This window comes from Papio anubis, chromosome 8 (genome assembly GCF_008728515.1).
Source record: "Papio anubis isolate 15944 chromosome 8, Panubis1.0, whole genome shotgun sequence".
NCBI lineage: Eukaryota > Metazoa > Chordata > Mammalia > Primates > Cercopithecidae > Papio > Papio anubis.
The window spans coordinates 81,727,218-82,303,933 of NC_044983.1; the positions used below are offsets into that span (position 1 = coordinate 81,727,218).

General features: G+C 37.8%; 5 protein-coding genes, 2 long non-coding RNA genes and 3 pseudogenes across 16 annotated transcripts; 3 read left to right on the top strand and 7 right to left on the bottom strand.

Moving 5' to 3' along the window:
• Positions 1-4,302: 4,302 nt before the first annotated feature.
• On the bottom strand, positions 4,303-21,104 carry SLC7A13 (solute carrier family 7 member 13). The gene is made up of 4 exons (XM_003902936.5): positions 20,315-21,104; positions 13,402-13,533; positions 8,048-8,409; positions 4,303-4,904 (listed from the first exon to the last, which is right to left on the bottom strand). Exons 1-4 carry the CDS (start codon positions 20,997-20,999, stop codon positions 4,641-4,643), a joined length of 1,443 nt encoding a protein of 480 aa, XP_003902985.1. The 5' UTR covers positions 21,000-21,104; the 3' UTR covers positions 4,303-4,640.
• Positions 21,105-111,804: 90,700 nt separating this feature from the next.
• On the bottom strand, positions 111,805-137,141 carry LOC108587285. Its single transcript, XR_004185871.1, has 2 exons — positions 136,861-137,141; positions 111,805-112,040 (listed from the first exon to the last, which is right to left on the bottom strand). It is a non-coding gene; the product is annotated as an uncharacterized LOC108587285 (long non-coding RNA).
• On the top strand, positions 136,270-259,481 carry WWP1 (WW domain containing E3 ubiquitin protein ligase 1). 5 transcript variants are annotated; one of them, XM_003902938.5, is made up of 25 exons: positions 136,270-136,648; positions 162,397-162,489; positions 167,076-167,166; positions 173,848-173,986; positions 174,631-174,755; positions 190,159-190,296; positions 190,389-190,455; positions 193,788-193,972; positions 203,499-203,835; positions 215,378-215,473; positions 217,765-217,939; positions 220,891-220,945; positions 221,338-221,422; positions 221,547-221,675; positions 225,706-225,781; positions 225,889-225,960; positions 228,812-228,900; positions 232,808-232,967; positions 238,653-238,786; positions 238,878-239,018; positions 243,054-243,174; positions 248,243-248,347; positions 251,187-251,283; positions 251,738-251,810; positions 258,010-259,481. In XM_003902938.5, exons 3-25 carry the CDS (start codon positions 167,097-167,099, stop codon positions 258,107-258,109), a joined length of 2,769 nt encoding a protein of 922 aa, XP_003902987.1. In that variant the 5' UTR covers positions 136,270-136,648; positions 162,397-162,489; positions 167,076-167,096; the 3' UTR covers positions 258,110-259,481. The 5 variants fall into 5 exon arrangements, with proteins under 5 accessions (XP_003902987.1, XP_017817644.1, XP_009211537.1 ...); XM_017962155.3 differs by having other exon boundaries at positions 136,454-136,648; positions 190,392-190,455; XM_009213273.4 differs by lacking the exon at positions 162,397-162,489 and having other exon boundaries at positions 136,454-136,648.
• On the bottom strand, positions 186,055-206,177 carry LOC108587286. The gene is made up of 4 exons (XR_002523882.2): positions 205,803-206,177; positions 195,595-195,629; positions 189,826-189,882; positions 186,055-186,307 (listed from the first exon to the last, which is right to left on the bottom strand). It is a non-coding gene; the product is annotated as an uncharacterized LOC108587286 (long non-coding RNA).
• A 1,494-nt stretch (positions 259,482-260,975) lies between the features above and the next one.
• RMDN1 (regulator of microtubule dynamics 1) lies at positions 260,976-305,971 on the bottom strand. 3 transcript variants are annotated; one of them, XM_021942476.2, is made up of 10 exons: positions 305,862-305,971; positions 298,515-298,632; positions 279,641-279,728; positions 277,598-277,757; positions 276,001-276,090; positions 271,402-271,457; positions 270,052-270,139; positions 268,409-268,439; positions 265,914-266,047; positions 260,976-265,455 (listed from the first exon to the last, which is right to left on the bottom strand). In XM_021942476.2, the coding sequence occupies exons 2-10, from the start codon at positions 298,627-298,629 to the stop codon at positions 265,405-265,407; spliced, it is 813 nt and encodes a 270-aa protein (XP_021798168.1). In that variant the 5' UTR covers positions 298,630-298,632; positions 305,862-305,971; the 3' UTR covers positions 260,976-265,404. The 3 variants fall into 3 exon arrangements, with proteins under 3 accessions (XP_021798168.1, XP_021798167.2, XP_021798166.2); XM_021942475.2 differs by lacking the exon at positions 305,862-305,971 and adding an exon at positions 300,039-300,299; XM_021942474.2 differs by lacking the exon at positions 305,862-305,971 and adding an exon at positions 299,997-300,278.
• Positions 271,467-273,297, bottom strand: LOC110744034 (annotated as a pseudogene).
• On the top strand, positions 294,783-296,439 carry LOC116276376 (annotated as a pseudogene).
• Positions 305,972-306,048: 77 nt separating the features above from the next.
• On the top strand, positions 306,049-354,625 carry CPNE3 (copine 3). Of its 4 annotated transcripts, none has more exons than XM_021942477.2 (17): positions 306,049-306,171; positions 307,086-307,123; positions 320,399-320,540; positions 320,810-320,989; positions 323,036-323,110; positions 324,367-324,438; positions 329,460-329,543; positions 332,183-332,272; positions 337,006-337,104; positions 338,866-338,952; positions 339,970-340,029; positions 340,564-340,697; positions 343,586-343,640; positions 343,723-343,774; positions 347,993-348,126; positions 349,225-349,461; positions 351,412-354,625. In XM_021942477.2, exons 3-17 carry the CDS (start codon positions 320,409-320,411, stop codon positions 351,532-351,534), a joined length of 1,614 nt encoding a protein of 537 aa, XP_021798169.1. In that variant the 5' UTR covers positions 306,049-306,171; positions 307,086-307,123; positions 320,399-320,408; the 3' UTR covers positions 351,535-354,625. The 4 variants fall into 4 exon arrangements, with proteins under 4 accessions (XP_021798169.1, XP_021798172.1, XP_021798171.1 ...); XM_021942480.2 differs by having other exon boundaries at positions 306,055-306,203; positions 351,412-351,785; XM_021942479.2 differs by having other exon boundaries at positions 306,056-306,225; positions 351,412-351,785.
• Positions 354,626-367,960: 13,335 nt separating this feature from the next.
• CNGB3 (cyclic nucleotide gated channel subunit beta 3) lies at positions 367,961-523,317 on the bottom strand. The gene is made up of 18 exons (XM_031669658.1): positions 522,220-523,317; positions 518,352-518,433; positions 504,880-505,006; positions 457,249-457,403; positions 454,432-454,584; positions 453,343-453,551; positions 440,401-440,451; positions 434,187-434,273; positions 432,398-432,462; positions 431,546-431,668; positions 420,126-420,267; positions 416,251-416,410; positions 413,303-413,400; positions 398,049-398,132; positions 391,590-391,708; positions 372,741-372,887; positions 372,324-372,498; positions 367,961-369,975 (listed from the first exon to the last, which is right to left on the bottom strand). Exons 1-18 carry the CDS (start codon positions 522,346-522,348, stop codon positions 369,652-369,654), a joined length of 2,430 nt encoding a protein of 809 aa, XP_031525518.1. The 5' UTR covers positions 522,349-523,317; the 3' UTR covers positions 367,961-369,651.
• LOC110743976 lies at positions 442,995-448,013 on the bottom strand (annotated as a pseudogene).
• Positions 523,318-576,716: the final 53,399 nt, after the last annotated feature.

A 576,716-nucleotide genomic window follows, 5' to 3' on the forward strand; every position in this document is an offset into this window, starting at 1 on the left:
AGTTGGATAATGAGGAGGACCTAGCTTCGTGGGTTGAATAATGGTCTTCTTATAAACAGATCTAGAGGAAACATCAGAATGTGACCTTGCTTGGAATAAGGTTCTTTGCAGATGTAAGAAGTTCAGGATCTTGAGACAGGAATATCCTGGATTTGGAGTGGGCCCTAAATCCAATGACTGCTAATCTTATGAGAGAAAGGAGAGGGAGATTTGTTTTTTAATTTTAATTTTATCTTTTTCTTTTTCAACTTTGATTTTAGATTCAGGGGGTACATGTGCAGGTTGGTTACCTGGGTACATTGCACGATGCTGAAGTTTAGGTATGAGACCTAATGATACCATCAGCAGGTATTGAGCATAGTACCCAGTAGTCAGTTTTTCAACCCTTGCCCCTCTCCCCACTCCCCCCTCTAAAAGTCCCCAGTGTCAATTGTTGCCATTTTTCTGTCCACAAGTACCCAATGTTTAGCTCCCATTTATAAGTGAGAACATATGGTATTTAGTTTTCTGTTCTTGTGTTAATTTGCTTAGGATAATTTTAGACTTCTGACCTCCTGCAAGAGAATAAATTTCTGTTATTTTAAGCCAGTTGAATTTGTGATAATTTGTTACGGCAGCTCTAGGAAGTGAATACAACCTCACAAAGCTATTTAAACCTGTTCCAGGCAGGGCTCAATGGCTCATGCCTGTAATCCTAGCACTTTGGGAGGTGAAGGCAGGCTGATGGCTTGAGCTCAGGAGTGCAAGATCAGCCTGGGCAATATGGCAGAACTCCTTCTCTACCAAAAATACAAACAAATTATGCAGACTTTGTGGCATGCATTTGTAGTCCCAGCTACTTGAGAGGCAGAAGTGGGTGGATCACTTGAGCCTGGGAGGCCAAGGTTGTAGTGAGCAAAGATTGTGCCAATGAACTTCGGCTTGGATGACAGAGTGAGGCTCCGTCTCAATTTAAAAAAAAAAAAAAGAATAATAAAAGTAAACCTGTTCTGAATAGGGAGGAGGTAGAAGCTTCTCAGGTAGTGTCTGCTTTGCAAATTTCATGATACAAACAAGAGATAACACCTTGAAGGCCCTATAGGTACAATATAAAAGTGATTACTTTTCAACTTCAAAGTATGTCACACGAAACTCATTAATCTTCACAGTACACCTGTGTCAAATAGCTAAGTACCACAAGCCTCAACTCAGAGAGTATAGCAAATAAGTCCTTGCCCGACGTCATCAAAGGAACTCTTTTTTTTTTTTTTTTTTTGAGACAGTCTCACACTGTTGCCAGGCTGGAATGCAGTGGTGCTATCTCGGCTCATTGCAAACTCTGCCTCCTGGGTTCAAGTGATTCTTCTGCCTCAGCCTCCAGAGTAGCTGGGACTATAGGTGCCCGCCACCACATCCAGCTAAGTTTTGTATTTTTAGTAGAAACGGGGTTTCACCACGTTGACCAGGGTGGTCTCGATCTCTTGACCTCGTGACCAACCCACCTCTGCCTACCAAGTTGGGGGATTACAGGCATGAGCCACTACGCCCAGCCAGGAATTCTTTATGGATGGCTTCGAAATAGACTCTTCTTAAAAGAAACATAGCAGGAAGATGAATTGCTGGTGGTCTGAAGTAGAACAAAAGGAATTGCAAAGCAGAAAATTTACTACACATATATTTTGTAAGGCCTTATTTCCAAAAATAATATAAAATATAAAAGCTATAATGAAATTCATGTTGCGACTTTCCTTGAAGTCTTGAAATTTTATAACCCCGCTCTTGCTACCGTCAGCCAATTTCTTGTTATCGTCCTGTGGAACAAAAGTTTCCCTGAGAAATTGTATTGACCTATTAGACTTGCCGACGTAATGTCCCACACAGTCTTAGAATAGGCAGGTCTCGGCCATGACTTACATGAAAGACGTGGGACGTTTAAGTGTATAGTGGTACCAAAACAGTGCACAAAACTAGAATATTTAAAATAAGGGAAATGATAGCTCCACTCTGCTCTGCCATAGTCAGACCACATTCAGAAAGACTACAATGTTTATGGCATAAAAATTTAAGACATCGTTACGTTGAAAAGGGCCTGGCAAGGTGTACAGGGTTCAAGGTTTTCAAAAGCAGCAACTTTGGACTACTGGGGGGTTTTAATCTGGAAAAGACACAGAGCCACAATATCTAAAAGGATATCATGTGAAAGATGATTAGACTTACCTAACAGATAGAAATTACATTACAGCTTCATATTATTAGGAAAAGCTTTTGGAAAACAAAGCTGTCCAAAGATAGGACCAGCATCTTTAGCAAGTAGTGATTCCCCCATCCCTGGCAGTATACAAACATAGATGAGCGAGTTACTTTGTGGGGCTGCTGTAAACATTTAAGATTTCTTCTCAATCTAATGTCAGTCAAATCGTTGGTTCTTCTCACTTGTAATTTGAATATCTTCCAGGTCTCCAGAATCTGAAGCTCTGATCCTGAATTTATAAAATGTGGATGATGTCTATGAAACTAAGCTCAGGAAGTATTTTGTCGCATACTGTGTTGAAAGCTCATAGGAAGAGGAAAGTTGGGCAGTTGTCTAAGTGTAGTGGAGGTTTATGTGAAGGGAATGTTGAACCATGAGGCCCACATAAGGCAACTGTCTTAGGAATAAATAAGTAGTATGCTATAAATAGATATCTACCATGCTAACTTAAATATGTTATTGGCTTCTCCGAAGAAACAGACCGATGGATGTGTATATGGAGAAAGAGCGAGAGGTAGAGAGAGAGAGAGAGAGAGAGAGAGAATTTATTTTTAAGGAATTGGCTTGGCTCACGGAATCATGCAGGCTGGAGGCTGGCAAGTCCAAAATCTGTAGTGTGGCCTGGTGGCCTGACAGGCTAGAGACCCATGGAAGAGCTGATGTCGCAATTCTAGTCCGAAGGCCATCTGCTGACAGAATTCCCTCTTGGGGAAGTCAGTCTTTGTTCTATCAAGGACTTCAACTTATTGGATGAGGCCCACTCACAATAGGAAGGGTATTGTGCTTCCCTCAGAATCCAACTATTTAAATGTTAATCTTATCCAAAAAACACCCTTGCAGAAACATCCAGAATAATGTGTGATCAAATGTCCGGGCCCCATGATCCAGCCAAGCTGACACATAAAACTAACCATCACACCAGGGGATAGTTCCTCAAACTTGACAAGTCCTTCGACATCTGTGGATGCCACCTCTGAGGGATAAAGGGAGGCCGGGAATAAAGCTGGCTAACAAAGGTCACTGGACATCTTCCCACATTCCCACTTTCTGAAGACAACTCTAAACCAGATCTTTTAAAATTCTAAGCTATGTGGATGAATTTTTTAAATTGAATGATGCTGGATGAATGTGACTCCTGGGATGCTATCCACTTAGCCATCTATTACACACACTTTATATACAACTATATCATTCCCAGTAGGTCACACTTATTAATAAATCAAAAGAAGACACAGTAATGCTGTTCTTCTAAGACATGTCAACATTTTTCTTAAAGGCACTCAAAGTAAATTAACCTAAAGATTCATGCTTCTTGTTTTATTGAGACAGAGTCTCACTCTGTCACCCAGGCTGGAGTGCAGTGGCACGATCTCTGCTCACTGCAACCTCTGCCTCCTGAGTTCAAGTGATTCTCCTGCCTCAGCCTCCCGAGTAGCTGTGATTACAGGTGCACACCACCACACCCAGCTAATTTTATATTTTTGGTAGACACGGGTTTTCACCATGTTGGCCAGGCTGGCTTTGAACTCCTAACGTCAAGTAATCCGCCTGCCTCAGCCTCCTGAAGTGCTGGGATTACAGATGTGAGCTGCCACGCCCAGCCCCATGCTTCTAAAATAGTTATTAGCTTGAAAAAAAAAAATGGGTCTAGGCACAGAGGCTCACGCCTGTAATCCCAACACTTTGGGAGGTCGAGGCAGGCAAATCACGAGTTCAGAAGTTTGAGACCAGCCTGGCCAATATGGTGAAACTCAGTCTCTACCAAAAATACAAAAAATTAGCTGAGTATAGTGGCAGGCGCCTATAATCCCAGCTACTCAGGAGGCTGAGGCAAGAGAATCCCTTGAACCCAGGACGTGGAGGTTGCAGTGAGCCGAGATCACGCCACTGCACTCCAGCCCAGGCAACAGAGTGAGGCTCCATCTTGATGAAAAAAAAAAAAAAAAAAGTGCTACATTCTAGAAGGGAAAAGCCAACTGGAAAAATGGAATTATTCTTTTCATCTTCAAATCAGCATCTTCCCTGGCCCCGCCCGCCTCAAAAAAAGACTCAGGAAAGATGAAGATAAGGAATGCTTTTAAAATTTTTAGCCATTCACTTTTATTACAGGATTCCCACAAATTCAGTAGAAAAGGGGTGGGATACAGAAAAAAGAGTTAGAGAATGGGAGATGTATAATCACTCTATCAAGCTATGCAAACCAGGACTTAAGTTTTTTACCACACAAAGCAGAGCTTTAGTTATGTATAACAATTTCTTAGTGACTTTGAAGCCAGGTACTGTCTTGGGTACTTTTGTATACATTACTTATTTCATTTGAGAAAAAAATAGTTACCATAGGAATTTCACCATGAATGTTCTATCATGTGTTTGACCTTGATTTGGAATCTGATATATGTTTTTTAGAAGGCTATTTTTTAACAGTTTGCACTTCTGACATCTGTTCCTCAGACGTATCAGGGAGGCAAATATTAAATAGTAATTGTAAATAGCAAGTCATCTTCTCAAACCAAGCCAATCTTATTTTAAAATGCATTAAAGGTATGTAAAATAGTAATCCGCTGAGAACTAACAGAAGCACGTAGACATAATGCACATTTGGAGACTTTACCAATGGTATCACAACCAAGCCCACGTCGATGACTATTGTGGTTAATGGAAATGGCAGAAACACCTGAAAAGAGCAAAGTTTGAAAAAATATTAGATATGAACATCCATGAATCATACCTCTATATTTATATAAATAAAAATGCAGAGATACAAGCTAATTAAACAGGCTAAATTAGCTGTAAAGTTGAATAAACCTGGTTTAGAAGTCAGATAAATGCCTGAGTGAAAGGAGACGTTGAAGACTCATTGTCAGGTTGGAGGGAATGGGCATCTAGCATTTGACTGTCCATGAATGGAAATAACTAGAACCATTTGCTGATAAGATCACAATCTACTGATCTGAGTACCATGAATCTGTTAAGAGGGAATTTCTAAGGCCCAATGGAAGTAACAAAAATCTTCTTTGGAAAATATCTCAAGGCAGTAAGAAATTCATGACAAAACAGAAGAACCATCCTCAGACCCTCTGTTACACAGGTAAATACTGACAGGTAAATGTTATAACTTTATAGGCTCAGCATATTAAAAAAAAAAAATCAAGACAAAAATTTTAGCTAAAACAATTTTCCCTGTTTTATATTTTGTTTTTGTTTTGCCAAAAGCCTTAAAGACCAGTCCTTGGTACCTGCTTTGTGTTAGAATTGTAACAGTTCTCTACAACATTACCCAACCTAGGGAGAAAATTGATATAAGATATAACTGATATGAATCTACATTCCCCAAAGATATATATAACACAGCCAGTCATAATTTATGAAACAAAACCCTTTCATTAGAGGATCATTTGTTGGGATTTAATCATTAAGAATCTCTTCTTGGCCGGGCACAGTGGCTCACGCCTGTAATCCCAGCACTTTGTGAGGCCAAGGCTGGTGGATCACGAGGTCAGGAGATCGAGATCAGCCTGGGCAACATGGTGGAACTCTGTCTCTACTAAAAAAACAAAAATTAGCTGGGTGTGGTGGCGGGCACCTATAATCCCAGCTACTTGGGAGGCTGAGGCAGGAGAATCACTTGAACTCAGGAGGCGGAGGTTGCAGTGAGCCAAGATCACGCCACTGCATTCCAGCCTCTCCAGCCTGGACGACAAGAGACTCTGTCTCAAAAAAAAAAAAAGAAAAAAAAAATCTCTTCTTAGTTTATAAAGCATCCTTGAAAAACATACTTTAGGCCGGGCACGGTGTCTCACACCTATAATCCCAGCACTTTGGGAGGCTGAGACAGGCGGATCACAAGATCAGGAGATCGAGACCATCCTGGTTAACGTGGTGAAACCCCGTCTCTACTAAAAATACAAAAAATTAGCCAGGTGTGGTGGTGGGCTCCTGTAGTCCCAGCTACTCGGGAGGCTGAGGCAGGAGAATGGCGTGAACCCAGGAGGTGGAGTCTGCAGTGAGCTGAGATTGCGCCACTGCACTCCAGCCTGGGCGACAGAGTGAGACTCCATTTCAAAAAACAAAATAAATTAAAAAATAAATAAATAATAAAGATATTTTATCATCTCATGGCTCAGTATCCATTATCAAATAATTGAGAGAAAAGAAAAGAGCGCTCCTGGGGGCATACAAGACAAATTTTAGCCACTTGTACTTAAGGCTGCCTTGCCTTCCTTTCTGATGCAAGCGTAAGTTGAATAATAATATAAGCAATAATAGCCATCAATGTCAGACCCTGGATTGTTTGCATGCTTTAGCTTACTTAATACATTCAATGTTAATAGGAGGTAGGTATTATTTTTTCCCATTTTAGATCTGAAGAAACTGAGGTTCAGAGGTTCCATAACAAGACTAAACTCAGCTACTAGCCAAGCAACTGGACTTGAGCCCAAAGCTCTTAATGATTATCTTATACTGTTATTTGTGTATAACAAATTTATCCCCCAGTTCATAACTTCTTTATAATTGTATGTATTAGGGTCAGTAATCTAACAAAAGTGTGGATGAGAAAACAGCAAAAGACATATTAAAAAGATCCACCATGTGAAACTATACAGAGAGTAGATGCTAGGGAGGCACATCCAAAGGGGCCTACGACCATCAACCCTGCTGTAGATTCAATCTCTCTCCCTATGTGTTCTCTGAGCTTCCTCTGCAGACCACTAGGTAGCAATTATCACACCATGATTTTTGGTTTACACGACTGTCCAGATAGATTATAACCTGCTTAAAGGCAGGAGCCAAGTCTTAATTCTTTTTCTACTCAGAGTACCTAGCAAGGTGCTTAAAATATAGTTGCCTCTTGACAACTAATACTCAAATACACAGCAATTAAGAGATGACTGGATGGAAGAAGTTGAAAAGAAGGCTGGAAAGGAAAGAAGGACATAAATCAACCATAGTTGGTGATGGGAACATTGCTTTCGTTCTCTCAGCAGTTCTTTCTTATATTTTGTATTTAGCGAGAGTCAAACACTCCAAAGAGACTGACTAGATTTAAATCTTGCTCTAATCCACGCTGTGTGAGCTTGGGCAAGTGACCTAACTTTTGTAAGTCTGTTTTCTTATCTGTAAAATGGGAATAACAATAGAATCCACCTTTCTATTACTGAGAGGATTAAAGGTGATCATCCAAGCCAAGCTTTGAACAACCTACCTAGGCAACCAAGATTATTTTATTATTCTGATCATCAGTGTCAGGGCCATCTTTCTCCAATAACATTCTTATGCTACCAAGTTTTGCTGCTTATTTGTTTTTCTACAATTAAATGGTTGTCTCCTCTCCTGTGAAAAATTTTTTCATCCAGACTGAAAGTCAGTTTAAAATAAGTAAAGTTGAAAGACTGGAATTTGCCAACAAAGTAAGTTGATGTTTCAGAACAGTGGATGTTATCACTTGTGACCTCACCTTGCCTCTTCTGTTTCTCATCTGCTAAATCTGACCCTGACTGTGGAAGACATTCATATGCATAACTAGTTACATAAGTAGACAAAATAATATCTGTTCAAAAGACTCATAATGATCTGTCTAACCATCCAGAGAACTGTTTTTCTCTCTAATAAACCATTAAATGGAATATAAGAGACTTTATATTGAGTAACCTAGCCAATAAAAATGAAAATTAAAACCAAGACCAGATTATTCTTATGTTTCACAATAACTGAGTATTCAGAAGATCTACTTATAGATGCCTTGATTATAATCTGAAATACAGTTATACTCAATATCTGTTCTTTCACACAGAAAAGAATTAGAAAATCAAATTTTACCTTATAAGGTATAGATAGATTGGGTTCCTGGTATCTCCGCCTTAGTATTCCTATCATTAATAATATAGACCATAATGAATTCGTGAAAAAAATATAGTTTATCAAATCAATTAGACTTGTTAAGATAATTGCAAGGGATCCCAAAGTGACAAGTAGCAGCACAGCTGTAAATGGAGAGGAATGACTATTAAGTGTATTAAATAGCAAAGGCAGCTGGCCCTCTTGGCTTGCAAGATATATTGGTCTCGATGATTTAAATATAGAAATCAGAAGGTTGCTAAATAATGAAGTAGAAATAGCAAAAGGCATAATCCATGCCAATGAGGGAAAAACTCGATTAGCCCATGTGATAGCTACAGCATCTGCAGGAAAACAAAAATACACAAAAGAAAACGTGTTAAAAGAGAAATACTAATGATAAACCTTTTAATATTATTTCAAAATAAAAACATAAACTTAAGGAATAACATTCAATTTGCTTAATTTTATTGTTTATTTCCTTAGTTACACTTATATAACACCTTTTAAAGGTGTCTGTTTGAGCCCTATCACACTGTATTGTAAATGGTTATCATTTTATATGTCTTCCCCAATAGACCAAGAATGTTTTAGAGGGCAAGGACAATCCATTTATTTTCTATAAAACTAGTGGATCACTCTGTGACAGACATATAGTAGGCTTTCAATAAACACTTGTGAAATGAATTGATTTTGTTGAACGGACGATTGAATCCATGCTTATTTTCTAAAACTAGTTTATAGAGTCTTAATAGTTACATTCAGAGGCCAAAAAGCACAGTGCAACACTACTGACACCAGAATGAGACTTTCCCACAGCACAGCGCAATTTGAAATACTTCGCAGAAAAAGTAACCACGTAGATTAAGAAAATAAATTACACACCATTAAAAATATGTATGACATTTGGGACTTTTCTATAGACCGATAGCTCTCAATTGGAGCTGAATTTACTCCTCAGGGTCATTTGGCAATGTCTGGAGACTTTTTTGGCTGTCACAACTGGGGAGGTAGAAGGTTGCTGCTCGTATCTGGTGAGTAGAGGCCAAGGATGTTGCTAAACATCTTATAATGCACAGGACAGTTCACTACAACAAAAAATTATACAGTATAAAATGGTCATGGTACTGAGATTAAGAAACTAACCATTAGAGAGTATTCTGCTTTTTTTTTTTTTTTTTTTGTTTGCTTAAAGATAAGAGACCTTACGGGTACTAATTTAATAAAAGTCCACAGGAAAAAAACGAACCTGTGAAGAAAAGCATCCACTGTTTGTGAGAATTCACTTGATTCAGTTCATATTATGTGAATATATGCTAGGACAGATCACTTGGTCAGAGAGAAACAAATTCTCAGTTTTTCAATGGAATGAGCACAATGGGGCCTGAGGTCCCTGGGGGTACGTGTCCTTGGAGCCTATGCTCTTGTACCAAGGTAGGTTTCTAGAGGGACTTTTGGGACATCAACATACTGGCTTATAACACAAGGTAGGACTTCCCAAATGTGACAAAATTAAAATATCATTAATAGTCCTTGTTCTTAAAGATCTTTAATTTTTGTAACCCTTTTTAAATAGCCTCAAGTGCCATTTCACTTGTTTTCCTTAGTGCTATTCTACAACTTTGGATCTTCCTTAAAAATATCTCCTGTCTCATTTATTGTTCTTTTCAGGAAGATATTGTTAGTTGTTTTTCCCGGACACCCATACCTCCATAAATTTCACATTTTCAGTCACATTTCCAAAATATTTCTTTCCAGTAATGCAAAGGAAATTCCCCTTCAATTTCCCAGTGTGCATTCTACAAACGTGGTTAGTTATAACTTGAGGAGGATCAGGTGCAGCTCTGTCAGTGCTGGCTGGCAAAAACGATACATCTTTCTACATCATCTTTAGCTCTATGCCATAAGGGATGTTTTTTCTTTGTTACACTTTCCACATGTTGTTTCTTTTCTTTTAAAAATGATTTCATATATGTTTTGGGTGAAAAGTAAAATAAATAGCACTGAAGCACATAAAGTGAAAAGTAAATGTCCCTCTCTTCACCAACCTCCCATTCATGTGCAGCAAATGTAACCACCATTAACAGCTGTTTGGATCCTCTTCCAGAAATTTTGTATGAATGTATAAGCACCGATTAGGGTTGTGTATGAGTGTGCATATTTGTGTACGCTCACTTAGGCTTGTTTTTGCAGGTGCATCTTGCTCTTATTGGTACATTTGCATGCATCTAATTTTTCTAGCAAATTCTCAGCATTCCATTATATAACTGTCAATGACTTTATCTACCCATTTCATATTGTTTTATTTGTAGTTTATGTTCAATTTCTTGCTAATATAAAATGGGCTTTAATGAAAACACTCATGCCTTCCATTCTTGATAGTTGTTCAAGTCTCCTTAGAGTAAATTCTTAGAAGTGGGACTTGTGAGTCCAAAGGTATACACATTTTAAAATAAGGATGATGTTACAAAATTGACCTCGGAAAATAATTGCATTAATTTACCAATAAATGATTCTAAAATTCTCACTTTCTCTTCAAAATTCTTTTATTATTATTTTTAATTAATTTATTTATTGTCTATCATTGGCTATCTTTCCAAAATTCTTAACCATATCTGGGTACTTGGGACCAGCTACTTTTAGGTTGTATCTGGACAGGGAAACCTTCTCAGCTTCTGCTTCCATAAAATGTATTTACTGTTTTAGATTATCTTGTCCTATGCCAATTTTCTCTAGTTTTAAATATGGCATGGAACTCTCAAGAAAACCAAATGTGAGCACCCTGTCAGCAGTCTGTGGCAGGACTTTGGGAACAACGAAATCCTCAATTTTCAAAGCTGGGACAGGGCTCCTCACTACGTCATTTCCATACACATTGTTCTAGCAGAACACCCTTCCCTTCTCAGTTGTGGTACTTATTCACAATAAAGGCTTTTTGTTTCCCTAGGAGGAAAATATGTGAAGAAACAAGTCAGAGCTCTGACATGGACACAGACGAAAACATTACATAATTAATACCATTGTTTCTTTTTCTATGTAAACCACAGATATTAGAATCTAATATTTATCACAGCCTGGTATAATTCTTTCAATGTTCCTTAAATAAAATGTAGCATACAATTCATGCCATGTCATAGATGCTCTATATTCATCTGGGAACTTTTCACATTTTTTACATATACCTGTTTGAAAAAAATACATCTCTTAATCTTTAAAATTTCTTAATTTGAGAACCTAGGTTTGGGCCTGGTGGTTCACGCCTGTAATACCAGCCCTTTGAGAGGTCAAGAGGGAGAATCACTTGAAGTCGGAACAGCCTGGCCAACATGACAAAACCCTATCTCTACTAAATATACAAAAGTTAGCCAGGTGTGGTGGCCCATGCCTGTTATCCCAGCTACTCGAAAGGCTGAGGCACAAGAAGTGCTTGAACCCTGGAGGCGGAGGTTGCGGTGAGCAAGATTGTGCCACTCAACTCCAGCTTAGGCAACAGAGCAAGACTCTGTCTCACAAAAAAAAAAAAAAAAAAAAAAAAAACCCTATTTCTTTTGCTTATAAGTTCCCCCTTATTATACAAATTTTGCACCTTAAAGAAAATGTGTAATATTCAGTGCAAACAATAAAGTAAAAATCATATACAATATCATTCCTGTTGATCACCATTACTAGCTACTTATTTACTGTTTTACATCATTATATTCATCCTGACTTTTTCCTCATTATTGAATTATAAACATTGTCCCTTTTCTTCAAGTGTCCATCAACAATATCATCTTTTACAAATTACAGAATATTCTGTTATATAGATTTCCCATAAATTTTTTATTTGTTTCAAGTTTATTGGATATTTTTATGATTTTTAATTTTTGCTATCATACATAAAGCTATGATTACTATACCTATACATGTATTTTTTCATGTATGACTCTGATTTTTTTCTTAATTTAAATTTCCTGTACAATAAACATGCAGATATTTGGACTCAGAAACATTAATTTAGAATTTAAACAAAAAGTCTAAAAATGATATGCCTAAAAAATAAGCATTGTAGCCAAATTACAAGTGATGATGGTCAAAATACTTCATGAGTTTTCCACACATGCCAAAACCATTGTGCCACCTACAAAATTGCTGTAACCATTATGACACCAAAGGAGATATTCATGACTTTTTAACAACCCGTATGGATGGAGCACTGGTAGTCATAACAGACGCCAGCTTCAACGAACCATAACAACAGTGCTAGCTGACCAGCAGCCCCGACCACACCCACTATTAACTTTGTAAATTTATTCTTTACATAATCAAAGTAGTTAACAAATCACTGCTTGTTCTGATCTGACTTTGCATTTGGTTTGTTCTCACAGACACTCAGAAGCTTGATTACATCTAGTTTAGAAGTGCCTAAGATACCTAGACCATTATGAATCAGCACTGATACCATATGGCAGCACCCTGCAGGGCAGTAACATAAGAATTGAGGCAAAGTTTACCAGAATTTTTTATCAAAATCTCCCTTAGGTTTGCCTCCATGCCTCAAAGATTCACCAAAACAATAATAGCTGCTCAAAAGAGATTAGTCCTGAAGGTACTGGGTGATAGATTTATCTCATGAGGTGGTTTAATGCTGACTTGAGGAAATTACTAGTCTTCCACTTCCCCTGTTTCTCATTTCTTTCCAAATTTCCTTTTATTCCTTGAATCTATTACTCATTTTTAAAGGTATATTTATTTAAGATTTTCTCATTCTTTTACTCTTTATTCTACAATTTGGCTTCTAAGATAGCTATTTTTTGGTCAGATTTCCAATATGTTCAGGACCCTTTGCCACCATGAATTTCAGAGTTGTTCATGGTAAACCGTATTGTTTTATACATCAATATTAATTATATGCATCAATTGAACATTAGCATCTACTCTTTTGACTGCCAATATTCTACATTTCAACTTGATCATTTTTTGTGACACCTGGAAAAACATTGAGACTCAAACATTTTGAAAGTTTTACAATAGATGTAAACACTGATTACATAGTGTCACTCTGGTGAGATGAGATCATGAAAGGAATACTAATATTTTGAATCTGATCTACACCATACATCAACATTATATACATCTTTCCATACTATCAGAAAAGGCATAACCATGCTTAAACATGAATATCTTTTCTAAGACAAATCATTCCCTTTGGCCCTCTGTTATTTTAGAAAATTATAAGTTGATTATATATATAGAATAGTGAACAGTAAACAGTGGTCCTGACTGGTGAAATGATAGTTAAGGTATGTTGAAAGGACCAGCACTTTATTTATTGTTTTAGCCATTTGCATACAAACCTGAAGAGAGAATTTCCCTGGGTGTAAGAACAGTCAGATAGGAAATGTTAACCAGTAAATAAACTACAGTCACCAGAGGTAACGCAGTAAATATGCATTTGGGAATTGTTGTTCTGGGTTTCTTCAGCTCCCCTATAACACAAAAGAGGACAAAATCATAATTGGTAAACATTATTTCTAAAATTCATTATTTTTTATTAATATTTTTGTATTTGTATAAATTTATGGGGTACAAGCATACCAAGGATGGTTATGCCTTTTCTATGATTGTATTACATGCATAGATTGTGTGGTGGTCAAGTCAGGGTTTTAGGGTATCCATCACCTGAATAACGTACATTGTACCCATTAAGTAATTTTTCATCAGCCACCTGTCCACTCCCTCTCCCTTCCAAGTCTCTATGGGTCATCATTTTACTCTCTACATCCATAAGTACACGTTTTGTAGTTAATTATGAATGAGAAGGTATAATATTTCTCTTTCTATTTTTGAGTTATTTCACTTAGGACGATGGTCTCCAGCTGCATTCATGTTTCTGAAAAAGACATGATTTCATTATTTTTTATGACTGTGTAGTATACTGTGGTGTGTATATATATGTATATACAAACACACAATAGTGTTGTGATAAACATGAGTGCAGGTATCCTATTGATTTTTCTTTTGGATAGACACCCAGTAGTGGGATTGCTGGATCAAATTGTAGTTCTATTTTTAGTTCTTTGAGAAATCTCCAAACTGTTTTCCATAGACATTATACTAATTTACATTCCTACCAGCATCTCTCCATGTGTCAAGAATTGGGCTAGGCTCTTCCTATTCATTCAGCCACCACCACTACACATACACTGAAATGCGCGCACACACGCACACATATACACACAAGCACACACTGGTGGACTGCTACACACCCACCTGCCTAATATAGCTAAATGAAGAAAAATATGAAATATGCTTCATTTTCTCCATAGATGGTAAAATTTCTGAAGAAAGACTGAAGAATAAAAAATGAAATTGGAGCCCGTAAGTCCTGTACCATTTGAAGCCTACTTACGTGTTTAGCCTCATCTATTAAGTCCAGGCACTGAGTTTGGATAGTGGGAATCCAGCAGTGAGCAGAAACTACATGAAGTTCGACCTCAAGAAGAAAAGCTACACATGAGTTAAATAATTGCATAAATAAGAGGTTAAAATAATAAAACTATGGAAAGTGTCTGTATGAAAAGAAACTAAGTGCTATGGAGATATATTACGTGACAATGTGATAGTTTCTCTTGCTATCTGTGTTTCATATATAGACAGATACAGACAGACTGGCCTTTGCAGTTCCTCAACAATGTCTTCTCCCTTCTTGCCATAGGGTCTGTTTTCTTATGTGGAATGTTCTTTCCTAGTGGCCTAGTTGACCTCTACCCTTCCTTCAGATCTCAGGAAAATAATTACTTCTTGGAAAATGGGAAAGGAAACTCTCTCCCTGGCTAGCAAAATTTTCCTATTATACATTTCTCATATCGTATATTGAAAGGAGTTAAAGAGTCCGTCATAACTTCTCTCTCCCTGTATGCTCTTGACCATTCCTTTATGCCAATATTAAGTGCAAAGAAGGCCAAAACAGTTGTAATTTAGCATCATATAGAGTGGATTTTCTAGGACAGTTTTTATGTTAAATATTGTTCCATTCATCACACCGTTTCCCCAAAGTTTGTCCTACCCGGAAAATTGCTCTGTGCCATGAAGAAATGATCATCTATAACCATAATATACAATGGCACCCTGTGCCCTGCCCAGTGGCAAGGAACAAAGAACAGACCTCAGATCCACCGGAAGCCAATCATTTTCAGTATACAAGAAAATTTATCTCAAGGATTTGAACCAAAGGTCAAGAGAAAAGCAACGTAATGGTTTTAAAAAAGAAAGGAAGATGAGAAAACAATTTTTTTTTAATTTCTAGAACTTCCCTATTTTTTCATATTAATTATTTATTTTATGGAGATGGGGGTCTCGCTATGTTGCCCAGGCTGGTCTTGAACTCCTGGCCTCAAGCAATCCTCCAGTCTAGGCCTCCCAAAGTGCAGATTAAAAATGTGAGTCACCACGTTCAGTCTGCTTCCCAATTTTTTTTGCTCCTGAAGATTGGTTGCCCAAATCTTCCTTAAAATATAGCACAATCCTTCCAGTAAGTTCCCCTTTTATTGCTTAAGCTAATGTGAGTGGGTTTCTGCTATTTAAAACCAAATCCCCTTTGCTAATAAATATCTATCATTTGACTATATCAAATTTCTTCTATCTGTGTCTGCCCAGGGGTTGGATCTAATGCCCATGGGGTACACTAATCTGAGCTGATTAAGAACTTGAACAGTAAAAAATTTGAGAAGGTTTTAATTTTAACCCTGCCTGCACCACTTACTATTGTGGGACTTCTGGACAATGTATTGGCTGTCAAGGTTTCAATCTCCTTATAGTGAAAACTATAGGGACAACAAGATTCCAATCCTAGTGTTTAGCATATAGTAAGTGCTGAATATATAGTTGTTGTTAATTACTATAGTTATTAAAGCTTTGGGACAAAAGGGCAATTTTTTGGATTAATTGTACTTTCTTCTGAGCCTTTTACTTGTTCTCATCATGTACTTGATTTGTAAAAAAGGAGATGGAGATTACAATTTAATTTATAATAAAAAGTTATAATAGCCAGACAGGTGACAAATATCCTTGACTCTTGAACTTAGAAGATGGGTATTCCAGCCAGGTGTGGTGGCTTACATCTGTAAACCCAGCACTTTGGGAGGTATAGGCAGGTGGATCAATGGAGCCCAGAAGTTAAAGGCCATTCTGAGGAACATACCAAAACCTCGTCTCTACTAAAAATCCACACACAAAAAAAAATTAGCGGGGCACGATGGTGAGTGCCTGTAGTCGCAACTACTCAGGAGGCTGAGGTGAGAGGATCAATCGAGCCCAGAAGGTCAAGGCTGCAGTGAACTGTGATTGCACAGCAGCACTCCAGCCTGGGTGATAAAAAATAAAAATTTTAAAAAAAGATAGGTATTCCTACACCTTGCAAAGTCACCTGTCTACAAATCACTATTTTGCAGGTAAAAGTGTTACTTAAAACTTAAATGTACTTAAGACTTATTTTGTAAGTTAGCAACTCCAGCACACACTGAAATTCCTCCAACTTTTGTTCACCACTACAGGCTTGTGAGGAATTCCATAACAGTTTATAGGTCAGCATGAATAAATTCTGTAAATATATTTTCAGCTGACAATAATTATCTAACAATGACACATCTCTGCAATGGGATACAATGAAACTGGCTCAAATAAAAATCCAGAAATATTGCTTCTAGCCTTGAAAGCAAGAAACAATGAGAAACTTTTGCTCTTTATGCCAGCTGCTGAAATTGGCCCATTTAATCACAAGCCACGTAAAACAGAAATATCCTCATAACTTTCTTTTCTCAATACCTTATTTTTAACTCAATGCAAACTGACTTCCTCTCGTGTTCAAAATTCACCAATGACTTCTTACATTATCAGTGATGGTGCTCTAGCCAGTCCTCATGCTCCTTGACTTCTGAAGCATTTAACCAGATAGATTATCCCCTGCTTTTTTGAAATATATTCTGATTTTCCTCTATAACACTCTGAGCCTCCTCTGGCTTCTTCATTGAATCTTCTTTCTCTACCTCCTGCTTAAAAGTTGGCATTGTCCAGTCATCTGTCTCCCTCCGACCCTATGGCATTTTGTCCTTCGTCTGTCTGTGTACTTGCCTTAGTAATCAACCCTATGTATTTTGTCCTTCATCTTTGTATGTACTTGCCTTAGTAATCATATCTAATACCAAGACTCTCAGATGGAAACCATTTTGTAGTCACCTGAGGTTACATACCTTGTCTACTATCTATGCTGCATGCTTCTATTCTCCACGGCTTCACTCATATTTTTCTGGAATTTTATGGGTTCAATTCAAATTGCCACCTTTTCCACTCAGTGACAGCAAAAAGTGACCTTTCTGCTGATTTCCAAAGTAATTATATTGTTCCGTTATGGCTATTAAATAGTGTATCAAAGTATTCGTTTATAAGGCAAGAATTATAGTGATTTTAAACCATGATATACATTTTGCAGATTAAAAAAAAGAGACTGGAAAGGAGAAAATACTTGCTATAGTTGGTAATGGCAGACCCAAATCTAGGTATTGCCTCTCCTACTAGACCGTAAGCCTCTTTGATAAAGACTGTATCTTACTCATCTTGAGGCACTAGTACAGGGTTTTAAAAACAGTCTTTGAAAAGATGGTGGCTAGTCAAATGATTTCACGAATGATAGATAAACTAGTGGCGGGGGACTTGAGATTTTAAAAAGTTTTGTTCAGTAGTTAAGAGTCTGATACATATTTAAATAACAAGGAAAAGAACTGATTTTTTAAAAAAAAATTGAAGTTGAGAAAAAATGAAATAAAAGAATGTGAAAGAAAAGTCCTTAAGGTGATGGGAGGGAAAAGATAAAGAATTCAAGGGAAAAGACTGACTTTGAAAATGAAAAGATGAAAACTTCTGTTCTAACATTGAAGGGAAGGGTATATAGCCTCAGAGCAATCTACAATATCTATGCTTCTCTACTCTTTAAAGATACTTAAGAACCTACAAAGAGCAAAAAGCAGAACTACCATTTGACCCAGCAATTTCACTACTGAGTCTCTACCCACAGGAACAGAAATTGTTATATCAAAACGACCTCCGCACTTGCATGTTTATTGCAGCACTATTCACAATAGCAAAGTCATGGAATCAACCTAAGTGTCCATCAATGCATGACTGGATTTTTAAAAAATGTGGTATATATACACCATGGAATATCATGCAACCATAAAAAGAATGAGATCATGTCTTTTCCAGCAACATGGATGCAACTAGAGACCATCATCCTAAGAGAAATAATTCAAAAACAGAAAATCAAATACTGTATATTCTCACTGATATATGGGAGCTAAACAGTGAGTACACATGGATATATAGAGGAAACTGTGACACTGATGATTCCAAAAGTGGGGAGACTGGGTGGGGGCTAAGGGTTGAAAAATTACCTATTGGGTACATGTTCACTGTTAGGGTGATGGGTACACTAGAAACCCAGACCTCACTATTATACAAATAAATCCATGTAGTAAACCTGTACATGATCCCCGAATATATAAGAATAACGATGCTTAAGAGCATAGTAAAAGTGCAAGGCAAAAATCCAGCACTTGTTGCTCTTCTCTGATGTCCTGAGTGAATCAAGAAGATGCTGTTCCACTTTGGCACCCACTTCAGTCAGCTGCCCAGTGCTGTCATTGCGGTCAAGGGGTCTGAACTGCTGGAGAAGTTCCTGTTTTGGGTGTCCAGGGAGTACTCGTCTGGAGGCTAGCGGGAGGAAGGGAGCCTCTTTCGGGCTCCTATAATCCTGGTTATAGTATCTTTGCATTGTGGGCTAACTTATTATTTATTTATTTATTTATTTATTTTTCTTTTTTTTGAGACAGGGTCTCACTCTGTAGCCCAAACTGGAGTGCAGTGGTGCAATCACAGCTTACTGCAGCCTCAAACTCCTGGGCTCAAGCGATCCTCCCACCTCAGCCTCTTAGTAGCTAGGATTAAAAGTGTGCACTTCTATGTTCAGATAATTTTTTCAGAAATCTGAGGAGGTGGCCATGTGTGGTGGCTCATGCCTGCAATCCCAGCACTTTGGGAAGCAGAGGCAGTTGGCTCACCTGAGGTCAAGTGTTCGAGACCAACCTGGCCAACATGGTGAAAACCTGTCTTTACTAAAAATACAAAAATAAGCCGGGCATAGTGGTGCACACCCGTAGTCCCAGCTACCCTGGAGTCTGAGGCAGGACAATTGCTTGAACCCGGGAGGTTGCAGAGAGCTGAAATCACACCACTGTACTCCAGCCTGGGCAACAAGAGGAAAACTCTGTCAAAAATGAAAGAAAGAAAGAAAGAAAGAAAGAAAGAAAGAAAGAAAGAAAGAAAGAAAGAAAGAAAGAAAGAAAGAAAGAGAAAGAGAGAGAAAGAGAGAGAGAGAAAGAAAGAGAGAGAGAAAGAGAGAGAGAAAGAGAAAGAGAGAGAAAGAAAAAGAAAGAAAGAAAGAAAGAAAAGAAAAAAAGAAAAGAAAGAAAGAAAAAGAAATCTGAGGAGAGGGATCTCACTATTTTGCACAGGTTGGTCTCAAACTCCTAGGCTCAAGCAATCTTCCCATTTCGGCCTCTCAAAGCATTGGGATTATAGGCATGAGCCATCACACCCAGCCCTAATTTAACTTTTAAATGCATCCAAGGTTGTTGTAGGGTGGCAGCTTTTATAATGCACACAAGAAAATTATAGCTTTATCATTAATTAGAATGCTTGATGTGAAAAAGGTCAATTGCATGTAAAATCGGTTTGTATTACTACATTCATCAATGAAAGGAAAAAGTTATAATAAAATATAAAACATAATTCCAAAAGTAAGTAAATAAAAATACTTAGAGCCTCAATGTGTCATACCTACCTACAACACAAACATAGTCCAGCATTGGATCATTCCTGGATTTACAGTTTCATGGGTGGGGAATATTTTCACAACCCCAGCTTTCATCCATTAACAGAAAGGAAACAGATTAACACAGAAGTCACATATCTGTGGTCCCAGAAAGGAAAGTTGAAAAAGAGAAGCTGTTCAATCAAATAAGTACCTTAGAATAAACAGGAAGATAATTAAGAGTAGGTAACAAGTGCAAGGCTGGCATGATCTGATTTAGAAAGTCACAAAGAAGAAAGAAACATTGAATCATTTAAGACTCAAAATACAACAAATGATAGGCATTTCATACTGTATGCAATAAGTCATGATTTTAGATTTTTTTTTCCTCAATGGATTGTTACCTGCTATAAGTGTAAAGCATGCCCCGCCTGAATATGCAAAATATCCTTGGAAGATGGCTTGTATAAGGTGAGAGATATCTGGAAATTCAGCATCAAAAGCATTCTGAAACCGTTCTACATTCTCCTTTTTCCCTCTTACCAGGAACACTACCCCAGTTAGGGAAATGAAGCCCAGTATGGACACTTTCAGCACCGAGCTAGCCATCTGAAGCCAAGTCACTTCTTTCACACCACGAGAAGTCAGAATTCCTACAATCCACAACATGGCCAATGCCAGACATTTCTTTGGCAGCTTTGGGACAGAGCAGCTGGGGAAAAAAGGCTGGATGCTGTACTCAGCAAGGAGCAGAGCTTGGCCAGCAACTACCCCTGACCCCAGAAACAAGGATGTCCAGAGATTCAAGAAAGCAACCGTGGAGCCAAAGTATCTCTTGAGAAAGTAGTATTGAGCTCCACTGCATGGGAAGCTTATACTTATCTCTGCAGAGCAAAGAGTTGATGTCATGGCCAGTACGGCACAGCCAGCCCAAACGCACAGGGAGACTCCCACGTTCATGCAAGAGTATGCCAACACACCTTTGGGGGACACAAAAATTCCTGCACCAATGATATTAATAAGTAAAAAACTTGTGCCCCAGCAATATCCAAACACTCTCTTGAGCTGTATTTTCTTCCCTCTGTCCATTGTAATTGAAGAGTTTTCAAATTCTATATAAATTACAATTTCTAGATTTTCCTGCCTATGTAGCTGCAAAGGATGTTGATGGATTCCTGAAATAAAATAATGCTGTCCTTTCTGTTCCCTTTTCATTAAGTATAGCTTGGTTTTAATAATTAACAAAATAGAGGTGGAAGATGGGGACAAAAAATAATAAGTAACAAAATATATGTGACACATTCAATAAAATAGACCAACATGTAGAAGGCTTTGGTCTGACTTGTCTTTCAATTATTATCAAAATAATGCACTCAGATTTTTTAAAAAAGGAATTTCCAAGAAGACATGGGTTACAGTACAAAGCTGGGGCTTCCTGCTCTGCTTCACTGCTTCCAAAATGCATTCCTAGTTCCCTCCTTTGGAAACAATCATTTTATTTTATTATTTTATTTTATTTTTTGAGACAGAGTCTCACTCTGTCACCTAGGCTGGAGTACAGCCTTGACCTCCTGGACTCAAGTAACCCTTCCACCTTAGCCTCCCAAGTAGCTGGGACCACGGGCGTGAGCCACCACACCTGGCTAAGGTTTTTGATGGTTATTGTTTTGTTTTATTTTCGGTAGAGACGAGGGTCTCACTTTGTTGGCCAGGCTGATTTTGAACTCCTGTGCTCAAGTGATCCTCCTGCCTTGTCTCCCAAATCGCTGGGATTAAAAGCCAACCATTTTAAAGTGTGTATGGTTTTAGATCTTTTTGGTGGTTGCCTTCATAACTCTAAATAATACAAAAAGACTTTTATTTCTAAATATCTGAACTTTAGAAAGCAAATACTGACCTCTTCCCATGAACATGGAGGAATTAGCTCACTATCCTTTCACTACCTTGCTTCCCTCTTCTTCACATTTTTTTAAAATCACTAAGCTTTCAGGAAACAATTTATCAGGCTTATATTCACAGAAGCTAATTAGCAAGGCAAGGGAGGGAAATGTCCTGAAACATAAGCCTGTCGTTTAACCAGTCACCTATCCTTCTGGTAGCCTTAGTCACATACAGAAAATTGTGAACAGAAAGTACAGGAGAAGAACTGGCCCCAGGGACAGAGGGAAGGAGGGTCCTAACTGTCTTGTCCTAACCTACAAGTCTAGGAGTGGCTCCCACATTTGTTGACTTTATAATGAAAAGCCCTGTCCTGAGAATTTCCAAAGGCTCATAAGCCTGGAGCACATTTAAGCCTAGGAAATAAGAATTTCTCTCTCTCTCTCTCTCTCTCTTTTTTAAAAGCTGGGACTAGAGGCATGCACCACCACACACAGCTAACTTTTGTGGGGATTTTTTTTGGTAGAGATAGGGTTTCCCCATGTTGGCCAGGCTGGTCTCAAACTCCTGACCTCAGATGATTCACCCACCTCTGCCTCCCAAAGTGCTGGGATTACAGGCATGAGTCACCACGCCCGGTCTAGTAAAGTATTTCTCAATTGTCCCCTAAGAGTAAGTGAAAGTGAAATTGCTTGGTTTTGCTTTGGTTTGGGAAAACTGGCTATTTTCTGGCAGATTGGATCCAAGAAAATTCACTGATAATGCTACATAGTGATATAGGGCTGGGTGCAGTGGGTGGCTCATGCCTGTAATCCCAGCACTTTGGGAGGCCAAGGTCGGTGGATCACGTGAGATCAGGAGTTTAAAACCAGCCTGGCCAACATGGCGAAACCCCATCTCTACTAAAAATACCAAAATTAGCTGGGCGTGGTGGTGCCCACGCTACTAGGGAGACTGAGGCAGGAGAACTGCTTGAACCTGGGAGGCGGAGGTTGCAGTGAGCTGAGAGTGGGCCACTGCACTCCAGCCTGGGAGATGGAACCAGACTCTGTTTCAAACAAACAAACAAACAAAAAACTATATAGATTTCAGTAAACATGACCAGGTCCATGTCCCAAATAAAACCGTGCCTTCTTTCTTGTCTCAAAAAGCAAGGACCTGGGAGTGTGAAAAGAATACCAGAAAGCTCTCCAAAAGATTGTGTTACTGAACCAGGCCTGTTTTGTTCACTGCACAGTATGCCAATGGCGAAGATGATGAGCTTTCCGAAAAAGAAAGGATTTATTCCTTTCTCTTTAAGCCAAGCGAAGAGATGGGAGAACAGGTCTCAGATCTGCCTCCTCAAAGATGGGGTTTAAGAATATTTATGGGATCGAGGAGTAGGTGGTCTGAGGCATGGAGAAAGGTGACTGGGGATAAGGACAAGTGAGATAATTGATGTTCTGTGCAAGCACATTCAAGCTTCATGGCTCCCCATAGGATGGATGTTCAGAAAATGATAATTTTATCATGATATGAGGGTGGAGCTTATAAATGACATCTTATAAATGGCACTCTGATGTCAAAAGATCCCACATCGGACATTCGTGGAGGCCCACCCAGGTGGAGGGGTGGTGGTCTCACCTGGTTTAAACTGGACAAGAGTTGACTCTAGGTTCCTGAAAAGCAATGTAGGCAACTGCTACCACTGTGACCCATACATGTGTCAGAGATGGTATCTATAGGGAAGTTCAAGGGAGTCTTGTGATGTACTGCTTAGCTATGTGACATTCGTTTAGAGTTAGTAATCTTTTAAAACAGTGAAACTAGCTAAAAGCAAGCAAAGTGGGTTAAAGTTTCACGAGCCTAGTCAGATCTGCCCTTGGCTGCAATAGAGACAAAGTAGAAGCATGGGACAAAGGTGACCATTGTCCCACCAATAAATTCCCTACCTAACAATCTACTCTTAGGGAAGATGGTGAGGGAATCCACTATCCAAGCCTTGGATCTCACAACAGGAAAATATATAAGTCCAGAAGAACCAGGACCACCAAATGGGAGTGTGGTCGTTTTGTAGTTGTTACCTTGGCTAGACTGAACCACGTTTTCCTAAATTCTCAATTAGGAAGATTCTCATAAGGAAGGAATTCTCATAAGGAAGATGTCTGCGTGAGATGTGGAGTACAGAAGTGAAACAGCAATTGCATTGGTAGTTCACACTGATAAGAAATTTTCCCATGACCAAACTTCAGTCAGGCTCCTTTGATCTCTCTTCCTGACCAGGCCTCATCCTTGGCCAGCTGAGCTCAGCTTAGCAAGAATCTCCTCACTCTTGATATACAATCAAGCTCTTCTTGGCAACTGTCCATCCATTAACCCCCTCATTCTGTTCATTGACTACAAATCCCCAGCTGTCTTTGCTGTATTTGGAGTTGAGCTCAGTTCTATACTGAAGTCTCTCTCCCTTATTTCAGTAGCTCATATGAAATCTATCTTGCCATTTTTAACAAATGGGGCAGTTTTTCTTTTACAACATTCATTGTTTAACATGTGATGACCCATGTAATTGCTGTCATTGTCATGTATCTGCTGGTTTTCCTCATTAATGTGGGTTGTGACTGAGCGTACAATGCCTCCACCTCCTGTGAGATCCTCCTTCAGCTTTTACAGCTCCTGGGACAAGCATGTATATTTAGTTCCATGATAATGGACCTCAACTTCTGCAAGATACCACACCATTGAGGTCAGAGGTCATGAGAACTGGCACAGATTTCAATCCATCTTCCTGGTCTTCACCTCATGCCTGTGAGTTCCAATTTGTTTTTGCTCTCCCTCACTTTTACATATATTGTCCTTTCTGAATTACTTGTACTTCAAGTTCCCAGCATCAGACTTAAGGACAACAGCCTTGTAGAGACTGCCCAGCTACCTCCCATAGTTGCTTAAGGTCAAATCTCTGTAACAGAGTAAATCCTGTTAATTTTTATAAATACCTAAATAGATAATAAAGATAGAGACAAGATTCAGATAAAGGTATAGGCATAGATATAGAAGGACATAGATATAGATTTAGAGGCTCTGCTTCTAAATCTTCTTGATTCCTAATATAAGGAGCAAAAGGCTATGATGTATTCTGCATTCCTGGTGTACTACAGTACTCAGGTAGGTCCATGACTCTGAAAATGTAGAATGTAAGATAAGAGATAGGCTGGGAAATCAATCCCCATTTCTGTTAACTTTCAAGAATATCGGAGATTCTCCAAACTCAGGAGATATATTCCTTGAAGCAGTGCCCTCTAGTCTAAGGAGGCTATTCTTGGACATTCTGTGTGGGCCTACTATTATACATCAAAGAGGAAGATGTGTAAGTTCTCCAATATTAGACTCAGCTGCACAGTTCCTTCAGTGCCCAGATGAATATCTTTCACACAGCATGTAGGTATGTTCAGCTTTTGGACAGGAACTTCAGAAAGCTAACTGAAAAATTGTCATGTTCATATCATCTTATAAATGACTTGTGGAAACAGGAGACTGAAAACAAAAGAGAGGAGACATACTGAATGGCATTAAGTGTTGCCACCTGAAGATTTACAATGATATTTCTTTTTATCTTTGTTTTTCTTTTTCTATAATTACACTACTAAGAGAAGAACTGTCATGATGATAGGACTGAAAGTGTCAATCTTAGAGAGTATATATTATTAACTCAATTGTACAGTGATGCAAAAAAAAAATGTTTAAAGATTTTAGGGAACTTGTCCATTTCATCTCTCTTTGAAGTAGAAGAGCCAGGATTTACATCTCGTCCTGGGTTATCCAAAGCTCATGATCTTCATAGGTATACCTCAAAAATTTCACAGGTTCAGCTCCAGACCACCACAACAAAGTGAATATTGTAATAAAACAAATCACATAAATATTTTGGTTTCCCAATGCATATATATATGCATATATATATATATGTTTATTCTATATTGTAGTCCTTTAAGTGTGTAATAGAATTATGTCCTTAAAAATATTTTTTAAATGCTTTATTGCTAAAAACTACTTAGATTATCTAGAGACACCAACAAGTTGTAATGTGTATTTCGCTGGTGGATGATCATCCCTCAATATTAATGAATTTACTGAAAACTGATCAAGGTAGTGAATTTACACGAAAGTGAGGGTGGCTGTGACAGTTTCTTTTTGGGTTTTATTATTGGTTTATTATTGTCTGCTTGTTTTCAGTTTTTGTTGTTTCTTTTCTTTTCTTGCAGGACAGAATCTTGCTCCTATCACCCAGGCTGGAGTGCAGTGGTGTGATCTTGGCTCACTGCAACTTGCCTACTGAGTTCAAGCAATTCTCCTGCCTCAGCCTCCCAAGTACCTGGGATTACAGCCATGCTCCACCACACCCAACTAATTTATGCATTTTTAGTAGAGATGGGGTTTCGTCATGTTGGCCAGGCTGGTCTCAAGCATCTAACCTGAGGTGATCCGCCTGCCTCAGCCTCCCAAAGTGCTGAGATTACAGGAGTGCGCCACTGCACCTGACCAGTATGGCAATTTCTTAAAATAAGACAACTATCAAGTTTGCCTCATTAATTGACTCTTCTCTTCATGAAAGATTTCTCTGTAGCACGCTATGCTGTTTGATGGCATTATACCCACAGTAGAACTTCTTTCTAAATTGGAGTTGATCCTTTCAAACATTGCTGCTGTTTTATCAGCCAAGTTTATGTAATACTCTAAACCCTTTTTCATCATTTCAACAATGTTCACAGCATCTTCACCAGTTACAGATCTCAAGAAACCATTTTCTTTGCTGATTCACAAGAAGCATTTCCTGATCTGTACAGATTTTATCACAAGCTTGTAGTTCCACTTCTGGTTCTCTTGCTATTTCCACCACATCTTCAATTTCTTTCTCCACTGAAGTTTTGAACCCACCAGTCACCCATGAGGGTTAAAATAATCTTCTTCCAAATTCCTATTAATGCTGATATTTTGATCTTCTACCATGAATCACTGTGTTCTTAATGCTATCTAGAATGATTAATTCTTTCCAGAAGGCTTTCAATTTACTTTTCCCTGATCCATTAGAAGAATCATGATCTATGGCAACTACAGCCTTATGAAATGTATTTCTTAAATAAGAAGACTTGAAAGTCAAAATTCTCTTCGATCCATAGGCTGCAGAATGAATATTGTGTTAGCAGGTATGAAAACAACATTAATCTTCTTGTACATCTCCATCAGTTATTGCATGACCAGGTGTATGATCAATGTTCAGTAAACTTTTGAAAGGAATCTTTTTTTTCTGAGCAGTAGGTCTCAAGAGTGAGTTTAAAATATTGAGTAAAACCAACCATGCTGTAAACAGATGTGCTGTCATCCAAGGTGTGTTGTTTCATTTGAAAAGTAGAGTAGAGTTAGCATAATTCTTGAGGGTCCTAGATTTTGGAGTGGTGCACAAACATTGGCTTCAATTTAAAGTCGCCAGCTAAACTAGCCCCTAACAAGAGTCAGCTGTTCTTTGAAACTTTGAAGCCAGGCCTTGACTTCTCCTCTCTAGCTATGAAAGTCCTATATGACATCTTCCAATAGAAGGCTGCTTCATCTCCACTGAAAATATGCTACTTAGGGTAACCACCTTCATCAATGATCTCAGCTAGATCTTCCAGAAAACTTACAGCAGGTTCTGTATCAGAATTTGCTGCTTTACCTTGCATTTTTATGTTATGGAGATGGCTTCTTTCCTGAAACCTCATGAACCAACTTTTGCTGGATTCAAATTTTTCTTCTGAAGCTTCTTCACGTCTCTCACCCTTCATGGAACTGAAGAGATTTAGGTCCTTGCTCTGGATTAGGCTTTGGCTTAAGGGAATGTTTGGCTTGATCTTCTATCCAGACCACTTAAATTTTTTGTATATCAGTAATAAGGTGGTTTTCTTTCTTTTCATTCAGATGTTTACTGAAATAGCACTATTAATTTCCTTCAAGCACTTTATTTTTGCATGCATAACATAGCTAATTGCTTGGCTCAAGAGGCCTAGCTTTCAACCTATCTCAGCTTTCAACATGCTTTTGTCACTAAGCTTCATCACGTCTAGCTTTTGATTTAAAGTGAAAGACATGCAACTCTGCCATTCACTTGAACACTTAGAGCCATTGTAGGGTTCTTAATTGGCCTAATTTTAATATTGTTGTGTCTCAGGGAACAGGGAGGCCTGAGGAAAACGAGAGAGACATGGAAACAGCCAGTTGGTGGAACAATCAGATCATGCACATTTATCAATTAAATGCATTGTCTTACATGGGCACAGATCATGGTGTAAAATGCAGGTGTAGTTAAACTATAACCAGCCTTTGTTGCGAAGGTCACAAGATTTGTAACTTCTCCAATTACTCCTGTAAATAACATCACTACTAGAACCTAAGATTGGCCTTGTGAGGTGTCTTTTCAGATTTTTGCATTTCTGATGACTGAATGACTCTACCTGGAGCTGGGATTCATGATTCAACTGGTCCTGTGGCCCTGATCCAGAAGTGGATCTGGCACACTAGGACCATTTTCCACACTCCGAGGTCTGTCCTACAGACCCTGGCCAGCAGATGAAATGAGTAGTCAGACACAAGTAGGTATGCAATGTAAGAACAGCTAGGTGACTGCCTGGCTCTAGTGGCCAGGGAGCAGCCCCAAGAACCTGGAGCTGCTTGCTTTTATTCAGTGCAGGCACAATGCTGAAAACCTGGAGCAAACACAACCTGCAAGTAATTAACATTTATTGTTCCCCTTTCAGGGAATGTCACACACACAGCTGATCAAAGGTCAGTTCCTGATCAATATAAACAAGACTGTTTAAGATAAATTCCCCTATACTCCCTTGTACCTACTCCTTGCCTTCTGCCTCAGGGTTATAGAACAGCTGCCTTCAGCTATTCTCCCCCACTGTTCTGCAAAACCTTCTGACCTTTCAGAAGGTTTGCATCCTTTCCCTGTAGTTTTTCCCACCATGCCGACAGATACCCTACACCACACCCCTATGATTGCATTCCCAACCAATCAACAGCACCTATTCCCTAACCACTTGCCTGCCAACCTATCTTTTTGAAACCCTAGCCTCCAAATTTTCAAGGAGGCTGATTTGAGTAATAATAAAACTTTGGTCTTCTGTTTAGTTGGCTCTACATGTACTAAATTCTCTATCGCAACTCCCCTGTCTTGATAAATTGGTTATATCTGGGTAGCAGGCAAGATGAACTCATTGGGCTGTCAGAAAACCACAGTCTCTCAGCCACTAGAAAGTGGAAAACCAGGAGTTTCTTAAAAGATCCCATTTTCAGAGCAATTTTTTAAAAGGCAGGATCGCATTCTGTCACCCAAGCTGAAGTACAGTGGTGCAATCTTGGCTCACTGCAGTCTAGACCTCCAGGGCTCAGGTTATCCTTTCACCTCATCTTCCTAAGTAGCTGGGACTACAGGCATATGATACCACACCTGGCTAGTTTTTTGTAGAGACAGGGCTTTGCCATGTTGCCCAGGCTGGTCTTGAACTCTTGGGCTCAAGAGGTCTTCCCAACTCAGCCTCCCAAAGTGCTAGGATTACAGGTGTGAGCCACTGTGCCTAGCCAATAGCATTGTTTTTATTTAATGTATCTCTTAGCTCTTTGAAGAAGTCCCAGTTGCAGGGCACTGTTGTCATTTGACATAACTCAGATATTGCTCTGTGGGAAAAATTCCTATATGCAGAGTATTTGTCTAAAACAATCAATTGTGATTATCTAACACAGCAGTTGCCTAAGGCAACAATACTAGTATAGGAAAATAAAATCCCAGCCTGGAATATCTGAAGGAAAAGATCTTTATAGGGCCTTTGAAAGGCCCTGGCATATCACTGAAGACCTAGAAGGCCATGTGCATGTTCAGTGCTGTGCAAATGCTCAGGAAAGAACTGAAAGGACTCCAGTATCTCACCTCTGGCTTACCTTGAGACCCTGTAAAAACAGTAAGTGAAGTTTAAGGCTGAGTGGAAAATTGCCTGAGCATCAGAGTGCCTCAACACAAACACAGAGAGCTCTTTGGCAAACAATGGAAGATTTATTGGTTCAAAGTATTCATGGAAATCTCTAATCAGTCAATAGCTGAATACTAACGCTTCTTAGTAGAGAATTCAGAAGCTGCATGCTACAGAAAATATAGATTGTATTAGTTCAAAGCGCCAAAACCTAGGTGACTTTAGACAAAAGAAATTTATTGTCTCACAGTTCTGGAGACTAGAAATTCAAAATCGAGATGTCAGGGCCATGTTCTCACTGGCAACTCTAGGTGAGAACTTCTCTGGCCTCTTCTAGCTTCTAGTGATTTAATCCTCGGGCTTCTTTAGTTTATAAATGTACTACTATAGTCACATTCTGTTTTCTCTCTATCGGCCTTCATATTATCTCTCCACTGTGCCTATATGTCTCTGTGTCCAAATTTCCTTTTTATAAGAACAACACTCATGTTGAATTAGGGTCGAACCTAATGACCACGTTTTAACCCGATAACCTCTGTGAAGATCCTATTTCCAAATAAGGACACATTCTGAGGCACTGAGGATTAGAACTAAACATATATTTTTCAAGGGATACAATTCAACCCATAATATAGACTTTATAAATTAGTCCAGGAAAGTGATTGAATGAACACACACACACACACACACACACACACCCCAGCAGCAGCAATAAAACAATAACAACAACAAACTCTGAGCAGAAGGAACCTGATTTTGAGAGTCACCATATTATATTACTAAAATGTCCAGTTTTCAATAAAAATGTATGTGGCTTATTTAAAAAACCAAAAAGGTGTGGCCCATACACAGGAAAATGGTAGTTAATAGAAACTTCCCCCTAGGGAAACCAAGATGTTGAACATATCAGAAAAGCTTTTTTTTTTTTTTTTTTTTTTGAGATGGAGTCTCACTCTGTCACCCAGGCTGGAGTGCAGTGGTGCAATCTTGGCTCACAGCAAGCTCTGCCTCCCAGGTTCATGCCATTCTCCCGCCTCAGCCTCCCGAGTAACTGGGACTACAGACGCCTGCCACCTCACCTGACTAATTTTTTGTATTTTTAGTAGAGACAGGGTTTCACCGTGTTAGCCAGGATGGTCTCAATCTCCTGACCTTGTGATCCGCCCGCCTTGGCCTCCCAAAGTGCTGGGATTATAGGTGTAAGCCACCGCACCTGACCTCAGAAAAACATTTTAAATCAGTTCAGAGAATTAAAGGAAACAGAGTGTAAAAAATTAAATTGTGACAGTGACATCTCACCAAATAGAGAATATTAAAAATAAATCATTATAAAAAAGAACTAGATACAATTTGTGGAATTGAAAAGTACAATAACTAAAATGAAAAACTCACTAGAGGAGCTCAATAACAGATTAGAGCTGGCAGGAATAAAAGAATCAGTGAACTTGAAAATAAATCAAATAAGATTATCCACTCTGAGAAACAGAAAGAAAAAAGAATGAAGAAAAATGAAAAGAGTCACAGAGACCAGTGTGATGCCATCAAGCAGATCTAAATAAATAAAAAGACATTTCATGTTTGTTCGTTAGAAGAATCAATATTATGAAGATAGCAATTATCTCCCAAATTCATTTATAGATTCAACACAATGCCTATCAAAAATTTCAGTAGGCTTTTTGTGTGTGTGTGTGGAAATTGATAAATCCTAAAAACTATGGGAAAATGAAAAACACCCAAAGTACTCAAAATAATTTAGAAAAGTAAGAACAAACTTGGAAGACATTCAATTCTCAATTTCAAAACTTATTATAAAAGCTATAATCTGATACAGGTACATAGACATCTAGGCATATGGATTTTTTATTTGTTTTTTTTTTCATTTTTAATTTTGTGGGTACACAGTAGGTGTACATATGGGTACATGATATGTCTTAGTACTGACATGCAATGTGAAACAAGTGCATTATGAAGAATGGAGTATCCATCCGCTCAAGCATTTATCCACTGATTTGCAAACAATCCAATTACATTCTGTAAATTATTTTTAAATGTACAGTTGTTATTATTGACTATTGACTATAGTCACCTTGTTGTGCTATCAAATAGTAAGCCTCTCCATTCTTTGTATCCATCTTGTATGAAAGGATACAAATCAGCTAGAAGTAAAAAGACAAATAAAGGATATATAATACAAACAGTACCCAAAATAGAGCTGGAGAAGTTATACTAATAAAAGACAAAATACAAACACATAGTAAGAGTACCAGAAGGATTGGAGAGGAAGGGATAGAAAGAATAGTTGAGGAGATAATGACTGAAATCTTCCCAACATTGATAGAAAAAACAAATGAACCCCAAGTAGAAAAATTCAAAGAAAGACACACATTAATATATCATAGTCAAACCGCAGAAGGACACAAAGAGAGACTCTTGAGAGCAATAAGAGAAAATTAAATCATTATGTACAAGAAATTCTCAAAACTATTAATGCTGACATTTCATCAGAAACTATGGAGATCAGAAAGTAGCATGATGACATACTTGAAGTATTAGGGGAAGGGGCAACCACTGACCAAAAGTTCTATATCTAACAAAACAATTTTCAAAACTGTGAGAGAAATGTATTCCAAGGTAAACAAAAGCTTACAGAATTTACAACCAGCAAATCTGCCCTAAAGGGGCTCCTTCAGCCTTAAACGAAAGACAAATAAAATTATAATTTTTGTACTGCTTTTCTTCTCTGAATTAGAAGACAAGTGCATAAAGGAATAAATATAAATCTGTATTGACGGTCTAATGTATAAAGATGTAATCTGTATAATAATATCATGTAAGAGGAAGGAGGGAATGGAGTGATACTGGAGCAAAATTCTGTATTTCTGTGTACTATTGAAATTAAGTTAGTATTCATCCAGACTAGATTGCTTTAAGATAGCAGTTGTAATCCTGAGGATAACCACTAAGAAATAACATTTTTAAAAAGAGTAGAAGGAACAACATGGGAATTTAAATGATAACATTGAAGACATCTATTTAACACAAGAGAAGTCAGTCATGAGGAAAGAGACGAACAAAAAAGACACAAGACACACAGGAAACAAATAGTAAAATGGCAGACATATATCCCACCTTATCAGTCATTAAATTAAATGTAAATAATTAAATGCTCCAATCCAAAAGGCAGAGGCAGGTTGAATGGATAATACTACATGATCCAATTATATGCTGCCTACAAGAGAGAACTTAGATTCAAAGACACAAATCAGCTAGAAGTAAAAAGATGAGTAAAAGACATATAATGCAAACAGTAACCAAAATGGAGCTGGAGAGGTTATACTAATAAAAGACAAAATAAACTTTAAAAAATTGCTACTGGATGGGAGAGACATTTTATGATGATAAAAGCATCAACTCAGCAGTACTACATAAAAATTATAAACATCTAATAACTGATCCCTAAATACACAAAACTAAAACTGGCAGAATTCAAGGTAGAAATAGAAAATTCAACAATAGTAGTTATAAACTTTAATATTTCACTCTTGAAAACTGATAGATAAGTTTCAAGCCTAAGCAACAAAGTAAAAACTAATAGAACAACTAGTAAAAAAATTCAGCAAGAATACATAAAACGTAAAAAACATTATCAACCAACTTGACTAAACACCCATCAACACCAAGAGTATACATTCTTTTCAAGCACATATGGGATATTCTCCAGGATAAATCATATGTTAAGTCATGAAATAAGTATTAATAAATTTAGGAGGAGGAAAATTATACAAATCAAGTTAAACTAGAAATTTTTTTAAAAAAAGAAGGAAACTACAATAACCAAGAAAATACGGTATTGGCAAAAGGTTAAAAAAATAAATCAAGGGAACAGAATAGCAGCCCAGAAATAGACAGACACAGATATAATCAATTAAACTTTGACAAAAGAGTGAAGGCAATTTAATAGAGAAAAGAGAGTCTTTTCAATAAAGGGTGCTAGAACAAATGGACATTCATATGCAAAAAAAAAAAGTGAATCTAGTCACAGATCATACACTTTTCACAAAAATTAACCCCAAATGGATTAGAGACCTAAATTTAGAACAAGAAACCACAAAGTTCTAGAATGTAACATAAGATAAAAGCTAGCTGACCTTTGGTTTGGTGGTGACTTCTTAGATACAACACCAAAAGCACAACATATGAAAGCAAAAATTGATGTTATACTTCATTACAATTAAAAACTTCTGCTCACAAAAAATCACTCTTAGAAGAATAAAAATATAAGCCACAGACTGGAAGTAAATATTTGCAAAACACATATCTGATGAATCATTATACCTAAAATATAGAAATAACTATTAAAACAAAACTCAGCAATAAGAAAGTAAGCAACCCAATTAATTAATAAGTGAGAAAAAAAAAAAAAAAACCTGAACAGACAGTTCACCAAAGAAAACATGTAGATAGCAAATAAGCATATGAAAAGATACTCAACATCATACGTCGTCAGGGAATTGCCAACTAAAACAACAGTGAGATCTCATGACATACCTATTAAAATGGCTAAAATCCAGAACATTTACAGCACCAAAGGCTGACAAGGATGTGGAGCGATGGAGATTCTCAATACTGGTGGGAATGAAAAAATGATACAGTAAAATTGAAAAACAGTTTGGAAGTTTCTGACAAAAATAAACATAGGCTTACCATATGATCCAGCAATTGTGTTCCTTGGTATTTACTCAAATGAGCTGAAATATATACATAAAAACCTGCACATGAAGAATTGTATCAGCTTTATTCACAATCTGCTAAAACTTGGAAGCAGTCAAAATATCCTTCATTAAGTAAATAGATAAACAGTGGTACATCCTAGCTGTGGTATACTCCAATATACAATGGAATATTATTCAGCAATTAAATGAGCTATTAAGCTACAACAAAACATGAAATAAACATTAAGTGCATACTGTTAAGTGAAAGAAGTTAAACTAAAAAGACTACATATTGCATGATTTCAATCATATGATATTCTGCGAAAGGCACAACTCTGGAGGGAGAAAAAGGATGTGTTTTCTGGAGACATGAGGGAAGAAGGAAACAAATGAAGTGCAGGGGATTTTTAGGGTAGTGAAAATATTCAGATATGATACTGTAATGGTGTACACATGTCATTATACATTTGTAAAAACCCACAGAATATACAATAAGGAGAAACTCAAATGTAAATTATGAATTTTAGTTAATGACAATGTACCAGTTTTGGCTCATCAAGGGTAACAAATGTACCATGCTAATGCAAGATGTTAATAATAGGGGAAACTGGGTAGGGAGCATGAAAGGGGAGTGGTAGTGGGTGGAGGGAAAATGTGGACATTCTCAGTAGTTTCTGCTCAATTGTGCTGTAAACCTGAAACTGCTTTTCAGATAAAATCTATTGCTTTATTGCAAGATACAAGATAAGTATATAAAAATCAATTATATTTCTAAATAAGAGTGAAATTAAGAATAAAATGCCATTCATAGTAGCAACAAAAAGAATAAAATATGAATAAACTTAGCAGAAAAATATAAAACATACACTGAAAATAAAATTTTGCTGAAGTCAATTAAATAAGATCTAAATAAATACAAAGACATTTCATGTCTGTTTATTAGAAGAACCAATATTGCGAAGATAGCAACTATCTCCCAAATTCATTTATAGATTCAACACAATCCCTATCAAAAATTCCAGTAGTATTTTTTGTGTGTGGAAATTGATAAATCCTGAAAATTATGTGAAAATGAAAAACACCCAAAGTAGTCAAAATAATTTAGAAAAATAAGAACAAAGTTGGAGGACATTTACTTCCCAATTTCAAAACTTATTATAAAAGCTATAATTTGGTACTGGTACACAGACATAAAGGCATATGGATTTTTTTATTTATTTGCTTTCTTCTTCATTTTTAACTTTTGTGGGTGCATAGTAGATGTATATATGGGTACATGAGATGTTTTGGTACAGACATGCAATGTGAAACAAGTACATTATGAAGAATGGGGTATCCATCCCCTCAAACATTTATCCATTGAGTTGCAAATAATCCAACTACATTCTTGAAGTTATTTTTAAATGTTCAGTTGTTATTATTGATTATTGACTATAGTCACCTTGTTGCAATAACAAATAGGAAGCCTTATCCATTCTTTTTAACTATTTTGTTTTGTATCCTTTAACCATCCTCACCTCTGCACCAATTCCCCCACCCTTCCCAGCCTCTGATAATCATCCTTCTACTCTCTATGTCCATGAGTTCAATTGCTTTCATTTTTAGATCTCACAAATAATGGAGAACATGCAATGTTTGTCTCTCTGTGCCTGGCTTATTTCAGTAAACATAATGGTCTCCAGTTCCATCCATGTTGATGGAAATGACTGGATCTCATTTTTTATCATGGCTGAATAGCACTCCATTGTGCATATGTACATTTTACTTATTTATTCATCTGTTGATGAACGCTTATGTTGCTTCCAAATCTTAGCTACTGTAAACAGTGCTGCAACAAACATAGGAATGCAGATATCTCTTCAATTTATGGATTTATTTTCTTTTGGAAATCCAGTGGGATTGCTGGATCATATGGTAGCACAATTTTTAGTTTGTTAAGTAAACTCCAAACTGTTCTCCTTAGTGGTTGAACTAATTGGCATTCCCACCAACGGTTTACAAGGGTTCCCTTTTTTTGCACATCCTTACCAGCATTTGTTATTTGGATAAAAGCCATTTGTCTCTTGGATATAAGCCATTTTGATTGGGGTGAAATAATATCTCGTTGTAGTTTTGATTTGCATTTCTCTGATGATCGGTGATGTTGAACTCCTTTTCATATTTCTGTTTGCCATTTGTATGTCTTCTTTTTAGAAATGTCAACTTAAATCTTTTGCCCATTTTTGACCGAATTATATTTTTTCCTATAGAGTTGTTTGAACTCCTTATATATTCTGACTATTAATCCCTTGTTGAATGGGTAGTTTGCAAATATTTTATCCCGTTCTGTGGGGTGTCTCTTCACTTTGTTGATTGTATCCTTTGCTGTGCAGAAGCTTTTTAACTTGATGTGATCCTATTTGTCCATGTTTGCTTTGGTTGCCTGTACTTGTGGGGTATTACTCAATAAACTGTTGCCCAGACCAACGTCCTGGAGATTTCCCCCAATGTTTTCTTGTAGGAGTTTCATAGTTTGAGGTCTTAGATGTAAGTCTTAATCCATTTTGATTTGATTTTTGTATATGGCAAGAGATGGGGGTCTAGTTTTATTCTTCTGAATATGCGTATAGTTTTCCCAGCACCATTTATTAAAGAGATTCTCTTTCCCCAGTGTGTTCTTGGAAATTTGTCAAAAATGAATTCATTGTAGGTGTGTGGATTTGTTTCTGCATTCTCTATTCTGTTCTGTTGGTCTATGTGTCTGCTTTTATGCCAGTACCATGCTGTTTTGGTTACTATGACTCTGTAGTAGAATTTGAAGTCTGGTAATGTGACTTCTGCAGTTTAGTTCTTTTTGTTTAGGATAGCTTTAGCTATTCTGGGTCTTTTGTGATTCCATATGAATTTTGGATTTTTTTTTCTATTTCTGTGAGGAATGTCGCTGGTATTTTGATAGGAATTGCATTAAATCTGTAGATTTCTTTGGGCAGTAATGTGAACATTTTAACAACGTTGATTCTTCCAATTCATGAACATGGAAAATTTTTTCATTTCTGGTGTCCTCTTCAATTTTTTTAATCAGCATTTTATAGTTTTCATTATAGAGATCTTTCACTTCTTTGGTTAATTCCTAGGTATTGAATTTTATGTGTGGCTATTGTAAATAGGATTACTTTTTTATTTCTTTTTCACATTGTCCACTGTTGACACTGTTGTGTTTCCATTTTTCTGAATTTGTTTATTAGTTCTAATAGTCTTTTGATGGCATCTTTAGGTTTTTCCAAATATAAGATCCTATCATCTGCAAGTGAGGATAATTTGACTTCTTCCTTTCCAATTTATGCCCTTTATATCTTTCTGTAGTCTGATTTCTCTATCTAGCTGGGGCTTCCTACACTATGTTGAACAACAGTGGTGACAGTGGACATCCTTGTGTTTTATATTTTAGAGGAAAGGCTTTCAGTTTTTCCCCATTTGGTATCAGAATAGTTGTGGTTCTGTGGTACATGGCTTTTATTATGTTAAGGAATGTTCCTCCTATTTCCGGATTTTTTAGGGTTTTTATCACGAAGGGATGCTGAATTATATCAAATGCTTTTTTAGCAACAATTGAAATGATCATGTTTCATTCGGTTAATATGGTATATCACATTGATTGATTTGCATATGTTGCATCCAACTTTGCATCCCAGGGATAAATCCCGTTTGGTCAAGATGAAATATCTCTCTAATGTATTGTTGAATTCAGTTTGCTAGCATTTTGCTGAGTATTTTTGCATCAGTATTCATCAGAGATATTGGCCTGTAGTTTTCTGGTTTTGGATGTGTCTTTGCCTGGTGTCAGTATCAGGGTAATACTGGCCTCATAGAATGAGTTTAGAAGTACCTCCTCCTCCTCTATGTATCGGAATAGTTTGAGTATGATTGGTATTAATTTTTCTTTAAATGTTTGGCAGAATTCAACAGTGACACCATCAGGTCCTGAATTTTCTTTACTGGGAGATTTTTATAACCGATTTGATCTTATTACTTGTTATTGGTCTGTTCCAGTTTTGGATTTCCTCCTGATTCAATCTTGATAGGTTGTATCTAGGAATTTGTCCAATTCATCCGGATTTTCTGATTTAATGGCATATAGTTGCTCATAGTAGCCACCAATAATCCTTTGAATTCCTTCAGTATCAGTTATAATGGCTCCTTTTTCATTTCTGGTTTTATTTATTTGGATCTTTTGTCTTTTTTCTTAAATAACCTGGCTAAAGGTATGTCAATTCTGTTTAACTTTTCCAAAAAACAACTTTTGATTTCATCAATTTTTTTTTAATGGAGTCTCGCTCTGTTGCCCAGGCTGGAGTGTAGTGGCACAATCGCTACTCACTTTAACCTCCACCTCTCAGGCTCAAATGATTCTTGTGCCTCAGCCTCTCAAGTAGCTGGAACTACAGTCCTCCACCATCACACCTGGCTAATTTTTGATATTTTTAGTATAGATGGGGTTTCACCATGTTGGTCAGGCTGGTCTCTAACTCCTCACCTCAAGTGGTCCACCCGCTTCAGCTTCCCAAAGTGCTGGGATTACAAGTGTGGGCCACTGCTCCCGGCCTCATTCCAATTTCATCTATTTCTGCTCTGATCTTTATTATTTATTTTCTTCTGCTAATTTTGATTTTGGTTTGCTCTTGCTTTTCTAGTTCTTTAAGGTGCATCATTAGGTTGTTTATTTGAAGTTTTTCCTTTTTGCTGATGTAGGTACTTATAACCATAACTTTTTCTCTTAGTACTATTTTTGCTCTATCCCATAGGTTTTGGTATGTTGTGTTTCCATTATCACTCGTGTCAAGAAATTTTTCAATTTCCTCCTTAATTTCTTCATTGACCCACTGGTCATTCAGGAGCATGATGTTTAATTTCCTTGTATTTGTGTAGTTTCCAAAATTCCTTTTGTTATTAATTTGTAGTTTTATTCCATTGTGGCCAGAGGAGATGCTTGATGTTATTTCAATTTTTTTTGAATATTGTAAGACGTGTTTTGTGACCTAACATATGGTCTATCCTTGAGAATGATCCATGTGCTCTGGAAAAGAGCATATTCTGCAGCTCTTGGATAAAATGTTCCATAAATATCTATTAGATTAATTTGGGCTATAGTGCAGATTAAGTCTGATTTTTCTGTCTGAAAGATTTTTGCAGTGGTGAAAGTGGGGTGTTGTAGTCTCTAGCTATTATTGTACTGAGGCCTGTCTCTCTCTTGAGGTCTAATAGTATTTTCTTTATATATCTTAGTGTTCCAGTGTTGAGTGCTTATATATTTATAATTGTTATATCCTCTTGCTGAATTTTCCTCTTTATCATTGTATAGTAACCTTCTTTGTCTCTTCTTACAATTATTTTACATTACTCAAGTAAGCATCAGAACTTATTACAGTTTTTGTCTTGAAATCTATTTTATCTGATGTTAGTCTAGTGACATCTGTTCTTGTTTGTTTGTTTCTTTGTTTTTGTTGTGTTTCCATTAGCATGAAAACCAATAGAAACCATCCCTTTCTTTTTCAGTTTGAGTGTGTCTTTACAGGTGAAGTGTGGTTCTTATAGGCAACACATCTGTGCTTCTTACTTTTTTCCATCTCTTTATTTTGAGTTTGTGTGTGTCTTTATAGGTGAACTGTGTTTCTTGTAGACAACAGATCAATGGGTCTTGCTTTTTCATCCATTCAGCTTGACAATGTCTTTTTATTGGAAAGTCTAGTCCATTTCCATTCATTATTATTATTGATAAGTAAGGATTTACTCCTGCCATTTTGTTATTTGTTTTCTGGTTGTTTTGTGCTTTTCTCTTCCTTCCTTCTCCTTTCATTCCTGTCTTCCTCTAGTGAAGATGATTTTTTCTTGTGACATGATTTAGTTTTTTGCTTTTTTATTTTTTATGTATACATTTGTATGTTTTTTGGTTTAAGGTTGTCATGAAGCTTGCAATTACTGTCTTATAACCCATTATTTTAATCTGTTAACAATGTAACACTATTTGCATACACAATAAAAGAAGCAAGAAAGAAAACTAATAAATACTTGTCTTAACTGCATCCCCCCACTTAACTTTTTGTTGTTTCTATTTATATCTTACTGCACTGACTATGTCTTAAAAAGTTATTGTACTTACTATTTTATATTAGTCCATCATTTATTCTTTCTGCTTAGGATAAGAGTAGTTTGCACACCATAGTTACAAATGTTATAATATTCTGTGGTTTTCTGTGTGCTTACTATTACCAGTAAGTTTTGTACCTTCAGGTGATTATTTATTGCTCATTAATGTCTTTTTCTTTCTGATTAAAGTACACCCTTTAGCATTTCATGTAAGACATGCCTGGTATTGATGACATCCCTCAGCTTTTGTTTGTCTGGGAAAGTCTATTGCTTCTTGATGTTTGAAGGATCTTTTCAACAGATAGACTATTCCAGGGTAAAAGTTTTTTCCTTCAGCACTTTAAATATATCAGGCACTCTTTCCTGGCCTGCAAGGTTTCCACTGAAAAGTCTGCTGCCAGATATATTGGAGTTTCACTGTACGTTGTTTCTTTTCTCTTGCTGATTTTAGGATTCTTTCTTTATCCTTGACCTTTGCGAGTTTGATTATTAAATGCCCCTTGAGGTAGTCTTCTTTAGGTTACATCTGTTTGGTGTTCTATAACCTTCTTGTATTTGGATATTGATATCTTTCTCTAGGTATGGGAAGTTCTCTGTTATTATCCCTTTGAATAAGCTTTCTATCCCTATCTCTTTTTCTACCTCCTATTTAAGGCCAGTAACTCTTAGATTTGCTCTTTTGAGACTATTTAGCATGCCTAAATCCTATAGGCATACTTCATTCTTTTTTATTCTTTTTTCTTTTGTCTCTTCTGATTGTGTATTTTTTTTTAATTTTTAAATCTTTTTTATCTTATTTCTTAAAATAAGCATTATTTTATTTTTATTTCATTTTTTAACACAGAGTCTCACTCTGTCACCCAGACTGGAGTGCAGTGGCATGATCTTGGCTCACTGCAACCTCTGCCTTCCAGGTTCAAGTGATTCTCATGCCTCGGTCTCCTGAGTAGCTGGGATTACAGGCATGCACCATCGTGCCCAGCTAATTTTTGTATTTTTAGTAGAGATGGGGTTTTGCCATATTGGCCAGGCTGGTTTCAAACTCCTAGCCTCAAGTGATACACCTGCCCCGGCTTCCCAAAGTGCTGGGATTACAAGTGTGAGCCACCACACCTGACCTATATTTGAAACTGTATATTTTCAAATAGACCATCTTTAAGCTCACTGATTTTTTCTTCTGCTTGAACCATTCTGCTGTTAAAGGACTCTGATGCATTCTTCAGTATGCCAATTACACTTTTCAACTCCAAAATTTGTGCTTCATTCTTAGTTATTATTTCAATCTCTTTGTTAGATTTATCTGATAGAATTCTGAATTCCTTCTCTGTGTTGTCTTGAATTTCTTTGAGTTTCCTCAGCACAGCTAATTTGAATTTTCTATCTGAAAGATCACATGTCATTGTTGTTCCAGGGTTGGTCCCTGGTGTCCTATTTAGTTCATTTGGAGAGGTCTCATTTTCCTCAATGGCGTTGATGCTAGTAGATATTCTTCTGTATCTGGGCATTGAAGGCTTAGGTATTTAGTCTTTACTGTCTTGGCTTATTTGTAGCCATCCTTCTTGGGAAGACTTTCCAAATATTTGAAAGTACTTGAGTATTGTGATCCGAGCTTTATCTGCTTTAAAGGGCATGCCAAACCCAGTGATGCTGTGGTTCTTGCAGACTCGTAGAGGTACTGCCTTGATGGTCTTGGACAAAATCTTGGAGAAACTGCTGGATTACCAGGCAGAGACTCTTTCTCTTCCTTTGCTTTCTCCCAAACATACAGACCATCTCTCTCTGTTCTGAGCCACCTAAAGCTGGGAGTGGAGTGACACAAGCACCCCTTTAGCCACCATCACTATGATTGTGCTGGGTCAGACCTGAAACCAGCCCAGCACTGGGTCTTGTCCAAGGCCTGCTGTAACCATGCCCTGGCTACTGCCTATGTTCACTCAAGACCCCAGGGCTCTACAATCAGCAAGTGGCAAAGCCATCCAGGCCTGTGTCTTTTTTTGCATGGTAGTGAGGTCCCCCAGGCCCCAGGTGGGTCCAGAAGTGCCATCCAGAAGTCAGAGACTAGAGTCAAAAACCTTAGAAATCTACCTGGTATTCTATTCTATTGCAGCTCAGCTGCCATTCAAACCACAAGACGTAGTCCTTTCCACTCTTCTCTCCCCTTTCCAAAGGCAGAGGAGCTTCATCCTGTAGCCACCACCCCTGACTATAGTAGTACTTAGGCATATAGATTCACAATTCACAGAACATAATTGAGAGCTCCAAAATAAAACCTATATTTTATTAAACTGATTTTTAACAAAGTTACCAAGGCAATTCACTGGGCAAAGTATAGTCTGTTTAACAAATGGTACTAGGACCATTAGATGTCCACATGAAAAAAGATGAACTTAGACTTTTGCCTCGGACCATATCAAAAATTAACTAAAAATAAATCATAAACTTAAATGTAGGAGCCAAAACAATAAAACTTCCTTTAAAAGTGTCATTGCTTTGGCTCCTACATTTAAGTTTATGATTTATTTTGAGTTCATTTTCTTCAGTAGTAGAAGAAAATCTTTGAGATATTGGGTTAGGTAAAGACCAAAAGCATGGTTTGTAAAAGAACAGTATTGATAAATTGGACCTCAGCAATGTTTAAAACTTTTGCACTTCTAAAGGCACCATTTAAAAAATGAAAAGATAAGCAATAGACAGAAAGCAAGTATTTTCAAACACATACTCATGTGGACACTGCCAAGGTTTATGATTTTACCTTCTGGAGCAGGGTTGGGCCACACTTGGGCCCACCTGAGCCACAACTGAGGCAGCTGAGGGGCGCTGCACCAGAAGTCAGGGAGCAGAGTCCCAAGGTGGTGTAGGGCGGTGAACACTGAAGTTCCATAGGTACGTCTTTGGGTATCTTGCCTTCAAAGTTCTAGCTTGCCTCAAAGATCTCTAAAATGCCCTTGGGGTCCTTCTTCCATTGTCTTGATGAATAAAAACTCCCTTCCTTTTATCCTTATTAATCATTTTAGCAACTGCTCACTTGACCACACCCTTAATATTCTCTTCCAACATGCTTTTTGACTCTTTGCATGGCCAGGCTCAGAGTTTTCTAAATCTTTCCATTCTGCTTCGCATTTAATTATAAATTTTGATTTAAATCATTTCTTTCTTCTCTAATTTTACTGTAAGCAGCCAAAAGAAGCCATGTAGTACCTTGAATACTTTGTTGTTTATATACTTCTTCTTCCAGATATCCCAGTACATCATGCTTAAGTTTGTCTTCAACAAAGCTTAGGACATGGACATAATTCTTCCAAGTTCTTTGTAACTGTATAACAAGATGAGCCTTTATTCCAGATTCCAGTGCTTTTTTCCTCATATCTGTCTGAGTTCTCATCAGGAAAGTCTTTGCCATTCATATTTTTACCAACATTCTGATCACAACCACTAACGTAATCCCTAAGATTTTGGCTCTCCCTACAGCTCTTGTCTTCTGAGCCCTTGTCAGAATTTTCCTTAGTGCTTCACTTATAGCAATCTAGGCTTCTTCTAGTGTTAAATAAAAATCATAGGAGGACATTGTTTTAGATTAAGGTCCTGAACTAGGCCTCAACAGACCAGACTAAAGATCAAAATGGGGTCACCCATACTAAAGTTTTAGATCAGCATAACAAAACTAAGTTTTTATCTGACCTTCCAAGAAATCACAAAAGAGATAGCCACTTTCCCAAACAGGCCAGTTTCAATATTCAATCAGCATGATAATGAAGTTCCCTGTTTTAATCTTTACAACAAAAAGTAACCTCATGTTAACCAATCAGTTATTTTTCTGTTGTTCGGTCTCCCTGTCCTGTTCTTATAAGAAAAGTATTTTTGAAATGACCATCTGCTTTTATTCTTTGTTTCTACTTTCTTCAGCCGTTTTCTGTCCAGAAAACCAATCCCTTCTGCTCAATTCATTGGAATACTTATTCTATTTTATACAATGAAGTGTTGTCTGACTCTGGAATTGCAATAGAAGCCAATTAAGATCTTCAAGCTAAACTTGTAATTTTGTCTTTTGACATTAGCCTGCTCATCCAAATTCCTCCAGTCTTTACCCATTACCCAGTTCCAAAACTGCTTCCACATTTTTAGGTATTTGTTACAGCGACAGTTACACTTCTCAGACCAATGTTCTGTCTTGGTTCATTTTCTGCTCCTATAACAGAATACCTGAGACTGGGTAATATATAAAAAACAGGGATTTATTTGTTACAGTTCTAATGGCTAGGAAGTCCAAGATTGAGGGTTTGCAGCTAGTGAGAGCCTTCCTGCTATGTCATAACATGGTAGAAATCATTACATGGAGAGAGAGCACATGTGAGAGAAGGAGAGAAAGAGAGAGGAAGAAAGAGAGTGATGGAACTCACAGCCATAAGCTCTTTTATCCTTGACATTGTAAACCAAACAAAATTCTAAGTCTCCCCAGCTGACTTAATGGACAAGGACCTTGCTTCAGTATCCCAAAGAAACCTGAAAAACTAATTTAGGACGCGATAGGAAGGGTGCAGTGGGGAGGCGGGGGTCAGACATGCTTCATTATACCCTTCTCCTTTAGGAGTTTAGGAATGGCTAGGAAGTTCAAGCCATTTCATGTTATTAAAATAGAGATCATGGACTGACAAAACAGACTCTTTGTAGCAATAAGATACCCAGCTCCAACCTGACTCTGGTACAACATTACCACAGTAGCAGTTACATATGCCCCTAAAATTTAAAACTCCAACCCAGGAAAAAAAGACAGCACAAGGGATTGAAAGAAGGAACATCCTGAATATGATTAAATTTCAAAATTAAATGACTGAAAAATAACTGAATTGACTTTTACTTAAAAATGACTAAACTAAGTTTTCTGCTGCATGACAAAGAAGGGCCTAGAGACAAAAATCAAAGTGAACGATACAGAAAATAAAGGAATGGACACTTGAGAAACTGCTAGGCAAAGAACTCTACCCTTCACTGAGGTTCTCAAACTTTAACTCTGAGAATGTGGCACGAATAGCTAACCTGAAATTTGCATGAGGACATGCTGGTGGGTACTTAATCCCCATGTATCATTGGCAAATCTAAAAATGCCCAGACTATCACTAGTAATGAACTACCAAAGAGTGAGTGAGGCATTTAAACAAAACATTGCATGTGGAAGACCTAACGAGGAGACCTGGGAACTCATTATTTACTTATTTTAATAATTTACAGCTTGGGCACAAAGGTTTACTTATACAAACATTGATTTTAAAATCAGAGATCTTTCAACTATGTTGTCCTTGAACTTTGGAATCTGGTTAAATAATGTCTATTTAGATTATTAGACTAATACAGGCATAGATATATTGTTCCAATAGATTCTTTTAAATTTCCTTTAATTTAGTAAAAACTGGAAAGTATGTTCTGTTTTGTTCCTCTCATTTAGATATCTTCTATGTGGCCTTTTTGTGTGAGGAAATGATATAGGTTTGCTTTAAATACGTTTTACTTAACATTAAGCATTTTGGTTTTGATCCTGTTCGGTTTTAAACATTTATAACATACCAACTTATGTTCTTTAGCCTTGCTTTATTTGTCGCACACTGATGCACTTACGTCATTTAGCTGATAGGTGTACCATTAAAAGATGTAGTATTTCTCTACATGTAAATAGAAAAACATTGGTAAATAATCAAATGTTAACTATCACTTGTGACCTCATATTTTGACTTGGATCAAAAATTCACCATTGTGACATAATGGCATGTACCTCAGAAGATGATATTTCTACAGAAAAAAATGTGGGGAAATTACTTGAAACTGAAAATTTGGATAACTTTTTCATTACTAGTTCTATTGCATAATATGTTATATAACGTACTGGCAAAGAAAAAATCCTTACAAAATTATAAGAAAAAAAGTATCTGTCACACTTTTACTTATAACTTAATACTTAGTTACAAATACTAAGAAAAGATCTCTAGATCCTTCATGAAAAATATATCTCATTGCACTGTGCAATACTATAAAGAACCAGCTATGGGAAAGAAAAAAAAAACAGGAGAGTGGGAAGACTAAAGAGAAATGTTGAAAGAAGAAAGAGTTGGAGAAAGAGAGATGAAGAAAGGAAGCAAAGAGATCTAATTTATCCTTTTGCTATTAATTTAATTACATGTTTCAAATCCTTAGTTCTTCGAAAGCGGAAATTTTTATATTAGCATATAATGTTTGGAGGGAAATGACCAATTGATAAAAGCCTCTGCTTGTAAAGCAATACAATTTACCCAGCATATGAGGTGACACTTAAAAGCTTATAAATAGAGAAAACTGGCAAACGGAAAGGGGAAGAAAGCAACCTAGTAAGTACTTTTTTCAGTGTTGAAATTAGTCTTGAAATTCTTCATTGCATTAAAAAATGGGGCAATGTACATTTTGGCTTCAACATCATCAGTTCTCTAAGTATTTGGAATAATCATACTTTGGTATTAGCCATATTTGATAAACTGTATTTCATTGTATGAGTTAGGACTATGTGCAAATCAAGATATCAGAAATCTGAGTGAATTTTTTAAAATAGAGTCATTTTTTTTTCTTGCATAAGAGGAAGCCTAGGGTCGACATCAGTTCAATGGCTCCCTTTTGTCAAAGGGACTCCCTGACAGCCATAGATGACTGCTAGAGCTTCAGACACAGAATCTAAGCCAAAGCAAGAGGAACAGGAGGGCGGTTGTGCTGCCCCACATATTTATTTTACCAGAATATCAATAAAATTCATGAAAATTCTTTAGCTTGAGAGGTAAGAAGAACTGTTGGGTCAGCTAACCAACCATGGCAGCAAGTTTTCAAAAGCTGTTTTTTAATTATTTGTCCTAAGATCCTTGTCATGAAATAAATCACGTTCAAGAGCTCCATAATAAACAGTAAGGAATTTATCTCAAAAGAATATTCAAGGTACTAGGACATTCAATATTCAAGGAACTAGGATAACGTTTAGGTTATTACTTTGTATTATACGGAATAATAATATGCCAGTAGTGCCCAGCATTGCACATCTTTTTCCTTGAGGACTTGCTTACCTTCGGCCTGTGTGTCTACACACAGGAGTAGGCACTCAGCCCAAAGGCATACATAGATCAGTGACTTATAGATGCCTTCTGTGACCTGATCAAAAAGATCAGCTGGGCTAGTAGATTTCTGCAGCAAAATTAAAATTTTAAAAAGAAAAGAAGCAGAAATGGTCATAATCATAAATGTAAAAGAGCTCCACACAGTTGAAATAGACCCATGGTAAACAGTATTAATGTGCAAGAAGAGTTATGATGAAGCAGAAGTTTATAGCATACATTATGCATGCCTAGAATGCATCATTTAAAAATTTCCTTTCTGAGGGGGTTCAAGAACCAGTAAGCTAAAATTAAACAAAACACCTAGTGAGCCTAAATTAAAGTCGTAGGAAAAGAGTAACACAAAATTTTCAGGAAGAGCTATTTTGTAACTAAGGAAAATAAAATGCTATTTATTCCATTCTTTGAATAAATGCTAGCTTACCATCTTGGATCAGCAAAATAAACAGTGTTAAATTGCAACTAACTCACCTAGAAAATTAAAACAAATTCTTTGCCGATTAGCAATGGTAATAGAAGTTCATAACTTTGTATTTCGTACAAATATAATAAGTTCTGCTAGCTAGGAACTTATAAATCTCTTTATAGAGAAGAACACTGAAACATATTTTTTTCTGGACTGTAGTAGCCGATTTTTTTAAAGTGGAAAATAGTGCCAAAATTTGGCTCCCTAAGTACTTTGGATGTTTATTCTCTAGTTTTGCTTAGTGTATTTTTCATGTTTCATAATATTTCCACATGATCAGCATTCTAGACAGTCTCTCCACATGGACATAATTGTTCTTCTTCCCCACTGACTTCACATAATGAGTGTTTATCAGAACTCTTCTCAAGTAAAAAGTTCATGAAAAAGATTTAGAAATGTTTGAACCTGTCTTCTAGGTCAATGAAAAGTAGTGAGCAGAGCCATTAGATCACAGTAATGCTTCTTCCTATAAATTATTAGGTGAGTCAGGTAAAACAAGTTAATCGACAATGTTAAAGAGTCTCAAGTTGTCTATAGAAGAATCTCCAGGCTTCTCTTTATTGATGGCTGTTTTGGTTTCTGACTTAACATTCTGAAGAAAGTAGGACACAGCTACCAAGGCTCCATTTCCCATCCCCTGTCTTAAAGGTATGTGACAGAGAGAGTGATTCCATCGAACTCAGAGAAACTCATGGACCTCACAGGACTCTATGCAGGCACCATGTTTGAGATTATTTAGGTTTTTACATTGTAGTTCATATTTGAGAATGCCTTGAGTTTGCTCTTGCCTCCAGACAAGAGACAAGCAAAGGCAGAATGGCCTTCATGGCTCAGCATCTGTAGCCAGAAAAGGTCACACACACAAATTAGGAAACTATTTTTGATAACTTGGACATAAAAAGACCAGCTTAGCTCTCAGTGAGCTATTTAAAACTTGCTCTGGATTCTCAGGCAGCAACCGGCTCTTCTGATTACATGTTTACAAGCCAACCCCTGAAGATCTGTGCAGTCCTCCACACCACAGCCAGGACACCCAATGCTATTCACCTTTAAAGTGAAGTCCAGATATAACAGAATTATATCCACAAATACTTGTGCATGTAGGTGAGTATAATTAACTCTATTTAAGACACAAGCCAATAAGCTCCTTGTCTAGTATCATCATAAGAATACACGTTAAATCTACTTCCGTATCTTACACTTTTCCAACTTAGTCACAGCTCCCAGGACAAACCTGATATACTGGGGGAAAAAAAATTGAAGAACTATCAGATACAAGCTGAGGAGCACGAGAAGGTAATGGTTAAGTTCATAGATCTCAGAGCCTGACTGGTTATGACCTTTGGCACTTTGCTTAACCTTCTTTGTCTCAGTTTCACCATTTTAAAGCGAGGGTTGATGGTAATAAGTACCATAAATTTGTTGTGAGAATGGAATGAGTTTAATATTTGTAAAATAGTGAGAATCATTTTATGGAATACCATGAGTGCATCAGGAGTATTGGCCATCATTAGTGCAATTCCAGAGATACTGTGCTCCATAAAAATGTATTTCCCAATACCAAAAATAATTCAAAGTCACATATTCCCTCTAAATAAAGACAACACTGATTTTTTGTGACACCACTGATCTATTTTTTTTTTTTTTACCTTGCTCTGGAATAAAGAGGTCGCTACTATCAATCATGAAATAGTGGATGTGAAGATTTTTAACTACAAATGTTGAGTGAGCAAAAGGTCATAAATAACTTATTTTCTCTGTACCTGAAATTAATTTTACTCTGAAACCCCAATTTTCATCTGAGAAGAAAATTCATTCTCACCACTTCAAGGTAGCTTAGTTACTTTCAGTTTAAAACTCAGTCTCTTATGACTATCCCACCTCTCCCTTCTCCTTTGCCCCTTTTTTCCTGAGTAATGTTCTTAGGATTGTATGAGTTCCTGGGTGACTTGTATTGTGCCAGTGAGAGAGGAAGAGACAGGGGTCTTGAGCATCGACCTCTGTCTCCACTGCTTCCCATATATGTCCTCAGCTGGTATAACACTGAGTCTGTTGCCTTGGCGTTGATGGTCCACCTTGCAGACCCCGCTACAGGGTTCTATAACCCTATCCCTGGACTTCCGTGGTAGATCTTGGTTCTTAGCCAAAAAGACTTAAAGGGGGAAAGTGGTCTAGCTGATACTTTCTTTGCTTAAACATGCCACACCACCATTTCTTTTGAGGCTGTCTTTTGTTTGTGCTAGACTATGTGTTGCTATGCTGCCTATCACCCCAACATTTAGTGGCTTAAAACAACAAACATGTATTTCTGCTGGTTAAGAATTAAGGAGCAACTTAGCTGGGTGGTTCTGGCTCAGATCTGAAGCTGCAATCACAGTATCAGTTAGTGCTACAGTTTGTCGTGCTGGACCCCTATTAACTTCAGTAGGGATGGTACTATGTTCAAAAGGACGAAGAAGACACATGGAGCCAGCAAATGAGACATAGGATTTATTGAGGGGACGTATATACAGGGAAGTCCAAGGGCGGTGGGCTGCATGGAACTGAATCCACTTGTAAAAGTATATAATTTATACAGCATTTTCACTTAGCTCCCTCCCCCATCAAGCTCCACCTGGCAATCTTCACTTAACCCAAACAAATGGCCTCACTCCCCTGTACGGCTTGCATTCTGTGGGATGAACAGGGGTTCAGATGTTTCTCATAGATAAGGAATGAATCTCTAGGTTGGCCACCCCTGGATTTCTTTGCTTGGAACTCTAAACACACATTGTTCTTAAACCATAAGGTCATTCTCAGGGTATGTCTAAGTTAAGTTGTTGCTGTCAGGTGCATCTGCCATACACAGTGACTTGAAACTTTGCCTGGGGCTGGTCAATCCACGTCTAAACTCATTCACATGGCTGTTGGTGGGAGGCTTCAGTCCTCACTGGCTATTGACCGCAGGCTGCAGTTCCTCATGTTAAATCAAACTGAAATCTGGCCTGAGAAAGCCTCTATAGGTCGCATACTTGAGCCCTTATGGAAAAACCACAACCTAACCTAGTAGGGGAGCAAATTGAAAATCCTAACTTAGGAGTATGCTTCTGTAGCAAGAACTGAGTCTCAGACAATCCCCAGCAGCCATACTTCAACCACTCACGGCAGCCAACTGTTCAAACCATGTTCGAATAAGGCAAATGCCGAGCTGTAACCAATCCAGGTGTTTCTGCACCTCATTTCCTTTTTCTGTGCATCCCATGTGCCATCCCTGGAGTCTCTCAGAATCTCCTATGATTCTGTGGGTTCCCTGAGTCATGAATTGTTTTTTTTTTTTTTCCTTGCTCAATTAAACTCTGCTAACTTAAATTTGTCTAAAGTTTTCCTTTTAACACTAACACGTGGGCCTTTTTGCAGAGGTTCTGAATGCTCCCCAGGACATGCCAGCTAGCTTCCCTCAGAGCAAGTGATGTGAGAGAGAGAACAAGGCAGAAGCCATGCTGTCTTTTTTGGCCTGGCCTCAGATGTCATATACCATCACTGCTGCCATATTCTACCGGTGACACTGATGCAGTGTGAAAGGGGACTACACAAGGATCAGTGCCAGGAGGTGGATAGCAGGGTGGCATCCTGGGGGCCACTCTCACTTGAATATTCTATCAAGTTTCTCTCCTCCTCAAATTCCACATGGGATGCAAGCACAAGTCACCCTTCTTTATAATCCCCAAACCCACTGGAGATGGTACAGGCCATGGCATTTATCTGGGTTCTAATTCTGTTTCAACACTTGTTAACTGTCTGACTCTGGGCAATTTACTTGCCATTTCTGCCTCTTAAGTTCTCATGTACCAATGGTGATAATAATTCCTACCACAAAGTTTTGTTGGGAGAATTGTATTACATCATCCACATAAAGCTCTTAGAACAGTCTGGCATATAGTTACTGCTCAGTAAATATCACCATTATCATCATCATTGATATAAAGATTTCAACCTGGAAAAGTAAGACTAGAGAGACAGGGAGCAAAGCCTCACATTTTATCTAAGCTCTCTAGCTCTTTTTTCCAAATTCTCCCCAAATACCTTACTCCAGCCAAGGAAAAATATTTTTGGTGGTTGAGTTTCTGTCTTGAGTTTTGTTTTTTAATTTCCTTACCTTGTAACTTAAAACTACCCTTTTATCTATATCCTACACCCTCACATTCCATAATGGTTATAGTATACAGTATACTTTTTGCTTTAAGTCTACCAACTTTGGTTCTTGGTGATTAAAGCCAAGAATTTGGAATTTTGAGAGCACTTTTCTCTCCTAAGCACCTGACTGTTGACTCTTGGAAACTACTTTTTTTTTTTTTTTTTTTTTTTTTTTGAGACAGGGTCTCACTCTGTCACCCAAGCAAGAGTGCAATGATGCAATCTCAGCTTACTACAACCTCTGACTCCCAGGCTCAAGTGATCTTCCTGCCTCAGCAACTTGAGTAACTCAGACTACAGGTACAAGCCACCACGCCTGGTTAATTTTCTTTCTTTTTTTCTTTCTTTCTTTCTTTTTTTTTTTTTTTTTTGGTAGAGACAGTGTCTTGCCACGTTGCCCAAGCTGATTTTGGAAACTTCAATACCCTATTTTGGAACTCAAAGCCAATAAAAACAGTAATAGCTAATACTCACGAAGGGCCAGTCACTGACACTAGTGCTTTATATATTAACTTGTTCAATCACAACTGGATGACATAATGTGACACAATAAGAATCATGTATTTGTTCTCTTTCCCAGTTCCTGGCACAAAGCTACTAAAACCTTTGTAATTTCCTAAGTGAGAGGGTGATAGGAGTATCTTTTGTTTGATGTTTGTTCTTAGTTCCTGATTCCTGACCAAAGAGCTTCTAAAACTTTTGAAATTTTCTGAGTGACAGATGTGAGGAGAGCATCTTTTGTTATTCATAATAAATCCCTTTCTGTATACCTGAGCTTATGCTGATGAGGTGACTCTTGGACAGAAAGCACCCAGGTGATTAGAGTGTTGGAACTTTTAGCACTACCCCCAAACCTCTAGGAAGGGGAGAGGGACTGGGGATCAAGTTAATCACCAGTGGCCAGTGATTTAATCAATCATGCCTATGTAGTGGAACCTCCATAAAAACTCTAAACAACAGGGTTTGAAGAACTTCCTGGCTGGTAATCAGATCCACAGACACTGGCATATCCTGACACTAAAGGACAGAATCTCTTGGGCTCAGGACCTTCCAGACCTCACTTCATGTACCTCTTCATCTGGCTGTTCATTTGTATCCTTCATAATCTCCTTAATAATAAATTGCTAATAGTAAACAAAGTGTTTCCCTGAGTTCTGTGAGCCATTATGGCAAACGATCGAACCTGAGGAGGAAGTTGTCAGAAGCCAGGATTTGTAGCCACATCAGACAGAAGTGTGGGTAACTTGAGGACTCACTACTTGCGATGGGCATCTGAAATGGGAAGCAGTCTTATGGAACTGAAACCTTAACCTGTGGGGTCTGAACTAGCCCTGGGTAGTTAGTATCAAAAGTGAATTAAATTATAGGACACCCATGTCTGCAGAAAATTAGAGATTCACTTGTTATGGAAAACTCATACATTTACTGTCAGAGTGTTTTAAGTAGAGAAACAGTTTTCCTTTACATAGATATTATTATTACTCCATTTTACAGATGAAAGAGGTACACAGAGGTTTAGTGGGACAAGACCACAGAAAATAACACAGAGCTGACTTTTGAACCCAGGCAGCCTAGCTCCAGAGTCTATACTCCTAAACACTACTTTATGTCACCTTTCAAGAATGTGTTCTTGGCTTTTTTTGTTCTTTTCCATTCTTTGTTTCTTGTACCACTATATTCTAGCCTCAAGGACACTTCTTTTTAACCTTTTGTTTTGAAATAATTTCAAAGTTACAGAAAAATTACAAAAATAATACAAAGAATTCCTTATAACCATTACCCAAATTCCACAAATGTTAACATTTCACCACATTTGCTTTATCATTCTCTCCCTCTCTGTCTCTTCCTATCATAACTCTCTTATGTCTATATACTATACACATACACACACACACAAACATGCATATATATGCATATATATATATATATATATAGTCATGCATCATGTAACAACAAGGATATGTTCTGAGAAATACCTCATAAAATGATTTGATCATTTTATGAACATTAGAGTGTACTTACACAAATCTAGATAGTATAGCCTGCTATACACCCAGGCTATATGGTATAGCCTACTGCTCCTGCAATCACCGAATGTGGGTTCTTCCTGCCCACCACACAGACAAAACCAATTCACTTAGACTGCAGTATTGCAGTAGAGAAAAAGTTTAATTAATGCAGAGCTAGCCAAGTGGAAGGGCTGGAGTTATCACCCAAATCAGTCTTTCCAAGAACTCAGAGGCCAGGGTTCTTATGGATAATTTGGTGGGCAGTGGGGGTAGGGAACGGGTGCTGCTGATTGGTTGTGGATGAAACCAGAGGGGTGCAGAAATGGTCCTTATACACTAAGTCCACCTTTGGATGGAGGCCACAGGACTGGTTGAGTCATGAGTCACAGGTCCAGGTTGGGTCAGTCAGTTACCAGGATGCAAAAGTCTGAAAAACATCTCGAAAGTCCAATCTTAGGTACTACAACAGTGATGTTATCTATTGGAGAGCAATTGGGGAAGTCACAAATCTTGTGACCTCTGGCCACATGACTCCTGATCAGTAAGGGATTATAGAAACTATACCTACATTTTAGCAGAACTCAGGCCCCTGCCATAATCCTAATCTCACGGCTTTGTATTAGTTTTACAAAGGCAGCTTCAGTCTCTGAGCAAGGAAGGGGTTAGTTTTAGAGAAGCTTTATTATTTTCCTTACGTCCAAGTTAAACTGTAAATTCCCCCCATGGTTAGCTTGGTCTACACCCAGGAATGAGTGAGAAGAGCCAGCCTGTGAAGCTAGAAGCAAGATGGAGTCAGTCATGCTAGACTTCTTTCACTGTCATAGTCTTTGCAAAGGTGGTTTCACTCCTAGGCTACAAACCTGTACAGCAGGTTACTGTACAGAATACCGTAGGCAATTGTAACAGAATGGTAAGTATTTGTAGATCTAAATGTATCTAAACACAGAAAAGTTTCAGTAAAAATACAGTATTATAACTTTATGGGACTACTATTGTATATGCAGTCAATCATTGACCAAAACATTGTTTCATGGCACAGGACCGTAACCTATTGGAAGTAAGCTGTAGATATAAAATGTCTTTGTCTTTGAATATTTCAGGGTGTGTTTACTAAAAACAATGGTACTTCCTCATTTAACTTTAGTATAATTATCAAAATCAGAAAATTAACATTGATACAATACTAAAGGTGGTATGCTGGTAAATGTTTAACAACCAGCTCTCCAGGTCTAAAGAGACAAGAGCCCTGGTTTGTCCCATTTGCTACTTCCTATAACGCAAATACTTCCACTAAGGCCAATTTCAAGCTATCAACCTGATGTCACTAGACTTGGAAATGGGAATAGGTGCACAACCATCAGCTCTTGTAAACCAGTACAAGCCCACTCCAACACATCACTGAAAAAGTACATTTTTATTAGTATAATGGTTGTAAAACTTACAAAGCATAAAGGAAAAAGAAAAAAATTGTAATAATAAAAATATTTTTCTACTACTTTATTTGTCCATGTTCAGTTAGTATGCAGTTTCATCTAAGTATTGTTGTCATTAATAACCAAAAAGAGAAAGTGTAGCTCACCAGTCACAAGTTTTTGTAAAAGACTGATATGTATTAGTTATAAAACAATGTTACACATGACTCAGTGGTATGATGGTCTTCCAAAGCAGCTAAGAGAAGTTTATATCTAGAATCAAATAAATGATAATTCTGCTCTCTGATTATTACCATTTATAATTTAAATTACTGCCAGGTACTGTGAATTTGAAGCTGTGAGACTGAATCTGCAAAAATGGGAATAATAACTAACCTTAAGGCACAATAATAAAATATTGCCATATAATTGTAGTATTTGAGCAGGAAATTGATGTGTCTTATTTTTAATTGAATACGCACACACATAGTGTGTTTCTCTAAGGCACTTGAGAATTTTTAAAAATGTACACGTGGGAAAAATAGAGATGAATATCCCAATGTGTCGGCTTTCACACAGGGGAAAAATGTTGATTGGACAAATGGTATTACCCTTCTCTTCGAAATAGTATCTGTAGAGGCTGGGTATAGTGGCTTATGCCCATAATCCCAACATTTTGGGAGGCTGAAGCAAGAGGATTGTTTGAACCCAGGAGTTCAAGACCAGCTTGGGCAACATAGTAAGACTCCATCTCTATAAAAATAAAATAAAATAATTTTAAAAATCAGTATCAGTAGAAATGCTTAGGAAAACCGAAGAGACTATTTTATTTTGGCACAATTATTTCCTTTTGAACATAACTTACAAATTGCACAGAGAAAATACAGAAAGAAAGAATTTAATAAGATAAATACTAACAATTCTTTTGGTTTTTAATGAAATAAGCATGCAGATCAGTGCAAAGAGATAGAAATTGTTTAAAACAATGTGAACTTATAATAGACTAGGTGTGAATTTAGATGCATTCATATAGTAGCTCATTTCAGAAATAAAATTATTATAGTGTTTTATCATTATTGATTTACCGCATATTTAATCTTTATTTGAAGTTGGGATCATCTTCAAAGAGTTATTTTTTTTTTATTCTTTTTTTTACAGCTTTCTGCCCTGGTGGCTATTTACAAGCTATGTCAGGGAAAGAAGCACTTGACAGTGTTCCTGAATCAGTGGTGTTCAGCAAACAAGATGAACTGTTAAGTTAAAGAATACTAAAAGTCAATAAAAACAAGTATCCCATAGAGAAAATATTACAGATAGGTAAAATGAAGATGTGATCATTGGGATCAAAACCACGCTAGGTTTCTCAGCACTTGGTTATCACAAAGTCTTTATTACACCCATTTTTAAAGAATATTCTCACTTTATAAGAAATTGTTTAAAGTTATAATGGTAGTTTCAGGTTTTTTGAAATTTATTTTACTGTCTACTCTGACCTCCATTGTTCCTAATCAAGAATCAGCCATCTCTTGCATTATATCCTTCTAAGTAATTTGTCTTTCTCTGGTTGGGTCTAAGATTTTACTTCTCATATTTGGTTTTTACCAGTTTGCCACTACAGTTTCTAGATATGGCATTACACTTAGATAAATTCTGAAATTTTCTGATCTACATGAGTTTATGTGTTGATGATGTAAACTTTTCACTAAGTTTTTGAAATCTTAATTATTGATATATCTCTTTCAGAGACTCCAATTGTACAAATAATATACCTATCAATTTTTACCCCAAAAGAAAAAAGTCAGGCTAGACTGACAGTTTAGATTTGAAACTTCATGACAGGTCCCTGCATATTTCTCTGATGATACGGAAAATGACAACGAGGTTAGTGACTTCGAACAACAGAGCCACCTCTGAAATTTTAAAGTAAAACTAAATAAGAGGAGATGATTTAATACGGATGTCTTTGTCAGGATTTTGATTAAAAGGAAGGCACACTCCTGAGTCATCAAACTCCACGTATGTGTCAGGATTATAGCCATTTCCTGCCCTAGCCAGGAGGAGGTGGATAAGAAGATTTTCTTCAGGGCAACACAAGCAATCATATCTCAAAGTAGAAAATGTTCATGTTATAAACACACAAATGTCATCTGGCTGTGTGACAGTCAGAATGTAGCAGGTTAATGGTACTATTTAAAAGGTGCAGAGAGGGAAAAAAGAATTAAAAGCATTGACAAACAATATCCTCAGCCATTCCTGAGTTTTGTTACTTCCCTTCTCCAAAAATACCTCCACTGCTGGTGCCAATATTTCAACCACTAGTTCCAAACCACACAATGAAGGATTCATCCTTCTTTTCTTAATTTATTGTATGTTCAGGCATTTAATTCTTAAATACTAGTGTTAAAGGTAAACCAATCATTTAACGCCTTTTAGGGTATTCGTTAGTGAAATAACTGAGAATGATGAAGAAACGGAAATGGGCAGAAGATAACTAAACAGGACACACAAGACAATGCTAGTGAATTTTCCCTTGTAAAGGTTTACCACTTTTGAAATGCAAATATATATATATCAGGCAATAATCATAATCAGATGTAGTTTGTAATCCCAGCTACTCAGGAGGCTGAGGCAGGAGGACAGCTTGAACCCAGGAATTTAAGGCCAGCCTGAGCAATATAGAAAGACCTTAAGACACTGTCTCTAAAATAATAATAATGATGATGATAAAAATTCATCTTTATTGAGTGTTTACTATCAGCCAGACTCTGCTAAATGTTTTACTGACATTCATTCACTTATTTATTCAAATACTAAGTTCCAAATGCTATTCTTGGTATATGGGTTATATTAATAAAGAAAGCAGATAATATTCCTGCTTCCTTTTCTTTTCCTTTTTTTTTTTTTTTTTTTTTTGTTTGTTGTTGTTGTTTGAGGCAGGGTCTTGCTCTGTTGCCAGGCACATCTCAACTCACTGCAGCCACTGTCCCCTGGGCTCAAATGATCCTCCTGTCTCAGCATCCTGAGTAGCTAGGACTACAGTCATGTGCCACCATGCCCATCAAATTTTGTTTTATTTGTAGAGATGAGTTCTCACTATATTGCCCAGGCTGGTCTCGAACTCTTGGGCTCAAGCAATTCTCCCACCTCAGCCTCCCAAAGTGCTAGGATTACAGGTGTGAGAAACCATGCCCAGCATATCCCGGCTTTCATGGAGTGTACATACGAGTAGGCTAAGCCAAGCAAACTGATTAACAATATATCAGTGAGTGGTAAGGGCTATTCTGAAAAGTAAAGCAGGGAAGGATGGTTAGAATGTGATGACATTATTTCTAATTTAATATTCACCAATATCCAACAAACCTAACAAGTACAAATGAAAAGCCATGAGGCTCTGAGAGGTTCAGTAACCAGAGATTGAGCTTGTAACCACTGTATGGTTCCCGTGGTTATTTTTAATCTAATTACATTAACTATTTGATGAAAGAATGAGGTAAAGAACAGCTAAGAAAAGAGGAAAGGAAAAGACTGCACCTCTTGGAACTTCTTTCTTTATTTAACTTATTTATTTTTGAGACAGAGCCTCACTCTGTCGCCCAGGCTGGAATGCAGTGGCGTGATCTCAGCTTACTGCACCCTCTCCCTCCTGTGTTTGAGCAATTATCCTGCTTCAGTCTCCCGAGTAGCTGAAATTACAGGCGCCCACCATCATGCCCAGCTAATTTTTGTATTTTTAGTAGAGACAGGGTTTCACCATATTGGCCAGACTAGTCTTGAACTCTTGGCCTCAAGTGATCCCCCTGTCTCAGCCTCCCAAAGTACTGGGATTACGAGCATGAGCCACTGCACCTGGCCACCTCTTGGAACTTCAAACAATAGCATAGTGCCACCCTGACAGTCATCAAATCTCCCCAGTGCCCGTTGTACTTGCCCAATGCTCCTTGCTTGTTCCTGCATGGTCCTCGCCATGCTGTTTCTACAATTCTTTGTTATTTTCTAGATGTCCCATTGAGCTATGAGCTGCCTGAAGGAGGGAACTACCTTACAATTGTTTTTATATTCACAGTATCAAGCATAGTCCCAAGATCTTAGTTGGTGGCCACTAAGTGGCTGCTGGATGAATAAATTAGCAATTAAAGTAGAATTTGAGAGAAGCCATTTGGAAAAAAGCTGAAATGGGAAGAGAGATATAAAACAGCCCCATTAGTCCTTATTCCAGCTGTTCTTTCCTGCAGCCCAGGACACTCGCAGAACATTGGTTAAGAGCTTTGACAGCACAGTCAGAAATCCAAGGTTAGATTCTCAACCCGAATACATATTAATCGAATACCCGTGGCTCTTTATTCAACTTTGTTTAAGCCTCTGTTTCTTTATCCACAAAGCACAGATAATGAAAGCATCTAACTTTTTGTTGACTTGAGTATTAGATATGATAATCCGTGTTAAACTCTTAGCAACATGCTTAGCATACTGTAATTGCTTCATACTTGTTAGTTGCCATCATCATCACCATCGTCATCATCATCTTAGGTATTTTGCACAAGCTTATTAATTAGAGCATCTTTTCCTAGTTTTTTAAGTCAAGAAGGTTTTGACCAACAATCCTATAATAGGAATGTTGTTATCCATTTATTCTTGCTGTCAACATTCTCCTTATCCTTTTGAGGCACCAAAGACCAAATAGTTTTTCCAACCCAAAGGAATAAGGTTAAGAAGGTTAACACAGAAATTGTAGGTGGTGGATTGACATCGAAGTGTGGGAATTTTCAGAGCACCACTTAGGAAGTTGCCTACTCCACTTGCCCTCTGATTAAGAAGAAATGCAGAGTGATCGTTTATGAATTATCCATCAATGGTTATTAAACCTGCATGCATGACTAACTGCATAATTGTTCAAACAGATCATCCTTCCTAGAGAGCAGTAAAGGTCTTTGTTCAACTACAGCAAGAGCTATCTGCCCTCTCTCTAGTGAGGAATTGTTTTGACATATCAAACTTGAGAGTTCTTATTAAGTAGGGCCTATAAGGTAAGATGCAAAACAACAAACTGGAAAAATTGGAACTTAAACAACATTATTGTAGAATAATTTCACAGTCGACTGAGTGGACAAAGAGTACTACACACAGGTGTTCTGAGTGTCAGTCAGATCGTTACAGTAGCATCTTCTTTTTAAGGAGAAAGAGTTACATGAAGACATTCTTTCCTTATAAGATCAAAGATGCTTGAACTTTTGGTATAGCCATTTAAGTTACATTTTCAGTAATAAGGAAGTTTAAATCTGCAAAGGTAATTCATTTATTGAGATGATTATTTAATTCAATGATTAAAGTCAATACACAATAAACATTAACTGGCTGGGTGCGGTGGCTCACACATGTAATCCCAGCACTTTGGAAGGCCGAGGCAGGCAGATTACTTGAGGTCAGGAGTTCGAGACCAGCCTGGGCAACATGGCGAAACCCCATCTCTACTAAAAATACAAAAAAATATTATCCAGGTTTGGTGCTGCACACCTGTAATCCCAGCTACTCAGGAGGTCAAGGCAGCAGAATCGCTTGAACCCGGAAGGCGGAGGTTGCAGTGAGCCAAGATCGTGCCACTGCACTCCAGCCTGGGTGACAGAGTAAGACTTCATCTAAAAATAAAATAAAATAAATAAGCAAATAAACATTATCATCACAACCCTAACTGGAAATGTGGGAACATCATATATTGGGAATGACAAAAGTATCAGCGTCACAAATGTAAATGCTACATTTGTCCAAAAGGTGCTAAAAATAAAAGGTTATTTAACAGATATCTCTATCAAGTCATGTTACAGGAGTCACATAATGCAGAAGGCACATTTGGAAAGCTTCTCTCTGGAGATGGGATCATTTTATTAATTCAAAATGGATAAAGCTCTCCTGTGAATAACTAAGGATATTAAATTCCACTTTTCAGTGAATTTTAATGTAATAGATGCCCCTCATCTGTACTCCATAAAATCCTTAAATATATTCATTATGACGCTCATTGTACTTTTGATGTTCTTTTGTCTCCCTACTATATTTTGAAGATTTTTAAGGTTGATTCCGTTGTTTTCATTTCTATAAACTTAGTCCCTACTTTGATTTTTGACACAGAAGGTAATCAAAAACTATTCTTCATTGAATGAATGAATAAATGAATATTCTCTAAGATTTATTGGCCATGTGGTATAGTTAAAATCATAGGGGAAAAGCACAAAACAAGCTGCTGAAAATGGAGAAAGCAAGAGAAAGAAAGGAGGTGGGAGAAGCAGAGCAAGACAAAAGAACAGAAGAGGAGGGGAAGGAGAGAGAAAAGAGCCATATCAGAGTGTTCTTTTAAAAATAGTCAGCAGTGGCTGGGCATGGTGGCTTATACCTGTAATCCCAGCACTTTGAGAGGCTGAGACAGGTGTATCACTTTAAGTCAGGAGTTTGAGGCCAGCCTGGGAAATATGGTGAAACCCTTTCTCTACTAAAAACCCAAAAATTAGCCAGGTGTGGTAGTGTACACCTGTAATCCCAGCTACTCAGGAGGCTCAGACACGAGAACTGCTTGAACCCAGGAGGTAGAGGTTGCAGTGAGCCTAGATTGTGCCACTGCACTCTGGCCTGGGTGACAGAGTGCGACTCCGTCAAAAAAAAAAGGAAAAAAGGTCAGCAGCAAAAGTAGGTCATGTCATGTAGGTGCAGGCAGCTGATTCAGGACAGCACAGAGGCAGATGCGTATGGCACTTGACTCAAGATCAAACATAGGGACTAGCACATTATGTTTTACTTACAGGTAAAAAGATAGCAGTTTGTAATTGCCAAATTGAGAGATAAAATGCACTGATAATAAAAATCATTGTATATTACATAGATGCATGCAAAGATAGGTCCTGAAGAGTATTCTAGAAGTAGAAAACAAGACATTCTAAGGGAATTTTTTTTTTTTTTTTTTTTTTTTTTTTGAGACAGGGTCTTGCTCTGTTCCCCAGGCTGGAGGTCAATGGCGCTATCACAGCTCACTGCAACCTCAATCTCCTGGGCTCAAGCAATCCTCCCACCTCAGCATCCCAAGTTGCTAACACCACACACACATGCCACCACACCTGGCTAATTTTTTTTTATTTTTTGAAGAAATAGGGTTTTGTTATATTGCCCAGGCTGGTCTCAAACTCTTGGCTTCAAGAAATCCTCCTACCTCAGCCTCTCAAAGTGTTGGATTTACAGGCACGAGCTACCATGCCCTGCCTAAAGCAATTTTTTAATCTTCAGAAGTAGAGTTAGTCTCTAAATACATGCCCTTTGGGATGCATTTGTTCTGGAACTCAGTAGCTCCAGTTTGTCTTTGATGGCACTAACATTAGCCTATCATAAACAAATTAGACTTTATCATAAACTAATAAGACATAACGATCACATGGTATAGTGGTACTGAGTTCATTTTTTTAAGTCTATAAGTTATTACTGGCCTTTTTAAAATGCCAGTACAAAAATGGTCTTTTTTTGTTTGTTTGGATACAAGGTCTCACTGTGTTGCCCAGACTGGAGTGTAGTGGTACGATCTCAGCTCACTGCAACCTCTGTCTCAAGCAATTTACAGGCATGCACCACCAGGCCTGGCTAATTTTTTGTATTTTTAGTAGAGATAAAGCCAGGCTGGTCATTGTTATTTAAAATTTCCTGTCTTATTTATCGTTCATGTCCAATAATGATATCGGTGCTGACTGCTCCTCAACACCCCTGTACATTGTCATTCTACACTCTTCTACAAGATGATTGTCTATAATTTTGAAACAAAAAGTTATACCTCAAAACTGTCTTCTCCACAACATTTAAGTAATGGAACTATCAATCAAACAAACACACTACACCAAATAATGAAACAGGTGCCCCTTAAGGTCACACTCTTAATAAAAATGGTCAGAAGAAAAAAATACAAAATTCTGCTGCAAAGTTGGGCAATGCGGTGTGGCGAGCCTCCTAACCATCCTGTTCTGATTATCTTCCATTCACCCTGTTGGTGAAGGAGGGGTCCTTCACCCCGAGTAGCATGAGATGGACAAACATGTGGCAACCAACACTGGACAGATGAGAATGAAAGCAGTTTGTTAGTCACATACATTCACAGCTCAGAGGAAAAGGACGATGCCTGCCATGCAGGGACACACAGGGGTTGCACTTGAGAGTAGACTGAACCAGCAAGGGCTGTGGGAGTCAGGCTTTGTAGTAACAAGTGGATGAGCTGCCTTCTGGTTCCCATTAGGGTGAGGTCTAGGTGGAGTGTGGCTGATCCAGCAAAGAAGCGAACTAGTCAGGTGGTGAGCCTCTCCTGATGAGTCTGGAGAATATCTGGCAAAGGCAAAGGAACTCACAGTTAGGCCATTAGGACCCTGTGAGGCTCAAAGATGTCACAGCAGCATTTGAAATGCTAGAACTTTTTTTTGACACGGGGTCTGGCTGTCAGTTAGGCTGGAGTGCAGTAGTCCAATCATAGCTCCCTGCAGCCTTGACCTCCCAGGCTCAAGCGATCCTCCCAACTCAGCCTCCTGAGCAGCTGGAACTACAGGTGTACACCACTATGCCTGATAATTTTTGTATTTTTTGTAAAGACAGGGTTTCTCCATGTCACTCAGACTGGTCTCAAACTCCTGAACTCAAGCAATTCAACTGTGTCACCCTCCCAAAGTGCTGGCATTACAGGTATGAGCCAACACACTCAGCCAGGACTTTTCAAGAGTACAAATTTTAGTACTATCAAGCCAAACAAATGCCTGCAATTAGTCTTTATGTCCAGTACTTTGCTTTTGTAGTAAAATTAACTGAGTCATCCTATTTTGTAGGAATGAGTGATGGGAGAAACTGGTTCAATAGAGGAAGCTAACTATGAGATGCACTCACCATCAGGGAGACACACTGATTTGGAGAACTGATCTGAAGCCAGAAGGGACTCACTCTTTTTGACGAAGAGTCAAACTCTGTGAACTATTTGAAGAAATTTATTCTGAGCCAAACATGAGTGACTGACCAACGGCCAGTGGCACAGCCTTCAGGAGACCCTGAGAACATGTGCCCAAGGTGGTCTGGGTATAGCTTCGTTGTATACATTTTAGGGAGACATGGGACATCAATCAAATATATAAAAGATATACATTGGTTCAATCCAGAAAGGAAGCACAACTGAAAGGTAGGGGGAAGGGACTTCCACGTTATAGGTAGATTTAAAATTTTTGTAATTGGCAATTGGTCAAAAGAGTTATTATCAATAGAAAGGAATGTCTGGGTTACAATAAAAGTTTGTGGAGACCAAAGTTTTATCATGCAGATGAAGCAGGCTTCAGAGAGAATAGATTTTAAATGTTTCTTGTCAAACTTAAGGTCTGTGTTGATGTTAAATGCTGATCAGTTTTTCCTGAATTCCAAAAGGGAGGAAGACATGAGGCATGTCTGACCCTCCCTTCCTGTCAGGGCCTGAACCAGTTTTTCAGGTTAACTTTGGAATGTCCTGGCCAAGAGGAGGAATCCTTTCAGTTGGCTACAGGGGCCCTAGAATTTTAGCTTTGGTTTACATTCTCCCCATTCTGGCCAAGATTTGCCAGAGGCAACATCAGTGGCCACCAAATTTTTATATTGTCCCATGATGTTGCCGGGGTGGCATGGCTGCCCACCTGGGGCCCATCCTGTTCCTTGGTGGGACGCCTATGGCTGAGGGATTTAGATTGAAAAGACTTCCAGTCAATTAAATGTTCTAAGCCAGACAAGAATGGATGTGGACAGGCAGTCATCACTCCTTAAACAAAATTTTTGAAGTAAAAAACCAATGAACAAAAAGTCAAAGGTGAGATTACAAAACTGAGCTGTCTTTAACTTCTATTAATTAAGCTATGTAATCTTCATTTCAGTTACAGACTTATAGCAATTAGCTATATGAAACATGAGTATTGCTCTGAAAAAATTTTTTAGTATGTATCAATTTTCACAACTCATAACTGGGTGTGTTACACCCAGGAGGTTTTGCCATGAGGTATCTTTATCCTCCCCATAATTATTTTTTTTTAATTCTACAGGAAGCAAGAAATTCTTTATGGTTGGGGTGGATGCAAAGATGCCACATAATAGACAAAGTCCCTTGTTTTACCAATGTTTAGGAATCTCTGTACCCTTCTTGATTTGGAGGGTCTGACCTAATTCTATCCCTCAAAACAGCCTTTACAATCTCACCAGTCCACCTTTTCCACAACAGTCCCTGGGCTTGGAGGGAAGATGCTTGTTCAGCCTTAGCAGCAGGGCATTTCCAGTGAAAAACAGATCAAGCCCAGTGTGATGCCAAATGCAGGAGATTCATATCTCTAGTCTTCAAAATACAATGATTTTTGTTTCCTTGGAAGTAAAACAAGGAAAGAGAAATAACACTAACACTTTGACAATCGAAAGAGTATTTTGTGTGTCAAAACAGAGAAATGAAGCTATTCCATTAGGGCACCAACTAAAAATATGAAGAAAAATTATAATCTCATACTCTCCAGAGGATTATTGCAGCCAATAAATAATTCATGATTCAATCTGCACTCAGAAAACAAAAGTCAGGCCAGGTGCGGTGGCTCATGCCTATAATCCCAGCACTTTGGGAGGCGGAGGCAGGCAGATCACTTGAGGTCAGGAGTTCATGACCAGCTGAGCCAACATGATGAAACTCATCTCTACTAGAAATACAAAAATTAACCGGGCCTGGTGACACGCACCTGTAGTCCCAGCTACTTGGGAGGCTGAGATGGGAGAATCACTTGAACCTGGGAGGCAGAGGTTGCAGTGAGCCAAGATTGCACCACCGCACTCTAGCCTGGGCAACACAGCGAGACTCCATCTCAAAAAAAAGTCAGGGCTGAAATCTAGTATCAAGTGTTACACTTTTCCTTTGAAACAATTTCTCTTTCTATAGCCCTCCTTTTCTATTAAAAGAAATTATAGTAAGGCCAATTTGTGTGCAAAATATGTTTTAGGCTTATTATACTTGGCCTTATTATTTGCATAAAGTGCAGCAAGAATTTATTGGCCATATAGGCACTTTTTAAGTTGGGTTTGCTGGAACTTTACCTAAAAATGTGTTATTCTAGTCAAAGTCTTGGCAAAATAACCAGTGTCTCTAATCGTCCTCTTTGGAAAGACTTTTACTAAACTTACACAAATAACTATATTGTCAAAATCACAAACAGTTTCCAAATTTCAGAGAACTCAGATAGAGAGAAAGGTGAATTTGTTTACAAAGACATACTTCACCCAAATGCTCTAAAGTATAAATAACTCAAAAGAAGATTTTCTTGACTCTTTTTTAACTGAGCAGCAGCCTTTTAAACAACATGTCATTTATTCATTCTGAACTGCCATTCACATGCTAAGTAGCTTTTGTTAGATGAGAGCTGTTTATCAGGCACAGTAGAATCTAGCAGCTCCTCACATAGAGTCAGTCCTATGGAGGAAAAAAGGAGGCTCCCAGCTCAGGAATATCTCCTCCTTGCATTGCCAGGTAGCAAGATCTTATGTAAACCATTTTTATTTTATCACGTGTGATGATTAATACTGAGTGTCAACTTGATTGAATTGAAGGATGCAAGCTATTGATCTTGGGTGTGTCTGTGAGGGTGTTGCTGGAGGAGATTAACATTTGAGTCAGGGGGCTGAGAAAGGCAGACTCTCACCCTTAATCTGGGAGGGCACCATCCAATCAGCTGCCAGTGCAGCTAGGATATAAAAGCAGGCTTAGCCTCCCAGCCTACATCTTTCTCCCATACTGGATGCTTCCTGCCCTTGAACATCAGACTCCAGGTTCTTCAGCTTTGGGACTCAGACTGACTTCCTTGCTCCACAGCTTGCAGACAGCCTATTGTGGGACTTTGTGATTGTGTGACTTAATACTCCTTAATAAACTCCCATTTATATATATCCTATTAGTTCTGTCCCTCCAGAGAACCTAGACTAATACATTATGGAACTCTTTTGGGCACCATTATTTCCATTAGCATAGGGATAGCTTCAGTTAACATTCCATAGCAAGGCAGTAAATGCCCCTTCAGTGAAAAATCTCTAGTCCAGTAGTTGTCACTGGGAAGTACTCACAGTCTTTTGCCATAAACCCCAATAAATGTTTCACGAAGGGCTATAAAGTGGAGGATTTGTCCTGACTAGCATTCCAACTTTTACCAATACTCTGTGGACTCAGGCAATCTTATTAGTTCCCATTTACAGTGTAAAATTATCATTTCTCAAAGGGCAGATTTATGTGCCTTCATTTGTATAGTACTACATAGGGGAAGCATCTCCTAGTCAGATACAGTACCTATTTTCATAAGACATTTAGGTAAAGAAGTCACAACTACTTTACATAAAACCTGTTTAAACATTTCAAATTTCATCATCCTATCAACCTGTATATTTTTATGTTCTGGTCCCAGGTGCTTTTCTTTTCTATCCCCAGATCATTTTACCTTTTACAGTGTACAAGGATTTGGGTTCCCAGCAGGGAGGAAGTTGAGCCAAGGGACTCAGGGTCTTCTGTCAATTTTTAACTTAATTTGCCTCATCATTGCCCCAGGCAATGTTACCTTTCTCATTATAATTTTTGCTTTTTTGATTTTTCTTAGATTTCCCCAATTTGGGGCAAATGCAGAAAACTGGTGTAGAACCCTTTAGTGTTGGGGAACAAGCAGGGGTTCCCTTTGGTTCACTCATCCCTCAATAGTGTTGTAAGGACCTTTGTTTTAACTTCACCAATTTTCATTTTATTTATTTCATTTCTTAATAACCATTTAAAGATTTCTATCTCCTTTCTGGAGCAAGTTCTTTGACTTTCTTTTCTCTTTGCCATTTTTTCCCTTTTTAAACATTTTAATTATCCTAATGTTTTATTAAGAATCTATAAGACCCATGAAGAACAGCAAATTTGGTAAGGCTTCTCAAACAGTCATATAATTCTGTGGAAGTAGTGTCACCTGGGGTACCCATGTTAAAAGGGTTTCCTTAACCCCAACATTTATCAAGACCTAGGTAAGCGGCATATTCAATGGAGAATATCCTGGTCGTTATAAAGCCAGTCCCACATGGCTTGCATATGAAGCACATATCAGCTGCTTCATCTGGAGTACTCCACTTGGCATTTTATAGGGAGAGTTGGGCAGTCTCCTTCAGGTAAAAAGACCTTACAGTGGTGTTTATCCAGCTCATTAGACTGGATATTCTCTCAGGATTAACCTCCTTTGCATTTGGATTACATATACTCATAAATGGTTTAGCAGTGAGCTCTGGGTCCTGCATCAACCCAAACAAGTTTTTGCATTCTGTAGCATTTAAAATTAAGGATATTAACCTTAAAGTAGTTATTTTTACAATCCATCATAGTAAAGGATTTTCCAGATGCCAATGATACCAATCTACAAAATGGAACAATCCTTTTATATTATACACTCTGGTTTTAATAGTAACTTGGTTTTTTCCTTCTCCCACATTGACTATCTTTTTGGTAACCACAGGTCTCAGAGGTAACTTTTACCTTTAGCAAAAAGCAAATGCAGCCTGGCTGCAGCTCCTTAAGATGGGAAACCACATGGCCACCCAAGAATCAAGGTTTCTCATTCCCCATCTTTTAGTTTTCTCTTTATATATTGCGTTTTCTCTATATAATTTTTTCCTTCATTTTAAAGTGACTCTTAAATAGTCTCTAAACTAGAAACAAATACACATTTTAAGTAAAAACCACAACCTTGTGATTTAATGAACTTTACCAAAAACACCTTTTACTCTCCTACTATTTTACCTCTTAGTAATCTAATTCCCAGTGAAAACACTGAGGTTACTTTATTTAACATAACATGACTTTAAAATTTTAAACTACTGGAGAGAATCAATCTTACCAAAGATTACCAAGGGCATGTGAATTAAAAGGCATCTGAGCTAGCTTCTTTCAGTTTGATAAGTGCTTACTCTTCATTAAGTCAATTAATTAGAGCACTTTCATATAGTTTGGTAGTGAAATATCATTTCCACTTGATACATATAAACATATAGATATAACAGACATACAGACTAAGGCAGTTCCAAAAGATTTTTCATTGCTTGCTTTCAATAAATGCTCTCCCTTGCTTTAGATTATTAATGAAAAACATTACAGGAACCAACAAAAGGTGAAGGAGAGAGTTACTATCCTAGGACTTTTCAAAAGAGAGAAAGAGCTGAACTTCTGAGATATCAATCTGAAGAATTTCAAAAACAAACAGATTCTAGAGTTTGAAAAATTAAAAATTTCTTGCATTAAGAGTAAATCAATATTTTACTTTTCTTTTTTTTTTTTTTTTTACTTTTTCTTTGAGACAGAGGCTTGCTCTATCACTTAAGCTGGCATTCAGTGGCACTATCTTGACTCACTGCAACCTCCACCTCCTGGGTTCAAGCGATTCTCATGCCACAGCCTTGCAAGTAGCTGGGATTATAGACAGGCACCACCACATCCAGCTAATTTTTGTATTTTTAGTTGAGACAGGTTTTCGCCATGTTGGCCAGGCTAATCTCCAACTTCTGACCTCAACTGATCTGCCCACCTAGACCCCCCAAAGTGCTGGAATTATGGGCATGAGCCACTGTGCCTGGCCTAGAATAAGTCAATATTTTAAACAAAATCTTGTTCTAACCAATTCTATACTTGTGTATGTATACTTTTAATTTCAAAGCCCTATTTTTAGAAAAGCTATTATAATTTTCTTTAATTATAGCCAACTTCCCGTAACATTTTTATAAATTTCTTTTTACCAACTTTATTGCAACTTACATAGACCGTTCATGACATGTTTGGACTTTCTGGTTTGTCCTAAATATCCCTTTCTTGAACAACCAATTATCTTATTTCAGAACAAAAAATTCATCATACAAGGTTCTTTCTCATATAAAATTACTTTTAACCCTTATTACCAAAAAATACTCCTTTATATCTATAACTTTCTTTACATCTCTCTTATTTCCTGGTTCCTTTTGCCTTGTTTTACATATAACCTCTAAATTTACATATAACCTCTAAATTAACTCTAAATTATCTTTGAATTAGCTTTTATAATAACACATTATTAAAGTGTTTTTTATAATTTTCAAATTGGAAAATTGGGTAATTTCCCCAGATATTTAATTATATCGATTATTTAATATAACCTTGGTTCTAAATTACATGTCTGTTTACAAGCATTTATTTCATTATATTTACCTGGTTAATTTATTTAATAGTTTAACTAGATTATTTATGAAAACTGTTATGGTCATCATTTGAAGTTATTTTCCCATTAACAATTTTTATAACCCATGAATTTCAGGTATTTACCTAAGTAAGAAACTTAAGGTTAAATATATGAGTATTTTACCAATAACTCAGGATTTAGATATTTTCATTAAACCAACAATACTAAGCATCTTATTTATCAAAAATTACACAAACAAAGATCATTCTGTTTTGGGCTGGGCTTATAGGTTTATAACCCTTATGGCAAATTTTGACACCCTATAGTATTCTGCAGAAATAACTATGAAACTGCTTGATCAATAAATGCAAACAAAAATGCTGACAATTCCTAAGACATTTTTAGAATTATTTTACCAATAATTTTAAACCTAGCCTATTTATTTAAGACTTAAGTTACGTGAACTTGAAAAGTATTTGGGCTATTTAATTTATGAGTACTCTTTAAACCAATTCAGTACCTTGTGGCCAAGACACATGAACAAAATGTGTGTAAGTACACAGAAACACACACATACACACTTACACAAAGATGCTATAGCTTTTACTTCAGAACTCTAGCCATGTGTACAAACTCACCAGTTCGCAAAGAAAAAAAAAATTGGCTGGATCTAAACAGTGGTTTATATCTCCATAGGTTTAATGCAGGCCTAAAATAAAATAGAGAAATAGAGAACTTAAGAGCTCAATAGTTTGCAGGTCAACCTTTGGGCTCTGAATTCTTCCATGATGTAAATGTGTACAAAAAGACCATAATATGTCCATTTTACACAAACACTTCCCAATAAAGGCACCATAAAACCAACAGTGTACTCAAAAGAGAGTCATTCTCCTTGTTTTTCCTCACTCTTAGATTATTTGTTTCCCAATTAAAAAAAAAAAAATAAAGAGAGAGAAACTGAGCTATGGCCTAGAGTTTATTGAAGTGAGTTGATGTGTACTGACTGTGGGCAGGACTCCACAGTATGTCACCACTGAGTCATTTCCACCCTCTTACATGTCTTGGTTTTGCTCTCCAGAGGTCTAGCATCTTTGAGAGGCCTCAAAATACAAGGTGACCAGCTCCTATATGCATTTCCTTGCCTTTTTAAATTAATTTTGTTGACGGTTCCCTGTAGGGCTACCCATATGTTGCAGGGGATCAACCCATCAGATACTCCAACTTGGCCCCTGGTCACCCAGGGGCACCTTTCAGCTGGGAATAGCAAAATGCCCTTTCTCTCTGGAGCTGAGGAAACTTGGTCTTTCGTTTATCTATGAAAACAACAGTTCAGTTCCACATGCAAATGTGCATACAAGCCCATCAAAATTATTGTCTTTAGAAAAAGACAATAAAGAAGACCTTTAGAATGCTAGAATAAGGATCCTAAACAACAACTTCCCAGGAGGGGGAAAAAAACAGCTTAGAATAAATCAAGAAAAGTCAATGAAAGGGAAGTTCACGGCTCAGGTGGACTTACAAATTCTATCAGAGGAGAAACTCAAAGTCAAGGAGGCTTTCAATGAGCTCCTGCTGATACCTTAGCTCGAGGTTCAGACAACTCCTTCAGGGTTCTTAGTCTTCTCTGAGGCCCCATGTTGGGTGTCAAATTATTGTCAACAAAAACAATCAAACTCTGTAAAAGATTTGAAGAGATTTATTCTGAGCCAAATATGAATGACCAGTGGTCCATGGCACACCCCTCAGAAGATCTTGAGAACATATGTCCAATGTGGTCTGGGCACTACATTTTAAGGAGACATGAGACATCAATCAAATATATATAATACTTTCATTGGTTCTGTCCAGAAAAGTGGAACAACTCAAAGCAAGGGGTGTGGGAGCTGCTTTCAGGCCATAGATAGATTTCAAATTTTTCTGATTAGCAATAGGTTGAAAGATTTATCAATAGAAAGGAATGTCTGGATTATGATAAGTGGTTGTGGAGACCAAAGTTTTATCATGCAGATGAAGCCTCCAGGTAGGAGGCTTCAGAGAGAATAGATTATAAATGTTTCTTATCAAACTTAAGGTGTGTATTGGTGTTAATGCTAGTTGACTTTTCCCGAATTCCAAAATGGAGGAAGATATAAAGAGGTATGTCCAACCCTTCCCATCATGGCCTGAACCAGTTTTTCAGGTTAACTTTGGAATGCCCTAGCCAAGAGGAAGGATCCGTTCAGATGGTTGGTGGGGGCACAGAAGGGCTTTGAATTTTATTTTGGGTTTACATACTTTACAACTATTTTGTAAGCACCAAAATAGGAACTGAACTTATGGCAGAAAGAATGTTATGAGTTCACCAAACCCATTAAACTTTCCTCCTGAGTATACATTTACTCTGCATTTTTAAGGTGCTTTGCAACTACACAGCATTCATGAGACAAAGTTTCAGCCCAGGCACTGTGGAATAAAATTACAATGCCACATCCAAATGCATGTTAGAGCCTCTATTTTTCTCTTCCCTGTCTGTAGTGACACTGGAGGCCACGTGTTGAAGATGGTGGCCTCAAAAAATAGAAGTAATTTAGTCTCTGGATGACTTTGGCTACCTCATGATATCCTCATTGGACTATAGCATAAGTAAACTATAATAAACTTTTGTTGTGTTAAATCTCTAAGGTTTGAAAATTACTTGTTATGGTAGATCGCTTGCCCTAATGATAACCCCAGTACAGAACATTAGGAAAACTTCCGATATGATAGCAGAGTCTAGGTATTGTTACAAATACTAGACACCATTTCCTCTGAGTAATCTCTTCCTCCTATTCATGCCTTGTGTGCTAGAAGATATCTTAAATTTTGTCACAAAAATGAAAGTCAGCTCCTCTTAGGGGCAGTGGAAAGAGAATCAAGAAGTAAATATATTAGAGCAAAGGTAAGTTCTGGACATAAGGTAAAAAGAAATGAGAAGGTAATCTACTATGTTAATAAATAAAACAAAGGCTAAAAACAGTATGATAAGAAAAGAACAGAAAAAGAAGAAATGGAAAATTGCCAGAATTCATAGAGAGCCAAAACTACATCATTATAGATATAACAAATCAATTAAAAACATAATGGGCAGAAACATAAACTGAGTTACTAAGGTAGAAAAAGGATTTGAGATAATCACCAATAAAGTTAATCACTAGATAAAAATATTGGAGAAGGAGGTGGGGATTGAAACACTGGAAACAATGAAGAATGTGGAACACACATACCCAAAATTCAACAGGAGCATCCTGACACTAGTGAACATTGTTCCTGCAACAATAAAAGCTCCCAAAGAATTACTACCAAAAAAAAAAAAAAAAAAAAAAACCTCAAATAAGGATAATTCCAGCAAACTAAACATTCATACAAACTTAAAAGAACATTTCATACAGAAAAATCAACAACAATAAAGCCACACCTTAGTAAAATGACATTTTAAAAATAAAGAAATTTTTTAAAAAAAGAAAAAGAAAATGAACAGAAGAAAGTAGAAGAAGAGGGAGGAGAGACCAAAAGATGGAAGAGAAGGAAATAAATGGGAAGGGAAGAGAAGAGAAGGTATTCTTTAGGTGTTGGGTAGAAAAAGAAAATCCTCTGTAAAGGAGAGAAAATGAGTTCTTTTCTTTTCTTTTTTTGTTTTGTTTTTTGAGACAGAGTGTCACTCTGTCGCCCAGGCTGGAGTGCAGCGGCATAATCTTGGCTCACTGCAACCTCCACCTCCTGGTTCAAGTGATTCTCCTGCCTCAGCCTCCTGAGTAGTTGGGATTACAGGCACCTGCCATCACACCCAGCTACTTTTTGCATTTTTAGCAGAGACAGGGTTTTGCAGTGTTGGCCAGGATGGTCTTGAACTCCTGACCTCAAGGGATCTGCCTGCCTCAGCCTCCCAAAATGCTGGGATTACAGGTATGTGCCACCATACCCAGCCTGTCTACTTTTTCACAGCGTGATTCAGTCTAAAAGAATGGAGAAATATACAAGGATAATTTCTTTAAAAAACTAAACCATATAACTCAAGATTATATTCAAGCAAGATGTCCAAAATTCAAACAATCCTTTCAAATCTGAAAGAACTCCAGGAATAGAGGATTTATAGGTTCTTACTGGGAGAAAAAAAAAAGATAAAAACAAATTACTAAACTCACAAATGGAACATCCATGTGAAAGGACTGGGGATGGCATGAAATCCACATAAACATGGAATAAATACTAAACTAATGTGGTCAAAAGACAATGGCACATAAAACAATATAAATAATACAAATCTGACAGTACACACAAAAAAGTTTAATCAATGGAAATGCAAGCACCAGTGAGAAGGGAGGCAGTGGAAGTTAAGAGCCCAGGGGCTCTGGGCCCAGGTCTGAATTCTGGTTTTGCTTCTACCTTAGTGACATGGTCCTATGCAATCATGTAAACTTTCTGAGCCTCAAGTATTTTTTAATTTAAAAAATGGGAATGAAAATAAGTGCAGAGTCTCATGCTTGTAATCCTAGCACTTTGGGAGGCTGAAGGGAGCAGATCACTTGAGCTCAGGAGTTCAAGATCAGCCTGGGCAACATGTCAAAAACCCATTTCTACCAAAAAAAAATTAGCCAAGCTTGGTAACGTGTGCCTGTAGTCCCAGCCACTTGGGAGGCTGAGGTGGGAGGATCATTTGAGCTCAGGAAGTTGAGGTTGCAGTGAGCTGAGATACCACCACTGTACTCCAGCCTGGGCAACGAAGTAAGACTCTGTCACAGAAAAACAACAACAACAACAACAACAGAAATGGAAATGATGTCTCTATCTTACAGGGTTTCTTTAAGGATTGCATGACTTAGCGCACATAAGGCATTTAGATTCATGCTTGGAACATTGTAATCACTCAATAAGTGTTAGCTTTTGCTACTAATGTCCTCATTTTCCACAGCAGGGACTCCAATCAATACTGTTTGAAATGGAAGGAAGTAATTTTTAACTACTTCAACTTCTTAATGATTTTTATTAATTTTTTTCTTAAGTGTAGAGAAATGGTTTAGAACATTACATCCCTGCAAATTGTATTTCTCTTAAACTCAAATACATTTAAATTCAATATTTTTTATTTAGAATATGATCTCATTAAGAATTACTTCCACCAGTTTATAGATCTATGCTTCCATCTGTATATATGTACAGAAAGATTTCTGGAGTAAAGTTATTTCTATATAGTGGAATTGGCAGTCTTTTTTAACTCTTTTTTTAAATCTTTTTTGCATTACTTAACTTATTTATATTGATCTCATATTAGTAAAATAAAATAATTGCTGTGCGTGATGGCTCAGACCTGTAATCTCAGCACTTTGGGAGGCTGAGGAGGGAGGACAGCTTGAGCCCAGGAGTTTGAGGCTGCAGTGAGCTATGATCACACCACTGCACTCTAACCTGGGCAAGAAAGCAAGATCCTATCTAAAATAACAATAATAATAATGCTTGGGAACTAAAAAGCTGTTTTCTCGCACTACTTAGACTGTGTATCTTTATAGTTGGATGTTTAGGCATATTTACTGCTAAAATATTATGGGATTTTGTATAACTGAACACCATGTCCTTGGCAAAACTAGCTGGCTTGTAGTTGGAAGATCTTTTGGTTCAGCTCTCTAGCCTCGTAGAGCCTACAGCACCTTTTCATCATACTTGTTTTTATCTTTTAAATTATTGAAAAAGTGATATAAATTCTTAGAAAATTTCAAAGAAAACAAGTATCAAGAGAAGAGTAAATCCTCTTATTGACAATCTCTCCTTCCTTTTCCATTGTAACAACTTATTGTATCTTTCTAGAGAGTTACAAGTGTGTGTCTATCTGTGTGTGTGTGCATGTGTGTAAACACTTATCCAGTCACTATATTTTTAACAGATTGTGCCCATTCATTTGCATTGCTACAAAAAAATACCTGAGGCTGAGTAAATCATAAAGAAAAGAGATTTGTTTTTGCTCACAGTTCTGCAGGCTGTGCAAGAAGTATGGTGCCAACATCTGCTTCTGGTGAGGGTCTCAGGATGCTTCCACTCATGGCAAAAGGAGAAGGGGAAGTTTTCTCCCTTCTAGCATGTTACATGGTGAGAGAGGGAGCAAGAGAGTTAGTCTGTTTTTAAACAACCAGATCTCAAGTGAACTCAGAGTGATAACACACTGATTACCACAAACAGGGCACCAAGCCATTCATGAGGGATCCATCCCCATGACCCAAATATCCCCCACTAGGTCCACCTCCAACACTGGAGGACACATCTCAACATGAGATTTGGAGGGGATGAAACATCTAAACTATATTACGTATATAAGGTAAAAATACTCCACATACTGTTTTCTGCCTTCATTCAGGTTCCCTGGGAAATAGAGTTGACATTGGGATTACAGGCAGTAATCTCAAGAACTCCCATGGAAGAACAAAGGAAGCAGGATTGAACAGAGGCAGAACTTGAACTAGTATACCAAGAGCCCTGGTAACCAGGTTACTCTTGGCAACCACATGATTTGGAATGATTTTTCCAAACCTAACCTAATCCACTCTTGCAACCAGAATTTACTTGCAAATCTGATCAACAGCTACTTTTTCCAAGGGAGCAATGTGTGAGCAAACAGGTCAGAGTTCAGCTCCTGGACCATGCATTAAAATCCACGTGGGCCAGGCGTGGTGGTTCGTGCCTATAATCCCAACACTTTGAGGCAGAAGGATTGCATGAGCCCAGGAGTTCAAGACCAGACTTGACAACATAGCAGGACCACTTCTCTACAAAAAAAAAAAAAAAAAGTTAGCCAGACATGATGGATGGGCCTGCAGTCCAGGTACTCAAAAGGCTGGGGCAGGTGGAGCCCTTCAGCCTAGGAGTTTTAGGTTGCAGTGAGCTATGATCATGCCACTGCACTCCAACCTGAGCAACAGAGTGAGAACCCACCTCAAAAAAAAATCCACATGAATAATGACTCTCTCTATATATATATACATATAGAATATATATAGAATATCTATATATAGAATATCTATATATAGAATATATATAGAATATATATAGAATATCTGTATATTCAATACCCTGTTTATTTTTTATAGCTATATAAATATATATAGAATATATATATATTCAATACCCTGTTTATTTTTTATAGCTTTGGCTAAGTTTCTCAATGTTATTCAATAAAAACACATTGTTCATATTTTAGTTATTGCTACAATAATGCCGTGTAATAAACCAAATCAAACTCAGTTGCTTACAGAAATGAGCATTCATTCTCATGCTCAAGCATCTGCAGGTCAACTGCAGGACAGGTGACTTAAACTGGGCTTAGCTGAGTGACTCTGCTTCTGGCTTGGGTCTAGCCTACAGCTAGGTTCAGGTTTCTTCAGTATGTATTTGTTCTTTCTGAGGCATTCTCTCCTCATAGCATGCCACTAAGAATGCCAAATTAAGAACCAAGCATATCTAAGGCTTCCGCTCACATCATGACTACTAACATTACATTGGGTAAAACAAGTCACAGGGCAACATCCAACATCATGAGGTTGGTGAAGCAGACCCCACCTATAGTGTGAGGGGAAGAGGAGTGAATGCTTGCTGAACAATTACCCAAATTATCACAGTTTATTTAACACTATAGACACCATCTCACAAATCCTTGGTGCAATTAGTTGATTGAAAACATTCTCCCTTCATTTTTAATTGGGAAAAATTTCCAGATTAGAAATGCATAATTGCATAAATGTAATTGTCCTAAATTATGGCCACAATTACATAAATATAATATAGGACAGGAAAAACAAGTAATATTTCTCAATAATTCAGTGACACAAAACACCTGATGAATGGGAGATCTATTTGCTTTTCTTTTAGTTATTTGCTAGCAAACATGAATAAAGGACTTCAAAGAGGGTTCAAAAAAGTTACCAGAAAATAAACCACATGACTAGAAAACTACCATTAAACAACTAAAGATGGATTAAAGACTTAAATCTAAGACCTGCAACTATAAACATACTAGAAGAAAACCTAGGGTAATCTCTTCTAGACATTGGTCTAAGCAAAGAATTCCTGACTAACACCTCAAAAGCACAAGCAACAAAAACAAAAAATAGACAAATAGGACTTAAGCAACCTTGAAAGCTTCTGCACAACAAAAGAAACAATCAACAGAGTAAACAGACAACCTGCAGAATGGGAGAAAATATTTGCAAACTATGCAAACAACAGGGGACTAATATTCGTATTTTACAAGGAACTCAAACAACTCAACAAAAAAAAACCCACAAATAACCCCATTAAAATTGATAAAACTCAATTTAAAAAAGAGCTTAAGGATATGAATAGACATTTTTCTTTTTTTCTAAACAAAATGTTAACATCTTTAATCATAAATGAACTCTTCAGAAATCAGTACAAAGAGACTAACATTACAAGGAAAGTGAAAATAAAAGGAACAGAGGAAAAAGGAATAGCACACATGAGTTACAAGGCTATATGAAGATGATATAGTTAACATTAATAGCTGAGAAAGCAATTTCATTATAAATTACATTATCGATCCTTACAAATATTGATTGATATCTGACATTTTTCAAAATAAGACACATAAATGACAAATAAGATCATGAAAACAGGTTCAACATCACTAATCATCAGAAAAATGCAAATTAAAGCCACAATGAGACATCATCTTAATAGTCAGAATGACTGTTATTTAAAAGTCAAGGCCAGGCACGGTGGCTCACGCCTGTAATCCCAGCACTTTGGGAGACCGAAGCAGGTATACGACCTGGAGTCAGGAGTTTGAAACTAGCCTGGCCAACATGGTGGAACCCCGTTTCTATGAAAAAAAATACAAAAATTAGCCAGGCATGGTGGCAAGTGCCTGTGATTTCAGCTGCTCAGGAGGCTTAGGCAAGAGAATCGCTTGAACCCAGGAGGCGGAGGTTGCAGTGAGCCGAGATTGCACCACTGTACTCCAGCCTGGGTGACAGAGTGAGACTCTGTCTCAAGAAAAAAAAAAAAGTCAAAAAACAACAGATGGTGGCGAAGATATGGAGAAAAGGGAACTCTCATACACTGTTGGTGGAAATGTAAATTAGTACAACCTCTATAGAAAACAGTATAGCGATTTCTAAAAAAACTAAAAATAGGACTACCATCTAATCCAGTAATTCCAGTGTTGCGTATCTATACAAAGGAAAAGAAATCATTATATAAAAAAGATATCGGCACTTGTATGTTTATTGCAACAATATTCACAATAACAAAGATATAGGATCAACCTTGTGTCTATCAACGGATGATTGAATAAAGAAAATATGGTGGATATATACACAATAGAATACTATTCAACCATAAGAAATAATGAGATCATGTCTTTTTCAACAACATGGATGGAACTGGACATCATTATCTTCAGTGAAACAATTCAGAAACAGAGAATCATACACCACATATTCTCATTTGTAAGTGTGAGCTAAATAATGTGTACACATGGACATAAAGTGTGAAACGATAGACTTTGGAGAATCAGAAGGGTGGATGGGGGTGAGGGAGGAGAAATTATTTAACAGGTATAATACACATTATTTGAGTAATGGATACACTAAAAGCCTAGACTTCACCACTATACAACATATTCATGTAACAAAACTACACTTGTACCCCTTAAATTTATACCAAAAAAAGAGTAGGCAGTCTCTATTCTTATGTCAACTTTCCTTTTGTCTCCTGCAAAGCATACTTCCTTTGGTGACTCGAGCCATGTTTATGGCATTATAGATGCCCTACATTATACTCACCTTGCGAGTTCATGCCAATTTCACTGCACAGTCTGTTCTTTTCTGTCTCTATAGCTTTACCTCTGTTGTTTACTCTGCCTAAAATGTTTTCTTAGGGATCATTTTTCAAGGTTCAGCTCAGATTGCCACCTTCTCCATGAAGCCTTCTAATGGAAATGAACATTAGTTTCTATGAGTGCCCATTGTATTTATTTGCACAATCTTGATAGCACTCTGCAGACATTGCCTCATTGTTTGTTCTGGAGCCTCAGTCCATGCCAAAGGAAGACAAAAGTATTAGGAAACAGCAAATTCATGTAGTAGAGGGTGAGGAAGCCAGCAGCAGTAAGAGAATGAAACTGATGTGGGGAAAGAAGGTCAAGGTGGGCTGGTTCCCAGAACTTTCTGTTTTTTCTGTCTCTCCATGGGCACCTTTACAAGAATCCCCACAGGCACATCTTTTAAAACAAACCTGAGTGGATTTGTGGCCCAGGCAATAAATTTAAGTAGAAAAGTTGTGTAAAATACCAATGAAGGAAGAGAATAGGGTCTGGAAGCTGGGAACCTAAGACCAATTCACGCTATCTTCCTAGAACTAAATTAAAAGGAAAACCCCGACTTTCCACACTTAACTAACAAAAGGACCAGAGGCTAGGCTACTCCCTTTGCCACCCCCCTGCCTGCATGGCAGATGGAAAACTGAAAGTACCTCTGATTGGTACTCCTACGCAAACCAATCAGACTTTTGCACAGGAGTGCCACTTTGTAGCTTCACTTCAGCCTCTGATTGGTTGCTTTTCACAATCAGACTGATTGTGGGCTGCCACTTCATTTGTATGAGGTGAACACCAAGTGGCCAATGGGAAACCTCTTGCGGGTATTTGGACCCCAGAAAAATCTGCAACTGGGCTCTTGGGCCCCTATGCTTGGGCCTGCTCCCACACCGTGGAGTGTACTTTCACTTTCAATAAATATGCTTTTCTTGCTTCATTGTTTCCTTGTTTCGTTTGTGAGTTTTGTTCAATTCTTTGTTCAAGACACCAAAAATCTGGACATCCTCCACTGGCAACATGTAGTATACTGTGTGAGGTATGCTCTTTGTTGGTTTTAAAAACATTTTTATCATGCCAAGGAGAAATGAATGAGAAAGCAGGTGAAGAACTTTGCAAGTTTCTTCTTTTCAAAGCAGCATTCATGGCCAGGTGCAGTGGCTCACAACTGCAATCCCCATACTTTGCCTGCCAAGGTAGGCAGATTCCTTGAGGCCAGGAGTTTGAGACCAGCCTGGGAAACATGGCAAAACCCCATCTCTACTAAAAGAAAAAATGCAAAAAAAAAAAAAAAAAAAAAAAATTAGCCAGGTGTGGTGGCAGGTGCCTGTAACTCCAGCTACTCAGGAGGCTGAGGAGGAAGAATAGCTTGAACCCAGGAGGCAGAGGTTGCAGTGAGCCAATACTGTGCCACTGCACTCCAACCTGGATGACAGAGGGAGAAAAAAAAAAAAAAGTAGCTTTCATTCTTCCTTCCAGTATTCCATCTATTTTTTCTCATCATACGTAGAGTCTGGAAGCACCAAAAATGAAAGAAATGAGGAAAACTGTAGTAGTACTCCTGGAACAAAATTGACCAAACCTTTGTCAGAGGGAAATTTAGTATATGTAGTAGCAAGTATTGACTCCTTTACAAAAGTGTCTTATAAAGCAAAGGTGGGGATGGGGACGGGTGACTGACTAACCCTAATTTAAATCCAGGAGTGTTTAGTCATAGTACCTGAGGACTGACTATAGTATAGTTCCATGAGGCCAAGATTATTAAGCCCATTTTATAACAGAAGAAACTGAGTCATGGAGAAATTAATTGGCTGAAAGGTCAACACAAGTAAGTGACAGAGACAGAGTCTATACAATTTGGTATGTTTCCAGTGACTGTGCTCTTCCTGGACACCTATCCACAGTCATGGTCACTATCAAACTTTGACCAAGAGTGAAAGCTGAATGAACCATAAACTTTGCAACATAAGGAATTAGAAAGAACTGAGGAATGGACTGGGCACAGTGGCTCATGCCTGTAATTCCAACACTTTGGGAGGCAGAAGTGGGCAGATCACCTGAGGTCAGGAGTTTGAGACCAGCTCTACCAACATGGCAAAACCCCATTTCTACTAAAAATATAAAAATTAGCCGGTCATGATGGTGCATGCCTATAATCCCAGCTACTCGAGAGGATGAGGCAGGAGAATCGCCTGAACCTGGAGGTGGAGATTGCAGTGAGTAGAGATTGTGCCACTGCACTCCAGCCTGGGCAACAGAATAAGATTCCATCCCCCCTCCCCCAAAAAGGAAATAAAGCATCATCAGGTAAAACTTTAATCTCTCCATTACCTTTACAAATATTAAAGTTTTGCTACCAACTTTAGTTAGTGACAAATTTGTCACTATAAAAAGTCAATAAAATAAAATTATAAATTCACAAGGAGTTTCAAAGATAATACAGAGGTCCCAGTAGCTTTCGCCTAGTTTCCTCTGGAGGTTACATTTTATGTAAATATAGTATAGTATCAAAACCAAGAATTTGACATTGGTACAATGTGTCTATACAGTTCTACTTTATCACAAATGTAGATTCACATAGCTATCACCTCAATCAAGATATAGAACTATTCCATCACTACAAAGTTCTTCCCTCAGACTACTCCTTTACAGTCATACCCACCCCCTCACCCCCTCACTATTCCCAGCCCTTGCAACCATCAATCAGTTTTCCATCTCTTTTTTTATTTTAGGGAATTTTACATAAATATATACAGTTGACCCTTGAACAATGTGGGAGTTAGGGGTGCCAATCTCCCAAGAAGTAAAAAATGTGAGTATTAACTTTTGACTCCCCAAAAATGTATCTACTAATAGCATAGTGTTGACCAGAAGCCTTACTGATAACATAAACAGTTGATTAACACACATTTAGTATGTTCTATGTATTATCTAGTGTATTCTTACAATAAAGTGAGCTAGAGAAAGATAATGCATTAAGAAAATCAGAAGGAAGAGAAAATATATTTACTGTTCATTAAGTGGAAGTGGATCATCATGAAGTTCTTCATTCCCATCCTCTTCACATTGAGTAGGCTGAGGAGGAAGAGGAAGAGGAGGACTTGGTCTTGCTGTTTCAGGAGTGGCAGAGGCAGAAGAAAACCTGCATATAAGTAGACTAACGTAGTTCAAACACATGTTGCTCAAGGTCAACTGTAAAGAATCATATAGTATATGACTTATTAGGATTGCTTTTTCACTTACTATAATGCCCTTGAAATCTATCTAAGTTGTATGTACATCAATAGTTCCTTATTTCTTGCTGAGTAGTACTTCATGGTATTGGTGGTAACCTGTGATACTATTCCATGGAAACTATTTAACCACCAACCTATTGAGAGACATTTTGGTTGTTTCCTTTGGCTGTTGCAAATACTGCTGCTCTAAACAATTGTGTGCAGGTTTTTATGTACATATAAGTTATTATTTCTCTTGGATAAATGTATACAAGTTTTCAGCATACAAGTTCTGTACATCCTTTGTTAAATTTACACCTTGGCATTTCTTTTTTTTTCTTTCTTTTTTTTTTTTTTTTTTGAGTGCTTGTAAGTGGTACTGTATTTTTAATTTTGTTTTCCATCTATTTATTGCCAGCATACAGAAATACAAATTAACTTTTGTGTGCTTATCTGGTACCTTGCAAAGTGGCTGAATTCGCTAGAATTTTAAGAGAGTTTTTAAAATGTAGATTCCTTGATATTTTCGTAGGATTTTCCTATGTAGAACAGTTTCATTTCTTTCTCATCTTTGTGCCTTTTATTTCTTTATCTTCCCTTATTGCACTGGCTACATTATCCAGGACAGGTTGAGTATCCCTTATACAAAATACTTGAGGCCAGAAGTATTTCAGATTTTGGATTTATTTTTTATTTTGCAATATTTGCATAATACTTTTCAATTGAACATTCCAAATCTGAAAATTGGAAATCCAAAATGCTCAAATGAGCGTTTCCTTTAAGTATCATGTTAACATTCAACACGTTTCAAATTTTGGAGCATTTTGCATTTTGAATTCTCAGATTTAGGATGTACTAGGTTTAATAGCAGTGGTGTGAGAGGGCATCCTTGCCTAGTTTCCAACCTTAGAAGGAAGAAGTTTTTTAAAATTAAGTAAGATATTAGCTGTGGGTGCTCTTTATCAAGTTGAAGAAGTTTCCCTCTGTTCTCATTTGCTTAATGTTTTCATCATAAATTGGTATTGACATATTTTAAATACCTTTTCTGCATTAAGTAATACAAACATGTGCTTTCTCTTCGGGCTGTAAATACATTGGATCACACTGATTGACTTCCAAATATCGAACCAGTCTTGTATTCCTGGAAAAGACTCATTTGGTCATGATGTATAATTACTTTCCTATACTGCTAAATTGTATTTCGTATATTGCTAAATTATATTTACTAATACAATTTTGTTAAAAAATTTTTCATCTGTATTCATTAGTGATATCAGTCTGTAGGTTTTTTGCACTGTCTCTGTCTGGTTTTGGTATCAGGGTAATAATGGTTTCATAGAATAAGTTAGGAAGTGTTCACTCCTCTCAAAAGAGCAAAAGATTCTCTCCCTTCAATTGAGCAAAAGATTATGCTTTTTCAATTGGAAAGGATTATGTGGAATAGGTGTTAACTTCTCTTGAAACATTTGGTAGAATTCTCCAGTAAAATCATCTGGGCATGGAAATTTCACTTTGGGGAGGATTTTCATGATAATATCAATTTTCTTAATAATAATAAAGTTATTCAAAAATTTGTTCTGTATCGGGTGAGTTGTAGTAGTTTGGTTTTTGTTTTGTTTTTGAATAATTAGTTCATTTCATCAAAGGGGTCAATTTTATGTGTGTAGAGTTATTTGTAGAATTTTCTTATTATCCTTTTGATGTTTGTAGGATATGCAGTGACGTACCTTTAATTCCTAATAATGGTAATTTGTGTCTTCTCTCTTTTTTATTTTGCCAGTCTTGCTAGTAGTTTACCAATTTTATCTTTTCAAGGAGCAACACTTTCTTTTTTTTGAGACCAAGTCCGGCTCTGTCACCCAGGCTGAAGTGCAGTGGCGAAATCTCAGCTTATCGCAACCTATGCCTCCTGAGTTCAAGCGACTCTCGTGCCTCAGGCTCCCATGTAGCTGGGATTACAGGCACGCATTATTACGCCTGGCTAATTTTTGTATTTTTAGTAGAGATGAGGTTTCATCAGGTTGGTCAGGCTGGTCTCGAACTCCAAACCTCAAGTGATCTGCCCTCCTGGGCCTCCCAAAGTGCTGGGATTACAGGGAGCACACCACCTCACGCGGCCAAGAACCAGCATTTTTTTTTTAAATTGTTTTTCTGTTTTCAATGGTATTGATTTCTGCTTTTATCTTTTTTTTCTTCCCCTGTTTGCTTGGAGTTTATATATCTTTTTCTTTTCGATGTTTTCTGAGATAGGAACTTAAATTATTGAGATTTTTCTATCTAAATGGAAGCATTTAGTGCTATACATGTTCCTCTCAGCACTACTTCAACTGTGTCTCACAAATATTGATATGTTGACTCATCTTTTTCATTTAGTTAATAGTATTTTTAAATTTCTCTTGAAACTTTCTCTTTGACCCATGGATTATCTAGAAACATGTTGTTTATTTTCTAAGTGTTCTCGAATATTCCCATAATCTTTCTGTTATTGATTTTTAGTTTGATTCCATTGTGGTCAGAAAACATATTCCATTGAATGTGTTGACATTTGGTCTATGACTCAGGATATGGTATATTTTAGTATATGTTCTGTGGGTACTTGAAAAGAATGTGTATTCTGCTGTTACTAGATGAAGTGTTCCATAAGTATTGATTAGATTCTTTGGGCTGATGGTATTGCTGAGTTTATCTATATCCTTATTGATTTTTTGCAAGTTGTTATATCAGTTGTTGAGAAAGGAGTGTTGAAGTCCCCAAGTATAATTGTGGATTTGTCTATTTCTCCTTTCATTTCTCAGTTTTAGTTACACATATTCGCAGCTTTGTTGTGTGGTATATATACATTTGGGATTGCTGTATCTTCTTGGTGGATTGATCCTTTCATCATTATGTAATGTCTCTCTCTGTCTCTGGTAATTTTTTTTTTTTTTTTACTCTTAAGTTTACTTTATCTGATATTAACATAACCACTCTTGCCTTTTAAAATTAATGTTTGAATAATAAATATTTTTATCCTTTTTCTTTCAACCTATGTGTATCATATTTGAAGTCAGTTTCTTATAGACAGCAGATTTTTGGATTATGTCTTAAAATCTGCTTTGCCAATCTATTTCTTTTACTTCGTGTATTTAGACAATTTACATTTGACGTAATTACTGATGTTTAGACCTAAGTCCAGCATTTTATTTTTATTTTCTGTTTGTTCTCTCTACTTTTTGTTTTCTTTTTCCTGCTTTCCTGTTAGTAACTTGAACATCTTTTAGAATTCAATTTTGATTTGTCTATAGTATTTTTGAGTTTCAGTATATCTCTGTATAGATTTTCTAGTTTTTTATAATGTTTAATTTTAGGTTCAACTTTGCTGGGCCATGATGATGCTCGGATACTTAGGCAAACATTATTCTGGATGTTTCCATCCAGGTGTTTTGAGATGAGATTTACATTTAAATAGGTAGACTTTCATTAAGGCAGACTGCTCTCCCAAATGTGGATGGGCCTTATCCAGCTGATTGAAAACCTGAATAGAACAAGAGTCTGACCTCTGCAGAGCAAGAGAGAATCCTGCAACAGGCAGCCTTTGGACTTGAACTGCAAAATTTACTCTTTACTGGATCTTTTGATGGCACACCCTGTAAATTTTGGATTTGCTAGCCTCCATAATTTTGTGACACAGTTGCTAAAAATAAATCACTATTTATTTATTTCTATATCTACCTATCATCTATCCATCTATCTGTTGATTCTGTTCATCTGGAAAACCTTGACTAATACAGATATTATATTAACTTGTAAGTATTGCATAAGTTACCTAAGTCTACTGGTGTCAACATTTTACCAGTTTGAATGAAGCAGCGAAATCCTACCTCCCTTTGTATCCCTTTGTCCTCTGCCATTGATAACACAATTGTCTTAAATGTATCTTCTAGATACGTTGAGAACACGTATTGTATTTACCCATGTTTTAGCTTGTTGCTGTATTCTTTCTTTCTTCCTAGTTTCCAAGACATTCATCATTTACTTTCTGTGTCAGGAACTTCCTTCAGTCCTTCTTTTAGGGTAGGTCTGCTGGTGACAAACTCTCTTAATTTTCCTTCATCTAAGAATTTCTTGATTTCTCCATTACCTCTGGAGGATATTTTATAATATTTCTCCCCTAGGTAATGTGTCATTTCTCTCTGGCTGTTTTCAAGAATTCTCATTATTTTCAGTTTTCAGAGTTTTAACTATAATGAGTCTTGGTGTAGATTTCTTTGGGTTTATCTCGTTTGGAGATCACTTAGTTTCTTGAATCTCTAGGCTTTTTTTTTTCTTTTTCTTTTTCCTTTTCTTTTTTCTTTTTTTTTTTTTTTTTTTTGCCAAATTTGACAGATCTATAGCCATTACTTCTTTGAATATGTTTTCAGTCCCATGCTTTCTCTTCTTTTCCCCAAACACCAACGACAAACAATTTAGATCTTTTATTATAGTCCCACATGTCCCAGTAGCTCTGCTTTTTTTTTTTTTTTTTTTTTTTTTGGCTATGTTCTGTCTATTGTTCAGCTTATATAAATCTATTGTTCTGGTTTCAAGTTCGATGATCCATTTCTTTGTCTTCTGCCCATCCACTGAGGTATTTTTTATTTCAGTGTTTATCATTTTTAGTTCTTTTTTTTATATATATACTTTATGTTCTAGGGTACATGTGCACAACGTACAGGGTTGTTATGTATGTATACAGGTACCTCATTTTTAGTTCTAAAATTTCCTTGTGGTTCTTCTTTACAACTTTTATTTTTGCTGTGAATTCTACTCCTTTCTGAGATTTTCTGTTCTTCGGTGTGTTGTTGCTTTTCTGAAGCATTTCTATAATGGCTGCTTTAAAATTCTCATGAGATGATTCTGACATGTGTGTCTTCTCAGTTTTGGCATGTGAGGTTTTTCTTTTTGCATTCAGTATGAAATCTTCCTGGTTCTTGGTATGACAATTGGTTTTTGACTGAAACGGACATTTTGTGTATCATCCTATAACCCCGTCTCTACTAAAAATACAAAAATTAGCTGGGCACCGTGGTGGGTGCCTGTAATCCCAGCTACTCGGGAGGCTGAGGCAGGAGAATCACTTAAACCTTGGATGCAGAGATTGCAGTGAGCCAAGATCACGCCACTGCACTCTAGACTGGGCAACAGAGCAAGACTCTGTCTCAAAAAATAAAAAAGACTGTGTCTTATTTAAATTTGTGTTTTAGCAGGCCTCCTCTGACATTACTCCAAAGGGTGATGGGGCTTCTTCTTGTTTTGTCATGTGAGGGAGGGAAGTTCAGATTCTCCACTCAACCTCCATTATCAACCCAGAAGGCGAGAGGCTCCTCATTAGTACTGTGTGCAAATGAGAGCTCAGGCTCCCCACTAGGCCTCTCCTGATACCTCCTTGCTAGGAGGAGCAAAGTGCCTCATTAGTGCTTCCCAGGTGGCTTCCACTGACACCATGAGGGGAGTGGCCTTCTTACTGTTGAGTTGTGGCTAAAGTCCTAATTGTCCACTAGACTTCCTCCCATACCACCTCAGTGGGGAGGGCAAGAAGTGCCTCATTACCACAGGAATATAGTGGAAGTCCTGTGTCCCTGCTGGTCTCTGTTGACAGGAATGGAGAAGGGAAATTCTTTACCACCCAGAGAGCATGAAAGTCCCAGCTTTCAAGCAAAGGATGAAGAATTAGGGAGCCTTGTTCCAGCCTGACAAGGGTGGAAGTCTACGCCATCCACTTGGCCCTTATTGGTGGAATGGGGGTGGAGCACAGTTGTTTTTGTGATGCTTGGCTGAAGTAGAACGATTATTTTCTAAAAATTTTCTACTTTGTTTGGCTTCCCCTTTCCTGACCCTTTTGCTAAAGAGCACAAGATTTACTTGGGCTTTTAAAAAAGAAATTCAAATTTTATTTTAGATTCAGGGGGGTATGTGTGCAGGTTTGTTACGTGGGTATATTTCATGATGCTGAAGATTGGAGTACGGATGATCCCATCACCCAGGTAGTGAGCATAACACCCAATAGTTAGTTTTTCAGCCCGTGGCTCCTTCCCTCCTTTCCTGCTCTAGTAGTCCACATTGTCTATTGTTGCAATCTTTACATCAGTGCTTAGCTCCCACTTACAACTGAGAACATGCAGTATTTGATTTTCTGTTCCTGCATTAATTCACTATAGAGAAAGGCCTCCAGCTGCATGCATGTTGCTGCAAAGAACATAATTTTGTTCTTTTAGTGGCTGCATAGTATTCCATGGTATGTATTGCCACATTTTCTTTATTTGATTCACTGTTGATGGGTACCCAGTAATCAACCTAGGTGCCCATCAATGGTGATTGTCCATCAACAGTTGATTATTTTGTTATTGTGAATAGCACTACAATGAACATACAAGTACATGTGTCCTTTTTGTAGAACTATGTATGAGACCAGTGACTTCTGGATTGCCAGTTTCTCTAGCACCTAGTCTGGGAGATACAAGGCAAAAGAAGAAAGAAAACCTAGAGCATTTACCTTCATGTCATTCCTTGGGTGTCAACATTCCTAGCTGGGCTGCCTTCTTCTCCCCACCTTTGAGTTTTCTCGTTTGTTTCAGACATGATGTCAAGGGTTTTTCATTACATTTTTGGGGAAGAATAAGAAAAAGTATATTTACTTCATCTTCCTGGAAGCAGAAGTCCTCTACTGAGCAATTTTAAAACATTGTTACATATTAAATGATAACATTTAACCCTTGTTGTTCATCAGAATCTGAGGAATTCTTAAATAGTAGTAAAATATCTGTCAAGGGCTGAATTGTGTCCCTTCAAAATTCATATTAAAGTTTTAATCCCCAGTACCTCAAAATGTGACCATATTTGGAGTTCAGGTCTTTAAAGTGGTAATTAAATTAAAATGACATCATTAGGGTGGGTCTTAATCCAATATGACTGGTGTCTTTATAAGAAGAGACGATTAGAACAGAGACACACCCAGAGGGAAGACCCTGTGAAGACGCCGGGAGAAGGTGGTCATCTACAAGCCAAAGGGAGAGGCCTCAAAAGAAGCCAACCCTGCTGATGCCATAATTTTGGACTTCTAGCAATTGTGAGATAATACATTTCTGTTTTTTAAGCCACCCAGTCTGTGATACTTAGTTATGGCAGCCCTAGCAAACTGATACAATATCATAGCATTAAAACACAAGGTACTGATTTTACTTAATAATGAGGAAAAAAAAATCTACATGATAAAAGTTAGGTATCTCATTTTTTTCTTATCCTTCCTTTTGATGTAAACTAAAAATTCCCAATTGCAACATCCAGCATATGCTCCAAAAATGATTTACTTTCCTCCAGGAGATATATTCTGAGAAAGTATTTAAAAGCTGAAAATCTGGAAAGTCTTCTGCTCTTGAATCTGTTCCATAGCATGCTGACTAGAACTCCTAAATTCATGAGAGAAATACCTGTCTGATGCAAAGACAGATGGTGCCAAGAAAGAAAAAAATTCTGGAAAATAGATATATGTGAAAAATAGCCACATTGCACCATACAATGAACCAAGTAAAGACAGAAAGTTAGATATAGGGACAGAAGAATGAAGGAAAGAAAGAAAAAAGAGAAGGAAGAAGAGAGTGTGGGAAAGAAATAAAAAGGAAAGGGAGGAAGAAGAAGGGAAAGACATACTCTGAAAAAAGTGAGCGAGAAAAAGAATATTAAATCACTTTTCTTCACAAAACATTACTAATAAAAGTTCATGGAGTTCTTCCAGAATGGAAGTGTTTGTAAAGGTTGATAAAAATGTTTTGGAGAAAATGGCCAATGTGCAAAAAGAAAAATGCTATGAATGTTTATAAAATGACACATTTGGTTTGCTCAGTTTATTTGCAGAAGTTCTCATAACAGCAATGCAGAGTAGAAAAAACAGTAAACAGAGAGGTAGAAGGAGATTTCAGATATGATGACCTTTCAAAAATTGTAATGCATGGAACATCAGAGACTTTTCCTCTCAGTATTTGGTTTCAGCAATGTTGAGCCTTCCAAAGATTTGTACATATTGTTATCAATAACTGTTTAATTCTTATTACTGACAGAAAACAACACATGGCTGTCCTGTTCTCCAGAGAACTTCCTCAAGCAAGCGGGAACCACCTTGGTTGTTCAAGGTTCTCAAGTGCATCAACCCAGCAGAAAGTGAGAAAGTGAGTGTATCTGGAGAGCATTGCATTAAGAGAGATGGAACATGAAACTAAATAAGGGTGAGTTTGCCAGTATGGGGACATTCTCCCCTATCACAGGGATTAATATCTTGGTCAGGGCCTTGGGTGAGGGATAGCTCCAGGAAGCTCAGAAAAAGTAGTGGCCCACATTAAACAAAGATGCCAGATCTGCCATGGCAAATTAGTGGAGGAAAGGATCAAAAGGCTCAGAGAAGTGGGCATGCTGGAATGGGTTTACATATAAAACTGGAAAACCCTGTAGGTGACCATGTTCAACCTCAGATACTTCTGAGCTTAAAGGAAATAAATTCAGAATTGAACCTCAGTCAGTACAACATTATCAAGTTCCCTCTTGATTGCGTCTTTCTCCTAGGAATGACACGAGATGAAGATGGGTTGGGGTGATGGGAATAGATGTACCCTCCCAGTGCCTTCTTCTTGTCCTAAGAGGTTTCCACTGAGATATATTGCTTACTAGCCTAGGCTTCAAGCTTTCAGATTATTGTCTCTATCATACAGTTTAGCACAATGAATCCACATTTTACTTGAAAAGGCCATCAAAATGTTGCTTTGTTTTCTTATGATATATCTGTTTGATAGCTAATTTTCTTCATATATTTAAACTGAAATGAAATATTGCGCAACAGTGAGTGCAGAAGTAGATATGAGAATTCAGCTATCTACTGTCTAGCCAAACATTACCGAGATCTGTATAAATGTAATTCAATACCACTTTTTGCCCTTTGGGGGAGGAGGGGTGGGAAAATTAGCTATTTATTATAAACCTATGTTATCTAGGCTAACATGCATTATGTTTATTATTGGTTTTTTTTAGACGAAGTCTCGCTATACTATCGCCAGGCTGAAGTGCAGTGGTGCAATCTGGACTCACTGAGACCTCTGCCTCCTGGGTTCAAGCGATTCTCCTGCTTCAGCCTCCAGAGTAGCTGGGACTACAGGCACCTGCCACCATGCCCAGCTACTTTTTGTATTTGTAGTAGAGACGGGGTTTCACCATGTTGGCCAGGATGGTCTCTATCTCCTGACCTTGTGATCCTCCCACCTCGGCCTCCCAAAGTGTTGGGATTACAGGCATGAGCCACTGTGCCTGGCCTATTGTTGATAATTTAAAATTCATTCAAATAATAAATAAAAGGTTAAAGTAAAAAGTGCCTCATTTTTAATTTATAACACAGTAAATAATATAGGTAGCTATAACCCACATTAATGAATGAGGACCCACTTTGGGGTCCTCCATAATCTTTCAGAGTGTAAAGATTTCTTAAGACCAAAAAGCTTGAGAACCACCTATCGGGAGGATATTTATCAGGGTCCTATTCCTTGCATAGACAAGCTGAAACAAACAAAATCTTGAGCAAGGAAACATAGACTCTGAAAATGAAGGGAATAGCATCCCTTTGAGTCAGTGGCATCCTGACGAGGCAGCTCAATGCCAGGAGCCCATGGTTGTGTGTCCTGTGAGCTTCTCCAGTTCTTGCCCATTCTCAGGCCCAGCTTTCCTGAATAAATTTCATATCTTTCCAATAAATTGACTTTGCTTAAGTTCAATGGGGTTAATTTCTGTTGACTGCAATCAAATCATGCTAATGGATCCAATGTTTAATAATATCCTTTTTAAAGTTGTGTCTGAAATCTTTCATTTATAGTCCAAACTCTATTTTGAGTTATTTCCTCAAACTCAAGTAGGAAAGTTGTTGTGGGGGGACCACAACAACGAATGGGAAATTTAATTGGAAAATCCGATTCTGCTCTCCCTGGGCTACTTTAAACCACTAATGAACTGTAAGTTCACTAGGTACCACCTCCTTTTCTGATTACATGCTGACTGACAAACCAGTCATTAAAGATCTACTTATCCCTCTATCCCAGAGTCAGGGTGTCTGTTGCATTTTATCTTCAAAGTGTGTTGCGTATATAAGTGGAATAATCTACACAACAAGTATGAGTATTGCTGGAAATGTCATTAGCCCCATTTTAGAAAGTACAGCAATTAAATCTCTGCCCTTAGGTCCTCAAGGGAATACACGTTAAAAGATCCTGGCTACAATCCTTACATCACTCAACATAATCATGGCTCCCGGAATAAACATGGACAGTCAGTAACAACAGAGAAGGAATTTGAAAACAAATTTACTGAATAAATTTTCTATAAGATCTTATTTTAAAATACAATAGACAATTTGTGTTACGAATTTATTTCACTTCCCTGAAAGATAAATTTTATATTTCTCCTTTCTGATACAGTTATCTAATTTCTTTTTATCTTTTTCTGGGAGAATACATTCCCTGGGAAGCCGTATTTACTATCTTTGGTAAATGTAGTTCTCAGGCCCTAGTTTTGATAAAAGATTTATGAAATCTGAGAGTCAAAACACTTAATATCTAGAATGAGCAAGAATACAATCTTCCTACACACACCCTTTATAAGCATATATCTGAAGGAGTTGCATTCACTCACGGTTATGACATATTTAGAACGTATATGAAATAGAGAAAATTGACCAGGTTGATGAATCAGATCAAGATCAGATATTTCATAGAGAAATTTGGGATGTTTAGCCTACAGAGATGTGAACTAGGGGGCATGATGGTAGTTTTCTTCAAGTAGTTAAATAAAAGAGATATTAGACCTTACCAATTTATCACCAGTTTCGGAAATGTACTGGCATAGGTCAGTTTTCTGAAGGTAGAGAATTCCCCACTACTAGGATTGTGCAAGCTAGGCATGCCCTAGGCACACAGCCATTTTTTTTTTCATTCTGAGATGCTTTGACTTCGTAACTCTTTTTTTTTTTTTTTACTTAAATAGCTTCCACATCTGAATCTGAAACTCTGACTTTAAGTTAATCGGAGTCTAACTCTAAGTTGTATGGAATCTATATCATACAAAATAATTTGGGGTTAAAAGTTAATAATCTACAAAGATAAAAAAGCTCTAAGTATGTGTCTTATTTGTAATGGTATTAAAAAACACAGTAATGCTGTCCTCAGACATTTAAGAGTACCGGGGAAAGTATGCAGAATGAAATAAATTAAGTTTTAAGTTTAAAATAGTGGTGCTAGAAATTTAAAAAGCCAACGGAGCAAACGAGTCCTCTTAATTTGAAATGAGGGCCCAAAATAGGCTTTAGGAAAAAGAAAAATATTTTATTTTCGTTAACTTTAATTAAGAGCATATTATAGATTTAATAGAGAAGGGAAAGAGAACAGAAAGAATGGATGAGTGGGAGAGGCAGTTTTTAATTAATCTATCAATGAAAATGGAGTGTCTCTACCATTGTAAGAAGCCCCCCGTCTAAACAGATGCTGCCTTCACTTTCGGACGTTAAAACGCGCCGCGCCAGTGGCTAGGCTACCGCTTCCATGAGCCTGCACATCTTTAAGAGGCAGCCCCCTGGATAAAGGCATTGGATTTTCTTTTTAACAAATGAAAGTTCTTTTTAAGACAAATTATGTGCAATTTTTAAAATGTGTCTGTTGCCATATGCTAGAGGCTGTATATCTAGGAATATGTATTTGCATATCTATATGATCCCACTTTTTTTAAAAAAAAGTGTATAGAGATTTCACACTGATGGTTACCAAAGATTTATTTTTCTGTAGAATTTGGAGAATCCATTCCCAGACATTTCTTGGAGGGATGTATTCAAAGGTAATTTTAAATATTAAGTGATTTTTTCAAACTAAATGTGATAAAATTGAGAGTACATTCACGTTAATTATAATAAAAATTCCCTTTAGCAAAAGGAGAAAAACATAGATTAAAATGTATCTAGGGAGGCTTGATCATTAGGATTAAAGCCAAGCGAAAATTAAGGCTATCTGGACAACAACATTAAAAAAATTTTTTAAACACATCTATAAAAATCCAGATAAGTTTGTAAGTATCTTCCTATAAAAATATAAGAAACAGCAGATGAATTAATGGGGGAAAAATGAACTAATATTCAGTTGTTAGCTAAGACTGATTTTTCAAAGAGGTATACATTATTTTTGAAAGGATATTGTCCAGAAATCAATATTTAAGAACTATAGTAGATTGATCAAGCTCTGTTCCACTTTTGGAGCAATGGTGGCATGACTAAGCTTGCTATTGACCAAAGTAGAATGACTCATTTATGAGGGTTTCCATGGAGCCAGCCTAAGTATCAACATGTTTCATTTAACAAATCTCAAGGCAGAAAAATACCAATGATTAAAAAAACACAAATAGTATCTTCAAGTCTATTGTTATTCACAGTTGGAAAAGATCATCACTAAATGGTGTAATTTGGGGCCTGTGAAAGGGGTAGGGAGTGCAGGGGGAGTTTGGAAACTTGGCCGAAATAATTCTCCTTAAATTCTGCCAGGAGAAACATAAATCTCTACTGTTACTCTCTTTTTTGATTTAGCACTTCAAGAATCCTGCACTAAACTGTGCAACTTAGGAAAAATATAAAGTAGGCAGACGCTTCTGACATATAATTTGAGAAAAGTAAGCCCTCTTGTCTACCCCAAAAATATCTCTACAGCTAGTCTCAGATTTTGCACCCCATAATTAGATGCACATTCTTTCTTCGTTGTGAAGCTTTTGTGTTTGGTTGTCTTCTGCAACTGGAAAATAATCCTGGGAAGAATAAATCTACTAGTTAACATGTTAGAGAGAAGGAGTGACTAAATAAGGGAGTGAGCGGTCTGAAATCGCAGAAAAGAGGAAAAGCACTAAGCAAGGTACACCTAAGAAAAACGTCAAATACGTCTCAGTTGTTCCTAGGGCTTTGTAAATTTATGTGCATGATATTGTCAGTAATAATAAGTAATACTATTTTAATACAGTCTATGTGACAATGCGTCAATCCCCTTACTTGGGAAGCAGATTTGAAGGGAATAGTCAAAATGCTCTCAAATACTCCAAAAAACTTATCTTCCTTCATTTCTATAGACTTGAACACAAATTAGTTCACAAGTACCTATGTCTGCTAATTGAGGAAGAACATCGATTTGCCCAAAGTAATTCCGGACACTTTTGATTTTAAAAGAAGTAAATTCAGAATTTAATCTCATTCATTGCAAACTCTCATCTTCCTCTTTGACCTCATCTTTTGTTTTTTGTTTTTTTTTTCCTTTTGAGACAGAGTCTCACTCTGTTGCCTGGCTGGAGTGCAGTGGTACAATCTCGACTCACTGCAACCTCCACCTCCTGGGTTCAAGCGATTCTCCTGCCTCAGCCTCCTGAGTAGCTGGGATTACAGGCGCCCGCCACCACACCCAGCTAATTTTTTGTATTTTTAGTAGAGATGGGGTTTCACCATGTTGGCCAGGCTGGTCTTGAACTCCTGGCCTCAAGTGATCCACCCACCTTGGCCTCCCAGAGTGCAGGGATTACAGGTGTGAGCCACTGTACCCAGCCTAACTTCATCTTTGCTCTAGTAGCAATGTGAGATGAGGCTGGTGAGGTCTCAGAAGGGACAATGCTTTACATAGCTTCTTGATATGGGCAAAGGATGCTCTATCCCAATGCCCCCTCTGGTGCTCAAAGGCTTCCACTACTGAAGCAGAGTTTCTCTATCCTGGTCTTCAGCCTCTCAGATTATTGTCTGTATTATAGACTTTAAGTGTCCATTTGGAAACTTAAAGATAAGCAATACCTCTTTAATTCCCAGCTGAATTCTCCATCACTTTATTGATTCTGAGGGTGAAAGCCCAGAGCAAGTAGTAGTAGATTATCTCCGTTAATACTGCACAAGGATTCTTCTACTACACATGCATTATCTTTCTTAAATTTATCCACAGTTAAATGGTTAGTGAGTGAAAAGTCTGGGATTTTACCCAGGTGGGACCGACTGCAGAGCCTGGGCTCTTACTTATTCCTCTGTTATAGTATCATTCAGCGGAAAAACAGGCCTGATGCAGTATTTCACACTTGTCATCCCCAGCACTTTGGAAGGCCAAGGTGGGAGAATCACCTGAAGCAAGGAGTTCATGACCAGCCTAGGAAACATAGCAAGAGCTTGTCTCTAAAAAAAAAAAAAAGCTAGCGCGATGGCTCACGCCTCTAATCCCAGCACTTTGGGAGACTGAGGCAGGTGGATCACGAGGTCAGGAGATCAAGACCATCCTGGCTAACAAGGTGAAACCCCATCTCTACTAAAAATACAAAAATTAGCCAGGCATGGTGGCAGGCACCTGTAATCCCAGCTACTTGGAAGGGTGAGGCAGGAGAATGAGAATGGCGTGAACCTGGGAGGCAGAGTTTGCAGTGAGCTGAGATCGCACCACTGCACTCCAGCCTGGGTGATGGAGCGAGACTCCATCTCAATAAATAAATAAATAAATAAGCTACCCAAGCATGATGGTGTACCTGTAGTCCCAGCTACTCATGAGCCTGAGAGGGGAGGATTGCTTGAGCCCAAGAGTTCAAGGTTATAGTGAGCTATGATTGTGCCACTGCACTCCACCTGGGTGACAGAGCAAGACTCTGTCTCTATAAATAAATAAATAAATAAATAAATAAATAAATAAATAAATACAAGAACAACAAAACATCATCCACTATTAACACTTCAAGTTTTTCTCTGATTAAGTTCGGTGATTGATTAATTTCCATGATTTAACAAAGGTCTAGGACACAGAAAAGCAAAGAAAAGAAGGAGAGAGAAAAAAATATATCTCCAAGAATTACTCTTAAGGGGAGACCCTAGGGAAATGCTAAAATGGGGGACATGGAAACCTTTCTGTCACTATTCAGGGATGGTATGCATTTAGGAAGACAATTCTCTATGTGTCTCTTGCATTTCTGTACTTGTAAGAACAGCCACTGATGGCCCTTGCTCTGGACTCTCTTTCACAAATGTTTGTATAGCAAACATCTTTGGATGATAGAGATAGTACCTCCCTCTAAAGAGAAGGTAGATTTGTTTACTGTCAAATATAATTTGGATAATGTCTTCTTCCAGGGCAAAAGTTAGGCAGGTTTGCTTGTAGTGCATTAAGAATGATTTAGATTTTCTAAGCTTAAGGTTCCTCAGTGGAGACACAAACCTATTATATATGCAGCATCTACCTGGGCCATTCCACTCCCCTGACTTGGGGAACAGACATGAACATGATGCTCACGATGCTTTTTGTCCTGTGAGTAATAAAGTCCTTTGTCTCTGATCCAGGAGTCTCACGTCCTCTGCCAGTATTTATGAAACTGTGGCAGGCTATCTCGTGAGTTTGCAAGTAGATTAAAATCTCAGACCCTTTACAGTTCTTAACACCCATAATATCCTGTTCTTGGCTTCATGTAGTACTTAAGATAATATAATTTTATTTTGGCCTAATGATATCTACCACAGGTTTATAAACTAAAACTAGTGTATCAGTCAGCTTAGACTAAGTTATGGTATGGTAACAAACAAACTCAAAATAGTAGTGACTTTAAACATTGGAATATTGATAAATATTTAACATTAAGCTTTCCAAGAATAAAAGCCCTGACTTACTGTATTTGCCAATTTCCATAGTGTACATATTCCCACCTTTCCCAATGTTAAGCTATTAATATGGCATCATCTAATGCAGAGTTGGGAGGAGATGAGCACAATCACATACAAGCCAGCTCCAGCACACCCATGGCTTTATAAGAACAGAGGATTGGTCAGGTGCAGTGGCTCATGCCTATAATCCCAGCACTTTGGGAGGCTGAGGCAGGGGGATCATGAGGTCAGGAGTTCAAGACCAGCCTGACCAATGTGGTGAAACCCCGTCTCTACTAAAAATACAAATATTAGCCAGGCGTGGTGGTGCATGCCTGTAGTCCCAGCTCTTCGGGAGGCTGAGGCAGAAGAATTGCTTGAACCTGGGAGGTGGAGGTTTCAATGAGCCAAGATTGTACCACTGCACTCCAGCCTGGGCGACAGAGTGAGACTCTGTCTCAAAAAAATAACAATAAAAAAAGAACAGAGGTTTATTTCTTGCCAATGATCCATGCTCTTTGTAGTTCAGCTTCAACCCTGAACCAGGTCATCTTTATTCCAGGATATAGGCTGAAAAAGCAGCTCTTCCCTGGGTCATGCCGTTTGTGTGGCAGAGAGAAAAGGGTAAGAGCAGAGCCATAGAATGACTCTTAGTGATTCTATTCAGGAATGGCACAAATCACTGTTATTCACATTTTATTGGTTAAAGCAGATCACTTGGCCGAGATTGAGGTCAATGGGTTGAGAAGTATACGCTGGTCAAGAAAGACCCAGTTAAGAGGGACAGCAAGATTTTGACATTAATACTATTGTGATGGTTAATTTTAGGCATCCACTTGATTGGATTGAGGAATGCCTAGATGGCTGATAAAGTATTGTTTCTGAGTGTGTACGTAAGGATGTTGCCAGAGGAGACTGACATTTGACTTGGTGGAGTGGGACAGGACGACCCACACTCAGTGTGGGTGAATACCATGTAATCAGCTGCCAGTGGTGCTAAAACAAAGCAGGTGGAAGAAAGTGGAATAAATTTTCTTGCCGAGCTTTCTGGCTCACTTTTCTTCTTCCTTTGATAGACACTTGATTCTGCTCCTCCTGCCATTAGACTCAGAATCCAGGTTCTTCAACCTTTGGACTCTGAGGCTTGCACCAGTGGTTTCCCAGGGGCTCTTAGGCCTTTGGCTGCAGAATGCAGACTGCACTGTTGGCCTCTCTGGTTTTGAGTTTTTGGACTGAGGGACTGCTGGCTTCTCTCTTTCCCCAGTTTCAGATGGCCTATCATGGGACTTCACCTTGTAATAGTGTGAGCCAATTCTCCATAACAAACTCCCTTTATATGTACATATATCCCATTAGTTCTATCCCTCTGGAGAACTCTAACACAATTATCTATAACAATGTGCAACACATCTTATTTCTCCTTGAACCCATGCTATCCAACACAATGCTGTGTGCAGTTACTCCTCAGTTAATGAAAGACTAAATAACAAGTTAGTTAAAGAGTCTTTACTTTTATCTTTTTTTATTTTTATTTTTTTGTTTTGTTGGTTAGAGTCTTTTATAATAATGTTAGAAAGGTAGGCTAAGCTGTTTGCTGTAAGACCAGCAACCATCATAATTTGAACTTTGTTATCTTTTCCCCAGTATCTTCCCAGAGGTTTGCACAGCCCTTTCAGTGGAATGCTGCATATCTAGAGGTTAAGACCATTAACATGTTAGTATTGTCAATTTGACAAAAATTTTTTGAACCCATATTCTGAGTCAGCCATTGTTTTAGACTTGGGGATTAACAGCAATAAAAAAATAAATAAATAAATAAAAATAAAAAAAAAACCTTATTGCTCTTATTGAACTTAAAATCTATCAGAAGATGTATAATATGCAAATAAGCAAATTACAGATAATACATCATTCTATAAGTTCTATGAATAAACAACAAGCATTTGACAAATATTTATAAACATTTATGAACTCACAAACAAGAGCATTAAGGGAGACTCCTGTATATTATTGTTTTTATTAGCAATTAAATCTTCATGTAGCAGGCCAGGTGTGGTGGCGCACACCTGTAATCCCAGCACTTTGGAAGACTGAGGTGGGTGGATTGCTTGCACTCATGAGTTTGAGACCGTTGTGGGCAACATGGTGAAACCCTGTCTCTACAAGAAATATAAAAATTAGCTGGGTGTGGTGGTGCACACCTGTAGTCCTAGCTATTTGGGAGGCTGAGATAAGAGTGACAGAGGCAGGAGGCAGACAGGGCAGGTCCCTGGAAAAACCCCACCTTGAAGAAAAAAGCCTGAAACCTGCAGCCCAAAGTGAGAACTTCAACTCCTGTTTGCCCACTCTCCTCCAATTGGGTCTTTCTGAATAGTGTCCTTTTACCAACTGAATGTTACCTTTTCCAAAACTACCTATAGCCCACCATACACCCCACACCATCCTATGCCTATGAAGACCCTAGACTCAGTCAGTAGAGTGGAATGATGGCTCGATGTAGAGGAGAGGCAACTTAACTTCAGAGAGGTGGTTGGACTTTGCAGGAAGAGCCAGCTGGACTTTGGGGAGAAGCCTAACTGCCCTTCCTCTCCCCTTTCCAACTCCCCTGTCCACCGAGAACCGCTTTCATCTCTAAATAAAATTCTCCGCATTCACCATCCTTCAATTGGCTTGTGTGACCTCATTTTTCTTGGGCACCAGACAAGAGCTCAGGACCCACTGAGTGCAGGTACTCAAAAAGGCTGTCACACTGGCCCTTGACTTCAGCGGCAGGGGGCAGTTGCCCCATGTGACAAGGAAAGGGGCCAGCTGAGCTGATAACACACCACTGTCCATGGATAGCAGAACTAAGAGAGCATTGTAAAATGTCTTCTAGGCTTCAGGGTCTTAGGCACCCCCACCTGGGCACCACCATGGACCTCACACAGAGCTTGCTCCTGCCAGTGTCTGGAACAACCCACACTCATTCCCTCATGTGTTCCTTCCCACAAGGGGTTGAGCATGGCAGGCAGAGTAAATGTGGCACCCGCGTCTCAAGTGCGATAAAGGGGTCACAAAAAATCCTGCATCAAGAGGATGATTTGAGCCCAGGAGGCAAAGGTTACAGTGAGCCAAGATTTTGCCACTGTACTCCAACCTGGGTGACAGAGTCAGACTCTAACTTGAAAAAAAAAAAAAAAAAAAGAAAAAATCAATATAAAATCTTCATGTAGCAAAGAGTATGAAGTTACACGGATTTCTTAATGTATATAAACTGTGACTTTGATAGGAATAATTTCCTGCTTGTTTTTATTGTTTCTGAAGTAATTAAATCCTCATTAAATACAGAATTTGCAATGTGGTTTTACAAATAATATGTGGATTGTGCCTAACTCTCTTTATTTCTAGTTTTAAAAGTTTAAGCAGTTGCTTTTTTAAAGATTTCTGTTTCATTTTTCTTTCCAAATTTTTTCCTTTTTAGGCTCTATTTCACATTTTTACCATCTTCTCAACTTGCCCTTATTTCCAATGATCTGAAGAATAAAAAAAAAATGTGTTCAATATGTTCTTAATTTGAATATATATTTTATCAGAAAAATACAATAAATACAAAAATTAAAATTATTTTCACTCATGTTTTCAAAAATGTTCTATTTCTTCTAAAATGTCTAGAATTATATGCCTAATTGCCAATGTAAATAATTAATATTATGCTTCACATTTCATTTTTAGATCTATTTATACTCAAATGTAAGAGTAAATATAAATTGTTTACCATTGTAGAATCTTTCTCAGGCCCAGCTACAACTATGAATTTCAGCTAGTTCCTGTGTCCCTCCAGAACTATGAACAGGAACAGAAAAAAGGCAAGCAAATAGATGCAGAGCACCCCTGGAAATCATACTTCATTATGCAAGAATTTATTGTATTCATGCTATCTGAGAGGGAGTATTTGAGAAGTTAATTACTTTGTCTTTCTCTTACTTAAGTACTTCCACTGCTCCAATTCTGCTGTCCTTTGAAGTCATGTCAATCTCTGATGTTGGCAGCAATGCAATCCACAAATATTCATAGCATTTATATATAATTGCTTTTTATTTTGAAGGCATAAATGAAACATGTGACAAGACATTTCCTTGGGGACTAACAACATTAGTTACAAGACCATATGTTTAGAGTGTGGATGTGTTGTGCCAGTAGGGAGAAATGGCTTCTGAGTGACAAAGGTACCTGTGTGTCCTTTAATACATCTTTTTTTTATGTTTTCGTAATACATGGGAACCTGTAAAGAATGGATCAACTTAATAATGCCTTGTAGACTATGGTAAAGAGTTTAGATTTTATTTTAGATGAAAAATCTTTGGAGAGTTCTGATCTTGGATTCATTTTAAAATTATTTTTCTGAATGCAACATGCAAAATGCATTGTAGGAAAGCAAAAAATAGAAACAGGGAGACCAGTTGGAAGGCTATTGCAATGGTCACTTGGAAAATGAGGATGGTTCATTAGAAGTGGCCTAATTCTGGATATATTTTGAAGGTAAAGTTCAAAGGATTTGCTGAATTGGACATGGGGTATAAAAGAGACAAGTCATTGAAGAATCCAATTTTGACTCTCACTTTCCTTTTCTAAGATTAATTTTCTTCATTTTAAAATAGGGTCATCTTCAAAATTGGGTTTTTATGTAGATTAAATGTCATAATATATGTAAAGTTATTCTTATGATGCCTGGCATATACTGATCATGTAATGAATATTCACTATTTTAAAACGTTTATTTTAGCTTCAGGGGTACATGTGCAGGTGTGTTATATAGGTAAACTTGTGTCACAGGGGTTTGTTGTATAGTCATATAGATTATTTCCTCACCCAGTTACTAAGCCTAGTACCCAGTAGTTTTTTCTGATCCTTTCCCTCCACCTATCCACCACACTCAAGTAGGTCCCTGTGTCTGTTGTTCTCCTCTATGTGTCCATGTGTTCTCATCATTTAACTCCCACTTATAAGTGAAAACATACAGTATTTGGTTTTCTGTTCCTTTGTTAGTTTGCTAAGGACAATGGCCTCCAGCTCCATCCAGTACTATGCATGGCTGCATAGTATTCTGTGGTATATAGGTACCACATTTTTTTTTTTTATCCACTCTGTCATTGATGGGCATTTAGGTTGATTCCATGCCTTTACTATTGTGAATAGTGCTGCAGTGAACATACATGTGCATGTGTCTTTATGGTAGAATGATTTATATTCCTTTGGGCATATACCCAGCAATGGGATTGCTGGGTTGAATGGTAGTTCTGATTTTAGCTCTTTGATGAATCACCACACTGCTTTCCACCATGGCTGAACTAATTTACACCTCCATCAAAAGTGTATAAGCATTCTCTTTTCTCTGCAACTTTGCCAGCATCTGTTATTTTTTGACTTTCTAATAATAGATATTCTGACCAGTGTGAGATGGTATCTCATTGTGGTTTTGATTTTCATTTCTCTAATGATCAGTGATATTAAGGGTTTTTTAATATGCTTGTTGGCTGCATGTATGTCTTCTTTTGAAAAGTGTCTGTTCATATCCTTTGCCCACTTTTTAATGGGGTTGTTTGTTTTTCTCCTGTACATTTGTTTAAGTTCCCTATAGATGATGATATGAAACCTTTGCCAGATGCATAGTTTGCAAGTATTTTCGCCCATTCTGTAGGTTGTCTGTTTATTTTGTTGATAGTTTCTCTTGCTATGCAGAAGCTCTTAAGTTTAATTAGATCCAATTAGTTAATTTTTGCTTTTGTTGCAATTGCTTTTGGCATCTTCATCATGAAATCTTTGCCAGTTCCTATGTCCCAAATAATATTGCCTAGGTTGTCTTCCAGGGTGTTTATAGTTTGGGGTTTTACATTTAAGTCTTTAATCCATCTTGAGTTGATCTGTTATATGGTGTAAGGAAGGAGTCCAGTTTCAATCTTCTGCATATGGCTGGACAGTTATCCCAGCACCATTTATTGAATAGAAAGTCCTTTCCCCATTGCTTGCTTTTCTCAGCTTTGTTGAAGATCAGATGGTTATAGGTGTGAAGTCTTATTTCCAGGCTTTCTATTCTATTCCATTGTTCAATACTATGCTGTTTTGTTTACCGTAGCCCTGTAGTATAGTTTGAAGTTGGGTAAGGTGATGCCTCCAGCTTTGTTCTTTTAAATGCAAAAGAACCACAATCATACCAAACACACTGTCAGACCATAGTGCAATAAAAATTGAAAATCAAGACTAAAAAAAAATCACTCAAAACTATGTAATTACATGGAAAGTAAACAACCTACTCTTGAATGATTTTTGAGTAAATAATGAAATTAAGTTCTTTGAAACTAATGAGAACAAAGATACAGCATACCAGAATCTTTGGAACACAGCTAAGGCAGTGTTAGGAAAGGAATTCATAGCACTAAATGCCCACATCAAAAAGTTAGAATGATCCCATATTAACAACCTAACATCACAACTAAAAGAACTAGAGTTCTCCAAACCTAGCAGAAGACAGGAAATAACCAATATCAGAGCTGAACTGAAGGAAAAACCATTCAAAAGATCAATGAATCTAGAAGTTGTTTTTTTGAAAAACTTAATAAGATATATAGACCACTAGCTAGACTAATAAAGAAGAAAAGAGAGAAGATGCAAATAAACACAATTAGAAATGACAAAGGGGATGTACTGACCCCACCAAATACAAATAACCATCAAAGACTACTGCGAACACCTGTAGGCACACAAGCTAGAAAACCTAGAAGAGATGGATAAATTCCTGGACACATATACCCTCCCGAGACTGAACCAGGAAGAAATGGACTCCCTGAACAGACCAAAAACAAGCTCTGAAATTGAATTCGTAGTGAATAGCCTGCCAACCAAAAAAAAGCCCAGGACCAGACGGATTCACAGCTGATTTCTATGAAATTCAAGAAGAAGAGCTGGCACCATTCCTACTGAAACTATTCCAAAAAATTGAGGAGGAGGCTCCTCCCCAACTTTTTTTTTTTTTTTTTTTTTGGACAACGTATTTCTCTGTTGCCCAAGCTGGAGGGCAATGGTGCAATCACAGCTCACTGCAACCTCAACTTGCTGGGCTGAAGCGATCCTCCTGCCTCAGTCTCTTGAGCAGCTGGGACCACAGGGCCACATGCTGCCAAGACCAGCTCGGTCGTGGAGACCCTAACCCAGCAGCACTAGAGAAATTAAAGACACACACACAAAAATGCAGCCTGTGGAGTAGGAAATCGGGGGTCTCACAGCCTTCGGAGCTGAGAGTCTCGAACAGAGATTTATCCATGTATTTATTGACAGCAAACCAGTGATAAACATTGTTTCTATAGATAATATATTAACTAAAAGTATTCCCTACAGGAAACAAAGGAATGGGCTGAAATAAAGGGATGGGTCTGGCTAGTTATCTGCAGCAGGAACATGTCCTTAAGGCAGAGATCGCTAATGCTATTGTTTGTGGCTTAGGGATGCCTTTAAGCGGTTTTCCACCCTGGGTAGGTGGGGTGTTCTTGCCCTCATTCTGGTAAACCCACAACCTTCAGCGTGGGCGTCATGGCCATCACGAACATGTCACAGTGCTGTGGAGATTTTGTTTATGGCTAGTTTATGGCCAGATTTGGGGGCCTGTTCCCAACAACGTGCCACTATGCCCAGCTAATTTTTATTTTTGTTGAGACAAAGGTCTTGTTGTGTTGCCCAGGCTAGTCTCGAACCCCTGTTCTCAAGCAGTTCTCTGGCCTTGGATTACAGGCGTCAGCCACCACACTTGGCTAAATTACTGGGTTTTTTTTTTAAGCCAGTCTAATTAAGTAGTGGTGGGGTTGTGATCAACTTTCTAAATTACTTTTAAGGCACCACCTGATAAAACTATGTTTCCGAAATATCCTCTTTCATTCGTCTAAATTTGTGCACATTTATATTGCTATAATCAGAATCCACTGTGCCATGATTTTCCCATCAACAACTTCCTGTCTATCTATCAGATCTTTGAAGACTAAAACACTTTCCAGTCTCAAAGGAAAAAAAAAATCAAATATTGAAAACGATAGAAGATGGATTGATGTTTGACAAACAGGAGATACCCTTCACAAGCAGTTGCCTGTTCCACTTATTAAATCTAAATTTCCTAAATCTGAAACTGACTGTTGAGAACGACAGAACACTGTTTCATTAGCAATTCATTAATTTTTTTAAAATCCCACCTTTATGCATGAATAGATGCATAAAAATAAAAATGAATCATCTTGTCAAGAGACTAGTAATGACTTTTGCCTAACTGCTTCAGGAACCATCTCCTCTCTCTAATGAGAAAATATTTTTACACTGAACTAAAGAAATCTCATATTGGGCAGGGCTTATATATGATTCACACCAATGCACTGGAAAATTGGACCTAGACCATGTTGTCATGATATGTTTTATAATTAGTTGAGTCATAAATAATTCTTCATATTGGAGTTCTGAATATCTTCTTCCAATACATAGAACTAACGTTGTCTTTTTAAAGAGATGGGAAATTATAAAGCCCACTAAAACTTAAAACTGGTTTCTTAGTTTTAGTAGTCCTTTTATGAATTATGCAATTCAAAGAGGATTTGCAAGGTGAGGATAGTTTATCAAAGTAATTAAACTGATGTGGTCATCAAAATGGTTGCCACAATAGTCATTAGTGATATAGTTCTAACTGGAGAAGGAAAAACTTTAAACTTTGAGAATCACAAAAGCAGCTGGCCCATTTGGCTAGTAGTCCAATTCAACCATGTAAGGAAAATACATTGGTAAAAAAAAAAAAGTACTAAATTCTCAGGTAGACACACCAAAAAGAATGACACATGTTATCCAAAGAACAACTCTTAACAGCCCATAAGACAGACACAGCATCTGTAGAGAGGGAAAAAACAAAGATATATTCAAAATGTCACAGCCATTTTAGAAGACAATTTGGTGATTTCTTATAAAACAAAACATATTCTTATTATAATTTATCAAACACATTTCTCTACCTCTAAGGAGTTGAAAACATATGTGCACACAAAAACATGTGCAAGGGTGTTTTTAGTGGCTTTATTCATAATTACCAAAATAAACAACCAAGACATCCTTTAGTAGGAGAATAAACTGTGGTATAGTCAGACAATGGAACATTATTCAGCACTGAAAACAAATGAGTTATCAAGCCATGAAGAGCCATGGAGGACACTTAAATGCATATTACTGAGTCAAAGAAGCCAATTTGGAAAGGTTACATACTATATGATTCCAATTATATGACATTATGGAAAAGGTGAAACTATGAAGGTAGTTAAAAGACCAGTGGTTGCTAGAGGTTAAGTAGGCAGAGAGGGATGAATGGTGGAGCACAGAAGATTTTTAGGGAAGTGAAAATACTCTGATTCTTAACGATGGGTACATGTCATTAAACATTTGTCCAAATCCACAGAATGTACAATATCAAGAGTGAATGTCAATGTTAACTGTGGATTTTGGGCCATAGTGATGTGTCCGTAGGTTCATCAATTATAACAAACATACCACTCTAGCAGGGAATGTTGATAATGGGAGAGAATATGCATGTGTAGTGGGGCAGGAGGTTTTAGGTTATCTTTGCACTTTCTTTGTAATTTTGCTATGAACCTAAAACTTCTCTTAAAAAATAAAGTATTTTTAAAAGATACATTTGAAAAGAATCACGAGTGATGTATACTTTAATCTATTTTTAAATGATAATAAAGAGTTCTGTAATAATGAAGAATATTGAATTCCATGTTCCATTGCATTTGGTCACACTAAATTTACCTTATTTATACGTATATAATATATTATGTCTAACTCTATCAAATCACTTATACTGTTTTATAAATGTTGATTTTTATTTGTTTCCTCCACCAGATTGTGAATCACTCATTAAAATAAAGAACATTAAGAGAGGTTCTAGTAGAGATGTAAACAGTTTAGTTCTGAACATATGCCTCCAGAATCCAAGTAGAGTTGTTAAAAAGGGATTGGGACACTGAAATCTAAATGTTAGAATTGGGATGCATGAGTCTTGATATTAGAGGATAAATATGGGTTGAGGAAATGAATCATGGTAGGTGGAAGTAATTGGGACTACCTAGAGGAGAGAATGTAGGAGGCTAAGAGATAGTGGCTCTGGGTTGGATTCCAGAGAATTCTGGCATTTAGAGGTAAGATGCAAACAGCAAACAGAGAACAGGAGTGGCCAGTGATGTAGAAGGAGAATTAAGAGCATGTGGTGTGTTTCTAGAGTACTGGGAAGATAAAAATATTCCAAAAAGGAATACGCAGTAGAGAGGGTCAAATATTGCTGGGAGGTCAGGTAAGATTAAAACAGAAGAACATGTCCACTGGATTTGAAAAAAATGTTCACTTTTGTGACCCTGACAAGAGCAGTTTCAGCAGACAGATGTGTTTAAAGGTAGAATGGGCCAGGCACAGTGGCTCACGCCTGTAATCCCAGCAGTTTGGGAGACCGAGGGATCACCTGAGGTCAGGAGTTCGAGACCAGCCTGGCCAACATGGTGAAACCCCATCTCTACTAAAAATACAAAAAATTAGCCAGGCGTGGTGGCACATGCCTGTAGATCCAGCTACTTGGGATGCTGAGGCAGGGGAATTGTTCGAACCCGGGAGGCGGAGGTTGCAGTGAGCAGAGATTGTGCCATTGCACTCCAGCCTGGGAGACAGCAAGAGTCTGTCTCAGGAAAGAAAAGAAAAGAAAAGAAAAGAAAAGAAAAGAAAAGAGAGAGAGAGGGAGGGAGGGAAGGAGGGAAGGAAGGAAGGAAGGAAGGAAGGAAGGAAGGAAGGAAGGAAGTGAGGCAGCATTCACAGATAAGGAGAACAGAGAGTTGGAGGAAGGTACATGAGGCCAATTTGTGTGTGTGTGTGTGTGTGTGTGTGTGTGTGTATGATCATATTAGTATCTTGATGGAAATGATACAACAAAGAGAAACTAATGAAGCACAAAAGAGAGAGTAAAACCCAAGAAGAAAAATCGTTGAGTAAGAGAGAACACAAGAGACTTCATTCACAAGTAGAGACATTGGCCTTGGCTAGGAGAGATACTTTTGTCCATTATGACAAGAGGGAAGAAGAAAATACAAAAGAATTGTAGAATTAAATTATAAAGCAAAATGAGAATGCTTTACATTAATAACTTCTATTTTCTTGAGGAAGTGTGAGGAAGGTAGTTAATTGAGAACAAATTGGGTAGGGCACACTGGCTCATGCCTGTAATCCCAGCACTTTGGGAGGCTGAAGTGGGCAGATCACTTGAGGTCAGGAGTTCAACACCAGCCTGGCCAACATGGTGAAAACCCATCTCTAACAAAAAATACAAAAATTAGCCAGGCATGGTGGCATGTACCTGTAATCCCTGCTACTCGGGAGGCTGAGGCATGAGAATTGCTTGAACCCAGGAGGTTGTAGTGAACCAATATTGCACCACTGCACTCCAGCCTGGGTGACAAAATAAGACTCTGTCTCAAAAACAACAAAAAAGAAAACGAGAGAGAACAAATTGGCAGAGTAGGTATGAAATAGTCATCTGTAAGAAGAGAAGAGTAATATTACTAGAGACGTGTAGTAGGATTTCTGGTGTTAAGTACTCATCTGACATGAATAGTCGTGAATTGAGGTGAAGTTAGTCAGTACAGTTGGGTGATTTTCTCTTGCAATATTCTGCTATTCAGCTAGAGGCAGAGAAGACAAATAGTTGGGTTCAGCTTGGGCTGAGGTTTTGCCAGGCAATTATAAGTAGTAGAGAATAGGGTGGAGAAGATTTTACTAGGGAGAAAATTTAATGATGGACCATGAAATCTAAGCACCTTCCTAGGTGAATATAGAAGGGAATAGATGGATACCAACAAAATGGTAGAATCTATAGTTTGGAGGCCTCAAAATACTGGAAGAATTGCATCGGGGACGTACTAAGGTAGGCAAATGGAAAGATGGAAGGTGGTGGTTGGAGAGTCAGATGTTTGAAATCAAGATTTTGGATAAGGTTACATTTATGGTGTTGTCAAGCACTGCAGGGACAGAAAGTTGTCTGCTACCACCTAATGCTTAATAACAAACCACACCAAAACTTAATGCTTAAAACAACAATCTTTTTTTATTTCTCATATCTCTGGGTAGTTTGGTAGTTCTGTTGACCTGGTCTGGAATTGGTCAATCACAGCTGGGCTCACTCATGTTTTCTGTGGGCAGCTACAGATGTGCTTGTGGCTAGCTGGTTCAGGATGGCCTCAGCTGGGAAGATCACATATGGTCTCTCATCCTCCAGCAGGCTAGTCTATACTTGTTCTGAGGTGGTGGCAGAGGTCTGAGAGAGAGAGAGAGTGGATGCATGATCTGGCTCTCTTGAGGCCCAGACTTAGAATTTACATATTGTTGCTTCTACACTATTCCATTGGCCAAAGAAAATCACAATCCAGACCAGACTCAAAAACTAGAAAAACTGACTGTCTTGACCAAATAAATAAAGGGTATGAATACAGAGAAGGATGGGAAAACTGGTCATTTTGTACTCAATCTATTGCAACAAGATCTAGGATGTAATCGTGTTATTGAACGTCCTCACCCTCTTCCTACTATCACCACTATGAATACATTCATGAACAGATTACATTTGCATGGCACTTTTGAGTTTGAAAATCTTTTGTGATTATTTGATTGATCTTCACTACAACAAGCATTTAACCCCACTTTACAAAGGAGAGGCATTTAGAAGTTTTATACTGTGGAGGGAACATGATCAGATTTGCATATAGAAAGCGGACCCTGGAAGATAGGTGTAGGATATGTGGGGAAGGTAAATAAGAAAGGAGAGCAGTTGGAAGGCTATTGAGTAGTTCTGTAGATAAATACTAAGAGTCTGAACTTAGGCAGTAGACATAAAAAGCAAATGACAGATTTCACCTGGGTGCAGTAGCACACACTTGTAGCCCCAGCTACTCAGGAGGCTGAGGCGAGAGGATCATTTGAGCCCAGGAGTTTAAGGCCAGCCTGGGCAACATGGTGAGACACTGTCTCCAGAAAAAAACGGAAATGATAGATTCCAGAAATATGTAGGAAGATAGAAAAAACAAAACAAAACAGGATTAGTATATTAGTAGATGCAGTATATGCAGACAAGGAAAGGAGAGAATTAATATTGAATTTTAGGTTTCTAACAGGGGCATGTGGATGGATCCTCAAGACAGGGAATTGAAGATGATCGGCCAACTTCAGGCATAGGCATAGACTAGTGAGTTCAGATTTGGATATACGAAGGTAGAGGTTCCTGGAGGACTTCTGCAGATATCAAATTGGCTTTTGGAAATATGAATCTGAAACCCAGGAGCACACAGGGTTCATATACAGTTTATAAGTGGAGACCACCAGTAATGAAGGTGGTTGTGGAAATAAATATATGGAACCAATTTATCAGGAAAGGGGTTACAGGAAGGAAAGAATTAAAGCTCTAAAGAGTTTATAAGGTGAAGAGAATTTAAAATGGAGCCCCAAGGAGGCCAAGGCAGGAGGATCACTCGAGCCCAGGAGTTCAAGACCAGCCTGGGCAACATAGGGGGACCTCGTCTCTATAAATAATAATAATAATAAAAAATTATCCAGGTGTAGTGTGTGCCTGCGGTCTCGACTACTTGGGAGACTGAGATAAGGTGGGAAGATCACTTGAGCCAGTTGAGGCTGCAGTGAACTATGACTGCACCATTGCACTACAACCTGGGTGATGGAGCGAGACCCTGTCTTCAAAAAAAAAAATGAAGCCCCAGGGAACATCTACCCAGAAGTGGTGGTCTGAAAAAAGAAGGGAATATGATCATAAAGGAGACGAAACAGGAGACAATAGAGAGTAACATGAAGAAAACCAAAATAGAATGATACAGAAACCAAGGAAAAAGGAAGACACCAGGAGAGCTTGTTAAAAATGTAAAATACAGCTTATGTAAAATAAAAACTAGTAAGTGCCTAAGACGTCATCACTATGAAGGACACAGTTCACCTGAATTAAGGTGAGGACAGTAAAGTGTTTTGAGGAGGGGCCTGGTTGTAGGACTTGTGAATCTCTTATAAGTAAAGAACACTGTAGAAGTGACGCAGCTTGACTTTTGAGGCTAGGAGGGAAAAGGCAGGATAGCTTCTGCCTTAGTTGCTGGGATGCTTATCCTTGGGGTCCTGCGAGCTTCTGTGGAAGAGGCCTAACTACCTGAGGCTGTCATAACATGAGGAAGCCCAAGCCACGTGGAGAAGCTGTGTATAAATGCTCTGGTCAATGATTCTGGAGGGATTAAGGTCCCAGCAAAAAGCCAGCATCAATTTGTCTCCTGGTGATTCCAGCCTCCAGCCATCAGGTCACCCTCAGCTTTCAAGTCTCCTTGGTTGAAGTTCCAGATACTGGGAAGCAGAGACAAGTCATTCCCCTGAGCCCTGTTTTTGTTTCTTACCCACAGAATCCATGGCCATAAGGAGCAGTGTTGTAAGCTACTAAATGTTGGTGCAATTTATTACACAGCAATAGTAACTGTAACATCACTGAAATATATTACATCTCCAGAGGGAAAATATGTAATTTTTATGATACAACAATTTTTAAAGGATGTTAAATTGCAAAATATCTTCCCAACTCAAGCTCTAATCTTTCCAAGTTTTGGGCATAGATAAAACTCAAATCGGCTGTATCTTTTCACACGTTTCCCAGGATTTACAAGAAGTAGCTCTTACTATAATTTCCTGTTACCTAATCTCCAAAGCCTATCTTAAATGCTATCTTCTCTCTGAAACCTTTAGTGACCACTTTTGATAGAAGTCATCATTCATTTCTATAAACTCCACCACCTTTTTTTTTTTTTTTTGGTAAGAAACATATAGCCTATCCTGTCAAATAGATCTAACAAATCTGGGGACACATTTATGTTTCTTTGTATCATACAGATTAACGATCACAGGACACTGTCTATAATAGGTGGTCAATAAATATCTGTTTATCTATTGATGATTATTAACCATTAATGCAAATATTATTACTGGATTTTAAAGCTGATTGTTTTTTCTTGCAACTTAATAAAATTTACTCTTCTTGCTTTTAAAGAAAGATTGTGTGCATAGTCATCATATATAGTATACATCCTCTTAGTGTCTTCAAAAGTTACTTTTGTTAATAGAATATTATTTTCACTTTGATTATGCCACCTAAAGAGACATGTATTTAAAGGATGGTGGTGTCCATGCTAATAAACGCAGTCACACAACATGTTGAGAAACATTGGGCCAAGTTGTTGTTTTGTTTCGTTTTTCCCTGTTTTCCTTTTTAGAGACAGGGTCTCACTCTGTCGTGCAGGCTGGAGTGCAGTGGTGCAATCACAACTCACTGCAATTTGGACCTCCAGGCTAGAGTGTTCCTCCCACCTCAGCCTTCGGGGCAGGGTAGCTGGGACTACAGACCACCATGCCTGGCTAATTTTTTGTAGAGACGGGGTTACATCATGCTGCCCTGGCTGGTCTGGAACTCCTGGGCTCAAGCGATCCGGCCACCTCGGCCTCCCACAACGTTGGGATTAGAGTCTTGAGCCACCACGCCTGGCCTGGACCAAGTTTTTATTCACTCAAACAATTTTCTAAGAATGGAAAAGGAAATTGGGAGAGGAAGGAAGACTGACTCAGCGGGAGGCTGTTTGTTAATTAGTAAACAAGTGCTGTATACATATTGAGCCAAGTGGCTGCTTTTCAAAAAAGCAAAGTACATGAGAAATCTCAGCTGTTTCCTGAAAATATGCTCACTTACACTTCCCCGATGGAGACATGTTTTATTATCTGTGAGAACTGAGGAGTTTGTTTATCAAGAAGAAAGAGACAAAATGGGATTGGGGGTGGGGTGAGGAAGTTGGAGAGTCATCTCAGCAGCCGGCTGGAGAGAGAAAGTGTTTGTCGCTGAGGCTTGTTCAACACAAGCAAGCAGATAGCATATTCTTCTTACCAAAAGAACGGTTATTCTTCATTCTTGGAAAATTTGCAATATCAGAGTTGAGGGCAGAATTTGGGTGGGGACTGGGTGGGAAGTCAGGGACAGTTGTTTTCCAGATATGTTTAAAATGTAGACATTCTAATCAAGGACCGTCTGGATCTCCAGGACTCTTACACTGTTCAAAGTCCATGACTGTATCACCAAGTTCATGGCCTTTTGTTTATTTATTCAATAAATATTTACTGAGAACATACGAAAAGCCAGACATTGTTCGAGATGCTGAGAACACAGCACTGGGGGAGAAAAACCAGATTAAAGTCTCTGCTCTAAAGGAATTTATTTACATTTTACTGGAAGGGGCGGGAGACAGACAATAAGCAAATAAATACAATTTTCAGATGATGATAAGTATCATGAAGAAATTAAACCAGAGTAATGTAATGGAGATTGACCTTGACATTCAGTAAAATGAAATCCTCTTCAAGGTACCAGACTGGCTCCATTGAGTTCTGACCCATTGGAGCCCCTATAGGAATTAGAAGACAATGCATTCATCCTTATTGGACAATAGCTCTGAAGTCTCCTAACTAGTCCTAGACCTCCTTGACTATAAGAGGTTCTTTAGGAGCCAGAAGGAGGAATGTTGTCCAGCAACTCTGAGCTGCTATGAAATTATAGGCCTCTTTCAGCAGACACTCCTTGATTGAAATAATGGCTCCCTCCAAGCGTGCACTGATTTATGGTCTGCTGGATTATTCTTCTTGATTGCTTTAATGTTGTTGATATCAGATTCCATTTAGCTTTGAGCCTCCTCTTCTTTCTCTACTGCCATCCCCAGACTATCCCGCTTGCTTTCTGTTGCAAGTCAAGCTTGCCTAATCCTCCGCAGGGCCTAACCCTGCCTAGCTGTTGTGAGTTGGATGGAACACGCTGCTAACATGGCCCACAATGATGACATCCATGATAAACCTGGTTTTTTGCTTTCCTTGTGTCAGCACGATGATTTTGGCCAACATGTCTATTCTTACAAATGTTGCAGCAATGCCTTCTAAATCTATACTACGCGGAATGTTTTGCCAACTGAAGTTAAGAGGTTATTATTTGAACACTTGGTGGTAGGTCATCCTGAATAAGATATCTAACCACTGGGCCTGCTAATTGGCAGAGGAAAACTCAGTGCATTACAAAAAATATCAACAGTCTGAGAGGTATAACTGTGGGCACAAGTAGAGGAAGTACAGGCAGCTGTGGGAATACCTAGTTAAGACCTGTTAGGTCAAGGGCGTGGCCACTCTACCAAAGAGTATAGGATTCCCTGAAATAGCTAAGCAGCTTCTCATTCCAAAACCATTTGCCTGGGGGTGCTGAGAAAGACATTCCAATAGACAAGATGAAAAGGGAATTTATTTGAAGGATACATGGAAATCTTACATAATCCAACTGTAAATGCTGCCACTAGGCCTCATAAATGTTGAAAAAAATCTTCAGACAAGCTACTTTCTCTGCTTTTTCTTTCAGGAAACATGATTTCTTTTCTGCATCCCTCTGTACTTGAATTTCATTCTGCTTCATGTAGCCAGACTTCTTTTACCAGGCTCTCTCATTTCACTTCCTGGGTAAACTTGAGCTTAACGTGAGCCCCTGCCCTGCTGTGAAGCAATTTGGTTCAGACTTGACCAGATGTACAGCTCCAGCCCACCACTGATTACCAAGTCAAACTCTATGGCTTTTAGTTCAAATTCTTGTGAAAGAGAATCTAATTGGCTCAAGTGAGCTTAGGGTTGTTTTTCCCTGGGTCGTTTTTCCACTTACCTGTGACTAGCCATTGGGGCTAGAGAATTTATAATCCTGTGCTACAAACAATAGCCATGTGTGTGGTTTGGAGAACATTTTCTTAGATGGTGAATAGGAAGGAAATGATCAGCATTCAGGTGCAGTGAAGCTATAAAGTCTAGCCACCACCCACAACTACCAAAGAGGCCACTCTTTTCAGGCCAACTGCTTGATAGGTGGTAGTTACCATAAAGATTCTGATGCCTCTAAGTTTTTTTAGTTTTTTTTTTTTTTTTGGAGATGGAGTTTTGCCATTTTGCCCAGGCTGGTCTTGAACTCCTGGACTCAAGTAATCCATCCGCCTTGGCCTCCTAAAATGCTGAGATTACAGGTGTGAGCCACCACACCCAGCCACCTCTAACTTATATGAATGTTGGAATTGCTCATTGTTGGGACAGAATGTACTTCTAATTTGTCCACTTTCCAAAGGAAATTAAATTGAAGGCATGCTAAAGATAAACATTTTGTAAATCTTGATCTAACAGAATTAGCATAACAAAGCAAGAACTTGTGAAGTGATAGTGAACAACAATGTAAATAAAAAATAGTTGATGGTTTCCAGCTTCATCCATGTCCCAGCAAAAAACACGAACTCATCCTTTTTTATGGCTGCATAGTATTCCATGGTGTATATGCGCCACATTTTCTTTATCCAGTCTATCATTGATGGGCATTTGGATTGGTTCCAAGTCTTTGCTATTGTGAATAGTGTTGCAATAGACATACGTGTACATGTGTCTTTATAATAAAATGATTTATAATCCTTTGGGTATATACTCAGTAATGGGATTGCTGGGTCAGATGGTATTTCTGCTCAGCAAACTGACACAGGAACAGAAAACCAAACACCACATGTTCTCACTCATAAGTGGGAGTTGAACAATGAGAACACATGGACACAGGGAGGGGAACATCACACACTGAGGCCTGTCGGGGGATGGGAAGCCAGGGGAAGGATAGCATTAGGAGAAATACCTAAATAGCTAATGTAGATGACAGGTTGATGGGTGCAGCAAACCACCATGGCACACATATACCTATGTAACAAACCTGCATGCTCTGCACACATATCCCAGAAGTTAAAGTATTAAAACAAAAAAATAGCTTATAAGAGGCTAAAAAGGGGAGTCAGGCTTCCTTGCACTTGCACATGCTCCCTAGCATGAAAAACTGAAGTGTTCTCTCTAGCATGCCTTTCCCTTTACCATCTACTTGGCAAAGTCTTATTCATTCTTCAAGAACTATTATAGATTAACCATCACTTCTTGTAGAATGCCTTTTCTTACAGGGCTTACTTTCCTCCCTAATAGGCAAAAAGGATTTCTCTTCTTTTGCCACAGACATTTAGATTGAATTTCTGTAGGGCAGAAACCTTGTTTTATTCTTCTTTGAATGCCCCTCACCGTACACTACAAAATTTACATGGATTTTTAATGAATACCTATTGATTAAAATCATATAACCAAATGGATGTGGTTAACAACCTCACTTTACACAGAAATTAGGCCAATATACTATAGATAAAGGCTCTAATGAAGTGCTGCACACCTAATTTTAGACAACACACATCACCTACACTATTCCCATTATTTCATCCAGTTGACAGATATATTATTAAGAGAATAATTCTTATATTTGTCTTACCACAAAGAGTGCAGGTGTTTTTACTCAATAGGATCAAAATAATACAGGATAAAATGAAAATTGTATGAGAAAGTAATTATTATTTCACTCAAGTAATATTTATAGTGTACTTACTTTGTGCCACACATTAGCTATAAATGTTGTATACTAAAGCAGAAAGTGGAGAATGTAAGCTAAGAACTTGCTAAAGTAAACATGTTATATAATCATCAGATAATAATTCATACTGAATAAAGGCGAAAAGAAATTATTACAAACTCTGATAGAACTATTCACTTCTATTTTGCAACAACAATGTGCTTATAAATTATTTGTTGAATATCTGCCTGTTTTTCTCCCTGGGCTATAAGCTCCAGTGGAGCCTAGTCCATGTCTAACTTGTCAGTATTCTACTCGTGGTATGTAGCACAATGCCAGCACATAATCAAGTATTTAATAAGCGTATGCTGAATAAATAGTGAATAGATGGATGTATAGGAAGAAAAACAACACCAAAACTTGCATTAAAAAAAAAAATCCCCAAATAGGAAGAATTATAAAAGGTAATATCAAGCTATCCTTTATTGAAGACAATTTGAGAAAAGCAAGTTGTTCAAGAATGTGAGTCTTTAAAAGTAAATTTAAAGAATAATTTGAAGGCTAAATTTATATTGGACTTTGGCAAAGACCAACAAGCTCAATAATTTAGTAATTTGCTTAACAACTAGATGTTGAATCCATACAAAGTGCCAGACATTGTACTGAGTGCTAAAATGCAGGAGAGAATAAGATAAATTTGATCTCTGTTCACATGGAGCTTACAGGAATTCAGAAGATACTAGAAGGTTCGTAGATTATTTTCCTAACATGTAAAATAAAGCAAAACTCTAGTATAAAAAAAAAATGCATATCTGATCAAAAAATACCTATTAGATCTTTGATAATATTTGGACAAATATACTCACGAGTGCCACAGTAGGTTCTATGGTTTCCTGTACAGTCTGTGACTGTTCATACTATTACTCCTTGCTGGAATCTTTTCCCACCTAAGCCCCTCTTTTACTTGTCTAAATCACCCATTTGGCCAGGGTAGTGGCTCACACCTGTAATCCTAGCACTTTGGGAGGCTGAGGGGGACAGATCACTTGATGCCAGGAGTTCAAGACCAGCCTGGCCAACATGGCAAAACCTTGTCTCTACCAAAAATACAAAAATTAGCTGGGCATGGTTGTGGACACCTGTAGTCCTAGCTGCTTGAGAATCACTTAAACCCAGGAGGCAGAGGTTGCAGTGATCTGAGATTGTGCCACTGCACTGCAGCCTCAGCAACAGAGCAGAACTCTGTCTCCAAAAAAATTTAAAAAAATTTTAAAAAAGAATATCTGCCATATATAAATGTTGTCTGTGACTGGGCACCTCACAAACACAGTGAATTCACCTCATTGATTAATTACTATTTGAGCATCTCTGCGTTATCTATGTCTATTGCCACAATAATGCTTGATAACAAACCATCCCAAACTCAGTTCCTTAAAATAATAAAATTATTTAGTTCACTAGATTTTAAATGGGGCTAGCTGGAAAGTTTTTCTGACCTAAGCTGGATGTCCTCACATATCTGGGGCTGACTGGCTGTTGGTTGATCTAGGATGGCCCTGGCTGGGATGTCAGGGGTAACTCTGCTTTCTTCCACATCCCTCTCGCATCCTTCCTGCAGGCTAGCCCAGAAGATGTATGTTCTCACAGCATAACAGAGGAAAATAGTGGCCAGGCCCAGTCATATAAGAGTGCAATGAAAAAGCGCATGCCCTCTTCAAGCCTCTGCTAACATCTTTTTTTTTTTAATTGAGACAGAATGTCACTCTGTTGCCCAGGCTGGAATGCAGTAGTGAGATCTTGGCTCACTGCAACCTCCGCCTCCTAGGTTCAAGCGATTTGCCTGCCTCAGCCTCCCGAGTAGCTGGGATTACAGGTGCGTGCCACCACACCTGGCTAATTTTTTGTATTTTTTGTAGAGATGTGATTTCACCATGTTGGTTATGCTGGTCTTGAACTCCTGACCTCAGGTGATCCACCCGCCTCAGCTTCCCAAAGTGCTGGGATTACAGGCATGAGCCACTGCACCTGGCCTGGTAACATCCTATTGACCAAAGCAAATCACATGCCCAAGGCCAGAGTAGGGACTGGTTCACGGGACAGGGGACACTTTAAAGTTATAAGACAAACATTGTGATTTCATGGAGGAAATTAAGTGGGGTCATTAACACAACCAATCTGTGGGACATCTGGATTCCTAAACCTACTATGATACTAAACTTTAACAGCCTGTTCGGGAGAAATAGCATAACATTTCCATATTATACATTCCAGATACTTCAGAAAGTAGAGTAGTCTAAAAAAATGTAACACAGTGTTTAGAAGTTTGGAATTTTTATTTAGAATTTGGCACCTAGTTTTACAAAACTATAGATTTTTTTAAAATATGGATTCAGCATCTGAGGTCCACTCATCAAATATAAGAGTGAAAATAAGCTATGCAATAATAGCAATTGTAAATTGCAACTAATTTTGTTGAACCCCTCAAAGTGAACTGATAAGGCAGATAATATAGAGGATTCACTAGAGAAGGAAATAGGAGGTAACATAGCAAAATTCAGCCTACAAAGATAGTGTGTACATGTGCAGACACACACAAGAAGGCTGTAGCCAAATCCTCCAAGCAAATCTTTTAAAAAGTTACTGGAAAAATTGAACCTAGCAGCATTTTAGGAGAATAATTCTACTGGTTGGTATTTTTCAGGCAGCAAAAAAGCCATATGTAAGTAATTTCAGCTGATACAGGGGATATATGCAAAATAGTCTCTCCACAGTCATATGACCAGGTCTCCTGAAAGACTGGAATGACATTCAGGATGCACTGATGCTCCAGAGCTTCACAACTACAGTAATCAGCATGGGAATCCCATTTGTCCTATCATCTCTCACAGCAATTACCTTTTGCTCTCTATTTTTGCTACTCTTCCATATTTGTGGCTAAATGTATCTCTGCTTCTACAGTGTCTGTTTCTGTTTTACCACCACTTCAATCTAACTGTTTTTACTGTTACCCCATGGCTTCTGATTATTGCTTCTCTCTCTTTGTTTCCATGCCAGTCTGTTTTCCGTATCTCATTCTGAGTGTCTGATACTGCCAGACTGTCAACTTCCAGGAGAGGGTTGGCAAGCTCTTCTCCCAGGCCCTGTGTTAGGCAACAGGCTGGTTTTCTAAATGAACATCTTTGGGTCAAGAACTCATCACTGCTCTGCTCAGCTGTTGTTAGTGTTGGTGTTATTGGGCAAAAAGGAATTCCAGAGATGGAGGACTACAGGGACTTGGAGGTCTCTCAGATGAGGATGATCTAGCTGTCAAGTGCTTTCCATAGACTGTTTAATATAAAAACCACGACAAACAAGAAAAGACTAATCTAGGAATGCAAGGATAAATCATTATGAGGAAACCTATCAATATAATACAACCTATCAATGAATAAAAAGGGGAAAATTATACATCATCTTGAAAGAGGTTGGAAAAAAGCAATTGAAGTGCTAGTATAGATTTAATATTATTCAATATAGTTTTTCTAGCCAAATTTTTAATCTGGTGGATCTATACAAAGAAAAATATAACATTTTGCTGGGGAAATATAAGTGGATGTAATAAATGCCAAGACTACTATGTTTTTTAATGAAGAGGCTGTTAGAAGTGATAGTGAAGCCAGGCACGGTGGCTCACATCTGTAATCCCAGTACTTTGACAGACTAAGGCAAGAGGATCATTTGGGTCCAGGAGTTCAAGACAAGCCTGGGCAACATAATGAGACCTCACCTCTACAAAGAAATAAAAAAATTAGCTAGGTATGCTGGTGCATGCCTGTGGTACCAGCTACTCAGGTGGCTGAGGTGGGAGGATTCCTTGAGAGCCCAGAAGGCTGAGGCTGCAATGAGCTATGATCGTGCCACTGCAACACTGCACTCCAGCCCTGTCACTAAAAACAAAAAGAAGTGATAGTGGAATAATTAAGGTGGTATTACAGGACACAGACATACTTAAATCTAGTTGTGGTCCAGACACTTCTTCTTCCTGAAAGGTCCCTGAGGAATATAAATAGATGACAATGACAATGACAAAGATGAGCAAAGTAATACTTAATTATTAAGGGCCGTCATCGTGATACTAATTCCCAAATATTTTCTGTTTCCCACAGCTTGGACTACCAATAATGTTGCATTAAAGGAAAAAGTAAAAAGAGCAATGAGGAGTGGAAAAATGGAGAGAGAGAGAAAAAAGAACAGTAATGGTATCTAGGCCTGCTCAAAGGAAACTGTGTACACTGACCTTTGAACACACTGTCACCATTTCTGCTCATGAATATGGCCCACTCAGTGTCCTGAAACCCCACGAAACACATTAGCTGCTTTATTCAGGATCACGAGGAAGGAAGGGAGAGGAAAATAGAATGGAGAGAATCAAGTATTGTAAAATATCAGTTCTTCCCAAATTAAGTTCAGTGCAATCCCAAACACCATCTTGATGAGGTTTTTTTTAAAAAAAAAAAATAGACAAAATAACTAATATAACCAATAATAATAATAATGTGAGAATAAGCAAGAAAAATTTGAAAAGAGAGGGTAATGAGAGCCTGTACACACACTTATGATCATACACTGTGGTATGTGCCGTGTGCCCTCTTGTGATTGGTCAGTTCATTTGCTCTGATTGGTTTATGGTTGTGCTTAACTAACTGTTAAACATTTGGTATATCAAGCTTGCTTATAGGTATTAAATTATATAATATAGTTACAGTAATTAATAGTGTGATACTAACAGGTGAAAAAAACAAAAAAGGGCTGGGTGTGGTGTCTCATGCCTATAATCCCAACACTTTGTGAGGCCAAGGCAGGAGGATTACTTGAGGCCAGAAGTTTGAGACTGGCTCACATAACAAAGTGAGACCCTGTCTCTACAAAACTAAAAAAATTAGCTGGATGTGGTGGCACATGCCTGTGATCCCAGCTACATGGCAGGCTGAGGCAGGAGTTTTGCTTGAGCCCAGGAAGTCAAGGCTGCAGTGAACTATGTTTGCACCACTGCTTTCCAGCCTGGTCAACAGACCGAGACCCTATCTCAAAAACCAACCAACCAAACAACAATAACAACAACAAAGAAGAAGAAGAAAAAGAAAAGGAACAGAATAGATGACCTAGAAATAGATCCTTGTTTCGTGAGATGAAAGAAAGTGATTTTGACATTTTCTGTGAGAATTTCTCTTGGGAAATAAATAATTTTCTTGAGAAAGATATCTTAATATATTGCATGAAAGTAAGAGGCAAGATCCTAGTGGCATAGTTTGGAAGAATATAATGAAACAAAGAGACAAGCAAACTATCTGCTTAAGAAATAAAAAATAATTTATATGAAAAGAGAGTGAAGAGAAGAAGCAGCACCATGTGTGTGGAGAGAAGCAGCTGGTGAGAAATTCCTGGCCATGGGTTGGCTGAAGGGCTTCTGAAAGCAGGGAGCTCCTAAAGACCACTTTTAAATTGGTTGCATTGCTGTATGCAAATCCCTTTTGTCTTCCCTGTCAGTGGGGAGGATGCTACAAACAAAGAACAACTTTTATAAGTGAGGTTTTCTTTTTGAGGGGATAGGGTGGTGAGAAGAAATTAAAGAGTCTTGAGATTTGTGTCTAGTGTAGAACAGAGAAGAGACCAGCCATGTGGGATGTGTATGTGTGAAAGCAAAAGTTAATTAGGAGCTTATTCACACAGCCGGAAGAGACCATGTGAACATAAGTTTTTGGGAATTCAGAGAGGCTGTAGGAGGGAGAGAGACTAGACTTCCAATGGGCTGTTGGCTAAGGGGTTGGAGCCAATTTTATTTAAATCTCAAGGGGTGGGCCTGTGTATGTAAATATATAGCAAATCACACAAAGACATACAATAATCAAACAGTTCAAAACCAATGATACAGAAAAATATTTTCAAAGAAACAACATCAAAATGGTGTGTGTCTTGGTCCATTTTGTGCTGCTATAACAGAATACTTGAGACTGGGTAATTCATAATGAATAGAAACTTATTTGTTTGTGAATCTGCAAGCTGAGAAGTCTAAGATCAAGGTGCTGGCATCTGGGAAGGGCCTTCTTGCTGTGTCATATCATGGCAGAATATGGAAGGATAAAGAGAGAGTAAGAGGGGGGTGAATTCACCATTTTATAAGAGCACCAATCCCATCCATGAGGATAGAGCTCTCATAGCATAATCAGCAACTAAAATTCCCACCTCTTAGAACTGTTACAATGGCAGTTAAATTTCTTATCTTTCTTTTTTTTTTTTTTTCCACTTTTTGAGACAGGGTCTTGCTCGTCACCCAGGCTCATTGTAGTGATGTGCTCATGGCTCACTGCAGCTTCAACCTCCTGGGCTCAAGCAATCCTTGCACCTCAGCTTCCCCAGTAGCTGGGTTTATTTGCAAAACAAGAGGAAATACACCCAAAGTAAGTAGAAATGTAGCAATAATAAAAATGAAAGTTGAAATAAATGAAATAGAAAATAAGCAGACAATAACATTAATGAAATCAAAGCTCTTCTTTGAAAAGATCTAATTGAAATATGTTTAACCAAACTGATCATGTAAAAGACAGAGAATATACAAATTACAAATATTAGGAATAAAAGATTGGACATCATTACAATCCTACAAATATTAAAGAATAACAAAGAAATATGATTAACAACTCTGGGTCAATATACCTGAAAACTTAAACAAAATGGACAAATATCTTAAAAGACAAAATTACCCAAACTGGCATAAAAAAATAGAAAATGTGAACTGTCTTTAATTTGTAAAAGAAATTAACTTCACACTTTAAACTTTCTCAAAAAGAAAACTCTAGTGTAGAGTGTAGGTAATAGATAAGGAGGATATACTTCCAAGCTCATTTTATCAGGTCAGTCTCACCATGATAATATAGACAAAGATATTACAAGAAAACTACAGATCAATATCCCTAATGAATTTGGATTCATTAACATCCTTTAAAACATTAGCAAAAAAACAAAAAAACAAAAAACCAGCAATATATAAAAGGGAGAATGCATCATGACCAAGTGTGGCTTATCCCAGAAAAGTAAAGTTAGTTTGACATTTGAAAATCAAAAAATTTAATTAATCATATTAATAGTCTAAACACAGAAACAAAAAGATCATCTCAATAGATGCCCCCCCACCCCCGACTGCCAAGCATTGATAAAAATTTAGCATTTATTCATGATTTAAAAGTTATCGACAGGCCAAGCACAGTGGCTCATGTCTGTGGTCCCAGGACTTTGGGAGGCTGTGGTGAGAGGATCAGTTGAGTCCAGAAGTTCGAGACCAGCCAGGGCAACATAGAGAAACCCTGTTTTTACAAAAAATGAGCCGGGTGTGGTGGTATGCATCTGTAGTCCCACGTACTCAGAAGGCTGAGGTGGAAGGATCACATGAGCCCAGGAGATTGAGGCTGCAGTGAGCCATGATCGTGACACAGCACTCCAGGTTAAGTGACTAAGATCCTATCTCAAAAATATAAAAAAAGCTCTCAGCAAACTAAGAAAAGAAGGGAACTTCCTCAATCTCATAAATTGCATATATAAAAAGCCTACAGATAGTATACTTGATGGTAAAACACTGAATGCTTTGCCTGAAAATCAGGAACAAGATAAGGATGCCTTTCTCATCACTTCTGTTCAACATTGTACCGGATGTTCTAGTCCGTGCAATAGGGCAAGAAAAGGAAATAAAAGTATTAAAAGTATACAGAATGGAAAGGAAAAAATAAAACTCTTTATTTGGAGAAACATGATTGTATACATAGAAAATCAAAAGACATCTATAAAATGCTACTAGAACTAATAGGTTTTTAAACAAGATCTCAGTGTACAGGACTAATATTAAAAAAGAATTATATTTAAATACCCTATTAATGAACCACTAACAATGAAATATCATTTATAATATGAGGGCACTTCAAAATGTTCATGGAAAAAATTGAATTTAATGATAAAGATAAAGAATATAAACTTTATTTCTCAACATAAGCTCCATCCAGGTCAACCATGGTTGTAAGTGATGACACCAGTCGTTTAATCCATCCCTAAAAAAACTGGGAGTCCTGGAAATTCAACCATGTCTTTTTTACATGATTAACTGAAGAAAAATGGGAGCCCTTTGCAGATTTTTTAAGATTAGGAAACAAAAAGAAGTTAGAGCCAAATTAGGACTGTAAGGTGGATGCCTAATGATTTCTCATTGAGAGTCTTACAAAATTGCCCTTGTTTGATGAGAGGAATGAGCAGGAGCATTGTTGTGGTAGAAAAAGACTGTCCAGTAAAGCTTTACCAGGAATTTTTCTGCTAAAGCTTTAGCTAACTTTCTCAAAACACTCTTGTAATAAGCAGATATTATTGTTCTTTGACTCTCTAGAAAGTCAACAAGCAAAATAAGCATCCCCAAAAACTATTCCCACGACCTTTGCTCTTGGCAGGTTTGCTTTTGCTTTGACTGGACCACTTCCACCTCTTGGTAGCCATTGCTTTGATTGTGTTTTGTCTTCAGGATTATACTGGTAAAGCCATATTTTATCTCCTGTTACATTCTTGAAAGAAATACTTCAGGATTTTTATCTTACTTGTTTAAAATTTCCATTAAAAGCTCTGCTCTTGTTTGCAGTTGATCTGGGTACAATGGTTTTGGCACCTGTTGAGTGAAAAGTTTGCTTCACTTTAGTTTTTCGGTCAGATTGTATAAGCTATGAGATTTGAGTTTTCTATGGTGTTGGCTGTTGTTTCTCCTGCTAATTGTCAGGCCTCTTGAATGAGGGTATGAACAAGGTGAATTTTTTCCTTGCAAATTGGTGTTAAGGTCTGTCATTGCAGTCTTCATCTTTTACATAATCTCTTCGCTTCTTAAAATGAGTTACCCATTTGTAAACTGCTGATTGCTTTGGAGCATTGTCCCCATAAATTTTTCATAAAGCATCAGTGAATTTATCATTGTTTTATCCAAGCTTCTCCATAAATTTGATGTTTGTTCTTGCTTCAACTCTGCTAGGGGCTTTTTTCAAACTGATGTCTTATCCTTCTTAGTGACTCAAACTACATCCTGTTCATACATGTTATAACAAGTTAGTATGAGTTCATCTGGGGGCAAAAAAATATAAAATTCGTACATAGTTTTTTTTCAAAATATGCATATTTCTATGAACTTGTTGAAGATCCCTTGCAGCATCAAAAAGCATAAAATATGCAAAGAACCTGGAAGAGTCAAAATCATTTTGAAAAAGAACAAATTTGGAAAATTTACACTTCCCAATTTTAAGACTTTCTAAAGTTATAGTAATCAAGACAGTGTGATATTTGTGTAAGGATAGACATATGGTTCAATGGAAGGAATAGAGAGTCCAGAAATAGACACAGAGTTTTCACAAAAGTTCCAAAGTAATTCAATGGGGAAAGGATTGTCTTTTCAACAAATGGTGTTGAAACAACCATATATCCATTTAGAAAAAAAATGAACATTGACTCTTTCCTCTCACCATATGCAAAAATTATTTTGAAATAGATTATAGACCCAAATGTAAAAGATAAAGCTATAAACTTTAAGAAAAAAAAGTATTAACAAATCTTCACTGTCTTAAAGTAAATAAAATTTCTTAAATATGTCACAAAATGATGTGAACTTCTTCAAAATGAAAATATTGACTTTTCAAAACACATTGTTAAGAAAATGAAAATGCAAGTATATTTGTTGTATAAAAAATTTCTCCAAAACCTAGTAGCTGAAAACAATAATAAAGGTTTATTATTTCTCACAGTTTTTGCAGATCTGGAAAATATGAATTTCTTGGCTGGCTACTTCTGGCATAGAGTGTTACATGAGATTGCAGTCATCTGAAGACTTGTGAGGGATTGGAAGATCCATTTCCAAAGTGCCACATATGGCTAGCAAATTGCTGCTGTCCATTTATCAACAGGCCTCTGTTCCTGTCTGAGGCAAGACAGCAAGGCAAGAGCCTTGCTAAAGGACTGTCTTTCTCTAGAGCAAGAGTAACCCACGGGGGCAAGGTGGGAGCTGCAATATCTTTTATGATGTAGCCTCAGAAGGCATGTACTATCACTTTTAAAATTTTCTCTTGGTCACACAGGTCAGTCAATAGGGGAAAGTACTGTATAAGAATGTGTACCTACCAGGAGTCCAGGATCAATGGGGTACATCTTGGAGGCTGACTGCCATAGCAAGCCATAATCTGGGAGAAAATATTCACAACACCAATATCTGACAAAGGATATTATAAAAGACAGAATAGACACACCCCAATAATAAGAGGGAAAAAAAGTTTTGAAGTAGACAAAAGGTTTGAACAGATACTTCTGTTCAAATATGCACATACCCCTTAAGGACAGGAAAAGATACTCAACATGACTAGTTATTAGGAAAATGCAAGTTTAAATACAATAATTAAAAACTAGAAAGGATTACCAAGCATTGGAGAAGAAATGGAGCAACTGGAACTCTCATATATTGCTGGTGGAAATGGAAATGGTACAACCACTTTGGAAAAACGGTTTGGCAATTTATCATAAAGTTAGATACATGACCATATGACCTAGCTGTTTTACTCTTAGGCATTACTTATCCAAGAAAAATGAAAACATACTTCCACACAAGGACTTTTAACCAAATGTTCATAGAATCTTTAGTCATAGTAGCCAAAAACTGGAAACAGACCAATTATCTATAAATAGAACAAAAATTAAAAAATTGTAACAAATCCACACAAGGGATCACTACTCCACCAGAAAAGAAGAAATAACTACTACACACAATATTATAAATAAATCTCTAAAATGTGCTGAGCTGAACCACAAACAAGAGAGTATATACTGGATGATAACATTTATATCAAATTCATGAAAAAGTGGGCCTAGGTGCAGTGGCTCCCACCTGTAATCCCAGCACTTTGGGAGGCTGAGGCAGAGGGATCACCTGAGGCCAGGAGTTTGAGACCAACCTGGGCAACACTGCAAGACCCCCATCTCAACAAAAAGTTAAAGAATTAGCTGGGCCCTGTGGCACATGCCTGTAGTCCCAGTTTCTCGAGGGGCTGAAGCGGGAGGATCCCTGGAGCCCAGGAGATTGAATCTGCAGTGAACTGTGTCCGTGCCGTGGCATTCCAGTCTGAGTGACAGAGCAAGACCCTGTCTCAAAAATAAAAAATGAAATTATGTAAAAAGTAGAATAATTCTACAGTGACAGAATGCAAACAAATAGTTACCTAGGACCAAATAGTTACCTAGTTGGGGGGAGGGAGGGCTTGGGAATACTTTTACTGTGTTGGAAATGTTCTGTATAATGACTGTGGTAAATTTACACTGGTATATTCATTTGTTAAAATATATTGAACTGTACCATTTAAATGAGGTTAGTTTAGTGTATATAAATAATACCTAATTCAAGTCAATTAAAAAAGAGTATCGCAAAAATATAAATAAAAAGGCTAGGCATGGTGGCTCATACCTGTAATCCCAGTGTTTTGGGAGGCCAAGGTGGGAAGGCCTGAAGTTCACGACCAGCCTGGGCAAAATAGTGAGACCCTGTGTCTATAAAAATATTTTTTAAATAAAAACAAAGAGTATCACTAAAGGCTGAGTGTGGTGGCTCACGCCCGTAATCCCAGCACTTTGGGAGGCTGAGGAGGGCAGATCACCTGAGGTCAGGAGTTCAAGAGCAGCCTGGCTAATTTGGTGAAACCCCGTCTCTGTAAAAATATTTTTTAAAAAAGACTATCACCAAAAATAATTTCCTTCATAAGATATAACTACTTTAAGTTATATCTTATGGGCTGGGAACCCCTTAAGACTCATATACCTGATTACTTTGTTTGGTACTTATAGGAAGGTAAATAGGAGAGAGGACTCTCAGAAGAGGAGAGGACTGCCTCATGTTAATATTTCACTCCTTCAAAGGAGTTCTTAAGGAAGTCCAGATTGTCCTAAGGGGCACGGCTCTCTATGTTATCTGAGTTTTGGGCTTTGACCAGCAGAGGAGAATGAGAACGAGGAGAATACTAAAGAGCGTTAAGCAACAAGCACTTGTGTGACAGGATCATTTGTACACCAAGCTTCAGTGACACGCAATTTACGCATGTAACAAACCTGCACATGTATCCCCTAAACCTAAAAGTAAAAAAAAGAAGAAGAAGAAGAAAAAAGAAACAAGTGAAGCAGCATTTAAACGAGTAATGGAAATGAAGCAAACCCCACCTCTTTCACAAGTACAGGTGAAATAGGAAACTTTTAAGGTGCAAGGGAAAATAGGTTGGGGCAGAGTTTCTCAGCTTCAGCATTAATGCCATTTGGACCTAATCATTCTTTGTTTTTTGAGTGGGGTGATGGGGCTGTCTTGTGCACTGTAGGATGTTTAGCACCATCCATCACATCTACCCACTAGATGCTAATGGAACATCCAAACTACCCCCGTGAAAAATGTTGGAAGCCATTGCCAAAGTCCCCGGGATACGAAATGGTCCCAAGTTGAGAACAACCGGATTAGTGTATTTGTTATCTATTCTTGGATAGCAAATTATCTCCCAAATTTAGTGACTTAAAACAATAAACACTTATTTTACAACTATAGTTGCTATGGGGTAAGCATTTGAGAGTAATTTAGTTGGGTGGTTCTGGTTCAAGGTCTTTGATGAGGCTGCAGTCAAGATGCAATCATCTGAAGGCTTGACTTAGGCTGAAGGATCCACTTCTAAGATGTCTCACTCACATGGTGATGGCAGCAGGCCTCAGACTCTGGTGGTTGTTGGCAGGATGTCTCAGTTCCTTGCCATGTGGGTCTCTACATAGGGCAGCTTCCTGTGTCTTTGCCATATGGCAACTGAGAATGATCTGAGAGAGAGTGGGAGAGGCTCCATGATGCCTTTCTATGGCCTGGTCTTGGAAGTGACACACTGTCACTTTTGCTATATCTATTAACAACAAGTTACTAATTACAGTCTACATTCAATTTGGAAGAGAATTAGGCCCCACTGGTTTATTTTTTTAAATTTTATTTTATTTTATTTTATTTTTGAGAGGCAGTCTTGCTCTGTTGCCTAGGATGGAGTGAAGTGGCGCGATCTTGGCTTACTGCAACCTCTGCCTCCTGGCTTTTTTATTTATTTATTTTTTTTGAGACAGAGTCTTGCTCTCACTCTGTCACCCAGGCTGGAGTGCAATCATGATGCACTCATGACTCACTGCAGCCTTGACTTCCTGGGCTCAAGTGACCCTCCCACCTCAGCCTCCAGAGTAGCTGGGATTACAGGTGCACACCACTATGCCCAGCTAATTTTTTTATTTTTAGTAGAGATGAGGTCTCACTGTGTTGTCCAGGCTGGTCTCAAACTCCTGGGCTCAAGCAATCTTCTCACCTTGGCCTCCCAAAGTCCTGGGATTATAGGCATGAACCACTGTGCCTGGCTAGGCTTCACTTTTTGAGGGCAGAAGTATCCACATATTTGAAGACATATTTTATTAAGAAATTAAAAAAAATTCTTAAAATTATAATAGAGACAGGGTGTATTAGTCTGTTCTCATGCTGCTAATAGAGACATACCCGAGACTGGGTAATTTATAAAGGAAAGAAGTTTAATTGACTCATAGTTCAGCATTGCTGGGGAGGCCTCACAAAACTTACAATCATGGCAGAAGGGGAGGCAAGCACATCCTTCTTCACATGGTGGCAGCAAGGAGAAGTGCTGAGCAAAAGGGGGAAAAGCCCCTTACAAAACCATCAGATCTTGTGAGAACTCACTCACTATCACCAGAACAGCATGAGAGTAACTGCCCCCATGATTAAATTATCTGACACTGGTCCCTCCCACAACACATGGATATTATGGGAACTACAATTCAAGACAAGATAAGGGCTGGGGATGGTGGCTCATGCCTGTAATCACAGCACTTTGGAAGGTCGAGGCAGGAGGGTCGCTTGAGATCAGGAGTTCGAGACCAGCCTGGCCAACATGGTGAAATCCCATCTCTACTAAAAATAAAAAAAAAAAAAAATTATCCAGGCGTGGTCGCATGTGCCTGTAATCCCAACTACTCGGGAAGCTAAGGCAAGAGAATCACTTGAACCCAGGAGGTGGAGGTTGCAGTGAGGCAAGATCACACCACTGCACTCCAGCCTGGACGATAGAGCAATAATTCATCTCAAAAAAAAAAAAAAAAAAGATGAGATTTGCGTGGGGACAGAGCCAAACCATATCACGGGGTTTTGTCATGTTGGTCAGGCTGGTATCAAGCTTAAGTGATCCAACTGCCTTGGGTTCTCAAAGTGTTCAGATTACAGGTGTGAGCCACAGTGCCCAGCCTGTAGACATATTTTAAAACCACTACAGTTAGAGAACAATTTTTTAAACAAATGGTTTGGGGGAATACCCTGAGCTATTTTTAAAAGAATAAAAGTTAGATCATCATTGTGAAATAAATCTTAGAAAATTAAATTATTTAATGAAAAAAGTAAAATGTCAAACAAGTAGAAAAAAGTAAAGACAGATGAATTATATGATCTCAGGATGCGAAAGATGTGTGAAGTAAAAAATAATGAAAGAATACAAAAATGGAAACGATCAATAGTTTCACAAAGGATTAATATCTACATTGCATGAAGCACCCTTTTGTGAAATACCTCAGTAAGAAAATGGACAAAGGACAAAAAATAAGCTACCATACATACACATATGAAAACATACCGTGATGATTTGGGCACATGGAAGAAGGACAATCACATACTGTCATGTAGTGCTGTGGGAAAATTGATAACCATTTTGACAGTAATTTCTTGATTATGTGCCATGTTCATGTGTTAAGTAGCTCTATGCGTGTTACTTATAGCAATTTATATATTTTTTTACTACAACATGTGGAAGCACTATACTAATTTTCTAGTTGAGGTACAATTAGATTAAGCAATTGGCCAAATCTCTCAGCTCATAGGTGGCAGGTGGGTCAGGTTATCCATTAGGCACAGTAGACACAGTGCCTCAGGCTTATAACACTTTCTGGGGCCCACAAAAATGTTTTAATTTCTTTTAAAATCAGAAGGCAAAAAATTGAATGTTTAGGTCAAAGAAAATATTTTAATGTATAATGGTAATATCTTTGTCTTCATACCAATGCAGTAATAAAATATATTATGTAGTATTATTTTATGGAAGATGAGGCCCACACAGGTATAACACCTAGGGTCTGTGAAAGTCAGAATGTGGCACTGGGTGGCAGAGCTGTGTTTTGATGCTGGGTGATGTGATACCGGAGCCTATGCTCTTTCTGGAAGGTAGTTGCCAATATGTTTCAAAAGGGCTAAACTTGTTCACACTTTTTTATTACTTTTAATAATTTATCTAAGACAGTGAATAAGGACATGAACAATGGTTATGGAATGCTATTTATAATATTGTTCATTTGAAACCAAACAGATAGTCAATAACAAAAGGCTGGTTCAATATTGGGTGTCAGCTTGGGGACTAGGTGAGTACTAAGAGCTTCTGAACAAGGGAGGAAATTGAGCAATGAGGGGAGCTGAAAGTGAAACACAGAGCAGGAAGCAGGAGGCCTGCATGCATTCTAGAGAAGGAGTCCAGATCCCTGCTGGGGAATACCTAAGGAATTTCTGAGGACGTGTTTGTAAGCACATTATTGCATTTATTTAAAGGGACCGGACAGCAAAAGAAAAAGATGAAGAAAATCTTAGTACATGTTTAAAGCAGAGATGAGTGGGCACATATGGGGCACTGTGAAGAGTTTTTCATAACAGGAGAGACAGAGCATGTGAGCATCAAAGGAACCTTGAATATCACGTTAATCTTTGTCAGGAGAGGTCCGAAAAGCCAACGAATGATTTTAAGCAGTGGAGTGACACAGATGTATATTTTCGAATGATCTTTGTGTATATAATGTGCACCAAATTCAAGTGTGAAACCAGAGGGCAAGAACTAATGCATGGAGGTAGGCGGGAATGTGCATTGTTCAGTCAAGATATACTTGTTGAATTCTGTACACACTGATGAAGCGATGGCGCTGTTTTTGGTACACAGTTCAAAAGCTCAGTTAAAATGGAAGAGGAGAGAGAACCACAGGTTTTAAAATCAAGGGAAAATTTAGGACCTAGTCTTAAAACGTGATTATGCTGAGAGTTGTAGGCAGTGGAGACAGTGAAGTTAAAGATGTGCCAAGGACCGCTCACAATGGGGAGCGGGCAGTGGAGAGGAGCAGGGGCATCTGGCCCTAGATAGAAGGAAAACTAGTAAGTCTGGGTGTGGACGTAGATATAATCTATCGGGGTTGGTCAGGTGGTTAGGAAAGCTGTAGAAATCCATGCCTGAAGGCTTCTGCTTCTCTGAAGTAGGAACCGGGTCACCTGGTAAGTAATGTGGTCTCACTGACTTCTATTTGCATATTGACCTTTCTTCTAAAAGCAATACATATAACCAACAGCACTTTTCTAAACCAGTTGACTTTTCTGTAAAATGCAGACAGTAGACGCTACTTTATCAGATTGTTGTGTGCGTTAATTGTGCCAACACGTGTACTTGGTCAGTAAGTATCTGCTTTATCACTGGGCTGATGTGAGTGAGGACTAGGTGGTGGGACTTCCACAGAAGAACGTTTTGATTAACAAAAAACGGACTGAAAGTCTTCGGGTATGACCAACGGCTAAATGCAATTATTTACTCTTGCAATGGGTTCGAGGTCAAACACTCAGGTCACGGAGTATTTATGAACAGCCTACTTTTGCTCCCGGACTTTAAGAAGTCCTGTTCCGGGCTCGACCGCCGACCGGAAAGTCAAATTAGCAGTGCCCAGAGCGCGTTTAGAGCAGCCTCTGCCCAAATCTCAGCGGCGGCCCCGCCCCTTCCACAGGTTCAGGCCCCGCCCCTCCCTGCTATTGGCTGTCCCTCCCCCTCCGCTCGACCGCTCGGAAGACCAGGAGGAGCGGAGTTTTCCTAAGGCAGCATCCGAGCGCCCTCGCTGCGCATGCTCGGGGGAGGCGGATTCCGGGTCCGGAGTTGGAGGCTTTGGGCGGCCGCGGCGTAGCGCGCTGTGCCGGGGCCGGCGGGGAGGCGCGCGCTCGGGGCGCGGCGCCGGCGACGCGGCCACGCGGCGCGCTCCCGAGGAAGGGAGGTGTGGGGTCGGCTGGGGGTGGCGCGTGGCCGGGGTGGGGGTGGGGGGAGGGTCGGGTGTCGGCGAGCTCCGCGTGCGGGTTCCGAGTGGCTGCTGGCGGCCTGGGCTGCCGGGGCCGACGCCTGGGTGGCTGCCGCCGCCGCGCCTGCTGCGAGATGGCGATCTTGGGCGCGGAAGGGTGAGGGCGCCCGCCGCAGGAGGAGGTGCCGCTGCCGTGGCCGCCCGGCTGCCGGGAGCCGACAGCTTCGCGCCGGGTAAGGACGGCGCGGCGCGGGGCTGGGGGTGCGGGCGCCCAGGGCGGGAGGGGGCACGGGCCCGGAGCCTTGGTCGCGGTGCTGGGCGCCCGGCGCCGTCCGCCTCCGGGCTGGACCCTCCTAGGGGCCGTCGGGGGACGGTCCGCCCTACCTTGGCTACCTTCTCCAGCCAGGGAGTCGGGAGTTTTCTAGGGTGGGGTCACGGGTCTTACCCGGAGTTCGTCCTGGCACAGGCCTGTGCCAGTGATCCTGGAGCGGAGCGAAGTGTTTCCGTGACTCTGCAGCTGCAGTTCTTAGGCTTTCTTAGCCTTCTCTTCGCCTTCCTCCACCTTTCCCTAACACCTCCCTCAAAACACAAATATATGGACTCATTGCCCGTGCCCTGACTTTAACCCCAATTTGAGCGTTGCAAACCAAGGACTCCAGCCTTGGAACGTCTTTTTCTGACATGTTTTTATCACTCCCCGTTCTTCACCGACTCTGCAGCTCCCCATCCCCCGCCCCCCCCCATCGCAACCCCCACCTCCACCTTTTGTGACCTGGTAGGTTCCAGTGACCTTGCAGATTTTACCAGTCCTTATCTTGTCTGTGACTTACAGACTCTCCTTTCATCTTCGTGTCTTTTTTTAAAAAAATTTAATTTTGTAGTTTGCTCCTTACCTTTACGACCTTTAAATGATCAGTCTTGTTCACAGTCCTTTCTTTGCTCTGTCGATTTGGAGTTTTCTTTGCTCTGGTAAATATATGAAACCTTCATTACCAAAGAAGAGTAGTGTCTGTTATAATTTTGACATTTTTACTCTTCCAGAATAAAAATATTTTTCAGGGGCTTGATTTTGCTTTCTTTTTCTATTTGATAAGTTTAACAAAATTTTGTGTGTGTGTAGGTTAATGTAGAACAAGATTTTGTGTTTCTGCTTTAAAATGTTACTAGTAATAGTAGTGGGGAAAAAAATCATGTCCAAAGTTATATTTGTTTTCCCCATTTGGTGTTTTTACCTGAAATACTTGGTTTACAGTTACCTGCATTTTTTTTTTTTTAAAACAAGAGTTCATGTGTAAATCCACTTTACCTGCCTCACCAAATCTGTGTGTATTACGCAAGCAAAATGCACCTTTTAAAAAAGAAAGTCATTCTTTTATTGTGTGACTTGTTTTTAGCCATCAAGTAGTAAATTAGCTGCGACTAGAAATGATCATTTTTTATAAATGGTTAGTATGTTAAAAAATGGAAAGTGTAGTGGCCAAGTGTTGGGAGCTACTCAGATTGGAAATTGTAAAGTATTTGGAATAGTTCTTTGGGACATAGCTTATTAACATTTTCAGATAGTTCTTACCTTAAAATGCGAAACTGCTGGTAAGATCTACATCAGGGTTTTGAAAAGCAATAATTATGAGCTACCGGCATAATACAGGATGTCACAGATAAAGTCTCTGCCTTCAAAGAGATGGTAATCTTTGCTGTTTACCCCACGGTGGCTGAAATTTCCTTTACTTCCTTGTACAGTTGTTAAGCATTTACTGCATAATTGTGGGAGGTATTTTGGGGAATACAAAGATGAACTGATTAGCAGTTTCTGCCTTCACACTAATTAGGTAGATAGTGCTATACACAAATGCCCTATTTGTCTTTTAATATATAAGTTTCATAAATGGTACCAAAATCCTCTCAGAAGTAAACTTCAAAGAGTAGAGCTCAGATCTTACTTGGCAAGGTAGGGATAAGAGGGTTAGTTTGTAGAGCTTATGGCTTCTGAAATCATGGTTTTGAAGGACGATTATGACTTTGGATAGGCAGGAAAGGTAATCCAAGCAAAGAGGTATCTCTAAGAGAGCACAGAGTTCCTATTTAGGGAGAGGCACGTACTTATGTTTGGGTGGAACATAAGCTTATTTGTACCAGGATAAAGGATGATAAAACTTGAAGGGAAAATTTGAACTAGTTTATGGGCTGTTTTTAATGCCAGGCTTATGACCTTGGATTTACTAGGTGATGGGGCTTCCACAGATGATTTTGAGTTGGGAGTGAAACAATTTGAACACTTTGTTTCAGAAGGATTAGTGGGATAGCGGCCTGTAGTGTGAATTGAGGTAGGGAGAACCTGGAGGTTGAAAGACCTCCTAGTTGTTGTAGTCATGGGTAGTGAGGATCTGAGCTGTGGTGCAGGCGAATGGAAAGGAAGAAAGGAAGTCGAATAGCCAAAATGGATGAGAGGGCAAGTGAAGAAAGTAAAAATAACTGATTCTGATTCAGGTTGGTTGGGAGAACAGTGGTACCATTTTGAGCAAGATCATGAAGCTTTACCCTCAGCATGTGTGTGCTACTTTACAACTTTTTGGGGATTACTAATTCTTGGTAAAACTGATGCTGGCCTGGAAATTTTCCATATGTGCCTATGCTTCGTGGATATAATTTTAGCGGAGACCATGGGCCACCTGAAGGTCATCCACAACACTCATCTCGGAATTACTTGGAACTTTTTTCTATTTTCGAGGCAGGATTTCTTTCACTCCTGTCCCTATGGTTGGAGTGCAGTGGTGCCTTCTGGGTGCATTGCAACCTCCGCCTCCCAGGCTCAAGAGATTCTCCTGCCTCAGTCGCCTGTGTAGCTGGAACTACAGGCACTTGCCACCACACCCGGCTAATTTTTGTATTTTTTTTTTTTTTTTTTAGAGATGGGGTCTCACTATTTTGCCCAGGCTTGTGTTGAACTCCTGAGCTCAAGCGATCAGCCTGCCTTGGCCTCCTAAGTGCTGGGATTACACTTAGGGCGTAAGCCACCATGCCAGGCCTACTGGGAGCTTTTTAAAACAGTAGAACCTTCAGATTCCTCTATGTATTGATAAGAACTCTTACTGTAGAGATATGCCGTATATATACAGAGACACAATATTACATTTGTGTTGTGGTTTACAGTTTACAGAGAATTTTGACTAATGTTATTTACTATTATATTACAGAATAAACTGGCCCGGGAGTTTAAATGATTTGCCTGAAGCATTATTCAGCTGGTGGGTAAAGTGGAATCAGGAGATTGTTGACAATGATGGTTTTCTTTCATGTATGAAGATAATACAATGGCTTTACCATCAATTAAATATAGTTACTGCCTTTAAGTGACCTTGTCAGTAAGACTAGATGATCCCACAAGATTCCTTCTAGTTTTTAACATTTTGTGATTCTTGGGTCCTAGACTTTCGTCAGAGTATCTACCCTCCTTGTTTAATATGTGCATGAGAGCTGGTGAGTCTAAGGGATGAATTGGGTAGAGAAGAGCAGTTAGCAATATCAGATGATTTATTTGGATTGTTACTTTCTTTGTATGTCTCACTTTGGGCTGGGGAGTAGGAAGGAGAGAGGTGATGCAAGTGAAATAAGAAACTTTAAGAACTTTATCGGGAGGCTGAGGCAGGAGAATGGTGTGAACCTGGGAGGCGGAGCCTGCAGTGAGCCGAGATGGCGCCACTGCACTCCAGCCTGGGCGACAGAGTGAGACTCTGTCTCAAAAAAAAAAACTTTATCTTCTCTATTCATTTATACCTTCAGAATACTCTTTTCTTTCAGGAAGGCTTTATCAAATAAAAATGGAGACTTTACAAAGTAAATGAAGATTCCTATTCAATTTTTTTGGGTGGATTAAGTAGCTAGCTAGTATGGTTAAAACATAGTGTGATTGGTAAACAGTTGACCTTTCTGTACCTATAAGATTATCTCCCTGGTAATAGGTAAGCATGTTATTGCATGTTAATACACTTTGATTTCATAATTATTAGAAAGACTGGGTTTTTTACTCTTTGTATAAAAATGTGATACGATTATAATGAGCAGTGGAAAATCCAATAAATTGCCCTTTATAATGGTATCCAAGGAACTAGTTAATAATACTTAATGGAGGAAAAATGATACAAACATACATAGATGAATTTTACTGTTTTTGCTGGCATTAAGAAGAGTGTTATAGCTTATGTTAGTATAGCATTTCACATTTGTAAATAATAACTATATTTATCGTTTGGTTCTCATGACAACTGATAAGTGTGTTAGTAATAATTGCTTTATATTTTATTTTATTTTATTTATCTATTTTTGAGACAGGGTCTTGCTTTGTTGCCCAGGCTGGAGTTTAGTGGCACAGTTATGGCTAAACTACAGCCTCGACCTCAGCCTCCCAAGTATTTGGGACTACAGGTGTTTGTCATGACACCCAGCTAAATTTTTAAATTTTCTTGTAGAGATGGGGTCTTGCTGTGTTTCCCCAGGCTGGCCTCTAACTCCTGGACTCGTGGCCCTCCCACCATGGCCTTCCAAAGTGCTGAAATTACAGGCATGAGCCACCGCTTCTGGCCAGTCATTGCTTTTTAGATAAATATGCTGAGGCTAAAAAAAAAAGTTTAAAAAGTTACATTTCCAGAGTGGCTAGTTAGTGGCCACAATTAGAACTAAAACTAAAACCTTATTTTTGTTCCTATGTCAGTATTCTTTTCCCACCCGACTTCTTGCTCTTCATGTACAATGGAACATTAGTTAAGAGCTGTATGTGAAGGATTTGAATTTACCTGTTTGGATTGTGTTAAACTTTTGTACTGTGTAGAGGTGAACTTGTCGGTTTTTTTCCTTTGTGTTAAAATGGTAATCTCACTGCAGTGGCTACTGGTAGGTGATATTTAAATTTGTAAGCATTGTACCACAGAATAGTTATTCTGTCAAGGATAAAGCAGAAGTTGATTTCTTTTTTTTTTTTTTAATTATTATACTTTAAGTTCTAGGGTACATGTGCATAACGTGCAGGTTTGTTACATATGTATACTTGTGCCATGTTGGTGTGCTGCACCCAACAACTCGTCAGCACCCATCAACTCGTCTCTTATCTGGAAAAGTACATTGGTGAAATGTAGATATTTATTTTATTTTGCAAATTTTGAATTCTGTTGCTTTTACAGATGAAGTTTGTGTTTCCTTTTTATAAAAGCTTAGTCTTTGAAAATTTGCATTTTTTGAGCATATGAATCAGGATCTAATTTCCAAAATATATATAAAGTGGGTATCCCTAATTCAAAGTTTGAAATGCTCCAAAATGGGAAACTTTGAGGCACCTACATTACTCAACAGAAACACCCTCTGGAGTATTTCAGATTTTGGATATTTGGATTAGGGATACTCAACCTATATCATGATATTTTATTATTAGATCATAAGCTCTACCATTGAAACAAACCCAAAGATATTAAAAAGCCCTCCTTAGTGGGCACTTCAATTCATATGTTTAAACAACTCTTTTAGGGAATGTATAATGTAAAACCATATGTCAGATGGTTTTTAAGTTATAAGGAAGACTAGCATTTGTTGATTTAGTCTTGACATTTCTTTCTCTTTTTTTTTGAGGTGGAGTTTCCCTCTTGCTGCCCAGGCTGGAGTGCAATGGCGTGATCTCGGCTCACTACAGCTTCCGCCTCCCGGGTTCAAGAGATTCTCCTGCCTTAGCCTCCCAAGTAGCTGGGATTACAGGCATGCACCACCATGCCTGGCTAATTTTGTATTTTTACTAGAGATGGGGTTTCTCCTTGTTGGTCAGGCTGGTCTTGAACTCCCGACCACAGGTGATCTGCCCGCCTCGGCCTACCAAAGTACTAGGATTACAGGTATGAGCCACCACGCCCGGCCTAATCTTGACATTGCTTAAAACTGTAGTTCACTCACAGCACATACTGGTGTACCTATTATGTGCCAGACATATTTCTAGGTGCTGGGAGTACAGTGTTGAGATGACAGACATGAAGCCTGTCCTCTTGGAACCTGGAGTTTAGTGGAATCACTGACATTAACAAGGGCATAGGACTTTCCTTCTCAGGTTGTAGTTTTGCAGAGTGTAATTAATTGTACCTGTCCTTTTTCTGGGATTTGAAGAAATTATGCAGAACACACAAGGAACCAGGTGAGCGTAGTTTCAGTTATGTGTTGCTGCGTAGCAAACAGCCCTAAACCAAGTCACTTAAAACAACCATTTTCTTTGTTACAGTTTTGCTTTCCTGAGTTGGGCTCATCTGGACAAGTTTTGCTGGTGATCACTCTGTGGCTGCTTTTCTCTCCATGTAGCCTTTCCAGAAGAGTTGCTGGCCTTACCTGGTAGCTGATGACTTAGGGCTCACAAGAGTAAGCTGATGACTTAGGGCTCACAAGAGTACAAAGCAGAAGCAACCAGATCTTTTGTTTTGAGAGGGAGCCTCACTCTGTCACCCAGGCTGGAGTGCAGTGGCTGAATCTCGGCTCACTGCAACCTCCGCCTTCCAGGTTCAGGCGATTCTCCCACCTCAGCGTCCCGAGTAGCTGGGATTACAGGCGTGTACTACCATGCCCAGCTAATTTTTGTATTTTTAGTGGAGATGGGGTTTCACCATGTTGGCCAGGCTGGTCTGGAACTCCAGAGCTCAGGTGATCTGCCCGCTTCGGCCTTCCAAAGTGCTGGGATTACAGGCGTGAGCCAACGCGCCTGGTCTGCAACCAGATCTTCTTAAGGTTTAGGCTTGTAAGGGACACAGTATCATTTCTACCTCATTATACTGGTTAAAGCAAGTCAGAAATCTAGCCCAGGTTCAAGGGTACAAATATGTGAATCCATTTGGGGCCATCAGTGTAACAGATTACCATAAATTTTATTTAAGTATAGCATCAGCTTTATTATACCAAAACAGGACTTCCGGAAAACTGTTTTGAAAGCTGAAGCTTAGACAGCTTACTACTTTCTGCAAATCTGGATTTTGAGTCTGAGCCTGCCACAGGGAAAGCTGAGTCTAAAAAGTGCAAATGACAGCACATCTGGCTTACTACGCAGATGGGAATAGCTGGTACTATCCTTGGTTAGAAAAGAAGAGAACATTTGCGGCCTCTGAGGTTTTTCCTAGTATGCCACCATAATGGGCAGGATTGACTTGCTTTCTACTTGAGGGCAGTGGGATCTAACAAAGTACAGGACCCAATAGTCCACACTGCTCGGAAGTAGTGATTTACCCGATCTCGTGAATTGGAGCAGACAGCATCCCATGCAGAGAATGGGCCACAGATGGGCAGAAATCAATTCCCTCTGCCCTTGTGATTGGATTTGAGACCTAGGGGAGCAGGGTGTCTTCACTATCACTCTGGCCTTAACCGGAGTGAGCAGCCTTTCCCCCCGTACTCCCAGCCCCAATGGCATTTTCTGTTTGCAATGTCTTGAAAAAGCTTGGGATAAGCTACTCTTCCTTTGAGAGGTGTCATTATAGTGGAGGGAAATCTCTTTCCTTCTAGAGACTGGAATGGAAATCCTCTCTTATGGAAATACAATGAATAAGGTGCTGCTTCTCCTTTCCAAGAACAGGTAGATTCATTGCTTGCTATCTGGGTTTTTCTCGCTTTATCTCTTAGCCTTATCCATTATTGCTTTATTTTAGTCTCAGCAGTGTTTTTGTTTGTTTGTTTTTAGTTCATGTTGGCTGCTAAGTAATGCCATGGTTAAAGGTGAAATGAAGAAAATGAGTGTTTAGTTTTTATTACATTATAGCTTCTGAGTGGAGTAGTGAGTGCATTTCATTTTAAGAATTTAGGTTATTAGTGCATAGCTGCGAAGCATTTTTGAAGCATTTCATGTACACTAAAAACGGGCCCCTGCATCCTCATGCAAATCTCTTTGCACATTTCTGAAAATAGTACATTGGCTGTTGCGGGGAGGAGTTTGGTAATTGGATGTACTGAGAAACATGATTTATAGAAATTGGAAAGGCCGGGGCACAAAGAAGGGCACGGATTGAGTTACATGAAGGTGCTTCTTGATGGCTCTCCTCCCTACCCTAAATTACTTGGGTAGTTAAGAAATATCCTAGCATTAACAATGTAGGTATGATAGCCTTTTAGGAAACAAGGAAAACAAGTTCTTTTGGTAGCTATTCAGTATACTCATAAATCTGATTGACTGGGCTAGGTGGAAGCTGACTGTTGAGTCCTGACTTGAAATTAGGATACTGTGGTTATACATTAGCCCCAACTTGCAAAGATGTCCTATTTTTTGTCTGTGTTTAGTTAGACTGGGAAAGAGAATTAAATGAACCTGTTTTGGATAAAGTAGGATATTCTTTACCTTAGAAGTAAACAAACTAGATTGCTCTTCTCTTAAGTTTTTAACAATAGAGGCACTTTTGGCATACAGGTTAAGAGTTACAGTTTAAAGTCAGGCAGACCTGACTTGTGGTAGTACTGTTTAATGGTAGGATTGCCTCAGTTTCTTTTGTAAAATGTAAAGAATACCATCCTTAATGGATTTTTGTAAGGATTAATTGAAATAATGTTTATAAAGCAGAAAGCATGGTGGCCAGAACATAAGCCCTTAAAGCAAGTTTATTGCTCGTAATTCAGTATTATTAAGTTGAAAATTCAAACAAGTATTCACTTTGCTGTGAGCTACTCATTTCTCAAAGACAGTTCTAGCTTCGTTTTGGCATGGGCAGAGCTCCTTATCAAATTTTCCACCCCTCACTTTTTTTTGAGACAGGGTCTCTGGCAGCTCTGTCTCCCAGGCTAGAGAGCAATAGTGTGATCATGGCTTCTAACAGCCTTGACCTCCTGGGCTCAAGCAATCCTCCAACCTCAGCCCCACAAGTAGCTGGGACTACGGTTATGCACTACCATGCTCAGCTATTTTTTTTTTCTTTTTCTTTTTTTAGTAGAGTTGTTGCCCAGGCTGGTCTTGAATTCCTGGGCTCAAGTCATCCCCCCCACCTCGACCTCCCATAGTGCTGGGATTTACACGCGTGAGCCACCATGCCTGGCCAAATAAAAAACAGTTGCTAAAAGGGTAAGCATGAAATCTGGGATACTCACTTAACATGGCTAGCAGTATATCAGGTAGTGATGGTTTTGCTGTGCAGCCTGGGAACAAGAAATCATTAACACCATCATTAGATGAAGTATAGTATAGACCAGTGTTTGTCAAAGTGCAGTCCTTGTGTAACAGTCGTCTGGGATGCTTATTAAACATGCTGATTTTGAGTATCCTTTGAGATCTCTGATATGGTCCTTGAGAGTGGAGCTTAGGAATCTTCATTTTTTGCAAATGTCTCAAGAGATTTTATACATGTTAGTTTGAGAACTGTTGGTAGAAACTGAGTTGGTTATTTGGGGTCCTAGTGTGCTCTGTCAGAGGTCATTTTTCTAGCTAGCTAAAATATTCCTTTTTTTTTTTTTTTTTTTTTTGAGAAAGGTCTTGTTCTGTTACCCAAGGCTAGAGTGCATTGGCAAGATCACGACTCACTGCAACCGTAACCTCCTGAACTCAAATGATCCTCCCACCTTAGCCTCCCTAGTAGTTGGGAGTACAGGTGTGTGCCGCGACACTTGGCTAATTTTTTATTTCTATTTTATTTACTCATTTTTTAAGACAGAGTCTTACTGTCACCCAGGCTGGAGTACAGTGGCACGATCTCGGCTCACTGCAACCTCTGTCTCCCAGGTTCAAGTGATTCTTGTGCCTCATCCTCCCGAGTAGCTGGGATTACAGGTATGTGTCACCACACCCAGCTAATTTTTGTATTTTTGGTAGAGACGGGGTTTTACCATGTTGGCCAGGCCGGTCTTGAACTCCTAGCCTCAAGTGATTCACCTGTCTTGGCCTCCCAAATTTCTGGGATTGATTACAGCCATGAGCCATCGTGCCCTGCCTTATTTTTATTTTTTTGTAGAGATGGGGGGGTCTTACCTTATTGCCCAGGCTGGTCTTTAACTCCAAGTGATCCTCTCACCTTGCCGTCTTTCCAAAAATGCTGGGATTAAAGTTACGAGCCAGTGTGACCAGCCCTCAAGTATTCTTTAAGTACACATGTATAATGTAAATACAAAGAGAGCTTAACATCTGAACCTTCCAGACATTTAAAACAGCCTGAGATAATTGCCAAGGACTTGATCCAAACAAACTCTAGAAACTTGATACAGGGTGATTACAGTGAGGAGTAGGCAAGAGAAATGATGCTGCAAAGAGACCTCCATTAGGCTTCCTTGTTCAAAACATTTCCTCCGTACATCTTTCTACAAAAGCAGAAATTACTTTGAGCAAAGCTAATTCTTTTTTAAAAATGCCTACTGAGAGTTCAGCTAGAAGTTATGATTCATTATTAAATAGTCTGATTGCTTTTCGCTTAGCTAAGGTAAGCCACTTAAAAATAGAGATTTTTAACTGAAATGTGTCAAATTTGGAATTTGGGCTTTTGACTAGAAGGTAGGTTGGTTGGGGGCATGATGTGTCTCTTATAGGAAAAAGCCTTTGTTTAGGGTAAGGGCATTGACTTGGAAAGTCGTGAGAAGAGGTTTGAATTTTAAATTAATGAAAGAAACAAAACAAATTTCAAGCTAATCTCTAACTCTTATTTAGGGCCACAGTGATGACACCTATGGGCTCTCTCACTTAAACCCTCCTCAGACCTATGACCAGCAGGACCCAAAATCTGATCCTGTCATCAGAAGAGTAGATCTTTTTTCCTGGAAAAACCTAAAAATATGGTTGAAATAAACATAGGTTGCTGTGTTAGTAATTTTGTGGTCAAAAATATGCCAAAGCCATGATTTTTTTTTTTTTCTAAATTTGAGTGGAAAGGATTAGTTGACATTTCTTTTTGAGGAGCCTATTGTTTTTTTTGTTTTTTTGTTTGTTTTTTTTTCTGAGACACAGTCTCGTGTTGCCCAGGCTAGAGTGCAGTGGTGCAGTCTCAGCTCGCTGCGACCTCCGCCTCCTGGGTTCAAGCAATTCTCCTGCCTCAGCCTCCCAAGTAGCTGGGATTATAGGTACCTGACACCCGGTGGCTAATTTTTGTAGAGGTGGGGGTTTCACCATGTTAACCAGGCTGGTCTCGAACTCCTGTGACCTCAAGTGATCCGCCTGCCTTGGCCTCCCAGAGTGCTGGGATTACAGGCTTGAGCCAAGGCACCTGGCCATGAGAAGCCTATTGTATTTGTGTTTGTTTTCACTGTCTCTTTGAGCCCTTTCTCTCGGGGAAAAACAATAGCCATCTCTTTTTGTCTATGCTCTGTGAAATATTGTGTCGATGTTTACAAGTGAATACGGAATGGAAGGTATATATTATACTTGGGAATACCATTTTTCTAGGTTAAAAGTGGTAATTGTAACTTGTTTTAAAACTTTCTTTGTGATTTAATTTCCATTAATGTATTGGCTATTTAGAGCTCGGGCCTTAAATAAAGTAAGACAAACCTAGATTTGAGTTTTGGCACCCATGGGCTGAGTGATACTGTTTAAGTTAACTTCAGTTTAAGCCCTAGTTGTATCATATGTAAAGTGAGAATAATATGCCCAATTCATGGGTTTATTGTGTGACTTAAAGCTGGCACTTGGTTTTCAGTACATATTCACTTGGCTGGGTCTATAATACCTTCTCGTTGGTGTCAGATCTATTTCAGAATTTTCTTGACTTTTGGAAAGGTAATCCGTTCCATATACTGTTAAATAAAACCCAGTGAAGTCTAGGGCAGTGCCTGTACTTTGTTTGGCAAATGCTTGTGTGTGGATAAGTAAGGTTAATAAATAGCCACACATCAGGTCAGATTTTGTTGCTAAATGAACTTTCAGGTTTTTTTAGTTTTTTGCATTTTGGGTCTGTTGATATTGTGTCCCTGTATTTTGGATTCTAATACTTTCCTCTAAGAATGAGGACTATCTGATGAAAATTTATCCTTTACAGCATGCTTTAAAATGCTTAGGAAGAGTATTTGTAAATAGTGAATTAACAGTGTGTATCTATTATGTAAATAACTTGAAAATATCTTGAAATTGTGTATTTATAACAGATTTTGTGGCAGTACTGTATTCCTTTCAAGTTCTTAAATGTAATTTCTAATCCTTACTGCAGGTGTGTGAGGGGCTTTCTTTACCTACTTTTCTCTATATGTTGTGGAAATGTAGAAGAAAAATATTGAGAGTTTCTGTGCCTTAGAGTAATTGAGAGTGTGGTTAGAGTGGTGGTGATCAGGGTGAGATGGGGTTAGGAAATTAGCTGTTATTGGGCACCTTCTATATTCCTGATTCTAGAAAAGAGTTCCACTTTCCCACAGTTAATATTAACACCTTTTTTTTTTTAAAAAAAAAAAAAAAAACAAAAAAAACCCCTCACAATACTATATTAATTTGGTTTTAGTATCCTCATTTAACAAACAGGAAAACTCAGACTCAGATTAAATATGCACAAATAGAGTTGAAGTTTGCACGTAGGTCTGTCTGACTTAAAAACTGTTCTCTACATTACATTACCAAAATGTGCTCTTCTCAAACTTGAAATTGGCACTTTGGAATTGAAGAGTTAGGACATCTCAATGGCTGCTTAAATGCTGATAAATTAGAATTCTTAATGTATTAAGAAACAATCAGAAGATGTTTTGAGGTGAACATAACTTCGAGTCATGATATGCTGCTGATGAGCACACTGTGGAAGAGTGCTGGTTTCATCAGCAGTTCTGGGTTTGGCCTGCCGTTAAGAAGCTCTGAGTTTCTGAGTAATTCTCTTTAATCACCTCTCATCCTCAGCTCAACTTCGTGACTCTGCTTTCTGCTGCTTCATAAAGGCAGCAAGTATGTGTATTTCAGGAATGCCAAAATATTAAAAATTTTTGAATTTTTAGGAAAAAAGTCAGTTAAGCAAATATACTATTAAAATATCAGTTTGAATCAAGTGACCAATTACTTATGGAAATGTTAGTGTCATTTTGAAATAAGAGATTATACTGAAGTTTGATCTTCATAGAATGTGAATGTCATGTTGTCCTGAATGCTTTCCCAGAATACATGGAAATTATTTATTAAGCATGATCTCTAACAGCTTGCCTACTCCATTATTTATGTGCTTATACTTTTACACATTTATCTTTTTACGATTAATTGTTCTTTCTCTCTTAACCTTAAGGAAAGATATTTTCAAAGGCTAGCTTAACAGCCCACAAAACCACCTGACGTAAGCTTTAGTTGATAAAATAAGAGAATAGTAACTTCAGATTGATACAGCAAACTTCTCATTTTAAGGCATGGGATTAGCTCAGCATTTCTTATTATATATTTTGTTTCTGCAGTGCATATGTAGTGAAAAGAGCATTATCTTTGAGCTCAAGAAAATCTGGCTTCAAATTCAAAGTTTTACTAGTTTCATGGCCCTGGGCAATTTACTTCAACCTAATTTTTCTTATCTGTTCATAAGACTATTAATGATGACTCTAATAGATAATTGATAACGTTAGAGAGAATTTTTTTGTAAAGTGACTGACGTCTAATAGGAGCCCAGTAAATGTTTGCTGCTGTTGTTATATTTTGGAGTCAGAGGCCTGGTTCAGGTTCTGTGTTTAAGACTGGCTATGTTTTCTGCATCACTCAGGTGCCCCACCTAAGTGTATGAGGTCTTGGGCTTTATCATCTTACCTTTCTGTGTAGCAAGTATCTACACAGCTCTTTTTATACGTTAACTTACGTTGATTCTGTAAGTTTGGAACCCAAGTTTTAATGTACTTAGTGTTATTTGAATTATATTGTCTTCGGAAACCTGCAGCATAGGAGTGGGAAACCTGTTTCTGATGTTCACTAGGGTAAGGGGAAAAACTATCAAATGCATGCTTTTATATATGTATATATACACATACACACACACACATATATATTTTTTTTTACTGTAAAAACTTTGGTGTAATATGCAAACATAATATTGTATAAGAAACTGAGAAATTATAGCAAATTAAAAGAAAAACACTAGCTCATTCTTAGTACTGTACTGACACCATTTAGGTTTATCTTTTGTTGACATAGCTAAATTTTAGTATAAATTATTTTAAGACAGAGAAATAAGAATCTTAAGGATGGGAAAAATAAAGTTCATCAATGCATGATAAGTAAAATTATATTTCGCTCTTTTTAGAGGTGGAGGAGGAGATGGAGCTGGGAGAGAAGGAAAGATCAGTGGGATAATAGAGTAATGATGCCAAAGAAAGCCCTATGTTTTTGTGTTTTAAAGGCCTATAGCTGCTTAGGTTAAAAATTGGAATAGTTGCTAAGTGATGAATACATTTTCTTTTCTTTCTAATGTTTTCTAGTAAACATAGTAACTGATATCCTTTCCTGCAATGGAGGAAAACTGTCAATTTCATTTTGGGGAAGTTGGTATAATCTATTTTATTTTTTTAAAAAGGTTCTTTTTATGGTGCAACATCACCACCTTGTGGCTGTCTAGAATATTGTTTCTAAGTTGTTTCCATCGCTGTAAGCGTAAATTAAATTGTTCTTTGATATTGGCCAGCGACTCTATCTAGTTTGTAATGCGTAGCTTTTTACTATAAATGGGGGTGGAGAGTAGAAAATAAAATGATTTGTATACAAGGATTGCAACTTTATAGAAGTGTATTTGAGGAAAATAATTGTGTAAATCATTGTGAGGTTGGTATAATTATGGATGGTTTCTGTGTATTTCATATTTTCATGAAATATGCACTATTTTCAGTGAAGTAATTCTAAGCTAAAAACTATCAATATGTTCTATGTTCCAGTTCTCATTTAATAAGAAAATTGAGGCCAAGTAAAGTTTCGATGCCCCATCTCACTCAGCCATTTAATGTAGGACTGTTTGTTGTCTAAAACAGTGTTTTCTAAACTGATGACTCTTGGAGGGATATTTTCTACATGAATTTTTACACTTTTTTCTTTTTTTTATATGACTGCTAACAGCCAAATACTTTTTTCATTTTGATGATAATTTTAAGGGGACAAATCAGAATGAAAAGTATGATGGTTAATTTAAAAGAGCATCTAGAATAAATAGGCCATTTGGTTTTACTGCCCGTATTTACTTAGTTGTTTGGGTATTTGGTTGACACTAAGTATTCTTCAGTAGCAAATATGTATTAAACACTTCCAGTATGCCAGGCTTTGAGGGAGGCAAGTGGTAAGGACTTGCCCTGGCATTCTTGGAATTTAGTATTCAGTGAGATAAATAAAGCTGTTTTATGACAAAAGTTTAATATCAGGGGTTCTTCTGGATAAAAGTAGCTATAATTTGTTTTGTGTTAGGCATCATGCAAAGGGATTTAGGTACTGCTTTTTATTCTCAGCAATTGATTTTGGAATTTTGCTTTGATTTTGCAGGAGCAGTGTATATGCACACAAATAAATATTGGTGGAAGCCCTGGCATACCCCCATGGAATGATGGTTTTCCTCGTCAAGTGTGGACAGTTTGGCTGTTCCAGTGGGCTTTCCTGGCTTGGTCTTGCTATCCTGCCACCATTTGTCACAATGTTTCTGTGGGAAAATTTGTCTTGTATTCCAAGAAGTCATCTTTTCCTTAAACTTTTGGGGTCTAATGTTTGATAGTTTGGGGTTTAGCATACAACTTCTAAAGTGTTTGGAATGTTTAATTAGGGTTGGGGAGTATCCAAGTGTAATAAGCCTCTGTCCTGTATTCTTTTGTTTCTTTGAATATTTAATAAGTCAAACTAGCATTTTAGATCCTTTAGTTTTGTATTGGACTTTTTTCTATTGAGCATTTGTTTTGGGCTGTGGAGGTGAAATATTGGTGAGGTGAGCATGGACTTGAATCTTAGAATTAGGGCAGAGATGGGAGAGGATGTAGGTGGGTATTGTCCCATTTGCATAGTATTTTCTTAATGATATTTTAATTTAAAATTTCAGTTCTGTGCTGTATAGGTATTTTCTTAACCTAACCACTCTAGCCATCTTTTATTGTTGTTTTAACAGTTAACATAATAATATGTTGTTTTATTAGTTGTGTATCTGTGTGTCTTCATTTAATACACATTTATTGAGGGTTTTTTGTTTTTTCTTTTTTGGAGACAAGGTCTAACTCTGTCCCCCAGGCTGGAGTGCAGTGGTGCCATCACAACTCACCACTGCCTCAAACTCCCCAGGCTGAAGTGATGTCCTACCTCAGCCTCTTGAGTAGCTGGGACTACAGGAACGCACCACCACACCCAGCTAATTTTTTTTTTTTTAATTTCCTTTATTTTGGGTATATATAATTCTGTTTTGTTTTTTGTAGAAACAAGGTTTTACCATGTTGCCCAGGCTGGTCTCGAACTCCTGGGCTCAAGTGATCCACCCACCTTGGCCTCCCAAGGTGCTAGGATTATGAGCATGAGCCACCATGACTGGCCCATTTATGGAGTATTTAGAAGGGGCCAGACATTGAGCTAGAGGCTAGAATTACGATGAAGCTTAGTAATAAAGACTTTAATAGTACAACAGGGGAGATAGAGAAAAAAACATGGTTAGAGTGCTCTGAAGACACATAGCAACTAATTCAAAATTGGAGAGATGACACTTGAGCGGACAGATGATTAGAAGTGAAGGAGAAGAGCAGTGGGAGGAACATGTGGGAAGTTGTTGGTATCTAAATCTGTGTGAGAATCACCTAGAATGCCCAACACAGACCCCAGGTGATTCTGCCATGCAGCCAGATTGGGGACAATTGGCAATGAATTAGAAATCTATGCGAATAGTGAACTTTTTTTTTTCTGGAGAATCATCTTTTTTTCTCTACCTAAATTTTAATGAATGGAGGTAAAAGAGGGAGTGTGTATAAATAATGAATTGGAATGACCAGTACTAGTTTGATAATAGTTGGAGTGTGCCCCTTTCTCTTCTGGAACCTAGGCTCTAAACAACTCTAACAGTTTCATTGTTTCAAATCGTGTACTATTAAAATGAGCTGGAAGAAAGTTCTTGTCTATGGGGATTGGTGCCTCTACTCAGCTGGGCCCAAGTTTCTCCTCTGTCTGCCTCAGATTCCTTACCTTAGTCACATACCTGGTAAAACGGAATTTTGTCTATTCTCATTGACCGTTGTATTGCCAGTGCCTCAAAGAGTGTCTCCTACTTCACTGAGAAAATTGGAGACATTAGGGAACATATCCTTAACTTCCTTTCCAGACATTTTTAAAGATACCTGCACCCACAAGCATCCTTTCCTCTTTGAAATCTCAGAGGAAGAGCAGTTTTTGTCTCTACCTGTGTTTAATCTCAGCCAGTTCTGCCTTCTCAGGTATCTTGTGTTAGTGGTCATCATCCAGCCAGTGACTACAGCTTCTGCTTGCCTGTAAAGAATACTCAGGTCTCTTTCATCATTAAAAACAATCCTCTAAACATGTTTACACTTATGTTTCTCTTTTCTTTGCTAGTCAAAATAATCTGAAAATAAGTTTCTGGTTGTTCTTTTTGCTTCATAAGCCGCAGGCTTCTGGGCCTATCTTTCCATGAAAATTGCTCTTGCTAAGGGCCTGGAAACTTTCACATTGTCCAGTAAACAATTTGCTGTTTTTACTGATCTTACCTTGATGGGGTTGGTCACTGTTTCCTCCTTCTTGAAATTCTTCCTTGGAGTTTTCTTTTGGTTTTCGTCACCCCTTTTCATAGTTCCTGTCTGCTGTCCAGCTTATTAGTCCTGGGGTTGCCTAGGTTCTGCTCTATGCAGTAGGCCTTTCCTGAGTGAGTGCGTGTACACTGGGTACCTGTCACAGCATGGCTGGCTTTCAGTTTACTCTCAAGCTCTGCTCATAGGATGTCATGCACAGAATATACCTCCAGAATATAGCTCTTTGCTGTGCTGTGTCTCAGTCAGTAACTGTTTATTGGGGGCCTTTCCCCAGCCAGACTCTGGAGTAGGTTCTAGGAGTAGAATGACAAATAAGATAGTCTCGGTCCTCAAGGATCTTATCTTGGCAGAGATGGGAATATGGATAGAAGTGAGAGGACAAAATATGTGAACGTCAGTAATTGAGAATTACTAGGACAGATAAAATAGGGCGAGGTGGTAGAGTTGGCCTGTGGTGATCAGGAATTCTTTCTGAAGAGATCATATGTAAGTTGAGTCCTAAGACTGAGAAAGCAGCCAAAGGACTGTTGGATGAAGCAGTGAGTGCAAAGGCTCCTTAGCAGCACTTGAGGTAATTAGGTTGAGGAATGGCAGGAATGGATACAGAAGAGAAGGAAGAGGTGGGGCAACAGATTATATAGGCATTTATGAGTTTGGATTTGTTGTAGTTAAAATGAGAGAACATTGGAAACAGAGTTACCGTGATGTATCCTGCTTTAGAGGGATCAGTCTGACTGCTGGGTAGAGGATGGATCTAGGTTGGGAGTGAAGAGTGGGGCAGGGAGACCATTTAGCAAGCTGTGCTTAGTTTGGATGAGAAATTATGGGCTTGGAGATAAAAGCTGTAGTGGTAGTCATGGTAAGAAGTAATTGGCCTAGTCAGAAATCTGGGACATCTTAACGTCCCCCCTTCTTTTACCCCTGCATCTCATTAGTCCACCTCTTATTATAGATTCTGCTCCTCAATGTCTCTGCTTCCTCTTCTCTTTCCCCTAATTTCAGGCCATTTTCTGCCTAGACTACTTTCAGGCTACCCTCACAACACTGCCAAAGGGGTTTTTCTAAAATACACATATATTCCTTCTCTGCTGAAAATGTAGTGGTTCTGTATGGCTTTCCTGGTATTCTTCATGGTATAGCTTCTTTCTGCCTTAATAGTTTTGTCTCTTAAATTTCTCCCCCATACCTTTCCTAACAGAACTACTATTTAACCTGCTTATGTTAGTCATCTCACCTCTCTGGGCACGGAATGTCTTGAAAGCATGTCTTTCCTTTCTACTTCTTTTCTTTTGTATGTGCAGCTGCTGCATTGGAGTCCTCCACAACTCATCTCAACTGTTACCATTTCTCAGAATTCTTTCCTGACAACTCTTTACCTCTTACCTCCAAATAATATTAAGGTGCTCCCCTTTTGTTGTGTAGTTACTCTCTGCGCAACCTTTTCTGTCAATGAACTTAAAATTGAGTCACTTGTCTGTTTCTGCTACTAAATTTTAAACTCATTGAGAGCAAAGAACATATTTTATATGGTTTTTATATTTCTAGTGTTTAATGTATCACCTCAAAATATGCCTTGTGTGTGTGTGTGTGTGTGTATATATACCAAAAAACTTCATTCAAAAAATTGTTAAATTGCCTAATGCCTAGTTTGTTTAATTATTGATCACCTTTTTTTTTTTCTTTTTGCAACATGGTAAATTGATTTACTAGAAAGATTAAATTAGACGCTTATGTGAGTATTTTTCAGGGAGAGAATGGAGGCCATATCAGTGTTTATTAAGTGATTGAATTGTAGTCTGATGGTGCAGACAGGTCCAGGAGAAAGTGGATATGAGGTGGCCACTGTTTGGCCTTGGAAGAGGAGCGGAAATATTTCAGTAGAGTGGTGAGGGCAGCAACCAAATTGCAAAGGTAGAAGAGTGGGTGACAAAGAAGCTAGACATTATTTTAGGAAGTGAGTTCATCAAAGGAATTTTTTTCTCCCTTTTTCTTGTTGCTCTTGTTTTTTAAAGTAATGCATGAGCCCCAAATCTGTTTGATGACCCAAAAAGAAGGGTTTAAATGAGGGAGGAGAAGTGAGGGAAGACATTATCCTAGAAGATGACAGTGTGTAGGTATACCACTTCAGAAAGTAGGAGGGCATATTTAATTTCAAAGACTTAATGCTAGGACAGGATTGAGTGTAGTGTCTTTTTACAGAAATTTTCATCAGAAATTATTTAAAAGCTGGGATTAGTATCTCAAAAGCACCTCAGTGTTTAGAATTAACTGATATAAATCGTATAAATGTAGCAGGACTATTATTTTTCTATAAATGCATTATTTAACTTTCATTATTTAAAATTGTTCCTTGTATTTAATATTATTTAATATTGCATTTTTCATGCTTAATAATTTAGCATTTATATAGTACTTGATAATTCACAAAGTGCTTATCTAATCTTACCTTGAAGGTATCAAAAAACAAAATTATCACAAATTTAGTTATAGATCTAATTGGCTTTTATTCACAGTCTGTTATAGATCTAATTGGCTTTTATTCCATTCTACAAAATAGAATGAGAACGTCTGCTGGGTAGTGGCAGAACGCTGGGTTTTGTAAGATGGGGACAAGGAAACAACAACAGAGAAAAAGCTGACTGGTTAATGTCAGGATTAAAGCAGAGGGGAATTCTTTATGATGTTGACTCAGGCAGACTGTTGTCTGTTTTCAGGGAAAGATGGTCTGCTTTGACTATCTGCTTCCTTGAACTTTTAGTTTAATTATGTGGCATTTAGCATGAGTGGCTTCATTTTGTCTTGGTCTGGTATTTTGGGGCCTAATGCAGGAGCTTAGTCCAAAAACAATGGCTCCCCTAAGTTTTGCTTAACAAAGGCTACTGAAAGAGGTTAAATTATATGTCTATGGGCCGAGCGTGGTGGCTCACTCCTGTAATCCCAGCACTTTGGGAGGCCGAGGTGGGCCGATCACTTGAGGTCAGGAGTTCAAGACCAGCCTGGCCAACATGGTGAAACCCCGTCTCTACAAAAAGTACACACATTAGCCGGGTGTGGGCACCTGTGGCCCAAGCTACTCAGGAGGCTGAGGCAGGAGAATCACTTGAGCCTGGGAGGCGGAGGTTGCAGTGAGCCAAGATCACACCACTGCACTTAGCCTCGGCGACAGAGTGAGACTCCATCTCAAAAAAAAAAAAAAAAATTGTCTGTGGTCTTGCTCATTTTATTTATTGTGCTTTGTCACTAAAATGACAAAGGTAGTATACGTGAAACACATTTTCCTTGAAAGGGTGGTTAGTTTAGTTTTGCTTTGGGTATGTAATTGTAACTTTTGTCATTAATTGGAACAAGAACTCTGATAGAAGAGCACATTAAATTGCTCTGATCATATTTTCTGGTATTACTGAAGCCTTGCTGTGATGCAGGGCTATTTAGAAAGCAAGGACATAGATGGAATTTAAAGTACTCAAAACGGTACTTGATTAGAATTAATGAGAACGAAAAGAGAATTGAGTTAAATAGTTTCACTAGTTATTGGACTTGAATTTCTGTAAATAAAGTGAATTTTATGTGTTGGTTGCTTTGAGAGAGAGAAAAAAATTTGTGTTCATTATGTAACTAATAGTTTAGAGTAGATTGATCATAGAATAATTTTGAGAACAAGGCTTTCATATAGCTTAGAAATGGTTAAAATTGGCATTAAAAAGGGAATCTACAGAAAAATCAAGATTTGGTGCTTCAAGCTCAAAACTGTGATATGTATGGTGCATTTTAATGTAAGAATATTTTTTGCTTACGTTATACATGTTAATGAGAGGTAAATTTTGAGGTAACTTACTGTAAAGCAGAGGAGTTTTCTGTGTAATTATTTGAGAGGAATAAAACTTTAAAAATAAAAAATACTTCAGTGCTTTGGGAGGCTGGGGTGGGAGGCTCACTTGAGCTAAGGAGTTCTGGACCAGCCTGAGTCAAGTGTAGAGAGACCCCATGTCTACACAAACAAACAAAAAAATTAACCAGGCATGGTGGTACATGCCTGTAGTCCCCGAGACTCAGGCAGGAGGGTGGCATGAGCCCAGTATTAGACGCTGCAATGAGCCATGATCATGCCACTGCACTCTATCCTGGGTGACAAAAGTGAGACCCTGCCTCCAAAGAAAGAAAGAAAATAAAGTAAAATTAAAAATTAAAAATACAATCGAATAGAAGCTCACTTTCTATAAGAAAATGAAGTGGTTGAAAAATAGGAAGAGATTGCATTTATGAAAGGGGAGATGTGAGATATATCTGAAAAAGAAAAGTCAAGAAACAAGGTTTAGATTTATGTTACTGGAAAAGAAGATGTAAAAATTAGAGAGTAAGAGAAAACAGAACTAACAGGCTCAGAAAAAAATTAATGTATTAATGTTAATTAAAAATTAATGTATTATCTCCCTCTGGCTGAAAATCTGAAATTGAGTGATAATGAATAGTAAGAGTTGGGTATTCATACTAACTTAGGAAATTGGGCATTTTGAAGAAAAATACATTTTTCTCATAGAAATACTTCCTAAAGGGCCATATATTGTACACTTAAAGGAACTTTGAAATTGACCAAAAATACAGAAAGATGGAGGAAAGATAGTTGAAATTATTAGATCCTGTGGTTAGATAGGCATTTTTAGGTTAAAATAAACACCCAAATTAAAGTCAGAGGCTAACAAGTACCTGTAGATTCCATGTTTATTTGTCATTTTTCTGGTAGATATTGCAAGTACTCTTCAAGTCACTGGAATGGTACAGCTCAGAAGTGCTATTCTGCAGCACACTTGTAAATTATCAGAAGAGGGGCATCCTTGTATTTTGAGTATAAGTGGATCAATCCGTGATATTTATAGGGAGAGGTCAAGTGTGGACAAGAAAGCTTTAATTTTTTGGCTGGTCATATTGGTTGATGCCTGTAATCCCAACACTTTGGGAGGCCCAGGTGGGAGGATCACTTGAGGCCAGAGGTTAAAGACTAGCCTGGGCAAATAGTGAGACCCCGTCTCTATTTGTATATAAAAAGCTTTAAAAGAAATTAGATAGCTTCTTTCTCAAATAGTTAGATATATACATTGAGAACACCAAGTTTATTTGAAGGTAGAGACAGAGGCACAATAAAGACAGAACCTGGGAAGAAAAGCCCAATAGGAGATAGAAGTGAAAAGTGATATTAACGTGGCACTGGTAAGATTGGAAACAATTGTACTTAGCCTGTTTTCTTGACATAACATGTGAAAAGTTGAAACTATGAAGTGCTATGCAAATGTAAAGTATTAATGACATTGCCAGTAGGGCCCCTACAGTGAAGGAGTGTGGGAGCCTGCTGGAGAGACTATAGTTCCTGAGTTAAGCAGACCAATTCTAAGGGAAGAGTGCAGTGGTAGAGATTACTATTGGGAGATTGTGAGAAGAATAGGACCCATCAAGTCCAGGATGGGGTCATATGAGCTAGTGAATGGAACGGAGATCAGCAAGATACAGGACAGGTGAGTTGTTGGCATAGATGCATAGGCTGCGATGGCATGGGGTATGATGGCATGGGGATGATGGATGATGGCATGGGCCAGGGAAGAACAGTAGCACTAGTTGGAAATGCCTTGAGTAGAGAGATCAGTGGTGATGATACGGACAGAGAGTCTATTAAAAGTAAATGATTCGGAGGGCTAAAAGGTATTGAGAAAACCTCTTACTGTTCCCTTCTCCCGACATGTAGTCCCAATGATATGATTTTGAGCCCTAGTGATGAGTCGTTCCTATAAAATTGGTTTTTCCTTTCTGAATTTGCAGGTCACATGGAAATGAAAAATCCAACAGAATTATACTTTTATAACAGGATTCCACTAGAAAAGTTTCTTTGAGATACATCAAAAGAGCTGTCTAGGCAGTTAGAGCCATTAAACTGTTCGCTAGGATTATCAAAAACCCCAGTTTGGCCAGAACTGAGAGGTTTCCCAGGATGCAAGATTAAAACCTGATGTTCCTGAGCAATCTGGGACGAGTTGGTCGCCCTCCTGTTTACTCTCTCATTCTATAAAGTCATTGAAATGACCAACAGTATTTCTATGTAGAAGTAATATTTCTATATTCCTATATATAATTTAACTTAAAATGTAATCCTCTATTTTGTAGTTTACATTTTAATGAAATATTTATTTTATGCTTTAGAGTTGCTGAATCTTAGCCATATTGAGGGGGGAGACTGCATGGTTCATCCATTTTTATCTTTGCCACATTCATTGAGTTTTACATTTTATGCTTGATAAAATAGCTTTGCCTAAGTACAGGCTTTCTAACCTTTTAGGTTCCACATTTATTGGACTAAACTGCTCTGTTACATATCATCCTATCTTGTTACTGAGTTTTTTCTTGTGTATTAGTATTGTCGTCAAAATTAGACTCGGTATTGAAGCCAGGACTTTGTCTTCTACCATTTCTGTATCCTTGCCATACCCACTTTATAAACTACGCAGCCAATAAGTATGTTTATTAATTGATCCAGGCACATAGATATGTGACAGTATTTATTTGACTTTTCAAAGCTTTAACACTGCAGAGTGTGCAGAATGAATCAGATCTGTTCGAATTGGATCTTCCTTTCCCTTCCCTTCCCTCCCCTCCCCTCCCCTCCCCTTCCTTCCCCTTCCTTCCCTCCCTCTTTCTTTCTTTCTTTCACAATTTTGCTTCTGACTTAAGAAAGACATTTTGAAGTAAGCAGGCAATTAAGATATACCTTCTAAATGAGGATTTGATAGATCTATAACCTGAGTACTGGAAATGTAGTTTATTATCTACATTCAGGACTTTTTTCTGTTCTTTGCAGTTGAATAATAGTGAACCTTTATACAAGCCTGGGGATTTTCATAGGGTTGGACCGACATAATTAGCTTAGATATTACTGACCATACCCTCTGAGCGTAGATTATGACCTAAAACTCAGACTTCGTTTTTTCTTTTGCCAACCCTGCTTTCTAAATTCCTGAGCCTAAATTGATCATACAGTTTTTTTGTCTTCTCATATGCTGGGGACCAAGGACAACTTGATAAAAGTCATACCGTTATGCAGATTGTTGTCCCTGAGGGCTTGTGATAAGCACAGTATTAATAGGGCTCAGCAGAAGTTGATTAGCACTCTCTCATTCTGCTCAATATTTATTCCAAAACATCTCCACTGTGAACAAGCCCATTGTCTTCCATGGAAGTTAATGCCACTTACATAAACTGTGACTCCAAAATATTTCTTCCCCATGGACCTGTTTCCTCGACTGCATGCTTGTCTAACTAGCTGTCTATTATACCTGGTTGTTAGCAACTTTCTTTTGAACTGCATATCCAAATGAAACTTGTATTTTTAACCTCCTTCTTCCACAGTAAAAACAATAGGTAGTCTTTATTGAGTCCTTACTTCGTGCTGTATACTCAAAGTGCTATGTCTTTTACATATATTATCTCATTTAATTCTCATTGTAATATGAGATAGATGACTTTGTTTTTCCTATTCTACTGATACAGGAAATGAGCCATGGAAAAGTTAACTTGGTCATACAGCTCTTAAGTGGCAGAACTGGAAGTGAAAAATAGTCTTACTTGATCCGTAATGGATCTCCGTTCCATTCACTAGCTCATATGACCCCATCCTGGACTTGATGGGTCCTGTTCTTCTCACAATCTCCCACTAGTAATCTCTCCCACTGCACTCTTCCCTAATAGTCAAATAGTCAAATAGTCTTACTTTTCTCTCTCTCCTGGTTAGGGAACCATCATCCACCCAGACAACGAAGGGGGAAATTTTAGTTTTTCAGATTCTTATTTTTTTTGTAACCCTCAGCCATCCTATAGCCATCTGGTCAAAGACCTTATATGTATCTTCAGTGTCTTCTTTCATACTGCCAGTGCTCTAGTTCAGATAAGCTCACTATCTTAAATCTAACCCCCACAGCTTCCAAAGTTATTTTTCCAAAATGCAATTCTCATCACTGAAGCCATCAGGATAAACTTTAAAGTACTATGCATGGTATATTTTAAATACAATATAAACTATTACATAGGATCCTATGCAGTTTAGACCCTCTTTGTTTGCCTGATCACATTACACTCTCCGTATGTTCCATTGTGCACTATGCAAGCAGTTCTCTGGACGTTCCATTCTTTCTCTAATTCTCTCTCGAAGAATTACGCACTTCAAGATGCAGTTCCCTCAGAGGTTATCTTCTCTGTGATCCCTTTCTTGATCCCTGAAGGATGGATTGTCTACCTTCTCTTATGTGCCCCGGATGTAGTACTTTACCTTTTGCATCTGTTTTAGGAATTATCACACTGAAAGCTATTTATTTGTTTACAGGGTTGTCTCCTCACAGACTATGAGCTCCTTGAAAGAGGGAATCGTGTCTTACTCATCTTTGTATCCCCAGTGTCTAGCAGTTCCTGATACATAGTAAGTGATTAACAATTTTTTTAAACTAAGACCACATTTAATAATGAGACTTCATACATTTTGATAATTATGTAGACTTAGTAATATGTTGTCATAAAAAATACTTTAGACTTCTGATACTCCTGAGACTCAGTTTTCTCATCTCTAAGATGGACAGAGTGCTTCCCTCCTCACACAGTGTTACTGTAATGCTCAGATGGGAGAATATATGATAGTACATTATCTTTTAAGTGTCATATAACTTTATTAAATGAAGTGTAGAGAATAATTGTTGAAATTGATAATTTTATTTGCTGTATCTCTTCCCTTTTAAGGCAAGGTAGTATCATTTTTTGAACCATCTTTCATGGTTTTAGTTTAAATTTGCAGTTACTGGTTACCAGAACATGTACTCTTGAGTCTGGGGATTGGGTGATATCAAAGAGTTTATATAGAATACAGAGAAAAATAGATTGGGGGTGGGGATCAGAGTACACAGAGTTTCATGTAATAAAGTGAATAATTTTTTACCTGGTTGGCACTGTTCCCGAGTCTCCAGGGTATTATAAACTTTTAAGATTTTTCTCAAATAAGTAATCTATGCCTCTTGCCTTTATTCTCAGTAGTTATCTTTGTGTTTAGTTCCCTAGTAAGGGTCTTTGATTTTTTTTTTTTTAATCTACCTCCAAATGAATCAATATCTTCACCTATCCTTAAGTCCCTCATTTACTGCCTAGAGGAAGAAGTGTCTTTTTCTTGGAAGACTAAATGCCATCTGTGAAAGCTGTATCTGTCCTTCTTTTGCATCACAGTCTCCAGTAATCACACTTGATTAATTAGTGATTTATACTTTACTGTGTCTACTTCCGTGCCTTCCATACATTCTTTAAATTAAACAAGAAAAAAAAAAAAACATGTAATTTGAATGTACCAGATTATATGTAACACATAGAAGTCAATAATAAAATCCATTTGTGAACCGACTGCTCAACCGAAGAACTAGGTCAATCCCAGTGTGGTTAAAGAGCTGTGAAGACCTCTCTGATTCCATATTCTTACCTTTTCCCAGCCCCTAAAGTAACTGCTATCCTGAACTTGTTTCCATCTTTTCTTTTTAAAATACCACAAATATGATTGTTTGATTTGAGTTTCATAATCATGTTTGCAGGCTTTTTAAAGCTTGCACATATGGTATTTTATTATAGAGGAAAATCTAATTTACAAATCTTTATACATTTCAAGGAAAGCATTTAAACATCATAAAAGATGTTTGAGCAGACATAAAAATAGACAGAAATATCTGAATAGGCAAATTCAAATTTATAACCAGAAAATAATTGTGAAGACTTATTTTTGGACTCTGTGGATATTGCTATATCATAGACAAATAAACATTTCTGTACACTAGTTTCTTTATTGTGTGCAGAAATGTTACCATGAGATTCACAGAGTACTCCTTGGAAGACTGACAGCTTGTTATTTGGTGGCTGTTTGGACCTTAGCAGTTCTTTATTGGGCTTCCTGTAATTGTTCGTTGGTCAAACTCTTGAGGCTCAGGATCCACAGTACCCCACATTTCTGGATTTCTTTTTCAATCATGGAATCATGGTGTTGTCAAAGGAAATGAAAAACAAAAGATGAGGTCATGATAACTGTCAAAAGAATTCATTTCTTCTTTGTCATTAGGAGTTGGAAGAATTTCTTATGACTTCAGTGTAGAATGTTAAATCTTGGAGACAGAACTGAGAGGAAGGTGTTAATGCTCAGAACTCATCTGTCTTTTTTCTTTTCTACTTACTGTTCTTTTTCTTAGATCCATTCATGTTGTTGCTTATAGCTATATTCATTCTTTTTTTTTTTTTTTTTTTTTTTTTTTGAGGCAGTCTTGCTCTGTCACCCAGGCTGGAGTGCAATGGCACGATCTCAGCTCACTGCAACCTCTGCCTCCTGGGTTTAAGCAGCTCTCCTGCCTCAGCCTCCCGAGTAGCTGGGGTTAGAGGCATCTGCCACCTCACCGGGCTAATTTTTGTATTATTATTATTTTTTTTTTGGTAGAGGCGGGACTTCACTGTGTTGGGCGGGCTGGTCTTGACCTCAAATAATCCACCCGTCTCGGCCTCCCAAAGCACTGGGATTACAGGCGTGAGCCACGACCCCCACCTAGTTCATTCTTCTCACTACTGTATAATGCTCCATTGCATGAGTTAGCCTAATTTATGTAACCATTTTCTACCAATGGACATTTGAGTATTTTTCACTTTTTTTGTTGTTATGAAGAATGGTTATACTTGGTACACAGGTACAAAAATTTTATAAAATTCAAAATCGCTCATTGAAGGGCATGCAAATGTTTAACTTTAAATGATAATGCCAAATTGTTTTCCAACAGGATTTTGCCATCTGAAATGCCTACCAGCGGTATATAAGAGCCACCACTGTTGCATGTTTTTTGCCATTATTTGGCACTATCAACATTCCTAGTTTTTACCATTCTAATGAATTTAAAAATGACATCTGTGTGGTTTGTATTTCTCTGATGGGCAGTGAGATTTGGCATTGTTTCATCTTTGTTGGCCTTAGAAATCTCCTTTTCTATATAATTACAGTTAAGCCTTTTGCCTAATGTGTTGTCTTTTTCTTATTTGTAAGTATTATATAGTAGTAAATACTAATCTTTAGTTTTTTGTTTTGCAAATTTATTCCAGTTTCTGGCGTATCTTTTCATTTTCTTTATGATGTCATGATAAACAGAAGTCTCAATTTCCATGTAGTCAAAATATTCACACTTTTTTTTTTCCTTTTGAGACAGAGTCTCACTCTGTTGCCCAGGCTGGAGTGCAGTGGTGTGACCTCGGCTCACTGCAACCTCCACCTCCCGAGTTCAAGCCATTCTCCCTGCCTCAGCCTCCTGAGTAGCTGGGATTACATGTGCCCACCACCACGCCTGACTAATTTTTGTCTTTTTTTAGTAGAGACAGGGTTTTGCCATGTTGGCCAGGCTGGTCTTGAACTCCTGATCTCAGGTGATCCGCCTGCCTTGGCCTCCCAAAGTGCTGGGATTACAGGTGTGAATATTCACACTTTTCTTATTTGGTTAGTATGCCCCTGTCACTTAAGAAATCCTTGCATCCTGGGAGGACACAAAACAATAGTTTTCTGCTGTAATTTGTTCTAAAAGTTCTACTGTTTTCCTTTCATATTTATGTCATTGGTCCATCTTGAATTGGTTTTATATATGATGTGCAGTAGGGGTCCAGTGTCATTTTTTTTCCATATGGCTAATTCAAGGTTTATTTAAGTATCCCCCTTTTCTCGTGGATCTGCATTGCTACATCTCTTACATGGCTATGTCCTTACATGCGTCGGTCTGTTTTAGGGCTTCCTATTTTGTTTCATTTTTTTCCCCTTCATTAGTCTTATCAGACGTTTATTATTTATCTTAGTGTTTTCTAAGAAGTAGCTCTGACTTTGTCGATCCTTTCTGTTACCTTCTTTCTACTTCATTAGTTTCTGCTCTTTATTAACTCCTTTCTTTGGGTTTGTTCTGTTTTTCTCTTTCAGACTTACCAGATGACCTACTAACACATGAGTTTTCAACCTTTCCTTTCCTAGTATGTCTTTAAGGCTATAAATTTGCCTCTAAGTATAACTTTTCCCATACATTTTCATATGTGGTATTTTTGTTTCTCAGTTCTTAGTTTTTTTTTTTTTTTTTGTAATTTCCAACATGGTTTCTTTTGATTCATTAAACATTTAGAAGTGTTTTTAAATTCTATTCATATTTTTCAAGTTTATCTTTTGTTACTGATTTTTAACTTAATTGTATTACGGACAGAGACTTAGAACATTTTTTGAAAAAAATTTTTATTTTCTAATAGTTGGTTGTGAGGTTCTGTTGATGTTATTAAATCCTGCTTGTTCATTATTATTTTTTGTCTGCTTGACTTATGATTAATTGGGATGTGTTGAAATCATCCACAACAATGGCCGAGTTGTCAGTTTTTTCCTGTAGTTTTTACTGTATTTTGAGGCTTCCCACCCACCCCATGTAGATTGTGAGTTTTATTTTGTCTTGTTTGGATAGAGATTCTCGTTGTTGTTGTTGAGACGGAGTCTCGCTCTGTTGCCCAGACTAGTGGCTTGTTTTCATATAAATTTGATTTTTAAGATTATAGACTCAGACTTGGTTGGTCTTCGTCTTGGGTACTCCCAATGGCTTAAATTGGGGTACTTTCCTAAAACATGTATATATATATGCTTCTGCCGTATGTTAGGAGTTTCTACTGACTTGGGCCCTTGCTTAGTATGGGAATCTCAGCTCCTTCCTCTTGTAGCAGGCCCAGTGCTTTGTCTCTGGATCCCAGCGTTCCTGCAGCAGGCACATCCAGGGCAACATTCTAATGTTTATTTTTATTTTTGCTTACTACTCACCATTTTTTCTGTTATTTCAACTAACTTTAGGGTTTGTTTTAATGGGATGGTAATAGGCTTCATAATTTCCCTGTACTTTTTGAGAACTTCTTAGTTGATTTAAAAAGTAGTTTTAATATCTTGAAAATTATTAACTCTTATCTAACACGTGAATAAATTCCCTTTTTTAAAAATAGGTTTTAGCTGAATTTTGGGACATGGCCACTGCTTCACCAAGGTCTGATACTAGTAATAACCACAGTGGAAGGTTGCAGTTACAAGTAACTGGTAAGTTATTTTTATATTTAATATGGTGATTCCCTGATAAACTTTTCTTTTGAATACCTAATTCAGCAGACTTATTCCAGAAATATAATTTCTTTTAGATTCATACTATGGCGTATTTGTTGCAATAGGCCTCAAAGGTAGATGCCCTCCAAAAGTATGCTATTTATTCAGTAAATATTTATTGAACCTATGCTGGATGAAGAGAAGATACAGCCTCTGTAATGGTGGGAGAATTTGGGCTTTTGAAAAGTATCATTGAGTTGACCCTTAAATGATTGATAGGATGGAGCAGGATGCTAAAGGCCTTCTTACATACATTTAGTCATTTGTTCAATCATTGGGCAAATATTTAAGTGGGATTACACAGTGCTGTAGTTCCATGGTACTCATTACTGTAAGGTTAGTTGTTTCTGGGAGGTTTCAGTTAACAGAGCTAGGAAATGTTTATTGTAGAAAGCAAAAAATAAAAAATATTTTAACATCCTTAGTTCATGCTGATATTTCCAATTCATAATAATAACTGTAGTCTGTAAGTACCATTTTCTACTAAAAGGAAAAAAAATTAAATTAATTTGACTTTATATTTATTTCTTTTTTTTTTTTTCTTTTGAGGTAGGGTCTTACTCTCTCTCCCTGGCTGGAGTACAGTGGCACAAACATACCTCCCTGTAGTCTGAAACTACTGGACTGAAGTGATCCTCATGCTTCAGCCTCCCAAGTAGCTGAGACTGCAGACGTTCAACACCTTCCCTGCCTAATTTAAAAAAAATTTTTTTAGAGACAGGGTCTCACTATGTTGCCCACGCTAGTCTTGAACTCTTTGTTTCAAGCAATCATTTTGCACCACCCTCCCAAATTGCTGGGATTACAGATGTGAGCCACAGTGCCTGACCTGTAACTCTCTTCTCTTAATCAAAAAATCTTCATTCAAAATGACATTATCATATTATCTGTTTTATCCTACCACACCAGTTCAAAATAACATGAAAATTACCAAAAACAGAGGAAGGAGGAGATGAAAAAAGGGGGAAAAAAAGGTAATTAAAAAAATTACCAAAAACAATAGGTCCACTCATTGCAGTTTAAGATTTTTTTGTGCGTTTTCCCCCTTTAGGATGTATAATCAAAATACCATGTTTTAAAGTACCTTAGTAATTCTCTATTTGGTTATGTCACTAAATTGATAATTAGTTAAGTTCATTTTTTTTTCAGTGTTTTTTTTGTTTTGTTTTGTTTTTTTAATTTTGTTTTATAACCTTGTAAGACATTTACATAGTCCCAGAGTCAAAACCAAGGTACCTACAGAGAGGTCTGGCTACTTGGTCCCATTTTCCCACTTCTCTCCCTTGCCCTGTAGGTTCACATTTTTTATTAGCTTTGCTTTATCTTTCTGTTGCTTCTTTTTGAAAATATAAGCAGATATGTGTTCAGTATATGTATCTCATCTCTCCTCCTAATCCCCTAATTCTTACATACTTTTCTGTGCTTTGCTTTTTTTAACTTTATAGTATTCTGGACTTTGTTTCATGACAGAATATTCTTTTTTATTATTGCACCATACCTTGTTGAATAGATGTAAAAAAGCTAACTAATCTATTGCTGGACATTGGAGTTCCACTGTTTGCTATTACAAATAGTGCTGCAACAAATAACTTCATACAAAAGTTGTTTATTATTTCTGCTCATGTATCAATAGGATAGGATCCTAGATTGCTGGGTCAAAGGGTAAAAATACATGTAATTTTGCTAGGTATTGCCAAGTTCCTCTCCATGGGGCCTGTACCATTTTGTGTCTACACCAGCTGTACATGAGAGTGCCTGTTTTCCCAAAGCCTAACCAAAATCTATTGTCAAGCTTTGGGATTGTTCATAATTAGATACTAAAGTGGTATCTTAGTGTTATTTAAATAGCATTTCTCTCACTGTAAGTAAGGATGAACTATAAGGGATATTTGTATTTTGTTTTCTGTGAATAGTGGGCATGTATTTTTGAAACAGTTCTCCTGATGAAGCTGATAGGTACTCCACTGAAGAACCACTTACATAATTCCTTTTACTTTTGTTCTGTATAAGAAACTTAGAGCCTTATTTTCACTACATTTTCAGTTCGTTGTAACTTGCCTAGGACCAATGGACAGTACACCCGAAGTTTAACTTTCAAATTATCTTGATCTATGTGTAAGAGTTCTTAAAGTAAGAAAAACCTAGGCTGGGCATGGTGGCTTATGCTTGTAATCCCAGCACTTTGAGAGGCCAAGGCAGGTCGTTCACGTGAGGCCAGGAGTTTGTGACTGGCGTGGCCAATATGGTGAAACCCCATCTCTACTAAAAATACAAAAATTAGCCGGGCATGGTGGCACATGCATGTAATCCCAGCTGGTTGGGAGGCTGAGGCATGAGAATCACTTGAACACTGGAGGTGGAGGTTGCAGTGAGTCGAAATGACATCACTGCATTCCAGCCTGGGGGATAGAGTGAGGCTCTGTTTCTTTTCTTCAAAAAAAAAAAAAAGAAAAGAAAGAAAAAAGAAAAACCTGATCTGGCTAATTTGAGCTGAAAAAGAACTTATTGAAAGGCTTTCAGGTGAATCAAATCTGGAGAACCAATTGGAAAATAGATGTGGACCAAGGGAGTCTAAGTAACCAAAACAATGCCACGACAGTATTTATAATTTTGAGCATCAGTTGCTGCTCTCCTTTGAAATACAGTGCTCCTCTTGGGAAATAATGATCATGGACCTGTGCTAAATGGTACCAGGTTTTAGTACCTTCTTTTCTTTTTGTCTTTGTCTTTTGTTTTGTTGATCTAATTTTTAAAATAAAAATCACCTTAAAATTCCCAGTCTTACTGATCTCACAATCACTTCTTAAATAAAGATTACGACTCCTGATTTGTCATTGAGGACACTGAGAATCAGAGGGATTAAATTAAGTGCCTTGGGTTAATAATGAGAAACTAACAGAGGTCTTAGGACTCCAAGTTGTTTCTCCTTTTATTAGATTACAATGACCTCTGTATTGATTTTTCTTTTTTTTTGAAATGGAGTCTTGCTCTATTGCCCAGGCTGGAGTGCAGTGGTGCGATCTTGGCTCACTGCAACCTCCCGCTCCTGGGTTCAAGTGATTCTCCTGCATCAGTCTCCCAAGTAGCTGAGATTACAGTTGCATGCCAACATTCCTGTCTAATTTTTTTTTGTATTTTTAGTAGAGACGGGGTTTCACCGTGTTGACCAGACTGGTCTCGAACTCCTGACCACAGGTGATCCGCCTGCCTTGGCCTCCCAGAGTGCTGGGATTACAGGCGTGAGCCACCACACCCAGGCTTTTCTTTTCTTTTTAAAAACAATAAGTAACCAGGTTAAGGCCCCTCTAATATTGCAGTCTGGCTGTTTATTGTCTGTAAACTGAGGTACTCTGCCCTAAGCCGAATTATTAAAATCTCCTAATTTATTTTTATTATTAGCATAGTTACTCTTATCCTCATTTCTGTTCTTAACCCTTATCTGATTGGCAGCAACTTATAAGAATAAGAGCATTGATCATGGAACGCAGGGAAACTGATGGAAAAAATAAAACAGAAAACTACCTATTGTCATATGGTGATATACTGTAATGTACCAGGTACTTAAGGATAGTAGCATATAGAAGTGTATTATCTTCGATATTTTAGATTTTAGACTTTCAACAGGAAAGAGTCAGAAGCATAAAGTGTGCAAGATATATTAAAAGGATGAGATTGAAGAACAAATGGGATGTTATATTCATGTTTATAATTTTTTTTAGCTATTTTGTCTTCTAGAGCATTAATTTCATTTTTTAAAGTAAAAATGCCAAATCATATGCCACTTATTTTTGTATGAGTGGTGTGAATTATAGACTTCATTCTTTTCAAATGTTTCAACATTTATGGACTAATCTATCTTCCCATTGATTTGAAATGCCACTGTTACGCATTAGTATCTTGCTTGTTCTCTTTACTTCTCTTTTACATCACTGTCAAACCATTTTAATTATTTTCACTTTATGGTGCTTTTTAAAAGACTATTTTGATAAATTTCCTTTTATTACTTTGCATTTTAAAATATACCTTTACTGTTCTCAAATTTTCTTTGGCTTTTGTTTGAATATTTAAGTCTCCCCTCCTTTTCCTCTGCCCCCACCAAAAACACTCAAAACCAATCAGTTGGTGTTTTTATTTTAAAATAATGTATTAAATTGGAGCTAATTGAAATATTTCAGTGTTAAATTTTTCAAATCTAGGAATATATCATATCATTTTTCTTACGTCTTTGTTTCCATTGGTAAAGTTTTATTGTTCTTTTCATGTGACTCTTACGTATTAAGTTTATTACTAGATTTTTTGAAGAGACGTTATTGTGAGTGGGATTTTAAAGTTAACGCTCCCTACCCTCCCACACATGACTCATTTTCTGATAGTTTAAAAATACTTATATAACCTTAGGGTGGAGGACAGTCTGTGTATAACACCAAAGGAAATTCATTAAATGGGAAAAAAAATCTATATATTCTACTAACTAGAACAACTTTTTGAATTAATAAGATTGTTTTCTAGTTATTTAAAATCACAGTATTATATTTATATGTACATTTTTGCTAGCATATTTATAAATTCCTCATGAGATTAAAGATTATTATCTTTTCAAAATCTCTTTTCTTACCTTACCCTCTAGTATTGTTGAGTATTTTGCCAAGTAAGGGTATTCAGTGGACGTATTTTGGATGGATCTGCAATGAACTCAGAGAAGAGTTAATACTATATAGTCAGTAGTAATAGAGTAACAGCTACCATTGTTGGATGCCAGGCATTCATTGATGGTGATAGTCCTTTGCATGCCTTCACTCACCAATCCTAAGAATCAGGTACTGCTGTTCTTCTAATTTTTCAAGTAAGGACGGAGAAATTAATTGACTTACTATGGTCAGACTTTTAGTAAGTGGCACAGTTGAAAAATGAACCCAGATATATCTAACCCTCTGCTTTTAACACCATCATATACTGACTTTTCCTTCTTCCAGTCTTCTACTATATGGATAAGACTTACATATACTGAGGAAATATATGAGCACTTTTATTCAAAGAATCTTGGGGAGTTCTTGGGAAAGAGCAAGTCTGGGCCTTCTGTGTTAGTTCAGTGACACTGAACTTAGAGCAGTTTGGAACCGTGAAGGATGGAAATGAGTTTTGCTAAGACCCTGATAGTAGCAGTTCAGACATAACATTGAACACTCTTTAATTGCTATGTTGCCAGTACTTAAATATAGTATTTGTTTTACATCTTGCATTTATCACATTGTATTTCAGTGGTTTATTTGTGTGACTCTTTATTTAGATCATTATTCTCTCACAATAGAATGGAAGCTTACATAGCTTTGGTTGTTTTTATATCCTTAACATCAGTTGTGTATGACATGAAAGAGGCTTTTCCCTTCCTCATCTCTGACCTAGGGTGTTCATAGGTAATTGGTTATAGAGGTGATCTTGATAAGTTGTGCTTACTGCCTGGTCATCAGTATTTTGCCCAGAAAGTAGATAGTCCCTGATTTCTTCATATATCAGGTATGTTAGATTTAAAATTCACTTTCTGGAAGGGGTTATGATTAACTTTTATAATGACATTTTGATTTTTAAGTTTTTATTTGAAAATGCAAATACTGCTTCTTTTCGAAGCTAACTTTCCAGATAAAACATTAAAACATTTTTTTAATGCCACAGTTATGTAATTTCAGAAAGATAAGTTAATAGTACCTGGCAAGGGTGTTAATGGGCATGTTGAATCTGAAGACACTTTTCCCTTGATCTTTAGTGCAGTTGTTGGGTGAGGATGTGGAGAAATCAGTATATATTGTTGGTAGGAGTATAAAATGGTGCAGCCACTTTGGAAAATAGCCTGGCAGTTACTCAACAGAAGGTTATCGTACGAGCCAGGAGTTCTACTCCAAAGCATATGCCCAAGAGAAATGAAAACTTACGTCCACACAAAAGCCTGCACACAAATGTTCATAGCAGCTTTATGCACAATAGCCACAAAGTGGAAGCAGTTCATACATTTATCAGTTGATGATAGATAAAATGTCATATACCCATATAATAGAATGTTACTTGGCAATAAAAGGCGTGGAGTACTGGTGCATGTTACAATATGGATGAACCTCAAAAATGTAATGCTGAGTAAAAGAAACCAGTCACAAAAAACCCGACATTATATGATTCCATCTATATGAAATGTCCAGAATAGGCAAATTTAAAGAGACAGATAGTAGGTTACTGGCTGCCTAGGGATGGGGGTAGGGAGAGGGTTGATTGGGAGGAGAAAGAAGGGGGTGACTGCTTAATGGTATGGAGTTTGTTTTTGTGGTAACAAAAATGTTTTAAAATTGATTGTGGTGATGGTTGTGCATTCTGAATATAGTGCGACCATTGAATTGTACAGTTTAAGTGGGTGAATTATATGGTATGTGAATTATAGCTCGATAAAACTGTTTTGGAAACATTCAAATGGCTCTCAGGCATTATCAATAGCCCTTTTGTATTGTTCCTTCATTCTGCCAATGAGAAGGGTTCTAGTTGCACAAGAATCACAATTCCATTCTTACTGATTGATTAGTGCGCAGTACTACTTTTTGGCAGCGCATACTCACTAGTGAATTATTTGTCTGTTAGTTTCTAGTGCCAAACTTAAAAGAAAAAAGAACTGGTTCGCAACAGCAATATATACAGAAGTAGCTGTAGATGGAGAAATTACGAAAACAGCAAAATCCAGTAGTTCTTCTAATCCAAAATGGGATGAACAGCTAACTGTGTAAGTACCTTGTATAAAGGATGGAAAATCTTCACAAGAGAGTAAGTTTTTTGGAATATGTTTTTTATTTTGTAAAATGACTTCAAAGTAATGAGTGTTTTTTTAAAGTGTGGATCGACAATTTAAAGTATGGAGAAATTTTTGATTAAATTATTTTTCAGGAGTGGATGCATAATAATGCTTGCTTTTGCTTTATAAACCAAATTGTTTCCATATAGACATTTTCTCTGACTGTTCTGATACAGAAGTAAATAGGACTGCATATTAGTCATTCTTAATTTTGGCATTTCAAAATAATAATGGCATAAATTTGTGTATAGTAAAAGTATTATGTAAGTCTTTAGACATTTGTTCAAATAGAAACAGTGTTACTGTGAACTCTCAGTAAGACTCTTGTGTTGGTGTTTTGGCTTGCTAATTCCAAAAATCCTCATCTAGTTATTAAAGTCCTAATGTATTTGAAAGTAAAATATTTTTATTTATGATTCAAGTAGTTTCCTGTTTCATACAATATTTCTTCTCAAATAAATGGAATTCATGGTCTTTAAAACATTACTGAAATAAATGGTTTAATAGGAATTGTTACTTATTAATAGAATGACGATGTCTGCTCCTGTGTTTTTGTTATAATTTTACCCTTCCAGAAATGTTACACCACAGACTACATTGGAATTTCGAGTTTGGAGCCGTCACGCTTTAAAAGCAGATGCTTTATTAGGAAAAGCAACGATAGATTTGAAAGAAGCTCTGTTGATACACAATAGAAAATGTAAGTTTTTTGTTCTGACCTTTATTTCCTTATAAATTTATTTTAGACACTTTGAACATATCCCGAAGCCTAAAAGCAAAAACATAGTTTTGTATTCATAAAGAACTTCAGTTATGGCTTGTGATTGATTAACTTTGTGGCATTTTATGAAATAGGAAATATTTACCATGGCCTTTCTCCAGTCTGCACGTTTACAAGGTGATCTAAGTCATCCACAAGTACCCTATTATCAGTGACTATCAGTCATTTATTATCTGCTTGTTATTATATACTTTAAAACTTGAGAAAATTATCATTACATGACCCTACTCTATTTCGTCACTTGACTAATAACAATTTTATTTTGGCTAAAATAAATTGTAACTCTTAAGTTTTCTTGTATTATTATATAATTAGTTTATTGTAAAAAATAAGAAGATAGAAAATTATAGAGTAATATAAAAATTTTCTATAATTTTACTATCCAAGGATAACCAAGCTTAATAATTTGGTCGCTGCCCTTTTTCATAGACACAAACACATATTTCTTTTCTTCTTTGCATCTACTAGTTTATCCTTTGCTTTCTAGAAATTTAACAATATACCAGAAATATTATGTGTCCATGAAAGTTTTTCTAGACTGGGATTTTTAAGGTAGTTTAGACTTTAATCATTTGTAAACCTCCTATCATTATATGCAAAAATATGGGGTTATATACATATATGTGTAATTCTGGGGAGAGGGTTCATAGCTTTTATCAGATTCTCAAAATGTGTGATCCTCTGAATGTTAAAAACCAGGGTTCTGGCTGGGGGCAGTGGCTCACTCCTGTAATCCCAGTACTTTGGGAGGCCAGGGTGGGCAGATCACTTGAGGTCAGGAGTTCGAGACCAGTCTGGCCAACATGGCGAAACCTCGTCTCTATTAAAAATACAAAAATTAGCTGAGTGTGGTGGCATGTGCCTGTAGTCCCAGCTACTTGGGAGACTGAGGCAGGAGAATCACTTGAACCCGGGAGGTGGAGGTTGCAGTGAGTCGAGATTGCACCACTGCACTCCCAGCCTGGGCGACAGGGTGAGACTCCATCTCAGAAAAACCCACAAAAAACCAGGGTTCTAGTTTATGATTTTTAAGTACCATAAAATAATTTCTCACACCACAATTTATTTAGTTTCCTGTTGTCTGACACTTAAGTAGCTTGTAACAGTTCACTAAAAATACGCTCTTGCTCAAATCTGTAAATATTTTTGCTCTTCTTACTTCCTTAGAGATTTTCTTACTAATTCCTAAAAGTAGGTTTGCTGAATGAAGTAAGGGATGAAATGCTAATGATGAAAATAGCAAGTTAATCTTTAAAAAAGTTCTTTCTGCAAATCCACATGCAACTTAAAGATCTGTTTTGATCTAGTGTTTGGAAATAAAGAGTTATGAGCTAAGAAAATATAATGTGATTATGGCATATAATTAGAACTAGTAATTAGTAGTTAGTATAAACCATAATAATTTTTATATATTCGGCTTAAAACATTTTTTTTTCTCTTAAAGCATTGTAAGTTTGATTCTCTGCTGTGCCATGGCTTTTTTTTTTCCTTTTTCTCAATGAGTCATGCAATTCATCTTGATTCAGAAATAAGTAATAGGTTATTTAAGTATACAGTACCTTGCCTGGATTATTACTATTATTTAACCATATTCCCATTGTTGGACATCTAGATTGTTTTCAATTCTGTTATGTTAGACTCTACTGAACCTCCATGTAAAGATAACTATCCACTTATCTGCCAAATGATCTTCTAGGTAGGTTGTGATGTCATTACACTTCGAAATGAAGCCCTCACAAATTGTTAAAACTAAAAATTACCTTGGCTGTGTGCAGTGGCTCACGCCTGTAATCCCACCACTTTGGGTGGCTGAGGCAGGCGGATCAGCTGAGGTCAGAAGTTCGAGACCAGCCTGGCCAACGTGGTGAAACCCCGTCTCTACTAAAAATACAAAAATTAGCTGGGCATGGTGGCGCATGCCTGTAATCCCAGCTACTGAGGGGGCCAAGACAGGAGAATTGCTTGAACCAGGAGACGGAGGCTGCAGTGAGCTGAGATTGTGCCGCTGCCTTCCAGCCTGGGCAGCAGCGTGAGACTCCGTCTCAAAAAATAACTAACTAACTAAATACAAATTATGATTTAATTGAGTAGGATATGCTCAGGAAAAATAAAATTTAATAAACATACAGTGAGTAGATGGCTTCAGAAATTGTCGTAGCATCCTGCACACCTAAGAAGTCAGTAAATTAGTTTGCAAGGGCTGCCGTAGCAAAATACCACAGACTGGGTGTCTTAAACAATGGAAATTGATTTTCTCACATATCCGGAGGCTGGAAGTCTGTGATTAAGGTATCAGTGGAGTTGGTTTCTTGTGAGGCCTCTCTTGGCTAGGAGATGGGCATCTTTTCCCTGTATCTTCACGTGGTCTTTCCTCTGTATATGTGTCTGTGTCCAAATTTCCTCTTATCAGGACACCAGTCATTGGATTAGGGCCTACCCTAATGACGTTATTTTAACTTAATTACCTCTTCAAAAATCTAGTCTCTAAAAACGTCACATTTTGAGGTACTGGGGAGTAAAACTTTAACATACTAATTTGGTGGGGGACACAAATCAGCCTCAAAAGGTAAATAAATTTATTTGGAGAATTAATCTCATGATAGTATCATAATCCTTTTATGATAGAAGACATTTATGGGTATTAGTTTTAGTCATTTATAGACAAATGAGTAACTAAAATAATTTAAAGTAAAATTAGATTTTAATCTAAGTGAGTTGTTCAAGAGTATACACATAACTTTGGGTTGTGATTAAAATATAAGTTTTCTGATTCTTAGCTGCCTAATTTTGATTAGAAGTAATATAAAATTAATAAGGTTCAAGACAGCCTTGAAGCAATTTATAAATACTTTTATAAATGATAGCATTCTTGGTTGCCTTTTTTTCAGTCTCTTGGTTTAGCACTTGGACTCTGTGTTTTAGTTGGGTATCAGTTGAATGAACTCTAGTTAAATTTTGGGGTTATTGTATATTTACCTTTAAAAAGAAGTAAACAGGCTAGGGGTGGTGGCTCACGCCTGTAATCCCAGCACTTTGGGAGGCTGAGGCAGGTGGATCACCTGAGCTCAGAAGTTTGAGACCAGCCTGGGCAACATGGTGAAACCCCATCTCTACCAAAGATACAAAAAATTAGCTGGGCTCTATCAAAGATACAAAAAATTAGCTGGGCACGTGCCTGTAGTCCCAACTACTTGGGAGGCTGAGGTGGGAGGATCGCTTGGGCCTGGGAGGTGGGGGTTGCAGTGAGCCAAGATTACACCACTGCATTCAACTCTGAGTGAGAGAGTAAGACACTGTCTCCAAAATAAATAAATAAATAAATAAACAAACAACTGCTAAGAACAAAATAGGTAACCCAAGAAAAACGTGACATCCTAGCGATGAATAAAAATATTCAATACTAAAAACACTTTTTGTTCCTATCCTTAAACTCTGATTTGAGGGGCAAGGTTATTGATAGAGATATTATGTTTCTGAGGTGTGCTCTATACAGAAAATGTTTGATAGTCAACACCTTGAATAGAATTGTGTATATTTGTGTAGAAGGCTCCAGTGGAGGGATGTTCTGCAGTATGTCTGTGTTCCTCGTCTATTTGCAGAGGATAGATTTTTAAGGGATGAAGTGAAAGAGGAATCTCCTGAGAGGAAAGAAAGTAGGCTGAGTTTTTAGGTATTGAGGCAGTGAAAGAAGAGAACAGCGAAAGACAATCCAGCTGTTCAGGAAGAACCCTGGATCTAGCATGCATGAAAACTTCCAGTATGATTTCTGGCAAGACATTTTTTAAAAAAGTTTATGGTGTGAATGAATGGCAGACAGGATTAAAGTCCTTGAAGGCAGATTACAATATGGAGCAGGTGACTGTTACCAGAAGTATATGTGGGGGCTCTCAAGAGTAGTTTTAAAGGATGAAAGAACATGGTTTGGTTATAGTGGGAAAGTTATTGTAGGAATCTGAGGTAACATTTGTAACAACTGTAGACCACAAACAAAATGGAATTATTGAACAACTTGAATGCAGACACTGTCTTATTCACTTGTGTTTTTTTCAGTGCTTCCCACAGTCCACAGCCAAAGATTTTTTAAAAATGTTAACAGAGAAACTGGCTTATTCAAGTAAAATCTTACCATGGAATCTTATTCTATATAAAAATTTTACTGTATGTAAAACATAAAGCAGTATTGAACAATACAGTCATGTACATGCTCACATGTCCTTACTCTTGTTATCCACAGCAATTCCTGAGTTAATTTCTGGGGGTACCCTGCTCCTGAAACCAGTTTGAAAATCACTTTTCTATAAGATCAAGTTCAACTCCTGTTTTTAGTGCCTTATAGAGTCTTAGTTCAGTTTGTCTAATTTCCTGCCTACACGTTCATACCCTGACTACTGTGTTCAGCTAGTCTTCTCATTATCTTCTGAGTATGCTTTGCTGGGTCTCCTATACTGAAAGCAGCCTATCACTAATCATGTACTTGGTATTTTCAATAATTATACATTTGTTTAGTGGGTTTTTAATTTCATTCTTTAACATAGATGGAATTATTATGGAGAGTATATAAAAAACTATATCTAAGGTAGCTACTAAGGAGGCTGAGGCAAGAGGACCTCTTGAGGCCCAGAGTTGAAGGCTGCAGTGAACTATCATTGTGACTGTGAACAGCTGCTCTACCCTAGCCTGAGTACACATTTTATCATTTTATGTTCCACTCATATAGCAGGCTATTCTGTCCCTTCCTTTCCTCCTCGTTCTTTGTGTGTGTGTGTGTTGGGGGGGTGGTCTTGACAATGATGCAGGCCCTGTGGTATATACTCAATTATTTTTGTCTAAGTGCTATTAGAATGTAACTTTTACTTAACTATCCTTACCTTTCAACATAAATGTACTTAAGCTTGCCTAAAATTATTTTTGCAATGGGTTGGAGGTACAATGAATAATTCCACAAATGAAAACATAAACTAATTGTAATGACTATAACTGAAGAAACTTTGGGTATCATTCAGATGTAGGGATTCAATTTTTTCTGTACTGTCCTACTGCATTTGTGCTGCTATAACAAAATACCTGACACTGGGTAATTTCTAGAGAACATAAATACGTTTATCACAGTTCTAGAATCTGGAAGTCCAAGATCAAGATCAAGATGCCAGGTTCGAGTTTGGAGAGGATCCAGTTCCTGTTTCCAAGATGGCACCTTGTTGCTGCATCCTCTGATGGGGATGAACACTATGTCCTCACATGGCAAAAGGGACAGAAAAGGGCACACCCACTCCCTCAAGTCCTTTTATAAAGGCCCTAATTCCATCCATGAGAGCTGTGCCCTTGTGATTTAATCCCTTCCTAAAGACTCTAATTTTTAATACTATCACAGTAGTGATTAAGTTTCAACATATGAATTTTGTGGGGTGCCATCAGACCGAAGCAGAAGTGGTCCAACTTTTTGTTAAGCTAAATTATTTTTATTAGTTGCCATATATATCTTTTTTTTTTTTTTTTTTTTTTTTTTTGAGACGGAGTCTGGCTCTGTCACCCAGACTGGAGTGCAGTGGCCGGATCTCAGCTCCCTGCAAGCTCCGCCTCCCAGGTTTACGCCATTCTCCTGCCTCAGCTTCCCGAGTAGCTGGGACTACAGGCGCCCGCCACCTCGCCCGACTAGTTTTTTTTTTTTGTATTTTTTAGTAGAGACGGGGTTTCACCGTGTTAGCCAGGATGGTTTCGATCTGCTGACCTCGTGATCCACCCGTCTCGGCCTCCCAAAGTGCTGGGATTACAGGCTTGAGCCACTGCGCCCGGCCGCCATATATATCTTAAATGACCTTTATTTTCACATTCTTTCATTAGCAATGGTCCTGTGTATTAGGCATTTATCTTTTATTGGAAAGATATTTATATTAGAACCACTTAAAGGGTAAAATACCAAGAATCTTGTGAAAAAGGTAGAAGGGAGTGCCAAAATAGCCTGTGAATAACAACAGAGATTCTACTTTGTATTACCACTTGTCTTGACCATAACCTTGATTTCTAATCTTTTAAAATATATACTTTTGTAATCCCAGTACCATTGAATTTTACTGACACATTCTCATATGAATTTTACTGACACATTCTCATATATATATATATATATATATATATATATATATTTTTTCCCTTGAGACAGGATCTCACTCTGTCACTCAGGCTGGAGTGCAGGGGTGCAGTCTCAGCTCACTGCAGCCTTTGCCTCCTGGGTTCAAGCAATTCTCCCACCTCAGCCTCCTCAGTAACTGGGATTACAGACGTGCGCTACCATGGACCACCATGTTCGACTCATTTTTGTATTTTTTGGTAGAAACGGGGTTTCACCGTGTTGGCCAGGCTGGTCTCGAACTCCTGACCTCAAGTGATCTGCCTGCCTCAGCCTCTGAAAGTGCTAGGATTATAGGCACGACCCACCACAACCTAGCTGGTGTTTTATATTTTTATATAATTTTCTTCCGTCTTCATAATGAAAAGTTAGCTTCATTTAAGCACTGTTCAGTAAGGGCTGCTGTCCAATAGAACCTCTGCAGTGATGGTTATGTTCTGTATCTCTCCTATCCAATATGGTAGCCTTTAGTCATGTATGGCAGTTGAGCATTTGTAATGTGGCATGTAGAACTAAAGGCTTTAATTTTAAACTTGATTTATTTTAATTAAATTTACATTTAAATAGCCATATGTGGCCACTGGCTACCATATTGGTCAGTGCAGTATCAGACTCTTTTGTGTTTGAATTGCAAAATCAGAATTTATCTCTGCCATTTTTTTTTTAATAGCTTTGCTTTCCTTCCTACTTACTTTTATATTTCTCTTAGGTAGAGTTTTAATTTTATCACTAGATATCAGGTTGTCTTTTTTTTTCTTTTCTGAATGTTGCCCAGGCCAGTGACTGTTCACAGGTGCTATCCTAGTGTACTGTAGCCTCCAACTCCTGGACTCAAGCGATCCTCCCACCACAGTCTTCTGATGCCACTACACTTGGCTAGGTTGTCTTTTTTGTAAGGATCAATTCTGGAAGCTCCTTGAGTATTTTCTTAATTGTTAGTTTGAAATCTGTGTTTGTTTTCTCCTTCATTATGATTTGCTGCCATTTGTCTTTTGTGTTTCCCCTGGCACACTTACTAATATAATCTAATCATATTGCCTTATTGCCTTTTCTTCCCCCTAGGTATTTCACTGTGTCATCTGTTTGGTCTGTGTTCTGGTTTTGATTGATACTGTTTGTCATTCCTTTATTTCTTGCTTACAATGTTGTTTTGAAATTTTCATGTTTTCCATTGTATTTTTAGTCTTCAAAATGTCATTTCTTTTATAATAGTTCTTAATAATTTTATTTAAACATCTTGGTAGATTATATTAACCAATAATTCTTATTTTATTTGCCTAAGATTTTAAAAGTTTTTCGTAGAACATAAGGATTTATTCTTTTGACTTCTGCAGTCTTTTAAATCAGACCTGAGTTGCTTTTTAATTTTATATTCCCATTTGCTAACAGCCAGTAGAATTCTCTTCTTATTTATGATTTTTTTAAAATAAAAATGCCTTTGTTGTTTTGATATGTTTGGTTCAAAGCTCCCTATCTTCCAAGAAGTTGCATATTTTACCTCAGATATGCTTTGATAACTTGCTTAAAGTTAGAAACCCTTAAAATTAATTGTATTTTTTACTTTCTTAGATCTGGGACTTTTCTTCATTAAATAAACATTTATTGAGTTTTAGGAAGAAACATACAAAACATAGAAAGAATATGTGGTTCTGACCACTCCCCCATTCTACCATAGTAGGAACCCAACAGTCTACCATATCAAAATAGATTTTGCAGTTGTTGAGGTCATTTGTTCCTTTTCAGATTTATGAGGCTAATTTCTTCCTTTGTTCAAGGCTCCCTATCGTTTTCTCTTATATTTCATGGTTTTTCATCTGTCTTTTCTGATATATTTGGGGTAATGGTGGGGGAGCGATTTATATGAATAGGCATTTTTTTCTATTTTTGAAGTTTTTTTTTTAAATTTCTTCACCCTTGATGGCATGTGTTATTACAACCATTTGTAACCTTAAATAAAACCCAAGACTCACCTCACATAAATTATTTGTATTGTTTTCCTCAGAATCCAACTCACTGTGGCTTATTAGGGAGATTGTTCCACTTCTTCACATTTAAGCCCTAGTGAGCTTTCACTGCTTAACCTTCATCTGTTTTGTATAAGTCCCAAAGCTTTTGCTCCTTTAATCCTCTAATACATTGTCTCAGAATGTTTGTGGATTTAAGCCATCATTTGTGCCTCAGTTAACCTTCAGTTCTGTGTTCAGGTCACTTGAACAACATTCCAAAGTATGGAAATTATTTTTTTGGCTCTGCAGAGATGTGTGGTATTTTTAACTTTCTTTCCTTCATGTCACCAGTGTGAGATACTGATATCTGAGGTATGTTTCACTTACTCAGCCTCACTATTGCTTAAAGTACATAGGAAAAAAAAAAAATCCCTCTATTGTCACAGATAAACAAAGCTGGGACACTGTTTACAGTGTTTAGGACATACTTTAATCAGTAATATGTTTTTGCAATAAGGAAGAGATTCCAGCATGAACCAAACCCAATTTTGATTTGTGTAGAGGTTACTGGGTCTTTTAAAAGGAGAATGAAGGAGTGGGGGCGAGGGGTTCAATGGAGGCTCAGTAGAGTCAGGAAAATGAAAAATTACAAAAGCTCGGTCAGTGTAAATGCAATTAGGCCCTTGTGTTTGGTAGCTGGCAAGTAACAAAGTCAGGATTCTGTCCTCCCACAGAGACAGGGAGACAAAAGCCCTATCCTTCCCGATGATTGCATTTTAAAGGAATGTCTTTCAGGCCCTTGAGAAAGACACTCACATATTATAGGAGACAGAGGAAGGATTTACCATTGTAAGCCCTTTTTAGTAAAAGCTCTAAGAAAGAGGAATCGGGGGCCTATCATCAGGTGTTGGCTACAACAGGCAGTAAATTCTTTTGGCAGCCTTAAGTTTTCTCAGGCAGGCGCTTTAAGGGGAGTTAGGGTTATCCCTAAGAGCCTTGAACTGTTAGAAACTATGGTAGTGCTTGCTGAAGTCTTTCCGTGTGTGTGCGATGGTGGTCCAAGTGGTGCTTGTGGTAGTGAAGTTGCCGATGAAATAATTTGGGCTGAGTTTGCAGTTTTTCTAGGTCAAGATTGAGGCCTAGTCAAGAAGGTTCTGAGGACCCTGACTAGAGTTTGGTTAAAGAGAGAATCTTTGTCACTATACCCATAGGTGAAAACCGTAGGAATAGTATAGCTAACATACACATTAGAGTATATTCAGAACTTCACTTTGTGTTTCAATTTTGAGGCTGAGAGAACCACTTTAAATATTCCAGAGAGGAGTGAGATGGCTGCCATTCAAATACTGGTAATTAGACTGAGGTTTTTCATTTATTTATTTTTTATGGTGTTAATAGAACCAAGAACTTAGTTTTTGTCAGGGAAAGCATTTTGAAATCCATTAAGGTCATTTCAAAGTAAATTATGTCCAAAATGATTTATAATGAATAATTCTCTCTTTATATTGAATGGTGGGGAAATACAGCAGAGAAATGTGTCATTTGTGGTACTGGACAGAGCATAATCAAACTGGATTTTATTTTATAATTTTCTTTAGCCTTATTAACTGAGTGAATTTGCTTATTTAGTTTATACTAAGACAAATTTTGTTTTATAAATTCACTTACTATCAACACAAACTCAGACATTTTGAAGTCAAAGCTTTGAATAAACAGTATTTTCACATTCAGTGATATAAGTGCCTCTTTATTCTTTAGAAATTTTTTTTGTATTGAAATTACTGGGAGGTAAAAGGGAATGCAAAGTTGTCAGGAAGTTCAGCTGCCTTCCTGAAAAGTTCTGCTAATTTATATACACAATGTAGCATATGGCAGTGCCCATTTGTAAATATTTGCCACATTAATTGGTAAAAAAGATGAGTTTTATTATCAAAGCATTTCTTTGATTATTAATAAGGTCAGATGTTTATTAATCATTCATACTTCATCATTTATGATTGTCTCATGCTCTGTACATTTTTTTATTGGTTTGTTTAGTTTTTTTCTCACTGATTCATAAGAGCTCTTATTTTTTTCTCTCAGTTAATCATTAGTCTTTTTATTTTTTAATTTGTATTTATTTATTTTTTTTGAGACAGGGTCTCACTCTGTTGCCCAGGCTGGAGTGCAGTGGCACGATCTCGGCTCACTGCAACCTCTGCCTCCTGGGTTCTAGCCATTCTCCTTGCCTCAACCTCCCCTCAAGGCTCTTAGGGATAACCCTAGCTACTTAACTTTGTGAGTAGCTGGGACTGCAGGCACGTGCCACCATGCCTGACTAATTTTTGTATTTTTAGTTGAGGCAGAGTTTCTCTGGGTTGGCTAGGCTGATCTCGAACTCCTGGCCTCAAGTGATCCACCCACCTCAGCCTCCCAAAGTGCTAGGTTTACAGATTTATTATAAATAAATAAATAAATAAATAAATTCTGAAATTTTTTGTTACATGGTAGGAAGTGGGAGCTTAACTTTGTGAGTTGTTGAACATTGACTCATAGCATGATATAATGAAAAGACTTAGGAATTAGAAAACTTTGCTATTATTGGGACTGTCACTTACAAGCTATGTAACCTTATGTATTCATTTTGTTTCTAAAAATTTGGTTTTTCTCATACTTACGAGTACGTTGGCCAGCCTCTAAAATGGCCTCCAAGCATTCATACCTTCTGGTGTTCCAACACCCTTCTGTAGTCCCCCTCCCACACTGTGTCACAGATGATCTGTGTGATCACTAGATTGTGGCAGAAGTGATGGTGTATGACCTCTGAGACTTAGTCATATAGGCATTTTAGCTTTTGCCTTGTTCTCTTGAAGTACTCACCATGGGAAATCAGCAACCATTGGGAAGACTCTCACAAAGCCCTGTGGAGGGACACTGAGGTCTCCTCTCAGCAGCCAGCACCCCCACCTGCCAGATGTGTGTGTGCCCCTCTTGAGTTCTTGGCAATAATGAGTGATTATTGTTATTTTTAGCCAGTAAGTTTTAGGATAATTTGTTACTCAGCAATAGATAATACATTGAGCAGTTTTTAAAAACTGCTTCAGAATGTGGCTCTGAGCTAAATAGAAATCTGTGAAACACATTTTCAACAAATCCATGATTTATAGAACAAATTACCTACTTATATACCTGCCTCCTCAGAGACTCAAGTTGTTCTGTCTCAAATTGCTAGGAGGTACGAAAAAAATCAGCTTCTGCCTTGTAAGAGTAAGTTCCCCTAGGACAGGACTACCTTAATCACTTAGTTTAAATGTTTCTTAAGCACTTACCTTCTCTCAGCTGCTGAGGATACATCACTGAATTAGTTGGACAAGATCTCTCTGCTCTGCTGGAGATTTCAGTTTGTTTGGGGAGGTCGACTGAAAAACAGAAACATTCTTTTTGTGGTAAGTGCATTGAAGGAAATGAGCAAAGCAGTGGTAAGGAGATCTCCTTTAGGCTAGTCAGGGTTTGTCCTGCTTCTTCCCCAGCTACAGTGCCTGGCACACTGCAGGCACTCAAATATTGAATGTATAAATATGTCTGAGTTGGTTTGTTTATACTATGACAGAATAATATCTTTTTCCCTCTGACACACACATGTACATGGGAATTATTTATGTGATTGTCCTTCCAGTTTTATGATCCAAAATGTTATAACTCAATCTTCCATGTTCAGAATTGTGAAATAATATATACTGTAAACACCCTCCCACTGCAGAATGCCTAGGTATTGGATTGAACAAATCTTTGTGGCATTGATGATTTTGCAAAAAGGTAGAGGACTGTTCTTCTTTAAAAAAAAAAAAAGCCAGGAGATGAGGGGATTGGGGTAAAGAAAACCTCATGAACCAGAATTAGAATAGTCTGCCATACCAATAGCAGATTTAATGATGCTGAGCTTTTGGCTAATAGCCAGAGATAAGGGAGCTGAACTTGAACTCCTCTAGTCTACACTCTTGGGTGTACAATGAAACCACTGTAAAATTAGGGCATATCATCAAACCACTGGTAAAAATTAGCTTAAAATTAGTTTAAGCTAACGTCAGATAATAAACGTAAGGGAATAAGCCACCATAAGCAGAGGTTTTCCGTAAAGAGACAGATTGTAAACATTTGAGCATGTAGGCCATATGTGGTTTCTGTTACACCAATTAACTTGCCATTTTAACGTGAAAGCAGCCATAGAAAATATATAAATGAATGAGTGTGACTGTGTTCAAATAAAACTTTATTTATGAAAAATAGGTAATGGGCCAGATTTTTGAGGAGATATTTTAAGAGAGAATGGCTGCAAGTTTTTGAACACTAATGAAAAACATGAGTCCACAGATTCATACTGTCCCAAACAACAGAGCAAAGAGAAAGTCATGCCTAGTGACCAGGCCACTAGGTGACCAGGTCAGGATCAAACCCTGACCAGCCTAAAGGAGACCTCCTTACCACTGCTTTGCTCATTTCCTTCAATGCACTTACCACTAAAAGAATGTTTTTGTTTTTTGGTCTACCTCCCCATATCATAGTGAAATGCATAATACCAAAGACAAATAAATTTAAAAAGCAGCTGTAGAGAAAAACTGGGTATTTGCAAAGATTTATGAATTAGAATTGCAGAATTAGTAATAGGAGAAGATAGTGGAAAAATATCTTCAAAGAGTTGAGAGGAGATCATTACCAATATAAAATTATATGTCCAACAAGTCTGTCTTTTGAGGATGAGAATGCAGACATTTACAGATAAATAAAAATGAAAGAACTTACCAAGAAACACACACTAAAGAGATTTTAAAAGGCTGTTCTTTAGGAATCTGGTCAAACAGCTTCATATTTTAAGGAGAAACCAAATCACCAAATTCCAGACACTTGAAATCATGGGAGATGACAAGAATGCAATTGTATGTCAGTCAATATAGTTTTCTTCAGATATTGATTATTAGAGAAAGCTGAAATTTGTGCTTTTGTAGTTTTCTTTTTTTTTTTTTTTGAGAAGGAGTCTTGCTCTGTCGCCCAGGCTAGAGTGCAGTGGCGCGATCTGGGTTCACTGCAGCCTCTGCCTCCCAGATTCAAGCAATTCTGCCTCAGCCTCCCAAGTAGCTGGGACTACAGGTGCCTGCCACCCAGCTAATTTTTTTGTATTTTTAATAGAGACGGAGTTTCACCATGTTGGCCAGGATGGTCTTGATCTCCTGACTTTGTGATCTACCCGCCTCGGCCTCCCAAAGTGCTGGGATTACAGGCGTGAGCCACTGTGCCTGGCTGCTTTTATAGTTTTTTTGTGTGTGTGCTTTTGTATTTCCTTTAGTTTTTCTAGTTGTTTAATTGGTCTTTTTTTTGTTTGGTTTTTTTGGGGGGGGATGTAAAGTAGAATTGAGGTCTGTGATGCTACAAATGGTTGGGGTATTCTATAAGGTCTTCTTTTATTACATGGTTTAAACTGTTTTTTTGCAAACAATTTCTTTTTCTTTCCTTCTTTCTTTTTTGAGACAGGGCCTCACTCTGTTACTCCCACTAGAGTGCAATAGTGCATTCATCATTTGCTGCAGCCTTGAACTCCTGGGCTTACAGGATCCTCTCATCTCAGCCTCCTGAGTAGCTGGGAATACAGGCACATGCCACTGCACCTGGCTAATTTTTAATTTAAAAAATAAAATAGAGACAGGGTCTTGCTATGCTGGCCAGGTTGGTCTTGAACTCCTGGGCTTAAGTGATCCGCCTACCTCACCTCCCAAAATGCTAGGATTAGAGGCGTGAGCCACCATGCCTGGCCTTAATTTTTAAAATTTTTATAGAGACTAGATCTCACTGTGTTGCTGGTATCAAACTCCTAACTCAAGGGATCCTCTTGTGTCAGCCTCCCAAAGTGCTGGGGTTACAAGTGTGAGCCACCAGGCCTAGCCACAAAGAATTTCTGTCCAGTGATTAGTAGTTCTAGATTTTTGTCTTGTCTTTTCTGTACATAGATAACTGTGAACATATTTATTCTGGGCATCTGGTAAATGGAGATCCTCCCCTCCCCACCCAAATTTGTTAAATATAGGAAAGATCAAATATAGGAAAGATCAAAGTTAAGGACTTCATCTAAAACGTGAAATGTTCCGTGATTGCAAAAACTGCAGAAAGCCACTGAAGATCAGATTGAAGTATTTGGCCTCAGTTTAAATAATAAAGTGATCACTGATAACTTTCTCTTTTAGTTTTTATTTTTAAATTGTAAATTGACAAATTGTAGTTGTATATATTTATGGGATACGGAGTGATGTCATGATCAATTAATACAATGTGGAATAATTAAACCAAGCGTATTAACATATCTGTCACCTAAAATACTTTTTTTTTTTTTTTGTGATGAGAACATTTGGAATTTACTGTTAGCAATTTTGAATGTACCACACATTATTTACTGTGTAAATCACACTGTACAATATCTCAAAGAAACAAAAATTCCTTCTAACTGAAGCTGTATTCTTTTACCTTCGTCTCTCCTTTTCTCTAAGCCCCTTCTAATAACTATTAATATATAGTTTAATATATAGAAGTCTAATATATCACTTAATACATAGTCTAAATATATAGTCTAACAGAAATTGAAGCAAAATGACCTTGAATTTAAGAAAGAACTAGTTGTTCTAATAATGGGAAGGACGTATTTATCCTTATATGAAAATGATGATAAACGATTGTCACAATACGTAGCATTTATCGAGCACGTAAACTGTGCCTCAGAAGGGGTGCTAGGGCTGTCTATATGGTTTTGCATTTGGTCCTCAACACTGTCCCTTTAGTTTGAAATCCATCGTCTCCATTTTGTAATTAAGAAACCAAGGCTTAAAGACGTTTGAATAAATTACTGAATACACGGCCAGTAAGTAGCAGAACTGGAATTTGAAACCAAACTTACCTGACTCTTGCGCAGAAATTTTGCCTCAGACACAAGAGTCCTCTGTGGTACCTTAAGCTGAAAAGCAAGTTTAGATAATTGCTACAGTTATTATTTAGATGTATTTATATGTTCTCCAATATTTATAATATGCACAGAAGCAATTAAAGGTGATATTGAAAGCATGGGATTGAGAGGGAAAGAGGAATTACTTAACTAAGTGTCAAAGGCATGCAAAGAATTCCTTCCAAATGTCAAGTACTGAATTAGAGTGATTCTTGAAATGTAATTTTGATTTCTGAAGCATTTTTATATATGGCAAAAGCTTTTAAATTAGAATATTCTTCTTTCTAGTGGAAAGAGTGAAAGAACAATTAAAACTTTCCTTGGAAAACAAGAATGGCATAGCACAAACTGGTGAATTGACAGTTGTGCTTGATGGATTGGTGATTGAGCAAGAAAATATAACAAACTGCAGCTCATCTCCAACCAGTAAGCTAACTTTATATGTTTGTAAAATTTAAAGGAAAAAGAATGAGCAAGAAGTATATAAAAACCTAGTTTCTTTCTTTCTTGTTGTTCAGTAGAAATACAGCAAAATGGTGATGCCTTACATGAAAATGGAGAGCCTTCAGCAAGGACAACTGCCAGGTAGAATATTTTATTTGAATATGGGTGGCGACATGATGTGGAACATATTTCCTGAATAAGAAGTTTTATATTTTACCTTAGTTTAGAATTTGCCACAGAATTTAGAAGCTTATGTCTAAACATGTCATTTGGTTAATTCTTGTGAAAGTAGCTTTTTAAAAAATTACAGCTTTATTGAGATATCATACATATATCATGAAATTCACTTTTTAAAAGTATATGTTTTAATCGTTTTTAATATATTAACATAGTTGTGTTACCTTCTCTACTGTGTGATTTCAGAACATTCTACCCTGAAGAGAAACCATGTATGCATGAGTACTCACTCTCCATTTTTCCCTGTACCCATAAATCTACTTTTTCTGTGTCTGTGAATTGTCTATTCTGGCCATTTTATATACATGGATTCATACAGTATGTGATCTTTTGTGACTGGCTTCTTTTTCTTAGCATGTTTCAAAGTTCATTTATGTTGTAGCATGTACAGTGCTTTATTTCTTTTTATTGAAAATGGCTTTTTAAAATCTGTATTTAGACGTATTTTATAAGTACAGTCAGTTACTATGGATAAATAGGTATCATACCACTCTCTGGATTGGCATTATGCTGTAAATCATGAGAAGGTAAATGCTCCACAGATTGTGGCTTTCTCTCAGACATCATTGTGGCCTTCCCTCAGATATATCATTCTAACATTTCAGAAACACCCTGGCATTCACAGTTCGTGACAATTAATAAAGGTTTTTTTTGTTTGAAGTAATTTAAATTGGAATAAAAGTATATAATAGATCAAATAAAGTGGAATTAGCACCTGAAAATATAAAAATATACTATTGTAAAACGGACTCATTACCTTTGAAAAAGCATACTGGTATATGACAAAGTGTGACCTTTATTAATCTATAGTTATTAGTATCATTTCTTCTAACTTGCCATTTAGTGATTCTCATTAGACCACTTGAACAGATAAGTATGCCTTCTGAATGTATATTTGGCTTAAGTAAATATATTTAATGTCCATGTAATTAAAAAAATTTTAGATGGGTAGAGGAGCTTGAATTACTACCAAATATTGTCGATTGCATAGTAAGACTCTTTGAATTAAAGATTAGTTCTATAGTACCAGGAGAAATTCAGATGGGTGATTTTACCTAGACTTCTGAATCACTGATTCTTGCTAGTTGCCTCGGGAGGGGCGTACAAATCACAATCATTTCAGTCTTTACCTGCCCAAACTTCCTAAACACATCTTGTTCCAAATGTATAGGTGACAGACAAGGGAAAGGAGGGTGGGATTCATTAATCATTTGTTCATTCAGCAGATATTTACTGAATGCCTGTTTGATGCCAGACATTAGTTCAGGTACTAAGAATACCAGCAGTGTTCCCATGAAATTGACATTCTGTTGAGATAAAGGTAGATAGTAGGCTGGGCACGGTGGCTCGTGCCTGTAATCCCAGTGCTTTGGGAGGCTGAGGTGTGCAGATCATGAGGTCAGGAGCCTGGCCTGACCAACATGGTGAAACCCCGTCTCTACTAAAAATACAAAAAAATTAGCCAGGCGTGGTGGTGCGCACCTGTAATCCCAGCTACTTGGGAATCTGAGGCAGGAGAATTGCTTGAACCCGGGAGGCAGAGGTTGCAGTGAGCTGAGATCACGCCATTGCACTCCAACTCTGGGCGACAGAGCAAGACTTCGTCTCGGGGGGGAAGAATATATATATATATACACACACACACACACACACACACATATATGTGTGTGTATATATATGTATAGTAAACAACAGAAGACATAAATACACTAATTGGACATAGCAATAAGCACTATGAAGTCATTTAAACGGGACAAGATGACAGGAATGGAAGGGAGCCTATTTTTAAGAGATGCCAAGGAATCATCTCTGAGGAAGTGTGATTTGAGCTAAGATTAATAAGCCAAGAATGAACCATCTGTGCAGAGTTCTGAGGGAAGAACTTTAAACTTTTCTGATAATTTCATAGTTATTATGTTTTACCACCTGGCATATCATAATTTGTAATAAACATTTGAAGACTGTTCAGTATGTTTTTGATATTCAGTAAAATCGATATCTGCTGCAAAGTGAGCAAGGATGAGCTCAGAGAGAAATAGGTTAGAGAGAAGATGGGATAAAGGTGTGGTTGATTTTCAAAAGATTTATTGGCTAACCAGGAGAGTGACATGATGATCTGGTTTATATTTTTAAAACAATGCTCAGGCTGCTCTGTGGAGAGTAGATATGGGATGACCTGTGTATTTGGAAAAGCACTCCTGGCCACTTAACAATTTCCAACTCCTTTAAATTTTTTTTTTTTTTTTTTTAAACACTGTGTCTCACCAAATCGCTCAGTTCCTTCCACTGCCAATAAGACTTAAAATGTTTGATTTTGTTGTTAGAGTTACTTATTTGCTAATGTATATACTACACATTTTTATAGTTCTGGGGTATAATATTTAGCTTTTTTTGATAATCCTGTAGTCATGATTTTAGTGCCTCGTATATGCTAATTTGTAATCAATATCTGAAGACTGTTTTTCACTTATTTTTCAAGATTTAATAAAGTTATAATAGTTTCATGCCAGGTACAATGGCTCACACCTATAATCCCAGCACTTTGGGGGTCAAGATGGGAGGATCGCTTGAGGCCAGGAATTCGAGACCAGCCTGGGCAACAAAGGGAGATCCAATCTCTACAAAAATTTAAAAAATTAGCTGGACACTGTGATGCATGCCTGTGCTCTTAGCTGATCAAGAGGCTGAGGCAGGAGGATTATTTGAGCCTAAGAGGTTGAGGCTGCAGTGAGCCACTGCACTCCAGCCTTGGTGACAAAGTGAGACCCTGTCTCTAAAAAAAAAAAAAAATTTACAGTAGTTTGTACTTGATTTTTATGATTCATATAATTTCATGAACTTTTTGAAACTACTTTCTTTTAGAGCTTTTAAAATAGATTAATATTAGTCTTAAATATTTAAAATGTACAATTTGAATATTTTTGTGAGAGACCTTATTTATTTTGACTTAGTATGTTTGTATACCTCAGTATTTTTTTATCTGCAGAATGGATATACTTAGAACTGAAAAGTAATTAAAACTTTAATATAAAACATGTCATATCTTTGTTCATTACCTCTCATTTTACTTGAAATGTAAGAACTCAATTGTTTGGAAGTAGAATCTAAAAAATTTTTAAAAAATAAATAACAAAAAAGAAACTTAAGAGAACTCAATAAATAATTCTTATGAAAATTCTCATGAAATGTTGTTGACTTGTACTTAAATGATTGAAATAAGGCATTTTTTTTTCAAGGTTGGCTGTTGAAGGCACGAATGGAATAGATAATCATGTACCTACAAGCACTCTAGTCCAAAACTCATGCTGCTCGTATGTAGTTAATGGAGACAACACACCTTCATCTCCATCTCAGGTTGCTGCCAGACCCAAAAATACACCAGCTCCAAAACCACTCACATCTGAGCCTGCCGATGACACTGGTAAGCAAGGCTATTTTTGACACCTTGTTTAAAGGAAAAGTAAATAAAGTTTATGTATCCATCCATGCCTACACTTCCCTTTTTGTGCAGTCCAGTCTTTTTGTGTGTGTGTGTGTGTGTGAGATGGAGTCTCACTCTATTGCCCAGGCTGGAGTGCAGTGGTGCGATCTCGGCTCACTGCAACCTCTGCCTCCTGGGTTCAAGCAATTCTCCTGCCTCAGCCTCCTGAGCAGTTGGGACTACAGGCACCCACCACCACACCCAACTATAAGTTGTTGTATTTTTAGTAGAGACAGAGTTTCACCTCTTTGGCAACTGGCTGGTCTCGAACTCCTGACCTCAAGTGATCTGCCCGCCTCAGCCTCCCTAAAGTGTTGGGATGACAGGCATGAGCCACTGCACCCAGCCTGTGCAGTCTTTCTTAATATTCTAGTCTATGATAGGAATTTAAAAATTACAATGCCTGAAATTTTTCCTAATAATTTGAAACTTTCTGGATTGTTTAGGAAGATATTTCAAAAAATATTTTAGAGGTCAGAACTTTTACTAAGCAAGTGCGTATATGAGAGCTAGATTCTTAAGCTTTACGCCACAAAGAGCACTGTGTAATTCATGGTATAAAATATACTTCTGAAAGAACTTTAGTTAATTCATTGATTTCTTAGTAAAAGTGAGTAATGAATGGTTCTTTTATCCCCTCTTTCAGTATATAAATTTATTATTCTTGGCATCTAACTTGGTGGAAAAATGTACTAGGAGTTGAATAGCTCTCAGAAAGTTTATTTTCCAAAAGTAAGCTTTACTGTATTATAGAAGGAATGCCTAAGGAAGATGTCCTCTATAATCCTTAGTGGACTCAGTTATAAGATTCATAAATGCTTTGTTTGGTCATTGTATATTAACTCTTTCAGGTGAGTCTCCTGAAACTTAAACATCTTAGGATGTTTTTAAGATTATTAGCACACATGTTGGGAATTAAGTTGAAATCCTGGTCTTTTTATTCAAGAGCCTGTATTCCTCCCTGTGTTTGTCCATTTCTGGGAAAGTATTCAGAAGTAGAAATACGTAAAGAAGCAATTCAGTATTTACATTAAAATAGATGGACCTTTTTGATAATGAGTCTTTTTTTTTTTTTTTTTTTTTGAGATGGAGTCTCACTCTGTTGCCCAGGCTGGAGAGTGGTGGCAGGATTTCAGCTCACTACAACTTCTGCCTCCTGGGTTCAAGAGATTCTTGTGCCTTAGCCTCATGAGTAGCTGGGATTACAGGTGTGCGCCACCATGTCCCCCTAATTTTTGTATTTTTAGTAGAGACGGGGTTTCATCATATTGACCAGGCTGGTCTCAAACTCCTGACTTCAAGTGATCCACCTGCCTCAGCCTCCCAAAGTGCTGGGATGACAGGCGTGAGCCACTGTACCCAGCCAGTAATAAGTCTTAATTATGTATTTTTATCCAAGGTTGGTATTTGGGGGATGTTTACCAGGAGTTGTCTGAGAGTTTTCGTAAACATTGAGAACTGACACGTGAATGATATTTTTAAAATTTAATTTCTTTAATAATGCTCCCCTTAAAAAAAAAAAAAAAGGAAGTAGACTAAAAGATGGTTTCCCAAGTACTCACAGTAGGTAGAATTTTTTAGTCTTAATTTAAGGTGGCTGGAAAACAAAGAGAATAGATACAACTATTAATGAGCAAAGTTCATGTATTTTCTGATTTTCACCTACTTTCTAGTAAGAACATTTGTCTCTGAGAGTTCTGTTAGCAAAGCAGAAAAGGAAATATCATCTTGGATTATTCAGATTATTTCTAAGTTAAGAACAGATCAGTTAAAATTGCTACTATTTCTAATACAGGTGGAGTATCTCTAATCTAAAAAATCTCAAATCTAAAATGCTCCAAAATCTGAAACTGAGCATTGACTTGATGCTGAAATTTCAGAAATGCTCACTGGAGCATTTCGGATTTTGGATTTTTGGATTAGGGATGCTAAACTGGCAAGTAAAATGCACATATTCCAAAATTTAAACAAATATCTGAAATCTGAAACATTTCTGGTTCCAAGCATTTTAGATAAGGGATATTCACCTTGAATATGGATTTGGAGGTTTTGCTCTTATTCCTAAAATATTCAGCTGATTGAATACATCTGTGAAAATATCCATTGACCACTAATTAGTTGTATGTTTTGGCATGTGGATGTATTCAGATGTTGATGTAAAAAGGAGAAGAAATTGAGGCTTTCCTCATCGTAGAATCTTAATTTATACCTCTACAGCTTGTCTGATACTGTATAGATTCTTTCCATTGGTAATAAGTTCAGTTCTCACATTTCTTTCTTATTTATCCTTGCCTAAAATTTTAAGGTAAAAATAAAACGAATGTGAGGAACTAGAAATGAGGGTCTTATCATAATTCTCATGACATTTCATAGTAACTGTAAGGAAATCTATGACAATCTGAAAAATAGTGATAATAGCTCCTATTTGTGCCCTGCATGTTCTAAATAGTATATATGCATTAACAGATTTCTCTCTCTCACAATAACTCTTTGAAATAGGTGGTAGTATTTTTCCTTTTCTCTGATGAAGGAACTGAGGCACTGAGAGGGCACAGCTAAGAAATAGAAGAACTATAATTGACATTCCACTATCTGGCTATTGATTCTGTGCGCTTTGCTTTCTTCCTATTCATTTTGATGTGTGTGATTTTTATAGGATCTCAAAGCTATACTGTCCGTCTTTTATGCTGCTAGGCTTCAAACAGCATTCCCCTATCCTTTTCACCACCTCTGATTATTGCTAGTGACATCTGACAAAACAATCCAACTGTCATCATTCTATTGGCTGGTTTACAGAGGCTTCCGGAACCTGTTCTGTTGGTAGCAGCCATTTAACTGATGGCTTTTTGGATGATTGTTCATCACTTAATAGGAGGATGAATTCAGGTATCTTTTCAAGGAGTGGGTAATCCCTGTCCTTCTAAGGTGTTGGTGTAAGATGGCATTACTTTTTCTAATTAAGGATTTCAAAAATTAGCTTTTGTTTTTGGAGATGGGATGGAGGTGTGTATATTCTATGTATAACATGTTAAATGTTTTTAATCCCTTAATCTGCAATTCCACAAGCTTGAAATCTCTGAAACCAAAAGGTGTTTGTTTTTTATTTTTATTTATTTATTTTTTTGGTAAACTCATTTGGTGGCAAAATGACTAGAACTGATGGAAGGCTATTTATGGTTTTTACTTACCATGCTTACTCTGCATATCTCTGCATTTTGCTGCAGAAATATTAATGTATTTAGTCATGATGTGTGACCCCTAAACCCCCTCCAGGCATAGTGTAATATACAATATATATGCCTTTACCTTTGTTTGTTTGTTTTTTTGAGACAGGATCTTGCCCTGACTTCCAGGCTGGAGTGCAGTAACCCCATCATGGCTCACTGTAGCTCCGACCTCCTGGGCTCAAGTGATCCTCCTGCCTCAGCCCCCTGAATAGTTGGGACTACAGGCATGTGCCACCATGCCTGGCTAATATTAAGATTTTTTGTAGAGATGAGGTCTTGCCATATTGCCCAGGCTGGTCTCAATCTCCTGGCCCCAAGCAATCATACCACCTCACCTTCCCGAATTGTTGGGATTACAGGGGTGAGCTACCATGTTGTCCACTGCTACCTTTCTAAATTCCAAAAAGTTATGAATTCTGGAACACACCTGGCACTTAAGGTTTCAGATTAGGGATCATGGGCCAGTACTAAGGGGTTTAAGACAAATGATATATTTTTGTCAAAGACAGTATTATACATGAAGGCTTCCCCCTCCCCCAACTCCTGTTCTTTTGAAGCTTGAGTAAGGGGATCCATTTGACAGTTTAGTTGCTATGAAGATTGGCAGGTATTCCAGGTTAAAATGGGAGGCAATCATAATGTAGTAATCCTAGCACTTTGGGAGGCAGGTGGATCACGAGGTCAGGAGATAGAGGCCATCCTGGCTAACATGGTGAAACCCCATCTCTACTAAAAATACAAAAATTAGCCGGGCGTGGTGGTGGGCACCTATAGTCCCTACTCAGGAGACTGAGGCAGGAGAATGGTGTGAACCCAGGAGGCGGAGCTTTCAGTGAGCTGAGGTCGCACCACTGCACTCAAACCTGGGCGACAGAGCAAGACTCTGTCTCAAAAAAAAGATTAGATTTAGCCTCTGACAGGAGGTAACGTGGTGTCTCAGCTCAACCACTTACCATGTTAACTCTGTAACCTTGGACAAATTTAGCATCCTAAAAATTTATGAAAAGAGGATAATATGCGACTACCTTATAGAACAGTTTTGGAGGTTAAATGAGATAATCTAAAACATAATAGTCCTTGGAGAGTGGTATTTAAGGAAAATATATTCTTTTCTACTTTGTTCCTCTGGTTATAACTTCTAGTGTAAAATAACTTTTTCTAATATGTAGTTATTATTTTATTAATCAAGTAGATCAGAGCTCAGTGTGGTAAATTTCGTAGAGAACTAAATGATATCACAAGTTTATTGTATTTTTTTTAGCTCTATAAATATACAAAAAGTTGCAAAGAAATGTATAGGAAGGTCTCATGCACCCTTCACCAGCCTCCTCCAGTGTTAACATCTTGTACAACTATTTTGTATCAAAATCAGGAAATTTACATGAATATAACCCATAGAGCTTGTTCACATTTCACAATTTCTACCTGCGTGTGTCTGTGTGTTTCTGTACAGTTTTGTCACGCATATGGCTTCATGTACCACCAGTTCAATCCAGATACAGTACTGTACCATCACCAGAAGACTCCTTCATGATGTACCCTCTTTAAAGCCACATCCACTCTCAAGTGTGAACTGAATATTAAAGAAACTTGCTGTGTATATGCAAACAGTTATTTTTCATGTCGTAATTTTAAAATGGAGAAAAAATGGCATTTAGTATTTCTACTTTTTTCTTCTTTATATTTGAATGTACTTTTAGAGTGAGGATAATTGCATGGTGCTTTGAAATGGATATACCATAAAGTTCATGCGAAAATTAACCTCTCAAAGACTAAACATAAAGTTAGGAAGATATGTCTTATAACCCAGAAGTCATAATGGCTACAAGTAAGGCTTGGGATATGTTCATTAAGAAACCAAGCCAGTGAGTGTGGTCTTATGTCTTGTGGAGATAAGATGGTTTGCATAAGCTTCTGCTATCATACCTGTTACATAAGATTTTAATTTTTTGCCCTATGTTTCTGCATGAGCAGGGAGCCTACCATCCTGTCCTTCCTCTTTCCTTTTTCTTTCCTTCTTTTTTCGGTTTTATCTGTTCAGTCTTTCTTATATCCATTTGTCAACAGATGTTTATTTTGCAGCTACCATAGGCTGCACACTGCCAGGTGGCTGGGCACATAGGTATCAGAGTTTCTCAATTTCAGCACTATTGACATATTGGCCCAGGTAATTCTTTGTTGTAGGGGGCTGTCCTGTGCATTATATTAATAGAATGTTTAGCAGTATTCCTGACCTGTATGCACTAGGTGCCAGTAACGTCTTACCTTCTCCTAGTTGTGATGACAAAATGCATTTACAGACATTACTAAATGTCTTTGGAGGTGGGGAGAGCAGAATCTTCCCTAGTCAAGAACCATTGATATATATGAACAGTAATCTCTCCAATCAAATATTATTGTGGCATCTTAATGCAGTTCTGAGCAGTATTGAAGAACAAACATTTGTTGAATTATTGAATAGAAATAATTTGTTTCTAAGCTAGCTTTTTTTAAATTAATAGATTTTATATTTTAGAACAGTTTTAGATTTACAGGAAAATTGGGCAGATTGTAGAGTGTTTCCATATGTCCTCCCACCCCACTCAGAGTTTTTCTCTTATTAACATTTTGCATTACTGTGGTATGTTTGTTACAATTAATGAACCATTATTAATACATTGTTATTAACTAAAGTCCATAGTTTATGTTACCTTACATTAAGGTTCCTTCTTTGTGTTGTACTGGTTCTGTGGGTTTGAGAAATTCATATTGTCATGTTTCATTTATTCATCCCTCAAACCCTTTGCAACCACTGTTTTTAAATACTGTCTCGGTAGTTTTGTCCTTTCCAGGATGTTACATAATTGGAGTCCTACAGTGTGTGTAGCCTTTTCACATTGGCTTCTTTCACTTAGCAATGTGCATTTAAGGTTTCTCCATGTTTTTTTGTGGCTTGACTTCTCATTTCTTTTTATCACTAAATATTCACTTATTAAGGCTCCTTGGTTACTGCAGTTTTTGGCAATTGTGAAAAACATTGCTATATACATTTGTGTGCAGGCTCTTACGTGAATATAAGTTTTCAATTCATTTGTACTGAGGAGTGAGAGTGGTGGGTTGTGTTTTTAAAGTATGTTTACTTTTGTAACATACGGCCAAACTGTCTTTCAAAGTGTCTGTACTCCTGCATTCCCACTGCAATGAATGAGAATTTGTAGTGCTTTGCATCTGACCAACATTTGCATTTCAAGAAGAGTTTATTGTATATTATTATTTTAACAATACTGAATCTTCCCATTGAGAGATATTTTATGTCTGTATTCATTCTGTCTTTTTAGTAATGTTTTTAAAAATGTTTTCTTCATGCTGGGTGTGCAGTGGCTCATGCCTGTAATCCCAGCATTTTGGGAGGCCCAGGTTGGGGAATCACTTGAGATCAGGAGTTCAAGACCAGCTTGGCCAACATGATGAAACCCTGTCTCTACTAAAAATGCAAAAAAAATTAGTCGGGTGTGGTGGCACACGCCTATAATTCCAGCTACTTGGGAGGCCGAGGCAGGAGAATCACTTGAACCTGGGGTGCTGAGGTTGCAGTGAGCTGAGATTGCACTACTGCACTCCAGTCTGGGTGACAGAGCAAGAATTTTTTTTTTTTTTAATGTAATCTTGATGTTGATCTTGTGTCTGTTCATTTTGCTGAAATGTTTTAGCTCCAATTAATTAGTTCTAATGGGTTTTTAAGAAAAATTTTCTTGTGTGTTCTAAATAAATAATGTATTTGTCATTTTCATTACAAATGAGTTTTACCGTCTTCTTTCCAATGTTGTTATGACTTTTCTTAATGGATTTTCAAATATAATCAATATTGAATTGGCATGGTAATTGTGATCTTCTTTGTTTTGTTGCTGATTTTAATTTACTCTTTTTCTTTTTCTTTTTTTTTTTTTTTTTTAGGGGGGTCTTGCTCTTTTGCCCAGGCTAGAGTACAGTGGCATGATCCCGGCTCACTGCAACCTCCACCTCCTGGATTCCAGCGATTCTCCTGCCTCAGCCTCCTAAGTAGATGGGATTATAGGCACACACCACCACACCCAGCTAATTTTCCTATTTTTTGGCAGAGATGCGGTTTCACCATGTTGGTCGGGCTGGTCTCAAACTCCTGACCTCGTGATCCACCCACTTCGGCCTCCCAAAGTGCTGGGATTACAGGCATGAGCCACCATGCCCAGCCCTGATTTTAATTTATTCTTGATCTTAATAGAAGTTCTTACAATAGGCTGTAATCCCAGTACTTTGGGAGGCCATGTAATCCTAGGCATGTAAAAACATGCCTGTAATCCCAGCACTTTGGGAGGCCAAGTCGGGTGGTTCATTTGTGGTCAGGAGTTCGAGACTGGCCTGGCCAACAAGGTGAAACCCTGTCTCTACCAAAAAAATAGGAAAATTAACGGGACTTGGTGACAGGCGCCTGTAATCCCAGCTACTTGGGGGGCTGAGGAAGGAGAATCGTTTGAACCTGGGAGACGGAGGTTGCAATGAGCTGTGATCGCGCCACTGCATGCCAGCCTGGGCCACAGAGCGAGACACCATCTCAAAAAAAAAAAAAAAAAAAGAGGTTCTTAAAATGTTTTACAATTATTGTATATTAATGACTATAGGTTTGTGATAATCTAGATTACTTGTGAATTTTTCCTGATTCTTCTTGTCAGGTATTTTACCAAGATTTTCTTGAATGCTTTTGGTTTGTATTGAAAATAATCATATGATGTTTATCCTTTAATCTGCTAACATAGTAGATTTTCTAATGTAGTTTCCTAATATCAAATCATCCTTGAATTTATACATGATGTTAGTCTATAGTCTTCTTGTTCTGTTGTTGTTCAGTTTCAGCTTTGAAAGGTTACATTACATTACCTTCCCAGAGTGAGTTAGGACACTCCTTTTCACTTTTTCTCCCCTAATGTGTTATAACACCTTAAATAACGTAGGAATGATCTATCTGATAAAGTCTTCATAGAATTTTCTCAGAAACCTTTCTGAGCCTGGGGCCTTTGGGAGCGATGGTATTAGAACTTTCATCACCTTTTCCATTGCTACTCTGATTTGTCTTTTTTTTCTTTCCTTTGAGTTAGTTTAGCTAATTTCAAACTCATTGATAGGAAATTGTACGTGGTATTTCTAATGTTATTTATATTAAACATGTTTTCTTTATAAAACTTGGAAAGGTATATTTTATGGTTTCTCCAGCTTTCCTGATTAAAAAAATCATATGCATTTGTTGAAAATGCAGATCCCCAGGTTCCTCCCTAGCGATTTCCCCTAGAGATTCAATAAGTCTAGTATGAGGACTTAGATATTATATTTTCAGTAAGTTCTTGAGTCATATCAGGTGCATTAGGAAATTCTGATCTTTTTTTTGGGTCTTTTGATCAAAATTCATTTTCTTCTGGTTACTTTTTTCTTTTTTTCTGTACCTGGAATGAATTCTAAGCTCTTTTATTACCTTTTTTTCTTACATCTTTGGTACTTCTTTGGCCATGTCCAGTAGCATTTAATCTGAGTGGGGTTTTTTGTCATTAATTCTCCTAAAATTTGTGATTATGTCTCCCTCTGCCGTTTGATATGTGGTTTTCTAGTAGGTTTTATTCTGTAATCTGTTCACCCTTACAGTTTTAATTTGACTCATTTTTATAGTGACACATAGTCGAACTAGAGCAATCAATCACACTTAAAATGAAAATTAGGAAAACTGTGTCACTGGATTGCAGTACTGGGTTATTTCTTGAAAAAGTGTAGAACAGGTTCTTGTAACCCCTATAGTGCTATTTTAAGAATTGATGCCATCATAGAATTCCTACTATTGGCAAAACAGTTTGTTTGACGTTAGCTACCATTTACACAAGAGAAGAGCAATTGAAAGCAAAGTTTAGATGGCCCATACAGACTTCTCAGAATTGATGATTTGGAGGGAAAACATTGGTTATCTTAATGTTGGTGCCTCTCTCCTTAAGGTTGTTATTATTATACATACTTAAATTTTTATCATTTACATATTTATCCCTGAAATTTTGAGCAACAAAAAAAAATCTCCATTTTATTTTATGTTACATATTTTGAAAAGATTACTTTATCTGCTGTTTGGAGAATGGATTGTAGTTGCTTAGTCTGGATTAGGCTCTGAATAAGTGTAGTCAATTGATTAGGTAATTGATTGCTTTATCATTACTTGATAGATTGTTTTATTAATTTTTCCTTCTCAGTTAATGGAGAATCATCCTCATTTGCACCAACTGATAATGCTTCTGTCACGGGTACTCCAGTAGTGTCTGAAGAAAATGCCTTGTCTCCAAATTGCACTAGTACTACTGTTGAAGATCCTCCAGTTCAAGAAATACTGACTTCCTCAGAAAACAATGAATGTATTCCTTCTACCAGTGCAGAATTGGGATCTGAAGCTAGAAGTATATTAGAGCCTGACACCTCTAATTCTAGAAGTAGTTCTGCTTTTGAAGCAGCCAAATCAAGACAGCCAGATGGGTGTGTGGATCCTGTACGGCAGCAGTCTGGGAATGCCAACGCAGAAACCTTGCCATCAGGGTATGTTAAATTTTTTAATGTCTGACTTGCATTTAAGTAGCAACTGTCTGTTAACATATGACTATTGAATGTGTGTATAAAATGTTTTCATTGTTCAGAACTTCAAAATCTAAGTTGGGATCTGAATCATACTATTTATTTACTTGCTACAAAGAAGTACTTTTTGAAACTAAGAACAATTGCTCATCTGGTTGAAATATATGTAGTATGAAGGGAAAACAAAAAACCGGATGTTAATTAGCAAAACCCTCTTGATTTGATTCTTGGTTTATTTTTACTTTTCATAAGAGTGACCATGATACTCCATATAATATCTTCAGTTCTCTAGCATCCTTGGTGGTCTGTTTCCAGACCTCATGCTGGGGAGGAAATAGCTCTTCTTTTCCTCAGCTAATAAATTGAGTGCTGGAGAGTCACATACCTTGCTGATTGACTATGAAAAACACAGTTTTTCATTGCTGATTAGTAATTCTTAAGCTCTTTTAAGTTTCTCATTATAATTATTTAGCTCCCCATGATTTTCTTTAAAGAGTATTCTATATGTTTATTCCATTTGGTCATCTCCTCTGTATTCATGTAACAATTTCTTTGACCTTTGGCACTGGTAATACTAATATTAATTAATGATTAATTGTCTCTGCCTTCAAGAAGCTTATGTAGTGATTCACAGTTGTAAACGTGTACAGTATATACAATACGGTCAGAAAGTGCTGCAATCAAAATATGGACACAGTGCTTTCCAACACAGCTTACAGTGATCAGAATGTCAACTCTTGTAGCTGTTGCAACTGTACTTCTAGATGTCTCTACACTATTGTCTTCATTTTCTTACCTCAGTCACTGTTAATGTACCTTGGTTTTTTTTAGAATTGTTTTTTCTCAGTGCCCCTTACTGGCTCATCTGATGTTGTCCACTGCATAATTATGGTTTCAACCTTTGGTCTTCCTTTGTGTGCTTACCCCAGTAGATCTAGCACTCTCCATTATTATTGTTTTGCAATGGAGTTTCACTCTTGTTGTCCAGGCTAGAGTGCAATGGCACAGTCTTGACTCACTGCAACTTCTGCCTCCCAGATTCAAGTGATTCTTCTGCCTCTGCTTCGTGAGGGGCTGGGATTAGAGGCACCTGCCACCATGCCCAGCTAATTTTTGTATTTTTAGTAGAGACAGGGGTTTCTCCATGTTGGTCAGGCTGGTTTCAAACTCCTGACCTCGTTATCCACCCGCCTCGCCTCCCAAAGTGTTGGGATTACAGGTGTGAGCCACCACACCTGGCCAGTGCTCCATCATTTTAACTATTAAATCTATATGTTCAGGCCAGACTTTTCTCTGAGCTTATTTTCAACCGCTTTTCCCTCTTCTTTTTCCTGCAAATGTTTCAGCTTTCCTTTCCCTCTCAAGAATCTCTTGTCCTGTGTCCTCTGTCTTTGGTAAATTAGTCATTTATCCTAGTCTCTCATGTAACAGTCACTGTGGCAAAGACATATAAAAAGCTATTCTTAGCCGGGCGTGGTGGCTCATGCCTGTAATCCCAGCACTTTGGGAGGCCGAGGTGGGTGGATCACGAGGTCAGGAGATCGAGACCATCCTGGCTAACACGGTGAAACCCCGTCTCTACTAAACATACAAAAAATTAACCAGGCATGGTGATGGACGCCTGTAGTCTCAGCTACTCGGGAGGCTGAGGCAGGAGAATCGCTTGAACCCGGGAGGCGGAGCTTGCAGTGAGCTGAGATTGCGCCACTGCACTCCAGCCTGGATGACAGAACGAGACTCCATCTTAAAAAAACAAAACAAAACAAAACAAAAACTATTCTTACTGTCAGAAACCTCATCATCTAAGTGCTGGGGGTGGGGAAGAGGAGTAAACAATCAGCCAGTATACAGTATAATTAAAGCTAATACCAGAGGTAAGTTTACGATGCCATGACAAGGAACACATGCAGAGAAGGAATGGGAGGAGTCACCTGTGCTGTTGACATCGATGAATACTTTCTGAAAGCTGTGACACTTCAGTGGATTCTGAAAGAAGAGGAGGAGTTATAGTTAGCACAGTGGTGAAAAGTTTCATTTTCAGTAGAGCCAATTGCACATTCAAATCCCTAGTACCCATGAAAATGAGTATGCTGAACCCAGGAATTATTATTTTGTTATAGTTTGAGTTCAGCATTTGAGGCAGCAAGATATATAATGCTGAAGAGAAAACAGCCCTATGAAGAATTTTGTGTGATTGCAAAGGGTTTTGAACTTTTTTCTGAAAACCACTAATAAGCATTAAAGAATGTAAAGCAGGGGAGTGATATAATCCTCTGCTTTTGTTAAGAACATTTTTGCAGTGGTATAGACAGCTGAGGAGTTAAGGAGTTGGGATAGCAGCCAGGCTGTTTTATAAATGAGGGAAGCCGGCATTCCAGTTCAAAACAGTAAGTACATACACCTAATTCTGTCGGGACCAGATAAATGCTTCAGCAGGCTTGTTGTCACCATTTATGATCTTTGTATTAGAATTTTGCAGTAATCTAGATTAGTGTTTTTCAATTTGTAGAGTGCAACCCATTAATAGGTTATGACCAGCATTTGAATAAAGAAATATAGGTGAGAATAGGAAATACTGGAAAATGTTAAATGTAGTAAGAATAAGCATTGTTTCCTGAAAGTTTCTCTCTCTCTCTCTCTCTCTCTCTCTCTCTCTCTCTCTCTCTCTTTCTCTTTCTCTTTCTGTGTGTGTGTGTATGTGTGTGTGTAAGTAAAATCAGTAAATAGCAATCTGGTATACACAGAGATGTTTATATAAAACACACTTCTTACTGTGTAAACTGTGGTCAAAAAAAGTTTAAAAGCCACTAATCCAGGGGAGAAATGAAGAGAGCCTGAAGTGAGGTAAATGCTAATGTTTTAGGTTGACGTAAGATGGGTCTTGGTAATAAGTTGTGGGGAGATAGAATAGAAAAGAGTGGAACCAAGGTGGATTCTTCTGGCATACACAGCACTAGGCTGTGTAACCCTTTGAATTAGCAGTTTTCAACTCCACATCGTCTTCCCTCTTTGCTTAAAAATCTTACCTTAGTTCCTGTGTTTTCTTTTGTTTGGTAACTTACTGAGTCATTTAGCTAACAACAGGATAGGATTATGGGTGCCTAAATCCTGTTGATTCGAATGCACAGCCAGGTTGAGAACTGCTACTTCAAGTTGTTTTGTTAAACAACCCTTTACTCTCCACGGTTTTTTTAATTCACTTTCTATAGAGATATGTAGATGAAATAAAAAAATTCTGTGTATCAAAATCTAATTTAAAGTGCGCATCAGTGAAAAATTGGACAGTGTATTGAGTTACTTTTCAGAGAGATTAAAAATACACTGTGAATCTGCACCCCTCCGCCCCGCCCCTAAATAGTGGTTAGGCACCTGGGTCATGGCATATTTGACCAAAATAATGATAGAATGTTGGACTTGGGGTAGGAGAGTGAAGAGAAAGCGTTCTGTATTTTATAGGACATCCAGTTGATATATGTTACCTCATGCCGTATACCAAGGAGGCAGTTATATGTATAGTTCCAAAACTGAAGAAGAGTATTCTAGCCTGGAGATAACATTTGAGTGTTATGCCAAGCATGATTTCGCCTAAAGACCTTTGCATGTGCTCTTTTATGTATTCTCAAATATACTCAGGTTTTGTTAAAATGTTACCTCATTCCAGAGGCCTTTTTTGAGTCTCCTGTCCAAATCAAGCCAGTCTCCCCACATTCCCCTACCCTGCCTTATTTTCCCCAACATTTTATGTTGAAAATTTACAAATGTACAGAAAATTATAATTTTGCAGTGAAAACCCACACACTTCCCACTAGATTTTAAAGTTGACACTTTATTGTGCTTGCCTTATCTCATTTCTTCATCTCTTTATCCATCTGATTTTTAGTGCATTTCAGTGAGTTTCAGACATCAGTATGTTTTGTTCCTCAACACTTCAGCTTGCAAATCATTAACTGGAATTCAATATGTTTTTAAATTTTTTTAGATAAAGATTACAAAGAAAGAAAAACACGAGTCTTGAATGTACCATTTTGATGAATTTTGGCAAATATGTATGTCTGTGTAACTTAAATCTTTATTGAGATATAGAACATTAATATCACCCTAGAAAGTTGTGATTCTGAGGCAATCACTATTCTAATTTTTTCTACTGTAGATTACTTTTCCCTGCTGTAGAACTTACTATAGATGGAGTAAGTATGAACTCTTTTGAATAGGCTTCTTCCAATCAGCATGATGTAACCTTTATTATTTTTCTTTTTAACATTTAAATTATGTGACACACAGTGTTATTATCTGTTGTCTTTCCACTAGATTGAAGAGGGATTTTATTTTGTCTATTTATATATTCTTCGTGCTCAGAACTGTGCCTGCCATATAGCAGGCACTCAATAAATATTTGTTAAATAAGTGTATTTGTGTTACATTAAATGATTTAGAATGAGCAATTGGGCAAAAGCTCTGACTGGTAAATGCCTCTGGAAGAAATGGTTACCAAGGTCAGAAGCCACTGAAAAATTCTAGTAAGAACTGAAAGGCACTCATTGAACTTAATTACAAAGAGTTTATTTATTGTTGACCTATGACAGAGTGTGGTTTCAGGGAAATAACGAGAGCTGTATTTAACTTGCTCTGAGTTGGGAGTGAATGAGAGGGGAGGAAGTGTAATAGAGGACACTTTGGAAGAGTGTGAACTAATGTAGAAAACTTTCTCTGAAGACAAAGGGAAGGAGGAATGTTTGATAGAAGTGAGCAAGAGGACATACAGAACTGAGGAGTAGATTGTTTTGTAAAATGGAAGAGACTGACAGTTGATCTGCTGATGGAGTAGGTCGGTGGAGGCAGAGATTGGCCAATACTAGACAGAAAGAGGATTAACTCTGGGATTGTGGTTATGACAAAGCAGCAGTCTTACTGCCAACCCCTGTTACCTAAGTTTGAAGCCAGCAGTTGCCCAATCAGTCACCAAATTTTATTATTTTTATTGTAATATATTTCACAAAATTCTTCCACATTTTTTTTTTAAGCAAAGTCTTTGTTCAGTACTAGGCTTTGAAAATTTGTATATAATGTTTCAGTGAGACAGAGAAACCATACCTAAATACTAGGCAGAAGAGGGTTGTGGTTGAAGGTGAAGTGTGGCAGTTATAAATCAGAGTTCTATTGAGAATTCTCAGTAATCAGTAATTTGGTGGTTTGCACCTATTTGCGGAGTGTCCATGAATTTTCACTACGGGATTATCTGGTCTCTGGCCAGATCCTGTCCACCACTTTTATAGGGCCCACAGGTACAGCTCTAGCAGGCTGTCACTGTGAGTCATGGAGACAAAGCCAGAGTACCCCCTTTACCCCTGTACCACTTCCCCCTAAAAATACCTTCCTCCCTTATTGCTGCCCAAGGCCTGCTCTGGTCACCACCAGATTTTGGGGACTCACTCTTGGCAGCTACCAGGTCCCAAGCAGTGGACACATACCCTGGGAGTGACAGCTCAGCATGGTGACTCCCCTTGGGCCAGCTGCCAGGGGAGGAGAGAAGGGCACACACAAGTATTCAAGAGTCCCTGGGGCAGACGGTGAAATTGGCCAGGCTGCTCCCTTGTGCACCAGGAACTCTGTGTTCTGAGAATGTTGTCAGCAGAGGGAACTGGGTAGGCAACATGCCCACAACTCCGGATGCCCCAGCATAGGCAGAGAGGGTGGAGCCGGGCAGGAGTCTCTTTTTATGTAAGTACCGATATAATTGTCTTGATTATATCTTTGGTTCACAAAGCCTGAAATATTTATCATCTGGCTCTTTGTAGAAATTTGCCTATTCCTTATTTAGTGCATTATAGATCTATTAAAGTGCATTCTGTGGGTCTAGAAAATTAGAAATACGATAACTGAAAGCAGTTCTGAATATAATGTTCTGTGTAGCAAGAAATTTAGTTTGAGAAAGACAAATTCTATTTAGAACAAAAACACTGAAATCTGGAAGTGATCTAACAAGATCAGCAAGTAGCGTTGTGCTTGGAACGTAAGTGCTTACTGAATATTTGTTAAATGGTAAATTAGAAATACTTGAAGTTACCTCAGGATAAAACAGAAAAGGGCTTCGTAGCCCGTTATATGGATGAAGGGCTTGGTTGTGTTTATTTTTTCCCCCAATATTAAAACTGTTTCTGATTACAAAATTAAGACATGACCAAATACAATATGTAAGTCATATAGAAATATTAATACTTCTTAAACTCACCAGTGAGAGTAGTGTCTATATATATTATTCCAGCAGGAAATATTTGAGACCCTTGTTCTAGGCGTGTGCAGCAGAGCTAGAGAACCCGAGGCTCTGTTGTGTAGCACCTGTTGTATAGAGCTTGTATTTCAGTGGGAAGACAAACAGCGGTCTTCTGTAAAAAAACTCATTGAGTAATGTCCGGTAGTGACAAGTTCTATGAGACAAGATAAAAGTGGATGAAGAGGCTAGAGAGCAGCTATATACATTATTATTTTGCATAAAATATTTTCATAAATAGGATCATACTGTGTATAGCTTTTCAGTTGGTTTAAAAAAACAACTTAGTCATATTTCCAAATCAGTACAAATAAATTCACACATTGATCAAATATTTAATTGACAAATATTTATTAAACTCTTTGTCTGTGGCAGCCTCTGTGCTAGGTGCTGTTAGTATACTGATTAGCAAAACAGATGAAGGTCCAAACTCTGTGGAGCATATGGTCTAATATGTAGGTCTCCCTTAATTCTTTTGAATGGTTTGTAGTGCTTCCTTGTGTATTATTTATTGCTGTATAATAAATTACCCCAAAACTTATCTCACATAGTTTCTGAGCGTCAGGAATAAGGAAGTGCATTCGCTAGGTGCTTCTACTTGGGGTTCTTATGAGGTTGCCATCAAGCTGTTGGTGGAGGCTGCAGTCATTTGGAGGATGGTTAAGTGCACCTCAGTTAGCAAATCCAAGAGAGCTGGATTCTGGCCTGTCAGTGGGAAAAGCTCAGAATACGCATTGGCAGCATTGGATACCTTTGGAAGTGGTAGTGAAGATGACACTGTAAATGGCAAGATTGAATGTTTGAGAAACCCTAATTCCCTTCCCTGCAGCCAGAACTTCTGCTCTGCGTAGGGGTTTCCTCACTGGAGATACTTGACGCTTGGGAACACCAGGCACATTGGAGGTCAGAAATACTGTCCTAAATCAGCAGACATAAGTGAACCTTTGAAAGGTTAATAAGTAAAGAAGGTTGTAAAGTAAATTTTCAAATATACACCCAACCCAGATCCCAGAATATTGACACCCAGGATTTTACCTCTTCACCCAGGAGACTGACAGTATCTTCTATTGAAGACCTCCCCAAAACACTGAAAATACTAGTATAGATTGTTCTCTAACAAAGCAGCCCCACTCTTTATTTAATCCCGCAATCCACAAGCCCCACCCAGGCACATAAAACTCCGTTTTCGGTGCCCTTCTCATTAGACATCTAAGGGAAACCTCTTAATTTGAAAGATAGATATCAAAACAAACAACCTAGAAAATACTGTTTTAAGACACCAGACTAGGGCTGGGCACGGTGACTCCCGCCTGTAATCCCCCAGCACTTTGGGAGGCCTAGGCAGGCAGATCACGAGGTCAGGAGTTCGAGACCAGCCTGGCCAATATGGTGAAACCCTGCCTCTAATAAAAATACAAAAATTGGCCAGGCATGGTGCCACGTGCCTGTAGTCCCAGCTACTCAAAAGGCTAAGGCAGAAGAATCGCTTGAACCTGGGAGACGGAGGTTGCAGTGAGCCAATGTCGCACCACTGCACTCCACACTGGGTGACAGAGTGAGATTCCATCCAAAAAAAAAAGAGACTATTTTAATATCCTCTGAAGGATAAAAGTAGATATGACATACATAAAACAAGAACCCAGTGCTATAAAAATGGAATACTCAAAGGACTAAAAAACTCTTGGAAATTTAATTCAGTGGAAAGTTTGACTGATAAAGGTAAAGAAATTTGCCAGAGAGTAACACATAAGGATCAGTTCAGATAGTCTGATAAGAAAAGTTCTAGAAAGAGAGAAAATAGGAGGAAGTCCTTAACAAAATAACAAACACAAATTTCTTTATTGAAGAATAGACACAAATTTCTTATTGAAAAGGCTCACTAAAAATCCAGGATGATAAATGAAAACATTTATTTTAAGACAATTGGTTGTGAAAATTTTAGTACATTGAGGCCAATTAAATTCTAAATATTTTCAGAGATTGAAAAAATAAAGCAGGTTTCATAATAATCAGAATGGCATCAGATTTCCTAGAATCAACATGAAAAGCTAGAAGACAGTGGAAGACAGTGAGTCCATGCCTTAGATGCGGAAGGAAATTATACCCAACATATGATCTGTATCTAGCCACACTGTTTAGTGTTTGCATAGAATAAATACATTTTTCCATATCCTAGGTTTCCAAAAGTTCACTTCCTATGTCTTCTTTCTTAGAAAGCTACTAGGACTTGTGTTTTCCCAAAACTAGGTAGTTAAAGTAAAAGATGTTGGATGCAGGAATTAGAGGGTCTGCTAGGAGAGGAGTGAAAGGAATGCCTGCACAATGGTGAAGGAAAGCACAGAGTGGCCTCAGACAGCAGACAGCAGACAGTCTAGACTAGAAGCTAATCAGAAGACAGGTGCAATCATAGAACAGCTAACGAGCTTGAACGTTTTAAGAGATTTATGCAACTGGAAAAGTATTTGGGGTTTAACGATAAGAACGTAGACAATAAGCAAATGGAAGTGGAGATAATTTTTCTAGCTAATAATATTTTTTAAAAAAAGAAATCGGGGTATGTTCTGTGCTCAGCTGTGGGGAGTTTATATAGTCATAATGATAACTGTAAGGGAAGGTACAACATATGTATATATTTGGAATGGTTGGGAGGAGGGTAAGTGTAGATGTGTGTGTGTGCAGGAGAGAGACCTGCAGCTTCACCTTTCCTAGTAAAATGTCAATACATTATGTTTGAAATTAAACAAGTTACAATAAATCAAGGAAGTTAATAAGTAAAAGAAGTAAATACCAAAAAAAATGGACTGAAACAAAGTTGAAAATGTTGCCTTGGGGAGTGGAAAATGAAGTGAAAAAGACAGTAAGTACTGTTGTTTTTTGCAATAAGTCTCATAGACTATATGACTCTGTTTAAACTATGTGAAGGTATATATAATTATATAGCTATGAAGGTATATATTAAACTATCTGGAAGTATATGTAATTTTGATAAAAATTAAAGCCAAATTAAAAATAGTAAAGGATATTTGTGAAGAAACAGTTGAAACCAGGAAATTTTGCTATAGGATAGCAATAAAAATTCAAGGACTGTGTATGGGAATTATTACCTAAAAATAGCAAAAGTGAAACTTGATCAGGTTTTTAGGTATTCATTTGGTTTTGGTAGTTAAGCTTTCATACAGAATAGCCCATTGGTACATGTTAGACATACTCCTGAAAGGCCTTTAAAATGAAATTTTATATTTAACTCCTTTCCTGTGAGCTTTTTATATAAGCAAATAAAGTTAATCATAACTTTCAGATTGTCTGATTTTAGTGAAATGCTTTATAAGGAATATCTAAGTTTTTACAGTACTGAATATCTTGAGTGTTCCAGTGTAGGATATAATAGGCAAGTTTAATAATTTTTGTGATCCTAAGTCAGTTCTGAACTTGGGAATCTTTATTGTTTATGGTTACTACTTAAGCGTTTTGTGACTTAGGTTTGTTAGATGCAGACTAAACAAATTTTTTAATTTTTTGTGTGTATTTGTCATCTTAAGTATGTATGTGTTTATGGGTGCAAACTAGGGAGTAGTTTCAGTATATATAGTTATCGTGTATAAAAATAAAGAAAATAACTTCAGCACTCTTAATAAAATAAATTTAATTGGGTTCTTTTTGGGGGGGTTTTCACAGATTGACTTAATATTTGAAAATATAAATTTACCATATTAACAAATAATAGGGAAAAGCGATTTGATCCTCAAAACTTTGCAGATGGGGAAGGAAGGTAGGAGGGAAAAGTGCTGGATTCTTTATGGGAGATCCTTGAGCCTCCCTCTTGGTGCAGGACAACTTATCAAAACTCACCATTCCAAGTTAGGGCTTCTTGATAAGCACTCACGTTTAAAAACAGAATCTCTTATTGTGAAACTTCACATACACACAGAAAAGTACTTTCCTTCAAAATATATAGATGAAGCTGATTTCTCACAAAATACACATTTGTAACCATCACACAAGTCACGAAAGAGAACATTGACAGCACCCCAGGAATACTCTCTCATGTCCCTTCCGAAACACTACCTTCTTGAGTTCTTGTATTAAAGAAAAAGGAAAATATTTTCTGGTTATTCTATTTTAAAATTGAAAACAAGAGTCTTAAACTCAGAAGTATGAGTTTTTGTTTGTTTGTTTATTTATTTATTTGTATTTTATATTTTTAAGACAGAGTCTTGCCCTGTTGCCCAGGCTGGAGTGCAGTGGTGCAATCACGGCTCACTGCAACCTCCACCTCCTGGGTTCAAGCAATTCTCATGTGTCAACCTCCCAAGTAGCTTAGATTACAGGAGTGTGTGCCACCATGGCTGGCTAATTTTGTGTGTGTGTGTGTGTGTGTTTTTAGTAGAGACGGGGTTTCTCTATATTGGCCAGGCTGGTCTTCAGCTCCTGACCTCAGGTGATCCACCCTCCTTAGCCTCCCAAAGTGCTGGGATTACAGGCATGAGCCACCATGCCTGGCCCACCAGTTTTTATTTTTAAAAATTATTTTTCTATACCATATTAAGAAAAGACTGAAGGGAAATTAACAGGAATCACAGAAGAAAAAATGAGAATGGTAGAAACGAGAGATTGAGAGTCTTCAAAATAGAATATGAAAAAGATAAAATGTAATTTCCATAAGTTCTGAGACCTACCAAAACGAAAGTTGGGATAGATATGCACAAAGAAAAGACACTGTGCACACAGATGAAAGAATTTTCATGGAGCAGTATCACCACATACTTCTTTAAGGCTATTTTGGCTAAAAATCTTTTAGATGGGTACTTTTGAAATTATAGCAAAATCAATGTATTACTTCATAGACATTTTGTGCCTTGGATTTAATATTAAGCTGAAAGTTTCTTTATTCTTGATTCAATTTCTGTTTTCTGATAATTTGGAATTCTATAAGTAACTTTTTAAAATGTGGGGTATTGTATTCCTTTTCTGCTAACTATACTTTTTGAGTTTCCAATACTGTAATAAAAAGGGAATAATTAAGAGGTTAAAAAAGTACTAATAATTGAGAAAATGAACACTTATGTATATGTATAATAGCCTTTGTATATAGCTGTGTATGTGTGTTTATAGTCTTTTAATGTAAAGCTTATCTGTAATTTTTCTGATTATAAGGAAGAGTCATTCAGTCATTCTGATTACTAGGAAGATTGTCTTAGTGTGTTGTCTCTTACTGTTATTTTTGTATTTTTATTAAAGGTGGGAACAAAGAAAAGATCCTCATGGTAGAACCTATTATGTGGATCATAATACTCGAACTACCACATGGGAGAGACCACAACCTTTACCTCCAGGGTAATATAGCATCTTTGTGCATCTGCAGTTATATTTTATCACATATGTGGTTTTCAAATTCATTTAGTACAGCATAATTTGATTCTTTCATTCTGCATATATTCAGTTTCTTTAAATTTCCTTGTATAAATAATGAATGTTCAGTCAATGAGACTAGATAGTCTGTAGGGCTTCTTCAAGAGACTGTCAAACATTGGCATGAGTTACTGAGAGAAGTTGCAAAATTTGGTCAGTTGTCAGTCCTTGTAATTTTTTTAAGGAAAGAAAGGTAACATTTAGGACAGTTTATATGTATGGTTCTGCAAGGATAGTGATCTAAAGTATGTTATTTCATAAGATTTAATGACTTAAATATTAAAGTGGCCCAAAACTATAATCTACAAAGGTCTCCATGAGTGAACTTATGCCTAAAATTGTAGAAAGTTTTAAATTAATAAAGTTTTTATTACATACTAAAATTCATGCTATTAGGCTGTCATTCCAGGCCATTCACAAACGAGTCTTCCTTTACTTTTGTATTTTTTCATAACTGTCTACATAACTGCACTGATAGCTAGTCGAATTGTACTATTTGCATTTATTTATTTCACACATTCTGTGTGTACCTGAAGTATATTTCTTAGATACTCAGATTTCCCTTCCAGATTCAATTTAAAGCCCACCATTATAAAACACATTCACAATCTAGAAAATTTAAGGCAGAGAAATGTTATTTTTGTGGGATATTTCTGTTTTATGGAACAAAGCACTCAGGCCTTGATTCTACAGTATTAAATGAGAACTTGTTGGAAAACATGGTGCCGATATTGCAATATAGCAAACCGTGAAGTTCATTTTAACTCTGACAGGATCATCAAGTTATAGTCATTCATTTAGCCCATTCATTGAGTGCCATGACATGGGGTTTATTTCACTGAAACTGTTGTCCAAAAATTAGGCAGAGGTTGTCTTTAATTTCATCTTTAGCGTCTATTATTCTCTTTGTGACCCCATTGTATTTTTAGTAATAAGTTTAAGGAATTTATAATTGCTTGCTGAAAGGAGCTTACAATCATTTCATGAATTAATGATAAAAATTGGTTTAATAGATCCTACATGTGTAGAACAGGTGGAAGTTGGCATGAACCCTCAAGGATGAGTAGAATTCTAGTTGGTAGAGATATAGGGAAGGGTATTCTGTGAGGCAAAAGCATGACAAAATTCAACTCATGACACCCTTGGAACCAGCAAATAGTTGGTTAGACTCTCACGTGAGACCCTTGTAGGATCTCAGGGAGATGAGACTGAAAATATGGACAGTACATTTTTATGCCATACCAGTGAGCCATCGTGGGTGGAATGACATGGAGTCCACCTGTGTTTCAGGAAGAAAATTGGCAGCAATATAATGGCAGGAAGGTGAGTTAAAAAGTAATAAAAAGAGTTCAGTTAACTCATCCTGAACATGGGTATTGGCTATAGAGCAGATTGCTTGGTATACAGCAAGCACTGTCAGTAAATGCTTATCAAAGAAAGAAGGAGAGGCCGGGCACGGTGGCTCATGCCTGTAATCCCAACACTTTGGGAGGCCGAGAGGTGGGAGGATCACCTGAGGTCAGGAGTTCAAGACCAGCCTGGCCAGCATGGTGAAACCCCGTCTCTACTAAAAATACAAAAAATTAGCTGGGTTTGGTGGTCTGTGCCTGTAATCCCAGCTACCCAGGAGGCTGAGGCAGGAAAATCACTGGAACCTGGGAGGCAGAGGTTGCAGTGAGCTGAGATCACGCCATTGCACTTCAGCCTGGGTGACAAGAGCGAAACGCCATCTCACAAAAAAAAAAAAGAGAGAGAAAACGGATAGCCAGATTGATACTGAAACTGTTCTTTCAGTGGCCTCTTTTTAGACAGGTTTTAGAAATTATATTAGGACTAATGCTCTCTCTCCCCTTGAGGGGCTTAAAACCTGATGGGTTGATAGCTGCAGCAAACGACCATGGCGCATGTATACCTGTATAACAAACCTGCGTGTTCTACACATGTGTCCCAGAACTTAAAGTAAAATTTAAAAAATAAATAAATAAAAATAAGCAACCTCTTCTAGTGTGGGACTAAACATTACAGTGACTAAAGGAAATAAAAAGGTATTAGTGGTAGAATGGGAAGGTAATGTAGCTAAAATAAATAGTTCATAGTTTCATGTTTTAGGTATTTTAACATGTCTTGATATTTAAAGTGAGTGAAGTAATAACTGCTTTTCATTTTCTTCTATTGAGAGATTATTGTTTATTTTTATTATTGTTTATTTGTGGTAGTTGGGAAAGAAGAGTTGATGATCGTGGAAGAGTTTATTATGTGGATCATAACACCAGAACAACAACGTGGCAGCGGCCTACCATGGAATCTGTCCGAAATTTTGAACAGTGGCAATCTCAGCGGAACCAATTGCAGGGAGCTATGCAACAGTTTAACCAACGATACCTCTATTCGGTAATTAGCAAATTATAAGATTGTTTACATAACTTCCTCCCTTATTTGTTTGTCCTTCTCTATTGTGATTTTTCTTTTCCTTTTTTTTTTTTCTTTCTTTTTTTTTTTTGCTATCCCTTGACCATAATCACATATCTGTTTTGGTGATTTTTAGAAATGGTATAGACTGTGTTACAAGGTATTTTTTAATCTTTAATAAATAGTGTTTCTGATATATATATATATGCACTTTATAATATTTTAAAATATTCTAGTTTAGTAACATAACTTACACACTAAGTTTTATATCCTTACTAAGGGGTAGTTTCATAAATGCAATTCTTCGTAAAATAATATTTTTGCTAATTTTCAATCCTCCACTTTTATAATAATTTTGTTTGCTTTCAACATAACCAGTTACCTTATGATTTTACTTAGAGCCAGTCTCGCAGTATTATAGCTATTCTGATTCTCTTCCCAGATTCTAAGAAGCAACGTTCATCTGTTTTGTCCCATAAGAGATATTTCTAGAACTCGAAAGTTTTGTCCAAAAAGTCTAACACTGTCTGAAAATTTGACCAGTTGGGGATTTACTTATTGCCATAAGCAAACATCCATGAGAGAAGTGGAAAAAACAAAACAAAACTCCTCTGATAAATGATGTGATCATAGGAGGTAGAAAAGATAAATTTTAAAGTACTGGGCAACTACAGATAGTGTTTTGAGGCACCTTGAAGAAACCTAAAGTGTAGAAGTTAGCAGATAGAAAGGAAGTAGGAAAGAGACATATAAAGAAAATGTAAGTAACTTCCTCCAAAATCCTGTTACAGTCTTACTCTTTTGACCACATTTTTTTCAGAGGTTAAATAGTAAGTTCTCATTTGCAGGTTGACCTACTCTCCCGGTTATATGTAGCTAGCAGGGAGGGAGTGGGCAGCCTAGTTTCTATAGCGTTTCCTGCTGCCTTCAATTGCTGGTTCTTCCATGACTTGTACAGAAATCAGTGGTAAGGTTCCATAGTTTAGCTATATATAGTAATTATACCGTATGGTATATATAGTAATATATATAGCTATATACATACATAAAAAGTAATACATATAGCTTTGTTTTTGGTTGGACTTACCTGTACACTTGAAAACCTTTGGTGAACAGGGCAGAATGAGGTAACAGATGTGTATCAGAAGAATGTTATCTTGCAAGTAATAGAATCTCCTTAAACACATTGAGGTTTAATTATCTCAGTACAACATCAGGTCTGGGGTAAAAGTCTAAGTGCTGCATTGACTCAGTAGTGTCATCAAGGACCTGGGTTCTTTCTGCCTTTTTGCTCTGCCATCCGTATCACACTTCAGGCCTTTTACTTCGTTTATATGGAACTCTACACTGTGGGCCTCACATCCATAGTCTAGGCAAGAAGAAAGAGAAAGAGGAATTGAAAGGGCAGATGGCTCTGTTGTTGCAAGCCCTTGCCTTTTTTACTTAGTGAAGGATGCCCTTACCATGGCCTCTGCCTATACTTCACTGGCCGGAATTGTTCACTCTACCAGCTCAGCTGCAAGGGAAGGGGGATGGAATGATCTTTATGACCACGTTTCTACCTCCAACAAAGCAGGGATTTGGTTCTCAAGAACAGGTGGAAGATAAATATTGAGTATAATTAACAGGGTCTGTTACAAGATTATATTCATCAAGATGCATTTACTTTAAGAAATTATTTTTCAGGTAATTATTTTTACATTTGTCATTATTATAAAATTCTTGATAGAATGCTTATATTTTCCTCAGAATATATTTCTAAGTTATAATAAGAATGGAGGCATACATAAAAATGTGTTTTTATGTATGCATGAAAATATAAAAGATACTAATTAAAAGTTTATTTCTATAAATGGTACTGGAGTTGAGTGTTAGTTTTATTAGTGGGCATTTGTTTTAAAGAAAATTGTGATAATTGGTCTATTTTTAAACAAATAATATTGCCTCATTTAAACATCAATTTCCTGTATGTTCTTCTCCCATTTCATCTTCCCTCTATAGTTTAGTATGGAAGGACTGGGAGAGTAAAGTACTGATGCCAGTGTATTATTTTTAAATCATTTTAGAAAAACTAATAATTAATTTGATTAGCTGATAGTCTCCTCTTCATGACATTTTATGAACTTTGTGTCTTGGCTGGGAGTGGTGGCTTACACCTGTTATCTCAGCACTGTGAGAGGCCGAGGCGGGTGGATCACGTGAGCCTCGGAGTTTGAGACCAGCCTCAGAAACACGGCAAAACCTTGTCTCTACAAAAAATACAAATATTAGCCAGGTGTGGTGGTGCATGTCTGTAGTGCCAGCTACTTGGTGAGGCTGAGGTGGGAGGATTGCTTGAGCCTGGGAAGCAGAGGCTGCTGTGAGCTGAGATCACACCACTACACCCTAGTCTGGATAATAGAGCAGGAAGATCCTGTCTCAAAAAAACAAAGAACTTTGTGTCTTGAAATTGCTACATTTCCTTATTATGTAGATCGATCGATCTATCTATCTATCTATCTATCTATCTATCTATCTATCTAATAATATAGATCTATCTATCTTGCTCTGTTGCCCAGGTTGGAGTGCAGTAGTAGTGTGATCACAGTTCACTGCAACCTCCACCTCCTGGGCTCAAGTGATCCTCCCACCTCAGCCTTCCAAGTAGCTGGGACTTTAGGCAAATGTGCCAACATGTCTGGCTAATTAAAAAAATTTTTTTTTAATAGAGACAGGGTCTTCCAGGCTGGTCTTGAACTCCTGGGCTTAAGTAATCCTCCCACCTTGCCCTCCCAAAGTGCTGGGATTACAGGCGTGAGCCACTGTGCCCAACCCCTTATCATATTTTTAGAAAATTATTATAAAATGTGATTCTGCCATGCACTTGGCTTATTTCCACTTCCATATTAAAATACTGTTATTTTATTTCTCTCCCCAATCTTTTCTCCAATCAGGCTTCAATGTTAGCTGCAGAAAATGACCCTTATGGACCTTTGCCACCAGGCTGGGGTAAGCCGTTATGTTTTTGCTAATGATCCGTAAGGGAGATATATATATCTCCATATATATCCCTTATTTTATATGTATATCTCCCTTATATATATCCCTTAATATATACCCCTTATAATATATAATATATATTATTATATATAATATATAATTATATAATATATATTATATATAATAATTATTTATATAATATATAACATATATAATCTATATTATATATAGAATAGATTATATATTGTATATATTCTATAAGACATATAAGCGATACATATATCCCTGATATATTTTTATATATATTTATATATAATATATAATATATAATTACATATATTCCTTATTTTATATATAGATCCCAAATAGTTATTAAATATTATGGTCACTTTATGTTTCAGAGAAAAGAGTGGATTCAACAGACAGGGTTTACTTTGTGAATCACAACACAAAAACAACCCAATGGGAAGATCCAAGAACTCAAGGGTATGTATATACAGCAGCCTTAAATCATCTTGCATGTATCTGTAGGTAGAATCAACCAACCTTGAATGAGATATTTTTAGTACCTAGAAAATGTTCATCTTGTGATTTTAACTTTATCTTTTAGCTTACAGAATGAAGAACCCCTGCCAGAAGGCTGGGAAATTAGATACACTCGTGAAGGTGTAAGGTACTTTGTTGATCATAACACAAGAACAACAACATTCAAAGATCCTCGCAATGGGAAGTCATCTGTGTGAGTGAAAACTTGAAGTTCTCCTTTAAATGTTGCTTAGTGAGCACATGAGAGTTAGTCTCTAACTTATCCTCAGGTTTAGAAAAATATTTTACTTTTTGGTTCAAGAAAACCTACACAAGTGATACGTTAGTATAGCTGTCTTTGCTCTCATTTGACAATGGATTTGCAGCATGTCATTCCTTAATAATAGCAATGGCAACTATTTATGTAGTGATTACTATGTGCCAAGGATTGTTCTAAGTACTTCATAGGTATTAACTCATTTTATCTTCCAATAACCCCTTGAGGTAGATACTATTATTTTTCCCTTTACCAAGTGAGGAGAGGTACAGGGAGTGTAACTAACTGTGCAAAGTTATAAGTCAAGTAATGGAGCTGGTTTCTAACTATGACAGTCAGTCTGTCTCTTGACTCTGTGCTCTTAACTGCCACATGACACTGCTGCAATGAGATGGTCAGTGAAATGATTTTCCAGATTTAAAGATACCTTAATTAAGCAGTTGACAGATGTCTCCTTCATTCTTACTCTAAGGTGTAATGTCTTTGCGTAACTAAGAAAGTAGAAGCAATCATAAAAGGTCTTTTGCAAATTTGTACCACCATATCTGTGCATCTCCTACCACCTCTCCTCCCTCCTGTTCCTGTAGATGAACTGTCATTGTTATTATCAAAGTCTGCTCCCTCTGCTGGTACATTCGATTCCTACCACCACTTTTCTACTTAATTGCTCCAACAGTTACCACCTTTGTCTTGCATTATCAGGTTTTATTTCTCCACTAAATTATTCTTATCAGCTGTTATTTCTCCTAGATTTAAAAAAAAAAAAGCAAAAAAAAAAAATTACAACTCTTCCCTTTACCAAACCAATGTATTCGATTACACAGTTCATTTGTGTGTGGTTTTTTTTTTTTTTTTTTTTTGAGATGGAGTTTCGCTCCTGTTGCCCAGGCTGGAGGGCAATCAATGATGTGATCTCAGCTCACTGCAACCTCCGCCTCCTGGGTTCAAGCGATTCTCCTGCCTCAGCCCCCCGAGTAGCTGGGATTACAGGCACCCGCCACCATGTCCAGCTAATTTTTGTATTTTCAGTAGAGATGGGGTTTTGCTATGTTGGCCAGGCTGGTCTCAAACTCCTGACCTCAGGCGATCCACCCGCTTTGACCTCCCAAAGTCCTGGGATTACAGATGTGAGCCATCACACCCAGCCCACAATTCATTTTTATTGCTTCCGTTTACAGGAAAGCTACTTGCACGGTTGTCTCTGTATTGCTGTTCATAGTTTCTCCTTTAAACCAACTCCAGGAAGTTCCTGTGACACTGAATTTGCAAGGGCACCAATGATCTTCCCATTGTTAATCCAGGCATTGGTCTGCAGTCCTGTCTGATTTGACTTATCAGGAACATTTGACATAATACATTTCTCTATCCTGGCAAAAGTAGTGCTGTGAACCATACTTTCTTGATTTCCCTCTGCCTTTCTGGTCTTTTTTCTTTATTTTGCCGAGTCCTCCTTTTTTTCCTCAACCCTTTTTTTTTAAAAAAAAAAAAAACTACATTCATTCTCTTGGTGCATCTTATTCAGTATTACACTTTTAAAACACCTGCCTGCTAATGACTCACAAATTTAGCTCAGACTTCTCACTTGAAATTTTGCTTTCTATATTCAGCTGCTTATTGACATCTCCACTTGTAACTCCTTCCTGATAGGTCCTGTAAAACCTGCTCTCTGGCCAGGCATGGTGGCACACACCTGTAATCCCAGCACTTTGGGAGGTTGAGGCAGGTAGATCACTTGAGCCCAGGAGTTTGAGACCAGCCTGGGCAACATAGCAAGACCCCATCTCCAAAGAAACAAAACAAAACAAAACTAAAACAAAACAACAACAAAAACCCAGCCCTACCTGTGATATTCCCTGTCACACAGTTGATGATAACTCCACTCTAGCATGTACTTGGGTCAAACATTTTTGAATCACCTGGGCATGGTGACTCACGCCTGTAATCCCAGCACTTTGGGAGGCTGAGGTGGGTGGATCATCTGAGGTCAGGAGTTCGAGACCAGCCTGGCCAACATGGTAAAATTAGCTGGGCGTGATGGTGCACCTATAATCCCAGCTACTCAGGAGGCTGAGGCAGGAGAATCACTTGAACCCTGGAGGCAGAGGTTGCAGTGAGCTGAGATTGCACCATTGCACTCCAGCTCGGGCAACAAGAGCAAAACTCCATCTTAGAAAAAAAAAAAAAAAAAAAATGTGGCCAAGCCGTGGCTCAAGCCTGTAATCCCAGCACTTTGGGAGGCCCAGGATGGCGGATCAATGCAGGTCAGGAGATCGAGACCATCCTGGCTAACACGGTGAAACCCCTACTAAGAAATACAAAAAATAGCCGGGCGAGGTGGCGGGCGCCTGTAGTCCCAGCTACTCGGGAGGCTGAGGCCGGAGAATGGCGTGAACCCGGGAGGCGGAGCTTGCAGTGAGCTGAGATCCGGCCACTGCACTCCAGCCTGGGCTACAGAGCGAGACTCCGTCTCAAAAAAAAAAAAAAAAGAAAAAAAAAATGTGGAATCATCCACAACTCCTCTTTCTCTCCTAGCTTACAAACAGCCCATCAAGAATTCTAGTTACCTCAGCTTCAGAGCATATCTAGAGTCCAGCTGTCTCACCACCCCCATTGCCACCATTTTGGTCCAGGCTACCATTGTCTGTTGCCTGGCTTGGTAGCAGAGTCCTCTCCCTGCTTTCTTCCCATACCTTGTACAATGTTGTGTTATTCTCCGTACAGCACAGAGACTGACTTTCCAAAACAAAAGTTAAATTAAAAGCCATTTGTTTGCACAAAACCCTTCAGTGGTTTCCATCTCAGTTGGAGTAAAAAGCACACTAATGGCCTTACAGGATCTGACCCCTCTCATCTCTTCAACCTCTTCTTGGTTTTCGCTCCTCCTCATTCACCATGTTCCAGCTTCATTGGCCACTAGCTGTGCCTTCAACACCGTCAGCTTCCACCTTGGGTCTTAGCCCTTACACCATCTGCCTGGTATGCTCTTTTCCCAAATCTCCATATGGCTTATGCCCTCTCCTTCATGTTTTTGCTCAAATGTCGCTTTGTGTATGAGCTCTACTCTTTTTACCCTTTTGAAAATTACAAAATACTTGTCATATCACTCCTTATCCTTTGTCCTTTTAACAATGCCTTTTTTATTGTTTTAGGTCAAGAGTGATAAGACATTTGTACTTTACTTATCTCTTCACTAGTACATAAGCTCCACAAAACAGACATTTTTACCTATTAATAAGTAATGCTGTCACTGTCTAGAAGAAAGCCAGGTACCAGCTATCCCTTCAGTAAATGCTCGAATAAGTGAATTCACTTGAACCTGACAATGCAAGAGAACATTTTTCATCTGTTCCAAAGTGTTCCTTAAGATTATGAAAGTGATTTGTGCTTGTCAGGCCCTCAGTCAATAGGGAAGAGATCCAGGCTCTGTTACTGTGAGTCAGACCATGTTGTGAAACCTGTATTCCCAGGTGCCATGCCACCAACTCTGCCTTTTCTCTCACTGACCGCCTGAACCGTGTCATCTGGATGACAATGTTGTTTCTAGGAATTAGATTTTGCTCTGCTTATTATCTCCAGGAATATTTGTTTGAGTTTTAGGTTAGACTTAGGATGGGATAGAATTTCCTTCCACGTCTCTTCTGTCTGGAGCCTCTGTCCTCCTTAGATTTAAGGATTATCAAATATTTTCTTTGAAATAGTCTGTAGTAGACTTTGGTATTTCATTTAACTCACTAACCAAAGACCCAGCATAAATACAGTGTCCCTCTTTGTGTATGTGTGTGTCCTGTTGCTGTAATAGTCCCCATTACTTGAGCTGCTTTTGGCCCACCATGTATGTATACCCTTCTCTCCCAGCAAAAAACTTCCTGTGGTATTTTGTAGGACTTTAGGACCTCTGATTTCATACTGAATACTAAGTATTCAACTTTATTATGAGTTAATTTGGTTTCTTTTTGTTTTTCTTTAGAACTAAAGGTGGTCCACAAATTGCTTATGAACGCAGCTTTAGGTGGAAACTTGCTCACTTCCGTTATTTGTGCCAGGTACTACAGTGGTAAATAAATCTTATACTCACAATAATTTAGTGTTATCTTTATACAATACATATACTATAACTTAGATGATATTATGATATTGTTTTTGTTTTTAGTCTAATGCACTACCCAGTCATGTAAAGATCAATGTGTCCCGGCAGACATTGTTTGAAGATTCCTTCCAACAGGTAAGGAGGATTTTAGCAGAATAAAATACTATTTGTCTCATTGTATTCTGTACATCTGAAGAAAGTTAGGGTTTTAGAAATTTTTAAACCACCCAGAACACAGCTATAATAATAATGACTGCCATCGCCACTTACTGAGTGCCTTTTTTTTTTTTTTTAATAGAGATGGAATTTTGCCATGTTACCCAGGTTGGTCTCGAACTCTGGGCTCAAGTGATCCATCCACCTTGGCCTCCTAAAGTGCTGGGATTACAGGCTTGAGCCACTGCATCTGGCCTGAGTGCCCATTTTAATAATAGTTATACTAAACCCTACCATAAACTGAGTGAATATCATTTGTAAAACACCGGCATCTTACATTTCTCATTTTATTTCATTCGTCCTCACAGCATCCCTTTGAGATAGCTCTTATTGTATCTCCATGTTATAGGTGAAGGTACTGAGACTGAGAGACAATCATTCTATCATGAATTTAGACGTGTATTTACTAAAATAAAGCCTAAACAGCTTTTGGAATGAGTTGATTCTTGTTTCGACACTTAATACTTGGCTAAGAATTTATTACCTCAAAGTTTTGATAATGCTATCAAATTAAAATTAAATTGGTAGATACTGTATTCCATCTGAGTATTGCTTTAATAACTGTTTATTCTCACCTTTACATTTCTGTTTAAATGTGATCTCAGAGAGACCTTCTCTGAGCTTACTATTTTAAGATGGCAGTCCTGCTCTTCTCCCTCACAGTCACATTCCAGCCATTTATGGTGCTTTATTCTTTTTCATAACCACCCAACATGGTGTATTTTGTCTTCCTTACTAGAATGTGACTCCATGAGAGCAGAGACTATTGGTTTACTGCCGTTCTGCCTAGTACCTAGAATAGTGCCTTTGCACATAGAGGATATTCAATAAATATTTGATGAGCGAATAAATGAATGCAGTATTTCTACCTTTCCTGAATCATCTGCAGAATATTTAAGGATAAATAATCCAAATACTGTATTGTCAGTTTTTTTCCGATGGAGAATTTTTCATAATGAGACGTCTTGTTCCCTCCCCCTCTAGTATCACAGTGATGAACCAAATTTTGCTGTGTACTCAGGCATACAGGGACTTTTATTTATACTTTGTACAAGCCAGAATGGAGTAATGATACTCTGAGCCCCAAGAGAGTTTCAAGCCATAGCTTAATTTTACTGTTGGACTTTGGGCATAATATTTAAACTATTATCAAGTTGATTTTTTTCTTTTGAGTTAATAAATTCTTGGCAAACTAAGTGTAAATAGGTCAACCTCTGTTTGGGTTGATTTTAGTAAGTGTACATCTGAATTCATAGAAGACTTTATTTTGCTTTTTACCCTGTCTTGGGAAGAATCATGGTCTATTTGATGTATAGCACTGAGCCCATGACTGCCCCAAAGGAGGCATGCTGGTGAGCTATGCTCCAACCCAGACCTGCCAGTCTTGCTCTGGTCCTGACATATGTGTGGAATGTAATGTATTTCTATCCAAAAGTAAAGCCTACTTACTAGTAACCTTGATGTAAGCTATTAAAGATTATGAAAATTTGGTATAGGTATTGTTTTTAAGTTATACTAGCCTGTGAATAAATTCATCATTGTATAAATAATTAGTCATTATAGCTGAGTTTCTTTCCTACTGAGAAATGGAATGTTCGGTATAAGCAGGATGCAGAACAAAGTCTTTTGCCTCTAAGTGCTGCTAGTCAGAAAAATTTACAAGTCACGTGTTGAAAGATTTTGGTACAGTTTGGGGAAACCAGCAGGGGAGATAATATTTTTAACCTTAAAAGCCTTTTGTGTCAAGCTCTTCCTGTCTTGCCGTTAACCCAAAGTAGAACTATCATTTAATACCAGAAGGGGGAAAGAGTATAGGTGACCCTTAAACAACACAGGAGCTAGGAGTGCTGACCCCTTGCACAGTTGAAAAACCACATATAACTTGACCCAAATGGCCGGGCGCGGTGGCTCAAGCCTGTAATCCCAGCACTTTGGGAGGCCGAGATGGGCGGATCATGAGGTCAGGAGATCGAGACCATCCTGGCTAACACGGTGAAACCCCGTCTCTACTAAAAAAAATACAAAAACTAGCCAGGCGAGGTGGCGGGCGCCTGTAGTCCCAGCTACTCGGGAGGCTGAGGCAGGAGAATGGCGTAAACCCGGGAGGCGGAGCTTGCAGTGAGCTGAGATCGCGCCACTGCAGGCCAGCCTGGGCGACAGAGCAAGACTCCGTCTCAAAAAAAAAAAAAAAAATTTGACCCAAAAACTGAACTACTAATACCTACCATTGACTGGAAGCGTTACCAATAACATAAAGAATCAGTTAACACATATTTTGTATGATATATGTATTATATACTCTATTCTTAAAGTAAGCTAGAGAAAAAATGTTTTTTAGAAAATCATAAGGAAGATAAAATACTTATACTATTCATTAAGTAGAAGTGGATCATCATAAAGGTCTTCATTTTCATTGTCTTCACATTGGATAGGCTGAGGAGGAGGAAGAGGGCTTGGCCTTGCTTTCTCAGGGTTGGCAGAGGCTGAAGAAAATTCAAGTATAAGTGGACCTGTGCAGTCACCATGTTGACTTAAATTCATGTTGTTTACGGGTCAACTGTATGTGAAAGTGAGTCAGGAAAAGCTTAAGAGATTGATATGTATGTCTTTATCTAGTTTGTGAAACAAACCAATTCATCTCTTCAGTTAAAAGCATTGTATAAGATAAGGAAATCTGTTATTTTGAAAATACAGTTTAAATTTAAATTGTTTTGAAAGGAATTTGTACTGCATGTGAGTATTTAATATTCATGTTTTTGTTTTTAATTAGATTATGGCATTAAAACCCTATGACTTGAGGAGGCGCTTATATGTAATATTTAGAGGAGAAGAAGGACTTGATTATGGTGGCCTAGCGAGGTAAAATAAAAAACACATATCTGCCTTGAAATAAGTGTATCTCGTATGCAGGGAAAGTATTCTTGAAAACATATGTAAATATATTGTATTAAAATTTTGAATTAACAATCCAGAATTTTTCTCAAAAATACACAAGGTAACCATTATTATTATTACTTATCTTGGTTATCTTTCTATACATTTTCTTTACATATGTGTAAATTCGTATATATGTGTCTTATATATTTGCTGCTTTTTTAACAATCATACAAGTGTACAAAATGCAGGATCTGATTTTGGTTTTTTAATGTAGTGTGGACATCTTTCTATGTTAGCATATATATATATATATATATATACACACACACACACACACACACACACACACACACACACACACACACACACACACACACACACACAGTTTTTAAAGGCCGGGTGCAGTGGCTCACGCCAGTAATCCCAGCACTTTGGGAGGCCAAGGCAGGCGGATCTTGAGGTCAGGAGACCGAGACCATCCTGGCTAACATAGTGAAACCCCATCTCTACTAAAAATACAAAAAATTACTCTGGAGGCTGAGGCAGGAGAATAGCGTGAACCTGGGAGGTGGAGCTTGCAGTGAACTGAGATCACGCCACTGCACTCCAGCCTGGGCAACAGAGCAAGACTCCATCTCAAAAAAAAAAGAAAGTTTTTAAAGCTTTTTGTAGAGATGAGGGTCTCATAATTTTGCCTAGGCTGTTCTCGAACTCTTGGGCTCAGGAGATTCCCCCCACCTTGGTCTCCCAAAGTACTGAGATTACAGTTGTGAGGCACAGCACTTAGTCTGAATATTTTCTTTTTTAAAAATGTCTGTGTAATATTCTGTTGTATGGGAATATCATAATTAATGGATTAGTATGCATACATTCTTATTTTTTGCTATTGTAACATCGTGTGTTGGTTTTATATTTATGTTTTTAGTCTAATCTGAGTCTCTTTTGGGAGTGTTTTCTACATTCACTAAATATATTGCTAACAGTAGACACTTGTGAAGCAGTATGGGTGGAAAATCCTTTTTTTTTTTTTTTTTTTTTTTTTGGTCCCTTATTTGTTCTGCCCCAGCCTAATTTGGCAACAATCTATTGTTTAGCAAAACATTTTGATTAAATCTTTCTAAAGAATTCAAACTTGCTTTTCATAAAAACAACTCCTTTTTTGAACTCATTTTAGAGGTGTACAGAATTACAAAATCACAGTTTTAACACAGCTGGCAAAAAGAGATACAGAATCAAGTACAACTGGTGGGAACAGATATGTGATAATATATGTGGAATTATCAGAGTTTTGTTTATATTAGCATATTTCCTCATTACAACATTAGACTTTTCCAGAAACAAAACACTGCCTATCACAATAAATGTTCATATTGCATCTATTGTGAGTTTATCTCAATTTCAGAAATGTTCAGACATAAGAAAGGTACATCTTAGAAATGAGGAAGTATGGTATGTTTACAATGTGTCTTTATTAACATTTACATTCTTGTCTGAGCCCTTATTTGCCTCAACTATTTTGGTCTAAGTTTTATATTTTGATGGTTTTGATGAATATAGCCAGTTCCTCCATAACATGATTTTTTATTCCTAAATTTTTTATTTAATTCGTGTATTGGTGGGTTAGATTCATCAAATGGTTTATTAAAGAGTTTACAGGGTTGATATATTCCTACAGTCTTTGCATAATGTTCTCTGTTGCTTTTACATATAAACAACAATTTCACTAGATACAAATTTCTCGCACACTTGTTTTTCTAATACTCAGACATTGCTTTACTGTTTTCTAGCACTGAATGTTAGTACTGTGAAGTGTGAGGCCAGCCCCTTGTAGGAACCTTATTTTTCCTCTGGGTGCCCACACAGTCCTTTTTCTTGAAGTTCAATAATTTCACTATTGATTGTTTTGTATCTTTTTTTAGGAATGTGTTAAGATCTTCCTTAATGTCAGGGAAGTTTTCTTCTATTATGTCTTTGAATATTTTTTCTGTTCCGTTTGTTCCATTTTTCTTCAGGAACATCAGTCATGGGTATGTGGAATCTCCTTTGTCAGTCTTACATGTCTGTCATCTTTTCTCTGATCATTTTTATCTTTGTGCTTTTCCATTTTACTTTGATTTTTCTCAAGCCTATCCTCATGTCACTGTTTGCAGTACTGCCCTACGTTTTGCTGCTTCTAATGTGGTTTTTCTTCATTAGTGGTTTTACTGTTTTCTTCATTTTCTTCTTTAGGCTCTGCTAGTTCATCTGTTGTCTCATAATTTTTTCAACCTCTTGTGTCTCTTCAGTTTATTTGAGAGTATTGAGAAGAATATGTTGAAAGTTAATTCTTCTGCCTCTTGCTAGTTAGGAATTTTTCTTCCTTTTCTGCTAGCATCAGGGGAAAGTTTGGATGCCATGTTTTAGCCATTCTTCTTTTGAATTGATTCAGTTTCCTCTGGGCTGTTGTTTGCTAAAAATTATCTGAAGCATCTGGAGGATTTATTCCTAATTTTTATATATGTGTCTAAACACACTCTCACTAGACCTGCTCCGTCCTCTTACCTGGGGCATGTCTTACTTCAGCCTCATCATAGGGGGACGTCACTTGGTTCAACTACTACTATGTTACAACTGGACTTAGTTTTAAGAATTGGTGTTTACCATTTCTAGTTGATTTTGTTTAGGGACTCCCTTCTGTACCCTTCAGGCAGTATCAGCGATTGTGTTTTAAAAGTTTTAGAAAAGCATTTATTAACAGGCTGCCAGACCAGATCTAGCCTACATAGAGGTTGCCCTCATTGTGATTTTACAGTTTTTAAATTACTTGATGACATTTGAAAATCATTAGATTATGCTTAAGAATGAAGATTTCTGACTTCTCTTTAAAACACTCGACCCACAATCCTGCCTTCTCACATGGCGTCAGTGGGCTGAATCAGAGTCACTGTTTCCCCTGTAGGTTAGCATATGCTCTGTTTCACTGCAGTGTCCACCGCTGCCCAGTTGTCTGAGGACTACGATAATATGCCTAGAAATTCTTCTTCCTTAACACCGATAATTTAGCAGGGATGTAAGGAATGGAGGATTGTGGCTAAGCAGAGAATGTGAGAGAAGGAAGCCCCTTGTACTCACAGATCATTGTAAGCATTTGAGTTTGGAACCCTTCTTTAGAAGAAATTGCTGTTGAAAAGAATCTTTTAGAGATTGGGTTTATCTTGTAATACCTTTATCTAGTTGAAGATTTCGTATATTGGACTTTAAAATGAGTGGTAAAAGGTTAGAGATTGCTTATCATATTTAAAGATTTAACCTTTTAAATGTTAGTTTCATTTTTAATGCAGTGACAATAAAGTTAAAACTGTTCTATAGCAGCAGTGCTGTGTATCTCAGTATCACCTGCGAATGTATATTAAAACCTATTGTATATATGTCCTGGAGTGCTTGTAAGAGTTAAGAATACAAAAAATACATGGCTTTTGCCTTTGAGAAACTTATAGTCTGATGGATGGGGCAAGTCATGTGCATAAAAATGAATTAATATTGTGAGAGTATTCAGTGACTGATATTAATACATATACACTGGAAATTGCTTCAAAAAATTGTTGAAGTGGGATTTAAGCTGAGTTGAAGTTGAGGAGACATATCCAAGCAAAAGTGTGGCATACAAATAAGCATGTTATATCTGTATGAGGATCAGTGAATTTGTAGTTTGGCCATATCGAAACTAGCAGGTAACTTAAAATGGAGAGCCAGATCATAGAAGAACATGGATGGAGGGCCGAGGAATTGGGCAGTGGAGTTCTTAAAGACTGTTGAGCCAGAGGTATGATGTATATATGAGTATATTTAAGATCTGTTTTTAAATTCACATATTAATGCTAAAAAATAACCTTGACTTACTTTCTTATAGAGAATGGTTTTTCTTGCTTTCACATGAAGTTTTGAACCCAATGTATTGCTTATTTGAGTATGCGGGCAAGAACAACTATTGTCTGCAGATAAATCCAGCATCAACCATTAATCCAGACCATCTTTCATACTTCTGTTTCATTGGTCGTTTTATTGCCATGGTGAGTTCTTGACTTTATTGTTTTTATTTATTTAAATTTGTTACAAATGTATTAGAGAAGTCTTTTTTTTAAAAAAAGATAAGCATTATATTTGCTATTCACAAATTTTATTACCAATAAAGTTTCCCTGGAGAGTATAAAAATACATTTTTTGAGTACCTGTATAAAATCAAGATTATGAATATGAAGATTATGTTTATACAGCCACTTAGTCTTTAAAAGTCCTTTCATTTTTAAAATTAAAACTCATTTATAGTATGACTACTTTTATTTGTTTATTTTTAATAGAAAAAATTTTAATTCTTTTGAGACAGGATCACACTCTGTTCCCAGGCTGGAGTGCAGTGGCATGATCTCAGCGCAACCTCCCCCTTGTGGATTCAAACGATCCTCCTACCTCTGCCTCCCAAGTAGCTGAGACTACAGGCTTATGCCACCATGCCAGCTAATTTTTTTGTAGTTTTAGTGGAGATAGGGTTTCGTTATATTGCCCAGGCTGGTCTCAAACTCCTGGGCTCGAGTGATCCACCTGTCTCAGCCTCCCAAAGTGCTCAGAATACAAATGTGAGCCACCACTCCCAGCCTGCTTTTCAATACAAGGAAAATCTTAGCTATCTAATAATTGTATTTGATTGTTTTTGGAATTTTTAGAGCTTTGCAGAAGCCTTTATGGAACTATTGTCTTTTGGGAAGTGTTTGTATTTATTTATTTACCTATTTATTTGCACTTTATTGCCTATTAATTCATTCAGCAAAAATTTATTGACAGCCTACTGTAATGCCAAGCACTGTTCTAGGCTCCAGAGATGAAAAGAATACACGTCCCTGTTCTCAGGGACCTAAATTCCATTAGATAGAAACAAATAATCAATAGATATATTCTGAAGAAAAGAGTGTGTTGCTTTTTTTATATGGTTAGAGGAAGCCTCACTGATGGATGACACATGAACAGAAATTGAAGAAAGCTAGGGACTGAATCATGCAGATATCTTGAAGACTATTCTAAGCTTAGGGAACAGCAAGACAAAGGCTCTAATGCGGGAGTGCATTCTTGATTGAGAAAGAGACCAGTATAGTTGCAGCAGAGGATATGAGAGAGAATGTAGTAGGAGATGAGATTGAGAGATGCTGTGTTGGGACCTTTAGGAAATTCATGTAAGAGTTGAGTAGGGCAACGAGTGACATGATCTAACTAACATGATCTGACTTAAATTTTATTAAGCTTGCTTTACCGGCATGTAGAAGACAGACTATAATTGGGGGCATAGGAAAACATGGATAGAAACAGGAAAATCATTTGTAACAATCCAGGTGAAAGATAATAGTGGCTTGGACTTGTGTCTTCTAGCAGTGGAGGAAGTGAGAAGTGGTTTGGATTCTGGGTATATTGCAAAGTTAGAACTAACAGTTTTCTGACGGATTAGATGCAGGGTGTGAGAGAGAGTCAAGTATGGCAACAATACTTATGGCCAGCTTGTCTGGTTGCAAATTTTGAGGGTGGGAGAAATCAAGAATATTTAGGTTTGGCTTGTTAAGTTTGAAGTAGACATCCAAATGGAGATGTAAAAGAGATAGTTGGAGGTATAAGTCTGGCAATGAAAGGATATTTAGTTTGGAGATAGGCATTTGGGAATTCTTGGCACACAGAGAGTATTAAAAGGCAATATGATTGTTTACAGAGTGAGTGTGGATGAAGAAGTTGTTCAAGGACAATTATAAGTCAGGGAGATAAGTAACCAGCAAAAGTTCTGAGGTAGTAGAATCAAATAGGAGTGGTCCCCAGAGGACAAGGGAAGAAGGAAGTGTGTTTCAAGAAGGAAGACATGATCAGCCCTGTCATATGTTACTGATAGGCTGAGCAAGATGAAGCCTGCGATTTGACCATTGTATCTGCAAAGGTGAAGGTTATTCATGAGTGGTAGGGTGTAAAGACTGATGAGAGTAAAATCAAGAGAGAATGGAGGGAGAGTGGATACAGCAAATATAAACAAGGAATCGTAGAGAATTGGTCACTAACTAGAAATGCTTATGGAGTCGAAATGGGAGGAGAATAAAACATTTGTATTGCTGATAGTGATGACTAAATATTTTAGTCTGTTTTGTGTTGCTATAAAAGAATACCAGAGGGTGGATAATTTATAAAGAAAAGGCGTTTGTTTGACTGTGCAGGCTGTACAAGAAGCGTGTTGCCAGCATCTGCTTCTGGTGAGGGCCTCAGGCTGCTTCCACTCATGGCAGAAGGAGAGGCAGCGTGGATGAAAGTCACATGATGAGAGAGGAAGCAAGGGTGGGGAGGAAGTGCCACACTCTTGTTAACAACCAGCTCTGTAGGGAACTAATAGAGTGAGAACTCACCAGGGCATTAATCTCTTCATTGCAAGTCAAATTTCTTTGTTTTTCTGGTTTAATTTTAGAATCGGGGGGTACATGTGCAGGTTTGTTAAAAAGGTATATTGTATGATGCTGAGGTTTGGGGTGTGATTGAACCCATCATGCTCAGGTAGTGAGCATAGTACCCAATAGGTAGTTTTTCAGCCCTTGCCTTCCTCCCTCTTTCCCTCCCATAGTAATCCCCAGGTGTCTATTTTTCCCATCTTTATGTCCATGTGTGCCCAGTGCTGAGCTCCCACCTGTATGTAAGAACATGTAGTATTCGGTCGTTGGCTTGAGAAAATGGCCTCCAGGCCGGGCGCGGTGGCTCAAGCCTGTAATCCCAGCACTTTGGGAGGCCGAGACGGGCGGATCACGAGGTCAGGAGATCGAGACCATCCTGGCTAACACAGTGAAACCTCGTCTCTACTAAAAATACAAAAACTTAGCCGGGCGAGGTGGCAGGCGCCTGTAGTCCCAGCTACTCGGGAGGCTGAGGCAGGAGAATGGCGTGAACCCGGGAGGCGGAGCTTGCAGTGAGCTGAGATCCGGCCACTGCACTCCAGCCTGGGTGACAGAGCGAGACTCCGTCTCAAAAAAAAAAAAAAAAAAAAAAAGAGAAAATGGCCTCCATCTGCATCTGTGTTATTGCAAAGGATATGATTTCATTCTCTGTATGGCTGAATAGTATTCCATGGTGCTTATGTACCACATCTTCTTTATTCAGTCCACCACTGATGGGCACCTGGATTTATTCTGTCTTTGCTATTGTGAGTAGCGCTGTGGCAAATGTACAGTGCATGCGTCCTTTGGTAGCACAATTTATTTTCCTCTGGATATCTATACCCAGTAACTGTATTGCTGATTCTTATGGTGGTTCAACTCTTAGTTCATTGAGAAATTTCCAACCTGCTTTTCAAAGTGGCTGAACTAATTTACATTCTGAACAAAGTATATGTCTCTTCTTTTTCTGCAGGCTTGCCAACATCTATTATTTTTTAATGTTTTAACAAAAGCCATTCTGACTGGTATAATGGTATGAGATGGTGTCTCATTGTGGTTTTGATTTGCATTTCTCTGATGATTAGTGATGTTGAGCATTTTTTCATGTATTTGTTGGCTGCTTATATGTCTTTTATTTTATTTTTTTGAGACAGAGTCTTACTCTGTCGCCCAGGCTGGAATGCAGTGGCATTATCCCAGCTCACTGCAACCTCTGCCTTCTGGGTTCAAGCAATTCTCCTGCCTCAACCTCCTGAGTAGCCGGGACCACAGGCATGCACCACCAAACTCAGCTAATTTTTGTATTTTTAATAGAGATGGGGTTTCACCATGTTGACTGGGCCAGTCTCAAACTCCTAACCTCAGGTAATCTACCCACCTCAGCCTCCCAAAGTGCTGGGATTACAGGTGTGAGCCACCACACCCAGCAGCTGCTTATATATCTTCTTTTGAGAAGTGTCTGTTTATGCTTGCCCACTTTTTAATGGGGTTCTTTTTTCTTGTTGATTTGCTTACGTTCTTTATGAATTCTGGATATTAGACCTTTGTTGGATCCATAGTTTATGAATATTTTCTCCCATTCTGTAGGTTAGTTTACTCCCTCTCTTGCTGTGCAGAAGCTCTTTAGTTTAACTATGTCCTATTTATCAATTTTTGTTTTTGTTGCAATTCTTTTGAGGACTTAGAAGATTTTTTCTCAAGGCTAATATCAAGAGGGCATTTCCTAGGTTTTCTTCTAGGATTTTAATAGTTTTAGGTCTTACATTTAAGTATTTAGTCCATCTTGAGTTAATTTTTGTGTATGATGAGAGGTAGCACTCTGGTTTCATTCTTCTGTATGAAGAAGCCAGCTGGGGGATCACATTTCAACATGAGATTTGGAGGGGAGAAACATCTAAACCATACTACCAAGTTAGAGGATAAAGAATTTGATAAAGTCAGAATATAAGGAATATGAGAGCAATGGACTTGAGTTGGAGAGAGGAAGAGATTTATTTAGCACACATACTAGTTGATAGAAAGATTATCTGTAGTAAGATTATATGCATTCAGATGCTAGTAGTGAGCAGATATAGTAGAACACACAAAAGTTCTCTTGTGGTTGCCTCTGTTTCCTCTGTGAAATAGGAAGTAAGATCATCAACTCAGAATAAGGAGCAGGGAGAAGTAAGTATTTGAGGAAAGAGGAGTAGGAATGAAATAGTCATCTAGGAAAGTGGGAGAGTGAATGCAGTAGGGAAATGTGATTACCAGGAAACAAACCAGTGATGAAATATGACTGTTGGTCATGGAGGAGTCAGCTTGGTTGTTTATGCATTTCTAGCATGTTCCATTGCCTAGGTACAGACATTGAGTAACCTGAGAGTTGAATTTAGCTGCGCTTGGGATTTTGCTAGAATACACTGGCGGAGGTAGGGTTTGAAGGGAGTTATTTTATTTTATTATTTGAGACAGAGTCTTGCTCTGTCACCTAGGCTGGAGTGCAGTGGTGTGATCTTGGCTCTCTGCAACTTCCACCTCCCAGGTTCAAGCAATTCTCCTGCCTCATTCCCCTGAGTAGCTGGGATTACAGGTGCGTGCCACCATGCCCAGCTGATTTTTTGTATTTTTAGTAAGGACAGGGTTTCACTGTGTTAGCCAGGATGGTCTTGATCTCCTGACCTCATGATCCACCTGCCTCAGCCTCCCAAAGTGCTGGGATTACAAGTGTGAGCCACCGCGCCCCACCTTGAAGGTAGTTATTTTAATGATTGACTATGGAATCTAAACTGAGTAAGGGAAGACATAACTTCATGAGGGGGCTAAGGTAGTATTAATAGCTTCAATGGATTTTTTTAGTTCCCCCACATTGCTGGGAGTCTGGGGCTTCCTGGGTTGGCTGTTGTGAATAGGAGCAAAGGCACAGTGAGGTTAGTCCTAAAAGCCTCACATGCAACAGTGAGAGTAAGAAAGGAACGGGGGAGCTGCCTTTTCAGGTGCACAGAGCCCTTTTCTATTTCGTTATCCAATTAGGTTAATTCAATTTATAAAACATTTAGGAAGATTGAGGCAGGGTATGGTAACAGAAGTCTTGTATCATCCTATACAGTTTTTGATATATGTTATATAGCTGTATGTATAAAATAGATTTTGTTTTAACTTTGTTTTTCATACCTAGCATGTTATATAATATTTTAGTTTTCATGATTTATGCCATTCACTTACTGAATGCTTTGTTTACTTGTAAAGTCTCATGATATTTCTGTTATCATTGTTCTCTAAGAAATTGTTATTTTGCAAATTTTAAATAAAATTTTTCATTTTTCTTTGCAGGCACTATTTCATGGAAAGTTTATCGATACTGGTTTCTCTTTACCATTCTACAAGCGTATGTTAAGTAAAAAACTTACTATTAAGGATTTGGAATCTATTGATACTGAATTTTATAACTCCCTTATCTGGATAAGGTTTGCAGATTTTGTTTTGCAATAAGTCATTTTTTTGAAACTCATTTTGTTTCATTTTGTTAATTAGTGTATATATATTTATTTCACTCAGAGATAACAACATTGAAGAATGTGGCTTAGAAATGTACTTTTCTGTTGACATGGAGATTTTGGGAAAAGTTACTTCACATGACCTGAAATTGGGAGGTTCCAATATTCTGGTGACTGAGGAGAACAAAGATGAATATATTGGGTAAGGCGATATACCTTATTAAGCTTAATTTCTAGAACACTTCAGAACTAAATCCTTTCTCTGTACCCTTAATTTCATCCCCTTTTCATGCCTTTGGGAAGTTCTTCTCACCAGTACCAGTGCTCTTGAAAAAAGAGAATGTATGTTGCTTCATTTTCCCACTGCCATTTGCTGTAACCATTCTACCATTTCCCTTTCCATGTCATTTTCCCTTTTTTAACTTAGGCTTTTAAATAGTGCTCACCATAGCCTCTTTCTTGAAACTCAGTGTTTTCTTGAATTCCATGATCCTATGTCATACGGATTTTCCTTACATTCTCTTGTTTTAAAATTTTGTTTTCAGAGAGGGTTTCACTCTGTCGCTCAGGCTGTAGTAGTGGCGTGGTTGACCATTGAGCTCAAGCTATTCTCCTGCCTTAGTCTCCTGAGTAGCTGGTACTGCAGGCTTATACTACTATTCCCAGCTAATTTAAAACAATGGTTTTTTTGTTTTTGTTTTTGTTTTTGTTTTTTTTTTGTAAAGACAGGGTCTCACTGTATTGCCCAGGCTGGTCTCAAACTCTTGGCCTCAAGTCATCCTCCTTCCTCAGCCTCCCAAAATGCTGGGATTACAGGCATGAGTCACCACTCCTGGTCACTTGCACTTTTTTAATGACAGTTCTCCAAATCTCCTATTTCCTAAATGTAGGCATTTTTCCAAGATTTTATTTCAACCTGCTTATCTAAATATTCTGCTAACATAGCTTCAATTTTCTGTTAAAGTTATATCTGAACTTTAGAAATAATTTCCATTTGCCAGCCAGGTAAATCCAAACATTTTCAGGAAAGAACCAGGCAGTAAACTTGTTAGGCTTACAGGCCACATTTCTTATTGCAACTACTCACCTCTGTGGTATAGTGTAAAGGTAACCATAGACAGTGTATAAATAGATGTGTGGCTGTGTTCCAGTAAAACACTTGTAGACACTGAAATTTGATTTTGTATGATTTTCATATCCCAAAATACTTTTAATATTTTTCAGTCATTTTTTTAAAATGTAAAAACTATTCTTAGCTCAAATGCTGGGGACAAAAAAACCAGATGATTAGGCCCACGGGCCGTAATTTGCCAACACGTGAACTACAGATGACCCATCTTAAAATGTCATGGGTCTAAAATCAAACTTTTCATTTTTCCTAGATATTTTCTCCTCCTGATGTCTTCTATGAATAGTACTACCATTTTCACCCTCTTAGATGCTAGCTGTCATCTCTGTCTCTTTCAGATTTTTTGTTTTTTATATTTGTTTTGAAAATGGGATTGGATTATACACATTACTCTGTATCTTACTCTTTTGTCTGAAGGACAGTACAGTTAAATCTAGCTCATTTTTTAATAGCTAGGTAAACTGGGGTGGTTTTTTTCCTATATTTTTCAGCTATTCCTGTCAATAGAGATCATTTAGGTTGTGTCCAGTTTGGGCCACTGCAAACAAGACAGCAGAAAACTTCCTTAAGCATGAATCCATACATCCTGCTACTTGTTTTGTGGGCTAGATTTTTAAAAAGTGAAGTTACTTGGTCAAAAAGTATTTAACAGATATTGCTATGTGGCTTTTGTAAAATGTCACAGCCATTCTTTTTTCCCTTCTTGTAAATTGCTATGGCCTTTCAAATTTACATCCTTAGTGTCTCTGCTTACCAACTTCAATGTACCCTTCTTAGCGTGACATTCTTGGCCTCTTCTTTTGCTGCTAAACCAGTCATCTCTGAGTGAGAGAAATTAGCAATAGCTGATTTTCCTCTTTTGTACTTTTGTACTCTGTTAGATATTTTTGTTTTGCTTTGTTCTGCAGCGTGCATTTATTACACTAGTTGGAAAAAAACAGTAACACTAGATTTTGAGGAAAATATATTCACAAAGATCATGCATAAGGCACTGGACTTTTTTTTTATTTGTTAAGCCTGAGCCTTCCACAAAGTCCAACAAAAATAAGTACCACAACCTGAGTGGTTAAAAAAATGCTATCAGTGGTTTCAAATATCAAAAGCAGTCTAAATAAAATCTTACCATGTAAGATTTATATTCACTTTCTGTAAAGTTAAGCACTGTTTCAAAACATTTTACCACTGTAATACTATTCATAGCTAATCATGAATGCAGCAATTTTTGGAGGATTTTGTTTCAGTTTCAAATAGTAACAGACTTTAGTCTTATTTTTTAATCCTGCTTTTGAGAATTATATGATAACACTCTTGTTTAGTTGTGATACCTTATTTTTAGTGCACAAAATAGGCCATCAGTGAAGCTATGAGTAAATGAATGGTAGAAATATATATGAAGTACTACTGGAATCTAAAGTAGGAAGAGAGGTATTGTTTCTGCTGGGAGGAGTCAGGAAAGTTCTTCATAGGACATTATGTATTAGGTTATGTCTTAAAAGATGCATGAGAGGCTGGTGGCTCCTGCCTGTAATCCCAGCATTTTGGGAGGCTGAGGTGGGCGGATCACTTGAGCCCAGGAGTTCAAGACCAGCCTGAGAAACATGGCGAAACCTCATCTCTACAAAAATAAATAAATAAATAAAATTTTAAAAATAATTAGCTGGGCATGGTGGCATGTGCTTGTAGTCCCAGGCACTAGGGAGGCTGAGGTGGGACTATCACCTGAGCCCAGGGAGGTCAAGGCCGCAGTGAACCAGGCAACAGAGTGAGACCTTATGTTAAAAGAAAAAAAAAAAAAAGATACATGAAAGCTTGCCTGATAGAGGGAGATTTTGGGACAGGGAAAACAGCAAGAGCAGAATTGACGTATTAAGGGGATAAGTTGATGGTGAGAATTAGTGGCTATAGTGAAGCCTACAATGATAGCCAGGTTTAAAATTACCTTGGTTTAAAATTTGGTTGAATAGAAGGTGAGCAAGTGAAAACACTGAGTGTGGTGTACTTTTATAATGAGTGTGGTGGTAAAGAGAGGACAGAGAGTAATTTAAAAGAGACACTGGGTTAAAGGAAGGGTTTTTGGAAAAGAATAGTCTGAACACGTTTGTGGACAAATGGGAAGAAAAGTTGGAGTTGGAGTTGAGGATACGGGACAAAGAGGGTTTAGGAATTGAAGAAAAGTTTTAGAGGCAGCCTTAGAAAAGCATAAGGCCAGCTTCCTCTAGAAAACAAAAAGAAGAGTTAGAAATGAGAGGAGTGGGAACAGCTTGGCTTTCTTTTCATCTGCTAGAATCTGTGGCTTCTCTGTATGAGGTAGTGTATGCTGCTTCTCTAGGTAGTTCTTTCCAGATCCACCTCCTTTTGGAATCTCCTTTTACAGATTTTGTGTCACTGACACATTTTCTTCCTTATTTCATTTCTATCATACTTCCGTGCTCTTATAGCTGCTTTATATGTGTCTCTTCAGAATGTTTTGTTTTCATCTTGAGTTCTTCTATTCTAGTTAGGAAATCTTCATGTTTTCCAATAAACCAGCAAGTAAAGAACCTGTTCTCCAGCCTTAAGCCCTCTCAGACGAGAAGCCCTCACCAGTCCATGGCCTGTGGACATATGGTCGTTACATACTACTGAGACAATCCCTTGCCTCCCTGGTGTGGAAGGCTTTGAGTCAGAGTCCTCAGGTGTGTCATGGCAATGCTTGGTGTAAGGACAGCCTGTTAAATGACTAGCTATTCCTTTCCCGGTGAGCACATGATGTTTGGATGTATTTGTCTAGATATAAACAGGAAATAATTAGTGCTAGGATTTGGCTATCTTACTAAATAGTGAGGAACCTCCTATTTATTTTCTTTTTTTTTTTTCTGTTTTTTCTTTCCTATTTATCTTAAAAGCATCCTTTTTAATAGTTGCCAATGTGCTAGAACTGATTTCCTCGAATGTGTTAACTCTAAAATTATGTGCATACATACATATACACACACATCACATTTATATGTATGTATATATATGTGGCATATTTAGAAAAAGAGAAAGAACTATAGAAGTTCTTGGTGTTTTTAAGTATTTTACTTCACATATAAATTACCTATTTTTAAATACCATCTTTATTTTCAGTTTAATGACAGAATGGCGTTTTTCTCGAGGAGTACAAGAACAGACCAAAGCTTTCCTTGATGGTTTTAATGAAGTTGTTCCTCTTCAGTGGCTACAGTACTTCGATGAAAAAGAATTAGAGGTTAGGCCCTTTTATTTTGCTATTGTAGGGAATGTTAGTGGGGGGAGGGACTAATTTTGTGCTTTTACAGAACAGTGTTCACACATTTTAAAATCCTGTAGCACAATCTTGAATCCTCTCATTTGTCCTGATGTCAAGGTGGTATTTATTCTAGCATTGGGTAAGAGTCTTAGTTATGTTCTCTGAACTATATAATGCCATGAGCACAAAATCTTCAATCAGTGTCAGTTGTTAGGGGTCTTGAAGAGTTATTGGAACATTATTAATAATTCTGAAATTTCAGTTTAGTAGTGAGTTGCTTCAAAGATCAGAGTTTTAAGTCATGAGTTGTTAGTGGTCTTAACTACATTTAGACTTGGTAGAAGTATATCAGGTGTGCGATAAAATATATCTTAAAATATACCATCTTAACTATTTCTAAGTGTTCAGTAATGTTAAATATATTCACATTGTGCATCCAATCGCCAGAATTTTTTCATCTTGCAAAACCGAAACTCTATATCCATTAGACAAGTCCCCCTTTCCCCAGCCCCTGGCAACTACCCTTCTACTTTGTTTCTGTGAGTTTGACTACTGTTGATACCTCCTATGAGTGAAATCATACAGTATTTTACTTTCGGTGAGTGGGTTATTTCACTCAGCCTAATATCCTCAAGGTTCATTTGTCCTGTAGCATGTGTCAGAATTTTCTTCCTTTTTTAGACCGAATAATACTCCATTATAGGTATGTACACTACCACATGGTATTATCCGTTCGTCCCTTAAGGGACCTTTCTGTGGCTTCCATCTTTTGGCTGTTGTGAATAGTGGTGCTGTGAACACAGGTGTACACATATCTCTCTGAGATCCTGTTTCTTTTAGATATGTACCCAGGAGTAGTGTTGTTGGATCATATGGTAAACCTCTGTTTCATTTTTTGAGGAACTACCATACTGTTTTCTAGATCAGTTGCATCATTTTACATTCCTGTTAAACATGTAGAAAGATTCCTGTTTCTCCACATCTTTCCCAACACTTATTTTCTGTTTCTTTCTTTTTTTTTTTTTTTTTTTTTTTGCTTGTTTTTTTAATAGTATCCACCCTAATGGGTGGGAGGGGATATCTCATTGTGGTTTTGATTTGCATTTCCCTAATGATTAATTATCAAGAATTTTCTTATTTTCCCATATGAAGTTAGGACATAGGCCGGGCATTTGAATAGTTCTTGGCATTTCCTCTCTGCCTGCTTTGGGTGTGCTATTTTAACTGTAGCCATATTGGGCCTTTTATTAAGAAACTTGGTTCTTTCATGTAATCAAATATACATATGAAAAACAGTACTTTAAATTTCATACAGTAATATTCCTATGTAGGAATTAAGCCTTCTAGCAACTCTGGAAGTACAGTCATCCCTAGGTATCTGTGGGGGATTGGTTCTGTAGGGCACCTGTGGACACCACAATCCATGGATACTCAAGTCCTTACGGTTACAGTATATAATAGTATAGTATTTGCATATAACCTACACACTTCTCCCTTATACTGTAAATCATCTCTAGATTACTGATAAATACCTAATGAAATGCAAATGTTACAGTAAATAGTTATTATACTATATTTTTAATTTTTTTATTTTTTTTAATTGTTGTATTATTCTTTTTCTCAAATATTTTCAATCCACCATTGGTTGAATCTGCCGATACAAAAGCTGTGGATATGGAAAGGCGATATATATGAAAACCAGGACTCTGAGCCTGGCTGACATAGACCGTCACTAATCCTGGTTAACATCTTTCTTAACAGTTTGCTTACACAAATTAATAGAAACATATTAGAAGATTAGCATGGAAGACATTTTTAGAGTAGTATTTATTAATCTTTTTAAAAACCACAGACTTCATTTTTAATCTGAAGACAGACATCTTGCATCCTCTAAATTCATACACCTAAATACTCCATATCTCCAATTAAGAATGCCTATTTTAGAGGTGCACTCAAAGAGGGATGTTATAGTGGGAGCCTTATACTGAAGTGGAGATGAAATTAAAACAGGAGATCAAGAAGCATAAGAATAGGAACATGTAGTTTATGTACCCTTCGCAGGGTGTATAATGTTCTCACATACTGCCCTGTGTGTGGGAAGGCCATATGATACTTTTCTTTTACATATAAGGTGACTGAAGCTCTTTATGATTATTTGCCTTGCCCTAATCAATTAAAAGTACAATTAAGAGTGCTAATCAATTAAGAGTGCAGAGCTGTGTGAGAAAATACAGAATTTGTCTTGTTTTGCTTTGTCTTAAGTTTTACTCCTAGTCTGTTGTTCTTCCGTCTGCTGCCATTCATTGGCTCTCTTATCACAGTAACGGTTATTCATACTATTATTCACAATAATGGCTATGCATAATCACACCCCCTTTTATAGGTTAATATCTGTTTAATGCTTAAGAAGATACAGTAGTCATTCTTTATGAAAACCCCTACCACACTAGGAATAGAAGGCAACTTTCTTAGTTTGATAAAGGGAATCATCATCAACAACAAAAAACCTTAGCATTATTCTAAATGGTAATATTTTGAAAGTTTCCCATTGAGTTTCGGAAAAAGGCAAAGATGTCTACTCTTACCACTTCTATTCAATATTTTACCAAATACCCTAGCCAGTGGCAAAAGCAGAAATAAGAAGCATAAAGATGGGAAATAAGTAAAACTGCCTATATCACAGATGAAAACATGATTTTCAGCTTAGATTAGAAAATCCTAGGTAACCCACCAAAAAACTACTAGAAATAAGGTGAATTTAATAAGGCATGGGTACAATTTTAATACTTTAAAAATCAATTGTATTTTTATGTATTAGCAACAGACACTTAAAATTAAGATTTTAGTTTCATTTGTGAAAGCATCAAAAAATGAGCAAATTTAATCAAAAACACACAAGACTTCTATACCAAAAACTCAAAACTGCTCAGAAAAATTAAGGAAGACCTAAATAAATGAAGAGATATACCATGTTATATTGTTAAAGTGTCAATTCTCTCCAAATTGATTTAGAGATTCAACATCTCAGCAGAATTTTTTTATAGAAAGTGACAGGCTGATTTCAAAATTAGAAGGAAATACAGAGGCGCTAGAAGAGCAGAGCCAATTTTGAGAAAGGACAGACTTGGAGGATTTACATCACCTGATTTTAAGACTTATTTCTAATAGTAAATAAGATAATGTGGTATTTGTGAAAGAATAGACAAATTGGTGGAACACTAGAAAGTCCGGAAGTAGACCCTATATTGTCAATTGATTTTCAGCAAAAGTGCTAAGATATTTCAATGTGGAAAGGGAATATCTTTTCAACAAATGACGTTGAATCAACTGAATGTCCATATGGAAGAAAATTAACTATGAACCTACTTCAGTCCATATTTAAAATTAACTTTGACCTTACCTCTGCCCATAAAATTATTCATGCTTACAATTAAAGAGAATTATAAGTCTGAATGTGAAAGTGAAAAAGAAAACATGAGAGAAATCTTGATGCAGGCAGAAGTTTTTTAGAACACAAAAAGTAATAACCATGAAAGAAAAATAAGGATAAATTGGACTTCTTCAAAACTAAAAACTGCTCTTGAAAAGATACCATTAAGTGAAAAAGTAACCTACACACTGGGAGAAACTGTTGAGACAAAGATCTTACATCTGAAATATGTTAACAAAAAACTCATGGAACTCAATAAAAAGACAAGAAAACATTTTTAAATAGACAAAGGCTCACTTCACAATAGGAGATACACAGATGGCAAGTAAATACATGGAAAAATGCTTATTAGTAATTGGGGAAATGCAAATCAAAACACCACTTTGAGATAGTGTTGGTAGTTTCTTATAATGTTAAATGTACATCTACTTTATGGCCTACCAGTTCTACTGTTAGGTGTTTATTAAAATGAAATATATATCTAAACAAAGACTTGTACATAAATGTTAATCACTTTATTCATCATTGCTAAAAATTGAAAGTAACCTAAATGAATTAACAAGTGAATGGATAAGCAAATTGTTGTATATTCATATAATGGAATACTACTCAGTGATAGAAAATATGAACTACAGCATGGATGAATCTCAAAAACATGTTGAGTGGGAAAAACAAAAGAGGATGTGTGTATATGTGTATGCACTATATATGACACAAATATGGATGTATGCATATACATGACATTCTTAAAAGGACAAATATAATCTGTGGTGAAATCACTGATCACCTGAAACTAGAGATGAGGATATGGTTTTGATTACAAAAAGGGATATGATGGAAATATTCTATATCTTGATTGTAATGGTGGTTACACAGGTGTATACATCTGTTGAAAATCTTCTAACTATATACCTAAGTTTGTGCATTTTATTCTATGTAAATTATAGCTCAAAGTTGACTTATGAAAAAAACTAAGAGATAAGTATTACATATTTTACTATGCCTAAAATAATGTTCATTTCATATACAAGTTGAGGTTGTTTGAAAATTTCACATATGTAGAATATTCCTAGAGAAGCTGGATAAATTATTAATAGGAGGTTAGTATTTTTTTATTTTTAAGTATATAAGATAGCATAGGTTTTTTAAAATGAGAACCAGAAATAGGTTTGGAACTAATGAATTTGGATACCCAGTTTGGGGGAGATCGATCGATCTATCTATGTATCTAGATATATATCTATGTATATATATAGATACATATATACACACATCTAGATATAAATCTATATAGATATATGTGTGTGTGTTAATACACACACCATATATATACACATGGTAAAGGAGACATGCTTTTCAGTATAGCTGTTTTTCTTGAAAATACTCTAAATGTAGTTTTTGGTTTGAGTTCAAGAAACATGGGTAAAGTACCAGAGAATCCTTTATGCTAAATTGCCACAGTTTTGTTCAAAAGATTTGCTTATTGTGATCATTATATGCCGTGCACATAGCTTTTCACATAATTTGCCATGTGCATAACTGCATTAGGAAATTTCAGTCATATGATTACTCTTCACTAAATCTTTATCGTAGCCTGATTCTGTGCTCATTTCCCAGGTTATGTTGTGTGGCATGCAGGAGGTTGACTTGGCAGATTGGCAGAGAAATACTGTTTATCGACATTATACAAGAAACAGCAAGCAAATCATTTGGTTTTGGCAGGTATTTGCTTTTATCTTTTTCGAAACAAAGTACTCAACATATTTGAAACAAAGTACTCAACATATTTTCTAATGAAATGGTGGTTTTAAAAATAGCTTATTATTTTTAATTGAGACTGCTTTTGGACACAGTTTATAAATTTCCAATTCTAATTCTAAGAGAATAGTGTGAACACTTGTCAAAAGTACTTTCTATTGCTTCTTTGACTGTCTTGCTAAAATGAAGGAGTGAATGACGGAATCTTATTTAAGTAATAGTTTAATGTTAATAGTTGTAGGCATAGCAATTTTTTTCTAGTGGTATCTAAGTAGTCTAAATTCCACTTAATTCTAGAAGTAAATGAGGAAATATGTTTGTAATGATAGTCAGTGCAGATATTTTAATTCCTCTGAGGTAATATACTAGGGAATTAGAATGATCGAGGGCATAATGTCATAAGAGTGACTTTATTCATTTATTTATGTATTTATTTTTATTTTTTTGTGTTTTGCTTAAACTGTAATAGGATGGTCTCAGGAATCCAAGTGTACCACACTAATCTTGAACATTTTATTTTAATAGACTTTTGTTTTGTGTGTTTATTTGAGAATTTAAAATCTCCAGATCAGGGATATTCTTCAGATAACTTCTCTACTAATTGGGACTCATTTGAGCAATTTAACGACTGGACTTCTGGCTTACTTCTGCTTAACTGTTTCATTTTCAGGTGAAGAGTAATGCTAGGTTTTGTGTTACAGTATACTTTCCAAAAGTTGCATCTTTTCATAAGGATGTATGTCATGAGTTTATTGCTTGATATTTTAAAGAGATGTAGACACTTCTAGAAATTTATCTTAAAATATACTTCCACATGTGTAAAGTGGCACATACCAAAGTAATGCAATATCATTGGTTTACTAACAGAGACTTGAAACAACCTAAATGTCCATCAGGAGAGTACTGAGTAAATAAACTATCATACATCCATTCTATATGTCTATACCTTGGAGTCATTCTTTTTTTTTTTTTTTTTTTTTTTTGAGACAGAGTCTCACTCTATTGCCTAGGCTGGAGTGCAGTGGCAGGATCTCGGCTCATTGCAACCTCTGCCTCCCAGGTTCAAGTGATTCTCCTGCCTCAGCGCCCCCACTCCAAGTGGCTGGGATTATGGGTGCGTGCCACCACGCCCGGCTAGTTTTTGTATTTTTAGTAGAGACAGGGTTTCACCATGTTGGCCAGGCTGGTCTTGAACTGCTGACCTCAAGTGATCCACCTGCCTTGGCCTCCCAAAGTGCTGGGATTACAGGTATGAGCCACTACGCCTGACTTTTCTTTCCATTTTTAAAAATGCAAATTAACAAAAATATTGGAGAATAATGTTTCAATACAGTATTAAGGGGAGAAGGAAGATGCTAAACAATGTGTATAATATGATGCTTTTTGTTTAAAGACTTATCATCTGTATAGTAAAAGTGTATGTTAGTATGGAAATATATCATTGAAAAGGCAGAGAAAAAACTGGAAACAGTTCTAGAGGGGTGCTGAGCAGTTGCAGGCGAAGGTAGGAAAGCTGCTTTTCATTAAGTAAAAGTCTTTTGCATTCCATACTATTACCTATTATAAAATAAATACATAAATAGGAAGGAATAAATCCATTTTCACGCCTAAAATACCTGAATTGCATTGCATGCAATATGCATACTATTCACTAGCTTCGTTACATTTGGTGTTCCCTGGCTTTCTGTTTACACATTTGTACCTACATAGCCAATGAGCTTAAGCTTAGGGTCATATAAATCCAAATGAATACTTGTGTTTTCTGAAGTGGGTTTCTTTTAGGGGAAGTGGTGAGGTTTATGCCAGACCTGGTAACAAGTTTTGTTTCTTGTGTTTTGTTGAAATATGTGCCTCAGCACAGTTCTTCACTGAAATATTTTGGGACATGATTAGCACAGCTGTTTTATCTTATCCTTAGCTAAAGTTTATTCCCTATTTTTAAGATACATTTCTACTCTTAATCTGCTCCCTATGTTCCTTGCTTTCTGTTATACTCAAACCAATCAAATTAGTATTTCACCACATTGCCCATTTATGTCTTTGAAAATAACTAGTCAGTGAAACAGATAATTTTAGAGGAATGTGTACTTTGGTTTTTCAGGTACTAGTGGGGAAGAACACAAAGTGTTAGGAAAATGGTGTTTCATGGGAGAAAATACCATAGACTATTAAGAGTGGCAGCAGAGAGGTGTTCATTTGTTTTCTGTAGCTTAAAGGGGAGATGGGTAATTGACTCAGGGAGGAATAACAGTGGTTTAGGGCTCATCTAGACTTGAGTTCAAATGTTAGTTCTGCCACTTTAGCAGTTTAAGAAGGACAAATCATTTAAACTCTCTAGGCCTCCATTTCCTTATGTGTACAGTGGGGATGCTAATGATTCTACCTATCTCATAAAATTGTGAGAACTAAATCCATGAAAACCAGTGGCACACTATTTGGCAGGAACCTTTAATAGCTGTTGTACTACAGCCCAACAACAACATCTACCTTGGTTGCACCTTTTGTTTGACCTTACATAAATGACTTAACCTTGCCAAGATTCTCATGTCTTTGCTCGCTGTAAGATGGGCGTAGTAATGATGGTGGCCAGCCTCCGTGTTCTCATGAGGATGACCTGAAGTGAGGTTCACAGTGTGCTTAGCATGGTGCCCACCCTTATTAAATGACAAACCCTACAACCACTTTTTCACACGACTTTTGAACCAATTCAGTGTTATTTAATTTCTTCAAGTGTGTACTAGTTTCATGATTGAAGATAGTTTAGCATTTATTTCATATTAAAGTACATTGGATTTCATTACAGTTTGTGAAAGAGACAGACAATGAAGTAAGAATGCGACTACTGCAGTTCGTCACTGGAACCTGCCGTTTACCTCTAGGAGGATTTGCTGAGCTCATGGGTAAATGTAGTTTCACTGTAATTTCTCTGTAGATAATTTTGTGATAATAATGGCCTTTGGACATACAGTAGACTTGAACTAAAGATTACTCTTCTGTGCTGTAGATAGGACTTCATTTAGAAGAAAGAAAAATGAATGGCTAATATCAAAGCACTTGTAAGACAAAAATGAATGTCTCCTCATATAGCTGAGGTGGCCATTGCTTTGCTCCCTAGGGTGACTGTGAAGGGAGCGACATTCTATATAAATAGTTTTCTTCCCACTGATTTAATTCTTATTGCTGGATCTCTGCAACAGTAAGAAGCTTCTTCAGGCAGAAGCAGCTTACATTGTGAATTTCTTCTTTATTTCGTATCATTCATATGATTATGCAGCATGTTCTATTATTTAAGTAGTTGTCAGAAGAAAAAAGTTTAAAGGACCAGATAAACTTTGTCTTATTTTCCTGGTGTAGGAAGTAATGGGCCTCAAAAGTTTTGCATTGAAAAAGTTGGCAAAGACACTTGGTTACCAAGAAGCCATACATGGTAAGTTCAAGAATCCTAAATACAAAGGTGAAAGCCACAGAGAATCTTTTGTTTTGTTCCTTTAAAAATATGTAAGATCCAGTATAACTGCGTATTCATTAAAGTAGTCAGAACTTCAATTTTGAGAACACATTGATTAATACAGCATTCTATAACTGAACACTTTAGCGTGTTCTCATTAATAGAAATACTTGAGAAATGCATCCATTGATTCAACAAATATTAGTGTACCCACTATGTATAAAGTAAGATTTAAGTATTCCCTGTCTTTTATGAAGTTTGTGCCCCATGGTGGGGCGCAAATGACAAACAGATAAACAAACAACTATTTGCAAATCCTGGTAAGTCCTTCGAAGGGAAAAATGAGAGTACTCTGATAGAGAACAACTAATGGGGAACCTACTCTGGGTTGAGTGGTCAGGGAGATGTCTTGGAAGGGGTAATTTGCTTAAGTTGAGTTTGATAAAGAGCATGCTGTGGGAATAAGCAGAGAAAGAACATTCTTTGCACAGAAATGCCAAAGTAAGCAAAGACCCTGAAGAAATTGTTTTTCAAGGAAATGAAGATGATAGGTATGATTGGAACTTGGTAAATCAGAAGAAAGGGAGATGAAAAAATTGGGGGATGTAGGCAGGGATTAAATTATGTACAGCCTTATAGGCTAATATAAAGAACTGAGATACCAAAGAAAAATTAGACAGCTTTGAAAAGTTTTAAATAGCAAGTAATAAATCCCAGAAAAATCGGCCGGAAAACAGTATATGGGAGGAGTTGGATGCAAGGGTGAATGCAGGGAGAGTAGTTAAGAAATTGTTATAGTTACCCAGGCCAAAGATGACAGCCTGGAGATAGGTGATTCTTTCAGGAGGTCAAAACTATTTTCATACCAAGCCATTATTTGCCTTTTTATCATTTTGAAATTTCTACTTGTGGTGCAAAAGCAATGGTTTGTGAACCTGCTTGTGCCTTAGCATAAATCAAGGCAGTGGCACCAAACTGCTACTACCTCTGTATTCTTCAGCACCATATACTTGAGGTTTAAAGCAAGGGAAAAAAAAAAAAAAAAGCAAAAAGGCAGGTTCATTGAAGTTCTTTATGAAGCAGTAAAAATTACTAACTTTATTCAATCTTGATGCTTGAGTATATGTTTTTTTTAACATTTGTGTGACAAAGTAGGAAGTCTGAAATAGCACTTGTGCACACCAGAGAATGATTTTCTTGAAGGAAAGCTCTTGGGCAGTTGTTTGAGTTGAAAACTGAACTAGCTTGTTTTCTTTTATGGAACACTATTTTTACTTGAAAAAATGACCCGCCAGCAGTTTATGCAGACTTAGGTATTTGACAGACATTTTCTTGAGAAGTAATGTTGTTAGCTTGTCATTTTAAGGAAAACAATAGGCATTTGTTGGTGGTGATAATTACCACCATGAGCTTGAGAGCTTCTGAAGACTTTCGTCAATGAGATTAGTGAGATTGTTTGTTTTTTGTTTTTTTGAGACGGAGTCTTGCTCTGTCACCCAGGCTGGAGGGCAGTGGTGTGATCTCAGCTCACTACAACCTCCGCCTCCCAGGTTCAAGCGATTCTCCTGCCTCAGCCTCCTGGGTAGCTGGGATTACAGGTGCGCACCACCATACCTGGCTTATTTTTGTATTTTTAGTAGAGACATGGTTTCACCATGTTGGTCAGGCTGGTCTCGAACTCCTCACCTCGTGATCTGCCCGCCTTGGCCTCCCAAAGTGCTAGGATTACAGGAGTGAGCCACCACGCCCGGCTGATTAGTGGTCTTTTAACAAATGTGATTTTTTTTCCTGTTATATAATTAAATGAGTCAACATTTAGAAAATCCTTATAATTCAGTGAGTCATAATTTTCAAATGATCAGTGAATGCTACAACAAATGTTACAAAATGACGCATGAGTAAAAGATCTATTCAAAGTGCAAGAGAGTCTGGGCACCGTGGCTCACACCTATAATCCCAACACTTTGGAAGGCCGAGGTGGGAGGATCGCTTGAGCTCAGGAGTTTGAGACCAGCCTAGGCAACATGGTGAAACCCCGTCTCTACAAAAAATACAAAAATTAGCCGGGTGTGTTGGCACACACCAGTAGTCCCAGCTTCTCTGGAGGCTAAGATGGGAGGATCACTGGAGCCAGGGAAGTCAAGGCTGCAGTGATCCATGGTCACACCACTGCACTCTAGTCTGGGTGACAGAGTAAGACTCTGTCTCAAAAAAAATCAAATCAGATCAAAAACAAAGTGCAAGAGAGAACAGTAGATTTTGTATAACAAAGTACAAAGTGTTCTTTGACCTGATTTCGAACCATATTGTGCATTCCCTTGTCAAATTTAGTATCAAAGAATAATATCGATAATTATCTGACAAGATGAGTAGAGTATATCTCTATTTCTAACTATTTTTCTGTGTGGGGCAGTAGATTAAATGTACAAGTAGATATCAGAATCCAGATGTTTTCTGTTACACCAGATATTTAAAAGATTTCCAAAACTATAAAACAAAATCACTCTTTCCACTATATTTTTTTGGAAATACTTGGGTTTTTCCCATTAAAATGTTTATTTTCATATCAAAATGAATTAATACTTTTTAAACTTGTTTTAACTTTTAAATATCAGTAGCTATAATTCATATAAATAAAATATGTTTTAACTTTTAAATATCAGTAGCTATAATTCATATAAATGAAAGCTCTTTGCAGTTGGAAATTTTTTTTTCCGAGACAGTCTTGCTGTGTTACCCAGATTAGAGTGCAGTGGCACAAACACAACTCACTGCAGCCTCAACCTCCTGGGTTCAAACAATCTTCCCACCATAGCCTCCCCAGTAGCTGGGACCACCAGTGTACACCACTATGCCTGGCTAATGTTTTAATTTTTTGTGGGGACTAAGTTTTGCTATGTTTTCCCAGGTGGGTCTTAAACTCTGGGTTCAAGCCGTCCTCCTGCCTTGGCCTCTGAAAGTGCTGGGGTTATAGGCATGAGCCACCGCTCCCAGCCAAGGTTGACAGTATTTTTAAGAGTGAAAAGGAGTCCTGTGACCAAAATTTGAAGACCTCTGCCTTCAGTTAAAGTGGTAGATCCAATATCTACCACTTTTGAGTGATTTTTGAGTCAAGGGGAGAATTAAAATAGATTTCAAATTTTGTGAAGGGAAAGTAATTACCACCCACTGATTTCTGTTTTCTCAAAGTATAAGGAGAAGTCACTGGCTAAGAGTGAAGAAAGGAAAAACTTTCGAGAGAAAGAAGGAATTGGGAGAATTGTTAGAGAATAGGCAAGTATTGATTAGAGGAACACGGCTAAGATTGCTAGGCAAAATTGGATTGTTCACTTGGATTAGTAGTATATTTGAAATGACAACCGTCTACTTGAATGCATTATTTCCTCCCCCAGTAATTTTCAGCTGTTAAGTTGAAAGGAACAAGAAAGCAGAAGATTGAGTTCATCAGAATTTGAGTTTATGAATTCAAAAGAGGGAGAAGCGTGAGATTTAAAAATATTTGTAGGCCGGGCAAGGTGGCTCACACCTGTAATCCCAACATTTTGGGAGGCTGAGGTGGGCAGATCCCAGGAGTTCAAGACCAACTTGGCCAACGTGGTAAAACACCGTCTCTACTAAAAATACAAAAATTAGTTGGGCGTGGCTGTGCACGCCTGTAAACCCAGCCACTCGGGAGGTTGAGAGCAGGAGAATCAGTTGAACCCCAGAGACGGAGGTTGCAGTGAGCCAAGATTGCACCACTGCACTCCAGCCTGGGATACAGAGCTAGACTCTGTCTCAAAATAAATTAAATGAATATGTTGTAAATACTTTTACAAATACAAATACATTATGATGTATAATGATGGACCATGATCTCTAATTATAGTGATGGGCTATAGGTAAAGAAAAAAGGGAGGACAAGAAGAGGTAGACAGGATAGTATGATGAGGTCAACAGGCTGGCATTTTAATTGAAATAAACTGGAAAGACATGGTAAGAGAACAGGATTTTTAAATTAGAAACTTCCTTTACTGGTGATGTCAGGGTTCAAAGTATAGCCTTGGGGTCAATAAATGAAGAAAGCAGAATCAATTTTAGCTTGTCTGTCTTACAAAAACAGCACAAAACATAATGGCCAATGTTTTAAAACAGAAGCCTGTTTTGGATGTTTTCAAGTAACCCACTTTCATGTTTTTCAACTCGGCATTTACTAAATATCTACTGTATGCGAAACAGATCAGCATTAAGAGAGTGCAGAGATGACTGCCCTCATGGATTTTAGAATCTAGTGGGAGAAACCAGTCAATCCTAATCCAGAGTAGATTAAAACAGATGCTAAAACAGAAATAAAAGGAGCTTATGAATAGGGAAATTGTATGTGTAAGATGCTCAGAGGAAGTTGTAGCATTTGGACTGGTTCTTGATGAAAAGCGTATTCCAGATCATAGAGAGCAGGGTTACAGAAAGAGAAAGGCATGTGGTATGCTCGGGAGAGCGTGAAACAAGTTGACGGTAGAGAACAGAAGCTTCCTTTCCCCACCACAGCCCCCTCCCCACCCACAGCAACTCAAAACCAGCAAAGGTTTTTGAAGAGTAGCATAAACTGGTATGTCATTTTAGCAAAAAGTAAAAAAGAAACAAAACAAATGGGCCCAAAGTTGAGTAGCAGGAAATTCTCTGATGATCCAGATAAGAGATGATGGGGAAGCATATACAGAGGGATGTAGTGGCAGTAGAAATGATCAGGAGGAGCCTGGGCAACATGATAAAACTTCGTCTCTACAAAAAATATACAAAAGTTAGCTGGCCATGGTGGCATGCACCTGTACTTCCAGCCACTCCGGGGGCTGAGGTGGGAGGAGGGAGGATTGCTTGAGCCTGGGAGGTCGAGGTTGCAGTGAGCCGAGACAGTGTCACTGCACCCTAGCCTAGGCAACAGAGCCAGACCCTGTCTCCAAATAAATACATAAGCAGGAGAAAAAATGGAATATTTGGTAGACAGAATGACAGAATTTGGCAAAGGCTATATGTGAAAGATGTAAGAGAACAGAAAGTGACTGGTTGTCTTATATAGGAAGTATTGAAAAATAGTATTTTTTTTTGACCTTGTTATCATACTCTACCTTGAAGTATAGTTTAAAGGGGAAGGCAGTAGATGGTCTGCTTAGTTGCTGCTATTAATATCTTTAACTTCTTTTAAAATACAAAGAATACAGTCTTAAAACAGCACTGTTTTAATTAGATGCCTTGTTTCAAAGGCTCTTTCCTAACTCTAACATGGGAGGATCAAGGGCACATGGAAAGTGGTGGGAATGGTAAGAGGGTACCTGGATAATCTCTAGAAAGCTTCTGCATGGGAAAATGAAGGTACAGAAGCGTTCTGACTTACTCAGAGCTATCTCACTAGTCACTGCTACTGTGGGGACCAAAACCCTGAACACCCGAATCCTAATCTAGCTACTCAGTGCTGTACCTTACAAAATGAAATGTGATTTCACCTTTGTAAACTGAAAAATAATATTGTTATTTTAAGCATTTTTTAGTATTTTAACATTTTTCATCAGTTAATCCCAGAATGGAATTATTTGAGTATGACAAGGCTGAAAAAGTATCATTTTAGAAGAGTTTATATATGTGGTTAGATTATTTGAAAAGACAGATGTATATATTTGTTCACTGACTGTCTCCACCCCAGAATGTAAATTCCATGAAGACAGGGATTTTAGTTTTCTTCACTGTATCACTAGCTTATCGGTTATGTCAAAAAATCTCAGTAAATGACTGATGAATGAGTGATTGAGTGGATGAAAGAAATAGACTCTTATCCGAAGAGAAATTAGGAGGACTCATGACACACGTAACAGGAATAGTAAAAAGAAAATTGATTTTTTTTAAAAAAATTGTCTTTATCCAAATTGCTACACTTATTATTTGTAATTCCATTTTCCTCTCGGAGATGTTAAAATAGTTTTTATATGTAAGTCTTAAATTTGGATTACTCTAAGAAATTTAGAAATGTTAATATACCAATTAAGTAATATTATAGTAGTAAATTGTTAGAATAATTCTGGCAAAATTTTTACATATATAGTATATATTCATATATCCATTCAGCTTTTCTATGTGCTTTGAAAAATATTGTATTTTTTTTTTCATTTTATTGAAAACATCTGATTTTGTTTTTGTTTCTGTTCAGTTTTAATCGCTTGGATCTACCACCATATAAGAGTTATGAACAACTAAAGGAAAAACTTCTTTTTGCAATAGAAGAGACAGAGGGATTTGGACAAGAATGAATGTGGCTTCTTATTTTGGAGGAGCTCTTGCATTTAAATACCCCAGCCAAGAAAAATTGCACAGATAGTGTATATAAGCTGTTCATTCTGTACAGTGAATTTTCCGAACCTCTCAAAGTATGTTTTCCGTTCTTCCACAGAAATATGCAAAACAGTTCATCCTTTTCTACTTTATTTATTGTTCCCTTGAAATGACTGACCAGGAAAAACATCATCCTTAAATTTTGAAGCAAGTGAGAGACTTTATTAAAAATACATATATATCTATAAAAGCATATATGATAGTGGCTCTAGTTTTATAGAGCTCCAAGTGTATGAAACATGACAGCCGTTCATTCATAAAGATCTGGATTTGCTTTACCTTGTTAATATTATCTAGGGGAAAAAGTGCAAATTGCTCCATGTTCTTCTCTCCCTTATGTAACATCTCCTGAGGGTGTTTAGTTGCATGGCTGTTCAGGAAGGTATTAAGGGCTTAGGCCAAATCTTACTTTGAGTATGTTAAAAAAAAAAAAAAAAATGCTGCTGGCTTTTCTGAAGACAGGTGCTTGAACCTGTCAGTTTGTTTTAAATAAATACAATAGTTGAAAATTTTTCTCTCTGTTACATCAGTAATATTGTCAAAGTAATGGATAAAACCATAACTTACACATGAAAGTCATATACTAGATCTGATACTATTTCGTTTATCGAAATTGGAAAGATTCATTGAGCAGCATAGAAGTTTGTTTACATGTTGAGATGCTAGGTATTTGTGGAATTAAAAAGAATCAGGCACTTTTGTACTTTGTTTTTAAATCTGTGATGTTTTTCAAATTTAATTCATAATAAATTGATGCAGTTTCATACTTAGGAACATACAAAAGGTAATGTGAACTCTGCCACTTTTTTTGTGTTCAAAGTTTTGGATTTTATGAAGCCAGATGGATTGAAGAGTTACATAAGCATTTGAATGCTCTAATATGAGGCTAATGATTTTCTGTTAGTATTTGACTATCTTCATTCCTCTCAAATTCATAACAGTTCTATTTATCTGAATTAAATAAGCATATAAAAATCTTTTGAGTCTCCCCCTTTTTACACAGATAATTATTTTTGTCATAAGTAACACTTTTTAATTGTTTTTCATCATAAGGCCTTTGCTGAACTACAAAAATGTGTAACAAATTAAAATCTGATGTGAATGATATTAATGCTACTTTTAGCAAACTGGGCTTCCTAATACAAAATTTTAAATTTCCATTTGTATCATGCTTTTAATATGCACTGTAAATTTCATCAACTTAAACATTTTTTATAGCCATGGAACTGACTTCTTAAAATATGTTGCCTATAAATATTTCACTGCTAAGTACATACAGAAAAACAGTAATTATTGTTTTGCCAAAATTTTATTTTTCTACATACTGAGAGTGTGTTCTGCATTTTATTCAGAAATCATAGTAAAGGCGAAAGAAAGGCAGTGATCTGCTTGGCTGAATAGACTCCTTTTCCAAATCCTAATTATGAACACTCTTTATTTTCAAGCCTAAAGAATTTTTAAAAAATTCTAATGTATGTGACAGGTTATGTAATAGAGGGTAACTGGTCTTCAAAAAGGACTGCCTTAATTATACCATAAGAGTTAAGTATTAGAATTACAAATGGTACCACTGCTGTATAAATTTTGCTATGACAGAAGTTATTGAATATCATTCATTGGAGGTATGATTTAGCAGATTTGACTAAAGAAGGTGGCTTTCCAGTGCGTTTTCAGGGTGCTGGTCTCCCTCCTCAAGTAAGAAATTACGATGCACCAGGTGAGGCTACACAGAACCCTACAAGAGACCAAACCAGCTTTGTTTTGGAGAATTCATCAGGGTCTTCCACTTTTCACACCCAGTTATAGATATCCAAGACCTACAGGCAGAGCTGTCTTATCTACCCAGTAGCAGTCGGAAAAATTGTAGAAATATGGTCCCTCACTCACCTTCTCCCCTTCTTCCCTTCCCAGCTGGACCAACCAGAACGAAATTAGGGAGTGCAAGACTCTCTGTGCAGTTCATGAGGAAGCAGACAAAAGGGAGGCTCAGAGACAGGTTTATACTGCTACTTCATTTTGGTGACTCACCCGCCCCCACCACCAGTAAATAGTCCAGGGAATAGATCACAGACCCAATACAATTGTGTCTGTTAGATCAGTTTAGCTATTTGTCTTCCACGGAAAGCAGCTTACCAGTGTTTGGGGTTCCCCCCTCACCCCCATACTTCCCAAGTAGTTGAAAATGAAAAGGTTAACAAAACCTTTCCCCCTGATGATTTCTGTTAACTACCTACCTCTTCCTACCCTGACAACTAAATAGGATGTATTGCCAGGCAACTTTGCTTCCGGTAAGTATGACCCCTAGGACTGGTAAGTTGCATCTGGACTGGGAAATCTCCAGATACATGATAGAAAGCCACAGCTTTGGGCATACTAGAGTGGAAAAGTCTTGTAACTGCATGTCCTTTAAGGAGGACCCTGAGCTGTCACCTGGGGAGATACCGTTGCATTGCTGTTAGAATATTGTCTTCTGAAAAGGAGGTTCAAAATTGTCCTGCTGGTGAGCTGTGGTTCCTGTCCTAGAGCCTTCTGAGTAAATTGGTGCCAAATATAGCCTGTTGTAGACTTGTTAAGTCTGAATGTTTGGTTGAACCTAAGAAGATTGGTGGATGATGCAGAAGTAAAAATCTTCCTTTGTTGAAATACGCAAATAAAAGTTGTCCTGTAACACGTAGTTGGCCTTAAAAGCCAAGCTTTAGGTCAACTGGGGATTTGATCTAAGTCCAAAAGTGATATCTCCTAAATTCCAAAATTTCTCTCCTCAATTCTCAATCAAGAACAAAATCAGAGGTAATAGTAGTTGTATTTATTGGTATTCATGGCAAATCCTTTACATAAATTATTCTTTTAATCCTTACAATTCCATGAAATTGGTGGGGGTTGTCTTTAATGGTGCTTTTTTTATAGATGAGGAAAGTGAGTATGAGAGAAGACATTTTTACAACATCCACAAGTAGTACACAGCCTGTGATTAAAAACTCAGTTGAGATAACTTGGCCATCAAGAAATTGAGGACTTTTACATTCTTATAGGATCATGGCCACTTTCCAAAATCAGTATTCTACTCATATCCTCAAAAAGGAATGAAGGAAACATCTATAAAGGAGAGAGATAGCCTGTGTATGTAATTCGCTTAGAAGACAAGAGTACTACCAACTTCTATATACATGTATATGGGGAAATAAGCATCTCAATCCAGCAGTCAGCTCTGGAATCCACACAAGAACAGAATCAGGTGGGGGCTGCAGGGGAAGGAGTAAGGGATTCCTGGGGTTCCTTCTCAGTAGTGGGTCTCATCCTTAGTGGGGAAACATCAAGAACCAATGTGACGTGGGGAATCAGGCTCCTGGGAAGTCAAGTGGAAGCGACTTAGTGCACAGAATTAGAATCTTGGGAAGGCACCATGTCTTGCAGAAGAAACCTAACCCTCAGAGAGTAAAGGGGAAAAATGAAGATAAGGACCCAGTAGCCACACTCCTGGACATGTATCCCAGAGAGAGAGAATTTATGTAGACATAAAAACCGGCATATAATGCTCATAGCAGATTTGTAACAGCCCCAAATCAGGAATAACCTAAATGCCCCTCAGCATATGATTGATATGGTATGCCCATACAATTAAATACTAATCAACTCTAAAAAGGAACAAACTATTGATAGAACTTAGGTCTCAAGGGAATTATGCTGAGTGAAAAAAAGAGTGTCACAGGATCTCACTGTATGATTCCATTTGTATAACACTGTTGAAATAAAATTATGAAGAACAGATTAGTGCTTGTCAGAGCTAGGGATGGGTGGGGGAGAGGAGGTGGATGGGCGTGACTATAAAGGGACAGCACTAGGGATCTTTGCGATGATGGAACAGGTCTGTATCTTGATTATGGTGGCAGTTACCAAAAATCTACATGTGATAGAACTGCATACAACTATACACACAAGAGCATTTAAAAGTGGTAAAATCTAAATAAGGTCTGTGGTCTGTACCAATGTCAGTTTCTGGGCTTTGCTATTGTACTTTAGGTTATATGAGATGTTAGCACTGGGACAGGCTGAGAGACGGGTACACAGGACCTTTTTTTTTTTTTTTAGTATGTGAATCTATAATTATTTGAAAGTAAAAATATTTTTTAAAGTTCTAATAAGGAATCAGGAGGTAAAACCTCACTCCATAAAAAGCTTTATTACTGAATGATACCTGATCTCACAAAAAACAACTTAGCAGAAAGTATTCTTGAACTAACCCAGACCCTTTCCTCCCATTTGATGACTTAGTATTGCTGGTAACTCAACATAAAATTACATCCCTAGGGAAAAAAATAAAATCACTAAAGAGAAAACTGAAAATGAGAAAAAAGTAAACTTTAACACAATATGCTAATAGGAATTAAATTATTAGATATTTAAAAAATCCAAAATAGCAACTTAAAAACTCAGAACTGGACAAACAAAATGCAGATGTGAATGACTGGCTAAAATCAGGAAAAACATTCAGAGAAAAAGACAAACATATCAGACATGAAGGCAATTATAAAGTATCTAAGGAAGAAGAGATACAACCAAAAGTAAAATAAGGGATATGGAAGATATAAATGAAAAGAGCCAAGAAAATGAAACAAAAAGGCTAAAAGAAAAATCAGTAAGTGATAAATATGAAAGTCAGGCAAAGATCTAATAGAACTAATTTGAGTCCTGGAAAAAAGCTGGAACAGCGGTTCTCAAGGTGTGGTCAATTAGGCCAATCTGGAATGTGACAGAATCTATGACAAATGGACTGGCCTATTCAAAAAGTCAATGTTGCAAGAAGAAAAAAATGGGGAACTGTTCTAGATTGAAAGATAAGCAACAAATCAAATGCAATTTGGATCCTGATTTTAAGAAGCATGAGACATCTTGGGGACGTTTGAGAAAATTTGAATATGGGTAGATATTAGATGATGTTAGAGCATTGTTAACTTTTCCAGTTGTGATAATGGTTTTGTGTTTGTTCAGGAAGATGTCTTTATTCTGAGAAAATGTATGCTGACACATTTAGGGGTGAACTATTATGATGCTTGCAATTAATTTCAAAAGGTTTAGAAATGTATGTGTTTGTACACACACAGACATACATATAAATACAGTTTGAACATCCCTGAATCCAAAAATCTGAAACATGAAATTCGTGCTCCATAATTCAAAGCTTTCTGAGTGCCAAAATGATGATACAAGTAGAAAATTCCACATCTGACCTCATGTAACAGGTCACAGTCAAAATGCAGGTGCACAACACAGTTTATTCGGTTTCCCTACAGGAAAAAAACCCATTTTAAAAAGCCATCCAGCAGAATACCACCACATCCCTAGAAAGACCTACTTCTGGCCCTTCAACTGCTTCTGTTTCTCCTCACCTACAAAAATAAAATACAGTATACAATAACCTTTTAAAATACAGCATCATAAGCGGGAGACTGAAAGCCTGCCATTGTTTGTTGCTGCCGTTAAACAGCTGATACAGGTTTCTGGTGATGCTACTGTTGCCTAGCTACCCTGACCACATTATTTTTTCACTGCATCAATGGTATGTCTTTTTTTTTTTTTTTTTTTTTTTTGCCATCTTTGTTCCTATGCAAATTATGTCATTTTTTTTTTTACTGTTAAGTAGTTATGCAGGAATAAGTATAGTAACTGCTTATTGGTAGCATATAAATTCAGTCAGGAATGATGGTGACATCAAACCACAAATTGATCACATGAGTGGCTGAGATGACACCGTTGCTTTCTGATGGTTCAATGTATGCAAACTTTGTCTCAATGCACAAAATTATTTTAAAAAATTATATAAAGTTACCTTCAGGCTATGTGCATAAGGTATATATGAAACAAGTGAATTTTGTGTTTAGACTTGGATCCCATCTCCAAGATGTCTTATTGTGTGTATGGAGATATTCCAAAATTTGAAAAAATTCCCAAATCCAAAATGCTGCTTCTAGTCACAAGTATTTCAGATAAGAGATACACAACCTATATAGCAGAATCGTTGAATCTGAGATGGGTGTACAAAGATCACTACTTTCGGTCTTCCTTTTTGTTTGAAAATGTACATGATAAGCATATCCATACAGTTCATTGTAACATTACAATTTCCAAATCCTTTGGGAAAAATCCACCTACACACAGTCTCTCTTTATCCAAGTGGATTCAAGATGATACTCCTTTTTACAAAACTTAAAAAGATTTTGCAGTGGTGGCACTCCAGCCTCAAGTGAGTAGCATAGTCCTGCCTATTTAAAAACATCTTAGTATTCCATTTCACTCTTAAGTTTTGTGTTCCTTCCATTCCATTAGGGAATAGAGCTTTGTGTCTGATAAATTCAGTCTACCATGAGACTATACACCACATTTAGAGGAAACCGGCCAGGCGTGGTGGCTCACACCTGTAATCCCCGCACTTTGGGAGGCCGAGGTGGGCAGATCACTTGGGGCCAGGAGTTTGAGACCAGCCTAGCCAACCTGGCAAAACCCCATCTCTACCAAAAATGTAAAAGCCGGGTGTGGTGGTAGAACCCTGTAATCCCAGCCACTCAGGAGGTTAAGGCAGGAGAATCACTTGAACCGGGGAGGCGGAGGCTGCAGTGGGCCAAGATTGTGCCACTGCACGCCAGCCTAGATGACCGAGTGAGACTCTGTCTCAAAAAAATAAAAATAAAAAAGGAAACCACTCAATTTTTAGTCGTCTCCTGACTTAATTCCTTCCTTATACAGGTTAGCTCCAAGATACATCATTTAACTACTTTATGTCAGGAAACCACAAAATCCTAACCTCTTTCACCACACCTTCTCTGCAAAGATCTCAACTTAGAATCAATCCAACTTGAAAATCCATCCCCCTTTATATCCCCTATAGATCCATTTCCCCTCCTCTACAAAGCTTTCTTTGCTTGATCTCCCATCCCAATGTGATCAATCCTTAGAAATCTCATACCATTTTGCATTGCTGGTATCCAGGATGCAAAATAATCTTTGCCTGAGCCATGGAGATTTATTTCTACCACTCTTATGGCAATTATTTATTTTACTTTATTATTTGTGAAGAAGCCTAGAATTTTTTATATTTACACTGTTAAATGGTCACAACATTTTAAAAGCCGTAGAACAGTTACAGTTCATATATTTTTATAATTAAATGAAAAGGCAATGTTTATTAGCTGTTTCATACATCATCTCTGAAAAGTTCTCAGTTCTTCTCACTGAAACTTGTAAGCAACTGAGCAGCTTCTGTCTGTATCTAAAATGGAAAAACATATGTTATAAGTAAACAGGAGAGCTAAGAGACTAACTTGTGAAATTTAAGTTTATAAAGTGGGGTTTCTAAGAGTTTCCAAACACCAGATAGGACATTATAACAATAAAATTTCTTGACAGTGACCCGATGAGACTCTTAGCTCTTCCACTTTAGTACACATCCCTTGACTTTTATGTTTTAGAAATCTTAACTCCATCTGCCATGTGTGTCAAAACAGGAATAATTCTGCATTGTAGCAGGCAACCCCTAACATCTATTTGGTGACAGTAACTAAACATTTCCTATATAGAAATATAAATGTCAATGAATTTACGCTTGAAATGAACACACCTGTTTTCAACAATGTTATGCATTTAGAAAATTATGCTTTTACAGTTCTTAATTCACCATTTAATAGTGCCTCAAAACATTTCTGCCTTACTTTATGGGAGATGTTTTACCTGTTTATCCTCCTCTGTGTGTGCTGGATAGTCCTTGGCTTTCATTAGCCAGAAAGCAGCAAGCTTTTTGTTGTGTAGTTTCAAGTATGTCTTTCCTAAAAGAAGTAAGTTTTTGCTGTAGAAGTTTGGATCCACTGCACATAGGAAGGAAAAAAATGATCTCAGATGAAATAGTGTTGCTTTTATTTTTAAAGGTTTGATTTTGAGGTCTAAATTTCAATAAATTTGGTCAATAAGTGATTAGACTAATGGAAATTCTCTTTTGTTCAACTGTTTATATCTCAAACAAATATTTGTAAAATAATAATTACCATTTAATGAACATCTACAAATGTGCTAGGCACTGTATTATACACATTTCTGATTTTCACAACTTTGCAAGTGGGTATCTCCATTTTATAAATGAGAAGCTGAAGCTCCTGATAGACTGTACGCTATTTGAGGACAGTGATACTCTTTTTAATCTCTTTAGTTCCCTATGGTACCCCAAGTGTCTACAACAGTGTGTGAAACAACATACATTCAGTGTACATCTGCTGAATACGTGAATGAAATAATGATGACATATATATATTTGATCAACATTTACTGGATGTCAGCTATACTTAAGCATAGAGGATGAAACAAAAGCTCTGCTTTTTTCAACTTTATAACAAAAAGGAGAAACATGAATACAACTAAATGTAATATAAAAATGAAGGGGATGCTTTGCTAGATATACAAACTTTGAAATAGTATGAGAAACCAAAAAAAAAAAAAAAAAAAAAAGTGGAGAACATTCTTGGCTGAGAGAAAAGCATAAATAGAAAGCCTATGAATGAAAGCATAGAATTATCTCACCAACTTCATTCTCCACAAAGTTTCCTAACAATCTGAGATCCTCTGTATTCAAAGCATACGTTTTCCTGTATACAATTAATGATTAATTCCACGTGCTCCTTAGCCAAAATTGTTTTACTTCTTTTATTTAAGCAGATTTGTGTGATGCCATGTTGATATACTTAAGTTGTCCTGTGGTTAAATATATTCTTAAATTCATTCATCCAATCATTCATCTATTTACTCGGTCATTGAACAAATTTGCCAAGCATTGTGCCAAGTAATGAGTGTGCAATTGTGAGCCAGAAAAGACAAAGTCCCCGTCTTCTCTGAATGTACAATCTTAGACATGTGAGTGTTATAGTATTGAGTGATAAGTGTCACTGGAGAAACAAAAGATACTAAGGGCATCGGAGGAGCTTCTGAACTGAATATGGACCAGAAAGAAATAAGGTAAGGTCACTGAAGAATGATTGAAGTTACCACAGATTTATTTTAGCTCCATGAGGGAAGGACCATGTTTTTCTCAACACACCCAACCCTTAAGTCTCTAAGTCCTATATTTTTACTTTGTAATTAACTTTTAAATCTCTTTTAAAAAAAAAAGTCATTCCTAGATTCATATTTATGGTATGTGAAACAGTATGATCATGAAAGGGTATTAGTAGAAGGTAATAATGTAAGTCAGAATTGATAAATTACAGAGATAAAACATTCAGATAAAATTCTGTAGAAAACTATTATCATGAAATGAACAAGTCTATTATGTGTGGGATCTCAAATTTAATAAACATGGGATCTTCTTAATTTTCTCCTGATTAAGTTTTATAGAATATATTTCAATGGTTTTTATGGTCTATTTGGTAACATATGCTTATGTCTCTTATCTCCCCCACTTAATGTATGAATATTAAAAAGGATAAATTTAGGATGGCCTGGTGACAGTTTCATAGGACTAGTCACTTTTCAAAACAAACATGACCTGAAACTCTTTATCACAATATCTGCAAGAGACTAACCTGGCTGGATAGCAGAATTCCCATTTAAATGCCTCTAATGAGATACATATATATATATATATTTTTCCCCCCAGACAGGTGTCACTCTGTGGCCCAGGCTGTAGTGCAGTGGTGCAATCACAGCTCATTGTAGCCTGGAACCCCTGGGCTCAAGTGACCTTCCTGCCTCAGCCTCCTGAGTAGCTGGGACTACAGGTGTGTGCTGCCACACCTGGCTAATTTTTATTTTTATTTTTTGGTAGAGATGAGGTGTCACTATGTTGCCCAGGCTGGTCTCAAACTCTTGGGTTCAAGTGATCCTCCTGCCTTGGCTTCCCAAAGTGCTGGGATTACAAGTGTGAGCCACCACATCTGGCCAATATGTGCAGTCTTGAATAAGACAATTACCATGTCAGAGACTCCTCTCAAAAAGGAAGGCTGAATTACATCAAATGATGGACATTCCAGAACTGTAGCTCAAGTTCAGTAGCAGCCTATTTCTCATTCAGGTGATCTTTACTGAACAAAGACTTTAAAAATTGTTTTACAATATCTAGCACAAAAATAAGCCTAGCAGAATAAATAACTTTGCTTTAGAAATTGCTATTATAGTGTATATATATATACAGCATTCATACAATTTTACTGTATTAATATGTGTAATCAAAAATACCTTACCTTGTTCTGCCCTGTGAAAGTAGCCTAAGGCCTGTCAAAAACACAAAGAGCCCAAACATAATAAAAAAGATTAAAACAGACAATATTAAAAAAGCATTGTCTCAAAGACCTATTCCTATATTAAAGTCAGGAAGTAAATCATCTTAAAATAATGGTCACTTCTTCAACAGTGAGAGTTAACACCCAAACTGAACGTAACACTTAAATCATCATTAAGATGACAATATATGGACTACTTCTGGTAATAACTTGGTTGCTGTTTAGAACTTGTACCGAACTAACATAATGTGCAGAAAGGAAAGAACATTATCATGTGTAACTCAGCTATTTTGACAGTTCTCTTAAATAATAACTAGTGATTTCTAGTAAAAATGAAATATAATCAAAAGCTGAATTGATTCAGGTTGTACTAGTGAATTTTTAAGAGTCCATTATTATTGAAATTCCTACATACAATGTTATTGTGGGTCTGAAACACTTTTTGTCCTACTTAAGCTACTGTTTTTGTAATGCATTCTCTAATGACATTTGATGTCTTAGAAACATAACTAATTTGATAAAGTAGAGCTGACTATATTTTTTGTCCTTAAAATGATTTTTTTTTTTTTTTAAGATAGGGTCTCACTCTGTTGCCCAGGCTGGAATGCTATGGCACGATCACTGTTTATTGCAGTCTTGGCCTCCAAGGCTCAAGATCTTTCTCCCTCAGCTTAGCTGAGTAGCTGGGACTACAGGCACAGGCCACCACACCTGGCTAATTTTTGTATTGTTTTCCAGAGGTTTTGCCACATTGCCCAGGCTGGTCTCAAACTCCTGGGCTCAACTGATCCACCAACCTCAGCCTCCCAAAGTGCTGGCATTACAGGCATGAGCCACTGTGCCCAGCAAATGGGCATTATTTTAACAATGCCATTATAAAATAATGTATTATAAAATAATGCCACCAAAGTGCCTTATTTTAATATTTCTCAACTGTGTGTAAAGAATACAACTAAGTATTTTTCTACATCAATTTCTACACTATAGCTTCCCAGAAGAAAGAAAAGTTCCTTGTTACAATGTAAGTAATATAAGTACAGCTTTCTCAATTGCCTGTTTTCTTACTCTGAAAAGCTTGTGATGAGTAAACCCAAAGTTTAACCAGAAATTCCTCTCAAATTTTATTTTTAACAAGAAAAACAAAGGCCTTGAAAATATGACAGAATATGAACCTTTCATATGCTTTTTAAAATCAGAGTTATACTGAGTGTTCTTCTTTTATCAACTCAAGCATGTGCTTTACTTTTCTATTATTGTGTATAATACAGCTAAAACATGCTGGGTAACAGTTGCTGTATTTCTTGTTCTATTTTTGTGACTTCAATATGGTTTAGATTTCAAACAGAAAATGAAGGTAGATTTTAGCCACGAGCCATTTTAAATGACAGTATTCCAGAATTACCAGCCACTCACCTAACGGGGAAAAAGAAAACCGCTCACCAGTCATGAATAATAAGTTTTAAGCCTTGTGATAACATAGTTGAATTGGATCATTAGAAATTGCTCAAGTCCCTCACTGAATCAGAGCTCCACATGTGTGAACACTGTGGAATGGCGCTGTGGTTAATAAATCGGTACTAACTTAACAAAGGACATCATACTACCTTCTCATAGGTGGAACTCGGAGGAGTTGCAAACAGCATTTCAGCAATTCTTCTTTGATACCAAGGCATTTCAGCAAATGTATAGCACCTACAAGGAAATAATACAATTTTATACATTCAAATTGTACCTTCTTTTCGCTTAAAGATAACGAAGCATCTTAATACTATAAAAGGAATCTTGTACTGTATGTTTAAACAACTTGTGCTTTACATGATTATCAGGTAAACCAGAGATTGACATAGTGATCCGTTAGCTGGGATGTGTATTTTGTGATTAAATATAAATAGTAAGCAGTCATACTAATAACAGTAATATAATATACATCTACCATTGAATGCATTGTGCCAGGTACTGGGCTGATTATTCTCTCACTTATTCTTTGTAACAATTATATATGAGATAGGATAATTTCCCCTATTTTTTTATAGAAGAAAAACTCAGAGAAGTTAAACCTTACTCAGGAAAAATGACAAAGCTAAACATCAAATGTATAAATAACAGCAACCGACAACTTAAATCCATTTTTAAAGGGGCAAAGCAAATGATTAACCTCCAAAGATCTTTACAACTTTCAGAAATAAGTAGGAAAGAAAGTGTTGGATCTTTGACTAGGATCTGAAGTCCTTAAGGCAGAAACTGCTATTTCATTTGGGTTTGCTTACTAGCATCTGACTTAGTGACTGCTCCTCAATTATCATTAATCCTCAGTGAGTGAGTGTTAGCTTAATATGTCCTTTATCCTAAAGAATATATTTCTCTTTTTAAAGAGTTTGACACAGGACAGTTTACACTGGTACCCTTCTTAGATGGCAGTAAATATTTAGCTGTGCAGACCATACTCAAAAGAGTGGCCCATCGATCTCAAAACAGACTGTTAAACCATCAAGTACAGAACACTTTGATAAAGCCTCATACCAGCACAATAATAATCTACAGTGGACATAAGATCACATAAAAATGGACAGATACTGAAAATCAGATTATATCATTCCTCAGATTAATCCAGACTATATCTGACACACTTTGAAGATACAAAGACCCTCTTGGGGCATTCTACTGTTTTACTATAGTTACATTAATTTCATTTAGCATGGTAAGTAAGAACAGTCTTTTCAGTCTGTACGTGTTTCTAAATGACCAGAATAACAATGTTTAACAGGGTCATAATCAAATTTAGTATGTTCTAACAATACATATACGAGTGCTAGTTAATGGATTTAGCCCTCTAAACTCTGTCAGATAATATTTTAAAATATTTAATATCTTTTATATATGCAAAAGATATTTATACATACTACAAAATAATATCACACTAAATACTACTGAAATATTGAAATAAATTTTCTCACCAAATACCCATAAGGTGAATTGAAGTCGCATCTTTAGGGTTCAGTTCAATTGCTTTCTAACAAGAAATGAGAAAAACAAATTGTATTTATTTACTAAACACCAATAGGTGCTTTACTGTGTTTGCTGAAGAAGCCATGATTTTTGTAAAAAAAAAAAAATTGTGTGTTTCAATTCTCCCATTATAATATTAATAATTAATAATCCTGATTCTTTGATTAAATTCACTTCAAAACACTATTAATGACTTGTACTAAGGTTACTATTTTGTAAGGTTCAGACATTTATAGTGTCTATCAAGATGAGAAAAAACATGAAATACATAAATGAATTGATTTTGCAAATTAATAATCTATAGCTCTTAATGTTTCTTCCAGATTAAAGGAAAAATGAATAAGGAAGTACTTTCTTGGCAAACTGTAGATGAATACTGAATAAAAGTCATTATTTCCTAAAGAAGAACTAAAAGTGCATTGTAGTTTTTTAGAAAAAATCTAGTTTTAGAAAGTCTCTTCTATGTAGATTTTAGAAAGTCTTTTCTATTTTTAGAAAGTCTCTTCTTGTATGCAGATTTTGTTCAACTTCCCCATCTGTACTTACCAAAGGAAAAATAAACAGTTTATAGAATAATTATGTGCAATGTAAAATGTTGAATCTCCCTAATTTCTATTTACTATGTGAATTAGTGTGAAGCATAAACTACAGAATACCTTTAAAGAAACTGTTCCTCCTTTTATCCATTATTTTGTTGAAAACCACTAAAGAAATCTTACAGATTAATGTTGATCATAATAAAAGGACTGTTTTTGAAAAAATTAAGATTTCCTAGTTTATGCTTTTCTATAAACCCGCATTTTTGCTTTCAGTTTAGTAATGTGTGAGGTACACATTTTCAAATATTTGTAATGGTTAAGAGCATGGTCTCTGAAGCCAGACTGACAGGATTCAAGTCACAGCTTAATGACCCTGAACTGGCTGCAACATCTACATTGTTACCACGACTGAGTTTTTTCTCTTTTATAGAAAAGTCATATACTCACTTAACTCATAAGGTTGTGGTAAAAAATAAAAATATTTTAACATGTTTATATGCAACTTATACTCTAAGCAACCTTTCCCAATTGGAATTCCACTAAAAATTAAGCCCTTCAAAAAACTGTGTAAGTAAGTATTTTTTCCATTTCCTAAGAATGATACAGAGATACTGTAGTCCCATTCTAGATGCATAGGAAGGAAGTCAATTCATCACAATGGATGCCTGGGGGGATCAGGGTTTAATTTTCCTTTTTTTTTGCCTTTGCCAAAATAAGGTCTTATTTTGAAAGTTACTTGAAAAACACTGAGGAAAGAAGGAGAAGACCCAACGGATATAAGTTTCCAAATTTGTATTCTTGACAGCCCCACCAATGGTCTGTCTCTGTCAAGCCCAGAAGGTGCTGATTTCTTTGGTAATTCCTATTTTTTAGCTTCCTGGAGAAGAGATCTTTTCCCATAAGCCATCTTCTTTTTTTTTTTTTTTTTGTAGAGTAGGGCTTTATTTCCAGGAAACTGTGTGTTAGTTGGAGCAGTATTTTTTTAAAAACCATCAAAGTAGATCTAGTATGTTCAACAAAGTGGGACGGCTCGGCCAGACACGAAGTGGAAAGATTCTCTAGTATTTGCTTGTCATCCTGCTGCAAGCAGAAATCCACATGTGGAAATGGCATCCAGGAGTACAGTCCTATACGAAGTTGTTCTGTCTTTGCATCGTAAATGCGAATCATTGGTCCTCCTGCTAAAACTCATGCGGCGTGCAGCTGCTCCTCCAGACCTCGATCTTGAAAGGAGGCTCTGTAGGCCGGGCACAGTGGCTTACACCTGTATCCCAGCACTTTGGGAGGCTGAGGCAGGCAGATCACTTGAGGTCAGGAGTTTGAGAACCAGCCTGGCCAACATGGTGAAACCCTGTTTCTACTAAAAATACAAAAATTAGCTGGGCATCGCAGCAGGCGCCTGTAATCCCAGCTACTCGGGAGGCTGAGGCAGGACAATCACTTGAACTCTGGAAGTGGAGGCTGCAGTAAGCCGAGATCACACCACTGCACTCCAGCCTGGCCAACAGAGGAGACTCTATCCCAAGCAAAAAATAAAAGAAAGGAGGCTCTGTAAATCTCTGCAGTCTCAAGTTGACAGCAATGCCATAGATTATTAGAAAGTGGTATTCATTTTCTTCCCGGTCATTTAATTCCGTCACACATAATCATAATACCACTAAGTGAATGTCATCTTCTTTCCTGTCAGATACTAAGAAGTTAATGAATGAGTTTTTGTGACAACTGCCTCCCACATCACTGAAGCCTCCCACGAGGTATACTTCCAGCCTTCCACATTGAGCATGGTCGGAAAAGGATTTTATGGACTTCATGATCAAGGGGACCTCAGCTTTGGTGTCAGTTCCATCACAATGTGTCAAGCAGGTGGCCCCGTTACCTGTGTGCCACATGACCACAATGTGACAAGTAGTGGCATTATCAGAACCCAGAATGGAGATGGAGCCATCCTTTGGGGAGGTCACTGCGAGCTCTCTTTGCTGAACATACAGAAGGCCCTAGGGTCCCACTTGTTGAACAGACTGACCGCTGAGACGTCTGGCTCTTTCCTCCAGAGGCAGGTGGGCTCGGACGAGGTCCCTGGCGAACTGCAGCAGCCACACTCGCCGCCCCTCAACAAGCAGTGGCATTGCGGAGGCAGCCGCCCAGGCCAGGGTTTAATTTTCTTATGGAAAGCGTTGAGAGGGGGTACTTTCAAGCAAACTCTTTCATAATCAATCTTTCCTGCCATTGGTCTTTCAAAAAGAATCCAAAGATGGTAATTCCTTGCCACTTTGGATATATAATGGAATTTGAAATGTAAGTAGTATAAATGATCCTTTTAATATGTAAATACTAAATACTGCCATTTAAAATATATTTAAACATGTACATTTGAAAGCTTATATAAAACACTTTTTTTTTATAATCTATGACCTTCACTGTTTTGTTAAAAAAAGAGAAAAGCATACATTTGTATATTTTCTACAGTTCTTCATTATTCACTTTGGAAGTTACGTCATGTATTTCTATATCCTGAGACACAGAGAAATTAAGTGATCTATCTAATGCCAGAGAAAAGTACTGTATTTCCCTAAATCTAAAATATCAAAAATGACACACCATTAGTTTATGTGCCACTAAGAAAGAAAATATCACTGCCAACTACAACGTAAGGTTCCAGTGATTACATCATGTAATCTCATTTCAAGGATTTTAAACTGTGAAACAGGTAAAGTGTTACATTATAAAATGTCAGTTATTAGGTATATATTACTATCCATACCTGAACAAGAAAAGCTAGTTCTCTTGACTCCTAGTCATTCTTTTTCACTAGTTGTTATATAAACTAGGAATTGACACTAAACCATAAAATTCTGAAAAACTATTTAAATAGCAAATTCAGCACTATTCCTATGTATGTTTCCATCACTTTTCCCTCCTATAATCTCAAAAGAGCAATAAATATGCTGGTTTTTTGTGGGGTTTTTTTTTTTTTTTGAGACAATGAAGTTCATACACGTTAAGAAATATACGGACTCCTATGCAATCCTTAGCACCTAACAGCTAACTATAAACCTTAGGGGAAAATATTTTTAATAAAACACGCATACAATACACACACAGATATCAATCTTAAATAGAATTATTACTACAAGGAGTGGTGTGTCAATTGTGTTAAAGACTGCTACACTGGACCACACTTTCCATATTCAGGAATTTGTGTCACTGGTCCCCTCCCACAGAAACTGGGCTTGCCCTTGTGACTTGTTTAGATTAATAGGATATTACCAAGTATGATGCAAGCAGACGCTTGCTAAAAGTTTGCACACTGGATCTTTTCCCATGGAACACTCATTCTTGGAAGCCAACTACCATGCTATAATGAAGGCTGAGCTAGACAACTAAGTGATAAAAAAAAAACAAGTGAGGAGAAACTCTCATAGGTGATAGGCCATCTTGGACACTGTAGTCTCAGCTGAGGGCCCAGGTGAATGCAGCTGTCTAAATGACCTCAGCTATACTAAGTGATGTGGAAGTGCCACTGAGCTCAGTTAACCCACAGAATTGCAAGAAATAACAAACTTGGCTGGGCGCAGTGGCTCACACCTATAATACCAGCACTCTGAAAGGCCGAGGCAGGTGGATCACCTGAGGTCAGGAGTTCGAGACCAGCCTGGCCAAAATGGTGAAACCCTGCCTCTACTAAAAACACAAAAATTAGCCAGATGTGGTAGTGTCCTCTTGTAATCCCAGCTACTCAGGAGGCTGAGGCAGGAGAATTGCTTGAACCCAGGAGGCGGAGGTTGTAGTGAGTCGAGATAGCGCCACTGCACTCCAGCCTGGATGACAAGAGCAAAACTACGTCTCAAAAAAAAAAAAAAAAAAAAAGAAAAGAAATAACAAACTGTCATGGCTCTACTCCACTGTTATCATAGGTGGTTTGAAATATAGCAATAGATAATGAAAACAAAAACCTATTCAGAAAAATTTGACTTTTAAAATTCATGAATTTGAATAATTCATCAGTACCTCAAAATGCTCCTTGATAATATACGCATTTGCAATTTTAGCCTTGATGCCTTCATAATCTCCAACATCACTAAGGCAGATTGCATACCACTGAAAATTAAAGAAAAGTGTAAGAACAGTAATATTCTTAATATTCCATTCAATACAAGGTAAAATTGTATAATATTTATTCTTCAAGTCATTCTCATCCAACAAAAAGTCATCGAGCATAAAAACTGTATTAAATGTAATGGAATACATAAAGAAAAGTGGACATGGCCCTCTAGAAACTCAGGAATAGGGTTGGGCGCAGTGGCTCACGCCTGTAACAGTACTTTGGGAGGCTGAGGTGAGTGGATCACCTGAGGTCAGGGGTTTGAAACCCTGGCCAACATGGTGAAACCTCATCTCTACTAAAAATACAAAACTTAGCTGGGCATGGTAGCATGCACCTGTAATCCCAGCTACTTGGGAGGCTGAGGCAGAAGAATCACTTGAACCCGGGAGATGGAGGCTGCAGTGAGCCAAGATCACACCCCTGTACTCCAGCCTGGGCAACAGAGAGAGACTATGTCTAAAAACAAACAAAACAAAACAACACAACCTCAGGGATAGGACATGTTTATAGAGAACTATAATACAAGGTAGAAAGTGGTGAATTTTCCAAGAAAGTTACCAACACAATGAGATAATGGTTCATGTTTATGGTCTGAGTATCAATTTAGAAGAATATGTAATTGAATGTTTTATTTTCTCATTCTCTTTTCTAGGAGTTCCATCTCCTCCCATATTGCATTGTTATAGTAAGAACAGCCACATTGTCAACTGTGACCTTATCTCCACAGCCACAGTTGGACAGCAGACCCAAACTGAGACAACCTGAGTTTCTTTCCCAAGAAATGAATCTAAAATGGCCATGCTTCAAAAACCCAGGTGCTGTGGAAAGTCACAAGACTTAGGATAAGGAGAAAAAAAACATCTGCAATGAAAAAGATTTTCCGGTAACAGCAGAGTAGAGAAACAATTAACGAAGCCTCGGAGCAATCAAGCCAATTTTTTCCCAAGGTCCAACTTTACCCTGCCTTTGGGTTCTATGAAGTCCAACAATCCAGAAGGCTAATGATGACCTCGTCTCCCTGTACAATTTACTGAAAAACGTCGTCGTGAACCAACAAGAAATCCTGAGTTACATGTGAAAGTCATTCTAGGTCTCAGTTGTCTAGCTGTTATACTCCTACCTCTAAATAAAACAAATATAACGTGAGGAAAATGAGAAAATATTTGTGAAGCGCTTATACTAGTAAGAATATAGATATAGGTAATTCATGAAATTACTAAACTTCTGTTTAAAAATAAGCATTCACAAAAGTAATTTATCAAATACACATGAAGTTAGACCAAATGTCTATGAAAACAAAGACTTCTTTTTGAAAAACATAAAAATAACTATCTTCCCTACTTCTTTAAAATAGAGAAATTATCCTTAAGAGATAAGATTGAGTAAAAAGAAAAAACCTTAAAATAGAGAAATTGTTCTTCCAATGTAAATTAGGGATAATAGAAAAATATAGAAAATGTACCTCTCAGTACATGGTAATAGCTTAGTTAAGCAACTCACCTTATGAGCTGCAAAATGTGATTCATTTTTCTGCAGTGCTCTTTTTGCATACTCTAGGGCTTCATACACCAATAGCTTCTTCTCCTCTTCTGAGGTTCTGCTAAGCTGAGCAACATCACGTGATGCCCGTGCCAAACGCCACAGTAACTCTGCATCTTCGCTAATTTGAAATAAAATATAAAACAACCATTTTAGCTCACATTTAAAAATTGTTAAGGGTTACATTACTAATGAATACATTATGGTCTTTCAGCTTAGGAAGCTAGCAACATGGTATCAAAAGCCATTATTAATAATGCTAAATTTGTTATTTTCGTTAATACAAAACCTTTATTTGCTAAAATTTCCTATAAAAATGTCTAATATTCATAAATATTAACTTACCTCTAGTATCTAAAACACTGACTTCTTTCAAAAATATCTCTGTATTCAAATTCTCTAAACATTTGCCCTACAAAACTCAACATATTAACTTGAGGCTTGGCCTCACTGGTACTGTGTTTCAAATAGCTCACTCAGTAGTTCATACAGTACCATAAAATACGTAAATTTTATAGACAGGGTCATGTTCTAAAAATACAAAACTGCTGAATCCCTAGTCTCAAATATAGCACCTGACACACAATAGTTTTTGACAATTATTTGCTAATGAATGAATGCTTGAATATAATGTAATCTCAAAATATAATCCTATGTTTGAATACTATGCCATGATGTATGGGTTACTTCAAGTAAGAGCATTGGATTCTTTGAAGAACTGCCATTTCCATATAGTGATATAAGAAATGGTTAATAAATTATTAACCATCACAACTGACAGAAATAATTGTAAAAATTAAATTCTGGTCAGGCACAGTGGCTCACGCCTGTAATCCCAGCACTTTGGGAAGCCGAGGCAGGTATATCACCTGAGGTCGGGAGTTCAAAACCAGCATGACCAACATGGAGAAACCCCGTCTCCACTAAAAATACAAAATTAGCCGGTCGTGGTGGTGCATGCCTGTAATCCCAGCTACTTGGGAGGCTGAGGCAGGAGAATCACTTGAACCCGGGAGGTAGAGGTTGCAGTGAGCCAAGATTGCGCCACAACAAGATCGAAACTCCATCTCAAAAAAAATAAAATAAAATAAATAAATTCCTTTTTATTAAATGTTTGCCTTTAATCCTAACTTTATATTTTTTTAACAAAAAATAAAAATTTGAAACTAAAGGTTCCTTAAGATAGTTATTATTCAATGAATATGGAGTAACTACCTTACAGCTTATTTTTCAAGCTATCAATGACGTGACAATAAAATGACAAACCAGCCACCTTAAATTACTGAGGGGAGAATGGAGAAGAAAAGATCAATCCTATAGATATCTAGAAAGTAAATTTGGTGGATCCTGGGGAGAAAATTGGTTTTGAAAATCTCAAAAAGGTAGATGAAAAGGACTCAATATTTTTAGTTTAGGAGATGCGTAAATTAGTTATCTAGAAATGCTATTTAGCCATATGATTTACTTTATAGGCTGAGTCTTTCTCTCACTCCACACTCCTCCCAAAAATGAGTACACACTGATATTCTACACTAAACATACAATCTAATACTAAAAATAGAAAAAGGGGGTATTTTTGATTTCTCTGACTATCCTTCTAAAGTAATACACGGTTACCATTCAATGGTGGCATACAACATCCTAAATCTCAGTGAATTCATTTAATCTATACCAATAAATAATTACTTTAAAAGGAATGAGAAATATACAATATGGCTAGAATGGATAAACATATATTCAGTAACTATGCTGTACGATCTAAAGCAAAATGGAAAAATCAACATTCCACTAGAGTAAGTAGTAACACCTTTTCTAAATCAATGAGATACATGCAGCATTTAACGTAAGAAATAAATAGTATATTATAAATTAAACTCTAAGAAATATTTTGAAGTAAAAACTACAATAATCAATTTTTAAAACCTCAAGCACTAAGGGTCATTTTAATTATTAAATAAAAATTTTGAGGAAACCACAAGCCTAGGCCTATCCTACATTGCTTACCTTTCCTTGTATTGGGTTAGCAACTGATAAAGTTTTTCTGTTTCTCCGCTTTCATACAGGTAGTCTGCTTGTTCAAGTATTTCTTCAACTTCAAAGATTATAAAGGAAAAAAGACACAATAAAATATGTCTTCCCAAGTCAGATGACAATAATTCAAAGAAACATAAACACTTTTATATATAAGCAAATGAAATTAGATACAGAAATGACCTATAGTGAAAGAGCAGAAATTATGAAGAACCTAGATGGAAACAAAGTAGCAATAAGCATAATGCTATCATAAAAAATGATTTATTGAAATCATGGGAAATAAAAAATTAGAAAACTTATTCTGGTACTGATTAAATATGAGACACTAACAATAAATATAACAGTAACGATAGCTGATGAGCTAAAAAAAATTCCAAAAACTCTCATAATATTTTAAGAACGTTTACTTATCTGTGTTGGGCCAGATTCAAAGCTGTCCTGGGCTCCATGTGGCCTATGGACCGCAGGTTGGACAAGCTTGCTCTACACAGTCTTTGTTGTTGCTGCTGTTAAGCACCATCCATTGTAGAAAATAAAAGTCATCTACTTGCAGCACTGAATGTTAGTAATGTGCATGAACCAAACTACACTGTTTTAATAGATTCTCTTTATACACAGATGTTCAAAGAGTCAGAGCTGTCATCAGAAATTTAGATGAAGCTAACTACACACTGAACCTGGAACTTATTGATACTATGCTCTGACCGACTCTTAAAACTAATTTATATATGACTACAAAATACATAAACATTATTGACAGTGTAGTGACCTAAGAAAACTGTCTACTTAATGAAAAAACAGTCTGAATTTCAGGAAATTCCAATTATTACTCAGAAACATGTACATTTAATTTTGTCTTCTATAAGGGTACTGTACTACTTAGTCCTAAGCCAACATTCCAATGTGTATACACTTGGTATACTTTAATCAATCATGGTATACTTGCGGTTAAAAGGGTTTCTTGGCCTGGCACGGTGGCTCATACCTGTAATCCTAGCACTTTGGGAGGCTGAGGTGGGAGGACCACCAGGTCAGGAGTTTGAGACCAGCCTGGCCAACATGGTGACACTCCATCTCTACTAAAAATATAAAAATTAGCTGGGCGTGATGGCATGCGCCTGTAATCCCAGCTACTTGGGAGGCTGAGGCAGAAGAATCACTTGAACCCAGGAAGAAGAGGTTGCAGTGGGCCAAGATCACGCCACTGCACTCCAGCCTGGGCAATAGAGCGAGACTCTGTCTCAAAAAAAAAAAAAAAAAAAAAAAGGTGGGGGGTGAGTTCTTAAGTTTTTAAAAAATTAGCCAAAAGAAAAAAACCATGCAACTTGTGATGCAATCATGTATTTTTTAACATCATAATGTAATAATTATACTAGTTAAGAAATTAAATGACAATAGCAGGAAAAAAACCCTAAAATTAAATAAACACTATTTTTTTCAGTAATCTCACTTCATTCTGATTAGGTGTTATAAAGTTTAATAATATTCATATGGCTGGTTAATTTTTAAAATTTTGCTTCCATTCTATTCTATATTTGTATCTAATAAGTGGCTGAATCACAAAGTTTGTGTTTTAACAACCCAAAGGATAAGTAGTAGTCTTTATTCTTTAGTTGATATTTACAGTAGGTAGAATAATGGCCCCCAAAGATGCCCCAATCTTAATCCCTGGAATCTGTTTGAATGTTTGGTTACACGGCAACAGTGAACTGTAGATAGAATTAAGGTTGCTAATCAGCTAATCTGAAAATAGGAAATTATCCTGGATTATCCAGGTAGGCCCAATATAATTATAGGAGTCCTTAAAAGTGAAAGAGGAAGGCAAAAGTCAGAGAAGGAGTGTCAATGGAAACGAGGTCAGAATGATGGTTTGATGGTGGTTCTGAACATGGAGGAAGGCGCCTTCAGCCAAATAATGCAGAAAGCCTACAGAGGCTGAAAAAAGCAAAGAAAGGGAATATTCCCCAGGGTCTCTGGAATGCAGCTCTCCCAATGCTGATTTTAGCCAGTCAGAACCATTTTTGGCTTCTGACCTGTAAGATACAGAACTACAGAACCCTAAGATAATAAATTTGTGTTAAGTCACTGAGCTTGTCACAGCAGTGAAAGAAAATTAATATTAAATTAAATATATTGATCTGGCATATTTGAATGTATATATAGTATGTATAAGGAAAAAAGTTACTTTGATTCATTGATTATTCTCTGACTTACTGAAAAGACTGATTACTGTCCTTAACATGATCTAGGAATTCTAAATCACATTACTCATGCGATTAAAAAAGTAGAAATTGTCAGCCAGGCATGGCAGCTCATGCCTATAATCCCAACACTTTGGGAGGCTGAGGTGGAAGAATCACTTGAGCCCAGGAGTTCGAGACCAGCTTGGGCAAGATGGCAAGATGCCAAGATGCCATCTCTTTAAAAAAAAAAAAAAAAAAGTAGAAATTTAGTGAATAATCTAAATCTTTTTTGTGTGCATCCTTTTATAATCTCTCAAATCACTTAGCTCCAAATTCTTAATTACATAGTAAAATACTGTAAGCTATAATATAATGGCTTTAAATATATATACACACATATATATATATTTATTTATTTATTTGGGACAGAGTCTCACTCTGTCACTAGGCTGGAGTGCAGTGGCGCCATCTCGGCTCACTGCAACCTCTGCCTCCAAAGTTCAAGCGATTCTCCTGCCTGAGTCTCCTAAGTAGCTGAGACTACAGGCGTGTGCCACCAGTCCCAGCTAATTTTTTGTAGTTTTAGTAGAGACAGGGTTTCACCATGTTGGCCAGGATGGTCTTGATTTCTTGACCTCGTGATCTGCCCACCTTGGCCTTCCAAAGTGCTGGGATTACAGGCGTGAGCCACCACGCCCAGCCTATAAATTTACATATTTAAATATATATACATATTATATATATAATTCTAAAAAGGATTTTTCTAAAATCATACACTGTACAAGTTATAAGAAAAAGGTACACTTCCTATGGTACTACAGACTGACGCAGGCACTCAGGTGAGAGCTTGTAGACAACTCCACATATCTGCAAATCAGTTGTTTTCTAACCTAATATTTTATACTTTCTTGAAAATATTTAAAACTAAGTTATGTTACTAACATACAGACCATATTCTATAAAACAGACTAAACTTTTAAAGTAAATTATTTTCAACTTAATAAGCAAGTATTCTAAGATGAAATGAGATGTTAATTCACCTAAAACTGTAGAGTGAAATCTTAAATTTAACCTAAAATAGATATATGCAAGATCAAAATAATTAGAATTTTTTAAAGAAATGCCAATGATGTAACCTCCTACATATATGTTAGTAAACTTCGATTTTCTACTTTTCTAGCTGACTGTACTCCAGCCATGTGAGCAGTGTCAGGACAAGAATACTCCTCTGGCAAGATAAATAGCTATATTCCTGAAATTTCTCTACATAAGACTTAAGAAGTAGAAAATCTGAGTATCTAGATTCAAGCCTCTAAGTAGCAGTAACATCATCAAAGTTTAAGGCAATTCTTTCATACCAATAATACTGTGTCTCAGCAGTACCAGAAACAGTGCAACCAAAAATGCACTGAAGTACAACACATAACTACATGCAAAGGAACACTGATCTCAGTTCTGTAGGTTCATCAATAAAGAGGAATTTTGAAAATATATATGAAAACACAAGTGAAGTGATATATAAAGAACCTTTAATGACTGTGACAAAAACAGAAATTTAAAAAAACACACAAAAACAAACTAAAAAATAAAAGAGAACCTTTAAGTTGGGCAGTTGTAATTATCTTTTAAGCGTTTTACACGAGCTTTCATATGCACAAAGAGTACTATGAATGTATTAGCATACCTTTCTTCAAGGGGCTTTAAATTTGGTCTATTTTAAGGAGCTAATGAGGCCAGGCATGGTGGCTCACACTTATAATCCTAGCTAGCACTTTGGGAGGCCAAGGCGGGTGGATCACCTGAGGTCAGGAGTTCAGGACCATCTTGGCCGACATGGTGAAACCCCATCTCTACTAAAAATATAAAAATTAGCCAGTCATGGTGGCGGGTGCCTGTGATCCCAGCTACTTGGGATGTTGAGGCAGGGAAATCGCTAGAACCCAGAAGGCAGAAGTTGCAGTGAGCTGATATTGCACCAATGCACTCCAGCCTGGGGGTACAGAGCAAGACTCCGCCTCAATAATAATAAGAAGAAGAAGAAGAAGAAGATAATGAAACGTTCCTATAGGAGTGCTTCAGTTCTTGATAACAAGTGGATATCTGGTACCACCTTGTGATAAATACAGATATAACCATTTTAAAAGTCAGTCCTAGGCCGGGCGCGGTGGCTCAAGCCTGTAATCCCAGCACTTTGGGAGGCCGAGACGGGCGGATCACGAGGTCAGGAGATCGAGACCATCCTGGCTAACATGGTGAAACCCCGTCTCTACTAAAAATACAAAAAAACTAGCCGGGCGAGGTGGCGGGCGCCTGTAGTCCCAGCTACTCGGGAGGCTGAGGCAGGAGAATGGCATAAACCTGGGAGACAGAGCTTGCAGTGAGCTGAGATCCGGCCACTGTACTCCAGCCTGGGTGACAGAGCGAGACTCCGTCTCAAAAAAAAAAAAAAAAAAAAAAAAAAAGTCAGTCCTATAATCCCATCCAACTAAAATGTCAATGATATTTATGCCCTTAAACTTCAACTCATTTCCAAAAAACTCCCACTTCAGAATGTAACTTAGTTCCAGAAAATGGAGGAAGTAAAAGTTTTTAAATTTGCTTTAAATAAGCATAAAGCAGATCAAAAGAGAATCAAGCAGAAATTTTGAAGCATGGAATTATTTGAAGACCAATTCCTTAAAAAAAAAAAAAAAAGCAAATGGAAGAGATATAAGACAAAGAAAAACTTGTAAGGGCCAGTGAAGTTATATTTTTATAGAAACATATGGATCATTTTCCAGGATTAAAAAAAAAGTTTCTGTATTTTTCAATTAATCTTTTTTCAAGGGCTATGGTCTGTAGTCTCACAAATTGTATAAGCATGCCAATCAACTAATTACAAAGTGATTTTTTTGTTGTTTTAAGAAAATAAAGCTATTGCATTATGGAAAACAACAGTGAGGTTCCTCAAAAACTAAAAATGGAACTAGTATATGATCCAGCAATCCCACTTCTGGATGTATATCCAAAGGAACTGAAATCAGTATGTCAAGGAGATATTTGTACCGCCACATTCACTAAGGCATTAGTCACAATAGCCACGCCTTAGGAAACCACTTAAGTGCCCGTTAATAGATAAGTGGATTAAACACAAAAAGTAGCATACATACACAAATGGAGTATTATTTAGCTTTAAAAGAGAAGAAAATTTTGTCATTCTGTCGTTTGTAAGAATGTGGATGAACATTATAGTAAGTGGGGGACATTATGTTAAGTGAAATAAGCCAGGTATAGAGAGAAAAATGTAGGTTGAACATCTCTAATCTAATCTGAAAATCCAGAATTTGAAATGTTTCAAAATCCAAAACTTTGTGAGAGCCAACATGATGCCACAAGTAGAAAATTCCACACCTGACACTTTTACTTTTTGATGGTTCAATGTACACAAACTCTGTTTCATGTACAGTTATTTAAAATCTTGTATAAAATTACCTTCAGGTTATGTGCATAAGATATAAATGCAACACAAATAAATTCTGTGTTTGGACTTGCGTCCCATTCCTAAGACATCTCATTAGGTATATGCAAATATTCCAAAATTCAAAAAAATCCAAAATCGGAAACACTTCTAGTGCCAAGCAGTTTGGACAAGGGATACTCAACCTACACTATATGATGTCACTTACATGTGGAATCTAAAAATGTCAAACTCACATAGGTAGAGAGTAGAATGGCGGTTACCAGAGGCCAGGGTTCAGTGGCAGGAGGGAATGGGGCAATGGTCAAATGGTACAAAGTTTCAGTTAGACAGGAGGAATAAGGTTTAGAGATCTGCTGCACAGCATGATAACCATAGTTAATAAGAATGTATTACGTATTTAGAAATTGCTAATGGAATAGACTACAGAACTCCACAGCTTAGCTCACTTAAGAGGTAGAAAAGAGAATGCTGGAAAGTGGAATAAGAGCTTGTTGAGGCTGGATGTGGTCGCTCATGCCTGTAATTCCAGTATTTTGGGAGGCCGGGGTGGGCAGATCACGTGAGGCAAGGAATGTGAGACTAGCCTGGCCAACATGGTGAAAACTCATCTCTACCAAAAACACAAAAATTAGCTGGGCATGGTGACACGTGCCTATAGTCCCAGCTACTAGGGAGGCTGAGGCAGGAGGATTGTCTGAGTCCAGGAGGTTGAGGCTGCAATGAGCTGTGATCATGCACTTCAGCTTGGGTGACAGAGCGAGACTTTGTCTCAAATAACAAAACAAAACAAAAGCTTGTTGAAGTGTGAAAGAAACCAGTGATCATTTGACTCCCTCACCCATCCCTACTGTGGCTAAAAAGGCCTCATCCAGCTTGTGCAGGCCTCATAGAGGTCTAGGACCTTAAAATGTTATTTTTAACTTAACAAATATCAGCCAGGTGTGGTGGCTCATGCCTGTAATTCCAGACTTTGGGGCGGGCGGATCACTTGAGGTCAGGAGTTCAAGACCAGCCCAGCAAACATGGTAAAACCCCGTCTCTTCTAAAAATACAAAATTAGCTGGGCATCGTGGCACATGCCTGTAATCCCAGCTACCTGGGAGGCTGAGGTGGGAGGATCACTTCCACCCAGGAGGCAGAGGTTGCAGTGAGCTAAGATCACATCTCCACACTCTAGCCTCAGGGACACAGCAAGACTCTGTCTCAAAAAACAAAAATAAACATGTAGTAACTTTTTATGTTCTCAAGACACTTTTGAAAAACTAGAAGAGTCAAGATGGCTGACTAGGCACAGCCAGGAAGACATTCTCCCACTGAGAGAGACCATCATCAAGTAGACTGGCACATGCTGAACAGATACTCAGAAAGAAGACATTGAGAGTGGATACAGGGAGGACACAGACCCTGAATCTGAAAAAGGAGGAAGCTGGGAACCCTGCATGGGGTTACCAAGCACCAAGACTCATTCCTGGAACCTAGCAGCTCCTAGGGAAAGGGTAATTGAAACTGGTTTGGAGTGGCCCACTCTCATCACAGACCTTTGAGATCCTAGCTGCAGGAGACCCTAAGACCCCTCCAAGACATCTGAAATGGCAGGGAGAACTACCTGGAGAGCTGCCAGAGACAGAACTCTAGTCTGTGTGGAGAACAGAGGGTTTAGCATGGGAATAGCAACAGTGCAGCATGGTCATAAGTATCCATTTCCCAAGGCTCACCATACTCCTCTAGGTCGCCTTAGCCTTTATTAGCAGCCAGACATGGAGACAGCAGGGCTGTGTTGTGCATGGAATGGGGCCTGTCTCATCTGAACATCCCCGTCTGCCAGTCTCTCCCAGAGTCCCTGCCTGGCCACACCCGTATGCAGCATAGCCTCAGCTATCCTGGTGAAATACTTGCCAGTGGCCCCCACCTTCCCAAGGGAGGACTTTTGCAGATGGAGCCCCACAGGTGCACACTCACTCATAGCCTCTGTCCACTGCCTCGCCGGCATGCACACATACAACATGCAAACTTAGGAAATGCAGAGAACCCCTACAAGTTGGTATACAAAAGAACCATCCTCGAGACACATAGTCAGCAGATTCTCCAAGTTCCACATGAAAGAAAAACTCTTAAAGACAGCTAGAGAGAAGAAGCAGGTCACCTACTATGGGAATCCCATCAGGTTAACAGTGGACTTTTTAGCAGAAGCCTTACAAGCCAGAAGAGACTAGGGGACTATATTCAACATCCTTAAAGAAAAAAAAATTCCAATCAAGAATTTCATATCCAGCTAAACTAAGTTTTATAAGCAAAAGAGAAATTAAATCCTTTTCAGACAAGCAAATGCTAAGGGAATTTCTTACCATCAGACCTGCCTTACAAGAGGTCCTTAAAGGAGTGCTAAACATGGAAATGAAAGACCAATACTTGCCACCACAAAAACACACTTAAGTTCATAGCTCACTGATACTGTAAAGCAACTATACAATCAAGTCCACATAACAACTAACCACATGATGACAGGATTAAGTTCTCACATATCAGTATTGACCTTGAATGTATACATGCTAAATGCCCCCACATAAATGACACAGAGTGGCAAGTTGGATAAAGATGCATAACCCAATTGTATGCTGTCTTCAAGAGACAGATCTCACATGCAATGATGCCCACAGACTCAAAGAAAAGGAAAGGAGAAACATCAATCAAATGGAAAACAAAAAAGAGCAGGGGCTGCTATTCTTGTTTCAGAGAAAACAGACGTTAAATCATCAATGATAAAAAAGGACAAAGAAGAACATTACACAATGACAAAGAGTTCAATTAAACATGAAAACAACTATCCTAAACATATATATATAATTAGCATTGGAGCACACAGATTAATAAAACAAGTTCTTAGAGACCTACAAAGAGACTTCGATAACCACATCGTAATACTGAGAGACGTGAACACTCCATTGACAGTGCTACACATATTATTAAGGCAGAAAACTAACAAAAATATTCAGGATCTAAAGTTGACACTTAATCAAATGGACGTTAACAGACATCTACAAGGTACCCTACCCAAGAACAACAGAATGTACATTCTTCTCACCTGTGCGTGGCACATACTCTAAGATAGGCCACATGCTTGGCCATAAAGCAATGAACAAAATTTAAAAAAAAAAATCTGAAATCAAACCAAGCACTCTCTCGGACCACAGCTCAATAAAAATAGAAATCAATATCAAGATCTCTCAAAACCATACAATTATATGGAAATTAAACAATTTGCTCCTGCATGATTTCTGGGTAAACAATGAAATTAAAGCAGAAATCAAAAACTTCTTTGAAATTAATGAAAACAAAGATTTACCATACCAGAATCTGTGAGACACAGCTGAAGCAGTGCTAAGAGGAAAGTTTATGGCACTAAACGCCTGTATCAAGAAGTTAGAAAGATCTCACATTGACAACCTAACATAAAATCTAGAGAAAGGAGAGAAACAAGAGCAAACCAAATCCAAAGCTAGCGGAAGAAAATAACAAAATTAAGAGCTGAACTGAACAAAATTGAGATGTGAAAGCCATACAAAAAAAATCAACGAAACCAAAACTTGGTTCTTCAGAAGAATAAACAAAATTCATAGACTGCTAGCTGGATTAATCAAGAAACAAAGAGAGGCTGGGCATGGTGGCACATGCCTGTAATCCTAGCACTTTGGGAGGCCAAGGTGGGTGGATCACGAGGTCAGGAGTTCAAGACCAGCCTGACCAACATGGTGAAACCCCGTCTCTACTAATAATACAAAAATTAGCCTAATTTTTGTAAAAATACAAAAATTAGGTGTGGTGGCACGCGCCTGTAATCCCGGCTACTCGGGAGGCCAAGGCAGGAGAACTGCTTGAACTCAGGAGGCAGAGGTTGCAGTGAGCTGAGATCATGTCACTGCATTCCAACCTGAGTGACAGAACAAGACACTGTCTCAAAAAAAAGAAAAAGAAACAGAGAAGATCCAGATAAACATAATCAGAAATGACAATGGGAATATTAACAGCAACCCCAGAGAAATACAAAAACCAGGCCAGGTGCAGTGGCTCTGAAAGAACATAAAGATAGATGTGTACCCGCCCCGCCCCCCACCAAACCCTTTGTTCTGCTCTCTAATCTTTGCACATACCAGAGATTCCGTAAGTTCTGTGAGTACCTGCTTTTCTGCACGTACCAGAGATTTTGTAAGTTCTGAAGCAAGGTCACAAGACGTGTTTTAAGTAAGATAAACTCTTGCTGCCATAAACCTGCTCTCCCGCCTCAAAGGTTGAACCGAAATTTCAGAAATGGCGGGAACCAATCATAGTTAGCCAAATCGCCTTGTTCAAACACTAGCCAATCATATATCTGATTTGTATAATAACTCTATGCCCACTTTTCTTAGACTATATAACACTGCTCGGAGCTCAGTGGGGGAGCTCTCCTGCCCGTCTCGTTTCACGAGCGAGGGAGAGTTCCAGGTTCGAACCTGTAATAAAGATCCTTGCTGCTTAGCTTTGACTCTGGACTCTGGTGGTCTTCTTCGGGGAATAAACGGTCTGGGCATAACAGCTCACGCCTGTAATCCCAGCACTTTGGGAGGTTGAGGCAGGCAGATCACCTGAAGTCGGGAGTTTGAGACAGAGTGACAACATGGAGAAACCCCGTCTCTACTGAATACACAAAAAATTAGCTGGGCGTGGTGGCACATGCCTGTAATCCCAGCTACTCGGGAGGTTGAGGCAGGAGAGTCACTTGAACCCGGGAGGTGGAGGCTGCAGTGAGCCGAGATCGCGCCATTGCACTCCAGCCTGGGCAATAAGAGTGAAACTCCATCTCAAAACAAAAACAAAAACCCTCAGAGACTATTGCAAACACCTCTATGCATACAAACTAGAAAACACAGAAGAAATGGATACATTCCTAGAAACATCCGAAGACTGAACCAGGAAGAAACTGAAATCCTTGTAATAGCCCAATAACAAGTTCCAAAACTGAATCAGTAGTTAAAAAAAAAAAAAAAAAAAAAAAAAAACCTACTGTCATGCGCGTCCCTGTGGAGAGACCATCAAACAGGCTTTGTGTGAGCAACATGGCTGTTTATTTCACCTGGGTGCAGGCGGGCTGAGTCCGAAAAGAGAGTCAGCAAAGGGAGATAAGGGTGGGGCCGTTTTACCAGATTTGGGTAGGTAAAGGAAAATTACAGTCAAAGGGGGGTTGTTCTCTGGCGGGCAGGAGTGGGGGTCACAAGGTGCTCAGTGGGGGAGTTTTTTCAGCCAAGCTGAGCCACGAAAGGGAATTTCACAACATAAATATCATCGCTTAAGGCAAGGACCCGCCATTTTCACTTCTTTTGTGGTGGAATGTCATCAGTTAAGGCGAGGCAGGGCATTTGCACTTCTTTTGTGATTCTTCAGTTACTTCAGGCCATCTGGGCGTATACCTGTAAGTCACAGGGGATGCGATGGCTTGGCTTGGGCTCAGAGGCCTGATACCTACCAACCAGAAAAAGCCCTGGACTAGATGGAGTCATAGCCAAATTCAACCTAATGCACAAATAAGGGCTGGTACCAATCCTATTGAAACTATTCCAAAAAATTGAAGAGAAGGGACTCTTGCCTACTCATTCCATGAGGCCAGCATCATTCTGATACCAAAACCTGTCAGAGACACAATGGAAAAGGAAAACTTCAAGTCATTAACTCGGGTGAAGGCAGATGGGCTGGGCATGGTGGCTCATGTCTGTAATCCCAGCACTTTGGGAAGCTGAGGTGGATGGATTGCTTGAGCTCAGGAGTTTAAGACCACCCTGGGCAACATGGAGAAACCCCAACTCTACAAAAAAAAACACAAAAAAATTACCCAGACGTAGTGGTATGCACCTGTAGCCCCAGCCACTCAGGAGGTGGAGGTGGGAGGATCACTTGAGCCTGCCTGGGAGTTAGAGGTTGCAGTAAGCCAAGATTGCACCACTACACTCCAGTATGGGTGACAGAGTGAGACCCCATCTTAATAAACAGAGAAAGTAAAAGGAATATAGGCATAAAAATAGTTAAATTAGTATTTGCAAACTGAATCCAGCAGCACATTGAAAAGATAATATAACACAATCAAGTAGGCTTTATTCTTGAGATGCAAGGTTGGTTCAACATGCAGATCAATAAATGGGATTCATCACATAAACATAACTAAAAAGAAAAACCACATGATCATCTCAAAAGACACAGAAAAGGCTTTTGATAAAATTCAACGTCACTTTACGTTAAAAAACATCAACAAACTAAGCACTGAAGAAACACACCTCAAAATAATAAGAACCATTTATGACAAACCCACAGCCAACATCATACTGAATGTGCAAAAGCTAGAAGCATTCTCCTTGAAAAATGGAACAAGACAAGGATGCCCGCTCTTACCACTCCTTTTAAATATAATACTGGAAGTCCTAGCCAAAGCCATCAGGCAAGAGAAAGAAATGAAAGGCATCCAAATAGAAAGAAAGGAACTCAAACCATGTCTCCTTACAGATGATATGATTCTTTACCTAGAAAACTCCAAAAACAGTCTTTGCTCAAAGGCTCTTGGAACTGATAAACAGCTTCAGTAAACTTTCAGGTTACAAAATCAATGTATGAAAATCAGTACATTTCTATATACCAGTAACACTCAAGCTAACAGCCAAATAAAAAATGCAACCCCATTCATAACAGCCACAAAAATAATAAAATACTTAGGAATACAGTTAGATCTTTTACCAGAATGAAAAGGAAATCAGAGATGACACAAACAAATAGAAAAACATTCCATGCTCATGGGCAGGAAGAATCAATATTGATAAAATGGTCTTACTGCCCAAAGCAATTTACAGATTCCTATTTGTTATTCCTATTAAACTACCAACATCATCTTTCACAGAATTACAAAAAACTATCCTAAAATTTGTATGGAACCAAAAAAGAGCCCAAATAGCCAAGGCAAACCTAGGCAAAAATAACAAAGCTGTAGGCATCACACTACCTGACTTCAAACTATACTACAAGGCTACAGTGACCTAAACAGCATGATACTGGTACAAAAACTGACACATAGGCCAGGGAACAGGTTAGAGAACTCAGAAACAAAGCTGCACATCTACAACTATGTGATCTTCAATAAAGCTAACCAGAACAGACAGACAACATGGTGAAACCTCGTCTCTACAGAAAATACAAAAATTAGGCAGGCATGGTGGTGTGCATCTGTAGTCTCAGCTACTCCTGAGGCTGAGATGGGAGAATCTCCTGGGCCCGGGGAAGTTGAAGCTGCAGTGAGTTGTGATCATGCCACTGTGGCCTAAGCATCAGAGTGAAACTCTGTCTCAAAATAAAAAAGTTATAATATCCACTCTAACATTTTGACTTTCAAGAAGTTTAACTCTGTGAGCTTTTCAAAAATTATTATAATGTGATAAGATAATAAGACTTGTCCTATTTTATAAGGCTGCTGTGAGAATTAAAGTCTAGGTTGCTTTAAAAAGATGAATTAAGTATTTGCCAAAATACATAATTCAGCCGGTAACAAAACCAAGTCCTTCTTCATAAATACATTAAAAAAAAAAAAAAAAAAGAACAGTGCAGGGTTTCTCAATTATCTGCTTTTTTAAGAAGATAATCATAGATAAATGAAATCAATAGGTAACTATCAACCTTTAGATCACATTCTCAAATTCTATCAGAAGTTTAATAAGACCATCTATTCAAAATCAAGTCTGCTTCTTTCCCCAATCACCTTCTCCTTTTTAATTAAAAAGTGAGAATTGTAAAAAACAAAAAAGCTTAAGCCATTAATTCTTTCATATGATATTGCTGTAATATACCAAAATTTTGGTTCACAATTGGTTCAACTAATTTTTTTAAACTGGCAATTTTTTTTTTTTTTTTTTTTTTTTTTTTGAGACAGGGTCTTGCTCCATTGCCCAGGCTGGAGTGCAGTGGTGAGACCACGGTTTACTGCAGCTTTGACCTCCTGGACTCAAGTGATCCTCCTGCCTCAGGCCCCTGTGTAGCTGGGACAAGCACGTACCACACACCCAGCTAATTGTTCCAATTTCTGTAGAGATGGGGGTCTCAATTTGTTGCCTACACTGGTCTTAAACTCCTGGGCTCAAGTGATCCCCCCACCTCAGCCTCCCAAAGTGCTGGGATTACAGGCATGAGCTGCCACGCCCAGTCAAGTTTTAATATATGTTTACTTATCTATATTATGCCAATAAAAAATGTGATGGATTTTTCTTTTTTTCACTTTCAACCTGTTACTTACCAAGCAGCATTCTGTTTGTAAATAAAAATCTATCTATCTCAAAGTACTTGGGCCTTTTGTTAACCATATCAAGAAGAATATAACACCCTGGGATTGGTTTCATTTTGTCATTATAAAGCAGGGATTAGCAAACTTTTTCTGTAAAGATCCAGAGAGTACAATATTTCAGGCTTTGTGAGCCATACATGGTCTCTGTAGCATGTCCTTTTTCTTCCCCCCAACTCTTCAAACTCAACTCTTTAAAAATGTAAAAGAATATTCTGAATTCTTAGGTAAAGGGCTCTACAAAAATATAAACTATTAATAAAGCATCACTGAGGCAGCCCTAATTTCTAGGAAAAAAAAATATATATGGTATTAGACTGACAAGTAGAGAAAGGCAGAAAATAATCTAGACCATAGCAATATTAGTTTCATTATCTATATAAAAATAACTAAGCTAGGCCACGCGCAGTGGCTCACGCCTGTAATCCCAGCACTTTGGGAGGTCAAGGCGGCCAGATCGCAAGGTCAGGAGTTTGAGACCAGCCTGACCAACATGGTGAAACCCTGTCTCTTCTAAAAATACAAAAACTAGCCAGCTGTGGTGATGCGCACCTATAATCCCAGCTACTCAGGAGGCTGAGGCAGGAGAATGGCTTGAACCTGGAAGGCAGAGGTTGCAATGAGCCGAGATCACATCACTGCACTCCAGCCTGGGCAACAGAGCAAGACTCCGTCTCAAAAAAAAAACTAAGCTATTAACAAAATAACAAGCAAAAATAACTTGAGAGATGCTGTAATGGTGAGAGTTTAGAGCATTCCTGAGGACCTGGAGAAAACCTGTTGCTGAGGACAATTTGAAGGTTTTATTGGCTGAAAAAGGTGTCTGCAATCCCACTCCTAGATCTTTTTTTTTTTATTATTATACTTTAAGTTCTAGGGTACATGTGCACAACGTGCAGGTTTGTTACATATGTATACATGAGCCACGTTGGTGTGCTGCATCCATTAACTTGTCATTTACATTAGGTATATCTCCTAATGCTATCCCTCCCCGCTCCCCTCATCCCACAACAGGCCCCCGTGTGTGGTGTTCCCCTTCCTGTGTCCAAGTGTTCTCACTGTTCAATTCCCACCTCTGACACAGTCCTAGATCTTTCTTGAAGACTTGAAAAGAATCAGATTAGGGCCATGGGGACACAGAAGGTCACCCCAGCTCTGATGTTCGCCATCACAGTTGCTACAATCGGCTCTTTCCAATTTGGCTATAACACTGGGATCATCAATGCTCCTGAGATGATCATAAAGGAATTTATCAAGAACACTTTGAGGGACCAGGCAAATACCCCTCCCTCTGAGACGCTGCTCATGTCCCTCTGGTCTTTGTCTCTGGCCATATTCTCCGTTGTTGGTATGACTGGCTCCTTTTCCATTTGACTCTTTGTCAACCACTTTCACAGCTGCAATTCAATGCTTATCGTCAACCTGTTGACTGTCTCTGGTGGCTGCCTTATGGGATTGTGTAAAGTAGCTGAGTTGGTTGAAATGCTGATCCTGGGCTGCTTGGTTATTGGCCTCTTCTGCGGACTGTGCACAGGTTTTGTACCCATGTACATTGGAGAGATCTCACCTATTGCCCTGCAGGGTACCTTTGGCACTCTCAACCAGCTGGGCATCATTGTCGGAATTCTGGTGGCCCAAATCTTTGGTCTGGAATTCATCCTTGGGTCTGAAGAGCTATGGCTGGTGCTATTGGGCTTTCCCATCCTTCCTGCTATTCTACAAAGTACAGCCCTTCCATTTTGCCCTGAAAGTCCCAGGTTTTTGCTCATTAACAGAAAAGAAGAGAAGAATGCTAAGCAGATCCTCCAGCGATTGTGGAGCATCCAGGATGTATCCCAAGACATCCAGGAGATGCAAGATGAGAGTGCAAGGATGTCACAAGAAAAGCAAGTAACTGTGCTGGAGCTCTTTAGAGTATCCAGCTACCGAGACCCAATCATCATTTCAATTGTGCTCCAGCTCTCTCGGCAGCTCTCTGGAATCAATGCTGTGTTCTATTACTCAACAGGAATCTTCAAGGATGCAGGTGTTCAAGAGACCACCTAGGTGTGTTTCATACTACCTTCACTGTAGTTTCCCTATTTCTGCTGGAAAGGGCAGGAAGAAGGACTCTGCATATGATAGGTCTTGGAGGGATGGCTTTTTGTTCCATGCTCATGACTGTTTGTTATTAAAGGATGAGTATAATGGGATGAGCTTTGTCTTTATCAGGACTATCTTGGTCTTTGTGACCTTTGAAATTGGACCAGGTCCCATTCCCTGGTTTATTGTGGCCAAACTCTTCAGCCAGGGCCCCCGCCCAGCTGCGACGGCAATGGTCAGCTGCTCCAACTGTACCTCCAACTTCCTAGTGGGACTGCTCTTCCCCTCTGCTGCTTACTGTTTAGGAGCCTATGTTTTTATCATCTTCATCGGCTTCCTCATCACCTTCTTGACCTTTACCTTCTTCAAAGTCCCTGAGACCCATGGCAGGACTTTTGAGGATATCACATGGGCCTTTCAAGGGCAGGCACATGGTGCAAATAGATCTGGGAAGGACGGCATCATGGAGATGAACAGCACCCAGGCTGCTAAGGAGACCACCACCAATGTCTAAGTCATGCCTCCTTCCACGTCCCTCCCAGCATGGGAAAGCCACCTCTCCCGGAACGAAGGAGACACGTCATCAGGATGAACCCAGGACTGCTTCTGAATGCTGCTACTGATTCCTTTCTTATCCCATGCATTCCATGCACACCTCAAGACTGGGGTTTGTCGGATTTTCAATGGTTTTTAAAATATTTTATTTCCTAGACATTCTCTTCTGCTTAAGAGAGACCACATGAACCTACCTTCATTTCAGGAGGCATTGGCCACTTGGCATATGACAACTCGGCCAGCTTTTCCTTCCTTGGGTTCTAATATTGCCGCACTAGGGGATATAGGAGAGGAAAAGTAAGGCGCAGTTCCCCCAACCTCAGACTTATCAGGAAGAAGATACACACGAGTGTGGAAGGCAGAGGGGGTTTATGTAAGAGCACCTTCCTCACTTCCATATAGCTCTACATGGCAAATTAACTTGAGTTTTATTTATTTCACCCTCCCTCTGGTTTAATTACATAATTTTTTAAGTTCTGGGATACAGGTGCAGAATGTGCAGGTTACATAGGTATACATATGCCATGGTGGAAATGTTTATTTTTTTAAGTGTAATTTTGCCAAATAATAAACACAGAAGGAAATTGAGATTAGAGGGAAGTGTTTAAAGAGCGGTTACAGAGTAGAAGATTTCATGCTGGAGAGGTTAGCGTCCAATACGAAGAATTTAGGGAGAAACGTAGTTCATTATTGGAGGGTATATTATGTGGTGCCTAAGGTCTGCAAGTTACCTCTTAACAATTTCTGTCCTGCAGATGGAAACTCTTAAGTTTAATTTCTCATAAAAGTCATATGCCTATATAATAGTTATTGATTTCCTTTGGAACTTTTTTCTTTAAGATAATAGTTTACATGTAGTAGTACTTGAAATCTAGGATTATTAACTAATACGGGCCTTGTAGTTAATGGTGGTTGATGGGTTCTAATTTTGAATGCAGGTGAGGGAAGAGAAAGTTATTTCTAGAAAGCGTGTTCGCCCTCACTGGACCAAACAGCCTCTCCTTGTAGTAGACTCATTACTTTTGAAGTAATCCCACCACCTATCTGGTGGGAGAACCATCCAAATGAGAAACCTAATATAATCGGTTCTTGGTAGAGATTCATTATTTCTCCATTTTGTTCTTTAGGAGATTTTCTGTTTTATTTCAACTCGTATCTTTAAAGGAATTCCCCAAAGAATGTTTATAGCTAACTTGGAATTTGTAACCTCAGCTCTGGGATTTTTTTCTGAACACTTATTATCTAAAGCTGTGTTGTTGCCTTTAGGGTCATGCCATGCTTGTCTATGTCTGTTGCCTTGTCACTGTGGTCCTATGCCAAGTGCCCTTAGGGGGCCTGAATCTTTCCAATAGACCATGTTTGAAATAGTATGAGTCAATGTACAGTGTAGCCCACACTTGAGAGGATGAATATATGTGCACTGTCCCTTTGCTCTGGATGGAAATAGGTTATTGTTGACTTATTTTTTCAGTGTTTGTTCCTACAGCCCCTTTTTCACATGTTGCTCAATTTCTCTTTCCCTTCTTGGTGCTAACACATCTCAGACCCTTTAGCCAAACCCTTGCCAAAAACAGTATTTTAGTTCTCAGTTCTCAACTGTTTCCGCTGGTCGTGGAGACTTCAAATAAAAACGCACATAGCTATGGAGTGGGGTTTAGCTGGAAAAGGTGACCTTCTTCCAACTTCACGTCAACTTCTGTCTCCTCAAAACAGTAGGCTGGCAGTTAGACAGGGAAGTTGTTTTCCCATTTCTCACTGAGTAGATAGCGAATATTTCCATATGGATTTTCTACTATTAATGTTACCCTGATTATTTGTATTAAAATAAAAATTCTGGCCGGGCGCGGTGGCTCAAGCCTGTAATCCCAGCACTTTGGGAGGCCGAGACGGGCGGATCACGAGGTCAGGAGATCGAGACCATCCTGGCTAACACAGTGAAACCCCGTCTCTACTAAAAATACAAAAACTTAGCCGGGCGAGGTGGCAGGCGCCTGTAGTCCCAGCTACTCGGGAGGCTGAGGCAGGAGAATGGCATGAACCCGGGAGGCGGAGCTTGCAGTGAGCTGAGATCCGGCCACTGCACTCCAGCCTGGGTGACAGAGCCAGACTCCGTCTCAAAAAAAAAATAAAATAAAATAAAATAAAATAAAATAAAATAAAAATTCTGAATGTACACACGCACAAAAAAACTCTAAATGTTCCATATATCTAATTTATGCTTACCTTTGGCTGCGGCATGAACCACAGCAGCCTGAGAGATAACCTGGTAAGTTTCAAAACCCCAATAAGACAAAGCTGAGAGTAAAAGGCCTCTTTTGAAAGTTCCTGGGTTTCCCATTACCTATGGAAACAATTATGTTAAGAGTTACAAACTTTGAAAATTTGAAGGTACTGCTACCCCAAGCAAAAATTACATTAATCTTCTCCCATCCCCAAAGCAATCGATCATGATATTGGAAGCTTAAAAATTACTTCATCAAAATCTGTAGTAAAACGATCTCAAAGCGTATCTTATTAAGAAAAAGATATCGCCTGGAGTCGTAGCTTATCTAAAAATCACACTCCTGCTGGAAAGGAAGAGCTACAACTTATTTGCAAATGCATGAATATTGCAAATTGCATGAAGTAAAATATGAGACACCAACACATCATAAAAATGAATCTTACAGACAAGATTAAGAACACAGACAAGAATAATATTGTAATCTTACAGACAAGTAATATGGTAATTACTACATATAAAAAATGTACACGGCTTTTAAATTTTTTTGCAGAGACAGGGTCTCACTGTGTCGCCCAGGCTGGTTTGAAACCTCTGGACTCAAGCAATCCTTCCGCCTCGGCTTCCCAAAGTGCTGGGATTGCAGGCTAATCCAAGGGACCAGGTCTAAAACGGGACTTAAAACTCACTGTTCTAATTTGAAAACTTAAGGCTAACTAGTTTCATACTTAGAACTCCTCCCATCTCTCCGCCTATATTATCTATCACCTCCCCATTTGGTTATAAACTTCCAAGGAAAGGGAATATACCTAACTTTTAACCACCCCTCCCCACCATCAGTCCCATAATAATTCCGAAAGATTTTAACTGAGCAGTTAAAAATTTGAGTTGAAAATAATGAAACACCTAGTTCATGTGAAATATGTCATATACACTAATGCCATTCCCCAATTCCCTGACAAGAATAAACAGAGGCCCACGAGCAGTCTAATACCAGAACTGATACAACATGCCGACATCCTTCACTGACGTCATGCAGATAAAACAGGCAACTCAGAAATAATCATTTTTAAACAAAAACCTAAACAGGATGAAATCTCTGCTTCTGAGTTGTTGAATTTTTTAAATCACACCCCACACTTATCAAAGTCTGAAAGTTGCAGCCTCAAGCGCTGTTGCTGTATCTGTCGTCGCCTACAGTGAGAATCATTTCACAGCGCTCAAGGTTCTTTCCCGTCCTGTTCTATGTTTCGCACAGGATGGGCAGGTAGGAGGCAGCTTCCGGGGCGCGTGGGGGCAAACCCCACTCCTTCTCTGACAGCCCCAGCTTAGGATAGTGAAGGTTTGCAAAATGTAAGGGACCTGGCCAAGCGCTCCAGGCACAGTGGCCCCGAGTTCCTTCCTCGGTTCACCACGTTCCCGTAGAACCGTAGGCAGCGCGGGGCCGCCAACCCTGAAGAAGTTAAGGGAGAGCAGGAACCCACTGGGTAGGAGGTGGGAAGCTGGAGCCAGGACCGCGGGGGTACCTCGAAGCCACGGAATCGACAGCGGCCGCAATGCCCACGGCTGCCCGAAGTCCCCGCAGGGAGCCGAGGCCCCGGGGCGGCTCCACGTCGCAATGGCAGAAAGCGCCACAGTCGAGCGGCCAGGGCCATGACCTGCAACTCGCGGGCAGACCCTGCACTACTTCAGGCAGCTACCGAGGCGGGCGGGGCTAAAGAAGCCACAGCCCTTCCGGAGAGAACCGCGTCCACCCGCCTCCTATCCAGCACCTCTTCCGCCCCCATGGTTTCCGGACCACGGGCTTAGGGGGAGGGAAATACCCCGAGTGGGTGGGACTTAGTGGATCTTCCGCGCCTGCGTCCAGCAGACTGAGGCCGTGAGAGCGCTCTCTTTAGGCTCACTGACTTGTTTCTGCTCCATCTCTCCGGAGGTTTGGGCACAAAGATAAGTCGCCAGAACAGAACTGAAAGCTCAGAAATAGACCCAAGAATACAAGTATGCAAGAAAAAAAACTTGTCATTTTAATTATCTGCTGCCTTCAAAAGTACATTGAATCTTGGCAATAGTCTTTTTTTGGAAATAAATAATTGGAAGAATTAAGTTGCCCAACATGAAGAAGGGAAAGGAAGAGACTGAGCGACTTAAGGGGGTAGATTCAAGAAAGAGTCCAGAGAAGAGGAACAAAAAATGCAAAGCGTTTTGGGAAGAACTAGCGGAAGGAGGCCTCTGGACAGGATATTGATGCCTTTTAATGCTAGGGCATGTGTAGTCAAAAAATAAAATAAATAAAAATTTTTTAAAAACCTGGTCTCCCCTAAAATTCTTCAATAAGATGTTTTACTTACTCGAGCAAAGTATTTTATTTTACTAGAGTAAAATAAAATTTCTTGCTCAAGTGGAATTCTTTTGTGGGAAAATGAAGAGGTTTTGGATCCTACTTGAGGCCTGATAGTGGGTGGAAACACAGACTGCAAATGGAGTACCTACTATAGGTTTCACAAAAAATGTTATGGGTAATAAGGGAGGCGAGTCATGGTTTTAAAAAATTAAGTTGCATTTCTATGGTACTTTTAGTACTGTATAGGGAATTAATACATAATTGTATTGATCTACCAAACTACCTTGTGAAGTAACTGGTATCCCAGGTTTACAAATGAAAAAACTGTAGCTCAAAGAGATGCATTAACCTAACCAAGAATATGTTATAAGATAGGAATCCATGTCTTTCTACTCTTGAGTCGGGTGCTCCTTCTACTATATGATTGCTACCTCCACTAGTTCCTATTAAATCAGCTGTATTTCTTTAGGATTATGTCTTTAAAGTCTATCTTTAAAAATATATAGATCTCCTTCCCAATTTCTGAAACCTACCCTTTTTTTCCCAAAGACAGAATCACTTTTATTTTATGCATTTCTACTGGTAGCTACCCCCTCAATATTGCTAAATGTTTATGCCACTGGATACCATGATAACACTGAAATTAAGTTTCTGATATGTCTGCTAGAGTGAATTTGTAATGAAGTTTTCAGCTTTGAAAAAAGAAAATTAGATCCTAAGAAAAGTTGCAGGAACTCCCATATATTCTTCAGCTAGAGTCAGCCATTGTTAACTTTCTCTCACATTTGCTTTACCTTTCTTTACATATATTACCTATAATACGCATATTATATTCCTAGTATTTTCTGTTGTTAGGCCTTTTGAGAGTAGATTACAGATATCATGACTCTTCAGTCTTAGAAACAAGACATTCCCTTATTTAGTCTCAGTATAACTACCAAATTCAGAAAACTGAAACTGACAGAATACTATTATTTAATATACAAATTTTGTTTACTTCCCAATGCTGTCCTTTATGCTAATGATTTTTTTTTTCTAAATTCAAGATCAAATCTTGATAACATCTTGCATTTGTTATGTTTCTACTTTCTTTAAATCTTTAAATCGTCAGCCTTGGTCTTTCATGACATTAGTATTTTTTAAATGTATAGTCCCATTGGTTTAAAGCAGGGTTTCTCAACCTTGGCACAATTGAACTTTTGGGCTGAAGAATTCCTTCAGCCCCTGTCAAGCCATCAGATGACTGCAGCCTTGGCCAAAATCTGACTGCAACATCAAGAGAGACGATGAGCCAGAACCACCCAGCCAAGCCACTTCTAAATTCCTAAACCACAGAAGCTATGACAGATAATAAATGATTGTTCCTGTTTTAAGCCACTAAATTTGGTGTTATCTGTTACAGAGCAACTGATAACTAATACAACAACTGAGTAAAGCATAGAGAGTTTGAGCGTGGAGTTTCAGAGGAAAGGTGTGGAAGTTTGATAACCTTAACAATATAGGCTGGGCATAGTGGCTAACACCTGTAATCCCAACACTTCAGGAGGCCAAAGCCGGGGAATAGCTTGAGCCCAGGATGTTCAAGACCAGCCTGGGCAACATAGTGAGACTCTGTCTCTACAAAAAAATGTTTCTGTTTGTTTGTTTGTTTCTTGTTTTTTAATTTGCTGCATGTGGTGGTGCATGCTGTAGTCCCAGCTACCCAGGAGGATGAGCTGAGAGGATCATTTGAGCCCAGGTGTCTGAGGTTGCAGGGAGCGGTGATCACGCCACTGTACTCCAGTCCAGGCAACAGAGTGAGACACCGTCTTTAAAAAAAAAAAGAAAGTAAAAAAGAAAAGTGGCCAGGCCCGGTGGCTCATTCATGCCTGTAATCCCAACACTTTGGGAGGCCGAGGCGGGCAGATCACGAGGTGAGGAGATCCAGACCATCCTGGCCAACATAGTGAAACCCCGTCTCTACTCAAAATACAAAAAAAGGTCAGGCGCAGTGGCTCATCCTGTAATTTCAGCACTTTGGGAGGCCGAGACAGGTGGATCACGAAGTCAGGAGATCGAGACCATCCTGGCTAACACTGTGAAAACCTGTCTCTACTGAAAATACAAAAAAGTAGCTGGGTGTGGTAGCACGCACCTGTAATCCCAGCTACTCGGGAGGCTGAGGCAGGAGAATCACTTGAACCCAGCAGGCGGAGGTTGCAGTGAGCCGAGATCACGCCACTGCACTCCAGCCTGGCGACAGAGCTAGACTCCATCTCAAAAAAAAAAAAAAAAAAAAAAAGAGAAAATACAGATGGAATTCAAAGCTCTGAGACTAACGCTGGGCGTGGTGCCTCATGCCTATAATTCCAGCACTTTGAGAGACTGAGGCCAGTGGATTTCTTGAGCTCAGGAATTTGACACCAGCCTGGGCAACATGGTGAAACCCCATATCTACAAAAAGTACAAAAATTAGCCAGATGCCGTGGCTCGTGCCTGTAGGTCCCAGCTACTTCAGGAGGCTGAGGTGGGAGGATCACTTTAGCCTGAGAGGTTGAAGCTGTGGTGAATCATGTTCGCACCACTGCGTCCCAGCCTGGGTGACAGCAAGAACCTGTCTCACAAAAAAAAAAAAGCTATAAGACAGGATGAGGTAATTAAAAATGTGACTGAAAGAGTGAAGATAGAAATATGACGATCAAAATACATAGGAGAAAGAATATTTTGTGAATATCTCATTCATTTTAACATTCATTTAACTCTCCACCAGGTGTTGTTTTATTTCTAGAACCTTGTTAGGCTTGATATCTAATTCAACACATGTTAAATTAATGGGTGAATGAATAAGAACAAAAGTAGAATGGGATTTAGACTCTAGTTAAGGAGAATGAATAAATGCATTCAATAGCTATGGCACTATGTATTTAAATGATATATTGCTGTTTGGATACTAAAAGTACAAAACTATCCCCTTGCCTCCACTCTTTCCCTATTTTAGTGGAAAGAAAAGTTTTGAAGGTTGGGTATGGATACTATATATTCTGGGAAATTTGAAATTTGCAATCCAATTAGTGATGCCTGAGAACGTTCATTTACATATGAAGGCAGAATCAAAAATAGAGCCAGAAACCTTTAGTAAAAACAAAAACACTTCTAGTACCTCCCCAGTACACTTCAGCAACAAAGGCCTTGTTTCCGCACTTGCAGTTTGTTCTTGTCTTTTTGCCCCTGCTATCATTCCTGTGCCCCAGATATTTGCATAACTGGCTGCTTCTTATTTTTCAAATCTCAGGTCAAATACCATCTTAGAGAGCTCTTTTCTGATCCCCAGTCTAAATAAGCTCACACTATCCTCAAGTCCCTCTAACACATCACCTTGCCTTAACTTTCATCATGGCACTCTGGCTGTCTGAAATCTCATTTTGTCTTTAACAACTAACTTACTATTCAACCCTCCTGTAGGATAGAAGTTCCTATCTGTCTTGCTCACAAGTGTAGAACAATGCACATAGTAGGCAATCAGGATGTGTTTGCTGAATAAATAAATGAATCCTCACTGGCACTGATATGATTTTAAAAATGTGCAGGCCAGGTATGGTGGCTCACACCTGTAATCCCAGTACTCTGGGAGACCAAGGCTGGCAGATCACTTGAACTCAGGAGTTTGACATCAGCCTGGGCAACATAGTGAGACCCCATTTCTTAAAAATAAATAAAATTAAAATGTTTAGTTTGCATTTTTTGGATTAAGTGTAAAGTTTTTACTTAGGAATGTCTATGTTTCTTCATTTGATACCCTTTCCATTTCTTCTGTAATTAAAAAAAATAAAACCCTTCACCCATTTTTCTATTTTTTTTTTTCTTATCAATTTAAATGAACTTAAGAGGCCAGGTGCGGTGGCCCATGCCTGTAATGACAGCACTTTTGGAGGCTGAGATGGATGGATCACCTGAGGTTGGGAGTTCAAGACCTCTGACCAACATGGAGAACCCCATCTCTACTAAAAATACATAATTAGCTGGGCATGGTGGCAGGTGCCTGTAATCCCAGCTACCCGGGAGGCTGAGGCAGGAGAATCGCTTGAACCCGGGAGACGGAGGTTGCGGTGAGCTGAGATTGCGCCATTGCATTCCAGTTTGGGCAACAAGAGTGAAACTCCATCTCAAAAAAATAAAAATAAAAAATCAATGAACTTAAGATAGTAACTCTGTCAGGTTTGGGACCAATATTTTTCCTAATGTGTTTTATTGATTTTGTCCCTGTTTCCTTGGGAAGAAGTTCTACATTATCGAGCAGTCATGTATCAATATTTTCCATAGCATTTTGTTTAGTTGCAGGCAGCATGGAGTAGCAAGCAGTCCAGCCTGCCCTTTGAGGTTAGTTTACTTACAATCTGTGACTTCAGAAAAGTAGGCCAATTATTTAGCTTTCAAATCTCATGTTACTCAAATGCAGTTTTCATTTGTAAAATGGGGATACTGGCACCAAATACATCACAAAATCATAAGGATTAAAGGTAATGAAGGATATAAAATGTCCTTGGTAGTGTGCACATTAAGAATGCCCTAAATAAGCATATAAGCATGGTTAAGAGCTAAGATGTATTTCGCTATTTTCATGTTGATAATTTGTCTTAGTAACTTTTTTTTTTTCTTTTTTGAGACAGGGTCTCTCTGTCACCTACGCTGGAGTGCAGAGGCACTAACATGGCGCACTGCAGCCTGAGCCCGTGATCCTCCTGCCTCAGCCTCACGTGTAGCTAGGACTACAGTCGCGTGCCTCCACGCCCAGCTTTTTTTTTTTTACTTTTTGCATCGGTGGAGGGGGTCTCATTTTTTTGCCCCAGGCTGGGCTGGTCTCCAACTCCTGGGCACAAGCCATCCTCCCACCTCTGCCTCCCAAAATGTTCGGATTACAGGTGTGAGCCACGGCGCCCAGTCTTCTCAGTCCAGATATGGTATAAATTTTCTCAAATATTTAAATTATTTAATCCTTAAGGAATTTATTTTGGTGCACCAAACCACTTACCTTAAAGTCAGCTTTGCCTTTTCAGTAAGCGACTGGCCCTCAGAGTAGCCTTGAAGCGCCAGCCTACTGGCAGGGAGCGGACCTGCAGCCCAGAGTCAGCTCCCTGTGGATGGGCGGATCCTCGCGCAGGCTGTGCGGGGCTGGGCGCACACTGGACCCGCCCCCTCCCAGCCCCGCCCCGCCCCGCCCCGCCCCCTTGCTCTGCCAGTCCGGCCCTAGGTTCTCTTGAATCCCTGCGGTCCCGGCAGCGCTCCGGACGCTGCTGGCCTGTTCTCCACCGTCGCTCGACTTGCACCTCTAAGACTCGCACGTGAGTGCGGGCCTCTCCCAGTTCCTGGGCCGGTGAGGCAGCAGCCCAGCAACGGTACCGCCCGGGGGAAAAGGAAAATCCTGGCCTGGAGAATCTAAGCCCGCAGGCTCCGTGCGGCAGGTCCCGCCGGGCCTTGGTGCTGGAAGTGCTCCGTAGCCGGGGATCGGCAGGTCGCGCGGGGGGCTCCCGAGCTAGGTCGCGCGGCCTGGCGGGGCCCAAGCACCGCCGGCGCCTCCTGGAGGAGCCCGGGCTCGGGGCTCAGCTCTGGGCCGCAAGGCCCCGCCTGGGCCTGGCGCTCGCGCACCTGGGGCTGGGGATAGGCTGGGATCCGCCCTCCTTCCCTGGGCGGAGAGGGTCGGGCTTGTGGCCCAGAGAAGGGTGACAGGCCCCGAAATCACTGCAGCACCACGCGGGGAGAGGGATAGGATACCCACACCACGTCAGTGGTGAAGCCAGTACCCAATTGAGCAGGGGGCGCGCGCTTCAGAGCACCCGAGAAGCTGGCAGATGAGGTGGGAAGAGGTGACTCCTGATTTCAGAGTAAACAAGGAGGTTGTGAGAAGTAGTCCAGCAGCTCCCGTTTCTCCTCCAGCTTCAAGCTTCTTCTGTCTAGTGTTTTGGGTTCCCTACACCAGGATTGTGGAGGAAGCGCAGGGCCAGAACCCGTTGGGACCGAGCAGACCAGCCATTTATGTTGCGCTTAATGATCGTCTGCACTTTTTGCATATCCTTAGCGTTGTCTTTTTGAGGCCGCCTCTATAATGGATAATCAAATAGAGGGAAGGGCGGGATTGAATATGGTAACTATTGATTGCAATGCCCCACAACAACTGTGCTAGACAGTTTTTATATGTTAGCTTATTTAACGCTCCCAAGCACTTATTGAAGTGATGTTACTCTGTTTCATTCTCCAGGAAACTCAGGTTGAATAACTCATCGGATTACACAACTGGTAAGTGGTGGCATTGGGGTTTGGAATTCAAGTTCGTATGGTTTTAGGGCACAGGCTTTATTGCTTAATGTAAAAGAACGTTATTCTTTGGGATAAGCCAGATACCTAGGTTTCAAATCTATGCTATGAAGGCCGTTAGCTGTATGACCTTGGGCAGGATACTTCACCTTTTAGGGCCTGTTTCTGCATTTGTGAAATAGAGATAAAATGTCACAAGGTTGCTATGAGAATTAAATTAGATCCTACTTGTAAAACATTTAGCAAAGTGCTTGGCACATAGTTAGTGGTAAGCTATATATAGTCACATATATCCTGATGTCATTAATTAAGGTTAGCAAACTAGCTCTCTGTGTGTGCTGCCAGCCAGAGCCAAACACAACTTATACAAGCCTAGGACATAGGTAGAGGGAAACAGCAAAGGATGGGAAACGGAAAGGGAATGAAAACAGGTGACATATATAATGGCAATTATAATGACACCAATAGATGTCTCAGTCATTAATCTGTGGTACCCAGGGCCACTTTTTGCCTTTGTGAGAATTTTTAGGAGGTCCGTTCCTTTTGGCTGATGAATTGGAAAAATACATCCCACTCTGGGCTGAAGAATTTCAAACTCTGGGACTGGATCACCTTGAGACTCTAGATGTGAGGGGGAGCTGAATTTTAGGACCCCACAGACCAAAAGGTGCCTGGCACAAACCCCACAGTGAAGTCTGCAGTTCTCTTTCAGGATTTCTTCTCTCAGGTCTAGTCCCTGAAGAATGGGAAGGGAGAGGAGGCTCCAGTATGGGAGAAGCAAATGAAGTGTTTGCCATTAAGGGTTGCATAATGACTGGACACCCCTTCTAATTTTATCTGTAACTGTGAACAGTTTATAGACAATGGTCTTCATTTTCACATAAGTTTATGGCAACCTATTATACTTTTAAAATGTTTTATTTTCTATGCTCTTTATGATGATATCACTGCTGCCCTGAGTATTTCCCTTGCATCATCTGTTTCGGTACCTAGTTCGTATTGTACTCCAACACCTATCAATTATTTTATTTACTTATTTATTTATTTTATAATAAAGATAAGGTCTTATTATGTTGCCCAGGCTGGTCCTGAATTCCTGGGCTCAAGTGATCCTCCTGCCTTGGCCTCCCAAAGTGCTGGGGTTACAGGTGTGAGCCACCACACCCAGCCTTATCAATTCTTGGAATAGCTTTATCCATAGTTTTCTTTGCCCTCTTTGTTTTTTGGTACTATCACTGGACTTTTTTTCTTACTAGTGTTAGAGTTTTCTTTTTTTTCTCCTTTTCAAATGTTCTTTAGTCAGTGATTTATTATGCTAGAAAGTATGCCTGTTAGCAAAACTAAGAAAGTAAATGTTAGACGTGAAAAATGATTATATGTCATTTGACCTTCAAAGATTCATAATGCCACCACTGTTCACCAAAGCATGATCTTTCAGGTGGATCTTTTAGCAAGACTCAATGTCACTTCTATGGGTTGTACTCAATGACCTGCAGGAGTCCTAACTAGAGCATTCCTTTACTGTTCCCACCATTACCTTCACCCGACAATCTAGCTTCCTTCCCACCAATATTTTCCCTTCTTGTTCTTACTTGTGAGTGGGAATCATATTGGGGGTTTTTTTGGAGAGACTGTTTATTATTTTAATATAACAGCTTAGCAGTATGCAATCCTAACTTTTTAAAAGACATTAAAATTCATCAGTATTATGGTCACATTTACCAATATGAATTAGGTGGATAGCATATTAGTAAATGTCCTCATGAAAAAAATAGAAGGAAATACTACATACTGATTTTAGTAAATAATTTTGAAATGTCCTCTTGCACATGGTTATATTATATCTAGTTCCTGTGAAAATTACTGGAACAACTGTGTGGTTTCTGGACACGTTGTTATCAGGCTATTTCACCTTCCCCGGCTTTTAGTTTACCATGCCTCTAGACTAAGGTGATGCTCAGTACTTGTTAAAAGAGGTACCTGCAACTGTAAAGAGGAACTTACTTATCTGTCCACATTTTCATGTTTATGTGTCAGAATTTTTTAAAAAGAAGTGAAAATTAAGACAAATACTTCCTGATGATATTGTCAAAACAATTTTATAAAATATGTAAAATTGCACCCCATATTCAGTACTTCTTGCTCTCCTTCTTTATTGTTCCCTGTAACACTTACTGCCACCTGACATACTATACATGTTACTTATTTGTCTTTATTGTTTTCTGCCTCCCTGCAGTGTAACTCACCTCTCCCTCATGGGGATGGTTGCCTGCTTTGTTTATTGTTGGCTCTCCAGCACCTTAGAACAGTGCCTGACACACAGTAGGCAATCTATAATATTTGTTCAATAAGTGTTGAATGAATTAAACTGCTCATGATTGGGAAATATAAAGGGATTTGCCCTAAAATTAAAAACAGCTACAATGTATGTGTTAAGTAACCAGGACATGAATATTCTTGAAATCAGGAAATGTATAAACATCTCAACCGTCTTTGCCCAATATACAAACTTTTAAACCTTGGGAACCACGTGGTTGTAGTTGTTACTACTTTAAACTGAAGGCATTTTTATATGATTTGTTCACCGTGAACTAGAAAGGAGCACATAGTGATAAATTGTGAAGTGCTCAACTTGCCCAATTAAATATACATGTTCCCCTACAAAGAGAAGGAAAGGAGTCAAATTTTGGAAAGCATGCATTTAGAGTTGGAGCATAGTGGACACCAGGGCAGGTGAGAGGTTCTGATGGCTGGTTCAACATCTGGGAAATTCCAGAAGGGGGAAAATTCTTAATGTGCTCTGAGGCGAATGAGAACCCCAGGAGACTTCAGTCTCCGCAGGTTGGTGTGCCTTAATATCAGATCCAGCCTACCTGCTGCACAGCTGGCCAGCAGCTTTACTTAGCCCTTATAATGAAAAACTTTTCTTTTTTTTCTTTTTCTTTTTTTTTTTTTTTTTTTTTTGAGACAGAGTCTCGCTCTGTGCCCCAGGCTGGAGTGCAGTGGCGCAATCTCGGCTCACTGCAAGCTCCGCCTCCCGGGTTCACGCCATTCTCCTGCCTCAGCCTCCCGAGTAGCTGGGACTACAGGCGCCCGCCACCGCGCCCGGCTAATTTTTTGTATTTTTAATAGAGACGGGGTTTCACCGTGGTCTCGATCTCCTGATCTTGTGATCCGCCCGCCTCGGCCTCCCAAAGTGCTGGGATTACAGGCGTGAGCTACCGCGCCCGGCCATAATGAAAAACTTTTCAACTGAACACTTGGGATTTTCAGGTAGGGGATGCGGCTCTGATTTTCATTGAGGGTAAAAGATGATTCACTTTGTAGACATGTATTTCATAGCCAGCTTTGCCAAGATGCATGTTGCATAAAGTGAGGCAATAGTGAGATGTTGCCACTGCTTCTTTTTTTCTTAAGCCAGTCAAATTTAGCAGTAGGGGATTGTATGCCAATTTTAGTGACACTGATGTTAGTAACTTCTTATTTGTAACTTTTTAATTTTAATTTTATTTTTTCTGCTTATGTAGCTAATAAGTTCTGATAACCCTTCTTTTTTAAAAATAATTTATTTATTTATATATGAGATGGGGCCTGATTCTGCCACCCAGGTTGGAGTGCAGCAGCATGATCTCGGCTCACTGCAACCTCCACCTCCCAGGCTCAAGCAACACCACCTCAGCCCCCGGAATGACTGGTACCACAGGCACACCCCACCATGCCCTGCTAATTTTTGTATTTTTGTAGAGACGGGGTTTAGCCATGTTGTCCAGGCTGCTGTTGAACTCCTGAGCTCAAGCCATCTGCCTGCCTCAGTCTCCCAAAGTGCTGGGATTATAAGGATCAGCCACTATGCCTGGCCCAACCCTGCTTCTATTAATAACTTTTATTAATACCTCACTAAATGAACCTATGATGAACTGTTCATTTGATGGGCTTGAAAATACAATCGGTGATACTTCTAAAATGTATATACAGTAACCAAGGGATTAGAAAAGTGGTATAACCTGAAACACATGTTAAGTAAACTTTGTAGCCAGTTATGAATCATGGAATAGAACAATATCAGGATTTTCTAAAGAAATTAATGAAGAGTCCTTAGTTGATTGCTTACTGTGTAATGATAAAGACAAGGTAAAACTGCACCTACTTTTTATTTTTGAAGTTAGAGTGATAACATATCAACCTTTTCATGTTAACTCCTGCTTTCCTCAGTTCTACGTGTCCAAGCATCAGCAATGGTATCACTATTTAGATTTTGCACAAGATAGTTTAAGAATCTGGAAACTTTTTAAAGTGTGGCCAAAAGCTGATTTATTTTGCTGTCATGATAGATGCTAAGAGCTTAATAATGTGAGATTTCATGGATGCTAATAAAATTTACTTCCTTATCGTGCTGCATCTACTTAATAGACTGGGCCCTGTGTTTTGTTTGTTTATTTAAGTCATCTGAGCACTTAATAACAATTTTGAGCCAAGATATCTAACTAGTGGAGAAGTTTCTAGATTCATTTTTTTTCAGATATAGCTTTTTGTTTGTTTGTTTTGAGACGGAATTTGGCTCTTTTTGCCCAGGCTGGAGTGCAGTAGCACGATCTTGACTCACTGCAACCTCCGCCTCCCTGGTTCAAGCAATTCTCCTGCCTCAGCCTCCTGTGTAGCTAGGATTACAGACGGACACTACCGCGCCCAGCTAATGTTGTATTTTCAGTAGAGACAGATTTTACCATGTTGGCCAGGATGGTCTTGAACTCCTGACCTCAGACGATCTGCCCACCTCGGCCTCCCAAAGTGCTGGGATTACAGGCACGAGCCACCGTGCCTGGCCCCAGATATAGCTTTTTTGATAGAGATGGAGACTGAGTTTGGAAAACTTTATCCTTTTTCTTCCATTTCTCCTTTTTGTCCTTATAAATATTCTGATGTTTTCTACTCATTTTTAAAAATCCTTTCGTACCACTTCCTAAACAAGTTACATATTCATTGAAATTAAATCAGGGTCAGGGTACATTATTAGAAAAGACCTTAGTAATTACTTAAAGAAAGGGATTGACTCAACTCTTAGTTTTAACAGCTGAAGGCTGGATGCAGTGGCTCACGCCTGTAATCCCAGCACTTTGGGAGGCCAAGGTGGGCGGATTGCAGGCAGATTACCTGAAGTCAGGAGTTCGAGACCAGCCTGGTCAACATGGTGAAACCCCGTCTCTACTAAAAATACAAAAATTAGCCGGGCGTGGTGGCGGTGCCTGTAATCCCAGCTACTCAGGAGACTGAGGCAGGAGAATCACTTGAACCCAGGAGGCGGAGGTTGCAAGTGAGCCAAGATCACCATTGCACTCCAGCCTGGGCAGCAAGAGTGAAAGTCCATCTCAAAAAAAAAAAAAAAAAAAAAATTTAACAGCTGAAAAAACCTGAGGCCCAGAGAAGTGACATCAGTTGCCTAAATGCCCGCCATTGTGGTGTGACTAACACAGAACCAGTCCCTTTCATTTTTTTTGTTTTTTTGAGATGGAGTCTTGCTTTGTCGCCCAGGCTGGAGTGCAGTGGCACAGTCTTGGCTCACTGCAACCTCCACCTCCCGGGTTCAAGTGATTCTCCTGCCTCAGCCTCCCAAGTAGCTGGGGCTACAGTGCACCATGCCCGACTAATTTTTATGTTTTTAGTAGACACAGGGTTTCGCCATGTTGACCGGGCTGGTCTCAGATTCCTGACCTCAGGTGATCTGCCTGTGTTGGCCTCCAAAGTGCTGGGATTACAGGTGCGAGCCACCACGCCCAGCCCAGTCCATTTCTTTTGACACCTGATCCAGTGATTCTTCCTTTTTGTTTCTTGTTTTGTTTTGTTTTATGTATGTTTGTGCTTGACTTTATTCCCTATCTTCATTTCTAGTATCCTCTGGTAGTGATTAAAAAAATAAATCTGGGCATCACTTTCTTACTAAATACAGAACAAGCTTAGTTTAAATTCTTTTAATGTGAGTTTTTTACTGTCAGAGTCTGGGTATTAAGTGCAGTATATTCCTGAGAATAAGTGTTGCTGCTCTAAGATGATCTAACGTCACCTACGTACATGGTAGACCTGTGTGTGTAGAGACACACTAGCAAGGAGAACATGCTTTCTTAGTCTTAAGTAATTTACAATTTAATGGGTTATCTTGAAGAGGAACTGCTATGAGATAAATAAAGTATAAACCATTCCAGTTCTTCCATTCTTTGGCAAGCTTTTGTTATTCTGGTTACCTTTGTTTGAGAACCATATAACTAGTTTTAGCCTCAGTATTAATCTTGTAATTTTAAAGATATTATTTTATTAGTTTGTGTCAGGCTGAATATTACTTTTGATATTAACAAGCCACAAGGAAATTAATTAGAGAATATTGCTGTTACACTAAGTAACTATTTTTTGATATTGTTTTTAATTGAAAAATCATAATTGTGTGCATCTATGGAGTTTATTTATTTTTACGAATACTGTTTTTACTTGACAGCTAAGTAACTATTAATTAGAGGCTTTAGTGCCCTGGAGGGATTTTGGCATAAAGGGGAAAATACGTGGGTTTATGCTGTGGTGCTGACAGTAGCTTTGTGATCCCATGTAAGTAATTTAACCTTTTTGAAGAAATTTGTATTTTTTTTCCTAGTAGATATTATGCATTGTTTTGAAGATTAACAGTGTGCTGAAAATTATCAACATATTCTGGGTCAATCAATTCAGACACTGGAGTGCCTTACATTAAAGTCAAACCTGTGACACATGGACCTTTCACCATGTAATAATCATTATCCTGCCTAACTCACAGAGTTTTTGTAAGGTTCAGAAGATAATATATTATTTGGAAGCACTTTGAAAACTGTAAAAGAAATAATATCTGTCTAGTTGTATGGAATTATTACCTATCTTTTCTTTCCCCTTATTCTTCTACTCCCCACTCTCTTACTGTCTACCCTTAAATATAAGGGTGAAAAAGAAATCTAGTAGTCAGTAGCAATAAGATTGCACATTTTTTTATAGTGGAGTATAGTTTTAATTGCCAGTAAAAGTAGAAATCTCTGGGGAGCTTCTTCAGCTCCAAGAGCACTAATTGTTCTCTGAGTGTACCACACAATTTTATACTCTTGTATACTCTTTCTGTGTATACATAGTTAGCTAAGTAGCTAAGTATTTATTTCGTTTTGGCCTCCTCCCCAAACCCCACTTTTGGAACACCTAGAAAGTATTCAATAAGTAATTGTTTTTTGAATGGATCTCCCCAATTTGATTATAATGAGCTACAAGCTCTTCCGTTGCTGTATAATGTCCCTGCTGTCCTTAGCAAAATAATGGGTTTACAGTAACCTCATAATAAATACAGTTGCTAGTTTGGCCTGGGAACTCTCAGGAACTTAGCAGCCTTGGGATTTACAGCCGTGTTACCTGCTCTGTGCCCCCCCCTGCTTTTATTTTTAAGTAGGGGAACACTTATTACTGTTCTGAGCAGCACAATTGGAGAAACACTGCCTAGGGTGTTTATTGCTGATGTTGCTGGGCCGGTTCCAGCTGCCCCAAGGTTGCCCTTGTGTGCTTTCAGTAGCGGTCAGGCAGGATGTACTGCGGAATAGCAGTTAGTGAATCATGGTATTAGAACCAGAAGGAACATCTGAGAATTTTTTATAGTAAGCCAGTCTCTTTATTTTTCAGCTGAAGACTGAAGGAACTTTACTAAAGGGATTGGTAGATGGGCACTGACTTCTCCTTCACAATTGTTTTAGGACACATTTTGAGTCACTGACATGAGCCTGCGCTCCCCTCACCTGCGTACCTTATCTATGCTCAAGGCTGACTATTTTGCCAAATTAATTTTATGTAAATCCCAAAAAGTATTATTGTTTCAAGAAGCTTTTCATAAATAAGGATGAGAAAGCTGCTTTATGTCTTACTACTTAATAATAAGCCATCTATGCTGAGACAATCAATTAAAATCCCTGAGTCATTAATAAAATAATTGCTACAATTCATGCAGTGTCCAAACCTACAATTGTCAGGGTTTGTATTAAGTTTATTTTTCTATTTTAACCTTATTTCCATTGAAGGATAAGTATCAGGGTTTTTTAATATCCCCATTTTATAAATTAGGAAATTGAAATTCAGATAGATAATTTGGCAGAGGTGACACATCCAAATTAGTGGTGGGAGAGAAATTTGAACGACACACACTGACTCCAGAGTTATTGCTCTTTCTGCTACAAATAACCTGTGCCAGATGTCATGCTTCAGGAAGAAGAGGAAGTGGTAAAATATGATCGCTGCCCACAGTTCACAGTATATAGACGGAGTGATGAGCCACAAATACAAGTAACAATAGTGGAAAGAAAATAGAATCAGTGCCATAACAGCATGAGGGGTATCAGCAGGGTATCAGCCACAGCTGTATGAAGGAAGTATCATTTGAAGTGTTTGTTTTGTTTTGTTTTGAGATAGCGTCTCACTCTGTCACCCAGGCTGGAGTGCAGTGGTGCCATCTCAGCTCACTGCAACCTTCGCCTCCTTGGTTCAAGCGATTCTCCTGCCTCAGCCTCCCGAGTAGCTGGGATTACAGGCACCTGCCACTATGCCTGGCTAATTTCTGTATATTTAGCAGAGACAGGGTTTCACCATGTTGATCAGGCTGAGTGTTGAACTCCTGACCTCAAGTGATCCCCTGCCTCGCCCACCCAAAGTACCGTGATTACAGGTGTGAGCCACCGTGCCCAGCCTGAAGTGGATCTTGAAGAACTTGAATGGGCAGAGGTAGCTGTTCAGGTAGACTAGGGGTAGATGTTGGCAGAGCCATGAATTCTAGGCTTAGTTTATTGGACTATCACTTTTTAATCAGAAGTGATAAAATCATAATGTGAATGGAGAGAAAATGGCAGTGGGAATACCCATTAGGAGACTATTATGTTAGGCAGGTGACAGATATAGAAGACCTGAAGTTAAGGTTGTGACTCTGGGGACAGGGAAGGGGCTATATCTCCACGTTTGGGAGAGATTTGGGTTTCTAGTAGGCAGAATCTCTGTGACATCTTTACTGGATAAATCTAAGAGTAGGTTTAAGGAGGAATGAGAAAAGAGAAAGTAGATAAGACTTCAGGATTTTCAGCCAGGGCATGGTAATGACCAGATGCCTTAAATTTCACATATCAGATACTACTTTAAATATTAGGTCTTAATTCTCAGTTCCTTAGGTTTATTTCTGTTATAATACTGATTCAGAACATTAGGGTGAATGGGAGAATGATTGATATGTTTGGTATTTCTAGGGATTATTTGCATTTCAGAAGAGGTGTTTGGATCAAATTATTGTCCAATAAGTAATAATCTGTACAGTAGGAAGATATTGTCTAATCCTAGGAATTATTTGTGCTTTCTACCCTGCTCTTGAAGGAGTAAAATACTACATAGAATTATTCTTTAGTTGCTTATTTATTCTTTGCCAGGTGACTTATCCCAGCCAAATCTTTCACACTAAAAGAGTATAAAACATTTGCTTTATTTTCCCTCATAATTTTTTTTTTTTTTTTTTGAGACGGGGTCTTGCTCTGTCACCCAGGCTGCAGTGTATAGCTTACTGTGGACTTGAACTCCTGGACTTGAGTGAGCCTCCTGCCTTAGCCTACCAAGTAGCTGGGACTGCAGGTGCATGCCACCTTGGCTGGCTAATTTTTTAAATTTTTCTTTCTTTCTTTCTTTCTTTCTTTTTTTTTTTCTGAGATGGAGTCTTGCTCTGTCACCCAGGCTGGAGTGCAATGGTGCAGTCTCACTCACTGAAACCTCCGCCTCCCAGGTTCAAGTGATTCTCCTGCCTCAGCCTCCTAAGTAGCTGGGATTATAGGCACGCACCACCATGCCTGGCTAATTTTTTTTTTTTTTTTTAAGAGAATGAGGTCTCTGTTGCTCAGGCTGGTCTTGAACTCCTGGGCTCAAGTGATCCTACTGCCTCAGCCTCCCAAAGTGCTGGGATTACAGGTATGAGCCAATATGCCCAGCTCCCATTGTGATTTGTGGATAAAATATGCTATTGCTCTCTTAAAAAATTGTATATCATATACTGGATAATTACATTAAAAGGAAATGAGGACAGCATCTTCATGAATATTACTATTAACAAGATTCCAGACCCTAGTGTTTATGTAATTTCTTCCATTTGCCATTCAGCCATAATGGTTTCAGGATAAAATTGAGGCCACAGTCAGAGTCATTTTCAGAGGGGAATGCTGCTAATAGAGGAAATTTGTTTCCTGGCAGCAATGCAGTAGTGTAACTGTCAGCAATTTGTTAAATAATCAGCTGTGCCTGGCATGTTGTTTTTGTAGCTTTTGTATAAGCATTTTTAGGGAAAAAAATAATGCTCTTCTGATATGTGGTGTCTCTTTGCTGTGAGACTGACTTCACACATAGATGTCTGCATTCTCTTTTGAATTCTCCCCATCCTTGGAAATTTGAAGACTTTTCTGCTGGCTGGTAGAGAATCCTCTACATGTTTTTTTTGGAAGCTTTAGCAATCATTGCTCATTCTATGTTCATCCACAGGGCACTGCATTATGCTTGGTACTGCTGACATACAACTTACAAGACTCTAAACTACATTATGCCAAAAAAAAAATCATACAACTAACATTTATTTTACAGATTCTGTATTAGATACAAAAGACAGGATGCCTGGCACATGCCAGATTTACAAATTTACTTGCAGTATCTCCATTTTTACTGATGAGGAAATCTAGGCTCAGGGAGTTGAAGTTACTTATACGTGGTCACACAGCAAGTGCCAGATGGAGGGTTCTACAGGGCGTGGTGGCGGGCACCTGTAATCCCAGCTACTCGGGAGGCTGAGGCAGAGAATTGCTTGAATCTGGGAGGCGGAGGTTGCAGTGACCTGAGATTGTGCCACTGCACTCCAGCCTGGATGACAGAGCAAGACTCCGTCTCAAAAAAAAAAAAACTGGGGGCGTGCATTACCCCAAATTTGATCTTGTTCCTGTAATGCAGTAATCTGTTACTATTAGTGCAATAGGAATTCAAAGGAACACCTTAGTACGGATTGGAATAATCAGGATAATCATGCAATGGAATAATAAAAAAATAAGAAACATGGGATAGATAAGAAAGGATCAGACCCTAGAGGCAGATAGTGATAAAATAATAATAATGATAAAATGTGAGCACTTACTGTATACTAGGACTGTTTAAATATATATATCTTGTATATATTTTGTTTGTTTTTGTTTTGTTTTTGTTTTTGTTTTTTTGAGATGGAGTCTCACTCTGTCACCCAGGTTGGAGTGCAGTGGCATGATCTTGGCTCACTGCGAACTCTGCCTTCCAGTCTCAAGCAATCCTCCTACCTCAGACTCCGGAGTAGCTGAGATCACAGGCTCATTCCACCACACCCAGCTAATTTTTGTATTTTAGTAGAGATGAGGTTTCACCATGTTAGCCAGGCTGGTCTTGAACTCCTGACCTCAAGTAGTCCACCTGCCTAGGCCTCCCAAACTGCTGGGAATACAGGTGTGAGCCATGGTGCTCGGCCAGCTTTGTTTTTAAATGGGATTTCTAGCTACTTCTAAGACTATGCAACCTACTTCATTTTTCTTAGTCTTTATTTATTTAGGAATCTTAGTATTGATTTTTGACATGTGTTAAGAACTGCTACTATTTTTAGAGAGTTCAATAGAATTATCAATTTTTTTTTTATAAGACATTAGTTGTTTTTGACATTACAAAGGCTCTTCTAATGGTAATCTTTGTTATTTCAGATTTGCTTAGGCATTTTATACAGCACAGGAATCCTACTGCCATATTTAAATATAACAAGATAATGAGCGGATTTGTTTCTGTGGTCCTAGAACTTCAGCTAAATCTCAAAGTGAGGGGCAAAGGGCATTAAATATTATCCCATTGTAAGGATGTTTGCCAGTAGCTCTAGGGTAGTAGGTACCTTCTCTCCTGCAGAACCTGCCCTAGCACCATCAACGTCCACTGGCTAAGTGGACATCCAGATGGGAAATGCAATGCCTAGTTCCTTTTCTTGGTGACACCTGCATCCCCTTTCATTCCCTGGGTTCACGGATGAAGGCAGCTCACCTGCAATACTGCATTCCTTCTCAAGTCCAGCCCCCATCATGTGCTCCACCCTATCCCCAGTCCTTTTCGTATTTAGATTGGATACTGGGGAAGGAGGGGTCTATGGAAGTTAAGCTAACTCTGATATTTCTTAGCAAGTCATAAGGGAAGATGGACCACACCTTCTCTCTGTAGAACAGTAGGCTTGTCAACCTTGTCTACACATTCGAATCATCCAAGGAGCTGATGTCAAGGTTGTACCCTAAACTAGTTAAAATCTCTTTAAGTGGAACTCCGGCATCAGTAGCTTTGAAAGCTCCCCCAGCTGATTCCAGGAAGCAGCCAATATTGAGAACCACGGCTGCAAAATATTGGGAGCTGGGGGTAGAGTGGGGGGAAAGGGGGCTTTGGGGTTTTTGGTTTTAGCCAAAAAATCTGTGAAAACAGAAAATATCCCACTCAGTGTCTTGTTAAATAAACAAAAATAAAACTTAATCTGTTTTGTAGTATAATGTTAGGCATACCTTTAAGTGAAGGATCAAGATAATACTTGGAGTTTTTCTGAATGATAAAATTTATAGTTAAGGTAAAAAGAAGATTAGTTTTTTCTTTTTTTTTTTTAGACAGAGTCTCTGTTACCCAGGCTGGAATGCAGTGGCACAATTATAGCTCACTACAGGCTCAATCTCTTGGGTTCAAACAATCCTCTTGCCTCAGCCTTCCTAGTAGCTGGGATTATAGGCACACGCCACCATGCTTGGCTAATTTTTTTATTTTTAGTAGAGACGAGGTCTTGCTGTATTGCCCAGGATGGTCTCAAATTCCTAAGCTCAAGCCATCCTTCTGCCTCAGCCTCCCAAAGTGCTGGGATTACAGGCTGAGTCAGCCCAGCCAAGAAGATTAGTATGTCTTATTAGCCATCTTAAAAGCTGCATTTTACTGTCATTCAGTAAATGAATTTTATCCTAGCAAGAGAATCTGATGGAGGCAATATCACTGTAATGAGCTAATAGACACCCACATCCCAAGGAGGCACATATAACAGTCGGATTCTAGCAAGTTCACTCTATAAGCTTATTATGACAATTGATCTTAAGAAGTCACCTGTTTTTGTTAGGAATGAGTGTGCTTCTTAAAGGCATTGTTTCACTTGCTTTCTCTTTTTATTGGTTTTCTCAGAACTCAAGACATGGCTGCCCAGTGTGTCACAAAGGTGGCGCTGAATGTTTCCTGTGCCAATCTTTTGGATAAAGATATAGGATCAAAGTCAGACCCTTTATGTGTGTTATTTTTGAATACAAGTGGTCAACAGTGGTATGAGGTAATGTTAAATACTTTACTTAAAAAGTCATCTGAATTACCCTTTTAACAATGTAAGGAGTTTTTTTTTTATGTTAAAAATAATAACACTACCTCATCTGTTAATGGAGTTTTTTGTGAAAGTTTGCCCTTGATTGTAGAATTTCTCATACACATATAGAAACTTCCTTTAGTTGTCATGCCTGTGTTTATGTTTAGTACATAAAGATGTGAAAATCCAAGTGCACCTTTGATCTGAACAAACTTTTTTGTTTTGGGGGATGGGTGTAGGTTGAGCGCACAGAAAAGATTAAGAATTGCTTGAATCCCCAATTTTCCAAGACATTTATTATTGATTACTACTTTGAAGTGGTTCAGAAATTGAAATTTGGGGTTTATGACATCGACAACAAAACTATTGAGCTGAGTGATGATGACTTCTTAGGGGAATGTGACTGTACCCTTGGACAAGTAAGTATACATAGCCACTGTACTCTATTTTGTCTAAGTTTTAATGAATTTGGTGTTTTAGGTAAGAATCATTTAATTTTTAAAGTTGAAAAACATGTAATCACTTTAAAGACAGTTTATATATTAATATGCTTGGCTTGAACATTATAGAATTCATCTTATATTTTATATGGGCAGGAACTATGTATTTATGGAAAAGCCTGTTAATTCTTTTGAGTAAGGGAGGCTTCATGAGGCATTTCATTAAGTAATACCAACGCTTTAGCTGCTGCAGAGTTCTCTATAGTTTTGTTATGTTCAAGCCATAAATGCTATCAAGATAACAGCAACTTCTCTGTTCTTCTAACTAGTGAGACTGGCACCTCCTGACTCCCAATGCCCCAACACTACCCACTTTACCTGGCTTGCTCTTACTCAGCCTTATTCCCCCCATAAACCTTCTCTGACCCTCTGGATTAGTTTGGAATCCTTTCCTGAGCTCACTTGGTACTGTCTAGTACTTCTTATCATACTTTTTAATAGTTGCTTAATTATGTGTCTTTCCGGTATATGACAAGTTTGGTCAGGGTAGGGACGTGTCTCGTGGCTCACCATTTTGCTCCTATTTTAATCTGATTCATAAGGAGAGATTATGACCATTTGTATAGACTGAAGAAGGTTTTAGGAGGGAGGAATAATTTTTTTTCAATATGTGACATTTGTCACTCGCATATGTCTTTTACAACTTTATTTTTCAGGGTTGAATTGTTTGGAGATTATGGGTGTTTTCTGTATCTCAAAACCAATATGAAACTGATCAGTTTTCTGGAACTTTGATAAATAATATTAAAGAAAAAATTAAGGAAGTATTTCTTTTTTGGAGGAAAAAATCCCAGTGTAGCTAAAATTCCTATGAATTTGTGAGATATATCAGAGGTATATCTGTTTGACAGAACCTAGGTATACTATATTCCTTCAAGCAATATGACATTTTATAGGAGTTAAATATTGAAGTTGTGTCTCAGTAGAAATATCGAATCCTTTTTTTGTTTTTTTTTTTTGTTTTTTTTGAGACAGGGTCTCACTCAGTCACCCAGGCTGGAGTACAGTGGCTCAATCACAGCTCACTGCAGCCTTGACCTCCTGGGTTCAAGTGAGCCTCCCACCTCAGCCTCCCAAGTAGCTGGGACTATAAGCACACGCCATGGCACCTGGCTAATTTTTGTATTACTTTGTAGAGACAGGTTTCGGCATGTTGCTGAGGCTGGGCTTGAACTTGTGGGCTCAAGCAATCCTCCCACATCAACCTCCCAAAGTGCTGGGATTATAGGCATGAGCCACTGCACGTGGCCTTGAATATCATTTATCAAGTGTTCTGAAGCCCACCTTTTACCCAGAAGGTTTCAGCTAAGTGATTTGTTTATACAATGAGAATCTGGTCCTCTTTTTCCATTACAAGGAATGATTTAAACTTTGACATACAGAGGAGATTAAGAAACTAGTGGGTAAGGAGATTGTATCTGCCAGGGTAGGCTCCTTAGAAGTTTTTTCCAATGGGTTTTAAATATGTAGATGATTTTTTTTTTTTTTTTTGAAATGGACTCTCGCTCTTGTTGCCCAGGCTGGAGTGCAATGGTGCGAACTCAGCTCACTGCAACCTCTGCCTCCTGAGTTCAAGCGATTCTCCTGCCTCTGCCTCCTGAGTAGCTGGGACCGCAGGCACCCACCACCACGCTTGGCTAATTTTTGTATTTTTAGTAGAGATGGGGTTTCACTATGTAGGCCAGGCTGGTCTCGAACTCCTGACCTCAGGTGATTTGCCTGGCTCAGCCTCCCAAAGTGCTGGGATTGCAGGCATGAGCCACTGTGCCTGGCCCTAAATATGTAGATGACCTAAATCTTTAAGAAACCAACTTAATGTTTCTATTTCTAATGACTTTAAGTGAACCTTGTTCACTTAAACTTGTTCACTCAATCTTTTTTGCTGAAACTATTTCATTTAAAAACTATTTCATTTAAAAATTCATAGGTTGAAGGGAAATGAGTATCACTTTCTAATTCTAACAGATTGTTTCCAGTAAGAAGCTAACTCGACCACTGGTGCTGAAAAATGGCAGACCTGCAGGGAAAGGGAGCATTACGGTAAAAATAAGATATTTGTCTTTTGTCTCGAAAGATTTATCATAATAGGACATTCCGAAACTGTGCATATCAGACAAATATTCTGCAGCCATGCTTTGCCACTCAATCTTGAATGTTGCATTCCATCCACCCTTGTCTTGTAGTTATCACAAACGGAAAATGTATTGTGCAAACCAGGAGAAACATGCAATGTGGTAATCCCTTCTTTCAGTTTTTTTAAGTTGCCCATAGAGGTCCAGTGCACCTTGGTGATACCTGCCCCTCCTCTGTGGAAGTAAACTGCTTAATAATCTGGATCAATTTGGTTCTCTACTGGAGAAACATAGTCCTCTCAACATGACAGAAATTTCCCCTAGTGGATTTTATTCCAGAGGGATGTTATATTATGACATGGCCATTGAACCTATAAACTCTTTACCTTCATTTTTTGTGCTTGCTATCTGCTGCCCATCCTCCCACCTGGGCTTTTCATTGCTGATTACTGACTTCAAGAAAATTAATATATGCATTATTGTATTTTACATTTCCCATTATATAATGCCAAGCCTGTAAACCTTATCTTCTAGAGTGTCTGTACAGATAACTGCTGCCTGGAGTGATAGTATTTTAACTTTAGCTCCCTCTGAGAATGTAAGGCTAGTTCCCTGAGAGAGCTATGTTTCAAGGTTATCATGATCATTAAATACATTTCTCTGAGAGCTGTTTTGCTATAGTTTAGATTTCCAAAGGCGTAAGAATGTTCAGGGGTTTTGATTTTTGTGGGAAAGAGAACATTATCAGTAGTTAGCTTCCTTGCTGTGGGGCATGATAGACTGATACTTATTTTTAAGTAGAATGAGTTTTTCAGTTACATTGGATGAAAAACATTGATCTGATAATATCAATGTATAGAGTTTTCTAGGTATGATTTATTCATGCTTCTCAGTATTAGGGAACTTCAGTGTTGTGCAGAGGGTATTCTCAGTCTTCTGGGGTTTTGACATTTCTCTTGAGTGGGGAAGATCCAGTTTGGGCAACCACATTTCAAAAGACATTGCTTAATGCAGACCTGGGCATATTTTGGGCAAATCTTTATTTCACACACATAAAAGAAATAATGGTAGATCTTTCTTAATGATGCCATTTTCTTATGAAACATTTTAGAATTCATTTATATTAGTGTAGGCTTTATATTAGATAACAGAATAAATCAGTGCTTAAGTGTCTATCAGAATTGCTAAAACATATTTTCTTTCACTTACTTTATCTACTCATAGATTTCAGCTGAAGAAATAAAAGATAATAGAGTGGTCTTGTTTGAAATGGAAGCCAGAAAACTGGATAATAAGGTGGGTAGACTATGCAGATTTCAGCAAGGTTGTCATGTTTTGCCTGTTTTTTAAGAAAATGAAAATGCAGTTAATATCATGAACTTCATCATCTGAGCATCACATAGGGTACTAGTTACTTCCAAATTTTGCATGTGTGTGCGTTGTATGTTTAAGCAGAACCCATTTCTCTTCACCTCTTTCATCTAGATGTAATCAAAGGATTTGTTTAGATTAAGAGAGGAGTTGAATAGAAGCATTAATGTTACTGTAAAAGCATGAAAGAGTACAGTTGAATTACTTTCAGGAAAAAAGTGGAAACTCTGTGCTTTATTAATTATAGGACAATTATCCTCTTTGCATTCAAAGGTCAATTTCTTTTTATGAAGGATGAGTATATATAATATATAATAACACAACAATTTAGTATATGGCATGGATTATAATTCTCTTATCTATCTTATCTATCTATCTATCTATCTATCTATCTATCTACCTACCTACCTACCTATATATTTTAGAGACATGGTCTCACTGTGTTGCCCAGGCTGGTCTGGAACTCCTGGGCTCAAGCAATCCTCCCATTTCATACTCCCAAAGTATTAGGATTACAGGTGTGAGCCCCTGAGCCCAGCTTTTTGTACTTAATTCTATAATCTAGTCAATATTCTTCATTGTTTGCAGTTCAATTTGAAAACATTTTAGGGCTAGGCGTGTTGGCTCATGCCTGTAATCCCAGTACTTTGGGAGGCCGAGGTGGGCAGATCACTTGAGCTTAGAAATTTGAGACCAGCTTGGGCAACATGGCGAAACCCCATCTCTACAAAAAATGCAAAAATTAGCTGGGTGTGGTGGCATGTGCCTGTAGTCCCATGTGAGGTAGGAGGATTGCTTGAGCCCAGGAGGTCAAAACTACAGTGAGCAGTAATCATACATTCTCACGTGCGTAATGGAGCAAGATGCTGTCTCAAGAAGAAAAAAAAAAGTAAAGAAAACATTTTAGACTATAGGCTGGGGACTTTTTTGTTGTTGTTTAATTGTGGAAAAATTTAAATATACACAAAACTGGAAAACTATTTTTAAAAAATTTCATGTTCCCATCACCCATTTTCCACAATAATAACTCATGGCCAATTTCATTTAATCTCTACCCTCATCTACTTTCTCTCCTCCCAGACTTCATATCATTTCATCCCTGAATGTGTTGATGTATCTCTGAAGACACTTTAAAAAATGTAATTGTTTAAAGTGTGTCTTAAGTCCTTTTAAATCTATATATTTCTTCCTTTCTTTTACTTCTTTCTTCCCTTCCTCCCTCCCTTCCTTCCTTTCTATCAATTCTTCCATCCATCGTGGAATTTATTCAATGGAGAAAACTGATTTCTTTGTCCTGCAGAAGTTTCCACATTCAAGTTGGGCACAGGTAATATACACCTGTAGTCCCAGCTACTCAGGAGACTGAGGCAGGAAGTTGGCTTGATCCCGGGAGTTTGAGGCTGTAGTGCATTATAATTACAAGACTCCATCTTTTTTTTTTTTTTCCAAAAAGGAATTTTCCATATTTTGTCTATGGCTTATTAAAGGTGTCATTTAACATGTTTCTCTCTCTACTTTTACTTTCTGATTTCTGTAACCTGGCAAATGAATCTAGAAGTATGATCTGCTGGTATTTTTAATTGTTGGCAAGACAGTTTCATCATGTATTTCCATCAGGAGACTCACACTAACTTGTGTGTTTTGGGGATGTTTGTGATCTTTGATGATAACTACCTGGTTTTATTATTAAGAGTCTGGGCCAGGCGCGGTGGCTCACGCCTGTAACCCCAGCACTTTGGGAGTCCGAGGTGGACGGATCACGAGGTCAGGAGATCAAGACCATCCTGGCTAACATGGTGAAAACCTGTCTCTACTAAAAAATACAAAAAATTAGCTGGGCATGGGGGCGGACGCCTGTAGTCCCAGCTACTCGGGAGGCTGAGGCAGGAGAATGGCGTGTACCCGGGAGGCGGAGGTTGCAGTGAGCCGAGATCGCGCCACTGCACTCCAGCCTGGCGACAGAGCAAGGCTCTGTCTCAAAAAAAAAAAGAAAGAAAGAAAGAAAAAAAAATCTGTAAAATAGTGATATCGTCAGTCTGTCATTGCTTTTGTTTCTTAGCAAGAATGTTTCTATAGAGAGAAACTTCTCCGCCTTAGGTATTTATTTACTTTGTGGTATAGTTTATATAGGAAAAACAAGTTAAACTGTTTGACTTTTCCCTCATATTTGCCATTTTTCAAAATTATTAAGTTGGTTCCCTAGCATCCCCTAAATGTGACCAGTGAAGTTTTTTTGTTTGTTTTGTTCTGTTTTAGAATTGCTATAAAGTAATAGATTTAAATATTAATAACTGCAATGGATTACTTCTCATAGATGCTTAAGTTATTCCAACTTTGGCCTGAGGGAATTCATTTAAGTTTGTGCTTGAGACCATTTGGCACAACTCCAGGAGTCTTTGAATAGTTTCCTTGCTCTGTGGGATGACAAGAGCTTCAAATAACTTCTTTCTAAAGTTCTTTTTGTCTTTAATAAGCCATGTTCCAAGCTTATTTTATCTAGTTTCTGCCTCAGACTGGCAGATTAAAAGGAACCTTACTTCATTTTGGTGGAATTGGTATTTAGAGACCACAGTCCAGTGCTAGGGGTACTCACTGTTGCGGGTTATTGTCATTCATGGTTTCGAGGGCTTTTCAGTGGACAACAGAAAAGACTTTTTTTTTTAATTTAAGAAAAACTAAATCATGAAATTACACAACTATTTCCAATTCAAATATAGAATTACTGGCTGGGCACGGTGACTCACGCCTGTAATCCAGCACTCCGGGAGGTGGTGGGTAGAACGCTTGAGGTCAGGAGTTCAAGACCAGCCTGGCCAACAAGGTGAAACCCTGCCTCTACTAAAAATACAAAAATTAGCCGATCATGGTGGCATGTACCTGTAGTCCCAACTACTCAAGAGGATGAGGCATGAGAACTGCTTGAACCCAGGAAGGGGAGGTCATAGTGAGCTGAGATCGTACCACTGCACTCCAGCCTTGGTTACGTCTCCAAAACAACAACGACAACAGAAAAAATTTATAGAATTACAGGGACTTATTTTATATTCATACCTCATTTCTCTTGGTTGCTAAAGATATTAACATAATTGCTTATCTGTCTTGTCTCACATGACATTAATAGTTTTAGAATAAAAATATTATTATTAACAGTATTTTTACTGAAAACAGTTTGAGCTTTCTTTGAAGTTCTTTTTGTCTTTAAGGTGTGTATATTCCACTTTTGTTATATAGTCACATTCTTACGATTTAAAGAAATAATTCTTTTGTGTGGTTATGCTGTCACAGTCCTAGTTTCATTTTGCTTTTTATATTTAGGGATTGCTTTTTAAAAAAACCATTTGATTTAATTTTCTTTTATAATCATATAAAAAATTTACATGGCTCTAAAATCTACAAAACAAGGTATTTAAGAAATTTAACTTCTCTCCCTGTCTACCTTGCTTCCACTTTCCTCCGTGCAGATAATAATTTTTAAAAAGTTGTGTTTTATAATTTAATCATTCTGTTTCCTAAATATCTAAGGGTTTTTCTGTATGTATATATACTCGTGTGTGTGTGTGTATGTGTTCATATGTATATGTGTATGTATGTATTTGTATTTATGTTCCCCACCTCCAGCCCTTACATAAGCGTAGCATGCTAGATGTACACTTTCCTCCACCGTGCTTCTTTTACTTAACATATCCTGGAGATTAGAGCCAGCGAGTTTAATTATTGTTTTAGTTCTAATACTAACAACTTAATGAATCTTCGAACAAGTATTGGTTTTTAGCCTTCAAAATGATAACAAGGATATTCTGCCTTTTCCATAGGATTATTTTTAAGATAACTCACACAGGGCATGTTAATGTGTTTTTGAAAAGTTAATTTCTCACTGTTACGTTGCTGTTATTTATTGTGTTTAAATATAAACACAAAGTCTTTGTGTTTATATTTTTGACTGTACCAAATATCTTATTTGCTTGACATTAAGCTTTGTATTCAAGAGAGAAATAATTTTATTTTAGTTCTTAATGTAATACTGAAGTTAATTCAGAACTAAAGAAATCTTCAGCTCAGGGATATATCTGCATATATTCCTGTGAGATTAACAAGTGTCCTTTCATTTTCAAAAATAACAAGTCATATATGTTAAGGAATATGCAAATTTCAAAATGAAAATGAGAAAAAAATCATCCATAGTCTTACCACCTGAGTTAATCCATTTTCCCCGAATTTTATCTCACTGTATGTGGGTGAATATGTGTGTACTGAGGATGGTGATAACGGTATTTTTGAGCACTTAGTGTGCTTGAGCATTGTATAGGAGTTCTGTGGTGAATCACAGAGGAAATGGAAGGTGCAGTTTGTGCCCTTGAAGTGTTTCTATTATGCGTTCCACGTATCTACCTCTGGTCATTTGTGCATGCAAAGAAATGTGTGGTATTGGTGAAGGGGTTTTGGATATAGAAGGGTGAGATATGAAGTTAAGGCCTGGATCCATTAATTAATTAGATATGTGATCTTGGGAAAATCATTAACCCCTCTGAATCCATTTTCTCACTGATAACTTCCCTGTCTCCATAGAGTTGGTATGGCTAATGTTTGTGATGTCATTTATTTAAAACTACTCAGTGATATGTGAATGAAAATGGTTAAAGGTGAAAACAAGGCAAAAACATATGTTATGGTATATTTGACCACTGCATTTTAAAACCGTCATGTTTTTGAGAAGTCAGGGTATGATATACAGCATTATGAGCACTTATCACAAGCACTTTGATAATTCTCCCTAGTAGACTTCAGTAAGTTGCTAAGTTAGGGAGAAAGGTGATGAGATGTGTATTTACTACCAGTACTATAGAGTTAGACTTCAGGGGGTTGCCAATATGTGTAAAGTATGGTCACACATGGTTTCATGGGTTCAGAGGAGAACAAATGCTTTTTGTTGTTTGTTTTAATTGTAGGATCTATTTGGAAAGTCAGACCCATACCTGGAATTCCACAAGCAGACATCTGATGGAAACTGGCTGATGGTTCATCGGACAGAGGTGAACCTCTGAATTTGAAAAGCAGAGTGGAGGTGTTCTTTGGAATTATTGTAATCTGAGTTTTAGACAGCTTATATTTATAAAAATATCAATCTGAGTTCAGACTTACATATAGCCAGAGATACAAGTTCAGACTTACATATAGCCATGTTCACATTTTTTTCTTTCAGTGAGGAGGTGCTACCATACTTTATGATTTTTATGTTGAAAAATTTTAAGCCCTATGAAGAACACTAAATGTATTCCTCTGCACCCCTCACCTAGATTCACCAGATGGACACACACTCCCACACACTTGTGCTCTCTGTCTCTGTTTCTGTCCCTCTCCGTCTCTGTCTCTCTCTCTCTCTCACATACACACACACACACACACACACACTTATGCACACATATATTTTCCTTTTGGAAAATCATCCTAATGGAGCTACAGACATAATAACTCTTATCTTTAAATGCTGCAGCAGGCCAAGTGTGGTGGCTCATGCTTGTAATCCCAGCACTTTGGGAAGCCAAGGTGGATGGATCACTTGAGGTCAGGAGCTCGAGACCAGCCTGGCCAACATGGTGAAATCCCGTCTCTACTAAAAATACAAAAATTAGCCAGGCGTGGTAGCACTTGCCTGCGGTCCCAGCTACTCAGGAGGCCGAGGCACAAGAATTGCTTGAACCCAGGAGGCGGAAGTTGCAGTGAGCTGAGATTGCACCACTGCACTCCATCCTGGGCAGCTGAGCGAGACTCCACCTCAAAATAAATAAATAAATAAATAAATTCCACAGCAGGTATGTTTAAAGAACAGGGGTATTCTATACAATCAGACTTGAGAAAATTGACATTTGACATAGCTAAATGTATCATCATTCGGTATACCATTCAACTTCAGATTTCCTCGGTTGTCCCACAGGTTTTATATGTATTTTGTTTTGCTTTGTTTTGTTCAGAATCCAGTCAAGGCTCATATTTTGGATTTGACTATTATATTCCCAATAGAGGACTCTTCTCCCTATCTTCCTTGGTGCCACTGAATATCTTGAAAATCAAGACCAGAATGTCCAACATTCTGGATTCTTCTGTTTCCTCACAACTAGATCCAGATCAAACATTTCTGTCAAAAACACTATGTGTGTTCCTTTTCTTTACATTTTCAGGAGGCTCATGGTACCAGTCTGCCCAGCATTGATGTCAAGCTTGGCTACTTGGTTAAAATGATGACCACCAGATCTCACCATGATAAAGTCTCATTTTTCCCCCTTTTTAATTAATAAGTGATATGTGGTGTGAAACTATGAGACTGCATGAATTACCTGTTCTCTAGCACTTCAACCAGTGGTTTTAGTATCCATTGATGATCCTTGCCTAATGAATTATGGGTAGTAAAATAGTGATTTTTCAAAATCTTTCATCCTTTTTACTTATATTAGCAGACATTCCTCTTTCATCTCTTCTCTCTCACTTTCTTTCCTTTTATTTTTAGTATCATTATAAATTCATGGATTGTTATAACAGTGTATGCTTTGTGTTAACTCATTACTCTATTTTTGCTGCTCAGATTAATCCAAGTTTGACTAGAGAGAGCTCCTAGTCTCTAAAATGGCTCTTGGTTTTTCTTTTTGACCTCATTTGTCTTTAAGCATTCTCTTAAGTTAGAGTATGTTCTCAGTTCTCCTTGTACTTTTTCTGTCCCAGAACTGGTATGAGCTTGTCTCTTAATAAGCTCTATTTCTGCAGGACGGTAGTAGTATTTAGACACTGACATCTGAGTGCTAAATGTGCTCATTGCTACTGGATATCATTGCTTTTAGGCCTTTTCAGTGGACAAAGCTAAGAAATTTGTATATTTGTGTTTATCTGTTTATTATGTATGTATATATGGTATTAAAATTTTATATTATAAATGTGGACTTACTTCTCCAATTCAATTCCAACATAGTGAGTTTCTTATTCTGTATTACCTTTTCTTACTTCGTATTTGAATCTTCTGTGCCCTGCAATAAAACCGTGGTTGCTAATAAAATCAATAATCCTTTGCAGTTTTTTTTTTGTTTTTTTTTTTTGTTTTTTTGTTTTTTTGTTTTTTTGAGATGTAGTCTTGCTTTGTCACCCAGGCTGGAATGCAGTGGCACGATCTCCACTCACTGCAACCTCCACCTCCCGGATTCCAGCAATTCTCCTGCCTCAGCCTCCTGAGTAGCTAGGATTATAGGCGTGCACCACTACACCCAGCTAATTTTTAATTTTTTTAGTAGAGACAGGGTTTCACCATGTTGGCCAGGCTGGTCTCAAACTCCTGACCTCAGGTGATCTGCCCGTCTCGGCCTTCCAAAGTTTGGGGATTGCAGGCATGAGCCACCGCGCCCGGCCATCCTCTGCAGTTTCTAAGTGCTCCTTGTAGTAGGTAGATGTATTTTCCAAATAGTTTTCTACTTTCCTCAGAATGTACCACAACTGTACAATTTATTACATTTTTCATGTAACAGTTGTATAATATTGTTCTAGGTAGATTTTTTGTGGAAATAGTTGAGTTGATGAAAAGGTGAAGGATGAATGGTGAGAGAATAGCAAGAACCTAGGAAGGGCAGGAGCAAAATGTTAATGAACTGGAAATTTTTTCTAACAGCTCTTTGAAACCACATTTTTATAGGTTGTTAAAAACAACTTGAATCCTGTTTGGAGGCCTTTTAAGATCTCTCTGAACTCCTTGTGTTACGGAGATATGGACAAAACTATTAAGGTAATTTGAAATTTTATATATATATATAAAATACATAAATATATACATGTTCACCTATTTTATAAAATTAATACATAAGATAGTATCTAAAGAAAGTAAATGATATAACAGACACCTATAGAGTTAAATTTTATGTGTGTAGAATAATACTAAAATAGAAATGTCTTCTGATAAGTGGCATAGTTTGAGGAGTAGGCATGTTTGACTAATCTGTTGACCTAATGCTTAGTCAAACAGTGTCATTTCTATTTTATTCTTTATTTTAAAAAATCAAATGTCCAGTTTAATATTTTTTCCTTTTAATAAGATTCCTCTGCTCTGCTAATAGGAACCTCAAACTACATTATTTGCCTTTGGTATGTCTGTTGCAGATAGAAGCAGATGTTACCCTAAGAACTCAGAGCTTGCTTCTACCCTTAGTAAAGGAGGGGAGTGTTGATGGCATTTTTCTTCCTTATTTTCAGAATGAGATAAGTAATTAATTGAAAGCCTTTAGAAGGCTTTAGTTTTAGAGTATCAGGGAAGTGAAGTATGAACAGCAAATAGCAGATGTCTCGGTGTTTTTTAAAATGTTTTTATTCATAGGCATTTATTTGAAAAAAGAGTAAAAAAATAAATGAAAGAAAACTCATGGAGTGGTGTTGAGAATGAAAAATATTTACATACATATACATAAAAAACACTTTTGTACTAGAATTATTATCTTTACATGATTACAGATAGAAGTCTTTTTTATGTTCAGACGTCAGTAGATCAAAGGGATTTTTTGGTTTGTCTTTCTCTTTTTTTGATAATGAATAGGGTAAAAGCAGGCAAGGCAATGAGGAATAAGTATAAGATTTGGAGTCAGACCACAGTTCAAGATTTGACTTAGTCCTGTAACCGGCTAAGGGATCTTGGGCAGGTAACCAAACTTCTTCACATTTACTTATTTATTTATTTTGCTTATTAGTAGGAAACTTCACCTGGATTCTTCACTTTTATAATAGAGTTAAGAATTTCTACATTGCAGAAAAGCAAAAATTAAATGAACAGAAGTGAAAGTTTTGTGAAAATTTTGTAAAGGTGCCATCGTTACTGAAAAACTGCTTCATTTTTGCTGGGTGTGGTCTCAGGCCTGTAATCCCAGCACTTTGGGAGGCTGAGGCAGATGAATTGCCTGAGCTCAGGAGTTTGAGACCAGCCTAGGCAACATGACTAAATACTGTCTCTACAGAAAATACAAAAATTAGCTGGGTATGGTGGTGCACACCTGTGGTCCCAGCTACTCGGGAGGCTTAGGTGGGAGGATCCCTTGACCCTGGGAGGCAGAGGTCTCAATAAGCCAAGATTGCTTCACACTGCACTCCAGCCTGGGTGACTGAGTGAGACCCTGTCTCAAAAAAAAAAAAAAAAAAAAACCAACTGCTTCATTTCTGAGATCCATAAAAAATTGCTTCAAATTTGTAAAGAACTTTAAAAATCAATCTAAATATGATTGATAAGGTATTTGAAACAGTAGTGAAAATCCAGGTACAAATAAATAGTTGAAAACTAGCTATAAAATTATTTTTTATCATTATACCAAATCCAGACTTTTGCTTTTCCTATTAAAAATAGTAAACATGATTAGATGTCAGACGGCAGGTAAATCTGGGGAAAAATGTCTAAGCCATGACTATTTGATTGTGTGTAGTGATATGTTAACAACAAAACAATGTTTTTTAAACTTTTTTGCTCACAGTGGCATGCTTACAGGGCTATTTTATTATAGTAAGTAAATTGATTTTCTGAGCTTTCTCTGATGAATGTCTTCCATTCTTAAAAGTTTATTGGTTTGTTTTTATTTGTTTTTAACTATACACAACTTGGTTTGCTACGTCATCACTGACTTTATTTCGTTTAGTTCTGCATTTCTTTGCAATATCAGAAAAGTCATACATTTGTGATTTACCGTTTGAAAATTGCTTGTAGGGATAGTAAAGAATTATAGAGCAGAGAATAGAGTCAGAATCCTCAGTAGTTTCTTTGCTGTGGTGTGTTATTATTCTAGCATGTATTATTTTCATTAAGATCAAGTGAATACGAGAAATAATCATGCATGCTGCCACTTTGCCTAAAATGGGAATGCCTTACTGAATGTAGTGTTGCGTGGTGTGTGCATTCTCTTTCATATATACATATGACCATGTGTATATATGTATACATTTATTTATTTATTACACATGTTTATTATGTATACTATATATGCACGTGTATATGCATATTACATATCCATTAAATGTATATGAATACATGTATATATTATATACTTGTATATACATATGCATGTGTATATATGCATATATTGTTATGCCTACCATTGTTTAAAAAGCCAATAGTACTGGTCTTTGAATTCTTGAAAAGAGAAAAATTAAACGACACAAATCGTCTTATCTCAAACAGTATCTGAACATATGACAACATTATAAATATCATGTCTGCCTTCAAGGGGACAAGAGGCAGCTTTTTCTATATATTTATTATAGTGAGTAATCAAAACTTTTAGTTTAAAAATATTATTTACATTTCCTGAAATTTTAACGTACGAATAGTCTAAACATATGAACCGTTTTAGCCCTTCATAATCTTTACTTAGATAAAATCTTGGCCTTGTCAAAGCTTAATCTTGTCTTAGATATAAATTGGTGTTCCCTGATTGCAAATCTAAACTGCAAGGTTCTATTTTCCATAACTGAAAATGTCTGTTTAAAAAACACGAACTTATTAAAATATTAAGATAGTTTGTTTTCTACCTTATCTAAATATTACTTCCTCTAAAAATTATGGAAATTTTTACATTTCTTTTCTCTTGGCACATTAAAGAGTCATATAAAAGGTTTTTGGTTTAAAAATTGGATACTGAGTAGGGCAAGGGTCAAACTGTCAGACTCGGTCAGTGGCCAAAATACCTGCAAAGCATTTTCTTAAAAAAATAAAATTCCTGGCCGGGCGCGGTGGCTCACGCCTGTAATCCCAGCACTTTGGGAGGCCGAGGCGGGCGGATCACAAGGTCAGGAGATCGAGACCACGGTGAAACCCCGTCTCTACTAAAAATACAAAAAATTAGCCGGGCGCGGTTGTGGGCGCCTGTAGTCCCAGCTACTCGGGAGGCTGAGGCAGGAGAATGGCGTGAACCCGGGAGGCGGAGCTTGCAGTGAGCCGAGATCGCGCCACTGCACTCCAGCCTGGGCGACAGAGCGAGACTCTGTCTCAAAAAAAAAAAAAAAATAAAAATAAAATAAAATAAAATAAAATAAAATAAAATTCCTTTCTGTTACTCAAAATTGAAATTCTCAATCTTGGCTGTTTTGATTGATTGATTTGTAGTCTTCCTGAAGAATAATGAAAATAGAAGTAGGGAATGAAAGACTTCCAGTTATGATAAGCATTCATTTCATAGAACTAAGGGGAAAAATAGTCACTTTGCCAAGTAAACATATAAAATCCTGAGCATTTTAGCTTGGCAGTTAAGTTTGAGAAGGATATTAGCAAGATAAAACTCTCTATTGGCTGATGGTAAATACAAATTGCTTCTTACTTAAGAGTTTTTTTTTTAAAGTATAGGTTCTAAGATTTCAAAGTGTCCTTAGCACAGCCTTACTTTACCTGTGTTGGTTACCACACAAGGCATACCATCTTCTAAGACTATTTAATTCCTCTAAGTTTTAGTTCTGCAAAATGGGCATCATAGTAACAAGATTCCAACTGTCTACCTCACAAGACTATTTACAGAATGTGCACAGTGTATATAATAAATGTTTGCAGAAATGAAATAATCTGTTTTGAAATAAAATACTATAAAAACATTGGTGTTAAATGTTCACAATCATGGTCAGTTTTCAGCTTCTCTTGAACACTTCTGCTTGCTAGTAGTTCATGCCACCTAATTTTTCCCATTGCAAATAATATTCTAGTATGCTGGTGAATATTTACTCTTTGACTGCTCTGTCAACCTGTCACGAAATTACATGCAACTCAAATACTCTCACCTCTCTTCTGTCTCCTTTCAGAGAGAGAAAGCATTTAGTCAGAGCCAGATCTAAGACTAGAACTCACCCTGTCTCACATGGAAATAGAGTAAATATGACCCGGTGTAGATACTTCCTCAGTGGACTAAGTACTCTTAGCCTGGAATTGTTCTTTTCATTGTAAGAGTTGTGATCTTCACAATGATGCAAATCTGGCTTCATCATATGTAACTTCTAATATAAGCCTAACCTTACCAAACTGCAGCTAATGAAATATATTTTTCATAATTCTAAATTATCTAGGATTTAATTATATAAATTTTAGCTTTCTAGAATGTTAACTTCCTTTCCTTCTCCAGATAATGGCTTTTAGCCATTGCATAGTAATAAGGCAAAGAAGTGGATGAGAAAGAAGGTATACCTCCTTTTTGCCCTTTATCAGCACTTATAGAAGGCATGATAGAGGAGCTGGAAACTGCTTAATGTGGAATTGAAACAGTATTTGTGTTTTTCATCTGCCTGTGGTTTTAGATCTATTTAGATCCCCATTCCAAGGATAGCTGGGGTTTGAAAGTGTTTCAATATTGCTTCTCTAGGATATGAATTCCTACTTTCCCAAGTAGGGACTGCATATTCCATATTTTCATTTACTATAATTAAAAGGGCACTTCATGATAGATTGTATTTATCATAGCCAATACTTTTTAATTGATTTTTATATATTTTTATTATATTTAATTTCAGGTGGAGTGTTATGATTATGACAATGATGGGTCACATGATCTCATTGGAACCTTTCAAACCACCATGACAAAACTGAAAGAAGCCTCCAGAAGCTCACCTGTAAGTTACATCTGTGCATTTTCATATACTTTATAGTTGGACTGTGTATTTATTACTGTATTTCATTTTTTTCCCACAGCATCAAATGGTTTACTATGCTTTCACTCTATATTGCATAATGCCCCGAAATGTTTAGTAATCACATAATCCACAATTCATACTTGGGGTATGAATTTTATTGAGCAGAACACCACATAGCAGTTACTAATGCCAGATGAGGACTCCAACTACATGGAGGACAGCAAAGATGATCACAATGTCAGTCACTAGGAATAGAAGTCCAAACCTTTTGCCCATTGTATCATGGTATTGGAGTCAAGGTAAACACAATGCAGGCAAGCACTAGAGGGAACCACACTTTACTCACAGAGAGAAGAGACAGAGCAATATCAGCTTTAAAAGTAGGCATTGATTTCCATGGCCAGCAGTTCCATCCAGCAGCTAATGCAGGGCAGTTGGCCCCAGTGCGCTTGTCTAGTGCTATAGAAGAATGACCCTGCCCCTCTCAAATAGACTAGGAAATACTGAAAGCTGGGGGCAGGCCTGAGAGTCATTAAGCACCGGCTTCAGCAGGACCAAAGAGCACTTATTGAGCCTGAAGGTATAAATGAATAAGTGAAGTAATCTAGCCCTTTTTCAATAAGAATTCAGTTTGTGGAATTTCTGTAGCTCTAATATACAATAATTTTTTAATTGTTTTTCCTTTTTTTAATTTCTAATACTCAATAATTAATACTTATGATTGTGACTGAGACTCCAGCAAGATCCTGAACCATCAAAGAATTTGTTTAACATAATTTTGTTTTACATCGTTGTATTTTACCACATGTATTTTTTAGTGTTTGATTCTTGGAAAACTAGTAATGACTGTCTGAAGTACATAAGTGGCTTTGTGTTAACCAGAAGAGGTGACTTATCAAGTATTTATTGAATATGTCTTATATTATTATTAGGCAAGCCAGTGAGAATTTGAAGGTATAACTTGGAGGTGATTATAACGTAACTGTGAAGAAAAAAATTAAATGAGACACTTGAGAATAACACAGAGTATGTAACTAAATTTCATGTAGTTGTAGAAATTTAAAGAGATAGAGATCAGAGAAGACTAGAGGAGTAGTGGAAGTTATAGAGGAGAACAACTTGAGCCAAGCCCTCAAGATGGATAGGGAGATAGGATGGGGGAAGGAAGATCATTCTTTTGGGAGAAGGAAATATAAAGCAAGAGGAGGTGTTAGATCAATTTTTAACATGTATTCCCAGTGGAAAGAGAAGATCTTTGCTGCATATTTTACCATAGAGTTGGGCTTCATATATTTGTTTTATGATGTTACTTTTTTTTTTTTCTTTCCTTTGCAGCATATTTTCATTCTTTATGTTGGTAACAGCTAGGAGTAATATTTTATTTCCTTTACTATACCATATTATACCATAGAGCCCAACTCTATGGTAAAATATACAGCAAAGAGAAAAGATTATGCCTCGGAACATTTGCAAGAAAATTACCTGCAGAGGTAAAATTTATTTGGGGGAACTATTTTGAAAGGTATGCAATTTTAGGAATGTCTTCATTGTTAGAAACTTACCTGATAAATATTCCACATATTTAACATATTATGTAATTGTTTCAGAGTTATATTTTGCAACAGACCTATATCAGTAGGTAGTTTGATTCTAAAGGGAAAGAAGTCATTCACTTAAGTTCACACTGGCATTTCTAATATTGCTAATAAAAAGTAACATTTTTGTCTTCTCTTCCTACAGGTTGAATTTGAATGCATAAATGAGAAAAAAAGGCAAAAGAAAAAAAGCTACAAGAATTCAGGTGTTATCAGTGTCAAACAGTGTGAGGTCAGTTGGCCTTGGCTACTTATTTTTATTTATTTATTTATTTTTGAGCTGGAGTCTCGCTCTATTGCCCAGGCTGCAGTGCAGTGGCACAATCTCGGCTCACTGCAACCTCCGCCTCCTGGGTTCAAGCAATTCTCTGCCTCAGCCTCCCAGGCAGCTGGGATTACAGACGCCCACCACGACACTGTATTTTTTGTAGAAACGAGGTTTCACCATGTTGGCCAGGCTGGTCTTGAACTCCTGACCTCATGATCCACTCGCCTTGGCTTCCCAAAGTGCTGGGATTACAGGCGTGAGCCACTGCGCCCAACCCAAGCCTTGGCTACTTATAATATAATGAGATCATATTTCAAGTTCTCCTGTTAGTATGATTTATATTAAACAAATACTTGAATTTCAGGCAGTTGAAAATCACATGAGCATCTGGTCACCTTTAGCAAAAAGAATCAAGTAGGGAAGAGGAAAAAAAATCAAGTAACCTGTTTCTAAGGTTTGACAAGTTATTTGCAAAGGACAAGGATAAGTTTTTCATTATCTTAGGAAATATAAAGAAGCATAGTATTTTCTCAGCTCTTTAGTGGAGATGACCTGACCCAATGCATTTATCCTCTTCTTAATTTCAATAGAAAATGTTATGAGTAGAGGGGAAAAGCCAAGATTTCTTAGGTTGAACAAGTGGAGTGGAGTTTTTGTTTTTTAAATGTTGACTACTATGCTTATTAAAGCCCTCAACATATTGGATTCATTACTAATATCTTAAAACTTAAAATTAGTATATTTCATCTTCGGCCATTAATATTCTAATCTTAACATTGCTGTAAGTATCTTGAAGTAAAATCTTACAGGTTCATGGCACATAGGGGAAGGGATATCTTAAACCTGAATGCAGGGGTAATTTCCATGTTTATATTATGTCCTGTTCAGTTTACAGACTTTTAAAAATATATGCCAAAGAGTTTTTTGCTTCTCTTGTGTAGTAGGAGAGTTGTAATTTTAACAGTTTTCTCTTATTATTAGATTACAGTGGAATGCACATTCCTTGACTATATAATGGGAGGATGTCAGCTGAATTTTACCGTAAGTAACACACTGAATTTTTCAGCATAGGCTTTTTCCTCCATGTTGCAGTATATTTTCTTCACTGCAAAACTGACTTTGTAATGAAATTTTCACAATCTATTTAGCATAGTCTTCTTAGAGTCCTCACGCAGGTTGTCTGGGCTCATCCATTGTGAAGCTCTCTGCTTTGTTGATGAGATCTCTTTCTCCTGAGAGAAAGCAGATGTGTACAAACCTATAAACCAGTGGTTATCCTGAAGTAATTTAAGGACTAGAAAGCATTAGTGAGACAACCTTATAAAAGACAACCCCTAAGCCTAAGTAGTGGATATAGTAATTCATTATTTAAGCCATCTAGAAAAGTAGAGGCATCAGGTTGTTTCACATTTAGGCTTTACTTGTTTCATTGTCTATGGAAATAAGTGGTAGACATTTGTTAGGAAGTCGGCGCCAGGATGCATGATTGTATCCCATCTCTTGACGTTTTCCCGGACATCAAGCACAGGTGTCCCTGCCTTCTCCTCAGTAAGGGCTGCAATTGTTATTTGGCAGGTGGGAGTGGACTTCACTGGCTCCAATGGTGACCCAAGGTCTCCAGACTCCCTTCATTACATCAGCCCCAATGGCGTTAATGAGTATTTGACTGCTCTCTGGTCTGTGGGACTGGTCATTCAAGATTATGATGCGTGAGTATGACTTTGGAAAAACTAAAATACATGTTTCCACAATTCCCCAGAAAGGGTAGTTTGTTTCGTCGGCTAGTACTCTGCTATAGGTGGTAGGACGATAATGCTTTCTCCCTAAAATCCCCCCGTCTTGTCTTCTATTTTTCTCTTTGTGGCAATCTTGCTGTTTACTTTAGATCTCTAATATCTTGCTGTGATTAGTTATAATATATTGCATGTACTTTGCTTTATAGTACATATAGTTTGCTATTTACTTCCTGACTGATGTCAGCAAAGCTCTTGTTTCTTTAGTCTGGTTTCCTTGGGGCTTATTCATTAGGCATAAGTTGTATGAGTGATTGAAGCCCAGAAGACATGTTTTATAAACACGAAAACTATTTCTTAACATATCTATCTCCTTGGCAGTTGTCAAATTATTTTTTTAATGGTGACTTTTAACAAATGCTGAAGGATAACTAGATCTAATTGCTATGAAATATTCTGAATGGTTATCGATGGTTAGGTTTTGAATAGATTTAAATAGGTCCTCTTGAGGGTTTACTGAACAATATGGAAAACATCTGCATTAGTAATGTTTTTCCTGGATGTCTTAAGAGTACAAAATAAAGTTTCTTTTGTTTTTGTCTATTATTATTTTATTTTCATATTGATGGGGCTTTTAATTAATCTGTAGCATTTAAAGAGGTGAAATTTGTAGGCACATGCAAAGAAATCTAAAGCAAGGTGGCAGTTCCAATTTCAGGCTAGTAAGTTTTAAGGCAAAAATCATTAAATATATTTAACATATATAGAAAGTTACTTTATTAGAAAGTAGTAGGCCGGGCGCGGTGGCTCAAGCCTGTAATCCCAGCACTTTGGGAGGCCAAGACGGGCGGATCACGAGGTCAGGAGATCGAGACCATCCTGGCTAACACGGTGAAACCCCGTCTCTATTAAGAAATACAAAAAACTAGCCGGGCGAGGTGGCGGGCGCCTGTAGTCCCAGCTACTCGGGAGGCTGAGGCCGGAGAATGGCATGAACCCGGGAGGCGGAGCTTGCAGTGAGCTGAGATCCGGCCACTGCACTCCAGCCTGGGCGACAGAGCGAGACTCCGTCTCAAAAAAAAAAAAAAAAAAAAAAGAAAGTAGTGAGAGCTTAGAAAGGTGGTCAGATATAACACAGAATTTAAAAATTAATAATTTCTCACTAGCAGATATTAAAAGTATTCTTGCAGTTATCTTAATTACAAGTATGGAATTAGGACATGACCAGTGGAACCAAGCAAACAGTCCAGAAACAGACCCATGTGTATAAGTGAATTTAGGGGAAGGAGTTGTAAAAGCTGTCAAACTGGACAAAAATTAAATTTGGATCCCTGACTCATACTTGCATGTTTTAGGATATTATTCTGTATAAATTAGAGTACAGACCAAACTGCTGAAATGGACACCCAAAAACAAAGTGACTTTGACAAAGTAGAGGTTTATTTCACGTTGCATGTCTAGGGGTAAGTATAATACTTAAGAACTGATAGGAGAGTTCTGCTATTCTCAATTCACAGCTTCCCTCTCTGGGTCCATAGCTCTGGTTCTCATCTTCCCCAGCCAGTGGGAAGAGAAGAAAGGGACCAGGGGGTGCATGTGCCTTCCCTTTTAGGAGTATGATTCAGAAGTGACTGGCAAATCACTTCTTTCTCACATCTCCGTCTCTAGATTCCAGCCACCTGATCACATCCAGCCCAGAGAAGCTAGGAGGTGCAGTGTCTAGCTCAGGTGTTCTATTATTAAAGGAGAGAATGGATATTGCTGGGGAGCAGCAATTTCTGCTTCATATCCACTTCAAAACACTTTCCAGATGAATTAGAAGTTTAATATCAAAAGCAAACTTTAAAGTTCTAGAAGAAAATATATGTGAATTGTTTATAATCTTGTAGTGAGGAAAACCTTTAAGCAAGAGAGCAAAAGCAAAAATCATGAAACCTTTTTTGTGTTCACATTCATTAATATTAAAAACTATGAAAAGAAAGATGCTTTAAACAAAGTTGAAGACAGGCTACAAACTGGGGAAAAATGTATCTTTGTTTCTTTTGAGAGAGAGTCTCGCTCTGTCACCCAGACTAGAGTACAGTGGTGCAGTCACGGTTCACTGCAACCTCCACTTCCTGGGCCCAAGTGATCCTCCCACCTCAGCCTGGGAGAAATATTTCTGACATGGCATAGGCTACATCTTCAATGCAAAACTAACTGTTAAGAATAGATATGAAAATAATATTCCTCGTAGAAAAAAATATGTTCATTATGGTGTTTTATAATGGCAGAACATTGGCTATCAGACATCTGGGGGAGGATATCCATATTGTGGCATATTGTATGGAGGATATCTATACTCAGTGGCTATTCACGTGATGTATATATTCGGTCCACTGTCCCTCTCCCTAATGTATGAATGTTTGTATTAAGTGGCATAAATAAAAGCTACCAATATCCTCTGATCATCTGAGGTCAAGTTGTGCTACCAAATGAGTTTGCTTTAAATTAGTAAAAAAAGAATTGTGGTTTTCAGGGCTTCGTGTATTTATTTACCCATTTGATCACTGAAATGATATACAAGATTTAAGTAGAACACAGTAGATTATAAAACATGCATGTAAACTCCATTTCTACAAAATCTATAGAGAGAAACATTTTTCTTCCTCAGTGCACAAAAATATTTAGGATGAGAGTTGTCAGATATTAACGTTGATTCTCTTTGGCAGTTGATATAGGTAATCTTTGTTTTATCTTCATACTTTTCTAAGATTTTGAAAAATTGTTTTTGAAATGAGCTCATATTGATTTTATTGTGAGCAAAGATAAAGCTTTTTTATTTTGGAAAAACAATATTTTATTAATTTTTTTTTTCTTTTTAGTGATAAGATGTTTCCAGCTTTTGGTTTTGGAGCTCAGATACCTCCTCAGTGGCAGGTAAGAGGAAATCTCATTTTTAAAGCTTTACCTCCTAGAAAAGCAACCCAACCCTCATCAGTCCTTTGTCCGTCTTTGACAGGTATCGCATGAATTTCCAATGAACTTCAACTCATCCAATCCCTACTGCAATGGTAAGTTAAAAAATAAACATGAAGACTTCAAATGGAAAGTCTCACTAGTCTTTGTTACTTTGTTCTTTGTTCTTTGTTTTTTTTCTTGTGATGAAAACTACTCAAATTTCATCTCTAGGTTTCATTTTCTTACATATTTAACTTTCTGTTGCATAAGGTAGAAGAATTGCACCAGGTTGGTGGTTAGGGTGGTAATGGTAATTATGGGGCAAATCAGTATTATGATGATGGAGGTGGTAAGCTAAATCCTCCTACCTTAAGAACTTTAGTGGGGCAAAAAAATTCTCAATCTTTGGAGCAGATCAGTAAAATAATCATATATTAAAAAGTATTTTCACATGTAAATTTATTTAAAAGCAAACCTTCAATAAAATAAGTAATTTAATATACAGGATCTTTTGAAGCTTTTTTCAGAGTAGTAGTCACTCTCAACAAAGAGAAAAGTATCCAGCATCTAATACTTGTTGCTCACACAGTACTCTGTAAGTAGCTGGGATGGGCAAAAGGAACAAAGAATTGAGCTTCTATAGCAGCTTTCCTTTGTGTAGAGAGCAGGAGGCACATATTTGTCTTTCATTTCACGTTTTTCTTTTATCTATTTAAAAAAATAGAGACAGGGTCTCACTATGTTAGCCAGGCTGGTCTTGAACTCCTGACCTTAAGCTATCTTCCTGCCTTCTGCCTTGGCCCCCCCCTCAAAGTACTGGGATTAGAGGCATGAGCCACCATGCCCAGCCACGTTTTACTTTTTTCCTTATACCTCAAGTATCCAAGTGCTGCTTCTTTTTTTTACCACATTGAGCAATCAATCAGAAATGCCAGCTCTTCCACTAAATTATATATGAGACTAAAGAGTTTGGAAAAGGGAAAGTAGGTGTGGGAGCAAGAGGCATAATTTAAAATTCTAGACAATAAGCTAATTTTCTGCAAAGGGTCCTTTTGACAATTACAAATGTATAGCTTTCTAACAGAAGAAAGTGTTTTTTTTCTTTTCTTCCTAAACAATATTCATAAGGTGGAAGAGCGTGAACAATTTTTGTGGGGGCAGTTTGCAGTATGGTTTTGTTCTTTTCCCCAGAACACTTTTTCCATACTAATTATGTGTTCCTTTGAGGCACTTTCAGTGACTTGTTGTGACCTCTTTTATTCCCTAGCCATTTGAAACTGGGAATGTTATTCTTTTTAAGAAATATGCAGCCGGGCGCGGTGGCTCAAGCCTGTAATCCCAGCACTTTGGGAGGCCGAGACAGGCGGATCACGAGGTCAGGAGATCGAGACCATCCTGGCTAACACGGTGAAACCCCGTCTCTACTAAAAAATACAAAAAACTAGCTGGGTGAGGTGGCGGGCGCCTGTAGTCCCAGCTACTCGGGAGGCTGAGGCAGGAGAATGGCGGGAACCCGGGAGGCGGAGCTTGCAGTGAGCTGAGATCCGGCCACTGCACTCCAGCCTGGGCGACAGAGCGAGACTCCGTCTCAAAAAAAAAAAAAAAAAAAGAAATCTGCTTCATTTTTATAATGAAAGTGGAATAATTTTTAGAATTTGTTGTAATTAGCTTTCATTTATTGTAAATGAATATGGATGACATATCATATGATAATTCATTTTAGAAGTTCAGTCATTCTGTGAGTAATGTAAGCCCATCCTTGGGCTGTTCACCAAGTGGCTTACACTCTGGAAAAAGATCAGTTTGGTTTTAAACAAAGGAGATACTATACAGCAAAAAGCTCAGAGCCTGATTTTAGGTCAAGGAAGTTTAATCCCCTTTTCCTAACTAATCATTCAACCTAATTGCCTTAGAAATAATATGCCTTAGAAATAACTTGTTACTGGCCGGGCGCGGTGGCTCAAGCCTGTAATTCCAGCACTTTGGGAGGCCGAGACGGGCGGATCACGAGGTCAGGAGATCGAGACCATCCTGGCTAACCCGGTGAAACCCCGTCTCTACTAAAAAAAAATACAAAAAACTAGCGGGGCGAGATGGTGGGCGCCTGTAGTCCCAGCTACTCGGGAGGCTGAGGCAGGAGAATGGCGTAAACCCGGAAGGCGGAGCTTGCAGTGAGCTGAGATCCGGCCACGGCACTCCAGCCTGGGCCACAGAGCAAGACTCTGTCTCAAAAAAAAAAAAAAGAAATAACTTGTTACTTTAATGCATAGAAAGGGTTTTTGGCATAATTCAGTTTTAATTAAGGAATTGAAGGCTCTTGATATTTGTGAAGAAATTACATTTTTGTTTTTGTTTTTGTTTTTTTGAGATGAAGTCTCGCTCTTGTCCCCCAGGCTGGAGTGTGATAGTATGATCTAGGCTCACTGCAACCTCCGCCCCCTGGGTTCAAGCGATTCTCCTGCTGTGGCCCCCCCGAGTAGCTGGGATTACGGGCGCCTGCCACCACGCTCAGCTAATTTTTGTATTTTTAGTAGAGACAGGGTTTCACCATGTTGGCCATGCTGGTCTAGAACTACTGACCTCATGTGATCTACCTGCCTCGGCCTCCCAAACTGCTGGGATTATAGGCACAAGCCACCATGCCCAGCCCTAAATGAATTATTTATGCCTTTGTTACTACTGAATTGACTAGTAGTTACATGGACCTTACGCATGTAAAATCACCTCTGCATATGAATTAGTTACATTCTCAAAGGTTGTTCATAAGACTACCTGTTCCTAAATTCAAATAAAATAAGAGGAGTTTATTGGAACTCTTACATTTTAAGAGGAGAGAGTTGGTTTCATGAAGCTTTCAAGCCAAGTATGGTCATGCACTAAAAGTGACATTTTAGTCAATGACAGACCACATGTGCGACAGTAGGCCCATAAGATTTTAATATTGTATTTTTATTGTAAAGACATAGAAAAGGTACAGTTGCTATAATTCCCTACATTATTCAGTATAGCAATATGCAGTACAGGTTTTTAACCTAGGAGCAATAGGCTATACCATATAGCCTAGGTATGTAGTAGGCTATACCATCTAGGTTTGTGTAAGTATAATCTTATGATGTTCACACGATGATGAAATCACCTAACGATGCATTTTTCAGAATTTATCCCCATTGGTAAGTGACACATGACTGTATATGCTTCTCTTTTTTGTTGATCTGTGTTCTATTGGACATTTTTAAAGCAAGAGACCTGTTTTGATTTACATTAAGTTTTTTTTGTGGCAAGTATCTGTGATGATCTCAGCATATATTGTTGGAAATTCTTTAGAATTTCTGTTATCCTATCTGCATCCTAAATGCTCTGATATTAAGGGCAGATTCAACAGGTGCATGTGTGGGATACAAGTTTCATCAGCAGTGCTTTGACCAGCAATGTCAGTCAGCTTTCGCTGGGCTGTGCTATTGTGATAAACAATCTCTAAATCTCAGTGGCTTTAATGACAACAGTTTATTTCTTGTTCATTTTACATGCAGCTAGGCTGTAGTTCTCTCCATGTTTTGGGACTCAGGCTGAAGGAACAACCTTATCTGGGATGTGCTGCTCCTATGGCAAGGAAAGGAGCAAGAGAGCTGGAAAAAACAGGCAGTAGTCCTTAAGACATCTGCTTAGGCATGGGTGTCACATGCATTGGTCAAAGTTAATCAAATGGTCCTGTCCAACTTTCTGTTATAAAATGTACCAGCAGGTTTAGGGGCAGTACCCCTAAACAAACACATCAGTGCTTCTGCAGCAAAATGGATAAATAACTTGGAAGTGAATATTTGGAGCTAATGCAATCTGTGATACAATGATTAACCTTTAACTTACTGAATAAACACTTGTATCAGTTAATTGACTAGAATTAATATTAGTTTTATTGCCATCTGGTATTTTTTGTAGAACCTCTGGCCACATATGCAAATGATTTTTCATTTTATTAATAACTTTCTTACCTTTTATCATCCGTTGTATGATGTGGAACCTTTTTCATGGTTTTCTATCAGAGTCACATTCCCAACATGTATTAAAATTAAGCACAAATGTAACAGTCCTACTGTAGACTAATGAGTAACTTGACTGAGATGAATGTAAATCCCTTCTACTGGGGGAGGACAGAGCTTACAGGTTTTTGCAATGGAGCATACCTATGGAGTTATGTAATACATAGCTTAGAGGAACTCCTGCATATAGAACTTTTGACTATTTAAAGTACTATATGTTGATATATATAATCAAATTAGCCAGAATAAACACATTGTGCTTGAGAATTTTTAATACTGTTTTTTTTGTTCTAGGAATCCAAGGCATTGTAGAGGCATATCGGTCTTGTCTTCCTCAGATAAAACTCTATGGACCAACTAATTTTTCTCCAATCATCAATCATGTGGCCAGGTTTGCTGCTGCAGCCACACAACAGCAGACAGCTTCTGTAAGTGCTCTATGGCCAGGGAAAGGGAAGAATGTGGATTGGTAGCAGCTCCTGGTGCCATTTTTCTATTTTTTTGGTTTGTCATAATACAAAGTCAGGGCAAGATACAATAGCACAGTCACTCTTGATTTGCGAGTAACTTTTGTTGTGGTTATACTAGTGATTGTTAAAAATAAGGCAACAGCAGAACAACACTTGGCATTCATGAGTCTTTTATCCTTTGAACTAACTTCCATAGATAGGTTCTACCAAAAAAATTGCATATCATCTACCTTTTTGAAGTAGACATAACAAATTAAGGCTTAAGGAAACTTACCACATCAGATGCTGTTACAAGATTTCTTATTGTACTAAAGATATCTGAATGAGCTAACCATTACCTATTGGACCGTGGATACCAAATCTCTCTGAGCTTCAGCATATTCAGAAGTAAGTTAGGGGAAACTACCTCATACTGTTGTTGAAAAGGTTAGATAAGATAATTCATATAAAGTGCACAATGCCTGGGTCAGAGTAAACACTCAACACATGTTAGCTAATATTGTAAATCTTATTCCTATTCTAGACTTAAATGGCCCAAAAGATGGAGTCACTACTTGATGTAACATTTTACTGCTCTCTGAAAACGTTTATCTTGGGCGACACAATCTAGGGGATGATTTCATCACTTAAACCATATCTATTTTTTTTTTTTTGTATTTTAGTTTGTAAAATTTTTGTATTCTAATTCTAATATTTTTATATTTATTTGCTCTTCTGAGAATGAAGTTTTCCACTTGCCTCCTTGACATATTTAATACTTGAGTTAAACTGTTATTCCTAGCCTGACTGAAAGGTTAATCTTTGACATTTAGATGTCTTGCTTCCATATATTTTGCCAACCCTATTTTGTGGTCTGCTGCACTTTTAATGAACCTGCAGTTTTTGTTAAGAGTCAATTTCCTTGTCATCAGAGGAGCTTAGAATATTTTACGTAGTGGTAGCCAGGGTAGAGACTGGCAGGAAAATGAACAAGAAAGACGGGATGACTCATCAAGGCAGAGATGCCATTAGCCATTGCTTGACTTGCTCAGTGGACATGTTTTCTTTTTCTGGCAGCAATATTTTGTGCTTTTGATTATTACTGATGGTGTGATCACAGACCTTGATGAAACCAGACAAGCCATAGTTAATGCCTCCAGGCTGCCTATGTCCATCATCATTGTTGGAGTTGGAGGTGCTGACTTTAGCGCCATGGAGTTTCTGGATGGTGATGGTGGAAGTCTCCGCTCCCCATCAGGCGAAGTGGCCATCAGAGATATTGTCCAGTTTGTGCCTTTCAGACAGTTCCAGAATGTGAGTACCACTCCTCCCTACTCAAACACTAAAGTGAGTGAACACAGACCTTTGCCCATCTACAACCAGGCAGTTGAGTAGGTGTGCAGGGTTAGAGGACGTATGAACACTGTCCTTTGTCCATTGGAGAGCTCTGATTTGGTTTGGCAGTGTTGCTTCAGGATGTACATTATGTGCATCTTACAGGCTATATGATAAATCGTTTTAAAATAGTATTGCAACTGTCTCAAGTATTTTATCTTTACCTTTGTAACAGCTGGAAAAAACTCTTATGTAAGTGTACGCCAAATGCCCCTCAAGCTGGAAGTTTAGTTTGATGAATATCTCTTAGAAGACTATTTTACCCAGTTTACTCCAGTGGTAACATATTGCAAAGCTATAATACAGAATCACAACCAGGATACTTACAGTGGTATAATCAAGATGCATCACAAGGATCCCTCTTGTTGCCCTTTTATAGCCACATCCCCTCCTTTCTCCTTCTAGCCCTTCCTTAACCCTTAGAAACCACTTACTAATATGCTCTTCATTTCTATAATTTTGTCATTTCAAGAATGTCATATAAATGGAATCATAAAATATGCAACCTTTTGGGATTGGCTTTTCTTTTACTCAGCATCACTCTCTCAAGAATCACCACGTTTTTGCAAGTACTCCTTTTTATTGCCGAGTCATATTCCATGGTGTGGATGCTCCACCATTTGTGTAACTGTTTCACCACAGAAGGACATCTGGCTGTTGCCTGTTTTTCTCTCACACACAAGGCTACTATAAACATTTATACATGGGTTTTTGTTGTTGTTTGTTTTGTTTTGTTTTTGTTTTGGGACAGAGTCTCACTCTGTCACCCAGGCTGGAGTACAGGGGAGTACTGTCATCCAGGCTGGAGTACAGTACTGCAACTTCCAGCTCCTGGATTCAAGTGATTCTCGTGCCTCAGCCTCCCGAGTAGCTGGGATTACAAGTGTGCACCACTATACCTGGCTATTTTTCCCTATTTTTTAGTAGAGACAGAGTTTCACCATGTTGGCCAGACTGGTCTCAAACTCTTGACCTCAAGTGATCCACCTGCCTCGGCCTCCCTAAGTGCTGGGATTACAGGCGTGCGCCACCACACCCAGCCTATGCATGGGTTTTTATGCAAACGTAAGTTTTTATTCCTCTGGGATAAATACCTAGGACTACAGTTGCTGGGTTATACAGTAGTTGCATGTGTAATTCTTAAAGCAGTTGTTAAACTCTTCCAAAGTGGCTGTATCATTTAACATTCCCACCAGCAATGGGAAGGGAGGAAGTGGAGTGTTGTGATTATAAAGTAGTAATGTTAGGTAGGGATCTTTTTGGTGTTGGGGAAGTTCTGTATCTCGATTGTAGTGATGGTTACACAGATCTACCCAGATAACAAAATTGCATAGAATTATACAGAAACACACACACACACAAATGAGTACATGTAAAATTATAAATCAGAGTAAGTTCTATGAACCGTACCAATGTCAGCTGCCTGGTTTTGATACTATGCTGTAGTTTTATGTAAGATGTTACCTTTGGAGAAATCTGGGTGAAGGGTACATGGTACCTTTTCTTATTGTTTTTGCAACTTCCTATGAATCTGTAATTGTAAAAAAGAAGTAAAAAAAAAAAAAAAAAAACCAAGTGAATGAAAGACCCACATTTAAAAGTTATAAAACAACAAAATCATCAAATGTTAGAATGTTGGCACCAAAAAAGGACTTGACAAATGTTAGCAGGGACAGTAATAGCAATCATAAGTAACTTTGGCTAGTTAGGTCATTCCATATTTCATGGACTGTTCCTAAGAAAAGGTACAGGCCTATGAATTAGAATTGCTTCATTTTAGTGGCTGCTGAAGTATCCCTAGTCTCTTTTATGAAAAAGCCAGGAAAATTCAGTTGCTAACAAAGTCACGTTGATTTTGTTTTTCACAAGGCTCCAAAAGAAGCACTTGCTCAGTGTGTCTTGGCAGAGATTCCCCAGCAGGTGGTGGGCTACTTCAATACATACAAACTCCTTCCTCCCAAGAACCCAGCCACGAAACAACAGAAGCAGTGACCACTTCAACAGAATTCTTTTGTGTTATGTGGAGCAATGCCATCTCTCACCCTAAATCATGTATCTGTCATTCTATGTACTTTTTGCCTCCAGCATTTATGATGTAAATCTCTTTCTCTATGGATTATATCTGTTTAAAGCATTCTTTCTAGGCTCTTTTAGGGGGAGAGTGCCAAGTCCATCTCTGCCCAATCAATTCAGTGATTGATAGTGATTTACATTAATTGCAGTAAAGCTCTTTGAATTAGAAATTAGTGTGAGGAAAGCTTATTTTGTTGTTGTTTTTGTTTACTTTCATATGATGAAAATGCTGTTTTTAAATGTTTCTCAATAGGAAGAATGGAAAACTTGGGATGATGTGGTTTGCAGGTTGCTGTGCCTGATTCACAGTGTATGTTTTATAAGCCAATGTCCATACCTGGTTATGAGAGCTCCTTAAATTATATGATATCAAATTTGTTCCTCACTCTGTATACAGTGCTTTTCTGCAAGGTAAAAATTACCTTCCTGTGCATCTGATTTTTGCTACAGTTTAGACACTATGGTTTACAAAACAGCATGCACTCAACTTGGGACTTTATGAAAAGTACTGAATGAGCAGGAAAAGCCACATACTCAGTTTTTTAAATGTACAATCAACAAGTAAAAATAACCTCATGTAAGTAAACTATTTTTATTTGCCTTTCTAGATATTTTATTTTATTGTGGAAAACTGTAAACATGTTCAGATTTGGCTTTTTTTTTTTTCATTAACTGAGCATGACTTTCAGGATATTGTAGATGCACAGATGGTAGGTTGTCCTGAATTCTACATTATTAGATTACTTTAATTGAGATTTGTTAAAACAGTTAGGACTGTTTTGTCCAGGAAAGAGGACCAAACATATAAGGTGAAATTCAGAATTTCATTTCCTTCTAACTAATGAAAAACTACTTACTAAAAAAAATATTTTATACTTTCCTTGCTAAGGTCCCACACGTTGATTTGTATAGATCCATTTAGTCATTTTTTCCTTTTTTTAAGTGCCATTTTCGTCTGATTTTTAAACTCATGATACCAGTTATCTGTTAATTAAAATTGTGTTTTACAATTTAATAATGTGCTATTTCCTATGTCTAGAACAGACTTTATTAGGTATAAAACCTACTGCAACTTAGAAAAAGGAAAGAAACAAGAAAACTTTTCCAACTGCTGCTTTAAGATAGGGTGGATTTTATGTGCTTTTTTTTTTTTTTTTTTTTGAAAAGTTGAATTTCTTTTCCTGATTTTACCTTTTACAGCGTATTACTTAGTGAACATTACATTTTTGGAATAGATTCAGTAATATTTTATTGAGGGCCTATGTGCTAAAAACTATGCATATCTATACATTGGCCAATTATCTTTAATAATTTACCTTTTGAAATTGCATGTTTATCATATATCCTTAAGTGGACGCATACAGTGCCACGTTGATGTGCCTCTCAGTTTTACTGAAAAGCTGCCCCACAGCCCATGTCTCTTGTTCTCTACAATGCCTCAAGGGAGTGAGCTCTCAACCACAGACAGCTGTGGCTTCTCAGAAGCAGCTCATTGCCAAGGCCAGGCTGAGAGGGGACCTGCTTGCTGTGATGGTTGCCTAGCCCAGGTGAGCATTTACCTACCACCTTCCCACTTGGCTAGCTGTCCTTTGGATATGTGCTGTTAACTGGGGAAGGCGCCTAACTAGTAGCCTGCTACTCCATAGTATGGCTCAATAGATGACACATCATTTTGACATTATCAATAGGAGAAAAGAAAACTAACCCTTCTTCTGATTGTTTGGAGCCATAGTTGTCTCAGATGTTCTAATTCTCTTTGTATGCTTGGAAACAGCATAGATATGTTGCTGTGGTTTTCAGAATTTTCTCTTTTAATCACAAGAAACCTTTTAAAAAAATGACTTACACGTATTCTCAATGTACAGTAAAACACAGAAGTGAGCTTATCTGTTTGATGCTGAGGCAGGGTCCCAGTCACTGGCCGTATTCTCCTTCTCCTTAACCAACTCCTCAGAAGCCCCTGAGTCACCTGCACAAGGTACTTCGGAACTGCTGGTCATGAGCATTCCTGGTTTTCTTCATCCAAATAACAGTTAATCACTGTCCATTGGATTTGGTCTTCATTATTTTATATTCTGATTTTATCAAAATTATTCTATTTTAAAATTGTTTTAAAATTTAAAAACATTTAATTCATATCATGTTCATCAGTAGATGCTATTATTCATAAGAACTGTGATTCCAGCAAACTAGGGTAATTGGTACCTTTTTACAATTTTGAATAAAAGCGTTTACAATTTCTAAATTATCAGTTTTCACAGTTTCAGCACTCAACCTCATCACATGCTGATTTAATATTGTTTTATATTAAAATAGTCCTTTTCTCTGTTGTGCCACCATTCATTCAAGTGCTATTTGTTCTTAAAATGCATTTAAAGAAAAATTACACATATTGACTTTCACACCTCATATAATCAGATCTATTACTAATATATATGGGAGTGACAGTGTCCAGGATAGATGTAATATTTCTTACAGATGCTGGCACAGAGGAAATAGTATACCAGCTAATCTAGTCACCTAACCTTGTGGTTAAAATTGACATTTTAAGACCAGAAAAATTTGAAGTCTGATCAGGGATTTACAACTGTTCATTATAGTGGTGCCTTAGGCAATCTTTCCAAAGTAAATTCAGGGCCCCATTGCTACTTATGCTGTATTTTGACATGCCTTTTTTTTTTTCCAATTTTATAAACTTCCTGGAAAGCTGTCTTCACTAAGTATCCCCTAGTCTCTATATGTGTGGTTGGTAGTCATGGAAATGACACATAAAGTATGCCAGAAGTTTGGTGGAACGTGTTAGAAACTGTTTTGTGCTTTTATGGATGTCATACTTGACAATACATGTATAAGTTACTAATATATGAATTGATGCTAAATATATCTTACATTCGAATTCCTTTTGGATAAAGTTATTTCTTGATGTGACACAGTAGTGTCTTGTTTTCATTTTTATTCTTTACATGTGACCAAAACAATAGAAAAGTTAAAAATAAAATATAGTGTTTTAGGTGGCCTCGACTTCATATTTTACTGAATTAAACAATTTGGGGGATATTATTTTATGGGATTTATTTGTTTAAAAGATATTGAGTGGGTCCAAGATACTCTTCTGGGTACGGTAAAGGAAAGATTCTTAGCTTATAGCTAGAATGGCCTGAGATATGTAGCACTCACATTTTATCAATCATGTTAAGAAGGATAGTATAAGCACCTAACTAAAAAGAATTTTTTAATTGCGTTTGTCATAGGCATTGGGCAGGACTTTGCCAGTGGTGACCAAGACAGCCACAGTAGCTGACTTGTAGAAATAATGGTCTAGTGGGGGAGAGAAAACATTGAGCAAGTAATTATAGAGATGTGAGATCTGTGTGTGAAACAACATACAGTAGAGAGAGACCTAACCCATCTGAGAGGCAAGGAGCGTTTCGCTGAGGATGTGCCATGTAAGCTAAGACCTGAAAGTTAGCCGGGTGAAGAAGGTTAAAAGCACTTATGAAGCTGTCAGGCCAATAGCAAGTATAGAGTTGAATGTTTTAGAAGTGGACAGAAGTTTGAGTTTGTTGGAATATAAAGTATACGAGGGAAAGTAGTAAAAAAAGAGCTAAGAGATGAGGTGGAGTAGTTGGTGGTGTTTACATCCTGAGGGCCTTTTGGGGCAGGTAAGGGAGTTCAGACTGAGGCTTAGGGTAATGGGATGCCACTAAATGGATTTAAGCAAATGAATGATGTGATTATATTTGTGCATTTGAAAAGCCAGAGGACCATATTTTTAGGGCAGACAGATGAGTTCAGAAGCCCACCGAGTTCCATATGGAACCCTATGACCAAATGTGGGTCTAGTCTCAGTGGCTTTGCCTTGGTGAAGGCCAGATGGCAGAGCTGATAGTGGTCACCTTCTGGCAGAGACTCAGCTGTTTGGTCACATACTTTCTAAGTGTCTGATTCTAGGTCTGTTTCCAAATTCTGAGCTTTTCCTGCCTCACTATCACATTGTCTGGTAGACCCATATCTTGTTGGTTCCTTAATGGTGCAGAGGCTGGTTCAGACCTGGTGATAACAGATCTCCAGGATTGCCAAACCCTTGCATATAGCAAGACCATCATCCTTGTCACTTATCACCAAGTAGCATCACTTCCTGATCATCACTACATTTGGCCAGATTCTCCAGAAAAACCACAGTAGGTTGAAATGTCCATACAGAAGTACACTTTGGCTTGGCTGTTGATTCCCTCCTCCACAATTATGGCAAGTATTATTATAAGCAGAATTGTGATTCCTTACTGCTTGGGAAAGGAGAGCCATCTCTGGTCTTTCATCAGCAGATGCTTCCAAAGCATTTATTGGTGCTCACAAAGCACCAAGTTTTATAGCAGCACCTGGTCTTCTAGGACTGGACTCAGAAGAATTTCAAGGATGGGGAACTTTAAGGAGTTCTCAGAGAAAAGTCTGAGTAGGAAATCGTTTGTTTTTTTTCAACCTTCCCTTCCTTCCAGTAAGAAGTATTCAATTTTTCTTTGAACAAATATTTATTGGGTAGTCTATTACTGGCAATCAACAGGGGAATTCAAACAGCATAAAAAAAATATTCTTGCTGACTTCAAAGCTTATGATCTAATATGGAAAAGGAGACAGTATATGATGCTAAACAGAACAAGAGTGAGCAAGATGAGGGACTCTGCTGTGGTTGGAGTAAGACGGGCCTTTCTCATGCCTTTAGGCATCCATGGTGATGAGTGAAGAGGGGCGCTTGAATACTGCTTCTGGAAAGATGCTTCTCCTGCTCATCCCGCTATCATTCATTGCTCTCCACTGCCATCCTGTGATCGCTGTTCATGCCAGTCCTCACAAGAAGCCCAGACCATTAGTTCCCAACCCCTGTATTTTGACTCCACATCCCACTTCTCTCCAGTGCCCCATACCCTTCCACTCTGCCTTCAAAAACTGGGTCATTCATTAGCACAGATTTCTGAGGTCAATGTTTTTTCTGAACAGTACCTTCACCTTTTAATTCTAAGTAAAACCTGCCTCTCTTGAAGAACGTTGCTTCCTCTGCTGCCCTCTCAAATGATGGTAATTTCCTCTCCCTGATCTACCACTGGGCTTGGAGGCTGCGTAGTTCCCCTCCTTGATCCTCCCTTCTGCTTTCAGATAGCTTTTCCCTCCTCTTTAAAACCTCTGACTTTGAATCTCACATCATTAGATTAGATCACTCTCTCTATCCCTCCTTATAATAATACTGCTCTCTATTCAACCTCAGCCCACACTCTATGGGTCACATGCTAGACTTTATCGTTATTGAGTAAAAAAACCCCTCCCTGATCACATTTTCAATTATTCAGTTTTTCAATAACAACCCCTTTTGCAGTTCCCTCCCTTTAGTACCGCAGCTCTAACAAGTCTCCTCTGTGCCTTCAAACCACAAATCCTACCAGCTTCTCAGTGTCTTCTATGGTCTGGCCCCTCCTGCTCTTTCCTTTTCTAAACTTCTACTAATCTCTTGTCCTTCACTCCAACCGCATGGGCTTTCTTGTTCTTACTTGAATATGCCTGGAATATTCCTGGCTCGGGGCTTTTGCACTTGTCGTTGCCCCTTCCTGAAAACCCAGCCTCCCGTAGCCACTTGGGAACCTTGTTCCCTCACCTCCTTCAGGTCTTTATTTAAGCATCACTCAGTGAGGCCTTTTCTGATTATCTTACTTTAAAGTGTACCTCTTTCCCTAGTACTTTTTTTCTTCTCTGTTTAAAGTATATTTATTTTGGCCAGGTGCAGTGGCTCACGCCTGTAATCATGGCACTTTGGGAGGCTGAGGTGAGTGGATGCGTTTAGCTCAGGAGTTTGAGACCAGTCTGGGCAACATGATGAAAACCCATTGTATTAGTCCGTTCTCATGCTGCTAGTAAAGGCATACGCAAGACTGGGTAACTTACAAAGGAAAGAGGTATAATTGACTCACAGTTCAGCATGGCTGGGGAGGTTTCAGGAAACTTACAATCATGGCAGAAGAGGAAGCAAACACATCCTTCTTCACCTGGTGGCAACACGGAGAAGTGCAGAGCAAAGTTGGGTAAAAGCCTCTTATAAAATAACCAGATCTCATGAGAACTTACTCACTATGACTAGAACAGCATGGAGGTAACCACCCCAATGATTCAATTATCTCCCACCCGGGTCCCTCCCATGACACGTGGGGATTATGGTAACTACAATTCAAGATGGGGACACAGCCAAACTAAATCACCTGTCTCAATACAAAAATTAGCTGGCTGTGGTAGAGCACACTTTTGGTTCCAGCTACTTGGGAGGCTGTGAGGTAGGAGGATTGCTGGAGCCTGGGAAGTTGAGGCTTGCAGTGATCCATTATCACGCCACTGTACTCCAGCCTGGGTGACAGAGCAAGACCCTGTCTCAAAAAAAAAAAAAAAAAAAAAAAAGTGTTTTTTTGTTTTTTTCTTGTCCTCCCTCACCCATTAGAAAGTCAGTTCCAAGAAATCTGGGATTTTTGCCTGTTTGTTCACTGCTTTCTCCCCAGAGCCTAGAAGTTACCTTGGCATTTAGAAGGCATCCCCTAAATAGACACTGAAAGAATGAATGAATGAAGTATCTGCTAGAGCATATATAAAAACATAGAAGTTAGTTTAGTAATCCCAGCACTTTGGGAGGCCGAGGCGGGCGGATCACGAGGTCAGGAGATCAAGACCATCCTGGCTAACATGGTGAAACCCCATCTCTACTAAAAAATTACAAAAAATTAGCCGGGCGTGGTGGCGGGTGCCTGTAGTCCCAGCTACGCAGGTGACTGAGGCCAGAGAACGGTGTGAACCTGGCAAGTGGAGCTTGCAGTGAGCGGACATGTGCTACTGCACTCCAGCCTGGGCAACAGAGCTAGACTCTGTCTCAAATAAAAAAAAAGAAAAAGAAAAAGAAAAAAAATACTGAAGCTTAGAATGGGAAGATTTTCTATTCAATGTGGAGAGTGGTGAGGGCAGTGGGAAGATCTTGGAGAGCTTCATGGATGGTTTGACATTTCATCTGGGATTTAAAGGTTTTTACAGAGCTTTATAATGTAGAGAAAGTGGAAGAGCCTTTCAGCAAAGAAATTGGCATTGTCAGTGGCATGGATTAAGAAAGCGTGGGTTGAGGAACATTGTTAGTATAGGGAGATAAATGTATGAAAGAACCCTTTTGTTTCATAACTAAATCTATTCGCTTTTACAAATGTGACATTGAAATTCAAACAATATTAATCTTCCACATGTTTTATTTCTTTATTTTTTGTAGAGACAAGGTCTCAAACTCCTGGCCTCAAGCAATCTGCCTGCCTTAGCTTTCTAAAGTGCTGGGATTACAGGCATAAGCCACCATGCCCGACCACACATATTTCTATTTTAATGAAATCTGTGGTTAGTCCTTTTCTGAAGGACATGCTAAATCTGATTTTTTTCTCTCAGATTTGGAATATAAATATGGTCCTAACATGGCAGACTTGATCATCATTTGATCCCATAAGATCTTGGCAAATATACTTGTTTATTTGAAAAAGGCCTTCTTTAGGTGGATGCTACTTTTATCAAGCCAGTCCATGGGCTTCACTTTTGAAAAGCATGTGTTGTCTTTTGACCTTGAACTCTGCTTTACTCTGGCGTAGCCCTGGACAAAGGTTCTTATTTAATGTTTTGTAAAATAGGACTTGGAGTAGGAATCTTTAAATTCCCTTGCAAGTCTAGTATTCTGGTATAAACAACAGAGCTTGATTTATTCAAAGCTGGATGCAAGAAGCTGTATCATGAGCCCAGTTAATAACCCTTAGCATACACTGTATGCTGAATTCTGTATTACTTAGGATTCCCGGCAGAGAGGATTCTCATAAATTTGTAGCAAAATCATTGTGTGCAGTGGGCAGAGATCTCTAGAGGTGCAGAGGGACAGTAAGGGGGCTGTGACCTTTCAGGTATCACTCCCTTTCCTCATCCGAGGGAGTTATTATCTAGAAATGTCAGGTTGCATTGCTTAATGATGCACATTTATTTGACCTTTGCACTGTCACTTCTAGTCACAAAAGTTATAGTAGGAAAAATACAGTCAGTCATAAAAGCCCACAGAGAAAAACATCAAATTTTACTACAGCGTATGGGTATGGTACTTAAAATATCAATTTCAAGTATCTTTGGTTTGATTAGTTCTAATAAATTCCAGAACAGCATAATGATTAATTAACACCTTCTAAAGATTTAAAAAATTCCTCGTAGGAGGGTAAAGGCATTATTGTAAATATAGAACAGGTCCAAATTACTAAAAGTACAGATTCTTCTCTTAGTGGTTTTCTGTGTAGCAATTTTTAATCTAATACAACTGAAAATAAAATAGATTCTTATATATCAAGGGTGTTCAATCTTTTGGCTTCCCTGGGCGACATTGGAAGAATTGTCTTCGGCCACACATAAAATACACTAACATTAATGGTAGCTGATAAGCTAAAAAAAAAAAAACAATTACAAAAAACCTCATAATGTTTTAAGAAAGTTTACAAATTTGTGTTGGGCTACATTCAAAGCTGTCTGAGCCACATACAACAAGCTTATTATGTATTATGTTAAGAGGGGACCAAGTTGCTCCTTTCCTTTGGGTATACTTAGAGCTTTCGGCCCATTCTAATACTACAATTGGTGAAGTTGTGCAATTTATTTTATTTTTCTTTTTTAAATTTCTGTTTTGTTTTTAGATGGAGTCTCACTGTGTTGCCCAGGCTGGATTGCAGTGACACAATCTTGGCTCACTGCAACCTCTGCCTCCTGGTTCAAGTGATTCTCCTGCCTCAGCCTCCTGAATAGCTGGGATTATAGGCACCCACCACCATGCCCAGCTAATTTTTGTATGTATGTATGTATGTATTTATTTATTTATTTTGAGACGGAGTCTTGTTCTGTCGCCAGGCTGGAGTGCAGTGGCGCAATGTCGGCTCACTGCAACCTCTGCCTCCCGAGTTCAAGTGATTCTCCTGCCTCAGCCTCCTGAATAGCTGGGACTACAGGCACGTACCACCATGCCTGACTAATTTTTTGTATTTTAGTAGAGACAGGAGTTTCGCTATGTTGGTCAGGCTGGTCTCAAACCCCTGATCTCAAGTGATCCACCCACCTTAGCCTCCCAAAGTGCTGGGATTACAGGTGTGAGCCACCATACCCAGTGCTTTTTATTTTTATTTTATTTTATTTATTTTTTTTTTTTGAGACAGAGTCTCGCTATGTCACCCAGGCTGGAGTGCAGTGGCATGATCTCAGCTTACTGCAACCTCTGCCTCCTGGGTTCAAGCAATTCTTTTGTGTCATCCTCTGAAATAGCTGGGATTACAGGCGCATGTTACCATGCCCAGCTAATCTGTTTGTTTCTTTGTTTTTTAAGTAGACAAGGGGTTTCACCATGTTGGGCAGGCTGGTCTCAAACTCCTGACCTCAGATGATCCACTTGCCTCAGCCTCCCAAAGTGCTGAGATTACAGGCAGGAGCCACCGCACCTGGCTGAAATTGTGCAATTTAAAAGTAATTTCTAGTTTCACGTTCTCTCTCTTTTAAAGAAAGGTTTTGCTTATTTTTGACATGATTTGTGTGTGGGGTTGGCAGATTTAGCAAACAAAAATACAAGATGTCAAGTTGAATTTGAATTTTGGATAAAAACGAATATTTTTTCATACAGGCAAGTCACAATTATGGCATGGAACGTATCTATACTAAAAAATTATTCAGGCTGGTCATGGTGGCTCACGCCTGTAATCCCAGCACTTTTGGAGGCCGAGGTGAGCAGATCACCTGAAGTCAGGAGTTTGAGACCAACCTGGCCAACATGGTGAAACGCCATTTCTACCAAAAATACAAAAATTTAAGCGGGTGTGGTGGCACATGCCTGTAATCCCAGCTACTCAGGAGGCTGAGACAAGAGAATTGCTTGAACCCAGCAGGCAGAGGTTGCAGTGAGCTGAGATCATGCCACTGCACTCAAGCCTGAGTGATAGTGAGACTCCGTCTCAAAAACAAACAAACAAAAAAAGTATTCATTAACTGAGTGTTTTATGTGACAATTCTGTTTGACAGATTGCAAAAATGGCCAGAATCCTTCCACTGCCTCTGGATCCACTCCTTTTGCAGTGTGGCTTTGCTGTCCCCCTATTAAGAAGCGGGTTTTATTTCCCCACCCCTTTAATTTAGGCTGGTCTTGTTACTTACTTTGGCCAATAGAATGTGTAGACGTAATGACGTGTGAATTCTGAGCCTATGCCTCAAGAGCCTGGCTCACTTCTGCTTTCTCTCCTCTTAGAACCTTGTGCAGTCTCCACACCCAGCGTACCCATTTTCAGCATGACAGACCATGTGATTAGAAACAAGCTGTCCCATCTGAGACTGTCCTGAGACTGTTCTACACCAGCCAGCCCCTAGTCAATCCAGCAGCTGACTATAGAGCATGAATTAGCCCAGCTAAGACCAGAAGAACCACCAGACCAGAAGAACGAGCTCAAATTGGCAACGTATAGAATCTAATAAATAATTCAGGAGCTAATAAATGATTATTTTAATTCACCACATTTTAGTTAGCAAAAGCAAATTAATGTAGTTTGACAATGAAATCAGAGCTGGGCATTTTTAAGACCAGAGGACAGCTTATAAGTTGTGCTGAGTTTTGGGGGCCACAGATAAAAGTAAAATAGAAGGTGATATTGTACTCAATTTTGAGCAAATTACACTTGGGATGGCTTCAGTGAATCAGAGGAAATTACTTGTTGAAATAAACACTTGCGGCCGGGCGCGGTGGCTCAAGCCTGTAATCCCAGCACTTTGGGAGGCCGAGACGGGCGGATCACGAGGTCAGGAGATCAAGACCATCCTGGCTAACATGGTGAAACCCTGTCTCTACTAAAAAAATACAAAAAACTAGCCGGCCGAGGTGGCGGGCGCCTGTAGTCCCAGCTACTCGGGAGGCTGAGGCAGGAGAATGGCGTAAACCCGGGAGGCAGAGCTTGCAGTGAGCAGAGATCCGGCCACCGCACTCCAGCCTGGGTGACAGAGCGAGACGCCGTCTCAAAAAAAAAAAAAAAAAAAAAAAAGAAATAAACACTTGTGCCCACAGGGTAAAAAAATTACTTCTTATAGAGATATTGTTTTCCTTCTTTAACTATTTAATATTTAAAATATGGAACCTCTGCTGAGTGGCTTCTTCCTTCTTTCTCTGCAGATCTTATCATGATACATCTCTTTTAACCAGCCTATGCTGTACTGTATTTCTGGTGATTAATTGTTGAGGTCAGACCTGGGCAGTGAGGAAAGACCTGGTGGGGGAAGAACTTTCATATATAATAAGTCTTCTCTTGACATTAACCAATTTTACCATAGGCTAATTAGTATAAACAAGAGCTAAGTTCCCATGGCATATTTCTGGTCATAAAAACATCACCAAACTTCAAAATAATGACCAAGACACCTGTAATATTAAACATTGAAGTAAGTGTGAGCTGTACACACATTTAAGAAAGATTAATTAGGCCGGGCGCGGTGGCTCACACCTATAATCCCAGCACTTTGGGAGGCCGAGATGGGCGGATCACGAGGTCATGAGATCGAGACCATCCTGGCTAACATGGTGAAACTCCGTCTCTACTAAAAATACAAAAATTAGCCTGGCACGGTGGCGGGCGCCTGTAGTCCCGGCTACTCGGGAGGCTGAGGCAGGAGAATGGCATGAACCCAGGAGGCAGAGCTTGCAGTGAGCCGAGATCGCGCCACTGCACTCCAGCCTGGGCGACAGAGCGAGACTCCGTCTCAAAAAAAAAAAAAAAAAAAAAAGAAAGATTAATTAAAACAAGATAATTACTTACTCAATTATTCCAGTTCAGAGTCTCAGGTGACCTGAGAATATCCAAGCAGTGAAGGACATAAGTGAGAACTGACCCTGGAAAGGATGCCATCCCTCATAGGGTACATTCACACACACCCACACACTCACACCCACACTCACACACACAGTCACACACACCCACACCCACACACACCCACATTCACAAACACATACACCCACACACACTCCCACACTCACTCTGACAGGGACCATTTAGACACAGTAGCCCACCTAACAGGCACTTCTTTGGGATATAGGAGAAAACTGGAGAAACCCACACAGTCGTGAAAAGAACATGTAAAATCCATGTAGACAGTAGCTATAGAGAGGAATCTATTTTTTTCTCATTAATGTTATAACAAAACAACATTGTATGTAATTACATTACTTGAGGACCTGCTGTATCTGTAAATCAATTAATTAGTCAAATGATTAATGAACATGGATTACAAGGAGTCCAGGGAAGAGATATATGTGGATTAGCAGTAGCAGGGGAAGAAAGAAGTAGGGAAAAGCTCACCCTTTATCTCTGGGGACCCCTGGATGTCTGAATTCTGACTCTTGGCCAAGATAAGGGCAGTGAGAATAATGTGGTGTTTAAAGTGCTAAACTCTGGCGACTCCAAGAGTCAATTTCTTCACTAAAGGTTTTCTAGTGATCTAATTGGTTAGGCAGCGTGCCTTTGATACGTGGAGAGAGGGGTATATGAAGCCCACTGTTGATTTTATAGCTTTGAGCTCTCCCAAAGCCTAGATTCCATGCACAGATCTTGGTGGTTCAATCCCTGAGATAGAGTCTGGTCGGATCCTTGTGTAACCACCTTGGGGAACTTGCTCATGGGATGATTGTCAGACTCCCACTGCTTGCCTGTGCTCTTTTTCTCTTGCTGCATCGTTTCCATGGCCTTTACATAAAAGCCCTACGTGTGTATGAGTATGCTCTGTGGAGTGTGGTGAGCCCTTTCCAATATCCGGACATGGGAAATCTTTGCATTCACAGTGCCTAGGGAAAGAGATGCCTCATTTTCCTCATTGGAAAAATGATGAGGATTATAAAAATAATAATTACCTTATGGGGCTATTATGAAGATTAAGTGAGCTAATAGAGGTACAACAATTAGAGCAGTATATGGTACACAGTAAATGCTGTATAAGTCCTAGTTATTATTATTTTGAGCCTGTCTAAACCTTAGTGATATGGTTTGGCTGTGTCCCCATCCAAATCTCATCTTGAATTGTAACTCCCACAATTCCCACATATCATGACAGGAACCTGGTTGGAGGTGATTGAATCACGGGGTGGGTTTTTTCATGCTGTTCTTATGGTAGTAAGTCTCAGGAGATCTGATGGTTTTAAAAACGGGAGTTTCTCTGCACAAGCTCTCTCTTTGCCTGCTGCCATCCATGTAAAATGTGACTTGCTCCTCCTTGCCTTCTGCAGTGATTGTGAGGCCTCCCCAGCCATGCGGAATTGTAAGTCCATTAAATCTCTTTTTCTTTCTAGTCTCGGGTATGTCTTTATCAGCAGCATGAAAATGGACTAATACACTTAGCATGGGGGACTTCTTTTGCCTCAACTTTGTGTGTGTGCCTGTGTGTATGTTTGATAATTGCTTCCTGTCTACTTACTTATTATTAAGAAAAACATTTTGTTTTAAAATAGCTGTTTTTTTGTTTGTTTGTTTATTTGTTTGTTTGTTTTGATGGAGTCTCACTGTATCGCCCAGGCTGGAGTGCAGTGGCATGATCTTGGCTCACTGCAACCTCCACCTCCCGGGTTCAGCCTCCCAAGTAGCTGGGACTACAGGCGCCCACCAACATACCCAGCTAATTTTTGTATTTTAAGTAGAGACAGGGTTTCACCATGTTTGCTAGGCTAGTCTCAAACTCCTGATCTCAGGTGATCTACCCGCCTCAACCTCCCAAAGTGCTGGGATTACAGGTGTGAGCCACCTCACCCAGTGCTGTTTGAAATCTTATCAGTAAGACTGAAATATTCCATTTTTGCCTGGAGGGTCTGAGTTATTTTGACACAGAAAAGCATCCAGGTGCACAACTTCAAATAAGAGAGTTTTGGATACAACGTTCCATTTCAAGGAAACAGGGCCCTGCATTTGCTTCTTAGCTCAAGCCTGATGTTAAATACTGTCTTGCTTTAATTACAGCCTATCAAAATATCACTTCATTTAAACTCCACTTAACCTCTCCCCTTCCCCAATATCCTATAGTAACCTTGTCTTTTCCTGTGTTTGGTGGGACACTCAGATTTTCTCTGTTGAATAATGTCCCTTGTTGCATCATGTTAATAAACTTGGCTTTATTGTATCATACTATAGTTTTGTTCCTGGTGGTCTTTATCAGACAAGCTTTATAGAAATATACATGCATGGTATAACTGAAGATTTCATTCTTTTTTCTTTTAAAAAAACTATACTAGTATTTTAAAAATATCTATCCTTGTTGCTTTATGTAAATCTAATTCATTACTTCTAACTGCTAGATAGAACTTCATCTCACAAACACAACCATACTCCCACACACCATATTTTTTTCCCCATTCTCCTAGAGGTAGATATTAGAGTTGCCTCCAATTCCTTTGTACTATAAACAATGCTATATATCCTCATGGATTTCCTCTTATGGTAATCCTTAAGAATTTTCTGGCATATATACACTGAAATGGTACTGCTGAGTTCTAAGGTGTGCTGCCAAAATTTTGCTAAGATTGCTAGAATAGTAGATCCAGTGTACATACTTGCCAGCACTTGGTACTATTATCTGCTTTCAAGTATTTTCCAGTTAGATGGGTATAAGGTGGTATTCCATTTTTATTCTGATTTGTATTTCTTTGAGCACAAGTGAAGTCAAGCACCTTTTCTCTGTCAATTACTTATTTGTTTTTCTTCCATGTATTACTTACTCATATTCTCTCCCCCTTTAAAAATTGGGCTTTTTGTCATTATGCAAAGAAAGCACAAGAGCTAGTCTTTGCTGTGTTATAATTTATAATTAAGCAGGAATAATTTATAATTAAGAGGAAATTAGAGGACATGCTGTACTCTGTGGCACTTCCTGAAAGTACAAAAGATAATCCCTTGAGATAGAACCATCATAGGTTGATGTTTTTAGAGGCAGCTGGGAGAGAGAAAATGTGAGCAGAGTTGGAAGTATAGGACAGAGGTGAGTGGTGGAGGAGAGACAAACTTCCAGAGTATGGCAGGCAGCAGGAACAAAGGCTAGAGGAAGAAGGGTAGGTTTGTTCCAGAAAAAGCAAGGAGACCCACTTAAGTGGAGGATATGGTTAGGGTAGTGGAAATTAAATTTGTATACATAGGATTTAACTGGTAGGAGGACTAATAGGTTCCTGTGATGATAGGTTTTATGTGCCAATTTGACAGGGCCACAGGATGCCCAGATAGCTGGTAAAACATTATTTCTGGGTATGTTTGTGGATGAGATCAGCATTTGAATTGGTGGACAGAGTAAAGCAGGTTGCCCTCCCCAATGTAGGTGGGCATAATCCAGTTTGTTGAGGCCCTGAATAGAACAAAAAGATGGAGGAAGGGACAATTTGCTCTCTTGGCCTGGTTGCTCATGCTGGGACATTAGTCTTCTCCTGCCTCAAGCTGCAACCTTCGCCATTAGCTCTCCTAATTCTCAGTCCTTTGGATTCAGACTAGAGCTACACCACCAGCTCTCTTGGGTCTCCAGCTCACAGACTGCAGATGATGGAACATCTCAGCTTTCACAATTGTGTGAGCCAATTTCTAATAATAAATCATATATATGTAAAATATATAAATAAAAACATGATAAATATCTCTATATGATATATATTAAAATATATAATAAATCACTCTATATATTTATAATATATAATATATATTATAAATACATTTATTATAAATAATATTATAAATATATAATATATATTATAAATATATTTATTATAAAGAATTGGCTCATGAAATTATGAAGGAAAAGAAGTCTCATGATCTGCCTTCTACAAACTGGAGTCCCTGGAAAGCCAGTTGTATAATTTTAGTCTGAGTCTGAAGGCCTCAGAACCAGAAGAACCAGTGGTCTAAGTTCCAGTCTGAATCCAATGGCCTGAGATAGATATATATCCCCTATTGTTTTTGTTTTCTTTTCCCTCTGGAGAACTCTAATACAGCCACTGAGCAGGGAAGTAACATGGTCAAAAGTAAGGTTTTAGAAAGATTTTATTTTCCAATAGCAAAGGGACTGAGAGGGCAAACCAGTGACCAGAGAAGACTATAGGTAAAAAGTGAATGTTTATTTGCATTGAACAGAAAATACGTACTGGGTGTTAGCAATGGGATTGAAAAAGAAAGGATAATTAGAAAGATTTAAAAAGAAAAAGAATTTGGTGGCACTATATCAATAATAAAAGAGTTCTTGAATTTTCTAAGATTTTAGTCTGATGGATTGGAAATATATTGATATTATCTGAAACAGGATAGCTTGCGGGGGCGGAATAACTGCCAGGGGAAGAGCATACATTGCAATGGTGTTATATTTTAATATCATTTGAATAAATTACAGGGTTTAAGGGGAAAGCATATTGCTCACAAGTTGAGGACTTTTGTCCTTTTCTTTTCCTATTATCAGACTCTTCAGCCCTATTCTACCTTTTCTTTCTGGGTTTTGAAAACACCCTTTTTGTACACAATCACTCTTTCTGCATACAAACTCCCATTTATCAAATAAATGCTATTTAACAATTTGTCTGTATTCCCTTAAATCCTGAAAAAAATCAACCATTCTTTAGTAAAACTTGTTATATTTTGTGATATTCAAACACTACATTCAAAAATGGTGACTCTATCAAATGACACAGTTTATTATAGTGATTGATTTGTACATGGTTTGTTAAATGCATCTATGTTGTAGGCTTTTTGGCTAATATGATTTGTTAAAACCCTCTCAGCAAAGTGCTGTTACAATGACCATCTTTGGGGACTTGGAAATAGCCTCGTTACACAGAACTTGATGTTATACACTAATGGCATTTATTAGAATGGAATTCTATATGTATTATTACTTCCGACATCAGCCTGGCCTTTGTAGCCTCCTCACAGCATGCAACTTTGGTAATTATGCTAATGCTAGCTAATTCATGAGGACGACTTCTTAAAGTGCACTCTATTAACTTGGAGATTTTGTAAATAGCTATACACGTAGGTTCCGGAAATTGTGGGGATATGTCAATCTGACATGTGTAGAGTCTGCCTTCCTAACTGCATCACTTTGTTTTACTAAAGCTTAATTTTAAACAACAAGAAGTTACAATGTGATTTCTTTTCCAGCAAGTGCTTGAGGAAGATTCTGATAAGTGTCACTTTAGCCTGTATCCTCCAGTCCAAGTCCCTTGAGCCAGATGAGTTAGGTAGCTTGGTGTCTTTTAAGTTGGTTAGAAGAGAAAATATTGAAGTTTATTTCTTTAGCAAAGGGTACAATTTTTCCAATATGTTCCTGCAATGTGATTTTTGCCAGTTTGCTAATTCTGCCGACCAACGTTGCTCTTCAGGGGACTGTTCCAAAAATTAGACTTCTCATTCACAAGGCTTCATGATCTCTGCTTCCCTTCAGTCCCAGCTGCTGGGGATTTTTTGATATTACAGTGACTCATCAACCTCATTTGAATGAAAATAATCTGATTTTTGACCTATTACATTAAAGGCTTATATCCCTTACGTGTAAGAGGTGAAATTTATAAACCTAGAACAATTAGCCAGGCTTAAGAGTGCCATACAAGAAATTAAACACAATAAAAATTAAGAGAAAAGGTTAGTGAATCACATCACAGCCAAGAGCAAGCTAATAAAACTGGGAGGAAGAAACATTATCGGGAAAGAACCAAAGGAAAAGGAAACTTACTACATACAATTAGAAGATATAGCAATTGCATAAAGTTAATGAAAACAGAGAATAGGGATGGCTTTTAATAATCTTCTTATTACCACTGCATGAAATCACACTCTCAGATTAAGTCCTAGAAACTAAGCTAGGGATTTGCCTTTCATTTCTCAAGGGTCCCAGCAGGTCATTTCTCCTCATTAATTTAAGTTACAATCCTAGGTACAATCTCTTTGGGAACTAGCTATATCACATCTAAAGATAATCAAACATTTATTGCTTAGCCTTTTCTTTGACTTCAATAGTAAGAACCTCTTCTCCACCCTCAGCAGAAGGAGCCATGCTGATGATGAGTGATTGACGGGAAGTTCCTCTGGGGAAAACTGTCCTAACTGACTGGGGCTCTTCCTCCACTGCAATAGGACTTGCTGTACATTCAGGTCTGTCCAGTGGCTTCTCTTCTGGCTCTCTTCCTTTATCTTTATCTTCATTTTCTTTTTGTTTATCTTCATTTTCTTTTCCTTTATCTTCGTTTTCTTTTTGTTTATCTTCATTTTCTTTTCCTTCTTCCTCTCCTCCTTCAGAATTTTCTTTTTTCTGGAAAGAGCAATTACAAGTAACTGGTGTTGAAATCATAATTAAAAACATTGGATTGGATTTTGATTAGCATGCAATGGCTAAGATCACCACCAAGACAGACTGTCTGAATTAAGTGAATCCAGGAATCATGTCTGCTTTGCTTCTAACTATCATTTGACTAAGTTTCTGGTGTGTTAGAGAATGGACCTGTTGCCTCTGACTCATGATGTTAGTCTGAATTGCATTTTTTTGGTCTCTGCTAAGGAATTCTCTTCCTATTGGTCCTTATACTCTCCAAATTATTAGACTCAGTGCTCAGGACTCTGTTTTTGCTTTTTAAATATTTACTTATTCTGTAGAGATAAAAGTTTAAATATTTATTTTTAATAAAAAAGTATTAACCACTACCATATAAAATACTGTAGAAAGTAGGGTTTCCTCTTGCCTAAGCTCATGGGAGAAACTCAGGGAGAAACTTATCCCTTTCCTAGTACAATCTTTTCCATTTGTCCCACAGGTGCTTAACCTGTCATGTTTGAACCTATTGTGTTTAGCACTAGCTATAGAAATTTCATAGCAAAGGTACACTATGCTCTTTATTGGTAATGGTTGGTTGGGATCAATATGAGAAAGGCTTGCCCGAGATATGAATGTGCACAGATAAAGTTGAGATTCTTAACACATTTACTTGTATATTTCTTTACTCGCATACATTTTTTATGTAAATTACTATATCTATGCCGTTGCAAATGAAGCATTTGATTTATACTGGATCCCAAATTTTCACCACAGTGTTTTATGTGTGGAAAAGGAAAAGGCAAGTTTTCATCTTTTGTATGTGACTGAGTTTATAATATGTGCTTTACTCATTTTCTAAAAGGTCCACAGCTACCCATTTTCTACAGTTTTAGAGATAATATAATGACTAGGTTCAGAAAACCTGAATCCCTGGTCTGTTTCTCAGTATCTGCCCTCATAGACTAATTATGAGAATGAAAGAAATACAGAAACCAAAAAAAAAAAAAAAAAAAGAACATTGAATATTTGTGAAAATGTTGATAAAATAGGTTATTTATTTATATATCCATATGTATGTCTGTATATATACAGTTGATTCTTATCATTCATGTAGTTTTGTTCTATAAAGTTTCAACAAACAGCAAGTGAGAAAGTACTGAACCATTGCTCCTGGGGGAGATACAGCATTAGGTTCCTGTGAGATATTATGGTTCAAACCATAATATTTTTGTCAACTGGTCAATATATAACTTTGTTTCATGTGTGTTTTTGTTTACAGATACCCTGTTTAATTTGATCAATTGATTAATTTGAGGTATTATTGATTCATTATAGTGAACTCATGGAAGCAGCACTGTAATGCCTGAATGAAGTTTATCTAACACACATATTTTCTCTGGAAGGCACATCACAGCACTTTGGCACTTAGAAGCACTAGACAGTATTTCAGGACTATGCTTGGGGGCTATTTTAAACAGCAAATCACACACATGCAAAAAGCACAAAAATGTGGAACCCATGGCCCCAAAAGGGTCACTCTTTGTTGTTGTTGTTGTTTGTTTGTTTGTTTGTCTGTTTGTTTGTGTGTTGAGACAGATTCCTGCTCTGTTGCCAAGACTGGAGTGCAGTGGTGTGATCTCGGCTCACTACAACCTCTGCCTCCCAGGTTCAAGCGATTCTCTTGCCTCAGCCTCCCAAGTAGCTGGGACTACAGGTGCATGCCACCATGCCCAGCTAATTTTTTGTGTTTTCAGTAGAGACAGGGTTTCACCATGTTAGCCAGAATGGTCTCGATCTCCTGATCTCGTAATTCGCCTGCCTTGGCCTCCCAAAGTGCTGGGATTACAGGCGTGAGCCACCACGCCCAGCCAAGGGTCACTCATTTATAGTATGAGAGCTGAAACAAGAAAGTAGAGTGCCTCTTTGTTCAACCTCAGCTGAAAATGTATGCATCAAGCAACTTAATTTTTTTGCCACCCTGCACATGTTCTTGTCCACAAATAACCACAAAAGCACCATAAGTATTGATTTTAAGTTACTAATAAATTATAGTAGGTAGATTCACCAACATAGAATCTGCAAATAATCTATGAATAATGAGGGTATACTCTTTATAAATACATGTATATTAAGGCCGTCTATAAACATCCTGTGAGGGTTAAATGTGATGATATGTGGGAATTCAGCAGTTTAAATAATAATGTGCTATATATAAAGCAGGAATTATTAGTATTATGTTAGTCCAAATCATCCCATTGTCTGAAATGGAATTAGAGTAGGCGTTTGTGTGGATATACTTAGACTGGAGCCTTCTCCATGACAGCCCTCCATTCACTCCACCTTATTACCTGAGCTGCTTGTTCTTGTTTCAATTTGAGTAGTCTTGCAAGACTCGCTTTTCCTTTGCCTCCTAGGAGAGTTTTAAACAGTTTGGGTGTCTCTTCTTTTGGTGGGAAGAGGAAGGCAAGATCTTTTCTTGGAGGGGTTGCTTCTGCGGTCTTAGCCTTCTGCTTTAAAAGCACTCTGGGGGTAGCAGAGAAAAGCTGTTTTAGGTAACTCTGTGAGAGTTCTGGCAAAATCTACCAGAAAAACTGCAATTTATCCTAACCTGTGTAGTTTCAATGGGTACGTCCATTAATAGTTGTTTATTAAGCCTATCTCACTGTGATCAAGTTTATCACAATCATAATACGGTTCTTCCTATTTCAGAGTTTACAAAGTAAAACCAACTCCATTCATCTCTAACGGGGTTTTAAAGGATATACCTGGCTTTCTTCATGAGGATCCTTTCAGAATCTGGATAATGCACTAGAATTTCTTGAAGGGTCTTTTTGTCTAGAGTTAAAAGATTGGCAAACCCATGGGCCACCACATTGGCAGTTCGACGGTTTCCTCCTCCTGCTGCTAGAAGGCTGTAAGAGAGAAAAGTGAGTCTTTGCCACCAGTTTCACTTTTCCTCCACTGAAATCTCTTTTAAAAAATAGCAACTATTGTAAGTGTTTATACTGCTTCAGAAATCATTCCCTAGAGGTGAGGGTCCAGGTGACTGTGTGGAGAGTGTCAGGATGTGGGAATATAAATGGCTCAGTTTTCGATATATTTTTTCTCTAACTCTCACCTCTAAGTCCCACAAATCACAGACTTGTGGCTGTCAGTATCCTGTCAGATCCTTCATCTCAGATTCCAGAAATGCAGAATCCTTTTTGACTGGGTATCCCTCATTTGCTCCTTCAGATACACTTTTCACCTCTCCCCAGGCTCCTTTGTTTCCCAGGAAGCTGACCTCTGTAGGCTTGCCCGCTGACTTCACTTGAGCTCAGTCATTGGAAAAGACTAACAGGAAATCAGAAAGCAGGAAGAGAGTGGGTTCAGAGCGTTTATCTCCCCTGTTATTTTCCTGCCAAACCTTAGGTTAGCAGTGGCTGCAGTTCTCTACCAAAATCTACAGCTCCTGACACATGGATGTTTTCTAGAAGTGCAATTCCCATCACTCTTGATGAGCTCTGGTAACTATACTCTCTTCTTTTCCTGTTCAGGCCTCACTACAGTAACAGTTCCTTTACTGCTGCTAAATTTGTGATGCACTGCCACCTTTTGTTGGTGTAGTAGTCCATTTTCACTCTGCTATAAAGATACTACCTGAGACTGGGTAATTTATAAACAAAGGATGTTTAATTAAGTCAATTCTGCATCACTGGGGAGGCCTCAGGAAACTTATGGTAATGGTGGAAGGCAAAGGGGAAGTAAGGCACATCTTACGTGGCAGTAGGAGAGAGAGAGAGAGCAAGGAAGTGCCACACTTTAAAACCATCAGCTCTCCTGGGAACTCATTCATTATCACAAGAATAGCATGGGGGAAAGTGCCTTCATGATCCAGTCACCTCCCATCAGGTCCTTCCCTCAACACGTGGAGGTTACAATTTGAGATGAGATTTGGGTGGGGACACCGACCCAAACCATGTCAGTTGGGTGCGCTTAGACTTTTCCTCAATGCTGTCAGTAATCCCTTTATTAAAGTTTACTCAATTGCCTCACTTGAGTGTGTCTGTTTCCCACCTGGGCTCTGGCTAATACAGCTCTCAACATCAAATGTGAAAGCCAGTCCTTCATGATGCCCTGGTCACCTGAGATGAATCCAATCTCATCTCCTACTGTACTCCAAAATCATCCTGTTTCTCAATGTCATAAGCTGCTCTGTAATAGAGTCATTCACATACATCTCCCCACCTGGAATGCCAGGGAATTGTGGGCTTTATGTCTTGGAGGGATAGAGAAGAACATTTTGCATTTGAGAAATAAGCAACAAAGAGTGGGGGAATAAATGAACACAGAAATGAATAAGATAAGTAGATAAAAAGTCTATCATTACCAATGATCTGAGAAAGAAGGGTTGGTCTGTAAAAACGAACAAGAAAAACCACATTTCAAATGTGCAAAAAAGACACCATATGTTCTGCGTTAAGAGCATAACACAATGGACTGAACCCCTTGGAGTTAATCTGTTAGAAATTGAGAAAGAAGGATCACATTAACAAAAACAGCCTCTACAGGTGGAGAAGACAGAGAAAACAGTCTGACCTTTGGAAGCGATGAGATATGAGAAGCTGCATGGGCCCTGTGCCTGAAGATTTCTGTTATACAGTGTGAACAACTTCTGTTGTTGCAGAAAAGGGGGCATTCCAGTTGGCTGTTAATTGTTAAAAAAACTAATGTAGGGTTTTAGCTCTGACAGGTTAAGAGCCTGGAAGTCATTACTCCTGTCCTTACAACAAGAAAAAGCTGCACAATTGAAAAATTAACGAGTTTTCTTAGATCCATCAGAGAACTAAAGTCACGGGGCAAACGACCACCCCCAAATCTGGAGAGAGAGGTGAATCCATAAAACTACAGCCGTGTCTGCTTACTGCAGCGGAAACCCCTGGAGTAGGAACTGGTAGGAATGCTTAAACGCTAATTTTAATAGATTGTTGGAGGCTGAATGTGGACTAGCATGAGAGTGAGAAACTCTTGGGGGCCAGGGTTATAAAGTCACTCACACATTGGTGGGATTTACCACCAGGAACCTCATCAGGTTCTTAGGGTGAAGAGCCAACGAAGATCCCCTCTTGGCTCTGGCAGGCGTAGGGGAGGATGAATCATCGTGAAATATGCCCAGAGCATATTTGTTCTCCATACCGCAGGCCTACTATTTAGAGAAAAATCCTTTACCAGAGCTTTGTGCCACGTGAGAGAAGAACATTTTTCCCAATGCAGCCCCTTTAAGCCTTCCTGTCTTATCTAAGGGAGATGGAAAGCTAAGAAACTCCTGTGAATGTCACAGCATTGGGACATACAAAAAACTGAAAATCACAGAATTATAAATTGTTTCTCCTTCTCCATGCCTTACCCCCACACCAAGTGTCCTACATAATACTAATGAATTACAGCTGAAACAGCGGCAAGATGCAAAACCTCTCTGAGAAGCCTCTCTTCTTAGGCTGCCCTAAGCCCAGTCAACAGTGGAGACAAAGACAGGGAACTAGAAGGAATTTGAAGCCTCTGGCACCAACAGCTATACCAAATGTTATACACAGCCCGATTCCTAGCCAAATTCGTATAAAATGTCACACTAGAGACCTGTTTACCTCAGTCCATATTATTTGTTACATAATTTTTAGCTTTGAACCACAAAAAACAAAAAAATTATAAGGAATGCTAAAAGGGAAGAAAAAACAGTCCCAAGAAACAAGCATCAGAAATAGATTGAAATATGACACAGATATCGAAGTTATTAGACAGGAAATGTTTTAAAACTATGATTAATATGTAATCTCAGCACTTTGGGAGGCTGAGATGGGTGGATCACTTGACTTCAGAGTTCAAGACCAGCCTGGGTTACATGCTCAAACCCCATCTCCACTAAAAATATAAAAACTTAGCCGGGCATAGTGGCATGCCCTGTGGTCCCAGCTACTTGTGAGGCTGAGGAGGGAGCATCACTTGAGCTCAGGTGGTGAAGGTTGCAGTGAGCCAAGATCGCACTGCTGCACTCCAGCCTGGGCAACAGAGTGAGACCCTATCTCAAAAAAAAAAAAAAAAAATGGCCTAGAACTTTTCAAAATTAATGTCAGATACAAAACCATAGATCCAGGAAGTTAGGAGAACATTAAGCAAGATAAATACCAAAAGAAACAAAACAAATGAAAAACCCCCAACTTCTGGGCATATCATATTCCAACTGCAAAAAACCAAAGACAAAACCTTGAAAGAATCCAGAGGGGGGGAAGTACCTAAGACAGAGAGCAACAAGGATAAGAGTTGTAGCAGATTTTTAAATTAGAAGCCACACAAGAAAGACAGTGGAGTACAGTATTTAAAGTGTTGCAAGAAAAACTACCAACTAGAATTCTATATTTAGGGAAATGACCCTTCAAAAGTAAAGGAGAAACAGAATCATTGTCAGAAAAACAAAAACAGAGGGAATCAATTGCCAGCAGCCTCGCCCTGCAAAAAATGTTGAGAGTTCTTCAGGGAGAAGGAAAATGATATAGATCAGAAACTCAGGTCTACACAAAGAAAGGAAGGACATTTAAAAAGGCATAAATGAAAGTAAAATATTTTGTCATTCTTTTTCCTTTTCTTTTTTTTTTTTTTTTTGAGATGGAGTTCCGCTGTTGTCACCCAGGCTGGAGTGCAATGGTACAATCTCGACTTCACTGCAATCTCTGCCTCCTGGGTTCAAGTGATTCTGCTGCTTCAGTCTCTTGAGTAGCTGGGATTACAGGTGTCCACCACCACGCCTGGCTAATTTTTGTATTTTTAGTAGAGATGGGGTTTCACCATATTGGCCAGGCTGGTCTCAAACTCTTTTTTTTTTTTTTTTTGAGACAGAGTCTTGCACTGTTGCCCAGGCTAGAGTGCAGTGGCACGATCTTGGCTCACTGCAAGCTCCACCTCCTGGGTTCACACCATTCTTCTGCCTCAGCCTCCCGAGTAGCTGGGACTATAGGCGCCCGCCACCACGCCCGGCTAATTTTTTGTACTTTTAGTAGAGACGAGGTTTCACCATGTTAGCCAGGATGGTCTTGATCTCCTGACCTCGTGATCCGCCCACCTCGGCCTCCCAAAGTGCTGGGATTACAGGCATGAGCCACCACGCCCGGCTCAAACTCTTGACCTCAGGTGATCTGCCCGCCTCAGCTTCCCAAAGTTCTGGGACTATAGGCATGAGCCACCATGCTCAGCAATTTTTCTCATTCTTAGTTGTTCTAAAAGACAACTGTTTAATAAAGTGGTAATGTGTTTGGTAATTATAACCTATGGATAAGTGAAATGAATGACAGCAATGTCATAAGGGCTGAGAGGGAAGAACTGGAAACATTCTGTTGTAAGGCACCACATGTGAAGTGGCATAGTGTTATACAAAGGTAGGTTCAGATACGTTTAAAATGCATATTGAAAACTGTAGAGTAACCACTAAACTTTAAAAAACAAGTATAATTATTATGTTAAGAAAGAAAAAGGAAATGGAATCATATAAAATGCCCAGAGTGAGAGAAGGAAGGAAAAAAGTGGGAGGAAACTGGTGTAAGGCCACTCATGGCTTCAAACTTGACCACTTACCTGCACCTAGCATTAATGACAGGGTCCGGGGCTCTCCAGGCCACTTAAGAATGGACATAGCCCTGGAAAGGTGACTCACGTATGTAATCTCAGCACTTTGGGAGGTTGAGGTGGGCAGATTGCTGGAGCCCAGGAGTTCAAGACCAGGCTGGGCAACATGGCAAAATCCCATCTCTACAAAAAATACAAAAATTAGCTGGGCATTGTGGCACACGCCTGTGGTCTCAGCTACTTGGGAGACTGAGGTAGAAGGATCACTTGAGCCTGGGAGGTCGAGGCTGCAGCAAGTGCCATGGTCACACCAATACACTCCAGACTGGGTGACAGAGTGAGACCTTGTCTCAAAAAAAAAAAAAAAAAACAGAGTGGAATTCCTCCTCTAAGGCAGAAAGAATATATTTGGAATCTTTAAACATGTGCTCAATGATTTCACATTTCAAAGTTTTCCCTTTGAGGAAAACCACTAACTTTAGTCTTTTCCTAAGGTACTCTTAAGCTCCGCCTTTGTCAGAGAAGACAAGGGAAATAAATTTTACCCCATCTGTCTGTGTATGTACATATCATTCTGTCTGTCATCTGCTGTCACAATCATATCTTCACTCATTCATCTAGTCAGCTTTCTTCTGTCTACCTTCTTCCCTTTCTATGAAATTGATGTTAATATTTGAAGGACAGTGATTGGATGAGTCTATTTCATTCACTTTCCCGTTGTCATGGACACAGGGTAATCCAGTAGTTATGCAAGGCTGGATGGGATTGGGGAGGTTAATTTGAACCTGAGAATATCTGTATATGTATGTTAGACTATGAGAACAGAACGGAAATAACATATTTAAATGTCAGGTTATTTTGAGATTTCTCAAGTTTTAATTAAACTTGCCTACAGGTTACACGTTTGGAGTGCTTGATGAGTTTTTAAACGGAAGAAATAGTCTGTCTGCCAGATGGATTTTGCCCAAACTCTTTCAGCAACGTTTAAAATAGCATCTTTTTTTTTTCATCTTGTCCACAAAATGCTTCTCCAGCATTCCAGCCATGGAAAGTTTCACTCATTAAATAGCCTAAATATTCCCAGCCCCACAAAGAGTTTCCAAAAGAGCCCATGCTGGAGGACAAAGAGTTGAGGTTGCTATTGTGTCCCTAGGTAAAAATAGAGTGAGCAGAGCAATGGACCAGGAAACAAAGAAATGGTTCTAATCCTAAAGCCACCTCTATTTGCTGTGTCCTTAGACAATAACTCAAAGACTTTTTTGATTTTCACTCTAATCATGTAAGTATTTATTAATACTTACAGTGAAGTAGGGAAAAAGGAGAATTATTAAAGCATGGCATGGTTTTGTGGAAAGAATACATGCTTTGGAACTAGATAATCCTACCATCTATTGTGTTTCTGAACAAATTACTAATCTCTCCTGTAGGAAGCAAGGCCATATTTAGTACCTACTATAGGTATCTGATTATCTTTAAGAATAGTACTAGTGTGCCAAAGTTGGGTGAATGAACAAAAGCAGGTGTGAGAATGTCATGGAGAAATGGTGTACTCAGGGACTATGTAAGATAACTTGTATATGGAAAACTCAGTAAATGTGAGGAACAAGTATAGACACACATAGACACATACATTTTCACATACATACATAAATAGCATATATAACAGACATACATTTGTGTGTGTGTGTATATATTTTTATATATATTTTTTTCAGACAGAGCTAGAATATTAAGATAGTCCCTGGTCAGTCATCCATTCCAAGCTTTGTCCAGGGCTGCCACATGTAGGATTACAAATTGTGTGTTACATACAAAATGTAATGTGATTGGAGCCCTCTGGAGTTGTGCAGTGTACAACCTGCACAGCTCTTTTTAGTAGAGCTACTGTATCCAGAAAGTACTCACAAGGAAAAGTAGAATACAAAAGAACATAAATTGAATGTGGGAGCAAAAGAAAAACAAGAATGGGGACATAAAATGGAATTCATAAAAAAATGAACACTTTGGCACAGTGGGGCTTCAAATTTAGGTGTAATCCTCTGTACCATAAAAATGGATCCAGTGTTGGTTTAAAGACAGGCAGAAATATCTCCTGCAGGGCTTAGTAAAGGGGCCATTCTGCAAAGTGGTAGAAAACTTCATATTCTTGCAATAGATGCAACAATAAGCTTGCTAGGAGCATTTGTAATAGAGCCCCCAGTAAAGGCTATGAATCACTTTCAAGTAAAGTTCAGTAAGAGTAAGTTTATGGATGGAAGGAGATAGGTCAGTACAATGCATTCCAGATACGCAGCTCTCTCTTTGTTGCTCAGATGTGATCAATGGCATACATTTAGAATATTCAGAGAAACAATCTGTTTTAAACATTGTCTTTCTCAGCAAGGCTTTGATAACTACTTTTTTGGATACATCCAAGATTGTATGGATGATTGTGCTTTGAAGGTCAATCATGCAAGGGAAGATAAAGAATTCACTGTATAAATTGAAAAGAAAAGGAAAAAGATAAATTAGGAGTGCATAGAAATAGCATACTCTATAATAGGCTAGATACTCTGCCAACTTCTGGGGCTATAAAGATAACTAACGCCTGCCCTCAAGCTGTTTGTAATCTAGGCGTGGGGTAAGTGTGTGTGCAGATAGTCAATTAGCAAATATTATTACTACTAAGAATATTGTAATAGTAACATTAATAGATAATATTATTGAGTGCTTACCATGAGTGAGATATTTTCCCAAGTTCTTTTTTATGTTTTAATACATATAATACTTTTCAATCTTATGAGGTGGTCATGTATTAGTGTTTCTCCATTTTGAGTGATGAAGAAATGAAGTATCAGTTGAGTAACTTGCCTGGAGATACATAGCTCATAAGTTGTGGCATATGGATGCAAACCTAGTCAGGCACCCTTCTCAAGCAGATGCAATTTAGAATGATTAATGCTGTAATAATTGTAAGAAATGAAAATGTTTCCTAAAATAAAGAAGGCTCTGATCTAAATACATTTTCTCATGTAGAATTATTTCCGCCTATATATATAAAACTAACTCTACATGCTATCAATGGAAAGAATATCACATTCAATGCTGAGTAAGGGATTAAAACTCCAAATATTTGTTCTCATTAAGCAAATTTCCAACTGGGTTTTATTTGGGAAACATGAGGTTAGATAACCTGTGTAGACTTTTTCTGAGCTATCCTTTTATCTTTGTCAACATTATTAGGAAACACTTTATTCCTTGACAACTTTAAAACTTGACTAAAAATAAATTCTAGCGAAACTTTTGTGACTGAGTAAATATCAGAGGATGTTCTAAGGCCACCTCTGCCTGGGCTTTTTGCTCTTTGCAGATACTTTGATATTCATAAAACTACTGAATGGCAAACACATGTTAGCCTAGATTTTTTTTTCTGTAAAACATTTTGAGGAATGTCTGCAAACATAGATTTTTAACAAAATTAAGAATTTAGATATTACAGATATAAAATGTTTAGCCCCTTCTCCCCCTAGCAGGTCTTGATTTCAGAATTGAATTGGCCTTACAGAAGTGGATGAGCGATGAAGAATCTGGGTACAACTTCTAAGGAAGGAAAGAGGAGAAAAAGGATAATGTGGATCCTTTATTCCATGCTCAGTTTATCTTCCTTCAAGTGCGGGGAAGAATACTTAGCTATGGTACTTTGGCTGGAAAATACTGCATCAAATAAGCATATCCTAATACAGTAGCCTAACTAAATGTTTCTTTGGAGTAAAAACCGGGTAACTATGTCAAATATTTGTACAAAGTTTATAGTTTTAAAGTTTTTTTTTTTTTTAAGTAAATCCCTTTATTTTCTTATGTAATGACCATATCACTTTGGCGAGGTAGGTTTTTTTGTTTGCTTGTTTTGTTTTGTTTTCTCTCTCTCCTTCGAGGTCTTTATTGCCACTAGGCACAAGTGGCCATGAGAGGTGGTGGCTATAAGGGGTGAGTGGGGTTCCCCACTGAGGTAGACCCTGAAGGTGGCTGTATGCCCATGGCCAGACTTTGCTAGGCATGCTGAGGGCCAGGCCTGTGGTCCAGCAGTGGTGGGGGTGGCAGGAGGGTCACCAGCACAGGATGCCAGGGCAGTACTTATCAATGAGCCCCTGGTATTAGGGCCACAGCTTGTCCATGTCTGGCAGGTCAGGGCAGTTGGTCAAATTGAACTCCTGCACCCAGGGCAGCATGGCCAGGTCCTGCTTGCTGCACCACTGCCAGTAGTCACTGCCTGTGTGCGAGGGGAAGAAGGAGTGGAATCGGATCTTGTAGGAAGCCTCCACTGGGAGCGAGAACTTGTTGAACGTCATCAACCGGTATGTCATGCGCGTCAGTGTGAAGAGACCACCAAACAGGCTGTGTGTGAGCAACATGGCTGTTTATTTCACCTGGGTGCAGGTGGGCTGAGTCTGAAAAGAGAGTCGGCAAAGGGAGATAAGGGTGGGGCCGTTTTATAGGATTTGGGTAGATAAAAGAAAATTACAGTCAAAGGGGGATTGTTCTCTGGCGGGCAGGATTGGGGGTCACAAGGCGCTCAGTGGGGGAGCTTTTTGAGCCAGGATGAGCCAGGAAAAGGAATTTCACAAGATAATATCATCGCTTAAGGCAAGGACCGGCCATTTTCATTTCTTTTGTGGTGGAATGTCATCGGTTAAGGCGGGGCAGGGCATTTGCACTTCTTTTGTGATTCTTCAGTTACTTCAGGCCATCTGGGCCTATACGTGCAAGTCACAGGGGACGAAATGACTTGGCTTGGGCTCAGAGGCCTGACACGGAACAAGTACTCATTATGGCCCTAGGACATGAGGACCCTGCCCAGCCCACAGGTGGGGCTAATACACGCCCAGTTTTGTGCTGTATCGAGGATCCTGGAGGTCGGGATTGTCCTGGAAAGTGGAGTTACAAAACCACGGAGGCCTGAGGACAGAGGCCCCCAAACACGGCCAGGACCTTCCCTAGGTCATAGAAGCCCAAAAGCTGGAATCAGTCCTTGCCTGGGTGAGCTTCTGGATACCCTCCGCCATCTGGAAGGCTTAGAAGGAGGGGGGAAGTCTACACCTGGGTCCGATTCGTCCACCAGCTCATGCAGCAGGTCCACGGCCTCCATGACCTTCATTTCCTTGTAGAAAAAGCCCCCAAACCAGGCGTGCTTGCTCCTGACGAAATCCACTATCTGGTACATGTACATGAGCTTGTACGTGGTAAAGACATGGTCCAGGAGGGGACCCAACACGTAGTTCTGGAAGCCGGCCTTGTCTTTGGCAGCCTCTGGGTCCACTTCAGGTAGGTAGACCAGGGAAAGGTCTGGGTCCACTGTCACCTTCACCCTGAGAGGGATCCAAAGCGCAGGGCGGCAAGTGTGCACCTGCTGAGGGATGTCTGCAGGCCCAGCCTCCTGCTTGCCCCTGGTTTTAGACAGCTTTTTTGTTTGTTTGTTTGTTGGTTTGTTTGTTTTGAGATGGAGTCTCGCTCTGTCGCCAGTCTGGAGTGCAGTGGCACCATCTCAGCTCACTGCAACCTCGGACTCCCTGGTTTAAGCGATTCTCCTGCCTCAGCCTCCGGAGTAGCTGGGATTACTGGCACATGCCACCATACCCAGCTAATTTTTGTACCTTTTTTTTTTTTTTTTTTTAGTAGAGACAGGGTTTCACCATGTTGGCCAGGATGGTCTCAGTTTCCTGACCCGCTTCAGCCTCCCAAAGTGCTGCGATTACAGGCGTGAGCCACCGCACCCGGCCAGTGAGGTAGGTTCTTAACCTATAATTACAGACATGGGAACTGAGGTCCAGAATCAGTTAAGTGAATTGCTCAAGAACAAATACTTAAGAATTTCATCACTGAAATTAAAATCTAAGACAAGACCTGACTTCAAGTCAAGAGGTCTTTTCTTTAACCATAACTAGTGATGCCAACGAAGTTATTGCTGTTGTTTTAATGATACAGATTTGCCCATGGACATCAGGAAAAATAAGGGAGGAACCCAAGCAGGCTGGTGTGATAAGACACGTCAAGGTATGATTCTCAGAATCTTTACTTCCTTTCTGCTGTTCCAAATGGTGGCAAAAAGCCTTGATTTAGCACTGGATAAAGTTACTTTGGGAGGAATCCTGAGGATATTTCAATGAATATTTAAGCAATGACACTGATTGTATATTTGTTCAGCGGGATATTGTGGGACTTAGATGAGGTATGCTTTTTATGCTAAGCAAAAAGGTGCAATACAAAGAGACTATATTCAAAAGGATGTAGTGAAAATGTAAATGTGTATTCTTAACACAGGTAGTGCTCACAGGTTTGAGACAGGAAAAAAATGAAAATGAAGTTTTCTCTTTCAGTATTAATCAAGTCTTATCTCTGCTCATACTTTTAATCTCCTATTGCATCAACCATTTCTGCCTTTTAGGAAAGGGGAAAAAAGGAATAACTGCCTTATTCTGATGAAGAGTAAGAATATGGAATTAAAATAGTCCAAAGACCTAAAAGTCTCCTCTGGTACCCCCATTTTAAGGAGTATTCAGCAGAAATAGACAATAATGGTTTAAAGGTTAAAAGGAGTTTTAGATGATTTGTCAAAATTTTGGCCATTTCACATTGATGTAAAGTAAATATCAAAAAGAAATTCTCAGATAGGTGATTTGACTAATGTAATAGGTGAAAAGACAGAATTTAAATGTTTTGAATGAAAACCAGATATCTAAAACATACAAGAATATATCAATGCCTGAATTCTACTCAATAACTTGTTATATATGATGAAAAAAGGATGGTGAACAATGAAAGAAATGCAGAAGGTAAATGATCACATTTATGAAAATAAATAGACCCATAGGAAATTAATTCATTTAGCAAATATATATGGATGAACTATTATTTCCAGGCACTATTTAAAGAACTTAAAATTAAAATAACCTATTAAAATGCAACAGCAATGGGGATTATAAAGTCATATCAGTAATACTGAAGGACAATAGCTATACATTGTGCTTTGTAATGCAAATTGGTTCATTTTTTCTGGAAAATAATCTGCCCATTATTATAAGAGTTACAGAAATGCTTCTACTTTTTGGCCTACTTATTCCTATTTTTGGGAATTAAATCTCAAATAAATAAAAGAAAACAAAGTAATTTTACAAAGATAAATATAGCAGTGTTATTCTTACAATGAAAACTGACAAAAAGGGCACAAGGCTGAATATGCATATTCATGACAAAAATGAATGTGCATTTGTACATTCACAAAGATAGAAAGATAATTACATTCACTTATTTATTCAATAACTATTTACTAGGCACTTATGTGGACCAGCCGCTGCCCTAAGGGCTGGGGATAGAGTATAGAACAAACCACACACGGTGTCTACCAGGATCCCTGGGGGCCTGTGTAAAGTGTCTTCATGCAAACTATAAAAATGTGGCTTTTCATGCACACGTATGTTTATTGTGGCTCTATTCACAATAGCAAAGACTTGGAACCAACCCAAATGTCCATCAATAATAGACTGGATAAAGAAAATGTGGCACATATACGCCATGGAATACTATGCAGCCATGAAAAAGGATGAGTTCATGTCCTTTGCAGGGACATGGATGAAGCTGGGAACCATCAGTCTCAGCAAACTATCACAAGGAGAGAAAACCAAACACTGCATGTTCTCACTCATAAGTGGGAGTTGAACAATGAGAACACATGGACATGGGGAGGGGAACATCACACACTGGGGCCTGTCAGGGGGTGGGGATCTGGGGGAGGGATAGCATTAGGAGAAATACCTAACATAAATGAGTTGATGGGTACAGCAAACCAACATGGCACATGTATATCTATGTAACAAACCTGCATGTTGTGCACATGTGCCCCGGAACGTAAAGTATAATAAAAAACAATGTGGGTTTTCTGAGCATGTGCAGTCCTGTGCTTGGCTAGAAGAATGCCTCCTTTCACAAAGTGAAAGGTAGCTGTGCATGAGAGGGAGCACAACAGCCAGGGCTCATGGCTCAGAAGTGGAGTGCAAACCAGGTTCCTGCCCTCCCAGTCCCTCAGTGGACATTCTGGTGCAGAGAACATTTGGCACAGCCATAGGTGGTAGTTCTGGTGCTTGCAATTTAGGAAAGAAGAAAAACAGTGAAGAAATAAATGCACGAATGCATGTATAGTTACAAAGATACGTGCTCCAAAAGAAAGGAACATCATTGGATGAAAGTGTATGGCAAGGAGACCTGGGAGGCCCCTATAGTGGGCAATCCAGGAAGGCCTGAAAGAAGCTGAGATCTTGGTAAAAGGGTGGGGAAAGCATCCAGGTAGAGGTAATAGAATGTGCAAAAAACTCCCTGTGACTGGATAGAGTGTGGTGCATTCAAGGAATAGGAAGACAATGGGTGTTTGGATTAAAGAGAATAAGGACAGCTAGGCGCAGTGGCTTGTACCTGAAATCCCAGCACTTTGGGAGGCTGAGGCAGGTGGATCACCTGAGGTCAGGAGTTCAAGACTAGCCTGGCCAACATGATGAAACCCTGTCTCTACAAAAATACAAAAATTAGCCATGCATGGCCGGGCGCGGTGGCTCAAGCCTGTAATCCCAGCACTTTGGGAGGCCGAGACGGGCGGATCACGAGGTCAGGAGATCGAGACCATCCTGGCTAACACGGTGAAACCCCGTCTCTACTAAAAAATACAAAAAATTAGCCGGGTGAGGTGGCAGGCGCCTGTAGTCCCAGCTACTCGGGAGGCTGAGGCAGGAGAATGGCGTAAACCCGGGAGGCAGAGCTTGCAGTGAGCTGAGATCCGGCCACTGCACTCCAGCCTGGGCGACAGAGCGAGACTCCGTCTCAAAAAAAAAAAAAAAAAAAAATTAGCCATGCATGAGGGCAAGACCTGTAATCCCAGTTACTTGGGAGGCTGAGGTTGGAGAATTGCTTGAACATGGGAAGTAGAGGTTGCAGTGAGTTGAGATGTGCCACTGCCCCAGCCTGGGTGACAGAGTGAGACTCCATCTCAAATAAATAAAATAAAATGAAATAAAATAAAATAAAGAGAGCAAGGCAAGTCAGGTGCAACCTGAAGTAGAGAGGTAGGCAGGGGCTAGACTCTACAGGATCTCATAGATAAGGAAAATCACTTTGTTCTTATTCCTAAAGATGGCATGAAAACATTGAATGGTTTTAAGTGGGAGGGCAGTGATATGATCAGATCTGTGTTTCCAAAAGATCCCTCTGGCTGCAGAGTGGAGACTGATTGTGGAGGATATGGTTATGGGATTTGAGTGACTTGAAGTAAGCCACTATAGTTGTCCAGTGAGAGATGGATGAACTGAAGTAGTGGCAGTGGAGAACATAAGATACAAATGATTGAGACCTTCTTAGATGGTATTGACAGGTGTTGGAGGTGGAGTGGCCATGTAGGGTGAAGTGGAGTGTCAAGCATGTTTTTGTTTATCCCCAGTAAAATTTTGAAAGTGAACAATTTAAATAATTTGGTATTGTATTCATTTCCTAGGGCTGCTATAACAAATTAGCACAAAACAAGTGACCTACAACCACAAAAATTTATTATCTCACAGTTCTGGAGGCCAGAAGTCCAAAATCAAAATATCAGCAGGGCTGTATTTCCTCTAAAGACTCCAGTGAAAATCTTTTCTTGCCTCTTTCAGCTTGTAGTGTTGCCAGGCATTTCTTGGCTATGGCTGCATTACTCCAGTTTCTGCCCTCAGTCTTCACATGGCCTTCTCCTTTTATGTCTTTTATAAAGACACTTATAAAAAGTGTCTTTAGGAAAAAGAACCCTCTTTGTCATTGAACTCGGGGCCCTTCAAGATAATTCAGGATGAACTCATCCTGAGATCCTTAACTTAATTACATCTTCAAAGACCCTGACCCTTTTTTTCAAGGTGGGTCACATACACAAGTTCCTAGGATGAGGATGTTGACTTATCTTTGTGGGAGACGCCATTCAACTCACTACAGGCATCGTGTCAATTATCCTTTACATACCCCTCAGTAGGGGTTTCTAGGACTGACCTGTGTGCACACATCATTTGAGGACCACTGAAGGTTCAGCTTTTGGTTCCCAAATAACCTCTAGTAATTGCCAGATCCAAAGGACGCACTGGTCCTTGTGAAAACTTTGTCCCCCACAGCATCCTGTACACACTGTCTTCCTGGGACACAATCCATACATTTAATCACCGGGTATTGAAGTCTCCTCTAAAGCCCTTGAGGACAGCGATTGTTTCTTGTTCTCCTTTGTACCCTCATGACTAACACTGTGCCTGGCCAAGAAGGAATACACGGCCTTCTTTGAGTCACTTTCACACCATGCCATAAGGGGACCCAAATATAATTTTTTTTGTTTCTATCAAATCACAGTTAAATAATTAATTAAAATTGCTGAAGAGCTGCTGCAAATTATTTTTGAATGGAGGTAGGATATAAGTAAAAATCACCACTTAGTATATAGTGTTTATGTAGCTGCTGGTGATCTGAAGATAAATTCTAGTTCTTTTTTTTTTTTTTTTTTTTTTTTTTGGCGACGGAGTCTCGCCCTGTTGCCCAGGTTGGAGTGCAGTGGTGCGATCTCGGCTCACTGCAAGCTCTGCCTCCTGGGTTCGTGCTATTCTCCTGCCTCAGCCTCCCGAGTAGCTGGGACTACAGGCGCCCACCACCACGACTGGCTAATTTTTTTTTTTTTTTGTATTTTTAGTAGAGATGGGGTTTCACAGTGTTAGCCAGGACGGTCTCGATCTCCTGGCCTCGTGATCCGCCCACCTCAGCATCCCAAAGTGCTGGGATTACAGGTGTGAGCCACCGTACCCGGCCTCTAGTTCTTATATTTCAGTAGCTCAGTCTGTTGGAGAGACCTGTCTGAACAAATTAATTATAAATCAGTAGTAATTACTGTAATAAAGGCACGAATGAAATGCTATGGAAGCATAGAATAAAGAGCAACTAGTTGTTTTAGGGGTTAAAGATAGCTTCAAAAAGGTGGCATTTGAAGGACGAATGAAAAATTTCCTGGGGGAGGATATTCTGAAGAGAGATGAAACCAACAGAAAATCCTATTGAAATAATAATGGCAACACAAGAAATAAAAACTCAGATGTGCTTTAAGAAAAATGTCATTTTAACAGAAACAGAATGCAGACAGGAAGTGGTTAAATACATTCAGGGAATAAGACTTGGGACTAAATGCATGTGTAAGGAAAATGATGGAGTCGGAACCACCACAGGGCCACCCCTCAGCAGACCCTGGGTCTCTCTTTTAGAAATGGGGTATCTGCACTCTTCAGATGTTAATTGGAAATGTGGTCTGGGTTTTCTCTGTGACAGGCTGTAAATCTATATTTTAGTCAGGGTTTTGCTCTTTTGGATTAATATATATAATGTCCTTGAAAGCCCTTAATTTTTTTCTTCATTTTTTTTCCTGAGGAAAAAGAACTCTTTTAAAGGCTACATGATAGTGCTGGATTGAGCTCATTTTAACAAAGGTCACAGCATTTTTGAGTAGTAAACACTATTACTAGATCTTTCCAGTATCTGGATGTTTGGCAGGCATGCCTCCAGCTCTGGAATAAATGACTAGAGCTTCAGGGGTGTATGACAGCTGTGGGCCTGTGAAGCCTGTGGGTATCTGGAAAGAGGCAGATGCATCCTGTTTTCCCATAACCACAGCCAAAAAGAGAATCAAGGCAAAAAGCTCCCTTTCACTTGAATCAACCAAACTACTGAGCAGGTTTAAAGCTTGTCTATTCTACCGGCTTCAATTTGGCCTTAGAAACCAAATGGGTAATAGGAGATTTATTTGAGAAGCTGCTGTCAGGAATCTAGGATTACTTTCAGTTGCAACTCAGCTACACCTGGAATCAATTCCTAGGGTAGTTCTTCCTGTGATGATAATATCAGCAATTAACATACTTGTATTTATAAGGCTTATTCTTCAGGGAGTACTCAACCCTTGGGAAAGGTCAGCTAATTAATTTCTGCAGTGTTTCAGATTAAACTGTTGCATGTTTTATGACCTTGAAGATTACAGTGATTATTAAGTCACAAAATATTAAATCACTTTTGCAAGGACTCCCAGGAAGGAAATGATAGAAAACAGGCAAAGAACTCAGGTCTTGTACATTCTGAGAAGTGTTTCCACCACTGCCCAGGAGCAAGATCCTCAGAGGATCACCTTAACAATAATCAGTCATTAAACAAGGAGAAAAAATTAAAGAGAGAAGCCACATTTCCAACAGAGAAATAACATGCTTCAACATTCCAAAGAAACCCTAACGATGCTCCTATGAAGTCATCTAAAATTATCCTTATTTCTGGAACACGAAGATAACTTCTTAGCAGCTATGAAATTAGAGATTGGAAATTTCTTCTGTGACGTGGTATAAAGATCACTGGACCCCGATCCGTGGAGACCCAGGTTTGAATGTTGTCCCTATAATTCATTAGCTATGGTGTCCTGGGCAAGATATAGTACTTGGCATCTTGGGATAGATGAAATAAATATATTATGAAAATATGAAATATATATTATGAAATAAATATATTAATAACTGCCTGATAGGGTACTCTTCTTTTCATTGTATGAGCCAGTATCCCAGTTCCAGACACCATCATCTTGCACTTGCGCCACCGCAGTTGACTTCTAATTGGTCTCTATTCATTCTCGCTTCTCTACTGTATCTTTTCCACATAGCTGTTGAAGTCGTCTTTTAAAATAAGAATTCAGAGTGTGTCATTCTTTTGCCTAAAACCCTCTACTGGCATTCATTCATATTTAGAAAAAGACATAAATTCCTATCATGGCCTAAAAGACCATGTGTTATCTGAGCCTTGCTCACCTATTTGGCCTCATCTCCCCAGTGTTCTTACTCACTGTACTCCAGCCATATTCACCTTTCTGCCCCTTGACCAGACAAACTTGCTTTACCTCTAGGCCTTCAGTAATCAGAGAGGCTCTTCCCCCAATTCTGAATGGCTGATCCTTTACTCTTTCAAATCTCAGGTCAAATATTATCTCCCTAGAGAGGTCATTCCTGACCACTGCATCTAAGTAGTGTCCTGTTATGTTCTAACCATTTTTTCCTTCATAGCAGTTATTACAATGTGAATTCATCTTGTCTAGCTAATTAACTATTTATTATCAGTTTTCCCTGACTGTACTGTAAGCTCTCTCAGGGGCCATATCTTGTCTAATATTTTTTATATAGTTTATTCCTAGAGTTAAGAGCAATACCTGACAATCTAGCATATACTGGGCACTCAACGAATATTTTTTGGTTGAATAAATGTGATAATGCCTATAGAAGTGTTTAGCCCACAAAATGCTTAAATTTGCTGTCTATATTTTTCCTCTTGGGGACTTTCTTTTTCTAGGATAAACTTTTCCGGGCCAATAAGAAACAATGATAAAAATAGGTAATATTTATTGAGCTCTTACTAGATGCCAGGCAATGTTCTAAGTGCTTTTAATGAATTAACTCATTTACCAACACTTTAAGGTACGTTCTATTATTATCCTAATTATTAAGGTGAGGAAACTGAGGAACAGCGGGGACAAGTAACAGAGGAAAAAAGCCAGTAGTGGTGAAACTGGAGTTTGAACTCAGGAAATTTGGTCCCACAGCTATGATCACATCACTAGCCTACTCAAGATCCCCTTGTTAGCAAGGCATTCAAGTCTTCCAACAATCTGGTAACAATGAACCCTCCAAACCTCTTCTCTCATTAACTAATTCATTTGCACATCCATTCAACATATACTGGGAACCTGCTTTATGCCAGGCACTGCTCTAGGTCCTGGACTAAAGAGCTGAATGACCCAGTTCTTTTCCTCAGGTCTTTTTGGTGGAGGGATGAATAGAAATATGAAAATCCTTATTTTACCAATGCTATCAGCACAATCAAACCTTTTATAAATCTGAGCAGGAACTTTACTTATTTTACTACCTAAGATTTTCCTTTTATGACAAATGATGGGCTTCAATGTTTAGGAAGTATCTTTCAGATACCTGATTTCTCCGAACACTGACCCAGCTTTCAGAGTAACCAGAACTTTAGTACCATCAGGGCCTCCGAGAACTTGGACTTCTCCATGCTTGATGATATACATTTCCTTGCCAATTTCTCCCTACATTTTAAATATAAAGAGGAAATGGTAGTTATTTTATTCTTGACAATTATGCTGTAAATTAAGAAATATAAACTCTTTTAGAGGAGTAAATATAAATGAAGGAAGCAAAGAACATTAGTGTGAAAGTAATTGTCTTAAGAACTAAAGTATTTACAGACATTGGTTAGACATATCATATGAAAGGAAATGATTAGGAAGATGATACTTCTCAACATGTGAGTACTGTTTGCTTCCCTTGGATACATGAAGATATTTCAGTTAGCACATTGCTTTAGGAAGGACCCTGGGTGGAAGAAGTAATTGATTTTAAGCATGGTCAAGCCTTGCTTTGATGACCACCACTATGCTTGGTAGAAGTTGCTTGGTCTAGCCAAAGAGCATAGACTGCAGTCTTTCAAGGGTCAATTCTATTCTTCTACCCATGTCATCGAGGTCTGATTTGGGGAATTGGGGCATAGGAGATCTTTGAGTTATTATTAGTATTCCATGCTGAGATGAAGTATTAATGCAGTAGGTTGTTTTACTCAGTTCTTGCCTATCTTTGGGGACCCTTGGGACCAGGGGAATGATATTTGTTCAAGCCCTAAGAATTAAACTCCTGGAATGTTCACATAGCCACTGGTTAATGGTGTTATTCTATATTCCTGAGCCAGTGTAGCAGGATGTACCAGGCTGTCAACACTATTTAATATAATCACAAAGATTTATGATGTGTGCATCCTACATATTTTGAAGTCTGAATCATGTCTGGTCATGCAGCTATATGCCCCATTTAAGAACATTGGACCCAAGACTAACATGAGCTTCCCTGGGTGGAGATATTTTGCTCATGTTTCTGTGGTCCACTGGAGAGAAAAATGCATCCATGTGACCCTCACAGAAATAGGACCTAGTAAGCCTGTGTCTGATTTCTCTCATGTTTGCCCGTGTATATCTTTTTCTTGCTATTCCTGCATTTTATTCTTTGCTATAATAAATCTCAAGCCATAAATATAACTTTATGTTGAATTGTATGAGTTCTTGTAAGTAAATCACCAAACTAGTGGGTGGTTATGAGGCCCTTGGAACACATCTTCTCGCTCTAACTTCCAAAAAGAATAAATGTCTTACAAGAGATCTAATGGCACTTAGGTCAAGAAAGGCTATTAAACTTTAAATAGACCAGATTGCATAACACTAGGCAAACTATTTGGATAGCCTACATGTCTGAATGAGTAGTGCCTTAATCACCTTTAGCTATATAAAAAAAAAATCATTAATAGATAAATTCACTTACTTGGCTTAGGAGGGGACTGGGTTATTTGAGTTATTCAAATATTCTCATTAACCATACTTTGAAAGAATTAGAATACACTAAAATCAACTCGAGATTAAAAGATTTTTTAAATTTTTATTTTAAAAAGTATTTAGCCTACATCATGCTTTGGAAGAAAAAAAATATTGACTGTAGTTTACTCCCCGAGATGGCTGAGAAAATGTCAACTTTGTTACAGTGCTGAACGCAGGCTTGACATGTAGAAGACACTCATTTATGAATAAGGAAAATATAACTTAGCTATTCCCTGGGAGATTTTAAAGTCCTTCCATACCTAGGTTTATTTTCCTGAACATCAACTATTGTTGCTTTATAATTGCCGGGTTGTGTTTAAAGTTATCAGAATCCACCTTTTAGTTAATATCCAGGAAGCTGAAATTCTTATTTTATCTCCCCATTACTCTTATAAGGAAGGTAAAGTAAGTACTATTATTTCCTTTTTACAGAAATTAAAACAAAGGCACAGATTGGCTTAGCTAATTAGTTAAAGTTGTATGACCCAGTAATTAGAAGCAAAGGAAGCCTAGAACCCACATCTCCTAACTGAGCAATGCAAGAAATATGTTTAAGTTTTGCATTGTGCAAAATATTTTTTTAATTAAAATTTTTTGGTTGTTTTTGCTCTGAGACAGGGTCTTGCTCTGTTGCCCAGGCTAGAGTCCAGTGGCACGATATCAGTTCACTGCAACCTCTGCCTCCCACATTCAAGTGATCCTCCCACCTCAGCCTCCTGAGTAGCTGGGACCACAGGCATAAGCCACCATGCCTGGCTAATTTTTGTATTTTTTGTAGAGACAGGGTTTTGCCATGTTGTCCAGGCTTGTCTTAAACTCTTGGACTCATGTGATCCTGCTGCCTTGGCCTCCCAAGTGTTGGAATTACAGGCGTGAGCCACCGCACCTCGCCTGTGCAAAATATTAAGCATATATTTATACTCAAAAACATATAAAAGTAGAAATTCCAACATAAATGGATCTTATTATATTTATTTACATACTATTAATGCTAATAACAATATCATGTCTTTGCATATTACTTTAAAAAATCATTACATTACCTGACATTTACATAGCTCCTTATTTTAATTCCTATATTTGTTCTAACAGAACATGCTACTTTATAACTGCAAAGCATTTCATAGATATTCATTCATCTAATTCTTGCAAAAATCCCAGTGAAGTCAAGTAGGAAAGGCATCATTACTCTTGTTTAAAAATTGGTAGTCGAGGTTTAAAAAATTAAGTGTCTTGAGCAAACGTATAAGGCTCGCAGGTGACAGCGCCAGAACTAGTGGCACCTATGTCATCTGACTCCATATAATACATGAAGACAGACCATATCTAATGGTGACTCCAGTATCGGGACTGATCTCTTAAAAACCTATAAAATAGCCATGAATAATTTAAAAAATAAGGCATGATGTCTGAAAATTAGTTTTCCAAGAGATACTTTAGGAAGTAATGATGAGGACGGGGTCATATTCCTTATTCTTTGCATGAAGTAATTCTCAAGGAACTGGAATGATTTTTCAAAGGCAGTTATTACAACTGACTGGAGGTAGAAGTACATAGTGAGTACTTAAATACAGTTCAGCTCTTTTAATTATTTTTTAATGCTCATTTCAATAATTTTCCAAGGAGATCTGGCATAATCAACGAACCAAAACTTCCACTATTTCTTGCATATTTCTAGGCTAATTTAAGCCCTTTCTGCAGTTTAATTAGCATTCAAATTAAGTAGACATTCCTCAGAGAATAAGGGCTGACAGCATGTGCAAAATAAGATTGAACCAAGCTCTGGTTGTTAGTGTGTGGACTAATTTGGAGAAAATATGAAAAAACAAGAGCTTTATGTAGAGTGAGGTAACCCCTGGAGAGAGTGCACTTCAAAATTTCAGGGTTTCTGTGTAGGAAGCTATTTCTAAGGCTCATGAGGGCTTTGTGACACTCAAGGGCACCCCAGCAGAAAAGAGCAGTGCTACTTAAAGTGTGGCTCCTGGGTCAGCATCACTAGGAGATTGTGTAGAGGTGCAAATTCTCAGTTTACTAAGAGTTCTCACTGCAGAAATATATATCAGAGTTTTTGGGAATGAGGTCCTAGAAACTGATGCTTTAACAAGAGCTCTAGGTGATTTCTGCCCTGCCCTAGAGCATCTGAAGAAAACTCCCACTCTTTCAAGCCGCCCAAGCTACCACTTAGTCAATTCCTGGGGATTAGGTAGGTCAGCAAACTTGGCCCCAAATGCCGTCATCTCTTAAATTCTATAGATAACCTCAAATTGAACATATGTTTTTCCTTCTCCTTGCCTTCAATATTTTGTGACAACGATAAGCAAAACAAAGCTGAATTCAGCCGCCTGAAGTCCTGTCAAGTAACAGCCTTTCTTCTCTGTCAATATCTACTATCATGCAAATCCCTTCTTAAAGAAATGTGACTTGTCAGTCTAATGTCTCCTCATTTCTACTTTCCACCCATTTATTCCTTTTCCTGCCTCATTTGACTCCACTGATGTTTTTGTTATTGAGTGATGAATGTGATGTGAAGAAGAAATTAGAAATGAGAAGGTTGCATCTACTCTGCATTTCATACTTTGTTAAACAAATTTGCACTGCTTAGGGGCACAGGTGCTAAAGTTTATGTGAGTTATCACAGTTTTCAATCTCTGTTGCTACTGGCCCCAAATGAAAGGACATTTTTTGGTGCATTAAAGTCATGTCATTCCAGTACACCACTGCCCTCAAGGGGTTCTTGGACTGCACTGTGACTTGTATTTCCCATTTTAATAAAACTGATTTCATATCACTAATCTGCCTTATTTTAACTTGGACTAATTTGTGTGGTATTGTATATTCTTGGTTCCCATTTTATCATAATCTCTCTTCCATTTCCCCCCTTCATCTATGAAAGCTCCTTCTCAGTTGCCCTCTCTGACTCTTCTTCATTGATCTCTTCCACGAACACTGGAGCTCTTCAAAGTTAGAGCCAAGGCCCTCTTCTCTGACCTTTCCTTGAGCTTTTCTTGAAGTCTGTTTCCTTTATATTCCAATTCCCAGTAACCCCCAGTTCCATCCTCTCTCATTAGACTGATTTTCACTGTGTACTTGGCATCTCCACCTGATGCCTTGAAGTACCTCATACTCCATTTGACTTTGTCTGTTTCACCACAGCCCATCACTCACTTGCTTCTGTTCCTAGGATATGCCAACCTCCATCTTGCCTCTTGGCTCATGGTTCCAAGTCTTCATAAAAAATACCATCCTGTCCACTTCTTTTTTTGAAACTAAAGAACTATTTATGTTTAGATTTTTTGAGGGTCACTCCTGACAACCTAATAACCTCCCCATCTCCCAACCCTGGATCTAAATTAAGTGTCGTTGCCACTGCATACTCTTCTGGCAACTTCTATTTTCCCTTTATACAACTTAGCACATTTTGGAATTACGCATTGACTTAATTTCACTTGTTTATTGCTTGTCTCTCCCATGAAGCCAGTGGTTCTTAGTTTTGGCTGCATTTTAGAATCATATGGGAGCTTTTAAATAATACTGGTATATGGGCTCCATCTAGACCAAATCAATCACTGAGGGGTGGAGCCCAGACGTCTTCATTCAGGTGATTCTGATGTGCACTGTGAATTGAATACCATGGCACTAGAAAGGTAGGACCCTAAAGGACAAGAACCATCTTTTTTTTTTTTTGCTCAGTTGCCCAGCACTGTTTCTGGCTCATTGTATTGAGAAACATTTCCTGAGTTTTGTGGAATAAATCATTCTAAAATTGTTCTAACATTTGCCTTATTATAGTTCTCTGTACTCCCTCTATAGACACAGTTCCTTCCTTTTTGCCTTAGCTCACACTTCTTTCCTCTACCCAGAACGCCTATTTCCTCTTTCACTTGGTTTACTCCAATTCATTTTTCAAGACTTAGCTCAGACCTTATCTTCTCTAGGAAATCTTACCAGTAACCAGGAAGGACAGGTGCCCCTCCTTTATGTCCTACAACAGCTTGTGCTTTCTTTGACCATAGCATTTAACACATTATTTTGAAATGATAAAAGTGCCTCTCATCTTTATTCGCTTGTGAACCCACCGAGGTCTTGGATCATCTTGCATTTTTTTTAACTACTCATTTTTCTTTTTAAATTTTGATTATTGAGTTTATCTTTGATTTAGTTTCTCACTATATAAATCCCAGGGTCATCATTCCTTTTCTCCCCCTTCAAGTTAGTGATCAGAAATATGCAAAAATATTTATCTGAGGGGATGTTTGTTTTATTTATGATAGCAGACATTTGAAAATTGATCCTGATACGTCCCTAGACTGAAATATCATGCAGCTTTAAAAAATCATATTGTAGATTACTTAATACATAAAATGTTCATATGATATATTGTTACATGACAAAACATGTTTCAAAACATATGTACAGTATGATGCCACTTTTATAGCACAAGCTGTATCCATCAGTCAATAGAAAAAGATAGGCCAAAATATATGAAGAGTGGTTATTACTGGATGGTGGAATTTATGTCCTTATGTTTTTATGTGTTTTCTATTTTAAAATAATGAATATGTATTATTTTGCAATCATAAAAAGCACAGTACAGGTTTTTAAAATGTGGCATTGATTATTCACTACTTGGGAGAGCAAAATGAAGGTAACTGATATTTTGCCGAAGACATAAAAAAGGCTGAACCACCTATCGCTTCTAGAACTTTTGCCTCCACTTTAAATATTTGAGATTAATGAGCTGTGACAATTGATAATTAACATTTATACAAAGCAGTTTTTCAGGCTACCCATACTTCTATCCTATAATATGAGTAATGAAATCCATATTGTCTTATTCCTTTGTGAACTCTGAGGGCGCATTATTGCTGTACAGAGCTATACATCATAATGATTTCTATACTATGGAATTCACCCTGAACAAATTTTGTTTAAACAATGCTCTTGACTTATGTCTGAAATCCTCAAATTCATTTATTAGTTGTGCATTTGAAAAATAGCATACACTCACCTTTTTGCAGACAAAGTCACCAGGCAAATAGAGAATGGATTTCAATCTTAGCAACATGTCATAAATCATCTGTGTATCACAACCCTACATAAAAAGAAAAATAATTCTTATAGAAACAACTAAAAGGCTAATATTCCAAATGAATTCAAAACTCAATGAAAATAAACAGTAATATATATTGTTTGTATTAACATAAAAATATTAACTGCCAATGGCTATGGACTTGTCATGACCCAAAATTTAGAAAAAAAATACCTATAGTATAATGGCAAGGATTTAGATCTTGCTCAGATAGACTTGGGTGTGAATCCTGTCTCTGCTACATATTGCTACATAACCTCTCATGCCTCAGTTTACTAACATGTAAAATGGGGATAAAAATGGTACTTATAACAAAAACTTAATATACTTAATGACAGCTATTAATGGTAATATACTAATAATAGATTGTTAGTATATTAGGACCAACATAGATCAAAATCTTTGCTAGATATTTTTCTTTCTTAAAACATGTTTCATACCATTGTTAGATATTATTATTTAACATTGCAGGCTTGTCTATCTTTCTTCTTCAACTCAATTATCTTCTTAAGGCAGGGAAAATGTACACAATAGATACAAAAGCAGTATCTGTTGGGGGAATGTTCGTATTCACTTTAATAGTGTAAGAAACACTATTTGTTTGGCTATAGGTCTATATTTGTCTTCTGTTTAAATAATTATATCTATAAGAGCTAAAGAAAAATCTTTAGGTGCTACAAAAACTCACATAGCAGTTTTGAATCTTTTGCTTTCAATAAATACATATTTTCTCATTTTCTTGCAGAGCTGCTAACATGTAACAGCTTTCCTCTTGTGGGTGGTCTTGTCCACCCCTTGAGGGAATCATGGTTTTGCTGTGAACTAATTATAGAGTCAGTGGCAGAGAAAGGAGAAGCTAAGGGTCTGCTCTCATTTGTGGATCGGACAATCGTTCCTTTAGCAATCACCAGTTTTCTGTAATAGCTTCGGTAACAGACACTTGACCTAGATCCATATGAAATTTAGACTTCAGGGTTGCTTGACTGATAAGGCAAACTAATAATTTATGATTGAAGTATCTCCAAGTAGCCATTGGTGAGAGGTATTCAGATGAATGTAGTGTTAGAATTTTTAAAAATCACTTCAGAAAGTAAAGCTTTTGGTTCTTTAGGACAGAAAAAAAGGCCAAGGCCAGAAGATATATCTTCTTAATACAGTCTAACAAATACTGATGAGAAGCTGTTTTGAGCAAGGCTTTGTATGACAACCTTGGAGGAATTAAAGATGAAAGAAAGTAACTTTAGTTGGGGTGATTTTGTAAGTAAACAGAAAAGCTGTAATTGATGGTAGAAGATAATCATGTCATAAAACATTCCACAAATACACATAAAACTTGTAAGATAAAGAGAGTTAATTTTGCTTGGGAGTGGGATGGGAGAGAGGGGAGGCACCAGAAAAGTGCTCATTTGGGTAATAAAATTTGAATCATTTGAGGATGAGGATGATTTGCATTTGTAAAGATGCACAAAGGCCCTTTTAGGCAGAGGGAAATTTACCTTTTCTTTGCTTGTTATGTATTTGCTTTGCACAAAGTATATACATTTTATTTATATTTGTTTTAGTCCTAGTATGTCTGATAGGTTAGCATATTTGCTAAAGCAAATTACAAACATAACTTTTTCTTTTTTTTTCTAAAAGGCATGGTTCTTTTGTTTTCAGTAAAAATTAAATAAATAGCCCAAGTGCTTAATTTCTTTAAATGCTGTCATCATTTCGGAATAATTTCACTTCAGATATTGGTATTCTGATCCATTTAAAACTCACTTAGAAAAAAGACAAACAAACTTTGGATTGATTTTTGAATCTTCTCCACTAAAGAAAGTTTGTGTCTTTGATATGGTAAAGAAAATCCACTTGAAATATGCTTGGAAGTTCTTGAACATGTACGTGTCTGGAATATTTCTGCAATGAAGGTAACTCTCAATCACTCATATCCGTGGAGAAGATTTACATAGTAAATGATCAGAAATAGAAGATCTCAAAAGATCCACTTATATTTGTTTTTATATAAATAATCTGAAGTTTTGGCACTAATTTTTAAGGTTTTAATTATAATTTGTAAATAAAAAATGACATTTGTATTCCTTGAACAATTCTTATCAGAATGTATTTGATGAAAATTCCCAACCATATTAAGTTGTATTCATGGGAAATATTAATGATTTTAAATGCTGTTTTCCTGTGGCAGTAATTCTGATTTTATATAAGTATATCTATAATATATATAAATTATGTATGTATATATTATGTACATATAATATATAATGTAATATATTATAAAAATATATATAATTTAAATATAATCATATGTAATACATATATTTTAGATGTATAAAATTATATATATAAAATCAGAATTACTGCCACAGTAATCAGAATATAAGTATATACACACACACACACACAAATATGTGTGTGTATAGTAAATTCTTATAATTTTATGTTGCCTTGGCACCGATTTTGAATATAAGTTTAACTTTCTCATACTGGAAGCGGAATCAGTCACTCTTGATACGGTTTCCAGTTCTCTGCCTCTTTCCAGTTCCTCAATATGGTTGATCCAGACACCTGCTTTATACCACTGCCTCCTGGTGACCACCGTTCTATGGTACAGCTGGATGCAACTGACTAGAATTGCCCCACTGACCCTCAGAGCCCACATAGATGAGCAGATATTCCACAGTGACTACCTGTCAGTCACAGCAAGACCTCATGGAACTCATGTCTGCTGTAAACCAACCTGTCAGAACTTCCCCTGGGAAACCTCCCTGGGTAACACCCTGGATCCCAAGAAGGCTTTGGCCCATTCTCTCTCTCTCCACTGGTTGAGCACGAGTGTTCCCCCTTCCCATTGGCCCTGTGAGGCGTGCTGCCCTCTTCTCTCTGAGATCTGTAATTAATAAAAATGCTTCTATTATTTCATGGGTTCTGTTGTGCTTCCCCTGTGTCTCGCCTGACTGACATATCCAAACCTAACTTTTTTTCCAGTACAGGGTTTTCCTAGGGAGTGGCTATCTTATAGGAATAAACTGGACGCGGATCAGACAAAAGCCACAAGAGCATCAGCCAATATAAATAAATTCCCTGTGAGAGAAATGTCTGTTCATGGTCGACCACCTAGGCACGAGGTCGTCGACTGGGATCAAGTAGTATCCCATGAAAGGCACACTGTGAATAGCCACCACCCATCCTCTGGAGCCCCGTGAGGGCAAGGCTGGAGTGTATGGCCACTCTCCCCAGACACAGACCCCAACCCCAAGACCAAATGAAAGGAAATATAACAGCGTGGCAGCACAGTCGGCCTCCGTTTCCATGGACTCCACCTCCACGGATTCAAACAACTGTGGATGGAGAATATTCAGAAACAAACAAACAAACAAAAAAACAAAATAGCAGTACCACAATAAAAAAATACAAACAAGAAATATGGTTTAACTATTATTTACATAGCATTTACATTGTATTTGGTACTATAAGTAATCTACAGATGAGTTAAAGTATACAGGAGGATGTGGGTAGGTTATTTGCAAATACTACGCCACAGATTTTGGTTTCCTTGGGGGTCCTGGAACCAATCCCCTGTGGATAGCATGGGATAGACTGTATTGTTTTCAATACTGAAAAAATTGGAAACAACATACTGTCAACCTATGGGCAGATAAAATATTGAATATTTGTAGATTGGAATATCGTAACATGGTTAAAATAAATCACAGATCGGCTGGGTGTGGTGGCTTACACCTGTAATCTCAGATTTTGGAGGCTGAGGAGGGCGGATTGCTTGAGCTCAGGAGTTTGAGACCAGCTTGGCCAACCTGGCGAAACCCCATCTCTACTAACAATACAAAAATCAGCTGAGCGTGGTGACACGTGCCTGTAATCCCAGCTGCTTGAGAGGCTCAGGTGGGAAGATCGCTAGAACCTGGGAGGCGGGGTTGCAGTGAGCCGAGATTGCACCACTGCTCTCCAGCCTGGGTGACAGAGTAAGACCTTGTCTTAAAAAAATCAATAAATTAATTGGAAAAATAAAGATAAAAATAAAATAAACTATATCTATTTAAATATGATTAAATTCAACCAATAGTGTAGTCTGAATATAGAATATATTCCGTATGATTCCAACTACAAAAATCTAAACACACTACTGCCAGTTTACGTTCATATAACTATAAAGTAAAATGATAAAGATGAGGAGTGGAGGGACATCCTCAGATGAGGGTCTTCGTGGCCACCTCTAGGGAGGAAGAAAGGAGAATGGGTCTGGGGAGAAGAACTGATGAAACTTCAACTTTCATTTTTATTAATTTTAAATTTTAATAAAATGTCTCCCTTTGCGGAGAAATGTGTTCAGTCTTCTTTCCCCTTTTATTCTTTAGGTGGGCTCAGGGGCAGATAGCACCAGTGAAGGAAATCGGATCAATGGGAAGTGTGAGACCAACCTAGGAGATAAGCCTGAACATAGATAAACAAACAGTGAGCACTTTTCTCGGCAGGAATACACACAAGCATCTACATCCATAGCTTTCAGCTGAGGCTTGGATTTCCTCAGAGAAAAACATTTGAACCAATCTAAAGATGACTTTTTATTAACATACTCGGATAGCACATGGGTCAAGTCATGCAAACTGAATCTAGCAGCTGTATATAGTAAAAACTTAGAATTTAAGTTCCACCAATTAAGTGATTTTGTCCCTCAATGATTACTTTATGAAAAGACGCCACTAGCTTTGGGGCAGCTTTTGTTTAGGACTAAATCCTTCTTATTTGGATTTAGGCCTAGTGAAATAAAGTTTGCATTGTGATGTCATTATATTTTATAATGTGTTTGAGAACTATTATTATTCTCTTTCTTTCTCCAGAAAATGATTATTTTCTTGAGATATACATTGCTTCATTATTGTGTGATTTAAAAAGAATTACATCCTGGGGCAACTTTTTCTCTCGGTAACCCAGCTCCATTTTGTTTAGTTAGGAAATTTTCTGATGTATGAAAAGACAGGATTGCTTTGTAAATGTCTCTTTTTTCTATAAAGTGAGAGTACCTGAGAAAGTATCAACATTAGCATTATACTAGTATATAACATTTGTATTATGTTTTACTGTCATATCTTTTTTTTTTTTTTTTTTTTTTGAGACGGAGCCTTGCTCTGTCGCCCAAGCTAGAGTGCAGTGGCGCGATCCTGGCTCACTGCAAGCTCCGCCTCCCGGGTTCACGCCATTCTCCTGCCTCAGCCTCCCGAGTAGCTGGGACTACAGGCGCCCGCCACCTCGCCCAGCTCATTTTTTGTATTTTTAGTAGAGACAGGGTTTCACCGTGGTCTCGATCTCCTGACCTTGTGATTCGCCCGCCTCGGCCTCCCAAAGTGCTGGGATTACAGGCGTGAGCCACCGCGCCTGGCCTTACTGTCATATCTTTACCTGTTTAATTCTTCCAGCCTCCCACTGATGCCTGGCATTAATGAATAGATGGTCATCACTCCTGGTTTTTAGATAAAAACTGGAGTCCCAGGAAGCCTGTTGACTTTCTCTAAGGTCACACGTAGGATAGGTATTGGAGGAGGAGTATCACCAGAGTGTGTGTTTTTATCTACACTTGGAGCAACTTGAGATCAAAGTGTTTGTATTATTCACTCTTGTATTCTCAGTGTCTCACCAGGGTTTAGGGCATGTTGGATGCTAAATAAAAATGGCTGACATATAGAATGAAGCTGTTAGAAATTATTCCATTTTGGACAATGAGAAATTCAGTGCTGTACAGCTGTGTTACAGATTTGAATGAGGATATTGGAGATTTGAATGGAGTTGGGAGAAATGTTACTTTGATTCACAACAGAGCCATAGGTTAGATGGTGTTTCTCGTACCCAGGAAATTCCACTTTTAATAATGGCAAGCTCTGAATACAAGTGTAAGGTTGGTAAAATTTTTCCTTGGAATGTGTACTCTTTTAGTCCTATAGAATTTCTCAATTTCTAGGCTCATTTCTGCTTTCTTTGAAACAGAACTTAAGATATCATCACTATTTTATAACTCACTGTGAATTTAAGTCACTCTCAAGTATAAGCAATGGTCTTCAGGGCTTTTTCCATCTCAGCCTGTTTATTACAAAGGGACATGCTTTGTTCTATCTTAAACCCCTTTCTCATTAAACAAGTACGTTATAGGTGATATGACTGGGGCAGGGAATTCTGAATTCAGTTCTTCATGTCATTGACTATGTGAGGCATGATACTGATTGGTAACTGTTGGGACCAGCAAAGTCAAATGTGATAAAAAATTTGCAAAGTGCTGTGATGTCATAATTTATTAATATTACTTAGACCTAAACTTACAGTCAATATTTGCAATACTAGTAAAAATAATCTCTGTCAAACTTTCCCTGAAAATTGGCAATAGTTCTAATTTTCTAGGAGTTTGGGTCAAAGTGGGTAGTCATGAGTTAGAATCCTGAAGATGAATCTAATCCAGCAGTCCCCAATCTTTTTGGCACCAGGGACCAGTTTTGTGGAAGACAATTTTTTTTTCACTGATGGGCAGTTGGGGGGATGGTTTCAGGATGATTCAAGCACATTACATTTATTGTGCATTTTCTTTCTATTATTATTACTTTGTAATATGTAACAAAATAATTATACAACTCACCATAATGTAGAATCAGTGGGAGCCCTGAGCTTGTTTACTTGCAACTAGACAGTCCCATCTGGGGGTGATGGGAGACAGTGACAAATCATCAGGCATAAGATTCTCATAAGGCACATGCAACCTAGATCCCTCGCATGCGTAGTTCACAATAGGGCTCCACTCCTATGAGAATCGAATGCCACTGCTGATCTGACAGGAGGCAGAGCTTGGGTGATAATACCAGCAATGAGCAGTGGTTGTAAATACAGATGAAGCTGCTCTCACTCACCCACCACTCACCTCCTTCTTTGCTGCCTGGTTCCCAACAGGCCACCGACTGGCACTTGTCTGTGACCCTGGGGTGGGTACGCCTGATCTAATCAATTTTTCTATGATCAGGCAGGGCCACAGGAAGAATCTGATTTTACCTGTGTAGAAACTCCCACACGGTTGCATCAGTTTTATTTCTCCATTTAATAATAACTATGTAATTTACTATGTGCCAGGTCCTGATATAAGTGCCTCATGTATTTTGAGTCCCTTACAGCCAAGTATATTATCTCATTTATTTAGTGTCTTCCCTCCTATCGAAGGGCTCCAGAGGGCAGAAACAACATGGTTGCAGTAGCTGGGCAGCAGCCCTCCATGTCTGGCTCAGTGCTTTAGACAGAGCAACTGCTGAGGATGTATAGTTGAATAGAGTTCATTTAGATTATAAACTCACTATTCAAAACATTTTAAAAAAAATCTAGCGACAATACTTTATTGCTGATACCATTAGGGTAAAAATAAAGTTGGTAGAAACGAAACACAAATCTCACTGTAGTCTCACTCTCACGTTCTGATTTCAGGCCCTGTGGAGTATATATGTGATGACATATCAGATAAGTAGGATGCCACTGCTGGGGATCTGCATGTGAGTGTTAGAAAGCATGCTGCCATTCCGGTTCTATTCCTGGCTCAGTCTGTCACTCACACACAAAACACTTCCTTCTCATCCTTTCTTCCTTGGAAGTCACAGCCTTTGCAGGTTCTCTTTGCCACATAATCGCAAACAATGAGTCAAAGATCCCAGTGAGGTGTCCTGTTGGGATGGGTTCTGCATAATGACCAGAGCAGCAAATAGACATATTGTGCCTTCCTTGTCAGACTGAAGGTACCTACATTCCAATTTTGGTATCTCTGGGTCCCTGCTTTCCTACTGACTGCGGGCTGTTTCTAAAGTATGCGCTTCTAATACCAGCCACTAGATGGCGCAACAGAACTTACATTAAAGTTTCTCCCATTTCTGGTAACGTAGTGGTAGAGGCAAAATGTGATTTCCCTAGCATTTAATTTGATAAAATATATTTAAAAATCGAGATCGAAATAATAAATCATCAGAAATGAGGGGAAATTTCCCAATCTCATAGAAATGAATCACTCCTTATTAGCTTAATACTTATGCTTGGGCCTGGAATAACGTGAAATCTGCAAGGAAGAGGAACCATCTTTGTGAAAAATTAAAATATATATATAATTTGACTATTCATCTCTAAGCTATTTCAAATCTCCGATCACCCATGTTGAAGCAGCAAATCTTACTAATTAACCACAACTTATTGAAGCAAAGTTTTAGTGAAAATCTGTGACTCTAATTCCACCTGCTTTGATTAAGAGGAGAAAAATCCTGCATGAGATTCAGAGGCTTTTCTTAGCAGGAAAGTAGAAAAGTGTGTGTGACTGTAGATATCTATCTGATGTGCCAAGTCTTAGTCTGTGAATATCGCCAAAGGATTGCCTTGGTCTTGATCTTTTTTTTTTTTTTTTTTGAGACAGGGTCTCGCTCTGTTGCCCAGCCTGGAGTATAGAGGCACAGTCATGGCTCACTGCAGCCTCAACCTCCTGGGCTCAGGTGATCCTCTTGCCTTGGCCTCCTGAGTAGTAGGGACTACAGGCACCTGGCTAAATTTTCTATTGTTTGTAAAGATGAGGTCTCACTATGTTGCCAGGCTGGTCTTGAACTCCTGGGCTCAGGCAGTCCTCTTGCCTTGACCTCCCAAAGTGCTGGGATAACAGCCATGAGCTACTGCACTGGAGCAGCTTGACTTTTGACTCTAGTGAAACTTTTCCAGTTCCTCCCCACCTTATCAGTTATCCAGATAGGGCTGGCAGAGAACTGAAGGAAAGAATGATAGAGTGGTGTAAAGAAAGCCGTGCTCAAACTGTCCCAATGCTTAGAGCTCAATGACCTCAGTCAGGTAAGTTGTTTGCTCTCTGTAAAATGGGATAGTAACAAAGCTTTCATTGGAAGTGTATTAGTTTGTTAGGGCTGCCATAACACAGTTATACAGGGTGCGTGCTTTAAACAACAGAAATTATTTTCTCACAGTTCTGGAGGCTAAACGCTTAAGATCAAGGCATCAGCAGGTCTGGTTTCTTCTGTGGCCTCTCTGCTTGGCTTGCAGATGGCCACCTTCTCACTGTGTCCTTACATGGCTTTTCCTCTGTGCACTTGCACCTGTGGTGTCTCTGTGTGTCCAAATTTCCTCTTCTTATAAGGACACCAAATTGAATTAGGACCCATCCTGCTAGCCTCATTTTAACTTCAGTGAACAGGTTAATCCTTTTCCATGCTTAGGAGTTTTCGCCCAGGTGCTTCTAGTTTCTCACTCCATAGGCTCCTCCGCGTCCCACACCTGGGCCATTTCCTCCTTTGTGCAGTCAGCTCCCTGGGTGCGTAGTGGCTTTCAGTGAAGATAGGAGACTGGTTCAGAAGCAGTGCAAGGATCAGTCAAGTATAAATTATGAGATGTAGGGTGGAGGATCACTATTCATCCTATTTCCTTCGTAAGAAAACAAGTTTGTGTAAACTGCTAAGACTATCTCTATGAAAATAAATTTAGAAAGATTCCATACCTACGTATTTTCTACTTCACTTGGCTTTACAAAAAAAAAACCTTTTCATGTAACAGAAATATAAATGTAAATGGGTTCTTTCTGGAAGGAACTGTATCTTTAACAGAAATGTCAGGAAAGAATGAATCTAAGTTATATACAACATTAGCAAGATGTGAAGATTTAACCTTTTTTCTCAATCAGATGTTGCTGATTTGGTGGAGTACCAAAAAGTACATATAGAAAGAAAAAAAACTATAAGGCAAAAAACTGATATCTTCCCAAACAGGAGATAATCCCATAAAAGTCATTGGTGTCTAATTTAAAGCATTTGTTTTCCTTTAGAAAAGAGTTACTGTCACTTATTCTCAATTAAGTTCGTCATTCAGGTATAAATAGTTTTATAATATTTTAAAACACTGTTAAGATAATTTAGCTTAGTGGCTTTCATACATTTCTGACCATACCTATAATAAGACAAATATTTTCATTGTGCCTAGTACACACATAAATATGTATATGTGATTTTAAAAATAAAACACAAACTTTTATAATATCTACTCTTATGTATGAGGCACTCTGCTATTTTCTTTTAAAACATTTTTATTTAATTTCAATAGTTTTGGGGGAACAGGTGGTTTTTGATTACATAGATAAGTTCTTTAGTGGTGATTTCTGAGATTTTGGTGCACCGGTCACCCAAGCAGTGTACACTATACCCATTGGGTAGCCTTTTATCCTTCACCCCCCTTCCCACAGTTCCCCCTGAGTCTCCAAAGTCCATTACATTATTCTTATGCCCCTGCATCCTCATAGGTTAGCTCCCACTTATAGATAAGTATATACAATATTTGATTTTCTATTCCTGAGTTACTTCACTTAGAATAATGGTCTCCTTCCAGGCGAGGTGGCTCATGCCTGTAATCCCAGCACTTTGGGAGGCTGAGATGGGCAGATCATGAGGTCAAGAGATTAAGACCATCCTGGCCAACATGGTGAAACCCTGTCACTACTAAAAATACAAAAATTAGCTGGGCGTGGTGGCACACACCTGTAGTCCCAGCTACTCAGGAGGCTGAGGCAGGAGAATGACTTGAACCCGGGAGGCGGAGGTTGCAGTGAGCCGAGATTGTGCCGCTGCACTCCAGCCTGGGTGACAGAGCGAGACATTGTTTAAAAAACAAAAAACAATAAAAAAAGGAATAATGGTCTCCAACTCCATCCAAATTGCTGCAAATGCCATTATTTTGTTCCTTTTTATGGCTGACTGGTATTCCATGGTATACGTGTGTGTACATACAAATACATCAATATGCAGTAGAGGTGTCTGCAACTTAGAAATGGAGTTTACAGTTGAGTGTTATTTTGCAGAACAATGTAGAGTAAGTCTCATTCCTCGTTCATATGAAACTTCAGTATATGAAACTTCCGCTGCCCTTGAATTTATTTATTTTTCTCACAACTAAACATCCTCAGCATCTACTCATTTTCTTTTGGGGCCATTCTTCTTCTTTTTTTTTTTTTTGAAAATGGAGTAATAATTTACATAAAATGAAATATACAGATTTTAAAAGACAATTGGATCAATTTTGATAAATGTATACACTTATGTACCTTCCCTAGCAAGACAAAAAACATTTCCATCACCATACAAAGTTCCCTCATGCTTCTTCCTAATTAATCTCCTCATCTCCATTCACCACCAGAAGCATTCATTAATCTGACTTCCACCATTACAGAATAATTTTATAAGATTACCCTTTTACTATGCTTGGTCCACAGCTCAACCCCTCCTCTTAACCCCTTACCTGGAATATACTCTAGTTTGTTAAAATCCTTCTTAAAACTGGTTATTTGCAATTTAATATGCTAATCCAAATGTAGTTTAAATGATTAAGAAACCGATATTATGTGAAAATGTCCGGGAATCCCACATATGGTTTTACTGACTCATGTGGAGTTGGAGATCAAGTAAAACTTCTATCTAAAAAGAAGTGTTATAAACTATTGCACTTTTGCATTTGTTATATATAGATCTCTCGTTCTCTCTCTCTACACACACACGCGCGCGCACACACACACACATAGACATATATATATATATATATTTGAGTCAGGGTCTTGCTCTGTTACCCAGGCTGGGTATAGTGGTACAATCCTGGCCCACTGTGGCCTCGAACTCCTGGGCTCAAGCAATCCTCCTGCCTCAGCCTCCCAAGTAGCTAGGATAAAAGGTGTGTACCAACATGCTCAGCTAAGCTTTTTTTTTTTTTTTTTTTTCAGAAATGGGGTCTTGCTATGTTGCCCAGGCTAATCTTGAGCTCCTGGGCTCAAGCTATCATCCTGCCTCTACTTCCCTAAGTCCTGGGATTACTGGCATAAGCCATGGTAGCTGGCCTGTAATGTTTTCCTTTTGGACCTAAGTTTAGAATTTTACTTTTATGCTTGTTGACATTAATCTTGTTAGCTTTGCTTGTTGTTTCAAAGTATTCAGTAATTTAAAATTTTGTAATTAATTTATTTTATTCTATTCCTTCTTCCTTTGTGTCATCTGCCAATTTGAAAATCACATCTTTTATATGATCATCAAAATATTGATGGAAATCTAGCACAGGATATAGCTAGGAAAAGAGTCCTAGAATACTGACCTAACTCTAATAACTTACAAAGTCGTGGGTTAACCTAATGCTGGGGGTGACCATGCCTAACCATTCTACTCTACAGCTTCTGCTTCTTCATCTTGTTCCTAATATTATTGATTATATAATTTTAAGACATATCCTTCTGTTTGGATAACATTTTTTCTTCTGTCCATACTTACATCTTAAGTGATCACATTGAGTCCCTTGGCTTGAAATACACCAATATGCTGACAGGTCCAAATGTATTGCTCCAGCTTAGACCTCTCCCCCGAACTCAGATTTATAAACCAAAGTGCCTACATGACATTTTCAACTGGAATCTAACAGTCACCTCATCAAACAAACACATCTGTTTTTGCGCTGATATTAAAAGAACACCACAGACTGGGTAATTTATAAATAACAGAAATGTATTTCTCACAGTTCTGAAGACCGAGAAGTCCAAGATTAAGGCATTAGCAGGTTTGGTCTCTGGTGAGGGCTGCTCTTTCTTCCAAGATGATGCCTTGTTGCCGCATCCTCCAGATGGGAGGAATACTGTGTCCTTACATAGTGGAAGACCAGGAGGGCAAGAGAGTTCTTCCTTCCCCTTGAGACCTTTTATAATGGTGTTAAACCCATTCATGAGGGTCGAACCCTCAAGACTCAATCACTTCCAAAAGGCTACACGTCTTCATGTTGTTGCATTAAGGATTGAGTTTCCACATGATTTTTGGGGAGGACACCGTTATCCAAACCATAGAAACAATCCGAAAACAAAGAGTTGATTTCCAGCCCATCCAACCTACACTTACTTTAAAGTTTCCTATTTTGCAAATGATATCTTTGTTCTTCTTGTTCCTCAGATCTAAACCCTTGGAGTCATTTTTGGTCCTTTTCTGTTTCTTACCCTCTTCAGGTAATCAAACAGGAAAAACTATGGGATTTTTGGGTTTGAATACACCCAATATTTGGCCACTTCTCAAAAACTCTGCTTCAATAACCCTGGGTCTGGTCACCATCATCTCTTCCACAGATGGTTATGATAACTTCCATTTGGCCTCCCTGCCTTCCACATTTGCTTCCTAAGGCCTTTTCTCCACACAGCAGGAAAGATCCTGTTCAAACTGGTCTTGAATAGGTCATTTTCCTCTCAAGAGCCTCAGTGTCTTTGCAACTCAGAGTATAATTTAAAGTCTATAGAAGGCTGGGCACAGTGGCTTATGCCTGTAATTCCAGCACTTTGGGAGGCTGAGGGGGGGCAGACCACTTGAAGTCAGAAGTTCAAGACCAGCCTGGCCAACATCGTGAAACCCCGTCTCTACTAAAAGTACAAAAATTAGTTGGGTGTAGTGGTGCATGCCTGTAATCCCAGCTACTTGGGAGGCTGAAGCAGGAGAATCATTTGAACCCGGGAGGCAGAGGTTGCAGTGGGCTGGGATTATGTCACTGTACTCCAGCCTGGACAACAGAGCAAGACTCTTTCTCTAACTAAATAAATAAATAAAGTCTATAGATCCTCCAAGGCCCTCCATTAACTGCCGCCTGCCTCAGCCTCCCCCTTTTTTTTCATTCTTCCCTGACTGCTCTTGCTTCCACCACTGCCTTTGCTCCAGCCACTCTGGCTTCCTTGCAGTGTGTTTCCAGCTCAGGGCATCATGTCATCCATCCTCCTGTAATATTCTCTCCTGTCCTCATTCCTTTCTGTCCTCTTTCAATATCTGCATAGCTCACTCCCTTGCTTCTTGCCGTCCTCTGCTTGGGTGCTCAAATGTATTTAATCAGAGAGGCCTTTCCTGGCCAGTGCCACGCTCATCCTCCTTTACCTGTGACATGGCTAGGATCGGTGTCTCCACCAAATCTTTTGTTGAATTGTAATCCCCAATGTTGGACGTGGAGCCTGGTGGGAGGTGATTAAATCACAGGGGCGGATTTCCTATGAATGGTTTAGCATCATCCCCTTTGATACTGTCCTCATGATAGTGAGTGAGTTCTCATAATATCTGGTTGTTTAAAAGTGTGTGACACTGACCCCGCCTGCCTTGGTACTGCTCCTGCTCCTGCTGTATAAGATGCCTGCCCCTGCTTTGCCCTTTGCCAGGAGTAAAAGCTCCCTGAAGCCTCCCCAGAGGCAGATGCCACCATGCTTCCTGTACAGCCTGCAGAACCATGACCAAATAAACATCTTTTCTTTATAATTTACCCAGTCTCAGGTATTTTTTTTAACAGCAATGCGAGAACAACCTATACAACCTGCTTAACTTTGTTCAAGGCGTTATCACCTCCACACATGTCATGTATTTATTTTTCATTCCCTTCTTCTGGAATTTAAGCTCCACTTGAGTAAGTATTTGTTTTCAACTGTTATATTCCCAGGGGCTAAAGTGGTGCCTGAAACATGGTGGGAATTTCATAAATACTTTTTGAATGAATTAATTGAATGGATAAGTCGGTGAATGCTATACCCAGAAGGAAATATTAGGTGAGAAAAATTGATATGTGATATAATGCATAAAAAGATTAGTAATACTTAAAACATTCAAAAAGTTAAAAATTTCTTTGTTATACTTTTTTTTCCTGAAACAAAAAGCTTCTAAATTAAAATTTGGCCATTTTAAGAGTCTGAATCCAACGTATTTGTAATAGAAGACATGATTAGGTATGATTCTCCGATTTCAGGCCATTACAGAGCTAAGCTGGAGCCTGATTTGTTGTGCATTGCCAAGGCACATTTATAGATGGGAGGTGATACATGTACTAGCAAAGACATAGAGCCATATAATTTAAATTATATTTAAATTAATGCAAGAAGAGTCTGAAGAACTCTTCTTTTTTGACACCAATTAGAAGAGAAAGAGGCTTTTAAAGAATAAGCCGTCTGCTGAAGAGAGACCTGTAATTTATTTGACTCTTTAATTCCACATACATTCTCTAGGTTATTTTGACTTTGTTAAAACATAAGGCAAAAAAACCCATAAATGCTGTATAAATCAAGAGCTTAGATTCCACAGAGAAATAGATACAGTGTCTTTCTATTAATTGTAAAAAGCACTTGCCTTGAACAAGTCGACTTTGCTGATGATACTGAAGTTCACATCAATGGCGAGGGCTAACTGGACCGTAGTTGGCAGGGTCTTAAGCAAATCGGACTCATCTTTGTAAAGATAAACGCATCAAACCCCGATGCAGAATAATTAATGAAATAAGTTGCCAAGGTACAAGTAGAAAATTTTTAAAAATAAAGGAAACAAAATGCAAACACTTTTTATACATAATTATATGCATCAGATTCTATATTTTCATTACTTCTATTGGACCTCCATACCTATTACAATAACACTATTATGCTTATGCAAGAAAAGAAGTATTTTTAAGTCTGGATGACGTACTGAATGATTCCTGAACATTATGCTTGCTGAAACTTTAGATATGAAACATAATGATCATAGCACAAAGGCTAGTGAACAAGCCAGCATGGGCAAAGGATCTAGTTCTTGTTTTCTGATTCTATTGATTCCAGCCTTAGCATTCAAGGGATGGCAAATAATAATGAGCACCATGTGGCACTGGAGAGCTTACAGAGCTCTGTCACACCCATTATCTTATTTGACCCTTGTGACAACCCCGAGGGTAAGTGTTCTCATTCCTACTTTGCAGAAAGAAGAAAAACAAAAGAACTGAAGCCCCGAGAAACTGTAAGTGACTTGCTCCATTGTGCATAATTAATAGGTGGCTCAGCTGGGATGAAATCTAAAGAAAAAATGTGCTAAGAGAGTAAATTCAAATTATTGTTATTTACTTGCTTATTATCAATGAAGAATGTGAATACATTACAGATTTTTCTACATGTGAATTGAATGATGGGCTTTCAGGCTGATAAAATGTTCCATAAACAAAATTGGCTATTCCTTTTTTTCCCTTTCTTAAAATCTTGTATTTGAAGTTCAGGGGTTCATGTGCAAGTATGTTATATAGGTAAACTCGTGTCATGGAGATTTGTTGTACAGATTATTTCGTCACCCAGGTATTAAGCTTAGTACCTATTCATTGTTTTTCCTGATCCTTTCCCTCCGCCCACCCTCCACCCTCCAGTAGGCCCAGGGTCTTTCTGTTCCCCTCCAGAAAATTCCCTGTTCTTAACGTTTAGAATGCCAAGAGTTTCTGAGAGTTGATTATTTTTTGATGTTTTCTTATATTATTTAGAAAAGAGAAGAATTGCTATATTACATCCCTATTTTGATTCAAATATAGATTCTAAACATAAAAATCCTTCACATATAAACAGCTTATTGTTTCCGAGGGCTGCCTCTAGTTACCTCCTAAGCCAAGGAGTTGAGTCATTATCTACCCTCGCTAAGGGGTGTGAGGGAAGGAGCCTGGCACCACTCCTTTTGTTGCTCTTTCTGGCCACTTCAGATGCCCTCAAGTAGCTGCAGATGTTCTAGAGAGAAGCATGTTGTTTTGGTCATGCAGGAAGAGATTCTAAACACGAGGCTGGAGTCTCCTAAGAGTGTTAGAAAGGTGAAGAAAAGATCCTACCATAATAACCGGTGGTTTCTGTCTACTCTTAGGAACCTTTGTGATTTGAGAATTTCATTGTAATTTGCACTCTGGAGCATTTTTGGTTTCTTAGTGGCACTAATTCCTATTTTCATATGGTGAGAACAAACTAAAAGTTGAGTTTCATTATTGTCAACTAGCAGTGCATTATCCTGAACTTATTTTATATCCCTCAGTAACTATTATTTTTTAGCTGCAGTAGTATAGTGGTATAGTGGTAGGCACCATTAATTATTTAGCATCTCGTGGAAGCAACTGTGTGCCCTGAGGCGGGGTGGGAGTGGCCTGAAAGGTTGTTGCTTTCCATTAGCACAGATGACCCTTGAACAACATGTGTTTGAACTACACAGGTCCACTTATACAAGGGTTTTCTTCCACCTCTGCTACACCTGAGAGCAAAGTCAGCTCCTTTTTCTCCTCCTCCTCAGCCTACTCAACAGTGGAGATGAGGAGGATGAAGACCTTTATGATGATCTACTGTCACTAAATGACTAGTAAGTAAAGTTCTTTTCTTTATAATTTTCCTAATAACATTTTGTTTTCTCTAGTTTATTGTAAGAATATGATATGTAATACACATAACATACAAAATGTGTGTTAATCGACTGTGTATATTATCAGTAAGTCTTCTAGTTAACAGTAGGCTATTAGTAGTTCAGTTTTGGGGGAGTCAAAAGTTATATGTGGATTTCTTTCTTTTATTTTGAGGCAGAGTCTGGCTCTGTTGCCTAGGCTGGAGGGTAGTGGTGCATCACCACACTCTGCTGATTTTTGTATTCTCAGTAGAGACAGAGTTTTACCATATTGGCCAGCCTGGTCTTGAACTCCTGATCTCAAGTGATCTCCCTGCCTTGGCCTCACAAAATGCTGAGATTATAGGAGTGAGCCACCACACCTGGCCTCAAAAGTTATATGTGGATTTCTGACTGTGGAGTGAGGGTTGGCATTGTTAACCCCCACTTGCACTGTGTTCTGGGTAAGAGAGTAATATTGCAGTAAGAGCAAGGGTTTGGAAGATGCAGGTCTGAGTTCTAATTAGATCATGTGCTGGCTCTGTGTCTTTGGCCAAATTTCTCAGTTAGGAGCCTCCATTCTCTTCCCTTAAAAGGGATAGACAATGCCTAATTTTCCCACTTCCTTTTTTGTATGTGTGACTATATGAGACAATGTGTGTAATAGCCAGCATCCAGAAGATGCTGATTAAAATTTAGCCTTTTCTCTTCCAAGGTTTTCAAAATCAGTAAGATATGGCTTTATATTTAAGTAAAAACAAAACAAAACAAAAAAAACAAAACAAAACCCTGTAGTATTAAACGAATGCTTTAAGGATCATTTAGTTGTTTTTCAACCTTTTGTTCAAATCCAATTAGTCTCTGCTACCTTACAGAATTTTCATCATATGACAAGGTCCACAGGAATTTCATTAGTAATCTGCCATGCTTACCTAGCATTCGCTGAGAGTCCCATGTATATTCATACCAAGTCCGCACTCGCTTTTGCACAAGTTTAGGAATGGAGTAATTGTTCATGTAGGCAATAGTATCATCCATGCAGGCGCGGAAGTAGTTCTGATTGGCTGTAGCTGCCCCAATCACATCTCTCATCTAAAACCACAAATATGGTTACTCCACACCCAGCAGAGGAAATGAGTTCATAAAAGTCACATTACATGTTTTCCACATGATATACTCCCTTCTAATGCCCTGATTACTTGATTTTATTCATTCATTTATTTTTATTTATTCTTGCCCAGACTTAACTTTCCAGCAGTGGATTACTTGACTTTAAATACACTGATATTGGGTCCTAATATCACCCACTTCCATAAAATATTGGGCAAATTATATTCTCTCTCTGATCCAATAAGGACAACAATAAGACCTGTAGGACAAACCAAGTGAGAATTCAGCCATGTAATGCATAGGACTGCATATAATCTTCTCTGCAAACTTGTATTTCACTGCAAAAATGTTAGTGTACATTGAAAAAATTATACAGCTGTGCTTATGCAAGGAATGTGCAATAAAAGTTGAGCAATTGTCTGGCAGAATGGCTAGTCCATTTTGGTGAGTCTTAACTTTGAATGCATCCTTCATAGATTATCCAGCGTAGCTGGCTATATAGACTCAATTCATCATGAAATTGCAACCTCTGTACTTCCCTTTGTGTTGTTTAGACAGATAAAATCAAATCTCATCATGCTTAAGGCATAGTATTCAGCAGAAGTTGAAATGTGCTGAAATTACTGTAGCATCATCTACTGCTGTGACAATTCTTAAGAAACTGTCAGGTTTTAGTTCTTGGATGTTTATAACTCACCCATAAAAACCCACTCTAGGTTAAAAGCTGATCTTTAAGGTCTCAGCACAGAAAAGATATATAGCTCAACTCTTCCTCTCACATAGAGGGAGGTGAGTGGCTGTAAATATGTTTTGACTGTGGGTTTATAATAGGCAGGAAAACCAGGGCCTCACTTTCACACTCCTAAGACTTTGCTCATTCATTTTAGTAGCTGTTGAGCCTTTTCTGCTTATGGAAAAACGACTCATTCTTGGAAGTCTAGCTCAAATGCTTCTTTTTAATTGTGATGCCCTCCTCAGTTTCCATTTTTAGAGTCATTAAACTTCTACAAATTAAAACTATCTGTTGAGGAGCTATGCAGCTAGTCTAACTGTATATATCTTTTTCAGTCTCTTACTCCTCAGGGGCTCTTCCCAATATTCCTCAACAATCTCAATTCCTAGATCTCACTTTTCCATGCCATTCTTGACTGATAACTTACATTACCTAGTCACCAAAGGCTGGGGGACTTGGTATGTTAGGAGAGGGCTTGGAGATTTAATAGAGTGTTAAGTTGGGAAGCAAGGACTATTAAAAGCATTATTGATTGCTGTTGAGGCTCCAAGAATTTGTAGTGACAGTAATTTGAATGGGTTGTGTGATATCCTTCAGCAATGTTGGGTTTTGTTGTTGTAGGAGTTGAGGAGGATGTATATTCTATGATGGATTCCAGGCTAGGGAAGTATGTGAGAGCATGAGAGGAAGAAAAATGTCCGTTTCTGTGAGTTGTGTCAGAAAATAGAATATTGTAGTTAAAATGTGATGATTGGCTGGGTGCAGTGGCTCATGTCTGTAATGTCAGCATTTTGGGAGATGAGGTGGGGGAATTACTTGAGGCCAGGAGATCAAGACCAGCCTGGGCAACATAGTGAGACTCTGTTTCTACAAAAAATAAATGAAGAAAAGAATTAGCCAGGCATGATGCCATGCACCTGTAGTACCAGATACCTGGGAGGCTGAGGTGAGAGGATTGCTCGAGCCCAGGATTTTGAGGCTACAGTGAGCTATGATTAAGCCACTACACCTTAGCCTGGGCAACAGAGCCAGACCCTCTCTCTTAAAGAAAAAACAAAGTGATGGTTAGCTCCAGGGTATAGTCTCCATGTGGGAATTTTGAGTGAGTGGAGGGTTTTGTTTTTGGTTTTGTTTTTTTTTTTGTCCCAGGCTTTTAAACTTTTGTTTCTATCTGTTCCCCTGCTCAGCATCTTTTATTCACTATGACAGTTCGAGGCACACATCGTATCTCTAGCCTCAATCTTTCTCTTGTGCTCTACGACCACATTTTTAGTGACCTGGTATTCCTTCTTGCTCCTATTGGAACCTCGAATCCAATTTAAAAGCAGATGTGGTGTGGTGTATAAAACAGCGCTTCTCAAACATTCGTGTGTATATGAATCACTTGACGATTTTGTTAAAATGCAAGTTCTGACTCATTAGTCTCAGGTGGGGCCTGAACTCTGAATTTCTCAAGTGCTGCTGCTGCTGCTTGTCCAAAGATTACACTTTGAGTGGCAGGATAATGGAACTGGTGCTAGAAATAGTATTTTAGTTTTGATGTGAAAATCGCCTCGCACACAGTAAGTGCTCAATACGTGTTAAATTTTACTGTTTTTATCAGTGTTGTTATATATGGTTCTACCATATGACCATATGAACTACATGTATGAATCAGGGATGCTTCTTAATCTCTTTAAACTGTAGTTTTCTCATCTGTAAAATAGAGAAAACATTGATTGTGATATGACACCTTCACATTGATTTTATGAGAAATTTTTAAAAAATGTGATTTTTGCGATTTATATTCAAATGGATTTGAATTTAGAATCTCTCAAACCAGCTTCCTATTTTAAACATTGTTAATATAATCTCCCCAGTCATGAAGATAATGATATTTTATACTTACAATTTTTAACTCTTAGTGTTCATCTTCCTAAACCTAAATATTTTCTACATAGAGTTTCCTTTACTACCCCTCTCTGTATTCCATTAACATGTTAAGGCTGGAGCTGCCATATCCCTGTATATCTGTATTAACCTGTTTTATTTTCTATGTTTTGATATGTTAATATCAGGGAACTTGCTGGCCGAGGCCTTGCTTGTTTCTCCCAGGGTTAGGTAATTACTAGAGATGGTGGCCAAATCTCCTGAGAGTGTGTCTTCCATATGTAAACTAACTATCTGGAACCCATATCCTAACTGCCTTCTGCATCAGGTTCTTACATGGGCTCTTACATTCAGGCCACTATCCACCTGTCCTACAAAAAAATTAGCTGGGTGTGGTGGGGTGCAACTGTAGTTGCAGCTACTTGGGAGGCTCGGGTGGGTAGATCCCTTGAGCCCAGGAGGCTGAGGCTGCAGTGAGCCATGTTTGTGCCACTACTCCCCAGCTTGGGTGCAGAGCAAGACCCTGTCTCAAAAAAAAAAAAAAAAAGAAAAAGAAAAAAAAAATGTGGGCTCTATCCTTTGTCAGTGCCAACTATCTTCAATATAATTTATGTATTTAATTTCCTACTAGACTGACTTTTTTGAGAATAAGTACAAGGAGATGCTATAGTAAACATTTGTGAAACAATAACTTATTATTTTATATGGCATTTTGTAGTCTCTGGTTTAAATGACCTCTGAAGTCAATTATAACCCAGTGATTTTATAAAAATAGTTGAAATTTAAGTAAATAAAAGAGATTTTAATGGTTTTCATTGGGGTCCAAGTAAAAAGTTAACTTAGAAACAACTTTCTCTGAGAGTTCAAACCAATGCTCTTTGCTGACAGTCTTTTGATAGATTTAATGGCTTAAAAATGGAAAAGCACTGTTGATCTAATTACATCCTCCTTCAACTCATTAAAATAGAAGAAAGTTAGTTCAAAAAAAAAGAAGAACCAGACAGATTTTAATTTTTCCTCCATAAAGTTTATAAAGACTTCTTAGTCTTTCAAAAATGACAGCACTGTGTATCCAGTGATTCATACTCAACTTACCTGACCAATTAAACTGCTGAACACAAAAACCCCAGAAAAAAAATTCAAGAGTTGAAAAACAATTTCAAATAAAGTTTGTGGTTCTGGAAGGCCACCAATGGTAATTAAAGTTCGAACTGCCCAATAATAACATCTCAGATACCTGTGAAAACAGAAGATACACATCTTGCTTTTTTTCTATATCGCTGAAAGACCACTATTCTTGGGAGAATATAGTACTATTAAATTATAATAACTTTCTTTATATATATAATATAATCAAGATTTTCTTTCTATAGACAGCACTGGCAAACACCATGTGTGCTAACGTAAACTTCTTAATAAACACTGTGAAATGATGAAACAATCCCACGGAGGGTGTTTACTAGCTGTTACCAAAATTTGGTGGTTTAAATAACCACCATTTTTTTTAGGCTTATAGTTTTACGGGTCAGAATTTTGTGCAAAGCCCAACAGACATGACTCATTTATGTTCCATGATGACTGGGCCCTCAGCTGGTATGACTTGAATGGCTGGAGATACCTGGAAAGATTCAATTGAGGTCAAATGTCTGAAACTTTGATTCTGACAGTTGGCCGGGTTCCTCTGTTCCTTTCCACATTATGTCCTTTTGGAATGCCCAAGGTAGCTCCTTACCTCACGTGTCTGAGCCTCAGCTGGTAATATTGGAACAGTTGGGGGTGACTGGGTATCTTTTATCATTCAGCCTCTCAATGTGACTAGCTTGGGCTTCCTCACAGCATGGACGTCTCAAGGTAGACGGATTTTTACATGAGAGCTGGTTTCCCCCAGAGCAATAGCAGCCCAAGTGGTAGCTGCCAGGTTTCCTATAACTCAGAAGCCCTATCTCATCTTATAGTTGCCACATTATATTTGTCAGGCAAGTCACTAAGGCCAAACCAGGTTCAAGGGAAGAGACATTTGAATCCACCTCTCAATGAGAGAAGCAGCAAAAAATTTGAGGCTGTTTTTAAACTACCACGCTATTGATTTGTGGGAATATTTTAGAGATCAAATGTATTTATGCAGATGGGAGAACCTTCTATAGTTTAGATCCAATTGTTTTTATGAATGGAAAACAGAACAGATGAATATCTCTTCTATTTTTCACCCACATATTATTATATTATTGAATATGTAAACCATGGCAGAGACAGAGGAGAACTGAAATCCATCTTAATAGGGAAATTACTGTTGATTGTAATGGGCAACTGAACTAGAAATTTGGTATTGAAGAAAATCAAGTATGCTCAGAAATGTACTTGATAAAAATTCCGTACTTGAACAATTGCAAATGAAGAGGCTGGGGTCATTACAGACCAGATAGGAAGAGGACGAGAAAAGAATATGATAAAGGTTAGTAAAGAATGTATAACGTTCACTTAGCTAGCCAGAGAGTCCTTAACCTATTATGGTTTGATTTTATGATGGCATAAAAGCAGTATCCATTCAGTAGAAACCATACTTTGAATACTCATACAACTATTCTGTTTTTCACTTTTAGTATGGTGTTCAATAAATTATGAGATATTCAATAATTTATTAGAAACCAGGCTTTGTAGTAGATGATTTTGCCAAACTGTAGACTAACGCAAGTGTTCTGAGCACATTTAAGTTAGGCTAGGCTAAGCTATGATGTTTGGTAGGTTAGGTGTATTAATTGCATTTTTGGCTTACAATATTTTCCCAATAGGCTTATTGTGATGTAACCCCATCAGAAGTTGAAGACATCTGTATATATATTTCAGAATTCTTGTGCAGCCAGAACTATTTGGTAATTCTACATAGCTCTGACAATGTGGTCTGTATCAGGCATTTCCAGTGAATCCGTTTAAAAAGTCATTTATATAGAGAATGTCTCCAGGTTTTGTTATAGAGGGACATTTAGATTTCGTATGTTCCAACTAGCTATTTCAGCATCTTGTGCAGACACAGAAAAGGAGTACTTTTTACAGAATCCTGCCCTAGCCAAGCTTTTATTTCTTATCTAGGTATGCCACATATAACATTAGCACTTTGGGTAACTGGCATTAATCTTGGAACAAGGGTGGTCTTTTCTTGTAAAAATACTTTGAGATTTTAAGATCTTCAAATAGTAAGAAGTTGAAGTTTACAAAGGAAGAAACAAACTGCCGTTGAAGTTAATATTCAAACAAAAACAGATCTAGAAAGAAATCACTCATTTTGAAATTCAATACCTTTTGAAGGACATAGGACTCTTTTTTTTTTTTTTTAAACCTAGTTCCTTATTACAGGAACAGAAAAAATAATTAACACTTTGGTAGTGCTTGAAAATCGCTATGCCAAGAGAATAAAAATGTTACCACTGTATAATTTTTTTCTAGCAGGCTTCCTTGGACTTACTAATATTATAGTGAACTTGATGTCAAAGAGAACCACCTTGAAGAAGTATGGAATTAATTTTATGGATTGCATTTTAACTTTTCAAATTCCAATTTATAATTTCCTATTACCTGATTTATTTTGGTCACAGGTTTTGGACCTGTGGGTCTCTTTAAATTAAGGAAATTTATTAAACCTGACATTACCCAAGAGTGAAGAGAAACAAGATTCTCTCCCAACATGGTCAATTCCATGATAAGTGTTGGGATTACTGTCCCCTCCAAAGTCACTCAAAAGTTTGTCCTACTTTAACAGGAACAAACATAAGAATTACTTTCTCCCATTTTCTTTTTTATGATGTTAAAAAATAACAATCAAGTGTGAAATTTTGGCATGGATTTTCCAAATATCAAGGATTTGGCTTGAACTAATTTTTTTTGTATATTAAATAGTCTGCTATGTTAACTGGAAGTTTTCTGCCCTGATGCTTTGAGATTTATTTTAGGATTCTTTTCTCAGTCACATCTTACACCTAGATATGCATAACCAAAGGTAAGATTTGTAATTTAATTAGATGGCCTCTTATTGATTTCCTAAGATTAGCTTAATTAGTCAAGTGTGTCAATCTCTAATATGTACATCCCAGTCAGATAGATCTTTTCAAAGATATTCTATCTGGCTGGATTCATACATGAACTATCTAACTATTAACTATATAATGCATCAACTATATAACACTGATATATATATATATACACATATACTTAGGCATATTTCAAGTTAAAGCAGTAAGGCAGAATTTGACATAAAGCCATAAAAAATATTTAGTATGAAAATAGAAAGTCTTCCTATGTGAAACAAACATGACATGCAATTTCCCCCAATATTTTATTATGAAACACTTTAAACAAACAGAAAAATTAAAAGAATTTTACAGTGAACACTCATTTTACAGTCAACACTCATATGCCCACTACCTAGATTCTACCATTAACGTTTTACTATGCCTGCTTCGTCACATATTCCTCCACTTATTTATCAATAAAACCTTCTTATTTTTTGGATGTATTTCAAAATAATTTCTAGACAGCCAGAAACTTTCTCCTAAAAACAGTACTTCAGAATATATATGTTAACTTGAGTTCAGTATTTGTTTAGAGTTATGTTATATTTTGAATATACATTTAAAGCACTAATGAGGCCGGGCATGGCGGCTCACGCCTTAATCTCAGCACTTTGGTAGGCTGAGGTGAGTGGATCACCTGAGCTTGGGAGTTCGAGACCAGTCTGGCCAACATGGTGAAACCCCGTATCTACTAAAAATACAAAAATTAGCCGGGTATGGTGGTGGGTGCCTGTAATCCCAGCTACTCAGGAAGGTTGAGGCAGGAGAATCACTTGAACCCGGAAGGCGGAGGTTGCAGTGAGCCAAGATTGTGCCACTGCACTCCAGCCTGGGCGACAGAGTGAGACCCTGTCTCAAAAACAAACAAACAAACAAACAAACAAACAAAAAAAAACAGAAAGAAAGAAAAGAAAAGAAAAAAGAAAAAAAAGGCACTCATGTTAAGTAGGACCATTTGGTGAATTTAAAGAAAGTATAGTATTATCTATAGGCATTATGCCATACAGTAGATTTCTAGGACTTACTCATTTTGCATAATGGAAGTTTTGTACCCTTGACTTACACTTCCCCATTATCCCTTTCCTCCAGGCCCTGGTAACCCCCATCCTACTCTCTACTACTATGAAATTGAGTATTTTAGATTCCACATATAAGAGAGTTCATATGAGGTCATACAGTATTTCTCTTTCTGTGTCTTGTTTATTTTGCTAGGCATAATGTCCTCCAGCTCTATCTATATTGTCACAAATGGCAGGATTTCTTTCTTTTTAAGGGCTAAATAATATTCCATTATATATGTGCATATTTACCACATTATCTTTATCCTTTCATTAGTTGAGAGAAATTTAGGTTCCTTCCATGTTTTGGCTATTGCGAATAATGTTGCAATACTGCAATGAACATGAGAGTGCAGGTATCTCTTTGAGATACAGATTTCAATACCTTTGGGTATATTCACAGAAGCGGCATTTCTGGGTCATATGGTAGTTATTTTGTTTTTATGTTTGTGGATATCCAATTTTCCCAGTACAATTTATTGAAGAGACTATCTTTCCTCATTGCATATCCTTAGCACCCTTGGACAGGCCATTGACCATCTATGTATTCATTTATTTCTGGGCCCTCTATTCTGTTTCATTGGACCATATGTGTGTTTTTATGCCAGTTTCATACTGTTTTTATTATGGTAGCTCTGTGATATATTTTGAAATCAGGAAGTGGCATGCCTTTAGCTTTGTCCTTTTTGCTCAAAATTACTTTAGCTATTCGGAGTCTTTTGTGGTTCCATATGAACTTTTGTATTTTTTTTTCTGTTCCTGTGAAAAATCATTGATATTTTGATAGGGATTGCACTGAATCTGTAGATCATTGTGAATAGTTGGGACATTTTAACAATATTAATTATTCTAGCCCTTGAATACAGATGTCTTTTGATTTATTAGTTTCTACTTTAATTTTTTTCATCAACATTTTGCAGTTTTCAGTATACAAGTCTCACACCCCTTTGGTTAAGTTTTTTCCAAATATTTTATTCCTTTTGATGCTTAATTTCCTTTTCAGATAGTTTATTGTTAGTATGTAGAAATGCTACTGATTTTTGTATCATTTAATAAATTTTGACAGATGCATATACCTGTGTAACCAAAACACATATTAAGACATACAGCCTTGCCATCACTTTAGAAAGTTCTCTCAATTCTTTTCCATCAATCCTTACTCAAATGCTCCAGAAGCAATCACCTGTTCTAATTTTTTTCTACCATGGATAAGTCTGCCTGTTTTAGAATTTCACATAAATGAAATCATACAGTATATATGCTTCTGTATAAGATATCTTTTACTCAGTATGCTTTTGAGAGTTATTCGTGTTGTGTATTAGTAATTTATACCTTTGTATTGCTGCATAGTATTCATTGTATGTTTATACCACAGTTTGTTTATTTATCCACCTACGGATGAATACCTAGGCTGCCTCAAGTTTTTGGTCTTGATGAATAGAGCTTCTATGAAAATTCTCGAACAAGTTTCATTCTGTGAACATATATTTTCATTACTCTTGGGTAAAATACCTACGTTCGAATTTTTGAGTTGTAAGGTAGGTGTGTTTAGTTGTAAAATGAACTGTCAGATCTTTTTCCAATATGGTTTTGTTATTTCACATTCCCTCTAACAATATGTGAGAGTTCCAGTAACCCCATGTTACCCTAACACCTGGCATTGTCATTATCCCAGTCTTTGGTATTGTCAGTCTTTTAAATTTTAGCCATTGTGGTGAATCTGTAGTGGGACATGCAACTTTTAAAAGTACCCCTTCTATACTTATCTTACTGTGTGGACCTTCCTAGCTACCTCAATCCATCTTAGTTCCTGGTTTCTGTAAACTTATTTCTGGAAGCACTGGCTATGAGGGAGAACGGTCTTGTTAGAATGTAAGTGCTACAAAGGTAGGTATTTATGGGCCTAGTAGCACACAATAGGAATTCACTAGTATTTGTTGAATGACTGGAATGGATGAGTGAATGCATACCTAGACTTACTGAAATGAGAATGTAGGAAGACTGTATCTGTGAACACATCTGTTGAATCGCCTTCTGAACTCTCCGCTGTCATGCTGCTCACTGCTCTTCACTTCCTTCTGATCCCCCGATTCTTTGCTCTGGGTTTTTTTTGTTCTTGTTGTTATATCCCAAGGGTGACTCTCCAGGAATTGTAATATAAATATCCACCCCACCGCGCTCTCTCCCTCCTCCCTTCTCCCTCTCCCTCTTGCCCTCCCCTTCCTCCTCCCCTCCGCCTCCCTCTCCCTTTCCTTCTCTCTCTCTGCCATTGTCTGACCTCAGCTATGAGGTATCTAGGGCATCCTGAATAAATATTTTCATCTACCTAAGTCTTATAGTCTTCATCTGTAAAGTTAAGAAGGTAGATTACCTAAATTTTTCTAGCACTATGGTATAGTAATTCTGATTCCTTCCTTACCTCAGTTAAAGTCAATAATTCCCATGACAGCCTTGTTTGCTTTTCTTTTTTTTTCAAGGAAAAGATACATTAGGGATTAGGACCATGGGTTTGTTAAAAAAAATTTGTGCGCATTGGAAAATTTATGTCAGAAAGTAAATAAAATTGGGATATATGTGGACAAAAGTACATTGGGAACATTTTTAAGTATCACATAACCGTAGGTACTCACTTGTGTTCTCCTTTTGAAATAACATTTGCATTCTTTGTCAAATTTTACAGTCTAAAGAAGGATGTCATTTGCTCAATATAAATAAAAATGCCTTCTATTGAAATGAATAGAAATTGCTGTTCTGATGAGAATTAATGGAATAATAATAAACTTGACTTATTTTAAATGTTCACAGTGTTCCATTTATGCCCCACAGTCTGCTGCGTAATTCTAACTAGGGCAAAATTTGCAAATCCAAAGGCCTAATAAGCAACCTTCAATTTATAGGTCACCAGGACCATCACAAGGGTTAAGTTAAAAAAATACTTTAGGTAATTATTGCAAAAACTTGGCTTACAAGATCAAAGGGTAATATGAAGCAATAGAAGGAGAAGTTGATGTTAAAAAACCTGTTAGGATTAGTATATGAATAACTGACATATGCAAATTATCTAAAAAGATAAGTAAAGAAGCTACTTTTAAAAGCATTTTCATTGCAAAGGTGGCAACCTGTGTCCCTGACGGTTGGTAATAGGATTGCTGGATCTTTGGTTTGGAGTGAGAATGCTTCAGTCTAAATGAGCAGAGCAGACTTGATGGGTTAATATTTATAGTCAGAGAATGTGAGTTGTATGATAACAAGGCTGTGGAATTTATTGAAACTAGTTTTGGGCCTAGAAAATGATCACTTTTAGTAGTTTTTCTGTGAGTGATTAAGAAAAATGAGCAGTTTCTAATCCTTGGGTGCAAGATTCTATTTGTACCCATGAAATCAAGCTTGTTATTTGGGTTATCAAATCTTTTATATGTTTATTGTTTTTGGTTACTTGACCTGTCAATAGTTATGTTTGGTGTCTCACACTTTGATGATATATTGGCCAATTTCTCCTCCTCCTATCAATTTTTGCTTTATGATTTTCTTTGAATGATTGTAAGTATTTTATTGGGTGCATACACATTTAAAATTGGAATATCCTGATGGTAGTAAATAAAATTTATAGGAGGCCATTGGTTTGGACTAAACTCCTGCACTAGGCCAAACAGACCAAACCCAAATGGAATGACTCATGCTGAAGTTCTGTGTCACCAAACTGAAACTAAGTTGTTTATCTGCCATTCTAAGAAATCAGGAGAGAGAGAAAGAGAGAGAGCTAAATCCCCAAACAAGCCAGTTTTATCCAGCATGGTAAGGAAGTCCCCTCTACTTTAACCTTTACAAGGAAAGTAACTTTGAAATGACCAATCCATTTTTGTTCTTTGTTTCTGCTTTCTTCAGCCCCTTTCTGCCTATGAAGCCAACCTCTTTTGCTCAGCTCATCAGAACATTCATTCTATTTTATAGAATTGAGGTGTTGCCTGATTCTAGAATTGCAAATAAAAGCCAATTAAAATAGTTAAAATCAATTTGTTGTAATTTTGTCTTTTGACAATCGTGAATCAAAATTTTATCATTAAATGGTGACCTTTTTCTCTAAAATGTCTTTTGTTTTAAAGCTTTTTCTGACTAATTTTAATTGACAATCTCTATTAGCATGTGAGTTTAGTTCACATTAATTTACTGCACATATTTGTCAGAGGTATTTGAACCAGAGTGACTCCATCTTGAAAAGGGGCTGGGTAAAATAAGACTGTGACCTATTGGGCTGCCTTCCCAGGAGGTTAAGCATTCTAAGTCACAGGATGAAATAGGAGGTTGGCACATGATACAGGTAACAGAGACCTTGCTGATAAAGTAGGTTTCAATAAAGAAGCTGGCCCAAATCCACCACAATGAAGATGGCGATGAAAGTGAACTCTTGTCACCCTCATTGCTCATTATATGCTAATTATAATTCATTAGCATGCTAAAAGACACTCCCACCAGTACCATGACAGTTTACAAATGCCATGGCAATGTCCAGAAGTTTCCCTGTATAGTCTGAAAAGGGGAAGAACCCTCAATTCTGGGAATTGCCCAGCCCTTTCCCTGAAAACTCATGAATAATCCACTTCTTGTTTAGCATATAATCAAGAAATAATTATAGGTATTCTTAGTCAAGCGGTCCATGCCACTCCTCTGCCTATGCAGTATTTATTTCTTTACTTTCTTTTTTTTTTTTTTTTTTTTTTTTTTTTTTGAGACGGAGTCTCGCTCTGTCGCCCGGGCTGGAGTGCAGTGGCCGGATCTCAGCTCACTGCAAGCTCCGCCTCCTGGGTTCACGCCATTCTCCGGCCTCAGCCTCCCGAGTAGCTGGGACTACAGACGCCCGCCACCTCGCCCGGCTAGTTTTTTGTATTTCTTAATAGAGACGGGGTTTCACCATGTTAGCCAGGATGGTCTCGATCTCCTGACCTCGTGATCCGCCCGTCTCGGCCTCCCAAAGTGCTGGGATTACAGGCTTGAGCCACCGCGCCCGGCCTACTTTCTTAATAAATTTGCTTTCACTTTATTCCATGGACTTGCCCCAAATTCTTGCACAAGGTCCAAGAACCCTCTCTTGGGGTCTGGATCAGGACCCCTTTCTGGTAACATACTGATCTATTTTAAATTGTCCTTATTATCTTATGTTGTGTCTTCTATTGTCCTGCCTTTCCTATACTTCTCCCCAAAACTGCCACTCCTTATCTTTGTGTCTTTTTTTGGATTGGTTTGCTTTTTAAATTTCCATATTCATTTTTTCCGCTTACCAATTTAGAAGTTATTCTCTCCATTTCTGTTCTTTAGTGGTTACTCACACTCATTTCCTACCGTACTCCAGGTTTGGTACATACGTTTGTGTTTTAGCCTTTGGAGATACTTCTTACTTTCTAGGGAACTCAGCAGTCATTGAAAACTGTTGTAATTGTATTCATCTAGAAACTTATAATAAATAATTATAATAAGTAACAACAAAATTACAACAGGTAATTTATCTTGTATTTTAGAGAGAGTATTTTGGCTATCTGGTTTATAATGTAGCTGGAATTAGAAATCTAAAACACTAGCACACTTGAAGTTTCTTTTGGGCCGAAGCTGAGATTTCTTTCTTCTTGTTACAATGCAGATTTGGCCGTTCCTTTCTTTTTTCCTTACTCTCCCTCTCTCTATCTGCCTTTATATACCTAATATATTTTCTACTATTATATACTTAACACTGAGCTTGACACTGGAAACAAGATATAGTCCCTAGAAACTCCACAGAGAGGCATCTAGGTATAAAAAGAGAAACAGCTTCACTTTCTTGAAGGCATTCTTATGCAATCCTGTATTATTTTGCTAATTTGAAAAAAACAGTTATCAGTCACAGTCATCTAATGATGTTGGATTACATACTCACTTTGAGGCAATTTTAATATAGTTGGTATTTTAGTCAATTTTTATACAAATTAGTTGTTTATATCAAAGTAAATAATTCACATTCTAAAGGGAATTATTTATTTAGTAAATTTTCTGGAAATAGAGTATCTGTATATGTGTGTTTCCCAATCAGTGGTCCTTCTGACTTTAAATTCTTTAAAATTGGTTCTGGTTGTTATAATCCCTTATGCACATCCAACTCACTCTAGGTAGCGTGTAATTTTGTAAGTTATTTTCCCTCTCTTTGCTCTATCCTATAATTGCTCTCCATCCCAAGGCTGCAGTGAGTTGCCCTTCAAAGTAATGCTGGGATCTGCTTTTTTTCCAATTTGGACATTGCCTTATTATATGTTCAATGTCATTTCACTGGAGCAGAAAGTTAGTGAAGTCGACTTTATGCCAGGTCTTTGTATCTTACCAAAAGGAAATTTCACTATTAAATAACCCAGTTGCCATTCCCAAGTCCTGATTCTACTGCTCTAAATTTTTCAGATGATCTTTTTTTATTTCTGGGACACTTGCATACCTAATTATCAAGTTTAATTTATGATCCTTGTTAGTCTCTAAGTGTTTAATTGAGTTAGTGGTTATAGCTGACTCATAAACCCATAAAACCCTTCACTGGTAAACTAATTAGCCACTACACCTGCCCTCTAAATAATTAACATTGTTCATTACTAACAATCAGCATTGGAGTTATTAAAAGTTATCTTACTGCTCAGTTGTCTAATGTAGAGGCTTTCAAACTTTTTTGATCATGATCCAGAGTAAAAAATGCATTTCACAGGTTAACTCAGGATACACACACACACACACACACACACACACACACACACTCCCTTACTATCAGACAGATTCTGATATGTTCTATTCTATTCTCCTCTATTCTCTTTCACTTAAAAACGAACTGACTTACTAAAGAGGTTTTTCAGCTTAAAAATTTTTTTATTTGGACAAATTCAGGGGGTACTGGTCCAATTTTGTTACACGTATATAATGCATAGTGATCAAGTCAGGGTGTTTAGGGTGTTTGTTAGCCGAGTACAATACAGGTTTTGAAACTATAGTCACCCTACTCTGTTGCAAACATTGAATACATTCTTACTATATGTTTGTATCCTTTAATCCACTTTTTATGTGCTCCTCTCTCCACCACCCACCCTTCCCAGTCTCTGTTATCTTTCCACTCTCTGTCTCTATGTGATCAAAATTTTTAGCTCTCACATATATGTGAGAACATGTGATATTTATCGTTTTGGATCTGGCTTATTTCACTAAGATAGTGACCTTCAGTCCCATCCATTTTGGTGCAAATGACTTGGTTTTATCCTTTTTTATGGTCAAATAGTATTTACCAGTCATTGAATGGGTTATGACAGCTTCAAAAACACTGGCTCTCATAAATTCATGCAATGAAACAGAATGTTAAAAATAATCAATAAAGGTTTCTTTCAACATTAGAACTTACTTGTTTCCTTCCCCATCATACACCCATCTAGTAGTGCCAATTCCTTCATAGTTTGAAGCCCAGTAATAAACACAGGCATTAATGTGCAGAATAAACAGCAAGTATCCGGTTGTTCGAATAACTCTGTCAGAGAGAATAGATAGAAAGTAAGAATCCATGTTTTTTTCTGGAATACAGCCTATTTTAACATTTTCTTTTCCTTAAAGTCTCCAGTGAACCCCTTGCTTTGGATTTGTGAACTGTTAACTCTCATTAGTACAGTATAAAGTGATGGTACCATTGCATGTTTTCCGATGGCAATGTCTTGACTGGGATTGACAGAGTGTAGGGAAAAACACAAATAACAACAACAACAACAAACTGAAAGACATGCCTCAAGGGTCACTTCTTCAGTTTAAGTCCCATAAAATACACTATGCTGATTTAACTAGATGTCTCTGAAAAGCTCATGAGACTTTATGCTATGATGAATGGCAACTAGAGGTTTCGGTGCAAGTGAAATTTAGAACAACAAACGAATGAAATTCAGATTAGGAACGAATTATCATGAGAAAGGTTTAAAGTCAACTTGCAAAAGAGTATGTTTTTCTGTACTTGTTTTGACAGAAGCAGATAATAAGTCTTATTTTCTTAGTCCAGTACTCTTCTAAAATCTGATATGATTTTCATACTTTTATTTCACTTAAAATACCCACATCTGTTCTAGAACATAGTCCTATATTTTATGTAGCCAGAGCTGAAATTATACCCTTTTTTTTTTGAAGAGGGAGGTCATATCCCTGCCAAATTCTGTCTAAAATGCTGCACCATTGCTTTTTCCCCTTTCCCCAAGTATACTGAGTTATACTTTACCTGTAAATATATGCTTTGTCCATTATAGACTCTAGGTGATGATTAAATTCAAAAAATGAAGTATACTGTATAGAAAAGCAAAAGAAATCCAAAAGCATGTTAGTCCTAAATATATATATTTAAATAAAACTATATGAAATAGATTTTATTCATTACTGAAAATAATTTTATTCATATGTCTTTAAAAAAAAAATAAGACCCTGTTCAGTGGTATTTTCCTCTGGGCAGTACATTTTATAGCATGATACCACACTTCCAGAGCTTCTTGCTTTATTTTATTGCTACCCTCTAGTTATAGTCTTACTTTTAATGTTTGTTGAAAATGAAACTTAAAAAACATTTTTTTCCTTTTCCTTTTGTAAGCATATAGTAGAACTCTTTATTTCCCAACAATTAAAGTCACACTCTCCAAAAACATACATAAAAGAGGAAAAGTGTAATGTGTTACAGTTATAAATAGATGTTAAGTCTTATTGCTCAACACTAGCATTATTTTTCAGTGAATGTGCATTAAATGTGTATTTGTTTAAAGAAAATTTAAACTTCAGTAAGTATTAGCATTGGCTGTTCTTGACAGTATTCAAAGATACAATGAGTTTATGTGCATCTAATACAAGCAGAGTTACTATTTCCCTCAAGGCTTTTTCCTGCTTACTTCTACTTTTATCTCAACCTTTTCTGCCTGGATGCACTCCTACCCCCTACTTCCTCTTTTATTTCTATAGGCAGTAAAGTATGGAATCCAGAGCCAAATGCCAGTCCTATCTCTGCCACTTACTACTGTGTAACCATGGAAAAGTCTCTTGCTATTTCTCTGCCTTGATTTTCTCATCTGTAAAATGAGGTCAATAAGAAAAGATGCCCCCCAAAAGGGTTGTGTGCATATGTAAGTTAATATATTTAATATGCTTCAAATCATAGACTCTTACAGATAGGAGGGACCACAGAGATTACTTAGTTCAAAATTTTGCCCAAGGTGGATATGACTGCAATAGAACATTTAGAATTAAAAATAGTGTAGGTAATAGTAATGACTATTTAATTAGAAATATACACAAAGGATTTGTTTTTCCAGAGTTCATAAGTAGGAAAAAACATCTTTGAACACTCAGATTATGATAATTTATATGTGTGGTAATTTGTTTATTGTGCTCTTAATACAATTTTGCACAAAGGCATGATTTCAAATTTAGCTTAAGTGTTCACTAAAAAGAAAATGTATACTCATTTGTTTTCTCTTTTATAATTTGGAGACAGATAGATAATAAATATTTATCCTAGAGAATTGTGCATTAAGATGACACCCTTATAAATAAGTGAAATGAGTGGACTACGGGGCTTTGAAAAGAAGATTAATGTTAACTGTCAGGATCTCCTATATTTAAATATCTAATGGATAGAGAGGGCTTTTGGACATTTTAGGGTTACAGAGATGGGGAATGAAGAGTTGGCACTTTATAAGCTTTTATCATAATGCCAGATAAACTCCTAAATCTACAGAAACCTGATTATTTCTGAAAATTGGTTATCTCCAAGCAGGTACCTTCTGAAATTTCCATGTGAGATACAAAATAAAAACCAGGAGCAACTTTCACCAGTAGACATTTTTTTCTTCTTTCATTAAAAAAAATCATAGCATTGATGAGGGCAGAAAGATGGAGAAGAGTTTGGGAAAAATCAAGAATATTGGTAATTTTAAGATACTTTAAATTGTTTTGAGATTTCCATTATAAGGAAATGGAAATATTTCCATTATAAGGGAAAAGACAATTAAATATAGTTATCTTACCTTTAACATCCTGTTTGCTCTAAATATTGGATTAAACCCGAAGAAGAGGTAGCAAACATCAAATGGTATTATTGATGCGACATCCAACTGTTGAAAGAACACATTCAAAAATATGTAGTGTTTACATGCCTTTCTGGGAATGGATGGATTTACATTGATGTCTGTAAAAGTTGACCAGTCACAGTGCATTATTTGTTGTTTAATCCAAAACTGCTTTCAATTAACTATGCATGGGGCTTTTTAAGGCATATTAGCACCATGAAAACTATTCTGTAGCCTCCTTCCACCATATTTCATTTCCACCACCATGCATCTGATCTCTCCTTAGGCACTGCATTTACTGGGATTTTTATTGAGCTGTCACATATACAATGGGCATAGTTGCTAATGTTAAAATACGTTTGAATAGTGTTTCTAACATGGGGCTCTCGGACTAAAAATCAAGTCCATTCTTGATTTTATTTGAAAGCATTGAACTTTCATTGCAGCGTTATATTTTTATGTTTCAGCCAATTCTCCAGTGTTCAGAGTTGATTATATTGTGGTTCATTTAGGATCTTCAATGCTTTCTACTCTTGTCTACTTTGAACCATTTTGCTACCAATAAACTGCTTTAAAAGTATCTATCAGAGCCTGTGCAGGCTGAGAGAGGAGAGAAAAGAAATCAATAATGATTGCAATTAATCAGCAGCTCTGATGGGAGGAGGTATTGAAAGTACTATTATAGCTAAGAAATTTTTAAAAATTGTCATGTATTAAAATTATTTTGATCTTCTGTTAAACTGGTCATTATGAAATGACAATGTCATACTTCATACTTTCTTGATGGCAACAACAATACGAAATTCTTTTATGTAAAATAATTATTCATTTTTAGTAAATTTTACATGGTCTTAATAGGGTGTATTTAAAAACTTTAAGACATCTTAAGACAATTAAGAGCAGTTAAGAACATATTGTAAGGCCACACGTATAAAATAGAGAGTTGAGGAAGTCCTAGCCAGAGGATAATCAAGAAAGAGAAAGAAATAAAGGGCATTCACATCAAAAAAGAGGAAATCAAACTATCACTGTTCACTGATGATATGATCGTATACCTAGAAAACCCTAAAGACATCTCCAAAAGACTCCTAGATCTCATAAACAAGTTCAATAAAGTCTCAGATTATGAAATCAATGTAGACAAACCAGTAACACTGCAATACACATACAAAAATGACCAAGCTGAGAAGCAAATCAGGAACTCAATCCCTTTACAACTGTAAAACAACAACAACAACAATAACAAATCCCTAGGAATATACTTAACCAAGGAAGTGAAAGATCCCTACGAAGAGAACTACAAAACACTGCTGAGAGAAATCATAGATGACACAAACAAACAGAAACACATCTGATGCTTATGGATTGGGAGAATCAGTATTGTAAAAATGTCCATACTGCCAAAAGCAATCTACAGATTCAATGCAATTCCCATCAAACTACCAACATTATTTTTCACAGAATTAGAGAAAACAATTCTAAAATTCACATGAAACTAAAAAAGAGCCCTTACAGCCTAGGCAACCCTAAGCAAAACGAACAAATCTGAAGGCATTACACTACCAGACTTCAAGTCTATAGTTAGCAAAACAGCATAGTACTGGTATAAAAGTAGGTACATAGACCAACGGAACAGAATACAGAACCCAGAAATAAAGCCAAATACTGATAGCCAACTGGTATTGAACAAAGCACACAAAACATAAGTTGGGGAAAGGACATCTTGTTTTTTAAGTGGTGCTAGCAAAACTGGCAAGCCACATGTAGAAGAGTGAAACTAGATCCCTATCTCTCACTTTATACAGAAATCAACTCAAGATAAATCAAAGACTTAAATATAAGATCTGAAACCATAAAAATTGTAGAAGACAACCTTGGAAAAATTCTTCTGGACATTGGCCTAGGCAAAGAATTTATGACTAAAGCCCCAAAAGCAAATGCAACGAAAATAAATAAATGGGACCTGATTAAAAACGTTTCTTCACGTAAAAAGAAATAATCATCAGAATAAACAGACAACTCACAGAATGGGAGGAAATATTTGCAAACTATGCATCAGACAAAGGACTAGTATCCAGAATCTACAAGGAACTCAAATCAGCAAGAAAAAACAAATAATCTCATCAAAAAGTAGACAAATGCCATGAATAGACATTTTTCAAAAGAAGTTATACAAATAGCCAAAAAACATGAAAAAAATGCCACCCCCAAGTGCATCATATCATCAAACCTCATTGATTTTATTGTACAGGTACTGATCTTTGTAACAAGTTAAGAAGTGTACAGAATAGTACTTAAAATAATGTATTTAAAATAAAAAAGCAGGCACACTGTAGACCTGTCTAGTGCTACTATAAAACCTATAGTTTTTGGCCCGAATCATGATTTTTTTACTTGCTTTCTATTCAGTTGCTCAACTCCCCTCTCAACTCCTCTATGATGACAGTCATTAGTCATTAGCCATTTTAATATTAACACATTGGCACAGATTTGTGTAGATCTACCATTCGATCCAGCAATCCCAGTACTGAGTATCTACACAAAGGAAAAGGAGTCAGTACATGAAAAAGACACATGCATATATAGGTTTATTTCAGCCCAATTCATAATTGCAGAAAATATGGAACTAACTGATCTTTGTAACAAGATGTATACAGAACAGTAATTAAAATAATGTATTAAAAATAAAAAAGCAGACACACTGTTGACCTGTCTAGTGACCTGTCTAGTCAATAAGGAAATGCAAATTAAAACCACAATGAGATACCACCTTATTCCTGAAAGAATGGCCTTATTAAAAAGTCAAAAAACAATAGATGTTGGCATGGATGTGGTAAAAGGGGAGTGCATATACACTGCTGGTGGGAATGGAAATTAGTAAAACTTCTATGGAAAACAGTATGGACATTCCTTAAACAACTAAAAGTAGATCTACCATTCGATCCAGCAATCCCACTACTGGGTATCTACCCAAAGGAAAAGGAGTCAGTACATGAATACGACACATGCACATGTAGGTTTATTTCAGCCCAATTCATAATTGCAGAAATATGAAACTAACCTAAGTGGCCATTGAACAATGAGTGGATAAAGAAAATGTGGTATATGTACACCATGGAATAATATTTAGACATCGAAAGGAATCAATGTCTTTTGCAGCAACTTGGATGGAGCTGGAGGCCATTATTCTAAGTGAAGTAATTCAGAAATGGAAAACCCAACACTAAATGTTCTCACTTATAAGTGGGAGCTAAGCTCTCAGTATGCAAAGGCATACAGAGTGATATAATGGACTTTGAAGACCAGAAGTGGGGATGGGCTTGGAGTGGGACAAAAAAAACTGCATATTAGATTCAATGTACACTACTCTGGTGATGGGTGCACTGAAATCTCATAATTTACCACTATATAATTAATCCATGTAACCAAAAACCACTTGTACCCCAAAAGCATAGAGTTGAGATAATTAATTGCCTAACAATTTCAAAGCCTGCTGCTATTGAATAAGAATAGAACTTCTGGTTTGAATTAACCAGATTAGCTATTATAAACAAATTACTTACTAAAAGTATTAGTTTAGAAATTACATCATATCCTCAAACCTCATTGATTTTACTGTATAAGTATCAATCTTTGTAACAAGTTAGGTGTACAGAACGGTAATTAAAATAATGTATTTAAAATAAAAAAGCAGGCACACGATTGACCTATCTATTGCTACCCTAAAACCTATAGTTTTTGGCTCAAATCATAATGATCTTTTTGCTTGCTTTCTATTCAATTGCTCAACTCCCCTCTCAACTTCTCTCTGCAGACAGTCATTAATCATTAGCCATTTTAATATTAACACATTGGCACAGATTTGTGTAGCCAGAGATAATTTATTTCTCATTGAACTGTAGAAAATTGATTGAAGTATTGACTAACACTAAACTCTGTGCAAGACAATTTGCAAAGCATGTTGGGGTTGAAATAGGAGTAAGATATTGTTTCTATTCACAAGAAGTTAACAAGCTAATAGTGGAATGACCAAGTTCAAAAATACAGTCATGTGTCACTTAACAACAGGGATATATTCTGAGAAATGCATTGTTAGGTGATTTCATCATGTGACTATCACAGTATGTACTTACAGAAACCTAGGTATATTGTCTACTATACACGTAGGTGGTATGGTATAGACATATAAGCCTAGGCTTCTAGGTTACAAGCCTAGGAGCATGTTACTGTACAGCATGCTCTGTATATTACAGTATATAATTGCATGTTATTGTACAGCATGTTACTGTACTGAGTACTGTAGGTAACTGTAACACAATGGTAAATAACTTTGTATCTAAACACATCTAAACATTGAAAAGGTACAGTTAAAAATGTGATATGAAAGATAGTATAGGATGCTTACCATGAATGGAGCTTGCAGGACTGGAACTTGCTCTGGCTGAGTCAATGAGTGAGTAGTGACTGACTGAAGGCCTAGGACATTACTGTACACTACTGTAGACTTTATGAATTCTGTAGACTTAGGCTACACTAAATTTGTTTAACAATTTTTTTCTTTAATAATAAAGTAACCCTAACTCACTGCAACTATTTTACTTTATAAGCTTTTGAATTTTGGAAAACTTTTTACTCTTTTGTAATAACACTTAACTTAAAACATTCATTGTACAGCTGTACAAAAGAATTTTCATTATATGTTTATTATATAAGCTTTTTTCTATTTTTAAATGTTTTTATTTTTGCTTTTAAGCTTTTTTGTTAAAAACTAAGACCCGAGCACACAAATTAGCCTAGACCTACACATAGTCAGGATCATCAATATCACTGTCTTCCACATCCATATCTGGCCCCACTGGAAGGTCTTCAGGCTCCATAACATGGGTGGAGCTGTCATCTCCTATAATAACAATGCCTTCTTCTGGAATACCTCCTGAAAGGCTTGCCTGAGTCTCTTTTACAATTAACTTTAAAACAATTCATAGGAGTACAATCTAAAATAACAATAAAGAGTATCGTATAGTAAATACATAAGCTAGTAACTTAGTTGTTTATGACCATTATCCCCAATATTATGTACCATACATATTTGTATGTACTATACTTTTGTGTGACTGGCAGCCAGTAGGTTTGTTTACACCAGCATCGCTGCAAACAGGTGAATAACACATTATACTGTAATGTTATGATGGCTATGATGTCACTGGGCAATAGGAATTTTTCAGCTCCCTTATAATCTTATGGGACCATCACCATATACATGGTCTGTCATTGACCAAAATGTCATTATGCTAACACAAATTAAATATATAAATTAATTTAGCCCTTATTCAAACTCAGGAAAGTAAGAGTTTGGAATAAGCTTTATGGGATTACAAAAGTATTCATCCTCTTTGTAGAATTCATCAAAGTAGCACAGAGATCTTTTATGAATATGCCTAAGTATGTGGCAATTTTTAATAAAGAAAATTAGTTGGAGATTTTTTAAAAAGCCAATTGAAAGGGATGTTAATCATTGTAGATTTCCAACAGGGATAGTTTGAGACCTAAACCCAGATTTGTATTTTTAAACAAACTTTGAGGCCACTAAAGAATTGTCTTTGAAGTAGGGGGCTAGAGTTCACTCCGATTGGGTAAACCGAAATAACCCCGACCTCTGCCTATTTCTCAGAGTTAGAGAACAAAGTACTTAGAAAACAATTATGGGCAATAAAACGTATGTTTTAGAAAAGAAGGTTCCATGTTATCTAAACAATTGCCTCTCTTCTATTAATAATTTTTATTTTGAATACATGAGAACAAGAAAGAAACAGGAGTAGAAACAATTTTGCAAACCTTTACAACATCATGCTACATGAATTGGGGGCTAGAATTTTGCAGACAAGGCAAAGTATACAACCCATATTCCTTTATTGATGTGTAAATTAGAATTCAAATGTGGGCACTAACTTATTTTGGTCTGCTTAATAAGGACTTATATGTGGAATTACCCATTTGCACATACAAGGAAATATATCAGGTAATTATTGAGAGGCAGAAACTTCAGGCTTATCTTTGTCTAATAAAACTTCATATGTATAAACTTTGTTTATAGAAATCCATAGATGGGATTTAAAGTCAAAATGGTAGGAGATTACTTGAGCAATTTTGAAATTGTTTTTGAGTCACCTACCTGAAATTTTGTAGAAGTCCTGTAGTTTTTCCTTAGCTCATTTGGATCCACCTGAAACATATTTGTATTTTCATTAATTTTCGCCAATTTCATCGATTTTTTTTCTCACTTTTAAATTTATATTTAGAACTATTTCTCTTGGCTGGTTCCTTTCAATCTCAGCCAATCAATATGCTCCGTATTCTCAGGTTTTAAAACAAATAATGTTTGGTTTTAGTTTTCTTCTTCTTGCTCTATTGTTTGCCATAGTCAAGCTTCTCAAAAGAGTTGCCTACCTGCTTTACTCTATATCCTTCCCTCATATTTATCCTTAACTCATGGCAATTTGGTGGTAATTTGGCTTCTTCCCACTTCTCTCACTTCTTCAAGGCTAACAGTACAAAACCACCAATGACCTCCTAATGATGACACCCGGGGTATCCTTTATGGCACTTAGCATCCTGTTATGGCACTCATCATAATTTGAAATGACACATATATTGCTTGGCTCATTTATTTAAAATTAGTCTACTCCATTAAATGGTAATCTATCTGAGGACAGGTTTGATTTTGCTTAACAACTATATTTAACTAGTGCCTAGAATATACTAAAAGCCCAGTGAATATTTATTAAATGAATGAAGAAAGAAATGGAGAGATGAATAAAAACCTTTGAAGCATTAAACAATTTTTTTGGACAATTTTTTTCCTTGAAACTTTTTCTTTTCAAAGAATCTGTAATGCCACTCTTAGTTTACTTTATTTCTTCACTTCCTACTTTTCAATGTTCTTCTTGGATTCTTGGGCTAGTCATTTAAAAGTCAACATTCCCCAGGATTTAGCTCTCTTCTCTTTTCTCTTCATACTTGCTTCCTGGGAAATCTCACCCACGTTTATAGTTTCAGAGATTACAGTGTGGGTTGATGCTACCAAATCTCTGCTTCCACCTAATATCACTTTCTTGAGCTGCTGGGTAAGCAACTGCCCATTGTCTTCTTCATTTAGCAGATCCACTGCACCAAACCTGAATTCATCATCATTCTACATTGCCCTTGAGCCAAACTGTGCTCCTCCTCCCGCTTCCGAGTATCCTATGAGCACCCTCAACTACACTGCTTAGTGGTCCTACACTGCGCGGTCTCCCTCAGCCCTCATACAACCAATAGCCAAGTTCTGCTCATTCTTCTTCTGAAAATTTTCTCATGTCCATTCTCTCCTTTCTGGCACTATCTCTGACTTTAGTCTTGTTCCCCTGGAACAATTCTACAGTGGCAGCCAGATGATCTCTAAATCAGATCACTTAAAATCCTTGTTTATGTCAAATCCTGCAACTTCACATGATTTTAAGAAAAAAAAAAAAATGAAAGCACCTTTTCAGGGTATACAAAGCTCTACTTTCTGTTTCCCACTCACTTCCTGGAGCATCCCAGGAACAGAACCCACTCTGTTCAGCAGTTCCTCAAATGCATCATAGTAATGCCTTCGCCCATACTGTCCCACAGCTCAGAACATGTTTTTCCTTTTTTCTTGTGGAGGAAAAAGGTGCAGGTAACACCAACTCATCCATCAAGATTTGGACTAAGGGTCTTCTCTGTCAGATGGTTTTCTCTGAGCCTTATAGCACCCTGGCCATGCCTTTTCATGACTCACAACACAAAATTCTACCATTTTTCTTTTGCCGGTCTGTCCTAGACACTCTGAGCTATGTAAGAGAGTAGGGTCCAATCTTTTTCCTCTATTTGCTCAGTTCCTAACACAGTGTCTAACACATAGTAGGTGTTCAATCAATGTGTGACAAGTGATAGATGACTAGAATGGCATTTGTTAATATTCAGACCTAAAAGAATTAATGTGAATATTGGACTTATATATTTCACTTATATGTAGTAAGGGATTTTCTAAGGGCTCTTAATTAGTTGACCGAAGCATTATAACTTGGACACATGGAAGTAGCATCTTCTAACAATTATCATTCAGGCTGTCTGGAAGTTTTAAACTGCTGTTTGAGCAATGTTAAAGATTGGTTAGTCAACTCCCAAGTTACTCCCCACACTACTGCCTTTTTTGGCTTTAATTTTTACTCATATACACATACTAAATTTTACATAAATATATTAGAAAATATATGACATGCTCATTTAATGATTTTTACTGTGAAACAAAATGGCCTACATAGGTAGACATAGATACAGGTTCAAATAAATAGCCTTATAAATCATGTACCACAAGAGTAAAATCAGTCACTTCCTTCAAAGCTTATATGGGACAGCCAGATAGATATCAAGTGCCAGACAGTTAAGTTAAAATACTACTTCCACCCTGCACCCAGGAAGAATGTTCTTAGCACATTTGTCTGTTTACTTTCAAGGTTGTCAATGATTCTATGATTGAGTAAATGTAAATGCAACTAAAACTTGCTAGATTAAATTAAATGCCATGTAGTGATTTTAAATTCTATCTTCTTTAGAGCAGTAAATCAACTTGGCATCATTAGCCTTACGAGGATCAGCATGCTTACCGGTAACAATTAGGTACTTATTTTTAAAATGTCACCCCACTTAATTCTCTCTCCCTCTTTTAAGCCTCATCATTATGCCACAGACATTTCTTCAGGGGAGGCTTACTTTAGGAAGGATATGCTAATTGCACCTAAATCCTTTTCCAATGGATACTTTTTGAAGAAGATCTACTCAAGTGTTAGTATATTTACGCAGTATTCACCTCTTCTTCCCCCACACCATGGCTAAATCCGTTTATTCCAAAATAAAAAGCAAAACAAACAGAAATTGCATCACCAGGGCACCATGACCCCATCCCTGCCTCCTTTCTCTGTCCCATGCTATCAATAAAGAAGTTTCCGAGCCCCAAATAATTACTAGAACCTCCTCTCCATGTGCCAGCTTCAACCTCCTCTATGTATAGTACAGGGGGTGGCCCTACCCCTGGAATTACAAAATGTTATGCAGATACAATATGTCCACTGGGGAAGGGGAGTCACCCCCAGCAGCCTGTTCTCTCGCGTGTTCTACATTTAGTCCCATTGTCCTGCCTCAGCTGCCTCTCTAAATAAGAAGATGGGAGCCCCTGTGAGGGAAAAGTTGCTTTAGTGAGAGTAAGGCCATCAGGGAGGCCACCAGGCCTCCTCCAAATAAATCAACTCTATGAGCCTCTGGCTCTTAAATAACCACAATAATCATCCAGAAATTAAGGACTCAGCCCGGGCCAAGGTGGCAAAGGGTCTGCACTTGTTTGTCTCCCCACATCACACAGGGGTCTTACCTTGCTACTCTAACGATAATGGGGTGACTGGGAAGGGGTGGTAAGGACCTGATGGGGACGAGCTTCTGGCCCCACTTCTCCAAGCTTTGCTGACAGTGGCCGGCTTTTAGATGACGGTGATCTTCACCTCATTTCTCGTCAGCACGATAGAAAAATGGAATGCAGGGGTTGCTGCCCAAGCCTGGGTGCTCCTGGGGGTTCTGCATCTCAGGAAGCAGCTGCATAACCTGCTGTGCAGTGGGATTGTCATGGTGAGAACCCTCCCCGGCCTCTCCTTGTGCAAGTTCCACACGTGGACGAGGCTCATCTTGCAAAGATCAGCCTGCTTGTTGGTAGTCCCAAGCTCCTGGGGGAGCTGGGGTGCCTGGAGCGGGCTCATCAGCAGGGTTCTGGGCAACTGCCAGGAATTTGCCATGCCACTTGTTGTGGTTGCCCACAAGCCGCAACACCAGCTCCTGCAGCTCCTGCAGCTCCAGCAGCTTCACTTTCATCTTCTTCTTGTCCTGGGCCAGCCTGCTCATGTATTCTTTCTGTCGCCACATCTTCAACGCTGCCCTCTGGCTCTGGTACAGTGTGATGTACTTTCCTGCCAGAGGATAAGGTTCAGACACTGGGACCCCTCCGACCACAGTGCAGCTCCCCCTGCCATGTCCTGGCCTCCCGCTCACTGATGACATCTGTCTCTCCAGACAGCTGGATACAGTGACGTTCCAGCTTTTCCATCTGCTCCTTCAGGTCCACCTTCTCCTGCATCAGCTCCATAAAGTGGCTCTGAGGCTTTTCCATGGCCCCCTGGAGGGCCTGGTGGGCCTTCCCACACACAGAATTGTCTCCAGTCCCTGGGGCTAGGGCTGCTGCCTCTGGCTCCTTCTGGACCGAGGCCACCAGGTGAGCCAGACACTTACAGCTCACCCTTTGCTCCCTCAGCTGCCCACGTGGCTGTGCCTGCTCCTCTTCGGCACTGGCTACAGCTGAGTGTAAAAATGCCAGCATGGCCTCCTGACTCTCCAGGTTCTCCAGGATGCTCAGCATGAGTGGAGGCGTCTCCTCCTTACTGTCCAGTCCATCTCCTTCCCCATGGAGAGCCATGAAGGTCAGCTGGGCCTGTAGCTGCTGCTTCTGCTGGCTGTTGGCTTCCAGGTGCTCCTGGGTCTCCTGCAACTCTTGGCAGGCCACCTCAGCCACCACTTTGCCCTGAGCTTCCTCCTGCTGCAGCTGGTCTATGAGCTGGGTCTGCAGCAGTAACTGCTTGTGGAGCTCCTTCTCAGAGGGCACCTGCTGAAAGGTGGCCACCTGCTGCTGATAGGCCTCCATGTACTGCTGCAGGTGACCCAGGTACTGATCTCACTACTGCTGCAGACTCTGAGCCTCTTGGCTTTTCAGTTCTACCATCTCCTTCAGCTCACCCAGCTTCTCGCCCAGCTCCTTCTTGATGTACTGCTCTGACTGCAGTTTGCTGGTGATCTCCATGTTCTCATTTTTCAGCTTCATGAAGCCGCTCTGCAGCTTGGCCATCTGCTCCTTGAGCTCACCATTCTGGGAGACTGCATGATTGATGGTGGCGAGGTCATTCTGCATGGTCTCCAAGGTTTGGACCTGCGCGCCTCTGCCTGCTCCTCCCAGAGCTCAGCCTTCTGCTCCAGCTCCAGCAGTCTCTCCTCCTGCTCTTGGTTCGGGCAACTCAAACCCTCATTGTCTGGCACCTGGGCTTGGAGCTGTCCTGCCAGACCCTCCAGCTCCTCCTGCAGGTGCTCGGCCTCCACTTGTAGCTGCTGCTCCACCTCAGAGGGCCCTGCTGAGTGCTCCAGGAGCAGGGGTTCAGCCATCTGGTTCCTCAGTTCGGCCAAGCTCGTCTCCAGCTCCTGTACCTGACTCATGCTGTGCCCCTTCTCCTCCCTCAACCTGTGCACCTGCTCTGACATCAGCTGCATCCTCTGCTACCACATGGTGCTCCCTCCTTTCAGATTTTCAGTATATTGATCTTTCTCTATCTGTAGCTGTTTCAGCAACTCTGTAACCTGCCCCAGGTGTGCTTCCAGTGTGCCTGATCCTCCATGGCCTGCTGTAACTGCTAGTTAGCATTAGGGGGTTCACACTGGCTTGAGGACTGTTGAAGCAGGAGCTTGGCCCTCTCCAGCTTCTTTTGCAGCTCCTCTAAGTTGAGCTGGATCCCTGACTTCTCCGATACTAGGACTCAAGTTTCTCTTCTAGTTCTGAGTTCTGCTGCTTCAGATCCTCATATAACTCCAGCCTGAGGGCATCTCTCTTTTGGTTAACTCTTTGTTGTACTTGCCCATCATCTTCTGCTGTGTAGAGACAGCAGAGAGAGCCGGCTCCAATCTCCCACATGCTGCCAGGAATACTGCAGGCGGCTGGCCAGATCCTTTGACTCTCCTTCAAACTACCTGGCAGCACGCTGAGTATAATACAGGGCTGTCCATAACTCTGCTTTCTTGGACATAAGTATCCCTGTGGTCTGAATTTGAACCTGTAACTACTCCCTTTGGGCTCCCTGCTTTCAATTCCTTGCTTTCTTTTCTTCTTCCAGTTGATCCAGAATTTCTTGGTTCTGTTGTTTCTCCAGATCCTTCAGGTTAGCAGATGATGTAGGGCCCTACCCACTGACAAAGGATGTAGACTCAGAGGCAAGACCATTGAGCTGTTGGGAGAGTTGTCCTGGGCTCCCGGTCAATGGGAAAGTCTTGGTTTCATCCATGAGATTGGGACCAATGTCAACATCATGATTCTGAGGTGCCGCCATGCTAGCGCAACTGGCACCAGGGGAAGAGACCCCACCAGCTAACATGGTGTCATGAGCAGACAGTTGTAGGGGAGAAGCGTGGTCTTTGGATGTATCATCAGGTGAATGGCAACCAACAGAAGTGGTTGTCTCAGGGTTGCTGCCATTTTTAATTTTCTCCTTTTTTTGCTCTTGTACCTACACCAGGGTATTTTCTGTGCTGATATTCTCTCAATGTTTTCTTGGCCACAGCCAATTTGCTCTGTAGGGCAGGGTGGGAGGTGGGGTTGGGGCCACATCAGCACGATCCTGGCAACCACTGCTAAACACATCCAGTCATCTACCAGGCAGATGTGCAACTGAGCCAGAGGAGAAGTAACCAGGGCCACACTAGAACGCAGAATGGGGCAGGGCCTCAATGCTCCAAGCCCATTGGTCGATGAGAAAGATGAAAGGGAAAGGAAGCATGGCCAGGCGGCAGTGTGTCCAGAGGGACCATTTTTCTCATGCATCTGTACAACGGAATTATAGAATTGTTGGGCTCTTGCTAGATTATATTGATTCTTATTTGCTGCAAACTGCACTCTGGCTTTGCCTCTGACTAAGATGGCATTTATTTGCATGATGACCAATTCTATTGTGTAGGCACAGCTACAGCCCTGTTTTGTGAGAAGTTCCATATACAGTGCTCCCCCACCCAATACATACCCTCCTGAGAGAACAGGTAACACCACTCGAACAAATGGAGGATCTAATGGAAAGTCATCCTGCTACCCTCCAAAGTCTGTGAATTCCAATACTAAAAACTTGGCAATTCAGTTTAAAGTCCTCTTCACAAGGCCAGTTAGCTCAAGGCAATAACATTCTTCCCAGGCCTCTTAAGAAATACTCCTACCCCAGAAAAGGCCCTTCTTTCTGGTATCAGGAGGCATGGGCCAGAAACACAAATCCAATAGAATTTCAGCCATTTACCTCTCAGATCGTCCCCTCCCTGAAGTTCTACTTTCCTGTTTTGTGTGTGTGTGTGTGTATTTTGTGTTTTGTTTTCGGCTTTGGTGCTTCATTCGTTCCCCCATATGAACCAGTAGAAATGTAGCCATTAGCAACTTCGGTCAATATATAACAGATTCATACTTTAGGACGACAACCCAGTTGACAACGACAACAGTTTCTTAAAAGATATGTTAAACAAAACATATTCTATCTTCCTTTTTCTTTTCCGATCTGAAGATCATTGTGCAAAAGACTATCAGGGTCGACCTTCTGCAGTTTAACATGCCAGTCGTGTACTGTCATTTATGAGTTCCACTGAATAAATCCTTTCCAAGCAATATTACTCATGCTTTTGTCAGAAGATAAAAATCATGTAAGAGTTAATTCTCTTTCAGGAAGAAGACAAAAAGTTCCAGCAGACCTGTTTTATAACTCCGTGATCTGTATACGTCCCTGAGCTCTTTCATAAGTCTATCTGAAGCTTGCACTGACCCAAACACCACACCACATTTAAATGGTCTTGCCTTTGAGTCTTCCTAATTTTCTCTAATGTTGCCAAATTTTCTTTTTCAATTCCTTCATCCTCCGACTTTTTCCCACTAGTAAGTTCTTCTTCCTTCATCTTATAGTGATTTAAGTATTTTATATCTCCAACCATCTACTCTTCGTCTGAAGTCACTTCTGTTTTCCCATTCTGACCCATGGGTAGTGGTTGATCTAGCATCTCAAACATGCAGGTGCTTAGGAAGGTTATATAATCTGCAGAGTTCACATATCAACTACTTCAATTACTGACGAAGGTGATTGTTGTTCTTAGTATCTTCTAGACATTCCAGAACTGATGTCAGATTTGGGTTATCAGAGTCCATAAACCGTATTGGTGAAAAAGATGGATAGGATTCTCGGAATCTCTAGGCACAAGAAGAGGCTCAACCCATCATGGGACAGTCTTAGCCTCGTGGTGGCTTGTCCACAGGAGATTTGGCAATGTGTAAATATTCAGGAGACTGGCCCAGGTGCAGGGCTGCGCGGGTGCGCTGCTGTCCCTGTCCCGCCGCCGCCAACTCAGTCCGCAAGGCTGAGCATGGGGTGCCACTGCAGCAATTTGTGAGCCTGTGCCAAGCCGCACACCGCGGCCAGTATTCACTTCTTCTGAAAACAATTCATAGAAACTTCATAATTTTACACAGGACAGATGGAAAAGTGTTTTAAAATAATATTACCTGAAATAGTTATAATGCAGATTAATTATTCAAGGAAATAAAATCCTTGAACTGAGATTACCATTCATTCACTCCTTCAAACATTTCTTGAGTGTACTCTAAGTTCCTAGGTTAGATAAAGAAGTGAATCGAATACTGTCCCTACTCTCAAGAAACTTATCCTCAGGTAAGAAAGAGAGATACATAGACAAATAGGAGACAAGAGGGAAAAGTAAAGTGTGTGGACATCCATTCATTTAATTCATTTAACAATCAACTGTGTATTTTCTACATGCCAGACCCCGAGCTAGGTGTCTTATTCAATCTTCATAATAGGTTTATAAGGTGGGTGCTGAGATAGCCGGGTGGGAGGGGGTTGCTGCAGAAACTCCAGCCAGCCTGCCCACTGAGGTGGAGCCTTGGAAAGTTTGCTACATTTGCAGTAGGGAGGAACCTGGAATTCGAACAGTGGGCAGGAAGCACTCTAGCAGGGGGCTCTGGCCTTGTGGAGGATCCCTGTTCCCCCCCTTTTTAAACTTTTTCACCTAATAAAACCTAATAAAACCCTGCTTCGCTCACCTTTCCAACCATCTCCGAGCCTACATTTTCATGGCCATGGGACAGACAAGGACCCTGTCTTTAACTGAACTAAGGAAAAGTCCTGCAACAGTACGACTATTCCTATTTTGGGGGATGAAAAAGATTGTACTCAATGAAAGGGTAAGTTTACTTTCTTCAAGTTAATGCTATTAGCAAATTTCAGAAGTGAAATTTGACCCTGGACTGTTTGTTTCTACTACTTCATAATTAGTCTAATCAATATTTAATACAATTAAATAATAGAATTATGAGTAAAGTGTAGGAAACACAGAGAAGGAAGTGATTTTCTTCAGATTGGTTTATAAAGAGCAATTGAGAGGTTTAAGTACCAAAAGCAGTTGATTATAAAGGAAGGCCTAATTGACGTTGTAACTAGATGACAGCGAGGATTTCTGTGAATTTTGCAAAGGGTTACGGATGTGTCTCTTACCTAAATAATCTTCACTGTCATTTCCAACTCAATTTCTGCTATCTCTAAAGGAAATTACATACAACAGACTAATGGTTCGACTGCATTTCAAAATTCTGTTACCTTTGTAGCATCACTTTTAGGAGAAAGATTTTATAAATAAATGCTGTGAAAAACTTGTAAGTCCTCCTGGTTTCTATTGTAGCTGTTAGCACCTCAATCTGTTGTCTGTTACTTGTTTGTTTTCCTTCAAAGCCTTGGGGAATTAATATTTCCATCCTCCAGTTATGGTGCATTTATTTAATAAATGAATTAAGTAGATGTATCTACCTAGCAACTGTAGGTATTTAATAAATGTTTCTTGAATGAATGAATGAATGAATGAATGAATGATTCAGTGTTGTATACCAATGGTAGCATAGATAGCTAAATATAGTGAGACCTTCAGGTTGGGTACTCAATGTGCATAGTTTTCTTACGAAAATGTAATCAAGTTTCAAAGGCTGCAGCTACTTACTCTAAATTAAAGAAACCATTAATTTGGTTTCTTTAATTGAACAAACAAAGCAATTATTTCCTGCTCTATATTTGTAGCTTATGATAATGCATTTTAAATAGAGCTCGTTGCGTGTGTTCTTTACCGGTTAGTTTTCTTGATTTTAACACTCATTGTGTGCAAGGCCTCTTAGAAAATTCAAAATAAAAGTCTCCCTTTACGGATTTTGTCATTTTCCATTTGTCAAATATTGATTTTCTCCCCCCCTTGTGAGTCTAATGGAGGTTGAAATTAGTGTTCCTTTTTTTGTTGTTGTTTACTTCTTATTTGTACACTGTCATCACCATTCATCAAGCTGCCAGGTTGCTCTGGGGATGGGTGCTGGTGAGTTAACTAGTGTTCTAAAGTCTGCACAAGGCATATTTTGAATAGACTTTTGGTATAGCTTTGGCTTTTGCCTTTAGTATTTCTTTCTAGGAAAGATTTCAAATATAGAAAACACTTCCTAGAAAATAACAATTTTTTAAGGAAGAAAAAAATATTCAAAACTATTCCTTTCAGCTTTTTGATAATTTAAGACCTTCTGAAGATCCAACAGAAAATATTAAGAAGATTAAGCAACCTAACTATCTTCTTGAAAATTCTACATGAACCTAAGGTGCCATATAGTCAGTCAGTCTGCTCTTCCTATCATGACACTGGAGGACATGTTCTGTGCAGCCCTTGCTGAGCCTTGGGAGGAGGATGGCACATTGGCCACAGATGGAAAGGAAGCAGCCTTCTAGTTAGCTGGGGAAGGGGCTTGGGCTAGTGGCTATAAGACTTGGATTTGTGCTTGTGAAAACACATTTGTCTGTTTCTCAGATTGATTGGATTGACAATAAACTTCCCTTAACACTGAGAGTAAATCCAGGAGAAGATAATTTATCCTAAGGGTAAGAATGCTAATTTCTTAGGAAGGGCACTGCATTTGATCATGAGAAATAGGATGTGATGAATTTGGCAGGTAAAGAATAAAAAGATAGACCCATAGATGCCATATTCATTAAAAAAACACCAGTGGAGGTGTTCTATGTGCTTGTGATTTGCCCATATCTGTGAGGGGTGTGGCTACCTGTCTGTGGTTTGGCTATATTGATGGAGATATGGATGGCTCATTTCTCTTTCATTCTCTTACCACACTGAATAATAGTATATTTTGCAATGGTGGAAATCTTCTGTGCTGTCCACTAGACATGTGGTTGTTGAGTTCTGGAAATATGAACAATGTGGCTGAGAAATCTGAATTTTTAATGTTATTTAAAATGTTATTTAATTGTAATGTTATTTAATTGTAATTAATGTTATTTAATGTTATTTAATTGTAATTAATTCAAATTTAAATTTGAATGGACATATTTGCCTGGTGGTCACTGTATTGGACAGTGCGGTGAATCCACATTGATTCAAATGGTCATGACCATACAATGGCCAAAAACCAAGTGAAAAAATGCTCCACATCACTAATCATCAGAGAAATGCAAATCAAAACCACAATGAGATACCATCTCATACAAGTTAGAATGGCTATTACTAAAAATTCAAAAAACAGCTGATGCTGGCAAAGGCTGCAGAGAGAAGGGAACACTTATAAACTGTTGGTGGGAGGGCAAATTAGTTCAGCCACTGTGGAAATCAACTTGGAGATTTTTCAAAAAACTTAAAACAGAACTACCATTTGACCCAGCAATCCCATTACTGGGTATATATCCAAAAGAAGACAAATCTTTCTAACAAAAAGACACATGCACCTGCATGTTCATTGCAGCATTATTCACAATAGCAAAGACATGAAATCATTCTAGGTACCCACTAATGGTGGACTGAATAAAGAGAATGTGGTACATATACACCATGGAACAAGATCATGTCCTTTACAGGAACATGGATGCAGCTGGAGGCCCTTATCCTAAGCAAATTAATGCAGGAACAGAAAACCAAATACAGCATGTTTTCACTTATAAGTGAAACATTGGGTACTTATAGACATAAAGATCCGAACAATAGAAATTGGGGATGACTAGAGGGAGGAGGACTGCAGGGAGGAAGTGGGGAAGGGTAGTAAACCTCGTTATTGGGTACTATGTCCAGTACCTGGGTCAATCATACCCCAAGCCTCAGCATCACCCAAGATACCCAGGTAACAAACCTGTATGTGTATCCCCTGAATCTAAAATAAAAATTGGAAAACAAAAGGGTCATGAAAGCTTTGCTTTCTAAGTTAGGTTTTCCCGAAGTGTCCAGCCCTAAAACCCTGTGCTTGATTTATCTACTACATGCAGACGCTGCACTCAGTTCCAACTGCACAATGATAGACAAGGCACAGTCTGTGTCCTAAAATCTTACAGCCTAGTACTTTCTCACAACACCGGACTGTCTCCTAAGAAGGCTGAGTAGGTTCTAATGAGTGAAATCATACCTATCTTATTTATTAAAATATTGAGGTGAATGGTAGACTGTAACATGATAGAAAACAACTGCTTCACAGACTGTTTGAGGCTTGATTACCAGAGGAATATATAATAAATAGTTTCTTCTTTTGGCATTGATAATTGATCCATTTAAAAAACATTATTGAGGTAAAATATGTGTATAGTTTCAATATTTCAGACTTGGCACTCTCTTTATATGCTCAAGTATTGTCAAATTCTGAAAAACTTGCTGACCTGAACCAGCGTGATTGTAGAGGCAAGGCCTGGGTTAGAATCCTGGCCCCTCTACTCTCTCGCTTTGGGCTTTAAGCAAATAACCTCTCTCCCTGAACCTCAGTTTCCTCATTTGTAAATAGGGCTAATTACATCTTTTTCATAGTGTCATTGAAAGGATTAAGTGCGGTATTATAAGTAAATTAACTAGAACAATAATGCTAGCTGACATTTAATACTCATTCACTATGCACCAGATACAGTCTAGGCACTTCACAGGCCTCAATTTATTTAATCTTTCAATCAATATGATGGTGTTATTGTTATTTTCACTTTAAATACGAGGAAATTAAGGTACAGGGAGATGCATGTTTTCCAGCACATTGTGAACACTCAATGGCTGTTTTGTAATTGTTTTCTTATTATTATTGCTCATGATTTCTTGCAGTTGTCCACGCAGATAGCCAGTCAAACATTAAATAAAACAATGCTGTTATTTTTTGTAGCCCAATTAGATGTTATTCACGTTTCAGTTTCTGCCTTTTCCGAACCCCACTTACTATTATGTCTCCTCCTCTTATAAACTGGAGTCTGGGCTGGATAAATAGCATATCATAAAGGTAGATGATATCACATATGATGTCCACAATAAGCCAGTAGTGTATGTTGTCTGGGGTTTGATATGGGAAGACGAGGCGCAGTGGTATAAACCAGCAGTTCCAGTTATAGGCAAGGCTGACAATCAAGAGCCACAGGAGATAGAGTCGATCTGGAAAAACAGCAAGTGGAACAATCTAAATGACAGAGAACAAACACAGAAAGAATTCTCTTGCTTAGTTTGGGGAGGTTGGGACACTAACCTCTAGAGAGCTGTTTGCCATAGGAGGCTCTATTAAACATTCAGCACAATTCTTCCTCTGGACTGTGAGGCACCAGGCTTTACAAGAGATGTTAAATGATCTTATCACCTCTTCTGAAAGTGGACAGTTTCCTTCCAGTCTCCTGAAGAAGTGGCCACTCTGAGTCTGTCCACACAGGTAACTACTATTTGGATCAGGAAAGAATTTCACGAAAAGTCGGAAGGACTTTGCACAGACATCACTGCAGCCGCAGATCTTTAGTTCCTCAGTAGTTAAGTTGCAGGATTGATTGCCCAGGGCAGGTGGCAGAAAGGCCACATCCTGCCAGAAGGAGGATGGCACTAAATGGGAGGGCAGAGGGTCAGCCCATTAACGTAGTCCATGTCCCTTCACACATAGGCCTTCTCTGCCTATGGGAGGCCGCAGGAAAGGATTTGTTCAATTAGAATAATCAACAATGTGAAGCCATGGAAGAAGACTGACACTTTATAATGAATTGCGAGTGTGTCAGTGCACATATTGTGGACTGCTTTGGGCCTTCTTTTCCAAGGTAATTAGGGGCAGAAGAGGATCTGGACTGCCTTTTAAATATAGGCAGGAATACTGTATTTCTTATCTTCACCAAAGATGGGCAAATGATCCTTTGCAGGTTATATAACTTAAATTCTGCTTACTAGTTAGATTGAGATTATGAGGTAAGGAAAATAGAAGCTATCAGTAACTTCGAGTCACAGGGTTTCTTGGTGATAGCCAGCCCTCCCAATACAATAGTTCACCCTTTGTTAATACCTGTGTATGAATCTATGCTGCTTGGAAGTTTAAGTCGCTTTAAGTACTCTGTTAAAGGCATCTTCTTGACTTTGAAACACAGCAGCCTGTAGTAGTGTTCTTCTGTTGGCTTATCATCGCTTTCTTTTACTGGTGGTACAGCCGTGGGCTTTGCTTCATAGGAAAAAAAAAATGAAACATTTAAAGAGGTTAAGTTAGCTTAGTTAAAAACTTGAATTTCTTAACCAAACACCGCATGTTCTCACTCATAAGTGGGAGTTGAACAATGAGAACATATGGGCACAGGGAGGGGAACATCACACACTGGGGCCTATCAGGGGTGGGGGACAAGGGGAGGGATAACATTAGGAGAAATACCTAATGTAGACCATGGGTTGATGGGTGCAGCAAACCACCACAGCGCATGTATACCTATGTAACAAACCTGCATGTTCTGCACATATATCCCAGAACTGAAAGTATAAAAAAACCCAAAAAACTTGAATGTCTTAAAGTCAGAACATTTAGGATTCTTCCTCTTTTGATACAGACAGATGAAACAAAACCTTCATGACATTTAAAATAGTGACATTTATTTCACTGTGTGTGTGTGTATAAAGAAAAAAATATGTCAATGTAAAAAATTAAAGGAAACACAATTTTTAAAATAAATAAATGTTTTTAAATTTTTCCAAAATAAAAAAAGAACAGGAAAAACTACTAAATGATGACAAAATTCAGGATAGTGATTACCTTGGCAAGGGGGCTTTGTCACCTGGGGAGACTGTCAGTCTTCTCTAGTGAGGGAAATGTCCTTTATCTTGGAGGGTGGTGATGGTGATGCAACAGGACTATTCATGTGTAAAAACTATCCAAGCATGGCGGCACAGGCCTGTAGTCCCAGCTCCTTTGAAGGCTGAGGCAAGAGGATCATTTGAGCCCAAGAGTTAGACGTGGCAGTGAGTTGTGACTGTGCCACTACACTCCAGCCTGGGTGACAGAGCAAGACCCTGCCACTAAAAGAATAAAATAAGATTAAATAAATATATAAATAAAATGTTTGTCTACACTGAAATATTTATGGATGGAATATAGTGTCTGGAATTTGCTTTAAAAATTCATTGTAACTCCAATGTTATGGAAAATAAAATTTTAAAAAATGAAAAAAGAATATGTTAAAATAATTGAACTGTACACTTAATTGTGGATTTTACAGTTTATGTCTCAAATAAAAATGTAGAGTATAAAATAAAGGCATTCTCTAAAAAAGAAAACAAATCATGTTGTATATCCTAAAGTATACAATAAAAACAAAATAAAATAGTAACATTTATGAAAATATACAGGTAAGGAAAACACTGGAATTTGGAAATATGTAACAGGTTTAAAGCTCACAAATAAGGTGTCACAAAGGTGTTACAAATAGAATATTTTAAATACAAGCTTGATTTTCACATACTTTGGAGCATCAATAAAGTCAGAGATCAGAAACACTGCAAATGTACGTCATTCTGCAGGTTTTGGTTTGGTGCTTCTTTACCCTCACATATGTCACACACAATATTCTTTTCAATATATCTTTATAAAAGTATAATGACTATGATTTCTTTTAGCCTCTTCTGTTTAAAAAGAAACTGTTATGCAATACACAGTTTATTTTGAAAACCCACATTCTCTTATACAGAACTATGAGGAAGCTCAACTCCATCCCATGTAATTATCAACTTGATTTGCTTTTATATGTTAAACAACCAAGCTTTGTTCTATTCTTTTTCTGTATATATATGTAAATATTTTATATAGATGTAATCATAGTATATATTATTTTTGTGCTCTACATATTGATTTTTTTTTTTTTTTTTTTTTTTTTTTTTTGTTTTTTTTTTTTTGTGGGGTTTAGTGGCGCGATCTTGGCTCACTGCAACCTCTGCCTCAGCCTCCCGAGTACCTGGGACTACAGGCACGCGCCACCATGCCCACCTAATTTTTTGTATTTTAGTAGAGATGGGGTTTCACCATGTTGGCCAGGACGGTCTTGATCTCCTGACCTAGTAATCCACCCACTTCGGCATCCCAAAGTGCCAGGATTACAGGCATGAGCCACTGTGCCTGCCTGATTAATTTTCATAAACACATTTTTGTAATTATTAGGGTGGTTGATAATAGTCCCTCCCTTTACGTGATTGGTTTGTTGATGTCCTTTGCTCTGTTGGATACCCAGGTAATATTCCTGTATTTTTATAATATGTACTTTGCATAATATGGGTATTTTCAATATTTACAATAAAATTTGCTATAGAAGATGCTGTTTGTGTCCTACACATATACCCTGAGCCTGGAGATCACCTGTAGGAGGGTTCCCTGTGTCTGTCGGAGGATTTCCTCGAGCAGGTTTACTTAAAGTGCTGGGGAGGTAACAGTATGAAGCTCCAGCACCAATCAGTTTCCTCCTCTTCCATTCAGATAATTCTCAAGTATGATCCATACAGCTTTTCAGCTGGATAAAGCCCCAATGGCACAGTAGGCCCTCACTATGTTGCCCAGGCTGGTTTCAAACTCCTAGGCTCAAGCAGTCCTCCTGTGTTGGTCTCCCAAAGTGCTTGGATTATAGGTGTGAGCCACTGCATCTGGTCAGTGATCCTCTTACTAACCCATCTGTACATCTTAACTTTCTTCTCTGTCTCACCACTTGTACCTTCCTGGATCACTCTCAAAATAAACTATGTGTAAATAATTTTCTCAGGATCTGCTTTTGGGAGATCCAAACTGAAACATCTGCAAAACACAGGTACCCTCATTACTTCCTTCTTCCCAGTACTTGGAGGGAGCAATGCTTACCAGTTTGTGGGCTGGCTTCGGGTGAGGAGAGATCTCCCTCTACCAACTTTTTCTTGTAGAGGGCTGTTCTTTGACGCATTCTTTTCACCAGGTTGTGTAGCTGGGCATCAGCATACTCATTTATAACAGGAGCTGCAGGCGATTTGTTTTGTGGGCTAAATGAGAAAAAAATGGCAATAGAGATGGGCCCACGAAGAGAGAGGTACAAGGGAAGGATTAAACTTTTCACCTTCCTTATATATTCAAGATTATTAACTTCCCCTTCTTTTGCAATTGAATAGTACAATTCAAACATTAGGTTTAATGGAAATAGTGCTGGTGGAATACAGATTTGTTATTAAAAATATTAGAATCCTTAAATAGCAAGTGGTAACTCTTGACTATATTGGATCTTGATGACGGTGATTCTGTCATTACATTGTATCACTAGGACAAGTAAAGCTACAGATGGTGGGGCAGGCAGGCGCCTAAGATGACCCTAAGATTCCCTGCCCCTTGGTATATGTGCCTGCATAATCCCGGGGACAATAAATACGGTGGTTTTATCCCCATCAATAGTCCATGTTATATGGCACAGTTGATAAGGAGATTATGTAGGTAGGCCTGATCTAATCATACCAGGCCTTTTAAAGTAGACTTCCTCCCACTGCTCACACAGCAAGAAGGCAGAGATTTGAAGCATAAGGGAAATTTTACTTGAGAGAAATCCTCCATGGCTGATCGTGAAGAAGAGGGTCACCTGGTTAGAATTTCATGAGGCCTCTAGGAGGTTGAGAGTGATTCCTGGCTAACTGTTCATAAGAAAACAGGGACTTCAGAGGTACAACTGCAGGGAACTGATTTTTCCAATAACCTGAGTGAGCTTGGAAGTAGATTCTTCACCAAAACCTCCCAATGAGAGCCTGGTCGGGCCTGGCCTGGTCTGGCCTGGCCAATACCTTGATTTCAGCCTTGTGAGACCTGAAGCCAAGAACCCAGCTGAGCCTACCCAGACTTCTGATTCAGACCCATTTGATAATGTGAGTTTTAATTTAATTTTATTTATTTGTTTTATCTTCAACTTTTATTTTTGGGTGTTGTTTTAAATCACTTAAGTATGTGGTAATTTGTTTTGTGGCAATAGAAAAATAATGTAGGTGCTGTGCTTCAATGAACTTCCTTTTGTTTTTTTGTTTTTGTTTTTGACTGAGTCTCACACTGTCACCCAGGCTAGAGTACAGTGGTATGATCTTGGCTCACTGCAATCACTGCCTCCCAGGTTCAAGCAATTCTCATGCCTCAGCCTCCCGAGTAGCTAGGACTGCAGGTGTGTGCCACCACACCCAGCTAATTTTTGTATTTTTAGTAGAGACTGGGTCTTACCATGTTGGCCAGGCTGGTCTCGAACTCCTGACCTCAGGTGATCTGCCCGCCCTGGCCTCCCACAGTGCTGGGATTACAGGCGTGAGCCACCGTCCCCAACCAATGAACTTCCATTCTGAGAAAATATACAAACAGCCCAGCATGGAGTGTAGAGTAGACATTAGGATACTTCATCAAGACCTGAGTTTCCTCACAGATTTTCCTCAGAGCTCTCACTGTCTATCTTCCTTCCAATGTCTGACATTGGGTCTACATTAGCCCATGTAGGCTCCATCCATTCTCATCTCTTCATATCTGCCCCTCCTATCTCACCTCCAAGTGGCAGCCCATAGGGTTCACAGTGGATCTGGGTAACTTGTAGATTCCACTTAAAAAAAATCTCAGTATGAGATTTTCCCCTCTCCATGAACCCCTTCCTTATGTGGCCCACAAATATATCACATCTATAACTGTTTATAGATTCCCAGACTATCAGTGTTTTTCTCTCTTCCCTTATTATCATAGTACGATTTATACTTCTTTCAAAGGTAAATTATCCTGTCTTAGAATCAAGATCTCCAAGTATATCACATTAAGACATATATAAGCTCACGTAAGGATGGTGGAGACCAAGAGGCAATGAAAATAGTTCAGATTCATCTTAAACGGTTCAGAAATAGGTGGACACTAGGTCTGTAAAGCCAGAATAACTTTTTTTCTGGTTAAGACTTGTTGTCATAGATATAATTTCACGGATTCCTTCTTAAAATCTTGGTGTGCTTAGAAGTTTATTCATCCATCAAGCAGTTATTGAGTTTCTACTTTATGTACTGCAAATAGAAATTCAAGTTAGACAGCCGCAGGTCCAACAGTTGTTCATAGTTTAATGGGGGAAACAAGGATGTCAATCCATAGCTAATGATAAATAATAAAAACATGTGCAAAGTACTTTGCTCCACACTGAACTTAGCCTGGGGTGTCAAGGAGGGGCTTTGTAGAGGAAGTGCACTGTCTTAAGGGACTAGCATATCTTTGACAGATAAATGATAGACTGGTCTTTTAGGCATGGAGAGTGATATGTTCAAAGGCATGAAAGAACATGGCATGTTCAGCAAATTTTGGTGTGATTGGAACAGAGTATAAGTGTGTGCGTAGGGGGCCAGGTGGCAGAGGGTGGCAGGAGTGATGGTGGTTGGGTCTGGAAAGGAAAGGTGAGTGAAGCCAGGTTATGATGGTCCCATGTGATCTAGTGAGGAGTTTAGACATTAAGCAGTGGGCAAAGAGACCCAATGCAGAGTATTAAGCAGACAAAAGGCCTGAGCAGACAGCATTGAACTTTGAAAAATTAGCAATAGTGAGAGGATAGGTTAATGAGCCACACATGGAGCTTTCGGATAATTCAAAGAAATCAAGAACGACTCGAGTTTCTATTACAAGAGACTAGACTCATGAGGATGACATCAATATAAATAGGAATTCAGGAAGCAGATGTTTGTATGTAGTAGCGGCATGAAAAAATTAGTTACTTTTTGTGTATCTTCAGTTCGAGGTGTTTGTAGGACCTTGGGTGATAAAACCTTGTTTGTAATATCCAGGAGACATTCAGAAATACAGTTCTGGCAATAAGAACTTGGTATTCATCAGTGAATATGTAATATTTGAAATGATTTGTGTGTATAACATCATCATAGACTGTAAGATTTTCAAAGCAAGGAACTATGTCTTTTCTTCATTCTCCATAAGACCAGCACAAAGTAGGTTTTAAATAAATGCTTATTGAGTAAATACACCCACTACTTCTAACTATTTGTTCGACCTTAGTTGATGTGCCTGAGTGCTTTAAAATATACGTAAAAAGCTAAGTTGAAGATTGGTGAATCATTAACTATAAAGTCAGGTATTCAAACTGCCAAACTCTCTAATGTCCCAAGATCTGAGGAGAATATTTTTTCTTTCCCTGAATTATCTATAAGCCCTAATTGACCATATAATTGCCATTTAGTTATATTACTTTGTAGTGTGCAAACCCACCTTATGGTTAAAATGCTGAAATTCATATGAAAAGAATACAAGCATATCAAATACCTATCTATATTTTAACTACTATGCGTTTTTGTCTTTATGTTAGCTGGAGCATTATGATGTCATTTTATTTCATCTTCTTGTCTTTCTCCAGCTTCTTTTCTAGGATCCTTGCCCTTCTCCTCTGCATATATACATATAGAAGCTATGAATGTATTTTTCTTTGGGTAATTTTATGATGGGACAGGAAAGGCAAATAGAAAGGAAGAAACATACATCATGAGATAAAATCCAAAAGAGATAAAAGAAAAAACCAGTGAATTTGCCTTATATAACTATGCTTCATGTGAGCTCTGTTTGCTATTTCTTATTTATATTACTAATTTTTATGTTTTGTAAAGCATTGTTTCTCGTAATTCCATGATGAAAGTTTTGGTAAACAGTAAAAATATCCTACAATTTAACTCTGTGTGTGTGTGTGTGTGTGTGTGTGTGTGTGAGATAGGATCTTGCTCTGCCGCCCAAGCCTGAGTGCAGTGGTACAATCATAGATCGCTGCAGCCTTGACTTCCCTGGGCTCAAGCCATCCTCCCACCTCAGCCTCCTGGGTTGCTGGGACTACAGGTGTGCAACACCACACCTGGTTATTTATTTATTTATTTTTTTGAGACAGGGTCTTCCTCTGTCACCCAGGCTGGAAAGCAGTGGCACGATCTCGGCTCACTGAAACCTCTGCCTTCCAGGTTCAAGCAATTCTGCTGCCTCAGCCTCCCGAGTAGCTGGGGTTACAAGTGCACACCACCACACCTGGCTAATTTTTGTATTTTTTGAAGTAGAGACAGGATTTCATCATATTGGTTAGGCTAGTCTAGAACTCCTGACCTCACGTGATTCACCTACCTTGGCCTCCCAGAGTGCTGGCATTTCTTTTGTGTGTGAGTGTGTGTATTTTTTGTAGAAATGAGGTTTCACCAGGTTGCTCAAGCTGGTCTCAAACTCCTGGGCTCAAGCAATCTGCCTGCCTCAGCCTCCCAAAGTACTGGGATTACTGGTGTGAGCCACTGTCCCCGACCGATTCTACAAATGTTGATAAACATAGAAGGAAACTCATATTGGATAGTTGTTATTCTATTCTATTCTATTCTATTCTATTCTATTCTATTCTATTCTATTCTATTCTATGGATGGTGTCTCACTCTGTCACCATCATAGCTCACTGAGGCCATAAACTCCTGAGCTCAAGCAATCTTCCCACCTCAGCCTCCTGAGTAGCTGGCAACAGATGTGTGCCATCATGCCTTACTAATTTATTTATTTTTTGTAGAGATGGGGTCTTGATTTGTTGCCCAGGCTGGTCTTTAAGCCAGGAGCTCCTGGCTTGAAGTAGGTTCCTCAGCCTCCCAAAGTACTGGGATTGCAGACGTGAGTCACCAAAGATGGTCAGTAACCATCTTTTATTGAGAAGAATGAGACTAAAAATTTATTTATCTCTCTCAATGAAAGAATAAAGGATTTGTTATTGTTTGAATAAAATTTGTGACTTTTTTGATATAGGTACAAGGGAAGCTCATTTTTTAAAAAGCTGATGAAAAAGAAAAGAACAATAGCAGTTTCCTTATTTCTTTAAATTCAGCCTGAGGCACAGGCCAAAAAATTGTATAATTAACAATTAGGGTTACAGAAGTTTTTACCCTCCAGGGCAATGTTAGTAAGATTGGAATGGGTGAGGCGAGTTAAGTTTTTTATTTTTGGGGGTAAAGTGGTGGGGTTGGAGGGAAGTTCATTGTGAAAGGGAAGATACGAAAGAAAAACATGTAGTCTGCAGCTGTACTCAATATTATTAGTTTTAAGAAAGAGAACATTTATAAGATGTGGATCTTGAAATTGGTTCTTTTAAAACTATCTGTGTTAGAACTCTAAGAAAGTTTTCACATGCATGCAGGGATAACATATTCTCTAGTTTAAGATTGCTGCTTTAGTATAACATGGAGAGATGACTAATTTTGATGGGCATGGTAACATGAGTGGGTGGTGATCAGCGGTGAGTTCACAGCAGAGGTGGTATCCTAGTTGAATCATGAAGGATGGACAGCACTTTGATAACATACAGGGAAAGTATTCAAAGCAAAGGAAACAGCTTTAGAAAAATGGTGTTCATTACTGCCTAATAGAATACAATAAAGTTTCAAACATTTTAACATACGATCCCAAGTGACCTAAAATTTGGCTTGCATGATCAGTTGAGATTGATGGGGAACCAAGGCAGAATTCTAAGCAGAAGAGGGACATGATTAGCTATGCTTTGGAAAAATAATTGAAAAAAGAAAGAAGATAATTAGGTGCAGTAAGAAGGAAGTGTGACTTGAAGAATGGAGAGAGTCAACTTAAAATATGTGGGTTAATGTCAGAGTAGGGAATTCCATGTTTGGTCATTGTACTACATTGAATAATATTCTGCCAACATTCATGTTCACCTGGAACCTCAGAATGTGACCTTATTTTAAAATCGAGTCTTTATAGATATAACTATTTAAGTTAAGATGAAACCATACTGGAGTAGGGTGGGCCCTCAATCCAGTGACTGAGGTCTTTATAAGAAGCCTAAGTTCTGGAGTGGCCTATCAACTGCAATCCAGTACCCTTACACTAATGGTGCCTTTCCTATTTTTGTATCTGCTCATGAATATAGTAATTTACATATAGTTAATTTATGTTTGCCAAGTCTCTTAGGTACACGGATGATGAATAAATCAGAACAGTATGAATTTTTTTAAAAAGCCTAGTTGAAGACAGAAAACAGACACAAGGAGAGTGCCATGTGACAACAGTGGCAGAAATTGGAGCACTATATCCCTAAGTCAGAAAACACAAAGGATTGCTGGTGATCACCGAAAGTTAGGAGAGAGAGCATGGAACGAATTCTCCCTCAGCTCTTTCAGAAGGACCAACCTTGAATTCAGGCTTCTGGCCTCCAGAACTGCGAGAAAATAAGTATCTGTTGTTTTAAGCCACCCAGTTTGTGGTAATTTGTTATGGCAGTCCTAGGAAACTAACAGAGTTAGCAAAGCGGATAATTATGATACCACATGGACAACTCATATGGAAGCATAAGTTGTAAGATAAATAGCAATACATTCAGTTTAGCAGACGTTAAACTTGAGTCATAAGAATCAAGGTCTCTTTCAATACATTTTGTACAGCAAGCAGTTGAGAATTTGGGTCTGGAAATTGGAAGGGAGGACTGAGTGGTAGATATTGAACTAGGCTGAAATCACCTGTCTAGAGGATATGGTGGGAATGATATAGTGGATGAGATTACCAGTAAAAGCCTGCATAGAACAAGAAAAAATTGGGAAGTTGCAACCTTGGAATTTACTGACATTTACAGCATAGCATAAGAAAAGGAACTGAGAAGTAGCAATTAGAGAGATAGATCTAAAAGAGACAAATGTCACAAACAAATCAGAGAAGGTAAGAGTTTGAAAAAGGAGGCCAGTGGCATCTTATGCTGCACACAAAGTGAGTAGGATGGGGGCTAGAGGAGGGGGCAAGTAGGAGTTCACTGGTCATCTTTAAGAACACTGGTTAGGGAGATGTGTAATGCCGTCACATTTTGTCATTTTATCCCCATTTGTCTTAACAAGTATTTTGTAAAAACAGGTATGTAGAATCTTGTGTTTATTCTCTAAATAGTATTTTGAATTTCTATTCATTATTTTCTTTTGCAAACTTTGCTAGATTCCTTTCAATTCTTAATTAAGAATTAATTCATTTTTCAGTGACTTAACTCATTTCTCAAAAATCCCAGTTGGTTCAATTTTTTAAAACCTACTGTTTCTATCTTGTTGAATAACAGGCACGAATTAGGCAAAGAGTATTGCATTCTAATTTGGGAAGTTTTTAGGGGAGAAAGAAGCAGGTCCTTTTTCTTTTGCCATAGTTAGGCAATAATTAATGATAAATTCAGACAGCTGCCCTCAGAAGTTATATCTGAAAAAAATCCCACTTTAAATACATGAGTATTTTTGGTGGGAATACATTTCTGAGTGAAAGTAGTAAAAAATTATGATTTTTGCTAAAGTATGTGGCAGTCTACCATAAAGCCTATACATTTTAGGCAAATTTGGGAAAGTATGGATATAACTCAACCGAGTCTTACTTCACTCCCTTTTCACATTCACCTCTAAATGCTGTGAAGATTTTGAGTTGTTTACCACATTTCACTTGTGCATGATGGTATTGTTTGTACACATCAGTTTGTACATATGGTAATGTACATATGGATGTTGTGATGCACAATTTCCTAACCTGACTTATTCATGATCTGTGTAGAATATGCTGCAATGCATTTATGGTTCCAACACTTGTTTCCACACCCCCTGTTAGCAGTCTACTCTCTAGAGCATTTATTTTGTTAATCTGGAAGTGCTGGAGGTGTGTCTCTGTTGTTATTTTTGTTACTAGTGAATCATATTCTTTTGGCCCAAAAATGTAATGGTACCTAACTCTGTTTGAAGTTAGGCAACTATTTTAAGGCTAAAGTAACAATAACAACAAAAATTGATAGATTGTGAATTTATCTTATACACCCATATGTACACATACCTACCTATATACACAAAAATCAACACACACAACCAATGGCAATCCTTCCAAAATCTAAATGCAATTGAAAAAAGAATGAATAAACATATCAGCGTAAACATAGTCATAATACTAATATATTTAATTTCAGTAAGCATTTAAAATTCTCCAATGGCTTCAGATATTTTTTTGAGAGTGGGAAAGTAACAAGTAGGGTGACTGTGTTTTTACCATTTTTTCTTGTTGAGTAGCAGCCTGAAAGAGTCAAAGAATGTTTGACACAATGTCCCTGAAAATTGGTGTCTTGGTGTCTTACGAGGTGCATTTTGAACATCTCATTCATTTATTCAACTAATATTTATTGTGCACTTAATTTGCACCAAGAAAGGTCATTATATTCTGTATTCACTTTGAAGATTTTTAGTTAACATTCCTCTCTTTCATTTTACACACACTTTTACATTTATTAGTTTATTTATTTATTAGTTTATACTCTTCCTTATTAGTTTGTTTATTGATGTTTTCTTTATTTAAAACCTATTTCATTAGAATGAAATTTTGTTCATTCTAAATTTTGTTCTGGGCTAAATTTTGTTCCCCCAAAATTCATATATTGTAGTCCTAACCCCTAATGTGACTGAATTTGGAGATGCAACCTGTGGGGAGGAATTAAGATTACATGAAGTCATAAGGATAAGGCCCTAATCTGATAGGATTGATAGGATTGGTGTCATCTTTTCTTTTCTTTCTTTTCCTTTTTTTTTTTTTTTTTTTTTTAGGCGGAGTCTTGCTCTGTTGCCCAGGCTGGAGTGCAGTGGCACAATCTAGGCTCACTGCAACCTTTGCCTGCAGGGTTCAAGCAATTCTCCTGTCTCAGCCTCTCAAGTAGCTGGGATTAGAGGTGCCTGCCACAACGCCTGGCTAATTTTTATTTTTGGTACAGATGGGTTTTTGCCATGTTGGTCAGTCTGGTCTTGAACACCTGACCTCAGGTGATTCACCCACCTTCGCCTCCCAAATTGCTGGGATTACAGGCATGAGCCATTGCGCTGGGCCAGGATTGGTGTCCTTATAAGAAAAGGAAGAGACACCAAAGAGCACTTTCTTTCATCTCACGCACAGTGGAAAGTCCATGTGAAAATACAGCAAGACGGCAGCCATATACTAACCATCTACAAGGAAGAGAGGCGGCTTCACCAGAACTGAACCTGACAGCACCTTGATCTTGGACTCCTAGTCTCCAAAACTGTGAGAAAATACATTTCTGTTTGTTAAGCCTGTGATATTTCAGTCTGTGGTATTTTATTATGGAAGCTCAAGTGGACTAACCTGGAATACATACATATCAAGATAAAAGGGGTAAATCTATTTTAAGAAGCAGGTGAAAAATTAGATCAAGATATTAGGCCAAATGCCATAAATCCCAAGATGACTGAAAAAAATGTTGTGAAAACTCTACGGTACTAGAAAGCAAGACATTGCCACCAGTAAGCCAGAAAATTTGAGACATTTCTGAAAGATAGAAAGCATATGGGTTCATATGTTAGTTCATTTAATGCTCACAGTTGTAAAGTGCTCAGAACAGCATTGATGTTAATGAAGAAAACCATCATTCAAAACAGTCACGGTAGATGTTCATTGCAAAGTGAGAGGGTTCTGGGAGAGTTTTACCCTTGGAGGAAGTGAATACAAGGGGCCAGAAGGGGCCATAGTCAACCACTGAGGTGATTCCACACCGATTGCATTCAGAGTAATGAAGTAGGTTGTTCTCCTTTTGACCAAACCTGCATTCAGTTGATAAGCGCAGAAGCATTTTCCTCTAGGCGGTGAGAGAGAATTTGAACTAGAGAAGCAGAGCTGTATCTTAGGAGGATGGCAACAATCAAAAGGAATGGGGAACTCTATGCCCAGACAGTGAGTTGGTCTTATACTACTCTTGACAGTGGTTTTCCCTCACAGTGTAGAAAGAATACGGTCAACTGAACATCATCTACAGCAATGGCATACCAAGTTGTGGGGTGACGAGGGGAGGTGGAGTGAGAGGAGGTTGTGGGACTCATCTTCCCCAGGTGTAGTCAATAAATGGGGGACATTGTCTGTAGGAAGTTTAAAAGAACTCCTAAAACACCTAAAAGTTGGTTTGATTTTTATTATTGCCATGTGCTAATAATTCTTAAAAACACTGATAAATGCTTCTAACCCCAAGGTAAACTGCTCCCACTGTTTGCTCTGTGTCCACTACAAATCTACACAAGTTATAGGGACAATTTCTAGTACAAAGATGATCACACAAACCCCAAATTACCAAGTGATTGCATGAAATCACTACTATGAGAAGCACTGAAGAAAACAAATAAAGAAACCCCAGTATCTAAAGAAACAGAATAACAAAGCTGATGACATGTTTTAAAAGCTTGATATCTTCATAAAGGTAAGAAAAGATATCTATTATATGTTGATTGGGATAGTTTATTGCAAAAGGGAATAGATAAGAGACTTGAAGATAAAAAAATTGATTATCCAAAAAACAAACAAAAAACAACAACAACAACAACAAAAAGATACGAGATTAGCTAAACTACAGAATGAACACAACAGAAGAGAGAATAAGTGAGTTGAAGAATTTTCTCAGTGTAGAACAGGACAACGGGTGTAAAAGTATGCAAAGACAGGACTGAAGTTACATCAGGTAAGAAAGGCATATGGAGAATAGATCTAGAAGTTACAACACCTGTATAAATTCCCAAAGGAGAGAATAGAGGAAAAAGAAGATAAATCAAAGAAACTGTAGAGAAACATTATGCAGAGTTGAAGAAATGTACAAATCTTCAGATGCAAAGAGGTCATGAGCGGTGAGTGAGATGAATAAGAGAAAACTCAAACTTGGCACACTGTCAGAAATCTCAGAACACTAAAATTAAAAAGAAAAATTCTAAAAGCTTCCAGAGATGGAAAAAAACAACAACCTTATAAAAACATTAAATTGGCTTCAGATTTCTCATTGACAACACTGAACACTAGAAGCTAATGGAGCAGTATCTCAAAATTTCCCAGGGAAAATAAATTTTCTTTGAACTCCATGTTGCCAAACCCTAGATAAGATTATCTCTTTGTTTTGCTCAGGAAGACTTCACCTTCTCCCAAGCACAACTCTTCCTTGCTAAGAAAGCAGTAAATTCCATTTTTGTGTCAGCTATTCAGTGGTGGCTTCTTCCTTTTGCACTAGGAATATCATGTAAAAGGTAAAAATGTTTAAAAAGAGAAAGCAAATGAAGAAGTTGAAATTTTTCTTGGTGTAGCGTGTAGAGCTCTGTAAAAGTTTTATTGAGAAATTTAGTGTAGGTCTTCGGGCTAAAGTAGATCTGCTGACCTTTTCCTGAATCTAAATTTTGGAACCACATAATGAAGAGAAATATGCTATTTCCACAGGTCAGACTGTGGGCCTACTTACCCACCTACCTATCTTGAGTGAGGACTTCCTCTAAGAAGTAATTCATGCCCAGATGGACTTACTGAATGGCAGAAGGAAACACCTAGAGAAAAGTAAGTCCTGATTTCTTGCCTTTGAGGCGAAGCAATCCCAACCACGACTAAACAGTGGTGGATGAATATCTTGGCTTCTGACCAATTAGGTCAGCAACTTCTCCAGCTATGAGTAAATTGGGAATGAAACAGGGGATAGCAAGAGGCCAGTTTGACAGGGGGATTGTAGAGGTACTTCAACTCCCCGAAACAAGTATCAGTGCTTCTGAGGTTGATTTGTCATTGCCTCGGTAGCAGGATGTGTGGCTGGAGTCTGGAGATAAAAGCAGAAGTACGTGATGCAGAGATTGTCTTCTTTCATTGCAATGCCAGGAGAGATGTGTGAAGAGCTCCTGGAAGGGAGGGATTCCATTCAAAACAATTCAATCATCTAAATGCAAACAGAGGACATTTGTAGAAACAGGAAAACCAAGAATGTCCGAGTCAATAACGCAAAATCGCGTGTGAGCCTTAGAGAAACCAGAATGAGCACAGACAGAAGGAAATCAGAGTAGGGAAGGGGGAAGAAGTCAGGGTGTCAATAAACAGAAATGTGGAATAAGGTCCTGCTTCTGCACATTGGGATTCAGGACTGTAAGACAGAGGTCTAAACTCTGGTGACCTGTGTGTGGTTGAGGTCAGCTGTCAGAGCCCTGGAGCACCACGATCCCAGTTTTTGGCCATCTAGAAATTAGGAGGTTCAGTGCCTGACTGGGAAAGTTCTTGGGTCGATTCTTCTTTAAGAGTGAGTGGGTAGTAAATGGTTTTCAGAATTATACTTCCTTGACTGGAAAATATTTACACAGCTTCTTTCTCTGGAAGCATAGAGAGAGACATCATTTTTATTACGGGTAAAGAATTAACAGCACCTAATAAAGAAAGAATGGAGAATGAATATTCAATTTGATGTTAAAATAAAGGACAGTACAGTGCATATATTTAACAGATACTCTGAGTGCCAAATTAATGTCTGGTTCTTTTCCTTCTTCTTCTAAACAAAAAGCCAGGAAGATACATTGAGTTGGTCTGAATGCACTAAAGAGCCAAACTAAGCATATCCAAGCAGGTCCTGGATATGTGGGTGAAATTTAAATGTTTTTTGACCTTCAAACCACTAAATGAAGGATGATTGAAATGTCTATTAGAAGTAGATTAACAAAAAAGAGTAAGGTAAAATTAAACAAATTGCTGATAACTGGCGAAACTCAGCCAGAGACCTGTACTGATAGTCTGACTCTATATTGAAACTTTCCTTGAGATGCAAACAGATGGTAATAACTTTTTTTCATTTTTTAGGAATTATATTTTCACGAAGACATTTATACTGACTAGGTCACTGTCGTAAGTCTTGATTGGTGTCAGTTATCTGCTGCTGGGAACAGACCTGCAGGATATTCATGTACCATTAAAAAGCTACCAAGTGATTTTTGACAAAGATAAAAAAGCAATTCAAAGGAGAAAAGATAGCCTTTTCAATAAATGGTGCTGGAGCAACTGGACCGCCAGAAGCAAGAAAAGTAAGCTTCAACCTAAGCCTACACCTTATACAAAAAATTAACTCAAAATGGATCGTGGACTTAAGTGGAGCACATAAAATTATATTTATGTTTTAGAAAACAATAGGGATAAGTTCTGGATCTATGGCTGGCAAAGAGTTCTTAAGTTGGACACTAAAAATACAGTCCATAAAAGCAAAAATCAATGAGATTGCACTTGGTCAAAATGGGAAACTTTTGCTTTGTGAAAGATATTATTATGTTAAAAGCATGAAAAGGCAAGCTACAAGCTGCAGAGTGGGAGAAAATATTCACAGACTACCTATCTGACAAAGGTCTAGTATCTAGAGTATAAAGAATTCTCAAAATTCAACAGCAAAATACCAAAACAATATAATTATGAAGTCGGTAAAAGACATGAACAGACATTTCACAGAAAATGATATTCAGATGGAAAATAAGTACATGAAAATGTGTCTTGCATCATTAGCTACTGGGGAATGCAAATTATAATCACAATGAGCTATAACTACACATCCATCAGAATGGCTAAAATAAAAAATAGTGACAACACCAAATGCTGGCAAGCCTGGGAAGAAACTGGATCAATCAAACACTGCTGCTTGGAATGTAAAATGGTACAGTCACTCTGGGAAACAGTTTGACAGTTTCTTATAAAGCTAAACATGCAATTATCATATGACCCCTATAATTATACTCCTGGGCATTTATCCTGGAGAAATACAAACTTTGTGTTTGCACAAAAACTTGTGCACACATATTCATAGATTTATTTGAAATAACCCCAAACTGGAAGTAACCTGGATGTCTTTCAATAAGTGAATGGTTAAACTCTGGTACATTCATGTCATGGAATACTTAGCCAAAAAAAAAAAAAAAAAGGAATAAACTCTTGATGCACACACAGTTTGAAAAGATCTCTAGAGAATTATATTGATTAAAAGCCAGTCTCAAAATATTATGTACTGTATGATTCAATTTATATAACATTCTTGAAATAACAAAATTGTAGAGATGGAGAATAGCGATTGTCAGGGATCAGGTTTGGGTGTGGTTATAACAGTGCAACATGAGGGATCTTTGCAGCACGGAATTTTGTGGTTTGGGGATACATGAGCTTGCACAAGAAATAAAATTGCACAAAACTAAATATGCCATACACAAACACACACGCATGGATGAGTACAAGTAAAACTGCAGAAATATGAATAAGATCAGTGGATTATCATTGTCAATATCCTGGTTGTGAATTTTCATTGTCAATATCCTGGTTGTGAGATTATCGTACTATAGCTTTGCAAGATGTTACCACTGGGGAAACTGGGTAAAGGGTATATGGGATATTTCTGTATTATTTCTTACAACTGCATGCAAATCTATCCCCAAATTAAATTTGTAATTCATAGAAAAGGCCTCATTAACCCGAGGGCAGGCTGTTTGCTTAGTTAATGCTGAGCATACTTAGGCAGAACCTGGAGTTCTATAGCCTTGCCACTCAGAGTGGTCCACAGACCTGTCACATCACATTGGCATCCCCTGAGAACTTGTCTGGGCCCCATCCTAGGCCTATTGAATCAGAATCTGCATTTTCACAAGCTCCTCAGTTAATTTATATGCACATCAAAGTTTGAGAAGCATTGTTTCATAAGAGTAGTCTTGTAATTTTATATTGTAAAATGTTGGCAAGAGCCACACTTCCTCCCCCCGAAAGCTTAAACATCCTTTCTCTTTTCTTGAGAGAAGGGTAAAAAGTCCTGTGTTTTCTGGAATGCTAGCTGTGTCTAGATCACTAATGATTCTCGCAAAACTCAATGGCTTTGTTAGGTCCCTTTCAGATGAATGAACCAAAGCCCGGTCTATCTTACTGAAAAGTCATATGTGCAGATAGGTCATAGAAGGTATAAACAAATTGTGACTGAGTTAACAGAAGAGAGAAGTGAAAATAATTAGAACTCAATGTTTATTGAGCTTTAAATAGTGAGTATTTTGATTTTAAGAGGCAGAACTAGTCTCATAATGAATATCTTCTCTTTAAAAAATGGAGAACATTTAGAATATATGGAACACAACTAAATAAGAATATAGTTATTAGGGTTTTATGTTAGCAGTGTGTGCCGGAAGGTGAATTTGTTAATATTTAAACTGAATGACATAAACTTAGTTTGCTTATATGTAAAGTACAGCTAATATTTTACAGAGGAGAATAATGTATTAATAATAAACTACGGGAAAACACTTTGAATCTTCAAGAGGAAAATGTAGAAACGAAGAACACCATATGGTACTATAACATAAATTTCGAAGGCTATTCAGAGAGGCAGGCTACTCTCCTGATGAACATTGTCATCAAATTTTACGGTCCAAATTACTTACCATGTCTTGTGCAAATAATTTGTATAGTCTGTCACATACTGTATTACACTGAATATTCAATTCAAATAGCCTAGTTTCTGAAGGGCATAACAGCACATAGCTGTAAAACTTACTCATAAATCATATGGGCATGGTTAATGGAGCTCACCGTTCGATCTATTTGTAGTCAGTACAGATCTTGGATGTGCATCATAGATTTTTATATAAATTGAAGACATCAACAGTCATATAAATTTGCATTTGCAACTTGATTTCTCTTAGTGAATGTGACAGAATCATCCCATTGGCTACAAGCAAACTGCAAAAGCAGTGTAAAAGATATGACATCCTTAAAATATTGCAGACACCCTACAGATCTGTTCTTTTTAATTTGATATTTGAGAAGAAGAGATAATTGTAAGCAAAACTGTGTAAGAATCCTTTTGGAAACTGAAATCTGTACTTGGCTTTCTAGCAGTAACCTGAATGCAGGGTGTTCTGCAATTGATAAGAGGCTGGGATTACTATGGTTCCTGCCGTGCTATCTGTGGTACTAGGTTCTTAAACTTTTTAATCAGGGGATAAGGTGTTTGTCATAAAGGCTTTAAGTGTGACTATGGTGACATTGGAAGTAAGAGATCACAGTACCACAGCTGGAGAAAGGTATATTGCTTTTACGCTCATGAACTAGATATTTGTATTTGCTTGTATGCGGGAAAATTCAAGTTTTGTAGTGCCAGGAACTTACATAATTTTTATGTCTCTTTTAAAGAAAAAGAATAGAAAATTATAAATTCTAATTTCAATGTAGAATCTTCATTGAAAGAATCTGAAGCTTAAGCTTTATTAACTTCATAGTAAAGTCATCTCTGAAGATGTTAAAGATTGTTCAAAACATCAGAGTGTTTTAAAACCTACCATCCAGAGGTACCACTTCACACTCACTAGGATGGGCATAATAAGAAAAATGGACAATAAGTGTTGGTGAGTTTGTGGAGTAACTGGAACCCTTGTACCTTGTTGGGAATATGAGATGGTTCAGTCACTAAAGTATAAAAACCAGTTTGGCAGTTTCTCAAAAAGTTAACCATAGAACATTCATAATAGCACTATTCACATTAGCTGAAAGGTGGCCAGCAGCCAAATGTCCATCATTAGATAAACATACAATATATACACAATGAAGCATTATTCAGCCATATAAAAGAGTGAAGTACTGATACATGCTCTAACATGGATGAACCTCAAAAACATTATGTTAAGTGAAAGAAGCTGGACACAAAAGGCCATATATGGTATGATTTCATTCATATGAATAACCAGACAAGTTCATAGAGACAAAACGCAGATTGTTGAATACCAGGAACTGGGAGGAGCAGAGAATGGGGAAAAACTGTTTAATGGGTAAAATATCTTACTTTAGAGTGATAGAGACTTTTTGGAACTAGACAGAGGTGGCGGTTGCACAACACTGTGAATGTACTAAATGCTGTTGTGAATGTATCAGTGCACTTTGGTTAATTGTGTGTTATATGAATTTCCCCTCAATCAATCACTTTGTAAAAGTCCACCACTGTTCATTCGCTCAATAAACATTTATTGATGTATTAGGCCTTTGACTGGGAGCTGGAGATTTAAAGACCTTGCCCCCATGAAGCATAGCACAGTATAGGATAACCTTGTAGTGTGCTGAGTTCCAACTAAAGTGTTTATAGAGTGCCTGTTATGAAATAGATATCCAAATATGTTAAGAAGATAAATCACACTACTTATTCTTAAATAATTTAATATCAAAATGAAAAATACAATTACAGAATTGTGTGACATTCACAATGAGTAACAAAAAAGGAATTATCAGGCAACCTTCAAAAACCAAACAGGGCTTCAGATGATTGCAAAAGGTGGATGAGTTTCAGAAATGGAGGGAACTATGGGATGAAAAAGGAGTTTAGATCTTATGGGAGCTCAGAGAGGACCAGGAGAGATATGTTTTGGGTGGTATTTGTTTTCTTCTTCTCTCAACTGGGAAGATTTTTATTGTGAACCCGAACTAAGATGATACTCAATAAATTTTGTACGTTGATCCTTAATTTGTTCTCTAAAACGACATAGCACAAATCTAACCCCTCTTCCATAAAATGGACAAATATTACCTGAAGATAATCATCATTTCCTTCCAATCATGAGCCTTAATTTTTTTAGGATGCCATGTTACTCAGGATATTTGTATGTGGCATGATATTAAGACCCCTTCATTATCACTGTGGGTGCCCTTCCTGGAATCACTCCTTTTGTCGAGTCCCTTTCAAGATGCCAAGCAGCAAACAGAATACCACAGGCCTGCCTTATTTTATTTTATTTTTTTGAGACAGTTTCTTTCTGGAATTTATCAATTTCTTCTAGATTTTCCAATTTATTGGCATGTAGTTCCTCATAGTAGCCTTTAATGATCCTTTGAATTTCTGCAGTCTCAGTCGTAATGTCTCCTTTTTCATGTCTCATTTTATTTATTTGGGTATTTCTTTTTTTCTTAGTCTTGCTAAAGGTTTATTGATTTTGTCTATCTTTTTAAAAAACCCAACTTTTCATTTCATTGATTTTTTTTTTTAAATTATATCTCATTTATTTCTGCTCTGACTCATTATTTGTTTTCCTGTACTGATTTTGGGTTTTACTTTCTCTTGCTTTTCTAGTTCTTTACTTGGTTTTTCTACTTTTTTATGTAGGTGCTTATTGCTATACACTTTCCTCTCAGGACTGATGATTTCACCATATGCCACAAGCCTTGGTATGTTGTGTTTCCATTATCATTTGCTTCAAGCAATTTTTAAATTCTTTTCTTTTGTTTTTCATTAACCCATGGGTCATTCAGGAGCATTTTGTGTAATTTCGATGTGTGTGTATAGTTTCTAAATTTCCTCTTGTTACTGATTGTCAGTTTTATTCCATTGTGGTCAGAGAAGATAATTGATATAATTTCATTTGTTTTTCAATTTTTAAGGGCTTGTTTTGTGGCCTAACATATGGTCTACCCTTGAGAATGATTCATTTGCTGAGGAGAAGAATGTGTACTCTATAGCCATTGGATGAACTGTTCCATAAAAATTCATTAGTTCCATTTGGTTTGTGGTGCAGATTAAGTCCAATGTTTCTTTGTTGATTTTCTGTCTGGAAGATATATCCAATGCTGAAAGTGGGGTGTTGAAGTCTCTAGGTATTACTGTATTGGGGCCTATCTTTCTCTTTAATAATATTTGCTGTATATATCTGGGTACTCCAGTGCTGTATGCATATATATACACACACACAAACCAATTTATATATATATATATTTACATATAATTTTTTTTACTTTTTATTTTTATTATTTGTTTTTTAAATTTCTTTTTATTTTTTCTTTTTATTTTTTAATTATACTTTAAGTTCTAGGGTACCTGTGCACGATGTGCAGGATTGTTACATATGTATACATGTGCCATGTTGGTGTGCTGCACCCATTAACTCGTCATTTACATCAGGTATATTTCTTGATGCTATCCCTCCCCACTCCCCCCACCCCATGACAGGCCCCGGTGTGTGATGTTCCCCACCCTGTGTCCAAGTGTTCTCATTGTTCAGTTCCCACCTATGAGTGAGAACATGTGGTATTTGGTTTTCTGTCCTTGTGATAGTTTGCTTATAATGATAATTTCCGGCTTCATCCATGTCCCTACAAAGGACATGAACTCATCCTTTTTTATGGCTGCATAGTATTCCATGGTGTATATGTGCTACATTTTCTTAATCCAGTCTATCATTGATGGATATTTGGGAACCTTTTATTTTCTAAGTGCTCAAAAATCACATTTAGTCATTGATTCTGGTGTTCTGCCAAAGATCTGATAAAGCTGTGTGACCTATAGTTTCCAGATTCTATATCATAACCCTCTTTGAAAATGAATTCGTTTATTTGTATACAGCAGATTCAAGTTATTTGTAAATGAAGATTCTTCTAAATGTCATTTGTTATTTTGATATTCTTTGAAAACCAAATATAAGTATAATTTTCATCAGGGCCAAATAACAGATTTGAATCTACCTTTGTATGAACGTTATTATGACTTTATAGTCTAGGGTAATTAATTCTCTTTAATGAGTGGAATAAAAAGCACATTTCAAGCTTGTACTTGGTGGAGGCTTTAATTGGGGCAAGGACGTTTTTATACAAAGAAAGAGAAAACAATCACCTATGGAATTCGATTCGTTCCTCCATTCCCTTGCTAGCACCTCTCCACATGCTTGATGATATTTAAATTTCTTCATAGGGAAAAAGCTTTCATCCCACAATTAGAATCAGGCTTAACTGCTTTTTGAAGAGGTAGTATGTAATTTGTGTTAAGATATAAATTACCAAGATTTTTATATCTTGAAACAGATTTGGATGATAGAGTGAGGTAGATGGTGGTGGTTAGTGGGAAGGGGTAGTTTGTTAGAGAGGGTATTAAGAGTTGGGATTTTCAATGTGAGAGACGTGAAGGTTTGAAAATAAGTAAGAAAAGCACTTAAAGGATGAAGTCAAGGGCCTCTGAGAGCCAGGATGATAGATTCTATTTCACGTTTAACACAGGATCACCATAGACCAAAGCAAGTTTATAACTAAGGCAATGAAGGTCATCTGTCTCCTCCCTTCCCCATTAATTGTGAACTTTAATTTTGTAAGCTCCTAAGAGGCAGTAAACAAGTCAGAGACCTGTCATCTATATGGGAGTATGTGGCACGTATTTATTGTCCTAGGTGCTGGGTTTATTTTTTTTCAGCTAATGACAGCTTTTTTACAATTATTAATCAACGATGGAGGAAGTGATCATTGGAGTACACCTTTATATTTTGAAGGTTAGTAAAGTTACTCTCACAACTTGATTTTTCTTCTGAAAGCATGTTTTCAAGATCCTTACAATTTGAACCTCTTTTTTAAACTCCATCTATTGCATCTTAGTATCATATTGGAAATTAAAACAGAATTTTAAAATCTTCTTCATTATAATCTTATGTAATAATTAATAATTTAGATATAAATTAATTGGCCATAATTTTATAAGTAAACAATAAAATCAAGACTATTGAATGTTGGCCAGGTGCAGTAGCTCATTCCTGTAATACCAGCACTTTGGGAGTCCAAGATGGAGGATTGCTTGAGGTGAAGAGTTTGAGACCAGCCTGGGCAACATAGCGAGAACCCATCTGTCTCTCTCTCAAAAATAATAAATAAATAAGACTATTGAATGTTAATATATTGCATATAAGTACCATTTCTAATGAGCCATGTATTGGTACTTATGGATTCTTGTTGAATATGATATATGATTATGGCTCATGACAATGTTCTGACATCCACAACAATCAATACAAGGAAAAACTGCTGAAAGCTTTCAAGTTTTTCATTGTCTGAAAACGGCAGTTAGTTTGGATAGAAATTTAATTGCCCATACTTTCAATCTCATTGTATTAGATCCCTTTTGCTAAATGTATAGGGTTGTCCAAGTATTTTATTTGAACAATGCTTATAATTTCCAATCTTTGCAGGTGGTGAATTCTTTAATCTTTCTTCTTAGCCTCCCTAAGAGGAGAGACAATTGGAACCTAAAATACAGTTTATTTCCTTTCCTACTTTTTTTCTCCTTCCCATCCTCCCCTCTTCTCCTCCCTCTGTGATCCAATCTCTCTTTCTTTCTCCTTTTGCTTTCAATTCAAATCAAGCCAAATAAAATGGCAAGAACCCCACAAAATTTTGTTTAACATGTTCAATTTCTTTTTGAGTAATACAAAGATACTAACTTGCTATAATTTTTATTGTAACTTCAAAGAAATGAGACCTAAGCATTTCCAAAACTAATTACTGCAGATTAAAAGCAACATTGTATGAGATGCAATGTTTATTTTTAATTGGTTTAATTCAGTTAACTAATACATACATCTGAAGCTCTTTATGCTTTTTTTCCTATTTGTCAGTGATAAACTTACCTCTATCTGAGGCATTTGTGTGACATCTTAGGAATTACTAAAATATGTTGCCTGCCATTTTCAATTTTTTTAATACTAATAACCATTCAACTAAACGTATGATGAATACTTTCAACTAGTTGTATTTAAGTGATAGTCGTGGTAAAAATTCTGGAAATTTTTCTTAGAGTAAGACTTCTTTTTCTAATGTTATTTTCTATTTACAAAATGTCTCTTGGTTACAATTAACAAGATTAAATTGTTTAAATTCTACTTCCTTTTCTCCTCACATCTCCAATACCCTCAGGTTATGGTATGAATCAAAACCAGTGGACTGAACTGAAAGTAGATGGACTGGTAGACCAAGGGGAAGAAATTTTTTTTTTTTTTTTTTTTTTTTTTTGAGACAGAGTCTTGCTCTGTCACCCAGGCTGGAGTGCAGTGGCATGATCTTGGCTCACTGCAACCTCTATCTCCCGGATTCAAGCAATTCTCATGCCTCAGCCTTGTGAGTAGCTGGGATTATAGACTGTGCCGCCACGCTTGGCTAATTTTTGTATTTTTAGTAGAGATGGAGTTTTGCCATGTTGGTCAGGCTGGTCTTGAGCTCCTGGCTTCAAATGATCTGCCAGCCTCAGCTTCCCGAAGTGCTGGGATAACAGGCGTAAGCCACTGTGCCCGGCAGGAAGGAATGTTTTTGAATCATTCCCAATCTTAATAGTTTCTGGATAATTATCATGGTCAATATAGTTTAAAATATAAACAATATTGCAAATATTGAATCCCAGCTCCACTAAAATCCCTGCCTCCACAGCCTAGAATAAATGCTTTAAGTTTTTATACTTTGGGAAGGTATGCAAATGAACCTGTTATTTTCTATTTTACTAGCTGTGATCTCATAATTCCTTCAATTAAAATTTATGCACATCGTACCTATCCCTCTCATCTTTTAGATTCAGCTGTTCCTTGGCTATAGAAAAATCTCTGGCAAGCAGAAGGGTGGAGAGTATAAACTGGAACTTCAAATTTTTAAGTTTAAATTGGCAAAATATGTCAACATTGGTAATATTACAGAATGTATGGAATTTAATTTCTTTCAGTGTTGAAGTATTTCCTGAAATAAATATGGGGCTCTAACCCCAATAATAAGCCCTAAGTTTTGTGAAGTGGGGCACAGAAGACAAGCTTTGGAGGACATCTCAGAAATCTTCTAATTCAATTGCACTTAAACAAGAATCCTCTCTACATCATATCTAGATAAATAATTACTCAGTTTTTGAAGATAGGCTGTCTGTGGACTGCTTGAAGTAATTTAAAAGATTAGAAAAACAAAGATAACTGTGCAATAATGCATTGTTTATTATTTTTAAAATTCTCTCCCAGTGAAAGCCCGAACAGTGCAATAATATATTTAAAACATAGCTCTCTTACTGGACAGTCATTATAATACTATCTCATGGTAGATTTTACTTTGTGAATAATTCAGTAGGTAACTACTGCGAAACAGTCACTTCCCCTGCAGTATTTTTATACTCATTTGTTATGAATTTTGCCATTTAGAACCTTAAAAATTGGTTTTTAATGGTCAAAAATGAGTAGTTATTATTGAGGACTCAGAAAATACCAAAAATGTGAAGGAAAAGAAAAATATGAGTTTTAAGTCTACTATTCAGGGGAAATTATTATTAAAAGTTTGGTGCATATTCTTTAAGTCTTTGTTTTATGTATCAGTTTGAAAATATATATTTGAGATTAGTTGATATGGACAGCCCTGTATTCTTCTTTTTGTTACTAACAATCGAACATGTTTTTGTTAATATAACTTTTTGTAAATATTTTAATGCTTGTGTAATAAACACATTGAATATATGCTATAAAAAGTTATTTGCCTTTTCCTCACATTATAGCACATTGGAAAGTAACTATTTTTAAGACATTAAGAGGTAAACAGATGAAGCTGTTTGAGGCTAGATGCAACTGTCTTGTGGCACTGGCTGCACAGATAAATCTTCTTACTGTTCTTGAGGGCTCGGAAGATCAATGAATCAGTAATCTGTTCTGCAGCGTGGCAGAATCCACTAGGAGGACAATTCTTCTTAAGGCTATTCTGTATTATTCTATCATTGGGCATTTAAGCTGAATACACATTTTATATTATTATAGGTAATGAACATATTTTGTATTAATACAGATACTGCAACAAGATGTTTTAATTATCATCTTTGACCATGAAGATTTTATACATTTGAGATTATTTCCCTGTAATAAATTCTCCCAAATAGTAGCACTGAATATTTTTGGATATAGATATTTATAAGAATCCTGATACCTGCTCATTGGTTTTCTGAAGAAGTATCATTAACATTTGAGAATGTTTATTTTATCTCCCCTTCTCTAGCATTGAGTAGTATTTTAAAAACATTTCTGCTAATTTGGTAGCAAAAAATTGGCATGTAATTTTAATGAGCATTTTCTAGGTTACTTTCAAGATGCATGCTTGCACATTTACTTATAAGTCACTTTTTTCTAACTTGTAAATTGTTGGTTTTGGAGTCATATTCTTTTAAAAAAAATCTCTTTGTGTAAGCTTTTAATATATATGTTAAATATTTTCTCTGTTTTTCATGTCTTGCTCTATTTTTTAAAATAGGATAGTTTTTATTTTGATGAAGTCTAATTATTCATATTTGCCTTTGTCACTTCTTACACCTTAGAAAGTTCTTCATATATTTGATGAAGATTAATTTTTATGTAATTTTAAAAAATTGATTTTACTTTTAACTTCATCCATATGAAATCTGTTAGGCTTTTTGGCATGCCATAAGGAGCTAAATACAATTTTCTTTCTTTTACATACAGTTATTTACCATCTAACACAATTTTAAAAATAATGTTTTATTTTCTTGTGCTTCATAATGTCATCTTCATTTTTCTTTAGTATGTTGTTCTTTTTCTATTAATTAGATTCCTACTTAAAACAAGACTAATTAGTCTTTCACATATATCTAAATATTTATAACATGGAATTCTTTATTTATAGCTTTATTATAGGGACTCTTTTCCTTCCACTTACAGGCATGGTTAAAATGAAAAAAAGAGTTTGTGTATTGTGTTGGTAAAGAAAAATATAAGTGGAAGGAGGAGAGGAAAATAAGTGCTTTATGACAATTTATTTTTCCCAGAATAGGAATTCACTGAGTGCACACAATTTAATTGTTTTTCTCATCATTTCCGTCTACCCCTTAGCCATCATTATCCTTTGATCTTTTTTCAGCTTTGCAATTGTTCTGTGTGGCTGCATGATGTCTAGTGGACTGGCACTAGAGGGCAGTGTGAGTGCATGTTTATGGGTGGAAACCTCGACACTGCTCAAAGGCCGTTCGAAGCCGAGTTCAAGCTTTGTTGTAACTGATTGCTACTGTGCCTCTTCTTCTTAACTTAATCCATGCTTTGGTTCAGCAGCCTGTACAGTAGGAGCCAGTGCTGGGGAGACTATTACTTGTTGCCAGGGAGCTTGTACAACCAAATAAAGCCTCATTCGGGTCTTATACTGTGAATTTATTCATTCAGTGATTTGTATTTTTCAACAAAGAATCAGTAGCTATGGTGTTATATCTGAGTGATTTTAAGTCATTTTTACCTTTATTTTGTGGTATTTTTCAAATTTCCTATTATGGACGTATAAATTACACTATGAGAAAGAATAAATATTATAAAAACTAATATTTCTTATTATTTCTAGCAGTCAAAATTTATTGCAAATTACAGTTGGTCCATAAATGATGTAGAGGTTAGGGGCGCCTGACCTCCTGTGTAGCTGAAAATTGCATATGACTTTTGACTCCCCCCAAACTTAACTACTGATAGCCTACTGTTGGTCAGAAGCCTTACTTGTTCCTATCGATGGGCACATATTTCATGTTATATGTATTACATACCGCATTCTTAAATAAAGCAAGCCAGAGAGGAGAAAACGTTATTAAAATCATAAAGAAGAGAACACATATTTACTATTCCCTAAGTGGAAGTGGATCATCAGAAAGGTCTATGTCCTGTTGTCCTCATGTTGAGTAGGCTGAGGAGGAGCAAGAAGAGGAGAGATCATGTTACTGTCTCACGGATGGCAGAGAAGGAAGAAAATCCAGGGATAAGTGTTACCACAGTTCAAATTCTTGTTGTCCTAGGGTCAACTGAATTAAAGATTGTGTTTATGATGGGAATAGAAGGAGAAGAAAAATTCATTAGGCTGTATTTTCCTATCCTGTTAACCAGGGATGATAAAAATATGGCTGTAATGGAAATGGAAAACCTTGTCGTTTTCCCCACTTCTCTTAAGGCAATGCTCTGAAGGACTTCTGCCCAGGCTTTGGGAGCTACGTCAGGGACTTGGAAGTTTCTCTCTAACTGATTGGCACTTGGTCCACCAAGGGACGCTGAGACAATGTCAGGGACACTATAGCAGTCATGTGTTTCAAGCTGGAAGTCAAGAGTACAATTTCTCACTGACTAGTTTCATAGTTCTTTTCATACAGCAGTGGTCTTAAATAAATTATAATCTAAATTGAATTCTATAGGCTATTTTGTCATCTGACTGTCAATTTTAACTTTGTTACAATGGAAAAATGCATTAGGAGTTTCAAACAACTAGTGACTTTTAAAATATCGTTTCTTTTTTTCTTTTTTTTTGAAGTAACATCTGTGTCATCAAATGACAGAATGGTAGAAGGTCTCTTTCATTCAGAGGTCACCAGCAACCCACAAACTAGAAATGTAGTATTAGAAGCTGTAGTTAAGGGCTGATTGGCACTAAAAATTAGATTTAGAATTAATGTAAATTAGCATGTCTAAGCATTTAAAGCTGACAGTCAATAAACTCCTCCCCACACCTCTCAAAATACATCTTGGGAGAAGCAAATTGCCTAGGAATTCTAATTAACTGCTGAAGTCCTTTGCCAATATTTCACTTTAAGTTGAATTCTCATATGTATTTCTGTTAGTGAGTAGGCAGCTTTCTTCGTTAGCCAATTAAACCTAAGGTCTTGGAAGTTTTCATTTTCATCATTTAAGTTTTGTTTGGTCCTTCACTGTGTTTACCAGTCCAAATTATACTATGGACCAGTAAACTATTTAAATTCTCCAGAGCAAATAAACTTCAGGTGTGAGTAAAAACAAACAGTGCTGGCAGACGACCCCCCCCCCCACCCCCCACCTACAAATGTCCGTGCTCCCATTCCTAGAACCTCTGAATATGTTACATTACATGGCAAAAGGAATGCTGCAGGTTACAGAGTTTAAAATGGGAAGATTATCCTGGATTATCTGGGTGTGCCTAATATACTCATGTAAGCCCCTAAAAACAGAAAATATTCTCTGGCTGCAAACAGAAGAGATGCTGCAGACAAAACATTGTCACACCAAATACCAAAGACAGGCTGGATATCAGAGACACGGCCGACATGAGCGCCGGGAGTTCAGAGAGGAGTTATAGCCTGAGTTACATCCTTCTGGGGTGGAACTGCAGGTGGTTTACATATAGCAGCACAGGTTTTGGCCTTAGGTGGACAGTGAGACAGTAAGTTGCTAGGTTTTCTAAATTTGTATTTGCACCAACGCATGGAGTTAGTTTACATGATGTGGATTATAGTATGACACAGACTAGGAATAGTGGGTGATGCAGAACCAGATGCTCATTTGAAGAAATCAAGACAGAAATTTTTTGCTGCTTCTGTTACACCTGGCTAACTTTTCACCTGGTCATTGATGAGGAAGACTTGTTAACTTCAGAACTTTCTTTACTGAGGCACTACACTGACAGTGAGCTAAGTATGGTAATTTAATTGTCTTTTCTTATATAAATTACCTGTTAATAAACAAAACACAATTCATCTCATATTGTAGTTTATATCCTTTAATGAATCTTTTTAAAAATTATATTTATAAAGTAGGGAGTGAAGTACTTTTCCAGGTCTCGTTAAAACCCAATGTGCTGATGTAAGAAGAATAGATTGATGATTGAGTAAAGACTGCTGTACCTAAGGAGGCGAACTAGGCAAACAGCCCCTCTCTTCCCCTCAGATTAATGTCTGAACAAGACCTATTTAAGTCTACATGAACCATATGTTACATTTTCAGTTCCTTTCAAAACACATGTTGGTACGGTTTAAGCAAAACATTCATTACTTTAAAAAATACCCTCTGCTTCTAATTTTAAAAGCATGTGAGTAAATGCATTGCTCATTAGTGTGAGAAAAACACTGTATTGAGCTCCAAGTAGGTAAAAGTGCAACAGCCTTGAGAGCTCTTTCATGTGGCCACCGGTTGTATCTTAATCCTGGGGGAAGTAAAACCTTTCTCCAATTAGCTTTGCCCTGAATAGAAGGCTTGCTGTGTCCCTCAGCCTGGTACTTTTGTTACGTGGACTGATGCCTACTGAAGTCCAGACTTAAACCATTGTTTTCCTTTCATTTGAGTCTTAAATCATGTCCTAGACTCTGGAGGTGAACACTTAGGGCAATCAATCCCTGATTACAGTGCTTTCTCCAAATCTGGTTATCATATGAGTCATTAGAATAATTGCAGTTGAAACCAACAATTGTAGACAGGAAGTCAAATGCATAACTTCTACTTCTCGTACTTGTGGAATCAGTTAAAGCTTGAGGGTTCAATTTTGTTCTTGACCTCAAATAGCTTAAAAGTACATTAAATTATGAATTTTCTACGAACCATTCAAAAAGACTTGGTGGTATTTTGTGATAAAATATTATAAAATCAGACATGAAGTTTGATCAAATAAATGCATTCATGGAAGAGGCTCAGAGTTACTTAAGAGATATTAACTTGATAACATTTTACATTTAATAATTTAAGAATAAAGTCACACATTTATGGGAAGAAACATTATCTTCCCTCCAAAGTTACAAGGCTCTCATCCATCCATCCATTCATTCATACATTCATTCAGAATTTATTAATCATAGGCCTATTATATGCCAGAAAGTCTTTTAGGAATTGAGAATATGGAAATAAGTTTAACAAAGTCCTATCTTTATATTTGAAGATACCTCACTTTTTAATAAAGAGAGACAGATAATATAAACTTAAAAAATATAGAATATGTCAGGTGATGATAAATGCTATGAAGAAAAACAAAGTAAGGAAGACAAAGAGTGAAAGATACTGGTATTTTCTACAGAGTGGTCAGAAAAGGCCTCTCCCGTAAAATAACATTTGAGCAGAGACTTTGAAAGGAGTGAGGGTAGAATTATGCAGATATCTGGGGTAAGATTGTTCCAGAGTGGTTGGGTCAGAGTGAGACAATGAGAGTGGTAGGAACTGAGGTTAAAGAGGCAGTGGGGGGTTACCAGGTTGAAGGCAGATAATATGGGGCTCTGTGAGCCATCATGAGGACTTCAGCTTTTACCTCGGCATGAGATAGGAAACCACTGAAGAATCTAGAGGAGAAAGGGATGATCCACCCTTCAACAGGATCATCCAGGCTACTCTGGTGAATATGGAACATACAAGGGCAAAGAGCGGAAGCTAGGTGACCAGTTAGAAGGCTACTGCAATAGCTATGTGTGAGGGAGTAGCAGTGGAGATCTGAGATATGGCAAAGTCTAGATATAACACAAAGGAATAGCCGACAGAATTTGCTTTTGGATTGGCTGTATTGTAGGAGAGAGAAAATAGGGTGGATTTTTGGGTTGAGAAAAGAGAAGAATGAAGATGCCCTGCACTGAGATGGGGAAAACTGCAGGAGGAGTGGGTTTGAAAGAGGTAAGGAAAATTAAGAGTTGGTTTTGGACGCATGCATTTTGCCATGTCTGATTCCACCAAGAAGAAATTTTAACTTGGCAGTTGGTAATTCAACCCAGGGTTCTGGGCAGAAATACCAACTGAAGATATAAACTTGGGAACCATCAGGGTATCAATGTTGCTTACAGCCATGGGACTGAATAAAATCACTTACTAATAGAATCTAGGTAAAGGAGGGGTCTGAGGATTGTGCTTGTGCCCTTTCAAGTTTAGAGGTTGGGGAGGTGAGGAGGAGCCATTAACGAACGGTGAGGAAGAGTGGCTAGTGAGGGAGGGCAGCAGTCAAAGGAGTGGGCTCTGGGAAGCCGGATAAAGATAGAAAGGAGAGAGAGATCAACTTCGAATAGTTGCTGGTAGGTGGAATAAAGCAGAACTGAGCAATGGCCATCAGTATACACTTGATCTTAGCCAAAAGGCTGAGAAGCAGTAGTCATCAGAGTAGAGGGCATTATTGACCTTGGGAAAAGTGAACAGAAGCCAATAAAAGCTTTTTTCTTTACTTTCTTTCTTTTTTCTTTTCTTTTCTTTCTTTTTTTTTTTTTTTTCTTTTGAGACATGGTCTCACTCCGTCACTCAGGCTGGAGTTCAGTGACATGATCATGGCTCACTGCAGCCTCGACCTCCTGGGCTCAAGTGATCCTCTTGCCTCAGACCTCCTAGTAGTTGGGACTGCAGGCATGTGCCACCATGCCTGAAGAATTTATTTATTTATTTTTGTAAAGATGGGATCTTGCCCTGATGCCCAGGCTAGTCTCAAACTCCTGGGCTTAAGTGATCCTCTTGCGTTGGCCAATAAATGCTTTCATAACAGTAGAAGCTGTGGAATGAAGGAATAAAACCCTGGCTGAAACAGATTCAGAAGAACATGGGAGTAGAGGAAGCAGAAAAGTGAATATAGGTAACTGTTTCGAATAACTTTGCTGTAGTGGGGAATAGAGAAATAGGGTATGGCTGGTCACTCACGAGCAGCCCAGGGAGGCATTTTGTTGCTATTGTTTAAATGTGGAAAATGCTACACGTTTACATGCTTATGGAAATGATTCAACAAAGAGAACAAGCTAGGTGTTGTGGGAGAGAAAGGGTGCAATTGCTACAGTGGTGTCTATGACTAGGCTAGAGGGGATTAGCACACTAATAAAGGAGGTGGCCTTAGATGCAAGTATGTTAGGTTCATTCATTGTTACAGAAGTAGAAGTTGATAAAATGGGTACTGACACAGACACATGTTACATTTGCTAGTGGAAGCACATGGATTTTTTTTCTTCTAATTGTACCTATTTTGTCAACTTGTCCCCTGGCTACAGTTTCCTCTAGCATAGAGTAACACAGTTGTTTCTCTATTGTCTGTCAATGTCTTACAATCCCCAGTGCTTGGCTGAGCTCAGACAGCCCTGTTTCTGTGAGCCTGCTGCCCACATAAAGGGCATTGGTGAACAGTTGCAATATGAACAGCTGCAATGAAATGAATCATTAGGCTAGGTAGAAGCAATTTACCTAGCTGATTGTTGGCACGAAAACGAGTTGCTGGACTGTTACTTGTCTCGGCAGAGTTAGGGTGAATATTTATTGGTATAGAATTATTAGACATTTAAGCTCTCAGTTTTATGTTTTACTGCATTGTACCAAAAACTGTCCTGATACTGTGGGATGCTGGAAAAGTGACAACAAAAAAAATGAAAACATTACCTTTCATATAAAGGAAGAATGATCAAGACATTTTATGGCTAATGAAAACAGCCATATTTGAAAAAAAATCCTATATTTAAAACAAGAACAATATTTAAAGCTAAAACTATACTCATAAAATTTCCATCAGAAATTCAAAAAATTTGTATGTGTTTTCACTTTGTGATTCCTCTTCTAGGAATCTACTAGAATAAAGCACATATGTTTTATTCACAGTGTGATTACCTTCAACTGTATGTATTAAGTGCCAGACCCTGTGCTAAACAGTTGAGATAAAATGGTCAGTCCCTCTGGGAATTGCCTCACTCTGGCAAATGAGTTAACCCACATACCTTGGTTTGCTAACTCACAAGTCTCTTCCTTCCTTGTAAAGGAAGGAGACAGTGTGGGGATTTCTTGTAAACTGCCATTCTCCACCCTGGCCGCCACAGATTAGCTTACTTTTAGGTGGCTTGTAAGTGGTTTTCTCAACTTATGTACATAGTATTTACGCTGCTTCTTGAAAATCTGTGCACTGTAAATCAATGTACTACTTTTGCTATTTCCCATGCCTGAAGTTATCTCCCACTGGGTGGAAATCTGTTTTCTTTTTCAAATGACTCAACTTTTTTGTCTGCTATTGCCACCAGGTAGGGAGATATCCCCCACTCTCCACCCCCATCTCTACTCTTTTCCTCTCACTTTGTTCTTGTGTCCTGCTAATTGCCAGTCCTAGGCAGAGCAATCACTTTCCTCCTCCCAAGAGGATGAAGATCTTAAGAAACACAGTAGTCATCCATTTATTCTCTCACCATGGGGAGCTTCCATTTTACTTGTTAGCCAGCTCTTCCAGCCATCATCAACCAATTAACTTTCAAATAGAATCAACCAGACCTCTTTTCTAATTGATTCATATTTGGACTACTACGAATGAATTAAAGAGGCTGGCTACAAAAACATTCTATTACCATGGAAGACTGCTTATTAAATACTGTCGGACAAAAAAATACCTAAGATACAAACATCTACAAAAATTCTAGTATAAAACAAAACCCTAATAAAAGCAACACTTATAAAAATAAGCTGGAAGGAAATGCAATAAAGTTAATTAAAATATAAAAATGATTCTTCATCTAGTTTTGATTCTTTCTTCCATAACTGCTTTATATTGGAAACAACATTAATGAATGTTTTTCCTGTTGACCACATGCCAGATTTTATAATGAAATTACATGGTTTGACAGTGAACTTGTTAAGAACATTCTTTCAAGGCAGAAATGGTAAACTGGTGACCTATAGCTGTGTTTTGTTGGATCTATCATTTGAAAGAATTGTAACTTATTTTGGTAGTATTGCAAAATATGTATTTCTAGATATTGGAGGTTTTTTGAATAAAGAAGATGATGTGGTATCACTAGGCCCCCTTTTTCATATGGCAACCCTCAGCTATATGGGTTCATTGCAAAAGGAAGGACTTCTTAAGGTGGACTTAAGTTCACCTCTGCTTCTCTTTTCTACCTCCTGTCTCTTTTTTTATCAGGTTAACTCTGTTGTTTTAATATCCCCAATGTGATTTATTCATGGATTTTTGCCTGCCTGCATCATAGAAATGAGATTGTTCACTCTTGTAATTTTCAAAAGCTTTCAATCAACCAGCCAATCAATCATCACATGGGTCTCCTCACTTTGCTAAGAACACAAGAAGACCCATTTTTTGAAAGTCTTAATTAAAGTGCCATAAAACAATATAGGAATTGTCAAATTTCCTTCCTTCTATGCCAAAAGAAAGGAAGGAGACTCAGGAGTTCTGTCAGCTCTGGTTTTCTATAGCAATAGGCAACCGAGCTGTCATCTCTCCATGATAAATAGTGAAGCAATTTTTGATAGGACCACAAACTGCCCGTAGGCTGGTTCCTCTCTCAGGGCCACTACACACACTCATAAAATGTTTGTCTTTTCTCTGCTGACTCATGTCCAACCACCTACCTGTAAAGCACTCTTGCCGTTTCTGATCCTGGCCTGCTTCATCTTGGTACATCTAGTTTTTGGCAGCATTATTAATGACTTTTAAGAATAGAAAGCACAGATGGAAGCTCTAGCAGGTAGTTCACCACTCTATAGATATATAAGACATGTAATACATAGTATATAAATATTATATATAATATATACTTATATATGTACTATGAGTAATTACTTTTTTTGAGGTAAGGCCAGACTTTCAGATTGTACTTGTTTTGAGTACCAGGATCACTGTTTTACTTCTGGGATTACCTGACATATTGGTTACTTTAGGCTATCGGTTAAAGTATACTATGTTTCTGATATTGAAGTTTGAAAAAAGAAAAATGAAATTGTGGTAGTAACATATGAAGGATATCAAGTTAATTAAATCATTAACAATTTTAAAGTACCTTACTAGCAAAACAAAATTTAAATATGTTATCAATCCCAAAATAAACTTATCAGTCATCGGAGAAAGTGGCAATGAGCATTTTCATATCTGGGTATTTTGCTGATTCTTTCTTTTCTATTTTGGTTGTGATTTGTTTTGTAATGCAAAGTCTTTTTTTATGTTTTAGGTAGTAAAGTTTATTAAGCTTTATTTTAATTGCTTCTGAATTTTGAACTTTAGGACATAATGTACATTTCTAGGCTGTAGAGGAATTAGCATTTTTCCCCTAGTATTTGTATAGTTTTATTATTTTACATTTAAATCTCTGGTTCATTGGGAATTTATTCTGGTGTGTGGCACAAGGGACAAATTCAAATTTAGATTTTTCCATATGGCTACTTAGTTACTCCAGCACTACTTACTTAAATCCACCTTTTTCCTACAGATTTTAGATGTTAACCTTAATATACTATATTTTTATGTGCAATTAGATCTATTTCTGTATTTTCTATTCTGTTCTATGGTTTGAGTCATGTGCCAATACCACACTTTTTCAATTATAGAAGTTTAAATAGGTTGTAATATCTGGTAGGAATAATACTACATCTATTAGTTTTATTTTTCAGGGTTTCCTGGCTAACTTCTTTTTAGATGAGGTCTTGCTGTGTTGCCCAGGCTGGCCTTGAACTCCTCTGCTCCGGCAATTCTCCCTCTACAGACTCCCAAGTAGCTAGGATTACAGGCATGTGATACTGCACCTGTCTTTCTGGCTATTTTTGCTCATCTGTTTTTTTTTCCAAATGAACTTTATAACCAACTTAACTAGTTTAAAAAAAGAAAAAAGAAAAAAAAAAGGAGAGAGGAAAAACCTCCTGAAACAGAAAGGCAAAAACAAATACCTGACAGTATATTTATTATTCCTCAAGTTCGATGTTCATTATTTTCATTGTTGTATTTCCAGTTTCCCTTTGATTTATGTTTTGACCTCGGAGTTACTTAAAGGTGTTTTAAATTTTAACTAATGGAGATGTTTTCTAAATTTTAGTTTTAAAAAATTAACCTCTAACTTTATTGCATAGTGGTTAGAAAATATATTCAATATGGTGGGCAATCTTTAAAATTTGCTGAGACCTACTTTATGTTCTAGAAAAATGGTTCTCCAGCCTCAATTTACATTAGAATCACCTGCGAAGCTTTATGATCTGCTCATGCCTAGAACCCATTCCAGACCAATTAAATCAGTATTGCTGGGGATAGAACTCAAGCATTTGCACTTTTAAAGAGTTCCTGGGAGATTTTACAGTGCACTTTGGGCATGGTATATAGTCAACTTTTATATATACTCTATGTAAACTTGAAACAACTGTGTTCTTTAGGAACTAGCTACTGTGATATTCAAATATACTGTATCCTAAATGAATTTTTAAATCCTTGATCCATTCATAAATGAAGATAAATATTTTAAAATCATCCACCCTAAGAGTGTGGAATTACCCATTTCATTTTGTAATTGACAGAATTGCATGCTCTCTCTGTCATCTCTGATCTTATAATATTAAAACCGTGAACGTTTAGTATTTGGAGGTTAAAAATTCTGTTTTAATCTCGTATTTTTCAAAGATATTTAACATGCACGTTTACTTCAAAAATTCTAAAATTAATCAATCTTAATTTTTTTGAATGTCAGTCACTCCTCTTTAGAAGAGATATTTTAATTCTTTCACACTTAAAAAAATATACTTCATTGTTTAGAGCAGCTTTAGGTTTACAGCAAAATTAAGTTGAAGGTATACAGATTTCTCACATACCTTTGACTCCACACTTGCATAAACTTCCCTATTGTCAACATCCCCCAAGAGAGTGGTACATTTGTGACAATTGATAAACCTGCACTGACATATCATTATCACTCACATTCCATAGTTTACATTACGGTCCACTCTTGGTGTTGAACATTCTGTGAGTTAGGACAAATTTATAATGACATGTATCCGTCATCCTAGTGTCACACTGAGTTGTTTCACTGCCCTAAAATCCTCTATTTTTTGCCTATTTGTCTTCCTAACCCCCTAGTCCCAGGCAACCACTGTTTTTTCTTCTTTTTTGTCTTCACAGTTTTGCCTTCTCCCGAATAGCTGTGATCATAGAGTGTGTACAGTGTGTAGCCTTTTCAGATTGGCTTCTTTTTCTTTTGAGATGGAGTCTCACTCTGTCACCCAGCCTGGAGTGCGGTGGTGCAATCTCAGCTCATTGCAACTTCTGCCTCCTGGGTTCAAGTGATTCTAGTATTTTAAATTATATTCACCCCAAATAATATTCTACATATAGTTTGCCATATTGCTAGAAATATGTTAGCAATAATGATTAAAAATGAATTGACAGGGATTGTGGAGAAGATGGGAGATAGGAGGCAAGACAAGTTTGCAGCTCCTCCTAGGACGGACAGAACAGCATGTGGAGACTCACATCATGATCTTTTGCACCAAGAACTGCCACAGGAACATATCAGGAAAGCTGAGAGAATCCACAGACCCTTGAAGGACATCTCAGGGAGATGCCGAAAAACTGAGTCTGTTGCTTTCTCAACGAGGAGACTAGTGGTCTGGGCAAGTTCTCAGTCCTGGTCACCGGCTGCCTGGAAATAGACTCAGTGCTATTGGTGGGGCACTGTGGGAGTGAGAACGGCCTTTAGGACTGCAGGCTGCGTGGGAGCAGGGTGTGGCCTGTGACTGCTTTCCCCCTCTTCCCTGGCCACATGTATGACTTAGCAGAGGCAGCCATAATCCCCCTGGGAATATAACTCCTTTGGCCTGGGAACCACACTCCCATCCCCTACAACAGCCACAGCAAACCCCACCCGAGGCAAGTCTGAGCTCAGACACACCTACCCCTACCCCCACCTGGTGGTATTTCTTTACCCACTCCGTTCACTGAAGACAAAAGACGTAATCTCTTGGGAGCTCTATGGCCCTGCCCACCACCTAAAAAACCTGAATACTTAACCAGGCAACCCTAGGGCAAGTTTACATCCTCCCCATACCCTATAGTACTGCAGCTGATGCGCTCTTGAAAGCACCACCTCCTGACTGGAGGCCAACCAACACAAAATTGGCACAACTGAAAAAAATACAACCAAGGACCCGCACAGAGTCCGCTTCACTCCCCTGCTACCTCCACTGGAGCAGGTGCTGGTATCCATGGCTGAGAGACCTGAAGAAGGATCACATCACAGGACTCTTTTCAGACACTCCCTAGTACCAGCCTGAAGCCCTGTAACTCCACTGGGTGGCCAGACCCAGAAGGGCAAAAACAATCTCAGCAGTTCAACTCTCAAGAAGCCCCACCCCTAGGGAAAGGGAGCAATCACCACATCATGCAAGTACCCCATGGTACAAAATAATCTGGCAGCCCTTGGGTCCCAGATCTTCCATCTGAAATAGTCTACCCAAATGAGATGCAACCAGAAAAGATCACACCAGCTCACCAGCAATGGATCTAAACCAAGATGAAATCTGAATTGCCAGAAAAGAAATTAAGAAGGTTGCATATTAAGCTAATCAAGGAGGCACCAGAGAAAGGTGAAATCCAACTTAAAGAAAGAAAAAAAACATGATATAGGATATAAAAGGAAAAATAATCGGTGAAATAGATAACATAAAGATAACACATATTTTAAAAAATCACAACTTCTGAAAATCAAGGACATACCTAGACACTAGAAAGTCTCAGCAATAGATTCGAACAAGCAGGAGAAAGAACTTCAGAGCTCAAAGACAAGGCTTTCAAATTAACCCTTCTGACAAAGGAAAAATAATACAAAAATGGACACTGCCTCCAAGAAGTCTGAGACTATGTTAAGCATCCACACCAAAGAATAATTGGTGTTCCTCGGGAAGAAGAGAAATCTGAAAGCTTGGAGAACACATTTGAGGGAATACTTCCACACATTTCCTGAACACATTGAAGTCAGGAAAACTTCCCTGGCCTTGCTAGAGATCTAGACGTCCAAATACAAGAAGGTCAAAGAACACCTGGGAAATTCATCACAAAAAGATCATCCCCTAGCATATAGTCATCAGTTAATCTAAAGTCGAGATGAAGGAAAAAATCTTAAGAGCTCTGAGGCAAAAACAGCAAGTTACTTATAAAGGAAAACCTATTAGAGTAACAGTAGATTTCTCAGCAGGAACGCTTCAAGTTACAAGGGATTGGAATCCAATTTTTAGCCTCCTTAAACAAAACAATTAACAGCCAAAAATTTGTATCCAGTGAAACTAAGCATCATGAAAGAAGGAAAGAGGCAGTGTTTTCCAGACAAACAAATGCTGAGGGAATTTGCCACTACCAAGCCAGTACTAAAAGAACTGCTAAAAGGGGCTCTAAATCTTGAAATAAAACCTCAAAATACACCAAAATAGAACCTCCTTAAAGCATAAATCTCATAGGGTCTATATAACAATAACAATAAAAAAGCCAATGTATTCAGGGAACAAATAGCATGATGAATGGAATAGTACCTCACATCTCAATACTAACATTGAATGTAAATGGCCCAAATGTTCCACTTAAAATATACAGAATGGCAGAATGGATAAAAACTCACCAACAAAGTGTCTGGTATCTTCAGGAGACTCACTTAACACATAATGACTCACGTAAACTTAAGGTAAAGGAATGGAAAAAGATATTCCAGCAAATGGACACCAAAAGTGAGCAGTAATAGCTATTCTTGTATCAGACAAAACAAACGAAAGCAACAGCAGTTAAAAAAGACAAAGAGGGGCATTATATAATGGTAAAAAGACTAGTCCAAGAGGAGAATATCACAATCATAAATATATATGCACCTAACACTGGAGCTCCTACATTTATAAAAAAATTACTACTAGACCTAAGAAATGAGATAGACAGCAACACAATAATAGTGGGGGACTTTAGACTGGGCATGGTGGCTCATGCCTGTAATCCCAGCACTTTGAGAGGCCAAGGCAGGTGGATCACTTGAGGTCAGGAGTTTGAGACCAGCCTGGCCAATATAGTGAAACTTCATCTCTACTAAAAATACAAAAAATTACCCAGGTATGGTGGCATGTGCCTGTAATCCCAGCTGCTGTGGAGACTGAGGCTGGAGAATTTTTTGAACCCAGGAGGTGGAGGTTGCCATGAGCCAAGATTGTGCAACTGTACTCCAGTTGCTCTGTCTCCAAAAAAAAAAAAAAAAAAAAAATAGTGGGGGACTTTAATACTCCACTGACAGAACTAGACAGGTCATCAAGACAGAAAACCAACAAAGAAGCAATGCAGTTAAACTATACCCTACAACAAATAGACTTAATAGATATTTATAGAACATTCTACCCAATAACTGCAGAATATACATTCTATTTATCAGCACCTGGAACATTCTTCAAGATAGACCATATGATAGACCACATAACAAGTCTCAGTAAGTTTAAGAAAATTGAAATTATATTAAGTACTCTCTCAGACCACAGTGGAATAAAATTGGAAATCAACTCCGAAAGGAATCCTTGAAACCATGCAAACACATGAAAATTAAATAACCTGTTCCTGAATGATCATTGGGTCAACAATGAAATCAAGACGAAAATTTAAAAAATTCTTTGAACTGAATGATAATAGTGACACAACCTATCAAAATCCCTGGGATACAGCAAAAGTGTTGCAAAGAGGAACATTCATAGCATTAAAGGCATACATCAAAAAGTCAGAAAGAGAACAAAATGATGATCTAAGGTCATACCTCATGGACCTGGAGAAACAAGAAAAAACCAACCCCAAACCCAGCAGAAGAAAATAAATAGCCAAGATCAGAACAGAACTAAATGAACTTGAAACAAACAAACAAACAAAAAAATACAAAAGAGATGACACAAAAAGCTGGTTCTTCGAAAAGATAAATAAAATTGATAGAACATTAGTGAGATGAACCAAGAAAAGAGAAGAGAAAATTCAAATAAGCTCAGTTAGAAATAAAACAGGAGATATTACTACTGATACCACAGAAATACAAAAGGTTGTTCAAAGCTGCTATGAACACCTTTACAAACATAAACTAGAAAACTTAGAGAAGATGGATAAATTCCTGGAAATATACAACCCTCCCAGATTAAACCAGGAAGAAATAGAAACTCCGAATAGACCGATAACAAGCAGTGAGATTGAAATGGTAATTTAAAAAATTGCCAACAAAAAAAGTCCAGGATCTGATGGATTTACAGCTGAACCCTATCAGACATTCAAAGAAGAGTTGGTACCAATCCTATTGACACTATTCTACAGGACAGAGATAAAGGGAATTGTCCTTAAATCATTCTATGAAGCCAATAACAGTCTAACACCCAAAACAGGGCAGGACATAACAACAACAACAAAAACTACAGATCAGTATCCCTGATGAACACATATGCAAAAATCCTTAACAAAATACTAGCTAAAAAAACCTAACAGCATATCAAAAAGATAATCCACCATGATCAAATGGGATTTATACCAGGGATGCAGGGATGGTTTTTCATTCATAAATCAATAAATGTGATACATCACACAACAGGATTAAAAACAAAATTACATGATCATCTCAGTAGATGCAGAAAAACCATTTGACAAAATTCAGAATCGCTTTATGATTAAAACCCTCAGCAAAACTGGCATAGAAGCTACATACCTTAAGGTAATAAAAGCCATCTATGATAAACCCACAGCCAACATTATGATAAATGGGGAAAAGTTGAAAGCATTCCCCTTGAGAAGCGGAACAAGATAAAAATGTCGACTTTCACCACTTCTATTTAACATGGTACTGAAAGTCCTAGCCAGAGCAATCAGACAAGAGAAAGAAATCAAGGGCATCCAAATCAGTAAAGAGGAAGTCAGACTGTCACTATTTGCTGATCATATAATCTTATATGAAGAAAACCCTAAAGACTCACCCATAAAGCTCCTAGAACTGGAAAATGAATTAAGCAAAGTTTCAGGATACAAAATTAATGTACACAAATCAGTAGCTCTGCTATACACCAACAGTGACCAGGCTGAGAATCAAATCAAGAACTGAATCCCCTTTAAAGTAGCTGCAAAAAGTAAAATAAAATACTTAGGAATATACTTAATAAGGAGGTGAAAGACCTCTACAAGGAAAACTACAAAACACTGCTGAAAGAAATCACAAACAACACAAACATGGAAACACATCCCATTGTGTAAATGACTACACTGCCAAAAGCAATCTACAAATTCAATGTGATTCCTGTCAAAAATACCACCATCATTCTTCACAGAACTAGAAAAAACAATTCTAAAATTCATATGGAACCAAAAAAGAGCCCGCATAGCAAAAGCAAGACTAAACAAAAGAAACAAATCTGGAGGCATCACATTACCCAACTTCAAGCTATGCTATAAGATCATAGTCACCAAAACAGCATGGTATTGGTATAAAAATAGGCATATAGACCAATTGGACTGAATAAAGAACCCAGAAATGAAGTCAAATACTTACAGCCAACTGATCTTTGACAAAGCAAACAAAAACGTAAAGTGGGGAAAGGATACCCTTTTCAACAAATGGTGCTGGGATAATTGGCAGCCACATGTAGAAGAATGAAACTGGATCCTGATCTCTCACCTTATACAAAGATCAACTCAAGATGGATCAAAGACTTAAATCTAAGACCTGAAACCATAAAAATTCTAGACGATAACATCAGAAAAACGCTTCTAGACATTGGCCTAGGAAAAGACTTCATGACCAAGAACCCAAAAGCAAATGCAACAAAACCAAAGATAAATAGGCGGGACTTATTAAACTAAAAAGCTTTTGCACAGCAAAATAAATAATCAGCAGAGGTAACAGATAACCCACAGAGTGGAAGAAAATCTTCACAATCTATATATCTGACAAAGGACTAATGTCCAGAATCTACAAGGAACTCAAGCAAATCAGCAAGAAAAACAAACAAACAAACAAAACCCTGAAACAATCCAATTAAAAAGTGGGCTAAGGACATGAATAGATAATTCTCAAAAGAAGATATACAAATGGCCAACAAGCATACGGAAAAATTCTCAACATCACTAATTATCAGGGAAATGTAAATCAAAACCACAATGCAATACCACCTCACTCCTTCCATAATGGCCGTAATCAAAAAATGAAAAAAATAATAGATGTTGGCATGGGTGTGGCGAAAAAGGAACACTTGCACTGTTGGTGGGAATGTAAACTAGTACAACCACTGTGGAAAACAGTTTGGAGATTCCTTAAAGAACTAAAAGTAGGTCTACCATTTGATCCAATAATCCCACTACTAGGTATCTAACCAGAGGAAAATAAGTCATTATAGGAAAAAGGTACTTGCACATACATGTTTATAGTAGCACAGTTTGCTATTGCAAAAATATGCAACCAACCCAGATGCTCATCAATCAAGTGAATAAAGTGTGATATGTATCACACTTTACATATATATATTCCATGGTGTGTATATATGTGTGTGATTCCTGTCACACACGTATGTGATTCCTGTCAAAATATATATATATATATACACACACACACACTTACACTGTTGGTGGGAATGTAAACTAGTACAACCACTGTGGAAAACAGTTTGGAGATTCCTTGAAGAACTAAAAGTAGATCTACCATTTGATCCAGCAATCCCACTACTAGGTATCTACCCAGAGGTAGATACCTAGTGTGTGTGTATATATATACACACACGCACATGCATACACACACACACACACACACACACACGCACACCATGGAATACTACTCAGCCATGAAAAGGAACAAAATAATGGCATTTGCAGCAATGTGGATGGAATTGTAGAGTAAAATTATAATAATAATAATAATATTTTGAGACAGAGTCTTGCTCTGTTGCCCAGGCTGAAGTGCAGTGGCATGATCTCGGCTCACTGCAACCTCCATCTCCTGAGTTCAAGTGATTCTCATGCCTCAGCCTCCTGACTAACTGGGATTAGAGACGCAAGCCACCAGCCCAGCTAATTTTTGTATTTTTAGTAGAGACGGGGTTTCGCCATGTTGGCCAGGTTGGTCTCAAACTGCTGACTTCAAGTGATCCACCCGCCTTGGCCTCCCAAAGACCAATCTCCACTGGGATTACAGGCATGAGCCACCACACCTGGTCAGAATTGGAGACTATTATTTGAAGTGAAGTGACTCAGGAATGAAAAACCAAACATCGTACATTCTCACTTATAAGTGGGAGCTAAGTATTCTCATGCAGAAGCATAAGAATGATACAATGGACTTTGGGGACTGTGGGAAAAGAGTGGAAGGGGGTGAAGGATAAAAGTTTACACATTGGGTACAGTGTACACTGTTCAGAATGATCTCAGAAATCATCACTAAAGGACTTACTCATGTAACCAAACACCACTGTTTTCCAAAAACCTATTGAAATAAAAAATAAATAAAAAATGATTTGATGATCTGTTGTTTAAAGTGTTTGCAATGTTTAATTATAAAAGTATTGCTTACTATAGAGGAAAATTTCAATATGGGGCTAAAAGTAATAGTGCATTATTTTTATTATGCATCCCACAAAACTGGCAAGTGTGTAGCTGGTTTCCTTTTTTTAAAAAAATGCTTATAAATTATTGAAGTGTAGATTGCTTTTTATTTTTGTAAACTTGACAACTGACATTCCTTTTCTATTTCAACTATAAAGTCACATATGGATTTTTAAGCATCTTTACTGCAGTGATTCTTGCTTTTTCTAGCTACAAGACAATAAACGTCAGTGTTTATGAGTGGTGATAAGATTCTGAATTCTATTCTGCTCTCATTGTTCCTGCTGTGAAATGATTGCCTATTTTAAAACCACCCAAATAGAGACTGATTGCTATTATGAACAAAGAAGACTATTCATAGAAATAACCTTCCTTCTCAGTATTATGAGTAACAATGGTGATAAAAAGCCATATACTATAGTGTAAAAGTCAGTCTTGCAGCACACCCTAGTCACAGGCACTGAACATTTCACTCACTTGCTTGTTCGTCATTTAACCACTTAACCTATGAGCCATTCAACTCTGTCTCCTTTTTCAGATGTAGCTATTTGACATTTCCAGGCAAAACACATCTTCTTTTGCTTGCTATTCATTAGTGTCCATCAAAATGTATTTTTATATTAAAAAATAAGACTGGACTGAGATAAAGTGCCAGAAATAAGCTGTTTTTCTTGGTAATGGACAAATGGCATCAGTGGAACTTCACAGGGGTGAACCCTGTGTCTTTCAGAAGCTAAGTGTTTCATTTGACAAGATAACGAATTGTTTGCTTTTGGGGGTGAAGAGTGGGACCAATACAGTTTCAATTCCTTTATGTACATAATGGAGATGGTGTGATGATTAATATTATGTGTCAACTTGACTGAGCCACAATGTGCCCAGATATTTTGTCGATCATTATTCTGGGTGTGTCTTTGAGGATATTTTGGATGATATTAACATTTGAATCAGTAGACTGAGCAAAGCAGATTGATTTCCCTAATTTGGGTAAACCTCATTCAGTTAGTTGAAAGCCTACATAGAGCAAAGAAGCTGACTCTCCTGAGAGAAAGAGGGCACTCCTGCCTGATTGTTTAAGCTTGGACATTGGTCTTTTTCTGACTTCAGACTCAAACTGAAACATTGTTTCCTTTTGGGTCTTATGTTTGCTGGCCCTTTGAACTGGAACTTACACCATTGGCTCTTCTGGTTCTCAGGCTTTCAGACTTGTACTAGAACTATATCATTGGCTCTCCTGGGTCTCTAGCTTACTGACTGCGTATCTTGGGACACTCAGCCTCCATAATCACATGAGTCAGTTCCTTATAATAAATTTATTTCCCTATATGTGCATACATCCTGTTGGTTCTATATTTCTGGAGAACCCTAACTGATACAGATGGTAATCTCTGTGTCTCTGCTCCTCTAGATGTTCACTTCTGCCCATCTTCCCAACAGGGCAGAAACTAAGGGTGTAATCAATAATATCACACTGTACTTCTCACACACTGACACCAAAATCCACACTATCCCTTCTCCCCAGTACCTATTGATCAGTCCAGACATAATAATCCCTATTCAGCTCAAGGCTTACATGAGAAGATAAAGTAATTGCACTTACAATAAGAAAACTTCTTTTAAATTTTCCAAATTTAAAAAATCGAGGTGAGAACAGGTCACTCACACAGCATCTATACTGAGTTCCTGCAATCAATCAAATACTTAATTTTTTTCTAGGAGAAAGAGCTTTTCAAACCTGACCTTGCCCAAGGTTAAAGATGCTGATATTTAACAACTGAAAATACAAAGGTGATCTTTTACTCATCAAAAGCATTGTGAAGTAATAATTTCAATAATTATTTTATCATTGATATTTTATTATAAAGTATAAAAACTCTGTCTCTAGAAGTCTAGATATGGTAACTGTTGTTGCCCATAAGATCGGAACAGAAAACTTTGGTCAGTTCTACATGGTATTGAACTTTAAGATTCCCATTAATGTTAGTCAAAGGTGATACTGGAGCTTATAATGCCCCTTTCAAGTTGTTCCTTCAGTGCAGCTGAAGGATTTCACCCAATCCTGACAAAACATGTGAACAACCATCTAATGACAAAGCAAGAACTTCAAGCTAACTTGGGTCTACTCAGTTTGTTAATACTTCTCAAACCACTTTGCTATCTACATTGTAGCCAGGAAGACATTAAAAAGTGTTCTGACAAGATCATGTCCTTTGCAGCAACATGGATGGAGCTTGAGGCCATTATCCTAAGTGAACTAACGCAGGTACAGAAAACCAGACACCACATGTTCTCACTTACAAATGGGAGCTAAACATTGAGCACACAAGGACATATTGAAGGAAACAATAGACACCAGAGCCTACTTGAGGATAGAGGGAGGGAGGAGGCTGAGGGTCAAAAACTACCTATTGCGTACTGTGCTTATTACCTGGCTGATGAAATAATATATACATCAAACCCTTGCAACAAGCAATTTATCTATAGTATCAACCTGTGTGTGTACCCATGAAACTAAAGTAACACTTAAAAAAAAAGTCTTCTGGATTTAACAGTTTTGCCATCTCATGGTAGTGATAGTGATGAAAAGCCGTGTTAGATGAGAAGTAAGGAATTGAGAGCTTTACAGCCTCATGTTTTTTTCTCATTATCTTTGCTATCTGCTACTGATTATTCTTGCTTTTGTCGAGAATTCTGAGCAGAAAGGAATGGGAAGACTTCGAAAGCCATTTGTGTCTTGCTGTCTCCTCCTGAAGATGCTGTACAGTTTTGAAAATCTAGAAGTTCAAGCAAATCCAGTATGTTTGGATCAATCATTTCATTTGTTAAATATTTACTGAATATTTACCATGCGCCAGACATCGATGTGGGTACTGGGGATACTAATCATCAACAAAAACAGACATGGCCCCTGCCATCATGAAGCACACAATTTAGAGGATGAGACTGATGGATTTTTCTGGCAGATAATCATATAAAATGCATCAGCAATAAATGCTGTGAAAGAGATCTTTTAATAGGGGCACATGGCCTAGTTAGGAAGGCCAGGGAAAGCCTTACAAAGGAAGTAATGGTCATGCTGTTATCTGACGAATGAATAGAAGTTAATTAGGTGATCAGGGGAGGAAAGAATAGAACAAGCAGAGGAAGTAGTATGTGCAAAAGTCTGCGACAGGAGGGAACATGACAAATACAAGAGACTGAAATAGAACAGGTGCGACTGGAGCAGAGAGTTGGGAAGGTTGTGCGCTGGGAGAGGAGAAAGTAAAAACAGGTGAGAGACAGACCAGGCAGGGCCTTAGAGGTCATGTCAAGAAGTTTTGTGTTTTTGAGCTATGCTGATTTACCCCTGGGTAACTGAAAGGTTTCCACTTCCGCATTTCAGAAGAGTATAAAAAATACTAGGAAGGAATGAAGATTAAGAAGAATTTATCCCCCAAATTGTTAGTTATGGCTTCAACTTCAGACCTTTGAAAATCTATCAATTACCATGGGTTATTATAAAAAATAAACATATTGAAATTAATGCTAGAAAGGGAGATTAGTTTGGAAGGCTAGGAGTGTATTGGTATGAGGAAGGTAAAAGTTCTCTTTGGGAATTCAAATATTTTGTGGTCTAATATTAGGAGAGCTGACTCTATTACTATAGGCAAATGAATTAACCTTTCAGTATCTTGGTTGCTTATCTGTTGAGTGAAGATAATGATGATCCACTAATAGGACTGAAAATCATCCTGTAAACAACAACAGTTATAGATAAAATATAAATAATTAGTTGTTCTGTTGTTAGATTCCAGTTCTTCCCTCAGAGTTTAAATATCTCTCTGCCAAAATACTATGTCAACTTTTATTTTTGTCAAATAACATTGTGTTTATGTGCACACGTGTGTATGCGTGTGCGTGTGTGTGGTAGAGTGAGCTTGTGTTTATTTTCATATAGCCAAATTTGTATTTATCGAAAAGGCATTCTCTCTTTCTGATGCCAAGTGTTCATTCAGCAATTCCCCGGGTCCCAGATAATCACGATGACTCCTACTGACAGCAGATGGTTTAACACAGTAGAGGCACTGCTGAGAGAGAAGGCGGGGTGGGGTGGAGTGGAATGGACGAATAGGTACTTTTAACTTCTTTATAAGTGACAACTCTTTTTGTCTATTAAATAAGAAGAATATGCTTTTATTGTTTCATAAACATATTACAATTTTATCAACTATAGTTAAGCCATTTAAGCTGGATCAGCGGGTGTGTAATACCATGCCAAGGAGTGGCAAAATGAAGGACCTCCCTGTTGGGATTTATTGCAGATTTACTGATTCACATTTCAATTGTCATCTCTTTTGTAGTATTTCCAATAATCTTATGGGAAGTACTTGTAAAGCTGTGTTCCTTCAGTGGCATAAAGATGTTCCAGTTCTGTAATTATTCCTAGTTAGCGTGTCACACTTTCTTTAGTGGATAAAAGGAAATAATAATTAATCTTTTGAAACTATAAAATATTCACAGAATTGGAATAGCTATTTATTTGTGAGCTTGGAAAATTTTCATCATTTCTTTTTAAAGTTCATGCCTAGTAAATATATAGGCTGTTTCCATAATGACACAATGACTCATATATGTAACAGAAATGTTTTTGTTCTGATTTGGCCTATAGCCAAATGGCTGCCTAGAGATATTGGTTAGTGGCCATGCCTGGCCAGTGAGGTACGATGAAGTGCACAGAACCAGCCTTTTAGTTCTGACACAGTTTTCTTGTGTTATGTGACTATTGAATTTTTTCTGCCCTTATATTCCACTAAAGGGGAGAGTGGATATTTGAGCTCTTTAGGGCAGGCTGAGCAATATCTCTAACATGTGTTGTGAGCTTTATTAAATGCTCACCTGTTTGGACCTTCTTTCTCGGGGTCCATTTCCTTCTGCTCTGGCACTGTTCCGGTTGGTTCTGCTGCAGTTTGAGGGTCAGGGTTTGTGGTCAGATCTCCAGAGGAATTTTTCTTGGAGAGTTTGTCTATGAAAAAAAATTCACATAGATAGAAGAATGTACACCACTCTTGACCCAGTTATATTTGACAACATGAACTACAAAGATGTTCCTTGTGTTTTAGAATAGTCTTCTCAAGAACACCTCCCCTGGGATTTCTGCTAAACAAAGTAGGACTTTATGCAGGAAGAATTAACCTGTAGACACCTTCAGGCCAATGAAAAAATATAGTTATGTGCTATTTAATGACAGAGATATATTCTGAAAAATGCATTGTTAGGTGACTTAGTCGTTGTGCAAACATCATAGAGTGTACTTATACAAATCCTGATGTTACAGCCTACCACACACCAAGGCTATACAGTATACCCTATTGATCCTAGGCTACACACCTGTGCAGCATGTTACTGTAATAAATACTGTAAACCATTCTAACACAATGGTCAGTCTGTGAATGTAAACATAGAAAAGGTGCAGTTTGAAATATGTTATTATAATCTTATGAGACTATCTTCTTTTATGCAGCCCGTTATTGACTAAAGCATCTTTAGGCAGCACATGATTGTAATTGAAGTTGGTGTATTATGTAATAAAGAGTTCATAAAATATATTTCTTTTTGATATTGGCAAAGCTGAGGATAATAATTCATTATTCAGAAGGCATTTCCAGTTTTGCTAAAGTATTCATAATTTTGGGCTGAAATTGATGCATCATAAAATTCAGAAAAGTAAAATAGGAAAAAATGTGATTGGCATTATTTAGCACTTGCATTCTACATTTTTATGAAATCAAATTTTTGTTTTTAGCTTGACCATCTTTAAGTTGTGAAATATTTTCTGAAGAAATGATACAAACTAATATGTACCAGCTTTATTTTCAGTACAGAAATTAATTTTTTCCCTTCAAGCCTACAAATACAATTTCTAATTAATATAGTTTAAATTGTAATTTACCCAGAGAATAATCAACTTACTGGTAAATATTTGGATTATAGAGAAGATTTTAATGAAAGCAAATTACTTAATATTAAAAGATAATATAGAAGCAGAAAAGAAAAATAAGAACGAATACAATTTAATGATAATTCATTATCCACAGTTTCTAACTTATTTTTAATTGGATGTCTTGTGCTTAGGATATTAAAATAGAGTCCCAAATCATCATTCTTATTTCCTTGTAATATATATAGTTTAAAGATTTAAGCAAACCCAATATTGAAAATTTAGATTTACAAAAGTGATAAATCAGGGGATGTTCGGTTTACACAAGTTTTCACCATACCAGTCCTTTAATATGAACATTTCTAAGATCCATCTAAAAATCTTTCAATGTACTGAACTTTCCAGGAACAAGTTTCAGGAATAAAGAAAATCATAAAATTGAATCACTCCTTAAAGTTTTTAAAAGTTTAAGACTAAGAAAGCTTAAATTCTCGATTTCCCAAGACACTTTTATTCATTATGCATCTATCTACTTTTGTTTTGGAATTATAGTATTTTTGGCTAGAAGATAGAAAACACAGTACTAGCTATGTTTTTGTTACGTTTAAATGGAAAAAACCCCAATTCCCAATTTACTTGGGATACAAAGGTCTCGGTATAATCACATCCTTGAAGCCTGTGTGTAAAGATTATGTTTAGGTGAAATATTGAAAATTGTAGGATAGGGACCCTTCTGTACAGGCACATGTGGTACGCTAATGAGTTTATCAGTATCCAACAGATTTCAGAGTAAAAAAATAGCACTTTCAATATGTCATTCTGTACTAACAAGCTTTTGATAAAAATAAGAGAGAAGGATCTGTTTTCCTTATGTGTTTGGGTCAAGTCATGTTTTCCATTTCTCTTTACCCAATCAAAACAAAAATCATATAGATCAGATCTCTGACAAATTGCCATTTTGCATTGCTGTCTGTGAAAGTGGCAGCCTAATCCTTTTTTGTATCTACAAACACTTGGACCATTACTGTATAATATTTAGAAGCAAAATTCTTAATCGCTGGCCATGGATGTCTAGCGCATTTTTGGTTTGAAGTCCTTGAAGCCATATGTTGTATACACCTTTTATTACATGGAGGGGATCTAGAGTTATCATGGGCTTCTCAAAGGAGTCTGGACCAAGAAAAATGTTATGGATCATTGTGTTCACATATGTTTCTAGGAGCGCTTACCCTAAAAGAAAATTAGGATTGATAAAGAACATGAAATATGAGTAAAAATCAGAAAAAAAAATCCTGAATGTAAAACAAATAGAATCTGTACTGTAAAACATTTCTTAAAGGCTTTTATTGGCTATGGGTTTTTGTTTTTGTTTTTGTTTTGAGACATGGTCTCACTCTGTCACCCAGGCTGGAGTGCAGTGGCATGATCACAGCTCATTGTAGCCTTGACCTCCTGGGCTCAAGTGATTCTCCCACCTCAGCCTCACAGATCGCTGGAACTACAGGCATGAACCATCACACCCAGTTAATTTTTGTATTTTTTGTAGAGATGGGGTTTTGCCATGTTGTGCAGGCTGGTTTCAAACTCCTGGGCTCAAGAAATGTGCCTGTCTCAGCCTCTCAGAGTGCTGGGATTATTGATGTGAGCCACTGCACCTGGTGGGCTATTTCTTATAAAGCCACATGGATATAAGCTGCATTATATATCTCCTCCATCTCTCATTCAAGCTACAGCATATGTATTGCATTTTCAGTATTAACTTTTCTGCTAGTACCAGTTAAATGACCAACTGTTCTGCAGTAGTTCTTTTTGTCCATTCCTAATAATAATTTTTATTTATCACCTTAACATTCGGATAAAATTAATTCTAGGTAGATCTTAGCAACTTACCAGATCTTCTCTAGCTATTACCAAGCCTTTCTAAAATAACACTGCCCCTGTTTTGACAAGCCTGGGATATTTATAAATTAATTTCAGCCTGATTTGATTTGTGGATAAGCACTTAATTACAAAATAAATCCTCATTAATAGCTTATTGATGAACATGAGAAACCAGTTATTTCCTATTCTTGGCTTCAAAGCACAACAACAACTTAAAAAACCCATGAGGACTTAAAACAAAAGAATGCCTGTCAACTATAGTTCAGTGTGGGTGTCTTTTTATCCATGCAACATGTTATTTGTTTGTGGAAACAGATGGTCAGAGTGTTTGCATCATCCTCATCATGAAAGAGAAATCTGAAATACAAGGCAAGTGTTGCTCTGGCATCTGGGTGAAGTGTTGTCAACTGCACATTGTGCTTCTTCCCAGCTTCACACATGGACAGCAGGATTCCCGATTTCAATAGCTGCCCAAATGAATAGTGTAAGCCTTTCTGCCAGTGGTGCTCTTTGAACATTGTATAGCAATCGCCAGATCTCATCAGTACACTTGGTTAAATTCTGCCCTGGAATGTGTGCCTGTGGCAGATAGTGAAATCTGGAATCAAAGTGTTGTGATATGGTTGCCTTTTTGAATATGCAAAAATAAGTAGAGTTTGCTCTCCACACACCGGGCTGATTCCATCCTGAGCCTGGCAGCGTCTCACACTGAGCCTGTGTAATATATTTCCAGTATCCTTGGCCCCTTGTAGCAGCACAACATGGAGACACGAGCAGGTGTGAAACATCTGCTTCTGTCTTCAGGTGAGCAAATAAGTGATGTGGAAATCCATTAACCTTCCACATTTTATCAGTGACATTACATAAATGCTGGAAAGGAGGGATTCAAAGGAAGAACCTAATATGGGAATAAGGTTGTAAATTAAAAAGACACTCAATTGGCTTGTTTTGGATGGATATAAAAAGCACAAGACTTGACAATGCCTTCATTGGTTAGAATCTTTGGTGTGGGGGATGGTACTACTTTGGTCAAATTTCTAGTTCTTAAGACATCAAAGACATGTGGATTCTATCTCAAAAATAAATCTTTTTTTATTAGCAGCCACCAGTACCTGAGTAACTGGATGTTAGATGCATTAATAAAGACTAAGTCTGGGTACTTCGATTAGATGCCTAAATGATACTATTATTTTCATCTAAATGAACATTTGGAGTTAAGGACTAACAGTTTTAAGAAGTGTATGATTAATGATTATTTTCCGGCACCCGAGGTTGTATTTTTGACTCAGCTTGTGGTTAATTTCAGAGTTGCTGGATTATCTAGTGTACTTACAATAATTTTAACTACAATACTTTAATCACACTTGAAATTTTATTACATCTTTGTAGATTGTCAAACAACATGGAGGAAGTTGACAACATTACAGCAGTGCACATAAAATGGAATCTGAAAGAGTGTTTTAAAATGGCATTCACAAGAACAGAAAAATGACACACTTTATATTAAAAACATGTAATCTGTAAAAAATCCAGAGAAGGACTCAAAAGGGATGAGAATTCTGGAAACCATCTCATATGAGAAATGGTTTGAGGAACTTAGGCTCTTTTAGTAAAGTATTTAAGATTAACTAGTGACATAATAGTTACTTCAAATTCATAGAAATGCTGCTACATAGAAAAGAAAATAGATTTATTTCATGTGGTCTAGAAGGCAGAAGAAGGACTTACCAATGAATTAACAAAACAAACATGCAAAACCCTCAAACATTCTAGCAACTTGTTTAACCACAAAATGCACTGCTTTGTGAGGTAGTGAATGCTCTGTTGGTTGGTGGTACTCAGGAGCCTCCAGCCAATCTAAGCCTGTGCTAAGGGAGCCTGTGCTGAGGGAGGACAGGATCTTTGCATAGGGTCAACGCTTAGGTGTCCTCTAGGTAGCCTTAAAGTCCTATAATGTCCTGAAGAGATCTTTGTATTGAGGAAGATTTTTGACTTTAGGATACATCATCACAAGTAAAGAAATGTGCAAATCACCAAATGAAAAAGAACGTGGATCGATCTAAGGTAGTTTTGTTACTGTGTCAGGATGGAGGAATCCAGTGCTCTCTCAATGTCATGCTAGGTTTCAGGGACTTTTTTAAAACTGAGATTAATTCATTTAGAAAATACATTTTATATATAGCTATTAAGGAATATGATGAGTTACCAGTGCTGGGTACTGAACAGAGACCTGTAATCCCTACATAACTAATTCTCCAGGTGACTCTGGATAAGTCTCTTTTTTATAACAGTTTCCTCATCCATAAAATGAAAAAATACTTTTGTACTGGGTATTTCTGTGAGGATTAGATAAAGACTCCATTTGAGAAAAATGCAATATAAACACAAAGTGTTCCATGAGCCAGACTGGAATAAATTGCTAAAAACAAAAACAAAAACAAAAAAGGTATATTAACTCTTTCAGGTCTTCATAGCACTGATGGATGCAAGACCTTCCATTTACTTAACAGAGCCCAGGAACCAGAAAATCGTAATGCAATTTTCCATAAGTCAGCTATATTCTTTGGCAGAAAGAAGCCTAAAAGCACAGAGTTTAATTGAATTATGCAAATATATTTAAATCCTGCAAACTACAACATAAAAGGCATTTTAAAGGAAAAAAATCCATCCTATCCACATTGGTTAGGGTCTCTTAAGTTTTTAGCCTATAAAACATGTAATGACAGTAATTTTATCAGTCAGAACCTGTTCTCTGTTCAATATTTAAAACGGTAGGTTTTCTAGGCCAAACTTCGCTCTTTTCAGCGAGGGAACTTTCAGCTGTATTACATGCAGGAATGGTTACCCATCACGCACATGCTGGGCACCTAATCTCAAGAGGGTGGCCTGTCCACAGCTGGCTGGCAACCTCGATGGTGGTCTGAAGGGCTCTGCTGAATGGGAAAAATGGTTGTTATCTAAGTCAGTCAGACTACTCCCTTTGGAATTTGGACTGGAAAATGAGTAAATGGAAATGAGAGCAGTCCAGAGTAGATATGCAGAGAAAACAGCGGTCACGAGAAATGAAGCCATATTCACTGAGGGAAAAGGAGAAAATGTAATTAGCTCCTAGGCTGCCTCAGTCTGAAAGCCTCCCTTGAATGGTTTTTCAGCTCTAGTTATCCATAAGTTTTCTTACAATGAGCCCCTGCCACTGAAGGTGTCCTGATTATGTCTCTGCCTCTTGCCAAACTAGCAGTTAGGAATTTTCTTTATCATCTCAGACTAGAAAGCATGTAATATTTATCTTTTTTCTAGACTAAATTTTCAGAAATGTCATACCAACTTTATTCATTTCTCAATTCTTTTGTTTATCATCCTATCAGGTATCATTTTAAAAGAATACTTCTGATTGTTTGCTACACAAGACTATTTCTATTTGGATGAAGGAAATAAATATGCTGGAGTCTTGTTTTTTAATTTCAGTTTTTATTTTAGATTCAGGGGATGCATGTGTGGGTTTGTTACATGGGTATACTGCATGATGCTGAGGTTTGGGATGTGAATGGTCCTTTCACACAGATAGTGAGCAGAGTACCCAACAGTTAACTTTAATTTTTTGGTTATTATTTTATTTTTTATATCTCCTCTAAGGTGAAATAGTTTTTCAACTCTTTCCCCCCCTCCCTCCTCCCTCCAGTAACCTGCAGAGTTGATTGTGCCCATCTTTATGTCCATGAGTACTCAGTGTTTAGCTCCCACTTATAAGTGAGAACATGTGGTGTTTGGCTTTCTGTTTTTGCATCAATTTGCTTAGGATAATGGCCTCCATCTTCATCCATATTGCTGCAAAGGATATGATTTCATTCTTTTTTATGGCTGTGTCGTATTCCATGGTATATATGTGCCAGCTTTTCTTTATCCAATTCACTGTTGATGGGCACTTAGGTTGATCTCATGTCTTTGCTATTGTGAATAGTACAGTGATGAACATACAAGAGTGCATGTGTCTTTTGAGTAGAACAATTTATTTTCTTTTGGATATATACCCAGTAATGGGATTGCTGGTGCAGAATGGTAGTTCTGTTTTAAGTTCTTTGAGAAATCTGCTTAAATAGTTTTGATAAAAAGTTGTATACATTTTTCAGGAGGGTGTCTCTATTCCCACCTTATCCTTTGGCTGGTGAATGGGACTGAAAGTTACAGGGAGTGCACTATAGAACTAAAATTAACCATAGTAGTACTTCTTATGCATGTCAATCAAACTGGTTGGTCTTATACAGCAAAGTCTTTACTGCTTTTTGTAAACTAAATTTCAGTAGATGGCCTAGTTATTTTTCTATTCCACATAGGACACATTAAATTGTATACGATAATTGTTACTACCAAGGACTGAAGAGTGGTTTCTATTTAAACATCCACTACCTTTTCTAAAAAACTGGACTTTATTTTATATTTGTGTTTATTTATGGTTTAAAAGACAGGGTTTCTTTCAGTCACTCAGGCTGGAATGCAGTGGCATGACTATAGCTCACTGTAACCGCAAACTCCTGGGCTCAAGTAATCCTCCCACCTCATTCTCCTGAGTAGCTGGGACTACAGGCATGTGCTACTGTGCCCAGCTAGTTAACACAATTTTAGGGGATAGAGGTCAGGTCTCTCTATGTTGCCCAGGCTGGTCTCAAGAAATCCTCCTGTCTTGGGCTTCCAAAGCACTGGGATTATAGGCATGAGCCACCATGCCCGGCCAGTTTTATTATTTTTTTTAGAGCAGTTTTAGCTCCAGAGCAGTTTTTAGCTTTAGATTGCTGCCCAAAGTGAGAGTTGGCTGAGATGCAGTCTAGATCAGTTTGGAGAGATGATATGGACCTGGGCAAGGCTGGGGACACCTCTGTAGATCCAGAATTGTGCTAGACTTGGAACTCAGGGGTCTTGGCTGTGGAAAGTTATTTGGCAAGCAGTTGCAGGGAGGCCACCCTACTTGTAATCTGTTTACAAAACAAAGACTGAGATGGAGATTATGAGTGAAGAGGAATGGAAAAGTAAGAGGATCACTAAAAGCATTGCCAGATTCAGAATTTTGTCTAGGGATTTCACTGTTCACAAATGCAGACAACATTACATATCTACCATGTGGTTGGTTAGAGGTCACAGAATGGTCTTGTGGACTAAATTTCATAAGAATTCAGTTATGTGTTCCCAGTGATTTAAGAAAGGGAATATTTAAACATCAAAAAATCAACACTTAAAAATTGAGATCTTTCAAATTAACATTTGTGTTTGTAGTTTGTCTTGACAAGGTGTAACACCTGGCAGAGCTTGACCTGCATCCCCATGTGACAGTGACTAGCAGAGCTGAGTAGCCTCTGACCTCTTCAGACAGGGCATGAATGCTCCTCATTTATGCTATCTGGCTTCTATCAGGGTTGGGATTTACTGACCTCCGTGCTAAATGCTTTACATATATTAACTAATATAATTCTCACTCACAACCCAACACTGATAACAGTGTTGTCCTTATTTTATACATGAGCAAAATGACACTCAAAGATGTTAAATGCCTCAACTAAAGAGCTAGAAAGTAGCAGAGTTATGATTTGAATTCGGGGATGTCAAATTCTCAAATGCTCTTTTTTTTTTTTTTTTTGTATAGTATATTGCCTTTACTATGAATTCACATGATTGTAGGAAAACTCAATTTCATTTTAAACATGGTTGCTTTTTTTTTTTTTTTTTTTTTGAGATGGAGCCTCACTTTGTCACCCAGGCTGAAATGCAGTGGCACAATCTCGGCTCACTGCAAGCTCTGCCTCCTGGGTTCATGCCATTCTCCTGCCTCAGCCTCCCGAGTAGCTGGGACTACAGGTGCCCACCACCACGCCCGGCTAATTTTTTGTATTTTTAATAGAGATGGCGTTTCACCGTGTTAGCCAGGAGAAAAATGGTTGCATTTTATATTTCAAGTTGGAATTATCTTAAAACAGTATGTATTATAGTTTTCCATTGCTGCTGTAATCAATCACCATAAAGTTAATGGTTTAAAACAACACAGTCAGTTGTCTTACGGTTCTGAAAGTCGGAAGTCTAAAACATGTCTGAAAGGCTGTGTTCCTCCTGGAAGCTTCAGGAGACAATCCTTTCCTTGTCTTTTCCAGCTTCTAAAGGTCATAGCATTCCTTGGGTCCTGGTCCCTTCCTCCACCTCCAGAGAGCATCAATCCACCTCTGCTTTCATTGTCCCATCTCCTGCCTTTGACTCTCCTGCTTCAACTCTTACAAGGAGCCCTTGATTACACTGGGGTTAGCTGAATAATCTGGGATAATCTTCCTATGGCAAGATCCTTAGTAACATTAGCAATTTTCTTCAATGTAAGCTAACAAATTCATAGATTTTAGAGATGATGGTGTAGACGACTTTGGATAGCCATTAATCGGCTTACCACACCATACTAGCAATGGGAACTCAACTTTGACCCATTTCTACACAAATAATATATCACTTAAAAGTACCATAAACCACTAGGTAAATTACTTACATATCCTCTTCTGGGACCGAGACATTTATTTAAAGAAGCATTTAATGTAATATAAGTGAAGTAGATGCCTAAGGAAGATGATTATAATCAAAAGATGACCTTAGCAAGTTATCTTTATTTGAATCCAAAATATGTTGCATTCTTCATTTCCATGGCAGATATAAATTAAACCATGCTCTGCAGAAGATAAGAGTTCTATAATCAGAAATCAACATCTGCAGATTTTATGACATTGCACCTGCATGTTTTGAAGTGAACACAAAAATACCAAGCACATATCAGAGGCTATCTTTAAACACTAATAATTTTGCTTTTTCAAGACAAAATATCTTAAATATAACTGTTATTCCTATTAAAGTCTTTGGAGACGTGCTAAGTCTGCAGATTTAAATGAAACTACTTTTTCCTTCTACTCAAATAGCTCCTCTGTTAAATGAAACTTCCACAAAAGAGTTTTTATTACCAGCTATGAAAAATTTAAGCTTACAAATACACTTTGAAAAAAGTACAACAAAGATAAGAATAAACTTGTCTTTTCAAAGGTGTAATCCTTGGTTTTATGCCAATTAAGGTTGTATTTTTCTGTGCAAAGAACTGTAGATTTAAACCATTATTATTACAAAGTAACTCAGAAAAAAAGAATTGTAGTTTGAATTATCAGAATGTTTTTCTCTTCCTTGGTACTTCCATTTCTTAATCACATTTTGGAGTATGCCTTCAAGATTGTTGTATAATCTACAAGAGTCTTCTCCTTTTAAACAAATTTGAAGATTCAATAATCGTCTTCAATTACTGATAAAAAAAGGCAAGATTACATTTTTTACAATATCCTCTTGGTTTATGATTCTTACTATTTGTGGAAGTTTTATATATGTGAGTTTGGGTCAGACAGAGTTTTAGGCTTATTAAGTGATTTCCTCTTTCAATGACACATTATCCTAAATATTTTAAATCAGATAATCTAGCAGTTGAACAGTCTAGCTTTAGTCATCAGCTAGGAAGTATGATTATATTGCTTTCATGTTGAAAAATGTATTGTAGAACATTTATTTGTTTCCCCCTCTTTCCTCGGATAAGTCAATGCTGATTTTCTATTTGGAAGATACTGTTTTCTTATCTTTGTGGCAGAGATAAAAGTACAGAAGAAACATAGTGGCAAAAACACCTGGTCTGTGCAAGAACATGTATTCCCTGCATTCTAATCTGCATAGTGAAAACACAGAGTTGTTTTTCAAAATAAGTAAATAAAGTCAAGAAAACTAAAGTGAATTTTCTTCCCCTTTTTTAAAAAAAATTATTACTATAAGGTAGAGAGTAGGCTGTAACAAGTATAAATATAAATTAATTTAAGAAAAAAAACAATATCTTTATAATATCCTCCCAAGTGGACACATATTCATCTCCAGTTATGTAAGTTTATTCTGCATATCTCTGTAAAATTCAGTTATTTTCTTCATATAGGTCCTTTCCTTTTCTCCTAAATAGAAACAAGTAAGTATGGGAGTGGGGCTGTTTATTTAGAGCAGTCCTTTTTTTTTTTTTATTTTTCTTTATTACACAACAGGTTTAATGTAGCATTTCCAAATTAAAGTAAGATGGTACTGGAATTTCGTATTATTTAAAAATTGAAAATGTAACAAATCCTTTTAGGTTCAGGAGTACATGTGCAGGTTTATTTTTTATTTATTTATTTATTTTATTTATTTATTTTTTTGAGATGGAGTCTCGCTCTGTCACCCAGGCTGGAGAGCAGTGGCACCATCTCGGCTCACTGCAAGCTCCGCCTCACGGGTTCACACCATTCTTCTGCCTCAGCCTCCTGAGGAGCTGGGACTACAGGTGCCCGCCATCACACCCAGCTAATTTTTGTATTTTCAGTGGAGACGGGGTTTTACTGCGTTAGCCAGGATGGTCTCGATCTCCTGACCTCTTGATCCGCCCACCTCGGCCTCCCAAAGTGCTGGGATTACCGGCGTGAGCCACCGCGCCCGGCCCATGTGCAGGTTTATTACATGGGTAAATCTTGTGTCATGGGGGTTTGGTATACAGATTATTTCATCATCCAGGGAATAAGCATGATACCGTATAGGTAGTTTTTCCATCCTCACCCTCCTCCAATCCTCCACCTTCAAGTAGATCCTGGTGTCTGCTGTTCCCATCTTTACATGTGTACTCAATGTTTAGCTCCCAAAAGTGAAAACATGAGGTATTTAGTTTTCTATTCCTATGTTAGTTTGCTTAGGATAGTGGCCTCAGTACTTTGATTGTGGGGATATTCCTTGACAGCGATTTGTGTATTTGAAACATTTCTTGTGATTTGTTTTTAAATTTATAATCTTGCTTGTAATTTTTGTGTATTTCTTAATTTGTTCCTTAAAGATGAGACATTTGGGCTAGTAAAATCTCAATTGTGCTTCAGTTCAAATATTTGTTTTAGTACAAATAGGAAGTCATTAACAATCATCATACACAGACTTTGTTGAACAGATGAAAAGCAAAACATTTGTGCTAGTTTTATGGCAAAAATTTTATTTTTATTATTTAACAAACTATATTCTGTTCTAGCGATTTCCCTTTCATTTTGTATTTTTTTGTATTTTTTGGTTAGGGGGTAGTGTTCCTGCTGGAAGTAGGAGAGAAGTAGGAGAGGTCTAGAGAGGGGGGCTGGGAATAGATCACATTAAGTTCTACAAAGTCAGGTGGAGGAATTTAGATTTTGTCTTGCAGGCAATATGCAAACACTTAAGCTTCTTGAGCAAAAGTTGAGATCAAAGTGGTGGTTAATGGAAAATAATCTGCTAACAGTGTTTGGGCTGGGTAACAAGGGAGAGATGGGTGAAATAGAGTTCTAAACAAAAGTAGCCACTTAGCCTGGGGGTAGTGCATACATGACCTACTAATAAGGGCCCCAGCCAAGATGGTATTGCTGAGATTGGAAAGAAAGGAAGTGGGCCAGGCGCGGTGGCTCATGCCTGTAATCCCAGCACTTTGGGAGGCCAAGGCGGGAGGATCACGAGGTCAGGAGATCGAGACCATCCTGGCTAACGTGGTGAAACCCATCTCTACTAAAAAAAAAAAAAAAATTAGCCGGGCGTGGTGGCATGCACCTGTAGTCCCAGCTACTCGGGAGGCTGAGGCAGGAGAATGGCCTGAACCCAGGAGGCGGAGCTTGCAGTGAGCTGAGATTGCACCACTGCACTCCAGCCTGGGCGACAGAGTGAGACCCCATCTCAAAAAAAAAAAAAAAAAAAAAAAAGGAAGTGGGTTTCAGGGTCCTTATGAAAGGAGATTTGGTGACTAATTTTCTTTATAGGACATCCTAGATAAAGGAATAAAACCTGAGTGAGGTTTTGAGCTTAGGAGGCTGAAAGAATGATAGTACCAGGGGTAGAAGTAAATCAGGAGAGGGAGCGTATTTGCAAGAGAACATAAGGAATTTAGTTTTAGACATGTTTTCTTTGTGATGCAGCAGAAAATACCGTCGTGTACATCTAGTGGTGAGATGAAAAATATTGACAGTCTTAAAAAAGAAATTGACCTGATATGGATTTAGAAACAAGTGTGGTAGCCTTAGAAGTAAATGAGCCTTCTATTGGAGAGAGTTTAGCAGGAGGGAGCAGAGGTGTGAATGCTAAACCTTTAAATGTATTCAATCCACATTCATTTTAATGTCTTTATATTGCTTATCAGTGTCTGAAATTGCATCGTTCACAATGTGCTTACTTATCTGTGATGTGTTTCTTTAGACTACAAGCTCTATGTAACCTCAGACTCTGCTCGTGTTGCTCATCACTGCACCTCCAGCCCAGGGAACAGTGGCTGGCACATGTCAGGTAATGAAAATGCATCTATTGCGTGGACAAATGAGTTACTGAATGAGAATATAAAGTTTTTGTAAATATTCAGATCTTCAAATAACTGCAGATAACCCTAGATAATTCACCTAGTCAAGGACAAATATTTCAACAGACAACACATTTCAGATAAATATGTATTTCACTTTTTTTTTTTTTTTTTTGCAGACTGCATTCTGACCTTGTATGTTGGTGTGTGGCTCTTCAGACATGACTGGAGTCGAGTTGGTTTTGAGAGATTTCTCTTCACCTTTGTTTTGTTCCTTTGAGAAAAAACATAGAGATTGTATGTGATGAATTTACATGAAAATGAAGTTGAATATAAAATGTAACACCATTTTCCACTCAATTGTTAATTGGATCATTAAAATTGACTGTTTATGATGCACTAAAAATGATTCATGCATTTAAAATGGGCATTCGTGGCCTACTATTGAATAATCAACCTCAGCCTCCACAGCTTGTTAGTCACAGGAGCCCTCTGGTTTTTTCAGGGTGGATTTTGTGTTTCTCTTGCTCACAGTTCTTCAATTCTGGTCTTTACTTGCCACAGGCCTAGCATTGGTCTAGGTCTTTCATGGCAGAACTTAAAATAGTGGAGAGAAGGCAGTTTGGTCCAATTCACACAAAACTCCCTTTCTTCTCTCCATGATTTCATGTGCTTCTACCTCATCATTTGTCTGATCATCTAAGCTTTCCTTTGAAATGCCGTCATGTCGCACCGGACATGGCTAGTGTGTGCCTCAGGATGTTCCTACCGGGGCAGAGTGAAACAAGATATGAGGTTAGATCATAAAGATTGACTCCTAAGCTATGCACAGTCTAGAAGGGGAAACAAACACACAAAAATGTTAAGTGCAACAAAATGCAGGTGACGAATCAATGTCTGTAGAGGATAAGGATAGGGCATAAACAGGAAGTGGTCAATTCTATTGGAGTAGAAAGGAAAGAAAGGAAGCTATTCCAAAGATAGTGACTCTTGACTTTATAAAGATAAGATTTTTGTTTTCCACATGGAGAGGTCTTAGAAAACATTCCAGGCAGATGATGCAGGTTTAGCAAAAGCCAAAGGCGTGACTGTACATAGGTGGGGGGAGAGACTACAGTGGGAGCAGTTGGATGGGACAAAGGGTGAGTAGATGAGGCTTGAGAGTAGGCAGGGACCAGAAGGACACTGAGAGTCTTGTGTGCCTGCTATGGAGTTCTGACATTATTTATAAGCCGTGTATGTCACAGAAGCATTTTAAACTAAAAGATGAATTAATTGGCTGATTTTCGCTTAAGCCTCACAATAACCGTATATGTTAATATGGTATAATAATAGCGAGGCAGCTATTATTAAATATTATTATGTTATTGAATATGAAATTGATTGAGTGGCCAGTTTATATGAACCTAGCTAGAAAGGTATAAGTCCAGAACAATTTATAAACGGTGAAGAAGCCTTCTGACTTTAATCAAGTCCTTTTGCATCATTATGATGTTATTCATAAACATTTCCATCATAGTCTTTATGTGTGTACAAATGTAGATTTATGTGAACAGTGTCTTCTTCTGGGGTAAAAGAGAGTTTGGGTTAGACTGATTTGCAGTTCTTGAATTACTGTTTATTGATAGGTGGGAATTACCCATGACATTTTGGTTTGTAAATTCGCTCTTTAAATGACTCCTTAAAAAAATATACATTGATATATTTATTCCTAGATATTTTCTTAGAAGACTCTAATCATTTATTCATAGTTCAGAGGTTTATTGTTTAAATGCCATTTTGAAAGGTCAAATTCCATGAAAGAAAACAGGATTTTAACTTTCTGTCATTTTTAACATTTAGCATGTTTGAAATCGGAGATAAATTATTTTTTCCCATACCCACATGTTCTTGGAAAGAACAGATGCAAATAATTCCCCAGACATGACTTTTAAGATAAAAGGTGGCCAAGCGCCATGGCTCACGCGTGTAATCCCAACACTTTGCGAGTCCAAGGTGGGCAGAATTCCTGATGTCAAGAGTTTGAGACCAACCTGGCCAACATGGTGAAACCCCATCTCTACTAAAAATACAAAAAATGAGCTGGGTGTGGTGGTATGCGCCTGTAATCCCAGCCTCGGGAGGCTGAGGGAGGAGAATCATTTTAACCCAGGACACAGAGGTTGCAGTGAGTCAAGATCGCACCACTGCACTCCAGCCTGGTCAACAGAATGAGACTCTGTCTCAAAAAAAAAAAAAAAAAAAAAAATCTAATGTGATGCCAGTAGACTTCATGATTAATATCCACAAATTATGGCTGTTGGAATGGTGTGGGATATACCCAATGGGTGCTCTACCTCTGCCTAATCTAAGTACTTCTCCAGTATTCCTGTTTTGAAAGGAAGGACAACTCTCTCAGAAGTTTCTGTTCTTTTTTCCCCTTCTCTCTAACATCCCTTTATCATGCAAGCAAAGTATCTTAACGGTTGACTCAACTAATATCCCTCCTGGTTTGAAGCAGTATAGCCTAGTGATTTAGCTCTCAGGTGCTCAAGTCAGATAGGACTTGGTTCCAATCCAGGCTCTGCCATTTGCTAGCTATGTGTAAGGAGCAAATTGTAATAGGACCTGTGACTGTTGTGAGGATTAAATACAGCAGCGCTAGAAAAGGGCTTAGCACCTTGCTTGGCACATAGTAATTGCTGTTAGCTACAATGCTCTCGAAGAGAATAATATATTAGCTATAGCTGCTTTTATGTGTTCCTTTGGAAAATAATCACAGTAGGCAAGGGTTAAAGATGAATGTAGTGACTTTCCCAGAGCAAAACACAGCAAGACTAGCTGAAGGGAAGTACCAGCTCAATATTTGTGACATTATACAAGTTCTTCAACATATAAATAACTTTTAGTATGACATAAGAATTTATTTTGACATAAGAATTAGAAAGAAGTCAAGGGCACTCTCATGAAGCAATCCAAACACAATCCTCCTCATCTCCTCTCTACTGCAAAGCAGTCAACATTAATCAGAAAAGGAAGGCGGGTTTTCCACTGCCAATATTAAATAATCTCAGTGTTGTCTATCCTCTGGGCTCATTTAAACCCGAACCATTGGACCATGCTCCCCTAGTCCCTGAGGAGCACTCCTGCTTGTACTTGACATCTCTCATCCAGCCCTTTCAGACAGGAAAATACTGCTCTAAAAATCTTCTGTAGCTCTTTTAGATAATTCTAGTGAGTAATTCATGAAAATTATTCTCTAGATAGTTCTAAGCAAATATTGCTCTTATAATGATCACTTTGGACTTAAACCTGTCACAGAAACACAAATTCTTATTAATAATGACCACTTGCAGAGTACCTACCATGTGCTTTATATATTACTGTCTCTAGTTCTCACAACAAAGCAGAAATTATCATATACATTTTGCAGATAAATATATTTAGAACTTGTGAAAAGACTTGTTTAAGGTCAAGTTCCTCCACCTTGGCAGTATTAAAATTGTGTAGTGTATAATTCTAAGTTGTGGAGGGCTGTCCTGTACATGATAGGATGTTTAGCAGCATCTGCAGACTTTACCCACTAGATGCCAGTAACATCCCCATCCCAGAGCTATGACAACTGAAAGTGTCCCCAGATTTGCCAAATGTCCTTTGAGTGGTAAAATCGTTTTCAACTGAGAGCCAGTAGATTTCCTGTTGCTCTAGAGAATTTATTGTTAACGTGTGGTTTATGAAGACCAGGATACTTGATGTTCTTTGTTGAAACTCAATCAAGTAACCAATTTAATATTTGAGAAGTGATTTCATTTTGGATGATGGTAGAAGTGAAAATCAGCAATAAGAAGCCTCACTTGGCTTTTTCAAATCCTAGTATAGTCTCCTAAACATTTATTATTCTTTTTATGAACAAATACATACAGAATATATAAATTAATGAAGATAAGCCCAACACAGTACATCTACCAGATGGTGCCAGGTAAAACTACTAAGCAATCATATATCGTAGCAGTGATTAAATGCTATTACTAGATAAGAAATGATGAAAATCAAGGCTCACATAGGAATGTAGAGAACATACCTGTGCTGTGGTTTGCTGAGACTGATTACTTGGATGAGAGTCTTGTTCATTCTGATGAGAACTTTGTTCATTCTCATTGTTCTCTCCTATAGGCTTTACCTTGTTGACTTTTGTCAGCGATTTAAACATCTTCTCTGAGGTAGTTCTGAAAACCCTCTGTATTTATGACTGTGCCTTAAGGTAGAGAAATGTACTTTGTTTTCCTTTTCTTTTTCTTTAGTAGACAAGCCAATTAGTTGTTTAATCAGGATTTTGTTCTGGTTAATTCCTACAGGCAACTCCTTAGCTAGTCAGGGCTTTGGCTTAAAAGCAGCAAATTACTTCTGCTTGGGTGATTTGCACTGTGTTTATGAACTTTAGAGAGTCAAAATGATCTTGTGAATAATTTAGAAGTAGAGGATTAAACACAGCTTCGTAGCTGATTTGAATGATTTAACTGTGATCACACAACACATTGGTTTCTTTCTTTTTTTTCCTTCTAATTACCCACTTACCTATCTTTATCTATCTAACTTTATGCAAAGTAATATGGAAATGATTAAAAAAAACATCCACGAGGGCTTATGATATGAAGCAAATCATTCACTCCTCAAAATCTCCTTCTCTGGTCCTTCAATGTTAGGTCATTATTTTTAAGTTCTCTTTCTCTGTTCTGGTGGTTGATTTCCACATGGCTAAACAAACAAACAAAAAATCTGCTTATTCTACTCTCCCTCTGTGTGTGTGTGTGTGTGTAAATTTGACCCAAAACTTGTGTGACATATAGGTACAAGACTAAGAATTGTTAAAGAGAACTTTTCTTCCCTTCTACCCAGAGCCCAGACAAACTTTGTTGATGTTCTATGCTGTTGGATGAGATTTTTAGTGCACCAAAGATGCACGTTTTTTTTTAAAAGGGGTTCTGTTTTTGGTTTTGTTTTTAATGAAAGCACTTATCTTCTGCAGTTTCAAATTAAAACCAAAGCCTTTATGCAACAAAGCACATACCCACACCCAGGGCAGCCTAAGTCAACCCATCAAATACTTCTTGCCCTCTGTATTTTTGCAATCTGGAAATTTCCTTGAGATGCTAGGTATGTATTTTAAGATACATTTATTACAGTTAATACAGAAAAAAACCTTTACATATTTATGAAGAAAGTATTTATGTATTTATGAAGAAAGCATTTTAATTTAGATTTCATATTACCAAAATTGTAGTTCCCTTATGGATTTTTAAAATAAATTAGAAGTTTTAATTTTAGATTTAACCATTTTATCAAAAATAAACTTACTTAATAAATAACATAATTGAATACATCATTTGACTTATATGGCCTGGAAACGCAAAGCTATTTATTTTTGTTAAAAAATGGTGGGGGGTGTTTTTGTTCCATTATTGCTTCAGAAATACTTCTGAATAGATTATCAAATATGTATGGGGCCATTTTAGGAACTTTTCAGATAATCCTGTAATCCTATAATTGATTACATTTTGAACCTCGGATATAAGCATAGAAGCTGAGCCAAAAGAAGGGAAGGTATTAACAGCCAGCCTGTGACTAATTTTTTCCCTTCCTAAGACCCGCAGAGGAAAAAATGACCTCACCAGACTTTCTTATAAATCTCATAGTATTTATCAGTGGAAAGATACCAGGGAGTCCCTATTTATGAAATGTTTTTTTAGCAGGACATTTCTGGTCTGTCTAGATTGCTTGTTGTAAATAAGCCTGGAATTTAGCAGGCTGACTGGAGAATGGAGAGAGAGGTGCCATGTAAGCTCTGTAAGAGAATGTGGAACGAAGATGTCCCCAAACCAAACTGCCTTCCTTTTGTGAGAAATGTTTTTGCAGACAATTCTCAAAAATTACTTGTAAATGCAAAACCAAAATGTGCCGACTACAGGAGAAAATGGTCTGTTTTGGATGCTGTGTCTGACGATTTGGGGTTTTTCCCAAAATGAATGTTTTGTTTATTCCTGATGGTGGCTTGTATTAACAAAGTTTGGTACTAGGTAAGATCTGTGGTTCTAGGTAGTCTCTTTTGACAATTTAACCCTTTAGATTTATCACAGGTCAGAATAAATGGGATAGAGATATTTTTAAATAATTCAAGCACCTTTAAAATGATTTAAAATGCCTCCAACAACCTGATTTTTGACAATAGAGTGGCATTAACATGGGCATTAAAATTGTAAATGACTACTTTCATTTTGTCTAGATCAGAGGACTTAAAGTTTGGAAAATGGATAACTAGAAAGAATTCTGGACTGAAGGACATGCATTTTGTATCATTCTTTTTCACTTTAGTAACTCTGTGGACTAAGGTAAATCTCTTGCCTTAACCTGGAAATAACTAGGTTGGGAAAAAATAATGTTTGTTTTCTTCTGATTTTAAAATCTGTGATTTGTGGTCTTCCACAGAAGAGCGCTTCTAATCAGCAAGAAGACAAGGGAAGAAGGAGAGTTACTTATTCTGGGTGAAATGGCTTATTAGAATTTCACCAATAACAATTTAATTTTTTTTGTACCAAGTTGCCATATTGGTGAGGTAGTGTATGTCCAGCCATGCCAGGTCTGTTTTCTCTATTGGAGCATAAGCTCCTGCAGGCAGACACTACGCTTTGGCCACCTTCAGATTCCTGTGCCCAGTTCAGTGCTTGACATAGTCTAGGTACTCCGTGAAAGTTTGTTGAAAAAATAACAAGAAGAAGATGGTATAGACCATCTCTTAGTTCTGGATTAATGGTAAAGAGATTCTCAGTGGTAGATGCAGTAGGTAAGAAGAAGGGGAAAAAATCTTTCTGGAAGAATGCAAATGTTATAGCCTCATTGTTTTTTATTAGTAGTCATTGCAGGCTGAGGTTGGGATAGGCTAAGAGAAGCGTGCATAAAATAATGGTATATTTTACAACGAATGGTGTCTTAGATACCATAGATGGTATACAAATGGCACATAGGAATATAACATATAAAATATAAGTCAGATGGTAATAAAGCCATGCTAAGACAAGAAGATTATTATCATTAGCAAACAGTTCCATATTCTTATTGTGACTAGTAATTTTATTTTCAGCAGAGCATTAGCCATCATATAGACATTGTTTTAATGTTATGGATTTTTAAGTTTTATGTTAAAATTTCAAATAAGGTTTAGCTTTATGGTTCTATAAAATTATAAGCAAATGAAGATTATATCTAGTTTCAGGTTTGAACATATTTAAGTATTATTCTTATGAATTATTCAGATAGGATCTGTAATAAAGTTTTCACTTAATAGGAGTCAGTTTTGGGAAATGCGATCTTTCTTTGAGGGAATCTTTAATGGTGGAATTTCAGACATTCCCACTGTGGGTAATTTTGAAGGAGGAGGACTTTCTTCTGGTAATTCTCAAATCACAGTCTCCTCTGCTTCTGGATGGGTTCACGGGTTGAAGACTTGTTTTTATCTGGCAAATTGCTGGAAACAAATTAAGGTTATAAAACCAACAAAGGTTATATTTTCCCCTATGCCTACTAGAAAGAAACATTGAGGCAATTTTCCAAGATCTTTCCGAATTAAGTTCTAACAGTCTGAATATTATTTCAATAAGGGAAGAGCAACCACTGAGTATAAGGGGAATAGCTGGTTTACAGTAGATAACCTAAAACAGTCATTGAAGGGAAGCTCCCAGAAGTCTTCTCCCATCTCAGGTTCGGGGCTGTGTATTTTTAGGAGAAGATAATAACCTGGTAAGAAACCTGAACACTGACCAAGTCCTGAAAAATTAACTACACTGAATATACTTAATAAGGCAGGAAAACAGGTGAGTAAATTATGAGCTTTTTTAAAAAAAAATTATAAGACTTTAGAGAAGAAAGTTACTAGCAATGTCTGGTTACCTGCGAACAAGGTTTAGGTGCTCATCTGCAAAATGGAAGCTAGAATAACAAGCTAGATTACACAAGCCAATGAATAAGATGACAGACAAAAATTACCTGCTATAAGTTAAATTCTCAACAAATATTTGCCAATTAATTGAATAAAACAAATTGTGTTTTTGGAAGCACTAAAACTTAAAGTACTTTGTATATTAAAGCATGTAATTTTATTGGGCGGTGAACATTTGGGTTCTTAGTGTGTGTTAGGTGCTTGGCTAGCTGCTATGGGATATACAGAGATGACCAAAATATGGCATCTGCCTGCACACACTCACCTTTTGAGACTGAAAGATGGAAAGTTTATAGACAATCGCAAGACAACTTCCATAATGGCAGTGTGTGAGCCATGCTACCTATGCAGAGAAGAGCAGGTGACCAAGTCTACCTTTGTGTGAATGGACTGTAAAATGGAGAGTAGCTCCGCGGAGCAGCTAATGCTCACGACAGGTTTCAAAAGATGAGAGCTATTCCGGGCAGATGTTGAAAGGTCCAGACATTAGAAACAACATCCAGTGAATTAAGGTATTATAATAGTTAGCAGTTTATGTGGCCAGCACAGTGCGCTTAATGTAATAGATACATAACAAAGACTTGTTAAACTACTGTTGAATATTAACAATAAACACGAAACATATACAATTTTCTTTATATATACGATGTAGACCACATCAGTTTCAAAAGAGACTGATAGCACTGGTTTTATGTTCTTTTAATTATTGTAGGATTAGCAAAACATTAACTTTGCATTCAAAAAATAAATATTCAAAGAACATTTCTGAATATATTTATTTTTCTTGAGTTGATGACATTAACTAATGATCTTATGAAGTGGAATTATAGCAACTGATACTTAGAGGAAGTTTTCCCTCATAAAATATGTATGGCATTATTTAGAAATATTTGCCAGTGTGATTTTATGTGATGACAAATTTAGAGTATTTAGGATTTTTTTCAGTCATCTGCAGGTGTAATATGACTAGATGATGCAACTTAAAAATTTCTGAAACCAAAGTGATTTTAAATATGGTATTGCAATAGGTAGAAATGTTGTTTCTTTGATTATAATATTTGCATTGCTTTTAACTTATAATTAAAATTCATGAGCAGTGAATGTAACAGATATTAAGGGTAAAAATGCCTTCAGGAAATTGTTAATAACTAGTGGCATCTGTGTCTAATGAATGCTATATTGGTTTAGTCTGTGACTAATAGAATAAATGTTTTGAAAAAAATCCTTATGTTAGTATTTTATAAACAGTAATCAGGCCATGACGAATTTGTTCTGTGAATATGGATGGGGTAACTATGAAGTTTCCTCATTCTTTTACATTTTTTTTTTTAACGAAGTTGATTAGCCTATTTCAGTACTTGGTTCCAATAATGGACTATCATTGCTTATTTATTTATTTTTTATTACTTAGTGAACTAACTGAAAGCACTTCAGCTAATTGAACGTCATGATCTACTGTTATGTAAGGAGATTAATCGTGCCATTTGGAAAGAAGATTGTCTATATACAATTAGCTTTCTAGCTAAGCTGCTTTTAACTGCATTTTTTTTCCTGTATTCTAAATTTATCAATGATCTGAATCTAATGTTGTGGGAATTTTTGAGCTATACCAGAATATTCTTAGTTCTAACAAAAAATACATCCATCTGTTATTGAAAGTGGTTGTTGGTTTATGAATAATAGCTGTTGGTTACCTCAGTAATAAAAGCCAATATATGTTTTAAATATGTTAATCCTTGACCCAACACAAAGATGTTATTCCTTTTTGACAATTTGAAATTTCAAATTTACCAATGGTAAAACTTTATTGGTGCCTTAAATTTGAGAGATGAATATAATATTTAGCAATTTAAAGATTTTGAGGGTGATTATTAGTTTTTTATTTAGAAGTCAGAATCTATTTTATCCTTGAGTTTCAGCCTTATGGTTCCTACTGGAAATTTAATTCAGAATGTCTTGTAATCACTTTAAAATCAACCTGTTTAAAAATAAATGTATCTTCCTTACTACCAATCTAGCAGCTTCTTCTGACTTTCTTTTTTGTTCATGACATGATCATTTGTTTAATTATCTCCCTTACCTTTATTATATGAATTTGGTACTTGTTTCTTTGATTCTTCCTTTACAAAACTTCAGCTCCTTATCCCTTCTTCTTTATACCCATTTTCACCACCATATTTAAACACCTAGAGAATGCTGCACTATTGTAATAACTTCTGGATTGACCAGAGGAAGCCTGAGAAATGCATATGGAACCCAGATGGCTAGCCCATATGTGTGGGAAGAGGTAGAAGCCCACCCCTGAGAGGCAATGAGGAATCCAGCAGAGCACTTGTTTGAGCAATGTTGTCCATATTTTTCTGTAATGGGAGGAAGTCACTGGTTTCATTGAGTACAAGTTCTGAAATTGATGTATAAATGTCAGGTTGAACCTACTGATGCACTTGTTAGAAATTAAAAAAAAAATTGCAAGCATACCTCAGAGATACTTCAAGTTCAGTTCCAGACCACCACAATAAAGAAAACATGGCAAAAAAGTGAGTCACATGAATTTTTTAGTCCCAGTGCATATCAAAGTTATGTTTACACTATACTATAGTCTAGTAAGTGTGCAATGGCATTATGTCTAAACAAAACCAATGTACATATCTTAGTTAAAAAATACTTGGTTGACCCCGTCTCTACTAAAAATACAAAAAATTAGCTGGGTATGGTGGCATGCGCCTGCAGTCCCAGCTACTCGGGAGGCTGCGGCAGGAGAATCACTTGAACCTGGGAGGTGGAGGTTGTAGTGAGCAGAGATCGCGCCACCGCACTCCGGGATCGCGCCACTGTACTCCACCCTGGACGACAGAACAAGACTCCATCTAAAAACAAAACAAAACAAAACAAAACAAAAAACAAAAAACTGTTGATAAAAAATGGTACCATTCACTGAGCCTTCTGCAAGTCATAATCTTTTTGCTGGTAGAGAGCAGCCTTAATGTTCATGGCTGGGGACTGACCAGGGCAGCTGTTGCTGAAGGTTGGGGGACTGTGGCAATTTCTTAAAATAAGATAGCAATGGAGTTCTCCTAATCAACTGACTCTTCCTTCCACAAAGGATTTTTCTGTAGCATGCAATGCTGTTTGATGGCATTTTACTTCATATTAGAACTTCTTCGAAATTGGAGACAATCCTTTCACACCCTGCTGCTGCTTTCTCAACTCAATTTGTATCATATTCTTAACTCTTTGTTGTCATTTCAACAATATCCACAGCATCTTCACCAGGAGTAGTTTCCATCTCAAGTAACCATTGTTGTTGTTGTTATTATTATTATTATTATTATTTTCTCGTCTATAAGAAGCAATTCCTTATCTGTTCAAATGTTATCATGAGATTGCAGCAATTCAGTCACATCTTCAGGATCCACTTCTAATTCTAGTTCTCTTGCTAATTCCACCCATCTGCTGTTATTTCCTGCACTGTCTTGAATTTCTTAGTCATCTGTGAGGGCTGCGATCAACTTCTTTCAAATTCCTATTATGTTGATATTTTGACCTCTCACGTTCTGATTAGCATTCAGAATGGTGAATCCTTTCCAGAAGATTTCCAATTTACTTTGCTTAGATCCATCAGAGGAATCACTATCTATGGCAGCTATAGCCTTATAAATGTATTTCTTAAATAATGAGACTTGAATGTTGAAATTACGCCTTGATCTATGCATGGACTGCAGAATGACTGCTGTGTTAGGAGACATGAAAACAATATTCATCTCCTTGTATAGCTCTGTCAGAGCTCTTAAGCGACCAGGTGCATTGTCAATGAGCAGTAATATTTTGAAAGAGATCTTTTTTTTTTTTTTTTTCCTGATCAGTAGGTCTCAACGTAAGCTTCAAATATTCAGGAAACCATGCTGTAAACAGATGTGCTGTCATTCAGGCTTTGTTGTTCCATTTGTAGATCACAGGCATAGTAGATTTAACATCATTCTTAAGGGCCCTAGGATTTTTGAAGTGGTGAATGAGCACTGGTCTCAACATAAAGTTACCAGCAGCATAAGCCCTTAACAAGAGAGTCAGCCTGTTCTTTGAAACTTTGAAGCCAGGCATTGATTTCTGCTCTTTATCTATGAAAGTCCTAGATGACATCTTCTTCCAGTAGAAGACTGTTTTGTCATCACTGAAAATCTGTTGTTTAGTGTGGCCAATTTAATTAGTGATCTCAACTAGATCTTCTAGATAACACGACGCAGCTTCTACATCAGCAATTGCAGCTGCACCTTGCATTTTTGTGGTATGGAGATGGCTTTTTTCCCTTAAACCACATGAACCAAGTTCTGTTAGCTTCAAACTTTTCTTCTGTGGCTTCCTCACCTCTCTCAGCCTTCATAGCATTGTGGAGAGTTAGGGCTTTAATCTGTATTAGACTTTGGTTTAAGGGAATACTGTGACTGGTTTGATATATTCAAACCACTGAAACTTTTTTCATATCAGGAGTAAGTCTGTTTTGCTTTCTTATCATTGTGTGTTCATTAGAGTGACACTTTTAATTTCCTTCCATAATTTTTCTTTTGCATTCAGAACTTGGCAAACTGATGCAAGACACCTAGCTTTCCTCCTTTCTTGGCTTTTGATATGCCTTCCTTACAGAGCTTAATCATTTCTAGCTTTTGATTTTAAGTGAGAGACATGTGACTTTGCATTCACTTGAATATGTAGAGGCCATCACAGGGTTATTAATTCACCAATATTGTTGCATCTCAGGGAATAGGGAGGCGCGAGGAAAGGGAGAGAGATGGGAAATGGCAGGTTAGTGGAACAGTCAGAACACACACATTTAACAATTAAGTTCATCATCTTATATGGGCATAGTTTGTGGCAGCCTAAAATAATTAAATTAGTTACATCAAAGATTGCTTATCATGATTACCGTCACAAATATAATACCAATGAAAGTTTGAAATATTGAGAGAATTACCAAAATGTGACACAGAGACACAAAGTTAGCACATACCGTTGGAAAAACAGTGCCCATAGACTTGCTCAACACATCTTCCATTTATACACGATGTCTGTGAAGCACAATAAAATGAAGTATGCCTATCCTTTGAAGTAGTTTAAAATTTATGAGAAAGTTGCAAGAACACTACAATCAGTATCTGCTTCATCAGGATTTTCTAGTTTGATAACATTTTACATTTTACTGTATTTGTGCACTCCCTCTCACTCTCTTTTTATATACCAATTATCATCAATCTTTTCCTGAACCATCTGAGAGCAGGTTGCAAACATGATGTCCCATCACCCTCAAGTATTCCAGTGTGATATAATCATCATTCAACCCCCAAATCGGGAAATCAACATTGATATAACACTACCATGCAATCCACAGACTTTGTTTAGATTTTGCCAACTGTCTCAAAAATGTTCCCTTTTCCTTTCTGATCTAGGATCCAATATAAGATAAGTTCTTCTGTTCCTTGGTATCCACAGGGGACTGGTTCCAGGACCCCTGCAGATACTAAAATCGTGAATGCTCAAGCTTCTTATAAAAAATGCTGTATTACTTGCGTATAACCTGTGTACACTCTTCCACATACTTTAAATCATCTTTTTTTTTATTAAATAATCTTTAGATTGCTTATAATACCTGCTACAATGTAAATGCTATGTAAGTAGTTGTTATACTGCATTTAAAAATGTATTATTTTTATTGTTGTATTGTTATTTTTTATTTTTATTTTTTAGAATATTTTCAATCCATGGTTGGTTGAATCTGCAGATACAGAACCCATGGATATAGAAGCATTGTATCGCAAATGAAATGGAATACTGACTCTATTTTATTTGACTGCTACGCCTCTTTAGTGTCTTTCAATCTGGAATGGATCCTCTGTCTTTTCCTGTCTTTCATGACAGTTTTAAAAAGTACCAGCCTCTCTTTCCACAGGATGACATCATCTATTTTATATATTGTGTCAAAGTAATATTTCTAAAAAGATGAATTACATTTTTGAAATAGTCTCAGGTAGGTCCCACACTGGCTTTCTAATACCTACAGTTTAGTTTGGAGGCCAATAAGTTTTAAACATTGCTTCTGTTACTCCTATGACATTTATTATGTATTGCCACATATTATTCTTGTGTTTATTTGTTGATTTATGGATGCATTTATTTAGTATTAAATGATTCAGTAAACATAACAATCAATTATATTGAAGGCCAGACACATTACATATGTTATTTCACTTAATACCTTCTCAGATTTTATTATTACCCTCAATATGCAGATATAAAAATTAAAACTTAAGGGAATTAAGTAATTTGCGCAGTTACACAACGAATAAACAGCAAAGCTGAAACTCTAATGTCAAAGCTCTATTGCTTTTGAAAACCTATCTGTTGAGCATCAGAGATATAAAAATTGAGACAACCTGTTTTTCATTTTTTTAATTTTAAAATTTAATGGAATGTATAATAACTTTTCTCGTGGGTTTTCTGTAAATACAGGGAGAAATCAGAATTATATAAAGAAATTTACAAATTCACTTTTTCTTTACTTCTCCAAATTGATTATGTTGGGTAATACTTTTCTTTTCTTTTTTTTTTTTTACTTTAAGTTCCAGGATACACGTGCAGAACACGTGCAAGTTTGTTACATAGGTATACATGTGCCATGGTGGTTTGCTGCACCCATCAACCCTTCATCTAGGTTTTAAGCCTTGCATGCATTAGATATTTGTTCTGATACTCTTCCTCCCCTATCCTGCCACTTGCACAACAGGCCCTGGTGTGTGATGCTCCGCTCCCTGTGTCCATGTGTTCTCATTGTTCATCTCCCACTTACGAAAGAGAATATGTGGTGTTTGGTTTTCTGTTCCTGTGTTAGTTTGCTTAGGATGATGGTTTCCAGCTTCATCCATGTCCTTACAAAGGACATGAACTCATCTTTTTTTTATGGCTGCATAGTATTCCATGGAGACACCCTGTTTTTCAAGAGGTCACAGTTTAGCGGAGGATATAGGCATGTTGATGAACAATATAAGCATCAAGATGGAGGGAATATCATCCATCCATTTTCAGCCCTTGCAGTCAGTGCCTTTTAATATGTAGGCAAATGATATGTCCTGTTAAATAAGTGTATTAATGAAAAGGAGTTTAAAAGCATCCTAATTAGTTACTTAATTATACCTAACATTTGCAAATGTGTTTTAACCTGAAGCATACTTTAATCTGAATATTCAGTGAGAATAGCCTCCACTTGAAACTATGTATAATTCTAAAATAATTGACATTTTTCCTATTGGTTTTAGACTGAACCTACCTAAGGAGATAAATGCAGAGAATTTTGATGATTATAGTAAATCTTTATAACAAATTTTTAAGTTAATCTTCTTGTGGGGCCTATAATACCTGAGCTCAATTACTATAATTAATTTATAATATATTTTTTAAATTTATTTACCTCATACTTTTCATAGAGTATAACCAATTATGTAATTCAATTTATGCAATGTTTCTGTTATGGCTATTTGTGATTTTACAGGATACTGGTAACTAAGGGTTTATGACTATCAACTCGTTCATCCCTTGATCTCTAGGTAATGTCCCAGGAAGAAACTTGTGTATGTTATTATGGAAATCTATAACAATGAGCTCACTTTCTCTTCTTAGCATTTTAATACTTAATATATTTTTTATTTGGATTAAAGTTGAAACATAATATGAGTCACTAGAAGGAGAAACTTGACCTAGCAGTGAAAATAGAGGACTTCATATTAGAGAATGTTTCATAAAGAGCCAGTCTAAGCATTAATTAACTGTAAATTTGGCAACTCACAACTTATATAAACTGTAGTCTTTTCCCCTACATAAAAGAGATAGGCATGTCTCCTTTATAGTATACTCCCTCTGTAATTAAATCTCTTGATACTTAATGAAATGCTATGTTTGTGATACTGATCTACAACTTTGAAAATGCTTGATAATAGAATTTTAATCATGATTACGAATAATAGGTTAAAAACAAAAATTAGCACATATTGAACACCTTATAGCAGGAACGCTAAAAATAAATTATTGTGGTCCATTTGCATGTATATAACTAACTGATTAACAAGAAGTTTGTCTTGTTAAACTTTGTTGTTATGATACATCAGGATATTATTTTAACATCATTTTCATCAAGCATTTGCTTAGTATTTATTATAGAGGAACTCAAGCTTATTCTACAAACACATATTGAAACCACGAGATATCACTAACTACCCACCAGAATTGCTATACAAATGGGAATGTAAATCTTACAGCCACTTTCAGAGACTGGCAGTTTCTAATACAGTAAAACACACGGCTATTCTGTTGCTTAGCAATTCCACTCCTAGAAACATACCCAAGATAAATGAATGCTTATGTCCACATAAAGATGTATGTTCAGAGTAGATTTTATAAATAATTAGTTCCAAAATGGAAATAATACAAATGTTCATCATCATGAAAATAGTTAAAATTGTGGTCTATTTATACAAAGAAGTATCTTGAAACAATCAAAAGGAACAGACAACAGATACATGCAACAACAGGAATACATCTTTAAGACATTTTATTGTGAGAAAGAAGCCAGACACGAAATAATATACTCTTAATGATTTCATTTATATGAAGTAAAAGAATAGATAAAACTCATCTTTGCTGATAAAAATGAGAACACAAGTTGCCTTTACATGATGGGATGGAGTTGAGGCTATGGGGGGAACACTGAGCAGAAGGAAGCAGGAATGAACTTTCTGGGGTGGCGGAAATGTTCTATATCTTGATCTGAGTGATGATAAAATGGGTGTATTATGTTTGTCAAAATTCAGTGAAGTCTACATTTAAGATGTACGCATTTTGTTGCATATTAATTATAATTCAATAAAGTAGTGTGAGCACTAAAGTATTTATTTTAATTGCTTTCTACTGCTAGACATTATTCTGTGTCTGAATTAATCAGATAGAGTCCTGAACTTGAGAAGTTCACATCCCAGTGGAGGTGGGAGTGAAAAAGTAGGTATAGATACATAATTATATTAAAACTATAAGACAGATATGTATACTGCACATGGCTAGCACAAAATATGGCACAATTTATTTATTTGTTGCATGGTGTTTCAGAAGGCTTCCAGAAACTGATTCTTGAGTGCTGAGTAGAAACTTGGGTGGAAGTCTCATATTGACAAGGGAAGTAGAGAGAAACTCACTTGTATAGGGCTATTGGGAGCATTGCAGGCAAGAGAAAGATGACTATAAATTGTAAGAGACTGAGTTGAATTTGTATAAATCTTAGTTTATCCTCCAGAATTTGTTTTTTTGTAGAGTAAATTTCGTTTGCTTTCTGTTTGGTCAAATTAAGGGAAACAGCTTAAATCTCTGAGTTAGTTATTTTTTTATTTTAAAAAATCACCTTAACACTTAGTACCTCAAAAGCACAGTCATTTAATTTATCTAACAATTCTGTGGATCAGCTTGGCTAATCTCTGGGTTCTCTTGTGCATTTGTGGCCAGCAGGCAGGTCAGCTGGGACTGGCAGCTGGTCAGTTTAGGGCAACACTGCTCACAGATGAGTAGTTGTCAGGCTTTGGACCTGGCTTCCTGATTCTCTTTCATGTGGCCTGGCACTCTCCAGCTGGCTTGGGTTCTTTTACATGGTGGGCTCAGGGTATCACATGCAGCAAGAAATCAAGCCTCTATATCCATGTTCTTTTCATGTCTTTTACAGCACTTTTGTTAATATTTCATTTTGCCAAAGCAAGTCATGTGCTCAAACCATGTTCAAAATTAGAAAGGTAGACTCTGTCTTTGGAGGGAAGGGAAACATTTAATAGAATTTTTTTGGTAACCCATATAAACATTTCCATTGAAGGATTTACTTTATGTATTTTCTTTCCTAAAGGTGTTATTCTTTTTCTGAAGACACTTTTTAATAGGAACTTCTAGGCAAGGTAATTTGTAAAGAGGTAGCTAAGTAATAGCATCAAACTGTGCTATAGAATTTGTAACGGTTTCAGCTTAAAAAAAGAGAAGACTAGCTGGATTGAGTAAGTTTTCAGAAAATTTTTGCAAACTGGAGATAAACCTATTTTGGGCATATTGGAAACTTTTCCCATTCTTACGTTAATTAAGGTTCTTTTTATTTCAGATAAGATAATCCCAGTTCAAACTAGATTAACCAAAAGGGGCAATGTATTAAAGGGATATAGGAGTGACTCATGGATCCCAGGGAGAGTGCTATCTTGCCGCTGGGTGACTTAAAGGCTTCTATCTTCTCTAATTCTCATCTGGTAAATTTTTCTTTCTTTCGCTTCTCAATCTACATGACAGAAATGGCTGCCAACAATACCTAGCAGATAGCATGTGTATAATTCAGATTCCTAGAGAGAGAAAAAATGTAACATGAAAACTATAAAATGATGTTATAAGATTATACCTGTATCCCATCAATTAGAGCTTTATTTTATTATGATTGAATCAATATTTGAAAAATTCTTTATACATAGTAAATAATACTGCATTTAATTTTAGCTATGAACCAAGAGCCAGAAATTTCTTTCTTTTTTTATCAGCATTTTATTATCATTATTATTATTATACTGTAAGTTCTAGGGTACATGTGCACAACGTGCAGGTTTGTTACATATGTATACATGTGCCATGTTGGTGTGCTGCACCCATTAACTTGTCATTTACATTAGGTATATCTCCTAATGCTATCCCTCCCCCCCACAATAGAAATTTCAAACAATATGGAAATATAGATTGTAGATACTAAAAAGCCTCCAGGTTCTATTCTCTTCCCATTTCAATCATTTGGCACATATTTTCTCAATTCATATATATATGTTATATATGTTATACATGTTATATATGTTATATATATGTAGTAGGCAGAGAGGGAAGAATAATGACAGCAATATTAAAAGAAACATAAGAACTATCATTGGACAAGGTTTGACAGATGTCTAGGAAATTTTTCTACATTAGCACTGATTCTTACAAAACAACCTGTGAAGGCAGTTATTATTGTCTTTATTTTGCCTTTGAGGAAACAGACTAGGAGTGAGCAAATAACTTATTTAAAATCACAGCAAAGGAAGAGAGCCAGGAACTGAAGTTAGGTCTGTCTGATTCAAAACTTGTGCCCTTTCCACAATGATGAGAGTAATAGTCATCATTAATGAACCCTTACTATGTATCCAAACTTTAAAAGATTCTTTTTTTTTTTTTTTTTTACAAAAACTCAGTGAGATAACAATAATCCTTCCTCTTTTAAAGAGGAGGTGAGGTTTGCTAATGACAGAGCCATGATTCATACCCAGGACTTTAAGTTTCCAAAGCTTCTGCTTTATTCTCTACATTCTTATAGTGTAGTATTTTAGTAAAGTAGCATTCTGTATCTCAACACATTATTATGCATTGCATATTCTTTAAGAAATGGTTTGAATAGTCATTTAGTGGGTTTCCACTCCTGTGCTCACTCTGATAGATGGATGGTGGTTAAGTAGGATTCTGGGACAGCTCTGGTTCAGAGCAATGAGATGTGATAGACCAGTGACATCTGTCCTGTGTATGGAAGGAGAGGAGTTGTGGCCTCAGTCTCCAGATTTGCCATCCCTGCATGATTACCTTAAGGTGACATAAGATTACTAATTATTAATTAATTATGCTTCTACAATGATTGTTTTTTTTCAAATGACCTAATAAAAGAACATTTAAAACTCTAGTTATAATAAAAGAAAGAATCATCTACAAAGACAAAGGAAGAGAGCCAGGATTTGAATTTAACCATATAATAATTCTCAGATAGAATTCCATATATAGCCATTTTTAATATTATATATACTAAAGACAAAAATCATTCAGTATAATTAGACCAACAGCTTTATTCACACAACCTGCTTCATTTCATTGTAGTGTTATGCTTTATAGAAAGATAGAAAATTATCACCTTCTGCTCTATTAATTTTCTGCCCCTCAGTCTGATTTTTGTGCTGCCAGATTATCTTAACTGTTTGTATGTCTTTAAGTTAGGAGTTAATTTGTAGTTAAAAGACTAACTTTAATCAGTATTTCAATTGGGTAGACTATTTGATCTTGTTTTAATTTGGTTTGATCATGTTTTAATTCGGTACTTTGGCTTTGTGAGTGTAGATAGATCTGGGAAATAGAAGGAAGTTGGCATGAATACATGAGAGGGATGACAGTCCAGTATTAAAGGCCAGGTAATTGCCTTCACACGGTCCTCTCCTTGGTATCTAGGGGGAATTGCTTTAGTTGTACTATGAATTTCAATAATTGCTTCAAGCAAAACAAGGGGAAGTTAACCATGTTTTCCACTTGACTACTTTGTGCAAAATAACTGACAGGGATTGCTAGAACAAGTTTGATTTTAGGGGGAAGAATTTAACGATTTGACTTTAGGAAAAAGCACAGGAAAGAGTTTGGGAATTAGAATGCGTAGGTTATGGTCCTAGTTCAATAAGTTAATGCCATTGATCTTTGTAAGTCATTTCTATTTTCTTAGCCTCAATCTTTCTTTGTCTTCTTTAATGTAAACTGTAATATATATGTGTGTAATATATTTAAATGCATAAAACAAATTTTCAACCTGACAAATAAGTTTAAAGATCTGAAACCACTAACAAGGTCAACAAATAAATGTCAACAGCACCCCAGAAGAACTTGCTCTTATTTGTCCCTTCCAGACAACCATTTACTCCCCCACCATTTCACCCCATTTCACCAGGAGTGACCACTGTCCTGACTTTTATCATAATCCCTGTCTGACTTTTCTTGGTAGTTTTACCACTCATACATGCATTTATAAATAAGAATTTTGCTGTGTTCGAACATTATGTAAATGGAATCATATGCACTATGTAAGCAGATGTTTATTTGTTGAATACAATTTTATATATATATATATATATATGAGATCAATTTTGTTAATCTTGTTGTTCAAGTCCCCCATATTCTTAGATTTGGTTATCCTGCGATTTGTTGGGTTTTGTAAATCTGTGACTTGGTGTCTGTGACAGACAGCCTCCAAATGGTTCCCAGTGATCCCTGCCTCTTGGAGTTCACACCTTTAAGCACTTCCCTCTGCCATTTGCAAGGGCTGGTTTGGGCAATCAATAGAATATGGCAGAATCACTTCTGAGATTAGGTCTTGGCTCCTCTGTTTATCTTACTCCTGCTCTCTTGGATCATTTTCTCTGGGCAAGTTGGTTGCCATGTTGTGAGCAGCCCCCGTGAGAGGCCATGTGATGATGAATTGAAACCTCCTGTCAACAGCCATGCGAGTGACCTAGGAAGCAGATCTCGCAGCCCAGTCATGCTTCAGATGACTGCAGCCCCAGCCACTATCTTGCCTGAAACCTCATAACGGGCTCTGAGCTAGAACCACCCAGCTAAGTCACCTCTGGCTTCCTGATCTTATCTTTCTAAAATAGTAAATGTTCACTGTTTTAGTCACTGTGTTTTGTTATGCAACAATGGATAACTCATACAGTATTTTTCATAATTTCCGGAAAATTTCCAACCATATCAATTCTAGTATTGCCCCTGCTCTGTTCTATTTTCTTTTTTGGTTCTTCTCATTAAAAAAAAAAAGAAAAAAAATTCTAGGCTGGGCGCAGTGGCTCACGCCTGTAATCCCAGCACTTTGGGTGGCTGAGGCGTGGGAATTGCAACGTCAAGAGATTGAGACCATCCTGGCTAACACGGTGAAACACTGTCTCTACTAAAAATACAAAAAAATTAGCCAGGCGTGGTGGCACATGCCTGTAGTCCCAGCTACTTGGGAGGCAGAGGCAGGAGAATAGCTTGAACCTGGGAGGCAGAGGTTGCTGTGAGCCGAGATCAAGCCACTGCGCTCCAGCCTGGGTGACAGAGCGAGACTCCGTTTCAAAAAAAATAAATAAATGAAATAAAATAAAATTATAGGTTAGTTACTTTCCTTCTTTATTTTTCATTTTGTTTTGTCCCTTTGTGCGCTATTCTGTTAGTTTGGTGCAAAAGTAATTGCGATTTTTGCCATTATGTTTAATAGATAATTTCTTCTGACTTACTGAACTTCATCAAATCTAAGACATCATTGAGTTTAAGGAAAATAAACTGAGACAAAATGTTTTCTTATCACACTGATGTAAAATAAAATGTATACAATTTTAAAGATATTGAGATAAAAATAGTTTTAAAATCAATTAGTCTGTCATTCAGTTCATAAATTTCATCCCAGATGTGTCTTCTCTGTTTTTAAAACAAGTGCAATTTTAGTTTTTAATTTTGTTTATTAAATTTTAATTTTAAAATACTAAATTTTAAAATTTAATATTATTAAAAGTTAATATTATTCTTTTTTTCAACTATCATTGGTCGCTTTTTACATTTCCCTTTTTCCTGGCGATTTCTTCAGTTTTGTATTTTTTGAATGTTATAATTATAAGTGTAGTTGTTATATAGTCTGTGTTGGAGTGTCCCCAAGACCACCTCCAGGTTCAGTGATTTGCTAGGAGTCACAGCATTCATTATAGAGTCATACTCATGATTAAGACTTATTACAGTAAAAGAATACACCACAAAATCAGCAAAGGGGAAAAGGTACTTGAGTAGTCTGGAGGAAAACGAGAACAAGGTTCCAAGGGTTTTCTCCCAGTGGAGAAACATGGGACACATTTCTCATAGCAATGAGTCATGACCACACATATGAACGTTGAATGTTACTAACAAGGGAGTTTCTTTAGAAACTCAGTGCTCAGGATTTTAACTGGGGGTGATCATATGGGCAACCTCTGCCTGGCACATATATGACTCTCAGAAGGAGGACAGGAGTTCAGCATAAACTATACTGTTTGCACAAACAGTTTAGGCACAATGAGCTACTCTTACCAATGAGGGATGGTGGGAACCCTCCCAAAGTACAAGTTCCCAGCTAAGAGCTAGCCTTGTAAGTAGGCCTTTCAGAGAACAGCTGTAACTGTAATAGGTTTATCACTCCATGCACACAGCAAGTCAATATTCTGAGATTCCAGGTTGAAGCAGAGAAGCAGGTTTAATTGTAGGGTCACCAAATGAGGAGATGGGAGGAAACCATAAATCCATCTCCCCAAGGAATTTGAGGTTAGAGTTTTTAAAGACTTTAGAGTGAGTGGAAGTACAGAAACCATTGACTGATTAAAGAACGCAGGATGAAAACATGGGACAGACAGGTGAAGAAGCTATATTCTCATGCTGATCCTTCTGTGGAAGTTTTCTATCCTCCTGTGTAAGTTTTCAAACTGGACGCTGAAATTCAGGGTCTGAAAAACGTCTTAAGCAATCCTTAAACAAAGGCCTTGATGATTCTAATGTCAGAGGTCCTGTCTATAGGAACAATGGGAATGTAAACCAATTTTTAAACAGTCTTGTGACCCTAATGTAAGAAATTCTATCTATAGGCACACACTGGGGATGCAATTGGTCAGAATCTAGTGTTAAGTGACTTTTAGCAGCAAAGAAGTCAGCCAAAGTGCAGCCTGATTAATGCTTAATCATATCTATATTTCTGTCCAGAACCTGGCATGTAATTCTTGTCAGTCTTGTGGGGATGGCTTCATAGCAGTCAGCCCTGTTACATTAATTATTTTTGCATGTAGTCCATGTCTGAAGTCTGTGTAAGTCTGATTTTGTATGTTGTTTCTTAAATTTTATGCTAATCTTGCCCAGGCAATCTAGTTTTCTGGTTATCTGTGTGTTGCTCCTGGTTAGCTGTATGCTGTTAATTGTATTTGAACAATAGTTTGAAGGAATAATTTTGAAGCACAGAATAAAGTTATTTTCCCTTAGAAGGAATTTGTTTTCATGTTATTTCTGTTTTGGATCATCTTAAACTAAGTTGAGAGCTTGAAAGTCTTTGGATAACTCTGGTGATTAGAAACTAAGCTGAAATCCTGGACAAGAGCAGCCTCACTTCTGGTTCATGCTTACACCCAGGGCAAATTCTTATTGTATCCCAGTTTATTGTGGCTCCTGCTTAACTAACAATCCTCTGTGGTCCCTGGGTTCATACCTTGATTCCCTACAGAAGTCATCCAAATGGAATTGCAAGTTTTCTTGGCTAGATAAATGCCTCCAAGGCAAAAGGATCTTCTGAGCTTGTTTACTTCTCTGGATTCCCATTTTCTCTTCAGCTTTGGCCTGGCAATTTCCCACAGTTTGTCAGTTGTTTTTCAACACTTCTAAGAAAGTACTTTTAATACTTTAATTGGCAGGATTTGGTAGGGCTTGCTTGCTTACCCTCATTGTTCTCTCCTATGAAATGGAAACAAGAATTTTTTTTTCTTTTTTTGAGACGGAGTCTCGCTCTGTTGCCCAGGCTGGAGTGCAGTGGCCCACAGTCTCCACTCACTGCAAGCTCCGCCTCCTGGGTTCACACCATTCTCCTGCCTCAGCCTCCCAAGTAGCTGGGACTACAGGAGCCCGCCACCACACCCAGCTAATTTTTTGTATTTTTTTTAGTAGAGACAGGGTTTCACCATGTTAGCCAGGATGGTCTTGATCTCCTGACCTCATGATCCACCCGCCTCGGCCTCCCAAAGTGCTGGGATTATAGGCGTGGGCCACCGTGCCCAGCCAGAGACAATAATATTAATGGCACTTTTGCAATGATGTAATGATAATGAGTTAATGTGATAACAAAAGAAAATATTTTACAGGCTCTTAAGCTAACTCTTACTAGTGTAGACAGCCTATCAACTTCTCCTCCCCTAACTGCACCACAGGGTATTTGTTAACTTGGCTTCTGTTCAGATGCATAAAAAGATGTATAAGAAGTTTTCTTTTTTCAAATGCATAAGGAGAGACTAGAATTGTGTGTAAGAGAGAGCTCTTCTGACTTCTCTCCTCCATGATAATAGAAGGACAAGAAAAAAGTGGGAATATGGGGGCAGATGTAGGAAAGTCTCCTGGTCTCGCCCTATGGAGTGAAGGTGATCATCTGTGGTTGACCAGGAGAAACAGAATCTGCTCTGTGCAAGAGGCTCTGTCTGACACTAGCACAAAAGCTATGCTGAAGCCCAGGGAACAGCGTGCCTAACTCCATATGTGAATTTTCTTTCTTGAGAATCCAGAGTCCATTTGTATTGGAGGCATGGGCACTGTAGTGGTTACCAATTGTAATGGTGGAAATTAGGTTTCTGTAAGCACTTTTTGTAGGCAATATGTTTTGTATGGACAAGGGAGACTCAGAGCCTGGAGGGACTTACAAGAAGGAAGAAGGCAAATTACTTCTGCAGACAGTCTTGTGTATACTTTGGGGACAATCAGAGATCAATGAAAGACACCTCAAGAGGGGCTGAGATCCTACTATAATACTAGAGGTGCCTCTTGAGTTTCCACAGTTGAGATGATGATAATAATACCAAGTGTTTACTTGGCATTGGCCAGATACTGCTGGCTGTTTCACCCCATTGTATGAGACAGGTGCAATTATTATTTTCGTTTTACAGATGAGGCATATCTGAGGCACAGAAAGGTTGAGTTGGGGACTGAAGGGTGACTCCAGAGTCTAAACTTCTAACTGCCATGCTATGGTGAGATTAGTAAGTGCATATGAGGAACTCATGAGCCTCAAAGTTATTTATCAATGCAGCATTCCATGATGGCTTACATCCAGGTGTTGAGGTAGGCTCATCACTTTTACCCAAACTCAAAAATACTGAGTTTTTATTAAGAAAGAAGAAAGCATGAAAGATGGGCACCACCCTTCATAAATGGTCATTTAATTGGTTTGGGGTGCATCCCAGGAAATCTAATTTCAAAAGCTCCCTAGGTGATTCCAATGTGCAGTTAGTGTTAACAAACACTGTCTTAAGACTTTTTCTTTTTATATTAATTTAAATATCCTTTGAAAGATAAGAACAGTTGAAACCGCCTTTTAAAAATGATTACAGTAAGAGAAATCTGATATAGTTGGCTCCATCTTGCTTCTGACCTCCTTTGGTCATTCCTGGATGTAGGCCAAGCTAACTTTGGGAGGAATTTAGTTTATAGTTTAACTTTGAAGCAAGGATGATAATCGTCTCTCCCTAAAACTACTCCCTTCCTTATTCAGGGGCTGAAAATGCCTTTATAAAACTAATAAAAGGCCACAAGATTAGGATTATGGGAGGGGCCTGAGTTCTGCTAAAATGTGGGCATAGTTTTCATAATCCCTTTCTGCTTAGGAGTCATGTGGTCAGAGGTCACAATATTTGTGACTACCCCAATTGCTTCTGTAGATAACATCACATTGTGGAACCTAAGATTGTTCTTTTGAGATGTTTTTCAGACTGACCCCACTGGACACATGACTCATGACTCAGCTGGTTCTGTGGCCCTACCCAGAGGTGGACTCAGCACACGAGGACCATTTTCCCCACTCCTGTGATTTTATCCCCAACCATTCAGCAGTACCCTTTCCATAGCCCCTTGCCCAACAAGTTGTCCATAAAAACCCTAACTTCTGAGCCTTTGGGGAGATGGATTTGAGTAATAATTCCATCTCCTGCATGGCTGGCCTAGTGTCAATTAAACTTTTTTCTTTACTGCAATAACATGGTCTCAGTGAACTGATTTTGTTCATGCAGGAGGCAGAAAGAACCCCTTGGGTGATTACACAGTGGTTCTCAAAGTATGGACCTCCAACCAGCAGCATCAGCAGCATCTGGATACTTGCTAGAAATGCAAATTCTCTGGTCCTATCTCAGGCCTTCCAAGTTGGAAACTTTGAGACGGGGCCCCTCACTCTGTGTTTTAACAAGCCCTCTAGATAATTCTGATGCATGTTAAGGTTTGAGAACCACTGATTTTAGACAATTACCACAACTCACTTGTATATAAGAAAGTTTTATTTTGAGGTCATTTTGTTTAATATTAGATTGCTAGCACAATTTACAGTTGCAAAGACATGGACCCACCCAAGTGCCCATCAACTGGAGAGTGGATAAAGAAAATGTGGTATATATACACCATGGAATACTACTCAGCTGTAAAAAATAGTTAAGTAATGTCTTTTGCAACAACTTGGATGGACCTGGAGGCTATTATTGTAAGTGAGGTAACTCAGGAATGAAAAACCAAATACCATATGTTCTCACTTACAAGTGGGAGCTAAGCTACGAGTGCACAAAGGCATACAGAATGATAAAATGAATTTTGGAGACTCAGAAGTGGGGATGGTGGGAGACAGGTGAGGGATAAAAAACTACCTATTGGGTACAACGTACACTACTTGGTTGATGGGTGCACTAAAATCTCAGAATTCACCACTATATAATTCATTCATGTCATCAAAACCACTTGTACTCCAAAAACAATTGAAATAAAAATTAGCAGGGAAGACCACACTCTGAGGCCTACTGGAGGGTGGAGGGTGGGAGGAGGGAGAGCATCAGGAAAAATAACTAATGGATACTAGGTTTAATACCTGGGTGATGAAATAATCTGTACAACAACCCCCCATGATACAAGTTTATCTACATAACAAACCTTCACATGTACCTTTGAACTTAAATAAAAGTTAAAAAAAAGAAAAAAATTTTAAAAATATATATATTAAACAATAAAAAATGAAACAAAACAAAACAATATTAGATTGTCTAAATGGTTATTTTCCACCTTTGAAAGCCAGTATTGGTGTGTTTATCTTTGGTATTTATTTCTTTATTTTACCCATCTAATTTGCCTCATTTTTAGTTAATTTCTCACTTTATCCCTGGTAAGTCCATACTGATGGATTTAGTCTAAATGAGATTGTGTAGTAAACTTTATGCTGCATTTTTGCTCTATGAGACTCAAATAGAAATTATGAATAATTTATCATCTACCAATGGACTGATAATATTTTGGTTAATAAGCCAGAAATGCAGGAAAACAGAGTAGCTTTTAGTTAAGAAACTACATATGCCTCTAAGGAATAAATCAAGAGTTGGAAAGTGGTATATAAAACCTAGTCTGTAACTTTTCTGAATTTTTTTTGTTATGTGAATTGTAGTAATTGTTGCAGTTAGGGAGGTACACACTTGGGAAGCCAGCTGGTGACTTAGACAAGGTCAGAATTATTATTTGATAAGGTCATCACATTCCTGGATCTGGTTCTCAGCTCTCTAGGCCCAGAAATTAATTTTTCAAGCTTGCCTTGGGGTGACATCCTCTGGGCATTCTTACCAAACCAAATCCCTAAGAGGCTGATATATTCTCCAGAGTTCTAATTTATTAACTCATCATTTTAAATATTTAACTTTCAGGGAGAGTAGAATGTGTGTATTGTGATACATGAATTCTCTTCCTTCTCAGTAAAATTGCATAAAAAGACAAATTATAATCAGACGTTTTCTTGGTGAGCATGGAGTCAATCCAGGGAGAATGAATTGGATGAACAAATGTCTATTACATCCATCTTCGCTTGGGGCACATTTGTAAGAGGGATTGGATACTTATTTCTGGGGTCGGGACATGTCCTTTCCTGGGCTGTCCTGGGTTCTTTCTTCTTAGAGACTCTTTACTCTCTTTCCTCTAGATCATTCCCTTTTCGTTAATATATTCTTTCTTTATAATGAAGACAATGCAATTTATTTGATTATATGTTCTAATAGTCCTTGTCTGTTGAGGCTGTGTCTTAATAAATATAATCCAAATATTACCAAACTCCCCAGTCAACAATTTATAGGATTTTTTTAGGGTAGATGATTTCTTTATTTTTTATAGAAAACCATTCTAAGTTGCTTCCTATTGATTTCCTATACTTTAATTTACTTTCAAAGTATAATTTGAATGCTGTGTGTGTGTGTGTGTGTGTGTGTGTGTGTGTGTGTGTGTGTTGCCTGTAGGAGTGGAGGTAAGATGTTTGGCTGTCATTCTGATGTATTTTTTCAAATCTAGGACACCATTACTCATGAGAAAAAGTGTATTTTAGAACTAAGAAAAAAACCTCTTCTGGTTATGATACAATGCTTTAGTACTTGGACTCTTTATTTTACACTTATAGGAAGAGCACTTTTAGACTCTCCTGCACATAGATTTTTAAAAATTCACATATCACTCCTCTTCATACTTAAAAAGGAAATAATAAGAAACATAAATTTATTGAAGTATTTCTTAAATGTCATTACGTACAGAATCCTATTCTTCTGAATCATTTCTCGATTTAGAGTTATTGACAGGCATGTTTTCAATACAATGTCACTGTTAGTGCCATTAAAAGCATTTATGAAGCTGTGTTTATTTAGAAGTGCTCTATCACTGATAACCATTTTACAAATTTTGATGACAGTCCATTTTGATTTGACTACTCATTTTTTTTCCTCCATTGAAGCAAAGGTAGCTGAGCAGTAAGAACTTATCTTTAAAGTCATCAGGAAGTTTCTGAGTAACGGTAGTCCTATGTAAAATCTGAATTGATCACACCAGACAATTAGAGCTTTGAAATTTTTTCCCATTTATTTTGAAAAAATTGGCAATTTATCTCACCCTTAGCTGCATTGTTTGATGTAGAGAGGTAATTCTTCAGTGCCTTAAACATTGGCATGACCTGGGAGCCCATTAGAAATGCAGAGTCTTTGGTTCCTCCTCAAATTTACTGAATCAGAATCTGCAAATTTAGCATGATCCCCAGGTGATTCAAGTTACAAAAGCATTACTGTGCATCATAGTTTTATCCACTTGTGGGATTTTTCCTTTACTAATTGCTATAATGCTCTTGGCTTCTCCTTTGCAGGAAAATTTGGATTTGTTGTTATTTCTCCAATAATTACTATTTAATCATTTCCAGCACCCTTCTATTTCTATGTCTTTCTGCATACATAATTACTTGATTTTGATGAATCACTGTCTATTTTTTAAGACATTGTAAAAGATCGTTACATTCCTTGTGCCAACAAGTGCACATAATTCAATTGAAGTGATATAATATAAACAGTATGAACAATAGCAGTTATGATCCCTGTTAATAGTGACTGTAAAATGACGTGACTCAATTTTAAAGCTATTAAAATATAAGCAAAATATGTATGCTTTAGAATTGATGAAATATATGCCAATCATTTTGTTAAGTACTGGGCTGTTTCCTACTCTTTGCTTCAGCCCTTTTGTCCTGCAAGGAAGGAAATGTCAGTGGGGTTGGGATTTTGTTTCTAGCCCTAAGTTTAAGGAATGAGAGCTTTCAGGCTGCAGAGATGGAAATAGTGAACAGAGCTGGGAGAATCATGCAGGAGGGCAGACCAAGGCTGTGTCTGCAGAGTCAGTCATCCTCTTTTGTGAAAATATTTATTTCTTTGAATGTTCATCCTCAACACAGCAATAACAGCTTTCCTGACTGTGTACAACAAAATAGGTCTCACTTCTCCAGAATCTACATGGCTCTCTGAGTGGCCTTCTTAAATTGGATATTTGCATTACTACAAATTTAATCAGGCATAGTCAGTTGCAAGTCCCACAGAGTGGCTCAGGTATAAGGACAGGGGTAAAAATCTGGTCAACTTAACTTGGCTGGTGTAAAATAGGGATATATATTCACTTTAATCCAGAATTGCTGGATTGCTCACTCCATAAGTTTTCCTTGGTATATTCTCAAATGGTTCAGGGCTGTTGTGTACTCAAAGCATTAAAAAGTTGGAATATTGAGCATAGAACAATCCAAGTTTATCCACAACAAAGCTTTCAGATCTTAAATGACTCCATATTTGATTTTCATAGAGTCTTTTTTTTTTCTCTTTCTGTTACCAAACATCCTCTTCGGTGACTTATATATCATGCATTGATGGGAAATGTATTCCTCTGAACTTTAGTATGTCTTTCAAGATCTTTAGGATAATATTCACACTGAAAGACAACCCATATAATAATTACTAGATTTACTCATTTTTTATTTTTATTTTTTAATTAAAAAATAGAATCAGAGCTTACACTATTTACTAGATTTAATTTTCCTAAATAGAATGTATGATCTTTATCTGTCTCTTTAGATATTTTTATACTTGGAGTAAGTGGTTACTTGTGAGTGGTGGGAGGAGGCACATCTATTTTGTGGACAAAGTCCTATAAGCCTCTTATACATCAAAGAAAGAAAAAGAAAGTTTTGTTTTATTTTCTTTTTCCAATAGAGAATAAAAATAAAAGACTAATTACTTGGGTCTGCCTTTAGTAACCTGTAGCTTCTTGGAAAGCTAAAATGTGCCATGATATCTGTATTAGTCAAGGTTCTCTAGAGGGACAGAACTAATAGGCTAGATGTATATATGAAGGGGAGTTTACTAAGGAGAATTAACTCACACCGTCACAAGATAAGGTCCCGTAATAGGCCACCTGCAAGCTGAGAAGCAAGGAAGTCAATCCAAGTCCCCAAACCTCAAATGTAGGGAAACTGACAGTGCAGGCTTCAATCTGTGGCCGAAGGCCAGAGAGCCCCTGACAAACCACTGGTGTAGGTCTAAGAGTCCAAAAGTTGAAGAACTTGGGGTCCGATGTTTGAGGTCAGGAAGCATCAGTACGGGAGAAAGATGAAGGCTGGAAGATTCAGCAAGTCTGTTCTTTCCAACTTCTTCTGCCTGCTTTATTCTAACTGTGCTGGCCGCTGATTAGATGGTACCCACCCAGACCGAGGGTGGGTCTGCCTCTCCCAGTCCACTGACTCAAATGTTAACCTTCTTTGGCAACACCCTCACAGACACATCCTGGAACAATACTTTGCATCCTTCAGTCCAATCAAGTTGACACTCAATATTAACCATCACAATATCAAAGAGATATATTCCTTAAAGCCCTCTTACTTTCTGCACCCCTCCAATACTTCTTTATTCTGCATTGACACTGAGACTCCTGTTCTTTTTCCATGAATATTTAAAGCTTGCGATCATAAAAATCACATTAGCTAGTTCCAATTGGAACTTCAGAGGGCAGACCTCATTATACATAAAATTCAAACTTTGAGAAGGGTGAATTTATTGTTATTAAATTCATTAGGAGTTATGTAGCTTTATTTTCCAAATCATTATTCTTCATTTGAATGAAATCTTACTTACTTATTATGAGGACTCTATTTTGATATTATTTGCTTACTTTAATGAGTGTCTTCTTCTACTGTATTCACCTGGTTCTATTGAAAGACGTCTGTAAACTCTTTCTGTTGTACAATTACAAGGTTATAAGACACCAGACCATTCTACGATGCTGGCATAAAGCAAAGAATATATTTGTATTTCTGTTTCATCACTGTACTTTGAAACTAAATTAACATGTAAAAAACTTGATAGCTGTTTACAAAATATAAAGTGGGTAGCTTTGCAATATGGCTTTTAAAATAAATATTTAAAGTGCATTCAAAAGCATGTTTAGTGCAGAAATATGTGAGAAGTATTAGAAATACAGGCAAGTAGAAAGGACTATAACTGATTCAAACTTCTACTGTTCAGAGAGAAGCATTGTGAAAACAAGTTTTCTTATCTTCTCTCTCTCTCTTCATATGGGTAGATATGAACATAAATATCTACTGATAAATACATATAATATTTAGAATTAACTGCACATGCCGTACTGCTTTTTTATTTAATAATAACATATCATAAACCTAGTTTCATGTCAGTAAATATTATAACGTTACTTCCAAGGTGGTATTCATGGGGTGGATTTAACATCGTTAATTAAGCAAATTCCTTAATGTTGGACAATGGAACATGAAGTGGACACTTACTAAAAGAGGTTCTGGTCACCTTGAACTTTGAGTATGAGGTTGTGCTTACATACACATGTGATTAGAAAGTGCAAAGAAAAATAGGGTTCAGGAATGAATTATATGTTACATATATGCAAGATATGCAAGAAAATAAATTGTACTCAACTTTAAAGTTAAGGAGTGGGGACAATATGCATATAAAATATAATAGGATAGAATTTTCTTTGTCATTCCTATGGACCTAAGGAAAACAACTCTGAGGACTCTTGTCACAGACTTGAAATTCTCATCTGTGCTTGGACAAGACTCTGAAACATACCAACTGTGTATTTTCCTGCCTTTGGTAAATCTGGAGTTATTAACCGATTCTAAAGAACATTAGACTTAAAAAGACTATGTAAAGCCCAAAGAATAAAGGTAAAATTTTAAAAGTTGTTCAGCCTTGAATATAATAATAGGTGATTGTCAACAAACACTTAGTTCATACCATGGCAATTATGATGTGGCATAAGTAGATACTAAAATGCTTTTTTCTTCCCGGTGTCATAATGAACTTTCATATTTACTAAAGGATAATATTTTTCTCTGAATAATTTCAACTTTTACTCAATATCCTACATATGCTATTTTAATAACACATTTAAAAATGATTAGATTTAAATATACTCTATAGTATTTCCTCACCTAAAGATGTACAGATGCTTCTTGAAAGCTCTTCATGATGATTTCACACACACACATACACATACACACATATACATGCATGCTGTCTTATTTAATGTCATATAAGACTATGCTTTCAGAAAGCTGTACTATTCCATTCAATTATTTCTCCCTGCCCCCCCCCACTTATGTACACATTCTTCAACTTGTTGCACTACTATAATTATAAACAAGACATAATCGTTTTCCTTCAGGGTCTTACAATTTATGTCCTAGGGTTATACTCATGTAGACATAGAAAATACTAATAAAAAGGCAGTTTATATAAGGAAAAGTTATTTAAAAGTACTCTGGGAATATTGGGGTGATAAATTTAGTTGCGATTAGCCAAAGTTTCTTGAAGAAATCAAGATTCAAACTACGTCTTAAAGGAAGAGCAGAACTTCAATAGGAAGAGAAGTATCAGGAGGAGAGGTCTTGTAAGTGCCCATGGCCACACTCCTGTGACACTATCTTCTGTCTCCCTGATGCACCTATGGCCTCACTGGCAGCTCCATATAATCAATTGACAAGGAAGAGGAGATGACTTGTTTACAGATGATTCTCTGTATGATATGCAGGCACCACCTGAAAGTGGACAGCTGCAGTACTACAGCCCTTCTCAGGGACAGCCCTGCAGGACAATGGTGAAGGGAAATCCTGTTACGTAGAGATTTTAGTTCCAGAAGAAGGAATACTTTCCCCCAGGAGTCACAATGATTCAGTTGAACTGGAAGTTAAGACTGGCACCCTGAGCTTTGGGCTTCTCATACCTCTGAATCAATAGACAAGGAAGGGAATTATGGTGTTTGCTGGGGTGTTAGATCCTGACCACCACAGTGGAGGTAAGGAAGAGTATGCCTGGCATACAGGATATCCTTTAGTGCATCTCTTAGTATTGTCTTAGTAACTAAAATTAAAGGAAAATTACAACAATCCAATCCAGGCAAAAGTGTGAATGGCCTTGAGGAATAAAGTTTCATGTTACCCCACCAGGTAAAAAATCATGATCATCTGAGGTGCTTGCTAAAGGCCAAGGGAAATCAGAATTAGTAGTAGAACAAGGTAGTGATAAATACCAGCTATGATCAGTTAGAGAAAGGAGTACTGTAATCATTATGTGTATTTCCACTTTATTAATTTATGAATTCATTTCTGAGTATATCTACCTAGATCAAGCATATATCTTTGTATTCTTTCCTCTCTTATCCCCTTATCATGTAATATAAGATGTGTTGACTTTATAACAGTATTTAAATATTGCTAATTTTACATCATAGTGTCAAATTATGGGCTATCAGGAGGAGAGTAAATACCACTCAAAGCTTTTATCTCCTCTTCTCGGGAAGGGGTTAGTGTGTTTTTCGTTATACGCAGGGTATTTGTATTATGGTAGGTAGATTGTTACTGTCATCATCTGAAGATCAAGTATGGCTTAAAGAGCTGCGTATGGGTGCCAATTTGACAGGCATGGATTTGTAATGGTTAATTTTATGTGTCAATTTGACTGGATTTAGGGATGTGCAGACGGCTGGTAAAACATTATTCCTGAGTGTGTTTGTGAGTATGTTTCTGGAGGAGATTGGCATTTGAATTAATAGACTGAGTAAAGAAGATACACTTTCACAATTTGGTTGAGCATTATTTAATTGGCTGAGGGCCTGAATAAAACAAAAAGACAGAGGAACAGCAAATTTGCTCTCTATGCTTGATCTGGGACATCTATCTTCCCCTTTTCTCAGACCTTAACATTACTAGTTCTCAGGCCTTTGAGCTGAGACCAGGACACTACCTGCCCTCTTGGGTCTCAGGACTATGAGTTTGGACTAGGATGACATAACTGGCTTTCCTGGGCTTCCAGTTTGCAGACAGCAGATTGTGGGACTTCTCAGCCTGTATAGCTGCATGAACCAATTCCTCATAAAAATTTCTTCTATGTCTATATCTATGTATATACCTATGTCCCATTGGTTCTGTTTCTCTGAAAAACTCTGACTAATACAATAGGATTAAGCATGAGGATTTCGGATTCAGACAAAATAGGCTCAAATTTAGCTTTTCTCTGTTCTGACAATGGCCTAAAATCATATGCTCTTTAAATCTATTTCTTCACATAAAGAATAGAAAAATACAATGGATACTATCTAACTCATAGCCTTTTTGAGAAGATTAGTTGGGCAACATTTGTACCAAAGTAAACATTCAATTTCAATGGTGACTTGTCAAATCGAAGCTCTAGCACCTGAGACACAGGGCTGACACATAATAGTGGCTCAACAAGTATTTCTTAAATGAATGAGTTATGCTAGAAAGATCAGCTGGAGCAAAAAAATAGAGGTATACATAGGGTAAGCTAGGGGAATGGTGACAAAATTTGTATGACTGACCATAGAGAGAGCAGTGATGATGTGGATCAGGTGAGTTTTGTTTGTATGAATAGGTGGCCTTGAGGGAGGTAATGAGGGAATGGGCCAGGTCAATGTCAGTGGAGTCAGAAGGAATCAGATATGAGACTGAGCTATTTAAAGAAATTTATGATTGTTTGGATGTGGTGTGAGAGAAAGGTATAAAATGACTCTGATATTCATATGAGAAAATTTCCAAAGGGTAGAGTTGATCCATTCTGTTTAGATACCACACATTTGACGTCTTTTGGGGCAGCTTATTTACCGTAGAATAAAGGCACAAATGCTGAGATTGGAGGCAGAAACCTTAATGCTTCTTACTTCGCTCTTCCACTTAATGTATGTGCTACTTTAGGGAAGTTAATACACCTCTTTAAGCCTCATTTTCTCAATTTCTAAAATAGGAATGATTATTGTTATGAACTGAATATTTTCCTGTCTTAAAGTTTATATGTTGGAATCTAGCTCCCAATGTGATGGTATTTGAGGTGGGCCTTCGGGAGGTAACTAGGTAATGAGGATGGAGCCATACCACAAAAGGCATTAGTGCCCCTATAAGAAGGGGCCAAAGAGGTAGTAGCCCACTCTTTTTCTGACATGTGAGGTCATAACAAAAAGTCATTAGTCTGCAACTCAGAAGAGGACCTTCACCATAACTTGACCAGGCTGGCACCCTGATCTCAGGCTTCTGTCCTCCAGAATTGTGAGAAATATATTTCTGTTGTTTATAAGCCACCCAGCCTGTACTTTGTTGTAGAAGCCCAAACTGACGGAAACAATAGTATTCATAGTTTTTGTTTGTAAAGAATGAAATGTTATACAGAATTAATTGCTCTTGCTTGATTTTGGTCCAGATATTTTGAAACAAGGTAAAATAAGAGGCAGACTTTAGAATATTAGAGATAATTGATTTGGCAATAGGAATTGTTAGGAAAAAAATTTAGGTAGTTATAGCTACATTTAAGTGAAGTTGTAAACCAAATGATTAGGAGAATGTAAGCTCTGCTAGGGCAGGGCCTTTATTTTCTTTGCTGCTGTGTTTCTAGCACCAAAAAGAGTGAAAAACACACACAGGTTGAGTATACCTATTCAAAATCCAAAACATTTTTTCAACCAAATTTTTTGAATTTATTATAATCTTGCTTCTCTACAACTAATGATTCTCCTGGTTTGCAAACCATGTCTGCCTTTATTTACCTACACAAACACAGAATAGCATTTCCAATAGGGGAGGCTTACACAGAAAACAAAGTATAGTGTGTGACCTCAATAAGGCATTCAGGAAAGGTTTAAGCCTTCTTTCCCTCAGACCAGATTTCCTTAGGATGCTCTGATATTGGTGTTGCATTCTTCTAAAAGTAGAATCAAATCTCCAATCAGGCTGTGTTCTCTGCCATGTGTCACTCTCATAATATCAGAAGAGAGTCTTCGATTCTTTATTGCTTGGGGAAACATTCTTTGAGGTAAGTGCAGTTTGCCAACTTGCACATCCAGAAGCGTTTTGGATTATTTTCAGATTTTGGAATACATGCATTACATTGACCAGTTGAGTATCCCTACTTCAAAAATCTCCAATGAGTGTTTTCTTTGAATGTCATGTCAGTGTTCAAAAAGCTTAAGATTTTGGAGCATTTCAGATTCTCGACATTTAGATTGGGATGCTCAACCTGTAGGAGGCTCTCAATAAAGATTCATTATAAGAATAAACAAACAATAGCCATGGAGCTGCAGTTCTGAGGAAGCCAGGAAAGAATACTTAGTTTGGATACTAAATAGAAGCTGGAGAGTGTAGTCAATAGAATTGGAGGTAAAAAATATTGGTGAAGCTTAGATATATAAATTTTTTCAGACTAAGGTGGAGGAGAGCACAAGAAAGAAAAACAGAATAAATAAGAACTAACTACTCATGAATCAGGTTTGTAGGAAAATAAAGATTAGAACTGGAAATATAAAGTGGGGGATGCAGTTAATGTTGGCCCTGTGCTCTTCTCATCTGTACACATTGGATAGTATTATCTATTCCATGCCTTTAAAGCACATCTATTGGAGCATGACTCTTGAATCTCATTCTAAATCTGAAATCTCTTTTAAGATCTCAACCTATATAACCAATGACCTGTTACTAAATACCACCATTTGGATTCCACAAAAAAACCCAGGCTCAAGTGTAAAAACCTGTACTTGTTTTCCTTCCCCAAATCACTCCTTATATATTTTCTATCCTTATGACTGGCACCTTCATCTATCTACTACCCACATCAGAAAATTAGCATTTCCCACCACATTAAAAAATCCAACCATTCACTCAGGTTATAAAGGACAGAATCCCACTCAACGAATGTAGTTCTAAAATATATGGGGCTTAAGGATATAAAGAGAGTTTTTTTACCCAAGCACAGAAAAATTAATGATAATTCAAATGTTTTCTTACAAATAAGATGTTTAGGAAAGGCCAGGTGGTACACTAGATGAGATATTATAGATTTAACACTTTGAGATAAAAAACTCTGCTTATATTTGACACTATTGTTTTCCCAGTGCTTAGCACAGTGCCTGGCATATAGGAAGGGCTCAATGAACTTAACTGGGACTCAGAAGATGCCTGGTGATCACAGAATGGTAGGAAAAGAAAATAGATAATAAGCTAATGAAACATGTACTAACAAGAGGAGTTATCTTTAAAGAGCAAGGGGGCCCTATTGACCAAAATCTTAATATCCTGAAGACAGAGTTGGTATCTATATTAGTCTGTTCTCATACTGCTATAAAGAAGTATCTGAGATTGGGTAATCCATAAAGAAAAGAGGTTTAATTGGCTCACGATTATGCAGGTTGTACAGGAAGCATGGCTTCTGAGGCCTCAGGAAACTTAAAATCATGGCAAAAGGTTAAGGGGAAGCAGGCACGTCTTATATGGCTGGAGCAGGAAGAAGAGAGAGATATTAATATTACGTTAATATTTGACTGTTCATCATAAGGTATGGGAGATATCTTGCATATTTTCAGACTCTGACTGGCATATTCTCTGCCCAGAAGCAAGATCCACAGGAAGATACATTATACCATATATATATATATTTTTTTGCCTTGTAAGAGGTAGTCACAGCAGTAGTACAAAGGAAGGTAGGTGACAGTGATTTATAGCTTTAAAAAATCTTATCAGAAAATGAGAAAGATTAAAAACAAACTGGCTACACATTCAATTCACAAAGTTAGGAACAGAGAATTGAACAGACCCAAATAAGCAGGCAAGAAATAAATAATAAAGGGTATACATCTGTGAAATACAATACAAAATAATAAGGACATGTAACTAAACTCCAGACATATTCTTGAGATGATTAATGATATAATGAGATCTCTGACAAGACTGACAAACAGAAAAAAAGAAAAATGACATGCAAATAGGCAAAATAGAATGTAAAAAGAAAAATTATCATTCACAACAGAGTAATAAATAATAGACTATTAAGATAATTATACTTTAATTAATTTAAAATTTAGTATGAAACATATGCCTACTTGAAAAAACATAAAAGACCACAAAATTAAAGGAAATCAAAAATTAAAGACTAATAAATGTGTAAATAATTTGAAATCATGTTCAAAGTCTCCCTTTCTGGAACTTCTGGGCCAAAATTCTAGCAAAGTTTGAAGAAGCTGTTATTCCAAACATAAAATTTCTTCTAGAAAATGAAAACTTAGCAAAATGTGCCAACGTATTTTATGTCGTTAGATTAAGCCTGATTTCAAACTAGATGGAGAGAACACAAGAGAAAATCTCTACTTACAAACACAGATGTGAATCTCCTTAATAAAATATTAATCAACAGAATTCAAAAGTGTATAAAAAATAATACATCATGAGAAATAGTTTATCTATTACAGTAAATTGATACCAGTAGAGTGGGGTGCTGCTGAAAAGATACCCAAAACTGTGGAAGCGACTTTGGAACTGGGTAACAGGCAGAGGTTGGAATAGTTTGGAGGGCTCAGAAAAAGACAAGAAAATGTGGAAAATTTTGAGACTCCCTAGAGGCTTGTTGAATGGCTTTGACCAAAATGCTGTTAATTATACCAACAATGAAATCCAGGCTGAGGCGGTCTCAGATGGAGATGAGGAACTTGTTGGGAACTGGAGCAAAGATGACTCTTACTATGTTTTAGCAAAGAGACTGGCGACATTTTGCTCCTGCCCTAGAAATTTGTGGAACTTTGAACTTGAAAGAGATGATTTAGGGTATCTAGTGGATAAAATTTCTAAGCAGCAAAGCATTCAAGAAGTGACTTGGGTGCTGTTAAAGGCATTCAGTTTCGAAAGGGAAATAGCACAAAAGCTTGGAAAATTTGCAGCCTGACAATGCAATAGAAAAGAAAATCCCATTTTCTGAGGAGAAATTCTAGATGGCTGCAGAAATTTGCATTAAGTAATGAGCTGAATGTTAATCACAAGACCATGAGGAAAATATCACCAGGGCATGTCAGAGACCTTTGATGCAGCCCCTCCCATCACAGTCCCAGAGACCTAGGAGGAAAAAGTGGTTTTGTGGGCTGAGCCCAGGGTCCCTGTGCTGTGTGCAGCCTAGGAACTTGGTGCCCTGAGTCCCAGTCGCTCCAGCCATGGCTGAAAGGGGCCAATGTAGAACTCGGGCCGTGGCTTAAGAGGATGCAACTCCCAAGCCTTGGCAACTTCCACGTGGTATTGAGCCTGCAAGTGCTCAAACGTCAATAATTGAGGTTTGGAAACCTCTGCCTAGATTTCAGAGGATGGATGGAAATGCCTGGATGCCCAGGCAGAAGTTTGCTGTAGGGGCAGGGCCCTCATGGAGAACCTCTGCTAGGACAGTGCAAAAGGGAAATATGGGGTCAGAGCCCCCACACTGTGGCACTGCCTAGTGGAGCTATGAGAAGAGGGCTACCATCCTCCAGACCCCAGAATGATAGATCCACTGACAGCTTGTACTGTGCACCTGGAAAAGCCACAGACACTCTGTGTCAACTGTGAAAGTAGCTAGGAGAGGGGCTATACCCTGCAAAGCCACAGGGGTGGAGCTTCCCAAGACTATGGGAACCTACCTCTTGCATCAGCATAACCTGAATGTGAGACATGGAGTCAAAGGAGGTCATTTTGGAGCTTTAAGATTTGACTGGCCTACTGGATTTCAGACTTGCATGGGGCCTGTAGCCCCTCTGTTTTGGCCAATTTCTCCCATTTGGAAGGGCTGTATTTATCCAATGCCTGTACCCGCATTGCATCTAGGAAGTAACTAATTTGCTTTTGATTTTATAGGCTCATAGGTGGAAGGGACTTGCCTTGTCTCAGATGAAACTTTGGACTGTGGACTTTTGAGTTTATGCTGAAATGAGTTGAGACTTTGGGTGACTGTAGGGAAGGCATGATTCATTTTGAAATGTGAAGATATGAGATTTGGGAGGGGCCAGGGTGGAATGATATGGTTTGGCTCTGTGTCCCCACCAAAACCTTGTCTTGTAGCTCCCATAATTCCCACATGTTGTGGTAGAGACTCGGTGGCAGATGACTGAATTATGGGGGTGGGTCTTTCTCATGCTGATCTCATGATAGCGAATGGGTCTCATGAGATCTGATGGTTTTAAAACTAGGAGTTGCCTTGCACAAGCTCTTTGCCTGCTGCCATCCGCATAAAACATGACTTGCTCCTTCTTGCCTTCTACCATGATTGTGAGGCCTCCCAGCCATGTGGAACTGTAAGTCCAATACACCTCTTTCTTTTGTAAATTGCCCAATCTCAGGTGTGTTTTTATCAGCAGTGTGAAAATGGACTAATACAACAGGTATACTTAATGTAAAAATGACATGTTTTCTTCAAAATCAGAAATAAGACAAGAATTTCCCCTGTCAGTGTCAATGTTTTACACAATACTGGCTGTTTTGGCAAATACCATAAGTAAAGCAAAGAATAAAAGAGGTATAAGAATTAGTAGGAGAGAGAAGTATCTGTTATTTGCAGATATTGTGAATATCTACTACAGGCTGAGTACCTCTCATCCAAAATGGTTGAGACTAGAAGTGTGTCAGATTTTAATTTTTTTTGGAATATTTGCATATACCTAATAAGGTATCTTGGGGATGGGACCCCAAATCAAGACAAGAAATTTATTTCATGTACACTTCATACACATAGCTTGAAGTTGATTTTATATAATATTTTAAATAACTTTGTGCACAAAACAAAGTTTTGACTGTGACCTCTCACATGAGGTCAAGTGTGGAATTTTCCACTTGTTATGTCATATTTGTGCTCAAAAGGTTTTGGATTTGGGAGCATTTCAGATTTTGGATTTTTGGATTAGGGATTCTTAACCTGTATGTCAGTTCCCTAGGAATGACATAACAAATTCCACAAATTGAGTGACTTGAAACAATAGAAATTAATTCTGTCATATTTCATGAGACTGGAAGCCCAATGTCAAGGTGTCAGCAGGGTTCCTTCAGGAGGTTCTGAGGGGGAATCTATTCTGTGCCTCTTTCCTAGTGTTGGTGGTTTCTGGGAATTCTTGACATTCTTGGCTTGTTGACACAGCATTCCAGTCACTGTCTTCATTACCACATGGCTGAATTCTTCATCTGTGTGTCTTTACATGGCCTTCTTATAAGGACACCAGTCATTGGATTTAAGGCCCATCTTAATCCACTATGACCTCATTTTCACTAATTACATTGGCAAAGACCCCATTTCAAAAAACAATGACTGTCTTAAAGACAGGGTGGATGTAAATTTTGGGGGGACACTATTCAACCCAGTACACCTACGTAGGAAAAAATATCCAACAGAATCAAGAGAAAAATTCATAATACATACGCAAAATTGCCAGACACAACATCAACGTTTAACAATCAATAACATTTCTACACACTGTAACCATCTAGAAAATACAACCAGAAATAAAGTATTTACAATAACAAAATTCATAGAGCTTATAGGAATAAACATATTAAAAATATACAAAACATCTATGAAGAAAATTGAAAGCTATATTGAAGTATGTTTTAAAATTTGAATAAAATGAAAGAATAATAAATAAATAATAAATAAATTTGAATAAAAAGAAAGAATAAGCCCCAATGGGATAGCTTAATATGATAAAGATTTATATGTATATTATCTTATTAATTATAAATTCTATGCAATTCCAATCAAAACTTATCTTTTATAAGGAGCATGATCAACTTATTCTAAAATTGATATGAAAGAATAGAGAGCAATAAATAGGAAAGACAATTTTGAAAGAGAGTAGTAGGAGAGAAAAAGCTGCATTTTTAAAAGGACACATGTAAATAAAAAGATAAGCATCAGACATATTAGAATAGATGCCTATAGGAGGTGAGGGAAATGGGAATAGAGACCAAAGGTAATAAATACACACAAAAAGGAAGGCCTTTGCTCTGACCAATGGTAGAGAGTATGAATGAACTGAAGCTTAAAATAAGTTACTCAGTGAGCACAGAATCAGAAAAATGCCATTTCTTAAATGATTTCCATCTCAATAGATGAGATAGAACACTTAACAGCATTTCCATATATTAGAGATCTGTGTGCCAGGTCTCCATATCTCTACAATGTTATCTAACTATTGTCTATGTAGTTCAGTTTTCTAGTGCTGCCATTAACAAATGACCACAAACTTGGTGGCTTAAAACCACAATTTTTTTTTTCTCCCAGTCTGGAGGCCAAAAGCCTGAAATGAAAGTGAGGTCAGGGTTGGTTCTTTCTTAAGGCTCTGAGGGCAAAACCATTTTACACCTCTCCTAGCTTCTGGTGGGTGCCAGGAATCCTTTGTGTTTCTTGAGTAATAGACACATCACTCCAATCTCTGTCTCCATCTTCAAATTACCTTCTTACCCATGTTTCCTCTATTCTAAGAACACTTGTCACTGGACTGAAGGCATATTCTAATTTAGGACAATGTTTTGAGATCTTTATAACTTAATTACATTTGCAAAGACCCAATTTCCAAGTAACTGGAACATCCCTAAGTTCCAGTTAAACATGACTTTTGTGGGAAGCAACCATTCAATTCATGGAACTATCTTTATATCTTATTTAAGCACTATATCATCCTTACATGTGGGGTATTCTCTGCTTTTTTTTTTTTTTTTTTTGAGACGGAGTCTCACTCTGTTGCCCAGGCTGGAGTGCAGTGGCCGGATCTCAGCTCACTGCAAGCTCTGCCTCCCGGGTTTACGCAATTCTCCTGCCTCAGTCTCCCGAGTAGCTGGGACTACAGACGCCCGCCACCTCGCCCGGCTAGCTTTTTGTATTTTTTAGTAGAGACGGGGTTTCACCGTGTTAGCCAGGATGGTCTCGATCTCCTGACCTCGTGATTCGTCCGTCTCGGCCTCCGAAAGTGCTGGGATTACAGGCTTGAACCACCGCGCCTGGCCACCTCTGCATTTAATGGATAATTAATTGATGCCCAAGGAAATCTGTATCAGCTTGTTTGCGTTTCTTCCTCACTCCTCACTTAAATCTGATATGATTTCTGCTTCCTTTTTTTTTACTGCAACTGTTAGTTGTCTTGTCCAAGTAGACAAGATTATAAGATTTTTTAAAGAATCTTAAAAACAGATTTAAATCTTAAAGAAAAAGATTTAAATCTTAAGAAAAAATCTTAAAAGATTCTTAAAGTATCTTTACTATTAAAATCGAACAAGCATTAATAAATGCCAAAAGGAAAACATATATCACTGTCACTGATTATAATTTAATAAAACTAGAAATTAATTTTAAGAAATTTAAACAAAAAATGCCAAACCATTTTGAAATTTGTAAAAGGTATACTCCTAAAGTAATCTTAAATGGAAGAGATGTGTAACAGCTGTTGAATACAACTCCAAAAAAAGTTCACTCCAATAATACACACTCAAAGCTATATTCTTAGTAACATTCCTAGTAGAAAATAATTACAATTTTGAATGAAACAACAAGGAATGGAAGCATATGGAGAATTCAGCATCAGAAGATAGACAAATAAGACAAATCTCAATAAAGCAGAAACAAAATATAACAGATAAAAATAATGAATTATATTCCTAAGTACTTTATTATTATCATGCTACTGATTTGTGTACATTGATTTTGTATCCTGAAACTTTATTGAATTTATTTATCAGATCTAGGTGCTTTTTAGGGTCTTTATGGTTTTCTAGGTATGTGATCATATCATTAGCAAACAGCAACAGTTTGAATTCCTCTTTTCCAATTTGGATGCCCTTTATTTCTTTCTCTTGCCTGATTGCTCTGGAAAGAGGAAAAAGATCTCTGTAAGAAAAACTACAAAACATTGCTGATCACAGGTGACACAAACAAAGAGAAACAGCTACCATGCTCTGGATGGGTAGAATCAATATTGTGTAAATGACCATGCTGCCAAAAACAATCTACAGATTCAGTGCAATTCCAATCAAAATACTATCATCATTCTTCACAGAACTAAAAAAAAAAAAAAAAAAAAAAAAATCCTGAAATTCATATGGAACCAAAAAAGAGCCTGCATAGCCAAAACAAGAGTAAGCAAAAAGAACAAATCTGGAAGCATCATATTACCTGGCTTTGAACTATAAACTACAAGGCTATAGTTACCAAAATAGCATGGTACTGGTATAAAAATAGGCATGTAGACGAATGGAATTGAATAGAGAACCCAGAAATAAAGCCAAAAACTTACAGCCAAGTGATCTTTGATGAAGCAAACAAAAACATAAAATGGGTAAAGGACATTCTATTCAACAAACGTTGCTGGGATAATTGCCAAGCTACATGTAGAAGAATGAAACTGGAGCCCCATCTCTCACCTTATGTAAGAATCAACTCAAGATGGATCAAAGATTTAAATCCAAGACCTGAAACCTAGAAGATAACGTCAGAACAACTCTTCTAGACATTGGCTTAGGTAAAGATTTCATGACCAAGAACCCAAAAGAAACGCAACAAAACCAAAACTAAATAAATGGGACCTAATTAAACTAAAATGCTTCCGCTCAGCAAAAGAAATAATCAGTAGAATAAATAGGCAACCCACAGAGAAGGAGAAAATATGTGCAAACTATACATGAGACAAAGGACTAATATCCAGAATCTACAAGGAACACAAATCAGCAAGAAAAAAACAATCCCATCAAAAAGTGGGCAAAGGACATGAATAAGCAATTCTAAAAAGAAGATAGACAAACAGGCAACAAACATATGAAAAAATGCTTAGCATAACTAATTATCAGGGAAATGCAAATTAAAACCACAATGTGGTACAACCTTACTCATGCAAGAATGGCCATTACTAAAAAGTCAGAAACAACAGATGTTGGTGTGAATGTGGTGAAAAGGGAACACTTTTACGCTGCTGGTGGGAATGTAAACCAGTGTAACCACTATGGAAAACAGTATGGAAGTTCCTTAAATAACTAAAAGTAGAACTACTATTTGAGCTAGCAATCCCACTACTGGGTATCTACCCAAAGGAAAATGATTCATTATATGGGCCAGGCGTGGTGGCTTCAAGAGTTCAAGACCAGCCTGCCAACATTGTGAAACCCTGTCTCTACTGAAAAAAATACAAAAATCAGCTGGGCATGATGGCAGGCACCTGTAATCCCCACTACTTGGGAGGCTGAGGCAGGAGAATCATTTGAACCCGGGTGGCTGAGGTTGCAGTGAGCCAAGATTGCTCCACTGCTGTCCAACCTGGGTGACAGAGTGAGAATCCATATCAAAAAAAAAAAAAAAAAAGAATTCATTGTATGAAAAATACACATGTGCATGCATGTTTATAGCAGCACAACTGTCAACTGCAAAAATATGGAACCCACTTAAAAGCCCATCAACCAATGAGTAAAGAAAATATGCTATATACATATCATGGAATACTACTCAGCAACAAAATGGAACAAAATAATGGCATTTGCAGCAACTTGGATGGAGTTGGAGATTATTTTTCTAAGTGAAGTAACTCAGGAATGGAAAACCAAGTATCATATATTCTCACTTATAAGTGAGAGCTAAGCTCTCAGTGTGATATAGCTAAGCATAAGTGTGATATAATGGACTTTGGGGACTTGCGGGGAAGGATGAGAGTGGGTGAAGGATAAAAGACTACGTATTGGGTACATTGTACACTGATCATATGACAAGTGCACCAAAATCTCAGAAATCACCACTAAAGAACTTATCCATGTAACCAAAAGCCACCCGTTCCCCAAAAACTATTGAAATAAAAATTTTAAAAAATGAATTAAAAAATATTTGGCCAGGTGCAGAGGCTTATGGCTATAATCCCAGCACTTTGTGAGGCTGAGGCAAGAGGAACCCTTGAGCCCAGGCAACATAGTAAGACCCTGTCTCTATAAAATTTTTTTAAATGTTAAAAAGTCAATAACAATAGTAGTCTTTATAGATAAACCCAAGAGTAATTTCTTTCTTTTTTTAATTTTTTTTTTTTTTTTTTTTGAAATAGGGTCTCACTCTGTCACACAGGCTAGCGTGCTGTGGCATGATAATTACTCACTACAGCCTCAACCTCCTGGGTTCAACCAATCCTCCCACTTCAGTTTCCCAAGTAGCTGGGACTATAGACATGGGCCACCATGCTTGGCTAATTTAATTAATTTTCTTTTTTATTTTATTTTATTTTTGGTAGAGACACAGCCTCACTATGTTACCCAGGCTGGTCTCAAACTCCCAGTTTCCTGTTGTGGCCTCACAAAGTGCTGAGATTACAGGTGTGAGCCACCGTGCCCAACCTGTTTATAAAAATTTATTCATGTCTTCTAGCTTACCCTATTTGTTGGTGTATAATTGTTTATAGTAGTATCTTGTGATCCTTTTTTATTGCTGTGGCATCCATCTAATCTCTCTTCTTTCATTTCAGATTTTTGTTATTTGAATCTTTTCTCTCTTTTTCTTGGTTAATCTAGTAGGTGGTTTGTTAATTTGTTGATCTTTTAAAAATACCAACACTCAGTTTCACCGACTTTTTCTATTCTCTATTTTATTTATTTCTGCTTTGAACATTGCTATTTCCTTCCTTCCTTTAACGTTTGATTTAGCTTGTTCTATTTTTTTCTAGTTTCTCGAGGTGTAAATTAGGTTGTTTATTTGATATTTTTCTTTTTTAATATAGGTATAATACTGCTAAAATTGTCTTTTTGTATTGCTTTTACTGCATCCTACAAGTTTTAGTATGTTGTGTTTTCATTTTCATTTGTTTGAAATTATTTTCTAATTTTTCTTGTGACTTCTTTTTTGATTCATTGGTTGTTTAAAAGTGTGCTGACTTTCACATATTTTTGAATTTTCCAGTTTTCCTTTTGCTGTTGATTTATAATTTTATTCCATCATACTTAGAGAAGACACTTCATATGACTTTTAAAATTTGTTAAGACTTGCTTTGTGGCCCAACACATGAGCTATTCTGAAGAATTTCCCCTGTGTGCTTGAGAAGAATGTGTATTCTGCTGTTGTTGGGTGGAGTGTTCTGTATATTTTTGTTAGGTACATTTGGTGTATAATATTGTTCAAATCCTATGCTTCCTTATTGATCTCCTATGTGGTTGATCTATCTATTGTTGAAAGTGAGGTATTGAAACCTCTTACTATTATTGTGTTATTGCCTATTCCTTCCTTCACTTCTGTCAATGATACTTTATATCTTAGTGTGCTCTGTTATCACATGGATATATATTTATAATTGTTATATCTTCTTAGTGAATTGATTCTTTCATCATTATATAATGTCCTTTTTTTGTGACAGTTTTGGACAGAAAGTCTATTTTGACTAATATAAATATGGCTGTTCTTGCTCTCTTTTGTTTACCATTTGCATGGAATGTATATATTCATTCTTTTACTTTCGGCTTATGCATGTCCTTATAGCTGCAGTAAGTCTCTTGTAGACAGCATATAGTTGGATCTTGTTTTTTTTTTTAAATACATTTAGCCACTCTGTTTTGATTGGGGAGTTTAATCTATTTCCACTTAAAGTAATTACTTTAGGAAAGACTTACTGATGTCATTTTATATTTTATTTATTTCTTGGTGTTATCTCACGCATTTTCCTTTCTTACTGTCTTTCTTTGTGTTTTTACTGATTGTAGTAAATTGCATTGATTGCTTTCTCATTTTCTTTGGTGCATCTTGTATAGGTTTTTTTTTGTGGTTAACACAAAGAATACATAAAAAAACGTAGTCATAACACTATAGTTTAAACTGATAACTGAATTTCAACCATATACAAAACTCTACTCCTTTACATCTTTGCTTCCCATTTTATGTTATTGCTGTCACAATTACATTTTAAACTATTTCATATCCATTAAAAGCTTTATTGTTATACTCATTTTCATGCTTTGCCTTTTAAATTCTATACTAGAATTGAAAATGATTTATGCATCTATATTATAGCATTACAAGTTTCTGTATTTTTTTTATGTTTACCTTTACCAAAGTACATTTTTGTATTTTTATTTTTACTTTGTTTTGAAATGGAGTCTTGCTCTGTCACCCAGGCTGGAATGCAGTGGCACGATCTCGGCTCACTTCAAGCTCTGCCTCCCAGGTTCATGCCATTCTCCTGCCTCAGTCTCCTGAGGAGATGGGACTGCAGGCGCCTGCCACCACGCCTGGCTGATTATTTGTATTTTTGGTAGAGACGGGGTTTCACCGTGTTAGCCAAGATGGTTTTGATCTCCTGACCTCATAATCTGCCCGCCTCGGCCTCCCAAAGTGCTGGGATTACAGGCATGAGCCACTGCGCCCAGCCCAAAGTGTATTATATTTTTAAATGTTTTTGTGTTGCTGTCTAGCATACTTTCACTTCAACTTGAAGGATTCCCTTTAGTAATTCCTTTAAGTCAGGTCTAGTGGTGATGAACTTCCTCAGCTTTTATTTATCTAGGAATGTCTTTATTTCTTTTTCATTTTTAGAAGATAGTTTTGCCAAATATTTTGTTCTTGATAGGCACTTTTTTTTTTTTTTTAGCACTTGAGTATATAACCTCACTGCCTTCTGGCACATAATGTTTCTGCTGAGAAATCTCATAAGATTATGGGCATCCTTTTGTACAGAATAAACTGCTTTTTATTATTTCTGCTCTCAATATTCTTTTTCTTTGACTTGTGACAGTTTGATTATAATGTGCCCTGATGTGGGTCCCTTTCAGTTCATCTTAGGTGGCATTTTTTAAGTATCTTGAATTTGAATATCCATTTCCTTCTTCAGATTTGGGGACATTTTGGCTATTACTTTTTCAAATATGCTTTCTGTTCTTTATTCTTCTTCCAGAACCCTCATAATGTGTATACCAGTCTGCTTGAAAGTGTCTCGTAAGTTTCTTAGACTTTGTTCACTTTTTTCTTTCCTTTTTTCATGTTCCTCTGACTTGATAATTTAAAATAAACTGTCTTCAGGTTTCTTGATTCTTTCTTCTGCTTGATCAAGTCTTCTATTAATCCCCTCTAGTGAATTTTTTAAATCAACTGTTGTTTTATTCATATCCAGAATTTTTATTTGGTTATTTTTCTTCTTTTCTTTGTAGTTTCTATCTCTTTGTTGATGCTCTTTGTTGTTTATGCATTGCTCCAGTGATTTTTGTTTAGTTGCTTATCTGTATTCTCTTATAGTGCAATGATCTTTGAGACAATTATTTTAAATTTTTTGGTGGTTCGTAGATCTTTGTTTCTCTGGTGCTGGTTTCTTGAGATTTATTTTGTTTCTCTGATTGGGCAATGGTTTCCTGTTTCTTTCTAAGCCTTGTTAATTTTTCATTGCGATATTTGCATTTAAAAAATAGCATGTCCTCCAGTCCTTATGAACTGGCTTTATACAGGGGAAGACCTTAGCCATTCAGCATGGCTAGAGATTCTGGGGGCCTCTCAATACTTTCATGAAGATGCTTCCTTTCTGGACTTGGGAAATAGGTAATTTCCCTATTAGAGAAGTTTTCTCAGTTCTTTTTCCGGAACTTGAGTCTCTTGCTTCCTATGTTGTCTGTCTATGGTACTGTAACAAGCTGATGAGCTCTCTTTTGTTTTCTGAGGTTCTAGGCATCTAAAATATGCCAGTTCTGTAAGTAATCTGAATCAGTCAAGACAGAAACCAGTTTGTTGAACAGCCCTTCAGAAAGCTGGAACATTGAATACTTGTTTCACTCTTCTCTTTTGTTCCCAAGGGAGAAGCTACTAGCTGGGTAATTTCTCCTGATCTCAGTGAGCTGTTCCAGCTTCTGTCTGTGGCATTACAATTTCTCTGGTAGTGCCATAAGCTGCTGAGCTCTGTATTGTTTTCAGCAGCCCCAGGCATCCCAAGTAATAACAATTCCTTGTAATTGCTGAGTCAGGCGAGACAGAAACCCTGCACCTCAAGCACCCCCTTGAAAATTTCTACTCTTCCTTCCTCTCTCAAGGAGAAGTTTCAAATTGGGATTTTATTCCCATTGCCCTGTGCTAGCTTGGGGAAGGGGCTGGCATGGCTGAAATAAAATGATTCTTCTTACCCATGTTAATGCAGCTATTCTTGACTTTGGGCTTCTCTTGGGTACTGTGACTTCCTAACTGGTTTCTGCAGTTCTCATAGAGGTTTTTTGGAGCATATATTGTTGTTAATTTAGTGTCTGTACAAAGGAATGAGGGCTTGGGTTTCTTATTCTTTCACGTTACTCACTTTGTCCTTATATTTTTTTCAGCTCAAATCTTAGTAGATTTATTTGGCTCTCTTTATGTTTCTTTTCTGAGATTCTCATTTCCTTTCTTGCTTGACACTACAAACTCCTAGGTGTCATACTTCTCTAAGAAATACTTGTTTCCCTTGTAGAATTCCCTTATCTTTTAAAATCTTGACTGTTGCTATTGTCTAACTCTTTATACTCTCCTTCTTTTGGATTTGGACATTTATGCTTGAAATCTTAGTAGTTCAGCCAGATACAGAGATTTGGTGGTTATAATTCTTCTCATAGGCTTTGTTCTTTCTCGCCATCATGACACAGTTTATTCTATCTCAGCCTGAAATGCCATTTCCCTTCAAGTCTCTCTGCTTAGTGTTCCCTCTCTTCCCCACCATATGCACTTTCCCTTTTGCCACTAGCCAAATTCTTGGCTCAAAGTAGCATTTTATAAATATGAGTCAAACGAAGAAAGGAAAGAAAAACAAGGAAAAGAAAAGAGAGAAGAAAGAAAAGCAGAGAGCACAGGTAGCAAATGGCAGAGTTCAAGTTTAAATCTAGATCTTCCAAATACAAATATTACTCTTTCCAATATGTTATTCATTTCCTAGCCCAAATATGCCTCCCTGGGGAGTGGGTGTTACTTTGTATATTTCTAATATCATTCAATGTATGTAGTTCATTATTGACTTTAGTTTTGCAGGGAGACATTTTCTAACCTCATCCTGAAGTCTGAGATTACATCTTACCTGAATTTTTAAAATCTATCAACTAAATAGACTGCCTTAACAAATTCTGTTGACTATACCCCTTAATTATAGTAAACATTTCTTAGTAATTCTAGCCAGATCAGTTACCATATTGTGCATCAGTATAGTCAGTCAGTTCTTCTTTCTTTCATTAATTAATTCGTTCAGCTGATATTGTGTACTTTCTAAGTGATAGGGAGATAATGAACACCGAGTGTCACAGGAAATGAAACAGATCCAATGTCAACATTTAAGGACTTAAGATTGGAGTTTAGTGGAAAGTCAGGCAAGCCATTTGTAAAAATATGATATATTACCAGATGGTGGTATCTGCTATGGAGCAAAAAGACTAGAACTTGGAAATAGAGTGTGAGGTTGGAAACAGGAGGCTGCTAACTGAGATGGGAAGGGCCGAAGACCTATCTGAAGCTAACATTTGAATGAGGGTTTGCGTGAAGTGAGGGAGGGAACTCTGTGGATTTCATCATGCAGGAGAAATAGTGAATGCAGTTCATTAGTATGCTTGGTATGCCTGAAGATCTGCAAGAGACAAGGGTGTCTTGAATGAAGTAAATAAAGGACAGTGGAAGTTGAGGGGTAACCAAGAGCTGGAGCAAGCAGTAAATGGTAAGCCTCTTAAGGGCTTTGGATATTTCCAACATATCAATTTTCCCTCCCTATTGGATGATTTTTATTGGCATACAAATATCTTCCTCTTGAACAAAGAAGCAAAACAAACAAATGACTTTCCATTGATCTCACAGTTTTCTTCCTGCTTTTTTCTCATATTTTAGTTACCATTTAGTACAACTTTGTTTAATATACTTGCCACCATCTCCACTAATACGCCAGAGGTCAAGCCACCACATGTCTTACCTAGTTGGACTACTACAATAGTTTCAGTCTGGTCTTCCTAACTCCATTCTTCCCAATACATTGGCCTGAACCATCACCTTCTCCTATTCTCTACAAAGCAGCCAGATTAATCATACGCATTTTCTAGTCCTGCTGTAACGAATCAACACAAACTTAGTAGCTTGAGACAATACAAGCTTATTATCTTATAGTTCAATATTTTAGAAGTCTAAGGTGGATCTCACCAAGATGGTGAAAAGACTGTTCAATTTCTCTGCATTTTCCAGCTTCTAGAGCCCACCTGCATTCCTTGGGTCCTGGCCCCCTTTCTCCGTCTTCAAGGCTACCAATGGTGAATGAAATCCTTCTCATGTCAAATTACTTTGACCTCCTTTTCTGCCTCCTTGCAGTTTCAGCGATCCTGTAATAACACTGGACATCCCTGGATAATCCAGGATAATTTCCCTATTTTGAAGTCATCTGATTAGCAGCTTTAATTCCTTTATACCATGTAAGATAACATATTCACAGGTTGTAGGAGTTAATGTGTGGACATCTTCAGAGGCCATATTCAGCCTACCACATTAATCATATTTATTTATTTATTTTTTGTGAGACAGGGTCTTGCTCTGTTGCCCAGGCTGGCATGCAGTGATATGATCTCAGTTTACTGCAGCCTCTACCTCCTGAGCTTAGGTTATCCTCCCACCTTTGCCTCTCAAGTAGCTGGGACTACAGGTGCTACACCAGCATGCCCAGATAATTTTTGGTATTTTTTGTTGAGACAGGTTTCACCGTGTTGCTCAGTCTGGTGTCCAGCTCCTGGACTCAAGTGATCCACCTGCCTTGTCCTCCCGAAGTGTTAGGATTACAGGCATGAGCCACTGCACCTGGCCCACATTAATTCTTTGAAATATAAGATAGATCATAACACTTCCCTGCTCAAACCCCTGAGGACTTCATATAAACTCACAAGTCTTACAATGGTTTAGAAGGTTCAACATGACCTGGCCTCCCTGGCTGCAGGGTAGGGACTAGGGTGAGGTGCAGGAGGTATGTAGGGCACAAATTTGCAGCCAGTTCCACAGATCACCTTATGTCAGACTGGACTTCTCACCTCATCTGCTGTGTCTTCCCTCGAGCTAACTCTGCTCTATCCATAGTGGCCAGTATGTTGCTCCTTGAGCAACTAAGCACACTTTTGCTTCAGTGCCTTTACATTGCTATTTCTTCAGAGCTCTGGGACATTCTGCTCCTAGGCATTGGGCATAACTTAATTTCTCACTTCATTTAAATCTCTTGTCAAATGTCACCTTCCCCGAAAGGCCTTTTTTGACAATTCCATTTGAAGTACAGCCACATCACTTTCTAACCCCTTTCATTTTTTTTCCCTCTTAGTGCTTATCACCCTGGGTATCATATTATTCTTTATTTGTTTTTCATTTTTTCTACTAGAACAGAAGTGCCAGGAAGACAGTCTCTGCCCTACTTACTGTTTTAAAATTACCAGAGTCTGGGACAGTGTCTGGCATATAGAAGATGTTTACTAAATATTTGTTAAATGAAAACAAAGATATGACAAATTTATTTCTGTGAACGACAATGGAAACATTCAAGTGCTTTCTGTGAGCCAGGCACTGTTCTAAAAACTCTAAGTATATTAACTGATTTTATCCTCTTAATGTTTTCAGATGAGAAAACGGGCGTGGAAAGACCAAATAACTTGACAGACTCACACAACTAGTAGTTACGGCTGTATCTGAATCTAGATAATGTGGCTCTAGCAGCCAACGCTTGTACATGTGTATGTTCTGATTGTATTTTTACTCTTTATGATTACGTAGGATGTTAAAAATGAATACGTACTGCAGTATACTATTACATTTTACGATTTGATGACTGCTCTAAACATGTTAACAACTTATTTATTTGAATAATCTTTAATATTATCGAAAGTTTTATTAGGAATTTCTGGGTAAAAGCATGGGAGAGGGAAAGTTTACTAAGCATTTATTAATTTATCTAGCTCAGGTTGTTAACACAGATTAAATATTGCTTTCATTTGGGTGCATTAATTGGAAACGTACTTTTAAACTGTCTATTCTTTTTTTCCAATAAGTTTAGAATTAGGGAATAGTAGGAGCCACTCATGTAGATAAGCTGTGTAAGGTGGCACAGGTGGCAAACCGGGCAAGGGCTAATTTTATAAATCCTTAAAAATATGAAATAAAATTGTTTTCAATAAGTAAGAGTGCTGAATTTAAAGAGGTGTGTGCCAGATGGCCTGATGGAAATTCAACACCATTTTCCCTCTCTTGTATTTTCTTGTGAATTCTTGGTAATAACATTTTCCCAAATCTGTGCCAGTAGGGTTCTGGATTAGATTCCACCTAGGAGAGGCTCTTGAGCAAGATTTGGAAGGCAGAAGAGCACCAGAAGCCATGAATTCTCCTGCAGGCAGGTTCATGGGTCTCAGCAGATGGGATATGTGATGTTCTGCCAGCAGCTTCCCAGCATCCTCTGGTGCATCTCAAACTTGGAGGCTGCAGGCAGCTGAGCTCACTGGTGGTGGTGGTCTATGAGCCTGTACATCCTCATTTCTGGAAAATCAGTGGAGGCTTTTTCTGACTTTTGCTGTCCCAAACCTGTAACGGATTTTGTAAACCTCTGACTTACTTTATTAAATTTATTTCTGCATGAACTACCTACAGTGGCTTCTGTTTTCCTGACCTGAATGCTGATTGCTACACACACATTTTCTTAGGAAAAATATTGTATTTGACATGTGTTTTATAATTTTTCTTCCATCAAATATTAATTTTTTTTCAGAAAATGAGTGGAACCATTAGTGTCGATTATAGACTTAAAATATTCCACTGGGGCTGTTAAAACAGGTAAATCAAATCAGTTATTCAATAATTAATATTGATTATTAATATTTAAACTTGTTTAGTACTCTTAGCTTGTGAAATAAAGATGAGGGAGATTTCCTTAGCAGGTAAGCATTGGCAGATTTGCAACCCAAAGAAGTGGAAGGGCCTTTCAAGTACTCTTCAGAATTATTTGGATACAAATAATCTCTTCTTCAAACACAGATATCTGCTCTGTCTCCCAATTCTTCTGGCCACTCCTATTTTCTACCATGTTCTATGCTAGTCAACTAAGGATAGAACCATACAGACTCATCTTTGTATAGGGCTTCAGTTTACAAGGCATGCTCCATACATTGCATCATTGGATCCCCACAAATTTAAGCTCAATTCCTGTGGGTTTCCACAATTTCCTGTGCTTTCCCTTATTATAGCACTTATGCATTACATTTAACAATTTCATGTCTCTTCTACCACCCCTAGATTTCAAACTCTTTGAGAACAGGAATTGTGTCCTTTAAATCAATTTTTAGTTTTTTGTTGTTGGTATAGATCATGTCCTAATGATCATTGTTAGCCTTATCCTAGGGCCAAGCTCCTAGCAGATGGTCAGAAAGGATATATTTAATGGATGAATGTAAGTGGCTGAGACTGAGTTGATGTGAAACATTTTGGATTCTGAAACCTATGACTTTTTAATGATGCCACTTTACTTCTCATTCAAAATATATTTATGATACCCAAAAGAATGGGTAAAATAATCAAAGAAAAAATAAACTCCATAACATATTTTATGTAAACTACTTGGCATAACCAATAAGAGCAGAGAGAGAAATCTGGTTTTATTATTGTTTTTAACATGCATTAACCCTAGTATACCTTTTCTGCCACATGTTCTTTACCTCCTCAAGTATTCCATGCTATCCAATCACTTAATTATAGGCAAATGAGTAACAAAAATAATTCATGTTCTGTGCCTGGAAGACTTGACACAAGCTTTGTTTTAAATGGTTTGTCTGAAAAATTCAAGGAAGCATAGAAAAAGCGGTGGCAGATGGAGTGGTTTATTTTGAGCCGAATTTTAGGCAAACTTTGTGTTGATGAATAAGAGTTATTTATTCTGGAACACTACTATGTGAAAAGAGCTATACTAGTATTGAGGAGACGAATATGCATTAGATGTGGTTTTTATCCTCAAGGAGTGCACCCCCTTGTGGAATAGTCTGTTATTCAACAGGTACAAGAAGGTGTGAAAAGTGTTGAAGAGCGAACAAAGTAAATGATGGATTTTGATATTTAAAAATGCTCTTAATACTAAGATTGTTCTGGGAGAAATATCTTCTGGATGTCAGGCCAACAGAGACAGAATCAAGGAATAGAAGGGAATGATGGTCCTTTTACCAATCACCTGCTTCTAGATATAAAGTGCAGTTTACTGCGGAGGTCATTGCCTTCAGAGTTAGGCATCAATTCTGAAAATTGAAGACTCAGAGGTGAAACGGTGAAGTGATAAGCGAAAAGTCAGATATAAGTAGCAGAAAAAAGATTAAAATCCCAGTTTCCAGAGTCCCAGTTTAATGTCATTTCTGATACTTTGCACTCTTCGGACTTTTTTAGACTTCAGCTGTTAAGAATTTCAATTCCCACATCTACGTTTCCCCCAAGCAAGATTAGCAAGATTATTCCATGTACAGAGAAATTCATTACTAAGTCATCTGCCCAACTTCTTTTTAAGGTAAAGATAAATTAATGTAAATCTTCCTGTCCTTCTTATTGCAGATAAGAATGAATGTATATGAAAAGTGTTTATTCATTTAAATGTTTAGTTTGTAGGGAGAGCGTCCAAGAACGGGCATTGGAGTGGATGGGAAATGTGTTAAAGTAAAGGTGACTTGGATTCAGGACTAAGATTCCTTCATGAATGCAAGGCAATTTGATATTTTTCTCTTATACTGAACTGAATTCATGCAGGTGTGTATGCTAATATTACATATTTTGGTTTGTATATCTAAAGTATAGAAATTTTAAAAATTAGACATCTTAATTATACCATCAAAAATTTTTGCCTAATTTAAACCAGTATATATTTTTTCCAAAGCAGAGTGACTTTTTATTTTGGTAGACGTTTCTTACCAGATAAATCACACATTCATCAAGAATTGCTGTGATTGCCTCACAGAGATGAAAAAAAAAAAAAACAAAAAAACTTGTCCTAAATTAAAAATAAAATCCATCTACTTTAATTATAAAATGGGAATGATTACTACTATTTACTGATTACTTAAATATTCATGAGAAAGAGTCTCCAAATTTAGATGGCTGTATATTTAAAGATAAGGGTGTGCTCATATTTCTTATAAGGAGATAGAGTTAATTCTTATCCCCATGGTGGAGCTCCCAGAGAGCATGGCAGATGCCTTTGTTGATTTCTGTACATTTAAAAGGTAGTGAGTAGCAGTGAGGGAGTTTCTCTCTGAGTCAAATGAGTGAATCAGGATGATTTGCCTTGGATTCACAGAAATAATTTATTCTGTTACTCCTTTTCATCGGACATGACACCTCAAATATTGAATATATGAATTCTGAAAATTGATATATCTATTTGGG

Coding starts and splice junctions, on each gene's coding strand:
- SLC7A13 (XM_003902936.5), bottom strand. CDS start 20,999: ATGGACAGAGGGAAGAAAATACAGCTCAAGAGAGTGTTTGGATATTGC. Junction 13,534..20,314: donor ATGCTTTACACTTATAGCAG/GTAACAATCCAT, acceptor TTTGTGTTATAG/GGGAGCTGAAGAAACCCAGA. Junction 8,410..13,401: donor CAGGGAAATTCTCTCTTCAG/GTTTGTATGCAA, acceptor GTTTTCCTGCAG/ATGCTGTAGCTATCACATGG.
- WWP1 (XM_003902938.5), top strand. CDS start 167,097: ATGGCCACTGCTTCACCAAGGTCTGATACTAGTAATAACCACAGTGGA. Junction 215,474..217,764: donor CCACAACCTTTACCTCCAGG/GTAATATAGCAT, acceptor TATTTGTGGTAG/TTGGGAAAGAAGAGTTGATG. Junction 217,940..220,890: donor ACCAACGATACCTCTATTCG/GTAATTAGCAAA, acceptor TTCTCCAATCAG/GCTTCAATGTTAGCTGCAGA.
- RMDN1 (XM_021942474.2), bottom strand. CDS start 300,167: ATGGCCCTGGCCGCTCGACTGTGGCGCTTTCTGCCATTGCGACGTGGA. Junction 276,091..277,597: donor CACATTTTGCAGCTCATAAG/GTGAGTTGCTTA, acceptor TTTAATTTTCAG/TGGTATGCAATCTGCCTTAG. Junction 270,140..271,401: donor ATTCACCTTATGGGTATTTG/GTGAGAAAATTT, acceptor ATTTCCTTGTAG/GTGCTATACATTTGCTGAAA.
- CPNE3 (XM_021942477.2), top strand. CDS start 320,409: ATGGCTGCCCAGTGTGTCACAAAGGTGGCGCTGAATGTTTCCTGTGCC. Junction 340,698..343,585: donor GTCATTCAAGATTATGATGC/GTGAGTATGACT, acceptor TTTTCTTTTTAG/TGATAAGATGTTTCCAGCTT. Junction 349,462..351,411: donor CTTTCAGACAGTTCCAGAAT/GTGAGTACCACT, acceptor GTTTTTCACAAG/GCTCCAAAAGAAGCACTTGC.
- CNGB3 (XM_031669658.1), bottom strand. CDS start 522,348: ATGTTTAAATCGCTGACAAAAGTCAACAAGGTAAAGCCTATAGGAGAG. Junction 398,133..413,302: donor GCAAAGTCGACTTGTTCAAG/GCAAGTGCTTTT, acceptor CTTTTTATGTAG/GGTTGTGATACACAGATGAT. Junction 369,976..372,323: donor AACAAGAACAAGCAGCTCAG/GTAATAAGGTGG, acceptor TGCTCTTTCCAG/AAAAAAGAAAATTCTGAAGG.